The 437217-nt window shown below is 43.1% G+C and overlaps 3 protein-coding genes across 13 annotated transcripts; 2 read left to right on the top strand and 1 right to left on the bottom strand.

Moving 5' to 3' along the window:
- The first annotated feature begins 19221 nt into the window (after window positions 1–19221).
- CHRDL1 (chordin like 1) lies at window positions 19222–87092 on the top strand. 2 transcript variants are annotated; one of them, XM_006136208.5, is made up of 12 exons: window positions 19222–19712; window positions 23023–23169; window positions 24994–25106; window positions 28871–28964; window positions 62089–62234; window positions 63403–63496; window positions 67655–67722; window positions 71934–72108; window positions 76190–76384; window positions 79943–80110; window positions 83538–83627; window positions 84347–87092. In XM_006136208.5, the coding sequence occupies exons 2-12, from the start codon at window positions 23073–23075 to the stop codon at window positions 84475–84477; spliced, it is 1371 nt and encodes a 456-aa protein (XP_006136270.1). In that variant the 5' UTR covers window positions 19222–19712; window positions 23023–23072; the 3' UTR covers window positions 84478–87092. The 2 variants fall into 2 exon arrangements, with proteins under 2 accessions (XP_006136270.1, XP_006136269.1); XM_006136207.5 differs by having other exon boundaries at window positions 19223–19712; window positions 23020–23169.
- A 78010-nt stretch (window positions 87093–165102) lies between these two features.
- Window positions 165103–322392, top strand: AMMECR1 (AMMECR nuclear protein 1). Of its 5 annotated transcripts, none has more exons than XM_075940919.2 (7): window positions 165103–165390; window positions 216392–216926; window positions 266727–266837; window positions 302954–303068; window positions 311083–311173; window positions 313601–313697; window positions 318077–322392. In XM_075940919.2, exons 1-7 carry the CDS (start codon window positions 165219–165221, stop codon window positions 318189–318191), a joined length of 1236 nt encoding a protein of 411 aa, XP_075797034.1. In that variant the 5' UTR covers window positions 165103–165218; the 3' UTR covers window positions 318192–322392. The 5 variants fall into 5 exon arrangements, with proteins under 5 accessions (XP_075797034.1, XP_089637978.1, XP_089637975.1 ...); XM_089781852.1 differs by lacking the exon at window positions 165103–165390 and adding an exon at window positions 305724–305876 and having other exon boundaries at window positions 216436–216926; XM_089781849.1 differs by lacking the exon at window positions 165103–165390 and having other exon boundaries at window positions 216440–216926; window positions 321132–322392.
- Window positions 322393–325177: 2785 nt separating this feature from the next.
- On the bottom strand, window positions 325178–418647 carry TMEM164 (transmembrane protein 164). 6 transcript variants are annotated; one of them, XM_089781847.1, is made up of 7 exons: window positions 418500–418647; window positions 417668–418224; window positions 380559–380608; window positions 369765–369831; window positions 345786–345864; window positions 331936–332036; window positions 325178–331292 (listed from the first exon to the last, which is right to left on the bottom strand). In XM_089781847.1, the coding sequence occupies exons 2-7, from the start codon at window positions 418106–418108 to the stop codon at window positions 331089–331091; spliced, it is 942 nt and encodes a 313-aa protein (XP_089637973.1). In that variant the 5' UTR covers window positions 418109–418224; window positions 418500–418647; the 3' UTR covers window positions 325178–331088. The 6 variants fall into 6 exon arrangements, with proteins under 6 accessions (XP_089637973.1, XP_089637974.1, XP_075797042.1 ...); XM_089781848.1 differs by lacking the exon at window positions 418500–418647 and adding an exon at window positions 418366–418470; XM_075940927.2 differs by lacking the exon at window positions 418500–418647 and adding an exon at window positions 372632–372705 and having other exon boundaries at window positions 417668–417737.
- Between the last annotated feature and the right edge of the window lie 18570 nt (window positions 418648–437217).

Below are 437217 nucleotides of genomic sequence, written 5' to 3'. Positions count from 1 at the left end.
TTGAGGGGAAAAGACAATTATTCCTGTCATTTTCAGTGTTAGAGAATTATTGCAAGCAAATTCAGTCTCCAGCAGCAGCCCTGGAGACTGAAAGGCTCAGACTGTCCATAGAGCATGCACAGCACAGAAAGCCGGAGTACAGGCTTCCCCACACTGTAAGTAAATGCACTGCTAACGGAGTCACTCCAGTTTTATACCAGTGCAACTGGTTAGAAGTAGGCCCTGTATATTTTGATGTAGCCTGCAAGCCTGATGACATATTGGCTCACTAATGCGCAGTGCTGGTTGTGTTTTTCTAAATATACACCATGTGGTATGACAACAAGGCAAGCCAGTTTACTCTGTTCTGATTATAAGCTTTTGTTGGGTATGGGAACAAACTACAAAGACCTGTGCTAAGCTGAGCAAATTGTTGTGTAGTTGCTTCCTGCAATACCTATTTACCACCACTAGGTGTCAGTGTTTGCATTAGTAGGAAGAGTAAAGCTGGCCAAGAGTCCAGTTTTAAATGAATATTAATGGTCAATGACTTTTTACCCTTGTGGGACTTTGCTTTTCATATTTTGTTTAGCAAGTTACTTTATGATCTAGTGAATTACAGAGTTATTTACTGTACTTTTTCTACCATAGGCAGAATGCCACAAAACTTAAATGAGACCTCTTCATCAAGGAAAGTCTTGTTACATCCTGCTAAGCTTATAATAAAAAATGTATCTCAAACGTAACTTGTTTATGCTCCAACTTTAATCAACAAGGCAAACCAAAAAATTCAGCTATGAAATTTTCTTTCAAAATGTATCATAGCTATGAAACCCCATTAACCAACTATCATCTCCATGGCAAATTTAAAAAGCAGTAACTCCCTGTAAAATTTTCTGCTTCATTTAGGTGCCAATTTAAAAACACATTAAGTCCCAATGACTTCTGAATGGACTGATCTTGTTCCTATTTAAATCAAAGGGACTTAACAATTGACTTCATTTGGAGCAGGACTGGTGCCAAACAATGGTTAATTTACAGGATAAAAGTTTTTGAAGGATCATTTCCTTCAGTCATATCATATTCTGCTAAACAACCCTTCATGAGGGACTCTGGTGTTCTTTCATTGTTCCATTTCAGCCAAGCAAATTCACACAAGAAACTGATATGTCTCCAAACCATTTCTGTTGTCACTGAGCTTCTGAGAAAGATCACAGAATCCCATCAGGAACCACAGGGGGATTTGTCCCCCCTAAACCTGTGGCTGATTTACAAAAGGCCAAGAATTTACATTAAGAGGGTCTGATTTTGCTCATTCTCAGACTGGTGCAAATGAGAAACAGGACTCCATAGAATGCAGCTGAGTCATGACAGAATAAGACCAATATTTAGATCAGAATCAGGCCCCACATCTGTGTGATATTTCAAGCTCATAATTAAGGAGACATTATTTCCTCCTGTGGCTACTTCATGTCTCAAATATCCAGAGAATTAGGCCCTCAGTAGAGAAAACAGAACTAGAGTAACTTGCAGGGACAATAATGAAGTATCCCAGACACTTTTGCAGCAAGACACAGAGCAGGTGTCTTTCTGCACAGCAGACTAAGAGGAGAGAGAGTTGTGAGCATAGAGAATTTCTGTTTAAATCACATACAGGAACCAGACCGCAGAGTGGTTATTTCAATGCTGAGAGGCCACATCTTCAGAGACCAATTTTTTTTATCTTCAAACCTTGAGAGAAATATAGAACAGGCAATCAAGCTCTTTGTGGGATTGGGATAGTGAATCTACTGGTTTAATAGCAGTAATGGGCCTGTTTAATCTCTAACAGGCCTTACAAACATTTACTAATTAATCATCATAACATCCCCAAGAGGCAGACACTTCAGTACATTCGCTTGACAAATGAGGAAGATGGGAAAGCTCAGATGACTTGCTATGGGCATAAGGTCCCAGCTGGAATTAGAACTCAGGAATTCCTGCTGCCTGGGCCGATGCTCCAAGCACTAGACCACACTCTCTCTCAGGATAGTGGTCCCCAATGCCAGTGACCCACATGACTCATTAGTAAGAAGTTTGCCCAATGTAAAGAACTCTGGGACAGATCATCCCCTGAGATTCTGTGCACAGAAGGGACCTTCAACATAGCACCTGTCACTCCTGCACAGAAGGGGTGATGTTCTGCCATCTCCACATCATTGTTTCCTTTTTCCTTCATGCCCTCTGAAAAACTAAGGATTTGGGGATGTTCATGGGGGAAGAAGAGCCTAGCAATTGTCACCTCCTCCACTCATGACTTTCCCAGGAAAATTAACACAGTCTAGCCTCCCTTCCCTGTGTAGGGAGCCCCCTTTATGGGTGATCCCTGGGTCAGCCATTGTCTGAGGGCCCCAGAGTTGCAATAGAGAGATGGGAAGAAGCTGCCTTTATACTAGCCCAGAATTCCTCTGCCAGGGGTGAGGATAAGTCTCAGACAGTCCTTTCTGCAGCTCTAATGGTGCTAAATGTGGAGGCAGAGTGGAGGATTTTTAGGTGCATATGATTTAAATAAAATTGGAAGTTGATCCAAAGGTATGAACATTTTTTAAATTTCAAAATGGATTATTCTGATGTGTTTGAAATGACCCTTCCTTTAGGGCTTTTTTTTTTTTTTTTTTTTCAAAATTGTTCATGACTTTTAAAAAGTGAAAAGCAATGTCAAAATGGCTATGCTTGCATTTCTATTTCCCACAAAGCTATTAAGTTATTCAAGAACACTGAACAACAACTATAGACACATATTTAAAGGCACAGGGTTTTTTTCACAAACAAAAAAGGGAAGATTTTAAAAAAATTGTGAGTTGTTGCCAAGATCCTTTTTCATGACAAATTGCAACCAACTCTACTTAAATCAAAATGCATCATAAATTGGTAACTTGCCAAATAAATGCAAGAGCTGATACAACAATAGCGGCATCCTACCCCTAATACAATCACAGCATACACATAAGTAAACCAAAAAAGAAATCACCTTAAGCCATCAGCTCAGAAGGATGCCACAAATGTGCTCTGGTGAACAGTGGTAGAATATTTTTCTTTGTCTATACTTGCTAAACACGGATTTGTCATTCACCTCTCCAGACACAGTGGCAGTGGAGTCTGTAGCCGTGTCTGAACAGATATTCTTACCACTGTGCCATCTAACACTGGCCTATAATTAACTACAGAGCCACACACATATCAGCCTATTTGGCTGCTTCAACTAATGAGTGGTATGGGACTCAACTAATGTGGATCCTGAATTACCAGCCACTCATTGATGAGTCTTTGTGATTGTGTGGAGTGTGGAGTGAGACAGGTGCAGAAATGTGGGAGTGAATGTTAAATGGAAAAGGACAAAGGGAGGGTCATGTTCCACTCTGGTGCGATTCTCTGAATTCAGTCAGACACAGGGAATGGTTTGGCTAGCTAGTCATATAAGAATAGTTTCTGCATGTCCACTTCCCAAGGCATAAAATGTTTGACATTTTAATTAAGATCTACAATATCAGCATCACCAAATTAGTCTGAAGTTACAAAAGCAAGGTCCAATCTTATTGTGAAACAGTCATTCAGTTGATGGCCAGTACTCAAGTCATAACCAGAGCTGGATTAGGATCGGGAGTCTACATTCAAGACTGAGGAAATAAGAAACCAAGAGAAACTATATTTTCAAATAATCCTAGTAAGAGCTGTGATTTCCACATGAAAGGATGGAGAGCAGCTTTGAAGTTGCCAGATTAATATCATGTTGCCATAATTTCCCTGTAAGATAAAAGTCCCAGTCTTTTTAATTTCTCCTCACATTGCCTGGGGGCAAAGGTCACCCCAACACCAACAATGTGTGAGCAGCATTTACACCCTCCATGCAGGCCTTAATTCAGCTATAGCAATTCTAAGGTACTCACCTCCCTGGTATCTAATCTTCATTGAGCATTAAGGGAATGTCTACACAGCAGGGCTAAACTCGAAATAAGCTACGCAACTTGAGCTATGCTAATTGTGTAGCTTAAGTCGAAATAGCTTATTTCAAATTTAGGAACGTCTACACAGCACTTATTTCAAAATAGAGGACTCTTCCTCTGACTTCCCTTACTCTTCCTACAATGAGGGTTACAGGAGTCGGAGTAAGAAGTCCTCCAGCTCAACATTATTTTGACATTATGTCAAAATAACTGCTTATGTGTAGACGTGGACTATGTTATTTTGGAATAACATCCATTATTCCAAAATAACACTGCTGTGTAGACATAGCCTAGCTTGCCGGAGCCATACCATGAATAAAGGACAATAGAGGAAAAAACCCCATAGGTCCTGATTCCTGCTTTTGGGGTTAGTTCCCTGCAAAACACTGGAACCAGCAAACCATATCCAAAGCATAATATATGCTTCAGTAAGATGGAAGGGGAACAGGAGGGCTCACCAGAGACCTAGTGTGGGGTTTCCCAGCCCAGAAAGGAGAAGGCCCCAGAGGGAGAAGAGTACCACACTTTGCAGGAGGAGCCTTCCCAGACTGCTGGAAAATGGCTAAACTCATGCTCACCGCAGTCGGAGTGCTGGCCTGAAGCTATTTAAAAGAGAATGGTGCTTATTGGTATTAAACACAAAAGGCTCTGGATTAAGATTTTTCTAATGGAATCAGAATCACTAGGGCTTGGCCACCTTCACATAGTTATCCTAAAGCCAGCAAAAATTTAGCAGAAATACAAAGGGAAATAAGCACTACCCATTTGCCAGACCCTGCGGATTCTCTCCCTCCAGCTGCAGGCTGGGTGCTGCAGATCAGGACTGAGGGGTGTTAACAGAACTGCATGAGGGACTGCCATTGAAGGGATGCTGCAGGTTAGGAGGACAGAGATTTGGCAAAGCTGTGTGCAGGGCTCAGGGCTGGAATAACAGGGGACTGAAGCGTCCCGACAGATGTGTAGTGAATCTTTTCCAAAACTTGCTTATGCACTGTCTGCTTCAACCACTGCTCTTTATTCCTCACTTTCATAACCAGCAAGCTGACCAAGAAAAATCAGAGTGAAAACCTGACCTGTGATGCTACTAAACCAATAACTTTTCAGGCAGGGTATTTTTGAGCTATCCATTGACAGAGAATGGTTTGCTAGCTCCTACTGGGCTACACTGTGCAATCCTTATTCATGCCATTTCAAGGCTACCGGTGAGCACATGTACTCCCCCCTGGGAGTAAGGGTGGCATAGTCTAGCCCACTGAGATCTGGTGTGTGGAATCCAAAAGCCATAGTGTCGTAACTTGCAGACATTTTGGAGACCAGGAACAGCTCGAATGAATATGATGCAGCAACCCCCACCTCTCCTCTTTATTTCAGGGTGATATTTAAAAACCTCTCCATTCACCCATCCACCCACTAAAACTGGGGGGAGCAGGAGGAGATGTCTGCTTGCCTCTGTGACCCTGGCAACTCTTCACAAGCAGAGACAGCTGAGTCACTAATATTTAGAAAAATAACATAATTGGCTGTATTCGGCCCCGCAGAGAACGCCTGCTGGGCAGTTGCAGCTAAACATTAGCAACTCAGCCATTTCTGGCACCCTTTGTGAAGGGCTGTAGATTCAGTTCGATGACCTTCAGCAAACCCATCTACACTGCAAGTTCTCTTTAAAAAACCCTCCATTCAATCCCCAATATATGCACTGAAACTGGAGGAGACAATCCTCCCAGCTTCAGTGGATGCCCCAGATCACTATTCCAACCTGATCATATGACTTGCCTGGATGCTGTGTGCATTGGCTCAGTTATCCCCTTTGATTTAGTAGAGTCTGTACTGCATTATTTAAACATGAGCATGTGAAAATGTAGCAGTTGGATATGGAATAGGATGCAAAATACTGTTGGAAGGCTAAAAACATACTGTATGCAGGTGTTTTTTTTAAGAACTACTTTTTGACAATTTTTTATATCCTTGGACAATTTTTTCTCCATTAGCCATTGGAGTCTTAATTTAAAAGGCACATCAGGGAATAGCTTAATTCAGTGTGTTCTATTATACATAAGTTGATATATAATGCAGTTGAATAGGAATCTAAATATTTATTTCCTGGGTGCCTGCACTGTTTAAAGTAATTTATTTACTAAAAAGTAAATACAAATCTCATTTTGAGAGCTCTGTTTCTCAGTTAAGATGTTATGACAATGATATAGACAACATTTGCTGATGCCATCATAATCAAATCAATTAACACCTCATTTGCACCTTACAATTGCTTCCTATGCTGTACAGAAGATTTCTAAATGGACCAATTGTTTGGACACCTTCCTGTCTGTGTAGACTCCGACCAACACATTTGCTTTGATAAGTTTGTTTTTAGTGTATGCAGTTTCCTGTTTATCTAACCTAGCAAAACCTGACCAACTACCAACCCTTTTGTCTTCCCTGCAAAAAATTTCAGGACAGAGAGAAATAGTGCGGTGCTAGTTGACCAGAAAGACTCTCCAGAGAAACAGTTAGCAAGCAAAGTTTGTAAAGAATGCAGCACACTGTGTGGGTTAAAAAAGACATTAATTCAATGACAACACAATTATCTGGATACAAGCTATGATGAGACTATTACACACAAGATATGTAGGCTCTACTAAGTGATTATTACATAAAGGGAAATTTTTAGCACATAAAGTGCAAATTGGTATGTGGAAGAGAGACACTGCATGAAGTTTAGTCCTGATTTTCTCCTCCTGAACATTCCCTGCTGAGCAGTGCCACAATTAATCAAGGTTTCTAGATTTTAGTTAATTGCTGGACCCCAATAAATTGGTTTGTACTGGCACTGGTCCAGGCCTGATAATTTCCTTGAGTTTGGAAACTACTGCATGTTCACACAGGATCTTGCAAGGAAGGAGCTGGGATAGAAAGAATAAAAGAAACTTTTGTTGTGCTAGATTCTATTAATACTGAAAAAACCACTCCACCAGGGACCATGTCCTTTGCTATTTATTTTTTCCACATATCTTATTTTTATGGTGAAAAAAAGCTCATTTATTTTAAACTCTATTAAATGTAAATAGTTGTTCTGAAATGGGGTGCCTCTAATTTCACCAGTTTCCCCTTGGAGATTTCCACACAATTTACTTCAGCTAAAAGTTCAGTGACACTTTTTGAGAATGGTCTAAAAACATTGCCATTTCAGCAGCTCTGTTTGCCTGCTAGGTTCACAGGTTTCAGCTAAGCAGAAGTTCAAAGCTAGCTGCCTTAGAAACCAGGGCACAGGACTACTGGAAGGGCAAAGAGGCTTGGTGCTAGTGGTTCCATACATTGGCCCCAAATTAGCTCTTTCAGAGCAACATTAGCTACCAGAATAAAACAGACCATGAAGAAAATTGCAATGGTTTTTACAACATGGGCATTTTCAAAATCAGAAAGACTGGTGGCACTTTAAGCCGGTGAGTAGCATGTCTGGTGTCTCAGGTTTTGTTCCACAGTAAACACATTATATTGTCATTAAAGTGAAAGAAAAGATGAGCCTGTGATGGGCAAGTCCCACTGGTATCCATGTTCAGCATCTAGCAGATCCTGACCCATGTTAGCATACATTTAATTTTGTTTTCCTTAGAGAAGTCACCTTTTGGCACTTTCAAAAGCTCTCTCACACCAGCAAGTTTTTGTGCAAGAGTTACCTAAAGGTGAGGTGTTGTCATCTTCAGCTCAGAGAGGCTGGATCAGCAACATTGATTATGCTCTTATAAAAGCATATTTAAGTTGAGGTTTGAAGCCTTATTCGGTCCTTACTAACTCAGTTCTGCTTTAGAAAGCTGGCTGCAGAGAGACACTAAATCAACAATTAGTTCTATAGCATTGCATAGTTCTAGAAACACTTAACCTTCAAGGCTAGCCAAGGGAACCTAGCTGTTAATCATGTTTTGAACCTGGGGAGGTGAGGAGTAATTGGCCCACAGCCAGAGGACACAAGTTAAACAACAAGTACTGTAAATTGAAGGTACTCCTTTGAGGGAGAAAAGGTCTTTAGCTGAGAGAAGCCCAGGATTGTGGTACATAGAGACTACTGAAACTGCCTGTTACAAGGTCAGGATCCTAACCAGGGCAGTCAGGACCAAGGATCAAAGCAGGGCCAAACCTGACACTAGGAGAAGCTAAGAAGTTCATAGTCAGTTTGGGTACATCTACATAGCAGAGCTAAAGTTGAATTAAGCTACACAACTTCAGCTACGACAATTGCATAGCTGAAGTCGAAATAGCTTTTGGTGCTGTCTACACAGCAGGAAGTCAAAGGTAGAACACTCTTCCTTCAACTTCCCTTACTCCTCATGAAATTCCCTTACTCCTCATGAAATGAGGGTTACAGGAGTTGGAATAAGAAGTCCTCCATCTCGACATTATTTCAAAAGAATGGCTTGCTGTGTAGACACACATTTTTTGTATTTAGAAATTATGTCAGTTATTCAGAAATAATGCTGCTGTGTAGACGTACCCTTCCAGGCCAGGGCCAGGACCAAGGGTCAGAATCCAAAACAGGAAGTAAAGTCCAAAAAAGCCAAGTGTTCTGGAACACAAACAATCACCTCTGCTGCCTGAACACTTTCTGGAATGTCCCTTTGGTTTATATGGCACAGGGAGCCAATCGGCAGCCATGGGACTGCTGCCTGTCAAACACTTGAGGTGGAACTTCCTATAATCTTGTTCACAGTGGGTCAGTGGACATGCAGCATGAGCTGGGTGGAAGCCTGGGGCTCTATGCTTCCTGAGAGGTCCAAAGGCCTGGGTTCTAGACCTATTAGCAGAGGTGACTTGTTCTCCCCCTCTCTTCCCCCCCTCCCCCCGCCCCGTTGATTCTAATTGCTTGAAGGCAAATGTCCCCACACACTCCTACAGGCATGGGTTGCCTCTGCCCACCAGGCACTATGTGTAGGGATAATGTAGGCTCCTGCTAAACAAGTTCTAGGATACAGTGTGCAAGTAAAGAGGAAAAGACTTCAGTAGCCCAAGAGGGAAGGATGATAACTGTTCAGTTTCATTTGAACTTGTTTACAATACCCCAGAAGGGGTTGAAACTTGGGTGACTTAGCCAGAGGACTGGGGCACAGTAGACCAGAGGCATGTGTGTAGCAGGAGGTGCTGGAGTCAAAGACACACAAAACATCCTGCACCAAAGCAAGGAGGCACTCAGAGCCTACCACACTGCTATTCAGATATCTGGCTAGAGCCTCACCTCATGAACGTTGCTGTAGTTCACTTAAGTGATTTACTGCACCTGAGTCTCTAATCCATCATTTCAATGTTAAAGAAGAACTTGTACTGAAGTTCACAGGAGAGTGCTGTGTTCAGTCAGATGACAGAGGCATTGAAAAGAATCAGTATACAACCTCATTCCAGAATTTAAATTTAAAACAGAATCACATACTCTGAATTGGAAATGTCTATTTTAACTCATTCAAACATTCCTCATATGACGTCCACTTGAGATTCAGACCAGCATTTTCAAGTAGCCTAAGATTTAGTCACCTAACATCCAATATCATTCAACAAATAATGAAAAATATTTATGATTTATTATTATTATTATTATTATTATTATTAGAGAGAAACAAGAAGTCAACATTGTGACATTACTAGGAAGTAAGTTCAGTGGATGAAAAAACAAAAAAGATAAATTAGAGATGAAAGGTTTCGGTCAGAAAGTAAGATGTGGTAAGATACATCTTGTCCAGAATTAAACCAGGTACAAAGGCAACCATTTGATCTCAAAAAAAAAAAAGGACCTGAAGTTGAGAGGAGAAAAAGCAAGACATTCCAAATTTGTCCCCAGGATCAAACCTTATAGTAACAGAACTTCTATGTAAACAAGATACCTAACTCTGTTAGGCACTTTTGGAAATTCTAGCTAAAATTCTTTACTCATCTTGGTTATATCATTGCAAAAGCCCTCATCAGCATTTTGCCTTGCATGGACTGTATATTGCTGATGCTCACTTGACTCTTCAGCATACTGTATATGCAGCTCTTGTCTCACCTGAGAAGGCCTTACTCATACAAGTTGTTCCATTGACAACATATGGGATTATTTTCATGGGAAAAGGTTGTATAGTTAGGTCCAGGGCTGGCCCTATCATGAAGAGAACTGAGGCAGCCACCTCAAGTGCCAGACTGTGAGGAGGCGTCACTAGTTCACAGTTTTTGAACAAGGCATTTTAAGTTGTTAGTTCTCCTTTATTGGGGTAGGTAGCAGAGCAGTACCATGAAAGGAGTAGAACAGGAAGAAGGCAGAATTGAAACCTTTCAAAGTTTTGGCCCAAGCAAGGGGGAATGGGGGCATCATTTGAGCTCCCCGCCTCAGGCGCCAAAATGTTGTGGGTTGGCCCTGTTTAGGTCCATAATCATGCCCAAGATACTGTGTTGATGGGCACCTTATCAATGTTATAAAGGGTATATCTACACTACAGACAAGATCAACGCTGCTGCTCTCAATCTTCTAGGGTTCAAATTAGCGGGTCTAGTTAAGACAGCTAATTTGAACTGAGGTTGGTTTCACGAGGAGTAAGGGAAGTTAGAGGGAGAGTGTTCACCCTTTGACTTTGTCAAGGCTGATTCCCCACTCTGGCACAATAAATGCAGAAGTGGAGGCCTGCAAAAGTACCCCGAAACCTTATCTTTCCAGGCTTTGGTATAAAGCTTCCCCCAAAAATCTTAAAATCCCAGAATTTGGGGATAAAAAATCTGCTACCATCACCCAAGTAATAATAAAGAAACCAGGGAGAGACCACTTGGGAAATCTAAGCCCCAAAAGTAAAACCGGGGCACAAAAATTTACCAATACCCGGTTAATAAAAAGAAAAGAGAAAGAACTTTTAATATCACCACAATATTCCTGTTGCAAAGATAATGACGAAATGGAAAAGTCACTAATTAATATACCCATGGGGGGATTCCACCATGGGCCAAAACTTAGATACAAAGTAGAGGAAAACCCATTTTTAAATGCACAGACACCAGATTCCCATTCTCAACCCATAAAACAATAAAACCTAATGGATTTATTAAACTTTATCCTACTTACAGATAATGAAGAGTCTTTTCTTGGAGGGAGATATATTGTCTGTCCCCCGCAGTAGCTGGAGAGAACTGCCCAGATTCCTTTGTCCCAGTTTGAAATCCTTATCTGCATTTTTATTGGCTGCCAGCTATCTGGTTAGGTAAGGGACATAGTTAACCTCTTAGTCCCCAGGTTGCTGGCTAACACTCATGGTCATGACAGATTTCCTGTAAGTGCTGCATAGTCCTGACTTTTGTTTCAGCTAGACCCAACTATCACAGCTGCATCTCTATCACTTTCCTGTAGTATAGACAGTGCCAAAAGCCAAGTCAAGGTTCTTTGTCTTCAGCTACTCAATTAACATAGCTGAAGTTGCATATCTTAATTCAGCTTTGTCCTTTAGTGTAAGATGTGCCCAAATAGAATAGATTAGAGAACAGATGCAGATGAACACTTTGGATGTGTCTACACAGCAGGGTTTAATTCGAAATAAGCTACACAAACTGAGCTATGTCAATGGTGTAGCTTATTTAAAAATAGATTATTTTGAAACTGAGAGCGTCTACACAGCACTTATTTTGAAACAAACCAATCTTTGTCTGACTTACCTTACCCATACAATGAAGGTTACAGGAGTGGAGTAGGAAGTCCTCCAGCTTGACAGTATTTTGACATTATTTTGAAATAACTGCCTGCTGTGTAGATGCGGACAAAGTTATTTTGAAATAACACTAGTTATTTCAAAATAATGTTGCTGTGTAGATGTATCCAAATTTGAGATCAATTCATATCCACGATGGCATCCAACACGGGAATGCAGGGGCAAGATTAGAAAGGCAAAGGCACAAAATGAGATCAAACTAGCTACAGGCATAAAGGGAAACAAGAAGACCTTTTATAAATACATTAGAAGCAAGAGGAAGACCAAGGACAGGGTAGGCCCACTGCTCAGTGAGGAGGGAGAAGCAGTAACAGGAAACTTGGAAATGGTGGAGATGCTCAATGACTTCTTTGTTTCGGTCTTCACTGAGAAGCCTGGAGGTGTGCCTAACGTAGTGAATACAAGCAGAGAGAGGGTAAGTTTAGAAGATAGGATACACAAAGAACAAGTTAAAAATCACTTAGGAAAGTTAGATGTCAGCAAGTCACCAGGTCCTGATGAAATGCATCCCAGGATACTCAAGGAGCTGATAGAGGAGGTATCTGAGCCTTTAGCTATGATCTTTGAAAAATCATGGCAGACAGGGGAGATTCCAGAAGACTGGAAAAGGGCAAATATTGTGCCCATCTATAAAAAGGGGAATAAGAACAACCCAGGAAACTACAGACTGGTCAGTTTAACGTCTGTCCCAGGGAAGATAATGGAGCAGGTAATTAAGGAAATCATATGCAAACACTTGGAAGGTAATAAAGTGATAGGGAATAGCCAGCATGGGTTTGTGAAGAACAAGTCATGCCAAACTAATCTGATAGCTTTCTTTGATAGGATAATGAGCCTTGTGGATAAGGGAGAAGCGATGGATGTCATATACCTAGACTTTAGTAAGGCATTTGATACGGTCTCGCATGATATTCTTATTGATAAACTAGGCAAATATAACTTAGATAGGGCCACGATAAGGTGGGTGCATAATTGGCTGGATAACCATAGTCAGAGAGTTGTTGTTAACGGTGCTAAATCCTGCTGGAAAGGGATAACAAGTGGAGTTCCGCAAGGGTCTGTTTTGGGACCCGTACTGTTCAATATCTTCATCAATGATGTAGATATTGGGATAGAGAGTACGCTTATTAAGTTTGCAGATGATACCAAAGTGGGTGGGGTTGCAACTTCTTTGGAGGATAGGGACATAATTCAAAATGACCTTAGCAAGTTAGAGAAATGGTCAGAGGTAAACAGGATGAAGTTTAATAAAGAGAAATGCAAAGTGCTCCACTTAGGAAGGAACAATCAGTTCCATACATACAAGATGGGAAGCGACTGTCTAGGAAGGAGCATGGCGGAAAGGGATCTAGGGGTCATAGTGAACCACAAGTTGAATATGAGTCAACAGTGTGATGCTGCTGCAAAAAAAGCAAATATGATTCTAGGTTGTATCAACAGGTGTGTTGTAAGCAAAACTCATGAAGTCATTCTGCTGCTCTACTCTGCACTAGTTAGGCCTCAGCTGGAGTACTGTGTCCAGTTCTGGGCGCCACATTTCAAGAAAAATGTGGAGAAATTGGAAAGGGTACAGAGAAGAGCGACAAGAATGATTAAAGGTCTAGAGAACATGACCTGTGAAGCCAGGCTTCATGAACTGGGCTTGTTTAGTTTGGAAAAAAGAAGATTAAGGGGGGACATGATAGCAGTTTTCAAATATCTAAAAGGGTGTCACAAGGAGGAAGGAGAAAATTTGTTCCTCTTGGTTTCTGAGGACAGGACAAGGAGTAATGGGCTTAAAGTGCAGCAAGGGAGGTTTAGATTGGACATTAGGAAAAAATTCCTAACTGTCAGGGTGGTCAAATATTGGAATAAATTGCCAAGGGAGGTGGTGGAATCTCCCTCTCTGGAGATATTTAAGAACAGGTTAGATAGACATCTGTCAGGGATGGTGTAGACAGAGCTTGGTCCTGCCTTGAGGGCGGGGGGCTGGACTCGATGACCTCTCGAGGTCCCTTCCAGTCCTATGATTCTATGATTCTATGATCCCTCACTCTTCACTTCTTTTCATCTAATGGCCTGTAGACCTTCCATGTGTAAAACTGATCTCAATTATGATTTGACAGATCATTATTTGTAGTGTGGTGACTTTTAAACTTACCCCTACATTTCTGCTGCACTCTTTTTCATGTCACAATTTGCTTTACATTAAATGACTGTTGGAGCATTTCTTAGATCACTCAGAAAAAGCCAATCTGCAATTTTATTTTTGATTTTGGAATATAGCTTATTTGCATTTTTAGAGATATTGAAATATTTCTAACCAGTCTCCCATCTCAGACACTAATGCCTTTTCTTTAAGGCAAGGAAGCTGCTTAAGTTCATGTTTATGTGCTTATTAAAATTACTTTGCATGTTGTGCCTCTCATACAAGAATCTTAAAGCATTTTGCAATTGTTCATTTGTTACACCACACAATAGCTTCACACTAAATAGATATATATTTTAATAACCAATTATAAAGATGGGGTAGAATCCTCACCCTATTGATGTTTTACATGGAATTCCACTGGCCAGGATTTCACATGGATAACTAAGGCAGAGTTGGGGTATTGTTGTGTCTTACATGACAGTGATCACGGTGCAGCCACAGAGCAAGCTGCCCACCCTGGCAGCAGCTCCAGCCCTGGGGAAGCTGGTGGTGGCTGCCCGGCTGTCCCAGGAGGGGGGGGGGGAACGCATGGAGTCCCCAGGGCTGGGGTGTATGATTGTCTCAGGGCTGGGGGTGGGTTGCAGGAGTGTTATGGCAGGTGGTTGGGGATGTAGGGGCACAGGAGTCAGAGTTGGGGTGGGGTTGAATAGCACCACAGAGAATCCAGATTGCCAATCTTCTTTTGTAATCACAAAATAATATTACATCTTCAATATTTTTTTTAACCATATAGTGCTCATAAAAATTTGTGTATGGACAACCAATCTTTTGTTATCTTTATGAATCCCAATATTCCAGGGTCGATCAGACCCATAAAAATTCAGTCAGGGCTAAAAATAGCTGTATAAAATCTGGGGAATAATTTTGTATTTAATAAATTTTCAGAAACACTCCATTCAAGTTATAGGAATGAAACATATTTATTTAAAAAAACACCCATAGGAGTTTACTAATTCAAAAGCTTCCTTTCACACTTGTATAATTTTGCAGATTCCTAGACTTAGCCACAGGCTAACCATTCCTCTACATCTAAATGACTGAGTTAATATTTGGTATTAAGAAAACTCCAAAAATGTGTATCAATATATCTGAATGTATGCATGTTTCTCTTGCTCTTATTTTATTACCAAAAGGTCTGAGACATTAGACATCACTGAGTGTAGCTAAGTATCTTAGCTGCATCCTCAACACGAGGAAATGGGCTCTCTAATTGTCCGTCTCACAGATTCTTAGTTGTACAAGTGCTGTTATCTTTAATGAAAGTCGTGTGGCTAAATCTCTGAGCTTTTAAAAACTTTGAAGTATCACTCTAGGTTTAAGACCCATCCCTGGGGGACCATGGGGAGATAACCTGCTTCAAGCAAAAATCCTTCCTCCCCAAACTCCAGAGCGAGTCAGATATTCAGCCAGTCAGTTCTGCTGGCTGGTGTGTAAGGTGGCAAATACCTGACCAATATCTTCTCCCCTCTATGGGATTCTGCATCCCAGGGGCACTAAATCCTTATGCTTTGGGGAGTACAGAAAATGCAATTGCACCCTGCTGCATGGACCCAGCGCCAAGGGAAGTCTTTGTGCTTTGTACTGTATCTGAGTATTACAATCCATAAAGCATGCAATATGTAATGGTCACAGACTCTCTAAAATACAGATGCAATGCACAATACAGGGCACAATGGGACTTCAGTAGAAAATACGAATTTTGACATAGTCTTTCTTGAACCACCCATTAGAACCGAATAAAAAATTCCATCCTTGCTAAAGAATACTACAGGACAGTTCCAAAAACCTATTGAAAGGATCTCATCAGCTACTACATTATATAGACCTATAGGCTACGTCTACACTGGCATGATTTTCCGAAAATGCTTTTAACGGAAAAGTTTTCCGTTAAAAGCATTTTCGGAAAAGCACATCTAGATTGGCAGGATGCTTTTCCGCAAAAGTACAACTTCCGCAAAAGCACTTTTTGCAGAAAAGCGTCCATGGCCAATCTAGACACAGTTTTCCGCAAAAAAGCCCCGATCGCCATTTTCGCGATCGGGGCTTTTTTGCGGAAAACTGTACTATGCTGTCTACACTGGCCCTTTTGCGCAAAAGTCTTTCGGAAAAAGACTTTTGCCTGAACGGGAGCAGCACAGTATTTCTGGAAAAGCACTGATGATTTTACAGGAGATCGTCAGTGCTTTTCTGGAAATTCAAGTGGCCAGTGTAGACAGTGTAGACAAAATCATTTGATTTTGCGGAAAAACTTGCCAGTCTAGACACAGCCATAGAGTAATACCTATACAAATCCTATTAGTTTAATGACTATTACATTCCAGTGGACTTTTCCATAAGAACAGATCATGAAAAGGGGATTACAGACAGAGTCAGGCAGAAGCTCAGCATACATTTTTATTTTTACTATACATTAATTTCTATAGTGTTCCTTTTTTCAAATGACAAGTTATGGTTAGGCCTCTTCAAAAAGTTACCCACCTCCCACTGAAAGTCAATAGGAACTGGATGTCAGACACCTTTGGGTACTTTTGAAAATTCCACCATACAGACCTATTATATAGAGGTAAATTAATCCACCCTCATGACTCAACTAGCTCAATGGCAGAACACAGGGCAGCTTTGATAAAGAACTGTTTAGAGTCCTGGCATGGTAAAGACTTTCTTATCCAACTGTAGCAATATGGGAATTCAGGAATAAGCTAAACCATATTATACAGCAATCCAGCCAGGACACCATGTCAGTCATCCCTCCTCTTCGAAAGAAATGCCTGGGAGGTCTTTAATCATCACCGGTGATCAGGAAACCTTGAATATCATATCTGAAAGAATGAACCCTACCAACATGGCTTTTCCTGACGCCAGGTAGGGAAATGGGTTCAGTTCTGACTTTGAGTAAAACCTGACACCAACACCACTTCCCACAGCACCATGCTTCCCCCCCTCCCGCCACACACACAGAGGTAATAAGAACAGAAGGAATCACAATGACTAACTACTCTGAGCCCCAGCGTAACACACACCATGGAACGTCAGACTGTTATTCTGGCATCAAATCAAAGCTGACAATCTCAGTTGAATTCCTAGAACCTCTTTCTCAGAAAGGAAGCAATCTTGATGTAAAGTCTTCAAGTGATGGAGTGTCTCTTGTGAAGCTTTCCCAGTGTTACCCTCACTGAACAATTCATTCTTTTTTTCATTTGAATGATTCTGGCTTCAATGTCTAGCCATTGAACCTTGTGACTCGAGGCCTGTTCTACTACATTTCATGGAGGTCTGCAGGCCTGTTTCTGCTTAGCTTGTGAGATTAAGGCCACATCATCTGAAATTAAAAGGCAGTGGGTTTGCAAGGGGCCACACATCTGGCTGACTCCCAACTCGCCAATAGTATACCCTGGGAAAGTTAGGGCCAGTGCTCGCTGAAGTCAATGGAAGATTTAGGTAACAGAATTTTGGATGAAGCGCTGAGTTAAATTCTCAGAAATCTCAAAACCCCATACCTGGGTGCATATAGGGGAGTTGTTCACCCATCATATTGTATTTGTCTTATAGGCCTGAGCTGTTCTACCACACCAAATGTTCCAAGGCCCATCCCTATAGGTGATGCACAACCTTATCTCAGAACTTTAGGCTCCAGTTTTGCAAAAATTGATGCACACACTTAACTTTATCCAATATGAATAGTTCTATTGATAAGTCTTTGCAGGATCAGGGCCTAAATTAGTAGGATTCTCTTTCCACACATGCAGTTTATGGTTATCATGTTCCTTCCTGCTAGAATCCTGGCATTTGTTTTTCTCCCCAAGCACATTTCTTCCTCTGCCTGTAACACCCATTCCAAGAGATGTGCTGGCAGTCATTCTGCAGCTGTGGCTTCCTACCTCATTACTGGGATTTTTTAATAATTAGTGAAGTTCTCTTCCTACAGAAATAGGTGTGTGAGGTCAATACATTTACACCTGGACTCTAGATTGAAAGACATAACTGGGAGATTATGTTTTCACAGTCTGAAATCTTTTCCAAAAGTATAGTTTCAGAACATGGGGGAGGGGGAGGGTTTTATGCTAAAAATTGTAAAATCACATTAGCACATAGTCCCACTTACTTATAGAGCTGGAAAACAGCCATGAGGTATCTAATCCATCCCCCTGCCAATGCAGGATTGTTCCATAAAGTCTATGCCTACTGTTTTATCTAGTCTAGTATTATAATAGAGGGAATAAAAGTTGCACTAGGTTTTCAACTTTATGGGATTTACTGGAGTCCAAAGAGACTTGTGACCTCTAAGTAGTATTAGACTCCCAAATACCCGTATACAAAACTAAAGGGAAACAGGCTGTAATTTGTTTCCCTACATGATGTCTTTTCATACCTCACCCTTTTTCTCAGATCATTTATCAAGGGTTCACTGATCTCTTCTTATTAGTTAAAGGGGCTACAACAAGATGAACAAGAATGTTTGATCAAGCTTATAATGTCAGGGGTCATGGGTTTAATTTAGTTCCACCAGAATTTCAGCATGACCTTGAAACCTTCTAACACAGAAAACCAGAGCAGGTCACGAATATCAAAAAAGGTTGCCTGAGGAATCCCAACAAACAATAATTTTTAAAAAATAAGTTTTTTTCAGTTACAGACTAACACAGCTACCCCTCTGAAACAATAACTTAATCAGTCCAGCAAGGATCTGCAGGGTAGTGGGTGTGGAAAGCCAGTTTCAGAGCCAGCTTGGTTTACATTTCTATCTGTTAGAAACCTGAGCAGAACTGAAAGCTTTGCTTTATGAGGCAGGCCTATAAAAGTTGTTAGACAATAGGAACCTTGCTAGAGCATTTTATTTTAATCACCTTATAGAATGGATTAGTGAAATTTAGTGCTGTGATAGAATTCTGTATGATTAACACACCCCAATAGAGGGAACCTCATTTGCTAATACATGTACGTTTATAATGTTATAGACATTTAATAGGTTTCTGTTAAAACTTTGACCATTGCCACTTGCTGCCCAAGGATAGTCAGATCTTTTTTCTCCTCTCTCTTTCTGGAAATGAAATATCCTGCCCTGTGGTACATCCTCCCCTGCAAGTTTATGAAGGGCGGGGAGACTAGTCCCAGGATCTGGGCGAGCGGTCCCTTTAAGCTCAGGGTGAAGTTTGCTTGAGCAGAGAGGATCTTTTGATGCTTCCTCCGAGCACAGAGGGAGGGAGGCTCTGAGGTCCCTGCCGTGGAAAGAGCTCGTTTTCCTAAGGCGCTTACTTTCCAGCCTCCCTGCGACAGCCCCTCCCCCTAGCCCCCCAAATCAAACTCCACCCCAAACTTTTGTCAATCACCACTTGTGTGCCAGGCCGGGGGGGGGGGGGAGCAGAGAAAGGAAAGGGTGGGAGGGGCAGGCGAATCGACTGGGCTCTGGCTACATTCCTGCTCCTGCAGCAGCCCCGCTGCCGGCGGCTGTCTCTGCGGGGGCTGCAGGGCACGAGGCGCTTCAGAGCATCCTCCGAGGCGCTGCTGGAGCCACCTCTAGCTCCGCGAGCCGCGGCGAGAGGAAGGACCGTGGGCGGCAGATGCCCCCGCTCTCCCCCCCACGCAGGGCAGCCCCACGCTCTGTGCAGCTCGTCCCTGCGCTCTCCGCCCCAGCCCGGCTCCTGGTGGGGTGGCGGCGGCGGGGGGAGCAGGGCCCATAACCCCCCCGCGCCCAGGCTCCTGGAGGCAACTCCCAAGCGCAGCGTTGCCGGCGGGCGGGTGGCACCGGGACTGCGTTGCTGAGCCGGGGGAGCCGCTCGCGGCGGAGCGACCCTGCCTCTCGGGAGCCACCGCTGCTGAAACTGACCGGCCCTCCGGCTTCTGCCTCCCCAGCAGGTTTGTGCCCGTCTCGCCGCCGCCCATAGCCGGGCAGGGACCGCGGGGGAGTTCGTGCGGGCCTGAGGACGGGCCCCCGGGGCCAGCACCCACCCCACCTGGCTAGCTCGCCCTTCGGGCGGAGGCTGCCGCTCATGCCCTGGGCCATGGGGAGCGCGTCAGGCGCGCAGCGCTGGCCTGTCTGGGTCCGGGAGCAGCGCTGATGGGGCTCGGCTGTAGCAACTCAACACAGACCTCTCCTCCGCCCCAGGTGACCCCGGGGAGCGAGTCCCTGAACTAAACTTTCATCCTACTCAGGGGTGGGAGGCTGAGGACCCTGCCAGCCGAGACCCAGGTCTCTATATTCGAGCACCATGTGCTTTGCCATTAAAAGCCAGCCCTCTGCCATGGAAAGAGCTCGTTCGCTAAACATCCAGCTACCTTTTAGTACAAATTGGCTGCCATTGGAAGAAAACAAGCCTAACGAAGTGCCTAGGAACCCTTTCCCCCTACTGTGCTTTGCCGATGAGAAAACGTTTGCTCTGATGGGTACATTTTTATGTTACAGAAGGACAGCTCGCCACTCCTTAGGTGACTAAAAATACTTAAAAAACAAGAGTGGCCCTGTAGCACCTTAGAGACTAACTAAAGATAGATAGATAGATAGATAGATAGATAGATAAGCTTTCCTGGGCATAACCCACTACACTCTCTGCAGTCAACAGCCAATTTCTTAAATTAATAGGTCAATTTCTTGCAATTTACATCTTGTGCTCATTACCCCTATTAAACTTCTAGGAGAAAGTTTAACTGAATGTATTTGTGGTCTAGCTGTGTGTTATAACATTGATCATGTCACAGATCTTTTAAAAATGTATTCAAATGCTCTTTGACCATTCCTGCTTTGTATTAATAATATAAAGTAGTGTACCCATGCTCTGTCTTTTTAGCCACTTCATCTGATTTACTGGAAATCAAAAGACATGCAAATAGGTCTTTGTACATGCAAATAGGTCTTTGTTTTCTGCCTTATTTCAGTCCTAGGTAATGCTTATGATATGTTCTAACTGATGAATATCAATAATGGATAATGACAAGGTTAATTTTAATTACAATTAATTGCTTCAAAATATTTGTAATTGTGGATATTGCTCAAAAATAAAGGGGTATGTTTATTGCTAGCAGCATGTTTATTCGGGTTTATTGTAACGAAGAGTTTGAAATTAAATATATAAAAGTCCATCTAATTTCCATTAGCTCCCCTAGTTCATTGTTCAATTTATAATTCCTATTTTTAAGCAAGGTGGGTTTTAAAGAGTTTAAAGAAATGACATTTTGAAACAAAAGGATTTCTGAGCTGTCTCCAGTCTAGATAACAGTCAATGTGTTCCAGAGACTCAAAGAGGAGTAGTGGTGCTCCATTTACAATTTTTTTTTGGTCAAACAGCCAGACAGCACCCCAAAAATACCAGAGTATTTAATAGCCCATATTCTGCCAGTGATCTGCGGCAGCCTACTGTTGATCCAAATACAAGCATATTGTACTGAGACTAAAGTGAATTTTTTTCGATTTTTGAACAATTTTTTAAAAAGTATTTGTCTTAGAAAATGTCCAGGGAGAGCTGAACACCTTGAGGGAAAAAACGATGACAAACTTGTGTTCCTAAAATGAAATTTTATTTCTTATTACCAGGAAGAAATGTAAAATTCTATGTTGTTATTGCGTAAAGAATACCCTTTTAAAATTCTGTTATACTTTTGAATATTTTCAGATGCATGGTAAATGATTTAAAATAAGACAATACTGTACCAGCCAGAGGTCAGTGATAAGTAGACAAGAATGGTTATATTGTTTTTAATGAATAGATAGTCAGCCTTGTAGTGTTGTTTGTTTTAGAGATATGGAATGCAAGAAATTATAGCATAAAAAGACATACATAATAGTTCAAATTATCCATATTAAGGGCCTCTTGTTATAGAATCCCAGAAACAATCACTCTACCTGCAAGATGTTTAAAAAGGGCATTTGATCAGTACATAACTTAAAATGATTACTCTGTAGTTTGTATAATCATTTAGTTTAGTTTCTTTAACAAGAATTTGAAAACCAGTATTTTTAGATGAACTTCCGTTGTTTTTTCTCAATGCATCTCTCTCTATTCTTCCAAATTGTCCTTAGTTTTTTACTGTACAGCTATAGTAAATATTTCTGTTTTGATAATGCATCAGTGAAACCTGGTGAAATCTGGGTCCAGGGTTCTATTTTTGAAAAGTATCTAAAGAGGTCAAATGACTTTAACATATTTTTAAAAGCTTATATAATTGTTTAAATCTCCAGTAGTGAATCACTTTTCAAAGTTTCAAAAAGGAAATAAATACTGAGACTGTTTTTAAGAACCCACATGCATAACACTGTAAATTATCCCCAATTGTCCTTTTAACGGGGCAATAATGTTCTTTAATGTGGTTCCCATATTTATTAATGTATTGTTAGAGACTGGATTTTTTAAAAGAAGATCCACATTAATTACAGTTTGATCACCATCTTAAAAAGTCAGACAAAGGACAAATAGAATTTGCACTTTGGCACCATCAGGGCAGTGCATACTTGGTGACCATGCTGTATGCTAACAGGCTATTGGTACTAAAGATCTGCATGAATAGACTGGCATGTTATTTGCATAGTGTACCATCAGCATAAAACTGCTGAATGCAGAGTTATTCAGACAAGTTTCAAGGTAACAATAAGAGTTAACTCCTGAACAATCAATTTTATGGAGTCCCAAAATAAGAGATGGGGGATGAACTGATTAGGAGTGAAATCCTGAACCTACTGAAATAAATGTGAATGTGCATTAAAGAGTTAACATACAATCAAGGTTCAGATTACTCTTACCATGACAAAGCTCTTTACATTCATACTTCCCTCTTTAAATATATAAAAGATTTGATTCTGTCCATTGGGGGGGAATTCTAAACAAACTATTTCTCCCGTGAAAGAGGGTTTCTAAGTAGTTAGGCAGCATGCACTTTGCAAGTTCTTTGCTTTGTAATTAGACAGGGACTTCATAAGATGTAATACCACTTTTCTGCTTTTATAAATAGGAATCTGTTCCTTTTTCCAAAAATGAAGTAATTTAATCTCAAGTCTAAAATGTTTCCATTAAACAAATAAAGTACAGACTTTTTTGCTGTTGTTTTGTTTTGTCTTGTCTTGTTTTCTGGCAGCTTAAGATTTTTACATATTGGTGGAAATCATATTGGAGATCTTAATTTTAAGTAGTCCCAGAGGATTTCAGTCTTAAGCCTTTTCACATTTTCTTTCCAGCAGCTCAACATTCTGCCCTTTGAAGGATTTTTCTTTCCTTTTTGTTGGCAAAGATGAGGAAAAAATGGAGATTGGAGGACTTTCGATTTATCTTTTCCTGTGTGCTCTGGCTCCTTTTCATAGAAGGAGGTAAACCGGAACAAGTAAAACGTAAGTAAACTTCAAAAGAAAAATGCATCTATCATATTAAACTAAATGTGGGTTTTCCTGTTGTCTGTCAATTGTGTATGTCAAATGAAAATTTAATATGTAATAGAACTTTAACAACAGTTTTGCATTAAAATGAGCCTAACCAAGAAAAAATGTGTCTGCTTGTTTTCATTTAACAGAATCAAATCAAAATAATTTGGTCTTTTTCCATAAAGCCGTACAGTTTTCATCACATCATAAAGAACATAACACATTGAGCTGCCAAATCTGTTTTACTTCAAATATCCTGCATATAGAGTGTGCTTAATTGCATTTTAGTGACCTCTATAAACATCTGACAGATTATCTGGATTTTGTCCCATCTATAAGACTATTGTGCTGAAGTTTTCAGCTTGTTTAAACCTCCTCCAAAAACCTCATATGAAGTGGATTAGAAATGAAATAGTCTTTGAGACAATTAAGCATCCAGGCACTGTCAAAAACTTTGTGTGATATATTGAAAGGAACACAAACAAGACAAAGGAAATATTTTTAGAAACCCAGTGATCCATGGGAGATGTTAACACATTTCAGAAAGAGTGAGTGACAGGAAGGAGTAATTAATAGCACACTGCAGTATCTTTAGGAAGACTATGGTTTTGCTAGGATACACCAAGTGCTCTTCTCTATCTGCATGTACATTTCTTTTGGCATGTGTCTGAGCTCAATGCTTGCAATTCAAGACGTAGTCACAGTTTTCAGACAGAATGTCAAATCTTTTAAACCTAGCTTCTTGTCCTAGGCAAGTGGATGTAGCAATAAATAAATAGAATTGGTCCAAAGAAGGCAATCTTTGCTCTCCTGAGCTCATTCACAAGAAGAAACTCTGCAAATTAGCCTTGTCCAGAGCAGAGGCAGCACAAGAAAACTTCAGCAACTTCCACTCATTACTTTTTCAGACACTAAGCGTCATTCACCGTGCAGCTGTCTGAAGTGAAAGCAGATCACTTTACACACGCTACCAGTAATCCCTGCATCTTGCTACCTGCTTTTAGCAGACTGAATATGAAGGACATTCCACTCCATTTCTAACATTTGGGAGTCAAGTATTTGTGTGTTGCTATGAGATGTGTTTGCAGGAAGGGTGATAATTTATCATGAGGCTTGACATTAAAATTTACCAAAGCAATCACATGGGTAAATGGCTAAATGATAACAGTTCTGTTTGCTGTTAGTTGCAAGTGGAAAACTATACTTGTGAAATTAGAGGCCATGGCTGAAAAATAGGCCCCTAAAATATCTTGCACATTACTGCATAGGTAAGACCAAAACACTATCAAATAACATGACATATCCCTCTTTGATCTGGTTCTTAAACTATGGAACATGCGGTAAAAGTACAATGCACATTTCCTCATTCTGCAGCCCTGTCCTTCAACACTTCTGCTGGCCTGAGCAGAGATGGCTGTAGAGTGCCTTTGAAAAGGGAACATTTTATTTACTATGAACCAGGCTGAGGGATTAAGCCCTTTCATTTGTGACCTACGCAGAATATGAACTCAAGTCACTAGGTTGTGAAAGGGAAGTGACTCAACCCAGCCTGAAAGCCACCACATCAGAAATCTGGTAGGTTTTGTGCTAGAAACTGGTATCTGATAGGGCAGTGCTACTTTTTAAATAGCATTCTCCAAGAAAAGGAAAAAGTAGGATTCTTTATTAACTTATTTGCACATGAATCGCAAGCGCAGCTTTTCTGGGGGGCAGTTGGCTCCATATCTACAACAGTTTTCCTGCACTGAAAGGGATTATTAATTCCTAGCTCTTTCTATTTCATATTTTTAACAGATTCAGAGACATACTGTGTGTTTCAAGATAAGAAGTACCGGGTAGGAGAAAGATGGCATCCCTATCTGGAACCCCATGGACTCGTTTACTGTGTTAACTGTCTTTGCTCAGAGGTAGGTCAATTCAGGGTTAGAGCTAGTGACTTCTTGCATGTTCTTACCTTGCAAGTCTTTCCATTGTATTTACATGGCAGTGTGGCCCGGTGCTGCTCTCCTATGGTGTCCATCACCCGTTGACTTCAGAGAGAAAGCTGAGATTTTACCGCTTCAACAGAAAAGGGCAATATTGGCAAAAATTACACATCATACATGCCTTTACAGTGATGAGACAGGCAAGAGACTCCATAACGAGACATCAGCCTTGCATAGTCTTTGCATTAAACCTTGACTAATATGATCCCTGCATCCACATATGGTCCTCACCAACGTGGATGGAAGATTAGACTGAGCCCATATATTTGACTGTGAGATCTAAATGCAACACCCTCTTCTCCAGTAAGGCATTCCCATAGCAAAGAAATCTCCTCCTTGAAGCATGGGGCATTGGGGAGGATTGGGCTGGGATGGCACAACTGATAAAAACCCAGGGAAAAGCAGGGAGAATGAAGGAAGAGAAAAGAAAAGGTTGGGGAGGGGGAGAATTGGCTTTGACATGAAGGGATGAGCTGTTCTGGGCATGATTAGGCTCCCTTCAGTGGGAGATTGATGTTTAGATACTACAGTGATAGATCCCTTCGCAACATGGCAGATAGTGGGGGGAGATCTCAGAAGGCAGAATTTGTCCCTTACAGTGCTACATAGGCATTTTAAACACAAACCTCACCATGGTTCAGGGATTTGAATCACTACCACATGTGACATTCCAGATGTTGCATTTGGTCTGCTATCATTGATGCTCAGTACATTCTTTTTGACCGTTTATCCCCTTGCAAGTATGAACCATTGGACCCTGTGCAGCTCTTATCCTGAAGAATCTGCCTCTTCACTTTTATGCACATGTGCAAACAGTAGCACACAAGCTTGGCAATGGTGCACGTCATCTCTTCCAGCTTCTCTCTGCTGCACAGAAACACAGTGTGCAGGGAAGGGGACAAATCTCTTTTTAAAGCTATAAGATTCGTGGGCATGATCAGGCTCCCTTCAATGGGTGACTCTTGTTTAGATACCCCAGTGATAGATCCCTTCACAACATGACTGATCGTTCAGGACAGAGGAGTATATCAGAGAGCAGAATTTGTCCCCGAGTACTTTAAAATGACTATACAGAAATGTCCCCATAGTTCGGGGATTTGAATCACTAACATGTGAGACTCCAGAGTTTTAAAGTTATTGGGACTTTCCATTCCCTTTTGCTGACCTTTTTATGAATGTTTAAAAGTCCTTCTGAACCCGTGTTCAGAAAATACTCTTTACCCTGTTTAAGGGTAAGCAGTTGTGGGGGAGTTGAAGGGATATTAATTTGAGAGAGAGAGAAATCATCCATCAGTGATTTTTAGGAAGAAGTTAGACAAGCTGGAGGAAAAGGAAAATATGTAGAATGCTAACTTACTGTATAGGGAAGGCCTCATAGGTATTAAAGTTACAGGAGAACTGCCATGTTCCATGCAAACCCATTCATCACAAGAGTCATGTGGGGAAAATCCTGTTTCCACAAACACACGTGGACTGAACGACCACAGAGCTGGTGCAAAGGGATATGGGGGAGTGGAAGTAGGGTAGAAGACCATGTCCACTGTGTGAAGGAGATTACACAGGATCTTTCAAAAGGCTGTCACAACATTTCTGACAGAGCCCAACAGAGGGTAGGTGCACCACCAAGCAGAGCCCAGAAGAGGCTCCCTGCACCTTAGTGGATACAGGGCTACATGGATCCACCAACCAATTCCCTCGTCTCCCTTCATGCAGGGGTGCAAAAGTAGCTGTGGAATGGATTCACAGTCACTCTGCAGCTTGGATGGGAAAATTCCATACGCATATCCCCAGGGCCCACCCATTTACTCCAGCTTTGTGCTTGGACAAAGATTTATCGCAAAGAAATAGCATCTGAATTGTGAGAAGGCTCTTGTGTTAAGGAGGAAATGATAGCAGTAAATCAGTAATAACTGGTATTTCATGTGTTACTGTGAGTGCATGTTACTGTTTAAAAGTAAAAGCTTACAGGTTAAAGTAAAGAAAAGCAACTAAAGATAGCTCATTGTCTCCCACCAGAGAGGGACAGAGTAAGTTAGAATTGCTTGGAGACCCTTAGCTTCAGCTAAGTGAAGTGTTTACAAATGGCCAGATCATTATTCTACTCTGAAAAGTAATGCTACAAACAGGGCACCGTCTTACCCATCAAAGCTGCTTCTTGTGTGTGTTCTGAGTCAGATCTGCCGACGTCAGGGACTAACAAGTTTATTACTTTTTAGCAGTGTTGACACAGCTAAGAAAGAGGAAGTTGAATTCTATTCTTCCTTGCTTATCAGAAACAGAATTGCTTACTAAGTCTAATCAGTTACAACAATGTAAATCCACTGAGGATAGAACCTGGCCTGCAGCATGCATGATGTTAATGATGCACAGGAAAGAAAGAATCTTAGTTTTCAGAGCTCAGGTTGAGTTCGCATGGCTGGTAGTTCAAAAAAAAAACACCCCACCATTTGGAGTCAACATTTTTTGTTGATGTAAATTTGTTGATGTAAACTCTTCTGGAGCCTATTTACACCAGCGGAGAATTTAACATTTACATTACAGCAATGCCTGTAACCAGTCGGTCTGGGATCCTATCGTGCAAGGCACTGTACAGACCTGATGACAGTCAATGACAGTCACTGTGCCCCGAACAGTTTACAACAAAAAGGCTGGCCCATTTTTCTCAACTCTACCATATCCAATCTGGAATCACTGAAACACAAAGCTTGAGAGTCATTTTCAGTATGGCATTGCACTTTTTGATGAAGACAAGGAGTGCTTGTGAATAGGGATGGTATCATATCAAGGCATTCTAAGGCATGCTGGAGCCCAATCAAATGAACACTAGCTGGACTAATCTCATAGTATTCTGATGGCTCATATGAAGCTGAAGTGGATTTATTTCAAACTACATCAGAAACTAAATCATTCACAAATGTAGCACAGCATTAGTGTTCATGTTGAAGAGTCCCTTTTATTTGCAAATATAAACAGCTTTTATAGCTGAATTAAGGTTATAAATTAGGGATGGGAAGTGAAAATCTTAAATGCATAGTCTCTTCTGGTGTAACATAGATGGGTTAGAGACATTGGAGACTGAATATTCCCTGTGCTTTAATTATAAATCAAACCTAGACACGGTCAAACAGAATATTACATTAATTATGAATAATGAATACTATTCTCAAATCCTGCTCATATTTCTCAGAAAAATAGCTGTCAACCAACTGGTTTTCTTTGCCTGCTGGGGAATCAATACAATGAACAGAGAGGACTCTCTGCAGGTTTAGTGGAAGAATTAAAAATTACAGACTCTATGATCTCTTTTGCTCTCAAATGAATCCTCAGCAGGAGGTGCCTTAGAGACCTATCATTCATCATCTAATCCGTAGCTGTGGAAAAAGCTGTTTCTAAGTATAATGGGGCTCAAAGGACACTTGAATACAGCAGTGAAAATCATTGTGATCCCATTTGTAAATGCCCCCTTTGATCTGAAAGCATTTAGGCTATTTTGTGCAGTTATTCCACATTCTAATTTCCATTACTGCAATGCAAATCTGGAATTAGCGGCGTTACCCCAGGTTTACTCTAGCCTAACTGAGGTCAGAATCTGGCCCAAAACAACATTCTTCACCCATATTACCTAGAGGCAGAACAGAGGTCTCAATACCAACTTCATTTACTTAATTGTTACATTCCTTCTCCAGAATGGGAACGTATTATGCAGCAGAATAAGATGCCCAAGCCTTCATTGCCCTACCCCAGTGCATGTGCCACAGCTGTGCTGCCCCCGGTGCCCAGGTAATGAAGTTTACAGAACTATAATTTGATCTGGTATGTATTCTATTATGTTGGGCTATGGGAAGCAGAGAATGTCCATGAGTTGGAAAATGATGAAAAGCTTTCATGCAGAAAACGCCAGTATACATTCCTTTTATAATAGGAGGGAGACTCGTTCTATGTTATAATAAGTCCTCATATTTCCTGTGGTGGTTTCTTTTGGGATTTCTTTGTCATGCTTAGCCTGACAGTGGTGCTAAGATTTATTTTTAAAAGGGTCACTTATAGATTGTGCTGTATTAATAAGTAGTTCCAAAAATGCTGTGACCAACGTGCAATCGTAGAACACCTCTATACAATTAGTGCCCTACATCTCACATCCTAGTATAGCTTCATAATTAAGGACTGCTATAAATCATAGAAGCAGAGCTGTTGAAGTTTATTATGACTATATAAATCTGATTAGTTACTGTATAGTAAATTCCTGCAGACTATAAGTTTATTAGCTGTTCATTGTTAAGAGCCACTGTATGAAGGAGGTTACCAGAATCTTTAATGAGACTGTTACAGCAGTCCTAACGTGACCTAAAGTTTTGACTGGATTTTCCCCCCAGGTTGTCTCATAATGGTACCCCTCATTTCCAGCTATAAAAAGCTATTTATGCAGCACTGTAGAAAGGGTGTTTATTTGGCTCTCTCCAGAGAGAGCTTCGTTGTCTGAGGAAAGAACCATTCTACTACTGAAATATGTGAGCACAGAGCAGTGAACTTGGGAACCCATCTGCTACTCAGCAGAGCTAGGTGAATATTTGAAGCACCAACCACAATGCAAGCACAACCTACTTGTCAGGTGGGTTACTTTTACTGTCTGGACCCAACCCACAGAGGATGTGAGTCAGTTACAGCTCTCAGCTAGTGAGCATGGCATCAGTACCAGCTCTTGGTTTTAGCACTAGAGGTCCCTGGCTTGTGTGAGTCAAGACTGCAGCTGTTGCAAAAGCTCAACTGATCCATTTGGCTACATCTATCTCCTAATCTCTCCTGCTTAGTCAGCTATGCAGGGCTGCTTCCTCCAGGAAGTTTTCCAGTACTCTGTCCTGGTTATATTTGTGTCCCAAGCAGTCATGGTCTCCACACTTCACTTCGGAGATTACATTCCACAGTGTCATAGATTTTGGGTCTCGCAAATGACATGCAACAGTCCCAACTTGCATACCCGCAAGCAGAAAGTTGGGTCCTGAGTTTCTGTGAGTGCCCAAGAGTGGAGTAATGGATGGAGGCACTCAGGAGTAAGACAGGAAACGAACAGGCTACCTAATAGTCAGAGGGGGTGGAGCCTGTAGGGAGGCAGAAATCCATCGCTATTTGTTAGGATTGGGGTTGAGGCTCTCACAGATTCTTCTGATCGCTTTTCTGCAACAACGTGTGTATTCTAAACCACAAGGATCAAGCCTTGGGGAGAAAAATGTGCTTGGAGAAAGCACTGATATTGTTAATTACTGCAGCTGGCTGTAGTACAGTTATTTCCTATAATGAAGGGAAACTCCAGAGATAGCTCTAATTTTTTTTTATTAACCAAGTGCAAGTAAAGCATTATCTACCCAAAAAACCCAATCACAGATGAATACAGAGCACTACACAAATCACATGTGTTGGACTAAGGTCAGGTCAACCTGAAGCGCTTGGCAGATGAGCGAATTATTCTGCCTCTGGCTGGACCTCTGTCATAATTATCATTTCTAAACCTCTGTGGATTCCTGATCACATGGCCACTTAGGGTGCATTTACACAGCACCCCTACCTCGAAATAAGCTATGCAAGCTATGAAATTGCATAGCTTATTTTGATGTTATTTCGAAATAAGACACTATTCCAAAACGTCCTTTATCCCTCGTGCAATCAGGTTTACAGGGACGTTGGAATCACAAGCCCATTATATTTCGATACAACGGGCTTGCTCTTAAGACACGGAATTAGTGTCCTCATGCTATTTCTTTCTTCAGTGGCCTCTTCACCCATATCCGTACATCTGACACTCGGTGCCCATTTCTCCTGATCCTGTTGCTTTTCATTGTCTGCTCAGACGTATACTCTGCAGCATTCTGGAAGTCCTCAAGAGATGGAAAGACAGTCATTCTTCTCCTTAGCTATGTTTAGGCATCGTGTTCCTCTCTAGGAATGACTCACTGGATTGTTTATTACATATCACCTTGCTGTGGACTGCCATCTTAGCAGGTTGCCAGCCACTTTTTGTTTAGAACATCTCTCAGTTGCAAATGAAGGGAGTTGTTTGGCATTCTTTTGGTATTGCTCTTCTTTTAGTATCCTGCTGCACAGCTCTTCTAGGGGGCAGACAGCGTCTTTGTTATTTTTGCACAGTGCCCAGCATAATAAGCATTGGCCCCTTGGTGCTGCCATAATGAATACTAAGACATTTTCAATAAATGAGTGATCTTAATAAAGACCTGAGAAAGTGTACTGCAATATTCTAGCAATGTTAAATGAAATTCCCAGGGCTCTTTTATCAAATCAAGTGTAGCGGTTTGTATTGACTTTTGCTATCCTAGCAAGTGTTAGACAAGGTGTACTCAAGAGCCAGTCATTATCTCTTCTTTAACTCATTTAGAATCTCATTACAATCAAAGTGCAATGCAGAGTGAGTGATCACCTTGCTAATTTATGTGTTGGGCAGCAATTCATTTAAAAAATGTTAACAGTTGTCCACTAATGATTAATCTTTTTACTTTTAATTCAAATGGATCTGCCCAAATGTGGACCAAGCATGTTATCTCATGGTTTCAGTAGTTCTTTTGCCTTCTGCCTCCTGCATTGACCATAGTTTTTATACTGTAGTAGTATTTGTGGTGCTATTCGTACACATCTCAATTCAGATTATGAACGCGTGGTTTGTGGTAGTATGATACAATGTCCTTTTTGCAGAATCCCATGATATGCAGGAATTTCATCTCTATGGGCCACATAAATCTTGTTGCTTGAAAGATTCATTTGAATTTATCCTATGCAATATTCAGTCATATGTATTTGTCCTCAGAGTTTCTCAAACTGCATTTCAGAAATGGGTAGTTCTTGATAAGGATGTAATAGTGTAGTCAATTAACCGATTAACCGATAAGCAAAAGCTTATATGTTAATGCTATAAACTACATGCATTTCCCCCTCCCTCCCACCAGTAAAAGTTTTGCAGGCTAGCCAGCAGCCTGGCTCAGTTCTGGCTCCCACCGGGTCCAGAACCTACCCCTGCTGTGGCTCTGCATTTATAGTGTATTAGGAGCCATGTGAGCAGGCAGCCTGGCTCAGTTATGGTTCCCGCCAGGTCCAGGAGCTCAGAGCCACCTTAGACAGGGGCTGCTGCCACCCTACGTTGCTGCCTCTTTATCAGAGGCAGCAGCACTGGGTCATAGGCAGCCAGTCCAGAAGGAGAGCTGATTTTTAAACTGGCTGCCCTTGTATACCAGCTCTTGCCTGGCACCCTGCACTACTGCCTCTGCTACAGTGGCTGCCGGCTCTGCCCCTGGGGACTAGAGAATAGTCGACTAACTGATAAAAATTCATGAGGTTACTCGACTATTAAATTAACTGATATTTAACATCCCTAGTTCTTGAGTCACATGACCTTAGACTCTTGGTCCTGATAATGCACAAGCGCCATATAGTGTAATTCCCTCAAATAAATCCTCTGTATTTAATGCCCCAGAGGTAATGCCAGGAGGCAGGAATTTAACTGGGAACTCATAGCAACCCAAGAGGGAGAGATTGGTGAGGGGGGGAGTTGGCAATGACAATTCTCTTGGAATTAAGATTGCTCCCTGCCAAAGCACAGAAAGTTACAGATAATACAAGGATCTTCTAGAAAGCTGAGATCATTTTTCATCTGGTGCCACACAATGGAATCTTTTGTGCTCTGTGCATGTTCATGAGCCCAAGTACCAAACAACAGATGTCCTTATCTGACAGGCCATCGGAACAGTTGGTACCTTTGCTGGCAATCTAAAATCACTGAAGAATTAGCTTACAAATGGGCATGGAATCTAAACTCCTTAACTGCTCCTGAAACTTGTCCATCCAGATCAGGATGGAGGTACATTAGGGGAACTTTGCACTGCAACTGTTTGACCTAGACCAGTTCTGTTAATAATGAGAGAACTTAAGTCTGCAAGCCTCTTCTGAATGGTAACGTTCATGAAAGCAAAGTTTCCTGATAAGTTTTTAAGACATGTAGATGAATCCTTCAGTCATGACATTATCAATGTAACTCATTTAAAATATACATATTCTACATAGAGCAATACAAGTCGTCCCAATACAGGGTATTCAAAGTTACATTTAAGATGATAAAGTGAATAGTTGAATACTAAGCGCCATAAACCTAAAAGAGGAGTAAAAAGGTACACTTCTCAATTTAGACAGGGTCTCCATGTTCCATTTACTGTTGTAATCTTCAGCTACGTTTTGCTGGGTAACCCAGCATATTGCCATATGAAGCAGTCTGTCTGGCTCCATCGTTTTTTAAGCTTGCTGCCCAGATACACACACTGGCTTCCAAGAACTTTCATGATTAGTAACATATTTATGTTCAGGCTCCTGTGGTGTTATGATTTTTCAGCATGTTTCCAATTCAATCTGTTTCTTTCCTCATTTAATGTTTTATTCGGATATTGAAATAGCTGCAACAGCGAAGGGAAAGGCAGAGGTTTACAAACACATGACCTATCACAAGGAGAGACCGAATCCAGTTTCTTGCCACCGTCATATGTAGTCATATTAGAATGTCACTGCAGATTGCTGAGAGCTCTTCCTTCCCATTACTTATATAATATGCATAAATATAAGGACACTTTGCATTGGATTAGAATGGGGTTCTCAGCCTAGTGGTCATAAAAAGGCATTGGGAGGCACCACCACCCTGGAGCTCTGATACTGCAAAATGGGAGGAGGCACAGTTGTGTCCTGGCTAGGAAGAATGGAGCGCTAGGGAGTTACAGCATAAAAAGATTCAGAGCCTCTGAATTAGGACTCCACTTTCAAGGGTAATTGACTTACCTGAAGGACATTGAAATCTAAACAGAAAGGAAAACAAATTAAGGGCCTAGATTCTATTGAAGTCAAGAGGTGTTTTAATTAACTTGAATGGGAGCAAGGTCAGGCCTAACCAGAGAGGTTCGGAAGAAAGGGAAAAAAATCAGGGAGGTAGTAATACCAAAGATTGTCCAGTTGACCTACCATCAAAATGAGACTATGGGTGATTGAGAGATTGGTTTCTCCCATATAGAATGTACCTTTACTGACTGACAATGCACTGTATGAAATTATCAGTAGGAATATATTTCAGCTGCTTAAAGATTTCAAGTGGACTACAAGAAAAATACCCTGTATTAAATGCTTTATGAACAATACATCAGAGAGTACAGGTTGAACCTTTCTAGTCTGGTATCCTCGAGACCTGACTTGTGCTGAATCATAGAATTTTCTGGACCATAGGAGGTCAATATTGTCTAGCAGCATTATCAACACTTCCACTGCTTAATGGGCTGCTAGAGGACATTTAGTGGTAAATTAGAGCCAAATAATAGCACAGAACACTCAGAGCTAGGATTAGTGGCTGTAAATGAACTTTATGAGACCACGGGAAACTTTGCCACACCCATGAAAAGTGGACGCCTGGCTAACTAAAATCATCCCAGATGACGGATATTTCTGGATCAGAGAGTTCTGGACTAGAGAAGTTCAACATGTACAAGATCCTCTCTATGAAGAAACAAACCCAAATCAGTAACCTGAATCCAAGCACCAAGAGCTTTGTATGAATTTTTGATTTTGAAACAAAATTCGTGGCTTGCTTTTGAAATCCCAGATCCAAACAAGTCCAGTCTGTGTGGCAGTCTAGAGCTAGACCAAAATTTGCATCGCAAGCCCATGCATATCTCCTTCTAGCAGTGAACTTTTTCATGTTTAACTCACTAACGTGAAGAGCAGATTATACGTCTAGTCTAATATACGCCTATGTCTAGTAAACTCATCTACAGGGCTCCGTCGATGGAGCCAGTAAGAAAGTACTATATCAATATTTTTTTCTACTGAATGCAACCACCCTGAGTCTAGTTACATGGGAGATATAAGACCTACAAGTGATAAAGTTTCTTCGGAATTGGGTATAATCTGCTCTTCACGTTAGTGAGTTAAACATGAAAAAGTTCACTGCTAGAAGGAGATATGCATGGGCTTGCGATACAAAGGCTTCTGTTGTTGACCTCGGTGTGTCCAGACTGCCCCGCTGTGCTGCCAAACAACTGACTGGCACAGCGTGGCGGCCATTTTGATGTAAATGAAGTGGCGATTATTTAAATCGCCGCTTCATTTTCCTATGTCTAGTAAACTCATCTACATGGCTCCATCGACGGAACCATGTAGTCTAGACATACCTTTGGAGTCTGGATGATATTCTTAATAGCTGGAACCAAGTGAAAACTGCCCAGCAACCATACCTGCCACTGAGCCCAAATATCCCCTACATGGGGACTAGGCTGCATAGGGGGACAGAAATGCTACAAGATGAAACAGGGAGTTTCTGCTAGATTCTCCCCTTAGGCCAAAAGGGAGACTCAAAATATGAAAGGCACAAGAAGCAATCAAATTAGTAAGGCATTAGTAAGGCATTTGATGTGGTCTCGCATGATATTCTTATTGATAAACTAGGCAAATATAACTTAGATAGGGCCACGATAAGGTGGGTGCATAATTGGCTGGATAACCGTAGTCAGAGAGTTGTTGTTAACGGTGCTAAATCCTGCTGGAAAGGGATAACAAGTGGAGTTCCTCAAGGGTCTGTTTTGGGACCGGTACTGTTCAATATCTTCATCAATGATGTAGATATTGGGATAGAGAGTACGCTTATTAAGTTTGCAGATATACCAAACTGGGTGGGGTTGCAACTTCTTTGGAGGATAGGGACATAATTCAAAATGACCTTAGCAAGTTAGAGAAATGGTCAGAGGTAAACAGGATAAGGTTTAATAAAGAGAAATGCAAAGTGCTCCACAATCAGTTCCATACATACAAGATGGGAAGCGACTGTCTAGGAAGGAGCATGGCGGAAAGGGATCTAGGGGTCATAGTGGACCACAAGTTGAATATGAGTCAACAGTGTGATGCTGTTGCAAAAAAAGCAAATATGATTCTAGGTTGTATCAACAGGTGTGTTGTAAGCAAAACTCGTGAAGTAATTCTGCTGCTCTACTCTGCACTAGTTAGGCCTCAGCTGGAGTACTGTGTCCAGTTCTGGGCGCCACATTTCAAGAAGGATGTGGAGAAATTGGAAAGGGTACAGAGAAGAGCGACAAGAATGATTAAAGGTTTAGAGAACATGACCTATGAAGCCAGGCTTCATGAACTGGGCTTGTTTAGTTTGGAAAAAAGAAGATTAAGGGGGGACATGATAGCGGTTTTCAAATATCTAAAAGGGTGTCACAAGGAGGAAGGCGAAAATTTGTTTCTCTTGGTTTCTGAGGACAGGACAAGGAGTAATGGGCTTAAAGTGCAGCAGGGGAGGTTTAGATTGGACATTAGGAAAAAATTCCTAACTGTCAGGGTGGTCAAATATTGGAATAAATTGCCAAGGGAGGTGGTGGAATCTCCCTCTCTGGAGATATTTAAGAACAGGTTAGATAGACATCTGTCAGGGATGGTGTAGACGGAGCTTGGTCCTGCCTTGAGGGCGGGGGGCTGGACTCGATGACCTCTCGAGGTCCCTTCCAGTCCTATTATTCTATGATTCTATGATTCTAAATAGGAGACTTGTTATTTAAGGGGACCTTGCTAAATGAAGGTCCCAGTCAGCATTTGACAACTTGTCTACTGTAACGGGGCCAGTCAACCCTGATTACAGAATGAGGCACACCTAGGATGTATTGGGTAGTTCCCTATAAAGGTCAGAAGATGCCTACCATTACAGGCTGTGTCAGAGTCTACAGAGACTGAGGAAAGACTCCATTAGGGAAAACCCTGAGACCAAGGGAATGACCTTGCTAGGAACATTTGCAGGGAGGGGCCTGTAAAGACCCCGAAAGGAAGGCCTGTGAGGAAGAAGGGAAACCTTCTGATTGCAGGGACATAGGAATGGATTTTGGTTGGGGATTTTGAGGTTTATTTACTGATCATTGTTAGATTTGAAACCCCAGTCTCCCAGGAGGGATATCGTGACCACGAAAAAGCCTAATGTTTTATTTGAATAGTACAAGAAGGGAAACTGAAGCAGGCTCCCTGTAGTGTAACTCTAAGCTCTGAAGTGGCACCCAGGAGTTGCCCAGCCAGGTTACACTTTCCCTCAGATTCACCCCTGAGAACCTGCCTTCCTTCCTTCAGTCTGGAAGAAGTGGAAGTTTCTGCACTTACAATCGTCTGCATCAGGGATGGGGAACCTCTGCCCTGTGGGCTGCACGTAGTTCATCAGGGTTAGCCCCTGGGAGGCTGCAACATGATTTGTTTACCTGGGTGTCTATAGGCATGGTTGCCCACAATTTCTTTTGGCCATAGTTCAATGTTTGAGGCCAATGGGAGCTGCAGGAAGTAGCCCAAACTAGGCCACCACTTCCCACAGCTCCCATTGGGCAGGAACAGTGAATCGTAAGCAGCCGCACCTGCAGACACTCAGGTAAACAAACCATCTTCCGGCCGCCAGCAGCTAGTCCTGACAAACTGTGTGTGGCCAGTGTGCCAGAGGTTCCCCACCCTGTTCTGTATGGAGACCCTTTGCCCTCTGCATGCCATCCATAAGTCACTGGTCAGCAGGACTTGTTCAGCAGCTAGGTGCTCCACCAGCTTCCATGGAACACTACCTTCCCAACCTGCACCAAAGCAAAATGGGGTTCCAAACCATGGCTAAGGCAACAACCTGGCGGCAACAATTTACTCTGCTCTGCACCATGGAGGTATTCCTTGAGAGGGAGGCAAGAGGCCAGAGTGAGAAAAAATCCCACATGACATCTGCCAGCCTTTTGTAATTCTACAAAGAGGCTTTCCTGGGGAGTCATATGGTGCTCTACAGTCTTGGTAGCAAAAGTTGGTGGCTCCTCACTGTTTCTGCTGTGGTAGTATAGGTCACGTGGCCAAATTCTTTGCCTGCCTGGCTAGAACTGCTGTGTGCCAGAAAGGGCATGTCCCCCCTTGTGATGACTTTGGTGCAGGTGCGTGCCTCTCATTGCTCTTGCACATTCCTGCTTGTTTCCTGGTTCCTGTTCCCTGAACTCAATGTTCCGGTTTCTTGGTGGGATGGGAGTGGGGGTACACAATATTGGGTGTGGGCAATTACTCAGGGCCTGTTGCTACATACCTGCCATGTGGACTGTTATGTTTCGTTCATCCTGTTGTTGACTTAACTGATTCATGGCTACTACACCTCCCAGCCCTTTCTCTCCCTGTCAATACCTTTGGAGCACCACGAATCTGCTCACTCACACTCTGTCCCCGCTCCTCCCCCTCCTTCCCAGAGCTGGAATACCCCCAATCAGATGTTCCTGGCTGTTCCTGCCCTGGAAAGGAGGGGAAGGAGCACAAATCAGCAGATTCACAGCACTCCAAAAGTGCTGGGAGGGAAAGGAAGCAGTAGGAAGTGCAGACTCCAGTGTCCCAGCGGTAAGAGGCACATGTGGGAAGAGGGGCAGACAGGGGGCCACAGACAGAACTCCATTGGGCCACAGGTTGCTGCAGCCCTCTGAGATGACGGAGGGCCACTCATGCAACACACACACTATTTGTGGTTGCCCACCACTGTGATAAGTCAGTGTACCATGGTACATTGGTTCAAAATGGTGGGAGGTCTGAAATGCATATTTTAAATGTGGAGTTGCACGAGACTACCTTTACTAGGGACCCTGATGTTTCCTTAGCATAACTAAATACTAGAAACATCCATACTGGGTATGGAAGGTGGTCTTCCACTCATCTCCTTTCTGGATCCATACTGAGTTACATGCACTACAGAAGTCAAGTTTCAGGAAAATCTTGACAGAACAAAGCCTCTGAATTAATTGATCTGTGTAAATTGATTCAGTTGCAAACAGCAACCTTGTTCAGCATCCTGGAGTCCACTTAGGACTGAAGGGATCCATCCCATTTTACAAAGAAGATCAGTATCCAAGCTGGAGAGGTGCATGGGCATACAAATCCTTTGCTTGTTGTCTTGAAGGTAGTCCAGGAGAGCCAATAGCTTGGACTCTTCAAAAGAGTAGGTCTGGCCAAAGGACCCACTGTTCCCAGTGGAAGTTCAGTGGGGTAGTCATAACTGCACTGGGGTAGCAAGATATTTGTTGTCTTCTTGTTAAACATGTCAAGGGAGTCTTGGAATCTGACTGATGTCACAGGAGCTATATAAAGAAATGTGGAAGATGCTGCAGTCACAGCCAAATTTATCTGACAGTGGAATCTTTGGTTCTGAATGGGGTGGAGCAGGGTGGCAAACACCGTGGTTTTCACTTGCAGGATTGTCAGCTGTGCCTGCAGATTCCGTATGGCATCCACTATATCTGAGAGGGCCACACTGGTCTTGTTGGAATCCCTGATCATAGAGCCTATTTCTCTGAATGATTCCTTCCTTTTAGACAGGCTGCTCAAATTGTCAGGAGACTAGGGTGTAAGCAGTCAGGGTTAGTGGCTGGAGCAGGAGTCAGGTCCAGTAGTTGGAGTCTGCCAGAGATGGTCAGAACCAGGAACCAAGGCTACGGGGCAGAGCTATAGCCAGAGCCAAAGGTTGAGACAGAGTGGCTACGTCTACACTGGCCCCTTTTCCGGAAGGGGCATGTTAATTTCAGCGATCGCAATAGGGAAATCCGCGGGGGATTTAAATATCCCCCGCGGCATTTAAATAAAAAATGTCTGCCGCTTTTTTCCGGCTTTTAGAAAAGCCGGAAAAGAGCGTCTACACTGGCCCCGATCCTCCGGAAAAAAAGCCCTTTTCCGGAGGATCTTATTCCTACTTTGAAGTAGGAATAAGATCCTCCGGAAAAGGGCGCTTTTTCCGGAGGATCGGGGCCAGTGTAGACGCTCTTTTCCGGCTTTTCTAAAAGCCGGAAAAAAGCGGCGGACATTTTTTATTTAAATGCCGCGGGGGATATTTAAATCCCCCGCGGATTTCCCTATTGCGATCGCTGAAATTAACATGCCCCTTCCGGAAAAGGGGCCAGTGTAGACGTAGCCAGTTGGAGCCAGAAATCAGAGTTGAGGGTCAGAACTGGATTACCTGGAGGTTTGTCTGATGTGCATAGTTATTATTCTGCTTGTAAAAACTGGACATTTATATGCGCAGACACCAAATGAAGTCTCTTTCTGGGCAACAACACAAAAACTGGACACACAGTTGCACTAACAGGTTAGGTACAGAATGGCACAATTGCCTTTTGAAAGAGTCAGGGTCTGAAGAGTTTAGGAAAATGCCTGGGTTGATATTCTAACAATATGGAGTATGAAACTCTCATGGCAGAATGTCATAGACTCAGAGCATCAGAAATGAGTGACCCAGTGTCCTGGGATTGCTCATTTACTCATTACCAGCAACATGTGATCCTCAGAATCTCTGAAGGTTTGATTCAGATGAGTATCCAAAGTTCAAAGTAAACTTATCTCAGCCTCTTGATGTCCCAAATCTGAACAAGAAACATAACGAGAACAGACTTTCCTAGGTGGGTTTCAATACATCCTGCTACTCAGGGTTTAGCTCAATGTTCAGTGTTGCTGTGCAGTTCACACGTAATGCTAAAGTTATTAGCACTGCTTGCTAATCTCACCAGGTGGAATTGTCACATCCAATTTCCTTTGGTCATTTAAAAACAAGTCTATTTGAAAATCATCTCCTCAACATGCCACAGAATAAACCCATGTCTATATACACAGATTAGGTGGTTGCAATTTTCAGTACTTTGGACTGCCATGAGATCTCCTTGACATTTTTTCAAAGTTATTTGGTGAAAGACAGATTCAGCAAAGCGTCAAAAGTATTTCAAGTACAGCACAAAATGCATCAAGACTCCATGCAGTTTGCTACCCTGGAATGCTGGGGAAATGATTTATACAGTGGTTCTGCCTTAGTGCAAGAACTCAAATGTAGTTACATAGAAAGCTTTTTTTTTAAATAGTTCCCCTCAGACATTTGTTAGGCTATTTTTTAGGTGGTCATAAAAGAAAATACAGGAAATTAAACCTCACAAAATATATTAAAATAACATAGCATCTGACTTTAACCCAAGAAAGCTAAAAATAATATTCATGAGCATTTAGCGTTAAAGGGCATCCTTAACTCAGCTCAGTATGGAAACTTATACTGCCTAGGTAAAGCATTGCTGGTCCCTTCAAGAGGTAGGTGATCTTACACATGTTACAGGCCAGTTCTTTTAAAGGCCAACTGTTCCCTTTATCTTTGAATTGCCTTGTTCTTTCTGATTTTCACCTAATCATTGAAGTTACTTTAATATAAGGTGTTTTGTGATTTAATATCTTTGACACCTGCATCTCCAGAGCTGCTCATATGGATTCTGTTAGTTCTTGTGTTCACAGTTGTTTGACAGTGGATAGCTTTTCAACTGAAATTTATTATCACCCTCAACCACTCCTCAAAAGCAAGACAATTAAATTGCCTTAAAAAAAAACCCAGACCCTGTACCATATTAGTTATATGTTATTTACATTTCAGATTTATATACAACTAGATTGTGATGCATGAACAATAGGAAAAGGCTATCTGCATTTGGATATACTCCTACTGATTTTGGATAAGGCCTGCTTGGAAAAAGGGTTGCCATTAATACACACCACCATCCAGAAATGCTAATGAATAAAACAGAAAAATTATTGAGAAGATGGAATCACTAAGATGAATGGACTTTGGGTCCCTGTGGTGTTTTGAAGACTGTGCTGGAATTTCAGGCTATCATTTTAAGAGCGAGGTATTTCCTGGTATGCTTGTGGGCTATGGGTCTCTGTAGTGAAGTATCTGGGAGCATCAGTCTGAAGAGAGGCAGTCTACGGTATGGTGTGCCTCTTGGTTTTAGGGGGCAGCCTGCTTTCTTTCTGTGTGTTTTTAGGGTCTTGTGTATTATTTTTCTGAATGAAGAAATAAAGTGTTATATTGCAACCTTCCAGCCTCAATATTTGATGATTTTACGTAACTTCTATGCATATGCTGGGAACCTAGTTATAGCCAGGGATATAAGTGGAAGGAAAGAGATTAAATTAAGCAAAGGGCATTTGAGAGAGAAAAAAGTCAATTAGTTCTATAACCCCATGCAAAATACTCCCACAGGTCTCCCATTACAAATGGTATTTAAACCTAAACTGGTAAATCATTAGAAGATGTGTGTTCATTAGAACAACACAGTTGGTCTTCTCCGTCTCTGGTCCTATGATCCCATGGGAGAGTGAAGCAGGATTTAGCTCTGATGCTAAACTGACTATAAAACATGACTATAAAACACAGCGGGTGAGGTAATATTCAGGAGCTAAGACACCTGGAGCAGACTAAGGCAACCCTCAGCACAGCCTAACAATGGCCCCCACAAGACTTTGCCAGGGTGCAGAATCGTCATGGCATAGCTCTGCTTGGCTATGTCCCCTCCTGATCCATCCTCTCTGTTGGTACCCACCACAGAAAGGGCCGCAGATGTTGTGGAGAGAGGAGGCAAAGAGGACAGCTGCCCCAGGGTCTGGTGATATAAAAGGACCAGGGACTCCCAGCCACTGGCATTGCTACTGTGGCAGCAGAAGCAGCCAAAGCTCTGGCCCTTTAAATCACCGCCAGAGCTCCACATGGCGTGGCCCAGGTGGCACGAAGGGCTGGCTGGGGGAGGTGCGGCACAGTCTGGGTGGTACTGACAGCTGTCCCCAGTCCCAGTCCTTCTGCCTGATGCCACGCTCCTTCTGGGGAGCTTGGAGCTAGGCCCTGCCTTCCTCCCCTCCACACACACATTGCCCAGAACCCGGCAAAGTCTGTCACCAGCCCTGACCACAGAGGGCCTTCTCTACCCAGGGGTTGCTGTAGAGTGAGGTGTTTCCAGCAGAAATGGCTCTGTGCCTGTACATGGGATCCCCCCTATGCCGGGGTACACCTAGCAGAGCCATAACAAAGGCCATAACATCATAATCAGGGGCACAAAAATGCAATAAATAAAAACAATAAGCTGCAAAAATTAAAGAGCACGACATGTGCTAACCTAAGGAGAGAGAGCTCATAAATAATCATTTGCCCCAGGTGCAAAAATACCTAATTATGGCGCTGACCCCTAGGGTGATGTTGAGCTTACACCTGCTATCCAGCCACTTTGCATCAGCTCTGCAGGTATAAAGTGCCCCAGAGGCAATGATAAATTGGATGCCTAAGTATAAATTCTGCTCTCAGACACATTCTTGCAACCCTGTTGCTTTCATTGTTCCTTGCTTTCAGGGGGGCTGCAAGAGGAGAGATGAAAGCAGAATTTGGCCCTCTCTGTTGTGGCAAAATGTCTTAAGACCTTGAATAAAAAGCTCTTTATAAACTCAAACGATTATTATTCATTTGATCTATTTCCCATATAAACATGCGAGTTCTTTTAAAACAAAAAGCATCAGATGTTTTTCAAAATAGAATTTTAGGTTGAACAAAAAAACCCCAGGGGCTGGGAGGGACAACAATACATTTATAGCCTCTAGTGCAAATAAAGCCAGAACTGATCCTCTCCACCCTGCAGTCTCATCTGAGGACAGAAGGCAATTGTTACTCCAGATTTACACCAATGTAACAGATCAAAATCAGGTCCACCTTCTCTGTCAATTCCTGTAGCAAGTCCCATAAATCTCTTGTTGCAGGATGCTATCCTTATCTCTTTAACTATCCTGCCACTGTGGTTTGGATTTGTATGGCTCAAATTCTCAGCACTTATTTATTCTTCTATTAGAAATGTGTCACTGGTACAGAATAGGCTGTTTCTGATCCACCGTTATCATATTTTGTTGGCTCATGGATGGTAGAGTCTGAAACTGGAGCGTTTCTGATTGGACGTTTGTTTTTAATATCCTTCATTTGGAATAACACTAGTACTGAAATGAAAACTCTTCCTCGCAGAGGGCCCTATCCCAGGTCTGGCCAAATTGTTTGCAGCACGGATTTTACCAGTGCAGGGCAGAATGCCACCTTTTTGGGGGCTCTGATTCTTTGGCTGAATGGGGGCTGGTTCAGGCCATGGTGTAAATCAGAGCAGCCCCAGGCCTGTCTGGAGCTACATATGACCATCCAGGTCCCCCAAGACTGTTCCATCATCTAGAAATAGCAAGAGTATATAGCTAGACATACCTTCCTCTAGGAGCTGGAGGGGCAGGGGATAGAACAGGGTCACCAGGCCAGTTACCTGCAGAAGGACTTTCAGACAGGCCAGGTCCATTGGTTTTATGGCCCCTTTTCCACGTGCAGCAGCAAGGCAAGCTCCAAAATTACCTCCAATAGCTATATAGTAAAAAAGTTGCATGTCTGCTAAACTCAGACACTCATGTTGGGCCTGATCCTGTGAGATGCTGAGCAACTTTGACTTCCATTGAAGTCCCTAGAAGTTGGGTTTGTATTGTGTGTGCGCGTGGGTTGGGGTCGATGTGGGGCTGTAAATATGGAGAGCTATTGGATAGTGAACTTAACCGTGGTGTCCAACACACTAGCCACTAGCCACATGTAGCTGTTTGGGTGGTTACGTGTGGTTAGTTCGCTGTAGGTGTCTGGTTCAGATCTGGTTGGACACCACAGTCTTAGAGCAATATTACAACCCTTGATCTCTAGTGACACCATGAAAACAGAGACAAGCAAGGAAGGCAGAAATCCAACACGATAGATTTCTCATGGGGGACTGCTTTCTCAATGCACTAGGGCAGGGGTGGCCAACCCACAGCTCTCAAGCCACATGTGGCTCTCTGGTTAAAGAAACATGTCCTTTGTTCTGAGCCGCACACCCGGACTGCTCATGGCTGGCCACTCTGCGCACACACCCCAGCGCCTGAAGGGAGAAATGAATGGCGGCAGCGGCGGCTCTGGGACCCAGTCATTGGGTTAGAGTGGGGCAGGGTGCCTGGCTCAGGGGGAGGAGGAGGAGGATTGGGTTAGAATGAGGGAGGACTGGGGGTGCCTGGCCCTGGGGGAGAGGAGAGGGAATGGGTTAGAGTGGGGGGGGGGAGGTCTGGAGGTGCCTGGCTCTGGGGAAGAGGAGGAGGAATGGGTTGGGGGAGGGGAGGAGAGGTTTAAACACCTTAAACTCAAAGTCTTCATGGATGCAGAATAAGGCAGCCAACACAGATGTCATATTTAAATTCCAGGGCAAAAAAAGATTCAGCATGTACCTGGTTTACACTCTGTTTCTTTAAAGAAAATTCAAAGGCTATTGTTTGCCAGGCTGAAGTAATTATTCTGAGATATGAGTCTCTCCCTTCTTGTTTTTGAACCTCTCATATTTGCAGTTTGGGGCAGACCTGAATTTTTAGAACTATAAAAAAGCCATAATCTTCATAAGTAAAAAAAACAAACAGAAAACAAAAACCAAGGAAACAATACCAGAGATCAACAAGCTGGAGGGAAACAGGCACTTCAAATTGTGCTAATTTACTTCTCAGTTCAGTTAAATTTAAAAAAAACTCACAGGACATAAGAAGACAGTAGTGTTCCATTTAAGCTACATGGTGGGGATGCTTTTTTTGTAGCATGAGAATATTACTGTATTTTTAAAGGTTTTTTTTTATTTTAAATTTGATGTTTGTTCCTTGTCAAGTTCTATGTGAAGATCTAAGGACTGGCCATGAATTTTTTAAGTGACTAGAGCAGTGGTTCCCAAACTTTTCAGCATCATGCCCCCTTTTTGATTTTTGACCCTCCCTCCCTCCCCCCGCAACAGCAAAACTTGTTGAGCAAAAAAAAAGGAACTGACCGGGGCAGCAAAACTTGATGGGGGGGCCTGAGTTGCCTCGTGCCTCCCCCCCCCCCCCCGGAATTTCTTCACACCTCCCCAGTTTGGGAACCCATGGACTAGAGACTTTTTTATTGGTTTTTGTCCGAAATGCCTGTAATGTTATTTTTATCACTATATTGTGTGTACTATATCGATCTATCTATAGATCGATATATAAACATAAATATATCATACTTGGCTCTTCACACTCTATCCACAGCTATTTTGGCTCTTCGTCTCTAACTGGTTCGTCTCTAACCCCTGCACTAGGAGAAGCATCAGGAAAGGGGTTATCTCAAACAGAACATTTCTTCACTTACCAGGAGTCTCAGCCATTTCTTCTTTTTAATGCAGTTTCTCCTGGGACCAGACAATATAATCAAAAGCAGCACTGCCCACTTAAGTGAGAACTCTTAAGCCAAGGCACAGCTTTAATATTTTCCACTGAGTTCAAATGCTGTCTCAAGGTGAAATTCATACATTACATAGAAGATCCCCATTTCCTATTTACTTAAGGGTACAAGTCTCTAGGCTCATTCTCCGAGGAGTAGTTTGCTCCACAGGTAAACCCACTGGAACTGAGGTGACCCATTCTGAATCTATGGGCTTGTCTATGAAGTAAGGATCATGTGCATGTGTGAAGATTTGGGGCCTTAGTTTATATTAGTTAGATTTTTAAAAATGCTACTATTCTATAGAGAAAACGCACTCACAATGAAATTTAGCCCACAATAGGTCCCTCCATTTAGTCAAAAAGGCTGATTAACCAAATACAAATTGCCACGCCTGTTCCTCCCTCGGCTACTCTCTGAACTGTGTTCTGTGGTGTCTCAAAGGGTAGCACAAAATTGTGCAGAAAATGCATTTAGGATGTAAATGGGTGCAACCAGCACGGTTCTGGCCTTCAGTAACTGTAGCGGACATGCTGGAGGAACAGACTGGAGATGAAACAAGAAAGTCAGTTTACAAGGTGCTATAAAATAAATCAGTATCCCAGCATCCTATCTTAGAACAACCTGATGTTGCTTTCTCTGCTTCCAGCCCATGGCATGTTTTGTAGATGCACTGAAGGTCAGATACCACTTACCCTCTATATTAATCCACTTACAACCATTATCTGAGCATCTGAAAGCAATTTCTAACTTACATCCCCACATAAGTCACTATAGAATTAAATGTAACTGTCCTGTATATGGATAACTGCTCATATTACTGTTACTTTGAACATAATTACTTTGGAATCTAAATATGACTTTATCTTTAACAATGTCATTTTTAAGGCCATTTGACTGGCCTTGAACACTGCTACAAGACACACCAGGACAAAGACTCAAAAAGTCTTGCCACTAACTTCTTGTATTCCATTAGTTATACTAGAGATGAATTTGACTCATTTGGTTTGTAGAAAAAGGCCTTATTTTATATGAGGGAAGATTAACAAACTTGCATTAAGAATTACACATGAACACTAATATTAAATCAATGCTGTGTCTAGTCTAACTCTCAAATACATGTCTGAGATCATCAACCGACTGACTTCTCACAGTATGGCCATTCTTATGTTCTGTCTTAACTAGACCACTAATTTGAACTCTGGAAAATTGACAGCAGCAGCTTCAATCTTCCTCTACAGTATAGACCTACCCTCACAGATTTACAGTAAAGACTAAGCCACTGATTAATTTAGCATGACAGGACTGATTTTTTTGGTTGTTGTTGGCTGTTCTGCCAGTCTATGCGCTGGTGTTCTCATGCCATTGCATACCAAATCATGTGTTAATATTCTTACGCGTGCATTGTGCATCTGTCCAGAAAGACCGAAGAGGGAAACTTTACCAACTGTAATAAAACCCATGGGCTTGGATCCTGCAGGCCTCATCAGTGGTTCTAATGCAGAATTCCCAAAGGAACCATCCTGCTATTGGCCAGTTTCTACCATGGATAGAACTTTACAGAAGTGAAGGCTGTTTCAAGCAGCAATCATTTCCCCGTGCAATTGCTAAGTGAAAATCCACAAGCTGTACAAGAGCACATGCTGCATGTCAATACCAGCCCACTGCTTCACACCTAAATAACTATAGGACAATCCAAGCATGTTCCAGGAAGGAACATGATAATGATGCACTGTCCCTACACTAGGCGATAAGTCTGAATTAAGATACGCAACTTCAGCTACATTAATTATGTAGCTGGCAACAAGGTTTCTTAAATTGCATTTTGGCACCGTCCATACAGTGAGAGGTTGACGGGAGCAGACTCTCCTTTCAACTTCCCTTACTCTTTGTAGGAGCAGGACTACCGGTGCCGACTGGAGCACCCTCTCAGTTTGAATTAGCATGTCTTCACTAGACCCGCTAATTCGAACCTCGGAAGATCGACAGCGGCATCTTCAAGACAGGCCCACAGAGTGGGAGTTCCACGTTTCTTAGGTTCCCTTTGCTTGGATATGTGGAAAGGAGGCATGTGGGTTTCACCGCAGGTTATCACAACATCATATGAATCCCATCAGACAGAACTTCCACACCCATGATGTTGGATTTGAATTTATGTAAAACTTGTGTGTGCCCTTCCCTAATATACAGAATGGTGGTTTCATTCCTTTACGTGTATCTTAACAGAACATACTGTCATTACGATAAGAACTGGAGGTGAAATGTTATCCTCCCGAAGTCAAAGGGAGATTTTCTTGACTCCAATGAGCTGGGGATTTCATGCCCAATGTGTATATGGTGAGTTGGTGTATAACACACCACCTAGATTGGTACTGAGTGAATGGAATTCAAAGTGTGTGGAAGAAGAACATTTGTATTTATGAATTTGTTTATTTTAGTGTCCGTCTGAATGTTTTCCTTTTCTTAAAAAAATGGACACTCTTTGAAAGCTAACGGAACATGTTGTCATGGCAGCGAACTCCATTGTCTAGCTCTCAACCTGGAAGAGTCCTCTAGGCAGGTTGAGGCCTTTAACCTTTTTCAAGATAAGATTATTTCCATGTTAAGATAGTTAAGCCTGGTCACACGTCTCATTCTGTTGGTATTATCTAACTCTAATGCAATTACCAACAGATAAATATAGGTAATATTGCTAAGGAATGGCCTGATCCTGATACCACTGAGATTAAGGGCAAAACCATGCATCGTGCACAGGAGGGGCTGGCAGCTTCCACAGGCTCCTGAGCAAGGTGTGAGTGGGGGGAGCACTCTGCAGGGCCCCAGGCAGAAGGGGAAGGGCCAGGGCAGCCAGCCCTCAGCGCCACCCAGACTGCAGCACTGGGCTCTACCCCCCAGTCCTCAGAGCTGTGGGGAGCAGTGCTCTGGCAGTGATTTAAAGAGCTTGGGGCTCCAGCAGTCACCGCTGCCATAGTAACAGTAGGAGCAGCTGGGTGCCCCAGGCCCCTTTGAATTGCTGGGGCACCTGTCTCAGTAATGTGGCACTGGACCCTTAGAGGATACTGTCAGCCCTAGGAACAAAGACATTTCCTTTCCACTGATGCTATAAAACACTTTATCCTCCAAGCTTCAATCCTTCTTGAGAAACAAGGTTCCCAGAGAGTGGCTTCTGTGCAGTTCTGCATATCTGCGGCTAATTAATCCTTGCACATTAATCCTTACACATTAATCCTTGCACATCCGTGGTATGGAATAACACATGCTGATAGCCAAGTTCTTTCAAAATACAACCTGGCGCTTACTAAAATTAGCCACAATCACGCTAAGTGCACATTCTGCAGGAGAACAGGATACAACAACGGAATCTCAAGTCTTCTAATTAGGCATGATACAAAAAGCAGACAAAAAAAATGAAAAGGCATGTTTTACCATCAGAAAGGCAGCCACACATGGGAAGAGAGGGAGAGAGAGAGAGTGAAATTGCAAGAGACAGAAGTTATATATAGATATACAGTATAAACAAAGCCTCCTTACAATTTCAGACAGATGCTGTTTTTGTACAGGAACACACACTCTCACATGCAGTCTCCAACAGTCAATTTGAGGTCTTTTGTTGCAGTCTTAATGGTCTAGGCCCCGATACTGCCATTCCTTATTCCCAAGCTAGATCTAAATAGTCCCACTGAAGTCAATAGGGACTCCTAATAACAGATGATCAGAGCCATAGGCATAAAGTCATATTCTCCCCCTCTGTGCTCAGCACAACATTTGTATACCACTTAAGTCTTCAAAAGCGAGGAGGACTTCACTCTATGTCATAAATCCTAAGAGGCTTTCATAGGCACACGAAGGAGAGTGTTACGGCTTCTGTTACAGGCTTAACTTTTCTGGATGATCATTCTAAATACAGGTGTGTGAAATGATCTACTGAAGGAACTGGGATATATGACTGTACAGTGCATCTGATGGAGCCAGGCTGTTCTCAGAACAAGAAGGAATGACAGAACAAGAAGGAATAGTCTCAGGTTGCAGTGGAGGAGGCTTAGGAGGGATATTAGGAAAAATTTATTTCACTAGGAGAGTGGAGAAGCACCAGAATGGGTTGCCTAGGGAGGTGATGGAATCTCCATCCTTAGAAGTTTTTAAGGTAGGTTTTACAAAGCCCTGGCTGGAATGATTTAGTTGGGGTTGGTCCTGCTTTGAGTAGCGGGTTGGACTAGATACTCTCCTGAGGTCCAAACCTGCCAACAAGGAGGCAATTCTAAAGGTGATTCTAAAGGGTCCAGGGCTCAACGACCGGAGCTGCAGGCCCTTCAGCTCACTGCTGGAGTGCTGTAATGTGTGCTCCAGGTGGCTCTAAGGGCTGGGGGAGGCACTGTGCCATGGTCCAGGCAGTGCTGAAGGCTGGCTGCCCTGGCCCCACTCCTCCTCCTGAGGCTTTGCCCCTTCCCGGAGCATGGAGCCGGACCCTCCCTCACCTTGCCCAGGGACCTGACACGGCTGTCGACTCCCCTGCTGAGGTGTCTTCCAGCCCTACTTTTCTATGATTCTATGCTAGCCCCATTTGGAGAAGAGCGTATTTATGCACTTGCAGTCGCACTAGAGTTAGTTCAGGCTCTAGACTATGGAAAGATCTTCCGGGAACAAATAATTCAATTCCCAACTAAATGTGTTCTTGGTAATCTTATGTGGTTTCTTGTCCTCTTTGCTTCAACTCTAAGGGTATGTCTACACTAGAAAGTTAGTTCGAACTAACGGACGTTAGTTCGAACTAACTTTCCTATGCGCTACACTAGCGCTCCGCTAGTTCGAATTTGAATCGAACTAGCGGAGCGCTTAGTTCGAACTAGGTAAACCTCATTTTACGAGGACTAACGCCTAGTTCGAACTAGCTAGTTCGAACTAAGGGCTGTGTAGCCCTTTAGTTCGAACTAGTGGGAGGCTAGCCCTCCCCAGGTTTCCCTGGTGGCCACTCTGGCCAACACCAGGGAAACTCTATGCCCCCCTCCCGGCCCCGGACCCCTTAAAGGGGCACGGGCTGGCTACGGTGCCCGTGCCAGGTGCAAGCCTGCCAGCACCCAGCTAGCAGACCCTGCACCTGGCACGGCACAGAGCCACCCACCCGATGCCCCCCAGCCCACCCCCTCTTGCCGGGACCAGGCTGGCGGCTCCCAGGAGCTTGCCCTGGACCGCAAGAGGCGGGCACCTTCCTGGGCTAGTGCGGACATCGTGGACCTCGTCCACGATCTCCGCACTAGGCACAGGAAAGTGGCCGTCTAGGGCAGGAGAGCTGCCAGCCTGGCCACCCAGGACCAGGTGTGCATGAAAATCAAGGGGGTCCACTGAGACCCCCGACACTGAGCCCTGAGCTTACAATGGCCGTACTGGGTCAGACCAAAGGTCCATCTAGCCCAGTAGCCTGTCTGCCAACAGCGGCCAACCCTAGGGACCCTGGAGGGGATGGACCGAAGACAATGACCAAGCCATTTGTCTCGTGCCATCCCTCTCCAGCCTTCCACAAACTTTGGGCAGGGATACCACTCCTACCCTCTGGCTAATAGGACTCCATGGACCCAACCTCCATCACTTTATCTCACTTCCCTTTCAACTCTGTTCTAGTTCTAGCCTTCACAGCCTCCTGCAGCAAGGAGTTCCACAGGTTAACTATTTGCTTTGTCAACAACAACAACAACTTTCTCTTACTAGTTTCAAGCCTGCTACCCATTCCTTTCCTTTGGTGTCCTCTAGTCCTTCTTGATGGGAACTCAGGAAGAACTTTTCTGAATGCACCCTCTCCACCCAACCCCTGCTTTTAGAGACCTCTATCCTGTCCCCCCTCCGTCTCCTCTTTTCTAAGCTGAACAGTCCCAGTCTCTGTAGCCTCTCTTCATCTGGGACCTGTTCCCAACCCCTGATCATGTTAGTTGCCCTCCCCTCTCCCAGCCTTTCTCTTCCCCTCTCCCACCTCCTTTTCCCAGTCTCCCCCAGTTTTGTTCAATAAAGACAGAGTCAATGTTGGAAGAAACGTTATCTTTATTTTGTACATCAATAAGAAGGGGGGCTAGGGAAGGGCAAGTGGAAGGAGGTGAGGGAGGAATGGGGTACGAGCCCCCGATGGGGAGGACTGGGCTGGCTCTGCGGGCTTCTGGGGGTGGAAGCTCTCCTGCAGCCCCCCAATTACTCCCTCTCCCCAGATGGCAGCCTGCGGCAAGTGCAGCCGGGCTGATGGCCGAGTGGTGTGATGTGCCCAGTGTGGGCACTCAGGGCACTCCAAGCCAGAACTTCTTTGCAAGCGGGGCACCCCTTAGAACTGTGTGTCCGGGGTGGGGGTCGGGACCCTTTAAGCGCAGCCCTCGGCTAGCCTGAGACAGCATCTCCATGCTCTAAGTCCTCCTTTTATGCCCTGCCGGCACTGCTTCCGGCCATCATTAAGCCCTGTTCAGAGTCCACTCAATGTGGACTTACTAGTTCGAACTAGCAAAACGCTAGTTCGAACTAGTTTTTAGTTCTAGATGCGTTAGTTCGAACTAGCTTAGTTCGAATTAACTAATTCGAACTAAGTTAGTTCGAACTAGCGCTGTAGTGTAGACGTACCCTAATAGACAAAAAGAGTCTCATGCTGAGCAATGTGGAATTAACAGAGGGCTTAATTCTGAGCCAACAACAGAGAGTAGAGGGACCAAGCGGGAGCTGCAATCTTAAACTGGTCCAGAGGGAAGTCCATCATCCCATTATTTCACAACCTTCTCTGTGGTCCCAACCCCCATCCTGCCCTTCCATATTGTGCCACAGTCAGAAACATCTACTCAATTTAATTAGCCTGTATGACTGACCGGGCTGGGGCTGGGCATAGCTGAGGGCGTCTGCTCAGGGTGAATTGCTCAAATTCAGGGCTCCTTACAGCCCCCAGACTGGAGACCTTCCCAAACAGGCCACAAACCAGTCCCACGGAGTGCTTCAGTGCCTGCCTGAAGCCTTGTGAGCAACACTCCTCCGACACCCCAGCAATATCCGTGCCCCAGATGACCCTGGGCCTCATACACAGGTGAGGGGTTTTAGAGCCCAATCTCACCTTCCCCAAACAAGTTCTGTCTGGTTCCAAGAAACCAGCCACAGATCCCAGGTCAATTTGCCCACAAGATCACACTGAGCCAATCCTTTAGAATCTAACATCTAAAGGTTTATTACTACAAGAAAGAAAAGCATGAGAGTAAGGTTGTTAAAGTATCATACATTACATGCATCGAATCTCCCAGTTCTCGATACAGGCTTGCAGCAGAGATGTTATAACTGCTGGCTTAAAAGTCTTTGGTGAACATCCTATGTCAGGATAGGTCCACAGTTCTTTCCGTCTCTTCGATCCCTGCACTGCTGCCTCTGAGTACCAAGATGGAGTCGGCCACATGGCATATTTATATCTCCTTTCTGGTCTCTTCTTGGCTGCAGCAGGTCACCTGGCCAGTGGCCTATCCCTGTGTTCCCTGCTGGTAGCCCTTAGGTATCAGTCCCCATTCTCAAGGTGTGTCCTTGGACTATAGAGGGCCATTGTTCCATAGAGCTCTGCTCATTAGCATATCCATAGGCCGAGCTCTGCCCATTGCTCAACCAATACTGAGAAACATTCAGTATCCATACAAAGTACATGCTTATAACTTCACACACAGACATTATACAATTACATGAATAGCATATATAGAATCAGAACAAAGTAAGCTTCTATTTGACACCTCACATGGCTCCCTTTGTACCACTTTTGGGGCCAACACTCCTCTTCCCATGGGTGCAGCAGTGATCTGGCTGCTTCCCTCAAATTCAGTAACGAGACAGCCTGGAGACAACATTGACTGCAGATTGGTTTTCAGATGAAAGCCAAGCCCATGGTGTTGGAAAATGAGGCCAAAATCAGGAAGATTCCTGTGTGTATGTTGGGTCTTTAGCTCTCCTCTGACCTCCCCATTTTCTTCCAGATGCAAAGGCACCTACTGTTGCCTTCTCAGTCTGCCGTTGGGTTTCTAGACTCATTATTGATGCAATGCAGTTGCAGGTTTGTCAGTTGCAGAGCAATTTCCTCCATCTGCTGCTGTATGCAGCCAAGACCCCACAATAGTTTGACAGCCCTGTGGGCAGGAGACAATCTTCTTTCAGAAGAAGAAACTACCTGACAAAGAAAATCTTGTACAATCCCTTCCACACCCCCAAAAAACATAATTAGGGGCCATAATTCAATCGTTCGGGAATTGATGGTGATTTTATTTAAGCAATGATACTCAACCCTAAGTTAAAACATAAAAAACAACGAATAGTCTGGTAGCACTTTAAAGACTAACAAAATATGTAGATGGTCTCATGAGCTTTTGTGGGCATAGCCCACTTCTTCAGCAGTAACATTTAAGATTTTAGTTGCTTCTTGCCTTGCAGTACCTTAGCAGCTAATGATGATCAAGGAATCAGATCCTGTTTTCTATACATTTTTTAAAGCAGCATCCCCTTTTCTGCACTCTGGGCATGTATAGAACCTGCTGATTTTCTACACTTGCAGCTTATGACAGGAAACTGAGTTTTATTTCTTGGCTCTGGAGACTATACATGCTCCTATCCTGCCCAAGATGGTACTAGTAGCTGGACGCATGGATGCGACAGCATCTGCCAGAGTAGAAGCAGAAGAGGCTCTTTTCCCCCCCAGAATTACAATTAAGAGACTCATTTACCTTTCATGTCTGACATATACTAATAATAGGTACCAGAATATGGGCAAATAAGGATTCTGCTCCTAGACTGTTGAACATTGCTGACAAACAGGAGTTTCCACATAACCATTCATGTCATCCTACATAAAATATGTCAAAGATATAAAGCCTGAGTATGTTGAAAGATCAGTGAAGGAAAATGTTAGAGGTTTGCACAGGATCTTGTAGCCATGCTTCAGCCATGCATTTGCCTTTTGCTTTTACATCATCGCAGGGAGTCATTTATGGAGCTGAAATAAATGCAAAGAGTGACCTTTCACAGACTGAAAATGAAAATTGTATACACCCCCCCTAAAAAGATACTACCATGTACATAAAGTACAAAGGGTCATTTAGGAGAACTAAATCTTCTAGTGCTTTGGCTAGCATTGCTTCTCCTCCTCCAACTCCTTTTGTTATAGCAGTTGGACCTGCACTAACAAAACAGACCTTAAAATGTTGAGTTTTGTGCACCCAGCACACTTCTATTTGACATTTACTAACTTCCCCCATGTTGAAAAGATTATTAATATGCAACGGTGCCAGCATTCCAAAAAACAAACACTTTTATGGCGGTCTCTAAATATCAGAGTTTAAATTCAATGCCAATAGTCTAAAAACTCTTTTGATTGAGTGCTCAGCTAAAATACCTACATTCTTTGATGACATAATCATCGTGGAGAGGTTTTTATATGAAATGAGCTGGCAGATATTAAAGGGCTACTGCCAAACATGATGTTGCAGTTCAGTTTCTCTAATGTGAAACCCCAAACCCATCAAGTGAAATGTCAGCTGCATTCCTTGAAAGCTGAAGTGATTTTCTGGCTCCAGAGAACAATCACTGCACTGTTATTTTTATGAAGCTCCTGCTTAAAAATGCCTGTGCCCATTTCTGGATGCTAGACTGACAAATGTAAATGTCTAGCGCCAGAGTCACAGCCCCACTCCACTCTCAGAGCACCACTCAGGAGTCACGACGCGAGCAGAGACTGCCCACAGCTCCCCAAATGAGGATTCTGCGGAGGTGAGGGAGTCTCACCCATTCACATTGAGCCAAGCCTGTAGCTCTGAGGATGGCCCACTTCAGCTGCTCCCAAGCTGGAGGATGCCCCCTTTGGGACTTTTGTGAACTGAGATTTGTTAGAACAACCCCTAAGCTGCTTCACTAGAACTGGGGTTGGGGTTGGCCCAGAAGCTCAGCCATGGAAGAAAACCTGGCCAGTAATTCGGCTGAGCTAAGGCAACAGGGCCCAGAACTGGATCGTGGCTTCCAAATTCTGGGCAGCACTGTATGTGACATCGCATGCAAATTCCTTAATGGGCTAATGTGAATATTTGAAAATAATTTGCATGCAATCAAACATCAGCTTTAACAACATCGACTGTATTAAGTTGAGGCGAAAGGTGTCTCTTTGACAGCTGTGGTCAATGCTAGGGAGGAAAAGGCTAGTGTGGAAGCCCCTGGGAACAGAGGCCTGCAAGGTACAGCTATGTTTGGGCAACTTTGCTGAGATCAGAGTTCTGCCATGACTTTGTTGCACAATATAGGTAACATTATTTTGCCTAACAGCAGCATTAGGAGCAATGTTATTCCCCGGTGTGGAGTAGGAATGTTAAATATCAGTTAATTGAATAGTCGAATAACCTCACAAATTCTTATCAGTTAGTCGACTATTCTATAGTCCCCGGTGCGGGGCCAACAGCCTGAGGAGTCCCCTGCCACTTAGCACTGCTCTCTCTGTATCAGAGGCAGCAGCGTGGGGTGCCAGGCAGGAGCTGGTCTCAGAGGAAAGCCAGTTTAAACACCAGCTCCCCTCATGGACTAGCTGCCTGTTGCCCCATGCTGCTGTCTGGAATAAAGAGGCAGCAGCATGGGGTGTCAGCCGTCCCTGTGTAGGTGGGGCTTGAGCTCCCAGACCTGGCATGAGTCAGAACTGAGCTGGGCTGCCTGTCTGTCAAGCTCCTAATACACTTTAAATGCAGAGCCACAGTGGGGGTAGGTCCCAAGACCCAGCGCAAGCCAGGAATGAGCTGGGTTGCTGGCCAAACTGCTAAAAAATGTACTGGCAAGGGGGAGGGAGGAAATGTGTGTAGTCTATAGCATTCACTTATAAGCTTTTGCTTATCGGTTAATCGGTTAATCAACTACACTATTACATCCCTAGTGTGGAGGTGAAAATAAGCTATAGCACAGGTGACTAACGTGGCTTTTATGTGTCCTTGGTAATGTGGATTCATATGCTCTTTGGGGCAGCTCTTTGGTGTTTGTACAGCACCCAGCACAATAGGGTGCTGGTCCATACCTGGGTCTGCTTAGCACTATTGCAGTGCAAATAATATTGGTCTCTTGAAAGGAGAAACCAGAACTGGGTGATTTTTTTTTTGTTTTTTGTTTTTTGTTCAAAACCTATTTTCACCCAAAAATGCAGATTTGGATTGACTGAAACATTTTACAAATTGTTGTGGTTGAAAAAAGCTAAACAAATATTCTAAAAAGGTCTCAAAACATTTGAAACAAAATGTTTCAATTCAAAATGTCTTTGCTTTGAAATTTCCATCAATTTCACTGTTAAAAACTATTTTTAAAAAAATCCTCAAAATTTAAAGTTCCATTTTAGTTCATATAAAACATTTCATTTTACCCGAAATGAACTCTCCTCCCCTCCACAATTTTATGGTTTGCAAAAAAAAAAAAAAAAAAAAAAAAAAGTCCTGTAAGTTTCTTTCAGGTCAGCTTGAAGCTATTTTTTTTAAATTGACAGTGAACTAAAAAGTCAGATATTTAGCAGTTCTAGAGAAACATTATATACAATTTAATCTTTTCTTAGTCAGTTTTTAACCAAGGCCACCTGTCCCATTAGCTGGAAAACACTGCTGTGTGGTTAGCAATGCTGTGACACTGCTCCTTCAGTAGAAGTACTGTAGCAGACTGAAATCATGCTATCAATGCTGTTATTGTATTTGACTGTAGGTCTGCAAAGAATAACAGGGACAGAGACAGCTTTTTTAAAACAAATCTGGGGTTCTTAAGTTAAAAAAATAGCTGTTTAATATAGCTTTCCAAGAGTAAGTTTTGTACCATGACTAAATTTGCCCACTTTTAAGAAAGTCATAAACATGTTTCTGTTCCAAACTCAGTGTTTCCTTTATTTATTAATGCAATTTTAACTCCTCTCCCATCTCCCTTCAAAGACCCCAGCTGTTGACACTCATGATTGTTGACCTGAATTTATGGGCTAGTTTTTATTACCTCTTCCCAATGATCTGACAGAAGATACTTAGATTTTTGTGCCAATTTAGACTACAGGATTAGAGAACTCAGAGAGGTCAATGTCATGAGCAGACTCATGGGGTGTGTGGCAGGGATACATATTGAGGACAATACAAAATTTCAAGATCTTTACTAAAATGAATAAAAGAATAATAAATGATAGAAAACACACAGTCACAAAGAACTAATACAATTCCATGGTTGTAACATTTTTATTCTAAAAGTCTATTTAAACTAACATACTCATACTCTTCCCTAGAGTCCTGGTTTTGGAGACAGAGGCCCAGCCTCATCTTTGGTATGCCCAATGAATTTGATGGTTCAGGCTCCCCAGCTGGGTAGACATCGTGCACAAATGCCGAGTAACTAAACTATTCTGCCAAAGCTGAGCTGATAGCTTATAGCTTCATGCAGCGGTTCTCAAACTTTTTGGGCTCCGGAGCCCTTTACGTGCGTAAAAATTTATGCGGAGCCCCAGCGGTCCACTGATTGTATGTGTTGTACCTATCAATGTTTCCAGCTTGTCAACCTCGTGGAGCCCCTGGAGATGTCTCACGGAGCCCCAGGGCTCCGCGGAACACAGTTTGAGAAACACTGGCTTAACAGAAGATAGAAGACAGAAACCCTCTGCATAGCTGTTTGACCTTTTACAGGGTCCTGGCACTACCCTGAATACTCGTAACAGGTCCCAAGCAGTCAAAAACCAAAACTACCCCACTTTGCAAGCAGTAAAAGAAGTAACAACAACAACCCCCCACGTATATGTTGGGTCGGGAGATGAGAGTGAAGGACTGTGTGTGTGTGTGTGTGTGTGTGTGTGTGTGTGTGTGTGTGTGTGTGTGAATGACAGACATACACAGGGTATGTCTACACTACAAAGTTAATTCAAACTAACAGACGTTAGTTCGAATTAACTTTGATAGGCGCTACACATACAAACCACTAGTTCGAACTTAATTTGAACTAGCGGAGCACTTAATTCGAACTAGGTAAACCTCATTCTACGAGGACTAACGCCTAGTTCGAATTAAGCAGTTTGAATTAAGGGCTGTGTAGCCACTTAATTCGAACTAGTGGGAGGCTAGCCCTCCCCAGCTTTCCCTGGTGGCCACTCTGGGCACCACCAGGGAAACTCGTCTGCCCCCCTTCCGGCCCCGGAGCCCTTAAGGGGCACGGGCTGACTACGGTGCCCGTGCCAGGTGCAAGCCTGCCAGCACCCAGCCAGCAGACACTGCACCTGGCATGGCTCGAGCCAGCCACCCGCTGCCACCCAGCCCTCTGCCTCTTCCCGGGACCAGGTTGGCGGCTCCCAGGTGCCTACCTGGGTCCGCAAGAGGCAGGTGCACACCTGGTCTAGTGTGGACATCGTGGATCTCATCCACGACCTCCGCACTAGGCACAAGAATGTAGCCGTCTAGGGCAGGAGAGCTGCCAGCCTGGCCACCCAGGAGCAGGTTTGCATGAAAATCAGGGTGGTCCAGTGAGACCCCCGACCCTGAGCCCAGAGCTTAGAATGTCCGTACTGGGTCAGACCAAAGGTCCATCTAGCCTAGTAGACTGTCTGCCGTCAGCGGCCAACACTAGAGACCCTGGAGGGGATGGACCAAAACAATGACTAAGCCATTTGTCTCGTGCCATCCATCTCCAGCCTTCCACAAACAGAGGCCAGGGACACCATTTCTACCCCCTGACTAATAGCACTCCATGGTCCCAGCCTCCATGAATTTATCTAACTTCCCTTTAAACTCTGTTCTAGTTCTAGCCTTCACAGCCTCCTGCATTAAGGAGTTCCACAGGTTGACTATTTGCTTTGTGAAGAAGAACCTTCTGTTATTAGTTTGAAGCCTGCTACCCATTCATTTCATTTGGTGTCCTCTAGTCCTTCTATTATGGGAACTAATGAAGAACTTTTCTTTATGCACCCTCTCTACGCCACTCATGCTTTTATAGACCTCTGTCATATCCCCTCTCAGTCTCCTCTTTTCTAAGCTGAAAAGTCCCAGTCTCTTTAGCCTCTCTTCATATGGGACCTGTTCCAAACCCCTGATGATTTTAGTTGCCCTTTTCTGAACCTTTTCCAAGGCCAAAACATCTTTTCTGGGGTAAGGAGACCACATCTGTACACAGTACTGAAGATATGGCGTACCATAGTTTGATACTCCCCCCCCCCCTCCTTCCCCTGGCTTCCCCCTTCCAGCTCCCTCCTCCCAGGTTTCCTCCTCCTCTCTCCCACCCTCTCTCTTCCCCTCTCCCACCTCCTTTTCCCAGTCTCCCTGAGTTTTGTTCAATAAAGAGAGTTTCTATTTTTGAACACACGTATCCTTTATTTTGTACATCAGAAAGGGGGGGCTAAGGAGGGGTAAGTGGAAGGAGGTGAGGGAGGAATGGGGTATGAGCCCCCGATAGGGAGGACTGGGGTGGCTCTGCGGGCTCCTTGGGGTGGAAGCTCTCCTGCAGCCCCCCGATTGACCTCCCCCTCCGGATGGCAGCCTGCGGCAAGTGCAGCTGGGCTGATGGCTGAGTGCTGTGATGTGCCGAGTGTGGGCATTCAGGGCACTCCAAGCCAGGACTGCTTTGCTGTCCCTCATCGAGTTAGACAAGCAAGCGGGGAACCCCTGAGAACTGTCTGTCCAGGGTGGGGGTCGGATCCCTTTAAGCACAGCCCTCGGCTAGCCTGAGACAGCAGCTCCACGCTCTAAGTCCTAATCTGATGCCTTGCCGGCACCATCCTTAACTTCAGTTCAGGGTCCACTCAATGTGGACATGCTAGTTTGAATAAGCAAAATGCTAATTCGAACTAGTTTTTAGGTCTAGATGCACTAGTTCGAATTAGCTTAGTTCGAATTAACTAATTCGAATTAAGTTAGTTCGAATTAGTGCTGTAGTGTAGACATACCCTTGGAGTATTGTGTCCAGTTCTGGGCACCACATTTCAAGAAAGATGTGAAGAAATTGTAGAAGGTTCTGAAAAGAGCATAAAAAATGATTAAAGGCCTAGAAAACATGACCTCTGAGGGAAGGCTGAAAGAATTAGGCTTTTTTAGTTTGGAAAAGAGAAGACAGAGTGAACATGATAGAGGTTTTCAGGTATCTAAAAGGGTGTCACAGGGAGGAAGGGTGGAAATTGTTCTCCTTGGCCTCTGATGATAAAACAAGAAGCAATGGGCTTAAACTGCAGCAAGGGAGGTTTAGGTTGGATTTTAGGAAAAACTTCCTAACTGTCAGGGTGGTTAAACACTGGAATAAATTGTCTTAGGAGATATTTAAGAGCAGGTTAGATAGACATCTATCAAAGATTATCTATACGATGCTTGATCCTGCCATGAGGGCAGGGGGCTGGACTTGATGATCTCTCAAGGTCCCTTCCAGTTCTAGTATTCTATGAGTCTAACCCATGACTTCCATGTTTTGCAGTGCACCTTGTAGTTACCAGTCCATTTCAGACTCATGGTAACCACATTCAGTTCTCTGTTTGGATCCCCATTCAGTACCCCAAAGAAAAAAGGGGTGACTGGTAGGTAATTTATCTATGCCAAAGGTTACAAACAATTATGCTAACTTGCTCTAACATAATCATATAGGATACAGGCCTCTGGGCACCTTGTATTATGGCTAAATATTACGAGTTGTACTAGAATTAGGTATAAACAAACCCCCCCAAAATAACAATATCATCAATCAAAACCAATGAAGACAGCATGTAATAGAGCAAGCTAGCAGACTAGCCTCATGGGCTACATGATTGAGTGACTTGTAAAGTATCATTTTAATTACATGATTTTTTTTTCTCTTTTGTTCCAGAGGACTCACTTTTCTCTATCAGCAGTAAAATCACTGGGAAATCCTGTGAATACAATGGCACCACCTACCAGCATGGGGAAATGTTTGTGGCAGAAGGGCTTTTTCAGAATAGACAACCTAACCAGTGCGCTCAGTGTAGCTGCTCAGTAAGTAATAAATTGATTGAATCCTGCTGTTTGCTCTGCCAGATTATCTTTGCTAGGAGACTAGCCTATTGAACCTTAACTAATATACAATAAAACCAGGACTGTGGAGGCTGGGAGTAGCAAAACAGTGACACATAAAAGCATCCTCAGAGCTAATATGCAACATCAGGTGAATGCCATTCTGCCTCCTACTCCAAACAGTAGACAAAATCTAGCATGTTGTGAATACTCTATACATGAGCCCACACTCCACACACTTGGGCATGTCTACAGTATGGAAAAGATCGACCCTCCGGAGATCGATTTTCTGGCATTCGATTTAGCGGGTTTAACCCCAAATCGAACACTGAGGCCAGCCCCCACCAGCATCTGTACTCCTCATTCTGTGAGGAGTAAGGGAAGCCAACGGGAGCATATGCTCCCGTTGGTGTCCCACAGTGTACATGCTTCAGCAGCTTGGCTTAAGGGAAGCCGAATCCAGCTATGTATTTTGCATAGGTGGCTGGTGTACCTTAAGCCAACCTGCCTAGACCAGGCCTTAAAGTAGTTAGGTGGCTGGTAACATTTTATTGCTTGGGGTATGTATAGTTTTCTGTCAACCTGACTGGAAAGTTCAACACTGGCTCTCTAAAAGAGGCCAGAATTATTCAGAATTCAGTAAAGATTCCCGCAACCAACCAATAGTCGTCATCACCTAGTGGCTGTTCAGAGCCACGCTATGAAATGAAACAAGCTTGAGTCTCTCTGCCACTTCTTGGCCAAACACTGGCCACATTTGGACCTTAATTTAGTCAAATCATCACCACATTTTGCATTCAGGAGCCATCTGGTCCCCAAGATCAAATTCTGATTGGATTTGGAGATCATATGACTAAATACAGTCAAGGCTGAAATACACTGGTAGGGCAGTGAGTGGGGAGCTTTGCTTTATGGCATTGCCCATGTTGTACCTCTCTTGTGGACTGAGTCTCCTGGTACTTAAGGCACATTTCCTGATCACTTTATCTGTACCTTGCTTTGCATATTCTTCAGTACAATATGCTGTGTCTAGTCGCTAGCGTGGTACGTATGTAAACGTACAGAGTCAGATTCATATCTATCTGTATAAAAATAAATATGCATCACCAGACAGAGAGCACTTCTTAATCATCTTTGTTTTTAATCGCAGGAAGGGAATGTGTATTGTGGCCTGAAGACTTGCCCTAAATTAGCCTGCTCTTTCCCAGTTTCTGTTCCGGAGTCCTGCTGCCCGGTTTGCAGAGGTAAAACCTGCTACATAAGCAAAAGGGTACTATCTGCAAGCACTGTATTTCAGCAGATGTATCGTGGCTTTGTTTGGTTTTCTTAAAATTGGAATGAGCAATTAACACAGCAGAAGCAATGTTATGATAATGAGATGAAACAAGGATGCAGAGTATTAAAATATCTGCCACTTCTCTGGTAGACAAGCTTTGAAATAAGATTATGTATATATCCCGCAAGTGCTTAGACCTAGTCTTGTCATAAAACGAGAGCAAGAACTCAGTTTTTAGGATATGATCTATTGCCTCCAAGTAATGTAAGGGCACGTCTAGACTACATGGCTCTGTTGACGGACCCATGTAGATTAGGGTTGTAGGCAAAGGGAAATGAAGCGGTGATTTAAATAATTGCCGCTTCATTTAAATTAAAATGACTGCCGTGCTGTGCCGATCAGCTGTTTGGCGGCACAGCGCTGTAGTCTGGACGCTCCGCAGTCGACATCAAAGGCATTTGTCAACCTCCCCGGTATGCCTCGTTGGATGAGGTTTACCGGGGAGGTTGACAAATGCCTTTGATGTCAACCGCGGAGCATCCAGACTACAGCGCTGTGCCGCCAAACAGCTGATCGCCACAGCACGGCAGCCATTTTAATTTAAATGAAGCGGTGATTATTTAAAATTGCCGCTTCATTTCACTTTGCCTACAACCCTAATCTGCATGGCTCCATCGACGGAGTCATGTAGTCTAGACGTGCCCTTTAAGTGCCTATCTCTGGTATTTTATTAGCAAGTCTGTTATAGATCCCAAAACAGCCCACATGTACACACAGGGAACTTAATTCTAGAGAAAGTCAAAATCCTACATCTGGGCCTCCAAATTTTGCAGGTGAGGCCTTCTTTATAACTGTATGTCACCTATATATTTATAGTAGGGTTTCTGTGTCACCCACCACTGGAATACCTTAAGAAGTATAAACCAGCTTTTTAAATGAACATAGCTCACCTTAACTTCAGCATTTTGAAAATCCAACAAGGTGCCTATCTGGGTCCTTAGCAGCCTATATATATAAATATCTGACCCCTAGAGCTTAGTATTGTTACCTGGAAAATTAAGGAGCATTTATATTATTTGTAGAAAATTTGTGCCTACAGTACTCAACAATGCACCAATGTATAGTGAGGGATTTATATTGGTTTAAGTAGCTTACAATCTGTGCAGCCAAGAAGAAAGAGAGGAAGAGGAAACTGAGGCACAGAGAAAAAAAACACAGCAGGTCTTCCAGGGCCAACTCAGCCACAAAACCCAGGTTTCCACAGTTTTTAGCCCAGTCTAGTCCCCCCACCCAGTAGGCCATGCTGGTTCCTATTATATTTCTAGCACCTAAATGAAGAAACATTATATTAGGCAACTTGGCTTTGAAACTCTCGGCACTCAGGCAGGCAAAGGTGATGGTCCCTGTCTCCTGACATGGAATTTAGCAAATTACATTTAACAGTCAATAAGTTGACTGTGCAATAAAGGAAACATTAACTAATCATCTGGTTCCTGGTCTCTGTTCCCTGATAGCTATTTTTAGTTTCCTGGGATGGTAGCTCATAATTTTACTTTATATGGTGACTTGGATTTGAAACTGACCAATTCTAATTACAAAAATCAAACTGGCTTTCAAAGCTTCATGCTTTAGTTACTCGGTGTACCCTGATGACATTGGAAAAAAGTCAGCCACCTAAAACAAGAAAGGACAGTCACTAAAAGAGAAAAAAAGTTAATCAGAAGTAGGCGATTCATAGCAAGATGTGGGAGGCAGGACAGGTTATACAGAAAGGAGATTCAGAGCCTGCAACAGCCTTGAAAATGCTCTCCATGTTTGCATAATGGCTTTTAAAATGCTTCATTGTTTATAATACTTTCTTAAAAGAAACATTTCCTTTCTAACTAGCCTTGTCTTTTTGAATGTCTGAACATGCTGATTTATTTTTCCCCTGCAATTCTTCCGAAGCAAAACTCTAAGCAATTTGTTTACATGAAAATATATGAGCATAACCGCAGGGGAAAAGTATCTGTTGGTTAACTTCTACTCCCTGTAAGGACAAAAGCTTCAGAGGGGTAACTGAGTTAGTCTGTAACTGGAAAAACTTAAAAAAACAAGAAATAGTCTAGTAGCACCTTAAAGGCTAACAAAACATGTAAATGGTGTCATGAGCTTTCGTGGGCACAACCCACTTCTTCAGATAACTTTAAGGAGTGGGTTGTGCCCATGAAAGCTCATGATACCATCTACATGTTTTGTTAGTCTTTAAGGTTCTACTAGACTATTTGTTGTTTCGTAAGGAAAAAGATTGGTAACTTATGAATAGAACACTTAAAAGCTTTCTTCATTTTCAAATTAGTTCTTTTCCTACTGATTAGAGATGGCTCCACGCCATGAAGTCCAGATCCTGATTTGGGGGGCACATGCTGTTACCATTTAATTCAGTAGTGCAGATTTGGGGCCCTCATAAAGCTCATATTACATAATACATATAATAAAAGATGGATCTAAGCACCAAATTTTAGGGCTATTCAATTACAAACATACCTCCCTATACCATAACTCTCCCACCTCCATTCCTTTAGGCCACCCCTATCTGTTTTTAAACTATTAAATATCAGTCTAAGCTTTTGGCTTTTTTGTGTGTGTGCCAGAGCCTTTCCTCAAACACAACATATTGCATTCCATCATTGTTCCCCTCAGCGCAAATGATCAGTGCACACTGCCCGGGAGAAGTTTACATTTCTAAAGCTATCTTCACAAAGACATAAATGGAAGCTGAGATTTTTTTTTGTTTACATTTCTAAATTCCCCCAGACCTTGGTGTTGAGTATTGAGGGGCCAAAGCCTTGCTCTGAAGTTCCTCTAGTTACTTCTTTAAAGCATTTTAATTCCTCCCACATCACAATTCACAAATGGCAAGTGCCTGAGCCACGGATGCCGGAATGGAGGGGGGGGAGGATTTCCCCATCACTTTTAAATATGGGGGCGGTATTCCTTCCATTTTCACCTGCCTTATGGGCCAGCAATGGGAGAGGAGGAGCAAACAGCAGGCAGGGCCTCAAGGGAAAGAGGCAGAGAATGGGCAAAGCTTGGGGGGTGGTTTGGGAGGAAGGGCAGAGTTGGGGGTGAAATCACAGTTTGGGTAACATTGCCCCCCTCCCTTCTTGAGAGCTTCCAGAGCTCCTAACCTCAGCTAATATCTCAGATTGCACAAACATTCTTCTAACATACAAGCCAACTCTTCCTTTTAGTGTTTACTTCTTTGTTACGTGTATCAATTAAATGAACCCTATCCTGGAGACAGGGATTCCTTCCTACATACCTTCTCCTGGCTGTTTGTCTAGGTCCATGGTTTTCAACTTCTTTTCATTTGCAACCCCCTAAAAAAGTCAAATAGGGGTGCGGATCCCTTTGAAAATCTTAGTCTGTGGACCCTGTAGTGTCTGAAGCCTACAGGTTGAAAAGCACTGGTCTGTGGAACAGCAGAGCTGAACATTTCATGACTGTTGTCTGCAGGTACAGGAATCAAAATCTGACATTAGCGCCAACCCTTTTAAGTCTATTTCTCATACAGTCTGATACATGATAATACATATGGGTCCCTCCTGCCTCTGTGTCCAGATAGTAGTGCATTAAGAGCAGCCATTGCTTCTATTTTTTAAATTATTTCAGTGGCAGTGTGTTGGGTTTTAAAAAAGAACCCAACTGGTTCACAATAATGTTTGGGAAATTAATTGTGAGTTAACAAATTTTGCAGGCTGGACAGCAGACAAAAAGGAAAAAGCCCTTAAGGACAATGCAACACAAAAACATACTTCTGTTCTTTATAGAAGTGTAGGTTAGTATTGACTGAGGGTAATACTTCACAGCAAATTAGGAAAATGTCACAGACTGTAAATTTATGTATGCAGGGACTGTCATTTTGTTCCGTGATGGATTCTTTGCCCAGGATGGGAGCTTCTGGGAGCTACTGTAATACAAATAGTAAATATATTTTATAAAATTAATGATGTCTTAGTAACAAGTAACCTCACTACAGTTCTGCTTCAGTCTTTGGTCTCATTTAGCAGTACAGAATTCGCATAGGCATTTGTAAGATATTGCACAATCACTCCCACAACTGATTGCTTTCTCACACCTGCAGGAGATGGAGAATTATCCTGGGAACATTCTGATAGGGATATTTTCCGGCAACCGGCCAACAGAGAAGCTGTAAGTGTGCCCTGTATAACGAGAAACACTGTTTTTCTGCCCAGCTATGGACACACTTGTAAAAGGGGTGATTACTCTTTAAGTCTTCCCCAGTTCTGCCTTGGCGTGGTAATACCTAGCAGAAAAATACATAGTAGCAACAATACCTTTTCCCAAAGAAACGTCCTCTGCTTGTCTTTAACTCTTTGTACCCAGCTGAAAATCTGAGATGACCTTAAAGAAATGATTCCGCGGTAGATTGCAGCCCCATCTCCCTGCCAGGCCCTGAACGTAGTGCTCCCTAGCTAGAAGTTTGCATGGGATGCTCTGCAACCCATACAGTACACTTTGCATGTTGGCTATCTGAACTGAAAGGTGCCTCTAGGGCAGGGGTGGGGAACCTTTTTTGGGTTGGGGCCGCTGACTCACAAAAAAATCAGTTGGGGGGGCTGCACAAAAGTGAGAAGCATAAAACCCGCAACATCACTTACATGATCCCCAAGCCTTGGGGACCCAAGCTAGTAGAGTTTGTAGGTCTCGCAGGGATTAAAATAAGGGGTTCAGTGTGTGGGAGGGGGCTGCCAGGAAGTGGGCTTGGGGTGTGGGTAGGAGGAAGAGTGCAGGAGCCTCAGAGGCTGAATCTAGCTCTGGGCCATATGTTCCACACCCCTGCCCTAGGGAGTCAAGGGCACTACAGTGAGCAATTGGAGCTCTTGAGGGCAGAATGGGTGTCTCTCTCATAAAAAGATACTTTGCTTTCAGTTTCCTAAGTAGTGATTTGTCCCACCTGCTCTTTTCATAATCCCTCTTCTCCACACTGCGATCCCTTCTCCTCTTTCACTGTCTTATTATAGTCTACTTTTTCTTCTAAAATAATTTCTGGCTCACGGACTGTTGAAATGGCAGCCTGTGACCAGAAGATGTCTAATATTTCTCACAATCTTCAGGGGGTAGCCAAGTCAGTCTGTACAAAATAAACTTAAAAAACAACAAATAGTCTGGTAGCACTTTGTAGACTAACAAAACATGTAGATGGTATCATGAGCTTTCGTGGGCACATCTGAAGACGTGGGCGGCGCCCACGAAAGCTCATGATACCATCTACATGTTTTGTTAGTCTATAAAGTGCTACCAGACTATTTGTTGTTTTTTAAGTTTATCTCTCACAATGATTGTCAGAAAGAAACCCCAGCGTCCTTTGTTTAAAAAAAAAACAGCATGTGAGGAAGGAGAAATGTTGCTTATTTTCTGCGTTTCACAGTGTATTTTGTTGCCAGACAAAAATTCTACATACATTTTGGTGGCCTCTGACTCAGCAACAGCCAGGGGGAGCCTTTGGATATAACCGTAAAAATGTTGTAAAATGTATCATTGCTAATATCAGGTAAGTACTTAGCAAAATGTAGGCTGTATTTCATAGGCTGTAGCTGTTGGGATACTATTGTGTCTGCCAATATTCAACAGTTACAATCGTAGAACAAAATGCCACATTAAAAGAAAGTGAAAGGGTCTGACTCTTCATTGCTGTGCACTTTGCTTAGTCTGGTAACTTGCAATGCTACAGAACGAGTGCAGAGTGCTACCTAACAAGATTAGTAGCATATTGCAACCACCTTATAAATAACCACATCAGGTGTAGGGCAATGGAGACTCTAACCCTGTGGGTGAATTGGCACTAGGACACACATGTAACTGACCCAGGTTGCCTCTAAATCTTCTTATGGAATGTGATGGGGTGGACCAGGCCCCGAAGTCCCCTGCTGGAGACTTGTGACGTTGTCACACCCTTCCCAACAAACCATAGAGAAGTCCTCTAGGAAAGATAGAGTGGTGCAAAGGATGTGACCAATCAGGACCCAGCAAGCTAGTTAAAAGGAAGCTGTTGGATCTGAGTGAGGCAGTTCCTCCTTGGAGCCAAAGAGGCTCAGACAGGGCTGGAGAGCTGAACTGCAGGAGGGCTGCCACAGCAAGGAGTGCAGCCACTCAGCCAAAAGGGAGCCGCTTGCAGGAGTTGAGTAGTGCTCCATTACATTGGTACCAGGAGTGGGGTCGCTGGACCAAAAGGGGTTATGGAGGAGTTGGTAAGGCTGCTGTCTCAGCGACAGCACAACTGAGACACAGAGAACAATGACTGAAGCTCAGCAAAAGGTGCAGCAAGCTTCCCAAAAGCAGCAGGATGTACTCCTGGAGCTGCTTCAGCACCAGCAACAACCAGAGCCGCAGTTTCAAGAGCCAGTGTTACAGCAACTGGTTGCCTTGGTGCCCCCCCAAACTCGGTGAACTCAGGGCTGGGGATACTACTGGCCAAGTTGGGGCTATATGAGGACACAGAGACTTATTTAAATACTTTTGAATGGGTAACTACAACTGCTGGTTGGGAACAAGCCACCTGGGCTGCTGGCCTGGCAGTGTTCCTGACAGGGGAAGCTCAGGCAACATACCATGCCCTGGACGATGACAGGGCAACCGATCTTCAAGCAGTGAAAACTACCGTACTTAACCAGCCTGGGATATCTCCAGAGACTTATAGACATAGGTTCTGCTCAGAATCTTTTTGAGCCAGGTCTTGATACCAGATGGTAGCCCATTGTCTTAAAAAATGGGCCATCTGTAGGCTACCTCCTGAGGTCTGTACAGCCCAGGAGATTATTGATTCCATAGTCCTAGACCAATACTTGAAAATATTACCAGTGTCAATTCAAACATGGGTTCAGAGACATAACCCCGACTCGCTTACTAAAGTGATCCAGACCACTGAAGATTTCTTATTCACCGCTGAGCCTAGCAAATCTACCTTGCCATGAGCTGATACCTGGCGGACTCTGGGCTCAAGAGGGTGCCTCAGAGACCTTATACAACCGAAAGGGAAGTCCCTCTAGATCCAGCACTGGAACCCCATACCCGAAGGGGACCGTCTTTCCTCTCACCATCCCTGTTGGTGGCCAGTATTTCTGCTTCTGCGAGGAGTAAGGGGAAACCAGTGGGAGGCTTTGCTCCCCTTGGCCTCCTGCTGTGGAGACAGCAGGGAAACTCGAAACAAGGTACGTCGACTCCAGCTATGTCATTAATGTTGCTGGAGTTGCAGATCTTGATTCGACCTTCCCCTTTAGCATAGACCTGGGCTAAGTGCAACGGAGGCCTGATCCAAAACCTGGAAAGACCCTCCCACTGTCTCCTAAGGGCTTTGGATCAGATGCTTGTGCACGTCTAGCTAAATGGTTTGTCTCCCATGCGAGCGCTGCTTTCAAATAGTAGTACCGCATGTTTAGTCTCTAGTTAGCATTCCTTCGGTGTAAGAATTCACTCTAGGACTAGATCAAGCTATTTCTCTAGGGCAGGGACAACTTCCCACAGCTCCCATTGACTGGGAATGGTGATCCATGGCTAACAGGAGCTTCAAGCAGCTGTATACAAATAAAGCAGAAGCAGCCCACCAAGGGCTAACCCTGGCAAGCCATGTCCAGCCCACAAGCCGGTTGTTGCTTTTGGGTAAAGACTAACCATCAATAATTCAGTCCAGTAGTGTTGATTTTTTGTAACAAATTTTGGAGAGAGCACATGGAATTTTTAGGCATTAGGAGCACAAAATAAATACATGCCAGTGATCTCTGATAAATCTTTGGGTTACTCAGAATAATGTCCTTCTTTGCTATTTTAACAATCTTACAATCTTCAGCCATGCTTTTGGGTATTTTGGAGGAAAAAATCCCCCAAAATAACCATAGTGCTTTGTTTTGAAAAACTGCACAGGCAATTTTCACCTCTAACTCGCTCAAGGCATCCCAGCCGATGAACTTAGACCCAGATTCCAACAAAGTGCTATTCGTCCTAAGCAACTATGGTTGAATCTGGTCTTATGAGTGTCTGTGGCCCTGGCATCTACAATTAAATGAGAAGCAGGAGGGCAAACAGCATCTGATCATTTTGCAGCTAGGACTATACTTTATCTATATTTGGGGATGCTGTAAAATGTAGTTTGGATGCAGAAGGCTAGAATGGTTTGTGTCACATACCTGCAGCTTAACCCACGTTAATTTCAAGCACCTGCATGAGTCTGTTTGTGGTAAGGAAGAAGTTTAGCACAACATTGACATCAGGGGCAAAACTTACATTGGTCGCACAGGGAGCCTTAATGCAGGACATTTACTTAATCTTTACATGCAAGGTTCAGCTCTCCAATTGCTTCACTTGAATGAAACATTTACATTCTTGTTCCTTCTGTCTCCACACAGAGGCATTCATTCCATCGCTCCCAGTACGATCCAGCTCCCAGCTCCACTAGACAGCTGGTCAACATTCCACGAATTTCCAGTGGCAGGAGTAATCGTGGCGTCCTGCCTGACCCCCAGCAAGCCTCAGGAACTATAGTGCAGATCGTCATTAACAACAAGCATAAACATGGACGAGGTAAAGAGAAGTGCTCTTAGCGATCCTGCTCTGAGTCAGGTCTCAGCCCCTGATAGCTCTTAAAGAATTCTTCATACATACAGCAGAGCCTTGCAAATTTGCAAATGACAGAATCCTGCACGTCAGAAAATAAAAAATGCAAAAAGAGAGCAAAGATAGACTATCTGGAATGTTACTTTGGCTGCATGCAATTGTCTGACACACAATGGCTGCTGCATTTGCCATGCGGGAGCCACGCACTCCCGTATTGCTTTCTAAAGCACTTTGAGAAGCTGTGCGCCATGAATCTGTATAAAGACCACATTATTCTGGTGGGACGAGAAAGGTGAGCAGTTGACACCACTGTCGATGCCTGTGGGTCTGCTGCTATCTTCACACACCCATTTGCCTAGCATCCAGAGAATGGAAAAATCTGCTCTGGGTTATTTTCTTCACGCTTTCTCATATTTGGTAACCTGTGTGAATGCAAGTAGCATGTGGTTAAGCTACCTCAGAAATCTTAGACTACAAAGCCCTACTACATTACCAGTATGTTTGCTACGACCAGAACTTACGGAGCCATCCCCTTGCTAGAAAATATCCCATCTCTGAGCAAAAAGGGACTTCTACTTTAACATCTGTGTTGAACAAAGCTGTTCTCTGGTGGTTGGGCCAGCAGGTCCACCCCCCCCCCCCATTTAACTTTTATTCTGTTTCCCAAAGATCAATACAAAACTTCATATCAAAGATATATGTAGTATATATAAAGCACTGAGAGCATTCCAGTAACATAACATAATATGTCCTTAAGCCTCTGAGAGGCATACAGGACTTATTACATTATGGGAACATTAGGACCTCAAGCTCATATGGAAAACCTTTATACAAGCATGACTAAGCCATGTTCCTCAAGGATTATACTAAGAAAAAAAAGGGGGCGAGGAATAATCAAATCCCCAATTTAAAAGGGGCATCAGATTTTTATGTCCTGGCAAAAGGGAGTGATGCTGCAAGATGCTGAATGCACTCAGGCTTGGTCTAAACTAGGGATAAATTCAAATTAAGATAAATTGGTGAAGTTGCGTTAATAGCGTAGCTTAAGTTGAAATAACTTAACTTGAATTTTGGTGCCATCTACAGTATGGGAAGTTGAAGGAAGCACACTCTCCTTTCAACTTCCCTTACTCCTCATAGAAGCAGGTTTACCGGCACCGACGGGAGCACCCTTTCAGTTCGAATTACGTGTCTTCACTAGACCCGCGAATTCAAATCCCAGAAGATCAACTGCGGCTGCTTCAGTCTTATCTGTAGTGTAGATATGACCTTAGTGCCTAGTTGGTATTATTTAAGTGAATAAGGGTCTGCAGGGTCAGACCCAAATAGTAATAAAAGAATTAGCTATAGAATAGCAACTATACACAAAACCCAGAGTAGCGTACACTCAAAAATGTCCCACAAAGACTTAAAAGCCTTTGAGTTAGGGCCAACTAATCTTTTAAGGTATTAGCTAACAGAAGGAATGTTGGCCATAGGATCTTTATTATCCACCTGAACAACCATGAAAATGCATTCAGATCATGCCAGTGTTTTATGCTAAAGCTACGAGCAGGAATCTCTGCTCAGTGTAATTTCTGACATCCAGTTCACACACGAAGACATCATCAAAGCAATTTCTAACTGATTTGTTTCAGCAAGTAAAAAAGCAGACAAATGAACAGCACATTTCTCTGTGCGGTTTAGTTCAAGTGATAACTAGGAGCTTGATGCCCAGAGAGAGTCTAAGAGATCTGTGTAATGGAAATCAGAATGCTGATCATGTCCTTTCTTTTGTTCTATGCAATTAGAGTGTGTTTTATTAATTAATGTACATGCTTCCTGAGATTATTTTTGCATTTATAAAATGTAAAAATAAACAAAATTGTCATATTGGCATCAAATCTATGGCTATGTCTACACTACAAAGAAAAAGATACGCAAATCGAGAACTGCAATTTGCATATCTTTTTCCGCTTTTCTTTCAGAAGAGGCTTTTCCAAAATTTGGTGCATCTACATGGCGCCAAATTTCAGAAAAGCCTCATCTTTTGGCACATCCCTTCTTCCTCGTTCAATAAGGTTCACAAGGATGGCGAAAGAACAAGTCCATTTTTCCAAAAAAAATTTCAGAAAAGCGGACGTGTTCCTTGAACATGGTATAGCTTTTCTGGGATACTGGAGGTATCCCAGAAAAGAGCTGAAGTGTAGATGTAGCTTTATGTCACTTCCATTACATGGATACAGAATTACATTTCTTTGCATACACAGTGATTGAAGCGGACCATTTGGCAGCTAAGGTTCTATTTTCACAGTGGCTACAGACTTCTTCTGTCCCTTGGACTAATTATTTAACCTTTCAGTGCATCAATTTATCTATCTACAAAATTGGGATAACGTGTCTATAGTCAACATACCAGTACAGAGACATTGTGAGGCTTAAATTATGTTGGTAAACCATTTAGAGCTCTCTGGCAGGAAAAAATGATATAAACATAAGCATTTAGAATGGTAAAGCATGTAAGAATGTTAATTATAACAACAGAGTAATTAATTAATTCTATTTTATGTAACTTTTCCCTTTTCTCATTGTGTTCCTGTATGAAGAGAACACTTCATTTGCTTATCAGAGAAAAGTTGTTTCCCCTTCTAAAATGAAAACAGCTCTTAAAAAAGATTTTTAAAAGTAATAAATTATTAACCCAAATGATGGTATAACCCCCATGAAAGACAATACATTATGAAGAACACCCACCATAAATCTTGGTAACTTATAAACATAAGCCAGTTGCTCACATCTGTTACCAGTTAGATGTAAATTTAAGATTACAAATAAAAATTAAATTGCTTTTGAAAGTTACAGGCAAAAGAGGAACATATTTTACAAATAAAAGCATTAATAAAAATGATGACATATTAGAAGAATTGGAAATATTTACAGCATATCCAAGCTTGATTTTAATTGCTTTTTGAAATCAGCAGTGCCCTTTCTTTCACCTTTTTTGGTTGGCTTGCATTTTTTCAATGCTATTATGAAATGTTAAAAGAAGCAAGATTCGTATAGCAAATTCAGCATTGGTGTAAACTGGCATTATTCCCATTAACTTCAATGTGAACTGAATCAGATTTTGCCAGCTGTTAATTTGCACAATGTCCTTTTGCCTGCTGTACTTCCTTACCTTGCAGGGGTGTTGTGAGGACAGATCCATTAAAGACTTGGAGGCATTCAGATACCTGTGTAATGGGTGTCTACTGAGATACTTCAGGATCATCTGCAGCCGCTCACTTTAAAGCCTCTTTTTCGTTTTTTGGGGTTTTTTGTTTCATTTTTGAAATTACAAATAACAAATTATAAATCTACAAACTCTCAAAGTATGTTTTGAAAAAAAAAATCTGGAACTGATCAAATTCCATTTTCTAAACATCTCTTGCTTTGCTCTGTCCACGTCCGCTACTGGGGAGTCCCTCTGGAAGTGCACAGGTGGCAACAGCTCACCCTGCTGCAAGCATGGATGTCCCTGAATGGACAATGTCCACCTAATGGCAAGAAAAGCCAAGCAAGTGATGCAGTAGAAGATGCCATGATGCTGGGGACTGGGGTATCGGCCTGGTTACAGGCTGAAATTCTGGGGCAGGTGCCAGTTCAGTTTGGAGGGGGGAGCATGCATCAGGAGCCAACATCACAAAAGCCAACTGGTTCCCAGCAAAGATGCACATAAACTGGAAGGGAACGGTCAAATCCTGTGCCCCACCTCACTCACTGAAATACCAGGGCCCCCTCAGGGATACGTGAGGTCAGAACTTAGACCAAATTGCACAGAAAATGCAGTTCCTTTTGAAGTAAGTGACAAAACTTCTCAATGGGTGGGGGATTGAGCCAGAAATCACTAGTGAAAAAACACTTTCAAGCAGAGGTACGTTCTTTAGCCATGTTTGAATCTTAGACATGAATGAAACATTGCCTCAAACCAACGTGCAGGGACTGAGTCTGAGGTTGTAGTTCGACTATGGATCTGTTGAGGCCTTTCCATGCAATGTACCCTTCCTTCCTCTCTCTTATTCTGTTACAGTCTGTGTTTCAAATGGAAAAACTTACTCACATGGTGAATCGTGGCATCCTTATCTCCGGGCCTATGGAATTGTAGAGTGTGTGTTGTGTACATGTAACATCACCAAACAAGAATGTAAGAAAATTCATTGCCCAGATCAATACCCCTGCAAATACCCTCAAAAAATAGAAGGAAAATGCTGTAAAGTCTGTCCAGGTAAGACTAGATCACAGACTGTCTTTTGGCTTTGGAGTCTAAGGGGAGGAGGGTTGGTCATGGTGACACCCAATGAACTATGCAACCTATATTTTCTTTAGAGGGAAATCTGAGTAAGAGACTAGATCCAGCACCCAATTCTGAAAGCCATGTCCTTCATTTCATTTCCACAGGTAGAGGACACTGAGGATTGGATCCCAATTCTGGTCTCTCTCTTTTATGTCTAGTATTGATATGACTTTTTAATATCCATTTCAGAAGAGAATATATCTCCCAGCTAGAAAGTTCCTTATCTCCCAGACAATAATTCAAGGAGATTCTCTCATACTTCCCATTTAATACTCTCACAGAGCTTTCTATTTGTTTTCTAGCTTGGGATATTTACGCTACTATAAAAAAGAGCTTGTTTTGCAAAACATAGCACAGGGGTTGGCAACCTATGGCTCCCAAGCCAAATATGGCTCAGTAGGGAGCCAAATATGGCTCTTTTGCAGTTCGAGCTCAGCCCTCCCTTGCTCCCTCTTGTGCTGATGCTCCAGCTGCGCGGTGCCCCCCCCCCCCAAGATTGGAGCGCCAGTGCCAGCTTCCTGTGGGGGAAAGCTGCGAGCCTCCGCACCGGTCCAGCTTGCGGGGAAGAAGTGGAGCCAAAAACAACTTCTGGGTGCTGTTGCTTCCCTTCCCCTCCCCCGGCTAGGGGAACAGCAGCACACAGATGAGCTTCCTGGAGACTTTCCCTGCCCATCCCCCATCTGGCCATAGTGTCCTGTCCCCAGCTATTATCCTGGGCCAAGCCCCACAGTCCAGCCTCCACCTGGCCAGAGCATCATGTCACTGGCTCCAATCCTGGACCAGGCTCCACGGTCTGGCCCCAATCTGGCTGCAGGAAGGGCTGGTGGCAGCCCCCCTCCTGCTGCAGCACAAGTAGGAGGGGAAGCCATGATCCAGCTGCAGCATCTAGCCACTGCTGCCCGGGTGCAGCAGCCCAGCCCAGCCCCAGCCCCAGCCCAAGCCAAGGAAGGTAAGCTGGCCCAGTCCCCCACCCCCATACTCTCTTTCCCTTCCCCAGCACCCTGCCCTGCCTCCTGCACCTCCAAACTCCCAACCCTCTGCCCTAACCCCCCTCATAAAACCCAACCTTGGCTCCTACACCCCCCCAAACTGCACTTCGAACATCAGAAGTCCCATTAAATAAAGTCTGTGAGTAAAATGTTTCATGGATCCTAGAACAATCATAGAACCATAGAGCTGGAAGAGACCTTACAAAGCCATCAAGTCCAGCCACCTGCCCAAGGCAGGACCAATACCAATTAAATCAACCCAGCCAGGACTTTGTCAAGCTGAGACTTAAACACCTCTAGGGTTGGAGACTCCACTACTTCCCTAGGTAACCCATTCCAGTGCTTCACCACTCTTCTAGTGAAATAGTTTTTCCTAATATCCAACCTGGACCTCTCCCACCAGAAGACGATTGTTCCTTGTTCTGCCATCTGTCACTACTGTGAACAGCCTTTCTTCAGCCTTTTTGGAACCTTCCTTTTGGAAGTTGAAGGCTGCTATCAAATCCCACCTCACTCTTTTCTTCTGCAGACTAAATAGACCCAACTCCCTCAGCCTCTCCTTGTAGGTCATATGCTCCAGCCTCCTAATCATTTTGGTTGCCCTCTGCTGGACCCTCTCCAATGCATCCACATCCTTCCTGTAATTGGGGGCCCAGAACTGAACACAATACTCCAGATGTGGCCTCACCAGAGCGGAGTAAAGAGGAATAATCACATCTCTGGATCGACTGGCAATGCTCTTCTTAATGCAACCTAGTATGCCATTAGCCTTCTTGGCTACAAGGGCGCACTGTTGACTCATGTCCAGCTTCTCATCCACTGTAATCCAGGTCCTTTTCTACAGAACTGCTACTTAGCCGGTTGGTCCCCAGCCTGTAACAATGCTTGGGATTCTTCCGTCCCAAGTACAGGACTCTACACTTGTCCTTGTTGATAACAATGGATGCTATTATTGATCATATTAATGATCAATTATCAATATTAAGTTGTATCTTTTCAGTCATGCAACTGGGCAATCTTATTTGGCTCTTTGTTGACCATTTGTTCTGAATTTTGATGTAGTTTGGCTCTTTGGTTTGAAAAGGTTGCTAACCCCTGACATAGCAATAAGATTATAAAGTTTTGGTCCTAAAGTTCTTTCTGCTGATAATGGAATTGGGTCCATAGTATAAACACTAATGCAATCTGAGTTTATCTTAGCATTGTAAGAAAATATAATTACTTGATTAGCATGCTGTAGGATATTAGTAAAAATATGCTACTTAGAAATCTGCCAACCCCTGTTATGATGTTTTGCCAAGTGCCTAATTCCTATCTGTACCTTTAAAATTTCCCCACAACATTTTTAGCCCCTTTTTTGTGTTTAGTTCTGAAACACACTGGCAGAAATACTCTAAGGCTGTGTCTAGACTGACATGATTTTGCGCAAATACTTTTAACAGAAAAGTTTTTCCATTAAAAGTATTTGCGCAAGAGAGCATCTATACTGGCATGTGCCTTTGCGCAAAAGATTTGCTTTTGTGCAAAAGCATCCGTGCCAGTGTAGACGGTCTCTTGCACAAGAAAGCTCCAATGGCCATTTTAGTCATCGGGCTTTCTTACGCAAGAAATTAAAATGGCTATATACACTGGCCCTCTTGCGCAAAAATACTTGCGCAAGAGGGCTTATCCCTGAGCAGGAGCATCGGAGTATTTGCGCAAGAACCACTGATTTTGTACATTACAAAGTCAGTGTTCTTGCACAAATACTCACGTCCAGTGTGTGCAAAATCATGTCAGTCTAGACACCACCCTAAGAAAACAAGTATCAGAACCATATTCATAAATCACTCACAAAGCATGTGCTAGCTAGGTTTATTGGAAGGCAGCTTGGTTCAATATCCTAGGAAATAGGAGAGCAAGGTTCAAGCCCTAGCTGTGTCCTTGACTCATATGACCTAAGAAGACTCAGTTAACTGCCCTGTGTCTCAATCATTCTGTATGTAAAATGGGGGTGATACTTGTCTTCTTTATAGGAGTGTTGTGAGGCTTAATTCAATGAATAAGTAAAGAAGTCAGAGCCTGGCGTGTAGACATGCTGAGCACCCACAGTTCCTCTTGAAGTCAATAGGGGGAAAGGGCACTCAGAAAAATCTAGCTAAGAACCTTGGGTGAAAAATGCTATAGAAGTAAAGAATTTGGTATCTAGATTGCAGACCATTCTCTGCCTCTTGAAACTCACCCCCAGCTATCAAAAAAGCAGAATCTTTTCTCAAAGTCAGTTACTTGTATAGGTTATGATAAAACATACTAACTAAAAGCCGAAATTCTTTACAGATCTGAGCATTAAAAAAAAAGGAGCGCAAAACAGAATTACACTAAAAAGCCTGGACTTGGCTGGAGAAGGACTTGAAAGACCAGTTTGGAGGAATTATCTACAATTAAGCTAAACTTGTTGGGCAGCACAAGTCCAGTAAGTCTGGTGGGCCATTATTAAAGCTGTATCATGCTTTGCTTACAGAAGAGATGCCAAGTCAGAGCTTTGACAGCAAAGATTACTTTTGTGGTGAAGAGATGCTTCCTGTCTATGAATCTGTTTTCACGGAGGTCGGAGAAACCATTAGAAAAATTGCTATGGAAACAGAAAAGCCACCTCAAATAGAAATACATGTGTGGACAATTAGGAAAGGTAAGTAGATCGAGTTCCCTCTTTTTCTGTTTATAACCTCAGGAAAGATTCACAAATTCTTCCAACTCAGGACTTTATAGCTATTCCTATTCCTTACATTGGGGCATTTGGCGCACTTCCCTGGCAGCAGAGATACAACTCAATCCGCCTACTACAAAAGCACACATTGTTTAAACTAGTGCCAAACTCCCTTGTTGTTAGCAGTATGGGGTATATCATATGTGGTTGGATCAGTTCTGATTTTGACCAATAGAGGGCAGTAGCACACACTAGCCAGTTCTGCGTCGCCATGAAAACACACTCTTATGGTGGGGGAAAGGGGAGAGAAAAAGAGAGAGACCATAGCACATCATGGGAGATATAGAGCCTAGCCTATAAAGGGCTATGTCTAGACTGCAAGCCTCTTTCGAAAGAGAGCGTCTAGACTGCACGCGGAACTTTCGAAAGAGCAAGCTGCTTTTTCGAAAGAAAGCACCCAGTGAATCTGGATGCTCTCTTCCGAAGAAGTCCTATTTACATTCAAGAACGCCTTCTTTCGAAAGAAGCACTTTCGAAAGAAGGTGTTCTTCCTCGTGAAATGAGATTTACCGCCGTCGAAAGAAAAGCCGCGTTCTTTCGATTTAATTTCGAAAGAACGCGGCTGCAGTCTAGACGCAGGTGAAGTTTTTTCGGAAAAAGGCTACTTTTCCCGAAAAAACCCCTGAGTCTGGACACAGCCAAGGGGAACAGGTGCACACAGTTCATAAATTACAATTCCCATGAAACACCATAGACATAGGTTCTGGAATTAAGGGTGCTGCCGCATCCCCTGACTTGAAACAGTTTCCATTATATGCAGGATTTAGTTTGGTACTCTCAGCCGTCCCACTGTACAAATTCTTCCAGCAATCTGATTGTAGCAGTGCTGCAGCATCAAAATTCTTCAGATTTTGACCAAAATATTTTAGATTTTGATTACTCTCTGAAAACTCTTAATTTTCTGTGGATGGAAAAGAATCTACGTTATGGCCAGCTCTAGTCTTAACCCTGAGCACAGACTTCCACCGCTTTCAGGCCAGTCCCTTCAATTGTCCAAACTCCTGAATGTCTGAAGGGTTTCGATGTTCAGTTTTTTATGTACTGCAAATAAATAAAGCCTGAGTTTTTACTTCAGCTAACTCAGTTTTATGGATGTAGACGCTAGATCTCAAATAAATGCCAAACTTCCCTGCAGGTCTTGGCTTTTTAGTTGAATCTGAACTTGTGTCATATTGCTATGCACTATAATAGAGTATTTGTTTCACTATGTATTCTAAAAAAGTATATGATCTCTGAGGAGGCTGCATTTCAAAGTGGACATAGTAATTCTTTACTGAAAGAAAAAAAAAGCTTAAGGAATCTTTGGGAAGAGTGGAGCTACTTAATGAATATTATTTCAGTTTAATTAAAAAATACAAGTGGGGAACCAAAAGAGGAAGTGCCAGAAGTGTGGGCGTAAATAGATCTGTTATTCATTTTATAAAGAGAGGCAATGTTATTTTTCCCTTCTTCTCTTACAACTGCCTCTCTCTTTCCCTTAAGAATTTTGTTGGCTATCTTCTCAAAGGCCCTTTACATGAAGACATTTACGAAGTGATGACACTCCATCTCAGAATGCCTTCGTGCACATGCCAAATATTAAAGGAGTTGTACATTCATTCTCGCTGTAGCTTTTTCTCTTCAGCTGGGACTGTTGTCCCAGAGTCAGAGCAAGCCGACAGACAGACACAGGAGTCAAGCCTTCTAGGTACTATTCCTGGCTCTGCCATTGACTCACACAGTGTGGCCTCCAACAAATCGTTCAGTTTTTCGTACTTCGCTTTACCCTCTCTGTAAAAGGAGAGTATAGATTTACTTCATGGACTGGGGCATTGCTAGGCTTGTTTACAGATTGCTTTGAGACTGTCGCTGCCAACTCAATGGTTTTAGTCTCTGACTTTTTTTATAAAGACGCTTCACAAATTGTTGAGCTCATATCAAAGTGCAAACTACACTTAAGGTTACCCAGATCGTGATCTATGAACAGCCCTCTGAAGGGCAGGTGATTAATACTAGCCTACGTTCCCAGTAAGACACAAATCTTTCTGGTGGCTTGGCAGCAGCATGTTCTACTGGCTGGCTGCAATTAGACAAAAGACAGTGTCCAGTGTCAACATGCCAAACTGCTTTTTTCCAAGGCACTGGGAATTTGGCCTCTGCTCTGGTCCTCTTTCATTCACACCAGGTAGAGGTAAACCTATGTGGGCAGAGAAGGAACTCACTCTCAGATTTTGGGGAGACTCTCCACCATTGTAAAACCGCAAAAGAAAAATACTGATGGAGCACACGGAATCGGTTAAAAGGTTCTCGCTGTAGCTTGTTCTCTTTAGCTGGGACTGTTGTCATCTTGGTAAAGATGATATCACAACGTGGCTCAACATGCCAATAATTCTGCACACAACCACAACATGCTCAGAGCGGAGGAGCTTTTTCCAACTAGATCGGGGAGGGCAAGAGATGGCTAGCGGGCCAGATCCAGCCCACAAAGTCACTGGATCCAACCTGTGGCCACCTCACTGGCACCTTTACTAGATATAGCAGCTCTGCTTTAAACAGTGGCTGCTAATTGCTCGGAACACTGGGGAAGGACGGGAAGGCTTTGTGTGCTGTCCCTGCCCACTGGCAAAATCCTTTAGCTCCTATTGACCAGTTTCTAGCCAATAGGAGCTGAGAAATTTTCTTGGAGGCAGGGCCAGTGAGCAAAGCCTCTTCACTCCTCCCTCCTCATGCTGGAGCAAACCCATGTGGAGCATCCAGCCCAGCAGACAGGCATGGAGCCAGTCTCAGGTTCCTGCAGGGCTGCTGGCTGGAAGCCACCAAGGTAAGCACCTCCCAGCCAAAGCCTGTCTCTGGCACCCTCTCTCCCCGCAACTCCCTTCCCCAGGTCACCACCCAAACCCCTTTCCCCACATCCTCCAGGTCACAACCCCTTTCCCCACATCCTCCAGGTCATCCTCCAGGTCTCTCCCAGACCTGCACACCCCTCCTAAATCTCTCCCCCAGGCCAGAATTCTTTCCTGCACCCATGCCCCCTCCCTGACCCTGCACTCTATTCCCCTGCCCCAGGTCATCACCCAAACCCTCTGCCCCCTTTTTCTCCCCTTCTTCCAGGTCACAACTCCCTCCCAGTTATTGCACCCCCTCCTACATGCCTCCCCCAGGCCAGAATCCTCTCCTGCACCCATACTCCTTCCTGGATCCTGCATCCCAACCTCATGTCCCTTATCCCTTCTATACCCCATCCACCGTCCCAGACCCTGCACCCCCTCCATAGAATGTGGCCCTTGACCTCTTACCAAAATCTTGGTGTGGACCCCCATTAAAAATGATTGCCCGCCCCTGAACAGATGCTCTTACTGTTTTGCTGCAGGGATTCTACATCACTTCCACACTGAGAAGATATCCAAAAGTGAATTTGAAGAACTTCCTTACTTCAAGCAGATAACAAGAACAACTCTGAGTAAGTAAAGGTCTTGGTCTCCTCAGGCTCCACTTTCCCATCTAACCTTCACTTTGAAACATGGCCTGCATTGCTCCTGCAATTGAAATAAATGTGCTACTTTCCCAACAACATCTGGAATCAATAGTTTGAGAGTATCAAATAAAATAATCAGAATGCAACATGCGATTAGAGGGTTACTTTAACATCAGTCATGTTTAAAAGATGTATTTTTGAAGTTCCTAGTGACACCTTGAATTATTAAAAATTGACTTTAAAAAAAAATCAGATTCATATTTCGCTACTAGTGCAATTTATATTTTGTATTTCACCCAGCTTGGGCTCTGAAACTTGACCTCCCAATTTCACTTGTTTATGATCAGTTTTATGCTCCAGATCATCTGCACTGTCAAGTTGCTGTCGTGCTTGAACTTCCACTGTTGCAGGGCAACAGCAGCTGTTGAAAGAATTACTCTTGAGAGTATGCTGCAATTACAAGCCAGCACCTTCAAACTAAAGATTTCTCTTTTCCCTATCTTCCCCAATCAGAATCTGGCCCTTCGTGTTCTTTTAATGTAGTTCTTTTGCAAAGAATATACTCAGAGCTTGAGATGTCTAAAATATTTTCCTATGGAAGGTTTGAAATTCTCCCTATCAACAGCTGGTTAGTGCTTTGACTCTAATGCTCCCTGCACTCTGTCTTAAGCCAGTGTCTCTCTGCTTTGTGTTTTTGCTTTCAGGCCAGTGGAAAATATTTAGCGAGGGAGAAACTCAGCTCAGCCAAATGTGTGAAAGCAGAGCGTGCAGGACTGAGCTGGAGGATTTGGTAAAGGTTTTGTACCTCGAAAAGTCTGAAAAGGGTCACTGTTAAAGGAGACAGCAATGGAGGGAGAAAACAAGAAAACTTATGAAAACTTGGATCTGCAGCTGGACTGCAGGCTTATTTTGCTTAAGTCAACAGTTGCCCTAAAAACCAAAACTATAATGCAGTAATTATTCACATCATGCACAGCAAACTTGCTGCTTTATGTGTAGTGGTCTGTGTCAAACATTTAAATATCTCCTCAAAAAGACTAGGAGGCTCTGTATTACTGGTGGGGGAAGGGAAAGGGAGACTGTAGTTTCTTGTAAAGTTGCATATCTTTACAGGGTAAAAAGGAAAAACAGATTTTTTTTTTAAACTTGGCAAATGATTGAAACTAATGAAATGAAGGACACCTAATAACTGTGCAGGAGCTATGGAGAATATTATTTCCTGTACTGAGTTTATACCACTTTGGGTGTTGAAATGCCTGTTTTTCTAGTAAGGAGAAAAAACACAAATGACACAATACTTGTGTTTGAGCCATAAAATCCAGATTTAAATGAAAACTCCCAACCAGCCTACTGCTTTGGGATGATGCCTTGCAGTTGAACAAACTCTGAGTACATAAACAGACCAGAAGGTGTTAGTAGGAATTAATGCATTTATGTAGCAATTTGAGAAACTGTTTAACTTTTAAGTGGTTTTCACTAGGTTTCCATTATCCACTTCTCTACATGAAGTACGAAATGTCAGCTCCTCATGTTGCCCCATACTGCATTCTCATGGGCCCTGTTAACATGTAGCCTTGGTCAATAAGCTGCCTTTACAAAGTAACATCACAGGAGAATGCAGAATACTAGATCATTTATGAAAATTCCTATAGGGTTAAACCCAGGGCGATTAATAATTTGTTAAATATCTTTTGATATCACTTAATTTATTAATTGTAATTGTTGCAATAAGAGGGTTCTGAGGGCCTCTCAGGTCCCAGCAAACTAATAAGCGTAACTTTGAGGGCAAATCTCTCCAATGGCAAAATTATGAGCACTTATGTCAAGCCACTCAATGCAGCACCAACAAGACCATTATCTTTATGCAAAAAGAAAATTAAGGCACTCCGTGTGGTTTGCAGTTCACAGGTGAACCTTAGCATCTGACCAGTGTCTGCCTTCAGAAAAGAGTTCTGTTCTGATACACAAGGCCATTACTTTGAAAACATGGCTTTGTCTGAGGAAATTCACTCCTGAGAAGCAACTGACAGTGACTGCTTTCCCGCCATTTCCATTCCAGAAGCACCCGGGGACACTGCTGTTCAAACACAATAGGAAATGAAGTTCTAAAGAAGAGGCCTCAGGCGAGGCACTTGGTCCTCACAGGGAGTGACATAAATGACAGTAGCTAGAATTTGAAGATCCCCATGGGACTTTGCAAATCTTACGCTCTTTGCTCTGCCCTGTGTTTCCAGTGATGGCATTCTAGGTCTTCATCTGGGGTATGTGCATTTTAATAAAGAGGTTAGAGGTCCTGGATGTTCAGTGCTTAATGCCAGTAGCCCAACTCTGGCTCCAACAGCAGAAGAAATATTAAACTTTTTAGCAGTGCCTTGTTCACAGTCATGATTTCTTTGCACCTTTTTCTGATAGCAGCTGTGGTCCTAAGAGGCAACCCTCTTTTACCGCTTTTTCAGCGGTGCAGGATCAATCCCTGCCAGGGTTTCTTGCAACAGCCAGTAGCAGTGTATTGAAAAGGTCATCTGTACTAAGAACAAGGAGGGAATGAGAGGGGACTGAGGTGAATATGATAGGGAGGAAGAGGGAGACTAAGTGAGGATATGAGAGTGAGAAGAAAACCCAGAATTTCCTACACAGAAAATCTTCATGGTTCTGCCTGCAAAGACCAAAATATCCCCCATGCCAGGATAGGGAACAGATTTTTTTAGTGCATTTCCTTCCCTGTCAGTGCCCCAAATGGCCTAAAATTCATAACAGTGTGGCAGAAGAGGGCTCCTTGAGCAGCCAGTTTGAATGGCAAGAACAAAATAATCCTTGTAATATCAGTAAAATCATTTAGAAATCAGACAAGGTTCTGACACCATGATATAAATGCACAGTCCTATAAATGATCTGATAAGAGTAAAAGTTAACTTCAGTGTCCTGGCCAAATTCGGTAATGAGTCTTAGGCCCCTTAAATTCTCTTTTGTGTTTAAAATGGGTGCTGTGTTAACATCCTATCCAAAACTGCATGTAGTGCTCCAGTGAACTATTAAACAGCTGTGTGTTCCACATCAGAAGTGAGTGCCGTGCAGGGTAGCAGTGGGAGCAGCTATTTGTAAAACACTGCAATCCTTTGGGTTGGAAGGGACTGCAGAAATGAAAAATTTAAATTATCAATCCACTAATAAGGCATGCATTAACACAAACATATCTCTGATGAGGACACAGTGGAAGGCATTCTCAGGAGTCATATTATTCTGGTAAGCAGACAAACACCTGGCTATGTATGGCTCACCTTTCGGCACAGTATGTCTGTAGCAGTAGCTGATTGAATGAAGATTATGTGGGAAGTGTACAGCATTTGTATTTTTTTGGGGAAGACAAACAGTCTTGTGTTTGTGACAGAACAAGTGGGGTTTAAATTGTGTATTTATTTGTATAATAAACACTTTATGAAAAACAAAAAATATAAGCGCCATTTAGTAAATGAAGTTTTGCATTTTTACAGTCTCTGGTCACTTAAGACAATAAAATACACAATATCATGTTTTTCACTGTCTTCCCAGGACATGGGCCTGATGTGGTACTTATTTATGTACTTGCTCTATCACTTTGATCTGGTTTTATACATTAATAAACTGCAGTTGTTCAAAACAATAAGTTCTCTCAGTGATGTGGCATGTGAATTAAAAAAATAAATGTTAGACCTATTCACAATTTTGTTGATGCTGTCACTTTAAACAGAGCCACCCCATCCATAGTATGAATCAGAGCAGCTGCCTCAGGCTTTTGGAGGCCACACAGCATCTGCCCCAAACCTTCACTACAGCATAAATGATCACTTATTAGCTAACGTCCCATCTAATTAAATCCAGGTGTGAGAGTAAAGGAAGAGATTTAAGAGTCACTACTGACTGCATAGGTTTCCTCACTATGTATAGTTGGTATCTATATCTATCTATCTATCTATCTAGAGAGATAATTGAATCATAGAACTGGAAGAGGTCTTCTAATACAGTCCCCTGCACTCATGTCAGGACTACGTATCACTAGATCATTCCTGAGAAGTGTTTGCCTTACCTTCTCTTAAACATTTCAGGTACTGAAGTTAATCAGACTGGTCTAATTCCCCAGGTTATTCTTATTCCTCTTTTTACAGATGGGCATGATATTTGCCCTTTTCCAGTCCTCTGGAATCTAGCCCATTTTTCTTGACTTTTCACAGATAACTGTCAATGGCTTAGATATTTCCTCAATCAGCAATTTGAGTACTGTAGGGTATATTTAATCAAGCCCTGGTATCTTGAAGACATCTAACTTGTCTAAGAAATTTTAACTTCTTTTCCCCCATATTTTAATCTCTAATCCTTCTTCATTTTAACTGGTGTTTACTATGTCAGATGTCCAAATGCCAATAATGTTTTTGTTGAAAACAAAAAAAAAGTCATTCAACACTTCTGCCATTTCCACATTTTCAGTTACATGTCGTGTGAATTAACCTAATAACTGATGAAGGGTGTTATTACGCTGTGGTTAATCTCTCTCTTCTCTTGATGTTACACTGGTACACACAGATTTTGCAAGCTATACAAAAACAATTCAAATTAAGGCTGTTAAAGTTTAGATTCTCCCAATTACAACTGAAGTTCAGCTCATTACTCCAGAAAGAATGGGGTTAGTATAAATTTTTACACATATGTGATTTCATTTTCACATTATGCTGCTTCATCTCCCTAAGCCCCTTGCTGGAGCTTTAAAATATATTGAAGTACAGAAGAGGGGGTAGATGTGCGGTGGGGCAGTAGCAGTGTATGGAAACTATCAGGCCGATATGCTTCTACTACAGTGAGTTCAAGAAGGGGAAAAGTAAGAGGCTGCCGGACAGAAGGCATTTAATTAAACTTTGTTTTCAGAGATTCATTAGCAGAAATTATCCAGAAAAATATAATTATGTGTACAGTATATAGTGCTTTCCCCCTCCCCGTCCCTGGAAGGGGTGGAACATTGGATAGAAGGGGCAGGGCTAGGGACAGCCAGCCCTCAGTGCCTTGCTGCTCCTCAGTGAGTAAGCCCTCAGCACCCCCCGGACTGTCCCACACAGGGCTCTGGTGTCAATTTAAAGGGCCTGGGGCAGCTGCCCCTTTTTCTCCTCTTCCCCACATAGGCAGCCCTGCAGAGATTGGGGAAACTGAAGCACAGGGAGTTTTAATGACTCAGTGAGGAAGAGCTGATAAGAGAAATCTAACTTCTCAGCTCCCATCCCAGAAGCTTGTCATGGGATTACATTGGCTCCTGTACTCAACAGTTGGCTAGGAACCACCGCCATTTCAGCAGTCACTAGAGACTGTTAGTCATGTCACTTGCATTTCCTCTTGGTTTAAGTTGATCACGTTGCATCTAGATTTTAAGATTAAAATGATATTAACTCCAACCAGACATGCTGGAGATAAGTGTTGTTAAGCAAGCAGAATAAACTAAAGAGTGGTTAGAAATGGTGAAACATCAAGCAGGTGGGCTATTGAAATTGCTTAATCTCAAGAACCATAGTTCTGTTCTTTTCCTGACTTGTTGATAGAGGAACAGCAATCACAACTGGCTGCAACGTGCCTGGGCTTGATCAGACAGGTGAACAGGTATGTTTTCACAGAATCATAGAACATAGAACACTAGAACTGGAAGGGACCTTGAGAGGTCATCGAGTCCAGTCCCCTGCCCTCACGGCAGGACCAAGCACCGTCTAGACCATCTCTGACAGGTATCTGTCTGACCTGCTCTTAAATATCTCCAGAGATGGAAATTCCACAACCTCCCTAGGCAATTTATTCCAGTGTTTAACCACCCTGACAGTTAGGAAGTTTTTCCTAATGTCCAACCTCAACTTCCCTTGCTGCAGTTTAAGCCCATTGCTTCTTGTCCTATCATCAGAGACCAAGGAGAACTAATTTTCTTTCTCCTCCTTCTGACACCATTTTAGAAACCTGAAAACCACTATCATGTCCCCTCTCAGTCTTCTCCTTTCAAAACTAAACAAGCCCAATTCTTTCAGTCTTCCTTCATAGGTACTGTTCTCTAGACCTTTAATCATTCTTGATGCTCTTCTCTGGACTTTCTCCAATTTCTTCACATCTTTCCATCAGAACAGGACACAATACTCCAATTGATCCCTGGTCAGCACAGAGTAGAGCGGAAGAATGACTTCTAGTATCCTGCTCACAACACCCCTGTTAATGCATCCCACAATCATGTTTGCTTATTTTGTAACAGCATCCCACTGTTGACTCATATTTAGCTTGTGATCCACTATGACCCGTAGATTCCTTTCTTCAGTACTCCTTCCTAGACAGTTACTTTCCATTCTGTATGTGTGAAATGGATTGCTCTTTCCTAAGTAGAGTACTTTGCATTTGTCCTTATTAAACTTCATTCTATGTACCTCAGACCATTTCTCCAGTTTGTCCAGATCATTTTGAATTATGACCCTACCCTCCAAAGCAGTTGCAGCCCCTTGCAGCTTGGTATCATCTGCAAACTTAATAAGCGTACTTTCTATGACATTATCTAAATCGTTGATGAAAATATTGAACAGAACCGGTCCCAAAACAGACCCCTACAGAACCCCACTTGTTATGCCCTTCCAGCAGGGGTCTGAAAATGATTATCCAGCCAGTTATGCACCCACCTTACAGTAGCCACATCTAAATTGTATTTGCCTAATTTGTTGATAAGACGAATATGAGAGACCGTATCAAATGCCTTACTAAAGTCTAGGTATACCACGTCCACTGCTTCTTCCTTATCCAGAAGACTCGTTATCCTATCAAAGAAAACTATCAGATTGGTTTGACGTGATTTGTTCTTTACAAATCCATGTTGGCTGTTACCTTTCACCCTATTATCTTCCAGGTATTTGCAGATGAATTCCTTAATTACTTGCTCCATTATCTTTCCTGGCACAGAAGTTAAACTGACTGGTCTGTAGTTTCCTGGATTGTTCTTATTTCCCTTTTAATGGATGGGCACTATATTTGCCCTTTTCCAGTCTTCTGAAATCTCTCCCGTCTTCCATAATTTTTCAAAGATGATAGATAAAGATTCAGATACCTCCTCTATCCACTCCTTAGGTGTTCTAGGATGCATTTCATCAGGCCCTGGTGACTTGCAGACATCTAACTTTTCTAAGTAATTTTTAACTTGTTCTTTTTTTATTTTATCTTCTAAAGTTACCCATTCCCAATAGTATTCACTATGTTAGGCATTCCTTCATCATTAGACGTCATGGAGAAGATCGAAACAAGAAGTCATTAAGCACCTCTGCCATTTCCAAATTTCTAGTGACTGTTTGTCCCTCCTTACGCTGTCCTTGGTCTTCCTCTTGCTTGTAATATATTTATAGAAAGTCTTCTTGTTACTCTTTATGTCTGTAGCTAATTTGAGCTTGTTTTGTGCCTTTGCCTTTCTAATCTTGCCCCTGCATACCTATATTGTTTGCTTATATTCATCCCTGTAATTTGTCCTAGTTTCCACTTTTAATGAAATACCTTTTTGATTTTCAGACCATGCAAGATCATCTGGTTAAGCCAAGGTGGTCTTTGCCATACTTTCTATCTTTCCTACACAGAGGAATAGTTTGCTTTTGGGCCCTTAATAATGTCCCTTTGAAAAACTGCCAAGTCTCAACAGTTGTTTTTCTCCTTAGTCTTGCTTCCCATGGGACCTTACCTACCAGCTCTCCGAACTTACCAAAATTTGCCTTCCTGAAATTCATTGTCTCTATTTTGCTGTTCTCCCTTCTACCATTCCTTAGAATCATGAACTCTATGATTTCATGATCACTTTCAACCAACCTGCCTTCCACTTTCAAATTTTCAACCAGCTCCTCCCTATTTGTTAAGATCAAATCTAGAATAGCTTCCCTCTGAGTTGCTTTTTCAACCTTCTGAAATAAAAAGTTGTCTCCAATGCAGTCTAAGAACTTATTGGATAGTCTGTGCCCTGCTGTATTTCCCAACAAATGTCTGGATGTTTTAGGAGGTTGTGATCCCACAAGAAGTATATGCTCTGGTACAAAGATGTATTTGAAAAGAAAAGTCAAAGTTATCATAGTATTCCAGGTGGGGGAGTAAATCCCACAATATACATGCAAACAAAACTTTCTTTGGTGTCTATGCCCTGCTCTATACTAGGCAGTTATTTTGAAATAATTCCCCTTGTTTCAAAATAACAAGCGGAGCATCCACACTACCAAGCCTGTTATTTTGAAATAAGGGGCTGGTTATTTCAAAATAATAACTCCTACTTTCCACAAGGAATAATGCTTATTTTGAAATAGTTATATTATAGTTATTTTGAAATAGCAATAGTGTGGACACTGCACTGCTGCTATTTCAAAATAACTACTCTCCAGGGTCATTCAAAGTAATTACTCTCCAGTGCTTCCTGGGACTCTAAGGCTGCATCTAGACTAGCAAGGTTTTGCGCAAAAGCACTTGCTTTTGCCCAAAAACTTGCCAGCTGTCTACATTGGCCGCTTGAATTTGCGCAAGAGCACTGACTTTGTAATGTACAAAATCAGTGTTTCTTGCACTAATACTTTCACGCTCCTGCCAGTGTAGACAGGCACCTTAATTTTTTGCGCAAGAAAGCCCGATGGCTAAAATGGCCATCGGAGCTTTCTTGCGCAAAAGTGCGTCTAGATTGGCACGGATGCTTTTGCACAAAAGCATGTTTTGTGCAAAAGCATCCTTGCCAATCTAGACGCTCTTTTACGGAAATATTTTTAACGGAAACACTTTTCCATTAAAAGTATTTCCGCAAAATCATGCCTGTCTAGACGTAGCCTAAGGGTACGTCTACACTACAGAGGAAGATCAAAGCTGCTGCTGTTGATTTTCCAGGGTTTGATTAGCAGACTAGTTAAGAGAGCTAATTCGAAGTGAAATGGGCACTTCAGACGATGCTGGTAACCCAGCTTTCACGAGGGGTAAGAGAAGTCGAAGGAATCGTGTTCTTCCTTTGATTTCCTGCAGTGTAGGCAGCGCCAAAAGCCCAAGTTAAGCTACTTCAACTTCAGCTACACAATCACTGTAGCTGAAGTTGTGTATCTTAATTTGACTTTGTCCCGTAGTGTAGACACACCCTAAGTTGAGGTAGCGCATCCACATTAAGGGAGCCTGCCTCAAACTAATTTCAAGGCTTCCCTATAGTGTGGATACACTATTTTGAAATGGTTATTTTGGGAGTTATTATTTCAAAACAATTTCCTAGTGTAGACATGCCCTATGAGAGCTCTACCTGACTAAGGACTGAGAAATGTCCTGTGTGTATTTTTTGCTAGTCTATTAGGGCCAGGTTTCAAAGGTGCCTAACTATGCAAATCACCCGATGTAATTTTAAAAATACATCTAGGCACTCACCTCCATTTTCAGGGGTCCAAACGTCTTTAAAAATCTGGCCTTTAATGTACTGTTTTTATAGAAACACGAGTTCTGTGGTTCTGGGAGAAAGCCACAGAAATGGATGGGTCACCTTATCTGGGGTTTCTTAATGCTCATAGCAAAATGTTTTCCTTCTTTGTAATGCAAAGCATTTAAAATATGTCTTGGGTCACACTGCTAGAGCAGATGATTGAAAATGAGCTCCAAGTCATGCCAGCTTACAAGGACTGAAATTCACCTCTATACAAACAGACTGCACGGGATCACTGAATGCAATGACCTTGTACCACAGCCCATTCTGCGGAGAGGAGTTTCAACTTAGGCAAGTATAGCAATTCACTCAGAACCAGTAATTCATATAAGCAAAGCATAAACATTCATATATGGTATTTAACAACCAACTATGCCTTGGCATTTATGAGATCTATACAGATCTCTTTACATAATGAGAACAACTCAAGATCATTTGAGAAGTCTCATAAAAGTCCATCTATGCAAAATTTTAAAATTGCAGCATGAGAAGTCTTTGGTAAGAGAAAAAAATCACATACACACACAACTAAATCATAGAAGTGAGTAAACAGAATGTCAAATCTTGGAACATAATCTGTTCAAATTTGGAAGAGGTAAAAAAATAGGGAAACACCCAAACCTGGGGTTTAACATGTCATTAAAAAACCTTCATACAATTATTTTATTTCATTTGGCCTGCATATATTCATCTTCTCCCAGTAAACTACTCTCCTTAGTTTTAACAAACCATCTGTTACAAAACTAAAGAAACTTGTTTCCTAGCCACTAAACACATTCAGAACGCCCACTGGTCTGTTCTTTATCAGCACCTTTCAATAGCACATTAAGTTGCTTGATTTATTTACCCCTCCACCCATCACAGAACATGGATCATCTGACTCCCATATCATGCAGGATGGGTAAAGGAGAATGTAATACTATTGTGCTAGCCTGCAACATCCTTTAACGTTTCTTCAATGTCTTAAGCCTCCCTCTTCATACATTTTCCATTATGAAAGGAGCTAAAAACATTTCACAACCCAGATTTTTAATATCTCAAGAATAATTGATAACACATGAAGCCTTTATGTGATATTGCTGCACTGTTTGATGCCTATTGCATTACCCACTGCTATAAAACCCAAGGTTTTTTTTTCCTATTTATTAAGGAAAGGGGGAAATAAGCACTGTTAATCCTGATTTCCATGTATTCCTTTTGTTTTTGTTTTAAGAAGTTATTCTCCTGCACTGAGGTTTTGGAAACTCCTGCTGCTTGGGTACAATATGCATGAAAATTCAAATTCCTATGAATAAAGCATAAACCCACAATCTTGCCCTTATCTAACATAATATAAAAACAATACCTGAGCATGAAAATGAAACAGCCAAGACAAAACAAAACAACTATTTTAACCTGGGAGAATAGGTTTCAACAAATGCCTCTGTTGCTAATTCAATATGTTCAGCTAAGTTGACAGGTTTGATTTTAACTAACAGTAGCGACAGCATTCAGAGAAAAAAAAATCCCCCTGTGCTTTATTCAACCCTGTAATGGGAGACAGTTCACAGCACTGCCATGCACCACTCAGGCAGGACACTGGGCTAGATGGGCCCTTGGTTGGTCCAGTATGGCTGTTCTTACTCAAGACCCACTTAGCTCGGAGCATATATGTCTACATTGCTGGTTCATGTCAGCTTGCTGGGGCTCCAGCTGCTGGGATATTTAATTACAGTGAAGACATTCAGGCCTGTGTCTAAGCCCTGTGAGCCCATGTCAGCTGACCCATGCTGGCAATGGGTGTTTAATTGCAGTGTAGACATACGAGAGTGTCTGCATAGGCTACAAGGGTCACTCTCGGCCTCAGCAAAGACATAACTGAAAAGGCTGATTTCTGTTCCTGTTTTAAGTCAATAGCATAGTTCCCATTCCTTCATTTCAATAGGAGCAGATTTTAAAGGGGCTGATCTAGTCTCACTGAAGTCATAGGACATGCCTGATAAGACAAATTATTCAAACTTCTTTAATTATCACTAGATATATTTTGCAAACATTTTTCAAAAGCTCTCACTATTTCTTTTTCCTGATGTTTTCCTTCTACCTTTATTGAATGGTCAACATGTAGATAAAAGTTTTGCTTTTTTGGAGGGGGGAAAGGGGAGCTAAAATTTGCCTGTATTTTTCTACTGGCTCTTCCCTTTTAGCAACCAACAGCAGGTGGCTCTGGAAGAGGTAGGATGTTGCAGTCCACACAGGTCTCTTGCAATCACTTTGCTAACTTGTTTGAGGATGGGAGAAAATATGACATTTTGAGAACTACTTTGATCATTTTTACACTCTACAATCATGCACAATTTTTCATGAAGTCAGCTGAAATGGTAACAAGCCCTTGACTAAAGAAGAAATGGCAATTTGGTTTGTTTGCTTTGTTGTAGCGATGCCAGGTGAGCTTTCACTTCAATTGAAATAATTGTCTAAGTAAAAAAAAAAATTTGCTTTCAGGGGGTTTCTGATCTGCTTAGTTTTTATGGAAGCTGATGTTCAGGCATTGTATGTTTTAGACACACACACACATTAATAGAATGCAAAAAAGCCAACATCAGAGCCAAGGAGCATGCAGAGTGTAAGGAGCTAAAATGAGATGTAGCTCCTATAAAAACAGCAGTAACTTAAAATCCTCTTTGGACAACACACTGTGAGGCCATAGTGCAAGACTGGAACCAAGCAAAGACAGATATTGTTCATAAATCAAAGCATACACATATATAAGGACCAGCACGATTTCTGTTGGAGATAATTCCACCTGTATCCTGATATTCCAAAAACTCTAGATGTGACTTCTTAAGGTTAGACTAAGTACTCTCCGAGGAACATTCATTGCTATCACCAAAGAATGAAAGAAAGTGATGATAGAGGAAAGGAGGAAAAGAAAGCCATGCTACTTATAAACTGGTGAAAATAAAGGAGACAAGGGGCTTCTCTATGCACGACCTTGCATCCGTTTAAACCAATGCAAACCACTAATACTGGTTTCCAACTAGCTATATTGGTTTCCCTTGCCCTTGTTTATATATCTCTTTCCCATGAGTAAAGGTTTGCTGGCTCTGCCCCTAGGACTGGAGTTAAGGCACAAAACTGCAATCCAGCAAAGCACTTAACAGTATGTACATACATAGCTTCACTGGAATCCAGGACGTGCTTGGATGGACAGAATCAAAGTATTCAACTCCTTGTAGGACTGAGCCTAAAGAGACGATGCAGAAATGAGAGCAAGAGCAGTGTACAAATCCTACTGGCCAGCTTTCCCATAGAGTCTCTTCTGTCAAAATGAACTATTCATAAGGCATAACACTCTACACCTTTTAAAATAGGCTGAAGAATTTGTACTGCTACATATTGTCCTGACATTAAACGCGTTAGAAGGTACAAAGCATTTTACACACTTCATGGACAGATCCCGAGCTACCTAAATGTTCTTGACCCAGCGCTGTTACTGTAATTGGTTCACCACAGTTTACATCCCCCAACACACAGAGTGCCAGCACAAGACCATACATGACATAAGTCTTACTTAAACACTGTTTTCAAGGCTCAGGTGGGACATAAGCAATGCTTAAGCTTTGTGCTAGTCTTCTTCACAGGGGTGAACTTAACCCCCTACATTCCCAACTGAGTGAAATCAGACTTTTCCATTAAAGCCTACAGTGTCAAACAAAAACTGGTATTTATTCTTCATTTCTTATCCTGCATGTTTTGTGAAACTGACATGGTGTAGCACCCTGTTATATAATAAGAGGTGACTGGATTTCAGTGGTGACTGAAATAATTCTTATGAACATATTTTTTAAAGCATTTGGGATACACTTCGGAATGGGAATCACAATGGAAATGTAAGATACTTTTACTAATATTAAGCCTTCTGCACTTTTTCTGCTATCAAAGAATCACAGAACACTAGAACTGAAAGGGACCGAAAGAGGTCATCAAGTCCAGTCCCCTGCCCTCACAGTAGGACCAAGCAGCCTAAATCAGTGTTTCTGAAAGTTCTCTGCAAAACCATTTTGAGAAACACATTAACTGGCCACCCTGGTTTGTTTATTTACTGGTGCCGCAGCCACGGAGCCTCGCAGCTCCCATTGGCTCCGTTTCGCTCCAACCTGCTCTGAAATATCCCCAGTGATGGAGATTCCACAACCTCCCTAGGCAATTTATTCCAGTGTTTAACCACCCTGACAGTCAGGAAGTTTTTCCTAATGTCTAACCTAAATTTCCCTTGCTGCAGTTTAAGCCCATTGCTTCTTGTCCTATCATCAGAGACCAAGGAGAACAATTTTTCTCTCTCCTCCTTCTGACACCTTTTTAGATACCTGAAAACTGCTATCATGTCCCCTCTCAGTCTTCTTTTCTAAACTAAACAAGCCTAATTATTTCAGTCTTCCCTCAGAGCGCATGTTTTCTAGACCTTTAATCATTTTTGTTGCTCTTCTTGGGATCTTCTCCAATTTTTCCACATCTTTCATGAAATGTGGTGCCCAGAACTGGGCACAGTATTCCAACTGAGGCCTAATCAGCAGAGAAGAGTGGAAGAATGACTTCTCGTGTCTGGCTCAGAACACTCCTATTAATGCATCCCAGAATCATATTTGCTTGTTTTGCAATGATGTCACACTGTTGACTCATATTTAGTTTGTGGTTCATTATGACCCTTAGATCCCTTTCTGCAGTCCTCCTTCCTAGACAGTTGCTTCCCGTTCTCTAGTGTGAAATGGATTGTTCCTAAGTGAAGTACTTTTTAATTGTCCTTATTAAACTTCATCCTATTTACCTCAGGCCATTTCTCCAGTTTGAATTATGACCCTATCCGCTAGAGCTGTTGCAAGCCCTCCCAACTTGGTATCCTCTGCAAACTTAATAAGCATACTCTCTATGCCAATATCTAAATCGTTGATGAAAATATTGAACAAAACCGGTCCCAAAACAGACCCCTACAGAACCCCACTTGTTATCCCTTCCAGCAGGATTGTGAACCGTTAATAACTACTCTCTGAAAATGGTTATCCAGCCAGTTATGCACCCACCTTACAGTAGCCCCATCTAAGTTGCATTTGCCTAATTTGTTGATAAGAAGATCATGCGAGACTGTAACAAATGTCTTACTAAGGTCTAGGTATACTACGTCCACCACTTCTTCCTTATCCACAAGACGTGTTAGCCTATCAAAGAAAGCTCATATTGGTTTGACGTGATTTGTTCTTTACAAATCCATGCTGGCTGTTACCTATCACCTTATTCCAGTTGTTTACAGATGGATTCCTTAATTACTTGCTCCATTATCTTCCCTGGCACAGAAGTTAAACTGACAGGTAGTTTACTGGGTTGTTCTTATTTCCCTTTTTATAGGTGGGTACTCTATTTGCCATTTTCCAATCTTCTGGGATCTCTCCCAACTTCCATTACTTTTCAAAGATGATCACTAAAGGCTCAGATACCTCCTCTATCAATTTCTTGATTATTCTAGGATGCATTTGAGCAGGCCCTGGTGACTTGAAGACGTCTAACTTTTTAAAGTAATTTTTAACTTGTTCTTTTTTGGTTTTCATTTCTAAATCTTCCCCAATTCCAATAACATTGGCTATATTAGGCATCCCATCACCATCAATCTTCTTGAAAAAAAAAAAAAAAACAAAGAAGTCAGTAAGCACCTCTGCCATTTCTAAGTTTCCTGTTATTGCTATATCTTCCATTGGTGCAGTGAAAAGGCATTATCTATGAAAAGGACTTTGTAACTATCTAATAACTAAATGGCAGCACTTGGATTACCATTCCAGTCTTCACAAAAGGTTGACAGAAAGAGGAAGTTTCAGTTATAAATATGGCTTTCATACAAACGATCTATCTGAGATACATGCTGGTTTGTCCAGGAATTTGCTCAATCAGTTGAGGGTGCTGCCTTCTGGTTAGTCCCTCATCCATCATCACTCTGCTCTCTTGTCTCCACTCTCTGTAGCTGAACCCACAACACGCTCTGGACAGTAGCATCCTACTGTTCTGTTCTCCCCCCTTTCCAGGGATATCAGCAGTCCTCTGGCTCATCCCTGTCTCAACTGCAACCTAAAGTCTAGCCTCTCACCTCAGAGGCAAGCCACAGTCTATCTTGACCATGCTCAATAGTGGCAAGGTGCAGTGCACAGGAAAGAGTGGGGGGAGACCCAGGCCTGCCCACTAATCTGGGTCCCAACCCAAGGACCCTCTGGCAGCCGCTATGTCCTACCCTACTTCACTCCCCTTGTCTGCCAATGTTTACTCGACCATTTCCCCATAGCCCTTACACTTCCTCAGCCCTTTGTAACAGGGGCTGCAGCCTGGAAGATATTTCTCTCCTTCCCTGAGCCTGCCCAGCACTACTCTGCCCAAGGTGCTTCTCCCTTGCTGCTCAGGGCCCAACTGCCTTCTGTTCTGCTGAGCAGCTCTTTATATCTGGATGGCTCCAGCAAGCTGCTTTCTGATTGGCTCCTAACAATCTATCTCTCATTGGCTGGGTCTGTGCAAGCTCTTTCCATCCTACCTTACCCCCCATCTTCCAAAATGGGGCATCTACCCCATTACACATGTACACAGCTTCTATTGACTGCTGTAAGAACTGCACATAGGCACGTATATCTGAGGGCAATTTATTTATTATTTCTGTACTGTTAGAAAACATTTCCTGTTTCAGATGGAAAGATATGGGTGCATGTCAGGAGCTGAGCCTCTCACACAATACACATTATTTAAGTCCATCCAGACAGCAGGATTGTGCTTTTTTCAGAACAAGGCCAATATGAATAACAGAATCATAAAATACTAGAAATGGAAGGGACCTCAAGAAGTCATCAGTTCCAGTCCCCTGCCCTCAGAAGGATGTTTATGAGTCTTTGGCCCTGAATGTCCATTGCCCTTAATGGAAAGTCATTAACACCTATGTAAAGTGGGTGTAAATATGTTACCAAATCACAATGGTAGTGTTTTATGGTAATTTCACACCAGTGTGACTATACAAGGCACTAGAGAGACAGTCTCTGAGTTTCCTATTTTGTCAAACATTTTAGAACTGCCTTGTATTAAAAATTCTGCCACTATTTTGTATCAAAAGATTAGGTTATAGGTTATGGGTTATTTTCACATGAGGGCAAAAACATGCATGGACTTTTTTTTATGAATTCAAAGAAATCCAGCTAGATACTCTTGCGTTTACAACCATTTCAGAAAAAAATGGAAAATTCAGTTCACTGTAAAATAATGTTTGAAACAAAACAATACTTTGAAATGCACAGCAGCTTTTCTTAGTCTTATTTTCCTCTTTCCTCAAACTTAGGCTCTTTTTAAAGAATTCTACACTAATGAATCTCCTGCTGTTGAGACTCGGCACTTCCCATGACCTAAGCTTGCAGATAGTTCCCAAGGTCTTTCTAGTCAGCATGTGCTAGGTATTATTTACCACATCCCAATGATGTTCGTGATGAGATCAGCTCACAGAGACAAACAAAGCTATCATAACCATCCCATTTGTGGTGACCACTGCCCATATCACTAACTACACAGACATCCTAACAACAACAAAAACATTTAAGAATAATTTATTTGTCAAGCAGCAAGCTAAGATAACCCTAAAGAAAGCCAAAGGAATTCATGTCAGCTGCAATAGTGCTACATTATAAAGTGAGCAAATAGGAATTCATGTTGGCCTTTTTATGGTCTCTCTACCTGATCGAAAGGCATCTGAACAAATAATCCTTGTCTTTATCACAGATTAAAATATAGAAAAGACTGTTTGTGAGACGATTACCTTAAAATGAAGCTTATACTTCAAAAACAACCATCAGCACAGTTAATCAACAGAGATTCTTAAAGCACATGGTGGGATAGTATCAAAGAAGGATAAGATTTTGCCAACAGATTCCTTATTATACAGATATCCACGAAACAGCACAAAAATACTAGCAGCCATAAAAATATATTTGCAGTCAAGATCTGAATAACATTAGTCCTGATAAGATGCTTTGAGAATATTTATGCATCTCAGTATTCATGTAGTTTCAGGTAAGATTTAGAAGGAAACCTGAGTCGAAAGGGCCAGATCCTTACTTGGTGTAAACCAGCTTACTTGCACCAGCCAAAGACCCCTCCCAACACAATTACCACTAAAACCAGAAGACACAGAACTCAAGACACAGAAATTATATTGTTATGACTCACGAGTAAGGTTCTCTGTCTCCACCTTTCCTTTTTTAGGATTATGAATGTTTTACTCAGCTATCGTAAAAGATTCATTTAAAACCTTCCCTTATTTCTATAATTTATTCAGTTGGAGAATCTTAAAGTGATCTAAATTGCAAAGGCCCCAGGATTTATGAGGGAAAGAATGGGCAGCAATTCAGAACTCAAAGTACTTGCGGGAAGAAGAGGATACACACCAGAAGATGTGTAAAATAAATACTGGCTTGGGATCTCTTTACACAACAGCATTTACAGAGGCACAGTTTTGGCAGTGCAATTGTGCCACTTTAGAATAGATGCTTCCAACATCAGCAGAAGGGTTTTTCCTTCAGTATAGGTAATCCCCCTTTCTGAGATGCACTAGCTAGGCTGATGCAAACATTCTTCCATCGACCTAATAGCATCTCTATTGGTGTTTACATCAACCTAACCTGGGGTGGGCAATAATTTTTGATGGGGGAGCACTCCATGAATTTGGTAAGTAATAAAGGGTCACACTCTTCTATGATATTAATGGAGAAGATGTGGGGTCTGGGATGGAGATTGGGTGCAAAAAGGAGCTTGTGGTAAGGAATTAGATGCAGGAGGCAGTGTGGGATCTGGGAGGGAGTTTGAATGAAGGAGGGGGTTGAGACATGGGGCAGGAGACTGAGGTAGAGGAGAGGATGCAGGATCTGGGAAGGGGTTGAGTCTAGGAGAAGATTCTGACTGGGGTAGGGGATTGGGATGCAAGGTCTGGGAGAGGGTTGTGACCGGTGACAGGCATGCAGGAGGGGATGCCAGATATTGGGGTGCAGTGTCTGGGAGGGGATACGGGTGCAGAAGGGGAGATGGGCTCAGGTGTCAGAGGCACACTCTGGCTAGGAGGCACTTACCTAAGCAGCTCCTGGCCATCAGCCCAGCAGGTTCCTCATCCAGGTTCCCTCCCTTCCATGCCCCCACATGCTGTGCAGATAGGCCAGCTGTACGGGCCACGTGCTCTGAAAGCTGAGAGCCAGTGAGGGAGCGATACTTCGTGCATTGCCTATCCTGCAAACAGGCAGCTCCCATTGGCTGAAAATCAGCCAATGGGAGCTATGAGATTGGGCTGGGGCAGTGTCTAAAGCCTCTCTCCCCCTTCACCCCCACCCCTCCCCCAGACTTGCAATGTGCAGAGAAGCACACATGGCCCCTGCAGCCAACTACTCTGAGCACTGTACAGAAGTGGGGCAGGTAGGAAGCCTGACTGAGGCTGGCCTGGATTCAGGCTGCAGGCCATATTCAGCCCACCCCTGACCTAACCAGCCACTCAGGGTGAAAGATATTTCACAGCCCAGAGCAGCCAAACTAGGTTGATCTAATGTTTACGCATAGACCAAGACAGGTCTTGTCTATACTACAGTTAGGTGGATGTGAGACAACTCAGAGTTGTGCATGTGTCTACAATTTAAATTTGTCTCCTACTGACACAAGTGCCCCATTAAGTCCAATATAGTCCCATCCCCCTTCCTGAGCAGCACAGAGCCATGGTTGATGTACATAGGTCAATACAGGGTAAGTTTAGACACTGCATTATTTATGTCAACCCCAGATGACCTTCAGCAACTGTCCCACAGTGTCCAACATTGACTGTTCTGGTCACTTCATTGCCCAGGGGGTCACAGAGACCAGAAGCCTCCCCTCCTCTTTAAACCCCATAAGCTTTTGAAATTCTTCTTTCGGCTTCGTGAGGACACCCAGTAGCTCACCACTGTTGTGTGCACCTGCCTGGCTGACCGTGCTCCAGTCATGTTCCAGTCTGGACAGGAGACAGCTCCTGGACCCGTTGAGAGAAGAGGCTGTGCTGGCACAGCTCCGAACCAGCTACAGAAACATTGACATCTGTGAGCAGATTTCAGGAGTATGTGCACTGATGACACAAGGAGCCAAGTATGCACATGCACAAGCGATGCACTAACTGCAGTAGCTGTGAGATGACATAATCAAAACTCTTGCTATTTTAATACATGTAACCTCGTCAAAAAGTAAATCTCAAGCTCTCCCTTAAAACCTCAACTTTCTATGTCCACACTAGGATTTCAGTGTTAGATAATACAGTAGAAAGACACCCCTTTCCAAGTGCTGATATAGCCAAAGTGGGAGCTTTGATGGAAATCTCAAAAGAGGAGCTAAGATTTGAAAGAACATTTATTATAATAACTCATTCCTGCTGATTGGTTTCTTCCTGCTGAACCTCTTCCAGTCTCCAAATCTATTGATGTGCCTAGTACCTATCACCCTCTGGCCCTGGTAAACTCTAGTAAAACAAAGTTCTGTGACTAGCATAGCTGGAAAACCAAGTAAGAGTCTAATTTCTAAGAATTCCTTGATCTTGTATGGGAAACACTCATTGCCATAACTGTCCCTCACAATTCCCAGGACAAGGAAAGAATATCCCTCTCAAAAAAAATTGATTGGACTGGATAGTCTGGTTGACAGCCTGGTATATTCCTGATCTCAGACTTGTAACACAACAAAGAAAGAAAATTGTGAATGCATTTAAGATATTGGATTGATCGAACAGTGTCTGTTTCCAAAAAAGCTCCCGGTTAACACATGACCATAAAACTTTATTTGGGGATTTGACTTTTGCATATGAACTTCCAAGACCGTGGAATGAACGAGGACATTAGAGGCAGCTACTGAAAAAGTGAGTCTTTTCAACAAGATGAAATGGACTGACATGCTCTTTCCACATGTTGGTCTTTGCGCCCTGTGTGGTAGCCACGCAAAGCATGTTTCTATCTTTCCCACTCACCCACTATTAAAAAGAGAAGAGAACAATATCTGTCAGATCTCCTTTGTAGAGTTGACATCTTCATATCCTTGAGGGTGGGTTCTTTCCTTTTACTGTTCTGAGATGCAAACCTTTAAAAAGCCCTTGCCGAGTGAACAGGGCCTGCAATTTATCACTGTAACATACACTCCTCATTTTAGTCCAGCCATCCTGTTGTCTATAAAGCTTGTTTTCCAGCTCAACAAAAATAAGAAAGGTTGAGGTTGAAACCAAGTTAAAGGCAGCGATGGCACTCCGAGGAAGTGAATAGGCTGCTCTCTGTGCCAGTACAGTCTGCTCAATCACAATCTAACATTTTAATTATGTGTGCAGCTAAGGGGACTTGCTTGCATCGGCTTAATTATTCTGCATGATAATAAGAACAAAAGACCTCTGTTGAAGTAATCAACAAAAATTTTAGCTGGCTGAGTTTCCTCAAATGTTCTAAGACCAATGAAAGATCCCATCATTAAGGATTTGAGGCTTGCGAGAGCTATTTTAAAACTGTTCCCTTCATATCACAGCTGGCCTTTTGAGCACACTCAAATTCTTTTTATCTGCAAGCCTCAATGAGGCAGAACAAAAGAGCGCTGCTTGTTTGGAGTGAGTTGTGTATGTCATCTGTGTGATGTTCACTAGAAGGAGACGTGTCTCTTAATGAGCTTCTAGCCAGGGACAGTGCTGCTACTTTCTAACTTTTGTCCAGTACACAGGACTCCTGATGCAGGGTGCTCTGGATGTGTTAGAATTGTAAATGAGCACCAGCAGTGGCACACTGTATAAGGATCCCCCAATAACAATTAAGCAATGGTCCCTACTGTTGTGGCCTTTCCTGCCAGATAATTGACCACGAAGAGAGCTATGCAGAGTCCCCTGATGAAAGCAAGAGTGTGTAGCAGAAGTGAAGGTTAATTTTCTTGCAATGAAAGGGAGGTTAGCACCAATGGGAAGGGGTTTTTAAGAGGAACCAAAGGTTTCATGCCCCCATAGTCTAGCAGTATTTGTTGTTAGTTTTTAATATTCATTAAAGATCTCAGGTCTTTTGAAAATGTGCAGCTTGTGCTGAGGCATGATTTTGTGGACAAAGAACAAGATGCCATTCACGCCGGAAGTCCGACCTGTGATGATTATCTATGCATTCAAAGATTAATCCAAATTAGAAATAGTCAGAGTGGGGAGGAGGCAGGGGCAAAGGACAGAATTTTATGCAAATGAAAAACAGTTTTCTATAAGATTTCCTTGGAAACTTTCAACTTTTTGGCAAAACACTGCAATATTTCATTTGGAATCGTCACTGTGGGCAGTGGTGCCTGATGGATGTTGTAGTTCAGGTTTCCCTCTATAAGCCTGGGTCTCTGGTCAGACAGCATCTCTCATAACATAACGTTTCAGTCTTGATAAGGGGAGGTGATGCATTATGGAGTATATGGGCATGATGCATCATGAGAGATGTATCCATCTGGAGCCTGTCTTATAGAGAAGAATGGGAACATAAGTGAGTGAAGTTAATAAGCGCAGTAAAGGTGGTAACCCCCACCCTGGCACTTGCACTTACTACCTCTTTGATGCAGCAATATGGAATACTATCTTGGAGAAAGAGACGGTTCACGAGAGGGCAGCTAGAGCTAGGGAGGGGGCTTGGATGGGGCAGTTAGGGTATGTCTACACTGCAAACAGCTGTTATTTCAAAATAACTATCGTAGCATCTACACAGCCATTCCATTATTTCAAAATTAATTCGAAATAGCGGAGGGCTTATTTTGAAATTGAGGAATAGTGCCAATTTCGAAATTAGCACTGTGTAGATGCTTATTTTGAAATAAGGGGCCTCCAGCCCTTCCCAGGGTGCCCTGCTGGCCACCCTGGCCACACAGCAACTTCTGTTCTGATGCCCTGCCGGAACTGGTTCCAACCAGCCTTAAATGCGATTCAATGTCCACTCAGTGTGGCCGCGCTATTTCAAAATAGAAAAATGCTATTTCAAAATGCATTTTGTGTGTAGACACGTTATTTCAAAATAAGTTATTTCGAATTAACTATTTCGAAATTAGATATTTCAAAATAACACTTTAGTGTAGACATACCCTCAGGGAAGGCAAACAATCGAGATGCTGAGTTAGGGAATGCATTCAAACTTGGGTAGCAGATGAGATGATAGGATAAAGGAACTGCAGAATAAAACAGGGGACTGTGGAGTGATAAGGAGGAAAGAAGGGAAACAGGAAAGGTTTCAAGTCAGGAGAAGCAGAGAAAATAATTGGCCTGGATATGTGAGCAGGCACTGTTAAGGAAGGGAAGTAGAGGGAAATAAAATCTACAGACTTACCAGAGAGAGAGAGAGACAGAGACAGAGAGAGAATCAAGGAGAAAAAACCTGAAAGGAAATAAAATTGATAAAAAAGGGCATTGACTAAAAAGTGTGCTGTATGAAAACAGATCCTGAAAGTGGTAAACAAGAAGCCCACCCACCAAGAGCCTAAACAGGAACAGAGAGAGTCATTGTTTGAAAGTCTATTGATGGAATACAGTTCAAAGGTGCCTAATGGACAAATGAGGCTCCACCTGGTGAATAAACCCTGCTTGTGGATAAATTCAGTGAAAAGAGGTGCAGCTCCAGAAACATCCAATCTAAGACACACTTTGGCTACGTCTAGATTGCATCCCTTTTTCGTAAAAGGGATGCAAATTAGACATATCGCAATTGCTAATGAAGCGGGGATTTAAATCTCCCCCGCTTCATTAGCATAAAAATGGCTGCCACTTTTTCGGCACAGAGCTTTCTCGGAAAAAAGCGCCAGACTAGACACGGATCTTTTGGAAAATAAAGCCTTTTCCCAAAGATCTCTTATTCCTTATTTTAAGAGGGATAAGGAATCTTTGGGAAAAGGCTTTATTTTCCGAAAGATCCGCGTCTAGACTGGCGCTTTTTTCCGGCAAAGCTCCGTGCCGAAAAAAGCGGCAGCCATTTTTATGCTAATGAAGCGGAGGAGATTTAAATCCCCGCTTCATTAGCAATTGCGATACATCTAATTTGCATCCCTTTTACGAAAAAGGGATGCAATCTAGATGTAGCCTTTGAGTCGAAGAGAAACAAAGAATAGGAAAGCTAGAGTGGAGCTGGATTTACAGCCAAGGAGAGGGGAAAGTTGGTTCTTCTCTGAAATGACATGGTAGATTGTGAAGTAATTTCTTTTGTTCTTGCTAATGACAGTGCCTCTGGTTTTATGGCACAGCATGTACAACTCACAAAAGGTTAATGAGTCGGTTAATGAGCTTATAGTTTATTCAGTTTTTGGTCATCTACTGTATATTTTAGAGAGTTTGTCTGTCCGTTTTGTGTGAAAAATGTAAAACTCATTCCGTACCTCCTCTGTTTTTCAACCAGCTCCACTGGCTTTAGATTAAAGAGAAAACAAAGACTATACTAACGACAAGAGGGAACGCAGCAAGGTCCTCTAGCCCAGTGGTTCTCAAACTGTGGGTTGGGGTCCCATTTTAATAGAGTCACAAGGGATGGCATTAGACTTACTGGGGCCTAAAGCCAAAGCCCATACTCCACTGTCTGGGACCAAACTGTAAGGCTGAAGACTTCAGCCTGCATGGGACCTGGATTATAGGCCCCTGCCTGGTGCTGAAACCCTGGACAACTGTCCACCAGGGGAGAGGAGGGATCTCAGGCTCCCCTACACACACCTGAGGCGGTGGAACTATGGGGGCTTAGGCTCGGGGTCATGCAGTAATTTTTGTTGTCAGAAGGGTGACACGGTGCAATGAAGTTTGAGAACCCCTATTCTAGCTTCTTTGCTTCAAATGACAGCAGGGCTAAGTAAGGCAGTAGCACTGCTTAGTGGCTAGAACCCTAGACAGGCACTCCAGAATCAAGAATAGATACTGAGTCTCTATCTCTGATCAGCTGAGGGGCTTTGGGCAAGTCACTTTGCTATCTCTATACTTCACTATCTCTATTTTACAGATCACAAAGTGATCCTGGCCTCCTTTGCAAAGTACTCTGAGGCTGTGTCTATATTGGTGCGATCTTGCGCCAAAACGGCTGCTTTTGTGCAAAAACATGCTGCCTGTCTACAGTGGTGGGGAGTTCTTGCGCAAGAGGCCAGTGTAGACAGGCAACATGAATTTCTTGTGCAAGAAACCCCGATGGCTAACATGGCCATTGGAGCTTTCTTGCGCAAGAGAGTGTCTACACTGGCACGGATGCTCTTGTGCAAAAGCCACATCTCTTGCGCAAAGGCATATGCCAGTGTAGATGCTCTCTTGCGCAAATACTTTAACGCAAGAACTCTTGCGTTCAGCGGTGGATTTAGGGTAGGGCAAGTGGGGTGGCGGCCGCAGGCCCCGTGCTTCCCGAGGCCCCGTGCATGCACCGTGGTGCCACGGCGCATGCGCTGTATCAAAGGAGGGGCCCCGTGAAATTTCACTGCCCGGGGCCCTGTGGCGCTGCCCGGGGCCCCGTGGCACTCTCATTCGCCCCTGCTTGCTTTAAAGAGTATTTGCACAAGATCAGGCCAATGTAGACGTTGCCTGAGATCTATGAATAAAAAGTGCTCTATAAGAGATATTATTATCACTCTTTGTGCATGGATAGGTGCATTACCACCAGAATTGTAGCTACACATGCCCCACTGCAGCCAACATTTTCGAAACTGATTAGTGACTCACTAAGAGGTTTTTGGGTGCCCCCCGGATCATCAAAAGAAACTTGATTGTCAGCAGGTGCAAAGCCCTAGCCCTTTGGCAGCCTGTCTCCTTTACAGGGACTCATTTTGGAAACCCCAAAACTGAGGCACTGAAAATGATTATAGATTGAACTTACCTGGTCCAGCACCCTCAGGACCTTGCTGAGCAATAGCAGCTCCTCCATTCCCTGCTCCTAGCCCCCAAGACACCAGGCTCTCCCATCCCCAGGGCACCAGGATGCTTCTGCTGACTCTGGGGGTGCTGGGGCTCCCCTCCCATCTTCTCTAAGCCAGGGCTCTGCTCCATCAGCTGGACTCCACTCCACCACCTGGCTGGGAATTCCTTCTGCTCTGTTAATTGGGCAGCCAGGGCTCTGCAGCCAGTCCCTAGGTTGCCAGTGCCTAACTGATCGCTCATGGGGCACTGGGGCTCTGCTGTTGGCTCCTGGCCCGCCAGTTTTTCCTAATGAGTGCTCCAGTCCCAAGGCACCCATTGGGTCACTAATGGCACCAGACCAGGATGCTGCCAGAATAGGGAAGCCAGACTGGGAAGCCAGATCCTGAGATCTATAAAGTGGGGTCACTCATGAACAGAAATAATGCTCATATTGTTCTTTCCATCATAATGCCAACAATGGAATTTGCCAAGCCGCTTTGCAGATGACTGAATAGAGGGCATGGAGAGTGTTATGAAACTAAACCTAGTTTGTCTTTTCTCTTATGTCAGTTACACGCAATGAGCTTTTCACAGCATTTTCCAGCACTTTGATGCGATGTGCCACTTCACCCACAAATATCTCAACTGGAGAAACCGATCTCTGCAAACTCCCATTCATCCGTGTGTGTTCAGCCCACACATTCAGGAGAATGGAAGGGGGGTACGAGTTGGACCCCAATGGCCACCACAGAGGGCTCACCATTAAGGTAGGGAAAGAGGGGGGGAGCTTAGAGTACCAGTTATAGAAGCCTAAGTACCAGGACTTGAACACCCCTATTCTAGGCAAATCTGGACCTTTCTGAAGAAAGGAGTAAAGAGGGAGGAGAGAGAAGTTCTGCCAGCCGTGCTGCTAGTAAAACAGAGCGCTCAGGGCTAGGAAATATGTCCTACAGTGCCGATTTTGGACCAGTACTAGAAAAGTAGCCTTCACCATAGCTAGGCTATGCCACTGAATGCTCTCACCAGCTATTGGATTGGCCATCTCTGAGAGCTCCCCTGTAGCAATGGTGTGCCCACAAGTAGGTCTCTCTCTTCTTCTAGATACTAAGCAAGGCTCTTCCCTGTCACTGTTCAGGTCCACCCCATGTGCCTTCTTCCTTCCCATCGCCTGTACAACATATGGCACAATTTACCTGATACAATCTGTTGAATCATAAGGTTATTTAGGGCTAATAGAATGGCTTCGGATTTTGGGTGCCCAAATTGAGACACCTTCCAGAGGCCTGGTTTGCAGAACTGAAACTCAGTTCCTTTATGATGCCTCAAATTGGACACCTAAAAAAAAATCACTGAAGAGCCTCAGCAGCAACAGTCATCTCTTCATTTTTGCAATTCGTGATAGTAGCTGAGATCATTTCATTCCTCTGTTTCATCTAACATCAAACCTTGTAAATTCCTTTCGGGATCTCTAATTGGAATTCAGCATCATGAAGGATATATATTGGGAAGATCATAATCCAGTCAATCAAGGGGAGGCATTCAAAAGCGTTGCCACTAACGGAATCACACATAAAAGCCTCCCAGGGGAGGGAGGAAGAGGTTTATGTGCCATGCCTGGCCTATGTTAAGATAATTAAAACTTGTTTCACAACATAAAAAAGCCAAAGTGTCAAGCCACTAAAAGCAGAAAACCGCTGCCAATATAGATGCCTTTTTCCACACTAGTTTATGATGAGAGAAAATACAGATTTAAAAAACACAACTGACAACAGTGTAACTACAAGATATATAGAAGGCAGTATAGAGGATAGCTCAAATACATGAATACTAAAGGAAATTTTGAATCAGTCCAGTCCACATTGCTGCAATTAAGGGCGCTACATTTTATATACATGGTCAACTTCTCTCCCCTTTATGTTCAATTTTTAAGTGTTTGCAAAGCATGGGAGCTTCTAACTACTCTCCTAATATGAGATTTAAAGGCTTGATCTTATTAATGCCAATAACTGACTGGCTAGAGTGGTAGAGACAGGAAACCCAGCTCACTGCCAGTATATATGTATGAATGGATGTATGGTATGTGGTTTTATTGCTTCTTAGTTTGCTATATGAAGAGGGGCTAATCCTTAAATAAGCAATCTTACCCCTGCATACTCAGGGTTTGTTTAAGAAGCCTGTATCTCTAATGGGAATTTTGTATTAAAAAGGAATTTCAGGGTAGAAGCAAGGGGAGTAAATATTCTAAAGAGGAAAATCATATGCACCCCAGGAAGGACTAATACATTATATGTTGATTGTTAAAACAATATATTTTACCTGTTGCCAATGTGTTAGTAACAGGATGATCACTACAGCTTGGAAACTCGTTACTGCCCACAAATATCCTTGCAATTAAGAGCTTTTTGGAAGAAAGGGTTTGCTTAGGAAATGAGAACTTTTATAGTTAGGAAGCTACTATGACCATCTGATCCCAGGCATAAAGTGTTCTGGGAACTGTAGTTCAGTAGCTGGGTGGCCATTTTTTGGCAGGCATGGCTGAGTGAAGAAAAGAACCTTGCTGGGTTTTTCAAAATTGCCTGTGGGGTTTGGATACCCAGTGTCCATTAAAATTAGTGGTAGCCAATCATTTCCAGTAGATGGCTTTGAAGATCTCACCCTATGAGCTTAAGCCTTACTATTAAACCTTTGGGATGAGCTGGCTGGCTAATTGTATCACATGGGGCCTAATTATTTTTGGGTGGTTTTTTTAATGAAGAGGGAGATTTTAATTTGGTTGTGAGGGAACAGGGTGGAATGAATATCTCCTGCTATAAAAAATGGTTGATCTAAACATTCAAAAGGCCACTCCCAATAGTTTAGATACTCTGCAAAGATCCATAAAGAGAACAGAGAGCTCCACAATCTAGCTAACAGCTCAGCCAGAGTTTTCCTGGCCTACTGATAGAGTTTAGCAAATAATTATTTAAGTTGGCTAATGCAGATTTATTTATTTAGCCCATTTTTGCTTTTTACATCTCTCTCAGCAGTGACACTTTTAGATATTCCACACCTGGCTCCCCAGTAGAAGATCCTAACCTCTCACAATGTTCACTCACCTTTAAGCTTTTATTTATTTAAAAAGTATGAAGGCATCTGCAAATAACATTGCATGGGGGGTGCGGAGCCCAAATGGTCACTTGTGCCAAGGCCTAGCAGAATTCCAGAGGGGTAGGGGTGGAAATAATTAAGAAAGAAAGCATTAACATTGTTACCTCCAGTTTTTCTTGTATACATCTTATAAAAATATTACAATTTGCAAATAATAAAGCTTTTTACAGAATACAAACTATAGAAGAACACCTTGTGGGTGATCTTAACAATCCTGATCCATCCCCTCTCCTAATTTATTCTTTTACAGTCTGCAGGTATTCTCAGAGCATTTAGTTTATTGCCCATTTCAGCAATGTTATTAGATGGCTGCTTTTCTAAGATGGCTCTGACTTTATGTGGGCCTGGATGTAGGATATTGTTTGGCCTGACCTCGTATTTCCCTTTGTTGGACAGAAGCTGTCCTTGTTTTTGTTCATGGAACATCTATATGCTCTAATATCAGAGGGGTAGCTGAGTTAGTCTGGATCTGCAAACGTGACAAGGAGACCTGTAGCACTAACAGATGATATACTTTTTTATATACTCTGCACCCATATAGTCACTGGCATCCTCTAACGATTCAAGTGATGGATTTTGTCAGTGGAAAATTATTAAGAACATTCATTATCCTCAATGGTTTGAAACCATTTTTCCTAACTGGAGTTATAAGTTATTCAGTATTGAATCATGCCTGACTTTATTAGAATGGGCTATTTGAGGTAGTGCCTAAGAGTCCCAGGGCACAAAACAAAAAGAGCTTGGCAATTGTTTTTCTTCAGACGGCTTCCACTGGGGATGTTCCAAAACGTACTGTATCATCAATAGGTCTGAATGGGAAAATGTAGGGTCAACACACATCTACAGTTTCCCATTTGTTCCTGATAAGAACAACCACTGCATGACTAATAACACATAGATACATAATGTATTATATATCATTGAAATAATATCTCCTTGTCTTGAATATAACCTCACCTTCTCTCAAAAAAAGATATGAAAGACTAGAAAAGGCCCAGAAGATGAGTGGCAAAGAGAAAATGAACCATGTGGCCTCTCTCTTGTGTGGCTTCTCTGTGTGCAAGAAAAGGTGTCATCCAATCAAATAAGTAACAATTTAGAAATTGGTAAAAGGAAATATTTTAGTGTTACTCTTTAAAATTCAGGATATCATTGAGATAGAGGTTAATATGATTCAATTAAGTATTAGACAGTTATATGGATGATAAGAATATTCACATATATGTACAACAGGAGAAAAATCAAATAAGGGATATGTAAATCCTCATACTGCAGAAAGTAAGCCACTATCATGCAGGGAGGGGGAAGGATAGCTCAGTGGTTTGAGTGTTGGCCTGCTAAACCCAGGGTTGTGAGTTTAATCCTTGAGGGGGCCATTTAGGGATCTGGGGCAAATCTGTCAGGGATGGTTCTTGGTTCTTCTATGAGGGCAGGGAACTGGACTGGATGAGCTCACAAAATCCCTTCCAGTTCTTTGAGATGGTATATCTTGGTAGTGACCATACTCTTACAAAGCAATTTAAAAAACTAGCCAGAGAGAGAAGCTGCAGAACTTACCTTCATCTGCAAATTTGACACTTTTTATCAAAGTTTGAACAAAGACATGAACTGTATGGGCCACTATATTCAACACCCTAATGACATCAAAAGCTAAGTATCAGGCATTTTCAGCCCACTCTATTAGCCTCCTTTAGCACGAACACTATAATTGATAAGATTTTTTCCTTCTCTTTCCCTCCCCATCCCCTCTTTTTCTGCTATTTATTTGTATCTCTGGACCCCAGGCTCCATTCATCTGAAGAAGCAGGTTGTGCCCACGAGAGCTTATGATACCATCTACATTTTTGTTAGTCTCCAAGGTGCTGCAGGGCCATTCATTGTTTTTTAAGTTTTTTCAGTTACAAACTGATATGGCTACTCCTCTGAGGTCTGTCTGTAGCTTATTCCATAACTGTCCACTATGAAGCTCCTTTCACCTTCAGCTGATGTATGTGTTACTAGCCACTGTCAGGGTCAGGATACCAGACTATATGGCACATTGGTCTGATCCAGTGATGGACAACCTAGGCTAGTGAGTGGGCCACATGAATGGCCCTTCTTCATCTCAGTGGGTTGCAAGATTGTCATAACCAATACAGTCTCCCAGGAGAGGTTAGTTTTTCTAACTGCTGCTTGAGTACCTAGAATTAGCAGGGTGTTGCTGATTGAATCATGGCAGTGCTTTGATTGGCTGTAGAGGGAGCACAGGGCTCTCACAATCAATGTTGTGAGCAATCAGTAGGCACCTCACTTCATGTGCTGTTGCTTTACGTGCATGTCCACTCTGCAAATGGAAACAAACAGAATCTGGCAACCCTGCATGTGGGCAACGGTAAACAAAATGTTTCACAGACCACATATAGAATCCCCACGGCCCACATGTGCCCCATTGGCCGCAGGTTGCCTAACGTGGTCTGATCTGATAAGGCATTTCTTACGTTCCTGCATACTCAGCTGGTTCATTTATCTTTTCAATTACAACATTACTCACCTTTCACTTTAATTCCCCCTGTACTTTTGGCAACAATGGCAAAAAGGATACATGGGGGCCTTCTATGGGTACCAAGTCGGCTCTTCAGGCTTTCTGACAATCTGTATAGTTCTACTATCACAACCTTATATATATTTTTTTTATTTTGCTCCCTGGTAAGAATGCTCACAAATGAGAGAGAAATTTGATGATGGAGGGTAAAGCAGGATTATTGTACTGGGGTCCTGAGTTCAGCAAGCCCCCTCCCCGAACATCTGTAACTGGGGTGAAATGGGTAGAGGTGGGACCCAAGAAAACATGATATACCTGTGATCCAAACATCTCTCAACAGGCCTAGGAGAACAGTCAGATTGCGTATGTAGTGAATTAATGTTTTTCTTCTAGTCTTTGAAGTCATTGTTGGATTCACATACAACAATAGTGCAAAAATATTTGCAGACAAAAATGTGATTTTGCAATTGACAGCATCCCTTAATTGACTTTCCCCCATCAACCACAGTGTTCTGCCTCATTGGACACCCTCATCTTCTCTTATACGTTCATGCACCAAGGTAAATAGTTCGCTGTGAACATTTCAGCCAGCTCTGTAAGTGAAACAAGGAAAGAAACCATGTTTCTGTGTCAAGTTGGGGTAGAAATAAGGTAACCAGATGACCCATTTTTAAAGTGACTATCCCATATTTAAAGCCACCTGCAGGTGTCCCAACTTATTCTTAAAAATTGGCAAATTGTCCAGTATTTTCTGTCTCCCTCCATCAGTACTGGTGGGTCCTGATTCTGGCCAGAGCCTTGCTTGCCAGCTGCCCATCAACCAGCAGTGAGTGGGGAGAGACCAGTGGCCAATGATAGGGGTGGGCATGCAAGGTTGGTGGTGGGGTGAAAATGTAGCCCGTGGGGCCTGCTCATATGTCAGTTCAGGCCCTGCTGCATGCCAGCTCTCAGCCAGCAGGTCCCGCCGTCTGTCCCATTTCTACTTGGTTCTGGCTGCAGTGGTTGGTGAGTGCAGGCAGGTGCCAGGCAATAGCAGGTTTACATGTCACCTCTGCTGCCCATCCATCCATCCTTTATGTCTTCCCTTTTTGCTTTCCTCTCCCTGCTTTGCCCCTTTAAGCCCTCCCACACTCAGCTCTGCTGCTCTTCCATAACTCCCCAACCCCCATGGGATGTGTCCTGCTTCTAGTGCTGCATGGAGAACCATCCCCTGATTGAAGCACTGAGCCTGGTCAGCAGGCTCCTACTTTCCCCCACTGACTCTGGCTGGGCCAGCGCCCCAGGAAAACCTTAGACTTTCTGGCCCAGGACACTGGCCAGGAAGAACCAAGCCCTGCATGTGCCAAAGCTCCGCACAGCTCTGGCACAGGGAAGCCTCTCTGCCTCTTAGTTAAGCTCTAGAGTAGCAGGAGGGAGGATCAATTTCCAGCCTGTTCACATCCTGAATCTACAGACTCCACAGCAGCTCCTCGAGTAGAAGCTTAGCACCTTCTTCACCCACCCCCGGCCTTGGATTCTCCTCCATCCCTGAGGGTGCCCTCCTCCATCCTGTAGGGTGTCCTCCTCTGCTGAGTCACCTATCTGGCTGGATTTGCTGAAGCCACTACAGTCCGGTTCCCTGAGCCTGGGTGCACAATGAATCCTGAGGGCTTAACCCCTTCCTGCACACACTGTAGACAAGAGACAGGAGGTGGCTGGGTTATTTGGTGGCCAGCAGCTACCTGGAGGTGTTAGCTGCCTTTTGACACTGGGCAGGCAGGAAGGCACAAGCTGGTCCAGCCACAATCAGAGCAGTGGGGAGAGGGAAAGAGATGAGCTCTGCCAGATCATCCTCCTGCTCCTCCCTTGCAGCTAGAAGCAGCTCCCATCCCTTCCTTCCTGCACTGTGACAAAAAGCTGCTTCTGGCCACTGAATACTGGTGAGAAATCGGAGGGGGGCATGTGGCCCTGCAATCCTCCCACCCCCATGTTGTCCTAGTAAGCTGCTATGCCAGGTACCAGGAGAGGCTGGTCCATCCTGGAAGCCCAACCACATGTGAAGGGCAGAAAGTGCCAGGCGGGAAGGGTTGAGTCAGCCCGTCACCCTCTCCATGTGAGAGAGGTGTGCAGGCGTGAACGTATGTCACCCTCCTCATTTGAACCCTCAGGACTTAAGGATAAGAAGATAAATAAAAAGAATCCAACTCTAGTATTTTTTAACAGGGACTCGGTCAACTTCATGTTAATTTAAATGTTTGTACATTTGATTGCTGTTGAATTCGCTTGAATATGAGTAATTTTACCAGGTGTCCCATGTTCAGCATAGGGAAATATAGTCACCATAGGTAGAAAGCACCACAACAACATGAACAAAACTGATTATAACAAGTCAATTGAGTTTAACTAAACATGCTACCAAGAGCAGCCAGACCATGCTCCTGCGGTAAGGTGGACTTTCACACAGAAAGCAGCTATAAACGGAGTGTGGCCTGCAAATCAATCAGCCCCCTACCTCTAGCTAATGAGAACTTCTTCTTTATTAGATTTTTTTATAGACTTATAAAGCCAGGATAGGATGTATTATATGGGCTGTCTGTCTGCCCTGTCTGTCTATGTGCCACTGGCACTCTTAACAATAGACCATGATAGTGTTTAACAAGGGTTGGAACTTGATGGAATATAAAAGTAATTGAGAAACTAAGCAAAAAACCAACACAGGGCTGTAAAAGGAATTGTAAAATCAAAGCAAGTCAACAGGAAGATTTCTCTGTAAATCCCATGAAGTACTTGGGCAGTCTTTGTGGGAGCTCTCATGTAAATGTCAATCCTCATTTATGTGAAAAACATGGACTGTTTCTCAGAGCTTTCTAAGCGTAACATGATTAGTTAAAAAAAAAGTTATGTCTCTCTGGGTAGGACTGTTTCAAAGTCCTATAATGACTTTGTTTAATACAGTATGTGCTAGACAAGGGACTTTGAAGCCATTCCCATACATCTCAACTTCACTCCTAACTGATTTTTGCAATTCTTTATTTTGCTGGCATTGCTGTAAACAATGTGCTGCCCTTCAAAATAAAGGGGAAAGCCCAGGCCAATGTTTTAAAGTAACCCCTCCACTGAGTTATATCACTACTTTCAGAGACTAACGAAGTATTGTGATAAATTGCCAAATGGGTCCCCATAAAACAACACTTCTTTAAAGTTTTGGTCCCCATTAAAGGAAGTTATCTGGAATGTCTCCAGAAGGGGTGGTTTGGGGTGGAATTTTTTTTTTTTTTGTGCTAAAGCGTTCACAGAAGATCAAATGTTGTTCATTATAAATTCGTTAACAGCATAGCTGCTAACATTCAGTAAATTAACAAGGAACTTTTATTACATCCGATCAAGCTCTTGTTAAAGATAACAAGTTCTTTTCATTCTTTGTGTTTGTATAACAGTCACTTTTCTGGAACTCATCAAAGCCTGTTGTGAATTCATGCCAAAGCCCCACTCTCTTTTTGAATATGTTTTAATACAAGAAATAATGAAATTCTCTGATCATGTTGAGAAAACATGGGTTATGTTAAAATATTGCTAGATAAAAAGACTTGGAATTGTGGAGAAATCTACTCTAATATCTGCAAAGACCAAAGATAATCCAGTGCAGACAACCCAGAAAATGCTGAATTTTTTATGTTTTCTTTTTATTGTTTTACTTTTGTACAAAAAAAGCTTAGTGAAATATCTTCTTTATGAAATGTGACAGCATAACAATGCTCCATTGTGGGCTTACTTTAGAGTGGAGTATTTCACTCAAATATAAGTTGCTGAAAAGTTATTTTATATAATCAGTTTAATCAAGTGATTAAATTAAGAATCTTATCAAACAATCAAAAGTGGGATGGAAGAATACTTTGCTTTGAACTTTTTCAATAATATATTTTAGAGGAAGATGTGATTTTTGTAAAAGAATCAGTTGCTTCAAAACCTAAATATTTTGGGCACAGGCCAGCACAATAAAATCTTTTTGTTGTGTATCGATGTCCAGATATGTATCCCCCAACCTTAGGAGAAGTGAAATAAATGTTTTGGGGGAATATTTAATGATCTGAAGGGTTGGCTGCAAAGCCCATTCAAATCAATGGGAAGACCGCCACTGACTCAGATTAGTGCTGGAGCCAAAGCCATTGTAGGCGCTCCACAATAAAGATGACAATCATCTTCCCATCGGATAAAGTACTGTTAGCAGCACATAAGACTGGTCAAGTTGATTTCTTCATAAACCTCAATGAAAAATCTCCTAAATAAGCAGATCTCCAGGTACATCTACACATCAGGGCAAAACGCAAATTAAGCTACGCAACTTCAGCTACATCAACTGCGTTGCTTATGTCGAAATAACTTAATTTGGATTTTGGCGCTGTCTACACAGCAGGAAGTCAAAGGAAGTACACTCTTCCTTCGACTTCCTTTACTCTTCATGAAACGAGGGTTACAGGAGTCAGAGTAAGAAGTCCTCCAGCTTGTAGTGTAGATGCGCACTATGTTATTTTGGAATAATGTGGGTTATTCCTAAATAACTCTGCTGTGTAGAAATAGCCTCAAAGAACTGGTAGGTAAGGTCCCATGGGAAGCAAGCTGAAGTGGAAAAACAATTGCAGACAGTTGGCAGTTTTTCAAAGGGACATTATTAAGGGCTCAAGAGAAACTATTCCATTGTATAGGAAATGTAGGAAGTATGGCAAGAGAGCACTTTGCCTTATCCAGGAGATCTTAAATGACCTAAAAATCTGAAAGAAGTCATAAAAATTTGGAAACTAGGCCAAATTACAAAAGCAAATAACACAAGTATGTAGGGGCAAAATTAGAAAAGCGAAGGCACAAAATGAGCTTAGTCCAGCTAGAAACATAAAGGGTACCAAGAAACATCCTACAAATATATTAGAAGCAAGAAGAAGCCCAAGGACAGGGTAGACCCATTGCTCAATGAAGAGAGAGAAACAATAACAGAAAACATGGAAATGTCAGAGGTGCTTAACGACTTCTTTGTTTCAGTTTTCACCAGGAGGGTTCGTGGTGACTGGATGCCTAACATAGTGAATGCTAGTGGAAAAGGGATAGGCTTAGAATTTAAAATAGGAGAAGAATAAGTTACAAATTACTTAGAGAAGTGATATGCCTTCAAGTCACCAGGGCCTGATGAAATACATCCTAGAATACCATTATCAGAGAGTAATAACCCTTCTCAGAGAGCATAGTTCCCGCTAAGGTGTGAGCCTGCACGGGTGTTCACCAAGAATTCGAGTCCTGCCCACCTCCTCAGCAGGGCAGGACAGTGGCTACTCAGATGTTCCAGGGAGGGGCTGTGTGGCAGACAGCTGCCCATGCCCCAGAGCAGCTGGGCAGCCACCACATGGCCCTGGCTCTAGCTTCAGCCCTTCTCCAGGGTTGGAGCTGCGGCCAGGGTAGACCACGTGGTGGGCAGCAGCAGCTCCAGCGGCTGGTGCTGGGCCAGAGCCACCGTGTCTGGCAGCCAGGGCTAAGGCCAGAGCCACCGCATGGCAGTGTGTTCCTCTCCAGCTGCCACAGCTCTAGACCTCTCACCATTGCCACTGCCTCTGTGAGATCATCTAGGGAATTATCTGCTTGGTCTTCTGCATGACCTGTAAGACACTTTCTGATTCCTGGTGTGGAGCAGGTGTTGCACACTGCCCCATGGCCACTAGCTCTGAATTTTTATGGTTAGCTGCTGACAGACCTCACTGTTCATACAGCTCTTCTAGCCCTTTTTGGAGAGGCCAGCATCTGCTTCTTTGCTCATCCTGCCTTATTTGTTGCTTGCTCAGCTTTATAGGCTTCTTAGTTATATTTCCTTTATCTACTATATATATTTAGAGCGTTTGTCTGTTGGATCAAGAATTCCTTCTACACGGTAAGAGCTAGGACCACCAAATTCAGTATATAACTTCCCCTCATTGTAACTTAAAGAAAAATAAGACTTTGGTTGTATCAGGGCCATGGCCAGAGTCATGTGGTGGGCAGCTGGGGCCAGAGCTGTGCCAGAGCCTCATGGCAGGTGGAGGCTGGGGCCAGAGCCACATGGTGGGTAGCTGCCCTGTCACAGGGCTGGTTTCAGGGTTGGGCAAACTGGCCATGGATGTTCCTGGGAAAAGGGGGTGGACAGTACTGGGCAGAGGGGTGCTTGGCAGGACATGCTGGAAGCTCAGGGTGGGGGTTGGAAGTACAGCTGAGAGGAAAGTGCAGGGGTTGGGATAAAGGGGCCATTGTGATTAAGTTAGAGGCAAAGGGGGCACAATGCAGGGTTAGTGGTAAAGGATCCACAGGATGGAGGTGTAGGAATTGGGGAGCCCATGGATGCAGGAATGGAGGGAGCAAGGCTGGGTGGGAGTGGGCTGGGTGTCAAATGGGTGGTTTTCAGGGTCAATAGGTGTAGGGTCATGCACCTTGTTAATTATCCCTTGTTTTAGTATTTTTCTTATATGACAATTTACATTTATATTTATATTTAATTTTGTTAGTAACTGGTGGGTGCCAGAGTGGCATACATCCGAAAAAGTACACGTGACGTCAATATTGGTTCATAAGACAAAACTCACTCCGCTCATGAATGGAAACTCTTAGAGGGAACACTGGTTCAGGGTCATGCTGGAAGGGCATAACAAGTGGGTTTGCAGAGGGATCCATTTTGGGACCAGTTCTGTTCAATATCTTCATCAACGATTTAGATAATGACATAACAAAAATGCTTGTAACATTTTCAGATAATTCCAAGCTGAGAAGGGTTACAAGTGCTTTGGAGGATAGGGTCATAATTCAAAATGATCTGGACAAACTAGAGAAATGGTCTGAGGTAAATAGGATGAAGTTTAATAAGGACAAATGCAAAGTACTCCATTAGGAAGAAACAATCAGTTTCACACATACAGAATAGGAAGTGAATGTCTAGGAAGAGATTTAGGGGTCAGAGTAGACCACATATGAGTCAACAGTGTGGCACTGTTGCAAAATAAGCAAACACAATTATGGGAAGCTTTAACAGGAGTGTTATGAGCAAGGAGAAATTCCTCTGCTCTACCTTGCACTGATTAGGCCTCAATTTGAATATCGTGTCCAATTCTGGTCACCACATTTCAAGAAAATATGGAGAAATTGGAGAGGGTCCAAAGAAGAACAACAAAAATGATTAAGTTCTAGAAAACATGACCTATGAGGGAAGACTGAAAGAACTGGGCTTGTTTAGTTTGGAAAGGAGAAGACTGAGAGGGGACATGATAGCAGTTTCCAAGTACCTAAAAGGGTGTTACAAGGAAGAGGGAGAAAAAAATTTCTCTTTAACTTCTGATGATAGGACAAGAAACAATGGGCTTAAAATGTAGCAAGGGAGGTTTAGGTTGGCACCCTAACTGTCAGGGTGGTTAAACACTGGAATAAATTGCCTAGAGAGGTTGTAGAATCTCCATCACTGGAGATACTTCACAGCAGGCTAGACAGACATCTATCAGGCATGGTGTAAATGGTACTGGGTACTGCCATGAGGACAGGGGCCTGGACTTGATGACTTCTTGAGGTCCCTTCCAGTTCTAGTATTCTATGTTTCTATGATTCTGTGATCCCTAACCCAGTCTCCTACTGCTAGCACTACAGATTGAACCTCCCTAAATGATGACTCCATGGTCTGGCTGCTGGCCAGATGTTCCCAGGCCAGACAGCCCAGGTGGCAGGCAGCAGGAACGCTGGCAGCTGGCAGTCCTGCTGGGCTGGGAGCCCAGTAGGGCTAACAGCAGCCTGATGGGGGAGCTGGGGCTGGGACAGTGCAGCAGCCCAGCAGGGGAACCAGGGCTGGGGCCAGGGCTGCAGCAGCCCAGCAGCCTGGCTGCCCAACAGAGGGGCGGGGCTGGGGCCATAGCAGCCTGCCAAGCAAAGGGCCAGCAGCAGGCAGCCTGCCTGGGACCATCAGCCCAGTGACCAGCAAGGGCCAGAAGCAGGGCCAGCCGTGGGTGGGGAGCCAGTGGCGCGGGACCTCCCCTGCTCAGGCAAATTCCCTCATCCAGGTCCCAAGAGTGCCAGACCAGGGAGGTCCAACCTATACTAGAAGAACAGATTCCCAGTGAACAGGCACACATGGGGGATGGAGGTCAAATCAAGAACCTCTACATATATAAGGAAAGCCAATCTTTTAAAAAATACCTTTGTTTTTGTCTCCATTGGCCAACATCTTTTTATAACTAAGATTCTCTCTTTTGAAGCCATTTGTTTTTAATGAGTGACTGAAGCACAAGCACCTTGAAAGTACTGTCCTGTACCTGCATCTGACGAAGTGGGTCTTTGCCCACAAAAGCTTATGCTCCAACACTTCTGTTAGTCTATAAGGTGCCACAGGACTCCTTGCCTCTTTTGCAGATTCAGACTAACACAGCTACCCCTCTGATACTTGTCCTGTACCTGGGTTTCTTTGCAATGTCTGTTGGCCAAAATGACTCACTTGTGCACAATGAATTCTCCTCCTCCCAATAGGACACGAGTCTTACGTGGGCAGCTTTCCAGGGATTGTTATCTTGTGTTTGAAAATCATCGCTAGGATCCCAATCCAAAATTAAGGGGTAAAGCTGAGAAGCAGCCTTTTTATATCTGCATCCTATCAAACACGTTCAACCTAAAAGGTTCTTAGATTGCTCTAGCATTCTGTAATTACCAGGCAATGTAGCCTCACTCTCTGAATCAGCATAAGTTTCCTTTGGCTCCAGTCTGATACAGACAAATAGTTATGAATGTCAGTAATGGAAAAACAACTGAGACGCAGTATGGTCTAGAGAACAGGGCACTGGACATTCCAAGGGCCTGCAAAAGGCCTACATACAAAATAGTGCTTAAGCAAGGACTTAAGGGGTACAGATAGACCTTGTGGGAGAATTGCTTCCAGCTGTGTTTCAGTGGGTAAGCAGCATTCTAGGGCATAAAAACCCTGGGGACATTGAACTAAAGCAGAGCTCTGGCATAGTGTTGTACCTTTCAGAATCTTAGTCTCTCCAAACAGCCCTGGCAAGCACTGTTCTGCTCTCAATGGTTCCAAGGACAATCCCCTGCCATAGCCCCCACAATGAAGCAAGCAGACACCAGTTCCATAGGTTGTGATCCAGGGCTGGCCCAGAACATTTTGGCACCTGAGGCGGGGAGCTCAAATGACGCTTGGGCCAAAACTTTGAAAGGTCTCAATTCTGCCTTCTTCCTGTTCTACTCCTCTCATGGTACTGCTCTGCTACCTACATATGCACCAGCAGAGACACAATTTTCTACACTCTGGGTCCTAGTGGCACTCCCCCCCACACACACAGTCTGGCAACTGAGGCAGCCGCCTCAGTTCGCCTTATGGTAAGGCCAGCCCTGTTGTGACCCACACACACACCCTAGCCCAAGTGCCAAAGGTGCAAGACTTACTAAGGTCTAGATACTGTGAAAAGAGGAATAAGGGGTAGGAGACCCAAGGAAAGACAAAGGAGCTGGAGGGAGGTTGTCCAGGAAAGATGAGGGGAAAGACAGGGAGTGGGAATGAAAGAGGCACAGGGAAACATGGAAAGGATCTGGGAGGCTGGGACGTACACATTTCACTTAGAGCACCAGTGCATCTAATGTAGGCCTTGACAGTTTGTCTAATATTATACCCATTAGTTCTTATTCGTCTTTATTTTTATTTTTAACCAAGTCTGCCACAACCTTATGTTTGATATGAACTACTGCCTCCAACACTGATAACATTCATGACCAACTCTCTTCAACAACGGAGGCCCTTCCTGCAGCCATTCAGGGGGTCGTAATAACACTATTGTAACGAGGGCTATTTACCACTAGTCATAATTCCCAACTGCTTCTACATCCCCTGAGCACCAAGAAAATAACACTTCCAAAACTAGCAACGTATTATCACTAAATATGCTTATTATGACAGGACCTAGAAGCCCCTAACCAGATCAGAGCCACATTATGAACCATCATGGTACAAAACCTCACCTGGTCCTTTCTCTAAAGCCCTAACAAACAATGCATGAGGAGAAAGTTTGAAGTAATTAGATATTTATTATTTCACATAGCAGGAACCTTAAATAAGTCTTCTTATTTAACCCAGGTCTGAGTGTTTATCACAGGAACTCCTTGGTTACACCCCATTATTCCCAGCAACTCATTCTTAAAACATATATGCATTCATATGCATGGTGGAGCCTGCTGCCATGAAAGGCTATGGATGTTCAGCAACTAAATATTGTGAAATTTGAGAAACGTTACACAAACACTAGCAAGCTTACACTGGAAAAAAGAGGAGAGGAGTTCAAAAGGGAAAACATAGTACAAGGCCAGCGTTAATGATTTTTTTTTATCAGACATGTCAGAGTTCCAGTTAAAATTCTCACTGAATGCTGATCTCTTTAAAATAATGAATATAATGGCAGAGGATAAAAGGGGCTAGAAGATATACCTGGCATTGCTTGGGTCCTTAACTGTTGTAAACTTTTTTTAAAAAATAAAAGGAAAATGTACATGCTTTATTTAAATTATGGGGCTCATTTTTTGGCTCTGGCCTATTTTGGGGGAGGGGGCATCTCATGGGAGAGCTGGGCTTCATTGCCCAGATCCAGGGGTGGTCCTGGGTGGGGTTGCTGTGGCAGGACTCGAGGGCAGGGCAGGGGCTTCTTCCCCCAGCCAGCACTGTTTGGGGCACAAAGGCCACTTACCCAATCCAGTGACCAGCAAGGTGGAAAGCTAATCCCCAGCTGGCCACTCTTTTGCTGGTGGCCACCCTCCTGTGGTCACTCTGCAGTATAGCTGTCACTCCTATCAACCCTCTCCCTTTCCATGTTATGGAAAACAATCCAATTCCAGGGATATCCCATTCTCCTGGCACAACCAAACCTTGACCTTGCTTAAAGTTAAGATAAGAGCAAGCTGCATATCAAATTTGGTGATCCTAGCTCTTATAGTTTAGCAGGAGTTCTTGAACAAATGGATTTGCAGATGTACAGACAGCCTCACAGACAGACAGGTGCACAAATGCTCTAAAAATGAAGACAGAGAGAGAGAGAGAGAGAGAGAGAGAGAATTCTATTCATTATCTTTTATCCCTGCTTAGTTTTCATGTTTAGACTTCATCTCATTAAGGGGAGTTGGCCATTTAATCATTATCTGTTTTCGGACTCCTTTCATAATTACCCCAATGAAAAAAGTCAGGATGCTTACAATTCCCTAAAACCCAAATCAAATCTTATCCACCCACTCCAACATCTGCAGCTGAGTAGGTTTCTTTGTTGTCATTATCAATCATATATCTTCATTAGCTGTGACCATCAATGAATCTAAACTTTCCATCTCTGCTGAAACGACATCTGTGAGATCAATCCTGTACTCATTGCTCATTCAAACTCCTGACTCAATAGGAGCCTCATCCAAGAAATGGTACATGGAAAAAAGCTCATACTAGGTACAGTTACTTGCTTGGATGGTAGGAGTACATAGGAGGATCACTACAAGAAGAGAAGTTTTCTGTAATACAAGGCTTCGACATAGCACTCTGAAGTTAGTAGCTGTGAGGAGATAGTGTCTGCTGTGACAAACAGCTGCAAGTAGCCCCTATAACAATACAGCACAGCGAGAATATCTGAATAGGAATATTGATTTGAAGCAGAGACCATGGCAAGTTCTTTTAGGGACCCATGAGGTCTGTTGCATTTCCCAGAGTTATGAATGTCTTGGTCAAAGTTACTAATTACATATTGTCAACCTCTAGCATTCAAAAGTCACGAGGCAGCCCCCTCTCCCCAAAGTCATGTGATATGATTTTGAGTCTGAGATTTTAAAAATAATATTTCAGTTCTTTTTATGTGCCTTCTGGTTACTGAGCTGGGGTATGTCTACACTCAAAATGCGGGAGAGGCATAGCTGGAGCTACACCTCTGTAGCATTTCAGTGCAGACACTTACTACTGCTGCAGTGACTAGAGGTGTTCTCCTCTCTCTGCTGTTAATTCACCTCCCAGAGAGGCAGTAGCACAGCAGATGGAAGAATTCTGCTGTCAACCTACCACTGTCTAGAGTGGAGATTAGGTTCGTACAGCGTAGCTACTTCTTGGAAAGGATAATGGATTTTTCAGATCCCTCAGGGTATGTCTACACTGCAAAGTTAATTCGAAATAACAGCCATTATTTCGAATTAACTTTAATAGCGTCTATACATGCAAACCGCTATTTCAAATTTAATTCAAAATAGCGGAGCCCTTAATTCGAATTTGGTAATCCTCATTCTACGAGGAGTAACACCAAATTCAAAATAGCTATTTTTAATTAAGTGCTGTGTAGACACTTAATTTGAAATAGGGGGGCCCCAGCCCTTCCCAGGGAGCCCTGGTGGCCACTCTGGAAAACTTACAACCAGGAAAATTAACTCTCCTTTCTCCCAGCCCTGGAGCCATTAAAGGGGTAGACCCTGGGCACAGTGTCTGTGTCAGCTCCAAGCCTGCCAGCCTAGAGCCAGCAGTGGCCACCATAGCCCCTGACCCAATGGCCCCAAAACATGAGCCAGCAAGCCACTGGCACCCAGCCCTCCACTGCTCCTCCGAGAGGTAACTACACCAAAGTAAGTTTTCAGTGTAGACCAGGCCTATGAGCTCTTTTTTTTTTTTAAATTAAAGGTAAAATTTTCCTGTAATCTACAGAAGATTAGGACTTTGAAAAAATGATACTGAATATCGAGGTTTTGCCATCCTTGCCAATGGGGGTAGTGAAGAACAAATAGATTGTGAATAAGAGGTATTACCTTAGTTATGCATTTCCTGTTTTCCTAATGTTTATATTTCCCATTCCTTGCAAATTTTGGGTTTTGTTTGCCAAATTCCACATTTTAGAATAGGAAAAGGTACTGCTAAGCCTTTGTAACTCTTCTTTTACCACATTTTTATAGTAAATGAGAATAGAAAAGACAACTGTTGTAAAGGTGGTTTGAGGTCTGGCTTTCTCCTATTACAAAAATTCCAGACAAGCGGGGGTTTAAGAAAGTTCAGCTTCACATGCTGAAAAAAGAGTAGAGAACATATTCAGAGCAAGAAGAGCACACTACATTTTTTTTAATCAGCTGACAGTTATTCCCTAGGCAGACAATCAAATTGCAGCTGTTCATTATAAAGAGGAAAAATTCCTCACATGAATAAGGTGTATCATTATCATATGAAAGAATTGCCTCTGGAGCAGAGCCAGGGTGTGAATAAATATTAAACATCAGATTCCATAAGCTATTCTATCACTCTGTTATTTGCTCTTTGCCGTTCATTGTACCTGTTTGTAACACAGAGGCTACGTCTAGATTGCAGGCTTCTTTTGGAAGAAGCTTTTCCAGAAGAGATTTTCTGAAAAAAATTCTTCCGAAAGAGAGCGTCTGAACAGCAAAAGTGCATTGAAAAAGCAATCTGCTTTTTTGAAAGATAGCGTTCACACTGAATGGACACTATCTCGCTTGCAAGCTGTGATTACTATGGACGGAGTGGCCACCAGAGCACTTGTGCTTTTTCCTCTTTCCTCTTCTTGCAAAAGAACTCCCTCTCCGCGTCCACACATGGCCATTTCTGAAAGAGCTCTTTCGGAAAAAGGCTTCTTCCTCATAGCAAGAAGTTTATCAATGTCGGAATAACCCCTCTTCTTTCAATTTTCTTTTGAAAGAACGCGATTGCAGTGTGGAAGTAATTAAAGCTTTTTTCAGAAAAATGGCCGTTGTTCTGAAAAAGCTCTGTAGTGTAGATATAGCCTGAGATTCAGAAAATGTGTTATAGAGATGGAACAGTATCAATAATATTTGAAACCAAATTCAAATATTCATATCATTTGTTTTGAGAACTGTTTCTCACATGTATTTGCCACCAATAATTTCTATGCCAAAAATAATAATAATCACAGGAAAATGGGTAGAGCCTCATTGACAGTAAGCCCTCTCTACACTGCTCTAAGGGTGTGTCTAGACTACAGGGTTTTGTCAACAAAGGTGGACTTTTGTCGACAAAACTATACCCGCGCCTACACTACTGCCAAGTTCTGTCGACATAACGTCGAAAGAACTCGGTAGTTTTGTCGATGGTGGTAAACCTCATTCTACGAGGAATAACGCATTTTGTCGACAGAAGGCGTTATTGCATCTACACTGTCCTTTGCGTCTACACTCTCGTGTCGACAGCGTGGCTTACTTTGTCGACAGAACTGGATGAAGTCTAGACGCTCTTTGTTGACAGAGGCTTTGTCAACAGTATCTGTCGACAAAGCCTCAGTCGACAAAAGCCTGTAGTCTAGATATGTACCCTAACAGTGCAGAATACAAGTTCTACTGCTCCCATTGGAAGGCCGCGTAACTTTACTAAAGCAGTGCAAAGGGACCTTAATCTAAATGTGAGTTGGACCCCCATTCTAGGTGCTGCTCTGGTGTAATTTAACACATTTGGAAAGAATGCTATTTATTGTGCATATTCTGTAGTAACCTGCACATTTATTTCATGCTATGTATGAGCCAAACGAGAGTCAGGTATTCAGACCAGACTTATTAGGCTCAGGCTTGCATACTGTCACAGAGCTCTCCAGCACACTTTCTTGTCATGTCCCTACAAGCATATGGCAGAGACCCCAGGTGTCCGGAATACTGACAATCACCACACCAGCTTTGTTGAGCAGCTCACTACAGGATTCAGGGTTATTCACTCACTCGGTAGCAGAGATAGGAAAACTTTTTTTTACCTGGGGGCTGCATCTGGGTATGAAAATTATATGGAAAGTCGAGGTAGGATGGGAGGACTCACGGCATGGAAAGAGGTCTCTATGGGTATGTCTACACTACAGCACTAATTCGAACTAACTTAATTCGAATTAGTTAATTCGAACTAAGCTAATTTGAATTAGTGCATCTAGACTTAAAAACTAGTTCGAATTAGTGTTTTGGTGATTCGAACTAGCATGTGCACACTGAGTGGACCCTGAACCAAGGTTAAGGATGGCCGGAAGCAGTGCCGGCAGGGCATCAGGTTAGGACTTAGAGCATGGAGCTGCTGTCTCAGGCTAGCCGAGGGCTGTGCTTAACGGGACCCGACCCCCACCCTGGACAGACAGTTCTCAGGGGTTCCCCGCTTGCAAAGCAGTCCTGGCTTGGAGTGCCCTGAGTGCCCACACTCGGCACATCACAGCACTCGGCCATCAGCCCGGCTGCACTTGCCACAGGCTGCCATCCGGAGGGGGGGTCAATTGAGGGGCTTCAGGAGAGCTTCCACCCCGAGGAGCCCGCAGAGCCAACCCAGTCCTCCCCATTGGGGGCTCGTACCCCATTCCTCCTTCACCTCCTTCCACTTACCCCTCCATAGCCCCCCTCCCTGATGCAAAAAATAAAGGACACGTGTTCAAAAATAGAAACTCTCTTTATTTCACAAAACTGGGGGGGGGATAAAACTGTGGGAAGATGGGGGAGAGGAGGCGGGAAAGGGCAGGAGAGAGTGTGGGAGAGGGGAGGGGGAAAACTGGGAGGAGGGAGCTGGAAGGGGGAGGCAAGGGAAAGGAGGGGGAGGGGAAACTCAGGGATTGGGGTAGGGGTCTTGCCGGGCCAACCGCCTCCCAGCACGGCGAGGGAGGGGGCCTCAGCATCCCCGGGGGATGGGGTGGAGGGTGCAGAGGTTGAGGTGGGGGGTGTGGACATTGAGGAAGAGGGAGTGGGGGTTGAGGAGGAAGAGGTGGGAGGGGGGGCAGGAGTGGGAGGAGGGACAGCAGTTGGGGGGGCAGCAGGCACAGGACCAGCACGGGACACCATGCTTTGCAGCAGGGCCTGCAGGTTTGAGTTCAGCCCTCGGACCTCAGCCAGCTGCTCCTGGCGAAGCTGGAGGTCTGCCTGCATCCAGACCTCCACTGTGCAGTGCACGGCTCGCAAGGATCCCAGGTGCTGGTCCCAGTACTCCTGCTCCGTGGTGGTGGTCCGGAGCAGGCTGCGGGTGCGGGAGCATGTCCCGGGCGGGGTGGTGCACCCTGCACGAGCAGCTGGTGCAGCTGTAGAGAAAGAAGAGAAGTGGTCAGTTCTCCCTGGGGATGCAGCGGATGATGCCCAGTCCCCTTCCCCCCCCCCCCCCCGCGACGTGAGGGCGACCATGCCCTGCACCGTCAGAGCCGCTGTGCTTGTACAGAGGCCATGGTCAGGATGTCTGGCTCTCCCCAGGACTGGGAGCTGCCCCAAGACCGCACCCATGTCCCTGTGCCGTGTATAGTGTGGCCGGGGTGGCGTGGGAGATGTTCCCTGCCTCCATGTAGAGGGGACATGTGAAGGGAAAGCATCCTGCTGGGTCCCACCCCGGGGTGGGGGGTGTCAGGTCTCTTCACACATGCATGTGCCTATTGGGCATGGCCCCTGGGTGTCACGCAGCTGGAGCCACCTGCCCAAGGGTGGCATGGCACGTGCTCGCACGTGCACAGGTGTCTGCGTGATCTGTGGAAGACATGGCCCACGTGCACGGTCTCTGGTCTCCCTCCCGCCTCCCCCTCCGCCCGAACTACTTAATTTGAACTACTTACCCGGTACGGTCTCCCTGGACGACTCTGCCGACTCTAGTGCTGGAACTGCTTGCGGTGGCCCCTCCGGTGTGCCCGGGTCAGGGCCCTCTGGTCCCGGCTCGCTGTCACCCAGGCTGGCACGGACCACCCCACCCTTCAAGAGTCGGTCGAGGGCGGGGAAGTAGGGACAGGTGGCAGCCCCTGCTGCGGCACTGCCCCTGGTGGCCCTGGCGTACGCCTGCCGCAGCTGCTTTACTTTCAGGCGCACCTGCTCCTAGGTGCGCCTGTGTCCCTTTTGGGCCATGGCGGCCGCTATGCGCCCATAGACAGCCGCATTCCTCCTCCTAGTGCGGAGATCATGGAGGTTGGGGGCCTGCCCCCAAACCTCAATGAGGTCCATGACCTCCGCACTAGTCCAGGAGGCTGCACACCGTCTACGGCCCCTGGATGGCCCCTTGGTGCTGGGGGACGGGGTAGGGGACGGCTCGCTGGCACTGGCTCCCTGGCTCATCCTGGGGCCACTGGTTCGGGGCACAGACTGTTGGCAGGGCTGGCTATGTCAAGTGCCGTCTGGCCACAGTCTACCCCTTTAGGGGCCCGGGGCTGGGGGAGAGGAGAGGAGTTTTCCTGGTTGTGCCCAGAGTGGCCACCAGGGGAACCTGGGAAGGGTTAGCCTCCCACTAGTTTGAATTAAGTGGCTACACAGCCCTTAATTCGAACTAGTTAATTCGAACTAGGCGTTAGTCCTCGTAGAATGAGGTTTACCTAGTTTGAATTAAGCGCTCCGCTAGTTCGAATTAAGTCTGAACTAGCGGATCGTGTGTGTAGAGCCTATCAAAGTTAATTTGAACTAATGGCCGTTAGTTCGAATTAACTTTGTAGTGTAGACATACCCTATTAGGGATGTTACTGCGGTAGGGGCGGGGGACTCATGGGATGTGGCATAAGGGGAGTGGCTTTGTAAGGGATGTTACCGAGATGGGGGATGGGGACCCATGGAGCGCGGCACGAGGGGTGTGGCTATATAAGAGAAGTTACCAAGGTGGGGGAAGACAACTCTGGGGTGTAGCATACGGGGGTGGCTCTACAGGGGAGGTACTGTGGACTCCTAGGGGTCCTGCCAGCAGTGACACTAAGGTAGCTGTACCAGGCACTAACACAGGTGGAGGCACCCCAGCTTGGATGGGTGTGGCCCCTGGGTGATTTAGAGGTCATCAAGAGTGGGGTCATATGAGGCTGAGAGGGGATCAGGTATTCTGATGTGGGCTGCCATCCAGGGTTGGGGTTCTCATCCCAGAAACAGCATGGGGAAGTTGTGCCTGCGTGCTGGAAAATGGTGTTCATCAAGGAACTGAGAGTCGGGGACTGGAGACCTCCAGGTGCCAAGCCTCCAACTCTGCTCCCCTGCTGGAGCTTGAGGGCTGGACAAAAAAGTCTGAAAGGCTGGATGCAGCCCACGGGCCGGAGTTTGCTCATCCCTGCTCTGCAGAGGTAATTCACTTGTTTAGCCTCCCCAACTCACACCTCCTCTGGGTCAATGTAAAAATCCTGCTCAGTTTCCTCTATAGCTCAAGAGCCTGCCAATTCCTGAGCTGGGTTGGACTTCAGACAATCCCCTTGCCCTTTTCCCCAATCGGTCCAGAGCAAGGGTGTTATGCGCCCGAGGGTAAAGGAAAAATTTGCGTGCCACCCCCCCTTCATGTGGCAGGGCCCTGAATTTGGTGCACAGCTGAGCCTGACCCGGGGAGGGGAGGGAGAGGGAAACTTGTACCTCATCTTCCCCCACCCCCTCCAGTTTGGAGCCGGGCTACCGCATGCACTAACCCGCCATCAGAGATGGAGGATGGTCAGGCTAGGAACAGAGAGGTAGGGAGAAGGCTCCAGCTGCTGGCAGCAGGCGAAGTAGGAGCAGGCGAGCCAAGGGATGACAAGGAGAGCAGAATGGTATTAAATTGGCACCTCCCTAGTATGGTTCCCAGGGTCAGCTGACTCCTCCGGCCCCCACACTACGCCACTGCTCCCCCATCCTACAGATCTATCATCTTATGCATGTGCAAGATGTGTGAGAGCCATCCCATGCATCTGCAGTTAGTGTCTGTGGTACCTGCTTCTGGGGGGTGTCTCAATGCTGCCACATTCACCTCCAAAGAGGGGGTTTCCCAAAGCAGGCCCTTGCTGCTGACCTCCAAGGCATCCACAGGTCCAGTCTCCTTTCAATGGGCCCACTTCCCAGGGCTCATTGGTCTTGGATCTGGCTTGGCTTCCCTTCCCTCTCCAACCCTTGCAACTGCCCAGAGGTGCTTGCCTTCCGCCTTATCCATTCCCACCTCATTCACCCCACAGGGACCGTCTCTACCTCACTTGTTTCAGGGACTATTCTACCAAGACGTAATACAAAGTTTCCATGTAAAAGGACTCAATACAAAGCTAAAAACTTCAATGAGAGAATGATTAATACAGAGACGTGTCTAAATCTGCTGCAGAGAGACACCTCTGCTTGCCTCCACCCCTCTCCCCCAGAGTCTACAGCTCCATTGCAAAGCAAGGGAGGGGAAGGAAAGGGGCTGAGGCCCATTCAACAGGACTGAAGCAGTCAAGAGCAAGCCATGCCCGGGAGCCATTCCCCTGTCCATTGCTGGTGCTGTGTTGCTTCAGGCATGCTGAAATGCAGTCACCTCTGGGGTGGGCTGGACATCTGTTTAGCATCTGCACAAGGGATTTCAGGCAGGGGGCAGTGCGGGCTGCCTTCCTGCAGACCCCCCTCAGAACCACTGTGCCCCCCTGGCTTAGGAAAAGAATAAACAGGAGGATTGGAAATTAACCCACCCAGTCTCACATCCCCTGGGCAGGGAATGAGCCATCCACATTAGGCCCCAGTTCCGGGTGCCACATTTCAGGAAAGATGTGGAGAAACTGGAGAAAGTCCAGCAACACAAATGATGAAAGGTATAGAGAACATGACCTATGAGGCAAGGCTGAAGGAATTGGCCTTGTTTAGCTTGGAAAAGAAAAGACTGAAAAGGGGCATGAGAGCAGCTTTCAAGTATCTAAAAGAGTGTCATAAGGAGGAGGAAGAAAAATTGTTCTCCTTGGCCTCTGAGGATAGGACGAGAAGCAATGGGCTTAAACTGCAGCAAGGGAGGTTTAGGTTGGACATTTGGAAAAACTTCCTGCCTGTCAGGGTGGTTAAACACTGGAATAAATTTTGCCTAGGGAGATTGCGGAATCTCCATTACTGGAGATATTTAAGAGCAGGTTAGAAAGACACCTGCTATGGATGACCTAGGGCAACTCAACTTTGGAAGCCCCGGGAGCCACACTGATACTCACAGAACATGCTGGGGGCCTCAAATTAAGTGTGGTTGCACATACAAACAAATATATACAAATAGCTTCTCTCACACTGACAGGCATGAATACAAAGATTAAGGCAAGACTATACAACACACAGGCCCCACTTAAGTCAGTTCTGCTGATATTAATAAAATGCAACATTTACCCGATTTCCACCCATGTGACAGCACTTTTCACAAGCAATAACAGTTCAAGAATTTATCTACTAAAACGCATCTCAACTGAAGACCATTACATTGACTACTTTTTTGTTCTGGCCCCCAACTGCTGGCCACGTGTTGATCCCTACATAAACCCAAACCGCACCATGGGCCGCAAACAAACTGGCCGTGGGCAGCATCCAGTATAGCATGAGAATAGGAGAGGAAAATATTAATGGGGAGAAACCTTCACTTTTCCTAAATTCTTTCACAAAGAGGTTATTGTTTCTGGCTTCAGAGACAACACACTGGGAGATGATGCATTGACCTCAGTCCATTATATAATAATTTGTTTTATTCCACCCACTATTTTAATAGCTCATTTGAGCAAAGTTCCAAAAATTATCACGAGTAGCCTGCAACTATGTAACTGAAACACCACAAAAGCTGGGCAAATTCAGTTTTGACAACAATCTAAATGGTGTTTAACAGAAGACAAACATTTGGCATTTGCCAGGTTGTTATATTTATTTCAGAGATTCCCTTCAAGGTCCCAAAGAAAGCATTCGCATTCCGTGCAAGAACCAAAGGAAAATATCTATTAGAAAATAAAAACCTCCTAAATTCCACAGGTTGAGCTTTAGGTTCTTGCCTTATGTGAACATGAAGCAGAGTCTCCATGGCCAGATACAACATTCTCAAGACACTTCTGCCTGCTTTTCAGATCTGAGACAACACAAAGCTACTCCTCCTTCTCCTCCTCCCTTCATATGGCATTTGAAAAGCAATGGGCTGGGATTAAAATTAAATCTGAAGATTTGAAAGTCATTCTAACTCTTCTGGGGTTGAATTGATCCTCCTCATACCACCCAAACAAGCATGAATGAGGCAGTTGTCCATGATGTGTTGCATGGTTTGTACCTAACCACAGACACAACAAAGCAAATGGAAAGTTACCCAGGGGTGACTCAGGAGAATCTTTGGATGGTGAATGCCAGCATAGCTAACCCTATGCCACCCATCTGTCCTCCCCCCCCATTCACATAGGGGAACTACCAGAATTAGAGAGGGCACATAATGGGGTGGGTCTGGACAGAGCACATTGCACTTCACCAGATCCTTGGCTGGCACAGTTGTTGGCTCCAGCTGTTATGATTTAGAGGAGTCCTGAGGCTGCCCTAAAAGATAGTCTAGAGGCTGTTTCAGCCCTGGCTTGCCAAGGGTTCAGTATAATAAAGGTCATTATGATCCTAATCTCCTCAGCAGCTGCACCAAGTATAATCTCAGCATGCCAGGGGACTGAGCCTTTGGCTTTTTATTTATGCACCAAAATTACACCCACGTCCTACTATGTGCCCATGGTACAAAGGGCAAAAATAATGGAGAAGGTCAAGGCTGCACTACAGTGGACTAGTGTTAAATCCAGCACAGGTATGTGATTTAACTGGGAGACAGGTGCCCACAAACAGATAGCACAGAGGGTATGCAGAAGTGATTAATACAAAGAATGGTAGTGTGAATACAGAGCTCTTGCAAAAGAAAAAAAAACAGATCTTTAATCTGTATTTGTCTGTGCTACAGTCTTTGTTTCTGCCAAATTCTACCCAGAACCCCTTAGAGATGGGAGGATAAGTGCATATATGTCTAAAAAATCAGAAAAGGGTACCAAGAATGTAAACAGGAGAGAATAAAAATAGCCATGCAGATCAAATTACTCCACACCAAAACATTCCGAACAGCAAAGTTTTCCATTACCTTTCACAGAATATGTAGTGCTCCCAGAAAGCAATCCACAGCTTCGGTCCTAGCTGTTCTGGTGGCTACTCTCTCTGGCCATTGATTATACTGCATATTCTGTTAGCCCACACAAAAATGGCAGATACCATTTATCTAGAATAACCAAAGGCACAAGCTAAGTGGAAAAAGCACAATAAGAGGATTAGCCGCGTAATACAAAGAAGGAATATTATTTCATTATTAGAGATGGGAGCAGAGTGGTGGGACTTTCATGCTTTAGTGCCTAAGTCCAGGCACCTAAATAAATAGCCTGATTTTCCAAATTGCAGAGAACCCTTAGCATTAAGTACTAGTGGAAAGTACTTAATGAAAATCTGTCGCGGTGGCTAACCATGAACTTGGATACCTCAAGCTAGGCTCAAATTTTTTAAAATTTTGGCCTCAGACAAATAAAACTTGATGTTACAGACCACGAGAACAGGAAATGGTGCAACATGGACCAGCTAATAGAAGAGGGATTAAAACATAATACTGGCAGAAAGGGAAGAAGCCATAACTCAAGCAGGGTAACATACAAGTCCAGTTCTTAAAAAATGCTAAAGGAAAAATAACTCCCCGTGATTTCTTGTAGGCTTAAACTCAGATTTTTCTGCCATGTGATCTGTCAAAAATGTGAAGGAGAGTTCTGTCAGAGATTCAGAGAGGGAGGGGAGCGGAGGGGGGCGGGAATGGAAAGGAGAGGGAGAATAGAGAGAAAGAATAGGGAACATAAACAAAAAACCCAGGAGAGCTCCTTTTCTGGACTGTGATGTGCTGAAATAATTAGAGATGTTGAAATTCTGTGTGCGATCTTGGAAATCCTAACAAACAAATAGCAGCTTCAAGCTTAAAAACGATGACTCTTCTCCTCTAGCTCTGCGCAGGCCAAACACCCATGGAGGAAAAACTGATGTAAAATCAGTGGGGGGTTTGTCTCATTAAAGGCAGCAGGGAGTAGACCCCAGAATAGGACACTGAACTGTCCTTATGTCCCTGACAGTTTTCTGAGGAGGCTGTTTAAAAACAAACAAAAACAACCCAGAAAGATTCTATCACAATGACTGTGATAGTTGGGCAAGATAAGATAGTTCAGTGACTTAAAATGAAAAGCACATTTAAACAACAGAACTGTCTTTTCAACACAGATAGAGTCCAGATTCTGACTCAGGCTTTGTCTACGCTACCAAGTTTTGTTGACCAGACACAAAAGTCAACAAGGAAAAAGAATGTTACAAAAGAATGTTCACACTTACTCCTCTGTCCATAGATTATACCCTTAGATACCCACAGTGTATGAGCAACATATCCCACAGTGTAGGGTGACACCTTCTGTTGCTAGGTGTTCCTGGAAGGTAGAGCAGAGCATGGCACATCTTGGGACCGTGCTAAATATCCCATCATGCATTGCTTTGTGTCCCATTCCTGGGCTTTGGCTTTCTTTCACACCATCATTTCAACTGCCATTCTTTGCTGTGCACTCCAGCATCTGTGGCGAAAAGGGATGGATCCAGTACTTCTCTCCTATGCTCTATTAAGAATCATGAGGACATCACCCATAGCAACGTAGTTAATCATGAAGTTACTGGAATTGTGCATGTGCTGCAGTTGCATTCGAGCCCAGATTTGCTCACTCTGCAGCATTATTAAAAACTTGACCATCCTCTCAGTTGCACCCCTAGCAAAAGTTTGTTTCTCTTTTCTGTCCTGCCTTTCGGCTTCCCAGAACTCCTTTCGTTCCCTTTCTCTGAATAGTGTCCAGTTCCTTATAGAAGTGGCAGGTCTTAGTTGAAGCACTGGAGAAATGGTTTGCCTCCCGCGCCTTATGGCACACCCGCCTCGGGTCCTTTATCTTTGCTCTGCACTGTAGCGTGTCCCAATTATCAGGGCTCGACAAACTGCTGATTCTACTCGCTCGTGGCGAGTAGATTTCAGCCAGTCGCTCCGTGCGCCCCATTCACCAGCACTGCGCGCATGCATGGTGCGGCACTGGCGAGTAGCTCTTGCTGCGGTTTGCCAAGCCCTGCCAATTATAGTACTTTTTGCAGAAGTCTCGAGAAGTGTGCCCATAGGTATCCAATTCCCACAAGCCAAACATGGCTTGGACTGCACATACTCCTTTGTGCATATACTGATCAGATCCAAGAAGGGGAACGTTTGGTGCAGTAGCAAGCCCTGGTCAGCTGGAAAAACGCAGTGTGACCTTTCCACCAAGCCACCAAGCAGGGAATGGAATTTAGAATCCCTGGGACTCACAAGGGGGATGGGTTGTTGATTACCTGGCTGCGGGGTGGCAGAATTCAAACTGCTGACCACAGTGGTCAGCATGGGCATTATGAGACATTTCCTGGAGACCAATTAAAGTGATTAAAGCAAGTGTGGTGTCCACACTTGTTGACAATAGAGAAGGATAAGAAAAAAGTCTCTTGTGGGGGTGGAAGTATTTTGTTGTCAAAGACAGCTATTTTTCCCAACCGAAGTCACATTACAGTGTGTATGCTCTCACTATTTTGTCACCAAAAGGAGGTTTTTGGCAACAAAACTTGATAGTGTAGACAAGCCTCAGTAACAGAAAAGTTATCTGAAATCCACGGACTTCATGGATGAAGATGATTCTAGGAGGCATTAACACATATGTTGTGAGCAAGACACGAGAAGTCATTCTTCTGCTCTACTTTGCACTGGTTAGGCCTCAGTTGGAGTATTGTGTCCAGTTCTGGGCACCACATTTCAAGAAAGATATGAAGAAATTGGAGATGGTCCAGAGAAGAGCAATAAGAATGATTAAAGGTCTAGAGAGCATGACCTATGAAGGAAGGCTGAAAGAATTGGGTTTGTTTAGTTTAGAAAAGAGAAGATTGAGGGAGGACATGATAGCAGTTTTCAGGTATCTAAAAGGGTGTCATAAGGAGGAGGGAGAAAACTTGTTCATCTTGGCCTCTGAGGATAGAACAAGAAGCAATGGATTTAAACTGCATCAAGGGAGGTTTAGGTTGGACATTAGGAAAAAGTTCCTAAATGTCAGGGTAGTCAAACACTGGAATAAATTGCCCAGGGAGGTTGTGGAATCCCCATCTCTGGAGATACTTAAGATTAGGTTAGATAAACGTCTACCAGGGATAGTCTAGTCAGTACTTGGTCCCTTCCAGTCCTAGTATTCTATGATTCTGTGATTCAATCAAATTAACAGTGCTATGGATTTCTACAGTTGTAACTGACAACAGAATCCAGTCTTTGGCCTTCTTCTCTATAGGTAGGTTCTCAAGGGTTTTTTTCAGAATGTGGACAGCTTAGTAATGGAGTTCATGATTCACATTCCATTGCATTTGTGACTGTGTGTACCCCCTTCCCTCTCATTAACAAATCACCTAAACACCCTTCCATTCACAATCATAGAACACCTTGTGTTGACGTGTGGCTCTTGGAACAGTAATATTAAATATATTCTTTTAATTCAGCTTAGCAACTGGGAACAGCAACCTTATGATCAACCAGCTCTCAGAATACCACCAGCTGGTACCCTACAGACCACTGAGGACCATAGATAACAGCGCAGGAGCCACTGGGTTAAGGTAAATCATTTATGCTAGTTAAAATCCCACCCCTCTCAAAAAAACTTTTTGCTACCTTGCATTGTGTTACAACTTTGTATTTCCATTTCTTTTGATGTCCATATTATGCTAGAGCTACTTCATCATTTATTTTCTTTTCCACAAAGCACATTCAAGTGGGGAGTGACGAGAAGGTCAAATTTGTTTTGTGCAAGTGCAAAAGCTCTCCTGCAGCACAATTAATAGGAGGACTGTGAGAAACCCCACTGGCAATGATATATAGATAAACATCTGCATTCCTTTCATACCACATTCATTTTTCTTCATGAAGAAGTCAGCCTTCCGACATTTGGTTGACTGTGTGTGTCAATTACCCATCCCAGTTCTCTCTCTCTCTCTCTCTCTCTCTCTCTCTCTTACCCCCCTCCTTCAGTGTTGAGTGTCCATTTGATAACTTTCTCCTACTTTATGAAGAGCCATGGCTGATTGTTTGACCCTTTTTAAAATTTGTTAAACTCTTTTGCATAATGAGCAAACATTTAGTCACCTTAAAATATCTGTTCTGAATTCTTACCTGACAACTCTGTATTGAGCTCACACTAGAATTGTATTCTATAGACCTTTACTTATTTTATGCTCTATTTAAAAATAAATAAATAAAGCTTAAATTACATTCCTGAAGAGAAGATCCTCTTGTACTATATAAATGAAAGTATTTTATTTGGCTCCCTTGTTTGTTGTTAGTTTGTTTTAGTTGCTTTGTGTCTTATTCAACCACAAGAATGCAACATAATTGGACTAATTCAGTACTGTGTGTCTTTGGTTGCTTTTTCCATCCCAGAAAAAAAAAGTCTTTAAAGTATGGTCTAAAAGCATTTTTTTTGTTTTTTAGTTGTGAAACTAAAAACTATCCAAATAATCAAAAGACATTTCAGACTGAGCCTGAAAATAAGGCATGGGTTTAAAAGACAAAGATTGTAGCATTGTTGAAGGAAACAAGATTGTCAGCCCTGAAGAATGAAGTCTGCTGTTACCCCCCTAAGACCAAAGGAATTGCCACAATGGATCAGACTAGTGTTGCATCTGCTCCAGGACCTCACACCAACAATGGCCAGTGCCATCAGCTTTAGTGGAGATGCAGGAAAACCTGTACTAGACAATTGTTAGATAATCTGCCCCAAGGAAATCTTCCTTCCTATCCTGAACAACCAGAACAGCTCCAAAGTCCTGATTCATCTCCCACTGAAGTCAATGGAAAGATTCCCATTTACTCTAAGGATATGTCTAACCTCCCACTGGGGGCATGCTTTCCAACAAAGGTAGAAAGAGGCATACTATATCTGCTCACTCTAGCATCTCAATGAAGTCAATGACAAAATTTTCACCAACTTCAATGGGAGAAGGGTCCAGCACAGTCCATCTTCGGAATTTATTAATGAATTTTGTATGCAATGTGGTTTTAGCTATGTCAGTTCCAAGATATGAGAGAGAGAAGGTGGGTGAGATAATATTTTTATTGGACCAACTTCTGTTGTCCAAGCTCATGTCTCTCACCAACATAAGTTGGTCCTATGAAATATATGACCTCCCTCACCTTGTCGCTTAATGAGTTTTAGCCTTTAAAATTAAAGAAGGTTTGAATTATAAAGGTTTTTTAAAAGGTAGTTAAAATGCTGATAAGCCTCTTGCCAGATTTCTAGCTGGGCTAAACCAGTTTATCACCATCAATCTCAATGCAGCTATGCCAGCACTAGCTTAGAATCTGTCCCATATTTTTTTAAACTCAATTTAAAATGGTGAAAAAACATTTTAATTCCATGAATACCTACTATACTGAACTGCAGCCTGGGGTATAATTTTACAGCCAAAGGTCTCTAATGGAAATACTGACACAGCCTTAAGCATTGTCTTGCACACACCCTGCTATAATTAAAATATCTAATCCAAAGGCAATGGTATCTGATTTTTGTATATTTTCATGCTGCTAACAACAAATTAAAAAGGAGATTTTTTTAAATGAAGCCATGGATTGGCAGCTTTAGCCAGCTTTGCTGGTGTTTAATTGACTATACCCTGTGAGTTCAAGTTACAAAGTAATAGCTTTATTCTCTCAACAAACAACAGCGGAATGAGTAAGATAATCAGCATACTCCTGCACCAGTGACTTGCTGCGCATAAACATTCTGATTGACTTTATGTTGTTTATTATAAGTTGGATCCTTGTTCAGATATCTTTGTGTTATTGTGAGCATCATTCTAACCTTGCTTATACCAAATCTAGAGTAATTGCATTGACTTCCATGGGGATCATACCTCAGGCCCACAGATTTGCCCTTCTGCACTCAAAAGAGGGTGAGCAGGTGGAGAGAGAAAGGGGTAGAGCTGGAGAGAACAATGTAGACCCTTCTCTGACCCTGCGAAGCTTCTGAAGAAAGGATAACATGGCTTTGGCTTTAGGGTATGGTTACACTGTGGCGATATTTTGGGATGCTTTCGGTGTCCCAAAATAGCTATTCCACATGAAGCTAAGTTGCTTCAGCTTCAGCCCCACTGGTGAGACTTGGGATCTGACTTTCTGCTGTGGACCCAGTGAGTCTAACACCAACCCCTGTCTGGTTTATTTTGGTAGACCCCTTAAAGCCTGCTTGTGCCCCCTCCCCCCGGTTGAGGACTACTCTCCTAGAAGATATTTGTGGAATTTGGGGGCAGGCACATCAATTTCTTTGGGGGTAGGGAATCCTATACCCATCCATATCATATATGAGCAGGGCTCAACAAATCAGTGTATCTACTTACCCGTGGCGAGTAGATTTCAGCCGGTCGCCCCGTTCACCAGCGGCGTACGCATGCGCAATGCGGGGCTGGCGCATGTGCAGTGTGGGGCTGGCGAGTGGATTTTGCCACAGTTTGTCAAGCCCTGAATATGAGGGATCCTTAGCCTGAGCTAAGTACCCTTTGGATCACACCACCTCAAAGGAACTTAAAGTTTCTCAAAAAAGGGAACCAGAGAGTCCCCTGCTATAGGAAGTTTCTTCGGTGGCATAAAGCCATAGCTGGCTCTTTGCCACATACTCACTGTCTGGTATGTAGGTGACATTCCAGGGCAGGCTGGGGGCAGGGGAAAGGGTAGGTGCATGGCTGGGGAGGGAGAGCTCACTGGTTTGAGCATTGGTCTACCAAACCCAGGGTTGTGAGCTCAATCACTGAGGAGGCCATTTAGGGATCTGGGGTGAATCTGTCAGGGATGGTACTTGGCCCTCCTATGAGGGCAGGGGACTGGACTTGATGACCTCTCAAGGTCCCTTCCAGCTCTATGAGATCGGTATATCTCCATATATATATAGGGTGTGGCTGGAAGAAATATATTAACTCCAGTGTTTCCTAAACAACAGACCAGTGCCTAAGAGACAGTTTCAGCTGGTGAAAATTAGTTAAGTGCTATAGCTCTCTTTGTCCACTACTAGTTGTACCATGTTAAATCACTAAAAAATATAGTTTCCACAGAGGATAGAAAGAGAATATTTGCAACAGCGGTACATCCAAATCTTCAGAAGGAGCCACTGATTTGGGGGTATCTTCCTTTTCAGTTGTCTGACATTGTGCTATTAAAATCAGTCATCACTTTTGACACTATTAATGTTCTTGTGCTGACAAATATACCTTCTCTCTCTCTCTCTCTCTCACACACACACACATATATTAAAAACACTTTCTGCTTTCACTTGATCACTGCATGAATTGTCATTCATTAATTTCAATATTGACGTTTATTTGGGGCAAGTATTTGAGTTAAACATTTGCGTTTTGTGAATACTTGCACTAGTAAAGCTAAAGTGCTGAAATGTTCATGAGCCCTGTGCATTTGAGCATTGCAACCACATTTGCATCTACATTTGTTTCCAGTTTGTTTGAATGTGACTATAGTGCACATTGCATTAGTCAACATAGGGAACAGAAAGAGGGCAGTAACTCAAAGCAGGTGCACTCCCCTGTGCAGTGAAATAGAAAGCAACACATTCACTCTGAATACAGTGAGTGCATAATTTGTCACTAATTATATAGCCAACCAATGACATATCCAATCTGCGTTTCAAGAATTTACTGGGTGACTGGGCATTGGTACCTATATTCATCATGGGTGCCATCTACTGAAGAAGCAAGAAAACTAATTGATTGTGGACTTTTCTTCATATACAAAATAGAATGAATTAGGGAACCTAGTACTGTAGTTTCCTAGTTCATTTATTGACATTAGCTTTTGCATATAAAAAATGCACAAGATAACGTCTCTGAAGTATTTGTGACAAAACAAAAGAGAATAGGAAAAATCGAGGTGTATGAATGTAGCAGTAACCAAGGCAGTAATCAGACTGGGAACTGCTCTTTTAATTAATCTAGCAATATGTATGATTCCAGAATTGGTAAACTGCAGAAACATTTATACATACAGAAAATGCTACATTTCAGCTAAAAAATTATTAGATGTTTATGGAAATTAAGATGTTGTCAGGCTCCGACTGCTCATTGTCTATTATACAATGCTGCCCTCTAGCAACTGACAGTTAGCACAATGCATAGAAAATGTAACATTGTTTCTCTGAAACCAAAAAATTTAGCAATTCCCTTCCTTTCAGAGTAATTTTAGTTTTGCTTCTCCTGTTATATTTTGTCACTGTATTTAAGTTCCCAATAGTCCTCTCTCAGGCAAATTTCTTCATTGACTTGAATGGGACTTTTGCCTGAATATGGAAGGACTGCAGGACAGTAGCTTTAAGACTTTGCTCATCATCTGTAATGGTGGGAGTTGAAGATTAGTCATGCTTGGAGAGAGCCCTTGCTTATGAAGAACATAATTATTTATTTATTGTGCACACAAAATACCCATGATAAGGTCCAGGATGTGTACCATAGACCGCTGAAGTGTACATTTAGGATCAGTGTAGGCTGTTTCACCCATCTAGTGATACAAAGCAAACACACACCTGGTTTAAAGCAAGTTTACAGCTGTTCTGCCTCCCTGGCATGGCTCAAAGCAGTCAAAATATACTAGTGAATTATACCAGTGGTATAATTTTACTCCTATCGCAGGCACCTTGTAAAGAGTTCTTAGCACAGATCTGCTGTTGTCTTTGTGGAACCTTTCTGAAATGCTGTGTCTCCCTGGGTGAGAGATTTTTTAACTGACGGAACCTTCTTATTACAATGTCATTGAAATATTTCCCTTTCTATAATAGTCAATGTTAGCACTTAAAAGAAATGTTAAGCTTCTTATTTATATCAGAGGGTATGTCTACACTAGCATCCCTAGTTCGAACTAGGATGGCTAATGTAGTCATTCGAACTTGCAATTGAAGCCTGGGATTAAAATATCATTGCAGGAGGAGTAACGGTAGTCCAAATTAGGGGCTTTAGTTCAAACTACCTAGCCCGTGCCGCATGTAGCCGTGGGCACGGTGTTCAAACTATCGGGCATTTAAAAATGGCGGCGCCCAGGAACATGCAAATAAATATTTTAATCCCGGGCTTCATTTGCAAGTGATGAAGATTCTAATTAGAACAGTGGGGCCCCATATTGGTTTATGTTTTCATGTGTTGTGCAGATATTTGTACCTACAGCCAACCCTGAGTCTGATCCTCCAGTCCTTAGGCAAAACTGCCATTATATTCAGCAGGAGTTTTGCTTGAGAACGGAGTGGAGAGAAATAATTATTTTAGTTTTTTTAATCAGTCATTGCTGGCCAATTTTCAGATCAGGTAAACTTGTGTTAGAGCAGAAAATCTGCACTGGAATGTAGGTATGACCATAGCAGATCAAACCACTGACATAGGATCTTATCTCCAACAGTAAAAAGAGAGAAAAGTGAAGTCAGGGAAGGAGAGGAACCTGTCAAAGGAATCACAGACGGAGGAGCCAGTACTGAAGAGAGATCCTAATTTCTGAAAGCATTTCTAATCAGGAGAGTACATGCTTAAACAGGGATTTTGGTTTTGTTCTGTTTATACCGAACCTACCATAAAGGGGCTTGGTCTATGATGCTGTTCCTAGGCACTACAATAACACAAATAATTAGCAATAATAATAATAATAATTGCTAATAATAAAAAATCCTATTTAAACCCATTGGATATAGACCCATAATTAACTTTAAGCATGTTCTTATGGGCTTTCCTAAATCAGGCTGTGAACAAAGAGAAGGTGGTATCAAATCTAGGAAAAAGAATCCACTATAGCTAGATATGATCAGAGGGAGGTCAGAGAAAGGCAAGAAATATCTCCACATGTAAGAGTTGCTAGTAAGGCAATGAATATACATGACAGCTACTGCTGCAGAGCAAGGAAGATCAGTAGTGTCCTGCGCTGAGGCAAAATGCATCTGCATCTGCAAAATGATCCATGGATATCCTCATCCACATCCACAGATGTGGATACCCATAGATATAAAATGGATATCTGCAAATTTGCAAGGTTATAGATACAAAATTGGTATCCGCATCCATAGCCACAAAAATGAGCCACAGACATCCACATCCACATCCGCAGAGGTGGGTCCGTGTGCAAATAAAGCAGACATCTGTGGATGTGGATTATACATGTAATTATACATGCTGCATTGAGTGCAATACACTGGACAGGGTTGCTGAACTTCTGCCTGAATTATCTTTTGACTCCTTGGGGGAAGGGATAACCGCATAGGGGAAGTGTAAATACAGTCCTACAGCAATCGCTTAGCTTTCCCTAAATGGGCATGCACTGATAGCTACCTCATTTAACAGTTCAGAAATGATCATACCTCTGCATGTAACAGCCTTGATGCACAGCTACAGCATGAGCTTGGGGCTCTCCATTTCATTGATATTCTACAAAGTGGAAGCGCGGGGCCTGATGCTGCAACTTATTTAGTCTTAATGGAATTATTCCTGATTTATACCAATGCAAATTCAAACCAGACTTGAGTCCCAACTCTGTACCTCTATGTATTAATGTACATGAATGAAGAGGCAGAACAAATTGCAACTCCCAGAAATAGTATCTTTTATTTAATACTACTGAAAAGTTATAAGCGAAACTTACATAGATACCCACTAGGGATGTGATGGTGTAAACGTCTAAATGATTAACCGTTGAGCCTGGGCTCATCGGTTAACCTTCATGGTTACACGCACCCTCCCCATTCCCACACTGCTGCCTCTAGAGGAAAGGTTGCCTCATGGGCATAGGTACCTCTCCAAGAAGTGGTTGCTAGGTTGATGGGAGAATTCTGTCTACAACACAGGCTAGCATCATTTAACTGCATTGCTCAGATGTGTGATTTTTTCACACCCCAGAGTGATATAGTTATACTGGCCTCATGCCCTTATGTACACCAGGCCTTAGTTGAAGTCAGTGGAGTAACTCTGAGGCTGTGTCTAGACTGCAAAGTTTTTTTGAAAAAAAGTAGCCTTTTTTTGAAAAAACTTCACCTGCATCTAGACTACAGCCGCATTCTTTTGAAATTAAATCGGAAGAACGTGGCTTTTCTTTCGATGGCGGTAATCCTCATTTCACGAGGAATAACGCCTTTTTTCGAAAGTGTTCTTTCGAAAAAAGGCATTCTTGAATGCAAACAGGGCTTTTTTGAAACAGAGCATCCAGACTGCCTGGGTGCTCTCTTTCAAAAAAGCGGCTCACTTTTTCGAAAGAAGAGGTTGCAGTCTAGATGCTCTCTTTCGAAAGAGGCTTTTTTGAAAGATTCTTTCGAAAAAGCCTCTTTCGAAAGAGGTTTGCAGTCTAGACATAGCCTGACTGACAACTGAACGGAAGAGCAGAATTTGGCCCACTCTGCTCAGATTTTTCTTTAATTTTTAACAGAAATTAAGTCTTTTATAACAGAGTTGGCACTACCCCAGGATTAGTCACTGCATTTATTCTAATTTATACAGTTGTACATATGATCTACAATATATCTGAGTGAGTTTGTCTATCTGTCTGTCTATCCATCTGTCTATTTCTTCAAGAACGCCTCTTAAATAGTAAGAGCTAGGACCACCAAATTTGGTATACAGCTTCCTCTTATTATAACTTAAAGCAGAGTAAGGGTTTGGCTGTGCAGGAAAATGGGATGTGCCTAAAATGGGATTGTTTCTCATAAAACCACACAGAAAAGAGACGGACTCACCAGGCAGGTGAAAGGGACTATCTGGGGACACCCCCTTCCCCAGGACTGCCCCGCCCCACTAAAGCTACCCCCATCCCGATTCATATAAGAACATAAGAATGGCCATACAGGGTCAGCCCTAAGGTCCATCTAGCCCAGTATCCTGTCTGCCAATAGTAGCCAGTGCTAGATGCCCCAGAGAGAGGGATCACAACAAGTAAGCCTCACGTGATCCCTTCCCTGTCACCCACCTCCATAGAAACAGAGGCTAGGGATACCATTTCTACCCACCCTGACTAATAGCCATTGATGGACCTAACCTCCATGAATCTATCCAGCTTTTTTTGAACCCTGTTAAAGTTCTAGCCTTCACTGGCAAGGAGTTCCACAGGTTGACTGTGTGCTGAGTAAAGAAAAACTTCCTTTTGTTTGTTTTAAACCTGCTGCCTACTAATTTCATTTGGTGACTCCTAGTTCTTTTATTGTGGGAATAAGTAAATAACTTTTCCTTATTCACATTTTCCATACCAGTCATGATTTCATAGACCTATATCATATCCTCCCTTAGTCTCCTTGTTTCTAAGCTGAAAAGTCCAAGTCTTTTTAATCTCTCTTCATATGGAACCCATTCCAAACCCCTAATCATTTTTGTTGCCCTTTTCTGAACCTTTTCCAATGCCAATATATCTTTTTTGAGATGAGGCGACCACATCTGTATGCAGTACTCAAGATGTGGGCATACCTTGGTTTTATATAGAGGCAATAAGATATTTTCTGTCTTATTCTCTATCCCTTTTTTAATGACTCCTAACATTCTATTTGCTTTTTTGACTGCCACTGCACACTGAGTGGATGTTTTCAGAGAACTATCCACAATGACTCCAAGAATTTTCTCTTGAGTAGTTATAGCCAAATTAGTCCCCATCATATTGTATGTATAGTTGGGGTTATTTTTTCCAATGTGCATTACTTTATATTTATCAACATTAAATTTAATTTACCATTGCTGCCTGTTCTCCTTCATCAAGGAGCAAGTGGAAAGTGCATAGTTTGCTACATTCCTCACCCTGGCTGGGGAGTACAGGGGACATATGAACTTGGACCAGCCCCATCTGGGGGCATACACCCCTCTCCCATCTGTGCCTGCTACAGCTACAGTGGCCATTGACAGGCGCTTCTCGCCTGGCCTCAAACTGCTGCCGTGATAGAGGGCTGGGGTTGTCCTCTCTCCCTGAGGCAGCCTGCATACTGAACCCCTCATCCCCTGCCTCACCCCAGAGCAATGATTTAAATGAAGAAAAACAAAAATTAATTGAGTTAAGGACCCAAACAATGTTGGGGAAATCTTTTAGTATCACATAAATATATTGTGGGCAGTGGCAATGGAACTATTTTTAGGGTGGGGGTGCTGAGTTGCACCACCCAAATCTTTTCACACCTCTAACCACCCCAGGCTGAGGTCAAACCTAGAGTTGCCAAGTCTCCTGGACTGCTAATGGTTAAAGGTGTCCAGTCTGGGCAAGGAGACAGGTGCAAAGCCCCAGGCTAGCAGCAGGACCCTGAGTTGCAACACAGCCTCCAGGGTCAGTAGCTTGGACTCTACAGATCAGGCTGCAGAGCCCACGGGGAGAGTGGGTGACAGGACCCCAAGGGGAGCTGAAGCTGGCAAGGTCAGTAGGACCATGAAGGGGCTACTTGGAGACTGCGACACAGGGCCAGTGGGACTCCGGCGGGGCCACCTGGACTCAAGGACATGGTGCTGGTGGAGCCATTGGGTAGGGTCAGTCCCTGAGTTCGGGGGAGCTGGGTGGAAAACCTGGGAGTGCTGCAGCACCCTCCTCTTTTCCCCGCACCTGAGCTTCCCGCACCTATGACTGTGGGACTTCACATAAATTTCACAGCACATTTACAACTGTGGTTTTTGGTGACTAAATAGAAATCTCTTATCAGACTGCACATACTTGTGAGGCGGCCCCAGACTGCTGAGTCCGAGCAGATTCAGTATGTATCAAATTAGCATCTTTGGGCAATATCTATAATAAGATGCTTCATTATGAGCTCAGACTAGCAAACTAGGGTATGTCTACACTACAAAGTTAATTCGAACTAACGGAGCGCTTAGTTCGAACTAGGTAATCCTCATTCCACGAGGATTAAGCCTAGTTCAAACTAGCTAGTTCGAATTAAGGGGTGTGTAGCCCCTTAATTCAAACTAGTGGGAGGCTAGCCCTTCCCAGGTTCCCCCTGGTGGCCTCTCTGGGCACAACCAGGAAAACTCTTCTCCTCTCCCACAGCCCCAGGCCCTTAAAGGGGTAGACTCTGGCCAGATGGCACTAGAGACAGACAGCCCTGCCAGCAGTGTCTACCCCTGAGCCAGTGGCCCCACCATGAGCCAGGTAGCCAGTGGCAGTGAACCGTCCCCTGCCCAGTCCCCGAGCACCCAGGGGCTGTAGACGGCGTGCGGCCCCCTGGACTAGTGCGGAGGTCATGGACCTCATTGAGGTTTGGGGGCAGGACCCCAATCTCCAAGATCGCTGCACTAGGAGGAGGAACGCGGCCGTCTATGGCCGCATAGTAGCCGCCATGGCCCGCAAGGGACACAGGCGCACCCAAGAGCAGGTGCGAATCAAACTGAAGCAGCTGCGGCAGGGGTACGCCAGGGCCACCAGGGGCGGCGCCACTGCAGGGGATGACACCTGCCCCTACTTCCCCGCCCTCCACCAACTCTTGGGGGGAGGGGCGGTCCGTGCCAGCCCGTGGGACAGCGAGCCGGGACCAGAGGGCCCTGACCTGGGTGCACCAGAAGGGCCACCACCAGCTGTTCCAGCAGGGTCGTCCAGGGAGACCGTACCTGGTAAGTAGTTCGAATTAAGTAGTTCGGGGCGGGGGAGGTGGGAGGGAGACCAGAGACCGCGCGCGTGGGCCATGTCTTCCACAGATCACGCAGACACCTGTGCACGTGCGAGCACGTGCCATGCCACCCTTGGGCAGGTGGCTCCAGCTGTGTGACACCCAGGGGCCATTGCCCAATAGGCACATGCTTGTGCAAAGAGACGTGACATGCTCCCGACCCCGGGGCAGGACCCAGCAGGATGCTTTCCCTTCACATGTCCCCTCTACACAGAGGCAGGGGACATCTCTCCCTCCCCCCCACCGCCCCGGCCACACTATACATGGCACAGGGACATGGGTGTGGTCTTGGGGAAGCTTACAGTCCCGGGGAGAGCCAGACATCCTGACCATGGCCTCTGTACAAGCACAGTGGCTGTGACGGTGCAGGACATGGTCACCCTCATGTTGCGGGGTGAGGGAGGGGGCTGGGCATCATCCTCTGTGTCCCCAGGGAGAACTGACCACTTCTCTTCTTTCTCTACAGCTGCACCAGCTGCTCGTGCAGGGCGCACCACCCCATCTGGGACATGCTCCCGCACCCGCGGCCTGCTCCGGACCGCCAGCACGGAGCAGGAGTACCGGGACCAGCACCTGGGGGCCCTGCGAGCCGTGCACCGCACACTGCAGGCCTGGATGCAGGAAGACCTGCAGGTCCGCCACGAGCTGCTGGCTGAGGTCCGAGGGCTGAGCACCAACCTGCAGCTCCTGCTGCAGAGCATGGTGCCCCGTGCTGGTCCTGCGCCTGCTGCCCCCCCAACTGCTGTCCCTCCTCCCACTCCTGCCCCCCCTCCCACCTCTTCCTCCTCAACCCCCACAACCTCTTCCTCAATGTCCACACCCCCCACCTCAACCTCTGCACCCTCCACCCCATCCCCCCGGGGACGCCGGGGCCCCCTCCCTCGCTGTGCTGGGAGGCGGTTGGCCCGGCGAGACCCCCACCCCTGATCCTTGAGTTTCCCCACCCCCTCCTTTTCCTTGCTTCCTCCTTTCAGCTCCCTCCTCCCAGTTTTCCCCCTCCCCTCTCCCACCCTCTCTCTTCCCCTCTCCAACCTCCTTTTCCCAGTTTCCCCGAGTTTCGTTAAATAAAGAGAGTTTCTAGTTTTGACCACACGTTATCTTTATTTTGTACATCAAGAAGAGGGGCTAGGGAAGGGTAAGTGGAAGGAGGTTAGGGAGGAATGGGGTACGAGCCCCCGATGGGGAGGACTGGGCTGGCTCTGCGGGCTTCTGGGGGTGGAAGCTCTCCTGCAGCCCCCCAATTACCCCCTCTCCCCAGATGGCAGCCTGCGGCAAGTGCAGCCGGGCTGATGGCCGAGTGCTGTGATGTGCCCAGTGTGGGTAGTCCGGGCACTCCAAGCCAGGACTGCTTTGCAAGCGGGGCACCCCTGAAAACTGTCTGTCCGGGGTACGGGTCGGGTCCCTTTAAGCGCAGCCCTGGGCTAGCCTGAGGCAGCATCTCCACGCTCTAAGTTCTCCTCTGATGCCCTGCCGGCACTGCTTCCAGCCATCCTTAAGCCCGGTTCAGGGTCCACTTAATGTGGACATGCTAGTTCGAATTAGCAAAACGCTAATTCGAACTAGTTTTTTAGTGTGGATCCGTTAGTTCAAATTAGCTTAGTTTGAATTAACTATTTCGAACTAAGTTAGTTCGAATTAACGTTGTAGTGTAGACGTACCCAGAGGGAGTTGGAACTTTTGAAATAAATCCAACATAGTGTTGAGGAAAACTGCAGTGACAATTGCAGAGAAGCCCAGTGCTTTGGGAGAAGGGTGAGGAGTTGTATTTTTCCTAAGGTATTCTTTTCAGATGCTTGTGATGGAATCCTTACAGACTCTGCAAGTCAACCCTCTGTAGGAAATCAAATCATAGGTTTTATTATAAAAGGTTTATGCAACACTTGTCAGATCACCTGATCCTTTACAGGTCAAACACATCACCCAGCCCAGAGAACTTGCAATCTATAATCAGACAACAACCCAGGACTAGTATGGTAAAAGGCTAATTGATGAGACAAAGGGAGAAATTATTTGAGGAGAAGAGGATTAAGGTTGGATTTGAAGCAAGAAGGAGGGTGTTCCAGCCGAAGAGAAGAAAAAAAGCCACAAAGCCAAAAGAGTGACAAAAGAGAAGGCAAGAAAGTGGACTAAGAGCATAGTGAGTAGGAGGGAAGTAGAGAAGAGAGACCAAAATTATTGGCATGTGGAAGCTTATATGTAGAATCGAATGAGGACTCTAGAACTCTCTAGAACTGATATGTTGATTTCAGCCTGTGTGAATCATGCAGAATTCATTGGCACAATTTGAAAAATAAGTGGTTTAAAAGTAGTTTTTGATGCAGGAAGAGGCTCTGCTGATCAAGTTTTTGTGGCAATAGACAGGAATTTCTACACACAGCCTGGTTAAGCAGTGTGGGGGACTCCTACTCTGAGACAGAGAAAAAGGCAATTGCTTTAACACATTCCATAAAACTCAATTTGTTCTATTAGCAACACCAAAGTCTCTCTCTGTTGCAATAAATGCTCAATTCAGATGGACGTGCTCAAGTGTTCTGTCCATTGCCTTGGAGGATACCGAGGATGCTCTTGGAGACAATCAACGGGAGTTGAAAGATCTCTATGTTTGTATTATGGCTATAAACAGTACAATGACAAGAAATCATTTTCATTTCAATCAGATGTTTATCTGGCGTACAATGCTGGGCAATGGAGTCTTCAGAAATGAAATGGAAAAAGTTTATGCTTTCTGATCTGGCAGTTTCCTAGATATTATGCTTGAGCTGCCTCTTAATATGATGCAATGTGCTGGGGGATATATTTCATGAAAAGAATTATAAAAGCAGAGGTTGATTTGATACAGTAATTGAAATAGAGAAAATCCTTTAATTGCCCCAGGGACTTCTCTTATAGTTCTGATTCAACAGAACCTGCTTGACTACCATTTGCTGAAAATGCTTTGCTAATTCCTTAGTTTAGCACTAGCAGAATAATTCATTACTAAAAAAAAATAGCTCCAGTATTTTTCATTTTTCAGCTAAATTGAACATTTCTTTCTCAATTCTGCACAATTTTAGCATTGGAGAATAGGTTTGTTTATTTTGGCTCTTGGAGTCCATCTCTCAGCTTGCACTGCTTCATTGTCTGATACGACATCATATCAGTGGAGTTAGATATTTATAACAACTCTGACTATGGAGAAGCAAGATTATGTCCATCGCTATTTCAAATAATGTCTTTGAATAGACTCTCATTACCACCTTTGCTCCTGTAGCAAACCAAAACACGTTTGAGAAGTGCAAATATTCAGTCACAACTGGGGAGATGCACTAGAACACCCTCCATTTTTGGTGTCTCAAAGTTTGCTCCCTTTATGGATATCATATGCGTATTGTGTTTTCTTTCTAGCACATCACACTGACAGGGACTATTGTTTCATGTGGCAGGTCATTATTTCTTTCATTGTTAACAGATCCCCCTTGACACACCTTATTCAAATTAGAGTCTTATCCTGCTCGCACTGAATCAATAGGAGTTTTGTCATTGAGTTCAGGGGGATCAGGATTGGAGCCTGGGAGGGAGTGGAGAAAGGAGGGTTTGGCATCACAGGGGTTAATGAAAACCTTTGGGTCCAACTTGCCCCTCCCTGCTTTACCTGTGACCAATCCCAGGACTGGAGAGAGGAGAAAAGGAAGGAGCCTGGTTCAGTTTGGGGCTGACTAGGGAGGAGGCAGGAAACTTGTTCAGCAGTCTAAGGGCATGAACCAGAGCCTGCTCTGTAGCCAGGGGAGCAAGTAAGCCCTCTACATCTACCCTCTGGGAAAAGGGGGGAACCTATTGAGAAGCCGCAAGTCAGGGGAATCTGGACTCTTGGGGCCATGCCTCAAACTTAAGGACTTGGATAGGGAATAGTTTGGCGTTCCTGAGCTAGCAAAACAGGGGAACAGCACCTTCCCTCACTTTTCCACCTGCTTATTCAGCAATCTAGCCACTAGGCTACACAACTGCTGGGGACCTAGCCACAGAGCCATAGTGATTTATCTAGTCCAAGATCTCTTCTTGCTCTCTTTTAACATCAGAAGACATTTTTTCTGACCTGTTACCTAGCACCGTGGTTCCCAACCTTTTCGATACCAGGGACTGTCAAACCCATTCACCAACTTTGGGCGGACTGGCCACATTTTTATTTGCATGCTCATTATGCAAATAATGAATATTCAAATATGCAAATACAATGTTGCTGATCCACCAAATGCCCCAGCCTCCAGAGACTGCCAATGCCAGCTCTAACCCCTAAAACTCCTCTACTACTCCCCAGTGCCAGCCACTGACCCCAGAGTCCTCTGCACCCAACCCTCCACAGTGCCATCCTCCCACTCTGAGCGCCTCAGTGCCAGCCCCTACCCCTTAGAGCCCACCAACACCACCAGACCCCCCCAGTGCCAGCCTCCTGTTTCCAGAGCCCAGCTGCATCCAACCCCCCCAGAGCCTCCCTCAGTCCCAGCCCTCCATATTAGCCCCTTCCCCAGAGCCCCCAGTACCTGCCCTCAGCCTCTTAGAGCCCCCCACTACCAAAGCCCCCCAGCACTAGCCCCTCCCCCAGAGTCCCCAGTGCCTGCCCTGGCCCCCTCATCTAGCCCTGCACTGCCTCCCAGCCGCCAGCTGAGCACTGCTGCCCAGGTCATGGCTGCTCTAAGGCTGCCGTGCCAGGCTCCGCGTGGCCCTTCCACCATGCAGCAAACAGCTCAGCCCTCAACACGTGCACAAAATTGGAGAATCTGCGGCAGAAGTGACAGGGGTGGGCGCACATTTCTGGTGGCTCGAAAGTTCCTCCCCCGGCTGTAAAAAGTCGGGACCTAGAGGTGCAGAGTAACTCAGCACATGCGCATCTTGGGCTGGCGGCACCCATACGACAGTCGGGCAGTAATAGCCCCCCAACACTCACTGGTTTGAGTCATGGAGCCTGGCTCCCCCCACACAGCTCCAGCTGGTGCTGCCGGCTGTGGCACCCTGGAATGTTGGGAAGTGGCCAGACACGTGGTACAGGCCGGAGCCAGTAGGGGAGACCCCACAGGGAGGATCCCATAGGGGACACCCAGCGCAGCTCTCCAGGACCTCTAACCTGATCCTCTTTGGTATCGATAAAGGCCAGGATGCTCATGGCTGCAAAGGCTCCGCTTTCTGGTCCTCAACACACCACCCACAATAGAAAGGACACGGGGTAGCTGCCCACCATGCAGCACCACTGACTGGGCTGCGTGGCTGCCACTGTAGCTGGAGCCAGGGCCATGGTGAGCCTGCCCCATTAGGGACAGACTCACCTCAGCTCAGCTCAAGCCATTGCACATGGGGCAGCCCACAGCACCACTCACCATGGGAGGATGGGAGGAGAATTTTTAGTGCACTCCCAGGCGCGTACATTATAGGGAATGGAGCTTCCCAGCAGGCGGGACTCATTAGCAGCAGGGGGCGTGGCCTGGCAGAGTGCCGAGGTCTAGCAGGCAGCCGTTCGTGACCCTCCACTAGTTGGGACCAATGGTTGGGAATCTCTGACCTAGCAGTTGGCATTATTTAAGTGATTATCTGTGCACTGACTAAAGAAGGTTCTCATCATGGGTTTTGTTCTTTCCTTATAGGCAAAGTAACTTCTCTCCACTCAGCATTACATTCGCAAAGGTCAGACCATGCAAGCAAGTATTATTGTGTTATGATATCCATTGATTTCATCACCTTTAAGGCCTATTCCCTAATGTTATAGTACTGATTTGGTAATGCAAGATACTATTTTTGCTAGTAATATCCTTCTAATAACACTCATCTCCATTTGGTTGTTCGTTGCAGAACTTCCTAGTGAAATGATCTCAAAGTGTCTACCTCACTCAAAAGCGCTCAGTCCACAAAGCTATCTAAAGTAGTGACCAAGAGGCATAACCAGCCAGTCACAAGGATTTCTAATTGGAAAAGGAGTCGGTAAAATTGCCCACTGATTTCAGAAGGGCCAAGATTTAACCCAGTTTGTTCATTTTGTTCTACCCTGAGCATAGTTTCTTTAACAAAGCCATAATTAATGGCCAGCATTGTTAGGCATTTGATGTTAATATCCTCATTCTATTTTTTTCTTAGGTGGAAACTAGCTGGAATTTTGTTTTTCCAATCCAGCAACAATTACTATGGACCAGGAATAACAGCTTTCAAAACACTCTGGACACTGAAACTGCGTACATCCAATGAGTGGTTAATCAAACTAGAGATATGTGGAATTGTAACCATGTACATGGTTAACTGATAAGCTTAGGCTCATTAGTTAACCTTCAAGGTTACCCGCAGGCTCTCAGTATGCTCACACGAGCTCCCAGAGAGCCACCTGCCTCCCTCCCCCACACCCCGTGTGAATTTTTCAGTGGTTACCCATTTAAACAAACACATTTTAACATCCCTAAATCAAACTTATCATATCATAGGCCCTCAGCTAGCAAAAGTTATAAATTAAGCCACATGAAGATCATCTGTCGCTGATATTCTTTGGGATGGTCAAGGAATGAAAGAGAACTCATTTCAGGGCTGGTCTGACCATAGAGGAGAAGTAGGCACTTGCCTAGGGTGCCAGACTTTAAGGGACGCCAATTAAATGGAAGTGAATTTTTTCTCTATATAAAAACACATTAATATGAGAAAATTTACCTGGCATTACTCAGATCCTTCAGGGCAGGAGGCTGGGGGTATGAGTGGTGCAGTAGTCAGGCCAGGGGGTGGGAATGTGGGAGAATCAGGGCAGAGAGCTGAAGGGGTGAAGGTGCAGGAGTCAGGATTGGAGGGTGAGTAGGGGCTCAGGGCAGTGGGGGAAGGAGTCAGGGCAGGGGATTGGGAGCTGTGGGGGGGACTTGAAAAATGAATTTTATTTATTGTAGACCAGTGGTGGGGAACCTAAGCCCCCGGGGGCCAGATGCAGCCCCCAGCTTGCCTGGATCTGGCCCCCCAAGGCTCAGGGCTCCCCCCAGCATTGTGGAACCCATGCTGGTGCTCCAGTCCCTCCCCCACCCTACTGCAGGGCTGGAGGCCATAAAATCTACTACCCTGCCCCCCCCCAGGCTCTCGTGTGCACGGGGAATATGAGGAGTGTCTTTTTCCTTCTCAGTTGGAGGCCATGTCAGCTAGAGGGTTTTTTTGCTTCGCCTTTGTGTGCAACCCCCAACTGATTTTTCTGTGGGTCAGCAGCCCAAAAAAAAGATTCTGCACCCCTGCTGTAGACTATTACTGTTCAAGAAATAATAAAGGCCTGATTCTTGAACACCTGACTGCTAATGTTAACAAATACCAATAAACACATACATTCCTTTCCATTCTAATTGCAATAATGTTTGATAATAATAGACATTCTAGCCTTCTGTTTAATTTTTAAATAGTTTTAAGTGAACATTGAAATGATAAAATAAGCTAACATTTGCCAGATATATGTTACTATGATGCCATTGCATGCACAGTAACTCACCAGAAAAGGTTTCAATAGGTAGAGAGCGGCACGCTATATTGTTTCATTTTCTCTTTTCATCCGTTATTTATTCCATGTTGACCATTAATCATTCTCACCTTCCATAAAAATCTTTTATGTTACTGTTTGCTGCTACAAGGGCTGGAGACAAGATATGGATTAGACTGTAGTCAGATTTGATGTGCTGGCCTTGAAACATCTCAGATAATCCATTCAGTTAATGGATTCACACTGGTACTCGCTGCCTTTCTTCGGAGCATGAATGCTGCTGCACAGAGCTCAGTCACAATTATTCAAGCTCCAAAGGTGACTAGCGTATGTCTGCATTTCCCTGCTAGTCAGCAGACACACTTCAAAACGTTCCTGTTGGCATACAGAGTCATAAAAAACAGCCTACTTAAGGGACTACTTGCTGTCCCAGTTCCTAGCATGACACTTGAGATCCATGGAGCTGAACTTGCTGACTGGCCCCAGGATGAGATAAGTGTGAGTCTTGAATGCTCTCTGCCTGAAGGTACATCACCATTTTGGAACTGTAGTATTCCAGTACAGGCTGGACATCTCTTATCCAGCACCCTGGGGACCTGACCAGCCCTAACCCTGGGAATTTGTCGGACTAGAGATGGTTCCTTGACACAGCCCCTAGCCATCGACTCTGCCAGCTTGGGGAGGGGAGGCAGAGGGACTGCCTGCTGGGTCACTGACCCCACTGCTGCTGCCCCAGCTGGAGTGCCCAATGGGCTCCAGCAGCCGTGCTACCACAGGCTTCCGGGAGTTGGCTCTGGCCCTGGTTGGGCTGCCAGGGGCTCAGGTTGTGGTCCTAGCCATACGGCAGCCTGCGAGCTCTGGCCCGCTTCCGTGGGCTGTCCGGGGATCCAGCCCCATGCTTCCCTGGGCTGCTGGGGCTTTCTCCAGCCCCAGCCCCAGTCTATCTGCTGCAGTTTGCCAAGAGCATGGGCTCCTGCCCCACACTGTTGGGGGCTGCCGCCCGCTCAGCCTTGGTCCTGTTTCCATGGGCTGCTTGGGGCTCTGGCCCTGGCTCTGCACTGCCACGGGCTGTTACTGGCTCAATTCTGCACTGCCGGGGGCCACACTGGCCTGGTCCCAGTGCCACAGACTATTGGGGGCTGCCACCAGCTGCTGCCCCCATCCCACAACTTCAGCCTGGCCCCTCCTGCCACGCTACTGGGGTTCTCTGGTCAAGGAACACAGATGTTGCCAGACTAGAGAATTCTGGTTTTGGGGGGTGCAACCTGTAGCATCAACAGCCCATGGAGAGCCAGATCCCAGTTGTGCTAGGCTCTGTACAAACACACAAGGCTCCATTGTGTTTTGCCACAAGCCTTGAATAAGCGGACGTAGTTGATGACAGATTCCCCCCTTGCTGCAAGGCAGAAGGGAGATGAGGGTGGGCAGAAAGTAATCTGCCGTAGCCCTATATCTGGCATAGATTCCTTCCCTCTGCACTGGTGAACACACTGGGATGGGGCTGTTCTACCCAGTCTGTTCACCCACCTGTGCAAATATGCATTCTCATGTACGCTGCTCTCTCCTCCCCTCCCCTTGGCTGTGACTGGCAACATGGGTATCCCGAGCAGGGGAATAAGGGATCACTTTAAGCCAAATAGTGACCCATCAGTGTATTGGTGATATCTTTACTAACAAAGCCAAATACATTTTAATTTTCTTGTCTGGAATGCAAGAGAGCAGTTATTTATTGTGGCAGACTGGAGTTCTATTTTTGCTTGGGAATGATGAATTTTCTGGCACACAAGGGCCAAGGACCCATTTAACACAGCTTTAAGGTCCCTTGCACAACCACTACATGTTCCAATATTCGACCAGATGCCCCTCTCCCTTTTTATACTTAAACCGAAAGAGGGAAAACAGCCTTTCCAGATTCACACCATTCACAAAACTAGTTTTTCCTGGGATTGAAATCATTGGATTGTACCCAGGGAAGGTCAATTTAAAAAGATTTTTTTAATTAGCAAATGTCTGGGCACAAAAGGGAGCCCTAAATGCTTCATTTCTTCACCTACCTCATTAGTATTTTCTCTCGTCTCAGCTTCCTTCCCCTCCAATTTCCCTGTAGTTATTGTCCTCTGTTCTATTTTTCACAAGATTGCTGCCCCTCATTATCAGAGGGGTAACCGTGTTAGTCTGAATCTGGAAAAGCGAGGAGGAGTCCTGTGGCACCTTATAGACTAACTGATTTATGGGAGCATAAGCTTTCGTGGCCAAAGACCCACTTCGTTAGATGCATGCATCTGACGAAGTGGGTCTTTGGCCACGAAAGCTTATGCTCCCATAAATCGGTTAGTCTATAAGGTGCCACAGGACTCCTCCTCACTTTTGCCCCTCCATTGTCTCTCCTGGAGGGGAGCCACTGGCCACACTGGATCCCTGGGCAAGGTGGAGGAACCAACTCCAGGTATGTCTACATTGCAGAGTTTTTCCAGAAAAACTACACTTACGTCTACACTGCTATTGCGTTCTTTCAACAGCAAGTCGAAAGAACGGAGGGGTTTTTCTGACAGAGGTAAACCTCTTTCTAAGAGAAAGAAGCCTTTTTCTGAAAACGCTTTTTTGGAAAAAGGCATGTGTGGACGTGGAAGACAGTGTTTTTTCTAAAGAAGAAGCCTCCAGGGAAAAGCACAGGTGCCCTTGTGGCCACTCCGTCCACAGTAATCACAACTGAAATGAGAGATAACGTCCAATCAATGTGGACGCTATCTTTCAAAAAAGCATGTCGCTTTTTCATTGTGCTTTTGCTGTGTAGATGCTCTCTTTCGAAAAAAGGTTTTTTGGAAGATGTCTTCCGGAATAGCTTCTTTTGGAAGAAGCTTGCAGTCTAGATATAGCCTCCATGTCCCTGAAATAGGTGGGGTGTAGGGCTCTCAGTACCTCCTTGACTGCAATGATCCTGTCCCACAGTGCTGCCTGGAGTGCACTGCATGGCACCTCCACCTCTACAGGCAGCCCTCCCTTCCTTCCCCTGTCAGCAGACCTGCTCTCCTGTCCCTGGGCAGAACGCCGCGAAAAGCCCCGGGCGGACAGCGACGGGGCCCGCAACAGACGGCCGGGCGAAAAGACAGCAACGGGCTGGTAGGGAGACGGCCGGCATGACGTCACTAGGGATGTCACCCCCCCCACGACCCGGAAGTGGCGTCAGGGGGACGCCATCAGGGAGGGAAGTTTAAAAGAAGAGGCCGGATCGGCAGACGGGGAGAACTCCCTGGGGTGCGGGGCACGGGGCCAGCAGCCAGCGGAGCTTGTCGGGCTTTGGAGGCCTTGGGGTGAGGCATAACCCTGGGGTCCTCAAACCACGGGGAAGAAGCAGCCTAGGGCGGGGGAGTGGACCCAGAGAGCGGGGGAGTTTAGGGGTTTTCCGACCCCCTCCGCTAGGCCGGACGTAGATCCGGACCTTAGGGCCCTGGGTCGGGGTTCGGAGCAAGGGTGGGCCCAAACCCCCTTCCCCCAGCGGGTCGTCATACCAGTCAATGTTAATTCGGTCGGAGAATAGTTAGCCTCGGCGTATCTATAGCGGGACCGTATGGTAATAAACTTATAGACACTAACCAGAATAAGTGGGTTTGTTGAGGGAAACAGGAGGGGAGTACTCGGGTACGAGGAAACTCTCCTACAACGGGTTCCTGGATTTGTTTTATGGACTGTTCTCTGATACTATATGCAGTGTAGCTGGAACAGTGTTGATCCCAGGATATTAGAGAGTCAAAGTGAGTGAGGTGATATCGTTCATGGACCAAGCAAGAGACAAGCTTGTGAGCCACCTAGAGCTCTTCTTTAGACTGGAAGTACCCTTTTCAAGACTTGAAAAAAAAATCAGAGGGTACGTCTACTGTGGTGCTATTTCGGGATGCTTCCAGTATCCCAAAATAGCTATTTCACATCTTGACAGTGCGCCCTTTACTTCAAAATATCTTTTGAAATAATGGGCGTGCTATTCTGACAGGCCTGTAAACCTTGCTCCATGAGGATTAAGGGATTCTTTGAAATGGCAATTTACAGTAAAACTCCAATAGTCCAGCATCCAATAGTCTGGCACTCCTGATAGTCCGGCATCAAAATGGCAAGAGCCTAGTGAGTGAGCTTTGGCAAAAAATGAGTCACAAGGTAACAGCGGCAGCAGCTGAACTGAGCGAAAAGGGTAAAAAAGGGTTAAAAAAACTAAAACATTACAGTATACTGTATACAGTATGTACAATAAGAAGGGTTAAGAACACTTTATATACAGTATATACTATATACAGTATATACATAACCAGCTTATAGTACCTCCTGATACTCTGGCATATCTGATAATCCGGCATCACCTAGGTCCCATAGGTTCCGGATTATCGGAAGTTTACTGTAGTTTGAAATTTGGCGCTGTGTAGACAGTGCCAAATGACAAAATAAGCTACTTTGAAATTAACTCAAAATAAGCTGTGCAATTTGCATAGCTTATTTTGAGCAATGGGTGCAGTGTAGACGCACCTTATGTGGCTTGAAAGCTTCTCTCTCTTACCAACAGAAGTTGGCCCCATAAAAGATCATTTCACTCACCTTGTCTATGATACTGTTGGTTTCAGTTATACTTAGAGGTCCTTGGCAGTTCTTGAGTAGGACCAACTTAAAAATTTACTCATTTTTATCAATTCTCAGAGTCTTTAGTCCAGCAAAAATACATTGAGCAAGTGAGAAACACAGTATTCTAGCTAATATTAAACACATGCGTAACTTCCCCAAGACAAAATGGTAAAGAAAAAAGAAAATGCTCCAGGGGTTCAGATGTACAGGAACGACCCAGCCCGAAAGCTCACATATTGAATGGCTTGATGTCAAGCAGGCATACCGACAGCAGTTATGGGCCCTAGGGCACAACAATGAATGGGATCCTGGGCTAGTACCACAGGCCACCTCCTGCCTGCCTGGAGAAGGCCTGGGTGCCTCCCCCCAGTCAACAGAGGAGCCCTTGTCTGGCGCATCCCCATCCCCCACCTGCTTGGAGGAGCCCCAGGGCAACCACACTGTGCCTCCCATCCCATCCCTGGACCCAGCTTGTCTGCTGCCGGGAAAAGCTGTAACGTCTTTTGATTCAAAGATGCTTCTGATATGCCCCCCACAGATGCTTCAGGTATGCCCCCCTGTGGTAGAAATCTTTCCCAACCAGAGTTTTGTCGAACTTGACACATCCCTGCAAAAAGTTCCATTTCTGACAAATCAGCATTTTTTGATAAACTATTTTGTCTAGAATTGTCCAACTAGTTCCATTCACCATCCAACACAACTGAACCTTGACCCCCTTGCAGTGCGTCAATTGTTCCTATAATAAGACTTTGCAGAATTTGCCTGACTGCAGTGACTTGAATAGTGCCCTAAACTATGTGGTATAACGTGGCCTCCTTAGCACACCAGGCTTTCTTGTCACTCATTTAATCTCTGGGGCTTTGTTAGAGTAAGTATTTGGCCCTGACTCATTCCTATGCCAGTGCCAGGAAGGCAAGGACCAAGAAAGGATGCATGACCCCACCCCCCTGCTTCTAGTCTCTGATGCAGGTTAGAGGAGACTCGGAGGATACTTGAAATTACCACCAGACTGAAATGGCCCCTGTTTGTCCATCCAAGTGATGGGGAGAGCTGAGGTACAGATAGCTGCCCGCGATTCTCCTGCATTGGGCCTCACTATGCTGGCTCAGCACTTGCCCGAACTCCCCCCATGCTAGGGGTAAGAGAGCCTTCACCATTGCTTTGCAACCTATCTTCCAATATCTTAGCTGGCATCAGCCACTGGCGAGGAGGAGAGAATTCTCTTGGCAGGATTAGTCCCATATCGATTATAGAAAGAAACAATTAACTACTAGGTTTCTAATCCATATCCGAAAAATGCATGGCTGCATTGGTTAGAATTTTTTGTCAGGTCTTGTTCAGTCTTGCTCTAAATGTCCAAAGCTCGGGGGCTACCAACAAATCCCATGGGAAAGGGGACGAGAGTTATTTCTTAGCTCAATAGATCCTATGGCCAACTATTTTTCTTGATATTTGCATAAATTCCCCTTATTATTACCTCACTATTCCTGATACTATCTTTTGCCAATTCTCAGTTCCTCACTCTCACTGGCATTTACACCATTCAAAATACTTTTCATGAATCATTTTAACAGAGCTGACACAGTCTTTAAAACCAAGGTTGATTCAAACAGACCACACTAGCCCTGAGCACCAGGTTGACATTAATTAACCTGCTGCAGACTGTCAAAACAAAAATCTGCAAACAGTGATTTTATAGCTCCAGAAACCTCAGTTTATCTGCCTGCTTTGAAATTTAGAAAGTAGGACACTGCTGTAACTTACTGTCACTAAAGCACAGATAATAAGGTTTGAAAGAGCTTTCTTGGTCATCTATGTGTCTTCTCCCTCCCATTGCATGAGTACAGAATTTTCTTCCATATTGAACTCTTAAGGGTTAACTGATGTGAGAGGGAGGAAGAGGAAAACCAGGGGTCAGATCATGTTCTGACACTGGTAAACTTCCAATAACTCCTTAAGCATGTGCTTCCATCCCAGGTTCCTCCTGCCAGCAGTTTCTCATTTTAATCAGACACCCACAGCAACAGAGATCTTTAAATTCAGCAATTCTTTCTCAGGTTTCAGCAAGTCATTGGCAGGCTGAGCTATTTTGGGGATATTTTCTCTGCTGCAGATGCATCTTAGGAAAACGCAGGGAGCATGCTAAGGACCTGCAGCTATTTGCCTTGTACCATTTGCTCATTTTTCTTTATTTCTTTGTTTTCCTGCACCGATCACTTAAAGGACAATCTCCCTTGCAAACAAAATCCCCGGAGCCTGATTAGCGGGACTGAAGGCTCCCAGAAACGGATTGCCTGCCAGCCACAGCACGGTAAGGACATGGACACTTTTGGCTAGCTTTGCATTGCAGTTTTTTAAGCTTTGCTGAACATTTATTTGTGTCCATCGCTTCCAAATCAACACTGCTGGCATGGCAGGCAGTCTTCAGCTCCTGGTCTCCATTTTCATTCCCTAAAATCCTCAGCACTTGTAAGTAACACATTTATCCTCACCGTCTTTGTGTTCTAGAAAGCAATGACTGACACTGATTTCGTTCAGGTCCAGCCTTCTTTTTCCCCATTACATTTCAGCACATTTGGAGATCTATAATTTTTAATGATTGAATTGTGGATATGTCTGTTGCCTCTGCTCCCTGATACTCGGTTGAATGTCAGTTTTATTATTTAGCTTAGTAAATTATTCAAGTCTGGGGCTCGTTTTATGTCCTTTAAATAGAAACATTATACAAATCATTATTGCTGATTTACAGGTACATACATTGCTTTCTTGTCTTACGCACAAGCTTTTGCTATAGCATTTTAAAGCTGCCGTATAGTAGAGTGTTAACACTACAAAGATATCGCAGGTATACCAATACTAATGTAGCAGACTTATTTATACTAAAAAAACTGTTTTTATCATGCAGTTCTCCTTTTTTAGAAATGTGTGAATTAAGCTCTGGAAGGATGGTGAGATTCCCATTTTACAACACATATAGTTTTGTTGAAATGGTAGTGAGAATAGTTTAATATCCTCAGGGACTTTATTTATATATATCACTCTAGGAAGAAGAAAACTGTTTCTTTCTGATGAATCTGCAACCCAAATTCTAGGACTGATTGCAGACAGTAAATGCAAGACATTTTTTCTTCTTTCTCTCTCCAGAGGCCTTTTGGAAAAACTGGAATAGCTTTAAAATATCCTTTAATGGTTGGTGATCCATTACTGCACCAACAGAAGTCCCCCGAGGGCTTGATCTTTAGCATCTAAATATTTGACGGCAGCCCAGTGTGTTGTCCTATTAAAAGAGGCATTTTGGACAGCTTGGGATTGCACTGGGGAGGTAGGGAGGCCTTCTGCCTCTTGTATCTACTGTCAAGACAAGGTGAGCATGTAATGTGCAAATGGAGTCCCATAATGTTTCCTGTTAAAGGGATTAGACATTGCATCTGCTGTGGAAACAAAAAATTAGCAGGGCCCTCAGAGTTGTAGATGCTCAGTCTTCCCCTACCACCTTTTAATAGGAGAGATATTTATTTCTGTTTTTTAGCTTAAAAATGTCCAGTGAGAAGTTTTCTACAATAGTATGGATTTAAGGGTTGTGGAGAAACAATGTTACATGAGTGTGGGAATGCAGAAAGATGCAGTGGGCCTTTAGCATCCATGGGCTGGAGTTATATGAAAGACAGAACAAATGGGTGAGGTATAAAAGATGTAATAAAAAAAAAAACAAGCCAAACATTTTGGATTACAAGTCAGTCTATTGAAGGCCTGATCCACAGTTCACTAAAGTCAATGGAAAGAATTCCATTTACTTAATAAGCTTGGGATTAGACCTTAAGTGTAGAGCTTTGTCTCTTGTAAAGGCCTCTCTCCTGTTCACTACCTACCAATTTACATGGTCTTTCCTAAAATATTTTTGAATGCTTGACTGGGCCTTTGAGCCCTGACTCTCCTTTCATGCTACGGAGTCTCAGAAATAACTCCACTGAACGTGATGGACTACACGGCTACGTCTAGACTGGCATGATTTTCCACAAATGCTTTTAACGGAAAAGTTTTCAGTTAAAAGCATTTGCGGAAAAGAGCGTCTAGATTGGCACGGACGCTTTTCCGCAAAAGCACTTTTGCGCAAAAGCATACGTGGCCAATCTAGACACGCTTTTCCGCAAAAAAGCCCCTATCGCCATTTTCGCTATCAGGGCTTTTTTGCGCAAAACAAATCTGAGCTGTCTACACTGACTTTTGCTCGAAAGGGAGCAGCATAGTATTTCCGCAAGAAGCACTGATTTCTTACAGGAGACCGTCAGTGTTCTTGCGAAAATTCAAGCAGCCAGTGTAGACAGCTGGCAAGTTTTTCCGCAAAAGCAGCTGATTTGCGGAAAAACTTGCCAGTCTAGACACAGCCCACTAGTATAAAGCTAATGGGAGAATCAGGTCTTTAGCCCCTAATCCAGCCTGGTTACTCTATCCTGAATAGTTAGTTGAGTGAGGCATGCTGGTAGTACCTTGTTTGCTGGGAATTTTGAAGGGTCCCTATCCCTTGTCACAGAAACCGAAGGCAGAAAGAAAGAAATTTATATATTTCACTGTATTTTGAAAAGCAGTTGCTAAAAATAGATTACTAAAGCAATTGAATCTTATTGTCAGTAGAGGACTGGATATGAGTTATTGGGAGGATTACAATGCAAACATATAAGGCCAGATCCCACTCTGCTGTCAAAGAAGAAACACTCACTAAAGCCAGAAGTCAATGGAAGTTTTGCCTTCAGAACTTAGTGTTAGGGTTGGGTTAGGATAACCTTTTCCAGGTGAGGACCCATTTTGACAATTCAGGAAGGCTTGGTGACCGAAGACAACTAGAAAATGGGGGAATGAGAGGGGGCAGAGCAACCTGGGGAGATACTTGGCAACCCTTTTGAAATGTAATGGCAACCCATATTTGGGTCCCGACCCATAGATTGGGAAACCCTGCCCTAAACCTTAACTCTATCCCACAGAGAATTTGAAATCTGAACAATTTGATGTGATAAAATTCATTACACTGGTGAACTCCCATAGCTGACCATTGACTAGATAAGTGGAGCTTGTTTGATCTTATTTAAGAAAATTGTTTTTCATTGTGCCTTTAAAGAGAGTTAATATTAGAGGAAGAGATCATGAATGGATTACTCTACAATACACTGCAACTTATCTCAGAAAGGAAATTACCTCTAAAATAAAAAAGTAGATGGGATCAAGAATAGATTAACTTTTTCATTTTGCAATAGACTACAGCATAGGTGCATTTTCCTGTTGAAAACTGAAAACCCTTATTGATATTAGTGAAGAATTAAGACTAAAGGGATATGGCTTAAAGGGATTAATAGTTTCCATCTGCATCAAATGGCACCCAAATCAGGCACACGCTTACACCATGTTAATACACATTCATATTTTGCCCGGCCACAGCCTTATGCACAGCCCCTTTTGTGCAGATTTCTTATGCCAGGAATAAGAATAACATGCATCAGGGTATATGGGGCAGGGGACCATTGCTGAAGGCGGGATCAGACTTGCATGCACATGGAGAGTTTGCCCCCTGGAATGCAGGGTTCTTTGTTGTGGAGAACCTATGGAGTAGCCTCTGTCTTGTGTACAGAGCCATGCGGCTGGCTGTGATTATTCTGTTAGGCTTCTGAACACAGCACCTGTTGTCACTTGGGGTGTGTCTAGACTACAGGGATTTTTAAAAAAAAAAGTGGCCTTTTTTCAAAAAATCTTTACCTGTGTCTAGACTGCAGCCGTGTTCTTTCGAAAGTAAATCGAAAGAACGCGGCATTTTTTTCGACCGCGGAAAACCTCGTTTTACGAGGAATAACGTCTTTTTTCGAAAGTGTTCTTTTGAAAAAAGGCGCTGTGTAATGCAAACTGTGCTTTTTTGAAAGAGAGCATCCAGACTGCCTGGATGCAGTTTTTTCGAAACTTGCTTTTTTGAAAGTACTGGCTGTAGTCTAGACGCTCTTTTTTGAAAGAGGCTTTTTCGAAAGATACTTTCAGAAAAGCCTCTTTTGAAAGAGGCTTGCAGTCTAGACGTAGCCTTGGAGCTCTACCAACCTGTTATGGATTTCAGAGTGCACTTCTTTCATGCCTGCTCAACTCTTGTGGCTGGTGCCGAGGAAATCCCTTTTAGTGAGTGCTAGATTCATGCAGTTCTTGTACCTCTTCCAGGGACTGTAAGTGACCCCTGCCCAGCAACACACATGCGGAGGGAGTAAAAGCTTCCTGCACTTTCTTCTTCCCTTGGGCACCACACAGAGCCAGCCACAGTCTGGGTCAAAATATAGACCAGTTAATAACAGCTAATCAAGCTTTCGATACACCAATTTATATTGCAGTAGCACCTACAGATGCAAGGATCAGGGCCTTGTTGTGGTAAACACTCTACAAACTCAGGAATTCATGATGGGCTCTGCCTAGGGTAAATTAGCTATAAAGGGCTACTGGATAGAAATATAAATATAAAAAATCCCATAGGATGTAGAATGGAACCTAGACTGATTAAAAATAGAGCTTAAAAATAGAGCTTAGTATATCATCTGACCATGAACTGAAGGGATATATTTATTGTTTCATATGAATGGTCATATAACTCCCTAACATAGAAGGGTAAAGAGAAACTCTTATAAGTGATCAACCTGAAATTGTCCTGCCAATTTTAGCTAGAAAATTGTAGCTGAGAAGATTTGCAGGCATGATTCTCTTTTCACTGGCTCTTGCTTTACATAAGGGTAACTCCAATGTCTTATGTGAAGATACTCCTGAATTACGCTAGTGTAAAAAAGATGAGAATCAGTCTCCACATAAACAACTAAATAATAAGGACCATATTCTACTCTAGTTCTGCATGTGGTGTTCCCACTGACATCACTGGGGTTTCTGTACAAAGACTAAGGTTTTGAGAATATCACAACATCAAGACAGGCCATATTTGGCTTATGACACTTAAAAACACTAATGAAAGTGATGGGACAATGAGACCAGTACTTTGGATGAGGGAGGCACATGTGGGGAAATTTGCATTTGGTTAATCGGTCTTTTTCAGTGTGTCTAGACTACTTCCTTTTTCTCGAAAAAGAGATGTAAATTAGACACTTTGAAATAGCAAATGAAGGCGGGATTTAAATTTCCCATGATTCATTTGTATAATGGTGGCAGCGGTTTTTTTCGACACGGGGCTTTTTGATAGAAAAATGGCAGTTTAGATGGGGATCTTTCGAAAATAAAACCCTTTTTCGAAAGATCCTGTTTTCCTCAAAAAAATGAGATTTCTTCTCTCAAGATCATTCTTAGAAGGCTTCCATAAGGATCTGGGGCAAGAACGTTGGTATAAATATGGAGAAAATTTCCTGGAATGATTCCAAGTGTGTTCAGAATCCAGGATCAAATGAGTAAGCATCATCAAGGACTTGTAAGTATATACTGTGCAGATGCTACATTTGTACCGTATGTTGTAGTACGTTTGACCTACGTGCTTACAGAAGGCATTTCAGAGATTGTTGTACTGATGTAAGAGAAGTAGAATATTGCTAAAGGCATCTAACTAGGACATGAGCATTTCTGTTACTGTACGCTTAGAACTGAATAACTGTTAATTTCAAGTGAATACCCCTAAGGTACGGCTACCCTGCAGCTGGAAAAGTGCCTCCCAGTCCAGGTACACAAGCTTATGGTAGCACACTACGAAGAGCAAAGTGAGCCTTGCAGCAGACGAGAGCTGGCCACCTCAGCTCCGAACCCAAGGGTCAGGTGGGCTACAGAGCAGCATCCATGCATCTATTTTTAGTTCTCAAGCCGAGCTAGCATGCGATCCTTTGGCTCACTCCCAGCTTCGGTATGTAGACATACCCAGAGACACGGTTTGCTGACAAAACTAATGACTGAAATTTGAGGTATGTTACTGCAAGCGTCAGCCAAAAAATAGAGAATATTCACATTGTTTGAGCATTCACATGGTCTATCAGACTGCAAAATGGTCAGATTCTATTTTATAGCTGACTTAGAATCAGAGAGCTGGAAGAGACCTCAGGAGGTCATCAAGTCCAGCCCCCTGCCCAAGGCAGGATCAATCCCAACAAAATCAACCCAGCCAGGGCTTTGTCAAGATGAGACTCAAAAACCTCTAGGGATGGAGATTCCACCACCTCCCTAGGTAACCCATTCCAGTACTTCACCACTCTCCTAGTGAAATAGTTTTTCCTAATATCCTACGTAGATCTCTTCCACTGTAACTTGAGATCACTGCTCCTTCTTCTGCCATAATGTCACTACTGTGAACAGCCTTTCTCCATCCTCTTTGGAACCTCCCTTCAGGAAGTTGAAGGCTGCTATTAAATCCCCCCTCACTCTTCTCTTCTGCAGACTAAACAAACCCAAATCCCTCAGTGTCTCCTCACAGGTCATGCGCTCCAGTCCCCTAAAAGACTTATCAATCCTCAGCCTCAAAGCAAACCTGCACAACACTTTCAAAAGATGAGCTAGGGAGTTTAAATTCATAACTTTAATGGACACTAAAAACATGGACTATAGATACACCGGAGTTATGGCATATTACAACAATCTGTAATCCACTATCAGGCCTGCCAACGGAAGGGAGCAAAAGGGGACAATTGCCCTGCGACCCTGCAATTCTAAAGGCCCTTTAAATTGCTGCCAGAGCACTACACGACTTCTCTAATCAGCTCTAAGAGCTGAAGGCTTGGTGTGCTTGCTGGTCTGACCCCACCCCTTCCACCTGACGCCCTGCTCCTTCCAGGAACGCAGACACAAGGCTTCCCCCACCTTACCGAGGGGCCAAGCATGGCTGCCAGCTCCACTGTCATTATAGACCACCCCACAGCTTCTTTCCCCTTTTCCCTTCCTCTCTTCCCCATCAGAGGAGAGGGGTTAACAGGCCACTTCAGCTTGAGTGGTCCCTTGAAATATGTGTTAACTACTTATGCTAAACAATCTGTCCCACCTTGTATTTAAGAGTGATTCTTTGAGTTAAATTTCAAAGAGGTAGCTGTGTTAGTCTGTTTCAGCCAAAACAACAAGGAGTCCAGTGGTACCTTATAAACTAACACATTTATTAGGGTCTAATCTTTCATGAGATGCAGCTCACTTCTGCTCCCAGACTGAAGAGTTCTGTGTAAGTTTGAAAGATTGTCCTTCTCATCAACAGAAGATGGTTCAATAAAAGAGATTGCCTCACCCACCTTGCCTCTATGATCCTACATGAGCAGTATCAAGGACATCCATTTAAAGAAATGGCTGTCACAATAAATACCTCATCCATGGTCACTGGTTAATGTTACTTTTATGGTGTTGAAAAGAAATACATCCTTTGGAATGAAGGATTGGATATTTGGCATCTAGCTCAAACTTGAGGCCAAACAATGAAGGACTGCATGCTACATGTATAACAAATGTTGAATTTATTTTTTTCCAAATTAATTTTTACCTAAGAATAACAAGGAAAAGGGAAACTAGCGTGTTTTAATCCTGATTACTTCTAATGATATTTCTTTGCATGTATATAGTGCTGGACATCTTAACTAGTCTATAGACTATTCCAGGGCAACTTAGGCTAATGAGTGGCTCTCCTTAATCGCAGGAGCCACAAGATTGTCATAAGAAAGATAGTCTCCCAGGATAGGGTATGCGTTTGCATACCTAGAGTATGGGGATAGGCCAACTGAACCATAGCAGTGCTTTGCTTGAATGCAGAGGGAGGAGTGAGGGCAAAGCTCTCACAAAGTTGCATGCAATCAGTACACACCTCATTTTATGTGCCCTTGCTTTACGAACATGTCACTTTTGTAATACTTGTAAGAAAAAAACTATGCAGGTGAAAAGCAGTGGAATCTGGCAAGTCTGTTGTGTGGGCAATAGTAAACAAAATATTTTGTGGGCTGCACATAGAACCCCAGGGGCCACAGGTTGCCCACCACTGCTGTAGCTGTATTAACTACCTAACTTCTCACATCCCTCTTGTGAAACTGAAGGCCTGATTTCATAAATCTGGATTGTAACAACTTTGCAACCACCTAGTCCTTCACAAACATTAAAGACAATTCTGAACATTTCATAGCTGGCTAAAGAATGTACTCCATACCATGACTACAGCCACATCAAAATGCCTAGCAAACTGGTTTTCTGGTCTAAAACCATTTTTGATATAGGAGATTCTCCATTAGCTGGCAGTAATGGGGGGCCTATGGCTGTCACAGTTATTACCCATCTAGCAAAGGGCAGAGGTATATTGTCATAGTTATCCACTATAGATGAAGAAAGTGACACAGAGGGGAAGGCCACTATACTACTTTTGGGTACCTCCATTTTTGGATGACCAACTTTAAACATCTACAACTTCATTAGGTTTCATTGCTTATTATTGCTGGAAAAAAATAGGCCTCAAGTTCTCAAGATAGGGATCAAAACTGGAGGCACTCAAATTGTAAGTAGAGACTTTTGAGATAGCTACCCACAGTGCACTGTTCGGTGTCGACACTATAGCTTCTAGTATGCCTGCACTCTGCCGACACAAGAAGTGTAGTGTGGACACGCAACAGGGATTTAACTAAAGAGGCATAAATAAAGAGGCATGTATTATAGACATGTCCCTAACATTTCCGTGTTAAACCTCATACAATTAATATTTCAAAGTAAAAAAGAGGAGTCACTTATGCCAAACCATTAGCTATATGACAAGAGTTTAGAATATCATAGTCTTCTCCATTTTGGGAAGCTTCTAACAGAAGAAGTAAAAAAAAATTACAACATTTGTTTAGAATTATTTTTTCTTTTTATCAATACATTTCCAAACATTTCCACCCCAAACATGTCTGCATCATAATAATTTCACTCAGTGTCTCTGACCTTTCCCATTCTTGCCTTTCCAATACACAAAATTAACACATTGATATGCAATGCTATATTGATCATCTATTTTTAATGCAAGCCAACAGTAGATTCACTATGGAGTCAAGATGACTTCAGTTCAAAACACTAAGACATAAAGAAATGAGTTGAATCCTTCAAGAATGCTTTGGCATTACAATAGCATTCTAGACAAACCTCCATGTTGCATTTTCACAAAGCTTTATTTGATGGGAATGATCTTAGGTTAACTACTTATGCCTCAGTGGGTATGACTGAGTGAGCTGTGACAAGATGCTATTATTTCTGAATGCATACACATCCACTCTCTTCTCATTTATGGATTGGCGTATTCCCTGGTTGGATTAGGACCTAGATCAAAAAGGGATTGACAGAATGAAAAGGGAAGTAGTACTTATACCCCCAAGGCACAAGATGTATCTCTAACAGTTTTGCTTTAACAAATGGAGCAATGAATTCCTCCCCAGAGCTATGTCCTGTAGGACATGTAGTCCTAAAGCATGTACCTTCAGATAACACAACATTCAGAGAATACCACCTGTTCCTCCACATTTTTTCCAGTTGAGCTGATGTCTCAGGTTTCATGAGGTTGCGCATCAGGACAAAACATTCTATAGCAGACCCCAAACCCGATTATAATGGAATTACACAAAACCATATTTGGTCTACTTTGTTCTGTGTATAAACTTGACTCCAGTGAAAACTCCACCTCTTTGTACCAGTTCTCAATTTGGTCCATTGTCTTTCTAGTATTTAATGTTGAGTTACACCTGCCTACATCATACTTATTCTTTTAAACAAATAACCATCCCTCAAAGAGAAGCAAATTTCTATTGTATTTTTAGTCAGCAAAATTGAGTTCTACCAACAACTGAAAGAATAGATGTTATAAAAGGAAATTTAAATAAAAACAATGCCATAGAGAAATGACTGGGAAAGCTAGTTTAAAACTATCCAGCTCATCCTTTTTCTGTCAGACCATCAGATAAAAGAAGGACCATCAAAGGTTCCTTATGGGCTAAATTAAGCAAGGTCTTACGCTCCTATATATTGATTTCTATGAGGTTTTGTTTTAAAACATTGAAATTGTATTTTGATACTGTCAAAATGGAACGTTTCAAAACAAATTTTCATTTTAAAGTCAATGTAACATTTAAAGCGTCAAAACTGGAATTAAATTTTTTGATTTTATCAAAATAGGATATTTCAAAATTCAAAAAAAATTTTTTTTTTCAAAAATTTTGTGTCGCACAAAATGTTAATTCTAAATCAGCAACAAAAGCAAATTTAGAAATATCAGAATGCTCTATAGAATGGAAATGCTGAGTTTCAACCAGCTCTGTTAGAAATATTTTATTTTAGGGAGCAGATTAATTGAATTACTGTGTCTATAGCAACTAAGTGCCCAACTCTTCATTCTGCCCTAGTCTCTTTTGGTTGCAGCAGACATAAGGCTGCTCTTACAAAAGAGACACAATAAATCCCAGCCAGACCAAGAACATTGTAGTTGCTAGTGTCTCTAAGTTCTTGATCCTGTATAAAAGATTTGTGGTCATATCAAGTTATATTCCAAAGATGGTGTCAATAGAGTATATTTTCAGATAAGTACATGGTCGTTTTCACTATATCTGAGTGGCATTAGCCACATAATACCCCCCTGTGAGGTAAGTGAGCATGATTCAGGTATCTGACAAAAAATCAACTGTGACACATCTCAAATGAGATGTTTCTCCCAAGATCGCACAGAGAATCCTGGCCTGCATGAGGAAATACACACTGCTTTGTTGGGGCCCAACCTAGTACATAGTCCAGTAGACCATCCTTCCCACCTTTACAGAGAATCCCTTCCCATCACTGCACCATGTACAAGTTTCTCATTGGCCAAATCTCATTGGCTATATTAAGTAGCAGTAGATTTCATACGTGGGTTGTGTATCATGGTGGTGCGTAAATGCCACAATCAGAGATGGAGGCCCCATTGTGTTAGGTACTGTACACACACACACACATACACATGGCTCCATGAAGCCAGTCTCTGCCTCCAAGAGTTTATAATCTAAGTTTATGATCGTAGACAACAGGCCATGATGATAAACAGAAAAGAAAGAGGGAGCACAATGAGATTGCATGATAAGTTCAATAAACAGAACACTAGCTGTGGGTGAGGGATCAGTTATAAATGGATAGGTTCTGTGTGGAATGGATTATTGGTTTATTATTTGTTAATGGTTGGTTTATGGATGAGGTTCTCTGAGGCTACACCTACACTGAAGGCTTCTTGCACAAGAAGCCTTTTGCGTAAGCGCACGTCCACACCTCAAAGCTCATTGCAAAAGTGATATGCTTTTGCCCAAGACAGCATCCACACTGCATGGATGCTCTTGAGCAAGAAAGCTCAGAGCACCTGTGCTTTTTCCCTCTGAAGCATCCACACTTTCCTTTTTGTGCAATAGCTGTAGTGCAAAAGGGAGTTATGCCTCATAGAAGAAGGTTTACATACACCGGCAAAAGCCCTCTGTTCTGCCATTTTACTGCTGATTTACTTGCGCAAAAGTGCATTTGAGGTATGGATGCGCCACAGGTTTTTGCGCAAAAACGACCATTTTTGCGCAAAAACCTTGCAGTGTAGATGTAGCCTGAGTAAATTCCTGAGTAAATTGTAGATGTACCTAAGTAGTGGGCAGGGGCCCAATGTTTGTGAGTGGATGTTATTTATTTTATTAAATTTTTGTGTTGTGGCAACACCTAGAGGCCTGAGCCAGGTGGGAGACTTCCTTTAAGCAAACGATCAACAAAAATCCTGGAGCTACAATTTTATAACTTAAAATAAACAAGAATAAAATAACTTTGTACTAAAATCAGAGTTTGAACCATAAATTCTGAACTTTTGGGCGGTTTACTATACTAGGATATAAGGTTGATTCCAGCTTAACAATTACTGCACATGGAAAAGAAAAAAATAGATTGGCTCAGAGTCAAGTCTAACTTTGATTGGGCTACATTGCCTAAGCAGTATTGCAACTTCCTGCCACTAGAGTGTGTCCAAGCATGCATGAGAAATAAACCTGTTTTTATATTTGCATTTCTTTCAAACTGTTACCAACACATTTGATAAAGTCAAACTGCATGAATTTATCATTTGCTCTAAACATACGTGGTTGCATTATTGCTATAGATAGTCCTAAAGGTTACATAAATATGGAACAAGGTCCCATGACATTAATCTAGTAGTGCAGGACACAGGAAGTTTGACAGAGCAACAATACAGAGCAACAATACAGTAATTTGGAAGCCGCGCAGCCAGTTATAAGATCCATTATATTATGATTGCCTTTTCACTTAACTGTCAATAAAATATCCCTTTCAGGCTGGGACTTACACTGTGGTGTAATACAATGACCCAATTATTTTGTACTGAAAAACTAACACATCCAGTCTATATCTGTGTGTTTTCACATGCACTGCCCATGAGATAGATGGCTGTAGCTGAATCGTTACGTGTATAATGTAAGAAATACATTACAACTCTAATTTATTTGAAAATTAGGCATATACACAAACCAAAAATCTGCAACTTTACTGATAGTCTAGCTACCATAATGTACAGTAAAACTCCAATAGTCCGGCATCCAATAGTCCGGCACTCCTGATAGTCCGGCATCAAAATGGCAAGAGCCTAGTGAGTGAGCTTCGGCAAAAAATGAGTCACAAGATAACAGCGGCAGCAGCTGAACTGAGCAAAAAGGGTAAAAAAGGCTTAAAAAAACTAAAACGTTACAGTATACTGTATACAGTATGTACAATAAAAAGGGTTAAGAACATTTTATATACAGTATATAATATATACAGTATATATATAACCAGTTTATAGTACCTCCTGATAATCCGGCATATTTGATAATCCGGCACCACCTAGGTCCCATAGGTTCCGGATTATCGGAATTCTACTGTAGTTAGATGTCATGTAAACATATTGAATACTACCTGCAAAATCTGCTGATTTTTTGCAATCAGCCATCAAAAAAGATAAGATTAGAAATCTGGGGGCAAATAATGTCACAAATCAAACTGAATGCATTGAAAAATCCAAGTATGTGGAGTCTTCACTGATTTCAAGTGAATTACGCATGTACTTAGAGTTAGACACATGATTAGAGTGCTGTGTTGACACAGGACCTTAGTCTCTCTGGCTATGTCAACACTGCAACAAAACACCAAAAGCTGGCCCATGTAACCTGATTTGAGATTGCAGAGCTCTGCCTGCAGGACTATAAAACTGCAGTATAGATACTCCAGAATTCAGCCTCCGGTCCAAGCCTGACAGTCTACACTGCAATTTTATAACCCGATAGTCCCAGTTGATACAGGCCACTCACATGTGTTTTATTGAAGTGTAGACCTACACACCTTCTGCCGTGGGTCTCTATCTGGGAAATGAGAATAATAATTCTCTCTTCCTCCCACTTTTTGTCTGCTTACAATATTTAGAATGTAAACTCTTGTAAAAGGGACTGGTTGTTATTAGTGCGTTTGTGTCTATGGGGTCTTTGTCTTGGATAGGGTCCTAGGTACTAGCATGATAAAAATAAACAATTAAAAAAATCTTGATCTATACCAAACAAACAAGTAACAATCATATAATGATATTTAGAACATAGGAGTCAGTGGAACTACTCAGATTCTTAAAGGCAGATACTTAATTAAGTACCTTGCTACACTGGAGCATATAGCACTGGCTAAATTTCACCCATAATCCATTTTCCCTAAGAAGATTCTTTTAAGCCTCCCTTGGAAATTCCCTTTCTCCTCCTCAAAAAACTTTCTGTGTTGTGACAATGATATCCACATCTTCCCCTGAAGTCCATCAGGACAACTCCTAAGTTGATTCACAGGGATCATTACTAAGGGTACGTCTAGACTACCGCGTTTTGTCGACGGAAGTTTTGTCGACAGATACTGTCGACAAAACTTCCGTCAACAAAGAGCGTCCAGACACATGGAGTTCTGTCGACAAAGCAAGCCGCTTTGTCGACAGAACTCCGTAGTCTGGACGCAGTGTTACAGGCAATAACACCTTCTGTCGACAGAACTCTGTCGACAGAAGGTGTTTTGCCTCGTAAAATGAGGTATACCAGCGTCGACAAAACCGCGGAGTTCTGTCGACGTTATGTCGACAGAACTCCGCGGTAGTGTAGACGCTGGTATTGTTTTGTCGACAAAAGTCCACTTTTGTCGACAAAACTAGGTAGTCTAGACACACCCTAAGTAACAGGAGATGTGCCTATTAATTTTCCATCCAGCACCTATAGATGCAGCCTGTGAAATGCCCAAAGCCCTTTTCAACCGTCTTATATCAGCTAACTGGGGATCTTGAACTCTGCTCTTCCTTTCGGTAACTTCGTGTGTAATTTTGTAATGTACCTTTTGAAACAGCCTCTGATCAGAGGAGGTCTGCAAAGTGCAGAAAAAAGATCAGTGAGTGTCAAGCTCTCACGTTCACAGTCCATGTTTCGCAAGTATGTCATACTTCAGGCCCCTGATCCTTCAGTCAGATCTAAGCAGGGCTTAACTTGAAATAAGCTATGCAAATAGAGCTACGTCAATTGTGTAGCTTCTTTCAAAATGACTTATTTTGAAATTGGGAGAGTCTACACACCACTTATTTTGAAATAGAGCACTCTTCCCCTGACTTCCCTTACTCCTCGTACAATGAGGGTTATACAAGTTGGAATATGAAGTCCTCCAGTTTGACAGTATTTCAACATTATTTCAAAACAACTGCCTGCTGTGTGGATGAGGACTAAATTATTTCAAAATAATGCTAGTTATTTTGAAATAATGTTGCTGTGGAGACAAACACTAAGTGGCCATCCATGCAGAGCCCCACTGGATTCATAGGAGTTTCCAGACTTCCAAAGAGTGGGATGAAATTCAGGAACAGCAAACAGCCAGACTGTGTCAGAGTAGTACAATGAGAGATGTCATGCATATAGCAGCACAGAGGAGCTTGACCCCCACAATGATGCCCTAGAATCACACAGTTGGGACCAGAGTTCTTTATATATCTGCTGGTGAAAATTATGAAGAAAGACTCAGAATAAACCTCACAAAATTCCCAGCATCTTTGTTCCGCTCCCCCACAGAATTCATAATAATATAGAAGTTATGACTCTACTATCTTGCCTAGGAAATGAAATGCTTAATACATTATTTCCATATAACTTTGCATTTCATGCATTGTTCACTTTAGTCATGTCCTTTCCAGTGGTAGCTTTGTCCACTGAAAATGTCCTCATTAAACATTTTGTAGCCTGACATGGATAAGACAAGGAATTGAACTTGCAGCTTTTACACAGCAGGAAAAATATGCAGCAGTAGATATTTACATTCTGTCCTGAGACTGAAAGAATTTGATGTATGTGAAGAATTATTTTTATCTCTCCGGTCATCTGTAAGTTATGCAGCAACCTTTGCACAGTCACAGACATGCAGCAGTATACTGTACAAGTGATAGGATGAGGATGACTATAATATTGAATACTGCAGTTGCCTCATCTCAAAAAGGATATATTGGAAGTTTCAGAAAAGAGCAATGAAATTATTACGAGTTTGGAATGGTTGCCATATGAAAAGAGATTGAAGAGAGTGGGACTTTATATCTTAGAAAAGAGAAGACTAAGGGGGGATATGATAGAGGTCTATAAAATCATGACTGATATGGAAAAAGTGAATAAGGAAAAATTATTTACTTGTTCCCATAATATAAGAATTAGGAGTCACCAAATGAAATTAATAGGTAGCAGGTTTAAACAAACAAAAGGATGTTTTTCTTCATGCAGTACATAGTCAACCTGTTTTTAGTTTTTTCTGGAGCAAGATTTCTGGAGTAAGGTTTTTCAACGCTGAATATTTGTTAACAGTCACAGGAGCTGAGGAACTTGTCAGTTTGGGGGCAGATTTTCCATTACAATCTACTCACTTCTAGGCAGTGCACAGGTGCCAGATTCTGGCTGCACGTGGCCAGTGGAATTCTATTGGAGAAGGGGAAGTCTTGGTAAATGTTGCATAATTTACTTCTTCATAAATCCAAGTATCTTTGGCATAAGAGGCCTGAGGGCAAGGAGTGGGGCTGGCAGACCTTTATTACACTACCCTGATCCTCCTTTGTCTGCTGTAATTTACACCAGGACCAACATAGACTAGAGGCCCCCACAACCCTGATGTTGCCCATCCCTCCATCTCCCATACCACTTCAAACAGGGGAGATGGGATGCGGCCTTTTATTTCTCTAAGGCCACAATTTAAACCCTTTGTTATGAATGAAAGTCCTTCCATTTATTTCAGTGGTCTTTGGATCAGGGCATAAGTCTATTAATTCTGCAGAATGAAGAGAGAGAAAAGTAAAATTATCTTACTGGGACAAATGCTCACTGCCATGTTACTTCTCCCTTTGAGAATAAGAAACATAAGCACTGAATTGCATACATTGTAAAGACCTCTATTCAGCTCTGTGAAAGCATGTATTCTATTATTTGTTTGAAGGCATAGTATTCTATGATTCTATTATTTGGGCAAATTAGTCTATAGAAGACAAGAGTGAGGGGGTATTTGATAGCAGCTGTCAATTTTCTGAAGGGGGAAGGGTGGTCCAAAGAGGATGGAAAAAAGCTGTTCTCAGTTGTGACAGATGACAAAATGAGGAGCAATGGTCTTAAGTTGCAGTGGTGGAGGTCTAGGGTGGCTATTAGAAAAAACTATTTCACTAGTAATGTGGTGAAGCACTCAAATGGGTTACGTAAGGAGGTGGTGGGATCTCTATCCCTAGTGGTTTCTAAGTCCCAGTTTGACAAAACCCTGGCTGGGATGAGTTAGTTGGGATTGTTCCTGCTTTTAGCGGGGGATTGGACTCAATGATCTCCTAATGTCTCTTCCAACCCTATTCTATGTTATTCGCATGTATAGATTATGCCTAAAATGTAAGTTTATAATAAAGTAAAATAAACCCCAAAACAGAAACAGGTTAGAAAAACTAATTTGTAGACAAATGTTTTCATGTATTTTGATAGGTTAAATGAAGATAGATTCTGTTTGGATTTTAAAATTCTCCTGCCATGTTTGCATGGCAGCATAAAACATGGCAGCATAAAAACCAGAAAGAGACATTCACTGTAATCTAACATGAAATTATGTAGTCTAATGTCATTGATTTATACTCAATGATGTATAGGCACATAGAAAGATAATTAGATTTAAATATGTTACGGATTTTAACCAGTCTAATTTATGCATCTAATTTTTAATAACCACAGTTTGACAGAGTGTAAAGATACTTCTTGATCCCCAGTGGACAAGAGATCAACTTCAAATGAGAGTCCTGATCCTTTTGCATGTTGGCTATAAGAAGCACTGGGCAAGTTCTCCAAGAAGAATAGTTTGAGTGACAGGGAGAAAAGAATGCCTATGGAAGGGAAGAGCTCATACCTAGCTGGGAAGTTTTATATTCCTTTCAATTGTTAAAAATGCAGATTAATTTAGAAAAATAATTATTAATTATTAATTAATATTAATTATTGGTTAATGTTCACTGGTTGCTGACAATTCTTTTAAGACAAATAAAAAATAGTATAATAAAACAATAGCTACAAGGAGTTCAGCTTTCATGAGCAATGTCCCACATACCTTCTTACTATATATTTTAGATATGTGTGGTTTTCTGTCTGTCTGGCCATCCGTCTGTGAGTGAATTTGTTCAAGAACTCCTCCTAAATGGTAAGAGCTAGGACCAATTTTGGGCGCAAAATTAAAAATTAGGAAGTTATTTCATTTAAATGAAATTATAAAAATTATTTAATTTATATCTTTAGTATCAACTATTTGCAGTCTCAATATATGTGCAATTAACAACATGTGCAATGAATAAAATTAATACAAAATATTAAGAATTTTATCATTTTTGGGGGGTGGGAGGTGGGGTGTAGTTCAGAAGCTTGCCCCAGGCACAGAAAACTTTAGTTACGGCTCTGGCCAAGTGTGGAGAAAGACATAGCTATCTATTATATATTTGAAAAAGTTTGTCTGTTTGTGTGTCTGTCCCCCAGCCAAGGGACATGCACTCCTCCCCTGGCTGCGCTTGCTGTAGCTGTAGCGGCCATAGACAGGAGCTTCTCATCTGGCTCCAAGCTGCTATGGTGAGAGAGGGCTGATGTTGTCCTGTCTCCTTGGGACAGCCCTCATCTCCAGCCGCATCACAGAACAATGATTTAAATGAAGAAAAAAAATCATCTTATTTTAGTTAAGGACCTGAGCAATACCAGGTAGGTCTTCTAGTACATTAATATAACATTGATCCAATATACTTCAATAGCTTGAAAAGTTAGGAGGCAGAGCTATCTGAGCATTTCAGACTTGATTTTGACGTGTTATTTGTGTATCTCTTTATCAGATAAATATCCATGTTTTCTAAAACGTAGCTCTTTATTTGAGGCTTTCACAGCTGAACTCATGGTAACAAAGGGAATTTGGTTATATACATGAAGTGACACAAACATTCCCAACAAAAAAGATTAAAACTCTATGACATTTCTAAATTATTTTTCTACTAAATGTGTGTGTGTATATGTGTGTGTATGTACATGCACATACAAACACACAAGCATGTTATTTCCTTGTTGCCATGGAATGGGATTCGAATCATTTATAGCTTGTAAGATATATGTAACTACATATGACTAATTAGTTTGCAACATTTAAAATAAAAACATTATCTTTCAGCCCAATATTGTGCTTACTTATCTTTTTTTCCCCATTAGAGCAATCATATTTTATTCCCAGGAGATCCTGAAGAATTAACATGCAGGTCGAATTTGCTTAGCAGTCTCGTAAGAAATGGGCCTACTTTTTTAACACCATTTTTCACAAACCAACCTGATAAAAACAGATTTTTTTCTGAGTGAGTTATTAGCAATTAGCTCTAATTTGTTTAGCGAGTACAGCAGCAGCATTACAGTGGTAAACAAATGTATTTTGAGTGAGGTTTGTTCTTTAGCAGTAAAATAACAGGCTGAGGTCACTGTAATTATAAACAAATGTTAGAAATGAAGACTATTATTATTATTACATTCACTGCCAACTGCCTTTACTTACAGTAATTACTGTTTCATAAGATTAAAAACCACCATGTTCTGCTATATATTATTGCAAGCCAACATGTCTCAGAATGTGGTGATTCATAAACTCTGACGCTTGTCTTTTTGTGAGCATGCTCTACATCTAATCAATCCCATTGCAAAATGGTGGAGCTCCCTCTTAGCTCCAAACAGAAAATGTATATGTTCTTGTAGAGGGGTGGTTTTATGTATTATTACATCAGAATTCCATGTTTTAAATTTTCTCCTCAAGTGTGACTACTCCTAAGATTCCTTTACACAAGATATTCCCATTCTAACCCCTAATGCCTTCTGTATGCCAACTCCCTACATTTTAATATGGAGTCTAATGAGATATACTTGCCCCAATTTATCAGCTCCTTGAAATCTTCCATCATCTCCTGACTGTGTGGGTGCTGTTATTTCCTCCTAGAGTAGGGCAACCTGCCGCCCTGTTCCACCCAGAACAATTAATGTAAAACTGGAATAACACCAAGGTGAATCAGGACCTTAGCACTGACATACAGAATCATAGAACGAGAAGGAACCCCAAGAAGTCATCAAATCCAGTCCTCTGCACTCCTGGCAGGACCAATTGAAAGTTGACTGACTGCTACTAGTGTTTCAAAAAGTATATTTGCCCACTGAGCCATTTGGTGGCAGTAGTGTTCAAATGGATTGAGCACAGAGTAAGGAAATTAGTGACTCTGTAGTGAAATCTTGACGAATTAAAGTCAATGAAATTTTGCCATTGACTTCAATGGGGCCGGGTCTTCAACTCTGGATTTTATTCCTGACTCTATTTTTTACTTGCTATTTGACCTTGGACAAGTCAGTAAAGTCAATATTTTTAAATGGCTGTCCAGATTTTGAGTGCCCAGCTTGAGACACTAAGGATCTGATTTTCAGAGGTGAGGCATAACCACAGCTCCCATTGACTTCAGCAGCAAATATGGACTACTCAGAATTTAGAAATAGCTGTTTCAAGATTTTTGGGCCCGCAACATCCACGACCCACTTTTGAAAAAGATGCCATTAGTCTCTCTGGGCCAGATTCCCACTGATCTCAGTGTGATGATATGGTTGTCTCTGCATCAATTAAACAGACAGTTAATGTAGACGGAGCCACTATAAGGTGGGTTCATAATTTTTTGTAAAACCATTTCCAGAGAATAGTTATCAGTGGTTCACAGTCAAGCAGGAAGGGCACTGAATTCTGTGTCTGGTTCTTCTCAATATCTTCATCAATGATTCAGATAATAGAATAGAGTACATTTATAAAGTTTGCAAATGATACCTAACTAGAGATTGGACTAGAAATCCTCTAGAGGTTCTCTCCAATACTATGATTCTATACATTCTACAAAATGGGGATAATAATAATTACCTTAAGTCAGGGGTTCTCAAACATGTGATACTGCGACCCCCCTTTCAGTTGCTCGCGACCCCCCAGGGGGTCAGGACCCACAGTTTGAGAAACGCTGCCTTAAGTATTTAAGCATTGATATATGGAAGTAGTAGCTAATAAATAAGTTAACATGTAGGCAAGTAATAGTAAATATTATATAAATAATCCTCTTTTTAAAAATTTCACTTACTTTTAATAAAATAAAATAATAAATAAAAATATAAAGTATACAACAAGTATATTAATAATAGCCCAGTTTTGCAAAAGGAATTAATCAGGTATGTCCTATCAATCCAGAGATAACCATAAAGAGACAAATTAAAAGTAATACAATCCAACTGCTAATCAGATTTACCCATGGACAGCTGTGCTACTTTAAAGCTCAGCTGGTGTTTCTTATTCTAGAGCAGTACAAAATCTTCCTGAGCCTCTTTAATTCCCTCAGTACAATCTGTGTAGTACAGGGGTGCTGGAACTAGGACTGCTTGAAATGGTTTCCATCATATTTACAGTTTTGTTGTATGGCTTTCAGCACTCCCACTATAACATTGTTCCAACACCACTGCTGTAGTAGCTCTCTTGCTGAAAGACTTTCACAATTTTTTTATAAACACAAGCTGCTTTCCCAATACTGTGTCTTCATTTCCCTAAAAGAGATAGTTATCCAGAACAGAGCAGGAAATTATTAAATTATATGACTCTCTTTTGGTTAACTTACTTCCTAACCCCATTACTCACTCAGGATTGTATCACGCCATGGCCTTCACGTTCCTCAGCACCAGGGGCCCATGCTTTTTGCTGTTTGCAGCTTTTCAAAGACAGAGTATGTCCCAATTCCACAACTCAGCTTGTGCTACTGTGCTATGTAGAATGTCTGTAGTTTCTGGCCTCTGAATTAAACTTTTAAAGCCAGTCGTTTTTATGACAACTTTCCTTTCTGAGGTAAGCAGTGTAAGGATTCCATGGCATCTACAGGAGCAGGGCTGCCATCGAGGAGACAAAACCCAAGGAAATCTGTGGAGACAATTTGTCAATGCTCCTATCTGCTATGGATGTCCTAAAATCCTCACATATCCTAGTTCTCTGCGTTTCTGGGATGGAACCCTCTGCCAGTCTGATGGGTGAATGAAAACAATCCACTGATAGAATTATTCAAAGTAAACTATGGAACATTCTTATGGGGTTTCCCAATCCTTAAAAAAAATGTAAGGAACCATGTGGCCAGAAAATGCCCTTGAAATCTGTACGCAGACAGGGACTTCCACACATTCTTCCCCTGTCCTGTGAATTATTAATGAGTCACATTTAGGACCATCTTTCCTATTCTTAGAAAACCACAGAGGCCTCTGGAATGGACCAGAATCCATGTGGTGGAAGTGGATGGGACTGGACTGGTAGATGGTGACCATTTGTGGGCCATGTTGCTGAATCCCGGCCTTCCCCCCCCCCCCCTGCCCCCCTCCCCCGTCCCACACACACTCAATCACCAGCACTCCACACGTGGATCACTAAGGGTAGATCTAGACTGCAGTCATTGGATGCAGTTGTAGCTCAACATACCCAAACTTGATTTAATCTAGCTAGATAAGGTCCCAGGGCACTGGAACTGTTGCTGTGTGACTTCAGCACAGGCTAGCCCTGGTTCTAATTACCCAGGCTTTAGAGTATGTTTGTATAGCCTGTGCTGACACTTGTGCTGATATGACTTCACTGATCCAGGCTTTGAGCTAGTCTAAGCTATATTTTAAGTTTTATGGGGCAGGGATTCTCCTGTACCTGTGGAGAACCCAGCACAATGTAGGTGCTACTGAAATTCTAGTAAGAAGATGATCTGCCTCTAATGATCCTCTCAGTGCTGGGAGTTCCAGTCATAGTTTTCCCTTGTTTTCACATTTCCTTTGCCTCTGCGCTTGTTCTGTGTTGTCCTCTTCTTCTTGGGATGCAGTGGTTCTCAACCAGGAGTACACATGCCCCTATGGGTACACCAAGGTCTTCCAGGGAGTACATCAACTCATTTAGGGTGTGTCTACACTTCAGGGCTTAAATCAAAATAAGCTACGTCAATTGCGTATCTTATTTCAAAATTACTTACCGGTATTTTGAAATAGAGAGTGTCTGCATAGCACTTATTTTGAAACAGAGCACTCTTCCTCCGACTTCCCTTAATCCTCATACAATGGTGATGACAGGAGTCAGGGTAAGAAGTCCTCCAGCTTAACAGTATTTCAACACTATTTCAAAATAACTGCCTGCTGTGTAGATGCGGACTAAGTTATTTTGGAATACTTTTAGATATTTACCTAGTTTTACAACAGACTACATAAAAAGTACTAGAGAAGTCAGACTTTCCCATGTACTGTGGGGGTGCTTAAGCCCTGGCTTTGACCCAGGTCCTGACCCCACTCCACCCCTTTACCCCAAAGCCTCACCTCTACCTCTTTCTGCCCCACTGTCAGTCATTCCCTCCCCCCAGACCCTCTTGCATTCAATGAAACAGCTAATTGCAGCGGGCAGGAGGCATAGGGAAGGATGGAGGCTCTAATTGGTGGGACTCACTGGTGGGCTGGATGTGCGTGGGGAGCAGGGAGTGCTGAGCACCCACCATTTTTTTCCCATGGATGCTTCAGCCCCAGAGCACTCATGGAGTCGGCACAAACTAAAATTTCAAACAAACAATTACTTGTTTCTACTGTACTATATACTATACAATGAAATGTAAGTTCAATATTTATATTCCAAATTCTTTATTTTAGAATTATATGGTACTAGGGGGGCTACACCCGCTGCTCACTCACCAACCACCCTCTCTCTGGTTGCTTTTGCTTTTGCAGCCAGAGAGCCTGATGACATCATTCTGTTGTGCAGCAGGAAAAACTTTTTTATTGATATAAAGAGAAGAATGATAAAGCAATTTTCAGTAATAGAATGCTGTGACACTTGTGTATTCTTATGTCCAATTTTATAAGCAAGTATTCTTAAATGAGGTGAAACTTGGGTATGCACAAGACAAATCAGACTTCTGAAAGGGGTACAGTGGTCTGGAAAGGTCGAAAACTGCTGTGCTAATGTGAGATCATGAAAAGCATTTGAAAATGCTGCATCCAGGAAAGTAATAATTGTCTTCAGTGGTATTCACTTCATATTTAGCAGTGTGCAAAATAACCCTAAGAAAGTTCAAGTCCATAATATATTTCAAACTAAGCATTCAAAGGAATTAGAACTTCAGACATTATGCATGTTAGTGACCATATTCCTCTTTTATGCACACACTGTTCCTTTTATCCTCCATACACTGTAATCCACACCTTCCTCCCATTTCTGTAAGACCTATCTGTAAATTTCATACCTAACTCAAACATATTAAACAGAGTACTAAAGAATTTCTTAGTTTTGTTAACAAGTAGCTAAAAGCAAGTGGTGAATGACTGAATTTTCAGCCTACCATTCAGTTTCAGCTCCATGCCATGCTACAGGCAGTCCCCGGGTTACTTACAGGATAGGGACTATAGGTTTGTTCTTAAGTTGAATTTGTATGTAAGTCAGAACTGGCTCCAGATTCAGCTACTGCCACTGAAACTGACCAGGGGCTGACTACAGGAAGCGGGAGGCAGAGTTGCTCTGCCCCCAGCTTCCTGGAATCAGCCTGATCAGTTTTAACAGCTGCTGAATCTGGAGCCTGGGACAGAACAGCTGGGGCGCTGCCCGGTAGGTTCCCACAGGACCAACCCAGCAGCACCCCAGCTGCTCTACCCGAGGCGTCCCGCAACAAAAGCCTGGTCTGCTGGGGGGGGGGGGGCACACTAGCTGCGCTCCCTCCCCCCCCCCCCCCCAGCAGACCAGGGAGACCCGAGCAAAGCCGCACAGGCGGAGGGACCCCGCTGCCCGTGCGGCTTTGCTCCTGTCTCCCTAGGGTGCTGGGGGGAGTCCCCCCCCAGCACCCCAGGGAGACCTGAGCAAAGCCGCACAGGCAGAGGGACCCTGCCGCTCATGTGGCTTTGCTCCTTTGCCCCCGAGCAAAGCCGCACAGGATACCACCTGTGCGGCTTTGCTCCTGTCTCCCTGGTCTGCTGGCGGGGGTCCAGCGGCTTTGCTGGACCCCCCCAGCAGACCAGGGAGACCGGGAGAAGCTTTTCTCGCCCCGGAGGACACGGGTGGCAACCCGCCGCCCGTGAGTTCCGGGGTGAGAAAAGCCCCGTTCGTAAGTGTGGATCCGACATAAGTCGGATCCGCGTAAGTCAGGGACTGCCTGTACTATTTCATTTTATATTCTTCACAGCCCTGGAGCTGAATTACAGCCTAGTATTTAAAGCAGTTCTGGAGAATTCGTTATTCTAAATGTCTAATCATTATGAATTCATTTGACATTTTTTTAGAAGGATGGACCATAATGAACTCATCTGTTATTCATGGGAATGTCAAATGTGTTCCCACAGGAGTTTTTTTCTAATTCACTATGAATTAGTGGACTCTTAAAATAAAATGCTATCCCTTTTCCACACTGAACATGTGTTGCTTTATAATTGTTCATCAAAGGGCAAATGTAATATTTTTCTTTGATAGTTTTCAGGTCTGATACATCAGGTGAAGAACTAGTTCTAAAAATAAGGGCCACTTTGGAAAGGTTTTATTGTAGATGTCAAATTTAAAATGTGATGAACAAGATCATTAAGGTAGATATTTAAAAATGTAAATGTGTTATACTACAACTATCCCTTCTTCAGTCACATGTCTTTTAGGTTTGAAAACAGAGTACATAATAAACAACATTGTACCCCTTCATATAATGGTGAGTGATAACACAATGAAATACACATGAATTCAGCACTTTCAGTATTCATACTGTGGTCACATGGAGTTTCATACATCTGTTCTATTGTGTTACAGAATTTAGAGATTGGACACTTACAGGCTGCCGTAGGACCTGAATGGTATGAAAACTGGACAATGGGACTTTGCCCTATGAAAACAAACACAGAATAAGCACACTAGAAAAACTGAAAGAACTCATACAGTGCAATTGCTTTTCACAGAAGTCAAATTGCCTGTCTGCTTTTTTTTAAATGAAGTGATATAAAAAACATTTTAGAAGTCCCACATATGAAACATTATATGTAAAAAAAAAAAATACTATGAAAGTACAGTCCTGAAATGTTCCAACATTTGGTTACATTTGACATAATAGTTCTGATTTCACACTAAACTCTCCTTTGTATGTCAGCTTTCAAATACTGTGCTACATCATAATGACCCTTCTGCTTCCGCATTTCTCTTCAGAAATTCAAACTAAAAATGAAAGACCTATTATAAAGAAATGCTAGCAGAGGAGAGGGTAACAAACTCATTGCAAACAGAATATAATGGCTTAGTTCTAGGTTGAGTTACTAATTATTATCTTTTAGCTCACGAGGAAGAGGCCTGTGTTTTTAGTACAGGTTGAACCTCTCTACTCTGGCATCCTCGGGAACTGATCAGTACCAAACCACAGAATTTTCTGGACCATGGGAGGTCAATATTGTCTAGTAGCATTACCAACACATCCACTGCTTATTGGGCTGTTAGGAGACATTTAGGGGTAAATTAGAGCTAAATAACAGCACAGAACACTGAGAGCTAGGACTCTGGTGGCTGTAAACAAACTTTATGGGACTGTGGGAAACTTGCCCACACCCATGCAAAGTGGACATCCAGCTAACTAAAATCATTCCAAAGACAGATGGTTCTGGATCAGAGAGTTCTGGACTAGAGAGGTTCAACTATTATTTGAAGACCCCAAACCATTTCCTACTGGTGACTATGTAGTTTGGATCGGTGTGGGAACTAGTCATTAAATAAACACCCCTACCCAAACTTTGCAGCTCTGAATCATCTTTTTAAGGTGGCGGTCTCAAAGATTATTAAAAAAAAAAAGAGCAGCAACAATGTTTTTCTGATCATTTACCATGATTACATCATTGTTCAAGAAATATGATTTATTTTATTTTTTGAGACTAAATAATAGTTGAGTTGTTGTTCAGAGAGCAATGATGTCAGATGGAAGAGATTACAGGATGTAGTACATATACAAAAACAAAAGAACAAAGAAAAGCTGTTGGGGGTAACAGCCAGCTGTCATTCAGGATAAATGTAAAAAGCAATTAACCTCATTTATGGAACAGATAGCTGAAACAATAGGAGCTATGGCCAAAAAAATAGGCAACATTCAAGGCTGGCATAGGAGTTGCATTACATAGTCTGAGGCTTTTTCCATGTCATTTGACTGCAATCATAGGAGCACTGAGGATTGTTTTATGGAGAGGTCAGTGTAAATGTTTGAAGAAGGGAAAGGGAAGAAATAACACACAAACACACAAATAAGGCTGCAAGGAATTGCCAGAGAAAGCCATAGAACCACTTGTTATGTCACTTTGGGGAAAAACTAAGATAGTTTTTTGGGTACAGTACTGACTAAAAAAAAGACTTGGAAATCTGAGTAAACCCGCCTCCCCGTACCTTTTTCTTGTACATGGATTCCTATCATCTTGAGAGAAACAGCATTTTAAGTTCATTCTTTGTAAATAAGCAGGATGGAGTCAGGTATTTCATCTAATACCTGTATTGAAGTACAATCTCTTTATCGTGAAAGATGAACTTACAAATGCAGAACTGTGTAAAAAAAAAATTGAATTCAAAAATAAAACTATGTAAAATATTAGAGCAGTGATGGGCAGTGTCAGCTAGCGAGTGGACTGCATGAGTGGCCCTCCTTCATCTTAGTGGACCGCAAGATTGTCGTAACCAAAACCAACTCCTAGGACAAGATAGTTTTGTTAACTGTGCTTGCGTACCTATAATTCGTGCTGTGTGCCAGTTGAACTGTAGCAGCACTTTGATTTGATGCAAAGAGAGCACACAGCTCTCACAATCAATGTTGTGTACAATCAGCATGCACTTCACTCTACATGCGTGTCATTTTTATAATATCAGTAGGAAAAACACTACATGGACCGATACCAGCAGAATCTGGCAACCCTGAGCATGGGCAATGGTAAACAAAATGTTTCACAGGCCACATATAGAAAACCAACGGGCAGCAGGCTGTCTGCCACTGCTTTAGGGTACGTCTACACTAGCTCGTTAGTTCAAGCTAGGTGGGGTAATTAGGGCAAGCGGAGTTGCAAATAAAGCCCAGGATTTAAATATCCTGGGCTTCGTTTGCATGTTCCCGGGTGCCACCATTTTTAAATCCCCCTTAGTCCGAACTCCGTGCCCGTGGCTACTCGCGGCACGGAGTAGGTAGTTTGAATTAAAGATCCTAATTCGAACTACCGTTGCTCCTCATTCCATGAGGCCATGCGGGAACACGCCCCACCATGTTACCTGTTCCTTTCTCCATGCCACAAGGAGTAACGGTAGTTTGAATTAGAATCTTTAATTCGAACTACCTACTCCGTGCCGCGTGTAGCCGCGGGCACGGAGTTTGGACTAAGGTGGATTTAAAAATGGCGGCGTCTGAGAACATGCAAATGAAGCCCTGGATATTTAAATCCCAGGCTTCATTTGCAACTCCGCTTGCCCTAATTACCATACCAAGCTCGAACTAACAAGCTAGTGTAGACGTACCCTTAGAGCCTACAAGCCCACTCAGTCCTACTTCTTGTTCAGCCAGTCACTCAGAGAAATAAGTTTGGTTACAATTTGCAGGAGATAATGCTTCCTGCTTCAAGTTTACAATGTCACCTAAACATGAGAGGCACTCTTGTAGCCGGCACCGAAAGATATCGATATACCAGATGTGCTAAAGATTCATGTGTCCCTTCATCCTTCAACGACCATTCCAGAGGACATTTGTACATGCTGATGACAGGTTTTGCTTGATAATGATCCAAAGCACAGCAGACCAATACACAGGGCTCGACAAACTATAGAATCTACTCGCCCGTGACGAGTAGATTTCAGCCGCGTGCCCCGTTTACCAGCGGCACGTTCAATCCCTGCCAATACATATTCATTTTCACCATCTGAATCAGATACCACCAACAGAAGGTTAATTTTCTTTTTTGGTATTTGGTTTACGCAGTTTCTGAATCAGAGCATTGCTCTTTTAAGACTTTTGAAAATATGTTCTACATTTCATCCCTCACAGATTTTGGGTAGCACTTCAGATTCTTAAACCTTGGGTCAAGTACTGTACCTATTTTTAGAAATCTCATATTGGTACCTTCTTTGCATTTTGTCAAATCTGCCATAAAAGTGTTCTTAAAAAGAACATGTGCTGGGTCATCATCTAAGACTGTTGTAATATGAAATATATGGCAGAATGCAGGTAAAATAGAACAGGAAACATACAATTCTCCTCCATGGAGTTCAGTTACAAATTTAATTAATGCATGATTTTTTTAATGAGCATCATCAGCATGGAAGCATGATCTCTGGAATGGTGGCCAAAGCATGAAGGGGCATATAAATGTTTAGCATGTGTGGCATGTAAATACCTTGCAATGCTGACAGCAAAAGTATAATGCAAATGCCTGTTCTCTCTTTCAGGTGACACTGTAAATAGGAAGCAGGCAGCACTTTCTCTTGTAAATGTAAACAGACTTGTTTGTCTTAGTGATTGGCTGAACAAGAAGTAGGACTGAGGGGCCTTGTAGGCTCTAAAGTTTTACATTGTTTTGTTTATAAGTGCAGTTGTGTAAAAATACTTTTTTAAGTTACACTTTCACAATAAAGAGATTACACTAAAATACTTGTATGAGGTGAATTGAAAAATGATGTTTCTTTTTTCTTTTTTACAGTCAAATATTTGCAATAAAATAATATAAAGTGAATACTGCACACTTTGTATTCTGCATTGTAACTGAAATCAATGTATTTGAAAATGTAGAAAGACATCCCAAATATTTAATAAATTTCCACTAGTATTTGATTGTTTAATTGCATGATTAATCACCATTAATTTGTTGAGTCAACTGTGATTAATAAACAGCCCTAGTAAAAAATGTTGTGGCCATAGCAAAGAATTAGCAGAGTGAAGCAGTGAACATAATTTACTTGACTTTTGATAAGAGTACCAAAAAAAATGGTCGGCACTATCGAATAAGTGAAAGAAGATAGGGGTGAGGATGAAAGAGATGACTCAAAATGTGCCATGAGGATCGGTGTTACTGTTGCTGGGCTAATGATTGCTATAGTTGCCAGTGATGAAAGTAACAACTGCAAAGAGGCACATTTGGCTGGAACTCTCCTGACATTTTGCCACAAGGGGTGATGTCTGCTATTAGTTAATATACTATTTATATTTCTTGGCTCGTCTAAGTGAATTTTTATTTAGTGTTTGTGAAAGATTTCAGAATGACAGCACTGAAGCACTGGCATACTTCACTTTACAAACAAACTGTCAAAATTTTACAAGTTAAGTAAGGTGATAAAATTGATGATCTTATAAAACCAGTCATAGAAATCAAGAAGAAACTGCAATTCAGGGTAACAGATTAAGACTAGAGATACAGGCAGATACGATACGCAAGCAAACTCGTGTATCAAGTACAAAGAAAGGTAATGATTCTAGGAGGGGCAAAAACAAGGAAATATTGCATTAACAATCATCTATTACAAAACCAGGCACTGAGGGTATGTCTGTGTAATTACAAATTATAATAGTCTAAACCAGAACGGTTTAATGAATGGTGGTTTAAAACAAAAGTCAATAATATTCTGCAATGAATGAATAAAGATATTTAACACAAAGTGATTAGTGAAGCCCCATTTGGAACAACATGAGCCCTTCTTGGACAACTTGCCATCAATGGGGCTTTTATAATAAAAGAGCAGCAAAGGGCAAGCAGAGGATTCTTTTTGCTATTCAAAAAAAGATTAAAGAAAAAAGTTCTTCAATTTTTGGAAAAAAGTGTCTCATTTCTCTGAAGGGGATAGACAGAATATTGCTACTGTGCTATTTGAACTTGTGTGAAATACCAGAGCTGGGGAGCATGGACATAAACTAAAAAGGGTTGAATATGAGGGAAATGTAGGTAGAATTCCTAATCTAGTTAATATATGCAATACACTATCAAAAGCAGCAATCAGAATTGAAATAATTTAACAAGGACACTGAACAATTTTCTGAAATAAAAATGGAGCATGAAATGAACTCAAAAAGAAGAGGAAGATCAAAGTGTGATTTTTAGCCTCTTTCCATTATAACATTTCCTGTTCTCCTAATCAAGAGCGATATTTAGTTCATTAAAATTCAGTACCAGTTTAGGTAATGAAAGAAATAAAAATTTAAGAAAACTAGTTTTCACATCAATTCTTTTAGATGAGAAATAAAATTGAAGTCCTGACCACTGGTGATTGCTAAAGATCTGATAGCATACTTTGTAGAAAAAAAACCCCTGGCATGTTAACACTGGTGCCATGGTTAGATTCCAACTTGAGAAATAACATTCCATCTACCTAAATTACTCATATATTTAAAATGGATAAAGTCTTCTCCCTTTCCTGTCCTAAACTACTGTTCAGCATTTGCTGTGCCTTATTAAATAATTGCCATCTGAGAAGTGGCCGCATTTCTGTGGTGGAAAAACATAACTCTATTGTTCTAAATCATTAACATAAATTGGTTAAGACAGCACTTGAGTCATTTAGAAACGAGAGGTGTTATATATATTTATGATCACAATCACTAGATTAGCCAAGAAAAAAAAGGAACGGAGACAAGCTACATAAACTGTCATAAAGGTTATTGCTAATATATTTTGGGACAGATCCTGAGCTATCATAAACTGTATTCCACTCACTTTATAGAGTAGATCTGCTGAATTTATATGCGCTGAGGAGCTAGACATCTAAGTTAAATTTTGCTTTAAAAACTGAACCCTGGAAACACATCTTTTCAAAAAGTATGCGATGTTGTCTTAATATTATATTTTAGGAATCAATTTCATAATAAATATGTGAAAAGAACGTGCATCAAAAATCTTACTACCCATCCTTCTAAGGATTTTCACATCTTGATAGTTATTACAAAACCTTACCTTTCTTGTTAAAAATTAGTAATTTTTCTGACTGCACTGACCATTTCTAAATTAACCAAATGTAGTCTCTAATCAGAAGATACTTTTGACATATGTATATATTGGGCTTGACAAGTAGCTTTTAAGAATATAATTGCCTGTAGCAACAAATACCAGTCCAGTGCTACAGCGGCAGTTCTGTGCACAGATAATTTTGCAGGACCGAGACCTGTTTTTGTGGGAGAGCGAAAGATAGATAAAAGAAAATGCTAGCTTTAAAATCACACCAGATTGATTTCAAAGCATGGCAAAGTTATATCATACCTCAAAATGTGAAACATGTCCATGGCTCCAGTAAGTCAACATGAGAGGATATTTGTTCTCCTATCTGATAGTGGTACCATATTCTGACATCAATTTTTGAGCAAAACTCAGAGGATTGTTTCATATGAACAAGAATAGCAGGATATAGCACTTGATTGCTTGGGAGTAACTACTGCTCTCAGATATGGGCATACAACTTCCATTACAGGCTATTGATTTTTGTGCAGATTTGCAGGATCAGATTCTCAGCTGTGCCTAATATCTGATGGGCACCAGGTGATGTGGAGAAGACTTCAAAGGAGTCTCCCTAATCTAAGGGTTCAGTTTCAGCTATCCCAGTCTGTGATATAGTTTAGAGCAGCTTAAATTTCCCCTCAGAAACCTGACATCCTTTTCGTAGGAGGTGAGGAGAAAGCAGAAAGAGCCCAGCAGCTCAGTGAGGTCTCAGTCCACTCCCTTGTTTCTCACATAAACAATGATGCAGCCAAGGGATTCTCCCTCTCTGGGGGCATTTCAGCCCCAGCACACCCAGGTCTGAGAAAGGGGAGTGAGATGAAGAACCCTAGGAGCTGATTAGAGAGGTGGGTGATCAGAACCCTCACATTTTAGACCACATTAAGCACTGGGAGGTAAAAACTACACTGGCTCTACCATAGGTAGGGAATTCTTCATGTTCAGGGAATCCATAGAGGCAGATCAAACAGCTTCATGACAGCCTGGGCAAAGGGAGCCATTAGTAGGGCGGGAGAATCTGGCCTTCTAAAGGTAGACCAACCTATGAATTTTGGAGAGTATCATGGGCAGCGCATATTGTAGGCTGGGGGGAGGCCCTGAGGCTCAGCCCTGAGGCACCCTCCTGCTTGCCTTTCCCTTTTGGCCCCAGCCCAGGCAGGCTGCTCATTTTCCAGGAAGTGTGCTGGGGCTAGGGCAAGGGTGGCTGGCCTTTGACTGGGACTTGGAGTGGCAAGGACCACCCATTGCTTGGGGGCAGCTTGAGGTGCTGAAGCTAGAGGCAGTGGGACTACCCACTCTTTGCTCAGAGGATTGGGGGCACTGTGTGTGTGTGGGGGGGGTCTGTGCGTTGCTTGGTGCCTGGGTGTGTGTGCACTGTGTGTCATGCAGGAACTGGGGGGGGGGGGCACTCGCCACTTTCCAGCGGGTGGGGGGTGCCTCTGCCCAGCACTCTGGAGCTGGGGCAGAAAAAGGGGATAGGAGACATGAGGTCTCAGGTGGAAGGGGTAGGCCCAGCCAGAGGTTAGCCTCCCTAAGCCAATGGTTCAGCCACTATCCATGGTGACTGTAGTAAGTAAAAGGCATCTCAGTTGAAAGGTAACTTGTCTTCCATATATCAAAAACATGGGTTCCAAATCTGTACATTATACACTTTTTTTGGCAAGGAGGTAGGTATTCATAGGATAAAGTTTGAACTATTGTTGTGTAATGTATTCTATATTAATCCTAGAAAATACAAATACTACATTTTGAAAAGAAGTTTTCTCCTCTCCTTGCATTCCTCAATGTTTCAACCAGGGCCGGACCGAGGCATGGGCGAGCCGGGCAGCTGCCCAGAGTGCCAACCGATGGGGGGCACCTGATGGCAGCTGTAAGGGGTGCGCAGCGTCCCTTATAGCTGCCATCAGGCGCCGCGCGCCCGGCTCCCGCAGTGCGGGCCCGCCTGCATCCCCGTGACATCGGCCTGCCCGCATCTCTGCGGTGCTGGCCAGAAAAGCCTTTTCTCTCACAGCTGCGGGGCCCTACACAGCCCGGCACACGCATTAGCAGTGACAGCCAGGCCAGACTGGGCCGCGCTTGCGCCAGGTGCCTGGGGGTGGCACCACACGCCCGTGCCCGGGGCGCCAGAATGCCTCAGGCCAGGCCTGGTTTCAACTGCATCAGACATAAACTACTTATCTTCCTTTTTAAGATCCTCAGTGGTCTATTCCTACCTTATCATTTCTCATTTACTATCAAGATGTTGACTCCCACTCTGCTCTGCTAATGGTGCCAGTCTTCATGGCCCATTTGTTACATTTTCAAACAAAACACCTTCATGATTTTTCCCATGCTTAAGAATGAGAGGAGCTAACTGTAAACATCAGCAAAAACACCTCATTACCCTCCTTCATATCCTTCCTTATCATTATCCTCTGCAACCAGGTCTTTAGAAAACTTGCCAGTGGTTAGGCAGCTGGTGTGCTATCACTTCTGCCTATCATGCTGACCAATTTTGTCTCATTTTTTCCTGTGCTTCCCTGTCTGTTTGTTGAATCCATTTCCTGTCTCTTTCCTTATAGTTAGGTTGTAAGCTCCTCATAGCGGGGGCATATCTCTTTGCCATGTGTTTCTACAGCATTTAGTACAATGGTCCCTAGACATACCATAACAAGTAAATCAATCTCAATGTATATTTTCTGTAGTACATCCAATAACATTTTTATCATGTTTTTTCCTTTTAAAAACTTAGATATTAAAATTGCATTTGACTAGAATATTTCATAGGAAATTTTTTAATAATTATTTTTAAGTTGCTGGGAAAAGTCCAAAACAATCTCATTAAATCTATTCACACTAAAATATGTAAGCAAAGGGATCAAGGGAGACAAAGAGATTGATCATAAAATCTTCTCCATGTAAGTAGTCCTTTTGCAGAATTTTTGTTCACAAATTTCAACTGGTTCCTCTTGATCACTAGAGAGGGCAAATAAGGGGTAACTCTAGGGATGTTTTCACAACATAGGTCAGAGCAGGTGTGGAGAAACAGTGGACCGTGATTATTCAGGGCGGTCATGAGGAGCCCCATTAAAATGACTGGCAGATTTCCCACGACTTCAAAGGAAGTTGGATTACCCTCTAAGGTATCCCTTTTTCCCAAGTACTAAATTTGTTTAATATTTTTAGAGGAGAATAATGCTTGGGGATGTCCTTAAATCACTTGGAAATATCTTCACACAAGTAAATGTTTCTTGATTTAATTTGTCCCAACAATATGGTGTAACAGGATTCATGACCGTCCTTAGCATTTATGGGGCCCTACTCTGTACTATTAAACTGGTGTCCCTATGCCCAATGGCAGTCCAGGGCAGAGGGAATGATGATTTTTTAAAGATGTAATTTTACAATCTTCAGCAACACACTGATGAAATATTTTAAACTAAGGTCCTATAGACTTAAATTCAGAAACTGGCAGCATATACCTGGGGTTGGTGAATACCTGTTAAATGGCTTCATTACCACTTGAATGGCTCTTTCACAAGTTGAATGTTCTGCTAATAGCTGTGGCAGACTTTTTCATTTGTAAGTTAACTAGATCCTCTCTGGTGAAAGCAGACACACAGAACAGAGATAAAAGGAGATGGATGGGTTTGAATTAAGAGCCAGTTATGCCCCAAATTTTCAGATGCCTTATGCAGTTGCATCTTCTGCATATAGGTAAGGACTGCTCTGCCAAAACAATTGCTGTTTACTCTGAATGTGAAAAATCAATTTAATTCAGTCCATAGACTTTTCCTATCTCTTTCCTGAATTTTTAAAATAATCAAGTGGCAAACTCTAAGGCTGTGTCCAGACTCCATGCCTCCGTCGACGGAGGCATGTAGATTAGCCAGATCGGAAGAGGGAAATGAAGCCGCGATTAAAATAATCGCGGCTTCATTTAAATTTAAATGGCTGCCCCGATCTGCCGATCAGCTGTTTGTCGGCAGATCGGGAGAGTCTGGACGCGATGCCCCGACAAAGAAGCCTTTCTTCATCGACACAGGTAAGCCTCGTGAAACCAGGTTTACCTGTGTCGATGAAGAAAGGCTTCTTTGTCGGGGCATCGCGTCCAGACTCTCCCGATCTGCCGACAAACAGCTGATCGGCAGATCGGGGCAGCCATTTAAATTTAAATGAAGCCGCGATTATTTTAATCGCGGCTTCATTTCCCTCTTCCGATCTGGCTAATCTACATGCCTCCGTCGACGGAGGCATGGAGTCTGGACACAGCCTAAGTGCTACCAGACCATTTGTTGTTTTTTCTAGATTCTTTGTGACTTTCAAACATGAGGCTGGTCGTGAGGTGAAGTCTAGGCAAGAAAAAGTGATCGTAAGTAGTGATAGTAAAGAACGGCCACATTTACCATTTGTGATGGGACAAATCAGGTCTAAACTGAATTAATTTCACCCAACCACAATGTTAGTGTCTGGTCATATCTTTAAAAAAATTACATTGATGTTCATACTGATTTCAATTACTATACACTACTGTAGGTAGATGCAGAGCAGAATCACTATGCAACAGGAAAAGATTTTGTACAGTTAGTGAAATAAAGAAGTACTGTATGAAAAGAAGAAAAAGAAGGGATTCAGGGTTTCCTTTAAGAAATGTAAAGGGAATTGAATGTGCTTACAACATATGCAGAAGATTTAACTTAAGCTAGGAGCTAATAAAAATAAACGTTGACATTTTGCAAAGCTGGCAGTTTTTGGGAGATGACAAAACCCTTTTTTCAAGCATGAATGGAAATTTTCCACTGAACTCGGCAAATTTTTCCACGGGTCTATATTTTTCTCCAAGCCAAGAAGCTGATAAAAACATTTTACAATAAACTTATGTTCTACTACAGTAGTGGGTAATAACACAGCAGCAGTTTGCCAGTTTTAGCACTGCTATATTTACCTGCACAGCTGCAGCTCCCATTGAGTGTGGCTCACTGTTCCTGGTCAATGGGAGCGTTGGGAAGTAGTATGGATTGGGACACCGCTTCCTGCAGCTCCCATTGGCCAGGAACGGTGATGTGTGGTCAATGGGAGCTGCAGTAGCTGGTACCTGTGGCTGTGCAGATAAATATAGTGGTGGGGGCCTGATAGAGGCTAATCCTGGCAGAACGGATCCAACCTGTGGGCCGGTATTTGCCCAATTTGCCCACCCCTTTTCTTCTAGAAGATTTACCTGACATTGCGCGGGTCTGATCTGGGGGTGGGATGGACCATGCAAGCCTCCCACTGGCATGTCCCAGATCCAGCTTGAGGCTGGGCAGGTGGCTGGCCTGGGTACAGGCACTGGCCAGATGATCCCGGTAGTGTTCCCTGGGAGGTGGCAGTGGTCTGTGGCACCTGCGGAGTGGCATGGCGGTGCTGAGGGGGCATCCTATGGCTCCTGTGAAGGGGCTGGTGGCTGTACTGCACTGCTGGGCTACGTCTAGACTACATCCCTTTTTTGGAAAAGGGATGTAAATTAGATGTATCGCAATTGCTAATGAAGCGGGGCTTTAAATCTCCCGTGCTTCATTAGCATAAAAATGGCTGCTGCTTTTTTTCGGCACGGAGCTTTGCCGGAGAAAAGCACCAGTCTAGACGCTGATCTTTCGAAAAATAAAGCCTTTATCCCTTATTTCAAGAGGGATAGTGCAGTGGTGGAGACAGAACTCCCACCGGTCTTGCACTGGGGCCAAGGGCCTCAGGGAAGGAGTTGGGACGGGTCTACTTTCCTGGGCCAATGGCTGGCAAGATGGCCAATCCTCAGCTAGTCCCTCCCTTAGTAGTGCAGCTGCCCCCAGTGTTCACTCAGCAGTATAGCATCCCTCCTCTCTGCCCCCTCCCTTTCCATATTATGGAAAACAATTGAATTCCAGGCACATCCCATTTTCCTGGCGCAACCAAACTCTGATCTTGCTTTAAGTTAGGACAGCGTTTCCCAAACTAAGGGCTGTGGCCCAGGAAAAAAATACTGGGCCTCAGTGTGGCTGCCAGTAGGGGAGCAAAGCAGGGTGGGCTGGGAGGAGGTGACGGCGGGGGGAAGGGAGAACTGGCCACCAGGAAGAAGGGTTGGGGGCAGCAGGGCTGCCCCGCGAAGATCGGGGCAGGCAGGTGGGCGGCCGGTGGAAGCAGGGTCAGGGGTAGCAGGGCTGTCCCGTGGAGATCCAGGTGGGTAGGCGGCGGGTGGCAGAAGCAGGGTTGGAGGCAGCAGCGCTGTCCCGTGGAAATCCAGGTGGATGGGCGGCAGAAGCAGGGTTGGAAGCAGCAGCGCTGTTCCGTGGAGATGCGGGGGGAGGGGGCGAGTGGGCGGCAGAAGCAGGGTTGGGGGCAGCGGGACTGCCCTGCGGAGATGGGGGACTGGCGGGGGGTGGAAGTAAGGTTGGGAGTAGTGGGGCTGTCCCGCGGAGATGGGGGGGGCAGGCGGGCAGATGGCGGAAGCAGGGTTGGAGGCAGTGGGGCTGTCCAGCAGAAATTGAGGAGGGCAGGTGGCGGAACCAGGACTGAATGGCGGGGGCACTGGCCAGGGGAGAACAGGAGGAAGAGGACGGAAGAACAAGCTGCGGGAAGCAGGGCTGGACGGGGGCAGCTGGGCTGGTTGGGGGGGGGGTCATTGGGGGAGCAGGGCTGACCGGGGGAGATTGGTGGGAGGCAGGGGGAACTGGCCACCGGAAGCAGGACTGGATGGGGGCAGCAGGGCTTGACTGGGAGATCGAGAGGAGAAGGGGGGGGGAGCGGGACTGACCTGGGCACATGCAGACCCTACAGACCCTGGCAGAGGAGTGAGTCTACCTGGGGATTCCATTTTGCCCCCCCTCCCCTCCCTCCATACCCTCGCTCGAGTAGTTGCGAACTGCCTGGCAGGTAGACACACTTTGGCAACGTGAGCACATCTTCTATCCAGGCAGTTCGCAGCTAAGGACTGATACACCTAATTATAATAAAACTTACCTAATTAGAAAATACCAGACATTTTATATGTCCGGTAATTTCTCAATTTGTTTCTCAGACAAAACCCTCAAATACCAGATTGTCCAGTACAAAACCGGACACCTAGCAACCCTACCCCTCCTTGCACCCTCCCTCCTAGACAGCTACCCTACCCCCAGTCTGCTCCTGCTCCTACCTCTTGGAGTGCCCATGCAGCGCTGGGTCCCCCAAACCTTGGCCCAGGCTGGGTGGAGGATGCAGCCGGGTGAAAATTGAAAATGTATTCACTTTTCATTCTTTTTTTTATGTGTTTATATTTTTGGGCTGCAAAAAACGGTACTAAAAAAACCAGGTTCCAACTAAAGTAAAAGTTTGGGAAACCCTGATCTAGCCAGCTTTCTATCCATCTTACAGTCCATTTATCCAATCCATATTCCCTTAACTTGCTGGCAAGAATGTTGTGGGTGACTATATCAAAAGCTTTGCTAACACTGGCACTGGGGACTTTGGGAGGACCAGAAACAACTTATTTGAATATTCATCATTTGCTTAATGATATGCAAATATGCAAATGAATGTTACTGGTCCTCCAAAAGCTTGTGAAAGGATTTACTGGTCCCCGTGTCAAAAAGTTTGGGAACCCCTGAGTTAGGATAAGAGGAAGCTGCATACCACATTTGATGGTCCTAGTTGTTACCGTTTAGGAAGAGTTCTTGAACAAATGGACTCACAGGCAGATGGACTCATAGAAAGATGCATAACCTCTCTCTCTCTCTCTCTCTCTCTCTCTCTCTCTCTCTCTCTCTCTTTATATATATATATATATAGATAACTAAAAATACAATTTCACATGTTTTACTTTCTCTATAATAACATTTGACTTTGTTTATAACTCTGCATACTCAAGGCACACAGAAAAGCACTTGAATCAGGTAAAGTAGTTCAATGAATAGTCGAACTTATAAGTTTACAAGCAAATGGAGCAGCCAATGTGGGCTCAAAAATAGCTCAGATGCAGCACTAGAGAATAAAATACATTTTGCTGAGAGACAGGAAATATTGCCCATGATATTGGGGGGAGGGAGGTTTAAATAATCTGCTTCTCCCTTCAAAAGCACCATGGAATCTTTAATTTTATCTGGGATTGTCACAGGAGATAAGCAGAAAGCACACTCAAAGGACAGCACTTTTAACAATAGAGTATTGTTCTCAATACTGCACTGCAGTATTAGCTCTAAGTAAGAACACCAGGTCTGGGGAACAGCTTGAGCCCTACACTTTTCTGTCCCTGAGGGCAGAATGATATGACCTGTGCTGTACTGACAACGTTCATGGGTTTCATTTCACTATGCAGCTGCACAAGCTAAGTAAATCTAAGTCTTAAACTTTTATAACAATTTGGTGGCTGTTTTTATCCATTCTAATGTTAAATAATGTGGTGTGTTTAAAGTCTTGAAAGAGCCCAAAATCAAGGCTGTTCTCCCAAAGGTGTCACTACTATGAATGAATTTCATAAGTGGAGAAAAATAGCTTTGTTGCAAAGAGAATTTAAATATTACTTGAGAAAGAAGAAACTGGGTTTCCTCTTTTTAACTATTCACCAATCCCAACTAGAAACAAATAATTTAAAGATAGGAAAGGCTATATTATATCATTTAATTCCTCTCCCTGCTTATATGATACTGTTCTCTTCATTACTGTTGCTTACAGCTGTGATTGTAACTTATCTCATAAAGAAAGTAGAGTAAGTTTTAGGCAAGTGACAGACACCACGAATTTGGTCCACTTAATGTACCCTCTCTACATACATGCATATCATGTCTTCAAATCTCATTATGTCAGCTTTACAATGAGGTATGATATGAAGCTGTCAAATGCCATGGGACACCATGTAAAATGGAGACAGATGTAAAAAAATATTACAATGGGGTCATGTTAAAATTATCACTTCGAAATGTTTGCATTTGTTCCTCTTAGGTTAATGACTATGTATTATTTCAAAACTTAAAATTGGATTTGTGTGTGACTTCAAAGCATCACAACAACAATCTCAAGGCAAAAATAAAACGTAAGAATAATCATAGAATCATAGAATACTAGGACTGGAAGGGACCTCGAGAGGTCATCGAGTCCAGTCCTCTGCCCTCATGGCAGGACCAAGTACTGACTAGACCATCCCTGATAGATATTTATCTAACCTACTCTTAAATATCTCTAGAGATGGAGATTCCACAACCTCCCTGGGCAATTTATTCCAGTGTTTGACCATCCTGACATTTAGGAACTTTTTCCTAATGTCCAACCTAAACCTCCCTTGATGCAGTTTAAGTCCATTGCTTCTTGTTCTATCCTAAGAGGCCAAGATGAACAAGTTTTCTCCGTCCTCCTAATGACATCCTTTTAGATACCTGAAAACTGCTATCAAGTCCCCTCTCAATCTTCTCTTTTCTAAACTAAACAAACCCAATTCTTTCAGCCTTCCTTCACAGGTCTCTAGACCTTTAATCATTCTTGTTGCCCTTCTCTGGGCCTTCTCCAATTTCTCCATATCTTTCTTGAAATGCGGTGCCCAGAACTGGACACAATACTCTAACTGAGGCCTAACTAGCGCAGAGTAGAGCAGAAGAATGACTTATCGTGTCTTGCTCACAACACACCTGTTAATGCATCCCAGAATCATGTTTGCTTTTTTTGCAACAGCATCACACTGTTGACTCATATTTAGCTTGTGGTTCACTATAACCCCTAGATCCCTTTCTGCCGTACTCCTTCCTAGACAGTTGCTTCTCATTCTGTATGTGTGAAACTGATTGTTCCTTCCTAAGTGGAGCACTTTGCATTTGTCTTTATTAAACTTCATCCTGTTTACCTCAGACCATTTCTCCAATTTGTCCAGATCATTTTGAATTATGACCCTATTCTTCAAAGCCGTCGCAACCCCTCCCAGCTTGGTATCATCTGCAAACTTAATAAGCGTACTTTCTATGCCAATATCTAAATCGTTGATGAAGATATTGAACAGAGCCGGTGCCAATAAATTTGTACAGGTATCATGATAAAGTGCTGGTGATATTTTTAGTAATCATCATCAATATCTCTGTTAAGAATGTGAGGGTTACTACCATCTTCGTTGCTTCCACATGTACATAGTTCTATGCATGAAAGTTTGTTCTAACTACAGGTACAGATGATTGTACAGTGACCCCTACCGGGACTGGCATAAATAAGGATTGTACAGACCCTCAGATGCTACTGGCCCCTTGAAGAATAAAGAAAATAGTTCACCATCTACATTTTTCCATCCATGTTGCAGTGATGACCTAATATATGACTTAACTATGTACAAAGATATCCAAATATTTGTCAAGACGATGCTCTTTTGATTTGCCTTTTTTTTTAAACTCTGGTCATACAGCACTACTGTCAACTTCTTTGTTGGCAAAGTCTTGGGATTCTTCAACAACTCTGTTGGTGATGGACTTCGCTATTTCACCCCTGGAAAAACCTCCAGCAGGAAAGAGTATCTGTGTAGGGTGTAGGGTGTACAGTTTTAGGCCCATTTTAAACCATACATTTACATAGGAGTTTTACAAGTTACTGCTTGTTGGATGACATGTTTAAAAGATTTTTTCCATAGTGCAACAGGGCACCCATCAACCCCTCAATTTTACTGCATTCAATATTAGATCCTATCTGGAACAGTCTTTCTGCAATTTTCAGAGTTACTTTTGTCATAGATGTCAAAGACTTCAATTACAGAATTAGTTTTGTCCAATCCTTTTAGGAATTGCTTCAAATACTCAGCAGCCAATTCATCAAATATGAGGAATTTGTCTCCAGCCATTATTTCTGTGACAACCATGGCATCTCTGATGCAAACTACACTTTCTTGGCTGCATGACCTTAGCTCATGGATTCTTGTAGCTTTAGCTTCTAGATGATGTCTTCATTCAATTTTCTCTGTTCTTCTTCTTGTTTCATCAGCATTAAAGAGGAACATAGATACAGGCCTTACTGGCTAAATAAAAACAGTTGCCACTGAAACTTCACCTCTGCATTTTGCTAAGGACAGTTCTCTGCAGAAAACAACTTTTGACATGATAGCTGTTATGAATGTTCCTCCCTACCAATGCTTAAATTTGGTCTTCTTGGTCATATCAGAAAATGTTTTGATGTCAGATTTCTTGACTGGCCTGAAGAAGCTACATGTCCCATCAGTATCAAGTGCACCTCTCACAAATCTATTTGTTCTTCACCAGGAACCTCTATTTTCAGTAGAGACTCTTGTACATCTGCTGTTACACACAGTGCAGCAGATGTTGGAAAGCATCTCTGGATGTAATTGAGGGGCAAATGGATTTGTCATATTATTAATGACATGGCTGGTAAGAGTTGTAACGGGCTCTATATCTCTCTTCAATCCAGAGGCAAGAACTTCTTTGTGGACTTTGTCATCACTAATTCTTATTAGACCACTTCTTTCTCTCATAGCTTTTGCCTGTTCATTTAGGATACTTTTTGTGAGAGTCCATCTGACAAAGGCTGGCTTCTTTTTTTCAGTCCTGCAGTCCAACTGCTCCCCTTTGAGTCTTTGCTGACTGCTTTCTCTGCCCCTAAGTCACTCCAAATTCCATGGAAAGAACCAGGAGTTTGAATCATGAAGACTTCCCTAGATACAAAGGCACTGTGCACTTCTTAAGGGATATTTAACACACCAAGAAAGTAGACTGGTATTCACTTGGCACAGCCAGGATTGTTTGCCATGCCGAAGTATGAATCATGTCACACTATGCATGTAGATGAAGTTTCCAATTACCCTCTTTCTCTGCATGGATGTTTACAAGTGGTGTCCCCGTAGCCTGGAAAAAATTATTCTATAGCTTGAACATAGGAGAGTGGGCATACCTCTTTGAAATTCTTCCAGTAGTGGTAGCATATGTTGAATTACAGAATCAACAAGCTCTTTAATGAAATGACATGTTGTAAGAACTCAATGTCTTCAGACACCTTTTGAGTGTCAGCCAACATTTGGCAGACAATTGCTGGAACAACAGGAATACGTCCTCCAGGCTCACACCATTTAGCAAATAAACTTTCAGAGCACACAGGGCCTCAAATGTAAGAACTAAGCCATGCAGAACACAGCTGAATTGTTCACCATCAGGCTGCATAAAATCAGAATAAACAAGAAAGGATAGCAATCCTGCAGCTCCCAGTCTCAATGACCCTGGCAACCTTAACAGCTGGCCATCAGGCCTGATGGTACTGTTGCTGAATGCCAGATCAGTATCCCACAAGACAACTATTATCCAAGATTTAATCCTGAATGAAAGGGCTGACCAGGTCTGTATCACTGAGACCTGGCTGGGAGTGGAGAGAAGTGTTGACCTCTCCCAATTGCTCCCGGCTGGGTTCTCGGTCCAGCACCAGCCTCGGCTTGATGGTCAGGAGGGGTGTGGCAATTGTCTACCAGGATACCATCTCACTGACTAGGCCCCCAGTCCAACAAAGTGCTAGATTTGAGTGTACCTGGTGTTGGGTAGCAGGGATAGATTGAGTGTTCTGCTGGTGTACCGCCCATCTCGCTTGACTCAAGACACTCTGCTTGAGCTGGCCAAAGTGGTCTCAGATGTGGTGATGAGCATCCCAAGGCTTCTGGTCTTGGGGGACTTTAATGTTCACACCAAGGCTGTCCTGTCTGGTCTGGCTCGAGACTTCATGGCCACCACGACAACCTTTGAACTATCCCAAAAAATAACTGCTCCCACACATGTGGCAGGTCATACACTCGATCTGGTCTTTTGAATTAGATGTGATAGAGATTTTGGGATAAGGGATGTGGTTATGTTCCCTTTGTCATGAACTGATCACTACCTGGTCAAGTTTAGACTATTTGCTGACCTTCCACTCCACAGAGGTAGGGGACCAATTAAGATGGTCTGCCCTCAGAGGCTGATGCATCTGGAGAGTTTCCTGAGGTCCCTGAGGGATTGTTTGGCTGTTATGGCTAGTGGTCATGTCAATGCCCTGCTTGATATATGGAACTTTGAGGTAGCCTGGGCAGTTGACATGATCGCTCAAAAACACCCTCCTCAGGCCAGTCAAGTTTGCTCTCTGGGTTTTTTGGGTAGTTGCAGGCTACAAAACAGTCTGTATGATTGTCAGAGAATCATTGGAGGAGAACTCGAGCTGCGTCTGACCGATCACGGGTGAGAGCTGAATTGCGAACCTACTCTATAACAGTACTGACAGTGAAGAAAAGTTTTTCCACCCACCTCATGTCTGCACAGTGCCATTCAGCGGAACTGTTTCAAATAGTGCGGGGCCTCTTACAATCTGACTCTTGTGAAGAGAAGGAGGAGACCTTGACAATCCACTGTGACTTGTTTGCAAAGCATTTTACAGATAAGATCACTCGCATCTGGTCCAACTTGTACTCTGGCTGTCATGTAAGCAGGGTACAGAATGTGTCGAGCACAACTCCTAGTCATTTTTTTGAGGATGGGTTTCATTTTTTACAGACCAAGGATGCGGACAAGGTGCTTGGAGAAGTGCGACCAACTACGTGCTCACTTGTCCCCTGCCTCTCGTGGCTTATTAAATCAAGCCAGGAAGGGATGACTGGTTGAGTTCAGGGAATTGTTAAGGCTTCTTTTAAATCTGGGACGGTTCCCACCACCTTGAAAGAGGCGGTGGTAAAACTGCCTCCTTAAGAAGTCTTCTCTGGACCCACGCGATTTGAATAACTATTGCTCAGTTGCTAATATTCCCTTCCTGGGCAAGGTACCTGAGTGGGCAGTAGTGTAGCAACTCCATGCTTTCTTGGAAGAAATGGATTCTCTGGATCCATTTCAGTCTGGCTTTGGGCCTGGTTTTGGAATGGAAACTGCCTTGGTCGGTGACCTTCACCAAGAGATATACAGGAGCACATCCCTGTTGATTCTCTTGGACCTCTGGAGGCTTTCAATACCATCGACTGTGGTATCCTTCTGGAGCGCCTGGTGGAGTTGGTTATCGGAGGCACTGTTTTGCAGTGATTTTGGTCTTACCTGTCAGGATGCTTTCAGAAGGTGGAGCTGGGAGGCTGCTGCTCGACCCCGTGGCAATTGTGCTACAGGATCCTGCAAGGTTCCATCTTGTCCCCTATGCAGTTTAACATCTACATGAAACCGCTGGGAGAAGTTGTACTGAGATTTGGAGGATGGTGCCATCAATACATAGATGACGCTCAACTCTATTTCTCTGTGATACTGCATCCAGGTGTGGTAGCAATGAATCTGAATTGGTGTAAGGAGACGGTGATAGACTGGATGGGGTCAAATAAGCTGAATCCAAATAAGACTGAGGTCCTGTGAATCAGGAAGCCATCTGACTGGGAATGTGGTGTGTTACCTGTTCTGGACGGGGTCACACTCCCCCTGAACGAAAAGGTGTGCAGCTTGGGAGTCCTCCTGGACCCTTTCCTAGCATTTGAGAATCAGACGTCCTTAGTGGTCAGGAGTGCTTTTGGGCAGCCTCAGCTGATCCACCAGCTGTGACCCTTCCTGAGAATGACCTGGCCATGATGATTCATGTTCTTTCTTGTCACATCCCGATTGGACTACTGCAATGTACTCTATGTGGGGCTGCCTTTGAAGAGTCTTTGGAAACATCAACTGGTCCAGAATGCAGCTAATCGAATTCTAATACTTGCTCTACAGAGCACGTTATGCCGGTGCTCCGGCAGTACACTGACGGCTAGTATATTTCCGGGCACAATTCAAGGTCCTGGTTATGACCTATAAAGCCCTAACTGTTTGGGTACTGGGGTACTTGAAGGACCGTCTCCTTCTGTATGAACCTGCCAGGGGATTAAGATTATCTGGGGAAGCTCTGCTCCATGTTCCTTCACTTATAGAGAAAAGGCTGACATCTATGCAGAGCAGTGCCTTCTCAGCTTTTGCTCCCTGGCTATTGAATTCCCTTCCACAGAACATTCACCTGGCACCAATGCTGGCATTGTTTCACTGCCAGGCTAAAGCCACCCTTTTCACTTGTGCTTTTACTCTGTCAGGGCTCGTCTACACTGGCCCCTTTTCCGGAAGGGGCATGTTAATTTCAGCCATCGTAGTAGGGAAATGCGCGGGGGATTTAAATATCCCCCGCGGCATTTAAATAAAAATGTCCGCCGCTTTTTTCCGGCTTTTAGAAAAGCCGGAAAAGAGCGTTTACACTGGCCCCGATCCTCCGGAAAAAGCGCCCTTTTCCGGAGGCTCTTATTCCTACTTTGAAGTAGGAATAAGATCCTCCGGAAAAGGGCGCTTTTTCCGGAGGATCGGGGCCAGTGTAGACGCTCTTTTCCGGCTTTTCTAAAAGCCGGAAAAAAGCGGCGGACATTTTTATTTAAATGCCGCGGGGGATATTTAAATCCCCCGCGCATTTCCCTACTACGATGGCTGAAATTAACATGCCCCTTCCGGAAAAGGGGCCAGTGTAGACGTAGCCTGTGTGTGTGTGTGTGTGTGTGTGTGAGAGACCCCTCCTCTCAGTGTGTCCTAGTAGGTTTTATACCCCTCTCTTAGGGTCTTTTATTCTACTTTTTATATATTGTGTTTTAAAATTTTGCAAGCCACCTCAAATATTTTAAATAGAGAGATGGGGTAAAAATATTTTAAAATAAATAAATAAAAATGTCCAAGACAGGCAATAAAACAGCACCGGGAATGAAAAATACCCAGGGTATGTCTACACTACCCCGCTAGTTCGAACTAGCGGGGTAATGTATGCATACCGAACTTGCTAATGAAGCCCGGGATTTGAATTTCCCGGGCTTCATTAGCATAAAGCCGGCGCCGCCATTTTTAAAAGCCGGCTAGTGTGAACCCCGTGCCGCGCAGCTACACGCGGCACGGGCTAGATAGTTCGAACTACGTAGCCATTCCGAACTATCTGTACTCCTCGTGGAACGGAATGGCTACATAGTTCGAACTATCTAGCCCGTGCCGCGTGTAGCCGCGCGGCACGGGGTTCGCACTAGCCGGCTTTTAAAAATGGTGGCGCCGGCTTTATGCTAATGAAGCCCGGGAAATTCAAATCCCGGGCTTCATTAGCAAGTTTGGTATGCATACATTACCCCGCTAGTTCGAACTAGCGGGGTAGTGTAGACATACCCCCAGATAAATCCTATTGGTACCATGTTCATTTGGGAGACACCATTTCACTTGTGAGCAGCAACATGTGGCTGCTGATCCATGATCTGAACACCATGATGCTGTCCTAGAGCTGCTGCTGTTTTCTAACTTTTCAGCACTGTATTATAGACTGCAGCCATCTCAGCTAATCTGGCATCTCCAATAGCTACATATCCAACTCTTGTGTAGGTGGTGTTTTTCTTTGTTGTAAGCTTGTGGTTGAAACCAATCCAAAATGGAATCATCAGAGTGTGAACAACATTAAATCATGAGGTAGTCTTAAAAGACACTAGGAGAGATCTTGCACACTGTTAATGTGTAGGTGACAAGAGTCTGTTTTCTTGAGTGCTTTTTCATGAAGAGCAGGTTCTCCACGTGTTCTAGATTTTTTCAAATGTTGCACACTGCATAGGAGACTGATTTTCTGAGAAGAGTAAATGACTTTTCTTCCTCACACTTCAGTGATATTTCTTGTGACGCACTATCTGCAGGATGTTTTTGAATTACCACTCTAGCCGCTGAATGGAACATATTCTTTCCATCAATGGTCTTTACACTGATGTCTATTATCATGTCCTTCCTGGATGAGATTTATTTCAGTATTAAGTGGTACAATTCCATTTGGAATGTACATATCTTTCTAATTCAGTTTTTGCAGCTTCAGATCATTGTAACTGTTGCAGGATCCATGAACGTGTAGAATATCAATTAAATTGCGAGACCCAAGCTCATGCTGAAGGTATTCTGCAAGGCTATTATGTGCAGCAGTATAATTGTGGTACTGTAAAATACTAGGTATTCCGAAATGGAGAGGCACCTTCTCTGAATATCTTCTGAAGGATGGTACCCATTGCTGGTTGAATTATATGATGCTTTATCTATCAACCAAAGCACAAACTCCTGCACCACTAAGGAAACAAAAACACTGATCTCTGTAAATTACAATCACTGGCTTTGGATAAGATTCTGAGATTTTATTTTGTCTATTTCAGACTGAAGGACGGAAGCAACATTATGCAAAACCACTTATTTATTTGAAAGTTGTTCAGCAGGCTGTCTTGAAGAAGAACATCCACAAAACCTTTGGATGGCTTAAGTTCCTGCTTCAGATACTAGCCGCTTGGATAGCATCAGATAGTGTTATTGTGCTAAGTAAAACAATGATAGGTTTGCCTTGTCCATGCTGTGAATGAAATGAACTTGCAGAACCACAGTGTTTTTTAAATCTTGTCTATTATGTGCTACTGGAATAGCTGCAATTTTTACATCTGTGTGAAGTAGGGATTTATATCTGCAACAACTTGGACAGAAAAGAGCCTTCTTGTTGTATATCAGATTATTATCTCTCTCTTCAATCATCTAATAAAAAGCAGTGTCATAAGGTGACAATGTTATTGAGTATAATTAGATAGTTGTGCTTTAAGATTTTTTTACCCAAGTAGGAAGAAAAGCATACTAAGTTATAAACTCCATCCTTAGCAATCAAGACTTCCACGGATATTCCATTCAACCTGCCACAATCTCTTCTTTGAAGTGCTATTCCCCCTTAGATTGATTGTTTTCTCAAAGAGTTTCTAATTTTATGAAATATTTTGTCTTTCTCGTGTATTTTTCTCAAGCAAATAATGAAGCAAGACTAGTCACTGGTAGACATGCTTGCTCCAGTGGCTATAGGAATTAAGTGAATATGTTCACAGTTCAGATTCAGTCTGTTTTCTTTCCTGGATTCAAAACAACTGTGACTTGTACCAAATTCAACTTGCTTATGTATTTTTGAATGTCACCCCCGTGATAGAGTATTGGTGGCATTTTATCTAACCTGGAAAATTCATCCAGTAGCCATCAACACAATTCATTGCTCCTGGTTTCTGTTGCCAGACTCACAGAATTCTATCCAGCACAGGTGGCTTTTGACAGTTTTGCATTCTTTTTCGTTTTCTTGACAAATAACACATTTTTCAAAGTTTATGAAGAGTTTTCTTTGATGTGCAGAGAAGAGATATTCATGTAGTTCCAGCAACTGTCATCTCTAACACTGATGTAGCCAGTACAGAAGTATTACTGAATTAAAAAGCTAGTTTCTAGAATATTTCAAAGGCTAGTGCTGCATGTGTAGGCAATTTCAAATTAAAATCTTGTACCAGCAGTCTAGATGCTACACTGTATATACAAAAGTTTACAAATGGAATGGCTTTACATTAGGAATTCATATACATTTACATCTATCCTCTATACAGCATAGAACTACTGACATGCAATCTTCTGCTACTAATATACAATCTTCAGCATGAGACTGATGTGGACAGCAAATGTAATAGAAAACGTAGAAAACCGTTATAATCATACGTGAGATACTTTAATAATTAATACGTGATGTGAAAACATGTCATGTTAGTATATGCCAAAATGCTTTTATGTGCCATGTTTAATGCATGATAAACAGCTTAATAATTTCGGAAAAAAATACTTGTTCAAGCAAAACCGGTAAAACTCTAAATACATTGTAATTTGGTAGTGTTGACCAATAAACACCACGATAAGGTGTTGAAATTAACTTAAATATTAAAAACTTGTCAAAAGTCATGTGGAAGAGTTTCTGGAACTGTGTGATAAATTACACCTTTTCATTTTGGGTGCCATTGTTTCACCTCGCCTACAGGCTTGTGGAACTGTCAAGGGATGCTATATCAAAGCTCATCTAAATGTACATACCATAAGCTTTCAAATGATATATCATGTGGGTGGTGAAGGGTGGGTACATTAAATTAAAAAAATATGGCCCTTTTTGGAAAATTGCTGCATGCCTATTTAGGCCATTTTTCAGATGGAAGCTTGTCCAACTCACCAAGAAATGGAGTTGTAGATTTAGTAAGTGCTACTCTTCCCTTCAAGTCCAAAATGAATCAATGCCCAGGATTGCGTTAGGACACCGCTGTGGTGCTGTTTTCAACATAAGATGTAAAACTGAGCTCCTGACTGGTCCTGGCCATAAAAGTTCCCTTGAGACTTTCTGAGGCTGTATTCTAATTTAGATAATGATTTTCTGCCTTTATAAATTTCCACTGCTGTTTCAACTAGATATAATATTCTCCACTCCCTGACTTACAAGAGTGGTGTAGCATTGCTATTCCACGTCAGCGATGGCTTCATTTTAGTGAGGGGTGAGCTAGTCCTCCCTGGTTTTTAAAAGGTTCCTTTTGAGATGTAGGGTATAAACTGTTATTCTTCAGTGCGTTGGCCAGTGTGGTCTTCAGCGCCCAAGCAAGGGCCCGTCCATCCCATGCCATGGGCTAGCTCTGCTCTTTAAGAGGCACTAGAGATTAAAAGCGCTAGACGGGTCCATCAGGGTCAAACCCGCTTTTGGCTGCCGGTCTCCGCACCGCCGGCGCGAACGCATCCGTGAAGCCTGAACTCCATCCCGCCAGCCCGGTGTGTGGGGGCAGCGCTGCCTGCAATGACGCTGCTTGCGGCGGGCTCGCACCCCCCACCCGCTGCCCCCAGCAAAAGCCAGCTCAGGTCACTGGCCCGGTGCGGCGCGGCTCCGCCAGCCGCCCTTGGGGTTCGCGGAGCCGGGGCCGCTCCCCGGCGGGGGAGACGAGGAGCAGGGGAGGGCAGAGGCGCGCGGCCTGCAAGGCGGGGTGACGGGCCGGCTCTAACTCCGCTCTCTCCTTCTCCCCATTCATCCCTTCCTGCCCCCTCCCCGTTGCAGGCGGAGCAGGCCCGGGAGGAGGCGGAGCAGGCGGCCGCACGTCCCCCGGCCGGCCGGCCGGCCCCCCCGCTATGGGTCGGAAGCGCTGCGTGGGGGGAGACGGCTCCAAGATGGCGGCGGGTTGCTGCGGGGTGAAGAAGCAGAAACTCTCCAGTTCCCCACCCTCGGGCTCGGGCGGCCCGGGGGGCGGCGGCGGCGGCAGCTCCCACTGCGGCGGGGCGGCGGCGGCGGGGGGTGAGCCAGGGGCGCTGCCCCCGCCAGGAATCGCCCGCCTCAACGGCCTGGGGGGGCTGGCGGGGGGCGCCCCCGGGTGCGCCCTGTCCCCGCCGATGCCGCCCAGCTGCGGCGGGGGCCCCGGCGGCCTCTCCTCCACGGCCGCCTCGTTGCTCGCCTCCCCCGGGGCCGGCTCCGGCGGGCCCGGCTGCAGGAAGATGGTGGTGTCGGCCGAGATGTGCTGCTTCTGCTTCGATGTGCTCTACTGTCACCTGTACGGCTACCAGCCCCCGCGGAGCCCCCGCTTCACCAACGACCCCTAGTGAGTACCCGGCTCGGACCCCGTCTCTGCCCCGCCAGCGCCCGGCCCCCTGTCTCTGCCCCAGCAGCGCCCCCCAGTGAGCGCCCGGCCCCCTGTCTCTGCCCCAGCAGCGCCCCCCAGTGAGCGTCCGGCCCCGGCCCCCTGTCTCTGCCCCAGCAGCGCCCCCCAGTGAGCGCCCGGCCCCGGCCCCCTGTCTCTGCCCCAGCAGCGCCCCCCAGTGAGCGCCCGGCCCCCTGTCTCTGCCCCACCAGCGCCCCCCAGTGAGCGTCCGGCCCCGGCCCCCTGTCTCTGCCCCAGCAGCGCCCCCCAGTGAGCGTCCGGCCCCGGCCCCCTGTCTCTGCCCCAGCAGCGCCCCCCAGTGAGCGCCCGGCCCCGGCCCCCTGTCTCTGCCCCACCAGCGCCCCCCAGTGAGCGCCCGGCCCCGGCCCCCTGTCTCTGCCCCACCAGCGCCCGGCCCCCTGTCTCTGCCCCGCCAGCGCCCCCCAGTGAGCGCCCGGCCCCGGCCCCCTGTCTCTGCCCCACCAGCGCCCGGCCCCCTGTCTCTGCCCCGCCAGCGCCCGGCCCCCTGTCTCTGCCCCACCAGCGCCCGGCCCCCTGTCTCTGCCCCGCCAGCGCCCCCCAGTGAGCGTCCGGCCCCAGCCCCCTGTCTCTGCCCCACCAGCGCCCCCCAGTGAGCGTCCGGCCCCGGCCCCCTGTCTCTGCCCCACCAGCGCCCCCCAGTGAGCGCCCGGCCCCCTGTCTCTGCCAGCGCCCCCCAGTGAGCGCCCGGCCCCCTGTCTCTGCCCCACCAGCGCCCCCCAGTGAGCGCCCGGCCCCCTGTCTCTGCCCCCACCCCCCAGGGAGCGCCCCCCCTGTCTCTGCCCCACCAGCGCCCCCCAGTGAGCGTCCGGCCCCGGTCCCCTGTCTCTGCCCCACCAGCGCCCCCCAGTGAGCGTCCGGCCCCGGCCCCCTGTCTCTGCCCCACCAGCGCCCCCCAGTGAGCGTCCGGCCCCGGCCCCCTGTCTCTGCCCCACCAGCGCCCCCCAGTGAGCGCCCAGCCCCGGCCCCCTGTCTCTGCCCCTCCAGCGCCCCCCAGTGAGCGCCTGGCCCCGGCCCCCTGTCTCTGCCCTGCCAGCGCCCCCCAGTGAGCGCCCGGCTCCAGCTCCCTGTTTCTGCCCTCCCATTGCCCCCCAGTGAGTGCTCGGCTCTGGCCCTGCCTTGCCAGCGCCCCCCACAGGGAGTGTATGTCTCTAGGCCCTGGTTTCTGCTCCGCCAGAGCCCCCCAGTGAGTGCCCGGTTCCTGTCTCTGGGACCTGCCCTGCTAGATCCGCCCTCCCCACTCCCCAGTGAGAGCCTGGCTTCTGCCCTTGGTACCTGCCCCATCAGTGCCCCCAGTGTGGCTCCTACCTTGCCTCCTGGTCCTGCCAGCAGCTCCTCAGTAAGTACCTGGCTCTGGGCCCCAGTTCCTCCCCGGCCAGCAGCTCCCCTTTGAGTACCCAGTTCTGGACCCTGGTACTTCCACTGCCGGCACATTCAGTGAGTACCCACCCAGCTCTGGCCCCTGTTCCGTCCTCTGCCAGTGGCCCCTAGTGAACATCTGGCTCTTGCTCCCAGTATCTCTCCTGCCAGTGAGTACTCCGGACTCCCCTCCAGGCCCCAGTAACTCCCCTGCTAGCCCTAGTGAGTGCCCAGCTTTTGCCCCCATTACCTCCTCCAACAGCACCTCCCAGTGAGGACCCTGCTCTGGCCCCCATTACCACTCCTGTTAGCACCCTCCACTGAGTATCCGGCTCTGGACCCCAGTGTCTTCCAGTGAGTACCTGGCTCTGACCCTGCGCTGCTTCCCCTGTCAACCTGCCCCCAGTGAATATCCGGTCTCCTGCCCTGGTGTCTCCCCTGCCAGCACCCCCCAGTGGGTACCCAGTTCCTCTCCGTGCCAGTGCTCCCCAATGTATAACTGACACTGGTTCCAGGCTGCTGTCCCCAATACCTCCCCTGCCAGCACCCCTCAGTGAGAACCTGGCTCTGGCCTTCCTCTGCTAACCCTAGTGAGTTGCTCCCCACCAATATCCCCAAGAATCCAGTCTCCTGCTCTGGTACCTCCTTTGCAAGCACCCCTCCCTGTGCATCTCAGGCACCATGCCGGCTCGCTCAATCTTTTGAATGCCCCCAGGCATCTCCATATAACTGTAGGCATCCTCACCTCACTACAAGATACCCCCTAATGAATACCCTATGCCGTACACCATTCACCCTGCTCTTGAATCACTGCCGCCTAGCGAGTGCCCTTTTCTGTACCTTGGGTATTCCTCAGCACTCTGCTCCCTTTCCCTAATGACACCTAGCAAGTCCTCCATGTATCCTACTCCCTGTGCACCCTGCCACTCCTTACCAGTGACCCATAGTGAATATCCCACACCCTGTCTTGTGTACCCTTCCCAGCTGCCACATATCCCATTTCATCAGTGACCTCTACTGAGGAGTCCACGCCGGGCACCATGCCCCATATTCCAACCATCTCTTTATCAATTAACACTAGTGAGTACCTCCAATTGGGCACCTTGCTGCCCATTTACTCCCTGCACCTCACTACATACAGCCACCTGTCCCAGGCTGCTTCATCAAGATCCCTAGTGTGTGGTCCAGGGCCCATACTGCCCCTTTGCATCCAGAGCACTATACGCCTATCCTGTCACCACACAAGATAACTATGTTGCTCTTGGTATCCATGTTCCCTACATGTCTTTCCCAGCCCCCTGCGGAGACTTCGTTTCGTCAGTGACCTCTAGCGAGTTTTCCGTTTCAGGCACCATACCCCTGTACCTCCTCAAAGACCTCCTTCCAGCCCTAAACAGTGTGGTTCCTCTGCTTCATAAGCCTCTAGTGAATACTATGGATGTTAACATTTCACCAGTTATGTGTACCTGCAGTGTGGGGCGACAGCCATCTCACCAGGTCCCAGCACACATTGGCTCCTTTCTGCAGTCCCTCTCCCAGGGAGCTGGCTACTGCCCATGCTACAGAGGTAGCACTGCAGGGCAGAAGTCGGTTTCCCAGGAGTGGGGTGGGAACCAGGATCTGGCTTTTATGCCAGCTCTCAGCATGTAGTGGTTTCTGCCCTGCTCTTTGGGGGAGAACTGTGTGTACCATTCACAATCACAGATAAGCCCAGGCTTATTGGTTAACCGTGCGAATGGTTATTCTATTACACACCTAGTGAATACTTCACATGAGATACCTATACTTCTTCATGCTACTCCCTGAGCTCCCCCACGGGGCTTCCAGTCCCAGTGAGCTCCTGCTTCAACAATGACCCCAGTAAGTATCCTTTAGTGCATTTGTACAACTGCTATCCCACGCAGAGCCCTGAGTTCACAAGGGACCTGATTTACTCTGCTCTATGTCCCTGCTGCAGCTATTAGCACCTGCAGCACCACTGTACACTTCATACTTGCTGCATGACCACCAGGCTTGGAAGACCCATTTCCTCTGCTTTACCAACATCTGCTAATGAATTCCTCTCTCCATTTCCTATACCTCCACATACCTTCAGTAGTGCTGCAGCTGCCTCACGCTTCTGCTTCACCCGTGATACTTAATGAATGTCCTTTGTGTTCTAGATATATTCAACACATGATTAATAACCTTAATGGAACCCTCATTACATTGACCCCTCTGTGTAGGAGATGTATACCTGTAATTGCTATCATGACAATCGGCTGCCATAGATCTCCTGTTTCATCTACATCCCCAGCAAGTACTCCCTACACACCTTTCCTAACTTCTGTGTGACCACAGCTGAGTACCAATGGGAAGTGCTCACCTGTGAGTTTTTTTACAGTATCCCTTCTTTAGGTCCTGCGTGTTTTCCCCCTTACAGATGCAAGTTTCTTAGGAACTCTTGTGTCTCCTGATTTGTACTAAGTAGCTATCATCTTGTCTGTGGGATCCACTTCCCCTCTCTGTTCTCCATCCTAGTTCCACATAGGTAAACAGGTCAACCTTCTACAGCTGTTACTTTGGTTTCATTGATGGTGGAGAATTGAGTTCTACCCACAGTTTATTTGCTCTAGATTGGGATGGGCAATAAGCAGACCGCAGGCTCGATGTGGTTCACCAGGGTTAGCCACTGCTGGATGTTTTATTTACTTCAGCGTCCACAGATACGGCTGCTTCCAGCTCCCATTAGCCATGGTTTCGCTGTTCCTGGCCAATCAGAGCTGCAGGAAGTGGTGGCCCAGCCCATGCCACTTTCCACAGCTCCCATTGGCCATGAATAGCGAACTGCGAGCAGCTGTACTCGAGGACACTCAGGTAAATAAAGCATCTGGTGTCCTTCCAGCAGCTAAACCTGGCAAATTGCATCTGGCCTGCAGTCCGCTTATTGCGCACCCCACTCTAGATTGATTAAAAAATAAATAACCTGTAGAACTCTCTCGAGTAAGCATTTCATCTGCTCTGTTAGTTAAGGTTGCGTGTCACTTTCTGTCTAAAGGTCAACTATTTTAAGTGCTCTAAAATCCACATTACTTGGATTGTCTTGAAATTTGCTGTGACTCATAGGGGTGCGGGTTAGGATAAGTGGTCAAACTGAGCGTCATTAGACAAAGGGGTTCCTAAAATACACCTATAATCTCCCTTTAAAAAAGTCTTTACAACATCAACTGGTTCCTGTAACTTTTTTTATGAACACTTAAACTCAAATTATATCTCTAACTTTCCCTACACTGATCTCAGACACTCAGGATTTCTTTCCTAGGTCTGGTCTACAATACACAGTTTTGCCAGTAACACTTCCTCATTTCAGCACATCTTTCCATGAATCCCCATTCAATTTTAAGACCTGTCAGTAAAACCCTGATTTTGTCAGTGACTGAAAACCACTTCCCTGAATGGCTACCAGCACTATTCCACCTGTTAAACGCATGTGTGGATGCTGTATTACATATGTCACTAAAATTAGTACTCCAGCAACTGTCCCCCACAGCATTGACCTCCTTGGTCACAAATTTGAACTCTGTTGCCTAAGAGTCACAATGACTGGAAGGAGAATCCTCCACCCCTTTAAAAACTCAGCATGTTTTTGGGATACCCCTTTCTTTGCAAGCACACAGATATGCAGTACCTCTGTGTAGAAACCCCTTGCTAATGTTCATGCTGCATACTGAGATTGAATTTCTTCTGCCGATGGGAAGAATGAATTGTATAAGCCCAGCTGTGGCAAACCCAGTTGAATGCATAGTGTTTTGAAGAACTGACTTTCCAAAAAAGTAGCTTTTCTACAGTCCCTCAAATAAAGGATCATTCTACCTTTTCTCTCCTGAGAGGTCAGAAATGCTGAGAGAGCAGATCTGTAAGGAGGAATGTTGGACAATTTTCCCTTCAATGACATTGGTGAAAAGGGAAGTATAGCCATCTGTGTCTTGCCTTTCCTCTGACTCCTACAAATGTCCCTGCATGCCCCAAAGTTCCTCCCCATGGCTGTTTTAGGACTTGGCTGCTCTCTGATCAGGTGAAGGAATTCAGAACTCCTCACCTTCCCCTTGCTGCCTCCAGCTACGGGGAAGGGGCTCCAGGCTTAATTTTTCCCATGCAAGTTGCTTCTCTTGGAAATGGGGAAGACGGAATGTGGGGTGGAAAGGTAAGGGCCAGAGCAATGCAGTGAGGGATATTTTTGAGGTTCGTCTGTTTCCCTGAAAAGTGTCCTCACTGACCTCATGCAAGCAATTTTCTTAGCTGTTCAACCTGTGAAACCCATGATGGCTCCCACCTCTCCTTGGGAGGAGGGAGAACCAGGTTGTTTTGGTCCGACAGACAGGAGATGACACTGGGTCAGTAAAGGACTAACATGCTGTCAATTCATTCACTGGCTAGGGTAATCACTGCCAATAGCCAGAAGCAAAAGGGGGAGAGAAGAGCTGTGGTATATTGAGATGCTGAGTAATTTTTATTAAAATCTTAAGACATTAAGTGTCCCAAAATGTTGTTAATGGAGAGTTAAGATTTCCTAGTAGTGCCTTGTGCCTTTCCCAAATGTGCAGAGTAGTTAAACTTAAAGAAATACAAAGTTAAAGTACATGCCACTCCGCAGCTTAAGCTTAACTCTGTTTCCTTTGAGCAATGTCCCAGTGATCCAGTAACACACACTAACTCTCTGCTCTTACAGATACTATAGAATACTTCAGGGAGAGAGCATATAAAGCTATAAAACAAAGTATAATACCTTGTTGCTAAGGCAAAACTCAGATTTATGTCAGGCATAGCATAAGCAATCCCCGTTTGCTAACACAGAGTGTATTCCACAGAAATCACTCTAGATTTACTAAGGATTCTTCTGAGACGTGGCCTTCACCTACCTCTTAGTAAGCCCAGGAGGCCACTGTCATGTATGCCCACCAGACTTCTGATAATCCATATGTTTGGGGTTTTTTTTAAAAAAAAAGATCCTTCTGTACCTCTGGTGACTCAGTGTACTGGATTTGGAGCTGAAATAAGGCAAACTGGATCTCTGAAGGTACACATGCACCTCTCCTCATGTTACAGTGATAGTTCTGCTATGCTGCTCCCATTGATCCCCTCACCATTCAATATAGCTATACATAAGGAATGTAGCTGGCCTGCTTGCAGATTAATTCTGGAATTACGGTCTGGATTATAGAGCACAAATGGTGGCATGTTCTTAGTCCTTCCTCCTGTCTGCTTATTATAGATTCATGGATATTAAGACCAAAAGGGACCATTAGATAATCTGGTCTGACCTTCTGTATAACATAGGACAGAATTACATCAAGTACCTCAACATCAAACCTTACAACTCTCTTGACTAAGGTATCTTCTAGCAAGTCATCCAGTCTTCATTTGGAGACATCCAGAGATTTGGGGCATGCTGCAGTGGGCTCAGCCAGGATGAAGTACCACCACCATCCGCGGCGTGGCACGCAGGCGGGGACTGTTGCAGCCTGACCAGATACACCATGCCCCGGGCTGCTCTGGCCTGGCCAGGCCAGGCTGGGCCTACCATGAGCTGGGGCTGCTTGAGCTGGGCCCGTTGCACCATGGGTGGGTGCTGCTCCAGCCAGGCTGGGCCCACCGCAGGGGAGCTGCTCCAGCCAGGCTGAGCTGGAGTGTCCGCCCCCACCTGTAGTGCAGCAGGCCTGGCCGAGCTGGAACAGCCCCTTACCCACATCAGGCAGGGACTGCTCCAGCCTAGTGGGGCCACTGGCTAACTGGTTACCTTCCTACCAGGGGTGTAAGCAACTAGTTGAGTCAACTACTAACATTCTTCTACCATTCCTGCTGATGTATCAGAGGGGAGTGGGAGCCGGTGCTGAAAAGCTGGTTTCCCCCCAGCACCGTCTCCATGGTGCTGCCAGCTCTCCCCCCCCCCCCCCCCCCCCATGCTGCTACCTCTATCAGGCAGCAGCACGGAGGGTTGGATAGGAGAGGCTGACACCAAGCAGCCTCTGCCCACGGTGCGCCCAGGCTTGTCCCGAGCAGAGGCTGCTCTGCATCCCGCAGACAAAGGCTGCTGGACCCGGCATGAGCTGGGATTGAGCAATCCCGGCTCAGTCCCGGCTCGTGCCGGTTCTGGAACCGCTGCAGCTCTGCATTTTAAATATCATAAGAGCTGCCCTGGCTCTTACTACATTTAAAATACGGAGCTGCAGCGGGGGTAGCTTCCGGACCCAGCACAAGATGGGACTGAGCCAGGCTTGCTCAGTCTCAGCTTGCACCAGGCCCAGGACCAACCCCCACTGCAGTTCTTCAGTTTAAATGTAGTAGGAGCTGGGAAGTCTGTGCGAATGTCTCCTACTACATTTAAAGTGCAGAGCTGCAGTGGGGGTAGCTCCTGGACCAGGTGCCAGCTAGGACAGAGCACCTTCCCTTATCAACTATTCCTGTAGTCAATTACCCACCTCTTAACATCCTTAATTCCAACCATAGATAGATAACCCATCACTTAACATTTGCAGTATCCATACTGAATCATTCCCAATGGCTTTTGCTCTGTGTGGGTGAGGTATGTATCTCAGCTGTGTATTTCCTCATTTTTGAGAGGTTTAAGTTTAGCCACTCTTCCAGAATGCACAGTGCGGAGCACAACTGGGCAGTCTTCACTGGCTTACCAAAGATTTTGGGCTTTTAAATTTAAGTGTTTTCCCCATCTGCTGCTGTGTTTTTAATCAAGCAAATAAACGAGTATCTTTATAAAGACTAGGGATTGTGAGATAATAATGATGGTAACTCTTTTAAATACTAGCCAATTAGCCCATCATAAGACGGGCTTTTCATGTCTCTCCTCCACGTCGGCCTTCTCTCCTGAGCCTCCGGTCTCTCGCTCCGTCTCTCTCTCTCCTCCTCTTTCCTCCCCCCCCCCCCCCCCCCCCCCAGCTCTCCTCCACCTCCTACCTCTCTGTCTGTCTGTCTCTCTTTCACTTCTCTCCCTCCTGCCTGGGGAACCTGGGGGACCGCGGAGCCCAAATGGCTGTTTGGGCTCCGCACTCCCTGTGCTTGCGCCACTTGCTCCCACACGGCAGCCCGGCTGAGCAGCGCAGAAGTCAGCCGAGCGCCACAGCGGGAGGCGAAGGGGGGCGGGGGCGATGATTTTCATGGCTGGGGGTGGAGCCTGGAGCCGCCCCGCCCTCCTTCTCCTCCCACTGTGGCACTCGGCTGACATCTGCACTGCTTAGCCGGGCCGCCGCGGGGGAGCAAGCGGTGCAAGCGCCCGTTTGGGCCCTGCACTCCTCATACAGCACGGCCACCCAGAGGGAACAGCCAGCATTTCAGGCAACAGCGCCTCCCCAGAGGGAACAGCCAGCATTTCGGCATTACAGACTCTCAGACACTGGGCTACTATATATATGATATAGGAAGAAGTATGAACTCTTTCCTCTCTATTCTAATATTTTACTGTTAAATGGGAAAGAAACAGCCATATGTAGGGTTGCCAAATGTATTAACAAAAAATACCGAACACACCCTTCTCCCCCCCCCCCCCCCCCCAAAAAACACCTGGAAAAAATTCTGTCAAGGAAAAAAAAGGGGGGGGGGCGTACCAAAGTTGTTAAGCAAAAAAAAGGGGGGGGGAAGGAGGAGACCAAAGTTGTTAAGCAAAAGTTGCACCACTGCCTCCAGTTTAGGGCCACACATTAACCCCCAATGCACCCACCCCTCCCCCTGAGCCAGGTCCCTCAGTCCCCCATCCCAATGCACTCACCCCTGCCTCAGAGCTAGGCCCCTCGTAGCGTCCCCCATCCCAGTGCACTCACCCCTCCCCCTGAGCCACGCATCCCCAGCGCCGGGTGTGCCAACCAAATCCCTTCCCCCCCTCATCCCTCCCACAGAGCCAGGCACTGGAGGAACAGGACGGCCAGGTAAGTTAATCTTACTTTTAAAGTCGCTGCTCCTGCTGCCCGGCCCGGCTGCCTTGGCTCACATTGTGTAGCGGGAGGTATCACGTGGCCAGCTCCCGGGTCTCTGCTGATCATGTGGGTCAGAGCAGCGTGCGCTCCACTCCCACCCCAGCCCGGCACTCCGCTAGCGTGGCACCCAGCAAGTGCCCCCTCCTGCCCCCTTTCGCTACGACTCTGCCACGCTCCTCACTCCCCCGCCCCCGCCAGATGCAGCAGGGGAAAATTGTCCCCGCCGGGCTTCCGTCCGAGGGAAACAGGAAATACTGGACATTTCACATGTCCGCTATTTTCTGGGTTTTTTTACCAGATGGAACCTACAAATACCAGACTGGGTGAATACCAGATACCTGGCAACCCTACTCATGTGAGACAACCAAATGAGGGACTGTTGAGAAAATGTATACCAAAACCCCCACTCACTTTACTGAAGTTTTGTTCAGCAGCCTATTCTCAGATAATTCTAGTGATTTTGACTTTACTGCAACAATGTTAAAATAAATTACATGAACTGGAATGCCTGGTGCCTGTCCACTTTCAAAGTTGGGAAAATAATTGTGATTTAGCCCCAGCTGAGTGTGAATTGATGCTGTTGGATAGAAAAGGTTCTGCAGGACTCTGCTTCTATGCATTCCCTTCCACCCAGATGCAGCTTTTGTGATCCTTTGTCTTAGCTAGAACTTTGTACTATTGTTGAATGAATAGGGTTTTACCTCAGAGGAAATACTGATTTGACCATATTTTTGGTGAGTGAAAAATAACCCTTTATTCTTCCACCTACAGTCTAGGGCTGGTTTCTTTGAAATTTAAACTACTGTAATATGCTTTTTTAAAAAGACTGGTGCTGGATTTTTGTAGAGACAACCAAAGGTAGATATTATGTATGTTTACATATTGCTAGCAAATCCAAAATACTGTGTATATCTTTTGTGTACATCCTGATTTTTCACCTTTGCATAATCACTAGTACTATTTTTGGCATATATACTCTACCAATTATTATTTTTCTCATACCCATTTACTGGCATTATACTCAACACTATTGCACTTTATTGGACAACTTTTCTTTCCAGGAACAATTACATAAAATGTTTGTAAATTTATAGTCAAGGTAAAGAACTACCATGAGATCCAAGAGAAATTCTCAATCTGACCAGCCCTGTATTGACTGTTTAAAGAACTTTAAGGATATGAGTTTAACTGTTGTTAATGTCAGAAGATTCAACTGTTTTTCCAGAACACTTGTAACCAGGGCTTGACAAGCGGCGGTGAACCCTGCTTTCCAGACGCGCGGTTTGGCATGCTGCACATGCGCAGACCGCGCTGCGCATGTGCTGATCGCGCTGCGGCGCCATGCCGGCTTAAAATCTACTCGCCCCGGGCGAGTAGATTGGCTAATTTGTCGAGCTCTGCTTGTAACTATAGAGCCTTTGCTTTGGATGATAAAAAATAATCCTTTGTGTGACAAACTAATGTTAGAGGTCATCCACAGCCATTGCCTTAGTCTTTGCCTAAAGGTCAGTACTTATTACAATATGATATGTCATGTTATATGGAAGGGAATGGGTTGTGTACGATGTTCCCTCTAATTTTTTTCATCTGTGTGCAGAATAAATTTTATGTGCTCCAAGGCATGTGCAAATTTGCAGCACCAGTAGAAACATGCTGTCAGGTGTGGGTGCTATTGGCACTCTGCAAATCAGCTGGGCAGCATTTGAATCTCTCCTGAGCAGCCACCTTACAGGAACACTGGTTCTGTAGTATTCAAGATTCTCAATGGGTAGGTCCTGTTTCTTTGAGTGTCTGTGATTGCATCCAACCTGTTTTGCTGTTCATCATATTTTTGTTTCTTATAAACTTCAAAACTTTTGCCCTGTTATAATTGCTCTCATCCTTTCTTCCACTGAAGATCTTAATATGAATCAGGAGTCTTACAAAGTGGCCTCATGTAGTTTGGACTAAAAAAAAAGGGGGGGGGAGGTGGTATGGGTATGTTGGCTGTAAGTAACACTATTTTGCAGGGAATTCCCGGTATGGTCAAAAGCAAGATTGATGACTTGGTACTGCAAGAAAAAATTATAGAGAATGAGGAAACGGTAAGAGGCTATGGAAAGATTATACCTTTGCCAATAGGATTAGGTCCTGATATTCTTGTAAAACATAGGCAGTATTGAGATGATAAATGATCAAAATATCCTGTCATAGTTTACAGATATTAATGATCCTTTTCTATTTTAGTTAAAAATGGGTACTAGGTAGGAATTATATATTAAACTATATTCAGCAGGGTATGGAAAATAGGCAAACTGCACTAAAGGCGCATAGTCAACAGATTAGTAAGGCTAGTAGTGTTGAGAGAGGTGTTTTGTGAGCTCTGTCAGCTGCATGTGTTTCTGATTTGAGTGCATTTTCCTAAGTGCAAATGGGATGGAATCTGCCAGGAGTTTGGAGAATAGGAAATAGGAGATGTAGATGCTTTTGGGAAAGGACCCAAGGTTTCATTCATTCAGTAAGAAGCATACACGGTAGAGATTGGGTGTTCCAGCCCACCCTGAAGGAAGTGTATGGGGAGAAACCACTTTTCCTTTGATCTATTATCCATATAGATGTACTCCCTTGTTGCATCTTCTTTTTTGGCTATTGTACCCATATCTTTTACGAGTCCTGTTCTTCTCTCTGTCTTGTTTTTGGAGGTTTCCAGCTAGAGATATTCACTATATAATGTCTTAACCTTATCTTAAACACAAGACCCCGTATTAATAATTATTTCATCAAGATCACAGAATCCTTAAAATACTGAAAATGTGAAAAATACTGTGCGTGTAGATTTTGTTGAATGTAATTTTGACATGACAAGGTCTTCTTGTGACAGAATGTTTTAGGTGCTTTCATCTCAATTTATTTACCTTTGAAAAAGGACATGTTAGGGCCAAAGTTGAATATTTCATATGTGCAGACCCCTTTCTGAAGAATAGTACTCTAATACAGCTACTCCCCGAGTTACGACCATCTTCACTTATGACCATCTGCACTTACAACCAAAGTGGTTATAAATGCAGATCCGAGTTACGAACGGCGATCCGCGCTTACGAACAGCGCAGTCGCCATGTAACTCTATCGGATCCGAGTTATGAACGCTTTGAGTTACGGACCAAATATTGGTCCATAACTTGTTTGTAACTTGGAGAGCGGCTGTATTTTGCTCTGGAAATCTCTCAATAGTTACAAATTTAACAGTGTTCACTAGGGATGTTATAGTGTAGTCAATTAACTGATTAACCCATAAGCAAAAGCTTATAGGTTAATGCTATAGATATCACATATTTCCCTCCTCTCCTCCCATCCAGTACATTTTTTAGCAAGCTGTTGCCCTGGTGGCTCTGTATTTTAAAGTGTATTAGAAGCTGGGCAGGCAGACAGCCCAACCCAGTCCTGGTTCGCGCCGGGTCTGGGAGCTCAGATCTTACCACTCCCCCCGCAGACGGGCTGCTGCTACCCTGCACTGCTGCCTCTTTATCAGAGGCAGCAGCACAGGGCAACAAGCAGCTGGTCCGCAAGAGGAGCTGGTTTTTTAAACTGGCTTCCCTCGCAGATGAGCTGCTGTCTGGCACTGCTGCTGGCCCCGCCTACGGTTGCCAGGTGTCTGGTATTCACCCAGACAGTCCAGTATTTGCAAGCTCCGTCGGGTAAAAAAAACAAAACCAGAAAATAGCAGACATGTGAAATGTCCAGTATTTCCTGTTTCCCTCGGATGAAAGCCCGGCGTGGACAATTTTCCGCTGCGGTGTCTGGTGGGGGAGTGAGGAGCGTGGCAGAGTCGTAGTGAAAGGGGGCAGGAGGAGGCACTTGCTGGGAGCCACGCTAGGGGGGCACCAGGCTAGAGTGGGGAGTGCACGCTGCTCTGGCCCACGTGACCAGCGGAGACCCAGGAGCTGGCCATGTGATGCCTCCCTCAACACAATGTGAGCTGAAGCAGCCAGGCCGGGAGGCAGGAGCAGCGACTTTAAAAGTAAGATTAATTTACCCGGCTATCCCATTCCTCCAGTTCCTGGCTCTGCGCTGGGGGAGGGCAGCGGGGGCGCTCCCGGCGCTGGGAATGCCTGGCTCGGGGGGAGGGGCGAGTGCACTGGGATGGGGGATGCTGTGGGGGGCCTGGGTCAGAGGCAGAGGTGAATGTATTGGGATGGGGGGGCGCTAGGGAGGCCTGGCTCTGGGGGAGGGTGAGTGCATTGGGATGGGGGAACTGGGGGACCTGGCTCAGGGGGAGGGGTTGGTGCTTTGGGGTTAATGTGTGGCCCCAAACTGGAGGGAGTGGTGCAGCTTTTGCTTAACAACTTTGGTTCCACCCCGCCCTTTTATTTGTTTGTTTGTTTTGCTTAACTTTGGTTTCCCGCCCTTTTTTTTCCTGATCAGAATTTTTTCCCTTTTTGGGGCGGGGAGGGGGTAATTCGGTATATTTTTGTTAAACCATCTGGCAACCCTAGGCCCCGCTCCCAGGGACTATAGAATAGTCAACTAACCGATACAAATTCATGAGGTTTCCCGACTATTCAATTAACCGCTATTTAACATCCCTAATGTTCACATGCATCCTTTTGGCAGTGATGCACTATAAAAGTGTTTTATTTTCCTTGAGTCTATTAAATCTGTCATTTTTGTGTTCTATATTAGGCCTTCACAATTTGGATGGTATGCATGCACCACTGGTACATGTAAGCTTTATTGCTGTTTGGATTTGCTGATCCATATTCTCTTTTTAAAAATTTAAGTGATTTCCTTTATATACATTTTAATATGGGGCTGTAATTCACAACTTGAGGAAGCACTCCCCGGTAGGTGTGAAAACTGAACTTATACAGTAAAAACAGAGTATGGCCATGACTGGATGAGTGGCGAGTTGGGGGTTAAATACTCCAGATTAGGGATGTTTGAACCTGACCTACCCTTTAACCAGTAAGCGGATGCTTATCAGTTGTTAGTGTAATTTACACTCAGCAAAACTTTGTCCCCAGGAGTGGAGCCAGGTGGGCAAGGACTGCCACTGTTCCCCGGGAACTTCACAGTGACAGAGAAAGGAGGCTTCACTGCAGCAGCAAAGCCTCCTTCTCCTCCTCCGGAGCCAGGCGGGCAAAGATGGCCCTGCTCCTGGGGAAGCTTTGTTGTGGGTTCAGCTGTATAAAGCTAAGCTTTATACTGCAGAACCCACAGCAAGGGTAACCGTGTAACCACTGAGATTTTCAGTGGTGACAGGGTTACCCTAATTCATGATTTTTAACATACCTACTCCAGATACATACCTAGCAGCTCAGACAGGTATGTAATCAGGTTTGCCTCTCCCATCACCATGACTATGCTCTATTTTTAATGCAGGGGGGAATTACATTCCTAGCTGATAGAGGGAACACTGGGCTGTACTAAGCTGAATGGCAGCACAGCTTCACAGATGAGTAATCAGCCCTGCCCAGTCAGAGGCTCAGGGCCCTGTGTGTGGGGCTGATTAATCACCTGTGAAGTTGTGCTACTGCACAGTTTAGAGGGAACACTAGTGCAGACCCAAAGTTTGCAGAACTTTTCGTCTTTAAATTTCTATGGTTTTCTTAGCTGCACATTACTAGTACCACCAGTTTAGAAACTTGATGACAAGTGATATTTGGTCATGGTTATAAGAAGGTTACTAAAAAAAAAAAGTGGAAACAGAATACCTGCAAAGTCTGGTTTGTTGTATCAATAAAATTTTGCTGATCAGGATATAAACACAGTCCTAATTTCAAACAACAAAGTCAGTTATTTAAACCTAGAATGGTAGATTGTGTAGATTATAGGGTAGCACTTGTCAGTGCTGCAATTTATGTTGCCTGTTCAAACAGTGCTACATTACTTTTCAGGATGGCATAGATAACAAAAGGAGAGCGCCTTTCCCCTCTACTAGGTTGATAGCCTTTTTTCTTGTTAATGGTACAGAAACCTCTGAAAACTAGCGTATGGGAGTACTATTGGGAACTAATTACAAGTGTTAAATAAGAGTGTTTTCATCTTTCAACAGCCTTTAATCTCGTGAAAAATAAGTCTTCATCTCATACTCAGTCTGTAAAATATAAGCGTTATAAGCCTTTCATATGTGCCTAAAACTCAAATCTAAGTGGAAATTATATGGAATATTTTCCCCACGTGACATTTTCAGTGAGTTGCCGCGCTGCAATTTCTAGTCATATGTGCAAGACCAGCCTTGCGAGGGACAGAAGTAAAACTAGATCTAACAATGAGGATAGAAAGGAGTGAGCACAAATTTAATTAAACTTACTTTTTCACAAAAAATTCTAAAAACTCCATTCCTGCATAGTGATCTCTTGATCTAGTATTCAGAGTCTGAGGTACAACACTCTTTTTGCTGTTGCTGCCTGCGCACCTCATGCTGCTTTTACTTTGAGGTGACTCAGGCAAACTCCCACTTGCGTGATTAAAGAATATGCTCTGGCACTCTGGTGTTTAGGGATGTAAAATCCCATTTAAGCAGTTAACTGCACTGGGGGAGGGGTGTGCTGTTCTGGGTAGGCCAGGCCTCTGCACTGCACCATGGGGAGCTGCTGTACCCTGGCTGGGCTGGAGCACCTCCTGCCCACTGTGCAGCTGGTGTAGCTGGGCTATAGCACCCCAGTCCACTGTGTGGTGGGCTGCGCTGAGCTGGATCAGTTCCCTCTGCCCGCATGAGTTATGTGGCCTTAATGACAGGGTCCTCCTTAGGAATCTGGGGATCCTGAAAGATGAGATATAAAATACACTGATGCTATTGATCAGTAGTCTCTCAATTAATGCATTGTCTGTCTCATTGACTATGCCAGCCTACCTGCAGCATAGTCTTCTCTGTTGGACAATATTTCTGACCACTTGTCTGATTCAGATGAGGAAGAAGGGGTAAGGTATTTACAACAACCTTGTTTTGATCAGCAAGAAGAAAAAAACAGTTTTCTCAGCTTTTTCGTAGAACAAGGTCACATCTGTGTCCCTTTTTGCTGCTCAACATTTTGAACAAGAGTTTCCAGGTGGTGCAGAAGAAACTCTGGTATTGGAAACTTTAGCTGTCTCAGGCTTATTGGTAGTTTGCATCTTAAAGTCCAAGGATGAGTCCAGTAACTCATCATTAATGGGAATTTTCCCTGAGAAAATCTGATTAGTACTATCCTCCCTCCCAGCTGCATGCAAGAATATAAAGGACCACAACAAGGGTTCCAGTATTTCCTAAGATGTCCTGCTGACTGGTTGGTTGGGATTAGTGACCAGATAAGTTGTAAGGCAGGTCCAACTTTCCCGTTTGGATAAAGATGCCAAAGGAGCGACTTTCTTTGGGAAGAAAGTCTTTCAGCATGTTGGGTATCCATGGGGGGGGGAGGGGAGGGAAGCAAAGTAGCTGGTGATTGAGGGGTATATGGTGCCCCAAATGTATGTTGTGGTTGACGTATTATACTTCAGACTTTGAGTCATGCATTGGCATTGGTTGTTTCTCAGATGGGACTTCTGGCTTGAAAGCATTTGATCTTCTGTATGAATCAGGCCCAAGCCCATGTAGAAGACTTCATATTTAAGGATTTTCAGCCTTAAAACAAATGAGGTATTGCAGAAAAACGAAAGGTATCAATGCTTTCCGTGTCTCCTTCAACTGACTGATCCATGCAGTATAAAACCATTACTGCCTACACTCATCAGTACTATTCCTTAACTCAAGTTGGCAGCCCAATTATTGAAGCAGACAAAATTAGTATAACATTGTTGCATATTTTATTTTCTCTCTGACTCTTTTCTCCAACTGTAAGGTGGATAATACAAACCTACTTCATAGTGATGCTGTGAAGATAAATTCATTAATGAAGAACTCATTATAATGCACATAATAGAAAAGCCCAAGAGGAAATTAAAAATTCAGTATTCAGTGCAGGGTTTGGATGGTTTGCAGAAAATAAACATTTGGGTCACCTGTTGAGTGTGGGTAAAACAAAAATATTGAACAGCTGCCTCACCAAGCACTATCTTGTACAAGGAATGAGGTAGTAGTTCAGGGTATGTCTACACTACACAGTTAATTTGAACTAACGTACGTTAGTTCGAATTAACTTTGATAGGCGCTACACTAGCGCTCCGCTAGTTCGAACTTAATTCGAACTAGCGGAGCGCTTAGTTCGAACTAGGTAAACCTCATTGTACGAGGACTAAGCCTAGTTCAAACTTACTAGTTCGAATTAAGGGCTGTGTAGCCCCTTAATTCGAACTAGTGGGAGGCTAGCCCTCCCCAGCTTTCCCTGATGGCCACTCTGGCCAACACCAGGGAAACTCTATTGCCCCACTCCCGGCCCCGGACCCCTTAAAGGGGCACGGGCTGGCTACGATGCCCGTGCCAGGTGCAAGCTTGCCAGCACCCAGCCAGCAGACCCTGCACCTGGCACGGCTCGAGCCAGCCACCCGATGCCCCCCAGCCCTCCCCCTCTTCCCGGGACCAGGCTGGCGGCTTCCGGGAGCTTGCCCAGGACCGCAAGAGGCGGGCACCCGCCTGGTCCAGTGCAGACATCGTGGACCTTGTCCACGACCTCCGCACTAGGCACAGGAAAGCGGCCGTCTAGGGCAGGAGAGCTGCCAGCCTGGCCACCCAGGAACAGGTTTGCATGAAAATCAAGATGGTCCACTGAGACCCCCGACCCTGAGCCCTGAGCTTAGAATGGCCATACTGGGTCAGACCAAAGCTCCATCTAGCCCAGTAGCCTGTCTGCCGACAGCGGCCAACCCTAGAGACCCTGGAGGGGATGGACCAAAGACAGTGACCAAGCCATTTGTCTCGTGCCATCCCTCTCCAGCCTTCCACAAACTTCGGGCAGGGACACCACTCCCACCCCCTGGCTAATACCACTCCATGGACCCAACCTCCATGAATTGATCTAACTTCTCTTTAAACTCTGTTCTAGTTGTAGCCTTCACAGCCTCCTGCAGCAAGGAGTTCCACAGGTTGACCATTTGCTTTGTGAAGAACAACTTTCTGTTACTAGTTTGAAGCCTGCTACCCATTCCTTTCCTTTGGTGTCCTCTAGTCCTTCTATTATGGGAACTAATGAAGAACTTTTCTGTATGCACCCTCTCCACCCCACTCGTGTTTTTATAGACCTCTATCATATCCCCCCTCCATCTCCTCTTTTCTAAGCTGAAAAGTCCCAGTTTCTTTAGCCTCTCTTCATATGGGACCTGTTCCAAACCTCTGATCATTTTAGTTGCCCTCCCCTCTCTCTTCCCCTCTCCCACATCCTTTTCGCAGTCTCCCCCAGTTTTGTTCAATAAAGAGAGATTCTATTTTTGAACACAATTGTCCTTTATTTTGTACATCAGGAAGGGAGGCTAGGGAGGGGTAAGTGGAAGGAGGTGAGGGAGGAATGGGGTACGAGCCCCCGATGGGGAAGACTGGGCTGGCTCTGCGAGCTTCTGGGGGTGGAAGCTCTCCTGCAGCCCCCCAATTGCCCCCTCTCCCCAGATGGCAGCCTGTGGCAAGTGCAGCCGGGCTGATGGCCGAGTGCTGTGATGTGCTCAGTGTGGGTACTCCGGGCAATCCAAGCCAGGACTGCTTTGCAAGCGGGGAACCCTGAGAACTGTCTGTCCGGGGTGGGGGTCGGGTCCCTTTAAGCACAGCCCTCGGCTAGCCTGAGGCAGCAGCTCCACGCTCTAAGTCCTACTCTGATGCTCTGCCGGCACTGCTTCGGCCATCCTTAACCTCTGTTCAGGGTCCACTCAATGTGGACATGCTAGTTCGAATTAGCAAAACGCTAATTCGAAATAGTTTTTAGGTCTAGCTGCACTAATTTGAATTAGCTTAGTTCGAATTAACTAAGTTAGTTCGAATTAGCGCTGTAGTGTAGACATACCCTCAGAGGTGGAGGTGGGGAGTGTTTAGTTATGCAGCTCACTAACAGTTTAATAGAATTACCATTTCAGTTCTTCAGAGAGTGTTCTACTTTAAAGACATTTTAAATCATTTCATCTACAGGGAGAGTGAGTTACTGTTTTCAATAGATGATTCTGTGACCATTTTCCACATGGACAAAGTTGCCCTAGGTCCTCATCCCAAACTTACACCAAAAGTCCTGACTTTACTTACACCTGAATTGAGCTATTAATTTGCGGGTAGTGTTTCCAGAATATCACTATCACCTGGATAGACCTAGGTAGTAGGTCCTAGTTGTCATGAGATTTTTTTAATTCATTTGGGTATAGGGCTAAGACATTTTGGCAGTCACCAGTATTCTTTGAGAGAGGTGTAAAGGAATATCATTTCCATTCAGCTCCTGACTATGTAGATTAGATTGTGCATTGAGAGAAAAAGTAAAGGTTTTTATACACACTTTTGGAGCCTTCAGTTTAGTGTGCTAGTTTATTTTTAAGCATAAGCATCAGCAGCAGTTATTGTTTTAAACTTTACCAAAGTAATCTCCCTTCATAGCGCTTTTCTTTGACTACTACAGTTATCAGACAGTGTGAGCTAAGTGGCAGTGAGAAGAAGAGGGCCAGCACTATAGGTTTCTTCACTGGGCAGTATCAGAGACTGAGGAAGGGAGGCAGTGGGAGAAAGCAGAGGGCTGCCCTGTGGGAACAGCAGAGAACTGTAGTCAAAAGAGAATTATAGAAATGTAGGACTAGAAGAGACTTCAGTGGTCATCTAGTACAGTTCCTGCACTCAACACAGGAATAAATAATAACTACACCGTCCCTGAAAGGTGTTTTTCTAACTTATTCTAAAAAAGATTCCCCAACCTCCTCAGGCAGATGGTTCCAATATTCAAGTATCCTGATGGTTAAGAACTTTTTCCTAATGTCTGACATAAATATCCCTTCCTTCAATTTAAGCCCACTGCTTCTTGGAGATTAATGAGAGCAGTTTTTTCTCCCTCCTTCTTGAAACAAATATATTTGAAAACTATCATCATGTTCCCCCTCCCCTCAGTCTTTTCTTTTTCAGACTAAACAAATCCAGTTTTTCTAATCTTTCCCCATGGGTCATGTTTTCTAGACCTTTTATTATTTTTGTTGCTCTTCTCTGGACTTTTTCCAATTTGCACATATCATTACAGACACATGGCACCCAGAGCTGGACACAGTACTCCATTTGAGGCCTTAACAGCACGGAGTAGAATGGAAGAATTACTTCTCATGTCTTGCTTACAAAAACACCTCGCAACACATCCCAGAAGATGTTTGCGCTTTTTTTTAAAAAAAAACAGTGTTACACTGTTGATTCATTTAGCTTGTGATCAACTGTAACAGCCCTATCTGCAATATTCCTTTCTAGGCAGTTATTTTCCATTTTGTAAGTGTGCCACTGATTGTTTCCTCATAAGTAGAGTACTTTGGATTTATCCTTATTGAATTTCATCCTATTTACTTCAGACCATTTCATGCAGATCATTTTGAATTTTCATCCTATCCTCCAAAGCACTTGCAAACCCTCTTAGCTTTGTATCGTTCATAAACTTTATGTATTGTTTGTACCATTATCTAAAAAATTTAAGTTATTGAACAAAACCGGACCCAGGACCAATTCCTGCAATATCCCATTTGATATGCCAGTTCAACTTGACTGTGAATCACTGATAATTTGTGTCTCAGAATGGTTTTCCTAACAGTTAAGCAGCTGCCATGTAGTTGCTCCATGTAGGCTATATTTCTCTAGCTTTTCTATGACAAGGTCATATGAGACAGTATTAAAAGCCTTACTAATGTCAAAAGATACTACGTCTGCTGCTTCTCCCTATGCACAAGACTTGTTGTTCTATCAAAGAAAGCTGTTCTGTTGGTTTGACACAACTTGTTCTTGACAAATCCATACTGTTATTTATCACCTTACTATTTTCTAAGTGTCTGCAAATTGATTCCTTAATTATTTGGTCCATTAACTTCCCAGTCTCTGAAGTGAAGCTGACTGTCCTATAATTCCCCACATTGTTGTTGTTCCTCAACAAAACAAACAGCAGAGGGTTCTTTATTGACAATAAAGGGAAGGTAAAAAGCAAAGGTCTCTTGAGGGGTGGAAGTTTTTTGTCACCAAAACTGGGTGTTTTTCCTGACAAAAGTCCCATTGTAGTGGGCTTTACGGGGTGAAAGTTTTGTTTAAACTGCTTGACTTGTGTTGATGCAGCCATGTTGCTAAAAGCTGTGTAGTGTAGACAAAACCTAAATGAGGGCAGACAGGCTGTTTTACAGTGTAGCATTCTCCCTTTCAGCTCATTCTTACAATTAGTGCGCCAAGAACTGAATGACTTGAGTGGAAAATACAATCTATTAAAAAAAATTGCCTCTAACAGGGTGACAGAGACCTACAGTTTTCAATTTCATAAAAATTGCACCATAATTTGGGCCCATCACACTCATGCTCAGTGCTGTGTTCAGTTCTGGTCACCTCATCTCAAAGATTTAGCAGAAATGGAAGTGATAGGTGACACAGATCTAGGTATTTAACCTATCCATTGCCACAGTATCTAAATTAATGTAAAATCTTTGTGTAAGGAGAGGATGAAAAGATTGAGATTGTTTAGTGCAGCATGAAAACTGTTAAAAGCAGATATATACAAAAGCATCGAAGGTAAAGGTAAATTGCAATTTGTTTCTTTTCATACTAGAAAACCAAGGAGGCATAGAGTAAACTCAGAAGAAATTTAAAAGTACTGCAGATACACATTTAAAGAATTATGAGTGCAAAAATACACTTTTAACTTATGCGACTTGTTGGCACAAGATTTCATTGATGCTAATAACTAAGCAGGATTAAAATATAGATTTTAAACATTTAGGAGGCACCTGGCTTTTGTGATTCATTCTTCAGTCACCTCAAGGCTGAGTTACCACAGTTTATCCCTACATTGGGCTGTACTTTAACATGTAAACTTGAGTTGGTGCAGAAAGCAGCTGCCCAGTTGCTAAGCATATTATTGGGAGCACATGAACTAGGGATATGAATGTTTTACCATTTAATCCGGTAAGCCTCACCCTTAATGGGTGTAGCTTACCGGTTAAGGTTAACCAGTGAGGGCTGGAGCAGTTCCCTGCCTGCCACGGGCAGGGAGCTGCTCCAGCCCCACGGGGCATCCTGCTGCCAGCAGGGGATGCGCTGGCATCCTGGCTGGAGCAGCCTCTGTCCATGGTGGGCCTGGAATGCCAGAGCAGCCCCTGCCTGCCGGGCGCCTTGGCCCGCCAGAGGCAGAGGCTGCTTCAGCCTGGCCAGAGCTTCTCCTCTGCCCTGCATTTAATTGATTAACCAATTAAACAGGATTTTACATCCCTAACATGAATTCTGTGCTCTATGATGTTTGCTGACTGCTACCAATTTTTCTGGAGGAATTTTCAGGTGTTTGTGATCTGCCTTCCCTGAACCATGGTGCTTTACAGTAGTTTTGTCTGAAAACCATGTCAAAGATGTTCAGGAGCATATACATCTTGTATGCACATGCTTACTAATGGGCTATTTTGCAGTTGTCTTGTAGTTTTGAAGCCTCGTATGCTTGGCATTCCCAGAGACAGGGTACTGGATTATGAAGGCCACTGGTCTGATCTCATCCTGTAATCCTTATGTGCAGGTACTCTCTCAATTATGGCTCTCCTACTTTGAAGGGGAAAGTATTAAAATATTGATAGTGAATGAAATCTGAGCTAAGAATTTCTTAATTCTTTAATGTCCTATTTAAAAGCAAAAGTCCATGCACTAAAATCAGATTTGAGACCTTCAGACCTGTTATTGATTAACCTGCCCTGCCTCCCCAGTGGCCAGATGACAAACATTACTCCAAGGGATGTGCTGCTTATGCAGCCTTGTCATCTTGAATTTGTAGGGGAAGGAGCTACAGACATATGCGTTCTTTTAATGTTTGAGGATCCAATAGAAATTTATCTGAAAGAGATTATCCTAGCAGGCCAGAATTATCTGCAAAACCCTCTTGGCCATAAAGCTTGGGTCTTTAGAGAAGACAAAAACCTCCTAGAAGGGCTTCACTAGAGAAGGATCAGCAATGTTCAAGTACTTCCAGAGATGGAGCCTCTATTGGATCTAATAAAAAATGCATTTAAAAGAGGCACTTACTAGTAATTGGGCACTGTGCTGCTTCTTCTCTGTATTAGAATGATTTGGGGATCATTCTGTTCTTGCTGAACTGTTGTTGCTTAGAATGGATGCTTTGGTGAATGGAGTTTCTTTCAAGGTGTTTCCCTTGTTTGCAAATGAGTCACTGTTGGATCCCATGTTAGACTTGATCCATCAGTTGCTATTTGTTCCTCCTGGTTTGTCCAAAGCGGCTACAAGACAGCTCCTCGGTAGAAACCTTTTCCCAGGTGCTTTCCTGCCTATGGGTTTTATTGGTCACAATATCCACCTTCATTGTTTCTTGGCCTGTTAAAGAAGGAATCCTTTCTAGAAATTGAATTGGGTGAGACCAAGGCACTACCTTCCAAGAATTCAATGGTCTTGCAGCAAGAGGGAGTCCAGTCTTCTGATTTTCTGTCATCCTTTTAGGTGATAAAGATATTCTCCAAGTGATGCTTGAAAAATAGCTTCTGCTCTAGATGCTCTATTTGACCTTAGTTCCATTTAGGCCACTGTTCTGCAGATGACTGAGAAAGATAAGGGAGTCTTCCATATCAGAGAAGACCTTTGGGAGACATACAAGAAAGTGTGTTGCTATGGCGTCAAAAAAAATCAGATTAATTCTCAAATTAAGTCTCAAATGATCAAGCTTTTATGGCAAGATACAGTTTTTCTCTAGTTTAATTTACTTTGAATAGATTCCTGTCAATAAAAAAGAGAGGATTTTTGGAGCTAATTAGGAAGCTTTATCTGTCCAAACATTCCCATATTCAGTCCCATAACAACTAATACAGATGTTTGGTCTTTAGTCATATCAGTAATTGTCCATAGAAAAACCTGGTTAAGAATTTCAGATCTGTCAATAAAAGCTTAGCTTATTACTGTCTGATTCTTCAAATGGGAGTGAAACTCTTAACGTTGTAAAACTCTTAGGTTGATGAGATTTTGGGGTGGGGAAGTGAATGAAAGCAACCAGGAGGAGTAATGATAGCTACTTATAAATCTAAGCTACTTTTCTAGTGGAAAGAAATGGACCTCCTGATATTAGAGAAAGCATAATTTGATCATATCTTCATGAATCTCTCGTTCTCGCTGCTTGATACTGTAACAAAATCAGATGCCCTGTTTGGAAGAGCTGCACTGCATTCTTCAGCTAGCCAGCTCTCTTTAACCCACTTGGGGATGGTTGCTAGCTGGTCTCCTACAGTGCAACTTTAACAATAAGTGCTGTCAAGAAGAATGAGGTTATTTACTAAAATAATTTGTTTTCCATATGTTTGCTTTGGCAGAGCAAACTGACTATCCCACTTATCCTCTGCTTTGGAGTTAGATTTATAAAATCCTGGAGGCAGAGGGGAACAGAGGGAAATGTGTGTCTCTGCAGAAGCAATATGTTTAGAAAACAAGTGTAATTTATGTAAGTAAACTGACAGAATTGAAGTTGCTCAGTAATTTATATGGCCCACGCCTCTTCCCACGTCCCCCCTTGGCTGCAAATGGCGAACCACGCCAATGGGAGCCCTGAGGTTTTCAGGTTTCTCAGAATGGTTTAGCGGACCACTTTGAGAAAAACGGCCTTAAGGGTTGTTAAGAGACAATTCTATAACTACTAGTATTGAGATTCTACCTCTTGGCTCTAGCTAACTTACAAAACAGGTTTTTGATAGGCAAGGCCAGAACCCAGTTACTCATAAGGACAAAGGAATTCTGGAAGTTTAAAAAAAAATAATGTCTCAAGAAAAGAGACTGTTTTGGGGGAACCAGACTGACAGCATTTGGGGGTGTCTGAAGAAGCTATGCCTGACTGGTTCCCCATCGGGGATGGGAAGACATAAGGTAAGACAGACATGCATGTAGACTTTGTTTTAAACCCTTTTTTGCTAAATGCTTTGTTCCTATATTAAAATAAACAATACTTTGGTTTTAAGAAGGCTGTTTGGTCACAATATACGCCACTGGTCAGATTCCTGAAGAGAAGAACAGTAATTGCTGGAGCCAGTTGGACCTGCTGGGTAAGCACAGTTAATTAACCAAGCTCTGTGCAAAAGTTCCTTGTGAGAGAATTGTACTCTGGGGGTATGTCTACACTTCTCCCCTAGTTTGAACTAGGGGGGGTAATGTAGTCATACGGAGTTGCAAATGAAGCGCGGGATTTGAATTTCCCGGGCTTCATTTGCATAAAGCCGGCCGGCGCTATTTTTAAATGCAGCTAGTTTGGACCCCGTGCCGTGCGGCTACACGCGGCACGGACTAGCTAGTTCGGATTAGGCTTCCTAATCCGAACTAGCTGTACGCCTCATGGAACGAGGTGTACAGCTAGTTCGGATTAGGAAGTCTAATCCGAACTAGCTAGTCCGTGCCGCGTGTAGCCGCACGGCACGGGGTCCGAACTAGCGGCATTTAAAAATGGCACCGGCCGGCTTTATGCAAATGAAGCCCGGGAAATTCAAATCCCGGGCTTCATTTGCAACTCCGTATGACTACATTACCCCCCCTAGTTCGAACTAGGGGGGTAGTGTAGACATACCCTGGGATAGGTATAAGCAAGTGGTATGACACGTGAGTAGATGTACAGAGAGACAAGAAGGGGGACAGAAGTATAGATAGCCTTGTAGCCACAATAACCTCTTTATCAAGGAGTTTATATAGATTACTTTGATAATCCATTAAAAGAAGGTTGGCTATTGCAGTTTAATTGCTGCTTATTCTGAAGTAAAATAGATTATGGAAATTGTTGACTTTCCATTGTTGTGGGATAAAGATTTAACAAGACGTTTGTCCTTTAGAAACTTTGATTAATTGATGTGCAAATTAAATACTGGGAAAATAATTTTGCCTGCTGGGTTTGTTCTTCAGACTAAGCTTTGTTTGAGCTGCTTTCCGGTGTAACAATTGAATTGGAATTTGTTTAGGATTTGCTTAGGAATTCTGAGGTTTATTATATAATGTAACAAAAGCCTACATTTACATTCTTGTGAAATTGCTGGGTTTTTAAAGTTTTAAAGTTTTGTGGCAGACCTGTTGCAGTATACTATGTGTTGAATCACATGTTACTCTGAGGTGATGTGTATCTTCTACACAAAGTAATGGTATACTTTTCAGAATAAAGTTCTTTATTCCTATATATTACTGTATTACCCCACTAGCGACACATTAAAGATTGGACTGTCATGCACAAACTTTATCAGTTGTAGTGCATGAAAACTTAATATGCAGACTGGTATTTTCCTGTGTTTCCAGCTTGGTGTATTTGTCAAACATTCAATCATTTAAAATAATTCTTATTGAAGATTTTATATTTATAATTATAGATGAGGAAGTGTTGGCTTTTGTATTTGTCACTGTGGAGTTTGAAAGTGTCTGTCTAGTTTGGAAGCAGTGTTTCAAGATTTGTTAGGAAGCTCTGTAGTCTTTTTGCTTAATGTCAGTGCTGTGTATTTGGAGAATTATTTGACAAAAATCATACAGTGTTGAATGGTACAACACTGCAACATTATGAGTAGTCCCGTGAAAAACGAGCTGATTCCACAGGAGTATGGGTGTCAGGACTCTTTAAAGTGAACATTTGTAAAGAGGTCAAATTTATGTCAGTAAAGAATTGCATTTGCTAAGCAAAAACTGCTATGAACATGCAATTAGTGCTTTCATAATTTTACCAATCATGTATTAATTTAAAAAACTCATATCTTAGACCAGAGGTAGCCAACCTGTGGCTCGCAAGCTGAATGAAGCTCTTCACCCCTGAAAGTGCGGCTCGCAAAGCCTCCCCTATGGCTCGTGAAGCCACCCCATGTGCCCCTACAATCGGCCTCCGGCTCCCTGTGCTCACTGGTGCAGGGGAGCCGTTTGGCGTGTCAAGATGGTGGTGGCTGATGGGAGCCTGATGTGGCCAAAAATCCTGCCCGTGGTTTTTAAAAGGGCGACGTCCTTTTATTTTTTTCTTCCTTCCCCTAAACAATTCAGTCTCTCTTCGTTTAATGGGTTGGCCACCCCTGTCCTAGACTGTGTTTGGCATTAACTGACAAAATATGTAAAATGTATTTAAAAACACTAGAGTGGACCAACAGGAACTTTTTAGGTGCAACTCAGAGAGGGCATACTGAAAGATGGAACCTATTCTGTGGAAGTAATATGTTTATTAATGCCAGTTGACTTAAATGTAACTTTAGCACTTGTTCTCTGTATGCCACTGAAGCATTGTCCCAGTGGAAGCTTTCTATTTTCTACTACCAACCTAAATTATATTATTTTATGATGCATGAAATTAATTTACTCCAAGGCTAAAATGAATTCTCATTCTTGAGAGGTTGTCTCTACTGAGGAGATTTTTTAAGTTTAGTTTTATATCTTTATCTAGTCTGATTTTAAAATGCCACTGATCCTATTTTTAAACATTTATAAACATAATTACACACTTAAAAATCTCAGAGAGACAGCCGTGTTGATGTATGTTAAGTGCGTTAGTGTTTCTCCATGCATCTGACAAAGTCGTTTTGACCCACAAAAGCTTATGCCCAAATATATGTTAGTTTTTAAGGTACCTTGTTTTTTACACTTCAAAATGTGTTTTTCTTTGGTCTAATATTTGTAGATTCAGGTATCTTTTGACCTAATATTATGTTGTAGAGTTATTGAATGTGATGAAGTCTTCATATTTAAGTTAACATGAAAAGTATACAGGTATGTTTTCTGAAAGAATAGAATAGGTTGTAACTCTCTAGCCCAGCACTCTCTGGTCTGGTAATATCCATGGTTCCAGTTAGCTGGATGTCCAGTTGTTATGGGTGTGGCCAAGTTTCCCATGGCCCCACAAAGTTTGTTTACAGCCATCTGTCCTGGGTCTCAGTGTTCTATGCTCTAATTTACTCCTAAATTTCTACTAAGAGCCCAGTAATCAATGGAAGGGTTGGTAAGCTCTTGGACAATATTGAGCTCCCATGGCAAATCCTCTGGTTCTGCACCAATCAAGTCCAAGGGTTCTGAACAAGAGACGTTCAACTTGTATACTGGCTGAACCTGAGCTGTAGTGTGTCCTTCAAATGGCTGGCAGCTGGACATATTAGTAGTACAATTGAGTGTGAGTAGTTCCAAATCTCCTGCCGGTTGCTGTAAATATTTCAGATTAATGTGAATTAAGTAACAATGCCCCATAAGCAGAAAATTAATCTGAAATTTGCTAAACCTTCTTGATTTTGACTAACTGCTTCTGGTAGAGCTTTGACCTTTAAGGATTGCCTCTACTACCTGTCTTCATAAATGCCTTGGTTGACTGTTTCAGATAAGAGTTTAGTGGAACCTATTTTTCTGCTAAAATACTGACTTTTTGCTTGAATTATGTGATTTTGGGGAGCTGCGGCAGAAATACTAATCAACTGAAAGAAAAAAAAAGTATTTTGTTTTCACAATAAGTGTAGCTTTTCCTTTAAGGGAAAAATGGGTAAGGAATCTAAAGGTGGGAGTAATGAATATTAGTCCAGTAAGCTCCAGTCAGAAGTCTTTACAAAAGGCATGTTCCTGTGAACCTATCTTAAGTGTTAATATGCGCGGAGCATACTGTAGTTTGTCAAGCAAGTTCTAAGTTGTCTCTGAACTTACTTGCTTTCTTGCATCAAAGACAATACTAATGCGAGTAGCTCAAAGTTGTCAAAACTGTCATGTCATCAAATTTGCCTTTCAGTTTTTAAAAACAGATGAACGAAGGAGACTTCCAGTGGCGTTGGGGCGGGAAATTAATTTTAAGGATATAGCAAATAGATGTTTTTGCAACTATTTGTAGTGAATGGACCTCCATTCTTTTCTTTTACAGTGAGGTGATTATGAGAGCTGCTATATTTGAATTTCTTTATATTCTGCAAGGTTTTTGGAGGCTAAGTCTTCCCCAACCATAGCAGGTAATGTTCCTAACTAAAGCTAGCAGTTTCCAGTCAAACCTGTTTTAAAGTGTATATCCAAAAGAGATAAATAATATTCACAAGAGGTGCCTAAATGTGGCAATTAAAACTAGTTCTGTGCTGGTCAGATTCTTGAGTCTGCAAGTATCTTGCTGTAATTACAAGCTAGGACAGGACGTGCTTTTGGAGGATGGGGGTGGAGGGGAATGAGGCATATATTACCTTCATGCCATTTAAACTTTGAAGTTGGGACATTATATTGTCAAACTTCTTGATTGAATGCCTTGCTTTGTGTTAGGAATACTTCTACTTCTGTGGTTTGTGATTGGGAATGATTATAACTCATTCATAGACCTATGCATGTCAGCAGAACACTTTGTGTGAGTTGCAAGACATTCATTTATCTGTGTTCCTGGTGTCTTTGGATATGTCTACACTGCAAAACAAAAAGTCCCTGTGGCAGTGAGTCTCAGAGCCCAGGTCAACTTTCTTAGGCTCTCTCAGTGAGAAGGGAGAGTTTCAGAGCTAGGCTCTGCCTGAGCAGGAATGTCTGTACAGCTTTTTTTTTTTTAAACTCTGTAGTGCAAGCCCAATGGGGAAATTTCCTGCCATTGAGGTGGGGGGAGGTGGGAGTACGTTTGTTTTCCTTCTGTGTAGCTGTACCCTTTATTAACTTGATCAGATCTGTATGTTGAATCAGTATGGAGCCAGGGTGAAGATTGGCAGTTCTTGCTTCTTAGACAGTGCACAGATTGCAGTTATCAAAGGAAAGCTGAAGTTTCTAATTTTTGTGGTAGATAAGCCAGCTACCCTTCTATATGTATATACCAGGCCTTATTTTAACAACTTGGCAGTTTGTGAATTTTTCTTTGTTGAAATATTCAATTTTTAAAGAGCATAAAGAGATTTCATTTTAATGACTTGCACATGTCCTCAAAAGAATCCATCTACTATATATTTTGAAAAGTTCATTTGAGGATTTGTTTGTACAAAATACACTTCGTGATTACCAAATTTTGTATAAACAGCCCTGCCACTGAAATTAGCTGAATGCACTATTTTTTATACCAGAATGTGCTGAGTTAAATTATATTTTTGGTTTTCATTGGGGAAAAAAGTCATGACTATTATGATTAGAGTTCATAAAATATGTTTGCTAACAAAATTAAAATTGAGTTACCTATTCAACTGTCCTTTTAGTGCAAATCAAAAATTTACTGTTACAAATCACAGAATAATTCAAATTAGTTATAGAAAGAGTAGTGGAAGCTGTACGAGTTTCTGATTCAAGTTGACTATATATGGTAACCATTATTCATTTTATTGAATAATTGAAATTGAAATCCTACAAATTTAAAACTGTTCTTTTACCTCCCTTTTGCAAACACATTAATAAAAAATTCTATTACATATATTTAATCTCTTGAACTTTCCCATAAATGTAATCTACTTAAAATGACTTTGACTAATCAACGACAGGCCTCACCTGCTAGTGTAACACTGTTTTAATAAATTAAGTGACAAATTAATTTGAGGAAGAAGGATTATTTTTCTAAGGTATATCTGAGTATGTGATAGAGTAGTGTACCTTTCTTTAGGTGAGAGTTATACTCTGGGAGATAATAGTTTTAAAAATTTAAAATGACACTGAATTGATCAGTTAATTTTCACAAGTTTATAAAATGTGGATGTTTCTATTCTGCTTCATAATTGTACAATTGGGGAAAAACAGTTTGTCTAACAATATGTCAGAGTATAAATCTGAACAGTTGTATAGTGTAAATATACATAGTTATTAATTGTACTAATGTTATAGGCTATGTTAATTTAATAACTTAAAATATGCTGGCACTGGTACTCATTCTTGGTTGCTTCTGATGTTGCTGCAAAGTTTCTTGTGGTACATATCTTAAATTGAGTACATATAACAAATTTGTTGAATAGTCTTTATAGATTAAATATGAGCTATCATTCAAGTTCTGAAACTTAAAATTAGGGCTGTCAAGTGATTAACAATTAATTGGGATTAATAGTATCAATAATCACACTTAATAGAATATCATTAATTAAATATTTTTGGTTTTTTTTTCTACATTTTCAAATATATTGATTTCCATTAGAACACAATACAAAGTGCACAGTGCTCACTTTATATTTATTTTTATTACAAATACTTCCACTGTAATAAACAAAAGAAACAGCATTTTTCAATTAATCTAATATGAGCACTATAGTGCAGAATTATGAAAGTTGAACTTACAAATATAAAATTACATAAAAAAATTAGTACATTAAAAAGTAAAGTCCACTCAGTCCTACTTCTTCTTCAGCCAATCGCTCAGAGAAACATGTTTGATTATAATATACAGAAGATAATGCAGCTTATTTCTTGTTTACAATATCACCAGAAAGTGAGCACAGGTGTTTGCGTAGCATCATTGTAGCTATCGTCACAAGATATTTGTGTGCCAGATGTTCTAAAGATTCATGTATTGCTTCAGGCTTCAAACATCATTCCAGTAGGGGTGTCATAGTGTTGTTAAATACCCAATTAACTGATACGTCTGGGCTTATCGATTAGTCTTATTGACAACTTGCATCCCCCCTTTGCTGTCTCTGTATTGGAGGCAGAGGATGGTGGGCGGGAGAGGTGGGAGCCAGTACAAGCAGGAAGCCATCTTTCAAGTCAGCTCCTCATATGTATTGGTTCACGCAAGCTGCTCCCCACTCTCCACTGCCTCTATCACAGGCAGCAGTGGGGTTGGGGGAGCTGATACATGTAGGGAGCTGGCTTTTAAGTCAACCTTCCTCATGTGCCAGCTCCGCAGAGCCTCCTGTCTCCCCTTTCTGCCTCCCACAGTGGCAGCGAGGCGGGGCAGGCAAGAGCTGATGCGAGGGGGGAGCTGCCTGCCCCCACCTCACAAGGGGCACTGAATGCTGCTCTATGGGATGCTGAGCAGATTCTGTCCCCAAGGAACTTGGACCCCCCGTGTATCAGAGGCAGCAGCGCAGGGCAGCAGGGGGCTCTTCAAGAGTGGGGGCTGCCAACCCCACCTCTGGGGACTGTCGAATTGTCATGTAACTGATAATAGTTGATGCAGTTACACGACTATTCATTTAATCGCTAGCTAACAAACCTACATTCCAGAGGATGTATGTCCATGCTGATGACGGGTTCTGTTTGATAAATCAAAACAGAGCAGATCAACACATGTTCATTTTCATCATCTGAGTCAGATGCCACTAGTAGAAGGTTGATTTTCTTTTTTGGTTGTTCAGGTTCTGTAGTTTCCATATAAGTGTGTTAAACCTTGGGTCACGAGCTATAGCTGTTTTTAGAAATCTCACATTCTTACCTTCTTTGTGTTTTTTCAAATCTGCTGTGAAAGTATTCTTAAAAACAAACGTGCTGGGAGATTGAAGTCACATGAACTATATGGCAGAATGCAGTTTAAAACAGAATAGGAGACATACAGATTTAGTCACAAATTTAATTTAAAAAATGTTAATGAGCATCATCAACATGAAAGCATGTCTTCTGGAATGGTGATGGATGGACTCAGGGGCATATGAAGATTTTACATATCTAGCACATAAATACCTTGCAACTCCAGCTATAAAAGTGTCACATGAACCCTCTCACTTTCAGGTGATATGGTAAATAAGAAGTAGGCAGCAGTGTCTCCCTTAAACAAACTTGTTTGTCTTAGCAATAGGCTGAACAAGAAGTAGGACTGTGTGGATTTATGGGCTCTAAAGTTTTACATTGTTTTGTTTGAGTGTTATCTAACCAAAAAATTTTTACATTTGTAAGTTGAATTTTCACGATAAAGAGTTTGTATTAAATTACTTATATGAGGTGAAGTGAAAGGTGCTATTTCTTTATCTTTTACAGTGCAAATATTTGTAATTAAAATATTGAGCACTATCTACTTTGTATTGTGTTATAATTGACATTAATATATTTGAAAATGTAGAAAAAACCTCCAAAATATTTAATACATTTCAACCAGTATTATGTTAACAGTGCAATTAATCGATAGCCCTACTTAAAATGCCATCTTCTATAGCTTTATTATTTTGGGTTGGGAGGAGATGGATTTTTGAATGCTTTTATTACTGCAGTGCCTACAGGCCTCAGCCAGGGCCCCATTGTGCTGGTCATTGTATAAACACATGGAGGGGCACACCTTCTGTCCTGCAGAATTTACAATCTAAAAAACAAAACAGAATTGTATAAATTTTCTATCCCTTCTCCCCAAAGTGATCAGTGATGGACATATGGCATATTAGTCCTGGTCTTTGCTTGTTTTTATGTGAGCGGAGGCTGATGGTACAAGTGGGGAAAAGGAAGATGGATTTGAGCCTGCAGATCATGCCCACTGATGGGGGAATAATGATGGGGTTAAGGGAGTCAGCTGTCCCAGGCTCTGAAAGAGGTCAACTGCCCCAGGGCCTGGAAGTTGTAAAGGGCCTGAAGCTCCAGACTGCTGCTACTGCATCAGCAGCAGCACCCAGAGTCCTGGGCCCTTTAAATCACCGCTGGAGTGCCGTGTGTGGTACTCTGGGTGGCTCTAAGGGTTGGGGGAGTCAGCATGGTACTCTGTGGGCAGTGCTGAGGGCTGCCTGTCCCTGCCCCTTCCACCTGAGGCCCCCGTGTTCTGGGAGCACGGAGCTGGGCTTCCACCACCTTGCTCAAGGATCCAGCTTGTCTGTCTGCTCCCCTGCTGGAAATGAATAGAAAAATATGGATGGAAGTGAAAGGGTGGGTTGGGGAGTTGGAGGAATGGGAAAGAGGTGAGGAAGAGATGGGGGACTGGGTGGAGGAATTGTGAGAAGGAGAATAACAGGTGGAGAAATATGGGTCTGAAGCAGCAGACGTTCAGAAGCCTGACAGAGGCAAATACAAACTAACAATCAATAGCTGCTTGAAAAAATTAGAAAAGTGATGGATTCAAGATTGGAGGTATTAAAGATGCCTGGTGGTGATAGGGGGTAGAGTGATCAGGGGAGTGAAGTCCCAATGAAGCTTCTACTTTTTCTCTTGTGAGAAGCGACACATAGAGTTGGCACCATAAGATTTCTCCAGATACTTGACCTGATAGTGGAGGAGAGGCAGTTGGGATCTAACACGTGGGAAGATGTAGCGACTTGGGAAGCCCATGCTCACCAGCACTTTTCTCAACCTAATCAGTAATATCTACAGTGAATAGTACTTCCTTTCTTTTAGTTTACAAATGTATTCCTCACTTTATCACTACATTTGGATGCATCATATTCAAAATTACTTAATTAGAATAGTATAGGGCTGGCAATACACATTGCATTAATATTCTGAGAGTACTTGTTGTGGACACTAAGATAATAGAGTGTGAGCAGGGGTAAGACACCAGTGGGAAGGTCTTTTAGAAAAACTAACATTCTGATTGCTTATAGGGTTTTTCATGCTTTATGGTATTGGATTTTTATTTCTATCAATGAAAAACAAACTGTAGCCCTAAGCGTAGCCAGGGTTTGAATAAAATTACAAACATTTACAAGAAAGAGGAATCCACCTGCTATCCATAAAAAGAGTGAGGAGCCAAGGAAGTATTAAGGTGAGAAGCCCAGACATCTTATGTTGTGATTTCAGCCAGGTTACTCAGGGGACTCAGTCCGGTGCTATCAGAGCCAGTGAATGTGGGGGTCTGTCCTCCAGATGCTGAAAGGAAGAAAATGTCTTCTCCCTTTCGCCACTCCACAGCTTCCTGGCTGCTACAAAGGGAAGGGTGGATCTTCAATTTGATTCCACACCGTCTCTTCTCTCGCATCTTTGTTACTCTGTACCACCCTCCTCTTCCCTTCTCTGTGGGTGTGGGAGGTCTGCCATTGCTCATAGCTTTCTCAGGAAGCAATATGAAACTGAAATGAGTAATAGTTTCCTTGCTGCACCTGTGATTCTGAACAGTGAAACTGAAATTGACTCAAGTTTTAATTTCATGTTGCCCTTAAGCTCATCAGCAAAGGTGTTGGAGCAGCCTCTGCAGTCTCCAGTGATACTGCATTGGCTTGCATGCTGTTCGCACTTAGAAAGTTATCTTTGCAGCCATGTGGGCTAGAAGTATTTTGAAGCTTTTAATTAAAAATAAGAGAACTTTGCTCTTGTAGAAGGCTTAAGGCCTTTCACCTGCCAGGCAAACCTGCCCACATGCTAGTGGTAAGAACAGCTTTTTATTTTGAATTCTCTCCCATCTTCTGTTAGTATCTTGGGAATTAAATCTTAATTTAATTTCTTTATAAATTTTTGTGAAGTCTTTATAATACATAGGGTTTGATAGATATGACAGTTTCTTACTTATGGGTCTCTAGTTTGACTCCATAATTAGCTATCATCCAAAAGGATTGGTCTGACAGCTGTTGAATCTATACAATAGTTTGATTGTCTAGGAGTTTCTAGTGGTCGTGTCTAGTGGCCTAGTGGTTTTCTATAAAAACAGCTTGCCTGTGGGCAGTCTTAGCAGAGAAGCCAACTGGAAGCTCAATGGAATATGAAGACTGAGAAATGCACTGTTTTTTAATTCAGTTGAATGACTATAATTTGAAACATTCTCACCAGTCAACAAACCATCCTGGCTCATGTAAACTTGTTCTAAAAGCACTTATTCCAATTATTGTATTATCATTGTATTTTGTACATATGGTTCCAAACACAGTTGGGGAGGTGTGTTTTTTAGTGTTTAAAGAGTAGTGTGTATTTTGTAATAAATAGGATCAGTATTGCATGAACATTTACAAAAAAAGCTTTAAGACTGCTTGCTAAGTTCTGTATAGTAAAATAACTCATATATTCATAAGCATAAATGCTGCAGAATGTCTCTTTAGATGGTGCAATGGTTATAAGACTTGCTTTGAACAAGTGCAGTTCCAGTAGTGCTAGAAACACTCAATTATAAACTCGCATGTGTGCTGGCAGCATCAGAATGGACTTAAACATAGACAAGGCTAAAGTTTGATTCTGCTCCGAAGTCTTGAAAATGCCATTGTGGGTTTCCTTTATTTGATGACCCTTAAGACAATAAATAAATATGCTTATTTTACAAGTAAAACAGTTTTCCAAATGCCAGGCCTGCATACTCAACCTGCTATCTTATAGTTAAGTTATTCTCCTGTGTTGTCATTAGAAACATGTTCTACAAGCCAAGTTCTGTGCTCAATTACCCTTGTGAAACCTTGTTCTTGGTAAGATTCCTCAAATGCCTTATCTTGTAACTGAAGTAAATTTAGATTAAACAATACCGCTGATTCAGAAGGAATAGAATCCATTTTTTCTATAGTTGTGTTGGTTTTGCTATATTATGGATAAGGTAAAGTAAAATGTTTGTCACCTAACTTCAAGCTTCCAGGAATGTCATATACTTTTCAAAGTACTGAATTAACGTAAATAACTTGAAGTAAAATCGTTTCTAAATTATTGGATTTTTGTCACTACGTGGGGTGTATATTGTTAAAAAAGTGAACTGTAAAGGATAACAAGACCATATGCAACAGATGCTCTTAAAATAATTGATACAAAACTGCTTAGACTTTTTGTAAGAGGCGGGAAGAGGAATGCAAAAAGAGGGTATTTTCTTGCAGGGCCTGAAATTGGAATGTGAAATTGTCCAATCAAGGGATGTCTGGGACATAGAGTATACAGAACTTTTATCTACTCTCTTCATTGTAGGTTGCTACCCCACTTCTCATCAGATCTTCACATAAAAATCTCATTACTCTCCCTAACCCCGCAACCAGCACAGACAGCCCTCTTGTGCAACTCTGCTATTATTTGGTGGTCACCTGACTGAAATGAGTGTCAACAAATTCCAGAACTGGTCTCTTAATAAGTATTGTGGCCTCAGTCAGGAAGGAGATACTGGTAGTTCAAGAATGATTTGATCCTGTAATTTCTGATTGGCCCTGGTTAAATTAGGTCTTAAGATAATAGTTGTTTTCTGAGCCTTTAAGATTAGCTGATAAGATAAGCAGTAGTTACTAACAAATTAGTATATAAACAGTGCACTTTTAGTCTATTGATGAACTCAGATACATAATGATTTAAAGGAAAACTGCAGTATAATGATTCTAAATACTGTTGGAGTAAAGGAGAAAATCCCCAATGTATGTATGAAATATAATTGCAACATTCAAAGGAGTCGCAACCTTCGTAAGTCAATGCAAAGGATGACTGAAAAAACAGTTTTTTCCTTTAGTAATAATTTGAAATCAAAGTTTGCAGAATTGCGAAGTGTGTAATATTTTAATGGTTAAACTAAAAGTGACCTAAATTTTTCAGGGATATGAAATATTTGGTGCAGGTCTACCTTAAAATAGTGCTTAAACAGGAACAAAGGCAAATTTCTGGCTCCTATTGTTCCAAGGAGGTCCAATTTTGCAAGGTTATGTGGCTGTGATTCTTTAGTGCTTATTCATAAACCAAATGGCTTTTTTGTGTTTTCCCCTTGTAATAGGGGAACCTCTACCGAAGATGACACTGATGGAGGCTAGATCTCCATAAGGTTTGTGTTGTGTGTTCATTGTCTGTTAATATTCTCTGATTATTAGATGGCAACTACCCAGTGCCTTCATTCCATTTTCACTGTTGCAATAGGGACTGTAGTTAATGTCAAGAAACTGAGGTCAAAACTGTTCAGGGTCTATTCACTCTCCATAAGAACATTGCTATCTAAGAGTATGTCTACACTACAGTGTTATTTCGAAATATCTTATTTCAAAATAGTTAATTCAAAATAAGTTATTTCAAAATAACGTGTCTACACACAAAATGCATTTCGAAATAGCGTTTTGCTATTTTGAAATAGCGCATCCACACTGAATGGACGCTGAATCGCATCTAAGGCCAGCCGGAACCAGGTCCGGCAGAGCATCAGGTCAGGAGTTACTTTGTGTGGCTGCTGCTGAGGCTATCTGAGGCCTGTGCTTAAAGGGACCCCCCGCCCTCCCCGCCCAGACAGCCGGTTCTCAGCTTTCCCTGCTTGCTTGCCTACCTCGATGAGGGATAGCAAAGCATTTTGTCTCTGCATGCTCTAGTTGCCCTCACTCGGGACACCACAGCACTCTGCAACATGGTGCCAGAGCTGCGAGGCTGGCTGCACTTTCTGCAGGCTGCCATCCGGGATGTCCATCGAGGGGGGGCTGTCAGTATGCAGGAGGCCCTGCAGGAGAGTTTCCACCCTGAGGAACACTAAGAGCCTTCCTGGTCTGCCCCACTCCCTCATGTCCTTCCACTTACCCCTCCCTAACTCTCCTTTCTGATGTCAAATAAAATACATATATTTTCATGAACACAAACTCTCTTTATTTAACAAAACTGGGGGCAGGGAGAGGGGAATGAAACTCTGGTGAGACTGGAGAAAGGAGGCAGGAGAGGGGAGAAGAGAGGGGGGAGGGGGAAACTGAAAGGGGGAAATAAGGGGGAGGAGAAGCTCAGGGTTGGGAGGTCTCACTGGACTGACTTGATTGTCATGCAAACCAGCTCCTGGGTTTGCATGTGGCCTTTGGTGGCCAGGCTGGCAGCTATCCTGCCATAGACGTCCGTGTTCCTCTGTCTAGTGTGGAGATCATGGACGTTGGGGGCATCCCCCCAAACCTGAATAAGGTCCATGATCTCCTCCATGGACCAGGAAGGTGCCTGCCTTTTCTCTGCCCTGGAAGATTCCTGGGAGCTGGCAGACTACTCCTGGGGAGTGGTGGAGGACTGGCTCCAGTGGCTTGCTGGCTCATGTTTTGGGGCCACTGGGTCAGGGGCAGGGACTGCTGGCTCTGGGCTGGCAGGCTTGGAGCTGGCACAGGCACTGTGGCCAGAGTCAACCCCTTTAAGGGCTCTCGGGAGGGGGGAGGGAGAGGAGTGTTCTTGGTTGAGGCTGGAGTGGCCACCAGGGCACCCTGGGAAGGCTGGAGGCCCCCTATTTCGATATAAGTGTCTACATAGCACTTATTTCGAAATAGCTATTTCGAATTTGGCATTATTCCTTGTGGAATGAGGTTTACCAAATTCAAAATAGGCTCTCTGCTGTTTCGAATTAATTTCAAAATAGCAGTTTGGCTGTGTAGACGCTAGTAAAATTATTTCTAAATAACAGCTGTTATTTAGAAATAACTTTGCCATGTGGACATACTCTTTGATAGTGGTTTATAACCTGTGGTCTGTGGACCCTTAGGATCTGCAGACTAAGGTTTCTGAAGGGGTACACATCTCTGTTTGATAGTTTGAGGAGTCTGCAAGTGAAAAAAGTTTAAATACCCTAGATAATTGGTTTTCAAGTGCTATAAATTTGTCATAATATATTAGAAAAACAAGGATGTTTTGCTGCAGATAGTGTTAAAAAAGGAAATAAAGCCAATCAGTGACATTTTTTCATCAAGTGGCCTTGACCCCAAAAAAGTTATTGTCCAGAAGGACTCTTGGTAGTCTTTGAAGCTGGATGTAAGTTGTTAGGAAATCAGGGTATCCACAGTGTTCTGGGAGGGATGTGAAAAAAGACTGTGAGGAAGGCAGGGGGGCATGGAGAGCTGTTTAGCACATATAAATGCAGTGCTAGTTTAAGTTTTTACTTTTCCATTTTCTTTACTGTTATTGGAAATCTTGAATAGTTTAAGCTTTTAGTCTTGCCAGAAAAAGCAAAGAGTAAATACACTTGTCATCACACTGTCCTCCTTAAAGGGTTTGTGGGTGTACTGGGTTCCATTTTTAGATTGTTGCATCTCCATTTTTAGGATGGTTTATAGCTAGAACATTTTAGTCTTGCATTAGCATTGCATTAAAAAATATATTGTATGGATACCAAAGCAGGATGGGGCCAGTTAATTGGCTGCAGTGTGACCTTGGTTATTTGAACTAAGCCCAGGCTTCACAAAGTCTCTTGCGCTCTGGTTAGCTGTCCTGGCTTTCCTCCCCTTAGTTGTCGATTAGGCCACTTATTATGTGGCATGTCTGTCCATCTGTTTTTAGAAGTCAGTAAGGAATTGTTCCCATTGGGCCAAATGGGCACAAAGTTTGGTGGGGGGGGGTTCCTTTCTTGCAGCCTCCCCTTAGTACATTTGGGTTAGAAGCAATAAGATGTGAGACTTCTATAATGCTGTTATGATTACTGACTCATCACAAGTTGTGGCCTATGTCCAGTGTGAGAAAAGATAGAAGGGTTGGCTCTCAGAGGTAAAGATGACTAGGATTGCCCAGTCGTACTTTGTGCTTAAGGGAATCTGGCAACCAAGGTTTCCCCGAACCTTAGGGGTCTGTCACTCCACCCCCCTTCAGTTTCACAACTGAACTGAGTCCATGGGGTAGACTGAGGAGTGTTAGCCTTGAATTGGTGTTTGGCTTACAGGAGTTTTACCACAAACCATACTGGAACTAATTAAATGCCTGATATGTGCCTGCCCCAGTTCTCTGTGTAGTGCCCCTCTTCAAGATATAATGAATAAAGTTGCAGCCTCCCATTTAAACCCATCTCACATGACCATTAGTCATTCACCTGCATGTCCTATTCATTGTTTATTGGTGAATAATGACAATGAATGATCTGGAAAAAGGGGTAAACAGTGAGGTGGTAAAGTTTGCAGACGATACTAAACTGCTCAAGGTAGTTAAGACCAAAGCAGACTGTGAAGAACTTCAAAAAGACTTCATCGAACTAAGTGACTGGGCAACAAAATGGCAAATGAAATGTAATATGGATAAATGTAAAGTAATGCACGTGGGAAAAAATAACCCCAACTATACATATAATATGATGGGGGCTAATTTAGCTACAACTAATCAGGAAAGAGATCTTGGAGTCATCGTGGATAGTTCTCTGAAGTCATCCACGCAGTGTGCAACGGCAGTCAAAAAAGCAAATAGGATGTTAGTAATCATTTAAAAAAGGGATAGAGAATGAAACGGAGAATATCTTATTACCCTTATATAAATCCATGGTACGCCCACATCCAGAATATGCGTACAGATGTGGTCTCATCTCAAAAAAGATTTACTTTCATTAGAAAAGGTTCAGAGAAGGGCAACTAAAATGATTAAGGGTTTGGAACGGGTCCCATGTGAGGAGAGATTAAAAAGACTGCCACTCTTCAGCTTGGAAAAGAGGAAACTAAGTGGGGATATGATAGAGGTATATAAAATCATGAGTGGTGTGGAGAAAGTGAATAAGGAAAAGTTATTTACTTGTTCCCATAATATAAGAACTAGTGGCCACCAAATGAAACTAATGGGCAGCAGGTTTAAAACAAATAAAAGGACGTTCTTCTTCATACAGCGTTTAGTCAATCTGTGGAACTCCTTGCCTGAGGATGTTGTGAAGGCTAGTACTATAACAGGGTTTAAAAGAGAACTAGATAAATTCATGGAGGTTAAGTCCATAAATGGCTATTAGCCAGGATGGGTAATGAATGGTGTCTCTAACCTCTGTTTGTCAGAGGGTGGAGATGCATGGCAGGAGAGAGATCGCTTGATCATTACCTGTTCGATTCACTCCCTCAAGGACACCTGGCATTGACCACTGTCGGCAGACAGGTTACTGGTCTGGATGGACCTTTGGTCTGACCCAGTATGGCCATTCTTATGTTCTTATGACAGTTGCTGGAATAGAGGTGCTCCTTTATTTATTTCTTGTAAACCCCAGAAGAGGCAGATTATAACTACACATAACAGTAAAAAGGTTCTGATGGGCGAGGCAGTGGGGGAAGGCTCTAAGAGCTCCCCACTGCTGGCGAGGAGACGCTCAGGCAAACGGGAAAGCAGTAGGGCAGGGCTACTCAACTTTGGAACACCTGGGGTCCACAATGATACTCCTAGCACATGCTGAGGGCCACAAGTGTGATTGCATATACATGCAAATATATATGGAAATATATGCACATAGCTTTGTTCACACTGACAGGCATGAATACAAAGATGAAGGCAAGACTACACAACACACAGGCCCCATTTAAGTCAGTTTTGCTGATATTAATATTTACCCGATTTCCACCCATATGACAGCACTTTTAATGAGCAATGACAGTCCAGGAATTTAACTACTAAAATTCATAGCAACAGAAGACCATTATATTTACTACTTTTTTGTTTTGGCTCCCACCCATGGGCTACATATTGAGCCGCGTGTACTTCCAAACTGCACCACAGGCCGCAAATAAATAGGCTGCGGGCCGCATGTTGAGTAGCCCTGCAGTAACAGTGAGGAGCTCAGTATCCCCCTGCCTGCTCCCCTACTGTAGCCTTTTTCTGGTGCCAGAGTTGTTCGCTATGGCAGGGAAAGTTGAGGCAGTGGGACACTACATTGTTAAAAACAGCAGTGTAGGCATGGGAGGCACTCTTGGGTGTATAGGATATTTGCCCTTTGGTTGTGGTATGTCTTTGCAGTATTTGCCAAGACAGTACCACAGTGTCTGCACTGTTATTTGTACCTGTACTAGATGGGAGTGCAGTATATGTACTCAACATGCCATCTTAAGTGTAGACCAACCCTAAATGTGAGCACAGTTTGTATTTGGAGTATGCTCCATTTTGCCAGTCTATTTGTCGGAGAGAGATTGGAGGAGAAAAATATCCTGACAAGAATTCTCTAGTGAAGACAAAAGCCTAGTTTCCATTCTGGATAAAAATCAGCAAGCAAGGAATATTTCACAGTACTTTAATATCTATGGAGCAGACACCAAGCAGAAACAGTTCAGACAATAAAACAAACACAGCTTGACAGCCCATATATATATTTCCCTTTCCTTTCATAGACAATATAGTCAGAAAACAATTCAATTTTTCTTTGAGCTAGAACATGTCTAAATTGGGTACTCAGACCGATATACACAAAATAATCCCATTCATTGGAGACAATGCATTAATATATGTGGGCTTGGAAGATTAGATATTTATTGGTAAATTGCACACAAACCCATGAAAAATATTTCCATTAATAACTGAAGATTACGGGTTCTAAAGAGAAAAATGCTGCTTTAGAACTTGGTGTCAAAATCCAATGATTTAGACTTGGAATTCTCAAGCTTTTTCTTTCTGTGGCACTCCAAACATGCTATAAAAATTCTACTGCCCATTTGTGCCACAACAAACTGCATATAAAAACCAGGCTCAGCATTAAGGGGTAGCAAACAGGATAAATGCCCAGGGCCCCAAGTCACAGGTGGTTCAGCTTCAGCAGTGGGTGGCAGGGGTTGGGGCCTTGGGCTTCAGCCATATGCAGCAAGTCAATGCCAGCTCTTTTTAGCAGACCCCTGAAACCTGCTCATGCTCCCCACCTTCCCAGGGGACCCAGACTTCTGGTTGATTTAGACTTTTGAATCAGGCTTGCTACAAGTGGACTAACAAATGAATAGTAAATACAGGTGTAATTTGTTGATTTTAAGTATATTTCCTGGTTATTTTGTAATTTGGGCAATGTCAAAAACTTGTGTTAAGTTCATAAAGTTTAGTTTTTAATGGACATATCTGTCATTAAATAAATTGTCTGATCCCCCCCCCCTATTTCCCCCAACCATGAACATTTAAATGAATAAAAGATTGATAGTCAAAATTATAAAAATCAAACTCTGCTGAACCTAAATACATTGTAAAAATGTAAAAAAATATAAACACCGTAAATATGCACATACATGTAATAGAATGGCAACTTCCATGAATTGTTTCCTTATACTGAAAGAATATTGATTTTTTTAAATGTAAACACTTGCTGGTGGAAGTGTGACAAATCCTTGGCTCGTTCACTTTTGCAGCAATAGCTGACTGATTACTAAAAATATCTCACTTGAACTATTTTTTGCTTTCAGACTAAATGCTTTCAGTAACATTGCATGGAATGTAGGTCACAGGTAAATTTTAGGTGATTTTTCGCTCTAAAAGTTTAAGAAGAAGAGTGCTTGGGTATTAATAGTAACTTACACAGACATTGTACTGTGGTATGTCTTGGCTGAACTATAGGAACATCTGGAATTCTGCTGTAACTTGACTGCGATAAGTTTTCCTTCAACATATATATCAGTTGATACTTGTAATAGCACCCTGCCTTCACACCAAGTTTTTTATGGATTCTGAGAAATCAAGTTTCAGAACATCTCCATGGAGTAAGATAATATTCCTTTATACTTTTATTAGTGAAAATATTGACTAAGGGGAAAGGAATTAATTGTCTCTGGCCACACAGCCAATTTATTAGCACAGCCAGGGTTAAAATCTTGATTTATGGACTCCCACGATTATATTTCAGCCACAAGGCTATTGTTAATCAAAAGTGCAGGAATTACAATGGGTTTTCAAGCTTCTTGTGGCTGACACACTTCAGTAGACTATTCTGGAATCAACTCTTCCCCCCATTTGCAATTACCTAACATTCTTATGGTATTTGCAACAATTCCTTACATTGATAAGTAATTAGTTAAATATTTATTGTGTTTTAGCTGTCTTTTTAATGACATTTGACAACTGGAGATAAGGAGATCCAGTAATAAGTAATCAGCTCGCTATCTTAGAACCATGGTCTCATAAGGTCTGCAGTAGATAATTTTGACAGACTTGTGTTTTGAGTTAGGCACAGTATTGCGAGAACCTTTGATGGCCTCTGGTTGGTAACACTTAGGAAGTTTAGTTGTGGCTTTGTGGTCTCAAGGTATCCTAAAACCAGCATCAGTTTTCAAATGAGTCAGGCAAACAAAGGGAAATATACAACTAAGCAGGTAAAAAGTAGGTGGATGTTGTATGGAGAGTAATTAATTTATTATCCTTTTCCTGCGTATTTGTTTAGTTTACATTGTATATAAAAAAAATCTGTCTGTAAGAGGCCTTAGCAGCAGGCAAGGCCTTAATAGATTCAGAAATGAAGGCCAGAATGGCAGTCTGTTGTGACCACCTGCATTAGATGGCTTATTAAACTTCAACCAATGATTCTCCCATTTTCCCTGACAATTTGTGATGGAACTAGGAACATCCAGATTCAAATTTGAACTCTCATCATAGGCAGGACTCAGGGTACATTCATACTGTCTAGATATACTTCTGTGAGTGACTTTCCAGGGGTCCATTAACTCCTTTGGCATTCAACAGTAATTTATATACAGGTTTCCCCATGATTTTAAAGCAGCCATATCAGTTAATTTTAGAAGAAATCTCCCATTTGGCCAAAAAAGATAACTCAGAAAGTATTTGAGTAAATCATTGTATTTGCTGCTTTGAATTCTAAATTCCTTACAGTATAACTTAGCATAATGCAGCTAATGAATCTCTACCCTAAGACAAAAGGGATATAAAATGCTGTGCTCCAGTTAGAATATTATTCTGACTTGTTTGAGCAAGGGAAGATTGTGATGCTGCTCAAACCAAATAATTTCCTTGATATATTCAAATCAAGGCTAGTTGCCTTCCTTAACAAAGTCATGCTTTCTGCAAGTAACTGGTCTCAGTATAGTGGTAATTGGGGGAAATACTGTGTCCTGTGTTGGACTGGAGGTCTGACCCCAGTGGCAGACCACCTTAAAAATCTGAGAAAATAGCAAAAAAGCAAAGAGCTGTCTATCTCAAGTTCATCAAAAAGCAAAATTAATAAACTGCAGAGTAAGAGATATCTTCAGCTGCCTCCTCAGTTTGTCATCAGTAGAAGGTGAACTCTTGCCAACCTAATAAAAAGAGGCAAAAGATTTCACTAGTGGCAGATCACCTTGTTTAGTGCTCTGAAAGTCTCAGTGCCCTTTCAGCTTTGCAGTGACTGAATTATTTGGGGGATGTAAAAGGATCCAACATGGTCCCAGACACACAACATTGTAACTAATTAGTTTTGAACAATTGCTCCAATAATCTGAGAGATGAGAGCGTTATCTAGGGAATTCCATGTTTTCTCTTCAAAGTTTGCCATGTGATTTGAAGGGACATTAATGGCAGATGCTGTCACCATCTAAACTGGTAATACAGTATTTAATAGGACAGTTGTTGCCATCTACCATTCTAAAATTCCATGGTGGTGTCTTCAAAGGCACTTTGTATGTTTCGATGGTCTCATGAACTCTAAACTTCATAGCATAGGAAAAGGCCCTCTAAGTAATGGTTGCTGCTTAGACGGCTTGAAAATTGAAATACCTTGAGGTTTTTTAAATATTTTAGGGCTTGGTGAGGAAAGGTGGCAAGGGAGAGGTAACTATCTCACAAAGAAGGAGTTGGCTATGGAAAGTGGATGGGGAGTGTAAGAAGGTTTTCAAAGCTCATAATGAACTTTGTGGTGGTATATCCCCAAGGTTATAATTTAGCTTCATTTTCAGTGATTGCAACAACAAATATTTCTGGGATCTCTTTTCATGCAGCCATTTCAGCATTCTGGACTGTTTCTGGATATAAGTAAGCTGTATTAATCTTGCCTGTTTCTTTAGAAAAAAATAGTACTTGGCACATTCACTTTGCAATCTCCTGATTCTTAAACTTTATAGATTAGTTGTGTGAGAGACAGTGCTCCATTCTTAAAAGGCAGTGACTACCTTGTTGGTTTGTTTGAGTTTTTTTGTTAGAAAATAACAATGCAAAACCAGGTTGACTTTGACCGGACTAGCTGTGGTAATCTTGGAAGGAAAATGACCAAAGGACATTGGATTAGGAAAAAAAAAGTCAGTGCAGCCTACCCAAGCATTCATGAGGCAGTAGCAGCTGGTTTAGATGTATTTATTCAAAGGATTTATTTCCTCAGGATATTGTTAGACTGGATGAAGCACCTGCCTGTTAACTGAGCTCTAGACAGATGTAGAAAGAGAGAGAGCTATGCTTTACTGTAGTAGGTTTTCTACAGTACTATTGAAGTCTTGATAACAAATATGGTACACATCTTTTGCTAGAATTTCTGTGAACAGATTTTTCCTGAAATGTGAAGCCAGATTATACTTCAATTGTACAGTCAGGGGCTAGAATATAGGTATGCAACTCTTCTTAATACAGACTGTCTTGTGTATATCTCCCCATCTCATTATGACCCCATTGCAATCAGTCATCCATGTGACAAATTGCCTGTAGGAAAGACTGAAACAAGGACATGTCTAGAGTCTGTCTGAAGGACTGGTATTTGTACGTTCCTAGTAGTGAAATACAAATAAGTAATTTTGTTTGCTTTTCCAGAAAATGCAGTGCACTCCTCTTGTTTTTCTTTTTATTTTCCCTCCTACTCCTATCTTTGCTGACCTCCTGTGACGCGGATGGGGATGACCCCGCCCAGTGCGGGGTGAGTGCGCCCGTATAATTTTCTGCTTTTTTCCCCCAATCTGTGCCTATAGCTATGCCAACAGTTCTTTCCCTGAGTGGCCTATCTGCCAAAGTCAATAAACTCTCCCTAGTCCGCAGGGCAGGGTGGTCAAATAGCCAGAGTCAGGGAATTTGCCCCTATTTGTGGGGTAGTGTAGTCCAATCGCTAGAGTTAATAACTCTCCCCTATTCACAGCGAAGTGCAGTTCAATGGTAAGGGTCAGTAACTCTCCCTCATTCATAGGGTTGTGTGTCCAATGGCTATAGTCCATAACTTGCCCCTATTCACAGGGCAGTGCATTTCAGTGGACTTCCTGCTTCTCTGTCTTCTTGCCTTAGTTGTTTCTATTCTCTTGCCAATGATATTCCTTATATCCCTCCTCTGCCACATCCTTCCGCTGTCCCAATACACACAGTTTTTATCCCTGTTCCAAACACTAACTACCCCTAGGTTCATTCTACCAATATGAGACCAAATTCTCTGCTTCCCTGACCCTTTCTTCAAGCCCTGGCCCCTTATTAAAAGCAAGGATGTTGGAACAAGTGCTTAATATAGGACAACCAGATGATGTCAAGCCATAGACTATAGTTTGAGAAGTGTTCAGTCTATGCCATATGAATATAATGCTATAGCTTGGGACAGCTAAAAGAATTGCAAAAATATTTAGATGTTGACATGCAGATTATTTTACTTTAAGATGAGCCAATTCAGGTTTCATTAAAACACTCTTACCTACCTGCCTTGGTACCTTCAATGTCATAAAATACAATTTAAAAAAAATCATTTATGCTTTTTCTTTGCATTTGGCTGCTATCTTCCATCTTGGCTATGATTATACCCCTAGAAAATTCCAAGTCAGTGTAATTTTCTGCCTCTTGTGCATTGGCAAAATGCTGTAATGTTGGCTGTAGAGGAAAATTTTGATCCAAATTCTTTTTTATTAAGTAAAAAATGCTGTTGATCTTTATTTAACAAAACTAATGTATGTTTTATCTGTAAACTATCTGAAGCCTGTTTAATCAGATTATCTAAAGTTAGTTTTTAAGAAGTTGAGCACATTGTCACATGTTGATTTAATATAATCACATATCCTCACAAATTGATGTAAGACCAAGGACCTGGCCCCTTAGGCACTTGTGCTTAACTTTGTGCATGCCGAGTACTTCCATTGACTTCATGTGGATTTTACAGATATATGATAGGATGCAAGGATCACCACAAAAGTGGTTCAGTGTTGCTGGTGGAAGTCAGTAATCCATGTTGCCCCTAATGAGGCTTCCTTAAAAAAACAAAAACAATTAGGCTTTTTTTTTTTTTTCATTCTTGACATTTCTGAATGGTGAATGTGGGACTAATAGGGGTTAAGACCAACCTTACAAAAACTTACTATTTAGAGTAGGGTATTTTGGGGGATGAGGAGTTAATTAGCAAATTTGTTACACATGCACAGATTAAGATTTATGTTGAGCTCAGATAATGAGTGTTGGCTGCTGAATTAGACGATTTACAGAGAAGATAGTACTCCGGCCTTTGCACTACTGGTTATCGTCTTTCAGAAGCTAGGCCATTAACCAAGAGAGACTTGGCTATCATGGAGAAAATTTGCTTTGTACAGGATTCTATTTTAAAATCTAGAGAGCATCTGTCCTTAAAAGCCTTTTGCCTGCTTTACAGGGGATTCTGTTAGTGCTCAGGTCACAATTAAGAGCAAGGATTTTCTGTAGAACCAGTAATGAATGGGATATTATCCTGTGTTCTGTGGAGGTCTCATAAGATCTGCCCTTCTATAGCAGAGAGATGTCTGAAGGAAGATTTCTTCCCTTCTCGGGAGAATCTAATTGAAGATAAGTGAAAATACAAAATGCATCATGTCAGGAAGCAAGAGATTGCTTCTCTAGCCATTGAGTATAGTAGCTAGAGTGTAATCTCGTTTTCAGTACAGTATTTGTATCTGACATGGGACTTTCTAGAGCAGACAAATAGAAACAATAAAATAGGCTTCTGAATAGTATGGCCAAAGCAGAAGCAGCATATTTGTAGGCCCTGTTCAGTCACACAGAGAAACACTAGGTTATTGAAATACCAGGTTATTGAAATACCACATTGACTACCAATATTTTAACACTTGTAAGAATTCTGCAGTCAGACATACCCTTTCTTTTTCTCTGAAACAGCCCGCTGTTTGTAACGTGGAAGATTGGTCGAGATAAACGATTGCGTGGATGCATAGGTACCTTTTCAGCCATGAACCTACATTCAGGACTCAGGGAGTACACACTTACTAGGTAAGAATTGGTTTTCATTGTTTCAGCTTCTGCATTTGAGTATCTCAGTAGGAGACTAAATAACCTGTATTTTGTGATTGCTTTGTTTCTGAACTTGTTAGCCAAAATTGTTAACTCCTTTGGCACTATCTAAATTTCTCTGCTCTGTAACCACTGGTACTGTGGTATTAATAGCTTTAATTAAAACCACAGCTGGACTCTTTCTTTGTCTAAAATACTATTTTCCAGCAACTTACTGTAACTGACTCAGTAGTTTTTTTCCCCAGGGGATAAAAACCTTCTGATCTTAATAGTTAACTTGAGGGCAGAACACCAGAAAGCCAGTTTTGGGGATTATCATATTCACAGGTCTAAAACAGCAGGTATTCTCACCTCTTCTCCATCAGGTGCTTCCAATCAGCTGCAGTTAATTTAATCCTACAAATTTCCATTACATGTTACTCTTCAGATACACCCCAGCCCTTGAGTGGGAAACTTCTGGACTAGGGAGGTAAGTGATGTCCTTCCTCAGCATAATCCTTTATTTTTGACCCACACCCCAAACCATTCACCTTAGTGTGTTTTCCTTTTTCATAGGGTGAAAAAAATAAATACATCACTAGAGCTTTAAGTAGGCATTGTACTTGGTTTCTTCTGATTATTTGTGATTTTAGGTTCTCCAAAGGATGTGTGGGATTGCTGTTAAAATTTCTATTACAGTTCACTGTACCAGTTTGTACCATTTCAAAATGGAAAATATGTTCTGGTGAATGTGGACTCCTACAGTGCTTACCATCCCATCCCCTATTACTCCATGTACTTGGTATTTCTAGACCACTTGAGTTTGGAGACTTGCTTCCAGTGTTGGATCTTCTTCTTTTGTTAAACTCCACACTGCTAATATTAGCTGTTGTCATAATGGAGTACAGTCATGACTCTCTGTATGAATGATTAAGCCAGTCAAATCCTAAGGCTACTTCAGACTTAACAGCTCAACTATTCATTTGTTTGTGTGCCTCAAACTTGGAGAAAACCTAGCTGTCTTCATTGTATCAGTTATAATATCTGGAACATCTCTCACTATGATTTGTTAAAAGACTCTGCAATCAAAATGATCATTAAAACAAGACATGCTTTATATGTTGTTAATAGTAGTATATGTATAACATTGTGCCTAGAATTCTAAAGAAGTGTAAAGACCCATCATACTAGGAACTGTACAGGCAGTGAAAAACTTCCAAAGAGCTTTAAGTCTAAAATTATATTCTGCTGTTTTGAGTCAAGTATTGCAGGCTTGTGCAGAAAACTCCATCGGAGACTAGGATGAAGAAGTCAAAACAGAGAAATGAAGTTTCATGTAAAACAATAAAACTGTGAAAGATGATGAAAACATGAGGAGGCACTTGGAATACTGTAAATACTATAGAATTGGGAAACCTGTGGAAATGGATGTGAAGAGGCCAGATTACCTAATCTTGAGAGAATCCATGGAAGGGTATTTAAGTTAACTGCAGTGTCATTTGTAGTCTTTCATTGTCCAGGAGTTGTGTGACACCATACCCTTCCTAGATGCAGAAGATGCTTGGAAAATACTTATCACATCCCAAATTCAGAAGTTGGAAAGGGTAACAAAAATATGAAAAGTGGCACCTAACATAAGAACATCAAAATAGCTTTAATTCATTATTTAAATGGACAGCTAATATTGAAAATCTGCACTAAAATATTCAGAAAGAGGTTTTAATGGGAAGATGGTATCAAATTTGAGCATCGAAGAATGTGACTACAGCTCAGTATTTTTTCAAATGAAGGGAAACCTTATAACTTAAAAAGTAAAAGCTAGCCTATTTTGTGAAATAGGGCTCTTTATAATACAGTGGACATACTTAATTACTACTTGTTCGAAAATCTTTACTAGTTCTACTGGATTCCTCCATTATCTTTAATAGGAAATCTCTCAAACTTGTGGGGTTTTTTAAATCAGTTTTCAATACGATAGAAACATTTTACATATGGCCACGGGGATTGAGTATATTTCTGGAATTTGATGGTGCAGATGTGCCAAAAGTATTGATTTACATTGGTTAGCATGAGATTGTGGTGAATTTCTGTTTAGCATAGAAACTTTGAGTGGGTTATGTGCATATCCCGGACAAGCTCTCTTTTACTGAGGGAAGGAAAAAAAGAAAAATTATTGTGGAAGTAGCTGTCAGCCTTTTATACAAGGAAACTTCCCAAAGAGAAATGTGGAGAATCAGATGAGAAGAGATCCTCAGATGGGATCTGAAAGTAGGATGTTCTAATTAGTTAAACAGTATGTGGACTATGACACTCTTGAGGAAGATAAAATCCCCAAAAGCAAAGAAAAATTATTGAAAATACTTTGAAGGAAACTAATCCATAGGGCAAACAGCACAAAAACGGGCCATCTGCACCTGAGAATGGTATTGGATCAAAATAGTCAAAGAACAAAGTTCTAGGCAAAGCCCCTCTTGACCTTGGTCACATGTTGCCTTCAAGAAATCTTATTCAGCTGTTTTAGGAAAGAGGAAGCTCTTACAAATGGTGCCTTCTTGATTCATTCTAAGCCTGTCTAGTAATTTCCAAACTATGGATGGACAAGGATTTTTGTAGAGCCCGAGAATCTACAACCTTTTCTGACTAAAGGTGAAAAAAGCACTCTCATCGGATGATTGAAACCCACTTAAAGCTAGACTTTCTTTTTCAGAACATGGAGTTCCATACTAAGAGACTACTAACTTTTCTAACATGTCAGTTGGCTGTGGTTTTGCGGAATAAGAATATCAGTGCTAATCAGTGTATATTAGCTTTCTTTTATATTTGGCTGAGATAAAGATGTCAGTAACATTTGGCATATTAGGCTATCAGACTTCATTAGTTCTGCAGGTGATTTCTGATTTCCTCTGCTCTTCACTGTACACAGTAATTAGATTTCTTTTAATTAAAGTAAGTATAGTGGATCTGGCAATCCAAAATGAGTAGCTTTCTCTCACCCTACCCTTCCTGGAAGCCATGTCCACAAGTCTGGAAACCTCCTTTTACAATTTTGGACTGAAAAAGGTAGTAATGTGATAGAAAAAATAGTTGTTCTACATATTGAGCAGTGTAGTTTATTAGTGGTATTGCCAGTATGATCTAAACAGGACATTTCTGATATGGAATGACTCACCATTAATTGGATGCATCTTCCCAAGTCGTGAGGAAGGGTTGAGAATACCCATTTCTAATTAAATCTATTTTGTAAAATTCAATTTTCTTTACAAATACATACGTATGTGCGGGAGGGGAAGGATCTGGATTGTGGCAGGACTTTATGAAAGAAGGGGTGGGTGAGGTTCTGTGGCCTGCAATGTTCAGGAAGTCAGCCTGTATGATCACGGTGGTCCCTTCTGCCCTCTGAGTCTGAGTAAAAGTTTGAATGTAGTGATTGACATGAGTCTAGCAAAAGGCTAGCTGGGTAAAAATAAATCCAGCCTCTTTCAGAGACCTTGTAATATTTAATATTGTCTGAGTTAAGAACTATTCCATGGAAAAGCAATCCTTCAGACTTACTGTATGAATTGAGTAATCCAATAAAATAAAACTATCCAGATTATGAAAAATTACCTTGTGTTTTGCAGCTTCATCAAGAAAATACACTGAACTTCGAAGCAGGTTACTACATCATTTCAGAACAGGTTGACAAAACTTTTTCATGTATTATGTTCAGCAGTAAGACTTAGGTTTTGGCAGTGAAGACTTACAGTTGAGGTGCTGAGTAAACTAAAATTATTTTCTAGTAAAATTTTAGTTACTTGTTCATTTGGTTATAATTCATTGTTTATTTCCCTCTCTGGTCATACCATAGCTGAAAGGCAGATTAAACTAACATAGTACAAAACAATTTCTTCTTGATATATCGAGAACAGTGGCGTAAAACTATAATTACATCAGTTTCACACTGATGTTCCTCCTCAGACTTCTAACACAAGTTGTGTATATTCCTGGGGAGGCAACTAGTAACAAGAGGCAGAAAAAGGAAAATTGATTGTGACAGAGAGAACCATTTAAAAAAAAGTTGATATTGCAAGCCCACAAACCTGAAGTGGACTGGCATTGTAGGCTACTACCTGTATGTCCCTATTAGGAACAAAATGTAGTCTTCGTGCCTTATATTAGCAGAGGTCTGGGAGTGCACACAGTGCACTTCTGCTCTGAGAAAAGATGTATCTTATGTTGTCTAACAACCATCCCAGTAGTATCTGCTGACTCTAGAGGGAGGCCTGTTCAACACTCTATGCTATCTGTGGAAGAACAAGAATAAAAGGATGAAACTGAGACTCTAGCTACAAAATCCAAGGAAGGGGCAAGTGCTATACAATTATCTCCTCTTAAAACTTAATTTTAGGCGTAGATTGTATTTAAAACACCAGTAAAGGCAACAATTGGCCTTTATCACTCAATAGTTTTTTTTAATTGATAATGAAAACCATTATATTCTTATTTTCCCCTCCACCTGCATGAAAAATGTTAGTTCTCTTCTCCCACTCTACTATAAGGAAACAAAACATTTCAGTGTGAGCGCAGCATTTTCATATTACAAACACTTGAATAGGTGATAGCAGTGAAAGAGGATTCAAATTATTTTGCAAGAAGATGTATATTTATCTTCTGCTTTTTTTCCCTTCAGCACTTTGCTTTTGTTCATATCTTAATGTCAGTATATAGATTAATGCAGGGGTCTCCAACCTTTTTAAACACAAGATCACTTTTCCAATTTAAGTGCAATGTAAGATCTACCTCGAACCCAAATACCCTTGCCCACCTTTCTCCCCCCACTTCTTTAAAGCCCTGCCTCTGCTCCACCCCTTCTGCAAGGCCTCACCCACTCACTCCATCTCCCCTTCCTCCCCCATTCTCACTCACTGTCATCAGCCTGGGGTAGGGAGTTGGGGTGCAGGCTTTGGTCTTGAGCCAAGGAGTTTGAAGTGTGGGAGGGGCTCCTGGCTTAGCCCAGGGTAGGGGATTGGGGTCCAGGAGGTGTTTCAGGGTGCAAGCTCTGGGAAGGAGTTTGGGTGCAGAGGGACTCAAGTTGTGGGCAGGAGGTGCAGGGTGGGGATAAAATAAAAAATAATCCACTTCACAAGCAGTAAAAGAAGTAAGAACCCCCCATGTATGTATTGGATAAGGAACTGAGAGGGAAGGACAGTGTGTGTTTGTGAGAGTGACTGACAGAGGAACACACAGAGTGTGAGTGACAAAGATTTGCATTGCCAAGCTCAGTCCATCTCCTTCTCTTTGTGTGGAGATAGGTACAGAAGTGGGGGGAGGAGGGGCACCCTGGTATCAGCCCACACCCCCTACTCTCTCCCACACCCTGCACAGCAAACAGGAGGCTCCAAGAGTGGCAGCTCCAAGTCAGAGGGCAGGAGCAGCATGACAGTAGGTGGAGGGGCAACTACAGTGCCAGTGTTTGATTGCTTCCTGGCCAAACCAGTCAGGATCACCTGTCAGAGGCTCCAAGATCTACTGGTAGATCACGAGCTACTGGTTGGTGACTGCTGGATTAATGTATATCTTCCATTACATCTCTTCAGTTTTTGGACCACCTTTTTTCACACAACCATTTCCAGGTATTACACTCCGTGGATTTATATATCTTTGTTCTCTTTCACCACACCCTAAGCCCCATTCTAAGTTCAGGGCTCTACCAGTCCACAATATAGCCTGATCCATTAACACACAACAACAAGGATAGCCAGGGTAACTGTGCCTCCAGCTTAATCTTACAGAGTTGAAATGAGTTCCATTTAGAATCAACTTTTGTTATTCTTGCAGTTTGAGCCACGAGGCTCATTTTTTTTCCTGCACAGTGCAGTGTGCATCATCTCAGCATATTCTAGGCCCTGCCAGTTCATGAAATGAAGTCCGAGTTTCCAGTTTAATGACTGCATTTGAATAAAGGGAAGGAGCACTACAGGTTAGTTGGCAAGCATAGTAAGGAATGGGTTTTATATATAAACCCCATTCCTTAACATTTGTGACTTAAACAGTTCCTGACAGTGAGTCTTCCATAGGCAAGCTGATTTTGAGTTGAGTAGAAATTTGTTTAGGTTTGCAGAATATACCGTAAGCCAGTTTTTTGTTTCACATCAGTTATGTTACTAGTTGACATTTTCTGCATAAATTAGAGAAAGCAATGTACTTTATATAATCAGGTGTTACATTCATTCTTGCTTGTTCCTCCAATTTTGTTATTTTGTGTTGCTTACCTTAAATGTCTTTTGAAATTAAACTGCTTTCTGCATGTGAGATCTCATTATGACAGAGAAGCTACCTGGCTTTGTTCAACAGTTTTAAGTAGTGCTTTCTATCATTAAATGTATGTAACAAAATTTATCATATCTATTAATGTCTTGCTAGGAATTGCTACTGATTTTACAGAATGGCTAATACATTACTTAAACTATTGAAGGAAAATGAGGCTAGAGTGTTAGCATGTCTGAGGTAGCAGTGCTTGCTTTACAAGATGGAAGACATTAGAAAAAATTCATTGAACACTTCCAGAGTCCTTCTATTGGCAAAGTAGGAAACCATTTACTTTGTTTCAAAAACATAATTAATTGGGTCTTACTACTTATGCTAAAGTGTCAGGTGAAGGTGTCAGATTAGCACCCTTCTTTTTAAAAAAAAATACGTATCACTACTTCAGTTAAGAAATGGGAAGGTCATGACAGACAAAATTATTATTCTGGTATTGAAAGTATGCCTGTCTAACAATCTAACAATGAACTAACAATCAGGAACATGCATATGTGCTCTGTTGGACGTACCTGCTGATCTGAGTGCAAGGCTGACTTTACTGAGTTTGGCACCACGTCACATTTATAAAATCTATTTGAGCCAAGTAATGTTTCTTAGATATGACCTTTATAAGTAGGACTACTTTAAGACAAATTTTTAGATTTACCTTATATAGCTTGAATTTATTTTATTTGGATTGTAATATAAACCAACAGAACAAATCATTTAAATTTAGATAAGGCATAGAAACCTTTACTTATCCAACTGAGTCTACTTATTGCATATGATTCAGTCTATTCAGTAGTTGCTTGTGTTATTACTATGAAATCGTGTGCATGCCATCATTTCAAAAAACTATTGCTTGAATTACACCATCATATTATATATTTCTTTAGAAGGCAAAATTAGAGAGCAAGCTGTTAAGATGTAGAAGGGGTGGGACCAGCAGCTGAGATGCTGCTCTGCAGCCCTGTGCAGTATCTGCATGAGAGTGCTTAGCTGAGAAGGTGACTTTTATTCTCAGCCAAGGCTCAGAGGCCAGGGCCCCAGCAGCCAAGCCAGGTCCTCCGCAGCCAGGCTCACTGAGGCAGCTACTTGGTAGGGCTGCAGAGCAGCAACTGGGAGTGGCTGTTGAAAATGGCTCCCTTCTGCTCCTTACCTTGGCTGCTGCCCGTGAGGGGGGGGTGACAAAACAAGCCGGGGAACACAAGCGCTGGAGGAAGATCAAGAATCTGCCCCACCATGCGCACACAGGTAACATAGGGCAGGGGGAGACAGAACATGTGACCTGCCCTTTAGATCAACCCCCCCCCCCCCATTATGGGGAGGCACCAGTTGTTTATAGGACGCAACAGAGGTGGGAAGAGATGGGGCATTGGAGGAAGAGACCTGGGATGGAATGGGAGGTTGAGCATCAGCCAGGAAATCTGGAAGTTGGTCCCTATGCTCCTAGGCGCACACAGGGTGGTGCCAGCAGCAGCGAAGGCTGCTGGGTGGGCATATGGAATCCCTGGGTGTGCTGTAGTTCTCAATTCAGTGTGTGTTCAGGGACAACTTAGGACATCCAGTGATCACTCAGTCTTTCCAGAGTACTGTCTGAGAGGAGCTGTGCAAGTTGGGACTCCAGTCCTTTCCCATGATGCTTTTAGAGCATTTCAAGTTCTTCCTACAGTTTCCTTCCATCACACTTGGAGCATACCTTCTTAATTCAAAGCCAGAATTTCAGCTGAGTTTAACCTCTGGGCTCTGGCAGGGTGCATCTACACAGCAGCATGATTTTGGAATAATGGACGTAATTCCAAAATAACAATGCAAGAGTCTACACAGCAATTCCGATATTTCAGAATAAATTCGAAATAACGGATGGCTTATTCCAACTTCTGTAAATGTCATTCCATGAGGAATAACACCTATTCTGAAATAGCTATTTTGGAATAGCAGTAATGTGGATGCTCCACTGCTACTAGTTTGAAATAGGTCCTCCTCAGTGCCATTCAGAGTAATTACTCCCCAGTGCCACCTGGGGCTCTAAATTGAGGTAGCACGTCCACATTAGGGAAGCCTGTGTCGGACTAATTTTGAGGCTTCCCTGTAGTGTACACGTGCTATTTCAAAATAAGCTTATTCTGAAATAAACGTGTAGTGTAGACGTACCCTTAGACATCTAGCTGACTTCAGTCATTACTTAATATTTTGGAGAGTGGAGAGGAGACTTTGAAACCGGAATTACTGTTTTCCAAGTTATTTTTCCCCTAGAGTTGGCTAAAGCACTAAACTTCATTACAGGGACTATCTCCCGTTAGTTGCCAAACTGGATCAATGTTATAAACCCATATTCTTCCTCACAGAACTCACTTTAGTTGTGCCACTTTGGATGATAGAGGAGTTCTTAAAATTTCCTCAAACCTTTGTGAATGGAAGTTGCTTTTAATGCAGATTTTTTTGTGACTCGTTGATTTATAAAACACTGTCAATGTATGAATGGTAATAGAATTGTGCCAGAGAAGTTCTGTCTTGTCGCTGTCTAAGGGTAGAGACTGGAAAGTACAAGACATTAATATGCAGTCACTTATAAAGAAAGTAGCAAAAATGGAAGTTGTCTCAAACTGATTTTTTGAAAGAGACAGAAGGAATTGGTGTATGTTGAGACACTGATTTAGTTTGTCTCTGGCACCAGAATGGCATGAAAGTTACTCACTGTTTCTTGTGGAGGCGGCGAGGAGTCCTGTGATACCTTATAGACTAACCAAAGTGTTGGAGCATAAGCTTTCGTGGGCAAAGACCAACTTCGTCAGATGCATGTTTCTTGTGGGTGTATTTATGCCGGGTTTTCAGCTTGTTTGCATCAGCTATTTAATGTTTCTTTAGATATACAGTAGGGTGTTTCCCCTCAACTTAGATGCGAGGTGAAGAGTAGGGGAGACAGGATTGTACCAGCTAAACTGTGCTTATCTGTGTAAATATGATGTGGTTTTGGTTGTTAAAAATCCAAATATAAAATTGTAAGACAGATTGGGCTGGTGGAGATTGAAGAGTAGTGGTCGTATGCTAGGAGAACAAATTCAGTAATACCATATTTTCCGGCGTATAAGGCTACTGGGTGTATAAGACGACCCCCTAATTTTTTAGTTAAAAGATAGGTTTTCGTCTTATATCCCAGAGCCCCTCCGCCTCCCCGGCTTTGCTCCCGGTGTCCCTTGTCTGCTGGAGATGCTCCCCAGCAGACCAGAGGCACCGGGAGCAAAGCCGCAGCAGCGGCGGGGCCCCGCGCCTCTGAGGCTTTGCCAGAGCAAAGCCTCAGAAGCGCGGCACCCTGCCGCCGCTTCGGCTTTGCTCCCAGTGCCTCTGGTCTGCTGGGGACCGTCTCCAGCAGACCAGGGACACCGGGAGCAAAGCCTCTGAGGACGCCCCGGCAGCGGGACAGCCCCGGCGCGCCTGGGCTGCCCCGCCGCCTGTATACCCGGCGTATAAGACGACCCCCGATTTTTGGGGGATGTTTTTTAGCATCAAAAGTCATCTTATACGCCGGAAAATACGGTAAATTGAAAAGCTTGATTTGCATTAGTGAGTTGTTTTATTTGATCCACAGTTCTTCCTTAACTTTCCGGAGTTGCAAGAGGATAAAGAAAGGGCTCTCAAAATTCCACACAAGCTGTTGAGAGCTCTAAACTTTACTGCTTTGTGTAGAGGGGAAGGTGGGATAGAGGCCTCTTTAAGTTTTTCTGTCTAAGCACCTCATCCATTCTGCTTCTCTCTGGCACTCGAGGTTATATGCACAGGAAATGTCACAAACTGGGTATAATGGACCAGGATCCAAAGGACAATGTTCTCACTGTTCAGTAGGACCTTGTCGCCTTTGAAATTGAATTGGCTGTGCTCCAGTCAGAATAATGAGATTTAAAATATACATGCTCTTAACTTCGTTAGATTTTTATACAGTGCCAACAGATGTAAGCGGTTTCTAAAATCTCTCCATGTTGAGACCATGAATTTAAAAGTTTGTTTCTATTATAGAGCTGCATAATGAGGTAGCCAAAGAGTTCTTGGAAGGTGAAATTTGTGTACTCATCTCTGGCGCTCAAGCAGACCTCAAAATGTTAAGTACTGTATCAGAAAGTGTCTGAAGCCTGAATAAATTCAGCCTGAGCAGTCCAGAAACTTAATTTCCCATGTTTCTGCCCCTGCTCTCCTTACCAAACAGGCCGTTAGCAGTTATTGTGAGCCTTTCATAGATTGGGAGTTCAGTTCACATTCCCAGTTTCAGCAGGGGCTATCTGATCTCTGAAGTTGTTTGGCGGGGCTCTTAAGTTCATAAACTTTAAAATTGGGCTACTTTTATGACAGATGTGTGTACAAGTTTTCAACCCTTTTCGAAATATCTTTTTAAATTGAACCATTTTAGACTCAATTATACTCAGGGCGGTCACTTCTTAATTTTTTTAAAGCACTCTTCTCTTTCACCTTTAACAGTCTTCCGAGAGGGTGTATATTTGCTGATGCTGGCAAAGGAAGTTTTTGGTGGAGCTAATTCTTAACTAATAAAAAAAATCCTGTTGATCTGTTTTATAAACAACAGTTGAAAGTCTGGTGCTTGAGACATCAATGATATTTTAGGGGTATAATTTAGAAAACCTGTCATATCTTGTTTCTTAGAAACATCACTTTTACAATGCAGTTTGCAACTTTTGTATGGTTGTATGTGAATTTTTTGTTTCACTCTGTTCCACTTCAAAATTTCAAAAATGTAGTCTTTTTGATAGATTTATTAATTTCACCTTCACAAGGACTAGTTGATTACATTCTAGCCTTTGAGACAGGGGTGGGGACCCTTTTTGGGTCGGAGGCCACACACAAGTAAGAAGTGCAAAAAAAAACCCCACCTCCCCAAAACTAACAAACAAAAACCAAACCAAAACACCACCACAAACAAACCCCTCACTGATGCAACTCCCTACTGAGAAGGAGAAAGACACTCCCCACATTCCCCTTGGACACCAGAGCCTAGTATAGTAGATTTTGAAGGAACAGCAGGGGGAAAAGGCGGATGGGCTGGAGCACCAGCACAGGCTTCCCAATGCTGGGGGAGCCCTCAGCCGCAGAGGCCAGATCCAGGAAAACTGGGGGCTGCATCCAGCCCCCGGGACTTTGGTTCCCCACCCCTGCTTTAAGAAGACAAATTGAGAAATATGGCAGAGGTATGCACAGGCTTTATATATACATTTTGTAAACATGCTTTTCAGTTAACCCAGACAGGGAAAGCCCAATAGTTTAAACTCACATCTGTTATCTTATAGTGCTGGTATAATCCTTTATTTTTACTATAGCAAGACAGTGGGCCCTTAATTAATCTTACAGCTTGAGAGGTACTACATGTAAATAACTTCTACAAGAACTCTTGTAACTCTTTAACAGTTGTTGAAGAGCACTTTGACAACCATAAGCACGCCTAACTGCTTTGGGGAGCTTATCCATCTGACAGACACTGCTGTATGAGCTTCACTGGGAAGGGCCTTTGTGCAGACAGTAATTGCTAACATATCATGTAATTCAGTGTCTGAAACTACATTTAAACCAGGCTTCTTTCATCAGGGTGGAACTCAGACTTCACTCAAGTGAACAGTATTAACTCTTTTTCTTATATTTCATTCAGTTTTCAGTTGAGCAAATTTACTTTGGCCTGGATCTGTTTTGATTTAGTGGGAAAAAGAGATACTTCTATAAACAGCATGACTTTAAATATGTACAGCATTTAATGTCATAAACTTCTATAATATCACAGGGTGAAATAAATTCCAAGTCTAATAAGTTGCAAGTCGTTCCTCAATTCAAATACTAGTTTAATTGATGTCTAAGTAGTGTTTGCAGTGATCTGTAATGAAAAGCTATGTTAGAAACACATTTTACATGGAAGGCTGCAATTTATTTAAAGTCAGGGGGAAAAACTTCTCAACGAAACAGCATTGGTAGAGTAAATGGTTTGAGTATATTTTGTGGATAACTAAATTAATTTTAGAAATTACTTTTTCTCCACAAATCATCTTCTTATTTTCAGTTCAACTAGTAGCCAAAAACAGAAGAAATGTGATTTGAGATTAGTTTGGTTCGATTTAGTGACTTTAAAGAGTCAAGTAATTTAAATTAGTTAATATCTGGGGATTTAAAGGTTTGACTTCTTCCTTTTTTTAAAGCTCGCTATGTTAAGATTTTTTAAAATAGCTTCAGTCTTTTAGGAGACAACAAGTATTCTCCTACTATTTCTAGAGCAGCAGCTTGCAGACATTGTCACAGCAACCTAGATGGCGAGATGCTGGTGCAAAGTCTAGTGAAAAAAATGTACATTTCATCTTTATAAAGCATAGGAAAAGGAGGAGACACCCTTTTCAAATAATGCAACTCTTTTCAGTCCTCTAATAGGTTGTAACTGTTGTGTTGGACACTTTATTTGTACACATTTTGTTAAAGAATTGGTGCTGCCTGTTGTTTGTCCCCAGAAGTTCCTGCACAGTTTGCAAGCTGAGTAAACTTCCCTTTCTCCTCTGTGCTAAGGATGCATTCTGCAGTTCAGCTCCCTTCTCCACAAAGAGAGGCTTTTCCCCCTTGACTAAACTGCTGATTCTTGACTGCAAAGAGCAGCAGCTGTGCTTTGTCTGTGGAGATCTTTGCTTTCCCTGCTGCCTCATTAGTTAGGTCAAACCCCTCTGTGTTCTCTCATTACTGAAGCACTGACTTGTTTTCTCATCCACAAACTCTTACCAGGCTTGTGAAAGTGTACAAATGTGTGAAAATACATTTTGAAAACATGTAGGTTGCCAAGAACTGTTGCACACAGCTTCACAAAACTCGTGTGTTGTAGGGATGCATTTCTGACATTCGGGGGAGACCCTTTAGAATTTTGCTTTTTGGAAAGTGGATGAAACCTGTGAGGAGTTTCAAAACGGGTGGAATTATGGAATGAAAGTTCATGGATATTATATCTATATTTTACAATTTAGGATAATCTGTAAGCCAATATTTATAGCTGCTTAACAAGTATCCACATTTTAGTGCTCAGATTTTGTGCTTTGAGATAAGGAAACATTTCAGTTAATTTAAGTATAATCTCCTGAAAATATGAACTATACATTTAACAGTTTGTGCAGAAATTGAATGCTAAATTACTAACCAGACAAAAAATATCACTTTATAATTTAAGGCTCAGTTGTGTTCTATTAAGTCAATGGGAAAACTCCCATTAACTTTCAGGGCAGCAGCGTCTGGCCTTTTAAAAAGCCCAAGCTTTTCATTTCAGTCTCCTTGGCCATGCTTTTATAGTCTGTAGTAATCTTTTGTCTGAGTGAGTGAATTTTCAGGATCATTGGTATGAAGGTGGGTTAAATATATACTGTTTGAATACTTAAGTTATAGAATTCAGGCAATAACACAGTATTGTCCAGCATAAGTTTTCCCCTGTACTGCTTTTTACAACTCCCTTTTATTGTACATGAATATTTTTAGCAGCTATAAAAGATTTACTTGGGATAGGGAATGTAAAAATATGAGGAACTGTAATTGACAGGCTTGTAGTTGAAATTTACATTTGGCAGATCTTGTAAGGCTTAAACTTGTTGACATTTTTCTCTTTGGATGTAACATAACTTTTGAACACCATAATTCCAGAATTTCAGAGAATGTGTAATGCATCAGTGGGAAGAAACATTGGTTTAGGAGAAAGCCAGGAAACCAGGAGGAGGAAATGGGGGGCACGTGGAACCCATGCCATTTAGCTAGTACCATCTGATCTACCACCTATCCACCTATATCAACAGATTGAAGATCAGTTTAATGGTAGCCATTAACACAGGGAGACCGGTCGGATGGAAATGGAGGAATGCAATGATTGCCTGGTGTATGCAATGCGCTTGTGTATAGACACAACAAAGTGCGGGATTCCCCAGTTTAAATATTCCGTACAGGTTAGGGATGTAAAATCCCATTTAATTAGTTAACCAGTTAAACGTTGTTTAACTGGTTAAGATTAAACAGGAAGGTGGGGGGGCAAGTTGGTGGCTGCTTTGGCCAGGCTGCAGTGTTCGTGCCCGCAGTGTGCTGGGGCTGATCTTGGTGCAGTCACGGGCTGCTCCAGCCAGGCTGGAGCACTCCTGCCTGCAGTGGGCCCCATGGCTGGTGGGGGTCTGCTCCAGCCCTCCTTCCCTCCCCCCCACCCCTGGTAAATCGTAATTGGCAAGCCTCACTGGTTATGGGTGAAGCTTACCAGTTAACTGGTTAGCCATTAATATCCCTAATCCAGATTGATTGGCACTGGTATTAGCTAATCACAGGTTAATCTGTAATGAGTTTTGGCATACACTGGCCTTGACTCCCTCCATAGAAGAAAACTGATGAAGACTGATTTGTCCCTATCACCATTCTTAAGGCTTTATGAAGAGGAGGCTCAGTTTGAGCCATGACGGATCCACTTCTGACATAATTAATTGAAGTGTCCTTGACCCATGTGTGAGACTCAGAAAGAGGTGAACTAGGGTAGCACTAAAATAGTTTTGCCCTTAAATGGGGTTCCATGAGTTGAGGGCTGACTGTGCCTTGTGTGTCATGTGTGGCATTCCAGAGGGATCATTTCATCTTCTCTCATTTCTTTTTTTACATATAGAGAGGAACTTTGAGAGAAACTGAGGTGTAACTGACTCAAAGCCCATTTGCGCACACACCCAGATTTACACCTCCTCTGTGGACACAGTCCACAGTCTAGCATGTAAGAGATTAACTCTGATACCCCAAAGTTAACACAGGAAATTGTCATACCTGTCAGAATAAAATACTTTGTGGCAGAAGTAAAAACTACATTGTGATAGATATACTTTGCTAAAGACAGAATAAGTTAATGTCTCATCTGTGGTATGGTGTGGAATTCAGGTCTTGAAATGAAATCTGGATTTTTTTTATATAATTAGCAAATAATATTCTACCAAGCCCAACCCTCAATTACCAATTTGAACAATTAGTTTTGAAAGAGGCAGATAATCTGCTATATTGATTTTTTTTTTATGGAAGAATACATGCAAATGTAAGGCAGTGAATGGTCATGAAAGGTTCTAGGCCAATAAAATTATTACAAAAAATCCTGTAACTCTCTCACATGTTCAAGAGTATTCTTCAAAAGAGGAACATTGATTCCGTATTAAGACTAACTGAAGCCAGTGTACCATATAACCTCCTTAGTTTGATCAAATAAGTTTGTTAAATATACAAATTGAGGTAAAACAATGAAAAAATAATGAATTTGTATAGCCACAAAATACTATTTAAATTTACATCTTTCTTGCTTGTTACCTTTTTCCCCTTCCTGCCTTCACTTTGCTTTTATGAGGCACAGATGTTTAACCAAAATTATCATTTTGTGTTATTGTGGTCTTGAAGATACACAAACTCCCAAAACAGATGTGCATGGAATGTAATTGTAACAGTAGTTCCAGCTGTGAACCAACTTTCAGTTGTTTTCTATTTCAAATTGGTATTTTCTGGATCACCACATTTAATTAATACTAATTGATTGAAGTCGTAACGCCTGTTGGGCTTTCAGATGGTTGAAGCCATATGCAACAGAAGAATAGCTTTTTGTAAGCTTACATAAAGCTTCTCTTTTATCTAGTGATAAAGAGACATATTTTACATTTAAGATAGATAACCAACTCAAAAATGTGTGTTGAAGAGTGAACTCACCCTGGCACATCCTCTTGTGGTTGTGCATATATTTAAATCTCTCCTATAGCCTGACCTGTTCCAGCACTGTAGTAGTTTCTCTTCTCCTCCTGATTCAGCTCTCCAGCCAGGACACTTAATCCCACCACTTCCAGGGTAAAGAAAGTCCAATAATCCAGTAAACTAAATTCAAATAATCACCCCTAGCTATGCTTCCTGTTCTGCAGACTCTTCCTCCCTTCCCAGACTCTGCAGAATTGTCCTTTCACTCTTGTGCAGGGTAACACCTCCCAGAGGGTTCTCCTTGTTTCAGTGTTTCTGCATCATCTTTTCAAGTAGACCAGTAGAGGAACCTAGGCCATGCCTTTTCTCTAGGTTCCAGTCCAGGAACCCTGTTGCAAGCAGCCAGGCGGTCTGCTCCCTTAAACTCTCTGCTGTCTCCATGGATGTCTTCCTGCCTTGACCTTCCTTCAGACCCTTCCCCAAAGCTCCTCCCAGTCTTCTGCTCCCTAGTAACTACAGAAGGCCTGCAAATTTCTTCTCTTTTCAGCCTGCAGTGTTCATCTCAGCTGGGGTTTCCTCCTTTCATGCTCACCACCCAGTTTCTTCCACAGCAGGACCTCATTTTTGTTTGGATCTGGCCCAGTCTCCAGGTGCAAACAGGGGCAGTCTCAAATTTATACCACTATAAATGACACTAAGAAACCCTAAAACCTACTTTGTATGTTTTAAATTGTAGGATGACAGTGAATTTATAAAAGAAACAATATTCTCTGCTTTTTGAATTATCAAGCAAATTATGATTAATGTACAATTTTCAGGGTGTAGTACAGCATTGTTTTAATTAAAAAAATATTTTCATACAATGTTGCATAATAGCTTTTATTAGAGGGACAGTACTATATGGCTATGTCTACACTTGCAGGTTATTGCACAAGTACGGCCATTGTGGCGCAAGAATCCGCAGAGCGTCTACACTGCCCACCTGCTCTTGTGCAAGGAAATTTACAGTATGGCGTGATAAGAGATGGCTCCTTGCGCAAGAGCTATGCTCTTTTTTAACAGGTGTAAGTCTTCTTGCACAGGAGCTCTTGCGCAAGAGGGCAGTGTGGACGCTCGGGAGGGATTTCTTGCACAAGAAAGCCCTATGGCTGAAATGGCTATCAGAGCTTTCTTGTGCAAGAGAGCATCCACACTGCTATGGATGCTCTTATGCAAAAGCACAGCTTGCACATGGCAGTGTGGACATTTTCTTGCGCAAGACCTCTTGCACAAGAACTCTTGCGCAAGAAGCCGCCAGTGTAAACATAGCCTATAAGAGTTAGTATTACAGTATGTGTGTTTCACAATTTAATTCACTATTCCACTGAAGACACACTATGAAGCTTGTGATAGTTTTAATTCAGAAAAGATGTGCTGTTTAGGGTCCACTATATCACTACTAAATTATTCATCAAGGGTGTAAGTGTTTAGCAACGCACCTTTTGTTGCTTCCATAAATTAAGTAAACTGCAAGCATTGCAAATTGTAGGAAGAAAAGAGAAACCCACAGAAATAGAAACATTGGTACAGTAAACTTCCGATAATCCGGCACCTTTAGGACCCAGGGGGTGCCGGATTATCAAATATGCCGGACTATCGGAAGGGGGGGCTATGAGGGGTCTGGGGTGGGGTGGGATGGGGAGACCCCTCATAGCCCCCCCTTCTGATAGTCCGGCTCTGCCCCAGGCATCCCTGATTCAGCCGCTGCTGGTCAGTTTCAGTAGCGGCTGAATCGGGGACGCCTGCAGCAGAGCAGCTGGAGTGCTGCCTGGTTGGTCCGGTAGCACCGACCCTTGGTGCGGCGAGACCAACCCGGCAGCACCCCAGCTGCTCTTGGGGACGCCTGGGGCAAAGCTGCTGGGGTGCTGCCGGGTTGGTCCCGCAGCGCCACTTCTCGGCGCTACTGGATCAATCCGGCAGCACCCCAGCTTCTCTGCCCCAGGTGTCCCCAAGTCAGCTGCTGCTGATACTGATCAGCGGCTGACTCCAGGAAGCCCGAGGCAGAGCTGCTCTGCCCTGGACTTCCTGGAGTCAGCTGCTGGTCAGTTTCAGCAGTGGCTGAATCAGGACGCCTGGGGCAGAGCAGCTGGGGGGCTGCCGGGTTGGCTTCCCCGATTCAGCCGCTGGTCAATTTTAGCAGTGGCTGAATCGGAGAAGCTGGGGGCAGAGCAGCTCCAATGGTTCGGCTGCCCGGAGCACTTCCGGGTTCCTGATGGTGCCGGGCCATCAGATGCCGGACCATCGGAGTTTTGCTGTAATAGCTGTATCTAGGATTGTTTTAAAATTGGTAGAGAGGGTAATGTGTTCTATAGATGTTTTCTTTTGATTTTTTTCAATTTCTCTCCTTAGCTGTAGGGCCCTGGGTGTCAAACACAGTGGAGAACATCTGATTATACTTATATGCTTGATGATCAGACTAGGTGTACAAAATTGGGAACATACTTGTCTTCTAGATCTACAGCAGAATTTCCATAATGACAATCATTGCAGTAGTGCTGATGGAATATTTAGTTAAAAACCATGGTGGTCCCAATTCACTCATTAGTCTAATGATTAGTAGCAGAGCTGACAGCCTTGCCAGGCCCCTTCCGGTAGAAGGGCAGCACTGGGTCTACTTGCAAAGACGCCATAAAGACTTTTAAATGTTAAAGAATTCTTGTCTTCTAGATTTTTGATTATTTTATTTCTTCAGACTTTAAAATTAATTTTAGTCTTTAAATCTAAATGGACTTTTTGCTCTTTTGAAAAACCTCAAAGTGAGCATTAAAGGAATATGGCATTTTAACGGGACTAAAGTTGTAGGTCATTCACTACTAGTTGTTTAAGACTAATACACATTTTTTCTCTTTCAAAGGTAAATGTTACAACAATCTATTTCTAAAGCATAAAAGAAAAATATGTGAAACTGTCTCCTCTTGATAAACCTGCAGAGAGGGATTTGTATATTTAAGGAAACTGTTACATTTCTCCTATTTGGAATAATTATTAATTCATATAAAATACAATAATCTACACATTATTATTCATATAAAATACAGTAATACACATTATTATTCCAATAGGAGATGATAGATCAATTTATCATTTCCAAATTGCTGAACACTATCACTTCCATCATATTTGGTGTTGCAAATTTTTTGAATTTGCTCACATAAATTGTTTTTTTTTCCTATTATCTTCATTAATATGCTTAACTAGAAAACAAAAGTGACATTTAAGACAAGATAGCCGAATTCAAACTACTAGAAGAATGAGTGCATGGACTTCTGTGCAAGGGATTGAGATTGGAGGAAACATTCTAGCGTACCCCTAATTTAAGAAACTTGAGAAATTGGTTAAAAAACCAAAAATGCACTAGACATTGCCTGTTACATTCCACTAATTCAGGGAGGTTAGCATTAGCCGCATGATCTCTGAACCAAATTGCAACAAGCGTGTTCTAAAAAATTACCATTGTGCCTGCCAGTTATCCATATAACACTCAGGAAACATAAGTGTTTTCTTTGTCTGTCTGCCTTATAACTGTAAGGGAGGCTCAGGAAATGAAATGTCATTTACAGCTATTTTGTTGCCTGGAAATTTTGCAGTCTGCCCCAAAAGTAAGACAATGTAAACAAATTCTTTTCCCTGCTTAATTCCATTAAAGTGATTTGATGATACGTCTGAATTAACTTTTTGCAATTCATATTTATGCTGGCAAATTTCTACTGGCAGTAAATCAAGATCAAGAATTGTCAAATGTGACATTGGTAGATGCATAGTTTCCTGGACCAGATCATTTTGATTTTAAAATTGCCAAATATTCCAGCAGAGTTCAGACGAGGGCCAAATACAGAAATAAAATAATCTCATTACTTCTACTTGAGACGACCTGTTTATGAGTCCAAGAATCATATTAGCCCTTTTGGCCTTAGCACTGCACTGAAAGCTCATGTTCACCTGATTGTCCACCAAAACCCCACATGCTTTTACAGACACACTGCTTCCCAGGATTGAGTGTCCCATCTTGTAAATACGGCTAACTGTCTTTGTTCCTTAGAAGTATATCTTTATATTTAGCCATATTGAAACACATTATTTGCTCGTTAACTTGCACCTAGCTTATCAAGTGATCCAAATCATTCTTTATCAATGGTCAGTCTTCTTCATTATTTATCACTCCCCCAGTCTTTCTGAAATCTGCAAAGTTTGTGGATTTCTTGTTTACTTTTACGATTTGACACTTATCACTGTTTAGCGTGTGTTCTCTCAATCATTAGGCTGTCTGTTTTCTACACAGAAAAAGCCAGGAAAATTGAACAGGTAATATGCTTGTCTTCTAGAGCTTGCACTCTTTGCATTGGTTTTCTAATTTAAAAATTAGCATTGTGTTACACAGTGCTTGGCTGTCTAACTTTGCCAAGCTGAATTATACTGATATCTGCTAGGAGGAAGTTCATTAAAAAGATATCAATGACGTTTAAAACTTTTTTTGGGTGGGAGGGGGAAGGTGTGAATTAATATATACTGTAAATGGAAAAAACAATATATCTTATCACACGCCCATGAAACTCATGATATCTGTTGTCACTCTTTATCTTCACATATCTCCCCACAAGCAAAAAATAATAGGTGAGCTTTTCAGTGTGCCCTACAGGTCAGTAATTCTCAGGATGTTTTGGAACAACTGGTGCACCATGTCCAGGAGCCTTAAAGCAACATACCTTCCCAGCAGAATAGTGATAAAGATGCAGCCGTGTTAGTCTGGTCTAGCTAAAACAAAAGACAGACCTATGTAGCACTTTAAAGACTAACAAGATGGTTTATTAGGTGATGAGCTTTCGTGGGCCAGACCCAGTTCCTCAGATCAATTTGTGGAAGAAAATCCCCTTTCTTTTAGCAAGGTGTCTTTTGCTAGAGTATTTCTGCTAGCTGCAGTTCAGGTGGTATGGCACAGAGACAAATATGAAGCCACTAGGACTTCATAGGGTCTTTAAATAAATGTCTAATATATCTTCATTGTGTGAAAGATGAATTATCTTGCCAAGTTGGATCTTTTAACACATATTTTCATAGCCACTCCTGGATTTATGAGAGTTGCTGACAACACTGGAGCCAAAACAGTTACCATCATTGGTGTAGATTTACAGTTGATTGCCATATTTCCTATTCCAAATGTAGGAAACACTGCTTATTGCGGCAAAAGTAAGTTTTTAAAAAGTGGCACAAATTTATAGAAATTTCCTTTTTTTAAATTGGATTTTTTGAAATTGGATTGATTAATCCTTTGGGAGTCGCACCGTTATGCTCTGCACAACAGTAAAAGTGAGCAAGAGGTACTCCTGGGGAGAGTCTACACTTTTGTGCACATCCTGTCTCTTTTAGATTTCTTTGCTTTCCTGCAAAAAATGACTTTCTGACAGGAAGCAAAGGGAAGCAGGAGGGATATGTCTACACTACAAAGTTAGTTCGAACTAACAGACGTTAGTTCGAACTAACTTTCATAGGAGATATACTAGCGCTCCGTTAGTTCGAATTAAATTTAATTCGAACTAATGGAGCACTTAGTTCGAACTAGGTAATCCTAATTCCACGAAGATTAAGCCTAGTTCGAACTTTACTAGTTCGAATTAAGGGCTGTGTAGCCCCTTAATTCGAACTAGTGGGAGGCTAGCCCTCCCCAGCTTTCCCTGGTGGCCACTCTGGCCAACACCAGGGAAACTCTACTGCCCCCCTCCCGGCCCCGGACCCCTTAAAGGGGCACGGGCTGGCTACGGTGCCCATGCCAGGTGCAAGCCTGCCAGCACCCACCCAGCAGACCCTGCACCTGGCACGGATCGAGCCACCCACCCGATGCCCCCCAGCCCTCCCCCTCTTCCTGGGACCAGGCTGGCAGCTCCCGGGAGCTTGCCCGGGACCGCAAGAGGCGGGCACCCGCCTGGTCTAGTGCGGACATCGTGGATCTCGTCCACGACCTCCGCACTAGGCACAGGAAAGTGGCCGGCTAGGGCAGGATAGCTGCCAGCCTGGCCACCCAGGAGCAGGTGTGCATGAAAATCAAGGTGGTCCACTGAGACCCCCGACCCTGAGCCCTGAGCTTACAATGGCTGTACTGGGTCAGACCAAAGGTCCATCTAGCCCAGTAGCCTGTCTGCCGACAGCGGCCAACCCTAGGGACCCTGGAGGGGATGGACCGAAGACAGTGACCAAGCCATTTGTCTTGTGCCATCCCTCTCCAGCCTTCCACAAACCTTGGGCAGGGTCACCACTCCTACCCCCTGGCTAATAGCACTCCATGGACCCAACCTCCATGACTTGATCTCATGTCCCTTTAAACTCTGTTCTAGTTCTAGCCTTCACAGCCTCCTGTAGCAAGGAGTTCCACAGGTTGACTCTTTGCTTTGTGAAGAACAACTTTCTGTTACTACTTTGAAGCCTGCTACCCATTCCTTTCCTTTGGTGTCCTCTAGTCCTTCTTTATGGGAACTAATGAAGAACTTTTCTGTATGCACCCTCTCCCCCCAACTCCTGCTTTTAGAGACCTCTATCCTGTCCCCCCTCCGTCTCCTCTTTTCTAAGCTGAAAAGTCCCAGGCTCTTTAGCCTCTCTTCATATGGGACCTGTTCCCAACCTCTGATCATTTTAGTTGCCCTCCCCTCTCCCACCCTCTCTCTTCCCCTCTCCCACCTCCTTTTCCCAGTCTCCCCCAGTTTTGTTCAATAAAGACAGATTCCATTTTTGAACACAATTGTCCTTTATTTTGTACATCAAGAAGAGGGGCTAGGGAAGGGTAAGTGGAAGGAGGTGAAGGAGGAATGGGGTATGCGCCCCCGATGGGGAGGACTGGGCTGGCTCTGCGGGCTTCTGGGGGTGGAAGCTCTCCTGCAGCCCCCCAATTGCTCCCTCTCCCCCGATGGCAGCCTTCGGCAAGTGCAGCCGGGCTGATGGCCAAGTGCTGTGATGTGCCCAGTGTGGGTACTCCGGGCAATCCAAGCCAGGACTGCTTTGCAAGCGGGGCACCCCTGAGAACTGTCTGTCCGGGGTTGGGGTCGGGTCCCTTTAAGCACAGCCCTCGGCTAGCCTGAGACAGCATCTCCACGCTCTAAGTCCTCCTCTGATGCCCTGCCAGCACTGCTTCCGGCCATCCTTAAGCCTGGTTCAGGGTCCACTTAATGTGGACATGCTAGTTCGAATTAGCAAAACGCTAATTCGAACTAGTTTTTTAGTCTGGATCCGTTAGTTCGAATTAGCTTAGTTCGAACTAAGTTAGTTCGAATTAACGTTGTAGTGTAGACGTACCCTAAGAGTGGTCATGTGCCCCTCACCGAAGTGCAGCTGCATCATTTTGGAGTGGGAGTGGGTCCGGGATGCTCTGGCTTGTGGCTCCTACTCTGCACCGGGTTCAGTTGCTGGTCCTGACTGGGCAGGGGAGGTTAGGACTTCCTCTTCCTCTGGAAGAAGGTACTGGGGGTGGGATCACCTGAGAACCACACCAATAAACCTCCCTCAGCTGCAAGAAGCTCTGCACTCTTCTCCCCTCCCTCCTGCTTCCTGCCTCTATCACTCCTTAGCCATGGAGGGGATGGGTCACCGTAAAGGGAGCTCCACATGGCCAAACCTCGCTCCCCCCACCCACGTTCAGACCACTCCGATCACCCCCCACTGAACCCTCATCTCAAAAAGCCTCATCTTCCCTGTGCCTGGACCCAATGAGTCTCCCTTCACCTGGACACCCCCCCATGAGCCCCAAACAACTGGACCCAGATGCCCCCCACACCCACTTGCAGAGTCCCATTCCACCTTAATTTGGAACCCCCCAATGTGCCATCTCTACCCCGATTGCCCATTCTGAACTCCCCTCCCCCACCACATTAGATCCTGCCTCACTGAGCCAGCCTGACCCTCACCTGGTTTGGGGACCAGGGCTAGGCATGCATGCAAGACTGCTTCTCACTTGGTCTCTTGATGTACCTGGCATGGAAGGGCAGGGCCTTGGGGTGTTTCTAGAACAGGCTTGGACTTTGAATTGTGTCAGGGTTAGATGCAGCCTGACCACTGAATCCATATCTGAGAGGAGGGAGGGTCTCTCACTTTCATGCAACCCAGTGGCCTGTAGTCTTCACTACTATGCTTCACATTTATTTTTTTGTGCAGAGTTTGTAAAAAAAAAAATATATATTTTTAGTTTGGCTCAAAATTCCCTCAGGAGCAGTACAGAATAAGAATGGGTGTAAAAGAGTTAAATAATAGATTTTTGAAATCCTGACATGTGAGTCCTAGAATTCTGGTTCACTGTGTGCAAGCCATTTAAATTGCATGAATCACTTAACCTCTTAGTGCTTCGTTTATTTTATCTGTAAAAGTAGAATGATACTTGTATTTTCCCTCATCTTTGAATGTCTCCACTGCCTCATATTTAGATTTCTTGACCTAATTTCCAGTAACCAACATAACTCTACATATGGCTACATAACCTATTTAAAGTCTTCTAGAGATGCTAATTCAGTGCCCAGTTTGTACAGTTTTCCCACAAACCTCTCCATCCCTTCAGCTATGCCATTTATAAACTGTCTTCCCTGTCCTTGTTCTGATTCCTCCTTAATGTTTTTTGAATACTCACAAGTGAGTCAGCAATATATCTTTTTGAAATAAACCTTTTAACTGAATCATCTGAATATTTATATGCCTATATCTGAATAACATGTGATCTCATTGCTGTAATTCTCATATTTTTTCCATCTCTATCACACTGTTTGTTACCCATACATATCACACCTAAAGTTCTGCTGTAAACATTTGGGATAAAAACTGTGTTGATCTTTGTACTGTGGAATATTGAGCATGCGTTTAAGTGTGGTAAAATGAAATCATGTCTACTTAACAGTTCTGCTGAAACTTACTCTTTGTAACTTGCTTTAAAAGTACAACTGTATGTAAATTTAATTATGAGAAAAGGGAAGAAACTTGCTTTCTTTATTGCAGAGAGCTTAGCTTCTACTTAATACATTTTTAAAAAGATAACTTGTTCTGTAAATATAATTTAGTAAGATCAGTGACACTATATAAAATGTCATGTCAACTTGCACAATTCTGATACCTGGCTTAACTGGCCATATTAGTTGGTTCATTCCATGGTTTTTTTTTTATATCTCCTGAAGTCTTACTTTAATTCAGCCTTTTTGTATCAGTGGTTTTCTTGCCTCGTCTATGGTTCTGTTTTTGTTCTGTCATTACATCCCATGTCTACTTTTTTGACTTGAAGACTAATGGTAGTGTCTAGCCTGTGGGCCACTTATTTCTCCCGCTCCATCCCCCCAGTTTAGAATAATGAGATGCTTCTTTAAAACATTCTGCTATACATCTCCTTTTCCTAGGCATGTAAAATCCCATTTAATATGTTAACCTGTTAAAAGTTAAGTTTAACCGGTCAACTGATTAAATGGAGTTGGGCGGGGGAAGGGACAGCTGCTACAGCCCAGCTGCTTCTATTAATTACAACATCTTAGACTATCCTAAACAAGTCCTTTTTCTCTTTCTCATTTCTGTGATTTTTACCCATATATCTTCTTGTCTCCCATCCTTTGAGTAACCCTTAGCTTCTTTGAACAGTTATATTTTTTTATCTCTCTCAATATCCAAAATGTGAAGTGTGCTCCAGAATCTAGTGTAAACTGTCAGAAAAATGCAGTTTGGAGAATTTTGAATGTTATTTGTAAAATGCTCAGAGTTGTATTGCATGTCTTGTATGAAGGAAAATGGACAGTAATTACCTCAGATCTTATGAATCCTGGTACCCTGTTGTAATCGCTTAGACCACACTGCTTCCATAACTCCACATATAGACAGACTATTTTACATGTGGGCAGCCAATATAATTTAATGTTCTGGCTTTTCACAGGAATGTTTTTATTTCTGCATTGAATCTTATCCCTTTAGGTATACAGGAGGCCCTTGACTTGTGACACGATCGGTTCCTGGGGAAGCGTCGCAAGTCATGGGTGTCGTAACTCAAACCTTCATTTACAATAGGTGGCATGCACCGTCGTAAATGCCATCTGAGGACGTAAGTTGGGGGTTTTCTGCCCCTTCTGCACTTACAAAAATAGTTGTAAATGCAGGGGGTCGGAACTCTGGCGGTCGCAAGTCAGGGGCCTTCTGTATAGAAAAACTTGCTGCACTGAAGAGAGATTATAGTATAGATTAAAACAAATTAGGTGACAGTGAATCTGGAGTGGAGATAGGCAAAAGGAAGGAAAGGAGGTAGCAATAGCAAGCTCATACATTGGTGACTAATATGCCAGTATTGAAGGTTTTACAGATTTTGTTTCTAGTTTAGTCTAATCACCTACCTCAGTTTATTGTTCTTAAAACCGCAAACATGAAAATCTTTAGTATAGGTTGGACCTCCCTGGTCCAGCACTCTCAGGATCTGACTGATGCTGGATATGAGGGATTTTGCTGGATCGGGGACGTCATATCTGCCCCCCACCCACGAGCCTTCCAGCCCTGGATCCACCACAGGCCTTGCTGCAGTGCCAGTCCCTATCCCCCCTTGCCTGTTGCACTGAGCAGCCCAGCTGGGTTGCTCCGGACCCCACCGAGGCTCTCGATTCCACTTGGAAGCCTAGCTGGGGTGCACCAGCCACCCCTGCTGCAGAGCGCCAGGCTCCTGGCCCCATGGGCAGCCCCGCTGGGGTGCACTGGGCAACCCGGCTGAGCCATTGGTGTGCCGGGTTCCTGGCCCTGCTGGGCAGCCGCACTGAAATGCACTGGGAGGCCCGGCACTGCTGAACAGTCTAGCTGGGGCATGCTGGGCAGCCCCGCTTTGGTTCTGAAGTGTGCCCAGCAGCTCAACTGTGAGGAGCAGGGCTTGGCCCTGCTAGCAGATCTCTGCCTGCAGCCTGCAACCCTGCCAGCCCCAGGGCTCCTAGGCCCCAGCACGCCACCTGGACACTCTGATCCTGGAACATCTGTGGTGCTCCTGGACCACAGATGTTGCCAGACAAGAGAGTACCAGTTTATGAAGGTTCAACCTGAACAAATTGCAAAGCATTTATTCTGTCAGAAAGCTCCATATTTTGCCTTTTGTCACATATTGTTGTTGTTAATAAAGTATGTGCCATATTGAAGAACACATTTTCAGCTGATTTTAGGAAGAGAGCAGGCCAAACAGAAGAAATGGAAATTCACCATTAAAAATAATTTAAATACATGCAAATTGCATTATGATTTTATAAATATGGTTTTAAATACTGTGGGATAGTTATACTACAGCAAAACAACTTGAGATTCGTGGATGATATAGTTATCATCCAGGATGATGAAGAGAAGTTAGTGAGAATGGTGCAGGTGCTAAATGATGAAGGAAAGCAGTATGGACTGATTATAATATTGATAAAATAAAGACAATGGTATTTGGAAATAAGGAAATAGGAAGGAAGATCAGTGTAGATGGGATAGAACTAGAGAACATAGAGAAGTTCACGTATTTGGGGAGCAACATGATGTATCATCTAGACCCGTGGTCACCATCTCATCGATCGCGATTGACTGGTCAATTGGGAAGCCCAACCAGTTGATCACGAGGCGTTTGGGACCCTCCCCCACCCCCATTTCTCCCCACCTGAAGAAGCCCCACTGCCTACCTCCAGCAACAAGGGAGGTAGTGCCGGCTTCCTGCGGGGTGGACGGAAGTCCAGCAGCTGCGTGCCACTTCCTGGGTTTGAGGAATTGCTCAGGCTGCTCCCCCTCCCCCAAACAGCCAGTGCCGTACCACAAAGCAGGTCTGTGGCGCATTGGGGACCTCTCTGTGCAGGAGGGAGGTAGGGCGTGCGCCAGGGCTTCCCTTCTCTGCGTGGGGTGTGAGGGTTAGAAGTCCCGTGAAGAGGCGCACGCCTGGGCTTCCCTCCTCTACTGGGGGGGAAGGGGGAAGGAATCCCTAGAGGAGGCGTGCGCTGGGGACTCCCTGTCCCCTGCCGCAGAACCCACTGGCACCTTGTCCCCACTGGCACCCTGTGTCCTCACTGGCACCCTGTCCCCTGCCGCAGAACCCACTGGTACCCTGCCCCTGCCCCAGCATCCACTAGCACCCTTCCCCAGTACCATGTCCTCTGTTCCCACCACCACAATTTGGGCCACATTAGTGAGGTTGGGGCGGGGGGTTGGAGGAGTTTTTTTTTGCATCTCACTTGTGTGGCCCCAACTGACTTTTCTGTGGGCCAGTGACCCCTGACTCAATACAGGTTCCTCGCCCTTCTCATAAATAAAGACAATGCTAAAACTTTTTGTGTTTGACATAGTATTTTATTTAAAAATGAACCCTGGCCAACAAACCCCCAATTGGGGCCAAGCCCCCATCTGGCCACAGCATTATAACACTCCTGTACCTCCCACCCCCGGACCCTAGATCTGAGCCTATCATACACTGGAACCCCCTATCCTGAGCCTCTCACTTCCCCAAATTCCTGCAGCCCCACATCCTCAGTCTTCTGTCAAATACTCCTGCACCATCCACATACTGCCCATCTTACTCCCAACCTCCCTGCCCTGAGCCCCTCATGTACTCCAACCCAAACTCCTGCACCCTCACATCCACAAGCATGTGGCTTGCTCAGTACCCCAACTCCAACACTCCCCATCCTGGAGCCCTCTTTCCGAGCCAGCATCCCCTTCTCCACCTCCTCCTGCATCCAAATTCCTCCCGCATCCAAATCCCACCCCTTCCCACACCCTAATCCCTCATTCCCACCCCAGAGCCACACACCCCGTCTCAACCCAGTGAGGGTGCGACTAGACTGCAGGAGTTTTTCCGGGATTCCAGAGGTATCCTGGAAAAACTCTTCTGTGTCCAGGGATGCGTTTGTTCTTCCGCTTTTTTTAGCAGAACAGCAAACATGCTCTTTCGGTAACCCCTGTATTCCTTGTTCCATGAGGAATAAGGAGGCTTCCGAAAGAAGGGGTTCTTCTGACATTTGGCCCAGTCTAGACAGAATAAAAAAAAAAGCGGCAGTGTAGCCGTACCCTGAGAGTATATAGGGGTTGGGGATAGCAAGTGATGGAGAGGAGAACAGAGGGTGGGGCTTCAAGGAGTGGGTGGGGTTTTGGGGGAAGGATGAGGTGGTAGATCTTGGCTTGTTCTGACATTTAAAAAGTGATCTTGGACGTAAAAAGGTTGGAGACCACTGATCTAGACTGAAAGAAGGAAATAGTGACTAGAATAGAGAAAGCAAGAGCATGTTGTATGGTTGTGAGACAAGGGTGATAATGAAAGATTTGAAGAGAAGGATATTGGCGTTTGAGAGGAGGAGTTATAGAAAGATCGTGAGAATAGGATGGATGCAGAAGGTCATCAGCGAGGAATTATGTAGGAAGATACAGCAGAAAGAGAACCTACTATAGAAGGTTATACAACGGAAGTCACAGCTATTCGGGCATATCTGCAGAACGAACAACGAGCAAAAAGTTAAGACCCTGATATTTGGCATAATGGATGGTCTGAATATGAGAGGCTGACCCCACAGAGAATGGAAAGATGATATAGTAGATTATTTATTGAACAATGTGATCATAACAACTTACTACTAGTAGGCATCCTTCAGTCTTGAGAGACCAGGGTAAAGAATTTACTCAGTTTTGTGGTGGCCACAGTTGTGGCTGAAGAGACCAACTTGAGAGAGAGAATCTCTGGTGCATCTATCACATTTAAAGGTGATGTTTCAACTTTTTGGGCTGTTCCAAAGATTCAAGGAAGGCAACACATAAAAGCTTTTGAGCCTCTTTCCCTGATAAAGAGTATAAGGTCCATGTCTTACTCTTATACAAAAGTGTGATTGATATCACATGCACAATACACACAGATCTTTGTGTGTTCTGTCAGTTTGTTGTTTTGCCATACCCTCTTGCTCTATCTAGTTATTGATATCGTCATTTTTGCTATGTGAGTGTTGAATTCCATTTTGAATGAGAGGTTGACTGTGATAGTGGATCCCAAGTGTTTCTCTTTCACCACTTTAAGTTCATAGTTGTTGATCTTGATGGACGGTGCTTCGTTGACACCTCGGCACATAATGTTCATCTCTTTTAGGCTTATGGTAAGTCCAAAGTCTTGGCAGGCTTTGGGAAAACTATCTAGGAGTTTTGGAGATGGGCGATTGTGTGGATTATCACTGTTACATCATAAGCAAAGAGGATAAAGGCCTCTTGAGTCTTGGGTTTAGATCCGAGTCTTGCAATATTGAACAATTTTCCATCAGCTCTTGTGTGAAAGTATATTCCCTCAGCTGAGAAACCAAAACTTTGTAGCAAGGAGAAGATCCAGAGATCATCAATTTTGCTTAATTCCACTACGAATCTGGAAAGCCACAGAGACTGAGCCATCGTATTGGACTGTGCCATATGTCTTCATGGAAGGATCACCAGCCTGCCAGTCCCCATCCCCCCTTGCCTGCCACACTGAGCAGCCCAGCTGAGGCACTACAGGCCTCGTCGAGGCTCCCAGTTCCACGGGGAAGCCTAGCTTGGACACACCGGCCAGCCCCGCTGCAGCACGCTGGACTTCCGGCCCCAGAGGCAGCCCAGCTGGGGTGTACTTTGCAGCCCGACTGCGGTGTAGTAGGCAGCCCCGCTGGGGCACTTTGGTCTCCGGGCTCTGCTAAGCAGCGGGGCACGCACCCCCTTCCCGGACTGCCCCAACACCGAGTCTTTCACCCTCCCCTTCCCAGCCACCATTTTGAGGGATAGGAGGGCTGCAACCGCACTTACCCTGTTGCTGTTGCTTTTCTTTTTCCTGCTTCCTGTGACTAGGGAGCGAGGGGAAAGTTCAGTGCCTGCTGTGTTCCTCCTCTGCCTTTCCTCTGGGCAGCTGGGAGTGAGAGGAATGCAGCACCCTCATTTCTTGGCCATTACTCAGATTTGTTTTGATTTGTCCATATTGTCCACCAGAACATTACTTATTTACTATTGCAGTAGCACATAGGGACCTTAGTTAAAACTGAGACATTAATGTGATTTCTGTAGTAAGCAATGTAAAGTTATTTGATCAAACAATTTTCATAACTTAATGCGGTTGAGAATTGTTCTGTTAAGTAACTCTAAAAAATAGCAGTTTAAGCCTTGAAATAGTAATTTGTAACCCACAATGGTTTATGTACATTTTTTTGCAATGGTACTTAACCTCTTTTAGACGAAGAAACATTTCATCCTTCCAGCCTGAGAATCACAAATGTGTGTAATCTCTTTAGAAACCAGTAATACATGTAACTTATTTATACATTGTGATACTGATGTTACAGTGTAAGTAGTATTTATGGCTATATCAATTCTAATTTCATCAATGTAAAGTCTGGCTCTATCCTTGGTGCTTTCATCTATTGTCTATTCCGCAATTGCCATTTTTTCCCACTGGCATTTGACCTGATTGTTATGCATGATGTTGTGCAGTACCTTGTTCAAACCCAGAAAGGATACCAAAGAGAGAGTGAAACAAGGCAAATGTGGCCTCTGATTATCACTACTTTATCATGTCTAAAATAGATTTTGGTTTCTGATATTGCTCCATGTCACTGGGACAAGGGAGGGAGAAGAACAGGTGTCTGATTTTCAATTTGCAGCAGTTGTGTATCTGGATTTGCAAATAACTTTATGGGGTCTTAGAAAATATAATTTTCTGGGATGACCTAATGAAGGCAATCACATATAAAAATGTACTTTCACAATCCTGCAAATGATAATCATAGTTGATATGTATATAGTATGTTTCATCCAGAGTTCTTGAGGCTTTACAAAGATTGGTACGGGTTGAAACTCTCTAGTCCAGAAATATCTGTCATCCGGAATGATATTAGTTAGACAGATGTCCACTTTTCATGGGTGTGGCTAAGTTTCCCGCAATCCCATAGAGTTTGTTTACAGCCACCAGAGTCCTGGCTCTCAATGTTCTGAGCTGTTATTTAGCTCTAATTTATCCCTAAATATCTTCTAACAGCCCAGTAAACAGTACAAGTGTTGTTAATGCTGCTAGACAATATTGACCTCCCGTGGTCCAGAAAATTCTCTAGTTCGTCACTAGTCTGGTCCCCAGGGTGCCAGAGTAGAGAAGTATTCAACCTGTATTACCTGAATTTTCCCAGCAGGAAAGCTGCTCTCAGAGCTTTGATCTTTTCTTCCTAATAAGTATATTTCTCATTCATAAAAAGATACTTAGCTCTTCTATTTGCTGTACACGCTGCATGTTTTCTGTGTCTCATCTCTCTATCACCACTGGTTTGAGGCTTAAAAATACTCCTTAATGCTACATAGAGCAAACACCTCATCCTGTATCAGTCCGTACAATGAACTACATTTAACTCCATCCAAAAATGAAATTGGATATTTCTCTTTTTCTTTTGTGTAAAACTACCAAAGTTAGAAAAGGAGTTTATAGTAATTCTTACCCCATCAGTAGTTCCAGTAGAGATTCATTGAATCTTTTCAGATGTCACTCCACAATAAAATCCTTAAATTCTTTTTAAAAGGTTGTTTCATGAGAAAGAATTCTCTTTTTGCCACTATTTGGTGTTAGAATATTAGCTGTGGATCACGTATACATACAATAATTTCCCTGTTTCAATTTAAACTTTTTTGAGTCTATTGCACTGTTCAATCCAACTCTCATCTGAGTTAAATTTAACTATAATAGACTTCCAATAATCCGGCACCCTTGGAACCCAGGAGGTGCTGGATTATCGGAGATGCTGGAGTATCGGGAGGTATTCCGGTGGGGTGCTGTGACGGGTATCTTGGGACCTGCACTGCGTGGGGGGTGTCGGCGGGAAATGGCGTGGCGAGGGGTGAACCCTCCACTGTGTTGTGGGGAGGCAGTGGAAGCCATGCACGGCCGGCTTGCAAGTGGCAGCGACAGAGAGGGGGTGAGAGTCAGGCAGCTGTTTAAGGCGGGCGGGGGTCGGCGGGGAACGCTGCTTGCCTCTCGCCCCCTCTCCATCGCCGCCATGTACAAACCAGCAGCTGAGTTTCCCCGCTTGCAAGCTGGCTGCACGGGGCTTCCACTGCCTCCCTGCAACACGACGGAGGGTTCACCCCTCGCTGCATCCCCCGCCAGCCTGCCTTAAACAGCTGCCTGCCTCTTGCCCACTCTCCGCTGCCACCTCTGGGCAGCTCCAATTGTCCGGCTGGCCGGAGCACTTCCAGGTTCCAGTTGGTTGCCGGACTATCAGGAATGCCAGACCACTGGATGCCGGACAATTGTATATTGAATCAAATTCTGTCATTAATGGGACTGACTGTACACCTCTTTATACAATGGCTGAATTTGACCAAGAAGCTTCAATGAGCTCTAAGCACCCTTAAGGTACATCTAGACTGCAGTGCTATTTCAGAATATGTCCAGTATCCTGAAATAGTGTTTTCCGCATCTTTATAGCATGCCCATTATTTCGAAATGCTATGGAAATAACGGGCGTGCTGTTCTGACATCCTGGTAAACCTCGTTCCATGAGGATTAAGGGACTTGTTGCAACAGCATTCTGTTTCGAAATTTGGTGCTGTGTAGACAGCGCCAAATTTTGAAATAGACTATCTCAGATTGCATAGTTTATTTCGAGCTAGTGCCGCAGTGTAGACGCACCCTTAGAGACATAGTTGTGTATCAGGGTGTGTCTAGACTACAGGGTTTTGTCGACAAAAGTGGACTTTTGTCAACAAAACTAAACCTGCGTCTATACTACTGCTGAGTTCTGTCGACATAACGTCGACAGAACTCAGCAGTTTTGTCGACGCTGGTAAGCCTCATTTTACGAGGAATAACGCCTTTTGTCGACAGAGTTCTGTCGACAGAAGGCATTATTGCATCTAAACTGTCCTTTGCGTCCACACTGTTATGTCAACAAAGCAGCTTGCTTTGTCGACAGAATTGAATGTAGTCTAGACGCTCTTTGTCGACAGAAGCTTTGTCGACAGTATCTGTCGACAAAACTTCTGTCGACAAAACCCTATAGTCTAGACGTACCCTCAGATCCAAGAGTTGTTCTCCCTAGTCTTTTTTGCAAATAGGGTTCAGACTGTATCTACATTGCTGGTGGGAAATGAAGGCAGTTGAGGATTAGAGAGCTCTTTAGACTAAACTTCTGAACAGTTAAATTCTCCTCTTTTACTGAAACTACTGGTTGGCCAAATCAGTTGTTTTCTTATTAAACATAGGCACATTTGTATGCCATCTTCTATCTGTAATTCAGAAATTAAATGCAAATGTATTGCACTCAATTTAACCTTTTTTCTAGTTTGCTCCGTTTTCTTTGTACAGGTTGCTCCTCTAAAATCCAAGATTCTCTGGTCCAGCAACATGCATGGTCTGGCATGACCACAGATGTTCCAGGACCAGAGAGTTCCATCACGCTGCAGGGAGTGGGGACCTGGGAACCCAACCCATGGCTCATTTGGGCTGTAAGGGAGGGCAGCTCAGCTGAGCTGCTGAGGGCGGGTTGGAAACTGGTACGTGGCTCAGCTGGGCTGCAAAGGGGGGGCTAGGGAGCTGACACGCAGTTCAGCTGGGCTGTGGGAGGAGATTCATGGCTCACCTGGCTTGCAGGAGTGGTCCAGGAGCCAGCGAGCGGCTCATCTGGACTGCTGGGTGGGGGCAGGGGTGGGGCAGGAAGTTGGTGCACAGCTCAGTTGGGCTGCGGGAGAGCACCAGGAGTAGGGATGTAAGCGATTAATTGACTAGTTGATTACCTGATAAGCAAAAGCTTATCAGCTAGTTGACACACTAGTCAACTAGTCACTTCCCCCCCACTTGCTGCCTCTATCAGAACGAGGCAGCAGAGGGTGGGGGAGAGAGCAGGGGATGCTGGGGGGAGACAGCTTAAAAGCCAGTTCCTCCCAGTTCCAGGTCTGTGGGAGGGGGCAGGGATGCAGGAGTGGTGTTTCAGTCTTCGAAATGTGCAAGAATCCTGGCTGGGGCTCTTGCATGTTTCAAAGGCAGAACGCCACGTGCACTTCTGCCTTTGAAATGTAGCAACAGCCCAGAGGGCTCTTGCTACATTTCAAAGTGGAAGTGCCCTGATCGACTAATCGAATAGTCGATCAATTAGTTGATTAATCTAATTTTAATATCCCTAACCAAGAGCTGGCACACACCTCAGCTTGGGATGTGCGGAGAGCCAGGAAGTGGGGAGAGAGGTGTCAGCGGGGCCCTGAGATGACCTCCCGTGGTGTCATGGTCATGACACCTGGTCTGGAAAAATCCCTCAACCAGGACCACTCAGGTCCTGAGGGTGCCGGACCAGGGAGGTCTAACCTGTACCAAATCTTGCACAATATGCTGCTCTCTTGACAGTTGTTTCCTACGTCTCTGGTTAACCCCTTTCTCCTGTTTTTGTAATGTAGATGTTACTGAGATGAATGTAGATGGTATCACTTTTCCTTTAACTCCCGTTCCTATATCGCACACCTCCCCACGGGTACCTTAGCAGAGGATTAGCTTGGTTGTCCATTAGCTGCTTTATTACGTATCATACGTCTGTTTTCTAGAATAGTTTCAAGTCCTCTAGTTTCACAAATTTGAGTCTCTTTGATGGTACCATTATAAGTATTTTACCTTTTTACATTGACATTTCTTAATTTGCATGACTATTTTGCTTATTCAGATTGTCTACATTGATATGTTAAACACAGTAGTTTTTATAATGTTACCATTCTGATTATTTTCAAGATGTCACAACATATTTTTCCTGCATACCATCCTTTCTGCCACCCAAAATTATGTAGTTTAGTCTTTTCAAAGCAGGTTTGTCATTGGTCTGTATATATTCCCTTAAGATTGTCTGAGTAGCAAAATCAACTCAGCAAGGAGTTACCATCCAGGAAATCTAGTTAATTGAACACTATGGTCAGTTGGTGTCACCATATCAGCTGGCCAGACATGAAATCTGGAAACCATTTGTCTAAGAAAAAAGGATTTGGAATTCTGGTGTATTTCACTATTAAGAGTTAATTGTCAGATTAGTCATCATTCCAGCAGTTTTTATTTTTGCTCTTAACTTTTTTTATTCCCAGTTGGTTCATTAGGTAGCTCAATTTAGGGAGGGGGAAATGTAGTACTTTAAAATCTGTTTTGTTTTCAACAGTGCCCTTAAAGATAGCCGTTTCCCCCCAATGACGAGGGATGAGCTGCCACGGCTTTTCTGCTCAGTGTCTCTACTCACTAATTTTGAAGATGTGTGTGATTACTTGGACTGGGAGGTAAGGATTCCAGATCTTTTTAATGAAAATGGCCTTCATACCGGTATCCTCTACTTCCTCCCAATGTAATACAATAACTGAAATTTTGGACTATTGAGTGTAGTTATCCTGTTATCTTAGTTGTGGTTTATACACAGAAGATTACACATCTCTGGTGTCTCCTGAAAGATGTGGTGTTAAGTTCTTAGGGTATAAAAACTATAAAGTGTTACTGAGCCATTTTCATGCCCATGAATGAGCAGAGCAGTGTTCTGCAAAGACACATGAACAAGACACCAGTGATGCATGGTTTTGTTTTTAAGAGTCAGTTCTGCACCATTAAAATAGATATAGTCCAAAAATACATACTCTGTTTTTTGTATCAAAACTTAACTGGTATATAGTAGAGGTGTGTCTAGACTACATCCCTCTTTCAACAGAGGGATGTAAATTAGACACTTCAAAATTGCAAATTAAGCCGGGATTTAAATATCCCGTGCTTCATTTGCATTATCATGTAATGGCACTCTTTTGAAAAAGCGCTATTTTGAAATTGAAACCACAGTCTAGACACGGTTCTTTCGAAAATGGGGCGCTTTTTCAAAAGATCCTGTAAGCCTCATTTTTTGAGGTTGAAACCACAGTCTAGACCGAGGTTTCAATTTCGAAAGAGTGCTTTTTTGAAAGAGCACCATTACATGATTATGCAAATGAAGCACGGGATATTTAAATCCCATCTTCATTTGCAATTTCAAAGTGTCTAATTTACGTCCCTCTGTCGAAAGAGGAATGTAGTCTAGACACACCCTAGGTAGAGAGGAGACACAGTTGTAGTTCATCATTCTGCTAGAACAAGATAAGTCTCTAGAAAGAGGCTGTGCCAGACAATATACTGATACTACATTTGACCGTAAGCTGCAGGAATTACATAGTACACTCATTGCAAAAAAAAAAAAAAGTGTCACCCCACACAGCTGACTCATTTAGAAATAGGAATAAGCATGCATGGCTAAAGCCAAATAATACTTTATCTAGTGAAAATGGTGCAAGCTGGACACTACTAAACCTGTCCCCTCTAACCTCTTGAAAACAATAAGAACCAAATATACCATTTATTTTTCAGGTTAATATGTATGCTGTAAAGAATAGCACTCACTTATACTTGTGCTTTAAGGGGAAACTGCACAAGTTGTCTTGGCACAACAGCACGAAAACTCACAATTCAAGATACAATTGCTGTTATGTTTAAATCTCTTTTTCATTACAATGTATATTTCTCTGTGTGTGACAGTTTTACTGAAAATTGGTTAAATATGAAAATAATGGACATCTTCTAGTCCAGTACAAGGGAGAACAAATTCCACTATCTTGTTTTAATAATGGCTTAATACACATAAAAGAGCTTTAATGCTTACAGATCTTTTTTAAAAATTGAGAACAGTAATGATTTGCTACTGGCTGTATGTGCAGGTTGAAAATTGGAGTATAGTCTCCAAAATTGGGTGCTCATACATGGCCTCATTTTCATTGGGGTGACTGTCTCCAGCATGTACCTCAGAAGTGCCAATTGTGCCATAATTGAAAGCTTCAGTATAATGCATTTCACGGTTAATTCATAGTGACAATAGCTTCATGTCTTCTGCACTGCTGAGCAAAATGGGTACAAGTTTCCTTTGAAGAATGATCAGTGTTTTCACCATAAACACCATTTTTCATTTTTTATATCTTGTCTGTCAAAAACTTACTCTGGATAAAGCTTGTCCTAAACCAGGAACAGTTTTTTCTTTCTAGACAATCTAATTTAGTGTCTGAGTTATAGAAGTACAATATATATTTGGATCACAATTTTTCAAGCATTAATAACTACAGTGGCTTTTTAAATGAAAGTTTACAGGCCAACAGTTAATCAATTTAGTAAATAATTTAAACTGGTTAAGATTTTGTCTAATCTGCTTGCTATAGTATTTGATGCTAAAATTAGTAGTATTAAAGATTTAATAACTCAGTCATTTAAATTATTAACTCTTGAATGGACTGTAGATATGTTCAGAAATTATTTTTCATAATGTTTTAAATTCACACTAATATTTTCTTGATTTCATGCTATAGTCTAGTACAGTACAGCATAATGACCATTACCTTCCCAACTTGAAATAAGCAAAAAGCAATTTAGAATGACCAAAATAGATATTCATTTTAAGAGAGGGGCTTCAACCAAAACCCCAGCTCAGAACTCCCATCAAACTTTGGAAGAATTTCAATCTGAACTTTGTGCTTTATACCCCATCGCTAATTTATACTTTAAATGTATCCTTTTTATAGAATTTGTAATCCTCCTCCTAGAATATAATAGAGAACTATATCCCATTAGCTTTCATTGAAAGAGTGAGAAAGGTGGGACTATTGTCAGATATTTTAATTTTATGCTTTGAAAGCCTCTGACATGGTAAGGGCAGTGAAAGAGGTGGCCGTAATATAATGACTCTCCTGAAACCTCTGTAGTTTTTTCTGCCATGCTTCTCAAAGTAACGGTGCTGTATATAACTATAGATTACATGCAGGCATTCCATATAAAGTAAGAAGTTTATACTGAAATGTTAGTCCTTAAAAGAATGATGTGTCACTGTACATGCCCCTTACAGTGAGACAGCTTATGTCATCCGTGTTTCTTTTAAGGGAACTGCAGTTATGCAATGTCAGTGGCAAAAAGACATTTCAAGATGGCTAGAATATGACCTAAAGAGAGATTCTGGGTCTTCCATCTGGTATAACTGCTCATTTCCAGATCATCCTGAAAAATCATCAGCCTGGTTAGGAGACCTTACTTCTGTAGGTATGCTATTGATGATCTTGTGGGAGCTAATTCAGCAATTTGCTGACAGAAGTCAAAATATTTCAAAATTGCAGATCCAGACAGCTTGCAGTGCTGAGGTGGTATAGAGACAAGATCATTTGAAGACATGGCTCAGAACAGGATTGCCTCCTATACCCTGAAACAGACTGATAAATCTTCCTTCCACTGGTTAATGAATTGTTTTCCCAAACTGAAGAGATCAGTTTTTCAGTTGCAGCAAGCAGTGGGAGATCCTCTTTGCAGCAAAGACTTCAGGCGAGTAAACAGGAGACATGAGTGAATTGACTGCCATTAGCTCCCATATGATTTTTCAAATTGCCGCCATTTTCACCTTTTTATAAAGGTTTGCACCTTTTTCTAGTTACTGTCAAAGGATCACTTCAGTAGAGTGATTCTTGAAGATGCTTCATAAAATATAACATAGGGTTTCCATTCACGCATGATTGTATATGATTGCACTATGCATCCGTAGTTCACACACTGGGTGGTTTGAAATGGGTGCTGGGCAAATATGCATTGTCTCCTCATTTCTCTAAACACAGAGTCTTCCTCCCACAAGACAGCTCTCTGCTAGCCCTGTCTGTTGACTACTTCAAAGGAAGGTGCTGAGACAGGCAGTGTCATGAATTTTGGGATGTGTTTTTAATGGTAGAGAACATAGACAGCAGAAGGGTAGTGGGGGAGCAGCTCATGGTAATAAAATATTGTTTAATGCCACTGACATGGAGACAGTATGATCTGCACCCTTTCACACCAACCAGTGTACCTGATGAGACTTTTTCCCCATTCCATTTCCCTTTGCAGCCATCCATTTTCAAAGCAAACTCAGTTTTATTCCTCCTTTCACCGCTCTTATAATCACTTTCCTGATTTCTCTACCCTTCCACTAAAGTCATCCCGTCTCCACACAGACTCTGCAATTCCCTCTCCTCCAAAATTATTCATTTTTTTTCTGGTGGCTTTTTTGTTCTTGATTTCCTTCACTCTCAAGTCATGTCAGAGTGGGAATCTTTAAACTGTTTAGTGAGGTATTTCCTTACAATACAATATTCCAGAGAGGAAATTAAAAAATGTTCTGCTAGGTTACTTCACAGTGCAGCGGATTCCAGAATCTTTTTTTTTTAAAGGGAATTGTTTGGCTTGCTTAGCTCCTTAAAGAACAAATGAGGAATTTCCTATGCAGGGCTGAATCTCAGGTCACTTGAATCCCTTATTCCATGAGAGAGGTTCAGGATGCTGAAAAGAACAAGTATGAAATATGCCTGAATGTTTCATGAGGCAAGCTTTGGTACTACAGACTTTGGCTGTTTGGGAGTAGATACCATATTAATATGTGATGTAATTAATACATTTTCTGAATCTCTTGCCTATGAAAATATAGAAAGAAGCAAAACCTATCATTTCTCAGTCATTCACACCCTAGCACAGATGGGTTTAGTCATTATTTCTCCTGTTAAGATCACCTGTGTCTTCTCATCACAAAGTTGTTCAGATTCCTTGAGGAAGCTTTGGAATATTGAAATAAGCGTTCCTGATATCAAGAAAATCAGAATTTGGACAAACAAGAATATTAGCAAAGTTTATCCAGTAGTTTCACAATAAGCATACAGTCCTATAAATTGAGGCTGCTTAATGATCAGTATTTTGTCAGCTTCTGTTTCCTAAAATAATTTGAAATGATCCTTTATCCTGAATTTGTTGTCTTTCAATGAAATATTACCAATTTGAGAGAGACTGAAATTGTGGTTGTGGGTTTGATAATGAGATGAAAGTTGATTGTAATGACTTGAGAGATGGCTTTTTATCAGTCTATATGAAATGGATTGTAATCTTAGATTTCCTGGTCAACAGATGCACCCAGGAGAGAGGTAAAAAAACAACACCCAAAATTTAGGTCTGTTCTAGTCAACTTAACCTCAAGTAGAAAAAAAAAACACATCAGAAAAAGAATCTCCACATAGAGGTTTGCAGTAGTTATAGTGGTTTAAATTTACAAGTTGGGTGCAATACAGTTTTCATGTGTAGTTGTGGATAGAATTACTAGATTGTCAGGTGTGTTGGACATCATAAATAGAGCAAGATGTTTCCATGAATGTGAGTTGCCTAGTATAAGTAATTGCTTATGACACACAGTCTATTCATCAGTGAGAATTGTGTTTACTGTCTCTGGGAGAGTTCAGTTATTTGTTGGTTGGATTTTGAATCATGTCATCAGTATTTCTGGTTAATTCCTCGTGAGCATTGTAAACTATATGTCCTCATGATCATTTCTGCTGCATAGGATGCTAGTACAGAAAGGTGGACCTTACTTTATATATTTAAATATTATAAAACTGCCAAATGCTTAATTGTACTGCATAGTGGTGATAGCACAAGAATACAGCTCTATACATTCATTTTTTCCACCAGTTACTGTAATTGTGTCTGTTAATGTCAGTGAAGCATCACATACTTTCTCAAAAAAGGAGCAGTTGAAATTAAAGCCATCCTAAAATCTTTCATTGTTCACGTGTGTACTGAAATGTACCCTGGGTGCTATAAAAGAGGAGCTTCAACACTGATATAATTCAGAGACAGGCAATCGCAGCTCTCGTTGGCTACAGATTGCAGTTTCCAGCCAATGGGAGCTGTGGTAAGTGGTTTGGACAAATGCGATTACCTGTACCTGTGGAGGTGCAGGAAAACAAAGCATCTTGTGGCCAGCTAGTGGCTTGCCCTTACAAACCACAACCCAGAGTTTGAAAACCCCTGATCTAGATTCTAATTCTACTGCTCTCCTTCTCTGTCTGTTCTTAGGATCCATATAGGCACTGTCATTTGTAAATTAAAACAGTAGGAACGTCAATACCTTTCAGATTATCATCATAAAGCAGGCAAGATGAGGGTGTGTAGATGTTATCGCTGTACAACCATGGGTGACTACTCTTGAGTACCCCAGTAGAAGCAGCATGGAAATGACTAGATTAATATAATAACCTGAAAATTATCACAAACTAAATAAAATATTTTTATACAAATTGAAATAGGAATCTTAAAACCAAGTTAAGGGTTAAAATGGAATCAGTGGTCAAGTTTAATGCTATTTAGGCTATGTAACGTTGACAGGCTCATGTAGTTACTCTTGTCTGTCCTTCCCGTTTCTACCTTCAGCTGCTTGCTAAATCTACTTGTTGAGCCTTTTCTTAAATTGGATTGTAAATTGTTCGTGACCATCTTGTAATGTGTTTCCATATTGTCTAAAACAATGGGACCCTAATCCTGATTTGCGTGCTATAATATAAAGAAATTTCAAAAGATTTATAGTTGAGTTTGAGGGCTGATAGAGGCTTTTTTCAGTTTCTGGTAGCAGAAAAATTTAAAATTGGTAGTATATATACGTAAACATAAATGTTTTGGTCAGGATATGTTTTGAGTTTTACCCTAGCAATGTCCCTTTAAATTTAATCTGTAATTACTTTTTTGCTCTAATCAATTTGTCTTGCAAATTTGATCTAAAAAACAGATACAAATTGCTATATTAATAAAAGGGGACATCTAAGCTTCACATGGAATGGATCACGTCGATGTACATCACTTTGTGTTAGTTTGAAGAGCCCCATCATTCAGATATGGTCTTACAGTTTGTATAAAGTTACTAGTTGATTTCCTTGATCCTAGGAATAAATTAGACAAGATCTGCTTAAATTTTTCATTCCCAAATTTCCGTTTGCCATAACAGAACCGACTAGTTTAGAATTATGCTTTTGAAGACACAGATTGCTTCTAAAACAAAGTTACACGTGATTAATTAATATAAAGGGGTGTTAGAGATGAAACTTTTTGGAGTGAAGATGTGAATCAGTAACTTGGAAAAAAAACTTGTATTTAAGACATGATGGGATGATAAAGAGGAGGATGATTCTCAAGTCAGAGTCACCAAAATCATTTCTCTTTTCTCACTGTTCTTGTAGTCACATGAAAATGCTAGAGCAAAATAACTTTGTATAATGTTTACCTTGAAATATCTCTGTGTTAATTGGAAAATTGGCACTAGCTAGTCTACGTGCTCCTTTATGTTAACCCTTGGTTTTGAATTTGGCTGCCAGGCAGTTGTTCTAGTGTAAGTCTTGACTCTAAAAATCTTTCTATACATTTTGTTGAAATCAAATTAGTTTGTGGCTTCTCCCCCCAAACATAAAACAGGTGTCTAAACCAAATAACACAGTGCTCATATTTCTATGTGCACTTGAGGACTTCCAAATTTAAAAATGAATCTTATTTACAGAAGCACAAAAATAAAAATCTGAAGCTACTAACATTATGTTCATATTTGTTTAATTTTTAAAGTAACTGAAAACTGTTTATCACATTTTGGTAAGAAACTTCACTCCCAGCTGGCGGCCTCTTATGATAAACTGATCAAAAGTTGATGTTTACAGCAAAATATTTGTACCCTAGAAAATAGGGAAGTGCTATGTACACACACATTACTTTTTGCAAACAGTGCCTCAGAAGGCAGCCAGCCTAATTCTTCAGGGAATTTTGCATGTAGCTTCTTTCTATCAGCAATGTTGGTTTCTCTGTTAAGCAGTAGACCTTGCACAAAAAACAGTCTTGCGATATATGGAAATATGAATTTGAAGCTAATTTGCTTCCCAAAGCTTTAAAATACCTTTTACGTCCGTCCCCCTCTTCTTCATTCATTAGTGGAAATTTCATGTATTGGAGAGCTCAAGCCTTTCAACACTAGGTTGCCAGATGAGATCCCAGCTGTTAATGGTCACAAGTCATTAGATCAGGTTACCTATGGAATGGAGCTGGCGATCTTGGTTCACTTTCTGGTGGACAGTTGTTCATATCACATTGATAACACGCTTGTCAGGATCAGAAGAGATGTTAAGTACTGAATGGGCATGGAGACCAAACTACCCTCACCTCAAGTGGTGTTCCCTTCAGGTCAGAGTCGAAGCATTTGGGTGGGGCATTGTAGCGCATGCTTGAATTGCCACTGGCCTGGTTAGCCTAGGTTGGACACCATTCAAGAGGGCTAAATTCACTTAGGAAACACCTTGAAGATGTTTTTTAAAAATTCCAAAATTGGGTAAAAAATTCTTGAAAAGACTTCACAACTTGGGATCTTTCACATTAGAAATTTCTTGTATTATTTTTAAATGTACTAATAAAATTGCCAATTTCTTTCAGGTGGGTGTACATGGCATTAGAATAGAATTCATCAATGAAAAAGGATCAAAACGCACCGCTACCTACTTACCGGAGGTTGCAAAGGAGCAAGGTCATTGTTGCACTTTATTTCATATGATCTGGTGAAGAATTTAAATTTACCTATAAACCTAAAATGCAATATTTGACCTTGCACTGATGTCAGATGATGGAGCAATACTTAACTGTAAGGAATGACTCTTATATAAATGCCACTTACATGCCTGTTTAAAATCAGTCCTTTATTGGGAAGATTTCAATAAACTGTAGCAGTTTAAGCAAGTCATAAATAAACAGTAAAGTAGCAGCAGTATGCAAAATAAAAGATGTAGGGATGGTACTGTGCTAATTATAAAATGCCATTTTTTATACAAATGTGGTACAATTGTGAAATGCAAAAAAACTTTTTAACTTAGTGATGGGATGACAGCTCATGTATCTTAACAGTGAAGTTTTTTATCAACCTGCAATCCTGAAGTTTTTCTCTTGTTAGGCTCTCACTGCTGGCACTTAACCCTGTTTAAGAACTCTGGCTTCCCCTTGTTTCCTGGGTGGATAGCAGGGAGTTGGTTTCATTCTGAATGTCCCAAAATACTTATGTAATGAAAATATGTCCCCTTCAAAGAGGCATAGATTGTAAGCTCATCATTTGAAAGAACAATATACACTAGTTCTTTTTAAAGCCAGTATGTGGTACCGATCTGTTTACTACTTACTAATTTTTTCTCTTTCAGTCATTAATTTTTATTTTGCCTGCTCGTATTTTGATTTGGTGTGTTAGAGAAAGGGAAACCTACACTAAGGATCATAATAAAAATACAATGCCTTGTCCACAAGTGGCCACTTAAAATTACCCGTAAGGTTTCCAGTAGTTTTGTTTGATCTGTACTTTATAGATCTGAATCTTCCAGGAAAATGTGGGGGTTTTTTGGGCTAAGATCTTATATAGTCACTTAAGACAGCTTTTACTAATTTTGCCCTAAAAAATTCACAACCATGAGAAACCACACACTGTGAAATCTGATGCATTGTGCGCTTTCATCCTGTACTATACAGATGGGAGACCAGCATTTATCATTTTGGAGGTCCTAACGCAAAAGGGAATTGTAGGGAGTTGCAGGGTTATTTTAGCGGGGCCACGGTATTGCCACCCTTACTTATATGCTGCCTCTAGCTTTGAAGGCTCTGCCCTACCAGTAGCACTGCAGAATTAAAATTGAATATACCATACCATGCCACTCTTCCTTCTGTGCTGCTGCCTTCAGAGCTGGGCACAGCTGGAGAGTTGCAGCTGCTAACTGAGAACCCCACTCTGCAGGCAGTAGTGTGGCAGTAAGGATGGCCATACCATACCAGGCCATCCTTACTTCTGTGTCGCTGATGGCAGCCACTCTGCTTTCGTAGCTGTGCTCCTGGCCAGCAGCCGCCATTCTTCAGCTGCCCAGCTCTGAAGGCAGTGCCACCTGCAGCAGTGCAGAAGTAAGGTTAACAGTACTGCATCCCCTATGATCCCCACATCTTCTTTTTGGATCAGAGTCCCTACAATTACAACAGCGTGAAATTTCAGATTTAAATCACTGAAATCATGAAATTTATGATTTTTTAAATTGTATGTCGGAGAAATTGGCCAAAATGGACTGTGAATTTGGAAGGGCTAGATACAGATATACCTTTGTCTGTTTAATAAAACATGTTCATGTATAGCTAGACATCTATCTGAACAATCTAAGCAATTGTGTACTTCTGAAACAACACAGCCAAGTTTTATCAAGAAAAAGTTCATAGTTCATTTTCTACTTATTAAGATACCATGTATTCAACATTTTATATGTATATCTTGCTTTAAAATACTGTCAAAGACTTGCTGCAGGAGAACAATAATTAACCTAAACTATTTGTGGGTTAATACTCCAAAAAGGTATAAACCACCTGCCAGCAAACTTTTCAATGTTGTATTTCTGAAATTGTAAACATTGCTGTTAAAGTAGCACTTACAGAGAAGTCTGTGAAACCCCATGCCATTTGGTGATGAGGTGTTGGATTTTTCTATCCTCTACCTGCCCCCCGTGAACACACACTTTGAGCCAGTAAAGCCTGCTTATGTGCAGTATTTTCCAATAGAAACTTAAAAGTTTACTATAATACATGACCTTACTACAGATGGATGGAGTCCTCCTTTTCTTTTATTGCATTTAGACTTTGAAAGGATATTTTTTTTGTTTTTCTCTATCCAGAAAGCATGGCTGTATTGGATCTACTTTTAAATTGTATGCAGGATCTTTGCTTTGCCCAATAAACTTACTCTGATGTTGAAAAATCTTGTATATGGTACTTCCTGCAAGAGGCTATTCTTAGAACACAGAAATTTACATGTTACAGATCTGTGGGAATCCTTATAATAGACTTTAACAGAGTAGATGAAAAAATAAAACATGAACTAATGTGCAGTCTATTTTATTACTTGTTCTTTGCTGATATTTATTCTGATAAAACTCAACAGGATGGGACCACATTCAGACCATAGATTCTCTATTGAGAAAAGGAGGCTACAAAGCGCCAATTACTAATGAGTTCAGGAAAACCATAAAACTGACCAGGTATGTATTAGGGGATAAATTACAGATATGTTTTGTTATTTCAATATTTCCTCTATTTATTTATTTCCTGAAGACATCTGCTAATATATTGATAGTAAAGTCTTCTTTCATAGTAACGGAGTTAGCAATATCTTTTTCTTCTGCAACAGTGGTCCTTTCTTCTTTTTGTGTGGTTGTAACATCCATTAATCTTAACAGAAGTTAACAACACTCAGCATGCTATTTTAAAGTAAGGGTTTGCAAGAGTACCCTGTCTACTTTATTTTATGCTGCTGCTTAAAGATTTCAATTGTGAAAATGGGTGTGGTAGCTCTTACTTTCCAGAGTCAGTGCACTGCGTGTAATAGATATCCCCTCTGGGGTCCAGGGTGATTAGGAATTCTCACCATTCTAAATGCTAAGCTTCAATTTGTGCAGGTGCCTCATCTGCTTCCTCTGCTAGGAAACTGCAGTACCCTCCCAATATTACATAGCATTACCCTACAGTTGAGTTAAGAAGAGCACAAACTGGATAATCAGGCTTGCAGTCTCTGTGTTGTTGGGCTGGGTTCTTTACTGCCTCCACATAAACCAGGCAGTGTTTGTTGACTGCTTTGACATTACTTTTACATTTGTAGTGGATATGCTGTAAATTGAATGATGCAGAAATAAGGTTTTATAGAGGCTGTTCTGCATATAGCTAGAGAGATACATTATTATACACTTGAAAAATAAATACATTAATAAATTGAGAGACTGTAGAACTCCCAGTTTGCTCAGGTGATTATTAAGAGTTAGGGAAAAAAGGTGGGACTCAGTAATGGGCCCACCTTATACAAAATGGTTTAAAGATAAGATGGTGCTACGCCCTGGCCCTAAATTCCTTCCAGATATGATAGCGAAATTCTGCCTCAGTCAGTCATCACTTTGTCAGTACTCTTCTCAAGTCATCATCTATTCACATAAGACCTTCTTTAAGACACTTTAAAAGGAAAGACATATTTGGGTGGCTTTTCATTCTCCTCCTAGTTTGTGTGTCTCATTCCTATTTGGAGTCTCTCCTCTGCATGCAGGTAGGGACAGGTCCAGACTTGTTACTCAGATTAACAAAATCTCCAGATGGCATTGCTACAACAGCAATACCAATACAGTGACTGTTAAATAAAATTACTTCCCTTATCTTTCTGTAGACACCATTCTTTTTTATTTTTTTTCAGTATAGCAACATGAGGAAGAGAAGAATACTTGTGCCTTCTGTATCATCCAAATAGTCAAACCAGGAGAAAAAGAAATTGACGATAACTAACATCTTAAACACAACCTCATTTGATCACCTTTCTCTTGAGCATCCTTGCAGGCCAGGCTGTCTGTATCCAGGAAGGCAGGCAGGTTTTCCTGCTTTGGGCATCATTTTACATATAAGGGAACTTTTCCCTTATTAAGTTTCCTTCCCCCAACTTGCAACTTTGCTTCACCTATCCAAGGCTCCCTCTTGCAGTCCTTCTCTCCTGTTGCTATCAGTTCAGTGGTTGGTTACTTTCCTTTCTTTTCCTCCACCGCCACACTTAAACCTTCAGAGGATGAGTAAAGCTGGTTTTTCCTTAGGATGCATCCATTCTTTTAGCACATGATTATCTTTGTATGGTCGATGCATGGTCATTATGTGTGCCTCATTGTCCCTTGTCTGGTGTGTACCTCCCAGGCTCCGTATACAGTGGAGAATACATGCACATATGGATATTCATGATACAGTAGTTTTTATAGTAACATTTCACAATAACTCCATGGAATCAACTAGAATTCGGAATGTGCTAGGCAGTTTCTTTCATCAACATTTTATTTTAACAGTAAATTTAGGTATGGCACTAAAGTATAGATGCCATACGTACCATAGGGCCAAAAGCCATCTCCATATGAGGGGTGTAGGTATGTGTATGATGAAAGATATGAGCAGGGAACCATACTGTGGTAGTGCAGATCTAATCAAAGAATGCATGAGATTTGTGCATCCAAAGTTAGCCAGCAACTTTGGCTGAGCCATCTCCAGCTTCTGGTGGAGGAGATATGTTTCTGAAGGGCACACCTTAATCACCTAGCTGTAGAGAAGCTGCCTTCTTAACTGCTGGTAAAAAACAGGGACTCACATCTTCTGCAAACTTGAGTTCAGTTCTCTTAAGATAAATTCAGGTTGGACCTCCAAAAACCAGGACTCCCTTGTCTGGCAACATCTGTGGTCCGGTAGGACCACAGTTGTTCCTGGACCCAAGGAGGGCTGGTGGCTCAGAGTCCAGCAGCACTGGCACTGGAGCCCTGGTAACAGAGATGAAGCCATGGCAGCCCTGGTAGCAGGTGGGGCCAGAGACATGGAAGCCCAGGTAGCAAGGTCGGGTTTTGTGGCAGTCCAGGCTGCTTGGACTGCAGCAACGCAGCAGCCTGGCAGGAGGGGGGAGGAGAGATGGGCTGGGGGGCTGGTAGCAGGGACCTCCCCAGTCCAGAAAATTCCTTCATTCGGGACTGATCCGGTCCCAAGTGTTTCAGACCGGAGAGGTCCAACCTGTACTCAATTCTGAAGTCCAACAAGTTGTGCTACTGTGATTTAGATTTAGAAAAGAGAGAAAGCGGAATAATAGCACGATCTGTGAAAATAAACATTTTGGGTATGGGTGGGGACGTTTTAATTGAAAAATACAGTGTTTGTGGTCCACTTGACAACTCATAATCCCAAATTCTGCAGGTCAGCGGGATCATTATGAAGAATACAAAAAAGGAACTAATGGGACATGTGCGGGGGGAGGAGGGGAGAGAGGTCCCCTCTTAAAATTAATGGGATTAGAGTTTTGATGTAGGATTTCCATCACTTATTAGAAACTAGGAATCTTAGTCTCCTATGGGAAATAATTGTATTCAAGGTGGCTAACACACTTCACTGCCTATGCTGCTACAAGTTCACTTCCATTTTCAATGTCTTAGCTTGATCAAAGATCACACATGTTCCTCTGTCTGAGCTGGAAATAACACTTCTCACTGAAGTGTAGCCTCTCTTATATCTACAGCACCCAAACCAGTGGCCACTTATTAGCCCTCATCAGTGAAATAAAGTAAAAAATAGATGTGTAGAGAACTGTTTCTTTTCTCCAGTATTCCACATCTGCTAGTGGTGTTAAGCAATTCATATAACTCCTACTTACATCTGTGATCTATAGCAACAGTGAAACATTAAACCCTTCTCGTCAGATAATGCTCCTTTGAGCAAGCTCCAGTTGCTTTTTATATTGAAATGACTGTCTAGTCAGGCAGCTTCGGCTGTTCCCTTTTCTTTAAGAATATTCAGGCAAGAGGCAAAACTTCCCTCTTTACTCAAGAGTTTAAGAGGTAAATAAAGTTTTAGAGAGACCAAAAATGGTCCATTGTAGGAGTTCCAGCCATTCTTAAATTCTAGTATTGGCATTAAAATTAATTCTCTTTTCTCTCTCTCAAATTCTTGTAATGTCTAAAAAGCAGTTTAGGATGTAGGATAAAGGGACAGCATTGCATTTTGTTTTTCCATCTGGTTAAACAAGCAGATGTGATTCTAGTTTGACAGACTATCTTGGCCTGGTTTGACACACATTCAAGCAACTTCATTAGCTGCCAAGTTGATGGTTTATTTTCAAGTTGAAGGGGATTTCGTTCAAAGATCAGATTATCCATGCAATATAGTAAGTGCCCCGCTCCATTCATGCCAAGTTGAGGAAACCCACGACTGGTCTTCCAACCAAGGCCAGCAGCCATTTGATGGATTAATGCATTACTAAGAACACCTATTGTGTCAAGTATACTTGTGCTTCTTTTGTATTTTTGGTCTTTTGAATCACAGTTTGTGGCAACAGAGTGTTAGGTATGGTCTCAGCATAAATGCAGTTCCCACTTTTACAGTACAGCATAAGTGTAAATGTGGCAGTAGTTTGATGTTTGTTGGAAAACTTTATTAATTGTTTAATAGAGAGAGTTTAAAAGGAAACTAGCAGAGGCAAGATTCTTCTTTGTTATATTTGGGCAAAGTTTACGCTATGGATGCTACAGCGGCACAGGTTCACCACCGCAGCTTTATTATAGTAAAGCTTTTTTTATTAAAACACAAATTGTCAACATAACAGGTCAAAGTAAATACCCCTAAATCAAACTCTAGTAACTTCTCAAGGAGACTTTTTCTTACATTATCTATCCTGTACACTTTAGTTTTTTATCAATGGAAAGAGTTTTGTTTTTTTCTGTGCATATAGTGCAATTGATGTTTACCAACATTTACTGATGAAATATAATCTTTCCAGGCCTAACCTTGGTGTTTCTAAGGTTTCCTTTAGTGTTTCTAATGGTTTCCTTTAAAACCTTTTGAAACTTTTTTTTTCACCTGCTTTTAGGTACCGTAGTGAGAAGATGACCATGAGCTACACAGAGTACCTTGCCCACCGTCAGCATCATCACTTCCAAAATGGCATTGGGCACCCTCTTCCACCATACAACCATTATTCCTGACACTGAGCCACATGACCAGTCACTGGACCTCTCTGCAGACCTCTTCCCAGGAGACCCTACCCCTTCCTGGTCTAGCTATCTCTATTACTGTACCATTTTATGATGATAGTTTCCGTTGCCATGTTGACGCTTCTCCTTGGTTGGTCAAGTTCATCATGGCAACGGGTGGGAAAACTGCATTATTACAAAGCTCCCATAACTCTTTTTTTATTGAGTCACTGCGGGGATTTTTTGCAGCACATAAAACCCTTGTGTTTTTTTTATAACATTTTAAATTTCTATTTCATTAACATTGAATTATATCAATCAAGGTTTTCTGTGACTGTGGATGGAAGGAAGAACTTAATGGTTTAAAGATTACAATTAGGGATTTCCTTTATTGAGTAAGATATTAATAGTGCTAACAGGTAATGAAACATATCAGAGATTCAGGTATTAATCATACATTCCCCACCACTGTAGTAAAAGCTGTTTAATTTCATGTAGATAAATACATGAACTTCAGATCCCAGGACTTAGAATTTGAAAGGCAATGATACTTCAAGTGAAGAGAAGCTGTTGTACATAGCATAAGAGGCAATGATAGGAACTATTTCAGGATCAGTTGGTCTAGTTAATTACAGACTTAATGTGCAGGATAGGAAGCATCCTCAACTCTCATTTAATTCCATGGGGATTGAGGGCATTCTGACACCAAACAGTGTTTGTAATGCAGAGAAGAGACACCTTTCTGATCTTCTCAAAATAGGAGTCACTTTTGTTTTAATAATGGTTGGTGAGTAGGCAATATTATGTTAGGAAGAAAATGGATTTAGATGTTTGTGCCTTTTGACTAGGACATAAATATAGTTACCTAAAAATCATAGGAAGAATTCTATTAAAAACATCAGACAGCTTAGAAAACCATGCTCGGTCCTCTACTGAGCTGGTATCAATTATTTTTTAAACTGGAATTCTTTTGAACAAGCATGTTGTGAAAGAATTATCTTCTTTCCCCCCATCTTATTCTTTTTTAGTTGTGGGTGTCCTAAATGTTAAGTCATGATTAGCCAGATAATAGTTAAGAGCATGAAAAGCACAGGACAAATATGCCTTGATTTTAGATGTCTTCAGCTGTTACAGGAACAGTCCTGGAGAGTTGTAAGTACTATGAAATATTCTGGCAACTTTTCTGCACAAAGCAGCAGTAGCAAATCGCTTTCTTTCTTGCTTAGAATTTTATTTTCAGCTGTAGTAATGGAGATGGGATTTATAAAAGGTATGTGGGATATAGTAGCAAGACCTGAACATTCTGGAGAGTGTTTTCTCCTTGCTTCATGTGCCTATAGAACTCCCATAAATACTGGCAGTCGCTTATTGCATCTTCAGGGGGATAATATACCCCATGCATTATAGAAAAATCAACATAAGGATGAGTAAAAAGCATTAAGCAGAAATCCCCAACTGTTTTGAATAATGGATATTTGTGTATAAAAATAATTCTGAACAGATGAGAAATAAAATTGAGCTGATAATCCTTTTGCTGTATCAAACAGCAAACTGCTAGTTGATAATTTAAACTTTTATATATTTATTTCAAAGGATAATTGGGTAAATTGTTACTTCTCATCTATAAGAGACAGGATTTGCTGGGTTAGTTTTAAGGCATTTTTATAGAAGGTATTTGGTATTCCTTCATCCACAGCATGTGATGTCCAAATGTTAACACTTTCAGTTGTGATGCCTTAATTTATAAACAAACAAGAGGGCCTGAAAATTCAGTAGCCAAGAGGACATTGCAAAACTCAATAGATATTTATATAGAGGATATTTTGGATGATAGTATTGTCTTGTCTCTACTTGGGGAACATTTTAAAGTGGATTAGCTTTTAAGTGGAAACTGTAAACAAGTGGCTACTTGATTGAAATTTTTTTCTTGCCCTTATAGGGAAACTGAGCACAAGTTGAAGAATATTGTCTGCTGCAAAAAAAAAAAAAAAAAAACATTCACCCCATCTTTACCCATCATCTCGTTACAGCATGCTCATGCTTCTGTATGAGCTCATTGTTAGAAGTTTTTTAAAAAAAGATCTATTATATATAAAAATATATATGTATTTAAAGGTGCTAATCAACCTTGAGCAGGTCACGTGACTGGTCATGCGGACTCTAAAATCATATCAGATTTTTTTTAAATCCTCGATATATGCAGATGTTATACAGAATTTCTTACCAGTGTAATAATGATATACTGATGAAATAAACAATCCTGCAGGTTTTGAAGGACGAGGTCAGCAATACTTCCGATCATGGCTTGGGGGAGAAAAAAAGGATAGTTTTGTCTCCTTTTTTGTACACAGACAAAATGCATTGTGCATTATGCTATCTTTTAGTAGCTGTTGCTTAAAAAGAATAGTTTGAAGAGTGTTATACAAACTGTAAAGGTGTGCTTTAAAATCAAGTAATGCCTGAGGCCCTTCTTGACCAGAGTTTTATGTCATTCATTAAAAAGCTATTATAGGTATATGGTCAATCAATTAATCAGCTTTCTATGAGCTACATAGAAATACACTGTTTTTTCATGCTTAGAATAATCAAATCTATCTGCTGTGTTTCTGGGGCATCTGTCTCCTCAATATGTAAGTGCCGAGAATGCTGTTGAGTATGTTTCATATATACCTGTAGGTATATTTGAATAAACATACATGTATTTCACTCAGACATGCCCTGGAACAGAATAGGTCTGTTTTTCTAAACCTGATCAAGAATAGTGTGTGAAAGCAGTTTCATAACATTCTTATTTAACTATGCTAAATAGCCATTTAGATATTGTTCAGTGGAAATATTTTTATGTAGGTATTTTATTAAGTTAAAATACAGCGAAGTAGTTTGGGAGGGGGAGGAATTAAAATTTTAGCTTTCAAGATGCACTAATCAGTTTGCTTTATTCCATTAAAAAAGGCTTTGTCACTTTAACAGCACATGGATTGGAGGAAGAGACTTCAGACAGCAGGCCTCTCCAATTCACATAGTTGTTGCTCAGTCATGCTTCAAAGTGGCCTTCCTTCTGCCCCAGATCGTGCTGTCTCACTGACTCCATTCCCCCCACCTCCACCGCCAGCAGGGAGAGGGCACAGTAGTAAGTTCTGACCTGTTGGATGATGATAATCAAGGCAATTGATCTGGCACACCCTGACATTTGTATACCGACCTCTTTACTTGTCTTCAACTGTGTGGGTTTTTGAAACCGTTGTCTGGAGTAGGTTACATCTCTTGTGTGTGTTAGATCGAACCAAAGAAGCCTCCAGCCATGCCCAAATGCTGCTCCTAAAGCCTGCCTTCCAGTCCTTTCAAAATCCCTGCAGGATTAAATGTTAACTTTTTTATTTTTGTACAGTTTCTAACTGATTTTTGCTAGTGATGTTAATTGAATTAAGTTTATTTGAGGAGTCTGAGTACCTCCTTCGTTTAAATAAACTGGCGACTTTCCTTTTATGTTAAAAATAAATATAGAAACCCAAAGTGTGCCTCTCAGATATAAGGGTTTCTGGTTACATTTATTCTTATGACCAGCAATGATTCTTTATATACAAAGATATGTTTTCCTTGTTTTTTATTACTGTTAAAAAATAAAAACCTCTTTCTTTGCTCTGGATCCAGTAACTACGCTGGTACACAAACGCACTGAAAAGACAAACTTTTGTTTGAAACTTTTGTAACAACTTATGACTGTTTTTGTATATCAAAGTTGATTCTTTTCAAAAAATTTGGATCTAGTTTCTAAGTTATTTTAGCGTTTTATATGTTATGAAAAAATTAATTTGAATTGTTCACCAGCATAATGAGTTATCTGGAATGCGATGGTGACATATGTAAATGGGCTTTGAGCTACCTGGAGTAGCTTAAAAGGCCCTTATTTCTTTTTCCTTATTAGTAACTTGATTATTGATTACAATAATATCACAGATTACCTGAATCCCCTTCCATTATAACTAGATCCTCCCTTCCAACATTTGCTATTAGTGTGAAGAAACTGTTGAAATGGGCATTTTAATGAGTATGGCTCAAAAAGGTAAAAATGAGGAAAAAGGAAAAAAAAATATACATAGAAGGTTCTGTGGGTCTGTGCGATATGGCTGTGGAAAGATATTGTAGTAGTTTTAACACTATTGTTCTTACCTTTTAAATCATTTACCCAATAAAAAAAGAAAAAGAATCACCATTTCCTGTTTTCATGTTCCTTTGTAAATGGTGTGGTCTGCTCAGTTACTTTTTTTTAACATTTGAAATTAGAGGGTTCCAAAAAGGAATTTGGATTTTAATGATGCATTTGGAGGTAATATTTTATGCTAAATAAAGTTGTGTTTATTTTCCAAGCTAGGGGAATAAATTGGGCACAAACCACTTGGTATTTCTGGGGTAGAGAGAAATGGACCATCAAACTGAGAAGTGTCACCCTAGCTAACATGTAATACTTCAGAGCTTGATTTACTCTGTGCCTGCCGCTTCCATTGATTAAAAGTTAAAAGTAACTGAAAAGGGGGAAGTTTTATGCAGCGCCTTCATGTTTCAAAACTAGTCATATTGGTACAACTTCTATCTTTTATATAGTACGCCTCTGGGAGACTTGACAAAACAGTGTAGAGCCGTGGTCCCCAACACATTTTCATGCACCCGCCAGGTGCTCGGGGCTGGCCTGGCCCCGGGCACATGGCACGCAGCGCTTGCGGGGAGGGGGGGAAGCGTCGCCCGCGGGGGGGGCCGCCCCCTGGCGCCCGACAACCTGAAAAGGTTGAGGACCACTGGTGTAGAGTTTGTTACATTCTCAATTTACTAAACACTTGAAGTCCCACCTAAAATAGAATCCTAAATCTTGTGACTCAATAGGCTTGAAAAGATTAGAGAGAACATTGGGGAGTGTATGTAGTTGTGTTTACTATTCCACCTACCTTCTAAATGTAATGCCTTTAATTTATATCATTCATGTAAAAATTATGCTCCCTCTCCTAAGGATGTGGTGGTTCTGGGGAGACTATGCCTTTCCCTAAAATCCTTGAGCCCAAATTTCCAAATGTGAGTGGCTAAAGTTAGAACCAAATCCACTGAGAACAGTGCTAAAACCCCTGCCAGTCAGGCCACTCTGAGGGTATGTCTATACAGCAGTATTATTTCGGAATAACGGCTGTTATTCTGAAATAACTGCTTGTAGTATAACGCAGACTACGTTATTTCAGAATAAGATCAAAATAATGGCAAGCTGGAGGACTTCTTACTCCAACTCCTGTAACCCTTATTTTACAAAGAGTAAGGGAAATCAAAGGAAAAGTACTCTTCTTTGGACTTCCTGCTGTGTAGATAGTGCCAAAAGTCAATGGGTGAGTTTGTAAAGACAAGCTATTGGACTAGACATCTACACTAATACCTGGACGACTGTTCCCTTTGCTGTACTCTGTATACTGTGGGATTCAACTTTTTTGATCATTTAAGATTTCTCCCCATTTTTTTTCATTTTACCTTGGTGCACTATGAGCACTACACTTGGGAAGTAGCTAAGTGCCCTCATGGCAGGAAAGTAAAACTTACATATTCTGTAACTTTTTATATGAGCTCCATGAAACCCCATCCAAAGTGTCAAATTCCAGTTGGAGAGGAATGCTCCATTCTTCCTTCCGCCCCATGGAACATTCCTTCCCTCAGAGTGGGAGCTGACTTTGCCACAAGTTTTCATTTCCACTTTTTGCAAGGAAGTACTAATATTTTATGTTTAATCAGAATATATAGTTTGTCTGTGTTAGGGTACTTCAGTGAGGTTACAGTGCTGTGAACAGCTCTGCCTGTTGGTTGTATATGGTAAAGCTAGAGAGTTTTAAAACAATTTCAGCACTTGGGAAATGAAATAACCCAGTTCACAGAACATCAGGTGCCAACTTCAGGGAAGAAAAAGTTAGATATGTTCATTTTACACTTGAAATTGCTACAGCATTTTCAAAATTGTGAAATATCAAGCAGGAAGTTTATTAAACACTGTTTCTATGAAGGATTAATCTACAGTCTGAAATATACCTTATAGTAGTTTAATAATCCTTTCCCCAACTCCTAGCAGTTTTTATTTCTTAACATAAGTAGGAAAATATTTAATACATTTCAGTCTCTTGCCTGAGTTATTTCAGCTTTGTAAACTAGTTTGCTTCTCATTCACATCTAGTTTATTGGCTTGAGCTATGCATTCAAGTTATTAGCACCAGTAGTTTGTCTTCCCACACACTTTGTGACTGGTCATCCCAAAACAGAATTAATTCTGCTTCTTGAATGGATAGCCTCTATGTACTATTTAATATATATGTGCTTGATTGGTCACTTCCTTTTCCATGAACCCTGGTTGGAAGTTATAGTAACCTGTCACAATGATGCTGTTCATGGGATTGATGTTTAGATGCTAAGCAGCTTTTGCAATCAAACTACTGCTGGTCTGAAGTGTAGGGAATTTTTAGAATAAAAACCTACTAATTAGGACTCTATCATCTGTAATGACTAACTAAACAGTGAAGGGATAAGCCCTAACAAAGCTGAGCAACAGACATAAGTGTGCAAATATTGAAAAAACAAAATGTTCAAAAATTGTTTTATGTTAACCTGTGCACAATTGTGTTCCCTACCTTGTAATTCTTCTGTGACTACAGTGAAATATTGGAGTGACAGAACAGAAAATTAGGAAGAATATTCTACCATTTTGGCAGAGAAGAAACTGAAATCCGCAGAGTGTAGTTAATGAGACATACAAAGTTTTAAAAAGCATTTCCTTCATTGAACACATACATTACCATCTACCTACCACTTGGCAGGGGAAGTTTAAACAGTGAATAGAGAGGAAGATATGTATGTGGCTTCATCTCTCTCCTTTGTGTTCTAAATGTAAGAAGGGATGATATGGAAGATGTTCAAATTTCTTGGCTACAACTGGTTGTAATCAGGGGTGTAACTAAAATGATGACAAAACTGCTCCCCCACACAGTAGACGGTATTTATTCCTTTAATTAAAGATTTAACAACTATTTGCCCAATGAGCAGGATTTCCATTAGGGACCAACAAAACCAAACCAAAATACAAAAAACCAAGTACACAAATATACCTCTTCTTTGCAAATGTTACTTGATAACCAAGTTTTAGCACATTAAAAAGGTTACAAAATTTAAAACACTTTTACAAATCTCTTTGAACTAACAGCAGAGGTGGCAGCTGAGTGCCCACGCAGGTCCTGGTCCCTGTAGTTCCAATCTGTGCCTGGATAATATGATGGCTGGAACCAAGGGCTGGGTAACTAGAACCACAAGTTAGACAGCTTTGTGCCTCAGGGAAGTGCATGTATCAATTCCAGCTTCTGGGCAAAGCATGGCTGTCCACAGTACTATGAGCGCACTCACCACCTTACCTGCTGCAGCAAGAGAACTAGGGCTCAGAATAAATGCACAAATAAAAAAAGGTATAAAACTGACCCTCCAAAAGAGAGCGCCATTCTAAAAACAGCTTGGTTTTAACTAAACATTAAGCAGAAAAAACAGATTTACAGCAATGTCACTTTGAGTACAAAAGAATTGACAGGTTTGTTATGAATCTTGTCACTGTAACCAGAGTCAGTCACAAAAAAACACAATTGTCTTTGCCTTTACAAACATACCTGCAGCATTTCTGCTTACAGGCTAATACCAGATGGCCCTTTGAATTTTTGAACTTATTAAAACTAGGATGACTAGCATTCCAAATGTCACATCTGTATTATGCAGTGTAACTTTATCTCCCTGCTTTTAACATAATTGTAAAAAAGTTCACCTAGTAAAACAACAAATGCAACCGGAAATGACTGCCATAAGAAAAACTGCACATCTTCCCCCCCCCTGCTTTTATAGCTACAACTGGCTGAGAAACCAATGCTTGTGATTTATAGACAAGACTTGGGACAGAATCAAGTACTTAAGCAACTGCAAATAACCGTTTCTGAAAGGGAAAGACACTTAGGTTTTACAAAACATTCAATTATCAAATATACAGAAATATCAAAACCCTGATTGAGGTACAGACAGAGGGTAAAATACATCTACACTGAGGTACTCAAACCTTAAAGTGCACAACTGAATGGCTGCTCATCTCCCAGCTCCAGCCAAGCACTCTGCCTACAAGCAGCATCTGTCAAGCACTAAGACGTCAAACTAATATCAGGTCTAGGAGTGTATTTTGGGGCTATGGCCTTACTTCCATTAACAGAGATACATATATTTATGAACATGACTAAGTGCAGTTTCTCTCACAGGGTGGAAATTAACAAGATGCTAATTCATCTTTGGTGTTTGAAGTCCAATGTGGTTAAGTGGCAGATGGACAAAAACAGATTAATGGTAAAATCACCACTAAGGGTGTGTCTGGACCTGTGAAAAACAGCACTAGCTATGATTGGGACAACTGAAAGCCTTGGCACCAAAATATATTACCATACGCTGGCTGCTGCCCAACATTAGGTGGGGAGGGAGGGGCAGAAGAGTTACCAGCCTGAGCATAAACAAACTGTGTGATCAGTAAACAATTTAATTGTAGCTACTAATAGCACCTCCTGTAGAATAGGGAGGAGAAAAGGTCAGAGTTTGGTGTGCTCAGAAAGGTCAACTCCTATTGGTCAGAGCACCAGGTCACTAAATAAATGGAGCTAGCTTTAAAAAGACACAATTTTACCTTCAACATACACAAAGTTTTGAGATGGAGACAATCTCAAAATAAGGATGCACTTGATAAAGTTAGGCTTAGTATGGGATTGATTCCATTGACATGACTAGCCAGTCACATCAGTCAGGGATCGTCTAGATAATACTAAGCCGTGTCTCAGCAGAGGACTGGATGACCTATAGACATTCCTTCTAGTTCTACATTTCTATGAGTCTCTCGTTCCTTTTCTAGGCTTTTCCCTCCCTCCTTCCTATACTGTAAAGTAAGCTACTTTATTCAAGCTCCCAACTGACAAGTGAACTGCTTAAAAATGGAAGAAACAATCATATCAAAGACCACAAACTGCTTTCCTGTCACTGGAGTTCTGAATACTATGGAAAATAACCTTCTCAACATGAGATCTATTCGCTTTCAGCACCATGAGTGATTTTTCCTTGGTAGCAGTGAACTAGCGGAAGACAAAAGTGATCTGTGTGAGGCAGCTCAGATGGTGAGAGTCAAACTAATCCCTTCCACACTGACCTGTCTGGTCTCTCACCTTGTGCTTGCCTCCTCTTTTCACGCTTCCTGGTCACCTGGCTTCACCTTTTCATATCCAGCACAAACAGAAACCAACCAAGGATCCTCATCTCTATTAAGTGCCTGTAAAACCCACATGTTCAATGGGGGGGGGGGGGAGGGGGAGGACTTCCTCTGTAGAAGTAATGCAGCCCTCCAATTGGGACACATGAATAAGTTGTCCTGCTTCTGAGTAGCCCACTATCATCCAAACCAACATCTTAGGAGCAGAATAATCTCTACTTATCTTCTGCACCTTGCAGACTTTCTATTAGAAGAGATCAGCTGAGAAATGAGTGTCAAGATACTAGGAAAAGACTTACTGCTTTATGGGGTTCCCCTACTTCAACTAAATTGGCTCAAAATAGCCATCCTGCTATTGATATTTAAACCAGCCAAAAGAGCTACTAATTCAGCACTTCAGGTAAATACCATGGAGGTAGCACACCTTGAGCTACACTTCTGAAATGCCTTACTAGCCTCAATATTTGATCATAGGAGGCTACTGGTGGCCTTAACTGAGTTCTTATTAGAATGCCCTGAAGCACACAGCTGCATGCATGAAATGCTGTGTTTTCAAAAATAATAAGCAGCTTTTAAACTGAAAAGACTGCTGGTATTCTGAATGTAGCTGTCAATTAGTCAGTCGCAGCAATTAAAAATAAAGGATGAGAAAAGTAAGAATTAAAAAAAAAAAATCTTAAATCCAAGCAGTAGTGCAGTGTTGAAAGTCTGGGCGTCCCTATACACCAATGGTCCCTTTTTCTAAATACACTTCATTGTAGTGACAGTCAGGGTGTCTGGCATAGGGTACTTTGCTAATGGACTGCTAGATAAATAAACCAAAATAAACTTGATACAAAGAGAACGGGAGGAAGTTTTGTATGATTTAACTCAGCTCTTCCTATGAGCTCGTATAGATTCAAGTAGGGGGCACTTATCAATACGTACATTAGGGCCTGACCCTGCAACATGCTGAGTCCCCTTGATGAAATCTTGGCCCACAGAAATCAAATGGCCAAAAAAAATCCATTGGTTTCACTGGGGCCAGGATATCATGTCTTGCAGTCCCACTTACTTCAATAGTACTTGAGTACTCTACCTTTGGAGGATCAGGCCTTTGTTAACACTGGTACTTCCCCCCACTCCTGAGAATGCTTCAGCAAGATGTACTTATTTACCTACAGAAGTAGCAGTGAAGCTGTTCTGATGAGCAATGTTAAACATGTGCATAAGTGCTTGCAGGATCAGGGTCTGAGAGCCACACTGTAAACAGATATTCGAGTATCAGGGTTCTCAAAGGCAAACTCCTATTGGAGACAGAAGATAGGGAGCAGGAACATACATTTTGTTGGTAACAAAAATTTAAATTGATCACAACTGTGCAATTCAGTAAATCTGCCTTTTTATCACATTATGGCAGCATAGGTTATTCACAATATTTAATACATACCACCAGACACAGTGTGTCTAGAAAAGGATTTACTAATTAGAATTCAGATTGACAGGATTCTCCTGCAGTTGTAAAGATAATATATTTAATTAAATGGAGTGATTCCATTTGTGATTCCTCTCCCCTATCAAAATCTGCCTTTGTAAAAAAAAAAAAAAAAAAAAAAAAAATCCAAAACAAAAAAACATGTTTGTAACTGATAATTTTCCTAGACAATGAGCTATTTTCTGAGGTATAAATGGCTGTGTCTTAACTTCAGGCCACGATCGCAGGGCGACTCAGCTGAAGGAGAGGTACAGTGGCTCTGTGTACTATTACAGGTATGGCAATGCAAACAATCAATCTAAAAATCACTTTTTGAAGCAAATTTCTGTGATGCAGCTCTGAAATACAACCCGCATGAACTCAGGTTTCAAAAATTAAAGGGATACTGTCAAGATTTTCCCCCTTTCCACTTGCCCATATAACATCTTACTACTGAACAAAATGAATGAGCACACTGCATTTGTTTTTCCCTGGCTGTACTGGTTCTCTCTCATTTCTGCATGCAGTTTTTGCAATAAACTTAAATAAATATAAGTTAAACCAGTGCAGTCCCTTCCTATGGAGGAATTTATACCTGTAAAAAGGTGCTTCTAGCAGTACAGTTTGTGATACTACAGTAAAACTCCAGTGGTCCAGCATCCAATGGTCTGGCACTCCTGATAGTCCGGCACCATCTGGAACCCGCAAGTGCTCTGGGCAGCCGGACAATTGGAGCTGCTCTGCCCCCGGCATCTCCGATTCAGCAGCTGCTGAAACCGACCAGTGGGTGACTCGGGGTAGCCAGGGGCAGAGCAGCTGGGGTGTACCGCCCCTCGGCACTGCTGCTCTGCCCTGGGCTTCCCGGAGTCAACCGCTGGTCAGTTTCAGCAGCAGCTGACTTGGGGAAGTCTGGGGCAGAGCAGCTGGGGTGCTGCCGGGTTGTCTCGCAGCGCCAAGGGGTGCATCCCCCCCACTCAACCCCAAACCCCTCATAGCCCCCCTTTCCAATAGTCCGGCATATCTGATAATCCAGCACCCCCTGGGTCCTAAAGGTGCTGTATTATCAGAAGTTTACTGTAATAAATGAAACAAGCTCTCTGGTAGAATTACCTCCAGACTAGAGTTGCACCGATTTAAATCGCTGCATAGATGGTGTGTAGACCCTTACAGAGTGAAACCAGAAGAGCAGTTTCTCTTTGTTTCCCTACATAATGAAATAATGCTGTTCAATGCAGAATGTAGGGTAGACATTTTTTTAAAAGCATGAAATGAAATTTAAAACTTCTCATTTGGGGTTTTGTAATTTGCTTCCTCAGTCTAAACTTGGTTGACAATATCCTTTTAATTCATGTTTTTCTCTGTTCAGGGGCAACTTGAAGGACAAGGGGAAGCTTCACCCATCACAATTTACACTCTACTTGATATTTTAAAACAATTATTTCAACCTGATACTTTTTACACATTCAAGTCAAAACATCCTCAAAGTTGTTAGATATGCTGGGCTGTAACCATACATGAAAATTCATGGAAGTTGAGAAAAAAAAAAGTCCAATTTAAAAAATAAATTTTTTAATTATTCTTATTGGTCCCCATTATCTTCAACCAGCTTAAAGTAGTTCAATAGAACCTCACCAATTCATACCAATGACTGGGAGACCCACAACATGGTGTTTCACTTACCAACTTACATGCTTCAAATAATGCAAGTTAAGCTAGGATGATGCATTAGAAACCATGCTTGGTTCCATCTGGACGACACTTATAATTCAGCCTTTTCTTATACTTCATAACGTAATTGGCAAATGTACTGAAGCATAGTGAACAATAATGCAGTCTGGATAAGGAGACTCTGCTACCAAATTCTTTGCTGGAATGCAGAGAGCCTGCCATTTTCTGGGATAACTATATAGTGTGGGATAGCAAGGTTCCATTGTAATGTGCATAAAAAAATACATAATAAAGAAACATCAATGTCTCCCAGAATAAGGCCACTAATTTTGCCATTGGCTATGGGCAGTGAAAAGAGAATTCTCACTCTCTTTTAGAGCTCTTTTGAGGCAAGAAACATTCGGAAGGGGAGGAAGGGAAGGAGACATGACACACTAACACACAGTCTTTTCATTTGCCAGGTTCCTCTGCTTCCTGTAAATGCTATTCCTAGGGAGAAATTTCAGTCTATTTTCTTAGCTGGGAGTCTAAGCAAATCCATACTGTATTTAAAGATGGGGACTGCACTGTAAAACAATATTACAAGTTTTCCATGAGCCATAGTCATGATAGTCTGATGTCCAGATGCCCAGATTCGATACCAGGGCCCATAGAAAGGATCAGAGATGGCTGGGCATAACATGTTGTTCAGATTCACTTCCGTGACCTGGAGACAGGGACAATGACAGGTTTATAAATCCCTTATCTTGTGTAATATTGACAGACACCCGAAACGGGGGTTTCCTAATTCCCCTAAAAATCCAAGGAATCAAGTTAATAGGATAGCAATTCTCAGTCACCTATTTTCAGCACATGGTCAATTATGCACTTAATGTATACGCAACTACTTGTGCATGGTAATTAGGGATGTAAAAGGTTGACCAGTAAGCATCACCTTAACAGTTAATCGGGGTGGGAGGGGAGGCCAGGAGGGTCTGAAGCAGTTGCCCACCCGCCGCAGGCAGGGGGCTGCTCCGGCTGCGGACAGGGACTGCTTGGGCCAGCCTGGAGTGGCCCTTGACGGTAGTGGTCCCGAAGGGTGTGCAGGCAGGGGCTGCTCTGTCCAGCTGTGGCAGGCAGGACGACCGCTCCAGCCTGGCTGGTCCCCCATTCAACCGGTTAACCAATTAAACACTATGCTTAAGCGGTTAATCAATTAAATGATAGTAACACCCCTACTGATGATCAGTAGATATTAGCATCAATTGCCCAATTCAAGCACCTCATTGCCTCAGTCTATTAGACACTCATTTGCCCCTAAACACATTGAAATTTTGTCCCAAATGTTTACTTTATGAGCAGTCACTTACCAGTCCCAGAATCTGTAAGATGCTAAAATGATAGACAAACATCAGCCCAGTGGACAACAGAGCCCACCAGAAATTGGAAAGCGGCTCCGGAGTGTAGATACCTTAAAAAAAAAAAAGTATTAATATTGAACTGAATTGCTGTGCTCAAACAACAAACTTTTTCCTCTGCATTGGTAGCTGGGCACCTGGCTTTAGTTGATAATGTTGAAACTAACTCATGAAAATGAATACTTAAGAGAGCTGTGTTTTCCACCTGAAATACACTCATCTTTTCCCTTCAGTGTTTGGGGCTAGATATATTTTAATGTTATCATTAACTCACACTAATACTGTTTATTTTCCACTAAAATGGAATTTCTCTTGGGTTTCACTCCCAGAAGCAAACTGGGAGTGTTAACTTTACTCCATAAATATACAATCTGATTTTTCAGAGGGCCTTCAATCAGGGTATTCAAGTATTACGCCCACAGGAAGCAGGTGTTACCACTTTGCCCAGTTTATTCTGCAGCCTGAATATAGCTAAATAAACAAATTACCATGTTATGACGTATAAAATCGCTGCAATAGCAATTACACTGAATGTGTGTGCCTGTTACTGAATTATCTCATGATAACCATGCAGTTAACTTGCACCATCCCCTCATTGTCCATTGTTGCCAGGCATCCAGTTTTCAACCAGAACACCTGGTTGAAAAGGGATCCTGGCAGCTCTGATCAGCGCTGTTGGTTGGGCCACTACAAGTTCAGTCAGCAGCACAGTGGAGCTATGGCAGCACACACAGCCCCGAGCCCCTCCACCTATGAGCTGTGCATGCTGGTCACTTCCAGATGTCACCTGAAGAAGGTGCCACCCAGTCAGAGCCTGTTCCCTTCATGCCCTCCTGAACCCCTCTCCCTCTGTCCCATTTCAGACCCCCCTCCCAGAGTGATGCAACACATGAGGTACCCCAACCCCGAGTCCTCTCCCCAACCCCCCTGCCCTAGCTCTGAGCTCACTCCTGCACCACAGAGCCCACACCCCAACCTCCTGCCCTACCGCACTGAAAATGAGTAAGGGTAGGGAAGAGCAAGCGACAGAGGGAGGGAATGGAGAGAGCAGGGGCAGGGCCTTGAAGAAAGGGTGGAGCAAGGGTGTTTGGTTTTGTGCGATTAGAAAGTAGGCAACCCTATCTCTGTCACGTATGCCAACTAATAAGAGGCTGCACTTTAGAGATGGGAAAGACTGCAGAAGTGTGTCCGCCACACAGAATTTATCTCCACTGGAGAAACAAGTAGCTACACGTGGAGCAGGATCACGTCTATTGAAAAGGTGCCATTTCCCTAATAGTGCATGTCTCTCATACCTCTGAAGCAGAGTCCTATGGCAGTTAAGCATGGTGTAACATGATTTAAAATCTACAGCAGTGGCAGGCCACCTGGGACACATCGAGGTTCTATGTGTAGCCCAAGAGACATTTTGTTTACTCTTGTCCATGTGCAGGGTTGCCAGATTCCACTGGTTGCCATCTGTGTAGGTTTTTTTCCTATTGGTATTACTAACGTGACACACACATAAAGCATGGACATGTAATAGACTCCTTGTGTGTTGATTGCACACAACATACACTATGAGAGCCATGCACGCTCTCTGCATCCAACCAAAACACTGTTCAATCAGCACATCCAGCACATTTTAAGTATGCAGTTAGCAAAATACCCTATCCCAGAGACTGTCTTGCAATCCACTGAGATGGAGGAGGGCCACTCATGCGGCCTACTCACTAGCCTAGGATGCCCATCACAGATTTACAGGATAGGAAAGCCTCTGGGAGTTCTCATTAAAGCATTCCAGGGCACGTGCATCTGATTTTTTTCATTCATACTCACCAGCTATACTATAGTGAGAACAGAAAGAGAATTAATGTGGTTTCCAAACTTTCCAACTTTCAACATTTTACTAAAATAAAATAAAAAATACCACAAAAAAATACAAACTGAATTTTTTTAGCTTCCTGTTTACATTTCTATTAAGTAAAAATATACATTGGCATGATATTACAGAGGCAGCACAGCATCCACACAGAGTTACCAGAGGATTATTGACCAGCATCCAGCTCAATTAGCAAGTACCAAACTAAACAACGCAGCAGAAAAAAAAAAGTCTACTGTTTCTCCCCTCACCCCAATAATTCCTTTAAAAAAAAAAGTGCCATGAACATATAGCATCTTCTCCAACGTGTTCTAATCACCTACACACTGCTTTCGTGTATGTCAATCCTCACTGCCATTTTACAATTCTTTTGTGAATTGATTTCTACCATTAATTTTATCCATTATGCAGGGGTGGGTTCAGACTCCTGTGGTAAAATACCTCTAACATCAGGTTCATCTGAAACTTACACCACCTCCTCAACATTACATTATTGACTATTTTGTCCAAGAAGCAAAATCAATTTCAATTCTGCATCTTGGCTTAATGAATTGGATGTGGCTACATGGATTCTGGGGCAGGGAAGCTGCTTTCAAAGCATTAGGCAGTTTCTAAGGTTTCTTATCCAGTGTGTGGTTGAAGGTCACAGCAGCCTAGGAAGCATCTGAACAGCAGAGTGTCAAGCTACAATCGGAATCCAAAATTAAAAAGTAAACTCTGCTTGCAAAGCTTGGTGGTGGAGTCCTCTATGGTTAAAGAGGGAGATCAACAGACCTCTAATGCCACTAAATTCACACAGAAAAGGGAGGAATCCAAGTATGAGTAGCTTAAAAGCTGAATACTGCCGCATTTAAAAATTCATGCAGGATGATTTACTAGAACAGTGATATTCATTGGAACCTAGCACTTAGCAATGTCTAGACAGTAGGTGTACAATTAAACTTGGTCAGCACACCACACTCCACTGCAGAGAGACGAGAAAGCAACTAATCTTGGTGTCAAAGCTCAATAGCGGGAGTCAGGCAACCAGAAGTCTGGGCTTGGCCCTACCATCAACTTGGCCAAGTCACAATCTTTCTATGCTTCCCCCCCCCCCCCAATCCACACAATGGACAAAAATATCATTTGCCTCAAAGCTTTTGAGAGGATTGTGTTTATGTCTCTACAGTGTTTTGGTTCCATATCTTACCGGTAGACAAGAAGTGTAGTACTTTATTGAAATCCCTGCCTTGACAATAACCTTATCTAAATAAATTGCCATTTAAAGCAAATCTGAGGAGCCTATGGAGTAACACTGCCATCACCTGGTTCAGCAGAGCTGCCCTTTGTGTAGTCATTGCACGGGGTATCCATTTCAGAAATGCTCTGTAAACCTTAGGAAAAGGTATCTTAAAATGAATAGAGATGACACTTAGATTCTAAATCCAGAAACAAAACTGTCACTATGTCCCAGAGATCTGCTTCTGTTAACCTAACATTTATAACTTCTTTGGGCATAGAGACCACAGCCATGCTTCTGCAAACCATAAAACCTGCTCTGAAGGTTTGCAATCTACACAGACAATTTGGAGGGAAAGCATAGGCATTAAGTGAAATGATTTGCCCAAGGTCACAGGAGATAACTGGCACAGGGTGATAAAACCCCTGTTTTTCTGGGTCCCAGTCCAGTGTTTTGTCCACTTGACTATGCTTCAACAGCACTTTAGGAGGGTTGTTCTACTCCATCTAACAGTTTTCTACTGCTCCATCAGTGCCTACTATTGTGCAAACCAAAGCAATGCAGTAGTGATTATTGGCCTCTAATCAACTGCAGACCAGCTCTATCCAAACAGTCATAAATTCTCCTTGCACAGCCCTAACATAGCATTTGCCCACATCTAATTAGCCAGTTTTGCTGCACTGAAAAGCATGGTTGGCAGCCACTGCCCAGGCATTGAGGAAGAAAGCAGCTGGGATTCTCCATGTGGAAACATTTTAGAAAGCTCTTGAACAAGTAATGGGATAGTAATTTTCACAGAATAGAGCTGGAAGAGACTTCAGGAGGTCATCAAGTCCAGCTCCCTGCCCAAGGCAGGACCAATCCCAACTAAATCAACCCAGACAAGGCTTTGTCAAGCCGAGACTTAAACACCTCTAGGGATGGAGATTCCACCACCTCCCTAGGTAACCCATTCCAGTGCTTCACCGCCCTCCTAGTAAAATAGTTTTTCCTAATATCCAACCTAGAACTCCCCCACTGTAACCTGAGACCACTGCTCCTTGTTCTGCCATACGTCACTACTGTGAACAGCCTCTTTGGAATCTCCCTTCAGGAAGCTGAAGCCTGCTATCAAATCCCTCTTCACTCTTCTCTTCTGCAGACTAAACAAACCCAAATCCCTCAGTCTCTCTTCATAGGTCATTCGCTCTAGCCCCCTAATCATTTTGGTCTCCCTCCACAGGGCCCTCTCCAATGCGTCCACATCCTTTCTATAGTGGGAGGCCCAGAACTGGACGTAGTATTCCAGATGTGGCCTCACCAGAGCCGAATAAAGGGGAATAATCACTTCTCTGGATCTGCTGGCAATGCTCCTCCTAATGCACCCTAATATGCCATTAGATTTCTTGGCTACAAGGACACACTGTTGACTCATATCCAGCTTCTCATCCACTGTAATCCGCAGGTCTTTTTCTGCAGAACTGCTACATAGCCATTCAGTCCCCAGCCTGTAACAATGCTTGGGATTCTTCCATCCCAAGTGCAGGACTCTGTACTTTTCCTTGTTGAACCTTATCAGATTTCTTTTGGCCCAATCCTCTAATCTGTCCAGGTCACTCTGGGCCCTATCACTGCCCTCCAGCGTATCTACCTTTTCCCCCTAGCTTTGTGTCATCAGCAAACTTCCTGAGGGTGTAATCCATCCCCTCAGCCAGGTCATTAATAAAGATGTTGAACAAAACTGGTCCAAGAACTGATCCTTGGGGCACTCTGCTAGAAACCGACCGTCAACCTGACATCAAGCCGTTGGGCCCAACGGGTAGTGATCGACAGTCTAGCCAGCTTTCTATCCATCTTACAGTCCATTTATCCAATCCATACTCCCTTAACTTGCTGTCAAGAATATTGTGGGAGACAGTATCAAAACCTTTGCTAAAGTCAAGGTATATCACATCCACTGACTTTCCCATGTCCACAGAGCCAGTTACCTCATCATAGAAGCTAATCAGATTGGTCAGGCACGACTTGCCCTTCGTGAGTCCACGTTGACTATTCCTTATCACTTCCCCCTCTTCCAAGTGCTTCAAAATGGATTCCTTGAGGAATTTTAACCTGCTATCTTGCACAGTGTGTGCACATCTCTCTCCAGATAAGTGCATCGCTGTGGAATGGTTTACTACCTACGATCCTCCTGCTACTGTACCATTCAAGAGGGTTCTTGGGACCAATGAAATCTGTTTTGTTCTGTTAACAAAGCTTGTGGAAATGAAAGAGCTGTTGATTAAGTGGCCCATACTGGGTTTGGTATAAAACTATTTGATGCTCACATGGCAAATCAGTTTCAACACAGAGTATGAGCTTTACTATCTTCCCATTTACAGAGGCCACAAATTTAAGCACTTTTAAATATTTAATTTCACAGTCGCACACTGGCACGCTGATTGAGTTCTCAGACATGCCCAAGTCCCACACAGTTGAAGGCACAAAAACAGAATCACGGAATACTAGAACTGGAGGGGACCCCGATCATCAAATCCAGTCCCCTGCCTTCAGGCAAAACCAAGCACCATCCATTCTAGATCATCCCTGATCGATGTTTGTCTAACCTGTTCTTAAATATCTCCCATGATGGAGATTGCACAAATTCACTAGGCAACTTATTCCAGTGTTTAACCACCCTGCAGTTAGGAATTTTTTCCTAATGTCCAGCCTAAACCTCCCTTGCTGCAATTTAAGCCCATTGCTTCTTGTCCTATCATAAAGAGGTTAAGGAGAATAATTTTTCCCCTTCCTCTTTGTGACAGCCTTTTAGGTACTGGAAAGCTTCTATTGTGTTCCCTCTCAATCTTCTCTTTTCCAAACTAAACAAACACAATTATTTCAGACTTCCCTCATAGGTCATGTTTTCTAGACCTTTAATCATTTTTGTTGCTCTTCTCTGGACCCCCTCCAATTTCTCCACATCTTTCTTGAAATGTGGTGCCCAGAACTGGACACAATACTCCAATTGAGGCCTAATCAGTGCACACTAGAGCGGAAGAATTACTTCTCGTGTCTTGCTCACACCACTCCTTACACAAAAGTCCTATCAAGTTTAACAGAAAGAGAAGTATCTACAGGAAGAATTTCAATTTAAAAAAAAATCACCCAACAGAATTAAATCCCATAACAGAATTCTACAGAATCATTCTAAGTCCAGTCATATGATTTTCTATTTAAACTCTATAGGTTTCTAGAGCAATTTACATTTTTAGTGAACCCTACTGGCTTCACCCATACTGTATTTGATAGGACATTTCTAGTCTTCCAACCCAGTCTAGATAGTCTCCCTGAGGGTTCCTTGCAAGTAGTCACTGATACAGGCCTGCTGAATTTAACCACTGAACCATAATATGCAGTGTCTACACAATCACTTTTCAACTCTCTCACTGATGTTCAAACAGGAACCACTCTGCTAACCCAACCCTGCACACTGAGATTGTAGAGCTCCTTCCAGTAGGTTTGGATTTGAGCGGACAGCCACCAAATCCTGGGGACAAACTTCCTCTTGCATTGCCTTGAGAAAGGAAGGATTAATAGTGGGGTCCCATCCCCTTAACCTAGCATTTGATTAGGACACATTCTCACCTGAAACTAGGGATGTGAATGGTTAATTGGTAAAACTCTCCGTCTCCAATTCGTTAACTGGTGGGCGCTGGAGCAGCTTTCCACATGCCATGGGCCTGGCTGGAGCCACCCCTGTCTGTGGTGAGGAGAGGGGTACTCCAGCTCACCCTCTCTTTAATTGGTTGCCCATTGAAATGGGATTTTACTTGCCTACCTGAAACCAAAAATTCATACTGCAGTTCAGTTCCTCTGCCATCTCTATAGTTAGGGGATTTTTGTCCCTTTTGAGCCTATGGCCACTCTTTCCCTAGATGTCAGCATCTCTAATCACAATCAATGAGGCCAGCAGAGCTGGTGAGAGAGATGCATTCTCCTGTCAGGAACTGTTTCTGACCTTTAACAGACAAAGCAGCTCTTAGAACCACCAGTGGCTGGTATTTTCAGAACTTACGGTCTCTCTCATCTATCAGTCAGGAAATTTGCCTTCTCGGGTATCTGCCCTTCCAAATTCAGCCAAGAGAGACTTTAGCATAATTTGGATCCTTTCGCTTCTGTTTACACAGAACTCATTTCTTCAGACTACTAGCCTCCTTATTTGTGGCCTGGAAGGGGATCTGAATAGGCTCCAGCAGAGGAGCTTGTGTGGCCAGCACCAGGCGGTTAAACCCTTCCATATCTCTATGTGATGTTATCAGCAGGCAGGGACAGAGTGCAAGTAGTAAATAAAGGCCTCTTCTCCTCATGCTGGGGATTCAGTAAAAGCAGAAAAAGAAATTTCTTATGTGTAAGTGGGGTTACTTTGACAAAGCATTCTACAATCCAGAGTGCCCCCAGCCCCAGACAAATAACTACCCACTCCTGTGACTGATTTATTTTCAAAGAGTTGTAGCAAAATACTTCCTGGTCTATTTCAGCTTCTAATCAAGGTTTTTCGTAACAATGTAATAAGCTATGGAAGGATGCAACTGAAGAAAGCTCCAGACTCAGGAGGGCTACACTTAGGCAGAGGGGAAAAAAGTCTTAGAATAGTGATCAGTTAAATGAGTCTGAACCAGGGGCGGGCAGTGAGTAAGCTTCACGTAGGAAGAGCTCCATGGGTGTTTGCTCACTTTCTCACAGTGCAGAGGAAATCCATATCCTCCAATGTCAGCTTCAGGAAGCTTAGGCCAAGGAGAAAAAGGCTTAAAAAGCTGGAGGTAGAAGGGCAGTTTAGTTTAAAAAGGTGCATCTCTTGCTTTACAAGCTGGCAACTCTGGCTCTGTTCTTAGCAAGCCACTTCTCTGCTTAATTGATTGGGTGAGTACACCAGTCCAGGACACAGTGTGGAGCAATGAATCAACTCCTATGAGACTCAGGTGTCAGTGTGCACGGCTGCCCAAACAAAGCCAGTGAAACCACAACAATCAACCCTGGCTACAGCTTGGGTTTTGATTTCATGCCCATGTATTTCTGAATGAGGAAAGAGCCTCAGTTTACAGACTCTCCCATCCCTCCCCAAAGCAAGGTAGTTCATCTGCCCAAAGGAACTGACATCCTCTGGAAGGAGAGGATGACAGACACCTCATTGCCCCTCTCCCCACAACCGGCTACTCAGTTTGGAAGCTGACTAAAGAGAGCTGGCTCGCAGCAGGGGCTGTGCTGACAGACCAGCAGGGGGAGGAGCTAGCTCCATGCACTGGGTTTTTGTCAGCCACCACATCCCATCCCATCATTGGCAACTGGGCCTCCCCCCCACTCACCGCTGGTGAGCAGGCAGCTGGCGAGCAGAGATCTGGCCAGCAGCAGGACTCACCAGTACTGATAGAGAAGAGAGAAGACACAAGACAATTAGCCAATTTTTAAGAAAAAGCCGGGAAACCTGCAGGGGGCCTTAAATACGTGACTGTCCCTTTAAAAATGGGACATCTGGTCACTCTAAATGTAGTTTTCAAAATACCCTGGTGCAGGTGAAAAGTTCCAAAATGGAACTAAAGTTCTAAATTTACAGTCTCACCCATACTACAGCTGCTTGGTTGGAACCGTGCAAGATTTCCCTATGGCACACCATTAATTTTCCTGTCCTGAAAGACCACTTTGACAGGCAGGTTGGGCCTCTGAGCCGTGGCCCTTGAATGAGGTTGCCAGCATGAGTCAATGCCACAATACTTCAGACAGTTTCTAATTGATGCGTCTAATTAGCAACAGGACTACAACCAACTCAGTTTATATAAGCTAAACAGCCATAGATAATGGGCTAAACTGAAAACTGGGACTATCGATTAATCACAGTTAAGTTACCACAGATGTTGCCAGACCAGAGCGGTTAACAGTACCAAAGTGAGATTTCTAAAGGTAACTATCGCACTTGACCCAAGGTTCAAGAAACTGGAGTATGTTCCAAAATCTGAGAGACAAGTTGTAAAACATGCTTTTAGAAGTCTTAAAAGAACAATACTCTAATGAGAGAACTACAGAATCCAAACCATCACAAAAGAAAATCAGTCTCATGTTGGTGACATCTGACTCAGATGCGCTATTTTGGATAGTTATCGAGCAGAACGCATCATCAGCATGGATTCATGTCCTCTGGAATGAAGGTCAATGCATGAATGAACATATGAATCTTTAATACATCTGGCATGTAAACAGCCTGCAACACCAGAAATATTTAAATAAACGGTATATTATTGTTTAATGGCATGATTAGTTTTTTTAAAATCACTTGAGAGCCCTACTGAAAACCAATTACCTCAAAGTGAAAGACTCAGTGTCCCCATTATTAAATACCTGTACTATTCTAATATGCTTATAAGTCCAACGAACTAGTATTTTGCTGCACATGTAGCGCATTTTCCCAGGTCATAATCCACAAAAGCATAATTGGATAAAAACTTTTACCCAAGGTATATATTAGGGCTACGTCTACACTGGCAGCTTCTTGAGCAAGAACAGCTGTTCTTGTGCAAAAACTTGCCGGCTGTCTACACTGCACGCGTGCTCTTGCACAAGTAAATTTACAGTGTAGCATCAGAAAACAGGGCTTCTTCCGGAAGAGTTATTCCTCTCCCCATGAGGAATAAGCCCTCTTGCGCAAGAGGGCAGTGTAGAAAGGCAACATGAATTTCTTGCGCAAGAAACCCCTATGGCTAAAATGCCCATCTGAGCTTTCTTGCACAAGAGAGTGTCCACACTGCCATAGATGCTCTTGCGCAAAAGCACATGCCACTGTAGACACGCTCTTGTGGAAGACTTTTTGCACAAGAACTCTTCCGCAAAACAGTTCTTGTGCATGAAGCTGCCAGTGTAGACATAGCCAAAGATTATAGGACTATTACTGCAATTTGATGTAGGTCAGCAATCACAGATCAAACCATGTGAGATATTGTTACCAAACAAGGCAATCTGTGGCAGTCAGAAAGTGTTTCAAGCAGATCTGCTATGAGATAAGGAGAACATTAACAGGAAATAATTTTCTAGTAACAACTCTACAGACATTAGGTCATTTTCATAGCTGATCTGTCAGTGCTGGATCTCACCAAGTTTGTAAGGAATTCATTCACATTTTCCCCAAAACAGACATAATACAGATTTGGCAAGAATCAGTCTCTAGGGACACTGCACACAAGTCCTATACAATAGGTCAATGTCCTGTGTTGACTAGGTCTTAACTGATCAGATGAACAGGGAGCTACCACAGGACACAAACTGCAAAACAAGCTGAAACCAACTGGCTTTACAGCCTCAGCCAAGGCTAATTACAAAAAGATGTCTGTTAGTAAACTGAAAATTCACTGCTCTCATGACAACAGAAGATGGCAGCAGATAGCTGCAAAGTGATAAATAGTAGCAAGCCAAAATAATGCCACCTGGATGTTAAAGGTGGAGAAGACCTGCTACACCACTTGTCTCCAACCTTTTTAACCACAAGATCACTTTTTCAATTTAAGTGCAATGTAAGTGCAATACCTTTGGGCCCCACTTCCTTCTCACCCTTCTTTGGAGGCCCTGCTCGTGCGCCACCCTTTCTCCAAGGCCTCACCCTGCTCACACCATCACCCTTCCTCCCCCATCCTCACTCACTTTCAACAGGCTGGGGTAGGGAGTTGAGGTGCAAGCTCTGGTCTTGGGCCAAGAGATTTCGAGTGTGAGAGGGGCTCTGGGCTTAGCCCAGGGTGGGAGATTGGTGTCCAGGAGGGGTGTCAGGGTGCAAGCTCTGGGAAGGAGTTTGGTCACAAGGGGTCTCACATCTGGGGCAGGAGGTTGGGTGCAGGAGGGGATTCAGGATTGGGACAAGGGTTCAGGAAGCAGGCTCTGGCTGGGCATTGTTTAACAGAAGCAGCTTCCGGGTGGTGCAGTGGAGTTAAGGCAAGCTTACTCCTGCCCAGGTCCTGCACCACTCCTCAAAGCAGCAATGGCTCCATGTGCTGCCCCTCATCTACAGGCACTGAGCCCACAGCTTCTACTGGCCACGGTTCCCCAATACTGAACAATGGGAGCTGTAAGAGCAGTGCCTGCACACAAGGACACCATGTGAAGACCTCCTGCTCTTCCTTCCTTGGGGGCTACAGGGAAATGCCAGACACTTCCAGGAACAGCAATTACTATAGCAAATACTCCAGCCAGGACAGATTAGGCATTTGAGAACTCACTACTCAAAGAATTAAATTTAAGCGTAAGAGGGAAATGAAAATTACGAAATGCACAGACCAGTCAAAAACCAAAACTAACCCACTTTACAAGCAGTAAAAGAAGTAACAACCACCTCCCACGTATGTGTTGGGTTGGAAGATGAGAGTGAAGGAAGGTGTGTGCGCTTGTGAGAATGACAGACACACAATTTGTGAAAGTGACAGACTTGCATTGCCAAGCTCCCTCCATCCCCTTCTCTCTGTGTGGAGATCAGAAACAGAAGTGTTTGTGGGGGAGAGGGGGAAAGCTTGACATCAGCATCCCCCTCTTCTCCCTCCCACACTCTGCACAGCAAGCAGGAGCCTCCGGGAGAGGGGGGGGCAACTCCAAGGCAGAGGGCAGGAGCAGCATAACAGTGGGTGAAGGGGCAAGTGAAGTGGCAGTGCTTGATAGCTTCCTGGTCAAACCAGTCTGGATCACCTGTCAGAGGCTCCAAGATCTCCCAGTAGATCCCTAACTACTGGTTAGTGACCATTGTGCTACACTGAGCCGTTCCTGTGCAGGACAGTCCCAGATGGAGGTTAAACCCACACAAAATACTCTAGAAGAGAGTACTAAAAGGGAGATTTCAAGAGACACTCTTAGGCAATGTCTCAAAGCAAAATAAATATGGAATTTTAAGGCTACAAAATCTCTAGAGAATTCCAGTTAAATCAAAACACAAGGGGAAATACTAGCAGTTTGGATATATCTCCAGAGTCTCAAGATAGGAGAACAACAGAGTTTGGTTTTGCTTCTTATGTACAATGTAGAATATATGCTAATAAAACATCTTGTTCTTCATTATCTACTGCACTATGCACTAAGAAGCCTGTAACATTCATTGAGACATTAACAAAAATGTCTGTGCTAGAGCACCCTTGCACCTGCCAAGGCCAGGCTAGAGTGGCCCCTCTTGGTGCAGGCAGGGTGCAGCTCTGGCCTTCAGGACACCCAGGCCTGCAGTGAACAGAAGCTGCCCCGCCAACAGGAGCTGCTCCTGCCTGCAGGTAACCCCGGGCCTGCCACATACAGAGGCTGCTCCAAACAACTGGAGCTGCTCCAGATGACGAGAGCAGCCCATCTGCAGCGGGCCTCACATGGAGCTGTAGCTACCCTCTATCATAGCAGGTAGGGAGCTGCTGCAGTCCTCACCAGTTAACCAGAACTGGTAAGCATCACCAATTAAGAGTGATGCTTACCAATTAACTTTTCACATCCCTCGTGGTGATCCTTCAGCAACTGCCACAAACGATGTTGGAGATTTCCTACTTCAGGTACAAGGGCTAATGCCCTCCTGACACCTTGCCCTCCTAACCTGCCTCCTCTCATCTGCTGTGGCTTGGAGAGGGAAAAAAAATAAATTTCTAGGTAACAAAATAATCAAAGCAAGCTCAGCCAGGCTAAATGCTCAGTCTCAAGCTGAGTGGCTGACAAGGATTGAAGACTGGTTTGACCACGCAACCTTGGTACAGGCATAAGACATGTAGGGTGCATGTGTGGGCTGAACAGATACTTCTACTGAAAAAAATCTCTGATCAAAGGCATGTGTGCACCAGAAGAAGAGCACCCATAGGGATGCTATTCAAAGAAGAACTGAAGTACCTTGTTAGGAGGCAGCAATGAAGGAGCTATCCCTGATTCACCAATACCTGGTCTAGATGTCCTGGGTTATGTGGAGTAGGGATGCAGGAGAAAGGGCTGAGGAGCCAAAGGCAGGCTTTAGCCAGGAGGAACTTACCTGGGCAGCTCCCGGCCAATAGGCCAGCAGGTTCCTCAGCCAGGCTTCTGACTGCCCAACCCCCATGTACACTCAGAGCAACCGACTGCAGAAGCCATCTGTGCTTCTCTGAATGCTGCAAGCCCAGGAGGGGGCCGAGAGGGAAGGCTACTTTGTATGCTACCTATCCTGCAAACTGGCAACTCGACTGGCCAAAAACAGAGACTGTGCTGAGGGTGAGGGCAGCATGAGAAGCCTCTCCTTCCCTTCCCTCTTCCCCAGGGTCGCAGTGCTCACAGAAGCATATGGCCCCTGCAGCCAGCTTCTCTGAGGGTACATCTACAAAGCAGTGTTATTTTGGAATAACTTATATTAGTCTGAAATAATATAGTGCACGTCTACACTACAAGCCTTTATTTCGAAATAACGTCGAGCTGGAGGACTTCTTACTCCAACTCCTATAATCCTCATTTTACGAGGATTTCAAGCGTGTTCTTCCTTCAGCTTCCTGCTACGTAGACAGTGCCAAAAGAAAAGTTAAGCTATTTTAACTTAAGCTACGCAATTGACATAGCTGAAGTTGCGTAGCTTAAGTCGATTATAGCCCTACCAAGGACTCTAAGGCACCAACGCAAAAAATAATAAAAATACCAATATGCTAATGGCAGGTGAAGTAAAGAAGAACAGGAGACATAACTAATTCTGTTTCATTAACTCCAACCGAACAGATATCAATAGAGTAATATGGCACAGATTGATTCCATGCCTACCTCCTTTCCGCAGCAGATAGATGGGCACAACATAGAGCATCACGTGCTGGATGTAATAAATTTCCACTTCAAAGGGAAGCTGAGGAAAGAAGAAAAAACATTAATAAGCATTTTTCATGATTAACAAAGCAAAGTGAGCAAAGTATACTGCTAGCTATCCATACACAGCACAGGGATCACTTATCTTCTGGCTCCACCAAAATGCAGACATTTGCAAGGAAGAAGGTAAAAGCAGTTATACTAAGAGTAATACCACCACCTATCAGGTTATGTCAGGAAGAGAAGAATACCTTTTCCTAGTGAAGTCAAAAAGAAAGTTAGAAAGACTCAAAGAGAAGGAAGAATAACTCACTACAAGCGAGGACAAAGCATACACAATATACAACTAAATTGCAAATCTGTTCAAAATAAATGAAGGAAAGGCCCACTTTATAGACAACATATTTTAGTATACATAGAAAAAATAAAGCTGTATCCTCCTACTTTAATTGGTACTGAAGGCACATACCCTTGGTCACCGGCACTGGACTGATGTGAAATGGGAGACTCCGGGCGCGGAGACACTCCTGAAACCCGGTGCCATTGGTCCTCCCCAATGTGTCCCCCAACTGGGAGCTCAGTACCAAATGAGACTCCACCAGTTCCCTGAACAGCTGCGGAGCAGGCATCTGCGACCAATGTGGTTTGCTGAGACAACTGAACCCCTACAGTGGGGTCTCTACCCAGAGCCACTGAGAGAGTACCCCTGCTGACAGAAGCGACTAAGACCGATCTGGAACCTCCATCTTGTGTCTGGTGGTACTGAGGGGGAAATCTCGCTCCCCTGGGGTACAGAGCCCCCAGAAGGGTTCGAGGCCGGAGGTCAAATCAAATCAGTGAGGCAGGAGAGAAACCTAGAAGGGAAAACTTTATTATGCATGCATGCAGTCTGACAGCTACTAGTGAACAATAGCAGTCAGCCCTGAGTTACAGGTTTTTGGATCCTTTATACAGAATGCTTAGACAGTTCAGTTTTTGATATGTTAAAGAAAAACAATCAACGTCTCAGCAGAAGTACTCTGAGACTTCTGTTCACACCAGGAGTGCTAGAAGTAAGTTTTACAAAACGAAGGCACATGAGAATGTGGAGTGAGTAGTCTTACAAGGCAAATTGTGACAAAGATAAGAGTATACATGATAATTTGTGACAGACTAGGAGTATCCATGAATTTGAGATAGGCATTTGTAAGGGTCTTTGATTACAGTTTAGATGATTCCACTCTGATACAGGGAGAGGGGTCTGGAAAACTTTTAACCCTTACAGCAGTTTTCTTTTAGAGAGTTTTGATTTCCTCCAGTGTCCCCCCTTAGACACAATTGGAGTTATTTGATTTTCCCCAGAGTACGCCCAAAGAATCCAGAATGGCAACTGAGGAAGGCCATTGTGAAGTCAACTCTTGCCTCCTCTCTAGAAGCACCTGTGCCAAACAGTGCCTCCCCCTTGGACTGGTGGCCCTCCATTTTCAACTCTGATGAGGATGTGGAATGCAGAGACCACAGAAGAGTAGTACCATGACATGCCAGTAGCCTCTGCACAGGTATAAGGTCACCGGGAGGACTCTGACTTGTACAGGAACCCTCCCGGGACTGGTGCCAAAGGGAACAATCCCCATTGATTCCTCCTGGGCAGCTCTGGTCACTCTGCCTTGTACAGGAGCCCTCACTGGAGCAGTGGAGAGGTGCCAACTGGGAGAACTCTGCTGGTACAGGAGTCCTCGCCAGACTATTGCTGAGATGGTCCTGCCCATGCCCTACCCCCAGCAGGGAAAAAACACAAGTCCCTGCAGCAAACTTAACTTGTAAGAACTATCTACAAAAATCAACAGGGGAAAGCATGCTTGCCTGAGGCAAGGAACGTTGGCTCCAACAAACCATCACTGGTGGTAAGAAGGAACTGAGGGAGGGGGTAGTTGGCAGGGTGCTATATACCTAGCCATACTGGCGCCACTCTAGGGCTATGTCTACACTGTAGGTATCTGTCAGCAGAGAGTATGCTAATGAAGCGCTCATTAGCATTTGTGGTGCTGTCATTTGTATACTCTCTGCCGATGCTTTTTGCACAAAAAGCATCATTAGAGAATATGCAAATGACAGCATGACAAATGCTAAGGAGTGCTTCATTAGCATACTCTGCCAACAAAAACCTGCAATGTCGACGTAGCCTAGGTGTCTCCATGTCAAATTTTGGCATCCAGCTAGGGAAAATCTTCCCGGCAACTATGCACGCAGCATGCACATAGCTAAACTGGAATGCACATGATTCTCAAAGTAGAATCAACACATGCATGCATGTCAAAAAAAAATTAACCAAAATTGGGGAAAAAAGAGAGTCAGAAATGGGCAACAAAAGCGATTAGGGGTATGAAACAGCTTTCGTATGAGGAGATATTAATAAAAATGAGGCTTTTCAGCTTGGAAAAGGGAAGGCCAAGGGGGGATATGACTGAGATCTATAAAATCATGACTGGTGTAGAAAAAGTAAATAGGGAAGTGCTATTTACTCCTCATAACAAAAGGAACTAGGGAATCACCAAATGAAAATAGGCATCAGGTTTAAAACAAAAGAAAGTATATCTTCACTTTGTCAGAAGAGGTTGTAAAGGGCAAGACTAACAGGATTCAGAAAAGAACTAGATCAACTCCTGAAGGATAGGTCCGAAATCTATTTGCCAGGATGGACAGGAATGGTGTCTCTAGCCTCTGGTTTGCCAGATGCTGAGATTGAGTGACATGGGATGGATCACTTGATGATTACCTGTTCTGTTCATTCCCTCTGGGGCACTTGGCACTGGACACTGTCAGAAGACAGGACACTGGACTAAGTGGACATTTGGTCTGACATAGTTTGGCCATTCTTGTGTTTTTATAACCTGATGATAATCTAGATCCAAACACTGCTGTTGTGGGCCATCTGTATTAGTAATTCAAATTACTGATAGAAAAGGAAAACCTTCCTTGAAGTACAGCTTGCCGTGATACGATGTTGTGCTTGTAGTCATGTCATGATGCTGAACTGGCGACAACATAAAAACAACCAGTGCCAATGTATTAAATGGAATTATGAAGTCACTGTTGAGAAATAAGTGAAGAAAGAGGTGGACTGAGAATGAAACTGTTTAGTAGTAACTGAGACACAGGATAGGAGTCTACTGGCAAAATGTTATTTGCACAACATCTTTTAAAGATAGTCCAATATAAGAATTTTGTTAAATAGGTAACGTGGATTCTACTAGCCCTGATGCACAATGGTTGACTACATTCAGGACTTGCCAGTATCCCAAGTGCAAACTCCAAGATGTGCATCTACCTGTTGGAGAAGTGAGTTATAAACATTCCATGCAAATTTTTTTAAAACGGAATGTTCAAATATTCTGTAATAAAAATATTAAACAACAGAGCTATATTCTGTAAAGGCAGCACTGAAAGAACCTTTGGAAATTTTGTGCATCTTAACCCTTTCTTCTCTCTTGTGGGTTATTTCCTGGAAAAGACACTAGAGTCATAAGGGAGCAAATAAGAGATAAATCAAATTGAAAGGCGCTTAAAATAGCTCTTGCAAATGGAAAAGGATTTGTAGGTCTGCTACTTGGACAGCCTGATAATCAGACAGTAACAGTTTCAGATATAAATATGTAACATTTGCTCCTGCCAAAGAGCCTTCTCCATCCATTGTAGTTTCATAAGGGCTTTTGCACTAGTTGAGTCAATGTGAGGGTCAGTTACACAAACTCCACACTCAGGACACACTTGAGAACAGAGGAGAGTTGTTTAGTTGCAACAGAGTTGACAGTTTTTACCGTGTAAAACAAAACAACATTTTCATGCCATGAAAGATTGTTTGTTCTGTGGCCTGGCTAATTGTGCAAGAGCATTTCCTCATGTGGAGTACACAACACTGACTTCCTTTCTACATGGTAAAACATTTAATTGTCAAGAAACAGACCCCCCATTGTACAGTCAGGCTACAATAAAGAGAAAGAACAAAACAAATACTAGAGGACTTGTAAAGCTGTACAGAACAACTGACTCACCTCAATGCTAGGATTTAACAAGTGTTTGTTCTGAGTGCATTGCTTGCTCCTTGAAAAACTTAGGCATTCGTATTTGCACCAAGAACTAAAATAGCGACACTTAGAACCTAGCACGTGAAGAGAGTCCAGAATAGGTCACCTGCCAATCCAGGATTTAAGGAATTCTGCAGGTGACCTCTATTCACAACAGATTTACTATGTCTGTAAGTCAAAGGAAATGTAGCACATTATGGTGGTGTCCAGGCCATGGTACACAAGATGCTAGGGATGTAAAAAGGTTAACCAGTAAGTATTAGCCTTACCAGCATGCTTACCCAGTAACTGGCTAACCAGAGGGATGGAGGAGTCCTCCCACACCTGCAGCAGAGGAGCTGGCTGAGCCAGAGGAGCCCCCTGCTTGTAACGGATGGACTGGCAGGACCCCAGCTCTGGGATCCCTGTCTGGAGCAACCCTCACCACAGGACCCCAGCCGCTCTGCACCAGGCCTCAGTTAACCAGTTAAACAATTAAAATTAAATTATTTAACCTTTTTTAAAATTGATATTTATATTCGTAGAACATGAACATAAAGCATCGTATGTCACTACAAGCCAAAGAGCCAAAGTCCCTAAACCCAGACTCAACAAGCTGAAAGGAGAATACCTCTAAAGATGCTAGACCCAGTGGGTTTCTCCTCAGACACACTCAACTGATGGAACCAAAGCTAGACCTCCTGGGGATGGTTTTAACTTGAAGAAGCAAAGAGCTCCCCAACAATGGGCAAAGGAGAGGCCCAGGCCACTGTCTCTGGCTACGTACTACCTCCCAGCACCTGGGAGCATCACTCTCCCTGATGACTGAGGCAGGCTGGGCCTTATGTTCAGTCAACTGTCCAAAACTCCCTTCTCCTTGCAGGTTAGCAGCATCATTCTCCCTGCCTTCCATGGGCAATATTAAGAAAGAGAAATCTTTCCCCAACAGTGAAGTCTAGTTCCTAAAGCAGCAACAAACCCAACTTCCTGGAAAAATTAAAACTAAACTGGGCAATTCTGTCTTGACAAGAGATGGACTGGATAACAAAGTAGGTCTTCTCCACCTAACTTCTATTCTCCTGTTTGCTTCTGCACTGAGACCTGGCATTTACCTCTTTTGACATTCTTTTAGCACTGATGCATCACAGCTAATGTTATTTCTGAGAATAGGACAGAACACAAGACCTTTTTAGTGTAGGAATGTACAAGTGGCTCTCCTAAGATTACCATGCAAGAGGTACACAACGTCAGAGAAGGCAAACAGAACTCTTAAATGCACAATGAACTGGAACAGTTCAGAGACAGAGTAATTTAATTTAATAAGGCCTGGGTCAACACACAAAAATTAACAGACTTGAAATGATAATGGGAAAAGACCTTCCAAACTTTGCTTCCTTTTGTTAGAAACAAGCAAAAGTCCAAGAGAAGTACAGACCGATGAACTGCCATTATCTTCCAGTAGAAATGTCATAGGTTTCAAACCATCTATTCCAGAACACCATATGGTTAAAATGAAAGCAAAACACAGCTCACATTATTCAAAATGACCAATAAACTTCTCTCCTTTTAAAGATTACTGACTTCGATGCTTGCAGTTACAATATTAAAACATATGCATATTATGGCGTTTGGAAGTTACTTTAAAAATCCTATAGGTAGTCAATACATTTCTCATGTGGATATAAAATGATGTATTCTTTGCTTTATCACAAACAGCAACTCTCTCACACACATTTTGCATCAAACTAGCTCATGATCAAAATATGCTGCTGTGGAGCTCTGGAAAATGTACTTTCAAGATATTAGATATTCAAGTGTCATATGTTCTACCAAAGTCTGCTGTAGAAAACACTTGGCATCCTGTTTTTTCAACAAAGAGTGAAATGCCCACATCTGCGGCTTAGCCCTTAAACTAGACCAACATGATGCAGATCCAGTATTGCCCTCCCCAGGATACATGGTAAGGCAATGTTTCTCAAACTGTGCTCCGCGGAGCCCCAGGGCTCTGCGAGACATCTCCAGGGGCTCCGCAAGATTGACAAACTGGAAACATCGATAGATACGACACATATAATCAGTGGACCACTGGGGCTCTGCATACATTTTTTACACATGTAAAGGACTCTAAAGCCCAATAAGTTTGAGAACCACTGTGCTAAGGGTTTACTGAATCGCTTCCAAGAATACAGAGCACACTACAAGAGGCCTTACATCTCTCAACCCAAAAAAGGATAAATTATGAAGTACTAGTGAATTTTCTACTTCATCTGAACCAAGGCTGAGGATAGAAATGCCAGGACCCTGGGAAAGGTAGAAGTGGCCAGCCTTGGATCTCCCAGAAGGGGTGGGGTTGGGGGCTAGCCTCCCAAACCAGTCCTCCTGTGATGCCCAGACTGTGCTACCTAACGGTCCAGTGGTGATTTACAGACCCCCGAGCTCTGACCACTGCTGTGGCTGTGGTGGCAGTGGCAGCAGCTGGGAGCCCTGTGCCCTTTTAAATCATTGGGCATCAGAGAAGCTGCCTCCTTTGCTCCCTTTCCCCCAATCAGCAGCCCTGATCTGAACTCATGGCAGCCTTATGTACTGATTATTTACTGTTGGATAGGAGAAGTGCATGATACATGGATTATTGAAAGATGGGCTCCCACCTATGCTCATCTTAGGTTCCCATTAGACTGACTGAGCAGTATAGCAGAGAGGAATCACTGGCATGCAGGGCAGTCTTCCGTGCACATAGGTTCTGGTAGCTCTTAGACAGGCTGGCTATAGTCCCAATGAAGTAATTAAATGAAGTATTTCTATTAACTACATTAGGCTTTGGAACTAGCCTTTACTGCAGGAGCCTTGAATAGCTGAGCTAGCCCTAACTTTGCCAAACTTTGGGGTGATTTGCTAGATACGTTCACGGTGGAAGCCCAAACTTAAGGTAGAAACGCAGGGTCTCTCAAAGCAGCATTACTGCCAAGCAAACGTTCTAGCCTTCGCTGAAACATTGTAGCCTTTGCCATTTTAAATGACCTTGGAATTATTTGTAAGTATCTACATATAGTGCTGGAGTCAGATGTCAAGCCACCACCATGTCTCATTACAAAGCTGGCTCTTATCTCTCATAATACATCTCTGAGGGAGATGGATGGGATCCAAGCTATCTACTGGTCTAGTGCTGGCTATGAATGGTTTTTCTACAGTGGAAAAAACACAGTTGTCTGAAATTGAGGACAACAGTCTTACCTCTACGCTGCAAAAACAAACGAAACCACACTGCAGCAAGTCTCAGAGCCCAGGTTTACAGGCTTGAGCTATGTGGATGTTCCCACGAGACTCACCGCCCTAGCTGGGCATTAGGGGCTACGCCTCAGCCTGAGTAAGAACACCTACCTTTCTATTTTTGCCCCTGTGGGACAAGCCTGAGTCTGCGGAACTGGGCGAGACTGCAAGAAGGTAGTTTGTTTGTTTGCTGGGGGTGGGGTTTGTGTTTGGTTGGGTTTTGTTTGTTTGTTTGTTTGTGGTGGGGTTTTTGGTTGGTTTTTTTTTTTCCTTTCAGTGCAGTTCTGAGACCTGCAAACTAAATGTTATCTGGTGAATAGCATTTGGATAGCAATATGCATACTATACATACAGCCTAACTGCCAGGAGCTGAAATTCTGCAATAAGCTAAAGCAGGCGAGTTGCCAAGACACTGACATATAATACCAGTTATTTCCACAGGACCTGCACAACTTTCTGGCTTTGGCACCAGGTATAAAACTTAGCATGGATCAGACAAGGATATTACCCATATTTTAATGCTAAGGGAGGGTACATAACTGTTAAAATATTGCTAGCACTAAAGTCTAAAGACAGCAGGACCCTTTAAAATAAAGAGCTTCAAGGATGTAAAAAGGTGGCAGCTGCAAAAAGATTTCTGTATTGTATTCTGAAACATTCATGTAATGCTTCTTTATATCAATTCCTTTCTTGACATTTTGTAGGCAGATTGTTTTATTCAAATTTCCCACCACATTTCTAGATATCCTGAACTAACTTATGTAAAGAGTAATGAACCTCGATGACCATTTCCACCAACATTTGTCCTCATGGCCATTCTGCTGTATAAATGGTCTTATTCTAGTTAAGAGAAGTACAGTATTCATGTTTTAAAGTAGAGCTTATTCAACAGTTCCATCCATGATTTTATCAAAAACTTACAGTATCAGTTAGCAAGGGCCAGCGTGGTAGAGACCAAGAGGTTGCACCTGCTACCAAAGGGAAGTGCTAGTATGCATGAGCACAGGATAGAGGGGGAAAATATGATGTTGTGAAAGTGCTATAGAAAAGAAAAATGTCTGGGGGAATGCAGGAAGCAGAAGAATGGGGACTACCCAGTGGATAACCACAACAGTGTTTTTGCTAGAGAACAAAATTCAGAAAATTCGTAGCCCCAAAATTCAAAACTTCTTTTCAAATTTGGAAACATCCAAATGGATTTGATCTTGGCCCATCACTACAGATTGAACCTCCCAAATCCGGGACTCTCTGGTCTGGCAACATCCGTGGTTCAGCAGGGCCAGGGATGTTGCTGGACCAAAGAGCCCTGGAGCAACACAGGGGCTGGGGAGCTGGGCCAAGCCGCATCTGGGAAGCCCCCATCCTGGCCCAAAACCCCCAGCATTAAACAGGGCCAGGAGGTGTTCGGGGAACCCCTGGCATCAGCGGAGCCCTGCGGTGGCTGTGGAGCTCCCATCCAGGTTGGGGAACCCCTAGCATCAGCAGGGTCACAGGGCCAGGGAATCCCTGGCTGCCAGGCAGCCCTGGCCAGGAACCCTGAGAAATCCCCAGAGGCAGCGGGGCTGGGGTGTGCAGGCAGCCTCTCCTGGGAAATCTCCGGCTGAAGCGGGGCTGGCAGAGGCAGATAGCCAGAATCCCAGCAGCAGCAGCAGGGCAGCTGGGGAACCCCCGTTAGCAGCAGGGCTGGCAGCAACTGGGTGGCTCCAGCCTGGAACTCTGGAGAACACCCTGTGGTAGCAGGACTGGCAGCAGCCAAGTGGTCCCCGCCAGGAAGCCAGGGAGACCCTGGGGCAGTGGGCAGGCAGCAGGGTGGGAAGCCCGCTGCCGGGCCAGCGGGGAAGAGAGCTCCAGGGAGAGTAACCTGGGAGCAGGGCAGCCAGCAGGGGACACTGACCTCCCCTGGTGCAGCAAACTCCCTGGTTCAAGACAAGTCAGGCTCCACAGGTGCTAGTCCAAGGAGGTCCAACTTGTACTAGAAAAGTGATATTCACCAAGAAATGAGATTAGTTTTACTGTTCAAGTAGCAATGCTAGGTGTGGTTGAGCTCAATAGTGTCAACTGTAGAGCTTCTTTTTTTAAACCTGCATTATTATTTGAAATACTTGACCAACAACAGCGATCGGTGTTACTTGAGACGCAGCAAGGATGCACCACTTACCCACATTCTTAACTTTGCATAAGATGGGAAGAAACCAGGCATGTGCTTAAGTGTGTGCAGGGAGAAGGCCCAAGATGCAGTGAATTGTTCTTCATTCTCCAGAATAAATGCTTTTTCCCCCCCATGAGGCATCACTTAAAAATGTCCACTATACAATGATGTTTTGGACAACTCCCTTAGTATATGAAGTTGGTTCACTACTAGGGATGTTAAATTTAAGTTATTTTAGTAATTGAGAAGTCGATAAAAATTCTTTGCAGGCAGCAGTCCCTGTCCATGAGGGGGCCGCCAACTCCCCACTAGGACCCTCTGTGGACAGGGGATGCTGCCAGAGCAGCTTCCTCTGCTGCCTCTGATAGAGGCTGCAGTGAGCTGTGGAGCAGGGACAGCGCTGGGCAGAACCAGCTTTTAAGTTGGTTCTGCCCAGCACCGGCTCCTCCCCCGCCTTGATGCCTCTGATAAAGGGTCTCTTACATCCCTAGTCATTCCCTGACCAACTAAAGACAAACTAAACAGAAAATCTAGGACATTCGTAGTATAGCATATTATGACAGGGTCAGGCCAGAAGGGTACAAGAGAGTCACAGAGGGGAAGTATATTAGCCTCAGATTGAATGAGTCTCTGTTCCCAGGGTAAACTGGTAGGGGCTAGTCCAGAACCAGTGAGAACTTATCAGAATCAATCAGGCAATTAAGTGGGCTTGCAGAGTCAGATGAGCCGAGGCTAGTTGGAACACCTGGGACCAATCAAAGAGCCAGTTGAGACAGGTTAAAAAGGAGCCTCACTGCTGTTAGTTAGCATATGAGGAGTTGAGAGGATGGAGGAAGCACTACAGAGTTTAGGAGGAGCAAGCACCAGCAGATTCTAGTAGAAAGACCTGAGATAAGGTAGGTGCTGGGGAAAGCGTAGGGAATAGCCCAGGGATTTGTAGCTCTCTTGCATCTGGTGTTGGTGGCTTTTATAGGGATCTGCTACTACTGGGCCCTGGGCTAGAACCCAGAGTAGACGGTGGGCCCTTGTTTCCCTCACCCAATACCCACTTCCTCATTTCCTCTCCAGGAAAAGACTGGCTGAGGAAAATAAAAGGGTTAACCTAGCCCTGTATCATTAGGGTGTCCACCGAGACTGGGGAGTTTGGTTTTCCCTCATTACCTAATGCTGGCCAATGATGAAAGTAGCTCAAGAAACAGCAAGCTGATGCCCAAGGTGTGGTGTGTAAACTGAGGGCTGCTATGAGCCTCGGTGTCAAGCAAGCCACCTGAAAGTACAGAACCTCCCAAGTTGGAGTAGGAGCTGTGTCACAATATATGATCATGGTGCCCTTGACAGCTGCACAGTAAATAATGATCCAAGTTTGACACTGTTGCTGACTATGTATTTAAAAGGCCTCTGAATCCAGATGGTACAATAGCTTCAGGACATGCCATTGCTGCACCATCTACCTCAGCAGAGACAGAGAACCTCCAGACTGGTCCTATTTTAACTTCGTCAACCACAACATTTCTAGGACACCAGCCAACAAAACAAAAAGCTTTAAATCCAGCAGAGAGATTTTCTCTAGTCTTGTTAATGCAATACGAAGGGTCACACAAAACCAATTACTGCTCAAGCACTTTCAGTCTCTGATAGCTACACTGGAGTCTACTCACTACAGCAGCACTACTGCAAACTGCTTTGTGTGGGCAAACCCCTGCACCCACCTGGTGCCCTACTAACACAGTTCCACACTTCTGTAACTGTGGAAGGGTTTACATAGTCAAGGCCTAAACTACACCCTTTATCCCCTCTCATCGTAAAACAGTATGAGAGGTACACATACTCCTGGAAGTACAAACAGATCTTCTAGGGGGTACATCAACTCATCTAGATATTTGTGAAGAGCAAGACTTTAACAGGGTTCAAAAAAGAACTAGATAAATTCATGGAGATTAGGTCCATCAATACTTATTAGCCAGAGAGTAGGAATGGTGTCCCTTGCCTGTCAGGGGCTGGAAATGGATGACAGGAGGGGGATCACTTGATGATTACCTGTTCTGTTCACTCCCTCTGGAGTATCTGGCACTGGCCACTGTCAGAATATTGCATCGATTATTCAATTAGCCAATTAATCAAAATTTTACATCGCTAACTGTGACCCAATCAGACTATTGTTGGCAGAAAGGGAAACTCAGAAGACACTTTCAACAGGTTAGATTTGGAACAAGAGCGCACTGGTTCATTTAGCAACTCTTCCTTTGTGCAATAACAACAAAAAGTGTGCACAATATCAGATGTGCTGTGTCTCAAATTGGAGAGCAAGCACATTTAGCAGATTGATATACACATTTTATTTTTTTAAAGGACACATTAGTAAAAATAAGTTTTTTCTAGGATGGTTTTTTTCCCCTTCTGAGAAAAATGTTAAATGTAAAAAGGATAGCCGAGATTACCTTACATTTGAGGGTGCAGTTCTCTAATACCCAGCCACCAGCATTCATGGGAACACAGTCATCCTTAGTTCAGTCACCCAACAGACAATTCTCTGGAATACCAAATGAACTGGCCAATCTCATGCATCAGATCAGTAGCAAAAACTAGAAAACACATCACTAGATTCCCAGTCTCCTGCTCTTATGCATCATTCTGCATATATTATTTTCATAGCCACATCACAAGAACTAGGGGGTCACCACATGAAATTAACAGACTGTGCATTTAAAACAAAGGACTTTTTTCCCCCCATACAACACACAGTCAACCCGCGGAAAGCCCTGCCAGAGACTGTTGTGAAGTCAAAGACTGTAACAACAACAAACAAAAAACAAACAAAACAACCTTCAGAGAGTATAGCTCCATCAATGGCAATTAGCCAGGGATCGTGTCCCTAGCATCTGTTTCCCAGAAGCTGGGAATGGGCAAAGGTATGGATCACTTAATGTTTACCTGTTTTGATAATTCCCTCTGGAGACACTGGGCTAGATGTACTTTTGGTCTGATCCAATAGGACTGTTCTTATACTCTTATATGTTCCCAATTATTTACATTTCCTTTCCTGCCTCCAGAACTATACTGCCAGTTCTTAATATAGAAAATTCACCAGCTGAGCCATTCATGCAGTAGCCTGAATACATAAAACATTATGGGATACTATAATCTTGAATCTTGCCACCCACTGCTAATTCTTTGGCACATACTCACCAGCCTATAGAGGAATATTTATCTTTCACCCCATGTTTTACTATTTGCTGATGTCAATACCCTGGAGAGCACCCAGCACTGTACACCTGTCATTTTCGGTTACATCCTATTTGCTTCAATTCTTTATTCAGCATTGGTTTGTTGGTGCATGCCTATTTAGGCAGGATGCTGAAATGGCTGATAAATTAGCAGACAGATCAAATGAGGATTTTAGCTCAACATTTAACATCTGTTATCTATGTGGAATCTGATACATTTCACAGCTGTATATCATTAATTATTTATACAGGCATAGCGCCTAGGAGCCCCACTCATGGAGCAGAACGCCACAGTATTAGATGCAGACAGAAAGACAGGGAGTACCAGGAAACAATGCTATAGAACACTGCTTATGTTGACCGCATACCCACATGGCCTAAAGCAAAGGATTGCTTTACGGAGAAAAAAGAAGTGGCTTTGCAGATATTTAGGTTGAGTTCCTCACAAGTACAAAGGTACAGGTGGAGGTTCCTCAAAAGAACAAAGATCAGCACGTTTGAAAATTTAACAAATGGTAAATGGAAACTGGCAGCATGGACTGATCAAAAGCAAAATTCAACATTTCAGCAGTGAATGAGACACATCAGTAGGATGGGAATAGGCTGTTAGGGGCTTTAAAAGTGAAGACAAGTAGTTTATTTTGATGCAATAGAGAGGAGCAGCAGAAGGAGCTAAGGGGGGCAGCTCTGGTTTAAGGCTACTGGCTAGAAAAATCATTTTCAGCCACATTCAGAAATGACATGAGTGAGGTAAGAGCCAAGAAGTGGGGAAAGGGGCATCAAGGGGTCCTTGAAATGACCTCCTGTGGTCTGTAAAAATCCCTCATCTGGGATCAATCATGTCCCAAGGGTGCCGGACCAGGAAGGCCTAATCTATAAGATGTGGACCAAGAGAAAGTCCCACAGAAACCAAACAAAGCTGGACAAGTGACAAGGAGGATCCTCTACAGTGATTAGAGCATTAGCAGGAGAACCAGGTGAAAAGAGTCACAGAAACCAAGAGAGGGCAAGATTTCAAATACAAGAACATGCTTGGTGGTATCAAAGGTGCCTGACAGGTCAAGGAGGACGAGTCTGGAGTTCTGGTTCTGAGCTTTGGCTAGATTGCTAAGAGAAAATCATTTGAGGCTTTGGCAAAGGAGATTGCACTGGAATCCAAGGCACAAAAATCAGATTCTAGAAGATCTAGGAAGAGAAGAGAAAATCCAGGCAATTGCAGACATACAACGAACTTAGAGATGAAAGGTAGAAGGAAGACAGTGTGGTAGTTGGAAAGGTTAAGTGAGGTCAGAGGGTGGATTTGGGTTTTTTCTGTTAAGATGCATGCTTGCACTGTGAGGGGAAAGCACCAGATGAAAGTGAGGTTAAAGAGAGTAAGGAAAAGGATAAGGGCATGCCTGAGAGAACTTCAAGAGATAACACAGGGTCACTCAGGTAAGTACAAAGCAGATAAGAAAATTCTGTGAAATGAGACAAGGAAGGAGGAGATTAAAGTTGTAGGAGAGGAAGGAAGATAGTCACATCATATTTTGTCTTATGAATAAACTAGCACACTCCTGTGTATAGCAGTGAAGGCTACCGTTCGGCGCATCACAGGTATGAGAGTGGGTCTTCAAAGCATAGTTTCCAGGCTGTGAGTGGACAGCATGTAACATGACTTGACGTGACAATGAGTATTTATCACAAAAGAAACACTTCTCACACTCAGCCCAAACTCCATTCCAACAGTGAAATTCTCTCAAGACAGGGTAGCATATGGGGGGGGGGGGGGGGAGAGAAACATTTTCATGTGAATTCTAATTTACTGCAATTCTGCTAAAACCTGAAGGGAATCACTTGAGCACCTTTAGGTCAATGAGCTAAAATCTATAGCTGCTACTGTAAATAAGTGAAATGCCGTTTGAGCTTACGATACCGACAATTTAGACTAGAAGAGAATTTGGTCCACAAAACAGTGCCTATATAATGCTATGCCATAGAAGGATAGAAAATAGAAGCCAGCCCTACCATGGAGGGTGTTAAATCACAGATGTGTCTTAGGCTCACTTCAAAAGGTACGTGATACAGGACAAAAGACCTTGAAATCCGCCAAACTTCATTAGTCACAGAATTCCACATGATGTTGAAAGCATTTGCATGTTCCCTGGAGAATCTCCACTGCCCCCAAAATATCGCCCCACTATCCACCAGAACATGGAAAGGGAAGTAAACCTTAAATTAGAGGAGTCTGGTACTATGTATCTAAATTTGCACATTTTTCAATTAGCAGATGTCTATATCTAAATCTGTCTCAGCTGTTCAACACTGGGGATTTTTTTTTTTTAAAACAGTCTCTTGTAGGAACAACACATTTTATATTAACCCGTTCTTTATGTTAAGCTGAATTCCTGCAGTGATCTTCTCCTGACTCCATGTTACAATGAAACGGCACGGAACAAAGAACAGCAGAAGAACAGACAAGAAATGGCTCAGTTTTAACTCCATTTGGACAGCCCAGATAAAACATACATTGTATCAAACTGGATTCTGAAAAACGTACAAGAATATGATTGAGTGACACCTGTTAACACCCACTCCAGATATGAACTACTGTCTTTTTTAGGTGGAATGGGCAGATTGTGTCTTATTTTGTTTTTCACTTCAGAATGGGACAGTCACATTTTAAACCCCTTCGATCCACGTTACTGACACCTCCAAAACCAGATGATAGTTTCATTTTTACTTTTCACCATGTTAACACTTTACTCATCTAGGATGAGACTGGTCAATTTTACTCTCTCACCCATCAGTAGGTTCCTGAAACTGCACTGGTCACTTATAAACAAGGGATAAAACTTTTGCCCCAGTGAAGTCAGTTAGTAGCACCAAATAAGATGAATATAAATTCGGCTTTGGAATCATGAGATGTACTTAGGTCTGAATTATGGATAGCAGTCTAATCCAGCCTTCACACATCTTAAGCACATACTGTTAGATTTAAATGTATATTTGATTATTTTCTCCTTAGTAACTATCCTAATTGCTCATTGCAGGCTGAACATATCAACATTCATAAACTAAATAACATGCTTATACTGAAAGAAGTCCAAAAGCAACATAATTCATGACTCATAAGCGATCAGGAACTGCAATTAAATTTTCATAACCTATGATGTTGAGTGTTAGCAGCTACTGTATAATTATCACCATAATACTAATTATTTACATCAGGAGCCATAAGCAAGAGTGTGTTTTAAAAAATAGCTCAATGTCATTTCACAACTCGAACAGGCTGCTCAGAATACATATGAGACTTCATGGGACAGAGGAGAGCAGAAAGATGGCAGAGCATAGACATGTTTACAGAGAATCTTTATTACACAACTATAGTCTCAAAGCACAAAAGATTTTAACTATAAGAACACAAATGAAAAACACCACCACCACCACCAACCCACGTGGAATAATGTTTCACACTCTGGGGTTCATATGCAAGCTCCTGAGCAAAGATCAGGTATTAGTGCAGAACAAGCAGCTATCTTTTGTCACTACAAGACAGATCCCCAGTACCTTTGAAATGAAAAAAAAAAAATCAAGGGGAGAGAAAGGGGGAGTATAACAACCCAAACAAATACCCACACTGTGCATTCTACTTAAATCAGCTTTCTGAGGGCGTAATAAATAAGTCACTAGAACATAGTCAGCCACAAAATTTGAAATCACACACAAAATGTTGACAATACAGAAATGAATTTACCACCAGTATTTCCTTCCAATCACCTAGTTCTCCCAATTAGAATCATAGAACACTAGAACTGGAAGGGACCCCGAGAGGTCATGGAGTCCAGTCCTCTGCCCCTATGGCAGGACCAAGCACCATCTAGACCATCTCTGACAGACATATATCTAACCTGCTCTTAAATATCTCTAGAGATGGCGATTCCACAACCTTCCTAGGCCATTTATTCCAGTGTTTAACCACCTTGACAGTTAGGAAGTTTTTAATAATGTCCAACCTAAACCTTCCTTGCTGCAGTTTAAGCCCATTGCTTCGTGTACTATCCTCAGAGGCCAAGAACAACAATTTTTCTCCCTCCTCCTTGTGACACCCTAATAGATACCTGAAAACTGCTATCATGTCCCCTTTCAGTCTTCTCTTTTCCAAACTAAACAAGCCCAGTTCTTTCAGTCTTCCTTTATAGGTCATGCTATCTCTTTAATCATTCTTGTTGCTCTTCTCTGGACCTTCTCCAATTTCTGTACATCTTTCTTGAAATGTGGTGCCCAGAACTGGACACAATACTCCAATTGAGGCCTAATCAACACAGAGTGGAGTGGAAGAATTACTTCTTGTGTCCTGCTCACAACACTCCTATTAATGCCTCCCAAAATCATGTTTGCTTTTTTTTCCCCTCAACAGCGTCACACACAATATGTTGACTTGTATTTAGCTTGTGGTCCACTATGACCCCTAGATCCTTTTCTGCAGTACTCCTTCCTCGACAGTTGCTTCCCATTCTGTATGTTTGAGAATGATTGTTCCTTCCTAAGTGAAGTACTTTGCAATTGTCCTTATTAAACTTCATCCTATTTACCTCAGACCATTTCTCCAGTATGTCCATATCATTTTGAATTATGAGCCTATCCTCCAAAGCAGTTGCAACCCCTCCCAGCTTCATATTATCTGCAAACTTAATAAGTGTACTCTCTATGCCAGCGGTTCTCTAACTTTTTGGGCCCTGGAGCCCTTTAAATGCGTAAAAATTTATGCGGAGCCCCAGCGGTCCACTGATTGTATGTGTTGTCCCTATCGATGTTTCCAGTTTGTCAACCTCACGGAGCCCCTGGAGATGTCTCGCGGAGCCCTGGGGCTCCGCGGAGCACAGTTTGAGAAACACTGCTCTATGACAATATCTAAATCGCTGATGAATATATTGAACAGAACCGGTTCCAAAACAGACCCCAGCAGAATCCTACTTGTTATGCCTTTCCAGCAGGATTGTGAACCATTAGTAACTACTCTCTGAGAATGGTTATCCAGCCAGTTATGCACCCACCTTATAGTAGCTTCTTCTAAGTTGTATTTGCCTAGTTTATTGATAAAAATATCATGAGAGACCATATCAAATGCCTTACTGAAGTCTAGGTATACGTCCACCGCTTCTCCCTTATCCACAAAACATTATCCTATCAAAGAAAGCTTTGTTCTTTACGAATCCATGTTGGCTGTTCCCTATCACCTTATTATTTTCCAGGTGTTTAAAGATTAATTCCTTAATTACTTGCTCCATTATCTTTTCTGGCACAGAAGTTAATCTGACTGGTCTGTAGTTTTCTAGGTTGTTTTTATTTCCCTTTTTATAGATGGGCACTAGATTTGCCCTTTTCCACTCTTCTGCAATCTCTCCCGTCTTCCATGATTTTTCAAAGATGATAGCTAAAGGCTCAGATACCTCCTCAATCAGCTCGAGTATTCTAGGATGCATTTCATCAGGCCCTGGTGACTTGCAGACATCTAACTTTTCTAAGTGATTTTTAACTTGTTTTTTTTTAGCTCCCATTTAAATCATCATCATCACTGGACCTTTTGCTACTCTACACCTTGAAAATAATTCAAGGTTCTGAATTGCTTGTCTACATTTTAAAACAGAACACATACCATTTAGATAGAGCAGGACTCCTGCAGGACAACACAAGAACATTTAATCAGTGATGGTAAGATTGCTGCTCAATAGCACAGAAAAAAAAATATGTAGAATACAGTTAAAAGTTACAGCCACAGAAGTTTACAGGCTACTGCCCAAAAGCTATGACTGTCAAATTTTCAGTTGCTCACGCATTGCTTGGCCTATGGCAGGAGTGGGCAAAAGGGCCTCCATGGGCCAGATTCAGCCCGCCAAGAGGGTTGATTCAACCCGCGGAGGCCCTGCCGCGTCCTCACCCCCAGGCCAATTAGCGCCTGAGGGAGGGGGAAGCACACGAAGTTTCCTCTGCCCTGCCAAGAGCACGCGGCACTTTTCTAAGTGCCACGTGCTCCTCATGGGGCAGGGGCAGGGCAGAGGAAGCTTCGTGCACTCCCCACCCCAAGGTCTGATTGGCCTGGGGGCAGGGGAGTGTGCGAAACCTCCTCCCACCCTGTAAGGTGCACATGGCACTTCAAAGTGCTTCATGCTCCTGGCAGGGCGGAGGAAACTTTGTGCGCTTCCCTCACCCCCAGACCGTAATTGGCCTGGGGGTGGGGGAGCATGCAAAGCTTCTTCCTGCCTTGCCAGGGGCATAGGTGCTTAATAGGAAGGGGGGAGCAAAGGGGCACCCCATCCCCGACCAATCATGGTCTGTGGGTGAGGAAGCCTGGAAGCATCCTGGCCCTACCCCTTCCATTTTAGGCCCTGCCCCTGCCAGAGCAGCCCAGGGCCACTTCAAAAATCCCTGGTGTCCAACCAGCTCTTAAGCAGTACCCACTATAGTTGCTATTGCTACAGCGAACTAGCTATACTCAACCAGTCAAATAGACACATGTGGACAGCACAGTACTATGGCCTATATTCTGGAATTACTGGGTCTCAAGGTTTCTGCATGCGGACTATACTGGGATTTCAATGTGAAGGTCTTCTTACTCAGGTAAATAATTCTTTTGAACACTTAAGTGACATTTAAGTGCGTTTAAGCCATTTACTGCCACTCTACAAAGGGTTGAGTTTCAAACAGAGCATGCCAATCACCGAATTTAAATTGATTATTCTTTTAGCACTCATATTGTGCAGTGTCTAAACAATCCAACTCTAAAAATATATTTAACATTATTACTTCAAGATAGAAATCTCAACTTCAGAAACACTATATACTGTCCTATGTTCTCATGTATCAGAGGGGTAGCCGTGTTAGTCTGAATCTGCAAAAGCGATGGAGTCCTGTGGCACCTTATAGACTAACTGAAGTGTAGGAGCATAAACTTTCGTGGGCAAAGACCCACTTTTGCCCACGAAAGCTTATGCTCCTACACTTCAGTTAGTCTATAAAGGTGCCACAGGACTCCTCATCGCTATCTTCTCATGTTAACTATGGTCTCCAAATCATCAAGATAAGCACATAGCTAAATTTAAGCATGAGTAATTCCACTGAATTTGGCAAATCCTATAACTGCCAGCTTCAAGCAAAACAGTTCCACTCTAAAATTAATGCACATAGTGATATGCAAAGCACTTCTGCATTAGTTCCTCAGGTGCTTATTTCTCCTATATTTATGCCTTAATTTTTTTCCTACACTTGACACTGACAATCTGATTTTGCATTACCTAATGCTTTGTTTCCCAGCCTTTCACGTTGGTAACCTCTTAGTCAAAGAGAATTTTTTTTATATTCTCTAAATGTTTTATTCTTTATAGAAATAACAGTGATAATGATACACACATAATTTGTGTGTGAATTTCTAGATCAAATATTCTGTCTACCTCTTGAAAGACAAGAGGATGCAAGGAGAAGGAACAAGATTCTCTTTGTTCTAGGTTGTAACATATTCAATGCCTTGCAACCCACCAGTTGAAAACATCTATACAATCTATTTATTCTCTTGATAAGTAAGGTTGGTAGCTCATCCTTTCAAATAACTTATAGTTAATTCTCACCCAAGATCTTTCTATTTGCCCTCCACTGTACCTTTTTCTCATCTGGGCATAGTTGGTCTTTTGGGTTTTCATTCAATTATAGCAGAAACTTATACTATACTACAGAGAAGGACTCACATCATTAAAACAAAACAAAACACCACCACCAATTTTATCATCTTTAACCTTGCGTTTCTCAAATCATTTTTCATGTTTATTTATAAAGTGTAATCTGGCAGGTGAATGCTGTTAATACATTGTTCTGGTAATGGTACTGTGTCTCACTAAAATGTTTTGAATTTTTAGAAACAATGCTTATATGCCAGGACTGATGGGGTACGTCTAAACTACATGGCTCCGTCGACGGAGCCATGTAGATTTGTTTGTTTGGCAAAGTCAAATGAAGCCGCGATTTAAATGATCGCGGCTTCATTTAAATTTACATGGCTGCCCCGCTGAGCCGACAAACAGCTGATCAGCTGTTTGTCCGCTCAGCGTGCTAGTCTGGACGCTCCCCTGCCGACATCAAAGCCCTTTGTCGGCAACCCTGGTAAACCTCATCCCACGAGGAATAACGGGGCTGCCGACAAAGGGCTTTGATGTCGGCAGGGGAGCGTCCAGACTAGCGTGCTGAGCGGACAAACAGCTGATCAGCTGTTTGTCGGCTCAGCGCGGCAGCCATGTAAATTTAAATGAAGCCGCGATCATTTAAATCGTGGCTTCATTTGACTTTGCCTATGTGTCTAATCTACATGCCTCTGACGACAGAGGCATGTAGTCTAGACACAGCCACGGACCTCACACGGTCTGGATACAAAGTGATCAACCAAAACCATCTAGGGGGATTAATAAAATTCAATACAAATGAGACTACTTTGATTTTATGTAGACCAATGCTAGAAAGACAGTCAGGATTTGCAAATGGACAACCAGTAACTCTGGCTTTATGATAATACTTACAACTTCTCTCAGCTAAAGCACACAGTAATCTTACTAGTGAAGAATATCATTAACCCTATTCTGGGCTAGCCAACTGGCAGGTTACACAAATATTTCATTAAGTAGATAAATTTAAGAGCTGCTGCCCTTTTAAATTATACCTACTATAAGTGCAACCATAAAAGAATTTCAGTAATCAAGTACCATATTTTCCATCCACATGGAACAACATCATTAAATAAAATGACATTTACCTATAACCATATTCTCAGTGCTTTGACGGGCATCTCAGTGAACAAGCACTGTATGTACATAATATAACAAGGAAAAATAAATCTCTCTTAAAAGCCAATCTCTTGGCATTTTTAACATAGCTCAGATTCAGTAGGTCACTGTCTTACCATTTACCCCCAATACCAATTACAAACAGTTCACAATTGGAAAAATTATTCCAGATGATGATAAATTCAGCTATCACTACCTCTTCAGCATCTGAGTTTGCCCCAGATTTAAAAACTCAGAATCAAGAAACAGAGTGAATACAATTCTTATGTCTGATGTATGCATATAAATACTCCCTAACATGTACATTCTATGCATTTACAAATGTAACACGCCTAGCTACCGTACCATACCCATGCACATCATAGATGAGGCATACACTAATGTTTGTCCATGCCTCAAGATAAAAATACAGGTATTTATATCTAGCGCTCACATCGTGTAAACCAGGGGTTGGTTGGCCCCTGCCACTATATTTACCTGCACCTCTGCAGGTATTGGTGATTGCAGCTGCCATCTATTGGCCAGGAACAACGATCCAAAGCCAACGGGAACTGTGATCCCTATATCTGCAAAGGTACAGCTACATAGGGCAGGGTGGGAGCCCACCAGAGGCTAACCCTGGCAGATCGGATCCAGCCCATGGGACAGTATTTGTTCACCCCTCTTGTAAAACCTTTCTGGACCTTCTTCACGGAGAAATATCTTTTAAAAGCTATGAACCTTTCCCTTCTTGAAAGACCAGGATGGAATTGACTGCCTGAATAAACAAACAGTTCTTTCCCATGGCTGACATTACAAATGCAGTCATGTCAACTCCCTGTGAAGTTAGCGTTTGATATGAATCCACAAGAGCAAGTAATTTCAAAGATAAGAGATTCCAGGTGGGCACTTTGGACCTGATTCTGCATTGCCTTGCATCTTGAATGAACATTTACACCTATGTACATGTAAAACATTCCTGAATGAGAATAAACACAGTGGAGATGACACAAGGGCTCCACTCTCACTAGAAAAAAATGTGGGTTAGTTTAATTTTACTAACCGGAGTTAATAAACATGAAGTAAAAGCCTAACAAAGACAAGACAGTGTGCGTTCTCATATCTGTTAGCAGGTTGAAGTAAAAAATAAGGGAGAACCTAGGCCTTAACTTCACCTGTTAATTTGTGTGCTAAGTATGGACTAACCAGCCTTCACTAGTATTTTAAGAAGTTATGTTAAGAACACACATCTTCCCTAGTAAAGACAAGTTAAGTGTAAGGCAGTATAGTATCAGACCACAAATATTTAACTTGTCACGTTGTACCTTCTCCCTCATGCCACAGTTAGAGGGAGATACTACCTTTTTCAATTTGCTGCAAAGCAGCACACGATAGAGTGAATTTTGTTTGTTTCAGTTCAGGCCCTCTCCAGCCCCCATGAGAATTGCTTTCTTTGGGCATATGTATTATAGAACAATGCTAGCGCATAAAGATTTTGTAGTTTAAAGCATATTCTACAACCGCATATTGAGCCTGCTATCCCCATGAGAACAATATCGTGTAACTCTCTTGTTGCAAATTCAAATTAAAAACAATCATTTAAGAACAAAATGTGTCTTGTGATGGCCAGCTGTTTGCAGCAGCAATCAGGAAAGACCTTACAACAAGCAGCTTTGCCACAAGGTTCCAGGTGCAGTAAGGTGTTATCAACTACTGAAGACAGGACATCCAACTTGATGGATCCACCATCTGAGTATGACAAGCTCTATCTTCTAATTCTTTTAAAGACAAACCACTTAAAAATGCTATTTCTATGTTTCAGGATTGGGACCAATTTCCATCCATTTTGTATGAATTTCTCAAGCCAGCACTTTTCCCACATCTCAGGTAACTCAGAAAAATACACGACTACTGGTCACACAAATTTATTATGCAAAATGGGGTACACACAGCATGTTCACAGAAAGGAAATCCTTGTAAAAACAAAGCTAGGAAATTAGAGCTTTCTGTGATCATCAATTTACAAGCAGTGTGGAACTACAAATGGTCAAACTTTCCATTGCATTTGGGAGGTTGGGTGATGTGCCACACCTGCAATTTGTTTTTACTGCTTCAAGAGACACATACATACACACCCCCAGAGACAAAAGCTTTGCCCTAGCAAGTGCTAGTGTGAATAGTAGTAGCAGTGGTCTCCTGCCAACAATGTAAATGCCTGGGGTTCATGAGGGTATGGGGGAGGGGAGAGGAGGTTTTTTTTTTTTTTTTGTGGACAAAAGCTATGAAACAGTTTTTACACTTCTAAACCTTGTGTCCCTATAAAGCTGCGTATTGTTGACAAAGCCTAAGCCTGTTGCAAAGGTCAAACCACTTTCCAGGGAAACAGCATTTTTGAAGAAAGTACATACTAGTGAACTCCAAGAGTACAGAATAAAAAAGCCAGAGGAGAAAACAAGGTGTGGTTTACTCACCAGGCGGGTATTAACCACAGGAAACAGCAATGCCAAGAGGGCCCCATTTAACATATGCATCTGTAACCTTAGAAGAAAGAGGGGGCAAAGTTATTGTCACAGTCTGAAAATTAAGTATGAAATGTGTTATTTCAATGTGTACTATAAAATGATGTTCCCATAAAGAAACAAAAGCTTTGCATAAGCTCTGTTGACTTGTATTTACATAAAGCAACTGTTGACTGACAAACTGTACTTTATTAAGGAGGGTTTAAGTAATTTCCTAGAGTAAGAATGCTTTATATAATAAATTTTGAATTCCTAAGTAATTTGGACAACTGGTCTGTAACCAAGGTCCTGCCAGGGATTGCTGGAGGGTTGTTTTTTTGGGGGGGGCGGGGGGGGGGGGGGGAGACGGGGGCGAGTCTTAAAATAAGTTAATCTCTAAATGCCTTTACTCCTATAAAAATGCATTATATCAAACTAAGGCTTCAGAAATTTTAGCACAAGAAATGTGCAAGTGGGCCAGTACAGTCTGGTCTGCGGAACTAGTAAGCTATGTACCAGAAAGACTCCATGCCAGCCACCCCCTCCGCTGACTGCCAGGTCTGTGTATAGGGCTGGTGTTTAGGAGGTGGGGCTGGGAGCACTACAGCCATTCTGCTCCCTTTCCTATGCCCCTCCCAATGAGGAAAGGAGCAGAACTGTTCGCCCTGCTCTGCCCCTGCAGCTCTGGACGCAGACACAACAGCTCTACAAAGGAACAAGGGTGAGGATGGGGACCAGTGCCTGAGCCCTGTTTCACAACAGACTTCAGTAGCTTTGCTCTGGTTTCACACAGGAGTTCTGCTTCTTTCCTTACTGAGAGGGGCAACAAGGAAAGCAGCAGAACTGCCAGCAGTTCCTCCAGATGCCATAATGCCCCAGCCCTCGCTCCACATACTGTGGGATTGGAAGGGGAGTAAAAGGGAAAAGTGTGGGGGCCCAGGCTTGGGGCAGGGCGGAGTCACATACTTGCCTCCCCTTAGCTTTTGTGCCCTCCCTCGTCCCAGACTGGTGAACAGGGATATTAGATATAGTATAAATGAACAGTTGTGTAACTGATAATATTTTGTGCGGTTATACAACTACAGTCCCCAGGGGCGGGGCCAGCAGCCAACCTCACTCCTGGGAGTCCCCTGCCACCCTGCGCTGTTGCCTCTGATACAGAGGCAGCAGCGTGGGGTGGCAGCAGCCCCTGCCTATGGAGGGGTCTGAGCTCCTGGGTCCACAGACAGTCTGTTCCATAGGATGCAGAGCAGACTCTGTCCATGGACAGCTCAAACCCACCCGCAGACAGGGGCTGCTGCCATGAAGCAGCCTCGGCCCATAGCATGCCCAGGCTCGCTGTGGACAGAGGCTGCTTCGCAGCAGCCTCCCTGCCTACACTGCTGCCTCTAATAGAAGGCAGCAAGGAGCAGGGCAGGCAGTTCCGCAGAGCCAATACATGCAGGAAACTGGCTTGAAAGCCAGCTCCCCATGCCTATCCATTCCAGCCTACCCCCCTCATCCTCCACACTCCTGCAGAAGTGCAGGGGTGGGGGAGGTAGGTGAATCTGGTGCTTGTGGGGAGCCATCTACAAGGAGCTGGCTTAAAAGCTATCGGCTCCTGCTCCTCCCCACCTTGCTGCCTCAGAGAGGCAACAAGGGAAGGGGGAAATGCATGTGGTTGACAAGATTAACTAATAAGCCGAGGCTTATCAGTTAATCATATAGTCTACACATTGACATCCCTACTGGTAAGAACTTCTGTTTACTTGCACCACTGAGCAGAAGCACTATTTCTATGAGTGTTGTGTGCATTTCAAACCAACAAGGCAAATCTTGAGCAGGGGACAGATAGGGAAAACATTATTGCAATTAAAATATATTTCTTATAGCTGCATGTCATCTCACATAATAAGTGGGATCAGTTCTGTTTAAGTCTGCATTATAGTATGTATGTACGAGGCTCCATCTAGTGAATAAAACTGCCCAAAGAATCTGTTCAGAGTGATACTATTGCCAAATTATTGTACCCCACCCCCTCAAAAAAATTATGCATGGAAATAATTTCTGCTAATCCAAGGACTGTGAAATGCAAATAATTTGTGAAATAAAATGCTCCCAAATGGATGGGAAAAATGCACGTTATTTTCCTCTGTTCTTCAATCTCAAGACAAAAAACAAGATGCTATATCATCAATTAAATTGTTTGCACATCCTGAACACTGCAGAATGTTTACTGCAAGTGGGCCAGGCCTAACAACTCCTCCCTACCTCGGAGTCATGATATTAACATGACGACGACATGGGCAAGCCAGTGGTAAAAAGGCTAACAATTCCAACACAATCCTTTGACTCCAAACATGCACTGCTATAAGACTGTATTTTGATAGGGAAATGAGCATATTCTTGAGTTCAGGAACCCAACTCAATACAAGATGTGAAGAGGCAATCTGCCATTACTATTTCACACAAGGTAAACAGCGAGAAACTACTGTTCCACAAAAATTTACAGGTGTTAAAACCAGGCACCAATAATTCTTTGGAAAGTTACTTTTATGTTTGCTTACAAATTCACTAAATCTGCAGTTTTAGTCAGAACCGAATTCAAGCCCATCTGGACAAACTACCTCTAAAATGAATGCAGTCTGCATTGATTTCCTCCTCGCCCAAAATGTTTTCAAAGATGACAATGGGAACCACAGGTCTGAAATGGACCAGAGCACTGTAGCTGCCCAGGCTAGATGCCAGGATCTTTGGTCATCGTGTACTTAGTGAGAAGGAAGAGGAGGCAAGAGAAATGAGACTAGCAGCCCTGCAACTTGGCTAATGAAGAGAAATGGGAAGGGTAGGTCAACCAGTACCTGTTGTGGGCAACTGGAGAAGTGATCATCATGTAAGAGAAGGTCCCCTAATCCAGGCAGAGCTCTTTCCTAAGCTACAAAAGAAACTTTGTCAATCAACCAAAGAGGAACTCCATCTCCACAGTTACAGATCAGTTCACATCTGTGCATGAGCAAGATTACAGTATCAAAATCAAGACTACAGAAATATGAATTGCAGACTGCATGTTAGGATACACAAAAGAATACAGTTGTAGGAAACACCATGGCCGGGAGGGAGGGAGGAAGGAAGGAAGGACGGAAGGACGGACGGACAGAGGGTAGGTCTACATCCTGTTTTAAAACTGCAGTGGTGAGTATCTGTGCCCAAGTGCACAGATAGAGGCTTGCTTCAGAGCCTGAGCTGCAATGTATACTTTGCTATTGTTAGTGCCATGGCATGAGCCTGCAAACCTGAGTCTGTAGACCCAGGCTCAGACTCACTGCCATGGATTTCTAAACACAGGTTAAACACGCTCTGCCTAAGCTATAATTTTAGTTGTGTTTTAATATTTATTAATATAATTAAATTCTAGAGAGGTCACTACAGCCACTTTGATCCATGATACATATCTGTTCCTGCCCATGTTTAACCACTGGCTTGTAGTCACTAAAAATGACAGTACACTAATGTAGCATATACAAGTTGGACCTCCATGGTCCGGCACCCTCAGGATCTGACCAGTCCCGAATGATGAAATTTGCCACAACAAGGGAGGTCTCCTTCCACCAGCCTCCCAGGACACTGACCCTCCTTCCTGCTGGCTCCTCTCCATCCCTGCTGCTACAGGGCTTGGGGCATGGCTCTGGCCTGTTTCTGCCTGCTGACGGGTGTTCTCCAGGAGCGGAGCTCCCCAGCCACTGTGGCCCTGCTTCTGTCCCGACGGGGCTTCCTGGGGATGGGACTCAGCAGCTGCTTGGCCGAGTTGAAGCTCTGTGGCTGCTGTGCCCAGCCAAGCGGTCCGCAGCTGCCCCACTGTGAAACGCCCAGCTGGAACTCTCCAGGACAGGGCCCCCCCCAATGGTGGGGCTCTCCTGCCACTTGACTCCTCACCGGCTCACACTTCAGGTCACCGGGGCTCTCTAGTCCAGCAACAGCCGTGATCCTACTGGACCACAGATTTGCCCAATTTAGGAGGTTCAACTTGTACTACAATACAACATAAATACAACCTAACAACTCAGGCCAGGCAAATAAGAACACAAGAATATAAGAGCAGCCATACTAGGTCAGACTAAAGGTCCATCTAGCCCAGTATCCTGTTTTCTAACAGTGGCCAGTGCCAAATGCCCCAGAGGGAGTGAACAGAACAGGTAACAATAACATGATCCCTCTCCTGTCATCCATTTCCGGCCTCTGATAAACAGAGGCGAGGGACACCATTCCTACACATCCCCTGACTAACAGCCATTGATGGCCCTAACCTTCATGAATTTATCTAGTTCTTTTTCGAATCCTGTTAAAGTCCTGCTCTTCACAAGATCCTCAGGAAAGGAGTTCCACAGGTTGACTGTGCGCTGTATGAAGAAAAACTTCCTTTTGTTTTAAACCTGCTACCTATTAATTTCATTTAGTGACCACTAGTTCTCATGTTATGGGAACAAGTAGATAACTTTTCCTTATTCACTTTTTCCACATCAGTCGTGATTTTATAGATCTCTATCATATCCCCCCTTAGTCTCCTCTTTTCTAAGCTGAAAAGTCCCAGTCTTTTTAATCTCTCTTCATATGGGACCTGTTCCTAACTCCAAATCATTTTTTTAGCCCTTTTCCGAACCTTTTCCGATGACAAAATATTTTTTTTTTGAGATGAGACAATCACATCTGTATGCAGTATTCAAGATGTGGGCGTACCATGGATTTAGAGAGGAACAATAAGATATTATTTGACATTTGTTAGGTATTGTCTGTCTTATTCGCTATCCCTTTTTAAATGATTCCTAACATTGTTTGCTTTGACTGCCACTGCACATTGAGTGGTTGTTTTCAGAGAACTATCCACAATGATGCTAAGATCTCTCTTGAGTAGTTATAGCTAAATTAGTACCCATCATTTTGCATGCATAGTTGGGATTTTTCCCCTAATGTGCTTTGCTTTATATTGATCAACATTACATTTCATTTGCCATTTTCATAGAATCATAGGACTAGAAGGGACCTCGAGAGGTCATCGAGTCCAGCCCCCCGCCCTCAAGGCAGGACCAAGCTCCGTCTACACCATCCCTGACAGATGTCTATCTAACCTGTTCTTAAATATCTCCAGAGAGGGAGATTCCACCATTCCAATATTTGACCACCCTGACAGTTAGGAATTTTTTCCTAATGTCCAATCTAAACCTCCCTTGTTGCACTTTAAGCCCATTACTCCTTGTCCTGTCCTCAGAAACCAAGAGGAACAAATTTTCTCCTTCCTCCTTGTAACACCCTTTTAGATATTTGAAAACCGCTATCATGTCCCCCCTTAATCTTCTTTTTTCCAAACTAAACAAGCCCAGTTCATGAAGCCTGGCTTCATAAGGTCATGTTCTCTAGACCTTTAATCATTCTTGCCGCTCTTCTCTGTACCCTTTCCAATTTCTCCACATCTTTCTTGAAATGTGGCGCCCAGAACTGGACACAGTACTCCAGCTGAGGCCTAACTAGTGCAGAGTAGAGCAGCAGAATGACTTCACGAGTTTTGCTTACAACACACCTGTTGATACAACCTAGAATCATATTTGCTTTTTTTGCAACAGCATCACACTGTCGACTCATATTCAACTTGTGGTCCACTATGACCCCTAGATCCCTTTCCGCCATGCTCCTTCCTAGACAGTCGCTTCCCATCTTGTATGTATGGAACTGATTGTTCCTTCCTAAGTGGAGCACTTTGCATTTCTCTTTTTGTTGCCCAATCAGTTTGTTGAGATCTCTCTGAAGCTCTTCACAGTCTGCTTTGGTCTGAACTATCTTGAGTAGGTTAGTATCTTCTGCAAATGTTGCTACCTCACTGTTTACACCTTTCTCCAGATCATTTATAACTAGGTTGAATAAGATTGGTCCCAGTATGGACTCTTGGGGAACACTAGTTACCTCTCTCCATTCTGAAAACTTACCATTTATTTCTACCTTTTGTTTCCTATCTTTTAACCGATTATCAGTCCCCGAGAGGACCTTCCCTCTTATCCCATGACAACTTATTTCATTTAAGAGCCTTTGGTGAGGGACCTTGTCAAAGCCTTTCTGGAAATCTAAGTACACTATCTCCACTGGATCCTCCTTTGCACATGCTTGTTGTCCCCCTCAAAGAACTCTAGTAGATTAGTAAGGCACGATTTCCATTTACAGAAACCAAGTTTACTTTTTCTCAACAAATTACGTTCATATATGTGTCTGACAATTTTATTCTTTACTATAGTTTCAACTAATTTGTCCGGCACTGACATCAGATGTACCAGTCTGTACTTACCAGGATCTCCTCTAGAGCCCTTTTTAAATATCGGCAGAAGGAAGGTTAAGCATTTTAAAACACAGTGTTAGTTATGAACTATGCAGGGAAGGATTAACCAGTAGTTAGGGTGCTAGCCTAGGATTCACAAGTCCCAAATTCAATTCTATTCCTTGCTCGGTCTACAGGTTTTCTGGGCAAATAACTAAAGTTCCTCTGTGTCCAGATCCCCAACCGTAAATTGGAAATAGTTCTTCATAGGGTTGTTATGAGGATAAATGCATAAAAGACTGCCTGATGCTATGGTAAAAAGGGGTCACACGAAAAATATCTGTGATAGCAAGCCAGCCATTAAAATGGTAGAAAAAGACTTTGTTTCAGTGCTTTTAACCCATGAGATACAATATCTGGAACATCCAGCTGTTTGTGTCATTCTAGATACGTGCAGAGATGATTTTGAGATCGAACGCTTGAATATTAAAACACTGCTCCAGAAAAGACACCAACTGCTTTAAAAAAATTGAAAAACATAATAGAGTATGACAGATAAAACACAAGATGGAGTAAATTTGAGGATAGAACCAGCACATGAAGCACAATCCGCTTTCTGTGGTCGGCTCTTTGCTTGATGTTTAAGTCATAAGCTTTATCTGTTAGCGTTCTACCTAAGCTATTACTTGCCTGGAGGCCCATTTCTTGCCATTCTCCCTCTGAGCAAACAGTTCAGTTACAAAATAGAAGCTTTACTGACCTCACATTTATAAGGAAGTTCTCTGAATACACAGTGTACTGGAATGGGACTCAGAAGACTTGGATCCTGCTCTTGTAGCATAACTGCCAAAGCCATGTCACTTCACCTCGATCTCCTCTCATGCCCTATCTATTGAGACAATAAGCATTTCTAGGGCAGTGGCCATCTTTTACTGTGTTTACAAGGTATCTACCACAATAGTGTGGGCTCCGTTATGGTCAGCACCTGTAAGAGCTACTGTAATATACATATAGTAATTGAATTTCGGGAACAGGACAAACATTCACACCAAAAAGCTTATCAGGACCTGTGAGCAAAACGGGGCAGTGGTGATAAGCCTATAAGCCTCACTGCTGAAAATGCAAATGCTAAAAAAGCTCATCACAAAAAGGAGAATCACAGATTCTCAAAGACATCCCTACAAACCAGAGCCAACAAAGAGGTGAATGGTTAAAAAGGTGGGATCATTTTTGAACTCACATCTGTGTCTTAGCCAGTAGGGATGTGTCTCATCAGAAACAAAAAAACAAAATTTCAGCCATTCAGATGCCAGTATTAGATTTTTAGTAGATGGGCTGCCTCCTATAGGCTGGTATTTCTGCTCATCACAATGGCCAAAAGCATCTTAGAGTTCCTAACCAGTTGTTTTATTCAGCCACTGCAGAGACAGAGGCTATACCGTCATCAATGCAGTGTTCCCCATAAGCTGTGCACTTACTCCGGAAAGTCTTCAACGCAATCCAGCTGATTAGTAAACCACACACAGCTAGGTTTATTTCTCCCAGTATTGCACATAGCAAAATTTATTCACACATGGATGGAAAACATTAGAGAGAACATTGTTTATGAGCCACATGGAAACACAATAACTTGTTTTTACAGTTTATTATACTTGAATTGGACTGAGACCACTTAGACTCCATTTCACACAGGCTGCCACAGCCATCAGAAAATGAGGATTTACAGTCCCTGCCCACCTGAGGTGAACCAGAAACTATAACCTAAAGCCACAGTTCTCAGACTATGGGTCGTGACCCCAAAGGAGGCCATGACCCCATTTTAGAGGGGTCACCAAGGCTGGCTTAGCCTTGCTGGGGCCTAAGGTCAAAGTGAAAGCCCAGGTCCCATTGCCCAGAGCCAGAGCCCAAGCCCCGTCACCTGAGGTCGAAGCTTAAGGGCTTCAGCCTTGGGCAAATGGGCTCAAGTTACAGGCCCATGCCAGGGGATGAAGCCTTTGGGTTTTGGCCTCCCCCCCCTCTTGTGATAGAGGAGCATGGAATTTGAATCCCTTTTCTCCCCAAGTTGGGACGGCAGGGCTCAGGCATCACTACCCCGCTCCTGGGGCCATGTAATAATTTTTGTGGTCAGAAGGGGTCGAGGTTCAATGAAGTATGAGGACCCCTGGACCCAGAGGTAATACAAGGATTTGTATCCCATTACAAATTTCAAATCATAGTCTCTTGGACAAAATCCTACCAGTCCTATTTGGACTGTCCTCTTTTAAACATATCCAGTCACTTCATAATAAACAGTTTACCCTTTATCTCAACAGGCAATGTTCTGCCATCCCTACTCAGGGAGAACTTCTACTGAAGTCAAGGAGTAAGGATTTTGCCTTATATAGTAACTGTTCCAAGATATGCTATTTTTAATCAAACTAATATGGAAATTTCACATGGATGTGCATTAATACTTCTAATAACCTTGATTTAAGGAACATGGATACTGCATATATCACTATATGTTCTCTCGAGTGGCATACTGTAAGGGACAATCCACTTGAGTATATTTTTTCCCTTTAGACTCTGTAGGGACAATGTTCAATTAAAATAAAAATGCCTTTGAAAAGTGCACCATAAATCAGTGATGGTGATTAACAAAAAAAACAAACAAACAAACAAACAAACCACATCATGCCATACCAGGCACATCAGGAAGTTATTATCAGACCCAGAAAATAGGGTGGTTTTCATTTTTAAAAAGAAAAAACAGTTTTGATTGAAATTGTGGAAATAAATGAAACGTTTTATACAAGACAGTCTCCACTTGCACTTTGAAAAATGCAATGCTAGAGAAAACAAGAAGCTAAATTAATCCCAAAGTTCTAGCTGAGCTTGGCCTAGTGGTAGAGAAGGAGAGGAGCAAAAGTGGCTTTTCACTTTCCCTATGTAGGAGCTACTAGATGTTGACATGGCCCCTGGCACAGGGTAGCATAGCCTAGAGACTTCTCTAATTTGTACCCAACTGCCCACAGGACCAATGAATGGTTGTGTCAGCAAGATACATCTCCCTCCCTCAAAAAGAGGTGAGAGCTGGCACAGCAATTCTAGGCCTGCTTTAGATTCCCCTGTGAAATGCTGAGGGGTCACTCAGTGTCTTTATAGCTTCTTTATGCTGGTTGCATGGAGCAACAATGAATTACATTAATTGCCTTTCAACTGCTACAGGATATGTCTACACTGCACTCAGATGACTGTGGCTGGCCTGTACCAGCTGACACAGGTTCATTGGGCTCAAGTAAAGGGGCTGTTTAATGCAAATGTAGATGTTCAGTCTCAGGCTGCAGCCAGATTTCTGGGACTTTCCCATGTTGGTGCGCCAGCCCAAGCCTGGATGTGTAGACCAGTGGTCTCCAACCTATTTATACCCAAGATCACTTTTTAAATGACAGAACAAGCCAAGTTCTACCGCTCCATCCTTCCCCCAATACCCCACCCCTTCCTTGAAGCCCTGGCCTGCCCTCTATTCTCCTCCTCTCCATCACTTGCTATCCCCAACCCTTATACTGCTGCTTCCCCCCCCCCCCCCCATTCTTCTGTAGGAAGAGGTTTTTCCAACATTTGGCCTGTCTAGACTGGACCAAATGTCAGAAAAATCCCTTCTTTTGGAAGCCCCCTTATTCCTTGTGGAAAGAGGACTACAGGAATTACCGAAAGAGCATGTTTGATCTTCCACTTAAAAAAAAAAAAAAAAAAAAAAAAACACGGAAGAACAAACGCATCCCTGGATGCAGACAAGTTTTTCTGGGATATCTCTGGAATCCTGAAAAACTCCTGCAGTCTAGCCGTACCCTCCCTGGGTATGTCTAGATTGCATGTCTCTGCTGACAGAAGCATGTAAAATAGGCTACCTGACATAGTCAATGAAGCCGGGATTTAAATATCCCCGGCTTCATTAAAATAAAAATGGCCGCTGTGCTGTGTCGGCTCAGCTGATCGTCGACACAACGCATGAGTCAAGATGCAGATCGGTCGACAAGGGAAGCCTTTGTCAACCGCTCCCTTATGCCTCGTGAAATGAGGTTTACAGCATAGACAAGGCCTAACAGATTTATTAGGGTATAAGCTTTTGTGGGTAAAATCCTCTTCCTCAGATGAATTGGAGTAGGGTTTACAGAGGCATGGATGGGGTGTGTGTGTACACACAACAGAAAGAGGGTACTTGTGTAGCTAAGCTTGCTAAGCCACTGCCTCTTGTTAAAGAGATCAAACACCATCAAAAAACACAGAAATAAGTTTAAGCACAAGCAGCCCTAATTTAAGTCATGTTCACTTTCAGACAATAGCCTACATTTCGTTCCATCCAGTATTTCTTTATGGCTCAGTGCTACAGAGCATGATACACAAAGCTCAGAGATATAATTTTAAAACATGGCAGAGGTCAAAGTATTGCAACCTAAATACACTGTGCAAATAGACAGGAAAGCAGTAAGAGAAAGAACGGATGTTACCTGAACAGAACCATGGCACCACGACATGGGGGACAGGCAAGAAGAAAAATCTGAAATACACACACACACAAAAAAAAAAAAAACTTATCAATATAATTTTTTAAAAGTTCATTTTCTAAATATTTCTCCCCTAATCCCACATCACTAACTTCTGACCGGATAAATTGTACCAGGAAAAAGCAAATCAAGCCAAAAAGTTCATGCCACTTAGACAAGGATTGGAGCAGCAAAAGCGGAATCTAGAACTTGAGTTCCTTGTACTTTGGGGAAGTTAAGTCTAATGTTCCAGCCCATCTCTAAAGCTACCCATTAAGAGCTCCGGAAATCCTGTTGCTGTGCAAGAGCAAACTACATCATTGTTACTATTTATTTCTACTGTGGTAGCTGCCAAAGCTCCAATCAGCAGCAAGACAATGCTGTGCTAAGTGCTATGCATGTTTGCAATTAGGGATGCCAGTGCTCCGGGAGAGACGGCTTAAAAGCAGCCCCCCCCCCCCCCTCCACAAGCACCAACTTTGGAGATGCCTCCCCTCTGACTCCATGCTACTGCCTCTGTATCAGAGGCAGCAGCACGGGGAGGGGTTGGAAGGAAGCAAGCAGGATGCCAGCACAGCCCTCATTTGCGGGGAACTTGGCCCCCAGCAGACGGGGGCTGGTGTTGGGGAGCAGCCTCTGTCCGCGGTGAGCCCAGGTCCCCCACAGACACAGGCTGCTGCCAACCCATGCACAACAGTGATGACATTTTCCAACTGCTAGGGACAAAGTTCCCGGGGTGCTGGAACTTAAATTCAACAGATCAAATATTTTGCATCGGCAATCCTTAACCTGGATACAAAGGGATTAACACCACTAATGGAGAAAAGAGTCACATTCCATGGCCTAGACAAGTACTAAATGAGCCAAGAAGGATCTTAATAGAATTTGGACTCATAAAACATTTCAGCTTCATTACTTTCCTCTTGTGAATAGAAAGTATCAGTGGAAAATAACTTTTATTTGATTAAAATGAGGATTTGGTGAATTATTCCATTGCTAGGCCAGAACTCCAAATATAAAATTGCTTTATGTGAATGTACTTGAAATGAACTCTTTCTCCAAAGTGAAATAACAGGTTTATTCAGTAAGTATGCTTCTCTCCAGTGCTGAAGGGGAAACCTGGTATATACACTTGGCAGATGTACAACTTAATTACAACCAGACCATGTACATGCTCCAACAACAGTGGAAAGGTTAAACACAATATTGTGAACAGCAGCAATAGAGTCTGAAAATGAGCCTTTAATCTGAGACTCTTCAGACAGCTATTTGGATTCCAGCATAGGTTCTTAATAGGGTTGCGCACACTGAATTATTCACACATCCAATTTATTTGCTCCATTTTCTACCTATGAAAGAATTTCAGTTACAATTTGAAGGAATAAAAAAATCTCCCCCTAGTCAGTAAACAAAAATGTCTGTGTTTGCAAAGTAGAAAAAAAGGGTATCAACTGCACTTAACTGAAAGGGCCTCAAGACATTTACTTCACAAGAGACCTCAAAAATCAAATCAATTTTTTCCAGGACTTGCATTCAAAAAAACTAATCATTTCACTTCATTAAGTTAATGAGCAAGTTAAGCCAACAGATGCATAGGAACAGTCCAATAACTGATATTTTGTGTGCAGAGGAAAAAGAGGAGCATACACCTTAGATATTTTTCCACCTATCAATTTACACGTGTGTGTGTGTGTGTGTGTGTGTGTGTGTGTGTGTGTGTGTGTGTGTGTGTGTAGGATTAGGTAGATTCTGCTTTGAATTAGACTTTTCAAAATGGTTTTGCTGGCTGCATTTAAAAAAAAAACTGTCGGCACTGAAAAGACACTTATATTGCACAAAAGAAATATTAAAATAAACTATCTACTGTATATTACTTTTACTGTATATTACTCCAGCAATTTACTGTATATTACTCCAGCAATTATGACATGCTATACAAAGGGCACGTCTAGACTTGCTTTCACTTTCGAAAGAGGTTCTTCTGAAAAAAATTAAGTAGTCTAGACGCGGTTCTTTCGAGGAAAAAACCCCTTTTTCGAAAGAACCACATCTACACTACTTACTTTCGATTTAAGCAATCGAAAGAAGATATGCAAATTTGGTGCAAATTTGCATATCTTTCAAAAGTGAAAGTCTAGACGTGCCCAGAGTGACACAGACAGTTCTTGAGCAGCATCCAATGGGTAGCTGAGTTAGTCTGTAACAGGAAAAACTCAAAAAATAACGAATAGTTTAGTAGCACCTTAAAGACTAAATAGTTACAAGAGGCTGATAAGCACCATTAGTTTGCACGTGGAAAGGAAGATGACCAACACCAGATTCTACACAGTTCTAATTTACCCCCAAATGTCTTTTAAGAATCCAGCAAGCACTGGAAGTGTTGATATTGCTGCTAGACAATATTAACCTCCCATGGTTTGGCAAATTCTCTGGTTCGGCACCAGTCAGGTCCCTAGGATGCTAGGCTAGAGAGACTCAGTGTGTACTTGGAGTATCTTGCAATTGGGGTTGTATCACTTTAAAAAAGTTTTGTATTATTTAGTGTCTTGGGATAAATTTAGAATATGTCTAACTGCTCTGCTCAAGTAGCACCTTAAAGACTAACAAAACATGTAGATGGTATCATGAGCTTTCGTGGGCACCCTGATGTCTGTAGAATCTAGTGTTGGTCATCTTCCTTTCCAAGTGCAAACTAATAGTTACCCTAGGCTGATAAGAACCATCTAATCTTTAAGGTGCTACTAGACTATTTGTTGTTTAAGTTTTTCCTGTTATAGATTAACTTGGCTATCCCTCTGTAGCTTACCTACTCACTGTCTCTTTTTTCTTCCTCTCCTCCATTTTTTCCTTCTCCTCTTCCCCTTATTTATTCTTGGATCTGGACTTTCAAAACTCCTGTCATCTGAAGAAGTGCGCTGTGTCCATGAAAGCTCATGATACCATCTATATGTTTTGTTAGTCTATAAAGTGCTACCAGACCATTTGTTGTTTTTAAAGTTTATCCTGTACAGACTGACTCGGCTACCCCATGAAGATACTAAAATCAATACAGGTTGGAACGTGAAAGTCACTAGATTAGAGCCTGAGCACCTGCCAAAGCCCAGGATTTGATGGAGGAGGATCAGAGGATGGATTTAACCTCATCTGTCTTGAGTAGATAGCTAGTTTGCACCTTGAAAGAATGTGCTCTCCAAAAACACAGAAAAAGAAAAGGCTCTAGCCTAAAAATCTGCCAACTTGAAAAAATAAAACAGAGTTTACCAACAATATTCAGAGTACTACCTCAGAAACCAGTTAGTGCTTTTGTCTTCTGCATGTGAGAAAGGCAGACACTAATGCTATCACCACCTCAAAGAACTGAGAGCACATCTGACCTACATCAGGCAAATCTTCAGAGCTCCAGCACCATGGTGACAGAGTGGGAGCAGTCATTGAAATAAGGTTGTTCTGTCACATCCATACTATAAATATGCCAGAATCACTCAGAAATAATGCAAACATCGGTTATATGAGGTATCATGCAAAGATAGCCAAAGGACATATTTGAATATTCTCTGATGTATCATCGTTATATCCTAGTAAGAGTGATCCTTCAATTTTACCAGTGAGAGTAGGGTTCCAGCTAATCAAAGTGCTAATATTAAATTACACACTAAGTCTGGTAAGGAGATAACAGTTATTTCCAATATTGTAAAATATATATTTTTCTTAGTCTCACACTAACACATACATGTTTAAAAAGTGACATTTCTTCAAATGTATAAACTAAAAGGTGAACTACTAATATAATTTTTTTAGTGCTTGGGCTTGGCAATATATTCATCACCTTATACAATTGGCAAACTTCCTTCCAACAAATAAATAATGCTCGATGGCTAGAATACTTGTCAAAAGCAAATATAGTAAAAGTAAATGTATTGTTTTGAAACAGTATACAATAGGAAAATGATTGCAATATTCACCTAGCTCTTCTACTAACAGCCCAGCATTTTAGTATTTGCTCTCATTTCCTTGTCTTAGGCTACATTTATATTGCAGCCTTCTTTCGCAAAAGCTTATGCAAATGAAGCGTGGAGTAGAATATCACCGCACTTCATTTGCATAATTAATTAGCAACCATTTTTGCGCAAGAGGCTTTTGTGCAAAAAGGAGCTGTGTACACAGCTCTTTTTTGCAGAAAATCCCCTCTTGCACAAGAGCTGTTCTTCCTCATTTTTTCAGGAAGAACAGCTTTTGGGCGGTAGGGAGGGGTGTTGTGCAAAAAGGAGCCGTCTACACAGCTCCTTAGTGTGCAAAAGCCTCTTGAGCAAAAATGGCTGCTAATTAATTATGCAAATGAAGGGTGGCGTTATACTACTCTGCGCTTCATTTGCGTAAGCTTTTGCGAAGAAGGCTGCAGTACAGACATAGCCTTAGAGTAGCCCCTTCACACCATTTTCCTCACAGTTTGCTCTTTATACCAAAGTTTGTGCTTTAACTCGGGGGTCAAATATGGCAAAACAGAAATTTTTCCATTACTTTGTTTCTCCATTCCAAACAGAAATAGTTATTTAAATAAGCATCTTCTTCAGTGTTTGCAAATAAAACATTGCAACACTGAACTAGAGGCACAAGATCTTAAAAAATGAAGTTGAAAGACTTTTAAATTAAAGTAAAACACACTAATCTATTCATTAACCAGACTGAGAGCCGGGAAAGTAAACAGAGCAGTAAACAGTCAATTAAAAATGGGGAAAAAATAAAATCCAACATTTAACATTGATTTAAGGTAGTTAAGAAAATATTTTTAAACCTAACAGCACCTTTAATGTGTTTTGTTTTCACACTTTACAAGACCTTTTCAGTAGGGACAAGGATATCAAGTTTATTATGTGAACTGGACCATTTAATAAAGTGGCACTATTATAACTTCCACATCACCATTCCCTGTAAGCTGAGCACTTGGGCAGCCACCCAGAAAAAGATTCAAATGCCACCCAGCTGATTAGCAGAGCGCCTTCAGCTTGCAACATGTGTTTCTACTAATGGCGCACATCTGCACATGCCTCTGAAGATACTAAAATTTATTCTGAGCATGGGTGGAAAAATGTAGGGGGAACAGTGCTCTACATACGGGGAATTTAGAGAAACAATTACATGAGGTATCACATTCAGAAACTTGTCTCCAACGTATTATCAGGCTATTATTTAAGAGTTTTTCAACTGTCTATTTTAGGAGCGTTGCTGCACTGCTGAATGTAGATAGCAAGAGGCCAGGGAATGTACTGAAGCTTGGACTAAGGCAACTCTGATCTAGCTGACAAGGCCTTTTATACATGTTACAGGTCCTGAAAAACTCTGGTGACACTGTTGGTGCAAGAAAAATTCCAAATAAAGAAGCTGAAAAAGTTTCTCCATTGGCTTCCACTTAAGTACAAGTGCTCATTTTATAAGACTTAGAGTTCTTGACTGGGTTTTCCTAGTTCCTCTGACATTTGATTGATCTACATTTTCCCCCCTCTATTTAACAGCTGAACTGTTCAGCATTTCAAAAATCCTCCAGTAACCTGAGGTTCTGAAGCTCCCTGTTACTAGTCACCAAACGGATGCAATACTTCTTCTGAAAACTATACAGAAGAGTACAAACCAAAAAGAGCTTTACAAAACATTAAGCCTCACAGCACTCCTAAGATGAAGTTTCTTATTCTCTCCATTTTACAGATGGCTAAATGCAGTGAGAAAAGTTAAGGGCCAGGATGAAGTCACAGTGAATGAATGGCAGAATAAAAGTACAACCCAGAAGTTCTAATTCTCACTACTGTTAACTGCAGTAGTAGTTACACTGCCTTTCCCATCCATCAGCAGACAAGCATGCTGCAGATATCAAAACTTCACTTATGCAATACTTTCCTCTCTCAAGGGCTGAGGCGGAGAGCCTGGTAACCAAGACAACATGCATAATACAAAGAGAAGACCCTGAGTGATCAAAAACTGAAAAAAGAAGGGTAAAGAAAAATAAATAAAAAATATGTGAAAGGGAAAAGAAAAAATGGAAGAGAGGGATAAACCACACAGAAGCAGCCACATTCAGAAATCAACTTCTAACAAAATGTGACACATAGAACATACATTGAAATATTTATAGCACTGCAACACAAGCTGCCTCTGGCTCAAGAGCTTGCTGAGCAAACTATGGGCAAATTGTTTATTTTCTGTAGTTTACCTGTGTGAAATGTAAGTTTAAATTATTCTAAAGAGGATGGCAGACTATCTGCAAGTCGCCTGTATGCAAGTCATCTGTATGCACATGATCAAGTTATAAATCAAGATGATGAAGAAGTATGTGATGAAATTTTAAAGAGAATTTAATTGTTAAAATGTATCTGCTGAGACTTTGAGTTCAAAATGTTGATCTAAACATTGTGAGTGCAGATGAAGGTATGAAAATCCAGGAATCATAAGACAAAAGTGAATATAAAGCAGAGACTAGACTTTGCTCAAAAATGTATACTGAGTGTGACGGCGCACTGGGAAGCCCCCAACCCTGCACCCTCATCCGCAGCCAGATGTGACTCTCCGCCAGCCAGCAGAATAGAAGGTTTATTGGTTTTCAGAGACACAGCACAGCATAGGCTTGATGTTGACATATGAGCCAGGGCAGACAGCCTTAGACCTCTCAGGGGGCGAAGAAGTTCACAGGCCCCTGACCCCCACTGGACTTAAGTCTGCTATCTTCATGCTTGCCCCAGCCAAGACTGACCAGATCCCAGGCCCTGCCCCCCAGCCTGGTGGCCGTCTCTGCCTCCCTTCCTGTGTCTCTCCCTCTGGAAAGAGCCTTGTTATCTGCTCAGGCTGGTACTTAGGTGTCTGGGCCAATATACATATGGGGTGAGTCATTGGGAATCACACATTGCAGCACAGCCAGGTGGGAATACCGGGTTACAAAGCAGACAGCCCCCCCACTATGTCACACTGAGCCAATAATAGTTTGCCTTTTTGAGAGCCTCAAAAGTGTTTTGTGATCACCCATCAATTCCTAACACACCTGTCAGATTAATATTATTTGAACCATATATCACAGATGGGGAAACTCAAGCAAGTATGCTCTAAAGAAGGGACAAGGAGCCGCTGACCCACAGAAAAAATCAGACGGGGGCCGCACACAAGTGAGAAGCCCCTAAATGAGAAGGAGAAAGACACTCCTGACATTTCCCATGCACACCAGAGCCCAGGGCAGGGCAACTCAACTTTGGAAGCCTCACAGCACATGCCGAGCACCGCAACTTAAGTGTGGTTGCATATACACGCAAATATATATGCAAATAACAAAAAACAGGACTATGTAGAACTGTAAAGACTAACAAGATGGTTTATTAGGTGATGAGCTTTCATGGGCCAAACCACTTCCTCAGATCAAATAGTGGAAGAAAATTGTCACAACCATATATACCAAAGGATACAATTTAAAAAAATGAACACTTATGAAAAGGACAAATCAAATTTCAAAACAGAAGGGGGATGGGGGAGGAGGTAAATGTCTGTGAGCTAATTATATTAGAGGTGATAATTGGGGAAGCTATCTTTGTAATGGGTAAGATAATTAATGTCTTTGTTTAAACTTAGGCATAAAGTGTCAAATTTAAGCATGAATGACAGTTCAGAGGATTCTCTTTCAAGTGTGGTCTGAAAAGGTCTTTGAAGCAGGATGCAGGTAATCAAGTCGTTGAGACAATGCCCTTTCTGGTTGAAATGACAAGAAACTGTTTTTTCTTTGTGATCCTGTCTAGTATCTGTTTTGTGGGCATTGCTTCTTTGGCAAAGCGTCTGAGACATTTGTCCAATGTATATAGCAGATGGACACTTTCGGCACATGATAGCATAAATTATATTTCTGGATGAGCAGGAATGTGTGTTCTTGATCTTATAACTCACTTGGTTAGGTCCAATAATGGTATCAGCAGAGTGAATATGTGGACAAAGCTGGCAACGGGGTTTGTTGCAAGGGAAGGTACCAGGGTTGGTGTGGTATGTCCTGTGGTTGTTGGTAAGAATCATCTTGAGGTTAGGTGGTTGTCTATAGGAGACTATGGATCTGTCTCCCAGAGCTTCTTGGAGTTTAGTATCCTTTGCCAGTATACGCTGTAGTTTATTGATAATGTGTTGGACAGGTTTAAGGTGGGGGCTGTAGGTGATGACAAGTGGTGTTCTATTGTTGGTTTTCCTGGGTCTGTCTTGAAGTAGATGGTTTCTAGGTATTCATCTGGCTCGTTCAATATGCTTTTTTATTTCTCCGGGTGGGTAGTTGAGGTTTATAAATGCTTGGTAGAGATCCTGAAGTTTCTGGTCTCTGTCAGTGGGATTAGAGCAGATGCGGTTGTAACGAAGGGCTTGGCTATAGATGATGGATCGTATGGTATGTTCTGGATGGGAGCTGGAGGCATGTAGGTAACTATGAGTCGGTGGGTTTTCTGTAGAGAGTGGTGTCTAAGTTTTCATTGGTGATTTGTACTGTGGTGTCCAGAAAATGGATCTCTCGTGTAGAATGGTCCAGGCTGAGATTGATGGTGGGGTGTAAGTTGTTAAAATCTCTGTGGAATGTCTCCAGTGTTTCTTGGCCATGCGTCCAGATCATAAAGATGTCATCGATGTAGCGTAAGTAGAGAAGGAGTAAAAGGGGACGGGAGTTGAGGAAACGTTGTTCTAAGTCAGCCATAAAGATATTAGGGTACTGTGAGGCCATGTGTGTACCCATAGCTGTGCCGCTGATCTGGAGGTATAAGTTGTTCTCAAACTGGAAATAATTGTGGGTGAGGACAAAGTTACATAGGTCTGCTATCAGATTGGCAGTGGTGTCCTCTGGGATAGTGTTTCTAATTGCTTGTAATCTGTCTTCATGTGGGATGTTGGTGTAAAGAGCTTCTATATCCATGGTGGCAAGGAGGGTGTTATCGGGGAGGTTGTCAATGTTTTGTAGTTTCCTTAGGAAGTCAGTACTATTTCGGAGATAGCTGGGGGTATTGGTTGCGTAGAGTTTGAGAAGAGAGTCTACATAGCTGGATAAACTAGTAGTGAGCGTGCCGATACCTGAGATGATGGGACATCCGGGGTGTTCAGATTTATGGATTTTGGGAAGCAAATAGAACAATCCTGGTCGAGGGTCAGAAGGTGTTTCTGTGTGGATTTGTTCCCGAGTAGCTGTAGGGAGGCTTTTAAGAAGACAGTGTAGTTTCTTTTGGATTTCCGAGGTGGGATCAGAGGAGAGAGGTTTGTAAAATGTGGTGTTGGAGAGTTGTCTGGTTGCCTCCTGGTTATAGTCGGCCTTATTCATAATGACCACAGCGCTTCCTTGGTCAGCTGGTTTGATTATAATGTCCAGGTTGTTTTTGAGACTCTGAATGGCATGGTGTTCAGCGTGGCTGAGATTGTGTTGCTTGTTGTCATTTGCTAATAATGTCAGCCTGTGCGTTGTTGCGGAAGCTTTGTATATAGAAATCCAGATTGTCATTCTGACCATCGGGGGAGTCCATATAGAATTATTTTTCCTTTGGTGTTGGGGGAGGGGGGGGAGATCTGGTAGGTCAGACTGATGTTCACTTGTGGTTTGGAAATATTCTCGGAGGTGGAGGCGGCCTCAAGGTCACCACAAAATTGTATCCAGTTTGTGGGGTACGTGGGGCAGAAAGAGAGACCCCGGGATAAGACAGACTCTTCTGCTGGATTGAGTTTGTAGCTGGAGAGGTTAACAATATTATCCGGTGGGTTGAGGTAGTTGCTGTTGGAGCCTGTGGTATGGAGCAGGTTAGAAAGTTTATTGTCTTTTCTTTGTTGTAGGGAATAGAAGTGTGTATAGTAGATTTCTTGTCTGATGGAACAAAAGTCTTGCAAGGTGTTAGTCAGTGTGGATGTTTGTCTTGAGATGAGACTAAGTTAGAAATGTCATTCTTGATGTTTTTCTGTTTCTTGTATAAAATACTTACCATGTGGTTCCTTAATTTCTTGGATAATGTGAGGCAGAGTCTTTCACTGTAGTCAGTATAGTATGTTGATCTTAATGGACTGTTCACTTTCAGTCCTTTGGGTGCGATGTCCATCTTCTTGCACTTGGATAGAAAGATGATGTCTGTCTGTATCTGTGCAAGTTTTTTCATATGGTTGATGGATTTCCATTCCAAACGGCTAAATGTAGTGCCTTGCATGTATAATAGTGATAGAAATGTAGCCGTATTAGTCTGGTGTAGCTGAAACAAAAAACAGGACTATGTAGCACTGTAAAGACTAACAAGATGGTTTATTAGGTGATGAGCTTTCATGGGCCAGAGAGATGCAAATAGTTTTTCACACTGACAGGCATGAATACGATTAGAATCACAGAGCTGGAAGAGACCTCAGGAGGTCATCAAGTCCAGCCCTCTGCCCAAGGCAGGACCAATCCCAACTAAATCAACACAGACAGGGCTTTGTCAAGCTGAGACTTAAAAACCTCTAGGGAGGGAGATTCCACCACCTCCCTAGGTAACCCAGTCCAATACTTCACCACCCTCCTAGTGAAATAGTTTTTCCTAATATCCAACCTAGACCTCCCCCATTGTAACTTGAGACCATTGCTCCTTGTTCTGCCATCCAAGACCACACAACACACAGGCCCCATTTAAGTCAGTTCTACTGATATTAATAAAATGCAATATTTACCAATTTCCACCCATGACAGCACTTTTAATGAGCAATGTGTGGAATAAAATATATTCAAAAAAGATAACTGTGACTAGCTGCTATGAGGTATCCTTTCTAACTACAGAGATGCTGTACAACGGTAGGGAAGTAGCCTTCTTCCACTGGAGGAAAGTAGAATTCCCAAAACAAATTAACACATGGCTTCGGGGTTTGTAGACATTTGCATGTTTCAAAGAGCTTTCAAATAAGTCCTGCAGCACCTTAGTACTATTTACTGCTCTTTTCAGCTACAGACTCACACAGCTACCCCTCTGAAACCCCAGTGGTCCCCAACGCGGTGCCCGCCATGGCGCCCGCCGGGCCATTTATGTGCACCCACGGAGCAATCTGGGCTGGCCCCACCCCCGGGTGTGCGGCAGGTGCCAGCCCCAGGCGCGCGACACCTGCCCGGGGTCGCAGCACATGCCGGTGCCAGCCCCAGGCGCGCGGCGCATGCTTGGCCCCGCCCCCAGGCACATGGCCTGTGAGTGGCCCTGCCCCCGTACGCGTGGTGCGTGAGCGGTCCCGCCCCCAGGCACCCGGCAGCCCCAAAACATTGGGGACCACTGTGTTAACGGCTTAAGAAAGAAAAGATTCTAAAACTTATATGCAAACTTTGTTTGAAATGTAATCATGCAAATGTACTCCTATCACAAACACACACACCAAGCTTCTCCCCCTCCCCCCGACACACACTTCCAAACCAACCTAACAGAGAGGAGGGCAGTGAGTCAGATGCCCCATACTGCCTCGGACTCCCACCTCACTGCAGAGATGCTGGCACTTAATCACTCCCTCTTTCCCCCACCTACTCCATGCAATCAGCCCCTTTACCTCCTCTGACCAGCCCAGGAAGATTAAAGAGACTTCTGGATCCCTGCCTCTCTCCCCTGCAGATGGGACCTTCCCCCCCCACCCCCAGCCAATTAATTACTCCCTCCTCCTAGCCACTCATTCCCTGTTCATCTGCTGATTGTCTTCCATGCTACAGGCAGCGAGACAGGGTTCAGCTGATCCCTCTGCCTGTTCCCGGAGCACTGAACTGCTGAGATCGCACAGCTTAAAGGGAACTTTAGTGCAAAGCCCTGAAGGGCCCCAAGCCTCCACCTGCCTCCTGCATGGGCAGAGTTCTCCGTCCCAGGGCTGCCTCCTCTCACTGCTACCAGCCGGCACAGCCCAGCCCAGCCCAGCCCAGCCTGCTGTCAGGGAAGTCGGGGAGCACCTGTCACTCGCACCAGGACAGCCTAGCCTGGCCAAGCCCAGCTCAACCCAACCTGCTGCCTGCCCCATGGGACCAAGGTAGGGAGCACCGCTCTTATCATGGCAGCTGCACTCCTCCACGTGCAGCTGGGGGGGAAGGGAATTTGTTTCACCTCCGGCCTGCCAGCCAGAACTGCTTGTGCAGCTTCACAGCTGCGGCCAACCACCAACTTGCAGGAGCAGCGTGGGTTCCTCTCTGCATGTAGGCAGGAGGGTGAACTCCTGCTGCAGACCCTGCACTTTGAGACCCACTGCCCAAACCAGGCCGCATGTTGAATAGCCCTGGCCTAGGAGAACCCAAGCTACTAGATTTTTGTGTGCTTCAGCCCTGCAGGTGAGTGGCAGGGGGATTGGAGTGCCAGCGTGGGCTCGCCAATACTGAACCTCGGGGGCCAGATCCAGGAAAGCAGGGGGCCTCATTTGGCCCCCAGGCCTGAGGTTCCCCACCCCCACTTTAAAGGAACTTAGGCCAAGTGTCACATAGCAAGAAAATCAGAAAGCAGAAGTTTTCCATTGAGGATAAAATTTGCCCAATTGTGGTATACTATGGGGCTGTGCCCCCTGATCACTATGCGTGCCAGCTCCTTTCTCTCTGGGGAGGCCCCAGCTTGGGCTCTCTCCCCCCACCAAGCCACCGGGGAGGGCCAGGCTGAGGCCATACCACCCCCAGCAGTCTGTCCTGCCTCCCCCCCAGCCAGCCGCCACCAAGGCCAGGCTGGAGCTGCAGTGCGGCAGCCCCAACTCTCCATATGGTCTTTGGGGAGGGCCAGGCTGGGAGTGGGTGGGACTTGGCTCCTGTGGGCGCAGATAACGTGATGACGTCATTTATCATTCTGCAGGAAAAAATGTTTTACGTAAAGGCTGTGTCTAGACTGGCAAGTTTTTCCGCAAAAGCAGATGATTTTGCGGAAAAACTTGCCAGCTGTCTTCACTGGCCGCTTGAATTTCCGGAAAAGCACTGACGATCTCATGTAAGATTGTCAGTGCTTTTCCGGAAATACTATGCTGCTCCCGTTCGGGCAAAAGTCTTTTTCCGAAAGACTTTTGCACAAAAGGGCCAGTATAGACAGCACAGTACTGTTTTCCGCAAAAAAGCTCCGATCGCGAAAATGGCGAGCGGGGCTTTTTTGCGGAAAACCGCGTCTAGATTGGCCATGGACGCTTTTCTGCAAAATGTGCTTTTGCGGAAAAGCATCCTGCCAATCTAGATGTGCTCTTCCAAAAATGCTTTTAACGGAAAAGTTTTCCGTTAAAAGCATTTTTGGAAAATCATGCCAGTGTAGACATAGTCATTGAGATTTACTTATTGTACTTAAGTTGAAAGAGTCATTATATTAGTGGAAGGGACAAGCTTTCGAGTTTCAACATATACTGTTTCAATATATAAGTTTGAATCTGTCAGGCTTTTCATGCTTATTTATTACATTAATAGTATATTAATATCATTTAATATAATACTGGATAAAATTATATTTCAATTAGTCCAAATGAGTCATATCTAAGTACCCTCTGGAACAAAAGAAATTAAGGATAATCAATTCAATAGGTCTTTGGAGGAGTTTTTGTTTGCTATAACTGCCAAGTGCTACTGCCTTATCACATTAGAAATATCAGTCTGATGCTTACAAGTTTTAAGGACATTTGCTTGTTTGCAAAGATCATATGAAATCAGTCACTTTACAAAAACAGCAACTGGTACTTTGAGCAATCAAAATTTGGTCGTCAACTTGACACATTACAGGTCTGACTGAATTTCAGAGACAGTTGACACTTAGAACTTCAAGTGATATTGGTGCCTTGGAACAAAGAGGTACTGAATGAACAGAAGGAATTTGCTTTTTAAAATCTGGGACTCTCTGGTCTGGCAACATCCATGGTCCAGTGACACTAGAGATATTGGTGGACCAGAGCGTTCTAGCTGGCCAAAGTCAAAAGTGCAGCCCAGGCCGAGCTGGCAATAGGGAGCACAGCCCTGGCTGTCCCTCAAAGCAACACCAGAGCAGGCCACCACTATTTAAGCAGTTACCCCAGTAAACATGCTGGTAAGGTGCATGCTTATCAGATAACCAGTTAACCCTTTACGTCTCTAATGGCGTTTGCATGCCACATGTTTACCATAGAAAACCCTCACATCCTAAAGCCTGCCTGAAATTATGCTGCAGGCACATTTTCAGCCTGACACACATCTTCTGAGACAAGTCAATGTGGTTTGTACTTATAAAATTTAACATACAAAATTTAGCTTTAAGTTAAAGGAAACAAAATAAGTCCCATATTAAAAACCAAACTGCTGTGATCGGGAATAACTAGGAAGAACAAAATGACTTGCATAAAATAACTCTACAATGTTAAAAGCCTCTGAAGAAAACTTTACAAAACAATCAGGATTTCAATTAACCCTCAGAGATATTTCTAAAGACTCCATTATCTTACCAAGATTCTTAGTTGGAGAATATTCCACAGCGACCCACAAAAATAAGGAAGATCAGAATTAATTCTCACACTTTGTTTCCCAGTATTTATTGTGTATCCACCACACCAGTAGGTGGACACTAATAACTGAGCCATGAATATTTATTGCCAGGTTTGTCTTGTATAGGATCTTTGCTGCAGACTAACAACTCCCATATATCGCAACCTAACCCCTGAGAACCTTCCCTCTCATTGATTTCCCACTGCATGCTCAGAGCCCAAACAGTTACCACCATTCTTACAGCAATTTGACAAATAACCCTCAGCAACCCAGAGGACTTGCAATAGAGCAACTGCTCATTTCCAGCTCATTATGTGTTGAGTTAGCTTCCCAGAAATCAGTCTTAGGATATAGAATTAGTTAGTTTGCAACAGACAGACACAAAGACAGAACATTAATACAGGCAGTCCCCGAGTTACGTGGATCCGACTTATGTCGGATCCCTACATACGAACGGGGCTTTTCTCGCCCCGGAGGACACGGGTGGCGGGACTGCCCAGATGTGCCGCAGTCCCGCCGCCCGCGTCCTCCGCGGCGAGAAAAGCCTGGTCTGCTGGGTGGGAGGGAGGGGCGCACTAGCTGTGCCCCCCCTCCCCCAGCAGACCAGGGAGACACGGGCGGCGGGACCGCCGAGACGCGCCACGGTCCCGCCACCTGCGTCCTCCGCGGCTTTGCTCCGCGTCTCCCTGGTCTGCTGGGTGGGGGGGGCGCAGCTAGTGCGAGCCCCCCCCAGCAGACCAGGCTTTTCTCGCCAACGCCTGGGGTAGAGCAGCTGGGGCGGTGCCGGGTTGGTCCCGCAGCGCTGCTCCTTGGCGCTACTGGACCAACCCGGCAGCACCCCAGCTGCTGTGCCCCAGGCGTCCAGATTCAGCCGCTGTTGAAAGTGATCAGCGGCTGATTCCAGGAAGCCCGGCGCAGAGCAGTGGCCGAATCTGGATGCCAGTTCCAACTTACATACAAATTAAACTTAAGAACAAACCTACAGTCCCTATCTTGTACGTAACCTGGGGACTGCCTGTAAAGCAATTTTTGGCCTAACATAAAATGGTGGAATTAATTATTATGCACTACTGCCAGGATTAAAGCTTGGTAGGCAGTGAAATTTCCATCTATAAATGGTATATCTGAGTGCTTCAAGGATCACTAACCTTCTATAACACTCAGTATCACGCAATTGCTATCTATATGCACAAGGTATAAGACATATCAATCTCAATACAAATCTTCACTGTTCCTTGACATTTTGAAGAATCCTCAAGAGCAATTCCACTAACCCAGGGGTTCCCAAACTTTTTGACACAGGGATCAGTAAATCTATTCACAAGCTTTTGGAGGACTGGAAACATGTATTTGCATATTCATTAAGCAAATGATAAATATTCAAATGAGTTGTTTCTGGTCCTCCCAAAGCCCCCAGCGCCAGCTTTAGCAAAGCTTTTGATACAGTCACCCACAATATTCTTGACAGCAAGTTACAGGAATATGGATTGGATAAATGGACTGCAAGATGGATAGAAACCTGGTTAGACCAGGGTTTCCCAAACTTTTTACTTTAGTTGGAACCCTTCCCTCCCCCCCCGTACTGTTTTTAGCAGCCCAAAAATATAAACGCATATTAAAAAAAAATTAAAAATGAATAAATTTTCAGTGTTTCACATGGCTGCATCCTCCGCCCAGCCTGGGCCAGGGCTTGGGGGACCCAGCACCACATGGGCACACCAGGAGGCGAGAGCAGAAGCAGATTGGGTAGGAGGGAGTGTACAAGGAGGGGTAGAGTTGCCAGGTGTCCAGTTTTGTACCGGACAGTCCAGTATTTGAGGATTCTGTCCAGGAAACAAATTGAGAAAATACCAGACATGTAAAATATCTGGTATTTTCTAAATAGGTAAATTTTATTATTACGTGTATCAGTCCATAGCTGCAAACTGCTTGGCTGGTAGATGTGCTCATGCTGCATGAGTGTGTCTACCAGCCAAGCAGTTCGCAACTACTTGAGGGAGGGTATGGGGGTATTTTTCAGCATTTATTTTTAGTGACAAAACATAGTCTAGTCAGAAACATTTGGGCTGCGTCTAGACTGGCATGATTTTGCCACCTGTCTACACTGGCCACGAGTATTTGCGCAAGAACACTAACCTTGTAATGTACAAAATCAGTGGTTCTTGTGCAAATACTCTGACGCTCCTGCTCAGGGATAGGCCCTCTTGCGCAAGTATTCTTGCGCAAGAGGCCAATGTAGACAGGCAACGTTAATTTCTTGTGCAAGAAAGCCCGATGGATAAAATGGCCATCAGAACTTTCTTGCGCAAGGGAGCGTCTACACTGGCATGGATGCTTTTGCTCAAAAGCACATCTTTTGCGCAAAAGCATCCATGCCAGTGTAGACACTCTCTTGCGCAAATACTTTTAATGGAAAAACTCTTCCATTAAAAGTACTGCGCAAAATCATGCCAATCTAGACGCAGCCTTATTTTACAGTTGCAATAAATTACGCTTCTCTGCCCAAAAGCATCCCCAAAAGCCTAAGAACACATAACAGAGAATGGGAGCCTACAAAAATACCTTGTTTTGTTCAAAAAACATCTTTGTTCAAAAAAAAAAAAAAATGTAACAGACATTGGCCCTGAACTTCAGTTGGAGTAAATTGACAAAGATCCACTGCAGTCACTGGAGCTATGATGATTTACACCAGAAGAGGATCTGACCCATTACATTTAAGAATGAAAGCAGTTCCATTTTCAGAGAAGAAACTCATTAGAAAGTCAAGGGAACAACCACATGGAGAAACCACACTGGGGGGGGAAAGGGGGGAGGAAATCGGATAAATCCTGTGTGTAAAAGATAAAGGGGAAAATACACCTAACCTGACCTCAGTTGCAGTTAGCATCAATCTAGCTACACAATCCCAATTGCTCAGGTCAGAGATGAACTCTAGTACTAGACTTTGGGGGAAGGAGGGGGGGGGGGCAGATTTTCCCAGACCACAGGACTATTTTTTTTTTTAAATGAAAAACTCATGCAGTCCCCTCTTCCGTAGTTTTCTCCTTTTATGGAAGTTAGAAATGGAATCATTTGCCCATGTATGGGTATTTGTTATGGGGTATTTTCTAGGGGCAGATCCATCTAGGAGCTCTGACCATTTCTATATGCTGACCTTAGGCAAATATTATGTAGGAACACTCACGTATACTCCCTGTGGTCAGAAAGAGCCAGTTTCATGCTAAAGCCTAGTATTAGAATCAGAGGTGACAAGAACACAATTTGACTGCCTAGCTCAGTGGTCCCCAACTTTCTGGGGCTGCCATGTGCCCAGAGGTTGGCACTGTGCATGCGCCACATGCCCAGGGTGCAAGAATGGCTCGGGCCGGCCCTAGTCGCTAGACTGGCAAACATAAATGCCCCAGCAGGCGCCATGGTGCCTGTAGGCACCGCGTTGAGGACCACTGGCCTAGCTAGTCTTTTTGTTACAGATGAACACGACAACCCCTCTGAAACTACCTAAAGAGAAGTCAAGGGAACTATGACGATTTACATCAATCAAGTAACTGCCCTGCCATGCTTTGTGCCACCAACTTTTTAAAGATCTTGTGCAATGCAGTTCCCCACACTTCCCTTTTAACAAGAACTGAAAATTATCATGTAGAATAGTGATAGAAATTATCATGTTTCTCAATATCCTCAAAATTATCATGTTTCTCAATATCTTCAAATTGTATCTATATCTTTCTGGTATCCAAAGGTAAACACAGTAACCCAAGAGAAATACCACAACTCCAAACTGATAGACACAACTGGCTCCAGGATCCAATTGACAAATCTTCTGTGTCTTCAGCCCGAAGTTTATACTAGCTCCTTGCTGTCTCCCCACACTTCATTCCTTCATCTCTCATTGCAAGCTCTTATCCAATTTACTTTCCACTATTACCCCCGGTCTCTCTTGCATTACAATTTTTCCTTCACAATATCTGTCTTAGATTACTTTTCCTCCTGTGTATTGCTGTATTAGTCTACACCAAATCTAATTTTCTTTGTATTTGTTGTATTATCATCATCACTCATGGTCCCAGTAATGGACCAGAGCACCATTGTAGTGTGTGTTATACAAACAAAACAAAAAGACAGTCCCAGCCCCCAAATGCTTACATTCTAAGGTGCCCGCCAGGGCATTTATGTGCGCTCGCCGAGTGATCGGGGCTGGCCCTGCCCACACCCCCGGGCACCCGGCAGCCCGAAAAGGTTGGGGACCACTGTTCTATGGCAAGGTGGATACTGACAGACCAATGGAGGAGCACAAGGAAACAATACTGGTCAACCTAACCTTTGTCGGTTTCTTTGTAGACTTCCCAGCTGAGGAGTGTCTCTCTAACTTTGTCCCAGAGAAGCTAAAGACTTAACCTAGAATCCCCATATATGTATCGCCAATTATTCAAAATAAGGTTTACAAAGAAGGTGTAAGTAGAGATGACAAACTACCATTAGAAATATGGTGAGAATTTCTTTTACAAACTGTCCTTCCTTTAAACTTGGACTGAAGAATTTCTTATTAATACAAATGTTTGTTTTAGGGATGTCACCAATTAACCAGCCCCTCATGCACAGAGTGGCAGGCAAGGCAGGAAAAGGAGGGTGCTCCAGCTCCCCCACCAGTGGAATCCCATTTAAAACGGTTAACTGATTAAATGTTACACTTAACTGGTTAACTAAGTGAACAGGATTTTACATCCCTAGTTTGTTCAGATCATTATGCTAAAAACGTACATTCTAAGCCATGTGGAAAGGACAAACAAGACTAAATAAACTGGTATTCACCTTCCACGGTGTTGAAATTAGGGATGTTAAATTTAGATTAATCAAATAGTCAATGGAAATCCCATTGACTATTCAGTTAATCTATCAGTGCACCTTCACCTTTGAACTGTAGCAAGAGCCCTGTCCCCCATGGATATGGTGCTGTGGGGAACTGGCTTTTAAGCCGGCTCCTGCTCCCCTACCCTTGCTGCCTCTTTCTGATAGAGGCAAGAAGGGTGGGGAAAACTACTAGTCACATCACTAGTAAACTATCTGATAAGTTTATAAGCTTCGGGGGCGGGGGGGGGGTAGCCGAGTTAGTCTGTACAGGTAAACTGAAAAAAGTGCTACTGGACTATTGTTTTTTCAGTTGATAAGTTTATATCAATTTCCCCTTCATTTCACTTCAAGAGTACACTGGGGATTCTGATCCTGTTGTCAGATAAAGGGAGACAGCCTTTCTTGGTTCTCTACGAACCACTCAAGTGCTGCTCCACATCTCCCACCCTGAATTTCAGAAACATTCAGAGATTAGTTCTACAGTTTTAGTTATTGGATGAAAAGGCACCTAAAAACATAAGGAACAGCCATACTAGGACAATGGTCCACTGTGCCCAGTATCCTGGCTTACAGCAGTGTCCAGTGCCATGTGCTTCAGAGGAAACGAACAAAACAGGGCATTTATCGAGTGATCCATCCCTATAGTCCAATCTCAACATCTGGTAATCAGAGCCTTAAGGGCACCCAGAGCATAGTGTTGCATCCTAACCATTTTAGCGAACAACCAGTGATGGAACTATCCTCCATGAACTTATCTAGGTTTTTTTTTTTAACCCAGTTATAGTTTTGGCCTTCATAACATCCCTTTACAACAAGTTCCACCTGTTGTGTGAAGTTCTGCCTTTTGTTTGTTTCAAACCTTCTACCTATTAATTTAATTAGAAGATGCTGTCACACTGTACATGCCATATTCACCACAGTGGTATAATTGTCATAATTATGATGCACCTCGTACAAAATGAGTCATGTAACATGTCAATGGAAAAGTTATGATATGCAGACTACGATTATCCTATTTGTATGCAGGTATCATTTTTGCTTCTGACTAGAGTTATGAATATTGACTATGCATCTGCATTTCAAATGTGATTGCTGTGGGTAACATCCACAAAGCTTTACATACAATATAAACCAGTGTTTCTCAACCTTTTGTTTTATATAAAGTACCCCTTTTCCAAAAAAAAAAATTTATAGATATCCCCAATACCTACAGTTTTCAAACACACCACTTTTTTTTTTCTACCAACACATCTGTTTAAACAACTTAATTGTATCAAGGTGGGCAATGTAATGTTTGGATGTAAAAGATACTAAAATAAAGTGCTGTAAAACTTAAAACAAAATTCAGTTGTGTTGATGTACCCCCCAGACATCGCTCGGGTACCCCAAAGGGTATTCGTACCACTGATTCAGAAACACTGGTCTAGACAACGGGTAAGCAAACATCAGCTGGCAGTGGCCAACCAGGAGCTAACCCTGGTGAACTACCACTGTTTTATTGCCCAACCCTGGGTCTGGACAGCACTTCATGAATGGCCTTTTTAAGCTGAATGGCCTATCAACAAAGACAATGGGCCAGAGAAGAGCTTATTCTCATTAGGGATGTAAAAATTAGGCCTGTCAAGTGAATTGTACTTAATCGCACGATTAATCGGTTTGCAGCCCCTTTGAAACTCTGTGGTAGTGTTTCAAAGAGGCAGTGCTGCAGAAGCCCAGGATCAGCTGCAGTCCTCCGCTGACCCCAGGCTCAGTGCAGCACTGCTCCTTTAATGTGCCACTCTGGCACCTCAAAGGGGCAGCGCAACACGGAGCTGGGGGAAATCAGCTGGAGTGCCCAACTGATCCCCGGCTCTGCGTTGCGCTGCCTCTTTGAAGTGCCACTCCAGTACTTCAAAGGGGGCAGTGCTGCACAGAGCCCAGGATCAGCTGGCTCCTAATGCCCTACCCATTTGAAGCACCGGAGCAGCACTTCAAAGGGGCAGTGCAGCATTAACGCCTGCAATTAACACATTTATTTTTTTAACACGTTAATCCTGCCTTGAATTTAAAGCAGATACATTCAAGGCAGGATTAAGGCGCTAAAAAAATAAACGTGTTAATCGCAGGCGTTAATGCAGATAAATTGACAGCCCTAGTAAAAATCTTCTTTAATTAACCAGTTAAACTTTAAACCTCCACCCACTGGGGCCAGGCCAGACTGCCCCTTTGCCAGCAGTGTGCCCTGAGGGGGCTGGAGCAGCCCTCACTAGTCAACTGTAATGGGTAAGCCTCACCCATTAAGGCAGAGCCCACAGTGAAGCCTCCTTGGGAATGGGGATGCCAGCCGCTGCCGGTCCCACACTTGGAAGCCTTCTCAGGAGCGAAGCCAGCAGCCGCTGCCAGCCTGCTCCTGGGGAGACAGTATGTAACCTGCTGGGAGGAGAGGGGGGAGAAAGGCCCTCCATGAACAGGGGTTGCTCCGGTTGGCCCAAGCAGCCCCTGCCAGTGGTGAGCCCTACAGGGCTGTAGCAGCCCCCTGCCCAGAACATGTGGGAAACTACTCCAGCTCCTACCAGTTAACCAGAACCGGTAAGCATGACCCATTTAGGGTCATGCTTACCAGTTAGCCTTTCACATCCCTAGTGTGATTCAAACATGGCTTAGCTTAAAGAGATGCAGACACCAGCACTTTGGATCAAAAGAAACTTTAATTTTGTAGCACTCTGAATCCATTAAGGTATGTGACAATTTATCAGAGTGCCCCATTACAATAGTGATTAAAAGGGGTTTCACTGTCTTTGCAAAGCACAATATATCTGTGTTCTTATGTAGGGAGAATATAAAGAAAAAAAAAAACCCTTCACCTCCTAAAATATTTTTGGCTCTTAGCCCAAGGCCTTTGCTGTTCTGAACTGACATACTCTGCCTGGAAAAAATGAAAACAGAAAATGTTTGCATGAGGAAGAGCTTTATAAACAGCTACTGTTTGTTACCCCTTGGAGTGATCTAAATTGTTGCAGATTTTTTTCCTCCTTTATCTTGTATCCTAATATTCTGACCCAGTAGTCTGGACACTTTTTTTTGGTATAGAAAAAACCCTTTCGAAAAACCACGTAAACCTCCTTTTTTTAGGAAGAGCGGTTTTTTTGAAAAGGGGTTCCCCCCCCAAAACGCATCCAGACTTTGCATATCCCATGGAATTTGCATATCCTCTTTTGAAAATAGAACATAGTCTAGACGTGCCCTTAGAGTATTCGATTTCCACCTGTTTGTCTAGGTAGCTGTCGTTTTGTACTCATTTCTGTCCACTACACAGGACACATCTTCTTTACTGTTCCTATGTCTAGATGGCAGAAGATGAACAGACGTGACTTCTGTCTACTGTGAAGATGCTTTCTGAATATGATTACAGGAGCCCCTTCTGATCTGTTTGGAATATAAATAAGGGATGTGAATGTGTTTCCTAATATATCGCATCCGGTAGCCAACCAGTTAGACTAATAGACAAAATAGCTGTGGATAGTAGTGCAAAGAGCCATGCATTATATATTTATTTTTATATATCTGTAACCCTAAGGCACCCCCAGTATCCCTGCTTTAACCCACTGCCCTCTCTCACCCCCAGAGCCAGGCAGCCCCAGATTCTTTTAACAACACCCTGGGTCTCACTGGAGCCACTGCCACCACCCCATGCTTTTCCCTCCAAGAACTGGGGCGAGTGCACAGAGTGGCCACGAACTATCTGGGCGCGAGGCTCCAAAAGACAGTCGAACGTTCCTTTGAAGGCAGGTGCCACTGCCCCCTCCCTGAATCCTGGACATTTTTTGTTTTTTAAAAAAGCCAGCCAGAAGGCAATTTAACATCGGAAAATGAGGACATGTCTGGAAAAAAAAAAACATGTCTTGAAGAGAGAAAGAAAAAAAAAAGTAATTCTAATAAGAGCCGCATTTCTATGAGCAAAGAGCCGCATGCGGCTTGAGACCGGGGTTGGCTACCCCGGTATAAGATTAACTGGCGAACCTGGGCTCATCAGTTACACTCTTGGTTACACACAGTGCCCTCCCCTCACCTCCCCCGCTGCCTCTGTATCAGAGGGAATAGCTGGGATGAGGGGAGGCAGGAGACGCCTGCCCTCCTCCACCCTGCTGCCTCTCACAGAGTCATCAATGCAGAGTCTGGGGGGACACAGGGGAGCCTGTACACAAGGGAGCCAGCTTTCAAGCCATTCCCCACCCCTCACGCTACTGCCTCTATCAGAGGCAGCAGCGCTGTGGGGGGCAAGCGGGAGCTGGTACACCCAAGGAACCAGCTTTTAAACCAGTTCCCCATATATGCCAACTCCCACGGAGCCACTTGCCACCTCCTTCCCCTGGCCTGTAAATATGTAACCACTGAATTTTTTTAGCGGTTACATGTTTTACACAAATAAATGTATTTTAACATAACTGAAAATCTGAAGCCATAGTTATTAGTGAACTCCACTAAAACATCCTCATATTATTTAAAAAAAAAAAAAAAAAAAAAAAAAAGGTTACCTGAATCTAAGGGGTTATCTGTATTAAGCAGTAATGAGGATTATGTGGGTGTAATTTCTGAACTGCATTGATGTGTTGTGCATTAACATAGTGCTGTTTGAAATTTTATGAACACACAGTAGGGAACATACCAAAAGATTACTCATTACAATATATACTACTGTAATGTAGATAATATACCTATATGTATTCCTAGAAAAAGTTCCAAAAAACATGGATATCTACACAGAACTCAAGAATTATTTAAAAAATAAACACTGAAATATTAAATTAATAAATCATGAAAAGCAGAAAGCCATCAGTACTGTAACGTCTGAGAGTTTCTTAGGGTACGTCTAGACTACATGCCTCTGGCGACAGAGGCATGTAGATCAGGCTACCCGACAGAGTAAAATGAAGCGGCGATTTAAATAATCGCCACTTCATTTAAATTTACATGGCTGCCACGTGAGCCGACAAACAGCTGATCAGCTGTTTGTCGGCTCAGCACGATAGTCTGGACGCTCCCCTGCCGACATCAAAGGGAGCTGTCGACAACCCAGGTATGCCTCATCCCAGGAGGCATACCTGGGTTGTCGACAACTCCCTTTGATGTCGGCAGGGGAGCGTCCAGACTATCGCACTGAGCCGACAAACAGCTGATCAGCTGTTTGTCGGTTCAACGCGGCAGCCATGTAAATTTAAATGAAGCGGCGATTATTTAAATCGCCGCTTCATTTTACTCTGTCGGGTAGCCTGATCTACATGCCTCTGTCGCCAGAGGCATGTAGTCTAGACGTACCCTTAGAGTACATTGATACAGATCACTTTAAATGTCTGCTACACAGATTTCTACCCATGAATTCCCCAACACTGGCTAATCAGTTAGTTCTTCTGGCGTGGTGATGTCACACAGTTAGGTACACACCAGTTTCTTTAACAAAATCACAGACTCTAAACAAGGTCTCTTGCTTGCTGTTTCCTAAAATAAATCAGGAACCATTCCAATGGGCAGTTTCCTTTGGGCAGTTCCCCTGGGCAGCCAGGAGCGAAGCAGGGCGTTTCCTACTTTGTGAGCAATGTAAATCTGTCCCTCTGTTACCACTCCCTGCCAACACAACATAGATCATTCCCAAAGACTAAACACTGCCAGCAGAATGCACTATATGGAAAACCAAAGGGAACCTAATGGGAAAACAGTCATTAGAACACAAGAATGGCCATAATGAGTCAGACCAAAGGTCCATCTAGCCCAGTATCCTGTCTTATAACAGTGGGTAGTGTGCAAGTGCCCCCAGAGGAATGAACAGAACAGGTAATCAAGTGATCCATTCCCTTAACACTCATTCCTAGCTTCTGGCAAACTGGAACTAGGGACACGATCTCTGACCAATCCTGGATAACATCCAAAAGAGATAGACCTATCCTCCATGCACTTACCTAGTTCTTTTCTGAACCCTGTTATAGTCTTGGCTTCACAATATGTTCTTGCAACAAGTGCCACAGGATGATTGTGTGTTATGTAAAGAAATACTTCCTTTTATTTGTTTTAAACCTGCTGTCAATTAATTTCACTTGGTGACCCCTAGTTCTTGTGTAATGAGAATTGAACAACACTTCCTTATTTACTTTCTCCACGTCAGTCATGATTTAATAGACCTCTATCACAGTGTTTCTCAACCTTTTTTTATAAAGTACCCCTTTTAAAAAAAGATAAGTACCCCCAGTACCTATAGTTTTCAGACAATTTTTTTTCTGCCATTGTAACACATTTGTTTCAACAATTTAACCGCAGCCGGGCGAGCAATTAAATTTTTGGGTGTAAAAAGTACAAAAATAATAAAGCGCTATAATACTTTAAACAAAAATTCAGTGTTGACATACTCCCCAGAATGCTCTCGAGTACCCCTAAGGGTACTCGTACCACTGGCTGAGAAACACTGCTCTATCATATCCTCCCCTTAGTAGTCTCTGTTGCAAACTGAATAGTACCAGTTTTACTAATCTCTCCTCAAACAGAAGTCGTTCCATGACCCTAATCATTTTTGTTCCCTTTTTTGGTATTTTTTTCTAATTGTAATATATCTTTTTTGAGATGGGGCAACCAGATCTGCAAGCAGTAATCAAGATGTGGACATACCATAAATGGATTGCTGCTGCACACTGAGGAACTATCCACAATGACGCCAAAAATCACTTTCTTGAATAAAGGCTAATTTAGACCTTATAATTTGAGGTGTATAGTTGTGATTCAGTTTTTCAACATGCATTACTTTGGATTTATCAACAATGAATTTCCCCTGCCATTGTGTTACTCAATTATGCCGTTTTGTGAGATTCTTTTATAGCTCTTTCCAGTCTGCTTGGGACATAACTATCTACAAATTTTGCCACCTCACTGTTTACCCCTTTTTCCAGATCACTTATGAATATGTTGAATAGGACCGTTCCCCGTAGAGACCCCTAGAAGACGTCACTATTTATCTCTCTCCATTCTGAAAAATTACCATGTATTCCTCTCCTTTAGTTACCAATCTATGAGAGGACCTTCCCTCTTATCCCATGATAGCTTATTTTGCTGACAAGCCTTTGGTGAAGGCGTAAGAAGCGAGTAAAAAGATAGCAGGCACAGAGAAGCTCCGAGGAAGATAAGTGTTTATAACTGTACAGGTTGGACTTCTCTTGTCCAGCATCCTCTGGACCTGACCCATCCCAAAGGAGGGAATTTGCCAGATTGGGGAGGTCCCTGCTACCAGCCTCCCAGGACATTCCCCATCCCTGTGGTTGGCTCTGCTCTGGTCCCAATGCCACTGGGCTCCAGCCTGCAGGGGCTTCCCGGGGGACGAAGCTCCCCAGCTGTAGCAGCCCCTTTTCTCCCCTGCCATACCAGGAATCCCTGGGGGGGGGGAAGGGGCGCTTGCCGGCTGCTCGCTGATGCCGCGCTCCATTGGGGATTGGGCTTGCCGGTCCCACTGCTGCCCCACCTGGCTGGTCCCCTTTCTCCTCCCGAGGGCCGGGGCTCACATTCCCAGGTACCAGAGCTCTATTATCCAGCAACATCTGGACCATGGATGTTGCCGGATCAGAGTCTCCAAGATTTCAGAGGTTCAACCTATACAGTAAACACATCACTGCAACTCAAATTTAAGTGTAACATTTTCAAAAGCACTTAAGTCCCATCTGACTTAGGAACTTATGACTACTGAAAGTCCTGGAGTACAGGATTCAAAGTAACACCTACTTGAAAATAGCACCTACTTGACTTAGGAGCCTACATTGAAAAATTTACCCTCAATCTAAAAGAAAGGGAAGCGGGAGATCTTCAGACAAACATGACCTAATCCACCTAGCAAAAAGCAAGAGACACACTAGGTCAAGTTCAACTTTGCTGTACAAAGGGCAGATGCCTTTTATAATCAATGAGAGTAAACATGGCAGATTAAAGCAGCATTTGAAGGGGGGCAGGGAGAACATGCCAATGTTCAACAAGCTGAAGTTGTTCTTCCCATTTCCATTTTATTAGCACTGCAACACTGGAGTGGTAACAGAAGGGCTGTGAGATCAGGCTCCACAGAGGGGGGAAAAAGGTCATGAACAGGGTGCTAGAAAATTTTCTCCTCTTAGCTGAAGGATGAGCTTCATGCATGATACAGTCCAGACTCTGGCTACAGTACACTGACAAACTCTATGCAAGCCTGACTAAGCCACAGTGGGAAATGGAAGCTTTGATTATTCCTCTTTATTTGGCAAAAAGGGAAGCAGTTTGGCTTTTTTCCCCTCTGGGATGGTAGTAGTCTCTACTGATCTGAAAATGAGCCTGGAATGTAAAATCTGTGGGGAATACAGGTAGGTAGGGGGCCCATCTGATTTAATAGCTTTAGATGTGAATAACTTCAACTAAATAAATTCCTAGGGTAAAATCGTGGCCCACTGAAGTCAATGGCCAAATTCCAATGACTTCAGGCGAGCCAGGATTTGACCCCAAGATTTACATAAATTGGGGAGTTGAGCTTGGTGTCAGTCTTTACTGTTATGACGTAAGACAAGCACTTTGGTTACAAAGAAAAGTCCATCTTTGCATGCTTTGTCCCACTTTGCCTGTGGTATTCAGGGACAGCCGGATATCCTACAGCTAACTGCACAGTGAGTAACAGAGACTTGTACCATGGCTCAGCTGTGTCCAGCATGCTCTCATTGGACAGGTATTTGAAAGCTAGGTAGCCTGATGCTAGACTCAATACCCAATATTTAAACTGAAGTAATTTTCTGAAATCTAGATAGCACCTGCTTCTCTCACTTTTGAGGCAGAACTAAAACTGAAATCCAGGGATATAATTTCCTGATTCATATGGAAAATTAGTGGCTACCCTGATAATAAATTCTGCCACAGTTCTAATAACTATCTTTTTGTGATGGAAATAGGGGGGGAAACAAAAAGGTCTGCAAGCAGATATTCACTCTCTCCCCTATTTTAAATGCCTACATGCATTTCCCCCTGCCCCCTACCCCACACACACACACACCAGCAAATTTTTAAAGGAAAAACAACAATGCTGAACTAGGAGCTGAAACATGACTGGAATAGCCTTAAAAAAATCAACTTACGGGGGGAAAAAAGCATAGTATTGTTTGAACTGCTTGAAGTCATAGCGAAATGAGCCTCAACAAGAGCTTCTGAAATAATCTCTCATTATGAAGTACTTCCTTCTTTGTGCAAACATTTCAATGCATTATGAAACTCATCGCATGTTTCTTAAAAGCTGAGCCTGAACCCTTGAAGTGCTTAGATTACAACAGAGTGCTTGCTGCTTACTATGTACTAGCCATTACCTCGGATGTTGTTACTACTGAGTCTATAATATGAAGCAGTAATTTTAATGGGGAAAAATGTGGAAGAAAAGCCAACTGGAGCAGCCTCTGTCAGAAGCCACTCAGGAAGAGAGTACTGGTGGTAACAACACTAATCCAGAGCTTTGAATGGCAGACACAGACCACTTAAACATAAGTATTCATCCCCCCCCAAAAAAACACACACACACACACACACACAGGAGATAATGTTTAGAATGGAGCAGGTAAGAGAATAAATCCAGAGTTATTACAACAGAAAGGTCTGTGTCCTTCAGTTTAGGGATGTAATAGTATAGACAATTAACCAATTAGCAAAAGCTTATAGGTTAATGCCATAGACTACATGCATTCCCACCCACACCAGTAAATTGTTATCATCAGGCTGGTCAGCAGCCCAGCTCAGTCCCAACTTGCACCAGGTCCTATCCCCACTGCAGCGTTCATTTAAAGTGTATTAAGACCCAGGTGGGCAGGCAGATTGGCTTGTGCCAGGTCCAGGAGCTTAAACAACGCCCTGGACAGAGGCTGTATCAGAGGCAGCAGCGCAGGGCAACAGGCAGCTGATCCATGAGGGGAGCTCGTTTTTAAACAGGCTCTTCTTGCAGACCAGCTCCCACCTGGCACCCCACGCTGCTGCTTCTACTACAGAGGCAGCAGTGCAGAGTGGCAGGGAGCTCCTTGGGAGTGGGGCAGGAGCACCCTGGCTACTGGCCCCGCCCTGAGAACTATAGAATAGTCAAGTAACCAATAAGAATTTATGAGGTTAACTATTCAATTAACCGATATTTAACATCCCTACTTCAGTCGTTGTAGCTGTGTCAGTCCCAGAATATTAGGCACACAAAGAGAGTGAAGTAATATCTTCTACTGAACCAACTTTTGTTAGCCTCTCCGTCACCAACAGAATTAAATTAAAGAATATTCTCTCACCCTCTCAGTCTCTCTCAGGTCCTTCAGTGACCTTTGAAAGTACTCAATCCTCTAGTCATCCGAAAAACACTGGCCTCTTGTCCATGACTGCTATCAAGATTATTTTAATCAGTTTTAATTTAACCCTAGTTGTCTGAAGCTCTGCAGAAGATCATCAGAAACCTTAAGAAAAATCAAGAGTCAAAGATAGGTGTCTACAGAGGAAATCTGAGAGTCAGCTTCAGCACTGTGACAGTTAAGAGATCAACAGGACTGAAGGTAAAGGTAAGCTCTTATGGGAGTTCAGCTACCGCAACCACCAGGAACATTACCCCTTGGCTAACCTGGAATTTCAGTTAGCTGGAATTCATAAAAAAAAAAAAGCAATCTGGTTTACCTATATGAGGAAAACAACAGAGAATGTAATTTTCCTTCTTAACCCCATGATGGAGTCTAGGAGGAAATGACAGGAAAAGTACTGAGAACTAATTGAGATTATGCAGGAACAATCTCTGCAATAAACCAATTCATCAACAGTGAATAGGATGCAAGATTTCAAGCCTTCCAAGATGGCTGTTGTAGGTAAGGCAGTGATTATCAACCAGTAGATCTAATGGTAGATCTTGGAGCCTCTGACAGATGATCCTGACTGGTTTGGCTAGGAAGCTATCAATCACTGGCACTTCATTTGCCCCTTCACCCACTGTCATGCTGCTCCTGCTCTCTGCCTTGGAGCTGCTCCCCGGGAGCAAATGGGGTGGGAGGGAGGCACTGATGTCAAAGTGTCCCTTCTACCCCCACTTCTGTACCTGATCTCCACACAAAGAGAAGGAGATAGAAGGAGATGGCAATGCAAATCTCTTAGACACATACACAATGTGTGAGTGAGATACTCACAAACACACAGTGTCCTTCACACATCTCCTGACCCCACACATACATGGGTTATTGTTACTTTTACTGCTTCCAAAGTGAGTTATTTTTGGTTTTTGACTGGTATGTGCAGTTCGTAATTTTCATTTCTCTCACGCTTAAATTTAATTCTTTGAATAGTGAGTTCTCAAATGCCTAACCTGTTGTGGCTGGAGTAATTATCCCTACGGTAATTGCTGTTCCTGAAGTGGCTGGCATTTCCCTGCAGCCCTTGAGAAGAGCAGAGCAGGGGACTCCACATGCCGTCCTTGTGTGCAGACACCACTCCTACAGCTCCCATTGATAAGTATTGGGGAACCATGGTCAGTAGAAACTGTGGGCTCAGTGTCTGTAGATGAGGGGCAGCACATGGTGCCATGGAGCCATTGCTGTACATGCCAGCTGCTTTGAGGAGTGGTACAGGGCCAGGGCAGGAGTAAGCTTGCCTTAACTCCACTGCACCACCCGGAAGCTATTTATGTTAAACAATGCCCAGCTACAGCCTGCTTCCTGAACCCCCATCCCAGTCCTCAGTCCCCTGCTGCACCAAACCACCTGCCCCAGACACAAGACCTCTTGCACACAACTCTTTCCCAGAGCTTGCACCCTCACACCCTTCCTAGACCCCAATACTCCACCCTGGGCTAAGCCTGGAGCCCCTCCCACACTCCAAACCCCTTAGCCCAAGACAAGAGCCTGCACCCTTACATCGACCTGTTGAAAGTGAGTGAGGACGGGGGAGGAAGGGTGATGGAACAAGCCGGGTGAGGCCTTGGAGAAAGGGTGGAGCAAGGGCAGGGCCTCAAAGAAGGGGTGGGAAGGAAGTGGGGCAAGGGTATTTCAGTTTGAGGTAGACCTTTCATTGCACTTAAATTGAAAGAGTGATTTTGTGGTTAAAAAGGTTGGAGACCACTGGGGTAAGGTAACTTCCAAAAGACTCGAGCCAGCAAATGAGCAGAACACACCAGCATATGGAAGATATGAGGAACCAGAAAGACTTCATTTTGCTTGTACAGTATAATTAAGCAATAGAAAAATCTTCATTTTCTGATCACAGCTTGGAAAAGTGATCAAAGCACTTACAGAACCAGAACCTTGGGAACAGGAACAAGTAAGCAGAGACCAAAAGAAATTAGAAAGGTGTGAGGAACTATTTTGGGGTTGGGGCTGCACACAAGAGAGAAGGGGGGGAACCCACACAAAACAACCCCTCCAAAAAAAAAAAAAAACCCTCACTGATGTGGCCCCCAACTGAGATGGAGAAATTCCTTTCGCAAACCAGAGCCTAGGGGCGAGCATAAGCTAGTAGATTTTCTGTGCTCCACAGTGCGGAGCTCCCCAATGCTGGGGGGGAAGAGGGTCCTGAGTCTCAAGAGCGAGATCCAGGCAAGACAAAGGCTACATCTGGCTCCTGGGCCTGACATTCCTCACCCCGAAATATAAAAGAAAGGTTAAGCAAGCTGGAAAACAGAGAGGAAAATGACTAGTTTAAAATAAAATACCAGCCAATTTTTTGTTCCAAACTCACCATTTTCATTCTGTCAGACATCTGGGATGGAGTAAAATTATCTCAGGGATATTTTACTGTTCTCTATAAAGACTATTAGAGAACAGTAAAAAGATTTAAAAGATTATCATCAAGACATGGACCAAAAAAGGCTTTAATCTCAATAAAGACACCCTCTAAATAAAGAGACAACTTCAAAAGCACACACTAATTAAAAAACAGAGATCTATATCATTCCTACATTCTGAGAAGTGCCTAAACCACTTTTAGCATCATTTAAATATTAATTATAGCTAATTTTTCTATTATTTTTCATAGATTGATATGAGAATCCTGCACTGTTAAAATGTGAAAGGCTAAAATCATAGGTTGTCCATTTAAACTGCAATTGTAGCTGACCCTGAATGATCTTATTTGTCACAAAAGACCGGATAATTGGTCAGAAACCAAAGTTTGGAAAAAACTGCTTTAAAAAGAACACGTACTTGACAGAGTAAAAAAAACCAGTTGAATATTTTGTTTCCATTAAAGGGAAAAAAGACCATTAATAAAAAAGGCACTGGTTAATTTTTTTAATACATAAATTAAGGGGCTGTTAGGTGCCAAGTTTTTCTAAATACATATGGAAATACTGTATTATTGCAAAACGCCACTCACCAGCAAAATGAAAGATACTTAAAGCCATAATTAGTTTGACTCTCCACAGCTTCTAGTTAGAAAGCTTTCGTCCAGTAAATGATTTTACTTTGCAACATATTCAATATGCTAAGGAGTGCCGCAATATTATTTCAGTGCTTAAATATTTATGAACCCCATACAGAATGTCCACTTTTCATTACATTGATACTGCTGACTGAGGGTTTATGCAGCTCTCTCTTCCACCAGGAATGGTTACTATTTTACAAGAAGCGGATGCAGAACTTAAATGGTGTGAGATGCAGCTCATATGTTACATCAGTGTTACGGGATCTTCCTATCAATTAGTTTCCCGGTAGAGCTCGAGGTGATAGACTAATACTATCTCACTCACCCCTTCAAAGACTGCCTCTTCCCCCTAACAATTACAAGAACAGATGCTAGAATCGCATTGGTGTTTTCTGGAAGACGTGGCATTTTAGAATTCACTTTCTCGCTCAGAATCTGGATTTGTTAACCTGCTTTTCAGGAGGTCTTAAGTTTTTTTCCCCATTTGCAGACCCCTAAATATTTTCAGATGGAAGTACAGATCCCTTTCAAAATTCAACCTGTGGTCTACAGACTGCTACCCTAGAAGTCTTAAGCTGAAAACTGACCAAACAAAATTGAACTATAAATATTTTATGTCCTCAGCACAGCATCTGATGCAGCATGACCAAAAAAAGCTAAACTAGGGGCTTATATTTCTGGACCTGTAGGAGGAGGTACTCACATACTGATCAGCAAAATGAAATTCCCACTGAGATCTGAGAATTGAACACTGAGATGGTCACCTTTCATGGACCGCCTACACATAGTCTGCAGACCTCCAAGGATCTGCGGACTATAGGTTGAAAGGCCACTGACCTATAGTAATAAATTCACAGAGCTCAATCTATTCTGCTTAACAAAAAGAAAGTTAAGAGGTGATTCAATTACAGTCTGTAAGTATCTACAAAATGAACAAACATTTAACTATTGGCTCATCAATCTAGCAACAAAAAGTGTAATAAAATCCAATGGCTGGAATTTGAAGCTGGACACATTGAGACTGGAAATAAGGCATACATTTTAACATTGAGGTAAATTAAAAACAAACAGTTTACCAAGAATCATGGTAGATTCCATATCACTGACCATTTTTAAAATCAAGATTCAATGTTTTTCTAAAGAAAGGATCCAATAATTAGTTTGGGAAAGTTCTATGACTTTTGTAATACAAGAGATGAGAGTGGATTATTGCAATGGTCCCTTCTGGCCTTGGAATTTATGAACTCTCCCATGGTGATGCTGCAGGTATGAATGAAAAGGCCCCTAGTTTGCATTAATGCAGCCCTGAATTATCTTAAAGCGAATTAGGAACCCTTTAGTTCACATATACAGCATCTGCATGGGGAAATTGCAGTGCAGCACTTTGATGTGATCTACTATTTTCACTCCAGTTTGGATTGCAGGGGTGAGAACCTACTCCTCGACCTATCTCAGAAGAGGTTCACCCACTAATCCCACATATAGGCCAGATACACATACTATGAAAAGAAACATCAAATATATTTGCTTGAAGAAAATACACAAATAACTCAGTTCTGCAACTACCCCCAAAAAATACATACTAAACCCTGGTCTACACTAGGAAATTATGTCAGTATAACCACCTCAACTAGAAGGTGTGAAAAAATCCACACCCCTGAGTAACAGAATTAAACAGACCTAACCCCTGGTATAGACAGTGCTAACTGATGGGTTCTCCTGTCCACCTAGCTACCTCATATGCCTTCATTGGGTGTTGTTCCTCAAATATAATACAAATTGAATATTCATGCATAAAATTAATTGCAATTTCACCTGCACATCCATCACACATTTAACATGTTGCCGCTCTACATTTTAACTTAATCATAACTTCTCTATACATCAGGAACTGATAACCAGTTACATGATTATCTTACCCATTACAAAGATAGCTTCCCCAATTATCACCTCTAATATCATTAGCTCACAGACATTTACCTCTCCTCCCCCTCCCCAATCTGATCAGAAATTTGATTTCTTCTTTTCATATGTGTTCATTTTTTTAATTGTATCCTTTGGTATATATGGTTGTGACAATTTTCTTCCACTATTTGATCTGAGGAAGTGGGTCTGGCCCACGAAAGCGCATCACCTAATAAACCACCTTGTTAGTCTTTATAGTGCTACATAGTCCTGTTTTTTGTTTCATGAATATAACAGCTTATTAAACATTAGAGCTCTTGAATTTCTGACATTTGTATCATTCTATCTTGTTTTGGGTGATAAAAAAGATCAGATAGATCGATAGAGCTAAAACCCAAAGGAAATAATTGCAGGACACTGGGGGGAAGAAAAAAAAACCCACAGTGAAAATAGTCCACACTAGGGATGTGAAAATGTAACCATGTAGACTGTTAACTGATGAACCTGGGCTCATCAGTTAACCTTCATGGTCATATGTAGGCTCCCAGTATGCATGGGAAGACAGCTTAAAACAGTGGTCTCCAACCTTTTTAACTACAAAACCACTTTTTCAATTTAAGTGCAATGTAAGATCTACCTCAAACCAAAATTCCTTTGCCCCACTTCCTTCCCACCCCTTCTTTGAGGCTCTGCCCCTGCTCCACCCTTTCTCCAAGGCCTCACCCAGCTCATTCCATCACCCTTCCTCATTAACTTTCAACAAGCTGGGGTAGGGAGTTGGAGTGCAGGCTCTGGTCTTGGGCTAAGGGGTTTGGAGTGTGCGAAGGGCTCCGGGCTTAGCCCAGGGTGGGGGATTGGGATCCAGGAGCGGTGTCAGGGTGCAAGCTCTGGGAAGAAGCTTGAGTGCAAGGGGTCTCTCATCTGGAGCAGAAGGTTGGGTGCAGCAGGGGATTCAGGATTGGGACAAGGGTTCAGGAAGCAGGCTCTGGCTGGGCATTGTTTAACAGAAACAGCTTCCGAGTGGTGCAGTGGAGTTAAAGCAAGCTTACTCCTGCCCAGGCCCTGAACCACTCCTCAAAGTAGCTGGCATGTACAGCAATGTCTCCATGGAACCATGTGCTGCCCTCTCCCTCCCCCCCCCCCCCCGCAATCTAAAGTGCTACATAGTCCTGTATTTTGTTTCAACTGAGCCCACAGCTTCTATTGGCAATGGTTCCCCAATACTGATCAATGGGAGCTGCAGGAGTGGTGTCCGTACACAAGGACAGCATGTGGAGACCCCCTGTTCTATCTCTCTCGGGGGCTGCAGGGAAATGCCAGCCACTTCCAGGAGCAGCAATTACCATAGCAATTACTCCAGCCAGGACAGATTAGGCATTTGAGTACTCACTATTCAAATAATTAAATGTAAGCATTAGAAAGAAATGAAAATTACAAAAGGCACAGACCAGTCAAAAAACCAAAACTAACCCACTTTGCAAGCAGTAAAAGTAACCATAACAACCCACCTATGTGTTGGATGAGGAGATGAGAGTGAAGGACAGTGTGTGTTTGTGAGAATGACGGAGACACACACAATGTGAGACTGACAGATTTGCATTGCCAAGCTCCCTCTATCTCCTTTTCCTTGTGTGGAGATTGGGTACAGAAGTGGGGGTAGGAAGGACAACTGGACATCAGCACCCCTTCCCTCACTTTGCACAGCAAGCAGAAGCCTACCGGGGGCGGGGGGGCAGCTCCAGGGCTGGAGCAGCATCACAGTGGGTGAAGGGGCAAGTGAAGTGCCAATGCTTGATAGCTTCCTAGCCAAACCAGTCAGGATCACCTATCAGAGGCTCCAAGATCTACGCGTAGATCCCAATCTACTGGTTGATGAGCACTGGCTTAAAAGCTGGCTCCCTGTGTGCACCAACTCCCAGGGGCCATCTACCCTGGTGTGTAACTGCTGAAGTTTTCAGTGGTTACACATTTACCTGATTGAACATATTTTAAATATCCCTAATTCACTCATGCACACACCCCTCTGTCGTGTTTGCAGTCCTAACACCAGTCCAGGGATGCATGGAATCAGAAAAAGTAAATGAAATGGGCCAGTTCCTTTTCATTTTTCTCAGCATGAATAAACACAAGATACAAATAAAGGCTCTGCTCCTACAATGACTTGCAATACATAATGTTAATAGGTGTATAAATAACCCCACTTTGAAGTCAACACAATTACTCTGAGTGCTCAATTGTTAAACAGGCAAATTACATCTTTGCTCCATCAGGGCCAAAGAGTGAAAAACGGATCAGATCATGTCAAGCTTTTAATTAATATATTCAAGATATTTCTAAGGAGGCAGGGGAAGATATTTTAAAATATGTGATTTGGCTGCAAGAGCATACCAGCCTCCCCAGGATGAGTTCTTATCCCAACAGGTGGCTTTTGACCAGGCACCTCTAGACAGCTGCTTTTCCCCTTAAGCATGAGGGGACTCCGATGTCCCAGCTTACACCCAAAGGGGAACATCGCCCTTACCTGCAACATCGTGACCACGTGGCAGGGGTTCAGCAGATAGATGACCGTCCTGGTGGCAAACTTGAACCCCACCTCCAGGCCGAAGGTGAGGCAGAGGGCTACCAGCAGCAGGTTCTTGCCCAGGCTCTCCTGCTTGGCCTGCGGCAACCGGGCCACTTGGTCTCCCTCCTCCCGGCAGTGCAGCTGCCGCTTGATCTGCCGCAGCGAGACCAGGATCTCCAGCACGCCCACGGCGAGGAAGACCAGGCTCTCCAGCAAGCGCTGCTGCGGGCTGAGGAAGGCGGCGCACTCGGGCCCCCCGTTGCCCTCGAAGCTGGGGTCCACCCCGCCGTAGAGCCAGTCCAGCAGGTTGCCGAGGCTGTAGCGGGCCATGGCGCGGAGCTGCTCGCCCTGGCTGTCCCGGAGCAGGGCGGGACCCACGCCAGGATGCTGGCGGAGCATGAAAGGGGGGACCCCGCGGCCGCTCCGGTCGGCAGGCGCTGGCCGCACCCCGGCGGGCTACCCCCAGCCCGGCTGCCCCGGAGGCTCGGCGCTGGGAACCGCCGGCAGCGGCGCGTCTGCGGAGAGAGGGAGCCGCTCAGCGCGGCAGGGGCCCGGCAGCCCCGACCTCAGCCCCCTTCCTCCCGGCCCTGCCCGCGCGCGCGCTCCCCTCGCGCCCCCAGCCGCCGCGCCGGGCTCGCAGGCGCTAGGGCCGGTACCTCAGCGGGCGGGCCCCCGGCCTACGGGGGCGCCCGCAGGGGCCTGCAGCTGCTGCCCAAGCAGCAGGGGGCGCCCACTCCCGCCGCGTCCCGCGCCTCTGGCGGCCCCTGCCCGGCGCAGCAGCAGCACCCACCGACGTGCCTGCCTCGCAGCGAGACATGGATGAGCCGGCCCCGATTGGCTACGCCCGGCCGCCCGCTCCGCCCCCTCCCCCGGCTCGGGAGTCCCGCCGCTTCCTCCTTCCTCCGCCTACAGCTTCCTCCGCCCTTCTGCTGCCACCGCCTCCCGCTGCTCGGGTCCCCTCCCACCTGCACCCTCTGCTCTGCACCTTCCTTCCTCCTCCCGCCCCTTCCCGCTCAGCCCCTGCGCCCTCAGCCTCTGCTCTGCACCTTCCTCCTGCGCCCTCTTAACCCCTGCACCTTCCTTCCTTCCTCCTCCCGCCCCTGTGTTCGCCTTCCTTCCCCCTGCACTCTTCCCTTCTGCACCCTCCACCCCGTCCCACCCTTCTTCCCCCTCCTCCTCCTGCTCTCACTCTCTGCTTGCACCCTCCTGCTTCCTCCTCCACCTCGCTGTTCTTCACCTTTCCTCCAATCCTCTCCTTGTGCCGTCACTCCTCCCCCCCGCAACACACTTTTTGCCCTCTTTTTGCACACCCTAACCAAGAGGTGCTGGAACTAGGGTGTGGCTACATCCTCGGGCTAGAAGTGGTTTCTGTCCCGTTGAGGGTTCACAGTTTGGTTCAGTAGCTTTCTGCACACAGATACACTATAAAAACTGTTCCAGCATCCGTGGCACAATCTGCTCGTGCCTTCTGCTGTTGCTTCCTTTATTCCCCAGCTACCTCTGAGAGCTTTAAAATGTCCACCTGTTTTGTTTGAGTCCCAGACAGAGGAGCAACAAACGAGTTTTTAAAAAAGTAGATGAGGGGATTCCCTCTTGCTGTTTGCAAACAACCGCCATCCAAAAAGGGGGGAAAAAACCACAGCTCTTCTGCAAGGCGGTTAATAGAGCTGTTTTTGTATTAAATTTGGCATGGATGAGGTTATTTTCATCATGCCTATAACAGTAGTTTGTGTTTAAATCAGTTCAACAGAAACAGCACAACTACCTTGAGAAGGACCAGTTTCTATTGCCAGTGTCTCCAAAGCAAAGTGTAATAGTAGGAATAGCCACCTGCTACTTCACCTGCTGTACCATTAAAGCTCAAGTTTTCAAAAGGGGCTTCAACACTTCCTCCCTATCTGAATATATTAAAACTGCTCACCATGAAAGGCAACTTTTGTGTACTATCACTATGTTCTCAAAGGGTACATCTCTACACTTGCCCCCTAGCTCGATGTAGGGAGGCTAATGAGGGCGACCGGAATTGCAAATCAAGCCTGGGATTTAAATATCCCGCGCTTGATTTGCATGTTCCTGGCCAGTTCCCATTTTAGAAATTGACGAGCCCGAAGTAGATGCAGGCAGTTACACGTGGCAATAAAATGGGATTCCCATTTAAAGCCCCTAATTCGAATTAGCTGGTAAACCTCATTGCAGGAGGAATACCAGCTAATTCGAGTTAGGGCTTTAAATCGGAATCCCGTTTCGCTGCCGCATGTAGACACAGGCAGTTACTTCGGGCTAGTCAATTTCTAAAATGGCGACTGTCCGGGAACATGCAAATCAAGCGTGGGATATTTAAATCCCTGGCTTGATTTGCTGTTCTGGTCGCTCTCATTAACCTCCCTACATTGATCTAGGGGGCTAGGGTAGACGTACCCAAACAGAATTGACTTGGTGTCCACTTACACTCAGCATATGCACACTGAATTCTGTGTATGCATTAGCACTGCAAGTTGTGGGTGCAAAGTTACCGTATTTTCTGGCGTATAAGGCGACTGGGCGTATAAGACGACCCCCTAATTTTCTAGTTAAAAGATAGGTTTTCGTCTTATACTCGCCGTATAAGACTACCCTCCCTTAAGAGGCCAACCAGTAGCGCCCCAGCGCCCCTCCGCCTCCCCGGCTTTGCTCCCGGTGTCCCTGGTCTGCTGGAGACGGTCCCCAGCAGACCAGAGGCACCAGGAGCAAAGCCGCAGCAGCGGCAGGGTCCCGCGCCTCTGAGGCTTTGCCAGAGCAAAGCCTCAGAAGCGCGGCACCCCGCCGCCACTTCGGCTTTGCTCCCGGTGCCTCTGGTCTGCTGGGGACCGTCTCCGGTAGACCAGGGACACCGGGAGCAAAGCCTCTGAGGACGCCGGCAGCGGGGCAGCCCAGGCGCGCCTGGGATGCCCCACTGCCGACTTCCCCCGAGGCTTTGCAAAGCTGCGGAGGGGCTCGGGCAGCAGGGCAGCGCAGGCGCGTCTGGGCTGCCCCGCTGCCGGCTTCCCCCGAGGCTTTGCAAAGTCGTGGACTGGCTGTATACCCGGCGTATAAGACGACCCCCGATTTTTGGGGGATGTTTTTTAGCATAAAAAGTCGTCTTATACGCCGGAAAATATGGTAAATGCACACAAACAGAACCCACATTTTGTAAAAACTGGCTAGAGCCAACTCTGACTTGTAGCTGTGTAGTGTACTTATAAAAGAGGTATAGATAACTTTGTTGCCATAGGAAAGAGAAGTACTGAAGCAGAACTGTGGGATTAAGGGCATGCTGTCAGTCTTGGTAGGACTTTAGAGGTATGTCTACACATCAAAGTTATTTTGGGATATCAGATGTATCCCAATATAGCTCCCCCGCATCTTCAGAAGCCACCCGTTATTTCAAAATGTTTTTTGAAATAACGGGCATGCTATTTTGGCATCCCAGTAACCCTCATTCCACGAGGGTTAAGAGATGTCTCGAAAAAGCACTTTATTTTGAAATATGGCGCTGTGTAGACAGCACCAAGTTTCAAAATAGCCTATTTCAAAATAAACTCAAAATAAGTACACAATTTGCATAGCGCAAATTGCGTGCGTATCTTATTTCGAGTTTAGAATGTAGTGTAGACATAGCCTAAGTGAACATATCTAGACAGCTGTCTCATGGTAATCTGAACCAATTCTTGCTGCTAATCTCAATTTAAAACAATGTCACTACTTAAGGCATATCGTGCTGCAAACACACTTGTACTATCTGTCTCATTGTCACATGTGTGTGCCAATTCTGTATTCTAGTGTAACAGTAAGGCCCCATCTTCTTTTTAATTGTCAGCATCAGGTACAATCAGTGTTCTGGCGGGATATAGCATGGACCAATGACACTGCTTTCCACAGCTCCCATTGGCCAGGAATGGCGATCTGCGGCCATGGAGAGCTGCAATCACCCGTACCTGCAAAGGCACAGGTAAATACAGTGGCAGCAGACTACCCAGGACTAACCCTGGGAAACCAGAGCTGAATCACAAGCCTGTATTCGCCCACACCTGATTTAGCAGCATAAAAAGGATAGAGACTAGTATGCTATTGGTCTCCTGTTCCTTGAAAGGTTAAGATGAACATTGCGGTGTCTGTGAAGCCAAAGGGATGCTTTCATTTATTCTTACAGGCTGCGTCTAGATTGGCATGATTTTCCGGAAATGCTTTTAACGGAAAAGTTTTCCATTAAAAGCATTTTCGGAACAGAGCGTCTAGATTGGCAGGACACTTTGCCGCAAAAGCATTTTATACGGAAAAGCGTCCGTGCCAATCTAGACGCACTTTTCTGCAAAAAAGCCCTGATCGCCATTTTTGCGATCGGGGCTTTTTTGCGGAAAACAAATCTGAGCTGTCTACACTGGCCCTTTTGCGCAAAAGCTTTGCACAAAAGGGACTTTTGCCTGAACGGGAGCAGAATAGTATTTCCGCAAGAAGCACTGATTTCTTACAGTAGGAAGTCAGTGTTTTTGCAGAAATTCAAGCGGCCAATGTAGACAGCTGGCAAGTTTTTCCAGAAAAGCGGCTGATTTTCCGGAAAAACTGGCCAGTCTAGACACAGCCACAATGTTTAAGAAGAGGTTACATTGAAGAGTTTACTAACTTTATTATCGGGGGGGGGGGGTATTTATTTATTTTTTCCTAGTTCTTCTCTGTTTAAAAGCTTCTTCTACTAATCTTCAGATATGTTGAGGGCAGAACTGAGGACAGACATGTCCGTCCCCTGGGGAAAGTGAGGGAGGTAGCTTTGGGCCCTCCTGGAAGGGGTGAGGCCTTGGGCAGAAGGGACAGGCTACAAGCTAGCCTACCCCACTAGCCCTTCTTCACTGCCCTGACCACGCAGATAGGGTCTCCAGCAGCCCAACTACTCATGGGCCCTTTTAAATCACAAAGCCCCAGAGCAGTTATCCTCTTTATCCCGCACTATCTGTGACCCTAGTTAAGGGCTGTTATGAAAAGGATGGTGATCAATTATTCTTCATGTTCACTGAAAGTAGGACAAGAAATAATGGGCTGAAATCCGCAGCAAGGGCCATGTGGGTTAGATTTTAGAAAAAGCTTTCTAACTACCTGGGAATTCGGGAATAGACTTCCAAAAGAAGTTGTGGAATCCCCATTGTTAGGAGCTTTTCAGAATAGGTTGGACAAACACCTTGGTTCCGCCCCACTGCACAGGGATACACTTGGTGACCTCTGGAGGTCCCCTGTAGCTCCACATTTATATGATTCTTAGATAGATGAGCTAAAAATAGTGTATTTCATAGGTCAGTTTGTCTTCACAAATGAAGAGTTTAGGAAATAAATCCCTGAGACAGAGTATCGACACTGCAAAAGATGGAGAAAAACGTGGATGAAACATACAAGCAGGGTATTGGGCTACTGCCTCTGCCATAAAACAGAACTGCTTGTGGCAACAGTGACATGGTTGAGGGAGCGGAAGGGGATGGATGTGTTCCAAGTTGTTCAGGGCAGCAAAAAACAAAAACAAAAAACAAACAAAAAACACCTGATGAGATAATTTATACATTCAATGGTCTTATTGCTTTGAGAAAAAGGAGTAGGGAAGAGAACTGCAACCCTCGTGCTGTTTAGCATTGAGCTTCTTATGTTAGGAGTTTGGTTTATTTTTAAAAATAGAATCCTGTTTTAATAGGAAATCTTTTTTGGAGCAAGATCTGAAGAACTAAATTTGTAGACAAAAGCACAAGATGAAGAAGTGAAAGCAGTGAGAATTATACTACAGAACCAGAAGGGAAACACAGATGTTTGGAACTGATCCATTTAACTGTTACTTTTCCAGATAGATTAGCCTATCCCTTTAGGTAAAGTCAGTATTATAACTAAGCATAAATCTTAGGGAAAGTCTTTATAGAATAGTTTAGATCTTCATGTTAATTAGAAGCCTATTAGAATGGGAAGGCAAGGCTGCTAGCAGACATATCATGAAGATGGCCATAATGGGCCCCTTTCAAAATGGAAAAAAGTGGAATCAGTAGCAGTGGACAAAACTCTTGCTTTTATTAGTATGAACTAAGAGGATCTTTGTAACAGATTAAGTTAATTATATGAATAAATCCTGATATTTATTAAGGGCTCATCTTGCATGTTAGCAGGATGAAATGGGTTACAGACTTCTTACTAAAACCAAGGATTTCAACAAAAATTGTTATTTTTCAAGATGGTATGTACTGCTCCAAGAAGCATTTGCCACTGTGTCCTCACACATGCAAACTACTTCTACTTGAATACACAGTGACCAGTCAGACTTCAGATGAGTCCTATACCCAGCAGTGAGAGCTCCCAGTTTATCTGAGTATTAGTGTAATGCAATATGGTGTAATGCTTACCTTGGAAAGCATAAGAACATTTTAAAACAAAGTACAGTACTAAGCCTAAAGAGCAGGCTCATTCTATCAAACTCCCACTGACTTCTCTTGGATTTGAATCAGGTCCACACTGCTGCTAATGTGCATGATGCTCTGCTAATAAATCAGAACACATGGTTCCTGCCCTGCGGAGTTTACAGTCTAATGCACATACAATCCTCTTATTGGCAAAACATTAAGCTTTTCCTGTTTGCTGTTTCTTCTTTGCCTTTCACTGGGTAGCTTATCACTTTCCTGAGAGCCACAGTAATCAGAAATCTCCTATGTCAATAGTTGACTTGATTACCAAAAGGCAATAAACTGCTATGCCTGAGATGTTTGCCTTCATGGCTGAGGCTTGTTCTTCCTATATATGGCATGGAATTGCTTGTCTGTCTGTCGGTGGCTCAGTTTATTATATGTGTCAGATCTAAACTTAATCTGTGAGGAAATGCAAAATATAGGAATTTTAAAAAATAACGTATACACATGTCTTCCCTCACAAAAATAAACAAAGGGGGCTCCTTTCTTCTTCTAGAAATTAATCACATTAAATGCTTTGCTCAGTTAGGGCCTAAATGAGGCATAATTTTACTTTATCCTTTAAATTAATGGTTCGCAAAGTGTTTCACAGGCCTGCATAGAGAAAGCCACTAGTGAGCCCACACCACTTTGTTTACCTAAAGGCTCCATAGCCACAAAGCTTCGCAGCTCCTGTTGGCTCTGGTTCACCACTTCCTGCAGCTCCCGTTGGCTAGAAACAGTAAACTGGAGCCAATGGGAGCCATGAGGCTCCGTAGCAACAGAACCTTTATATAAACAAACCAGCACAGGCCTGCTGGCAGTTTTCCCAAAGTGGGCCCATGGAAGTTTGAGAACCATTGCTTTAAATCACTAATCTACCCCTTTGTATCTAGCTAAAGCCAACGGATACTCAATTTTACTGTCATCCATGAAATGTGCCTTGTAGAAAGCTTTTCTAAAAAGTTTTAGAAATATTTTAAGCCAAGTTATAGAAAAATGCAATGTTCTGGGAAACTAAAAAAACTTAACCATTTGGCCAAATGCATCCATAATGTAACTATTCACAGTGGAATTCCACCAAGTGATTTAAAAAAAATAGTGCTACTATCCTGTCTTGACAGAAGGCAACTCAGTATTTCTGTCTCCTGGTTTATTGTGTACAAGTTTATAGATAGAGCAATAAAATAAAATTTAGTGATTAACAGTTAAGTAGAATCCCTTAGCTAATGGCCAGAATGCATGATTAAGTTTAATGCATAATTTAACATAAGGAAAAATAGTTTAAAAAAATAAAAATTTATCCTGCTATAGATCCTGAATGTAAAGCTTTCTGAGTCATTTAGTTACAGGGACACTGTCTGTTTAAAAATAATTGGAAAAGGACCTATCCCAATATATCGAAGCTGACCCATCCCACAAAGGGTGGGGAGAAAAGGAAGTATGATTATCTCCATTTCAGAGATGTGAATTGCAGCACAGAGAGATGCATCGACTTGCCCAAGGTCACACAGGCCATGTCTACACTAGTTGATTATTTCAAATTTACTAAGTTCAACTGCTGGGCACCCGATTTTACAAATTCAAAGTTCCATGTCCTCACTACAGGGAAGAATCAAATGTAGTGTGAGGCAGGCTCTGTTAATGTGGATGTGCTACCTTGGATTCAGAGCCCCAGGAAGCACTCAGGGGAGCTGCAGGAGGCCTCCAGAGGCCAATTAGTTCAAATTAATGGCTCCAGAGTATCCACATTCAAGTTATTTCGGGCTTACAAATTTGGGAATGCGTTATTCCTCAAGAAAAGCAGGATTACCGAGTTCGAATTCTGTGTCCCCTTATTCCAAAATAATGGGCTTGGTAGTGGGGATGTATCGCTTACAAATTCAACCTTGGGGGAGTTATTTCCAAGGAAAGTCCTAGTGTAGACCCGGCTACAATGTCTAAAACAGAGCCAGTAACTTATCCCAGTGCCTTAACCATAGACCATCTTTCTCCATAGAATTCCTACCTCTTGTTTTCCTCTCATCTTCCCTGTCTCCTTCTCTCCATTCTTCTCCCACCTCCATTCCACATCTCTTGAAAGATGTATGCCTGGAGGGTTCACCCTTCCCAGAAAGACAAAGTTCTCCCTCAAGTGGCTTAAGACACAGGTCTTACGGAGCTTACAGGAGATTTCCTTTATTCAGCACCTGGTTCCAAAAAGATGTGCATAACAACAAAAAGTATCCCAGTGGCCTGCTTAGACTCTGTGTCTAGAAAGCTCAGTCCTTCAAGGAACAGCCCTCAGTACTAGAGCTGGTACCTTATGTTTCTTGTATACTTCAACTAAAAGAGGAAGAAGTGGGCCTCTCTTTGATGTGCATAGGGATAGCTGTGGTAGTAGTAGGGAAATTGGTAGCTAAGAAAGGCTACATCTACACTACAAGGTTTTTGTGCAAAAACAGCTGTTTTTGCGCAAAAACCTGCAGAGCGTCCACACTTCAAATGAGCTCTTGTGCAATTAAATGGACAGTTAAACAGCAGAACAGAGGGCTTTTTTCTGCTGTAGGTAAAATTCCTTTTCAGAGGCATAACTGCTTTTAGAGCTACAGCTATAGCTCAAGAAGGCGAGTGTGAACGCTCCAGAGGGGTTTCTTGTGCAAGAAAAAGCACAGGAAAAAAGCACAGGTGCTCTGATGGCCATTCTGTGAATGGCCATCAGAGCTTTCTTGTGGAAGAGCGTCCGTGCAGTGTGGACGCTCTCTTGCGCAAAAGCACATGGCTTTTGCAATGTGCTTTGAAGTGTGAATGTGCTCTTGTGCAAGAAGTTTTTGTGCAAAAAAAATCTCTTGCACAAAAGGCTTCTTGCACAAGAAGCATGTAGCGTAGTCGTATCCAAAGAGTATGTCTACACAGCAGCGTTATTTCAGAATACACGTCTACACTACAAGCCATTATTTAAAAATAATATTGAGCGAAAGGACTTCTTACTCCGACTCATGGTAACCCTCATTTCATGAGGATTAAGGGTAGTCAAAGGAAGAATGTTCTTCCTTAGACTTCCTGCTTTGTAGACAGAGCCAAAAGCCAAAATTAAGCTATTTCGACTTAAGCTACACAATTGACATAGCTGAAGTTGCGTAGTATATTCCGACTTTAGCCCTGCCGTATAGACATACCCTAAGGGAAGAGCTGGACAGAGGAACAGCAGGATTTGGGAGACTAAAGTTAAAAACTAAAGGCATGATCTAAACAGATCTACACTCTCACAGACATCGATTGCCTTTGAATCAAGCCTTAAAAAAGCACAAAAAATATATGCACTATCTAATGATAGTATTACATGCGCAAACCTCCATTAAACACAAGCCAATGCAGGACATGTAAAATTTGCCACTATGTACAAGTGACTACATGTACAAACTTGTACAAATGGAAAGTAGGTTGTAACATCCCTATAGATCATTGCAACATCCTTCAGAATAGTTTCACAGTCTGAAATGTGCCTGTAAACAGTTCTAATGCTGAGATTTTGGCTACAATGCTGCCATTACAGAGCATGAATGTATTTAACTTGTGTGTGTCTATAGCAACCCAGTAGTCCTTCCTAAAAGCAACAGCATTTATATTGTCTGGAAACCCTGGGCTTTGTAACTGAGTAGAATTAAACAAACCCTTGAGCCTTCCCTTTCTGCTGACATCCTACCTCCTTTCACTTTTGGCAATCAAAAGTCTAGGCATTTATGGGGTGCATGAATGATATCAGATAAACTGTGTGTTTCAAAATTAGGAAAATTGAGACCCTGCTCTAAATTGATTGATCCAAGGTAAGGCTCAAGAACTCTTTATGGCAACCTGCTGAGCCCTGCACTCTCTTTATTATGGTGTGACCAGGAAGCAGAAATGTAACCAGTCTTGGTAAATTCTTTACTCTTCCTCTTGCCTCTAAAGTGCCCGAGTCTCTAGTCTAGCCAAAGATACGAGAGCTGGCAAATGCAAGAGGCTTGCAAACAGTACCATATGGGTTGCCAGCAGCCTGCAGACTGTGCACCCATGATTTATACTGATTAAAATGCAAAGAGTAAACACTCCTTATGGGTAAGGAAAATAGACTAGTCAATGCATGAGAACCCAAAAGTGAAACTCTCATGTTACTTCAATAAGGAGGCTAGGAAATAACAGACCTAAATCTAAGCTTCAAAACTGTTTATTTTAAAAAAACCAAACAGAATATTCCTATCAATGTTAATTTTTCAATTTTTTTCTTCATGAACAAAATTTTGGGTTTAAAGTGCATAACTAAGGCTAAGTTTCTTCAGCCTTCCAGTCCCTAGGTAGCAATTTGCTTTTCAGGGTCATGTTTAGATTGGGAGAAAGAAATTAGTGGTAGTTCATTCCCTAGCTTTACCTATACAAGTACCACCCATTTGTGGTACCAAAAGGAGATGCTATTCTCAGCAGAATGAGATGTCCCTCTTCATTCTTGATGCTGTGATCAGCAATGAAATAGTCAATAGTATTGGTGTTCACATTGGTGTTAGTGTGGCAGATGTGAAGCACAGAAAATTATAAAGCTTATGGCTATGTCTGCACAGCAGTGTTATTTCAGAACAACTGACTTTATTCCAAAATAACATAGTCCACATCTACACAGCAAGCAGTTATTTCCACATAATGTTGAAATACCAGTAAGCTGGAGGACTTCTTACTTCTACTCCTGCAACCCTCATTTTATGAAATAAGGCTATTTCATAAAAAAATAAGCCCCAAAAGCTGAAATAAGCTATTTCAACTTATCCTACACAACACAGCTCAAGTTGTGTAGCTTATTTCGGCTTTAGCCCTGCTGTGTAGATGTGCCCTATCATTTTAAGATGTGTCGGATGCTATGAGCACATGGAATAGTCAGATATTTCTATCAATCAGTGTTATATGTTTTTGTGGTCCTGGTTTGCTGGGTGGGTTCCCTGTGGAAGGTGGAATCACTGGAGGGTGATTAATGCAAAGTCCTAACACCAGTTGCACACACACACACACACACACACACACACACACACACACACACACACACACACACACTTTGCACACACACACTTTGCACACACACACACACACACACACACACACATACTTTGAAGCTGCAGCCAGTAGGGTTATGGACCTTGACTGGTTTTACCCATTTCAGGAGGCCAATTAAAACAAAGAACCGAAACCTGCATGAAATGTCAGCCTGACCTGACCACCCTCACTTGAGCCAAGAAAGAACACGTGATTTTGATCAAGAGTACAAAATGCTGATGGAAGGTTTTGAAGGAGTTTGGGAACCTATCCAGATCTGCATGTGGAAGATGGGCAATATAAGGTAAGCTTAACATGAGTGAAGACTTTAATAGATTTTCTTCTGTCCCAAATATATACATGGGGCTTTGTGAAGTTTGGCTGGTCACGGTAAAAACTGTCATAGGCCCAAGAATGCAGTAGTACTACAGGCACTAGATTAAGGTAAGACCTGCTATGATAAATACAGTGAGTGGTAGGGGTACTACAAGTCTAGAACTCTGGTCTGGAAGGAGAGGAAGGCAGGTTCATGTCCATAGAGAGATGATACCTTGAGGCCTAAAAGAGTGCTCTTAGGGAGATCACCTATGCCTGGTTAATCCTAGAACTGGAACAGTCTCCACCGTAAATATTTTGGTGTGAATAGTCCCAGTTTCTGAGCTATCACATATTGATTGTGGCAAGCTTTCTGCAGACTCAGGTAAATATTGCTACATATCATTTTAAAGCTGGTTCACATTTGGAAAGTTACCTTTGCAACCAGAACAACCTTAAGGTTAGTCCCTGTTCCTTCTGACTAAGCCATAATGGGTGAGCCCAGTGCAACCTTGCCCAGGCCATTATAAATCCAGTTTCATCGTGATTCTGTCATTAATCATTCTGATGATATGCACATTAAGTAGTTGACAAAGTACATTTGTTTAATTAATTGAAAGAAAGGCTTGTTTACCCATCTGAGAAGCGCAGAAAGTAGCATACTTGCTAATTTCCTCCTGTGTAGACGCATTAGCATGTATCTTCTATGCAGATAAAAGTTGATAGGCTGCTCCATTTACCCATATTTCTGTCAGCTACTGTAGCAAGAACACATACCAGGGAGTATAAAAATAATTAAATGTCAATGCAAAGCATTCAAAACAGATGCTTTAAAAAGCATGTCAAATCCTCATATTTTTAAATCAGTGATCTGAAAGCTTAGTATTAAAGCAGCAAGTGAATATATTTAGATTACAATGTGTGAACCAGCTTTCAGCAGAACAACATTGATGACATTTGTTTCCTGAGGTTAAATTAGTTTTCCTCCCTACAAAAACACAGTAACATTGATAAAAACAAAAAAATATTGGTGGAAAAAGAGAAAGTAAACAAACATCTGTTATGTGCAGACAGACATAAAAATCTGATTAATATTTCCTCTGGAGCCTAGCCATCCTGCCCATATTAGAGCAAATGGGCAAAATTGTTTTCTTCATTACACTGATTCAACTCTCAAGGACACTTCTGAGAACTGGAGACTTTTTTGTAGGTCCACATAATTAAGAGTTCAGGAGATGTAATAAATGTCCCTTGAGCATATCAAGAAAGTACTATAATTCAGATGAGTGTCAACAACTCAGATCTAATTAAAAAGAACCAAAAAGATGGGCAATGTGTTATTTTTAAAGTGCTCATACCAATAGTATGGAAGTGCCATTAAATGAATTAAAGTACCTCCAGGACCATGATAAAGAAAAGTAAGACTCTATGGGTATGTCTACACTACAAAGTTAATTCGAACTAACGGATGTTAGTTCGAATTAACTTTCATAGGCGCTTAGTTCGAACTAGGTAAACCTCATTTTACGAGGACTAAGCCTAGTTCGAACTTACTAGTTCGAATTAAGGGGTGTGTAGCCCCTTAATTCGAACTAGTGGGAGGCTAGCCCTCCCCAGCTTGCCCTGGTGGCCACCCTGGGCACCACCAGGGAAACTCGTATGCCCCCCTCCTGGCCCAGAACCTCTTAAAGGTGCACGGGCTGGCTACGATGCCCGTGCCAGGTGCAAGCCTGCCAGCACCCAGCTAGTAGACCCTGCACCTGGCACGGCTCGAGCCAGCCACCTGATGCCCCCCAGCCCTCCCCCTCTTCCCGGGACCAGGCTGGCGGCTCCTGAGAGCTTGCCTGGGACCACAGGAGGCGGGCACCCGCCTGGTCTAGTGCGGACACCGTGGACCTCATCCACGACCTCCGCACTAGGCACAGGAAAGCGGCCGTCTAGGGCAAGAGAGCTGCCAGCCTGGCCACCCAGGAGCAGGTGTGCATGAAAATCGAGGTGGTCCACTGAGACCCCCGACCCTGAACCCTGAGCTTACAATGGCCGTACTGGGTCAGACCAAAGGTCCATCTAGCCCAGTAGCCTGTCTGCTGACAGCGGCCAACCCTAGGGACCCTGGAGGGGATGGACCGAAGACAGTGACCAAGCCATTTGTCTCGTGCCATCCCTCTCCAGCCTTCCACAAACTTTGGGCAGGGATACCACTCCTATCCCCTGGCTAATACCACTCCATGGACCCAACCTCCATCACTTTATCTCATTTCTCTTTAAACTCTGTTCTAGTTCTAGCCTTCACAGCCTCCTGCAGCAAGGTTGACTATTTGCTTTGTGAAGAACAACTTTCTGATACTAGTTTGAAGCCTGCTACCCATTCCTTTCCTTTGGTGTCCTCTAGTCCTTCTATTATGGGAACTAATGAAGAACTTTTCTTGATGCACCCTCTCCACCCCACTCATGCTTTTATAGACCTCTATCCTATCCCCCCTCAGTCTCCTCTTTTCTAAGCTGAGAAGTCCCAGTCTCTTTAGCCTCTCTTCATATGGGACCTGTTCCAAACCTCTGATCATTGTAGTTGCCCTCCCCTCTCCCACCCTCTCTCTTACCCTCTCCCACCTTCTTTTCCCAGTCTCCCCGAGTTTTGTTCAATAAAGAGAGATTCTATTTTTGACCACACGTTTTCTTTATTCTGTACATCAGGAAGGGGGGCTAGGAAAGGGTAAGTGGAAGGAGGTGAGGGAGGAATGGGGTACGAGTCCCCGATGGGGAGGACTGGGCTGGCTCTGCAGGCTTCTGGGGGTGGAAGCTCTCCTGCAGCCCCCCAATTGCCCTCTCTCCCCAGATGGCAACCTGCGGCAAGTGCAGCCGGTCTGATGGCTGAGTGCTGTTATGTGCCCAGTGTGGGCACTCAGAGCACTCCAAGCCAGGATTGCTTTTCAAGCAGGGCACCCCTGAGAACTGTCTGTCTGGGGTGGGGGTCGGGTCCCTTTAAGCACAGCCCTCGGCTAGCCTGAGGCAGCAGCTCCACGCTCTAAGTCCTCATCTGATGCCCTGCCGGCACTGCTTCCGGCCATCCTTAACTCCGGTTCAGGGTCCACTTAATGTGGACATGCTAGTTCGAATTAGCAAAACGCTAATTCGAACTAGTTTTTTAGTCTGGATCCATTAGTTCGAATTAGCTTAGTTCGAATTAACTAATTCGAACTAAGCTAGTTCGAATTAGCGCTGTAGTGTAGACATACCCTATGATCCACTCACATATTAGGATTAGAGTGAATGAACTATTTTAATGTACTTGAGCCTCAATCCTGCAATCATGTTTAACTTTTGGCTTAAGTAGTTCCATTGACCTCGGTTGGACTACTCATATGTTCAGCATGTGTTCAAGTGTTTTGCTGGATCCAGTCTTGGCTATCAGGAGATTTGTTCCTTTGAAAAGTCTGATACTAGCCGTAGCCGTTGTTGGAAATACTAAACAAGTTAGACTATGGCTCTGATCCACTATAGAAATGCCTATCTATCTTTATCTCCTAAAGGGCAATTGCATCTTTCCATTGGGGGACAATCCTCAGACTATGTGTTCTCCAGAAGCAGTGACTTCCAAACCAAAAGGCCTTCACTAAGAACAATCCCTCACGCCCAGCTCTGAAGTTCATACTTCAACTCCTCTGTTGCTGTGTCCACACCAAACAGAGCTACTACTGCATGGTGCACAGTGAGATTCAGTCTTTTAGAAGCTTCTATACATAGGTCACAGACCAAATACTTCCATGGTTTCTTTCCTTAAGAAAATTCATTTAAAACAACAAACTTGACCTACAAATGTCAACAGAACTGTCAGCACAGAATTTAATGCTGGGTAATTTTAATACATGACTAATAGAGAGCATCACTTCCTGTAGTATGTGATGCTAATGCTGTGACTCAGAAAAAACCGATCATCAGATTTAGTTTGAAATTCTTGCTCTGTTTTATTACTAGCTTATTGGATTGCCTGTTTTCAGTGAGGCCTTATTGAAGATCATTGTTTTTAAACAGAGTAGCAACAAAACTTGTCTCCTAGTGGAGGAGAATGAACAATACTAGTGATTAACATTCAGAAGGCTTTTCCCCTTCATTTCCTTTTTCTGGAGGGCTCAACCACCAATTTTTTGTTGTGACATTTAGCTGTGGCTTCAGGTGCTTCTCATTAAATGGCAAATGAAAAAATCCATTAAGCTTCATTTACAATTTTCCTTGAGAATCAAAATATCTAATAGAATATTTATACAAAAGACTGAGATTTCCATAAAAGTATAATAACAGACAATTAAACAAAAGGTATTTTTTTCTCCTCAGCTCAGATTATAAAGATTATAATATGGATATGAAACAGAAAATTGAATCTTGAAAGACATGGATGGTAGGATCATTCAAAATGAAATTCGAACTTGAATAATTTATTGAGCTTATTTAACTTTAAAAAATTCACTTATCTTTGAGCAATTGCACTGTACAAACTATAACTAAAATACAAAATTGAGCAAGGTCAGCCTTCTGGTCTCATAGGAGAGCCTGAGTAAAGAGACAGACCTCAGACCATGTCCTGAAGTAAACAATGGTGAATTGATTTCCAAGGTCAATTTCTCGCTCTGTGAGCACCCTGTCATTAACTTTGGACATTAATAGATAGAGAGCATACCAGCTGACCTCAACTGTTACCATACACAGAGAGATGTGGTATATAAAGAAGCAAGGATCCACACCATACAGGACTTTAGATCTAGATCAAAGTTGGCACCTTGAATTGCTTCCAAAAGCAAACAGAAAACTGACAGTGACTATGGTGAACAGCCTACACATGCCAATAAAGCTACACAAAAGACTTTAAGGGAAACTAGTGTATGTTTTGCCTTTCAAAATTAATATATTTGTGCAATTCTGTATATTCCTGATTAAAGGAGTCCCTAGAAAATACTTTACTAACTTAAATGCTTTTGCAAGTAGTTTAGATGTGGATCATTTTGCCACTATGCCATTTTCTTCCAATATTTACAGCAATGCACCCTACTGATAGTTCTTGTAACAGACAAGTATCTTTTTCCTTCCTAGATTAAGATAACACCGAGGAGCTTTTTGACAATGTTTTTTTCCAGCTTCAATTAAGGAAGAAGAGAAACATTTTGGACAAAGAGTAAACTGTGAGGAGATGGGACTTCTGTAAATTGGCCTATCCAATTTAGTTGTATAGTCCATTACAGGATTTCTTTATAATTCTACCTCATTAATTTACTTATTGAAGAGGCACAGCTCCAAGATACAGTTAGTGAAGCATCTCTGTGAGCAATCCACAAAAGGAACTAGTTAATTGTGCTTTAAATATGCTCAACCCACTATTCTTAATGAACATAAGAGACAGATTTTCCAGCTTGCCCTGGCTTTACCCACTGCTCCAGCTCATGTAGTAGGGGAGGCTGTAGGAAGCTATTGACTTGGGTCAGGAGTGGCCCTAGACAAGCTGCCGGCAACTGGCGCCCTAGGCGAAACGCACAATTGGCACGCGATCGGCTCCCCCACCTCCAAAGCCCTCAACGGCCGTTTATCTTGGTGCCCTAGGCGACTGCCTAGTTCGTCTGTATTGATGGGCCGCCACTGACTGGGGTTGTAAACTGGCCCCTGACCTGGCATAAGACAGAACTGACAGGAGCAGCTATAACTTAGGCTAGATAAGAACAAGGCAGAGTTCTGCTGCACGATGTTTCCAGAATGATACCCTTCCCACCCTTACCCTGAGGAGGAACGGTCAGTGGCTGATATAGGAGACCAGCTTTCTGCCAGCAGAGACATCTTCTCCAGCAATTTAAGGTTAGTGCCAGTTATATATCCCAAAGTAGCCTTAAAAAAAACCCAGAAAAATCTGATCCTAAATGTTTTGACAAGAGCATTGGCTCAGGGCGCTCTTTTGTTAGTAATTACTTGTGATTTATATAGTAGACATACAAAAGGATTGTGCTTAACATGATGAGCACATGAGCATAACACTATCTCTTCCAAGTTGCTAAGCAAGAGTGACCCTGGAGATTGCTTATCAGGCAATGAGAATGTATTCTGACAATTAGCTATTTCATTAAATGGGTTTTGCTGACACAGCTGGGAGACTTCTATACAGCCAGTCTGAATGGGTCACACCAGCTTTCCTACTCATGAAAGCTAATTAAGCATCTTTGTAAAATAGTTACTATTTTATTCCAAATATAAATAAGCCAGTTACCATAATTGTCATACGACATGCATATGACAACTTTGAAGAGTAGTGATGAATACACCTGATTGATGCTCGTGACAGGAGAAAAGCAACAGTAGCAGCCACACTGACAGAGCCAGGACAATTCCTTTGACCCTACTGTGAACACCCATGCCGTTCAAGGCTTGGACTCCTCAGCCACATGTGAGTCCACAACTGATGAACCTGTGCAAGCTCAAGACGTCATCATTGGACACGACAGACTACCATTATAACAGTAATAACCAAAACACACTACAAACTATATAGGAAGACCCAGTCTCTGCCTTGAACAGCTTACAGCTCAAAAGACAGGTAGCAGCAATAAAGAGTAAGGAGATATTTGACTATATATTAGATATAGTCACTTGCTGAGCATCTGGCCAGGGTTTGCTTTGTAGGCAGCCTACTCCTGGTAACCCCATTGGGGAAGCCCTTTAGCCTCTGCTGTGGCTCATAGTACCCCTTTCCTGGGCTGGTTTAACATCAAACAGAGTTCCACACAGACCCAGAGTCCTTAATCACAAAACAATTCAAACAATCCTCAATGAGTCCACAACATAAGCTCCAAAATCATAATTCAACATTCCAGTTCTGGAGCTGCAGCCAGAATTCTGTGTGCTCCCACTGAAGCTACTCATCCCTAGGCCTGTCTTGGTGGCAGTCAGCCCGCTCAAACGGCCTTCTCACACTCATCCCTAAAACATCCTGCTGCCTTTTATATCAGTTCAGCTGATTCCCCTCAAATGGGGCTCATCTTGTAATCAGGGCTGGCTTAGCCCAGGGCTCTTCAGTCCACGGGCTGTTACAGATTGTGTCAAACACAGACAGTTCTAAGGACAGCTCTCCTAAAATCACTAGCCTGGGTTCAAGCTGGTGGAAGTGCTCTTCTAATACCCGAAATGTCAGCATGCCTTTGGAAACATTTATATTTGAAAGGGATTGGGGTAAGTGCTCCCTGCCACCACTCTTGAATTCACAAAGAATTCAAGATACTTAAACACATTTTGAATGGAGCAAGGATGAAGATATGGAAATTATTTCTACCAAGAAAAGGAGGGGCAGGAAATACTAACCATTAAAAGAATGAGATAAAGTACACCCACATAAGATGCATCCAGTCTTCGCTGTCTTGATCTTGCAAGTATGACTTTGTTAGACATATGACAAAGAAAGCATCCTTTATCTTCTTAACAACAACCAGATTCTGTTCAGACAAAACAAAGACTAAATAACTGATGACTAAATAACTGATCAAGGACTCTACTCATCTCCATACAGCCATTCATAATAAGATAAAGAAAGTGTTCCAGAGTGGTGGTAACCCTTGTAACGAAAGATTCAGAGAGGTAGCTGAGTTAGTCTTTAACTGGGAAACTTTAAAAAACAACAAATATTCTAGTGCACACGCACACCTACGCACACTCACACACACAGAGTTACTGCCCTCCCCCTCTTCCCGGGACCAGGCTGGCGGC

Source organism: Pelodiscus sinensis, chromosome 13 (assembly GCF_052426305.1).
Source record: "Pelodiscus sinensis isolate ZL-2025 chromosome 13, ASM5242630v1, whole genome shotgun sequence".
In the NCBI taxonomy this organism is placed as follows: domain Eukaryota; kingdom Metazoa; phylum Chordata; order Testudines; family Trionychidae; genus Pelodiscus; species Pelodiscus sinensis.
Note: the sequence above shows the minus strand (reverse complement) of the source record. Positions and strands in the feature narration are given on the sequence as shown.

Bases quoted from the DNA above. Each gene is read 5' to 3' on its own strand.
- CHRDL1 (XM_006136208.5), top strand. From the start codon at position 23,073: ATGAGGAAAAAATGGAGATTGGAGGACTTTCGATTTATCTTTTCCTGT. The intron at 67,723-71,933 runs GTAAGTGTGCCC...GTCTCCACACAG, and splicing joins AACCGGCCAACAGAGAAGCT to AGGCATTCATTCCATCGCTC. The intron at 76,385-79,942 runs GTAAGACTAGAT...CTTTGCTTACAG, and splicing joins ATGCTGTAAAGTCTGTCCAG to AAGAGATGCCAAGTCAGAGC.
- AMMECR1 (XM_075940919.2), top strand. From the start codon at position 165,219: ATGCTAAGGACCTGCAGCTATTTGCCTTGTACCATTTGCTCATTTTTC. The intron at 266,838-302,953 runs GTAAGAATTGGT...TGTTTTCAACAG, and splicing joins AGGGAGTACACACTTACTAG to TGCCCTTAAAGATAGCCGTT. The intron at 313,698-318,076 runs GTATGTATTAGG...ACCTGCTTTTAG, and splicing joins AAAACCATAAAACTGACCAG to GTACCGTAGTGAGAAGATGA.
- TMEM164 (XM_089781847.1), bottom strand. From the start codon at position 418,108: ATGCTCCGCCAGCATCCTGGCGTGGGTCCCGCCCTGCTCCGGGACAGC. The intron at 380,609-417,667 runs GTAAGGGCGATG...TGTGTATTTCAG, and splicing joins ACGTGGTCACGATGTTGCAG to ATTTTTCTTCTTGCCTGTCC. The intron at 332,037-345,785 runs GTAGGCATGGAA...TTTTTTTTTAAG, and splicing joins CTATCTGCTGCGGAAAGGAG to GTATCTACACTCCGGAGCCG.